The sequence below is a fragment of the Meriones unguiculatus genome, chromosome 3 (genome assembly GCF_030254825.1).
Source record: "Meriones unguiculatus strain TT.TT164.6M chromosome 3, Bangor_MerUng_6.1, whole genome shotgun sequence".
Taxonomy (NCBI): Eukaryota; Metazoa; Chordata; class Mammalia; order Rodentia; family Muridae; genus Meriones; species Meriones unguiculatus.
In genome coordinates, this window is record NC_083351.1 from 47,484,675 (window position 1) to 48,031,179 (window position 546,505).

The 546,505-nt window shown below is 44.0% G+C and overlaps 4 protein-coding genes, 1 long non-coding RNA gene, 4 other non-coding genes and 1 pseudogene across 15 annotated transcripts; 5 read left to right on the forward strand and 5 right to left on the reverse strand.

The window, feature by feature from the left end:
• Positions 1–5,368: 5,368 nt before the first annotated feature.
• LOC110541225 (cytochrome c oxidase copper chaperone-like) lies at positions 5,369–5,560 on the reverse strand. Its single transcript, XM_060378772.1, has one exon. The coding sequence runs from the start codon at positions 5,558–5,560 to the stop codon at positions 5,369–5,371; it is 192 nt and encodes a 63-aa protein (XP_060234755.1).
• Positions 5,561–41,638: 36,078 nt separating this feature from the next.
• Positions 41,639–41,745, reverse strand: LOC132653441 (U6 spliceosomal RNA). Its single transcript, XR_009591180.1, has one exon. It is a non-coding gene; the product is annotated as a U6 spliceosomal RNA (small nuclear RNA).
• Positions 41,746–47,343: 5,598 nt separating this feature from the next.
• On the forward strand, positions 47,344–475,101 carry Palm2akap2 (PALM2 and AKAP2 fusion). Of its 7 annotated transcripts, XM_060379949.1 has the most exons (12): positions 47,344–47,473; positions 174,457–174,502; positions 239,864–239,944; positions 246,250–246,380; positions 287,247–287,361; positions 288,352–288,373; positions 307,168–307,860; positions 343,871–343,953; positions 441,314–443,765; positions 460,641–460,819; positions 464,526–464,564; positions 470,992–475,101. In XM_060379949.1, the coding sequence occupies exons 1-12, from the start codon at positions 47,469–47,471 to the stop codon at positions 471,088–471,090; spliced, it is 3,945 nt and encodes a 1,314-aa protein (XP_060235932.1). In that variant the 5' UTR covers positions 47,344–47,468; the 3' UTR covers positions 471,091–475,101. The 7 variants fall into 7 exon arrangements, with proteins under 7 accessions (XP_060235932.1, XP_021483743.2, XP_021483755.2 ...); XM_021628068.2 differs by lacking the exon at positions 464,526–464,564; XM_021628080.2 differs by lacking the exon at positions 307,168–307,860.
• On the forward strand, positions 97,399–97,530 carry LOC132653349 (small nucleolar RNA SNORA17). Its single transcript, XR_009591116.1, has one exon. It is a non-coding gene; the product is annotated as a small nucleolar RNA SNORA17 (small nucleolar RNA).
• LOC132653251 (U6 spliceosomal RNA) lies at positions 294,714–294,822 on the forward strand. The gene has a single exon (XR_009591033.1). It is a non-coding gene; the product is annotated as a U6 spliceosomal RNA (small nuclear RNA).
• On the reverse strand, positions 325,652–326,051 carry LOC110541263 (small ribosomal subunit protein eS8-like; annotated as a pseudogene).
• On the forward strand, positions 348,422–348,523 carry LOC132653290 (U6 spliceosomal RNA). Its single transcript, XR_009591066.1, has one exon. It is a non-coding gene; the product is annotated as a U6 spliceosomal RNA (small nuclear RNA).
• A 14,090-nt stretch (positions 475,102–489,191) lies between the features above and the next one.
• Positions 489,192–496,125, reverse strand: C3H9orf152 (chromosome 3 C9orf152 homolog). The gene is made up of 2 exons (XM_021628039.2): positions 495,405–496,125; positions 489,192–491,870 (listed from the first exon to the last, which is right to left on the reverse strand). Exons 1-2 carry the CDS (start codon positions 495,601–495,603, stop codon positions 491,347–491,349), a joined length of 723 nt encoding a protein of 240 aa, XP_021483714.1. The 5' UTR covers positions 495,604–496,125; the 3' UTR covers positions 489,192–491,346.
• Positions 496,126–519,605: 23,480 nt separating this feature from the next.
• On the reverse strand, positions 519,606–531,420 carry Txn (thioredoxin). Its single transcript, XM_021628062.2, has 5 exons — positions 531,254–531,420; positions 527,105–527,209; positions 526,129–526,188; positions 520,736–520,801; positions 519,606–519,816 (listed from the first exon to the last, which is right to left on the reverse strand). The coding sequence occupies exons 1-5, from the start codon at positions 531,275–531,277 to the stop codon at positions 519,754–519,756; spliced, it is 318 nt and encodes a 105-aa protein (XP_021483737.1). The 5' UTR covers positions 531,278–531,420; the 3' UTR covers positions 519,606–519,753.
• A 127-nt stretch (positions 531,421–531,547) lies between these two features.
• Positions 531,548–532,233, forward strand: LOC132653056 (uncharacterized). Its single transcript, XR_009590707.1, has 2 exons — positions 531,548–531,757; positions 532,048–532,233. It is a non-coding gene; the product is annotated as an uncharacterized LOC132653056 (long non-coding RNA).
• Positions 532,234–546,505: the final 14,272 nt, after the last annotated feature.

A 546,505-nucleotide genomic window follows, 5' to 3' on the forward strand; every position in this document is an offset into this window, starting at 1 on the left:
TTCTTTCTTTCTTTCTTTCTTTCTTTCTTTCTTTCTTTCCTTCCTTCCTTCCTTCCTTCTTTCTTTCTTTTCTTCCTTCTTTCTTTCTTTCTTTCTTCTTTTCTCTCTCTGTGGCTGTCCTGGAACTTTGCTTAGTAGATCCAGGCTGGAGTCAAACTCACATAGATCCACTTCTGCTTCCCAAGTGTTGGGATTAGAGGAGTGTGCCGCCAAGTCTGGCCTTGATTAATGATGTGGGAGGGTCTGGGTCACTGTGGTGGTACCATCTCTGGGCTTGTCCTGGCCTGTGTATCAAAGCAACCTGAGCAAGTCACACACAGAGAGAGCCACTGTTCCCATGGTTCCTGCCTCACAGCGCTTGCTTATGCTCCTGCCCTGACTCCCATCAACGACGGACTGAAGCTCTGAGTTGCTTTTGGTTAGTGTTTTATCACAGCAATAGGAAGCACAGTGAGACAGTAAGATGCTTAGAGGGAACTGTAATCGCACATGACTAGGGTCCATCCTCATGACAAGCGCAAAGGCATGTGCTTGTTGAAAAAGGCTCCGAAGGGAGAGAACGGGAAGTCTTCCACCTGCAAGGTAAGGAGAGGCTTCAGAAGAAGCTGGCCCTGCTCACACCGCAGCTCAAACTTTAAGCCTCTAGAAAACCACGTGATCTGTGAAATGTTGTGATGATGTCCCTAGAAAGTTAATGCAGTTGTTTGCCTTCTAAGGACATTAGATTCTTGGAACAGAAGTTATCTGGGCTGTGGCAGTGATGAGGCAGCCACACTTTTGTTACAAGGTCATAATAAGTTTGTTTCTGGTTACTGCAGAACTTGAACTTAATCATGCCTTGATTCATTTTCTGGAATTTGACATGTTCTACATTCTATACTGTGAACTTCACCCTCAGAAGATAAGACATTTTGCCAAGTTACTACATAACCAAAAGTTCCCTGAAAATCTCTAACTTTGTAAATCCCCTAGCCTTGGAGTTTGGGGCCTATAAAAACCCCACATCTCCTATGTTCAGGCTGAACTGTCAAATTCCAAATTTAGAGGCAGTTTCTGGGCCAGCTTTAGTGTGCACGAATAATAAAGACTGTTTAATTCGATGAAAAAATATTTAGGTTGGTGGTCCTTATTCTTGTTCAATGGAATTAAGAGCAGCAGTCGACAGCATGACTTGACCCTAAAAACTTGCTGTCTTGTCTCCCAGTTATGCTGGCATAACTACAAACCCTTTTCTCCATGTTAGTGAGACAGACACTTCAGGTTCAGAGAGAAGGAATTTGATCAGGAAGTCCTGTGGAGTCAACAGGAAGAACTTTTTTTCCCAAATTTTTGAGATTATAATTTAATTACAACATTTCTCCCTTCTCTTTTCTCTTTTCAAAACTTCTCATATACCTCTCCTCTTTCTTCTTCAAATTTATGGCCTCTTTTCTCACTAATTATTATTAGACACATATATGTATATACACACACATTCCCAAATATAACCTATTCAATTCATAAAATGTTAACTCAGAGACCTTTCAGATAAAATAAAGAGCCATATTTAGCATGGCTCTTTAGCCATATTTAGCCTTTCTAGGTGGCACATGCCTAGAATTCTAGTATTTGAGAGGCTGAGACAGGAGGATCTGGAGGCTGAGGTCAGTCTAAGCTTCATTACAAGATGATGTTTCAAAAAATAAAATAAAAAGGAGAAAAAAGGCACACATTTCTCTGTGTAGTGAGATGTGGGCTGTTACATCCTAAGGAGTGGGGCCAGCATCAAGCCAGTAAAGAAGAACATAAATTCGTCTTGTCACCTAGTGTGAGCTTTTGGAAGGGTGATAGCAAGTCTTGCTAGCTTTCTAGCATCAAGGCAGGTGATCAGAAGGACAACTCAGGGACCGAGCCACATTAGTTCAGGTACTGCATTGTGCTCTAGTCAAGAGACAGGACACCCTGCTTTTGTGTCTTGCTGAGCAATGACCTGTGCAGTGTCGAGAAGGCCTTATCAGGACTAGGTGCTGCAGAGTTGCTGATAAATAAGATCCCGGTTCTTCTATGAGATGTGGCCAGGATGAGGCTGACCTGTGAAAGAATGTAACTGGCCTTTCCCAGGGCTATCAGTGTCTTGTGTCTGGCAGTGTGTGGAGGAGAAGCAATCCCAGGTCACTCAGGGTAGGTTCCCGCCCACCTTGTCATTGGAACCAGTGTTAGAGCCCAGCAGAGAAAAAGCCTCCCTCTCTGGCCCTCTCCTGTTCTTTGTAGCTGAGCTGTAAGGCTGGCTCACTTTTCTCTTGTATCTGCACCTGAGTGAGCACATGTCTGTGAAGGCTGGGCCGTGATGGGGATGGTGACAGGCTGGTTTCTGCTTCTCTGCGTGCCCATTCTTCTGTTCCTTGTCTAGAACCTGTGAGAGTGTTGTTGCTTAGGAAAAAGGCAGTTACTATTTCCAGAATGCATGCTTCTTGTAAGGTTTAGAAAACCAAGGCCAGGGGGTCACTGAGAGATGAAGGCCGCATCATTTGAAGAATACACTTGAGCCCTTATTACATTCTCTGATTTTCTTATCACTGCAGGATTGGGTTCCCAAAGGGCAGCGACTCGGAGACACTAAGGCTGGTATGCAAGAATGCTATTGAGTAATGCTTTGGGAACATACCTGATATGGAGCCGAAGAGACAGAATTAGGCAGGAGAATCTACCCTGTCAGGAAGTTAACCGCAGACACTTCTGATCCCACAGGATATCTGAGGCTACATAGCCCTTCAACATGTTTTAAACTAAGGAAATAAATGAGACTTTTTATCCTCACTGAGACTAGTCCTTGTCTATGGGGGGGGGGGAGCAGTTTCCAAGCAGGGACTGTGCTATGAGAGGTGGTGGTGAGTGGGGTGTGGTAGGGCAGGGGATGGGGGCAGTCCTACACCACCAGTGGAACATCTTGCTGTCCTTCTGCTCCTTCACCCTCACAATTGTGCTGAAGTTTGAGGTCAGGGAGCAAATAGCTGTAAGTGGAGCTGAGAGAACAATCCAGGACAGACGTACCAGAGAAGACAGGAAAAACTGCTGGTGATTCTCTAGGCCTGAAGTGGCCCTAGAAACATGCCCAGCTGGGACTTGAGCCAAGTCTTGAACATGTCCTGAAGGGTAGGAAAGAGTGCAGTCTGGAGGTGGGGGGAGGGGGAGGGAAGGAGGAAAAGAGAGGGAGAGAGAGAAGAGAGAGAGAGAGAACAGAGAGTGGAGAGAGAGAGAGAGAGAGAACTACAGAATAGTATATATGGGAAAGTCTGGCCTCCGGGGAAGGAAGCCCTATAGTCCCTGAGGAAGGAAGTGCTGTCTCCCAGATCCGGGGCCTTGGAAGCAGCAGGGGTGGAGTGAGGAAGGGACCACTTTCCAGTTGTTACTCTTGTCTGAGACAGAAACTTGCTTTGTTGGTCCACACCGATCTTAGACCTGAGATCCTCCTGCCTCTGCTGTTCAAGAATTGGATTACTGGCAAGTGGCAGCAAACCCAGGTCAGAGGCACTACTGTCTAAAGATGTGTTTTTTTATTTATTTGGTGTATCACCCCTCTCCCCCCATGACAGATATATGGATGTCAGAAGACGACTTGCAGGAGTCAGTCTCTCCTTCCACCTTCCGGGTCTGGGGATTGAACTCACAATGTCAGGGGAAGTGGTAAGCCCCTTTATGTCCTGAGCTACCTCACTGGCCCCACGGGGACCAACCAACTGTCTTGATAGTTTCTGAAACTCAAGAGAGGATTGCCCGTCTCTGGTCAGCGGCCTCTGAGCAGGCAGTCCAAGCAGTTGGGGTTCAGAGCACCCTTCCGGTTTATCCCCACATTTCGTTGCCTTTCACATTGTTTTTAAACTGTAATTTGTGGGAAACTGATAGCAACCAAAATGATCTTGACCCATAGAAATGCAAATGAGTTTTGCCTAGCAGAGATACGGTTCTTTATTATTAGACCATGGCTACTGGCTGTTCTGCATTTATTTGTGAATTCATTTCGGCCTTCCAGATTTTCCTGATAAGCATGTTCATGAGGTTCTCTTTTGATCTGGTTGTGACATCTTGCTGCTTCTCTTATTAATGAGTTAAATAAATCTCTGACACTTGCTCATGGCGGTGGTGGATGAATTAAGGTTAGTTCATTTAAAATCAGGGCAAGTTGAGCATTGCTGCTCATGCTCACTGAGATGGGGAGTGAGGGGTGGTGCTGGGAGGACTGACAGGGACTTAGCTCAGCATCTGCTCTGCACTCTCACACCACAGAGAAGTTCTAGCTCCAGCAGGGAGTGTCCACCCAAGATTTAATCAGAACCAATACAATGTGGGGTGAAACTTGTTACTTCAAACGACACTGAAGTCTTAACTCTTAGACCCTGAGACCACAATCTTAGAAACGCAATCTTTGTAGGCAATAAAGTCAAGATGAGGTCATTATCGAAGATAACCGCGCCCTCAAGGAGGCATTTAACTGAGTACACATGGAAGATAGAGGTGGGGTGATGTATCTCCAAGCCTAGAGAAAGCCTCAGAAGCTGTGAGAGGGGCCTGGGACACATTTCCCTAATAGGGCTCAGAAGGAATCAATACCACCACAACCTTGATCTTGAACTTGTAGCTCCCCCAGACTGTGAAAGAATACATTTCTGTTGTTTAAATCACATAGTCCATGCTAGGAGATGACACAAGGCCCCCACGGCTGTATGAGGCACACACCACCGGATTTTGGCCGGTGACTCTGTTTGCCTCGAAGAGTATAATTAGGGTTATAGAGCGTTACAGAGACTCAAGTACTTTAGATACACAGCCGCTACTCAAGGGGGGAGGCTCTTCATCTTACACACTGTAGAACACTCCAGGAAAAGACGAAATCCAAAGTAGTAAGCCTAGCTTCGGCCTGACAGTGTGTAGTTACAGGCTTTTGTTTGTTGTAGTTAAGAGACCCTCACTGAATCTTCACAGGGGAGCAGACTGTGACGGGAATGGCACCCGGTTACTGTGTCCTTAGTTCTCTAATCAGACACTGTACTTAATTAATCCTTCTTCCTGGCCTCGGGACATCTGACAGGTTTCCATAGTTATTAGGAAGATTTCCAAATAGGGCTGGTTTTCCTGTGCCTCGGTGGCTTCTCATGCCAGGCAAGGGTGGTCATGAGATCTGGGTTTTTCACACAGGAGACACTAGAAAAAAACACAGGTCGATTTTAAACGTTATTTTTGTGAAACTTTGGTTGGTCCAATTTTTTTTCCTTTTTTTTTTTAATAAATTATAAATACTTTATCCATTTATCAAAGTTCAGCCAAGAACTTCCAAAATATTTAATCTTCTTCATTCTTCAGGGATTATTCATTCGCAAAGTAGGCCACCACGTCATGTCTTAAATCCTAGAGCTCTCAAGCACTCCTTGTGAGCCTCAATGAGACGCCCACAGTGTTCTTCTCCTTTCTCAGAGATGCCCGTATCGCGCGCCTTCTTGGTCTCCGGGCAGGTGCAGCAGGGCTTCTGTGGCTTTTTCTCCTGAGACTCAGGCGGAGAAGGGCTGGCGGTAGCCAGACCCGGCATCTTTCCAGCCAAAAGCAGCAACGGGCACACGCGCGTAAAGCTCCCCAACGCCGGCCAACGTTAGCTGTCCGTGCCCACTTCCGCAATCAAGTTGGTTGGTCCAGTTTTTTAAAGCAAGAACATGACTACCAAAGAAAACCCAGGGCTCGGAGGGAGAGTGACCCACGGGTAGAGTCACTTTGTGAAGGGGCTGTTCTCTCAGATGCTGGGCTCAAGGGCACAGAGAGAAGAGTAGGTGGGTGGGTAGTGAGCATGCGCGGTCGATCTTGCACATCTTTCTAGCTGAGGAGTGGTCTCTGCTGATGTATTTTGGGTCTCTCTGATGCGCGAGTGCCGCTGTCTTCCTTCAGACTGTGTATACGCCGGACTCTGGTGGAAAGATCTGGTCAGAGGCTCTTCTGCAGTAACTCAAGCAAATGCTCTGCGTTGGATGATGGGAGGACAGCCCGGCTGAGCAGAAACAGAGAATTAGTATTCTGTCCCTCATCTTCCAGGCTTGATATTGTGTGTTTGACTTTCAGGGGTGTTTCTTCTCAATGTCTCATCCCTGAACATCCCTCTCTTGAAGCGGAGAGATGAGAGATGCTGCTCCATCCTTGGGGCCCAGCCTGACGTAACCACAGAAACAAAAGCAAACAAACTCAGTCCCAAGTTGCACATTGTAGGACCTAACACCTTAGCATTCAGCTGGAGGTGCATAGAGGCTCTCCTGGGAACTCCAGGGTATGTCTTATGGCACTGGCAATTCTTCCTGCCACCTCTAATCTTCTGCCTGGAAGCTCACATCCAGTCTCGGGAGGGATGTCTTGATCTCTTTGCCTCTGGGACTCCATAAGGCAAAGCCTCTTCCTATCTGCTACTGTTGCCATGGCAGGATGCTGAGGTCGATGGCAAGGCCTCAGGGTCTCCCATGGCTACTGCATTTGCCAGCTAACAAGATGTCTGCCCTGATGTTGTCGCTGCAACTGCCTGGCAGAGTTTTGGGGAAGGCCTGGTGGGAAGGCTCCTTTCTAGGCTATGCCAGACTTTGTTTCTGCAGAGATTTCTAGTTTAGGCTTAACTTACCAAGAAAATATGGTCTGAGATGGCACAGCCACAGTCACAGTCAACAGAAAGTGGCAGGTTCAAGTTAGGGCCTGGAGCTCTGGCTGTGTAGTTCTGTGATGGAAAAGAGGCCGAGATGACGTTGCAATGGCTCCTTTGTGGTGCCGTCTCCATCAAGTGTCTGTTCTTATCCTCACAAGAGATGATATACAAGGTATTTGCTCTTCCTGGTGCAAAGCAGAAACATTACTTGTGCCTTTCTGACACACAGACTAAACGGTGCCAGTCTCCCGGTGGCTGTTGAGTAAATATTTATTTGAAAAAACTCCTGCAGGACCAAGTCACACTGGATCGGTCAAGTGCATTCTCAGAACAGAAACCTCCCCTGCGTTGTTCACTGGGAAGATGTTTCTGGAACAGGTAGGTGTATTGAGAGGTGAGCCTTGCAGAGCGCAGCGGTCCAGGCTGGACAGCTGAAGTTGTATGGAAAGAATCCACTGAACAGCAGGTCATGTACTTTGGGGGGGAGTCAGAGAGCAACTCCGAATGAGAGTTTTTTCTTTGTAAAAAGAAATTTCTGCTCCTGCCTTAGCCAATTGTTATGTTTCAGTTACCAGAAAAAGTCCCACAAGAATGTGAAGATTATCCAGGCCTGTTGGAGGAAATCGAGCCTGCATGCCATAGAGGACGCAGGGCTTATTCACCTTGCCTGGCTCTCTGAACCACCAGTTGGACCTCCTCTACAAGGGGATGGCTCGGGATTATCATTTCGTTGCCAATACCTGCCAATCAAGATGTGATGAGGAGGCAGGGTCCATGTTTGTTACCTGAACAGAAGGAATGATTCCATTAACAGTCTGCGTTTGTGTAGAACTCACTGCGTGGAGAGCACACTATGTGTTTTGTCTCATTCAAAATCATCACAGCAAATGTTAGGTCGATAGAACATTATTTCTTCATGTACCTGAGTAGACAGAGAATGTTTTGTATGTGAAAAGCTAGATAAGCGCCATGAAAACTGTCACATGGTACCAGAAGATAAACAATAAAAAGAAACCTTTCTTAGCTCTAGACCCTAGCTCTTTGTTCAAAGATTTTTATGTAGACTCCTAACCCAGAGATTCTCAACCTTCCTCCTTACCCTTTAATTCAGTTCCTCATGTTGTGGTGACCCAAACCGTAACATTATTTCATTGCTACTTCATAACTGTAATTTTACTACTTTTATGAATCACGATGTAAACATCTGATATGCAGGATATCTGATATGGGACCCCTGTGGGGCTCAGGCCCCTCGGGTTGAGAGCTGATACTCTATTATTTTTCTCTGTGCACAAACACATCTATAGACATACATGTGCCCATAGACATATATAAAATATACTAATATGTGTAATAAGCCAATCTAGTTCTTTTAATAACAACGCCTATACACTTTTCAACTTATTTATTTTATGTGTATGGGTGTTTTGCCTGCATGTGTGTTTATGCACCATGAACAAGCTGTGCCCCTGGAAGCCAGACTGGACTTACAGAGAGTTGTGGGTCTTCATGTGGGTGATGGGAACTGAACCTTGGCCGTCTGGAAGGGCAGCCAGTGCTCTTAACCACAGAGGCACCTCTCCAACCCCCACCTCCCAATCCCATACTTCTGTATAAATACATTAAAGACTAGGTTGCATTGAGTTCTTTTCCCTTTTTGTTTTGTGTGCAGTTACTTTCTGGATTCTTTACTTCATCCCTTTCACTTACGTGGCAAATACAAATCGAGAAGCGACTCTGTGTCCTGCACTGTGCTAGAATATAGGAACACATTCAAGAGGAAAAAGTTCAATGCCACGATGTCTCCTTCTTCCCCCCTTTTCCCATTTCAGTGTGGCCTTCATCTGGTGACCCTGGAAACTTGTCACAGCTCATGGCAATGGTGTATAAGACTCCTTCCTCCTCTCTCTTCCTTCCTTCCCTCTCTCTTTCCTTCTGACCCTCCCTGCCTGCCTATCTGACTTCTCTTTCCCCTTCCCAAAAGAATGTGAGACTTTGCCATTTATTTCCAAGCCTCCCAGGTCCCAGGGCCAAAGTCCAGGTCTCATCCTTTATAATCCACTGTGAGCATACCTGAGTTTAATTTCTAATTCATCTGTATATTTTTAAACACCGTATTTTAGGGGGAGGATTATGTATTGGATTTCTGTATGCTTATCGCTGAGATGGGAGTAAGAGTTTCTTCCATGACAGGCCAGGTATACTTGTCATGGTGAACCAAAGTGCCCCAGAAAATTCATTTTTTAAAAAAAGTTTTGACTGAGTCTAATGTATCTTAGGCTGGTCTTGAACTCACCGTGTAACCAAAAATGACCTGAGCTCTTGTTCCACCTGCCTCCACCCCTTGAATGCTGGGATTATATGTACCACCCTGTCTGGTTTAGGTAGTAATTGGGTGGAACCTAGGGCCTTGTGCATGCTGGGCAAGCACACTACCCTCTAACCTACATCCTTAGCCCTGGGATTAAGAGCGGTACAGAAAGGGAACATGGAAGTGTTTGCTGCTGTTGACAGTGTGGTCTTCTGCCTTCCACAGAAAATAGTTTGAATGGTTTTTACTTTGTTTATTTTAATACAATTTTACACAAACAGAGTCACAGAGAGTTCCAGGTATATTTAAAATACGAGTTTAGGCTTCTGGTGATGGAAGCCATGAATTATTCAGGTCAGTGTGTGCCATATAGTTGTGCCTCTGTGTATAGTTGTGGAACAAATGCATACACACAAGAATGCATGAATGAGTGATTTTTCAGGGCAAAACCTCACAATTTTGAAGCCTCCTATATATTCTAGTCCTCATTGCTGTTGTTGTGATGAAACACCCGGACAAAGACAGCACAGGGAGGAAGGAATTTGTTTACAGGTTCATTGCAGGACAGTCCCAGATGCACAAGCACAAGAATGAGACAGCTGGTCACATCCCATCCACAGTCAAGAGCAAAGAGAAACAAATGCACCCATACCACCTGCTTGCTGTTAGCTAGCTTTCTCCTCTCTTAAACCATTCAGTACCCCTTGCCTAGGGAATGGTGTTGCTCACAGCGGGCTGGGCGTCCTTACATCTACTAACAAGCAAGACTTCAAAGACGTGCCCATAGACCAACCTGATCTAGAGAATTCCTCATTAAGACTTTCTTCTGAGGGGGCTGGAGAGATGGCTCAGTGGTTAAGAGCACAGGTTGCTGCTCTTCCAGAGGTCCTGAGTTCAATTCCCAGCAACCATGGTGGCTCATGACCATCTATAAGGGGATCTGATGCCCTCTTCTGTCATACAGGCATACATGCAAACAGAACACTCATATGCTTAAATAAATAAATCTTTAAAAAAACCAGTTTGTTCTGAGATGATTCTAGGTTGTGTCAAGTTGTCAGCTAAAGCTGTGACGGTTTGAGAGTGCTGATGACTTGAGGAGGGCATGTCAACTTGGGGATAAAGTGGCCTTCCTGAGTGAGGGGGCTTTTGAGAAGTGTACAGACTGCAGAGAGCTTGGGCAGAAAGCATTTCTCTAAGGAAATGACAAACCGAAGACAAAAAAGAAGAAAAGACATCAAATACCTTATGGTACAGACCCTTCACTGTCACCATGAAGAAAAAAAATCAATAACATTTTTAGACTAAAAAGTGAGAAATTCTTGGCTCCCCCACCTGCCCTGCCTCCCGTGTTGTGACAAGTTTGCCTCAGGGATTGTTTTCATTGAGACAGGAAAGGCAGCTTCACTCACCAGGGAAGCAGTCCTGATAAAATGAACAGAAAGAAGAAAAAGAAGTCCTTGCCTCAAGAAACAGAAAGACAAAGTCATGTGACATTGATGAGGGCAGGTGACACCGAAGCTGGTGTGAGATCACTAGGACACACCAGTGTGGTGGTTAATTTTCATTGTCAGCTTGAAGGGCTTTAGAAGCACCATGGACGACACCTTGGTGCGTGTTGATGAGAATGTCCGCCGAGAGGTTGAACTGAGGAGGGGAAATGCGCTCTGAATGTGGGTGGCACCATCCCATGGCCTTGGATCCTGGGCTAAGGAGAAAGCAGCTGAGTACCAACAATCACTGCGCTTTGCTTCCTGACTGGGGACACATTGTGACCAGCTGCCCCAGGTCCTATTGCCATACCTTCCCTGCCCATGATGGACTGTATCCTTTTGAACTGTAAGCCAAAATAAGCCCTTTCCTCCTTAAGTTGCCTCTTTTCACACACATTTTGATAAAAGAAAAATTAAAATAAAACCTAATTCAACTAGCAAGAAGGAAGAGAAGCAGAGTTGTAGCAAAATAAAGCTAAGGAGAGAGCAAGAACCAGGTTCAGAGGAGTTAGATTCTAGAGGCTCAAGGAACCGGAGCTCTATGACGCTATTGTGGATGATCTATGAGATGATTTGGAGGTTGGTGCAATCCGGTTGATTGAAAGATATGTTGCTCACATCTACTGAAAAATTGTATTGGTTTTTAAAGAATAGGCTACTTCATGGTCATCTGCTGGAGCAGTTTTATAATATGCAGAACTCCGTTCTACAAATACCAGACACTCACATGGTCTCTCTTGACATATGAGTGCTTAGAAGCCAAGTACTGGTCAGACACCTTTTAGGGTGCTCCTGACTTTCAGGGCAGGACAAAAGTGGATTACAGAATGATGAACTAGGGATGCAGCATTAATCCTTGGAAAATATTAAATGCTCAGTCACTCCCAGTGTACATAGGGACATTCAGAAAAATAATTTGTTCATAAGAATTTATCAAGAACATTTACTAATGAAGAAAAGTTTACTTAGAAATTTCTAGGGCACACAAGAATGTTCTGTGCTCAGTTCTACCCTGTATGGGTTTCTGGGTGAGCTTTGCCTTAACCCTTCATGTTAGGAGGGTGTAGAACTAGAAAGATAGATCCTAGGGAGTAGAACTGGAGTACACAGATCTTGACAGTGATAGACACACCGATTCAAACCATACTCAACAGAGGAATTTGTTGCTATCAACTCTTGAGTGTAAAAATTACACCCCAAACAGAGGACAATGGAAGGCATAGAAGCTGTGGAGAAGAGAATTTCTGCTGTCAAGGGTCTGAATATTAATAAGTGGTGAAGAGTGATGCTTACAAAAGTTTTTGGGGATTCAACTTTGTCAATGGAAATAGGACTATTAGAATGGGCAGGAGAAATGGCTTAGCAGCTTTTTTGGGAGGACCTGGGTTCAACTCCCAGCACTCACATGGCAGCTCACAATCATCTGTAGTTCTAGTTCCAGAGGCTTCCTCTTCGGGCCTGTAGTAGCCCTGCATACACGTGGTATACAGACATGCAGACAAAGCACTCATTGACATAAAATTAAAAAAAGAAAATGAAAAAAATTTGTTAGACTGATAGTAGAGTAGAGGCTACTCTACTTTAGCTATCTTAGAGCATGGTTATTCTAATTTGAGGCCAGCATAAATTGTGGCTGTAATTTGGCTGACCCAATAGCTGTTTTTATTGATTGGTCTTTATTTAGGCATGCCAGACAAAAATCTAGCTGTGCACTTAATGGCTATATTTCTTTTATTTCTCTCTAGCTCTTGGGCTGTGAGTTGAGTCCAGGACTTCACACATGCTAGGTAAGCACTCTTGCAATGAGTTATATATCTGGCTCATTGACTGTACTTCTTAAGTCTCTTTTTATTGAAGTCTAATTCACATCACAGATGTCAATCATTTTAATGTGAACCACTCACTAGCATTTAATATTTTTACAGGACTTTTTAGTCACTCCTGAAAGATGCCCCAGTTGTATGAAGCAGCTATTCTCTTAGACCTCTTCATCTGTCACAACCCCTCCCCCCACTTTCTTTATTACATCATTATTTGTGAAACAAATACAGACATTTCCTCAGTAGAAGTTCCTGCACTCTGGTGTCAGTGAGCTGCTTCTTGATGTCTCATCAGCTTTTCTTCCTATCTTTCTCATTTCTCAGAAGGGGTGATTATATTTGGAGACTTGATTAGATTATGATTAGATTAGTCATTTGGCAAGATGCTCATGGATTTTGCTTCAGAGTCCCTACGTACCATTTGGTTGCACACATGGATGCACACATAGGAAAACTGAGGGCCTGTTTTCCTGCTAGCATGTGATACTGAGATGAGCAATGGGCAGGAGACCTATCAGTCTGGGTATTCCTACCAATCCTATATGAAGTAGTTTAACATCAACCAGTGATTGTGGAGAGAAGACACTTCACTACAGCTTGTGGGGCGATGGCTCAGTAAGGGCATGAGGACCTGAGTATGATCCTCAAGAACTCGTATAATGCCAAATGTGGTGGTGCACTCATCTGTGATCTTAACTGTCCTTCAGAGAGATGGGAAACAGAGACAGGAGAAGTTTTGGAAGCTTGCAGGTAGCCTGTTGTACGTATATACACACACATGTATAATGCATGCATATGTACATGCATATACATGTTCACATATTCAAGGGGATGACAAAATAGAGCAATGGTAATTCTATCATTCTTTCTGCATGTGATAGCTGGGATTTTCTGCCCCCAAACACATACCCATTAGCTGTTTGGCTACCCTTCCGTCTACCCCAACACAGAAATCCATGCTAAATGTCAACACTTCCTATTAGTTTCATGGGGGCTTAGGTGATTTGTCTAGTCCTGGACCAGAATTCAACTGCAGCATCATTCATCAGGGGAACCTTCTACATCTGTTAAACAGAACTCACTTTCTTTTTTACTGTAAGCATTGACAACATTTCTTAATGCAGGATTTTTGGGGAGCTTTTCAATCCAAACTTTGCAAGCAGCCCCTTTATTAAGCTCTGCTTCACAAAGTACCATCTGTATTTTTCTGAGTGCCAAGTATGAAACTGTTCATGTTAATAAAAGATCAGAAATAAATTGAATGTGGTGCACACTTGTAATCCTGGTACTCAGGAGTCTGAGACAGGTGGGTCTCTGTTAGTTCAAGGCCAACTTGTTCTACATAGAAAGTTTTAGGCCAGCCAACACTATACACTAAGACCTTGTCTTCAAAAAAAGAAAAGCAAATAGAAACAACCTAAAAGAATCTCTTTAATTAGTTTGTAGACCCGGTGTGGTGGTGTACATCTGTAATCCTAGCACTTGGGGAGGCAAAGGCAGGCAGATATCTCTGAGTTTGAGGCCAGCCTGATCTACAGACCCAGTCCAGGATGGACAAGGATACACAGAGAAACTCCATCTCAGAAAAAAAGCAAGGAAGCAAACAAACAAACAAACAAAAGAAGAATTAGTTTGTAAATTATGGTGCATCTAAAAATATAATACCATAAATATAAAACTTGAAAGGCCATTTAATGATAAACATTTAAAGGCCAATATTAATAGTTTAATACTATATTATAAGGCTTATCCCGCTGCATCAGGGTTATTCAGTTTCATACACAAAGGAATATGCTAGATGTTGACATTAACTCTGTATAGAATCGTTGCTGAGTTTAACTTAATGCATGGTCTCTATGTTTTCCAAACTATAAAATAAAAAGATTGAGTTTTATAAAAACAAAATCAGCAGATCCAATTATTTTTACATTATTTAAATCAGTTTTCTACTTAGTGTCACGGATTATGGGACTACCAAAATAGTTACTTCGCAGATGCTCTTTTCTATTTGCATATTGTTATGGCACCTGTAATTTACCTTCAATTATTTGAGCACAGACATGGGTGTAAATGTAAATATGTGAGTATATGTATATTTGTCAGAGGTGTTCTCAGTTGCTTTAGTCAACTTGGCATTTAGCCAGAAAGGCCACAGGCAGTTAGTGCAGACACCAAGTAGCCTGTGTCTGTCACCTCAAGAGACCTTTTTGTGCTGCTGGAGACTGAACACAGGGCTTTGTGTAATGCTAGTCCAATGCTATAACACCAAAACACACCTGCATTCTACCAACAGAGACCCTAACAATTAGTCTGATGACTGTCAGAAATGTGTTTTTGTGGTTAAAACTTGTGATAGATATATTATGCATAATAGATATATTAGGGTTTGTGGCCCACAAGCTCATGCTTTGACTGCTCCAGAAGCCCCACTTTGTGGCTCTATTTTAAAGACTGTGGAGCAACATTTCTCAACCTTTGGGGGTCGCACATCAGAAACTTACATTATGATTCATAACAGTAGCTATACTACAGTTATGAAGTAGCGACAAAATAATTTTGTGGTTAGGGGTCACCATAACATGAAGAACTGTTTTCAAGGGTCACAACATTAGGAAGGTTGAGAAGCACTGTAGCTTTGCCTGAGGTGTGTCCTAGCTGGGAGAGTAGGTTACTAAGGGTGGATCTTTGAAGGTTGTACCACGTCTGGCTCCTGTCTAGCATTCCTTGTGTCCTGTCTGTTTCCACATGAGTAAACTGCTATAAAGTACTCCTGTTTCATGGACTAGGATCCTCTCTCTACTCTGGTGTCCCCACTGTGATGAAGTGGAACATTCTGGGACACTGAGCCAAAAGAAACTCTCTGCCTTAAGTTGCTCTGTTAGGCATTTTCCCTCAATGATGAGAAAAGTAACAAACAAATGTTAGGAATAGGTTCATCTGATTTAAATAGGTTTCCAAGTCATTTTAGTTAAGAGTTTTATTGCTGTGAAGGGACATCATGACCATGGCAACTTTTATAAAGAAAGCATTTAATTGAGGCTGGCTTACAGTTCAGAGGATACAGTCCAATAGACTACGGTTTAGTCAATTATCATCATGGTAGGAGGCATGGTGGTGGGCAGGCAGACACGGTGCTAAAGAAAGCGCTGAGAGTTCTACATCTGGATCTGCATGCAGCAGGAAAAGAATGCCACACTGGGTGTTGCTTGAGCATCTGAGACTTCAAAGCCCGCCCACAGTGACACACTTCCTTCTACACCACCAAACCTGCTAATGGCACCACTCCCTATGCAACTATGGGGACTTTACTAGTAGACATTTGTGTAACTGATGCTTGTATAGGTCGCAGAGTTTGTTAGAGACTTGATTTAAAGAAACCTGATAGTGGGGCTGGAGAGATGGCTCAGTGGTTAAGAACACTACTGCTCTTCCAGAGGACTGGAGTTCAATTCCCAGCACCCACACAGTGCCTCCCCACTGTCTGTAGCTACACTTCTAGGGGATCCAACCCCCTCACACAGACACACAAGCAGGCAAAACATCATGCACACAGAATTTAAAAATATAATTAAAAAAAAGAAACCTGATAACAAGACATGGGAGAAGCTCACCAGACATTTCAGTTCCATGAAGACAATGAACCTGGAAGTCTTGGATGACCAAAGCCACTGAAGGCCATTTGCAACATAGATTCTAAAGCCCAGATAGTTTCAAGCAAATGGAAACTTGTTAATTGCTAAGAGCTATCTGAAAATCAAATCAGGATGTACAACGTCCTGTGCTAACTTAGGGCATGCCTAGAAGTAAGATGGTCACTAAAGCCCATAAGTTAGCCTGCCCATTGTACCTGTGACACTATGGAGTGTCTGGCCCTCATTTGCTTCTAAGACTAGCATGTTTAGAGGCAGAGATGAAGGGCAGCAATTGGACAGAAACTTTCTAGAAGGTGGCACAACTAGACAAAGATACTGGACCCTTTCTGGTCAGAGAATACTTATGAAAACAATTCCAGGGATTAAAGAGGAATAGTGGCTTCTGTGAAGGACCTTGAACATTTTCAGTAGATTTTACATAGAGGTAAGTCATGTGTATTAATCAGGGTTCTCACTAGGAATAGAATTGATGGAATGAATGTGCATTATAAGGGATTTATTACATTGTCTTACAGTATAGGGCCAGGGCAGTATAACAATGGCCACTGCACATTGGAGAATCTGTGAACCCTGTGGCTGACCAATTCACAAAATATTTCATTAGTTCCCACGCATCTCTGAAGGCCAGACAGATTCATGGAGAGCTGTTGGTCTTCAGTTCACATTGGAAGGCCCAACAAGTTGTGTTCCAATGCCAGCCTTGGAGAGCAGCAGCAACCACAGAACAGACGCACTCACCAGCATGAAACAAAGGCAGGCAGGCGAATGGTGCTGCTTTCCCCTTAGGCCTCTTTGTATTATCATCTCCACAAAAGGTTGCCCCCCCCCCACTCTAGGAGAGGGCAATTTAAAAAAAAACTCAGTTAATCCTTCCTGGATTAACTTCCCTTACAGACCTACCCAGGAGCCTGTCTTTTACTTGGTTCCAGATCCAGTGAAATTGACAGTCAGGGTGAAGCATCACTCAGTCAGAGGCCTCAGTGCCTGCTGAGATAGAGGAACTGGGCAGGCTGAAGGAAGCTGTAGGCTGAGCTGGCCTGAGATTTCTCAGTGTTGTCTGTTGTCTCTCAGCCCTTATAATAAGCACAGACAATGAGATAATACTCACATGATCGCTTTACTCAAATTCTGTCGTTTTTATCCTTGAAACTACCAAGGTAGCTGAATAATGCAGCCTGTATTTGAAGCCTATATTTGAAGACCCAGCTTGTGGGCCATTTTATTCTGGCCAACCTTTCAGACACATTTCTACCTAAAAGTCATCACCCGAGCAGCCTTTTGAACAAAGCGTAACAGAGCTTTTTCTCTCCATTGTCCCTCTCAATCCCCCAGTTGGCAGCTCTTTCCTCCCCCTGGATGCTCCCAAAGCTTTTGCAGTCACTCCCAGATAACATAGTCTGATGTTCCAGGTATCAAGTGTGGTCTGGTTGAGGCGAAAATGTCAGTCTTTCAGCCACTCAAGTTTCTGTTAATGCTCTGTGGACCAGTGTCAGGCAGGAGACCAGCAATGCGGGAATGGAACTGGCAGTGAGTTCTTCACTTTTTCCTGGCTTTGCCATCTCTCCTTTGTTCTGCTCATCAGGTTTCTCTAGAGTTAAGCTACAACCCAAAAGGAGGTAAGGGGGTGGGGGAAATACCTCCCTGAGTGCTTATGGTTGTAATTATGTTGGTGACCTCTGGTGATGTCAGAACAATGTTAATTACTCCTTCCCAGGCCTTTTCCTTGGGCTCCTTAGAGATCTCTTGCTGAGGCTGCAGAGTGCAGTCCCCTGATGTAGCTCATCCCTACCTAGGCCATCCCTACCTATCTCTGCCTCAGTGGCCTCCTTCATGGCCTCTGGAGGGATTTCTTCATCCTTGAGTGTTAGTAACATTTTCCTCTGTAGAAAGATCTGTTTATATGTAACGCCTGGCAATGTAGACTGAACCTGAGGCCTTGCACATGCTGAGCAAGTGCTCCCTGGCCTGGCCAGAATGTGTATCATGCATATGTGTCTTTGCTGCTACTCAGTCTTCAGGTACCCTTATTTTCAAAGCAGCCCTCCCCTCTCTGTCCATGGCTCCTCTGGCCAGACAGGCAGCATCTCCCATTTGGAAAGGATGGAAAAAAACTCTAGCTTCTGTTGTTCGCTCTCCAGAGTTAAAGCCTGGGACCTAAAACCCATCCTCATACATTTGGCTTAAAACAAGAACAATTTCCCACTCCTTTACCATCCACCAATGTCACAAAAAGGACAAGGCCACAACACAGTGAGACTTTTCAAAAGAAGCCCACTTACCTCTCCATCTCTGGGACAAATCCTTAGCTTGTCCTCATGGGCCAGGCAAAGGTCTTACGTGTTACCTAGGTGACCTCACTGTTTTGTAACTGAAAGTCTTCAGTGATGGGACCTGCACAGTTGACACCAATCACTCCAACCCCACCTCATGTGTGGAGACAGCACTGTTCACATGGAACATTCCAGAGAAGTCAGGGTGATTAACATCCTACTACAAAGGGAGTGGGCGGTGATGCCTGTCAAAATCTACCTGGCCAGAGTCATCATATTTGCTGTGACTCACTGTGAAGAATCCAGAGACTTAAACCCATTCAGCATTCTGCTACCCACCTTGCGCTTGGAACTCTGGAGCCCTCCATGTTGCACTGAGTTCCAAAGAGTCTCTGCCAATGTCTGAAACCCAAGCAGAGTAGTTTCAAACATCTGTCTGAGACTCACAACAAGACTGAGCAGGTTTTCGCTGAACATTCTTTGTAGGCCTATAACCTACCTCCACATTTCTCCTGGTTCCAGGAATTCCTTGGCTTATGGCAGCATCATACCTGTCTCTGCCTCCATTGTCACCTGCTGTCTTTGTTCTGTCTGTATCTTGGACTGTCTTTCAGAAGGTCATTCTCATTATACAGCCTACTCTCTGCATGATCTCATTTTTATCTCCCCTTTAATGATACCTGTTTGCAAATAAAGACACTTTCTGAGGTCTCAGATAGACACAGACATAAGGGGAGTCTGTTCAACCCACTACAGACCTCAGCCACACACAGTTTCTGGTTAGTTATATTCAAAATGTCAGGGGAAACAAAGAAACTTAATGGTGAAATCTCTACTACCTTGAACCGGCCTTCCTGAAGATATGACAACTGTAACATAAAGCTGGCAATATGAGGCCAAATGCAGACTCTAGAAAATGCTGGCACTGCCTCCTTTACAACTCCCAGGAAGCAAGAAAATCGATGACATGGAGACACGATGCCCAAAACTGCCCACACTACAGGTGATTATTCTGCCTCATTTGGGGATGAATCTGATTCCACATGGGCAGGAAAACAATTTTTGGGAACTTGTGGTAATTGTCTGGGCCAGAGTGAAAAAGAAATAATTGGGGACATTTGTTCTATATGCCAAGAACTAAAAATAAACAGTTTTTATAACTGAAGAGAGTAACCTTCAATGAAGACCTTCTCTCTGCCTCTAACCTCCCTCAAGATTCTCACAGCCCAGGGCCCTGTTTAACCCTTCAGAACTCAATAAGGACTTTACTTAGACATCTGTCTCCTAGTCTTCCTATCCCAAGAAAAGTTAATGCCCTAGATAAGTCTGTTTATGTACAGTATCGGCTTGTGATGTATTAAAAATAAGGGTGAGAATTCTTTTCACTCTCTTGTACGATTGCTTAGTTGATTTTGGATGACAAACTGGGGTGCTGATGTGCCTTGGCTGTGTCCCCAAAGTCCACCTATTGGAAAGCTATTCTCCAAAGTCAAACGACGTTGTCTGGAGATCTGTGTTTGAGAGGTGTGATGGCTATTATTGCTTGTCAACTTGACTACACCTAGAGGGTACACCTGTGAGGGATTTCTGCTTACTTAGAAGTCAGAAGATCTTTTTTTTTTTTTTTCAAGATAGGGTTTCTCTTTGTAGCTTTAGCTGTCCTGGACTTGCTTTGTAGACCAAGCTGGCCTTGAACTCACAGAGATCTACCTGCCTCTGCCTCCCCTAGATCTAGGTAAGAAGATACATCTTTAATTCAGATCTTTAATCCAGATCTAATCTGGGCCACATCTTCTGCTGGAAGCCTATGTAAGGACATAGAAGAAGGAAGCTTTTGCTCTTTGCTTGCTTGATTTTGCCTTTTTAGCAAGTCCATTCCTTCACTGGCTTTAGAGTCTACTTCTATGGGATTTATTAGAATGACTTATAGGCTGTGGTCCAGATAATCTAACAATGGCTGTTTATGAATGCCTAATACCTAAGAATCCAGAAGTTGCTCAGTCCATAAGGCTAGATGTTTCAGCTGATCTTCAATAGATGCTGGAATCCCATTTTTATTCAAACCACCACAAAAACATAACGAATAAATCTCCTTTCTTCATGCTCACCCAGTTCTGCATATTATGTTGAATAGACAGTGGCTGAAGAAAACATAAGTTTAAATAAATTTATATAAATAAAATATAAATTAATTTTCTTATAGGCCTAGGGGCTAGAAGTCTGAATTTGGGGTATCAGCAGGGCCAGGCACCCTCTGAATGTTCTCAGGGAGAATCCTGCCTTGCCTTTTTTATTTTTTATTTTATTTTATTTTTTGAGACACTTTGCGTGTGTGTGTGTGTGTGTGTGTGTGTGTGTGTGTGTGTGTGTGCGCACGCGTAGACTTGGCTGTACTGGGACTAGCTCTGTAGAACAGGCTAGCCTCAAGCTCACTCACAGAGATCCACCCACTGGGATCAAAAGTGTGCATTGCCGCTGCTCAGACCCTGCCTTGGCTCTTGAAGCTTTGGTGACTCCAGAAATTTTTCGGCTCATGGTTGTATCACTTCCTTCTCTACCTCCACCGCCCAGCCCCCTCCCCTCTGTCTCTGTGTCTTAGTCTGTCTCTTAGGACCCTCTCATTAGATTTCCAGCCCTTTCTCAGTCATACAATCTCACCTTGACCTTTCCTTTAACAATTATTTTATTTTGTGTTTATGTGTGTGCCTGCATGTATGTATGTGCGCTGTGTGCATACAGGAAGCCATGGAGGTAAGAGGCGGCATCAGATGCCTCAGAATTGAAGTTTCTGAAGGTTGTGAGCCACCATATAAGTTTTGACACATGTATCCAAATGAGGACATTTTGAGGTCCCAGGTGGATGTTAACTTTGGAAGATTTTGTTCAGTTTTTAACAAAACCAAGAACCAGTTGTGTGTGTGTACATGTTTATGTAGTTATTTATATGGGCACATACATACATGTGGAGGACAGAGATCAACACTGAGTGTCTTTCTCAGTCACTCTCCATTTATTTCGTGAGGCAGTCTCTCACTGAACCTGAAGTTTATGGATTTGGCTTGATCGGCGAGTCAGCAAATCTCAGCCTCCTGGTGCTGTGCCGTATACATGGGTTCTGGGGATCATACTCTGGTCCTCATGCTTGGTGTCAAGCATTTGACTGAATCTTTTCCCAAGCTGCTCTAATTTTTTTTATAATTCTGGGATTGAGCCTAGGTGCTCATGAATACTGGGGAAACACTCTACCACTGAACTACACTACCAGGCTAAGACTCAGTTTTTGCCCCATTGGGGAACATTGTCTCTGTTGAGAACATACAGTCCATCATCTAAATCCAGTTACTGGAAAAGGGACAGTGTTTCCTGTCTCAAGAGCTGCCCCCAAGCCTCTGCTAGTGACTCTTACAGCAGTCCCTGAGGCTTTATTTTGCCTTTGCAGCGATGCTGAATGAAAAGTTTTATATTTTCTTCATGAGTCAAGAAGGTGAGCTTTAACAAGAATCTTAGCCAACTCAGCTTACCTACCAAATGGCCCTTGGTTCTTCCAGTTTTCAAACTTTCACAAATCCTTTTTATACAGTGCTCCCCACAGCCTTCTCCTCTGCTCTCCATGTGATGAGTAAACTTTATCAGCTTGGTAAACTTTTTACCCAGAATGTGATAACATTTCACAGTGTCATTTCTGTTTAAAAAAATGTTAAATTTTAATTAATTAATTAATTACTGAGAAAGAGAGAGAGAGAGAGTGTGTGTGTGTATGTGTGTGTGTGTGTGTGTGTGTGTGTGTGATATACATGTGTAGAGGTCAGAAGACAATTTGCAGGAGTCAGTTCTTGCTTTCTACCATGGGGAACCCAGGCTCTGAACTCAGATCTTCAAGCTTGGCAAGGAACGCCTTTACCCATTGAGTCCTCTGGCAGGCTAGTAGAGTGTCATTTCTATTTGTAGTCTCTGTTATTTAAAAACCAACAGCAATATGCCAGATGTGTTTCTGCTTTTGTGGTCCAAAGTATGCTTTAGGCGTTAGAGTCTCTTGCAGAGGGATGACGTAAAAGCTCATCGGAGAGGGGGTGGATCAGTATGCCAGTCATTCAACATTCTGTGACATGTGGCCATCACAAACCCCCCTTCCCCTGGGAGGTGAGCTCGTGTTGGCTTTTCGCATGTGTGTAGATTGTGTGATATCATAGAGGCAGCAAGCCTTCACGTTCTGGAACAAAGCCTGTGTTTATTATAGCCTACTCCAATAGCTGCTGGGAAGTCACTTCCTTCTCTGAAACCAGATAAATTATTGTTATTTTGTTGTCTGTGTGTGGAAGCACTTCCTCACCATGTTCTTATTCAGCCTGGAAGAATAGAAATTCCCAGAGCATTAATTTACTGAAGGCGTGTTAAGTGAACTTCCATTTTCAGATTCCTCAAATGGCACTGTCTCCTGACTTCCAGAATGCTGTGATTTCTATCTTGCCAGTCTTCGGTCATTTCAGTGGGATCTTTTCATAGCAACCTTGCTTGGAAAGTCTCCATCATGGCCTGTGCCAAGGAAACAATGGATAGTGTTATGAAATTGATCAAACTGAAGTCATGGTGTGCAGCAGAGTTTGAAAGGCATCCCAGGATGGCTGACATTTCACTCTAACCAATGATCATTAACACAGAGGGCTAACCAAAGGCACAAAATATGCACCTTGCCATGGGTGTCTTCAGATAGAGTAATAATCCCATCCTTGTGCCACTTAGATCTGAGATACAATGCACCCGAAGACAGGAGTTCAGGGGTTCTTCCCAAGTCGTCCTCTCCAGATGGCTAACCTTGGTTGTCAACTTAATAGCATTTATAGTCACCACAGAAACAATGCTCTGGAGGAAGTGTCTAGATTTGATTCGCTGAGGTGGGAAGACCCATCTGAAATGTGAGCTGCACTGTGTCACAGGCTGAGATCTCAGACTGAACAAAAGGAAGAAAGTGAGCTGAGCACCAGCGTCCATCACTTGTGCTTCCTTCGCTCAGCTTCAGCCCTAACAGTCTCCAGCGATACTAGATGAACCTGTGTATTTTCATTCAGGTCCCGGATGCCCACTTTCGGTCAGCTGTGGATGCTGAGGAGGAAGAAAAATCGCAGCTCCCCTAGAAGACAGAGGTTACTGTATCCACAGAGGTGGGCCCATCTGAGTGACTGTTCCCACAGCTAGCCCTGCATTTTGGAAGGGTGGATAGTTTGGCATGTGGCTTAATTCATTCTGGAGCAGGGTCTTCACCTGCCGCCACCCCAAGCGATTGCCCACTACCCCCAGAACAGCAGGGTGTAACTTCCCTCCATCCCCTCTACATAGACCGTTACATTCTCTTTCAGCTTCCTTCCTTTTTTTTATTTTACCAATCTTTTTAAAGATTTATTTTCATTATTTTCAGCTGTGTAATGTGTGTGTCTGCTTGTGGGCCTGTGCATGTACATTCAGGGCCTGCAGAGGTCAGAGGTGTCGAATCCCCTAGAGCTAGAGTTACAGACAGTTGTCAGTCTTGCCTGAAATGGATGCTTGGGAACTTGGCTCCCCTGTCTATTGTAACTAAATGCCTGGTTCAAAATTCTGCCCACGGTGGCAGCGTTTGTGCCAGGATCCACACGTCTCTGTGTACTGTAGGTTTCTGGTCCCATTGCCAGGCCTTATAAGTAACAGATGTTCAATAGATGCCTATTGTCTGACTTTTATATGGCATCCCAGCTGAAATTCTCTGACTTTTAAGCTTACTCCTGACCGAAGTATCTATGAATAATTCTGTGTAGTTTAGGGATTATGCACGCAAATGACAGTCTTAGGTCTGTGACAAGAGACCTTCTTCTCCTTCTTCTTCTTTTCCCCCTAAATATTTATAGAGTCCAATATTGTGAAAGCTGCTCCATTTCACATCATCACTGCTTCAGTCTCTTGTCTGGTTTCGTTGCTCTTGATTTTCCTCACCTGAACTCACAGCCTCATCTCCTGAATTAAGGACTTCGTTAGCCAGGGATCTCTAAAGGAACACAGCTGACAGGATGATCGTTTGAGTTTTTAGACTGATTTGCACCATATGTTCCGTGTGGTCCAACAATGGCCATCTCATACCTGAGAGGCTGCGAATCTGGCAGGTTCTTAACTAGTGAGGACTGGATTTCTCAGAAGCCCAAATTTGGTGCTGAAGGCCTGGAGGATTCTTGGAGAACTGCTGGCTTCCGGTCTATGTTAGAACCTCGAAGAAGCTGGATTTAACAATGGTTGCAGCCACAGGGTAGATGGACATGCAAGCAAGCTTGAGGGGAAGCAGGCAAAAAGCAAACTTTGCTTCTTCGACGTCCTCATATCTGGGGGTCACCAGAAGGTGTTTCCCCACCTTTAGAGTAAGTCTTCCAGCTTCAAATAATCTGACCAAGAAAGGCCTTCACAGGCTTGCCATGTGGCTTGCATTTTAGTAGATTCCAGATCCAGTCAAGCTAACAGCCAAGATTAGCCATCGTAAAGACTGAACATGTTACAGAGTCCAGGATAGAGTGAAACAGCAGAGGCCTGTCATTCAAAATAATTCAACACAGGAAAGCAGTTGCGTGAAACAATGCAGGGCCCTTCTGTACACAGTTTGAGGAGTAAGCCACACAGGGAGCTTACTTGTGGAACCAGCCTGACCTGAGTTTAGTCTTTACCAAGTATAGTCATGGTCACGGTCATTTCTTACTTTAGGATCTTTAATAACTACACACAGCCTAGAGTTCAAATTTTAGGACCTTATAAATTCTGATACCAAGAACCCTTTGCTTTCTCCCTTGAACTGCCCTTTATATTTCAAGATTGAGCTACTTGGTTCTCCCCATAGCTGCCTTTCCTTTCTCTGTGTTTGACCAGAGCTAGCCCCATAACTCAGAATGCTGGGCCTCCCACTTCCATCAACACAAACTCTATAGAAAGCCTTCCCTGATCTTTTTCACTCAGTTTTTGAGACAGGGTCTCACTATGTGACCCTGGTTGGCCTGGAACCAGGCTGTCTGCAAAGTCATAGAAATCAGCTTGCAAATGTCTCCTTAGGATAAAAGGCGTGTGGGACCACACCCAGATTTATCTTTTTATTTTTAACAAATATTTTCTCCATTTGAACTGCTAATTGGATTTTATCAAAGTTTACTCTTGTTCATTCATTCTTCAGTGTGCCTACACAACTGGGCTAGACCTTGGGAGATACAAAGACAAATGCTGCTTATTCAGTTCCAGGATCCTTTAAGCTTCTTGCCTACACTCCCCATTGTCTGGCTTCTATACATATGGATGCTCAACAAATTCTTCTCAATCAGCAAAAGGCTGAATGAACAAATGATTACCATTAGACTTTCAAGAATGGAGCCAACTAAACCACAATGGGCTGTTACTTTATACTTGTTAAGGGAGGCCACCATCAAAAAGATAAGATGTAACAAGTATTGGGCATGCAGAGGAAAAGAAACCTAACACAACCATTACAGAAAACAACATGAAACTTTCCATGTAATTAAAAAGAGAACTTATGATCCATCAATCATGAGCCCTCCTCACTATGTACACAAATTCAGTGAGTTGCAGAGATACAGGCAAGTGTTTATTGTAACATTATTCACAATAGTTGAAACATGGAATCAACCTAAGGGTACATCAGTAGAACTGTAAATAAAACTGTGGCTTTTTAATTTTCTATATAAGAATCTCATACAGTCTTAAGAAAGAAATGAGGCCCTTTTCTGGCCTCCAGAGGCACTGGAAGCTTGTGGTAAACATATAGACAAGTAGGTTGCATGCATACACACAACTAAAAATTAATAAAAGTAATAATGATGATGATGATGATGATGATGATGATGATAGTAACCTGAGAACTTTAAAATTTCAAGGAGAACTTTTGGAAGGCTGAGGGCAAAGTGTTGTTTACTGTTGCTTATATGTCATGTTAACATCTCAGTGTAAGCTGATCTTATCTCAGAAATAGAGTAGCTATAGCAGAGTGAGCAGAGGGCACAGTATGAGTTGACTGGGAAAGGCCATGATCATTAAGGGTTCTGCAAGTCAGACTTGGAAAAAGGAATTGTGGTTTCTTTCCTAAATGTGAAGGCATTTCTCAGTGGGCTGGAAAGTTGGATTTAAGCAGAGAGGAAATGATTTGAATTCTGCCTTGTGCGGGGACTGGCCTGCTAGGGGATAAGAGTACAGGAAAGGAGATGCAAGGCTGAAATAGTACAGGTGAGAACTGATGCTGGCCTGGCCTGGAGTAGTAGTGATGCATTTGTTGGAGATGTTCTTGGGAATGGAGATCAGGGGTGATTTGACATGAGGGACTGTTACAGGGAAGTTCTGCCAAGTGGAACAGGAAGTCTAGACAGGCTATGACATCCTGTGCCGTGCAGTGGAGGGTTGATCTTGGTCCTCCCTGGGAAGAGACACTAGACCTTGTGACTTGATTCCTGAGGGCCTTGGGCCATGCTAGGTAGTACGTGATTCATGGCGGGTGCTGTATCAGCTTCAGATTAAGATTGACCAGGGTAGTCAACCATGGCTATGTAGTTGAGTGCCAAGAAAAGCTTTTGGACACCAGTGTCTGGTGGGGCAGCCTAGTTGGCAGAATTCTGCATATTGTCAGCCATGGTAGCTAAGAGCAGTCCCTGCCCCTACTGGGAGGGGGCAGCTGGAGGCTCCGGGCTTGGAACTCCTCCAGCCCCTGTGCAGTCGCCCCTGTCCCCAAATGCTTTTAATCTGTCTCTTTTGTTGTAGTAGCCTATAACTGAGTGCCATGGCAGTGGGTTTCTTGAATCACTGTCTTGAATTGTCAAGGGACCCTTGAACTTGAAGTCACACTCGTCAGTGAGTGTTCTTACAGACCACTATAATTTCCAATGCAAGTATATAAAATTGACTATAAAATTGTCCTGGATGACCCAGGTCTTACTCAGTGTTAGTCAGCTGAGCCTTGGGAACCTGGAGGAATAAGAAGAGAATGAAAACACCTAGCACCCTTTGGCCAAATGCCTCGGCAGACTCCTGTCTTCCTTTGAACCAACTTTCATTGAAAATCATGCAGAGATTTCCTATTCCCAGGCCAGGACAGTTCATGTCACAACATCATGCAAAATAAACATACATGTTTTCATACTCTCTGGGCTGGGGGTTGAAACCCTAACTAAACATGTGGTCCCAAACAACTCTGCACCTAATGTAGCCAGAGAAACCAAAAGTTTGGATAGTTCTGAGCAAGTCTTCTGGCCAGATAGCTTCATAGAGCTGTAGTGTGGAGAGACAGCAAAGAAAGGGCATAAGCTCAGTCCCTGCACACCATGACACCCAGGGAACCAACTAGGATTTCCATCTGATTGGGTCCATTCACCACTGCATCAAAAAGAATCAGCTGTAAATGAAGTCTTCTTACAACTTCCAACAAAGAGCTGAGAGAGAGAGCGAGAGAGAGAGAGAGAGAATGTGTGCAGGTATGGACATGTACTTATATGTATGTGTATATGTACATACACAAACCACATTAAAGAAAACTATGAATCCCAGCTTCCGACAGTTGAAAACTGTTGGGCATTATCCTATCTCTGACTCATTCTGTTGGATCTTTCTCTGATTTCATGACTTTGTCTGCCCCTCTATTAGACATCACTTTCAAACATGGATGCTTCCTTCTATAACTGAACCCTCTGTTCATTGTTCAGGACTAAGAGTGCACTATAGGCGTGCTTGCAGTCCAGAGTCCGTCTGCACCCCAGCAAGTCACACAGACCTAGAGGGTGATCCCTTGCCAGAGCATCCATGTTGCTGGATTAAAATTCCTCTATTCATATTGGCACATGCCTTTAATCCCAGCATGTGGGAGGCAAAGGCAGATGAATCTTTGAGTTCAAGGCCAGCCTGCTCTACAGAGTTACAGGGCAGCCAGGGCTATCTGTGCTCTGTCCTCTGGAGTTTTAAAATTGACTCTAATCTCACTAGTTTACTTTGAGGACATTATTAAGAGCTTCAGATGGCATTCTGTTAGAAAACATCTGTACATATTTTCCTAGGGGGCAGTCAGCTTGGGGGTTAGAAAATCATTCTTATGAGGTTTATAACATGATAACCAAATACTAAACAAAATCATGTAATCATCCATTCATACATTCACCTTTTATTCATTCAAAATCAGCTTTATACAATATGGATAATATACACACTTTTCTTTGACAATTTAAATTCCCTGCAATATCTGTCCCATTAATTTCTCTTAGCATTTGGAGCATGGGGCCTAAGGCTCATCATACACATTTATGAAATTAGAATTTTGGATTCTGTTCTGAGAATTGCAATGGTCTTTCATAGCTGTTTATTTTTAAAGATTTAACTATTTTTATTTTATGTGTATGAGTGTTTTACCTGTATGTGTGTGTACCAGGTTTGTGCCTGGTGCCTGTGGAAGTTAGAAGAGGGTGTTGGGTCCTCTGGAACTGGGGTTACGTATGTGTGAGTTGGCATGAATGGGCTGGTAACAGAATCCAGGCCCCCTGCAAGAACAGCAAATGCTTTAACCCTTGAGTCATCTCTCCAGCCCCACTCCTTTTGTGGTACTTTAGCAATGAAGTAGATACACTGGAATATAGCATGAGGGGATATTGTGGTAGTGCCTTGTCTCCTTGCTATGACAACGTGCCTAACATAAGTATCTTATGAAGGAAAAGTTTAGTTTGGCTTATAGGGGATATAATCCATCATGACAGGGTTACAACCCATGGTGACTGGGATGGAGCTACAATCCCTGATGACTGGTAGAGGGCTACTATCCATGGTGAAAGGAGCTACAATCTGTGCTGACTGGCAGGGGGCTACCGGCCATGCTGACAGGGGGCTACAATCCATGGTGACTGGGGGCTTCAAGCCGTGCCTACAGGACAAATACGGCGGCAGGGGCTGATTATAGTGCATCTGTACTAGGAAGCAGAGTAAGTACAATGGGTGTCTGGTGCTCAGCTTTCCCAACCCACTGATTGGTGCCACTCACACTTAGGCATGTCTTCCCACCTTAACCAGCCTACACTTACAGACACTCACTCAGACTTGTTCCCACGATGATTCTGAGTTCTATAGGGTTGACAGTCAAGATTCACTGTGTTAAGAAATTTGTTTTTTTTTTTTTAGGAGTAACAGCTGCTTACTGCTGGTACAGAGTGACAAGATGGAAAAGGGGATGCTTCTCCTGTCAGCGGTCCTTGCTCTCTCATCTTCCTTGGTGTTTCCTCTCAGTGCCCACAGAGATGCCTGCAACTGCCCTGTCCTCCCACACACAGAGTGTAATTTTACCTGTCACACATAGAGTAAATGGTTCCTGCTCTGACACAGGGAGTTAAGGGCAATTCTCAAGGCCAACTGAGGCAGTGGCCGTTCTGCCTCTTCTGGGGCATTGGGTACTGGCAGGACCCAAGGGTCTCCTTTCTATAATCTGGTTGGGGTTAGTGGGTAGACAAGGGGAGGTCACAGGGGAGACAAATCAGGAAGATTAGCAAGGTAGGTAGACTCTTTGAAGGTGAGCAAAGCGTGGCAATGGGGTGGTTGCTTGTTTTTATGGTCCTGGGGAATCGAACCCAGAGCCTTGTGCGTGACAGTTAAGTGTGTTATTACTGAGTTTCATCCTTAGCTCTCAAAAGCGAAAGTTTTAAAAATAAGATTTAGGTACTCAAGAGACTGAGGCAGGCACACCATGAGTTGGAATCTAGGCTGGGCGATATAGGAGCACTCACCCTATTTTCAGACTTTTTTTTTTTTTATCTTTCTCTATTCTCAAATATTTTGACCCAGACATCTTGGTAAGAGCTAGGAACTTGCATTTTTACGCAGCATGCCTCACAACACAGATACTGGGGGTCCATAAAGCACCGTTTAGAAACAGTGGGACTTGGCAAAATAGAGAGTTTACATGTGAATAACAAGAAACAGAGTCAAGGGACAAATTTCCAATTTGTTTTTTTTTCTTTACTAATTTTATATATACAATCACCAGCACAATAAACAGTGTACTTACTCTTTTCAACAGAGGTAGAATAATTGTAATGTTTATTATGTGAGAGAATTCTGAAAGCTTAAATTAAACTGACTGGCTGCTTCATTCAGCCACTCAGCCAGTCCACCTCAGGAGGGTTCATTCATTTTTTTCCCTCTTTTCCTGCATTCAAGAATGTAGCCACCTCTATTTTATGAATGAGAGTCAGAAGCCTTTCACACTCCACCCATAATAATGCCTTTAGACAACCGGACAATGACTCCTCTGTATCTGTGCTTCTAAATCACACCCCAGGGTGCCCACTGCTTTTGTTCTTTTTTGGGAAAAACAAACCAAGGTGTTTGACTTAAAAAGACCCAAGAGTAGGAAAGCTTAATCTACTAAAGCAAAATTGACCAAGGGTACATGATGAATGTAATATAATGTAATGCAATTGTGTGGAATAGTATCATACAAACATATATACATGTGTTTGTATACATGTATACATATATACATACAAATATACATTTATGCTCTGTAATACTTTAGCAATATGAAGGCTTTATGATTTTTATGAAATATTATGATACGTTTATGAGGAAAGAGGCAGAAGACGAGCACGGTGCTATTTATAATTCCTTTTTTCTGTTTTAGAGGGATTGGCTGAACTTGTAAGAATCTGTCTTTGCAATATCTTACTTACGTTTTTATAATATTTTACTCATTCACAATGAACTTTTATTGTTTGGTGTTATTTTTAATAGAACATTATTATGTGTAGTAACTGAAGGGAAATTTTAGCTTTCAGGATATAGGTCTTAAGTGTGTGGTGGTGCACACCTGTAATCCTAGCTTTGGGAGGATCCTGAGTTTGAGGTCAGCCTGGGCTACATGGCAAGACCCTCTTTCAAAAATCCAAGCCAAACTAAACCAAACCAAACATTAAGCACAGGTATGCTGAGGGCATACATACACACAAACATACATACTCTTACACCATAGCAACAGAAGTTAGCTTAAACTGAAAGTAGTTGTCCAGTGTAACCTTCCTGTTCAATGTCCTTAATGTCTTCCTGGATTAGAGATGCTAATGATTTGAGATAATTGGACATCTACGCTCTTCTTGCTTCATGGGGCACTGCTGTCTTCAAGAGGCCCCATAGACACCAGCACATGAACACAAAGCACCCACTAATGAGCGAGAACACAGGCAAGTTATGATTGGACATCAGCTAGACTAGTGAAGGTGCTTGGCCGTTAAGTTTTGAAGAGTAACCAGATAATTCCTGAGACCAAGGAAGCCACTGGTGTTTTGTTGGGTCTGCACAGGGTCTACCTTGTTGTCAAGAATACCAGTGAGGAGATGCTCTGTTCTTTCCCTGGAATCTCATCAAATGGTCCCTTATGTCAGTTTGGTCCTGCTAGTGCTTTCCACTTTGGTCACTAGGCTAAGCTGGTGCCTGCCATGCTTAACCTTTCCCATGGCTCACTTTTGATCCACCTTGTCTCAGCCTCAGTCTTAGTCTCTCTCTCTCCTTCTTCATAAACTTTCCATTCCTTTCTCCCTTCCTTCTCCTAATTTCCCCTTGATTTACACATTCCTCTTTTATTAATGAGTTATAATCATTGACCATCATCATTCCTATCACTCCTGAGACATAATCAGTTCACACTGAGTCTTTCCTTTTTGCATCCTATTGAAATGTTTCAACAGTCTTTGAGAACATCTTAACATTTCTGATACAAGTTGTTTCAGGCATAAGTAATTTCTCCTAGGAATTTTGGTTCCTGTGATAGATGTTGGTTGTCAACTTGACACACCCAGGAAGAAAGAAACTCACCTGAGGAACTGTCTCCAACAGATTGGCCTATGAGCATATCTGTGGGCCATTTACTTAGCTGCTAAGGATGCAGAAGAGTCCAGCCCACAGCCCACTGTGGGCAGTGTCATCCCTAGGAAGGTGGGCCTGGGCTGTATAAGAAACATAGTTGCGTATAAGCCTGGAAGAATGCCAGTAAGCTGCCTTCATATATAGTCTCTGCTTCAGTTTCTGCCTTCAGCGTTCTGTTGAGTTCCTGTTCTGACTTCCCTGTGTGTCACATAAACCCTTTCCTCCCCATGTTGGCTTTGGTCAGTGTTTGTCAGAGCCACAAAGATCAAATTAGGACAGTCCCCTTTAGTATAGAATCACATATAAAAACCTGGATCGTGGGGATATGTATCATATTTTTTTATTGGGGAGCTGGTGGTCCTAGGCCATCTCTTCTTGGGCAGAGCTAGAGAAAACATATTTGTGTTTGCACATCTCTCTCTATTTATGCACATTTATCTAGCCTCTATCTCACCATATGCCATCATGAACATCTATTTCAGTCCAACACCATAATTTCATTCTGATCTCCTCTCTCTCAGTGTGAGTTGCCTTTCTCTGAGGAGACTGGCTCACAGTTTAATGGATTTACTCATTTGTTCTCTCTTCCTGACGGTAACCAGCCTCCTACCTTCACAATCAATAATTTGGATTTAACCGATATTACATTAACTGGCTTTACATCAGTCCTGATGGTAGTCCTAATGTGATATTCTTTGATATGTTCTAATCACAGCATACTTTGCTTTGATACAGCTTCAAAATACTTTGTTGTCCACATTTTGTTACCCACATCAGGCTATTCAGGCAACTTCACTACAGGCTTAAAAGTTGCTATCTGTGGTGATTTGAAAAGGAATGATCCACCCATAGACTCATGTATTTGAATGCTTGGTCCATAGTGAGTGGCACTATTAGGAGGTGTGGTCTTGTTGGAGTAGGTGGGGCCTTGTTGAAGGAAGTGTGACACTGTGGAGGTGGGCTTTGAGGTCTCCTCAGTTCAAGCTGTGCCAAAGGTGTGTCACACAGTCTTCTTCTGCTGCCTGAAAGTCAAGATGCAGAACTCCCAGCTCCTTATCCAGCACCATGTCTGCCTGCGTGCCATCGTGCTTCTCTCCCTGGTGATTAGGAACTACACCCCTGAAACTATACGCTAGCCCTAATTAAATGTGTTCCTTTATAATAGTTGCAGCAGCCATGGTGCCTCCTCACAACAATATAACTCTAAGACACTATCTAAATCCATAGTGGAACTGGGGGAACATGGTGGAACATAATAGCAGCTTTCAAGAGGTGGCGGCAGGAGGATCAGCAGTTCAGAGTCATCCTAGTTATGTAGAAAGTTTGAGTCAGGCCTTCATTATGTAAGACCCTGTTTAAATAAAAAACAAGCCAATGAACCAAAGCTGAGAGTATAGCTCAGTTAGTAGAATGCTTGCCTAACATACACAAAAGCTCTGGGTTCAATTCTCAGCATGGTATAGATCAGGCATGCTAGCCCATTTGTGTAATCACAGCACTCAGAAGATGGAATTAAGAGGATTTTTGATATTATTTTGATATGATGGGAATAAAAAGGCAATAATTGATTGAATGTATCTCATTATCTGGGGAAAAGTCTTTTATTAATATTGAAGCCTAACGTTAATGTCTCAAATGATTGATACACAAACACCCACTGTCTTTGGGGACTCTGGTTTGGTTAAGGTAAGGTTAGGTAATGTGTCACAGGCATGTTAAATCACCACCCCACCCCTGATTTTCAGAGATGCTTGCTTTAACATTTTGCTCTAATTATAATATAATCCATGTTCTCCCTCTCCTATGCTTTCACTTGTGAAATGCTTCCAGAAATACTTGGGAGGGGTCTTTTTTTGCAAAGGAAAGAATTCAGTCAGAAGACACAAGTACTTTTAGTAAAATAAAGCTCTCCAAAGAAAGATAAGAGTGGGCTTTCCCAAAGCAGAATCTGCACTGTCAGTTTTAAGGAAGTGTTTAATTCATATTTATGAGTTAGATGGCATATTCATGGACAAGGTGATTCCTTCCCAAACAATGGTGGACTAGATCTCCCTTTTAGAGTATTCCTCCCATGAGTTGTAGGGGTGAGAATAAAACCACAATCTAACTGATGATAAAATGAAGTAGGTATCTTTTGAGGATGAAGACCGTTCGTTAGGTGTGGTGACTGGGTCAGGTGTCCTGGTGCCTTAGTTTTTGTTATAGCAGGAGCAACCAAAGTGCAACTTCAAGGACATTTAACCACAGTGGCTGTCTGACAGCCAGGAAACACGGTGACCAAGACAGAGCTGCAGTTTTTCTAGCTCCTGCCTCGCTGGCATCAGAACCTGAGACACTCTCATCAGCTCATCGTATTCTTGACACTCACGAGATCACTTTTTTTTTTCTTGAAATTTTTCTTGAAATTCTCCTCTTGTGCCTCCTTAAGTTTGCTGGTTTTGACCTTAACTTGTTGTTAAATCTGGTTTCCTTGCCTCACCCTGCTGGAGACTTGGCAGTCAGCCCTGCTTTGGGTACTGATTAAGGCAGGGGTCCCTCTCTTCTTCACAGGGGGACTGAAGGTGTGCATCACAGAGGCAGAACGTATTCCAGGACTTTTTTCTTTTTTTTTTTTTTTGCCTTATAACATAGGAAACCAAATCTCAGGACTAGTCTAGAAAGGAAAGGATGCTTGTATCTTATTTGGATGGGGCTGTCTTCTGAGTTACACAGTGGCTGGGCAATTTACATTGATCTGGCCAGTCTGTTACCTTTGTCTGCAATTTATTTATTTATTTATCTACTTATTTAATCTTTTTAGCCTGCAGTTTTTAATGTTAACCTGTAGGTGTGTGTGCACATGTGCATGTATGTATGTGTTCATGCAAATAGAGACTCGAGGTTGGCATCCAGTGTTTTCCTCAATCATTCTCCACCTCATTTTTGAGAGCAGGTTTCTCCCTGAGCCCAGAGTTCACCAACTTGATTAGAGCACTTGCCAGCGACCTTACCAGGGCTGCCCATCCCTGCTTCCCCAGCACTAGGCTTGCACAGGTGCACTGCCAAGCCTGGTGTTTATGCTGGAGACTCAGGTCCTCATGCTTTCAGGGTAAGCATGTTACTCACTGAGCCATCACCCCAGCCCCAGACACCTCTATAAATGACAGGGACTCTCCACCCGGCTGGACCTACCATTAAATAGCCAGTGTATTAGCAAACTGTAACCAAAGGAAAGCTTTGAGACATTGATGTGGCCTATGAGATTCAAATTCATCACAGTCTGTCCCTTAAACCAGATGTTGTAGACAGATGCAGCCCACTGATCCTCAGACTATTTAAGTTTTTTTTTTTTTTTTTTTTGGTTACTCATCACCTTCTTAGGGAAGAGATTTTATCTGAAAGTAAAGATTGTTTTTCAGAGAAAATTGAAATCTGGATGCCTTGCATCTTCCTATATTCCTACATGGTGACACCTGGCTGTAGGTAAGTGGAATGCATCCTCCAGATGGCAGATAGGCTTTTGGTTTGTTGCAGTTCCTAAACTTCCTTTTTTTTTTTTTAAACCTCTTTACATAACTCACTCGACTCATTTAAAGTGTCTTGTGGTCTCAGTATGTTGAGCTTGGAAAGCTCACCTACACTCCTCCAGGCTGACGTCTAAGCCACGTGGAAGCAAGGTCACAGAAGACGGCAGACAGCGAGTGGGGAGGGTTCTAGAACAAAGTTATGCTGTTCTAACATGCTCTGTAAGGACATTTTTGCTTGAAGGCCATGGCAGAGCTCTCTTTGATACAGGTTTTGACCTTTTCACCATGCCTCAGTTACATTGGGCTAACGATGGAGACTTGGAATACTTCCCTCCCTTGAAGTAGTCTGTGACTTTTTAGAGCAGGAATACTGGATTCTGGGAAGCAAGAGGAACAACTGTGCCCAACCAAACTTGCCTTCATTTCTGCTCCCCACACTGTGCCCTCAGGAACTTCCCACCTCTCAAGCATGGTGAGAAGGAGACAGCAAGAGGAATGTGGAGATGGCATGGCACATCTCTTTCCTGATTTTCATGGTATGCTTAGTTTGTGGGGATTGTATCAAATGACGCGGAAGAACATGACTTCTCAAACTCTGAGAAAGAAATGTTAGGTCATTGTTCACTTATCTTGGCGTAAAGTTAGTCATGCAAATTGCTGTGCAGGCTCTGCTTTCCTGCCCATTGCAGCTTGATAGGCCCAAGAGTGACCGATGGATCCTGAGAGGGAAATTGAAGCAGGAATGGCCAGGAGCAGGAGAGACCTCAGGTGGCTGTGGGCCTGAAGAGAACAGATTCTTGGGAGACAGCATCAGTGAGACAGCTCCTTTAATGGGGTGGTGAGGGGGGCTAGCAAAGGCTACTGAAACCTCTGAGGGAGGAGATAGGGGTTTTCTGGACGAGTGTACATTATTGGATGAGGCCAGAGTTCTGGGGATGCTTCATTTGCATAAAGAGGAATTCCAGGTTTTGTTGGACATGGCATTACATAGAGGAAGTTTAACCTGGTACCAGGCTATGTGACCTCCTCCTGGGCCAAAGGTGGGGGTGAAGGACGAAGTGCTCCAGGACATGCAGGCCTGGGGCAGGGGCAGGGGCAGAGAGGCTCTACTCCTGCCTGTCTCAGGATGAGATTTCCGGGGTTTGGGCATGCCTTGACCCCACTCTTGCTCCAGGCGGCTTTCCCCTGTCCCGTGGCTCCCCAGCCCCACAGTGAATGTGGAGGCTGATGGGAACTGGTGGCTTGAGTGGGATGATAGTAAAGCCCCTGGGGAAGTCAAGGAGACTTTGAAGCCAGAATTTGCATAAGGCATTGGAATGGCCATTTACGTCAGTGATCTGCTGATGAAATCATTATAAAGAGAAATTCATGGTGTCTTAATGAATGTGGGTGATGAGAGAGAAAGGCTTTTATGATTTACTAGTTCCAAGGACAACGTCTGAGGGTCTGGAAAGATGGCTTAGCATGGGGCTGGAGAGAAGGGGTCAGCAGTCGAGAGCACTGGCTGCTCTTTCAGAGGTTTGATTCATAGCCCCAACATGATTGCTTGGAACAGTTTCTAACTCTAGTCCTAGGATATCTGACATCCTTTTTTGGACTCTGTGGCTACTTCATCATATGTGGTGAAAAGACATACATGCAGGGAAAGCACCCATATTCACAAAATAAAAATAAAGGGAAAAATTGAGTAGCAGATAAAGGCACTTGCCACCTGCCTGAAGACCCAAGTTCAATGTCCGGGACCCACATAGTGAAAGGAGTGAGATGTCTCCCTTAAAAGTTGTCTTCTGCAATGCAGACAGTCCTGATGAGACCCGATAGGCTAGGGTCAGATGGAAGGGGAGGAGGATACACCCATCAGTGGTCTGGGGGAGGGGCACAGGAGGAGAAGAGGGAGGAAGGGCAGGATGGGAGGGGAGGAGGATACACCCATCAGTGGTCTGGGGGAGGGGCACAGGAGGAGAAGAGGGAGGGAGGGCAGGATGGGAGGGGAGGAGGGAAGGAGCTACAGCAGGGATACAAAGTAAATAAATTGTAATAAATAAAAAACTTTAAAAATGTTTAAAAAACAAAACAAACAAAAAAGTTGTCTTCTGACATATTTATACACACGTGTCACACTGTGGTGTGTATACAATACACACAGATTTAGCTGACAATGGTTATATGATGGGAAAAAGTGGTAATTGGTGGTTATGGGAATACTCATTCTAATTTATTGGCTTTTCTAATGATGGAAAGTTTTTTTTGTTTTTTTTTGTTTTTTTACAAAAGAATGCAATTATTTCTTACTGACAGTAATTTTCCTAGTTCCTTAGATTTACAAATATATTTAGAAATGGAACAATTTTCAAATCAGTTGCATTGCTTACTGCTCAACCCTACTCCAGGGACTTTTGGACATTATGATTTTCAGAAGGGTGTATTCTAGAAATTCAAGTTTTTTTTTTTTTTTTTTTTTGCTCCTGCTAATTTGTATCTCTTGACCTCTGCTTACTGTATTAAAAGCAGATCAATATATATTTCCCAGGCCATACACAGGGCACAAAGTGATTGTAGTCCAGAGGAAAATGATGATACACTTTTTTATTTCCATTTATTCATCCATCCATCTACTCATTCATTCATTCGTTCATTCATTCATTCATTCATTCATCAATTGCTAATATGCTTTTTTGTGTTGAAGACAGAATCCCCCAGCAGCACCTGGCAGCTCCTCCTGATCTCTCCCCTGAATTGGTGCTATCACTTTACCCTTAGTCATTTGAGCCATGAGAACCAGGCTGCATGTCTTTCTCTCACCCGTTCATTCTGAATTCTGGCATATTTCTCCACACTTCTTCCTTTTTGTGCCAGTTCCTCTTGTCCTAGCGGAGGACTTTCTCATTGTTTTGTCAACACCACCGCAGCATCTTTCCAGTCTTATACACACTAATAGCCATCATTTACTATATTCTAGTAGCTGACCAATGTGCCATGGAGCTAAAACAGGAAGCTGGGTGGGAACTACAACCTCTTCCCTCACCACAAGACACTATCCCAATTTCCTAGAGGGAAGAAAATGCTAAAGTATGAAATGTGGTAGAACATAAATTATGGTTCCAGTTAAAATCACAGAAGCCAATCATGAAAGCTGCTTCATTTTTGTTCTTTACATGTTTCCACAATTTTAAGTAGAAATTATAAACTAACAGACAGTGTTCTGTAATCATGATGACCGATGCATGACTTGAGGGAGTGAAGAAGGCACGTGTTGCATTTGCTAACTTCATCCACCCTTTGCCTAGGCTTCTGAATTCAAGGTTCCCTTGTTCCCTCTTTAGGTACTTTCTGCAGGTGCACTGGGCTGCCCAAATTGAGAGAGTCACATCCGGGACCCACATAGTGAAAGGAATTGGCTAACTCCATGGCCCTCCTCCTTGTCCAACACTGGAGCCAATACCACAAATATATAGACCCTGCCTTGCTGGTTCTTGGTTCTTCGTCTTCAATTTTGCTTGTCTCTCTTCTTAAAAATCATTCTCACTACTACTCCGCCATCCCATTCTTAGACACACTGCCTCGTGGAGTGACACACACACACTGGCTTGCCTCTAGCTAAAAGCTCCTCCTCTTTAAAGACATAGCCTAGATATTAACTCCTCCTGGCAAACTTTCTATTTCCCCTCTCATCTTTATCTTTGTTGACACTTACAACAATGTGTTTTAATAACTAATTGTGTTTTAATATTAATTTTAATAATTAACTAAAATCTGAGATCTTTAGGGGTCTTAATTATCATGTGGTCTAAGTTCAAGTCATGGGACCTAGTACTCTCTTTCCTTTAACAAAGTATTAATATTAACCCCTCTTTGTAGTCCGTATTTTCCATTCTAAAGATGATGTGGGTGAAATTATTCCTGGAGACCCTTCCCTACATGCAAGGAAGGATATGATCTTAACCTACAGACCCTTGAAAGACAGCAGATACAATATTTGGTCCCAAACACATGCTCAAGTCTCAATATGTGGATTATGGATATCAAAGTCAGAATATGAGCAGTTAAGGCACATTGCTTCAAGCACAGATGAATTTATTTTTATAATTTTCTCTAGAATTAAAGGGAAAGGAAACACTTGTAGGCTTTCTTACTTCTTGTTGTTGTTGTTGTTGTTGTTGTTGTGTGTGTGATATTCTGGATAGTAGGTACAAACAATCCTGTCTGGGCATTAGGCAGCTGCTGTACCAAGAGAAATATTGCCATGGCAACCATCAAATGTAAAAACTTTGATCTCACTAAAGATACATCTAAGAAAACAACTTCTTAGGGTCTTTATCAAGAGGAATTTTTTTCTTTTATTTAACAAATATTTATCGAGTGCCTAATGTGTGCTTACACGTGTGGACATATAAAATAATAAAGTTATAAGTATAAATCTTTGTCCCTACTTGGCTCATGTTCTACACATATTGATCCTAGGATAAAGTGACACTCTGCCTTAGAGGTAAACACGAGTTTCCAACTCTCAAAAAGGAGAAATAAGATTTTTAACTCTTCATGTGGTCTGCTTCAAAAGAAAAAAACAATCTCAAGGCCCAACATCTGAGCTAGGGTTGTTTTTAATATTGTTATTTACTGTTGTATCAGGAGACAGAAATAGTTAAGGATGACTTACAACCCCTGCCCCGGTACTAGTTAGGATGTTAGTGTGGGAAACACCGTGACCAAAAGATCCTGAGAAGGAAAGAGCTCATTTGGCTCATAAGTTACAGTCCATCATCATGAAAGCCACGGCAAGAACTCAGAGAAGGAACAGGGAGGCGGGAACTGAAGCAGAGACCATGATGAACACTGCTTAATGTCTTGCTTCACATGGCTTCCTCAGCCTGTTTTCTTAAACTGCCCAGAGCCACATGTTCATCAATCATTAATCAAGAGATGCCCTATAGACTTGCCTACAGGCCTGTTTGATGGAAGCATTTTCTCAGTTGAGATTCCCTCTTTTCAGAAGACCCTAGTTTGTGTCAAGTGGGCAAAAAAACTAGCCAGCTCATACCCATTAAGCAGAATATAAATTAGCAAAATAGCTCCCAAGCCTCATCCAGCACAGCGGAGCTGAGAGGATGATGCTGAACAAGATGGCTAGTCTTTCAGTAAGTGAACATCACCTCACTCTTCTGTCTTAAAGCCTAACCAATGTGTAGAATCCCAGTGAGACATCAGGTTGGCTTCTCTTTGGCGGCTGAAGGGTAGCCACTGTCCTTGGCAAAGTTCCATGGATGAGTTCATGGTGTCACTGAGTTATCTCTGAGAGTTCATTGTTTGTCTCCCATCATAGGTCAGCCTTGGCAGTGGTGAAATAAGTGTTCTGGCTCCGTCTGAACACATAATCATGGGCTGTTCTGAACACATACGTCATGTTGGTGGGTGAGAGGATGCTAAAAACAAAACAACAAATAGGTCCTTTCAGCCCTCCTAGCTAGAAGAAAACAGCAAATGGGTTTTAGCAAGGAGGATGATCCTAGGTCAAGAGTAGACACTTATGTCAGTGACCTCAAGGGTCTCTCTTATTGGCAACAGGCGGTCATTACAGGAATCATGCCAGAGTCAGGACTTGATGCCCTACGTGCCAAACCCACACAGAACAGGAAATCTATGTGGAATAGAGATCATCTTAGTCCATTTTTTTATTTGTTTTTTAATTCTTTATTAATTACACTTTATTCACTTTGAAGAAATAATTTTTTTATTTTTATTAATTATACTTTATTCACTTTGTATCCCCCCATAAACCCCTCCCTCCTCCCCTCCCGATCCCACCCTTCCTCCCCCTTCTTTACGCATGCCCCTCCCCAAGTCCACTGATAGGGGAGGTCCTCCTCTCCTTCCTTCTGATCTTAGTCTATCAGATCTCATCAGGAGTGGCTGCATTGTCATCTTCTGTGACCTGGTAAGGCTGCTCCCCCCTCATGGGGAGGTGATCAAAGAGCAGGCCAATCAGATTATGTCAGAGGCAGTCCCTCTTCCCATTACTATGTAACCCACTTGGACACTAAACTGCCATGGGAAAAATATGGAACGCTTCACAAATTTGCGTGTCATCCTTGCGCAGGAGCCATGCTAATCTTCTTTGTATCGTTCCAATTTTAGTATATGTGCTGCTGAAGCGAGCACATCTTTGTCCATTTTTAATGAAAGAAAAGAAACAATGTACATTTTGGCATTACCCTTCCTGTTTCAGAGACAATTTATTAGTGCAAAAAGAAGACAGATACAGAAGCTCATAATGACTCTATAAATAGGGTGTCAACCCTCAGATCAACAAAATTCAGTTTATTGTTTTACAAACCCCACCCTTCCAATTCCAGATGAGCAAGCATCTCTTCTATGAGAAGTGTTTTTGTTTTTTTTGTTTTGTTTTGTTTTTTGTTTTTTTCCCCCTGCATGTAGCTTGTAGTAACGTTAACTTACACAGGAATCTAAAAAGGCCAAGCAAAGAATGTCATCACACACAAACATTACAGCAGGCTCCACGGGTCGTACTTCTTGTTGAAGGTCACAGCTAAAATCCAGTACAGCTGAGTGGGCGAGGAGGCTCGGTGTGCGTTTGTATTCTAGTGATCCATCTAATGGTTTGCTTTTGGCCTGTTAGTGTCCTAGAATGGGATCTTGAGCTATCAAAGCCCAGGGAAGCTCAGTTTTTAATTTCCTTTATGTTCAGGTAGACCTGTAAATTTATAGTAATAGCTTCACTTATCCACCCCCAGCGAGGGAGGAGAGTGCCACACACACATTAGATAATTAAATGTTAGCCTTGACCAAAAAAAAAAAAAAAAAAAAAAAAAAAAAAATCAACATAAGGACAAATGAGAGCTGCTAAGTTGGAAAACGCTGTTTTTCCTAAGCCCAGGTGCTGAGCGCTGCTGCCCTGCCCTGATGTATTTCTGTCTGCTCAGCTGATGTTGCTGTGTGGTCTTGGGCCACCGTCGCATTTTTCTCCCCACTTGGAGCTATTAGTTTGAAATAACACTTTTCAAGTCGTTTCTCCCCAGTCCCTTCTAATTACATGCTTTTATTCTTAGTAACCTAGAACACATGAACCAAACAAGCTCAGGGCATTGCTAGTCATGCAGACAGTTTGTTCATTTTGATTTTCAGAGAACACTATAATCCTTTCCAGAGCAATGGACCTCACCCTTTAACTTCCTCATCCTCCCAAGCCATAATGGTACCCGGAATTCCAGGCAGTACCCAGAAGTTCACACAGTTCTCAATGTAAGATTTCTCATTCAAAAACCCATGCAATACAACTTCAGAAAGCTTCCACCATGTTGCCTCTCTAGCTGGCTCCTTCTTTTCTAGACTACCAGGCTGAAAATGTTGGATGTGGTGATGGATTGGTTTTACTCTTGTTAAATCCCGATGTGGCCAGGCATTTAATACTCCGAACTTCTGTCTCTTCGTCTACAGGAGGTGATAAAAGTAAAATAACACAAAAGCAAGCAGGCTGGCCCTGGAAGAGTCTGGGCTCCACAGACAGTGGGCATCCTTGAGCAATTAGTGAACTGTCTGATAGAAACAAAATGTTCCCCCATCTCTAGGGTATAAAAGGTCTCACAGTTTTCATGAATTACTTTAGAATTTTGTGCTCCAGTGGATGGCTCCATACCAATGAGTAGAGCAGAAGCACAAACTGGACTCTGGATTATTAAAAAGAGAGAGAAAAAAAAAGATGTGAAGTTGTGCTTGGATGAGAAGGTGGAGGGGCCTGGGAAGAGCTAGGAGGGAGTGGGGAGTAAATACAATAAAAGCACAGTATGCAAAAATTAGAAAGCATTAATAAAATGTTGTATTAAAAAAACTTTGTGATCAAAACCCAATGCAAGATCAAGGCAGTAAAATTCAGCATAGAAGGGATGTGAGTGGGGGAGGAGGGGCGGGAATTTATGAGAACGACAACTCATGAAGTCCCTTCTCTAGCTGAGAAGGTTTCATAGTTGCTGGGGGAAGAAGAGTCAGTTTTCTTTAGAGAACTGGCCCTTGTTAGGTTGTCCGTGCTGCAGGGGTAAAAACACTGATTAGTGGCTAAGAAAAGAGGACAGGCCGTTGGGGGAAGAATGTGATGGGGTGGGCTGGGGCAAGATCTGGAAGGACTTAGAGAGTAAGTAGGAAGTTCATATGATGACAGTACAGTGTAGACCTGTGTGACCTTCTCAAAGAGGAATAATTTAAAAAGAACATGTGATCATTTCAAACTAAGTGTGTTAGCTCAGGGACCTATAATGCTGTCTTCTCCATTTTCCAGTTTTAAATAGTTAACTGTTATTTCATAATTAATTATTAGAGAGTAGTCACATCCTGCTGTACTTATAGGTATGCCAATATTCTTAATTTTTATTCTTGTTACACATGTATGCATGATGTATGTGGGTATGAATGTCATGGTTGCATGTGGAGGTCTGAGGATAACTTCGTGGGCTTTGTTATCTCTTCACGTGTGATCTAGGGAATCTCAGCTTATCAGGCCGTGTGGTGAGTGCCTCAACCTCTGTGTCATCTTTCCCTGACTGTCGATATATTTTTAATTGAGTAAATGAAGACACAATCCATGCTAACATCCTTGTTTCCATGAGAAAAACCAAATAAGTAATGCATGAGTCTGTGCACCCTAAAGGACTGACTTTACTATCTATAAGTGACACTCAGTAAAACCGACTTCAAGAAAAAGGAGGAGAAAAAAGAGAAGGAGGAGGAGAAGAAGAAAAAGCAGAAGAAGAAGAAGAAGAAGAAGAAGAAGAAAAAGAAGAAGAAGAAATGTGTGATCAAATTGTCAAATACTCCTTATAAACCACAGGAGAAGACTGAGATATTTCCATTTGATATGGCCTTGGGCTTGGGGAGGCAGAAGCCAGAATGCTAGGGCTTGAGTCATGGGCCAACTAATAATTGATGGTTGCCTTTTAGTATCTATTTTCCTTCTTTCACGGGTGAACAAGCTTCCTAATTTTGGCTGTGTTTGGCTGTACTGAATGAGGTCTGTTTTGCCCAGTCTCTCTGGAAACTTAATTGTGACACCATGTGACTAAACTGTGGGCAAAGTGATGAGTAGAAGAGTCCTGAGAGCCTTCCTGAGAAGTGAGTGGCACACATCCTCGGCCTTTCTTTGCTCCTTCCACCTTTTTTGAGGGCTGAAATGGAGACACGAAGTCTGGTCCTGGCAAGACCAACTTGGACTATGGAATGATTTTAGGAAAGAAGTCCACATAAAACAGCAAAGTTTTGAAGGATCCTAGGTCTTTTAGCTTTTAAAGACACTTCATAAGCCAGGCCAAGACTGCTTATCTCTGAATTTTTAAGAGCAGAAGATCAGAGACAGGGGAGATAAAGTACTCGGTTGATAAAATACAGTGCAGGCATGAGGACGGCAAGAAAGCTGACGGAGCAGCACTGATTTCTTTTTTCTTTTTCTTTTACAAAAATATTTATTTATGTAACATTCCAACCACAGTTTCCCCTTTCTCTTCTCCCAGTTCCCCACCCTCTACCCCCTGTGTACGTTTCTCTTCAACTTCTTCAGAAAAGGGCAGGCATCTCATCAACCAGCGGCATGTCAAGTTGCAGTAAGACTAGGCACCTCTTCTATTAAGGCTGGATGAGGCAACCCAGTAGGAGGAAAAGGGTTCCAAGAACAGGCAACAGAGTCAGAGACAGCGCCTGCTCCTGCTGTTAGGAGTCCAGCAAGAAGACCAAGCTACACACTGTAGCACATAGCAGCACTGATTTCTAATCCCAGTGCTGGGAAAGCAGAGGTAGGCAAATATTTGTTGATCCCTGGCCAGTTTCACTCTTCAGTGAGCTTCAGGTCCATGGAGGTCCTGTCTCAAAAAATTAAGTGGAGAGTTACTGAGTAAAATATGCACTATCAACTCAACTTCTGTCCTCAACAAGAATGTGGGTACACCACACCCCCATTCAGAATAAGAAAACCAACCGTTTTTCTATTTAAGCCTCATCAGTCTCAAAACTGTACTTAATCTATGACAGGGAGGATTCAGGAAGTGGTCGGGGTCCAGCTGGTGCACATGGAAAACAATGAAAGGGAAGACTCAAGGTTAGGATGGCAAGAGGCATTTGAGTGCTAAAGGCTTTAATAATTTCCAAATGGACACCAGGCTCTCCACTTCGAGGAGACGGAGAACCTACACGGACAGACAGTTCCATGAACAGTTACTGGTTCTGACTTCCTGGCTCATTCACCAGAGGGGAAACAGGAGCCCCCATTGCAGTTACCTGTCAACCCCCTTTTCTTTGTCTTTATGATGGTTGGGGCCCTTTCCAGCCTATAGCCCTCACTTGATACTGGCTCCTGCTGTCTTCCTGCCTGTATCCTCTGAACTTTCCAGTCTGGCAGAGAAGCCTTTCTTCAGCATCTGGACCAACTACATCACTCAACTTTTTTTTTTTTTTTTTTTTTTTTGAGGCAGTCTTATCTCACTTTGTAGCCCAGGCTAATCTTTCTCTTCTTACCCGGTCAGTGTTGGAATTACAGAGGTGTAGAACAGTATACACAGACCTTTTAAAAGATGTTAAGTAAGTTACCAAGAAAAACCTCCCCCCCCCAAAAAAAAAAAACAATGATTTTTGGGTTATTCACAGAGTTCTGCAAGCATTGCAAATTAACTTGAGATTATTAGACACTCTGTTCTGATTAAAATTATTATGGGTGTTTGTACAAGTCTTGTATCTGTGGGTGTGACAGGACCTATGGAAGTCAGAGGACAACTTTATGGAATTGATCTTCTCCTTCCACCTTGATGGAACCCAGGTCTCCAGGCTTGCACGGCAAGCCCCCTTACTCACCGAACCATCTCTGGCTGTATTGACTGACTGACTGATTGATTGATAACATTTTAGCCGTGTGTTTTTCCTGTGCCTTGTCTTTCTCCTTTAGCCTAGAGCTCAGCTAGGGCAGGGGCTGATGGCTGTGCCTAGGTTGCTCCTAGCAGCCCTCTTGTAGAAGGACCAAGCGATACACGGAGATGCTGGCTCAAGCTAGTCCCACCTACTGTTCATTACAGTGGGCGAGAGGCCTGTTGGCAGAGAACTCTTTGAGTGGGCATAGGCTGAGAATTCATGCGTTGGGGTGGTGGCAGTGAGGCTTCTTACCACAGGGCGGGGTTGAGGTAGCTCGGAAAATCATATTCAAGAAAACCAACCAGGGACATCTAAAGAAGATCTTCCTGGCAGGCAGGAAATAAGAGACTATGCGGTGACACAGAGAAAGGCGCGGGGTCGCCCAGGTGGAAACACCGCATGAACTTGCCACAGCGCAGCTGGAGTTCTCCTCCGGCAGGCGCCCTGGCACAATGGCGTTTGCAGTCCCAGACGAGCCCCGCTGGGACCAGCACTTGCTGTTTTGCAGAGGCCAGAAGCCTGCCGCAACTTCTAGGTGGCGACAGCTGTTACCTTGCAAAAGGACCCCGTAGTTTCCCGTGCCACGCGTCGCCACCGCCCCAAGCCCCCTCCCACGCTTCTCCCGGAGCTCCGCCTGGCGCCGCCGTGGGTCCCAGGGGAGTCGCGGGCGCACCTGGAGCTTCGGGGGCCCAGGGACCTCTCTCGGAGCACAGCTGGTGGCGTGCTCCCTCTAGGATCCCCTTAAGTGAGGAGGCTCGGTCTAGCGCCCAGCGAATAACGTTATCCAATTGCTTCCCGTTTTATTCGCAGGCTGGGAGCTGCGAAAGCCTGTGCTCCAAGGGAGGAGGGAGGCGGGAGGGCGGGGACCAAGGGACGGCTTGGCTGTTTCACCCCGCGCGCGCGGCCAGAGCGCCCCGGCCCCGGCAGAGGCCAGAAGTGCCTGGAGCCCCGCAGCAGAGCGCCGGGCTGCCCGGAGCCCCACGATGGAGTGAGTATCCCAGCGCCGTCTGCGGCTCGCTGCCTCCTTGGGAATGTTGCCATGGTGACCTATCCTCCCCATCTTGGTCCAGCCTGGGTGTTTAATTTCAGCTCGGTGTGTTCGTCTTGCTGTTTCTATAGCAGCCGCTGCGGTGGGGGTATCGATAGCCTTGAGCTGTGGGGATTTGTGCCACTGCCTTGGGGTACACACAGGGGTCATATTGCCAAAGAGTCAGACCTGTTAAGCTTCTCTGGGTCCTTGCCCGGATCTTGCCCTTCTTGGGGAGTTGGCTGCAATAGCCATTACTTCCGATTCAAACCATGTCAGCATTACTGGACTGCAGTTAAGAGGTGTGTGCGTGTGTGTGTGTGTGTGTGTGTGTGTGTGTGTGTGTGTGTGTGTAGGGGCTGTCACTGCGGATTCGAAGCAAATGTGGTTTGCTTCGAGGGTGTGATGGAAGGATGATGGATTGTGGGGAGATACGAGCCAGAACTGGCTACTAGAAGCCACAAGAATACCCCAAATAATTGATTTGCTCTTGGTATATTTGGAGAAATGAAACAGAATGTCTACCGGCAGTTTGAGGTTCAATGACAATGTTGGTCATTACCCGCATTGCATGGGAGGGTGGGGAAAAGATGGCATGGAGACAAGAGAGGCGGTAACCAGAAGGAAAAAAAAAAAAAACAAAAAAACAAAAAAACAAAAAACCCACAATGAGGGCTCAGGGTGAGGACCCAGACTTAGGTCGCTCCTTTCTCTGTCTTTGCATCTCCACGTTCCTGGTCACTCTCCCATGCTAATACTGCAGCAAGGTCCCCGTGACAGGCGCCAGCGTGCCGCTCCAGAAAAGCCAGCAATTATATCTTTGCTCACTTGGTCAGCTTCTCCCTCTTGCTCTCTTCCCACGGATACTCACTGACTCTGAGGCTGTATGAAATAATATTTCAGGTTAGAGATAATGTCATGTTTCCAGATGCTAGCGCCTCCATGCCAAACCTCAAAACTCTAGATTCAGCTTTTATTTTCTGCAATTGTGTAGCTGCAACCTAATCCCCACCCAGCGGAAAGGAGGAGTGAGAGGTGATGTGGCATGTTAGGAGTGAGTTAGGGGTTGTAGAAAATAGTCCTTGCCTGGCAACAGCGTTTGTTGATTTTCCTCGCCGATATTTTAATGCATCTGAGCCTCAGTTTCCCCAGTTGCACAATGGGAAAGCTAGTTCTTATTGGTTAGTGTTACTGAGAGGGTCAGATAATATTTGCTTCTCCTTTGGAGGGTTTTGTAAATTTTAAGAACAAATAGAGGAGTTAAGAGCTGGCCTCCAGAGCCAGCTTGCCTGGGACTGAGTCTTTTGACACATTGCTGAATAATGACAGTCTTGCTGGCTTTCATTTTCCTACCTGGAAAATGAAATACTAGCAGCTGTTTCCTGTAAGGTTTTTTTTTTCTTTTAGTAAAAACTCAACAATTAATATACACATATAAACACATGTGTTACTACATACACGTAAAAATCTTAGAGCAGACCCAGAACAAAGTGAGCTGAGTAAGTATCACCTAGTGTCTGTAAGAGGTGGCTATTATTTGTTATTACTGCTGTGGTCTCCAGCCTTCTCTGTTGGCAGTTCATAGTGTCTCAGGTAGGCAGAAAGCCATTTTTGGGCAATTTTCATAACTTAATATAATAAATATACTTATTTTGTGTGTGCATGTACATATGCATGGTCAGAGGACAGCCCGTGAGAGTTGGCTCTCTCCTTCCACTGTGTCATCAGGCTTGGCAGCACATGTCTTTACCTGCTATGCTAGCTCTCCAGACCACAGATACTCTATAAGGAAATACAATGTCCTAAGGGCAGCAGAGCCTACTGCAGTTCCCATAACGACACGGTGGAGGTGAGGACTGGGGCAAGCTCCTGGAATTCAGTACAGAACCGGGCAGCTTGGCCTCTGAGGTGCTTCATCCCCATTGGTCACAGTCTTCACTATGGAGACTGCGCTTTACAAGGAGTTGAATGCTGGCTCAGTTGTCTCATAGTGTAGGGTCAAGGGCAGCTTGTTTTGTTGTACAGGCATGGAACAGTTTTTTTCATCTCCACACTAATGTCTCTCTCTTAGAATTGGCAACTGGTGGCACAAATCCTCTGGGACTTCTTGCTGTTTTCTCCCGGTCGTGACTATGGTTGGTACCAGGTGGGCCTACCTCGTACCTTCCTTCTTCTCCCTCTCGCCTTTGGGTATGAACAGTGTCCTATACAGTCTGATCAGCCTGACCTTGGCTTTTTCACCCCATGGGGCATTCGAAAATCCTTCTTATCTTCCCTCAAACCTGCCTAATTTCCAACTGTCTGTCTGCCACAGTGTTTTTTTTTAATGTAATTAGTTTTCTGCTCTTTGCTTTCTTTCTCAATGCTACATTTTCTGTCCATCTATGGGTCTAACATAATTTATCAAATGTCGATCCTTGTACTTCTGTCAAGCCAATCCTATCTCCTCATCTCATCCCAGGAAGTCAGGCTGCTTTGATTTGAATATGAGTGAGATATAGTCTCAGTTCCCTCCACTTATTGTGTCCAACTTATATTTGTGAAAAGAAATTAAAAGAGAGGATGAATTTGAATGAATTTCTTCATTTAATCAGCGGGTATTTGTTGAAATTGGCAATGATCAATAAAAGTCATGATTCTCAAAACAGTCATGTTCAACGTCATATAAGGGCAGACGCTAAACCAGTAAGCATAGGAACTATGTGATGCAAGGTGCAATACATGCTGTGAGAAAAAAGGACACACAGGAAATAACAGGGAAAGGACGGGGTTTAGGCTAGCTGGTCACAGAAGCCTCCTGGAGAAACTGATACTTAACGTGAGCTAAAGGATGAGCAGAGTTGGCCAAGTGTGTCCTGAAGGGAAGAAGTTTCTTGAGCTGGGAAATCAGCATGTGCCAAGACCAGGAAGCAGAAGTTATCTGGCCAGTTGGAAGAACTGAAGGAAGGGTCTTGTGCCTGGAGCTTTAAAGAAGATGGTCCAGGGATGAGGCTGAAGAATGTAGTGTGTGTGTGAGTGTGAGCATGTGTGAGTGTGTTTATGTAAGTATGTGTGTGGTGTGTGAGTGTGAGTGTGCGTGTGTTTATGTGAATGTTTGTGAAGTGTGTGTGTGTGTGTGTGTGATAGTACCTCTTCTACTGTAAAAATATCCTGGCCAAAATGACTTAGGTGAGAAAGGGCTAATGTTGGCATATAGCAGAGGAGACCACTTATCTTGGCAGGGAAGACATGAGGTCAGCCAGTCATATTGCATCTGCACCCAGAAGTAGAGTGAGAACAGCAGGTTGGGCCAGACTATAAACCATCAAAGATGGCCTCCATGATGTAACTCTTTCATCAAGCCTCTAAATAGTGCCACCACCTGCTCACCAAGTCTCCCAATGCATGAGCCTATAAGGGAAGGGGCATTTCACCTTCAAAGCACATCAAGGAAGGTCACAAAGTCCTAGATACTTCCTGAGTGTTTCAGAGGGTTGCTGAAGACAGTGATAAAACATCAGTTCTAGAAATTATATAAAATACCCTAAGCTTTTTTCTTCTTCTTAAGGCACTTAAACAGATGATGTAGAAACGGTCATAGCCAACGATCTGAAAGCTGGAAGTGTCTTCCCCAGGGAGGGGGACAATCAATTTAAAAATATGCTGACTGCCAGCCCAGGTGTTTAACTAAAATGAAAGTGTATGTGACCAAAAAGACCTATTCATTTATTCATGAGCATTATTGGTTTTGGCCCAATAAGAAATTCTTCATTTAGATGTACTGAGCTCCATAGCACCTAAGCAAAGAGGGTAATCGATCACTGAGTTTGGAAGTTTTCTGGCTGGAATGCTCTTTTCTGGATATTTAGATATGAGAAGCTCCACTATGGAAGCCAGAGAGGGACGGTGGGTTCTGCGCAGTGCCAGTCTCACTTGGGATGCAGTGCAGTTCATGTCAGGCGGTTGCTTGGCTGTGGTTCTCAGTGGCTTGAGTGCGGGGTGGGTGTGACTGAGAGGATACACATGAGTACTTGCTAATTTGATTCCACTCTTGGAGCTTTCCTCACACGTCTCTGGAGCAGTCTACAAAAAAGCGTGGGATCAGAGAGGCAGGAAGAACTATAACGTGGGAATTCTTCAAACTGTTGCCATCTCTGCAAACACTGGGGGCTCTAGTGATGCTCTTGGCAGTCTCGTAGCCTAACTGGTGTTCCCCGTCCACCCAGACAGCAGCCTGTGAGGCAGGTTTAACGCATTCAGAGGAGATCATAAAACAACTAAGCTTGAGGGGGGACTGCAGAAGGAGAGAATGAGACACTGTCTTGATCTTTTGCTCAGGCTAACTGAGAACTCACTGTACAATGCCCTGGCCTTGAACCCACAGTTCTCCTGCTCCCACCTCTTGAGTTCTGTAATCACAAATGGGCACCCCCCTATTTGGCTTAAAGTTGGGTTTTGCAAATGAACAAATTCAGGCCTATCAAGCTATAAGTGTGGTGGGGACATAGAGTCCTAAGTTCAGGACCTGAATGTGTTCATTCGTTCATTTGTTCATTCGTTCATACGCATGCAGCCATCTATTTACTTTATAAGATTTTGCTTTGTATTTTTCCTGAGTCAGTGCTTTGAAAGGTACATTGGGGTAAGTGATGACAAACCATCCCGGCCCTGTCTTCAAGCAGTTCATCGGTTAGACTGTATGTGACGACAGTTGCCAAGTAATGTTAGAAAGTTTGGCATGCTTATCCTGTCTCCTGTGGAATGTCCTGTGCTCAGTACATCATGAGTATCACACATGTTTCACAACGTGTGAAAGCTCAATGGTAGTGCATGTACTTAGCATGCATAAAACCCCCAGTTTGATCCCCCCCACCAAAAGATAAATATGTAAATATTTTTAAAGTTAATTTTATGATAATGTATGATTTTAAATAATTAGAATGTCACAGAATTTGTGGCGTACACATCTTCATTTTCCATTCTTTCTTTCAAATCTCAGCCCCAGGAGTTGTTATCATGAACAGTTTGGAGATAGCCTCTCAGGTAATTTAAACACCCACAGCAAGTCAGAAACATGAGCTTTTGTGGATTAATCTCCTTTTCATCCACAGCAACCCTGTATGGTGTGCTGTAGCTTGCATTTTGTCCTCACTTCATTCTGTGCATACTTAGACATAGTACTTCATTTGCATTTATGAACAAGTTTGTTTTACTTTGGGAATGTGGTTAATCGGCCTTCCTTCACTGGAGAGGTGTTTTGTTTCCATTTCTTCCTATTATATACAGTGCTACAGTAAACCTCTATGATACTTCAAATATGAATCTGACAATTGCTTTCTGGAAATGCACAGTAAGTGAATGAATGTGCATATTATAAATTTTGTCCAACTACTGTCAAAGACTTTAAAAAGGCTTTCTCCACTAGCCAACATCATATTACCCCAGTGACTTGAGCGAGCCTTTTGTATGTTGAAATGAACATGCATGACATCAGCTCCCAGGAGCATGGTTGCCAGGAGCCATGAGTTTTCCTGAGTTCTTTCTGTGAGCTTAGTATTTAGTTGCAAGATTCATTTTAAGCAAGACTCAAAGGCAATACATTATTAAGCTATTCCTTTGATGAACAAATACATTGGATGTGTATAAAATTTTAGGATCACGGACCTGTGAAAGTAGATTAGTTGGCAGAATCCTTACCTAGCATGCAAGCAGTTATATTTGATCTCTGGCACTGCTTAAGCTAAGCCTGGTGCCACACAGCTGTATCCTAGCACTTGAGATGTTGAGGAAATTAAGAAGTTTACAGTCCTCTTTGGCTACATAGAGAATTCGAGGCTAAGTTGGCTGCACGAGACCCTGTTTAAAAAAATCAGAATCATGTCCTTTCCTCTCATAATTTTGTGTGTTGTTCTCTGTGGAGAGCTGCGTGTGCCGAGGGCGCCGGTTTCCGCCTTCCGCCATCCCGATGGCGAGTGCTCTAAAACAACTTCTTATTGGCTGTGGTGTGTCTGATGATCTGCCGTCTACCTATCCGCACTTCCCACGTAGCTTCCTGAGATTGGTTGGCTCCAGGGTACTTATTACTGGGGAGGGCTCTCCCTGGGGTCAGAAGATTGCTCAACCTTCCTGAATAAACTACTTGGAGAAGAGTTCGTGTGCCGTGCCTTCCTTGCTGGTCGAGGTGGTCGCGACAGTTCTCTGATGTTCTGACATAGATCATTGCTGTAGCAAAGCTGAGGCTAGCCTGGTTATTTCTTCTTTATGTATGGCTTGTGTTCTTCCCTCCCATACTCTTATAAGCTTTTTATTCTCATAAAATTACTTTTAAGCATTGGACACTTTAAAACTTCTCTGTGTTATTTGTCAATGAAAGTTACTATATTAGGGTTTCCTGGAGAAAAGTGACTCCTTTGATCTGAAGATTCATGTTTCCATTTATGTATTCATGTCTTTTGCTTGTTTTGGTTTTTGGAGACAGAGCTTCACTATGTAACTCAGGTTGGCCTTGAACTTGTGGTATTGCCCAAACTGGCCTCAAATTCATGATCCTCTTACCTTAGCCTCCTGAATGTTGGCATTTTAGGTGTGTGATGTCATTCTTGATGGTTTTCATTTGTGGAGAGAGTTTCCTCATTCCTTCCAATGTATATAGATCTACTTACTCTGTTTTCTTCTGCAGGGATAATTCATTGTTACACCTTTGCGGTGGTTTGGATAGGAATGGCCTCCATAGACTCATGTGTTTGAACACGTGACCCATAGGGAGTGGCACTATTAGGAAGTATGGATTTATTTGAGTAGGCATGGCCTTGTTGGAAGTAGTGTGTCTCTGTGGGAGTGGGCTATGCTCAAGCTTCAGCCAGTGTGACACACAGTCTCCTTCCGCTGCCTGGGGATCAAGATATAGAACTCTCAGCTTTTCCAGCACCATGTTTGCCTGCATGTTTTCACACTTCCCACCATGATGATAATGCACTAAACTTCTGAACTGTAAGGCAGCCCATTTACTGCATTTATTTATTGTTAAATTTTTTTACTTATTCACTTTGTATCTGAGCATAGCCTCCTCCCTCATGCCCTCCCAATCCCACCCTCCCTCCCTCTTCTCCTTTCATGCCCCTTCCCCAGTCCACTGATATAGGAGGCCCTCCTTCCTTCCATCTGACCCTAGCCTATCAGGTCTCATCAGAACTGGCTGCATTATCTTTCTCTGTGGTGTGGTAAGGCTGCCCCCAACCCCCTGTCAGGGAGAGGTGATCAAAGAGCCAGCCACTGAGTTCATGTTAGAGACAGTCCCTGTTCTCCCTACTAGGGAGCCCATTTGGAGACTGAGCTGCCATGGGCTACATCTGTGCAGGAGTTCTAGATTATCTCCATGAATGGTCCTTGGTTGGTGTCTCAGTCTCAGAAAAGACCCCTCTTCCCAGATTTTTTTGGTTCTGTTGTTCTCCTTGTGGAGCTCCTGTCCCCTCAAGATTTTTCTGCCTTCCCCTTCTTCCATAAGAGTTCCTGTACTCTCTCCAAAGTTTGGCTATGAGTCTCAGCATCTGCTTTGATACACTGGTTGGGTAGAGTCTTTCAGAGGCCCTCTGTGGTAGGCTCCTGTCCTGTTCCATGTTTTCTCCATCTTCTGATGTCTATCTTATTTGCCTTTATGAATGAGGATTGAGAATCTTACCCAGGGTCTTCCCTTTTGTTTAGCTTCTTTAGGTATACAGATTTAGTAGAGGAATGTTCAAACAAACAGGTGAAGGAAGTAAAATGTTTTTCTTTATAAGAGTTGCTTTGGTAGTGGTGTTTTTTCATAGCAATAAAACCCAAACTAAAACAAACTTCCATAACTAGTTCTTTGCCTGATTTACCCCTAAGATTTTATTACACTTAGAAGTCTAAGGAAAACAGACACTTTCTCTTTGTAAGGCAAGATTTGTTTATTGTTATTCTGATGTAGTTTTCTATTTGTAGTGGTTTTATTGTTACTTTCAGTTTTTTTCTTGACTCTGCTAGCTCACTTGGCACTTCTTTTTTACTCATATTTAAAGATTTGTTTATTTATTTATTATGAATATATGTGTGTTTAAATGTATGCACATGTGATGGGTAAGTGTACTCTTGAGTGTGTGTACAGAGGCCAAAAAAGAACATCAAATGTTCTCATCCAAAGAACATCAAGGGCTCTCCACCTATTCTGTTGAGGCAGGGTCTCTCCCTATGATCAGGCTTGCATTTTTTAAGGTAGATCAAAAGCCAGCAAGCTCCATCAATCCTCCTATTTTCACCTTCCTCAGAGTGGGCATTAAAGGCATTTGTGGGGACCCTTGGCTTGTTACATGAATGCTGGAGTCACAGTTCCCATTCTCATGATTGTGGAGTGAAAGCTTTTAAGCACTGAACTGTCTCTCAGGCCTCCTGCAGTTGCTTTGTTAAAAAGGCCCATGATTTTTATAAAGTCTTTTGCATGCTTAGAGAATAATTTATTTGGTTCACTTAATTCTTATGCTATGCCCTGAAATCCTCTCATGTGCTCCTTGCTTGCAAGTCTTTTCCTTTAAAAACGAATGTGTGCATAGAGCACTTAAGCATGTCGAGGGCTTTGTATTTACTACTTACAGAAAGAACACTTTTTCCAGAAAGTGAGAAATGGAGACAGCCGTTTTGGGAGAATAGGAATTAGATCAGATATTTTATCTCATGAATATTTAGCAAAACCTCATAAAGAGTGAGCAGATGACTTGGATCCCATATTCTGGCTGGCTCCATGGAGGTGTTTGTTTGCAGGAAGGTAGATGTTCGGTTCCTACTTACTACCGCCTTGCTGCTTTCAATTTGCACCTGTAACGTTGCTTTTCTCTCTGCTGTGATAGAATGCCTGATCGAGGCAGCTTAAGGGTGGTAAAGTTTATTTTGGTTCAGAGCTTGAAGGGACTCACTCCTACAGCGGGAGTGGCATGGCCTTAGGATTTTGAGACAGCGGCTCAGAAAGAGGTGAATGCTGGTGCTCAGCTCGTTTTTTCCTTTTTATTCAGTTTGGACCCTGTCTTAGTTAGGGTTTTTATAGCTGTGAAGAGGTACCATGGCCACTGCAACTCTTATAAAACTGGGGCTGGCTTACAGTTCAGACATTCAGTCTATTATTATCATGGCTGGAGGTGTGGCAGTGTGCAGGCAGACATGGTCCTGGAGAGGTAGCTGAGACTTCTACATCTGGATGGGCAGGCAGCAGGAAGAAAGAGTGTGTCACAAGTGTGGCTGGAGGCTCGGGCATTGCAAAGTGAATTCTCTGTGAAATAGATGCCAGTGAGTGGAAAGAAAGCTCAGGTCTCCAGGTCAGCCTCTTTTGTGGTCCACTACCCACACATTCTCTCAACCTCTGAGACCTGAGACTGCTTCAGCTTCAGGAGAAAAACCAGGCATTCATCATTTGCAATTCATGACTCTTCCCTGCTTTACTCACTGGCTGAGGCCTTTCACCTGAACTGTAAAATATTGTGATAGATTTTCTTTTTCCTTCTCTCCACCACTTTTTTTTTTTTTTTTTTTGAGAAAGCAGAATGCTTAAATTTCTTAAACCATAGCATTAGCGGGCTGATTCATTGCCTGTGAAAAGTTAGCCAGTCGCTTAGCATGGTGTGTGGTGTTGGAAGGAATCAGAGAAACCAAGAAGGAAGGAATGGGCAAAAAGAGGGACACACACACACACACACACACACACACACACACAGAGAGAGAGAGAGAGAGAGAGAGAGAGAGAGAGAGAGAGAAGACAGAGACAGAGAGAGACAGACACACACATACAGAGAAAGAAAGAGAGAGAGAAAAAGACAGAGACAGAGAGAGACAGACATACACTCATAGTGTGTGTGTGTGTGTGTGATAGATAGATAGATAGATAGATAGATAGATAGATAGATATAGAGAGAATGTTGACCCATTGGGGAAGTTAGTACAGCCAATTAGATTTTAAGGGACTGTGTCCTCAGAGAAGCTGGGGACTGACAGTTTGGAATTGTTGAACAGGAGTAATTCTAGATACATGGCCCGGCCTATTTCACAGGAGTTTTCTGGGGTCTCAGGAAGTCGGGAGATAAATAACACTATCTGGCAACCAGGAGGTGGCAGCGGAGGTCACGGCCAAAGTTCAGACTTGACACACCATAAAAGACTGAGCTCTGTGCTAGTTGTTCGTTAGTTTTATTACACAAGCTAAAGTCATCTGAGAGAAGGAGACTTTCAGTTGAGAAAATGCCTTCATAAGACTGGGCTGTAGGCAAGCCTAGGGTATTTTCTTGTAAGTGACTGATGGGTGAGGACCCAGGCCATTGGGGGTGGTGCTACCTCTGGGCTGATGGCCTTGGTTCTGTAAGAAAGCAGGCTGAGCAAGCCAGTAAGCAGCACCCTTCCATGGTGTCAGATCCTGACCTGCTTGAGTACCTGCCCTGATTTCCTTCAAGATGGGCTAAGATGTGGAAGTGTAAGCCAAATAAACTCTTTCCTCCTCAGATTGCTTTGGTCATGGTATAGCATCACAGCATCAGTAACCCTAAGACAGAAATTGGTACCAGGAGTTGTAACAGACATGACCATATTATTTGGGGGAAGATTGTGGAAGAACTTTGCAACTTTGGGCTAAAAAAGTCATTGAGTGTTGAGAACTGTTCTGTAGGAGCTTGGAAGGTAAGAACGTTGACTGCATTGCAGAAGATGGAGGCCTTGCTTCTGAAGTTCCAGAGGGACAGAAAGACTCTACCAGCCCATTTGTGTGAATAATCTGTTGTATCTGGTCATCTGGAGCTGAAGAACTGGCTGTGATAAACAAAGAGACCAGATGCTCAACGTCCTTAGCCATCAGGGATACGCAAATCAAAACGACCCTGAGATTTCACCTTTCACCCATCAGAATGGCTAAGATAAAAAACTCAAGTGACAATATATGCTGGAGAGGTTGTGGAGAAAGGGGAGCCCTCCTCCATTGCTGATGGGAATGTAAACTGGTACAACCACTTTGGAAATCAATCTGGTGCTTGCTCAGACAATTAGGAATAGTGCTTCCTTGAGACCCAGCTATATCACTCCTAGGCATATATCCAAAATTTGCTCAAGTACACAACAAGGTCATTTGCTCAACCATGTTTGTAGCAGTTTTATTTGTAATAGCCAGATGTCCGTCAACAGAAGAATGGATATAGATATTGTGGCATTTTTACACAATGGAATATTACTCAGCAATCAAAAATGAGGAAATCATGAAATTTGCAGGCAAATGGTGGGATCTAGAAAAGATCATCCTGAGTGAAATATCCCAGAAGGAGAAAGACAAACACAGTATATACTCACTTATAAGTGAATACTAGATCTATATGATAGGATGAACATACTAAAATCTGTACACTTAAAGAAGCTAAACAAGAAAGAAGACCAGGGGTAAGATGAGCAATCCTCACTTAGAAAGACAAATGGGATGGACATTGGAAGAAGGAGAAAACAAGAAACAGAACAGGAGCTTACTTTAGAGAGCCTCTGAAAATACTCTACCTAGCAGTGTATCAAAGCAGATGCTGAGACTCATAATCAAACTTTGGGCAGTGTGTAGGGCATCATATGAAAGAAAGGGGAGTTAGTAAAATCTGCAGAGGACAGGAGCTCCAAAAGGAGAGCAACAGAACCAAAATATCTGGGCCCAGGGGTCTTTTCTGAGACTGATACTCCAACCAAGGTCCATTCATGGATATAACTTAGAACCTCTGCTCAGATGTAGCACATGGCAGCTCAGTACGCAAGTGAGTTCCCTAGTAAGGGGAACAGGGACTGTCTCTGATATGAACTCAGTGGCTGGCTCTTTGACCACCCCTCTTAAGGGAGGAGCTGCCTTGCCAGGCCACAGAGGAGGACGTTGCAGTCAGTCCTGATGAGACCGGATAAGCTAGGGTTAGATGGAAGGGGAGGAGGACCTCCCTATCGGTGGACTTAGAGAGGGCATGGGAGGAAATGAGGGACATAGGGTGGGATTGGGAGGGAATGAGGGAGGGAGCTACAGCTGGGATAAAAAGTGAATAAAATGTAATTAATGTAAAAAAAATTAATTAAAAGAAAAACCAAAAAACAAAGAGACTAGAACTACTAAAGTAAAAACCTTTGGTTCACTAGAACAATGGATGATGGTCAGCTGGGGTTGAAGAATCAGCTGTTATTAAAAAAAGACCAGCATCAATGAGGTGAAGTTTTCTGGGAAGTGTTTACTCCCGGTCAGCACATAGGCTTTGTTCTGGAGGTGGCCAAGTTATACTTCATGCTGGCAGCTGAACTTGGTAATGTGTAAAAGTCTCCCAGGTAGTACTGATTTTGAAATCATGAAGGGGTCATGGAGAAAAGCTGGGTCTTGGCACTATGAAGAGAGTCCAGGAGAGGCAATTGGTAACAATACAGCCCGGTAGCAGCAGAGGACCCAGTTGGAGATGCTAATGCCATGGGCTGACCACCAAGAACAGCAGCAGCAGTGGAGTGCAGCCAGCCTGAGCTTAGAAGACAAGCTGTGTGTGGTGCAGAGGGTGGAGCCAGAGAAGTGAGCCAATCCCTTTAGAGGAGTTCAGGAGGTTGACTTTAGATATCCAGACATTAGATACTGAGTTATTTATATAGTTGGAGTCTGGTTTTGCTTTGTTCAGATTGTGACCATGCCCTGTTCTTCCTTTTTAGATTAAGAAAGTATGTAAATTATTTTACGGGACCCCACAGTTGAGAGATTTTGAGCTTTTAAAGAGCTTCTGGAGTTTTAAAGATACTTTGGTTTTTAAAACAGAGTTTGGATATTTTAAGAGACTTTTATTTGAATTTTCAAAGATGGTAGAACTCTTAAAACTGGAAATATTCTATATTGTAAATTCATATTTATGTGTGACCTTGGGGATGAATAAGAAAAGAAAGGTCCTGGCTCAACAGTGGTGTATTTATATGTTGTGGTGCTTAGTTTTTATGTCAACTTGACACAAGGTAAAGCCATTTGAGAGGAGGAAACATCAATGAAGAAAATGCTTCCATAAGATGGGGCTGTAGGCAAACCTAGAGGGCATTTTTTTTTTATTAGTAATTGACATGGGAAGAACCAGCCCATTGTGGGTGGTGTCACCCCTGGGCTGGTGGTTCTGGGTTCTAAAAGAAAGCAGGCTGAGGATGCCAGCATGAACAAGCCAGTAAGCAGCACTCTTCGATGGCTTCTGCATCAACCCCTGCTCTAGGTTCCTGTCCTGGCTTCCCCACAATGGTAGAACAAGACTGTAAACACCTCAAGCTGCTTTGGTCATGGTGTTCCATTACAGCAGCAGTAACCCTAGCTAGCAGGTTCTGTGTGGCAGTAGAAGAGGGATCAGGAAAGGGCCAAGGCACTGTGGATTAATTTATAGGTAAATGAAATGCCATTTGCTAAGAAAGGGATCTATGCCTTGGGGCAGAGCATCAGGTAGGGCTTAGAATATGAAAGTTTGAGTCACTTAAGGGACAGCCAAATGCAAATGTCCAGGAGGACTAGTTGTATGAGTGATGTTCAAGGAGATTAAAGAATTGAATTAGGGAGTTTAAGGTCCTGGGCAATCGATGAGATCATTTTGCTATTCAGTGTAGATGATATAGTGACAGAGATACAATTCAAACTGATTAATAAATTTTGTAATCTTTTCTATTTAATAATTTTGATCTTTATCAACATGCTCATTCCTATAAAAGAGGCTTTCCTAAATATCTTCTTGAAAATGTTCATGGCATATGTATCAACAATGTGTTTATATCTCAAGAGAATTAAGAATAATAAAGTTATCACAGTTAACATGGATTCAGAATGCATAGTACATCAGAAATAGAAGAAATCATGTACAAAAAACCCCTATAGTATCCATAATGTAAAATAGCAAGCAGACCCTTCAGAAGTAATACTAAGGTAGTATTTTTCACATCATGTTTTTATTTCAACACAGAAATTAAAATTTCGGACAAACAGTAAAACAAGAAGACTAGGTAAGAATTTGAAGTTTGGAAGGAAGAAATAACAGTGTCATTATTGGTTGATGTAACCAAGTGTCTAAGTAGTTAGCATTTCTAGATACTTGGTACACATAAAAAACTGATTAAACTCAAATGGTTCAACAGTATACACATTAGGAAAACTACTGTGTAACATAAAAACACAATTTCAAAAGCATCACAAGTAAAAGTCATTGTAGACAAATGTGTAAGACCCTATGTAAGAAAAATAATTTAGTACATTTTAAAGGTTAATGCTTAATTCTATGTATCTTTTCGGAAAATTGTCTATGAGAATGGACAGGGCAAGGGTCTTCCCACCTGGACAAGACACACTAATCAAAAAGGTGTTGATGTTTAATCTGACTCAGCACTGTGTTCACCTCCAAACACATGTTTTATAGCCTAATTGTGGTAAAAATATTTACAATATGGTCTTTGGCACGAGAAGGAAGGAATGCTTTAGAGACTAAGATACACAAGAGTAAATAGAATTGTTTTTATTTACATCATATTAGCGTGTTTTAAGTATATACATTCCTGGGGGCACTTTGACACTCTGAAGTCCATAGTGATCAAATCAAGATCAGCCATTAACCTATAGAACACTTCAGACATTTGTCATTCCTTTGTGGTAGGGACAATCAAGGTTTTCTCTTCTAGATATTTTGAAATATCTAGAAGATATTTAATCTCCCTGAGTCATGGTTTTGCTATGCGGCTCAGGCTGGCTGGATCTTGCTAGATAGCCCAAGCTAGCTTTGAGTTTCCAGACCTCCTGTTTCAGCCTCCTAAGTGCTGGTCGTGCAGACACACTCCATCATGGCCACCTAGTCCTAAGCTATTTAAGCTATGGCAATCTTACTGTGCTGAGCACCATCAGGACTTAATTCTCGTGTCTGATTGAAGTTTAGAACAGCTCACTAGTCTCCCTTTCTTACCCTGTGGGTAGAGTCTTTCAAAGGATTTCTGTGGTAGGGGGATTTATTTTAACATTGTTTCTAATGGCTTCTTGAGCTATATCCCCAGGCCAAAGCATAATGTAATGTAATATAATGTAATGTAATGTGTATGTAGACATGTTCAATTGTCTGTACACTGTGAACCATGTATGTGTAGTGTGTAGTGTCCATGGAGTCCAGAAGAGGGCATCTGACCCTCTGGACCTGGAGTTACAGGCAGTTTTGAGCTGCCTGATGTGTTGCTGGGAGCTGAACCCTCCTCCTCTGCTAAAGAAACTCTTTACCACTGAGCTATGTCTCAAGCCTCTATTTATTTATTTTTATGTGTATTTGTCTGAGTGAGTGTATGCTATATGTGTGTGGTTGCTATATGTGTGCAGTAGCCAGAGAGGATGTAGGATCCCGTGGAGCTGGAGTTACAGGTGGTTGTGAGCTCTTGGGAGCCAAACTCAGGTCCTCTGGAAGAGCAGCAAGTGCTCTTAACCACTAAGACATTTCCTGCAGACCTCAATGTAGCTTTTAAATGTGATTAGGGGTCTTTTTAGTTTTTATTTTATTTTTGAGATTACAATATAATTGATTCCCCCTGCTTTTCCTTCCTCTAAACTCTCTCATATGCCTATTCCTTCTCTCCTTCAGATTTATAACCTCTTTGTTTTCACTAATTGTTATTGTTTGCATTTTACACACACATATTCCTAAATATAACTTGTTAAGCCTGTATAATATTACTAGTGGTGGTTTGAATAGGTATGGCCCTCAGAGACTCATGTGTGTGAATGCTTGACCCATAGGGAGTGGCACTAATAGGAGGTGTGGCCTTGTTAGAGTAGGTGTGGCCTTGCTAGAGGAAATGTGTGAAGGTGGGGGCAGGCTTTGCAGTCTTATATGCTCAGTCTATGCCCAATGTGGCACAGAGTCTCCTTCTACTGCCTACGGGTCAAAATGTAGAATTCTTGGCTCCTCCAGCACCCTGTCTGCCTGTGTGCTGCCATGTTTCCCACCGTGGTGATAAAGGACTAAACCTCTAACACTGTAAGCCAGCCTCCATTAAATGTCCTTTGTAAGAGCTGCCGTGGTCATGGTGTCTCCACATCAATAGAAACCCTAAGTAAGACACTACTTGTATGTATATTTTCAGAGCTGATCTTTTGGTTCCAGACAACTGATTGGTGTGCTCTTTCCTGGAAAAGGCAGCCCCTCCCAGCCCTGGCTTTCCTTCGTTTCCTATAGCTCTTGGTGTCTGATTAAGGCCTCACTGGCTTTTCCCCATCCTCTTTGGCATGCCCATTGGTGTCATCCTTATTCAGCTTATGTTTGGGCACTCATATTGGTGAGACCTTTATTAGGACACACAACCGCACAGCAAACTCCCTGATCTTACAATCTTTCCGCCCCCTCTTTTGCAATGTTCCCCTAGCCTTAGGTGCAGGAGTGTTTTATAGATGCGCCCTTTTGGACTGGGCTCTATAGTGCTACAGTTTGATTGGTTGTTTTCAGTAGTGGTCTCCATCTGTTGCAAAGAGAAGTTTCCTTGATGAGGGTGGAAGACTACACTTACTTGTGGGTATAAGATCACATGTTTTTAGATTGTGATACTAAGAGATATTCCCTTTGATGAATCTCAGCTTGGAAAAATAAAGCTCAAATGTTTTCTGTGTTTTCTATGGAATGGAACGATACAGGGAAGGTAGAAGAACGGAATATTTTTATACTCTTGTTTTTCATTGAATGCAGAGATGAGATCACACACATATGCACACAGACTTCTACAGTAGATTATTACAGTCAATTTCACTTCCCTCCCCCATTTTTTTTAGCATTTATATATTTTCATTTTATGTGTATGCGTGTTTTACTGCATGTGTGTCTGTGTGCTGTGTCTGTGTACAGTCTCCTCAGAAGTGAGAAGAGGGCATGAGAGACCCTGGAGCTGGAGTTATAAAGGCACCATTCTACTGGCCACAGAGGTGACTGCAGGGTTGAGTAACTGTTCCTTAAGAGATACTTTAGGATTTTGTTTAATAAACAAAGACACGGATAATCCAGGCCCAAAGTTCCACTTCAGAAAGTTTGTTTCAGTGACTTTTTATCCCAAAAAAACCAACTAACTAAGCTAGCAACCATCCAACTAACTAACCAACAAACCAACTGACTAAAATGTTTTAAACACATGAAATCAGTTGGTTGTGGTTTAGAATAAGTTATCTGTAAAATATAAAAGAACAAGGCAACATGTGTGGAGTCATTAGGGATATCTTTTTTTTTTTTTTAATGTTGGCTTTATTTTTAACTAACTGAATCACATATCTGTTTGACAATATCTAGGAAGAAAAGCCTGGAACTCACTATTCACCTGTTTATAAAACTGGCATTGGTTTATAAAGGAAAATTTGGTTTGTTATTCTTTCTAGTAGGAGGATCCACAACAGCCTCATTCAAAAGAAAACACCATTGTTCTATCCCATTGGAAATAGGATGTTGTCTGTTAAGAGACCAGGCAAAATGTAGACTTTTAGGCAGACCACAGCAGGAGATTGATTGTATGTGACTGAGATTCCTGATGCAGGGATAGTGGTTCTGGACGAAGGTGGGGTATAGGAAAGAGATCTGAGGGTATTCACCTAGGCCTTCCAGCATGCTGGCACTCTGCAGCTGAGCCATGTCTCAGCTAACCCCTGTCTCTTTAACTTGGTCTGTGGAAGAATTGCTTGGTCAAGCAACATTTTCAAAGAGGAATGTTTTGTGGGATAGCAGTTCTAGGCATTCCTGGGGATGCTGTGATTTCAGGTGTTGGGACATGATGTGCAATGGCTGCTTTCCTTCTGTCGATGTCTCTACGTCCACAGTAGTAAGCACTGCTGTGCTGCCCTCGTCAGATCTGAGCCGCACACCTTGACTCTGAATGTCACAGCTCAGGGCCCATCTTGACACGCTCTGAGTTTTGATTCCCAGATTTAAGAGTCTGTAGGGTAGAATAGCATATGCCAGGGGCTGCTTGGTCCTGGGTGGAAACCCATTTGGCACTGAAGGAAAAAAGATCTAGGTACAGGGTAAGCTTATACACATGGGGTAAAAGATTTCTGCTTTTTACCATAAGTATGATTTTAGTTGTAGAGATTTTTTAAAAGATTTATATTAATTTTTAATTATATGTATGTATTCATATGTGTCCCTTATTTCCTGGAAGGGTATTGAGGGCATCATGGTTTCTGATAAAAAAATCTCAGCAGAGTTTAGTGGTAGATTGGTCCAGATTGTCTTAATTTAATAAAAGATTTTCAACACTAGATACTTAGATTTAAAAAGTTTTCTTTTTGTGCTAGGATGAGAAAAATCACATTTTCTAAGGAAAATTTCCACATAATTTAGGCTGTTAAATTAACTGAAGAAAACCTCTGATGATAGCACTCTTAGTGTATTATGGATCTGCAGGGATACCCTGGGTTTTATTGTTTTCTTTTTATTAGATTTAGATTATTAATGTTGTTCATTTATTTTTCCCAGCACATCAGCTTTTGAAGATTCATGATCTATTGGATTCCTCTAAACCTGTCGACTGGGAACCTAGCCTTTACCACAGGAGCCTTTGGGGGACACTTCATCTATAAACCATAGCAGTGTTGATTATTTTTTCTTTGACTCATAATTTTCAATTACATATTGTAACTTTTAGTCAATGAGTCATTTTTTTGATCTGTGGCAAAAATGAGAAAAGAACCTGGAAATTAATAAAACACATATGCAGAGCAAAAGATGGGACGGGGCTACAATCCTTTTATTTAGGGCGTACATACTTATTCCAAAGTACGGCACCCTTGGGACTCTGATTGGAAGTCTAAGGTGCTTGACAAGTTCCCTCGTACAAGGAATTGGTAAGAATATATTTAAATAGTTGGGCAGAATCTTATAGGAAAACATTGTCTACTTCCTGTTCCGTGTCACCTTTGCTCTAAGGCTGCCTTGTTCGTTTCCTTTAGTCATGTGTATTTTATGGTGCTGGAGATTGAACCTATGAGCGTGATGGATAAGTGCTTTACCACTAACCCATAGCTGTCCTCAGTACAGCATATATATTTTAAATAAGTATTTATGAAAATAAAAATAAAAATATTTGAGTGAGGAAAATCAGGAAAAACTATTTTCTAAGTCAAATAGAAGAGTTTCTGTTTAAATTTAATGGAATAATGCAAGCTTAGGGCTTTTTAAATGCCTGATGTTTTATTTTTAACTTGACACCAAGGTGCTTGAATTTTTTTTTTTTTTGGAATTTGAAGTTTCTTTTGGACTTTTCTTTTGGTGTTTCTAGTGGCAGACATTAGGATAATTGCCAATTTAAGTGTCTCTGTATCAATAGCTAGATGTTAATCAGGCACCTCAATAATGAGAAAAAATCTCTAAATTAGTAAAGTATTCTCATTCCCTGCTTGGCCATCATTGATATTGTGTTCATTATTGTTATTGCCCTTTCTCCTTTTGACCACATATTAATAAAATGTGTCATTATTACATTGGCAAAATCTTGCCTCCATTTGGAGGCAAAGATATCTGCGTTCAACACCGTGGTCTCCTGGGCAAGGTTCAGACTTTAGATCCCGGTCTTCGGGTGTGTTTGTGTGTGTTGAGACACGGTCTCACTGTGGCTGGAGCTGGCCTGGAACTTGCTATGTAGACCAGGAGGGCCAGGAATTTGTTGGGGACTAAAGGCATGCAACACTCCACCTGGCTGCCATCAGTTCTAATGAACTATATTTAAGAGCAAGGGTGTTTCTACCTCACTGATGGCCTGAGCATCTTACCATCAGGTTTGGCTTAGTCATGCTCTCTCCTCGTGCTACTCAGTCACAGTGAGAGTTCTGCATGCCCATTTTCCACTTAGACCCTTACACCCTTCTATGACTCTTACCTGTGATGACTCTGTTCATTTTTACTGCACCTAAAGAAAGTTCTGGAAAGATGAAGAGAGAGTCTCATTTAGGCGCTGTCCCAACAACTCTTAAAGCAGTCTGCCACACTGCTTTTTTTTTTTTTTTTAAATACCCAACAGGAATCCAGAAGGTGAAAATTTTCAACGCCTAAAATTGAGACAAATGCTCCTTTTCGTAACCTTTAGAAGGAATTTCCATGAATTACAGTCACTGGAGTTGAACCGGAGAAAACAGTCAGTGTCCCACCCATGCTTTGCTTTAGGAATAACTAGCCTCAAGGTCCTAAGAGAGTAAAGAGTCTACCTTCCCTGCCTTCTCTGCCTTATCATTGATACCCCTTAAACAACCAGGTAGACTTATTTCTATTTAGGACATCTATTATCCATCCATCCATCTTTTTAAATTGAGTTATTCACTTTACGTCTCAATCTTAGTCCTCTCTTTCGTCTCTTCCCAGTCCCTTCCCTCCATCCCTCCCTCATCCTGCTATCTCCCCCTCTAACCCCCCCAAAAGGGGAGCCCCACCACAAACTCACCCCACCATATCCAGTTGCATCAGGACTGTGTACCTCCTCTTTCACAGTGTCCTGGCAAGGCAACCCTACTGGGGGATAGTGCTCAAAAAGCATGCAATAGAGACGATGTCAGAGACAGCCCCTGATCCGCTTTCTAGGGAACCCACATGGAGGCTAAGCTGCCCATTGGGTATATATGTGTAGAGAGGGTCCAGGTCTAGTCTCCCCAAGCTCCTCTGGGTCCAGGTTAGTTGGGACTGTTTTTCTTTTTTAATTTCTTGGAATGATTTAGTTTTTCTTTTTATACACTTTGGTTCTGCCTGCTCGTATGTGTGAGGGTGTCAGATCTCCTGGAACTGGAGTTCCAGTTGTGAGCTGCAGTGTGGTACTGAGTTGGACCTGGGTCCTTTGGAAGAGCAGCCAGTGCTCTTAACTGCTGAGCTATCTCCACAGCCCTCAAGACTTCTATTCTATGACCACACTGTGCCAAGCAAACAGAGAAGAAAAGCAAATGAAATCACTATTTGTCTGCTATTTTCTTGATGCATAGCTGGTCATAGACTCCAGCCAGGGCAAGGAAAGGACCACTGGGCTGATGATGAGGGAGGTTTACACAGCAGGGTATCGAAGGAGATACTGAGACTCTTAGCCCAAACTTTGGGCAGAGTGCCCATAAGAAACCTTATGGAAGAAGAGGGAGACAGAAAGACCTGGAGTGGACAGGAACTCCAGAGAGACCAACAGAGCCAAAAAACATGGGCCAACACGGGCCTGCAGAGACTGAGACTCCAACCAAGGACCATGAATGGAGAGGACCTAGAGCCCCTGCTCAGAGGAAGCCTATAGGCTGTTCAGTTTCCAAGTGAGTTTCCCAGTAATGAGTGCAGAGACTGATGAATTCAGTGCACTTCCCCCTTGTGGAGTGCAGCCTTGCCAGGCCACAGAGGAAGATGATGCAGCCAGCCTTGATGAGACCTGATAAGCTAGGGTCCCATAGAAGGGGAAGAGGTCCTCCCCTATCAGTGGACTAGGGAAAGGGCATAGGGGAAAAAGAGGGAGGGTGGGTGGGCCTAGGAGGAGACAAGAGAGGGGCTACAATGAAGATGCAAAGTGAATAAATTGAAATTAATCAATTAACTAATTAATTAAGGACAGGAAGGAAGAGCACATTGACATGAAAGACAAGGAACTCAGCTGTGGACCTGCTGAGTCAGAGGTTCCTGCGGTGTTTTATTATAATTACTAAGATCCGAGGCACTCCACTTTTATTAAGACATTTCAAAGGGGCTCAGGAGAAGCAGTAGGTTCTTGGCCATTTGATTGGCATTTAAGACAGAACAGATGTGGATTGGGGAACATGTAGTAGTTGAAGCCATGGGGAGAGGAGAGGAGTGGAGAAGGGAGGGGAGGGGAGGGGAGGGGAGAGGGGAGAGGGGAGGGGAGGGGAGGGGAAAGGGAGAGGAGATGGAGAGGAGAGGAGAAGAGAGGAAAGAGGTAGAGGGAGAGGGAGAGGGAGAGAGAGAGGGAGAGGGAGAGGGAGACGGAGAGGGAGAGGGAGAGGGAGGGAGAGGGAGAGGGAGAGGGAGACGGAGAGGGAGAGGGAGAGGGAGGGAGAGGGAGAGGGAGAGGGAGAGGGAGAGGGAGAGGGAGAGGGAGAGGGAGAGGGAGAGGGAGAGGGAGAGGAGAGGAGAGGCACCTAAAAAAATCCCCCCCCCCAAAAAACTAACAGTTTAAGTATAAACAAAGGATGACGGACATTCAAAGTTAGGGTGACACAGGAAGAAAGGGAGAAAGGTGTCAAGACAGAGTGATGTCTCAGATTCCAAAGAAGAGAGTGTTTCAACAGAAAGAGTAGTTTACAGCGACGACTTCTTCTGAGCGAGTAATTAACTAGCAAACTGTACATGTGCGTCATGTAGGTAAGGTGAGGGCTAAGAAGCAACAGTGGCACTGCAGGTTGGTTATCTTTGACAAAGCATTCCAAAGGAGCAACAGAAATACAAGAGGAGGAGATGGGCAGAGTGAGGACCGGAAAGACGTGTCTAGACATCTGACATGGAAAGTGAAGGTAATGAGCAGTAGGAGGAAGGTTATATAAGATGAAAGGAGATTTCTCTTGTTCATGACAAAGACTTGAATACAATGACTTCTTATGAAAAAGTAATGAGGTTGATGAAGGGGAAAGAATGATGAATGAGTTCTGGGTGGACTGACCATAGGAACAGTACATTTATTGGTCAAGAGACTTCTTACCCTGCAGCTTTACAGGACCTATTTAGAAATCTCTGAATTGTTGAGTTCTTAGATGACATTATGCAGGCACCAGCATCATGGACAGCTTTAACATTTGACTTTTTTTTTTTTTTAATAATTTTGTTATTTTTAAAAATTTTTATTTTATGTACATTGGAGTGAAGGTGTCAGATCTGTTGGAACTGGAGTTACACACGGTTGTGAGCTGTCATGTGGGTGTTGGGAATTGAACCTGGGTCCTTTGGAAGAGCAGACAGTGCTCTTAACCACTGAGCCATCTCTCAAGCACCCAACGTTTGACTTTCTGCCATGCCAAAAATGGTATTAACCTTGTCTCGTATTTTCAAAAAGAAGTCTTTTATATCTTAAGCCCCATTTAGTATTTATAATGCTAACAGAACAACTCAGTAGCAATCATTTCGTTCTGCATGGGGTTTGGGATGATTAAAATAAGCAATACATTGGATCAAAAGAAAGGGATGATAACATCAAGCAGAGGGGAAATTGGGTTTGGAATATAAATTAAAGCTAGGCAAGATTAGTACACAGTAAACTGGCCTGACATTTTTTTCCACAACAGATAAAGATGGGCTGCAGATTTGGCTCCAATATGATTAGGGCCTGAGCAAGGAAGGGAAGGTGACATGGTTCACGATGCCTACATGACTAAACCAAGCCAGTCACTAAGGAGAAAACAGATTTTCCTAACATTTAAGCTGTGACACAATTCTCTCTCTCATGTGGGTTCCATATTCTCACAATCCGTATATATGCAGACTTTATAGCAATTTCTGGGCTTTATGGCAATTTTGTTTCTCCCTGAAAGAAGAATGTGAAATGACTGTAGGACAAATGAAGTCTTGGCAAGTGTCACTGCAGGGGGCGGGAAGGAAGGGATGTACATAAGAAGTTAGGTCATTGGTCTTAGTGCTTATTCCTCAAACAATGCTCATACACTATCCCATCCATTTTTTCATTCCCCTTCAAACTCCTTCAGACATGAAGATCATTCCCATTTCATTTCAGAATGGATTAACAGATTATCATCACTCCGTTGTCACCCCCATTGTTCACCATGTATTGCACCCAAGGACAAGAAGCTGATAAGAGCATTAAGTCTCATTTATAATCACTAAGATTTTCAAATAGATGCCATTTCTTGGGACACATAACTTATCTAAGAGAGATGACCAATGGGCCTTTGCCAGTGTCCAGCAAAGACAAGGTAAAGAGAGAGGAAATTAAAACCCTAGGAAGAGGAAATCATTGTTCACCCAACTGTTACAGTGGCTTTTTTTTCTTACTAGAGGTAAGCCAAAATTTAATTATACTGCTGATGTATTTGGCTTGATAAGTTTAATGGATGGTGAACCATAAAATAGCTGAAAAATCAATACTTAAAGAAAAACCCAGTAAGTAATCACGTGTGCTTTGAAATAGTTTATCTCAGAGTAAGGTTCAACATGGAAAGCTTTCTATCCATCTTTGGGGAAAGGTCTTCAAGAAATACAATGTGGCAATGGTAGACCCTCATTTTTGCAAGACCGTGCTAGAAATCTCCATGTCGCACCCTGAACATTTCCTACTGCGGACATATATTTAAATTATACCTGGTTTCCCTTTGGACAGAAACAATAGTTATGTGCCAGTTGAAATTAAAATGGATTTTAGAAGAAGCAAATCCCTGTACATCCAATGCCTCTCCAAGTGGTTTGTTTCTGGGGACCGTATCTCCGTTGGGAGCTGTATCGGTTTTCTTCTTGGTGCATCATCTCATAATCATTCTCTGCTCATATATTGCCAAACTGTGGCTTGGAAGGGCTTTGGCTTTCAAGTATTGATTAGATGAAAATGCTTTTGTTTTAGAGCCGTATTCTGTGCAAGAAAAGAGAGCATTAAGGACAGTTGCCTCACTTCCTCAGCAGTAGATGGGAACTGACATAGACACCCCACAGCTGAACAGTGTGCAGAGATTCAGAGATGTTGGACCACTCAGTCCTAAATGGGATGTCTTCCTCAATCCCTCCCCTCAGGGCTCAGGACACTGTGTAGAAGAGGCAGAGGGGAATGGATGACTTCAAAGGAACGATGCTTTCCAGACGTAACAGGGATGAACTCACAGACGCGGTTGCAGCACACACAGGGCCTAAGTTCAAGCCGGATAGGCTCATAGCGCTGAGAGGGAGAAGTTAGACACAGGCTTCCACCCTAACCAAAAAGCTATCTGCCACTGACAGCTGCTGGCAAGGGAGAAAATAGTTTTCTCCAATGGACTATAACAACAACAACAACAACATCAACAACAACAATTTAATGGTAAGCTCCATGCCCAGTAGTAGTTGGCCAACACAAAATGAACTCAGTATTTTTGTAGACATTTTATCTAATACTGTTTTATTTGAGAATTTTTCATCTTACTGGTCATTTGATTGTATGTTATGATTTTTGGCTTTTGTGTGTGTGTTTTGTTTCTTCCTTTTATTCTGATTTGTTTGTTGTATTTGTTTGCTTTCTAAAGAAAGATGGGGCAGGGAGTTGGGTGTGTAGGGAAATGGGAAGGATTTAGAAAGAGTATAGGAACAGGAAACCATATCAGAATATATATGACAAAAAGTGCTTATTTTTTTCCAATAAAAAGACAATGAAAGGAGCAAAGACATACATAATGGACAGATGGAGCGACTTGGTCTGTCTGTGTATTCAGCAAGAAACCCTAAGATGAGCTTGCCTCTTACTTCCTAAATTAGCCAGATGACCTTGTTGTCTTCCGTGCTACAGATACAGGCTTTGTCCCCAACCAGGGAAAAAATAATAATTTAATTTATGTAAATTCGTGCAAGAAGAGGAACCATTTTCAACTCTCCTTCGTACTAATGCTATTTTATGTTTAGTGACATTTATTCAGTTAGGAATGACTCACACTGCTTTATGGTTCACCAAGATGCTCAGGTGCTTCTGTGGCATCTGGCTTTGCCCAACCAGGTTTTTCCCATCAGGAAGTGTATGGTTTGGTTTTGATCCAAAATGTGCAGATTAGACTTGAACTGCGTTCCCCCATGGTACACCCAGGCACATAGAGAGACATGCCCAGATTCAAGAGCACAGAGAAGGATGGCCACAGGGGATGTGGAAGCATGCAGCAACTTCCGTACTCTCAACATGGGCATACACATATGTAACTGAGTCCCAAAGAGCCTGTCACCTCAGAGCAAGACCTCCACTAGACAGTTGAGAGTGGCTACTGCTGGGATATTGAGCAAGAGTCAGACTTTCTTGAGCTGTGAATCTGGAAAAAAAAAAAAAAACTTGTGGACTCCTTAAATATGTGCTGTAAGTTATATAGTATTGAGCTGGAAAATGGGTCAGTGGGTATAGATGCTTGTTGCCAAGCCTGATGACCTAAGTTCAATCCCTGGGACCCATATGATGGAAGCTAAGAAGTGGATACTTGAAAGTTGACCTCTGACTGCTCAGGCAAGTGTGCCTGCATGTGTACACACAAAAGTTAACTATAGTAACAATTTATCTAAGGATAAATTTGTGATCTTGTAAACGGTGCTTTTTATTTCCGAACTAAACTTAAATTCAACAGTGGCTCAAAAACCATTTAAAAGCTGTGATGTTCGTCATAGTTATCTCAACATAGCTGTAAACAACATAATCACATGAAAGTACCTGTGAATTCTCTTGGTGACAAAAATCACAGCGGCTGCTGATCCCACACTGTTTTGTCATCCACATTCAAAGAAATACTGGATTTCAGTTAGAGATTGGTAAAGTAAATAAGCTTCTTCCTTTATTACCCCAGATCACAGGTTTCCTAGATTCTTTTTTAAAGTTAATTTAAAATGCAATATTTTGATTAATTAGTTGAGTAGGTCATACGTGCATACAATGTATTTTGATCATATTCATCCCTACCCCTCACAATCTCCTCACAACTTCCTTCCTTCCTTCCTTCCTTCCTTCCTTCCTTCCTTCCTTCCTTCCTCTCTTCCTTCCTTCTTTCCTCTTTTGTTCTTTCTTCCTTCCTTTCTTCCTTCCTTCCTTCCTTCCTTCCTTCCTTCCTTCCTTCCTTCCTTCCTTCCTTCCTCTCTTCCTTCCTTCCTTCCTCTTTTGTTCTTTCTTTCTTTCTTTCTTTCTTTCTTTCTTTCTTTCTTTCTTTCTTCCTTCCTTCCTTCCTTCCTTCCTTCCTTCCTTTCTTTCTTTCTTTCTTTCTTTCTTTCTTTCTTTCTTTCTTTCTTCCTTTCTTCCTTTCTTTCTTCTTTTCTTAAGACTCCCATGCTGAGATAATAAAACACAAAACAAAACAAACAAAACAAGTAAGAAAAGAAAAGACCTTAGTGTTCATAATGTTAACTATGTTTTAAATCAATAACAGTAACTGTATACATATTAATATAATTAAAAAGCAATAAATATGTCTCAGTTCAGTTATTAGCATGGCCTTTTGCAGATATTTATTGCTCAAAAAACATCTGCTGAAGAAACTAAGAAAAACATTGCTTCCCATCATAATTCACTCATTGCTTCTCTTCAGCTAGCCCTAACCCTAGCATATGAGCTCTTTGAGAGCACAATGACTCCATGACAGAGGAGCGCAGTTAGTGATGAGCACGAAATGGACAAAGTATAATGTATACCACCTGGATTACATATGGATATCTTCAAAATGTTACTTCATAGTTTTGAAATATTTCATCAGGTAGGAGAGAGGGCTTCCACTAATTTCTGGCAGTTACGTTAAGTAGTTCTCATTTATTATCTTTTTATAATTTCTGTTTATTCACTCATTTATTATTATTATTATTATTATTATTGTGTGTAAGCATGTGCATGTTATACAAGTCTGAGGAAGGGGCACATGCCACAGTGGTAGAGTAAAACTTCATGGAGTGGAGCCTTTCCACCTGTGTGTGGGTTCTGGGGTCAAACTCAGGGCATCGGGCTCATACAGCAAGTGCTTTTCCCACTGAGACACTCACCAGCCCTTATTGAGCAAATGGTATATTTTCTATACCATTTAATGCTTATGGTAACCTAGCATTAGCCTCACGTATCAATGCAGTTCTGATGGCAGTAAGCGTTCATGGGCTGTAAGACATGACAGGCACTGCACTAAGCTTGGTGGCACAATGAGAAGTGTGGAGATGAGACACACACAGTTCCTGCCAGCAGGTGGCATATGGTCCAATAGGAAAGCCTAATTAAAGGGATAAGGCGAACATGGGCAGGCTGAGGGATAGCTATGACAGAGGCTTTGGGCTAGAGCAGAGTGTTTATTTCTGGAACACTCTTGATTTTCTACAGAAAATATAGACGAGCTCTGTTGAGATTGGAATTGCAGAGCTGAGCATTTTCAGGTGTAATAAGCAGATGGCTAAAAATACATCACTGACTATACTACCTTTCAGCTCTATGCCTCATTCCACACCAATGTATATCAGATGGCACTGATTTTGTGGGGGACTTTCAGAAGACGGTCCAGTCCGGATGTGTTCGAGTTAAGTTATTCAACACCCTCCTCTCCATCCCAATAAAAGCCTCGCTTGAAGAATCTAGGTGACTCTGGATTTCTGCTGGGAAAGACAGTATCCTCATTTGCCACTTATATACCATTTAAAGCCACTGGGCTGACATCACAGTAATATTTCGTGGTCATTTCCCAAAGTTAAAAATTTAAGATGGTGGCTAGGTAGCTGATGGCCTCATGTGAACCACATGTGAAAGGACAAAATAAACTCCTGCAAATTGACCTTTGACTTTAACATGAGAGGTGTGGCATATACGGATCCCTTCCCTACATGGACAGACATACAGACAGATACACAGACACACAGACCACACAGACTACATACACCAACACACACACACACACAAACACATACACATATACCCCACACACTAAATTAAATATAATAAAGAATTAGCTCCAGAGTCCTTCTGAAAAACCATGTGGAAACCTACTACTATAGATGCTTCCTAAAGTATATAAATATATGAAAGGAATCTAAAAAGAATCATTATCTAATGATGGAGACAATGCCCTAACTAGACCATGTCACCAAGTGTGGTAGTTTGAATGAAAATGGCCCCCATTGGCTCATAGGGAGTAGTGCTAGTAGGAAGTGTGGCCTTGCTGGAGGAAAGTGTGTCACTGGGGGAAGAGTTGAGGTTTCAGATGCTCAAAAACTGGCCCACTGTCACTCTCTCTCTTGCTGTTGCCTTTGGATCTGGATGTAGAACTCTCAGCTACCTCTCTAGCACCACGTCTGCCTGCGTACCTCCATTCCTGCCAAGAAGACACTGGACTAAACCTCTGAATTATAAGCCAGTCCCCCATAAATGTTTTATTTATAAGAGTTGTTGAGGTCCTAGTGTCTTTTCACAGCAGCAGAAATTCTAACTAAGACACCAAATAAAACTTCCTGTGCTATAAATGTGTGGAATCATGTTGAATTCATATTTAATCATTTGCCAAAAGAGTCCCATGGAACCCCCTCAAACATCTTAAGCTATTGGCAGGGCTCTTGGTTGCTCTGTAGAACCTGATGGTAAGGCCCTTTTGCTGAAGACAACACTTGCTCATGTCATCAAACATGAAAAAATTGAACTACTGCCCAGCTAGAAGCTTTACCCCTGCCTGGCTCGTGTGTTGTCATAAATAAAAATGGGCTGCCGGGCTATGTATTACTTATTTATTTTTGCCCTGAAATTACTGCAGCAGAATTATTTAACCTGCTATCACAAATAATAAGACACAGACACCTGTTAAATTTTATAATTGCCTATTTACCTTGGGATGGGCAGATATTCCTACGTGTGCTGTATCAATAACCTCACCATCCACCTCCCAGCCCCCACCCAATGCCATCCACCTAAACCATCCTTATCTGGGCTACCTTCCATCCATAATCTTATGAATACTCTCTCATACCAGGCTCTTCTGTCTTCTGAACCAAGAAATTTTTGTATTCCTAGATCCCATCAGAGCTTTCCCTGAAGTATTTAGGGTGGTGGTTCTCTGCTCTGATTGCACACTGAAGCTGGCTGCTAAAGTTCGAGGTGCCAGTGCCCATGCCTTGTTCCAGATGCCCTGAAATATAATACATATTCACATATATGCATATACACACATATTTAGATATATATATATACACATACATATTGGTCTGTAGGAATGGCTCAATATTTACAGCAAAGAGCATTTGGCTCTATTTTTAGGGATTCATTTCCATTTCTAGTCTGAGACTTAGTGGGTAGAAAGGCAAGGGAGAGTTGTCACCCAGAGAAAAGAGTTTCAAACTACCTGAGGTGGGTAATCTGCGCATGAAATATTGTGAACTCCATCTTAGCCAGTGACATATATATTTACTAATTCTTCAATAACTTTGTACAATGTGTCTTGATAATATTCACTGCTATTCTTCCCTCTAACTTCTCCCAGATCATCCCATCCCTTCCAACTTTTCTCAGTTAGTAACCCACTGACTCTAGATGCTGCCACTCATATACTCATGGGTCTGGGGCCATCTACTAGAGAATGGTAAACCCAATGGGCCTAGAGAAAACGAACTTTTCCTCCTCCAGAAGCCATCAACTATCAATATCCCCTCACTTAGGGGCGGAGGTCACGAATCCCCTTCTCCTTCCATATTTGAGTGCTGACTGGCTTCATCTTGTAGAGGTCCTCTGAAGCAACCACAGCTTCTGTAAGATCATGAGTGTAGGGGCCCTGTCATGTCCAAAACCCACTGATTCTCTCCAGTCCTCCTTGATCTCTGGTCTTACAATCTTTCTGCTTCTTCTTCCACAATGGTCTTTAGTGTGTGTGTGTGTGTGTGTGTGTGTGTGGCATCCTGGCAGCTAGTGTTTTAGTAAAATATAGAAAATTAATTATACAAATTTAACAAAATATCTGGCTGCCACTCCTCACAAATAAATTGCTTGAGTATTTTAAAGCTATACAAAATAAATGCATAGACTTCTCTTATTAAATAGACATACTTATTTTATCAGATTAATAAAAGGTATACATGTGTATCTAACTTATGATCTAGGAATTCCTTATTTGAGAAATGGGGTACAAAACATTCAAAGAATTGTATGTATGTGCTTGAAGCAGGTTAATTCCCAAGAGCCTTGACCTGTTAACGATCCAAATGCCTATCAGTAGGTGAGTGAATAAGTGGTCTCAGTTTTGACTATATAGGAAACCGCATGGTTCTATGCATTTGCCATTTATGTATATTTGTTAAAATTAACTAAAGCATACACTTAAAATAGGTGCATCTAATTTTATATAAATTATAGTCTGGATTGTGTTTAACTCGCTACAAAATTTGATGAACATGGATTCTTTTCTGTCTAGATCTGGTGTTTAGTGAGCACTAGTTTGGTGCTGGCCCCTGGGCCAAACTTTGAAGAGTCTGATCTAGGAAGTGGGGCCTCCACAGGCTGGCATGCAGAGCCTTGCTGCAGCTCAGGGTCCAGGATCTTATGAGATTAGTGTGAGAAAGAGACAACGATCTGGGCCTTCAAAATAGTTCTTCAAAGAGTTGAAAAGTGCTTCTTAGCTACATCAGTGGGAAGGCCTCACCGGATATCCACGTGACTGAAACATGATCCCAGAAGAGAGCCTCAAGCACTGTTGTGAGGGTTATGAGGCTTCTATAGTTACACCCTTTTTGAGATAATTCTGACTGCCTTGAAAGGGGCGGCAATGTTAATCCTAAAGAAGGGTCCAAGAAAACACTTTCTGGAATGTAGGTGCTAATAAATATCTGTGGCATGGATGAACGGCAAATAAATACTCACTTCTGAAAAATACATAATGGTCTGATTTGTTAAGCTCCCAAGAAATTAGGGACTTCAGGAAAGATAAGAGATGGTTGAAGCTCAAAGGGAAGCTCAAAGCTTAAAGGCTGTACACTGTGGTACAGCCTTTCTCATCTTTTATCCAAATGTATCTTGCTGTAGTAATTGCTCATGAGCATTTGAGGACTCCAGTTGCTATGGTCATCTTGAGGTTCCTGTAAGGGCTGCTTTGAATAAGAATGGCTCGGATAGATTTGGATACTTGGTCACCAGGGAGTGGCACTACTAAGGAAGGATTAGAAAGTGTGGCCCAGTTAAATGCTTTTTAAAAGTAAGAGTTGTCACGGTCATTGTACTGTCTGTAGGCACTATTTTTTTTAACTCTATTTTATTTGGGTTCCTTAACACCTCTACTTTCCTTCCAACCCCCAACCCTAGGTAGAGAGAAAGAAGGGTAGAAGAGAAAGTGGTCATAGTCCTCTTTAGGTGGAGTTCCAGCTGGTTAGGGTGGTCTGGTTCTTTGGGAAAACACCAATCTCAGTCATCAGGATTTTCAGCAGTCCAGCAGCTGAAAACAGCAAACACAGCAGGATGAACAAGCAGCCTTCTTCCTACTCTGTCTGCCCCCTTGAAGCCTTTGCCTCTCTTTGTGCTCTCACATTTATACTGTCCTGGAGTCATCAGAATTCTACTAACTCCAGCTGGCAAAGACCACTTCCCTTGAATGAGCTGTGGACAAACTAAGGCAGCCCCATATCCCACACTTGGGATTAAAACAAAAACATATTTACATAACATAACTGAGTTTTTAAAGCAACCAAAACTTCCACTACAACTGGTTAAAGTCATCAAAAAGGAAGGAGCTCAGTTGAGGAACTGCCTCCATGAGATCCAGCTGTAAGGCGTTTTCTCAATTAGTGATTGATGAGGGAGGCCCAGAACATTGTGGGTGGTGCTATTCCTGGGTTTTACAAGAAAACAGGCTGAGCAACCAAGTGAAGGAAGCCAGTAAGCAGCGTGATGTCCGTATCAGTTTCTGCCTCCAGGATTCTGTCTTGTTCGATTTCCTGTCCTGGCTTGGTTTGGTGATAAACAGCTATGTGGAAGTGAGAGCTGAATAAACCCTTTCCTTTTCAACTTGTTTCTTGGTCATGGTGTTTCATCCCAGCAGTAGAAACCCTAACTAAGGAAGTCATGGTATCTCTTCACAGCAATAGAACACTGACGAAGACACTATAGCTTTCCATACATCCACCATCAGCAGTGTGGGAATTAATGTTCCTCCAACCTGAAAGAGGAAATAGACACTGAAGAATCAAATTTGCTTGAGAGGACTAAGTGTGATACACACAGGAGTTCACTGCAGTGCTTTCTCAAATTTTCATCTGGTCAGAAGGACAGGAAAACATAGAAAGCCTTGTTGAGAGCTCATTATATCAGAATCCTGGAGGATGTTAGGACAGCACAGCCCACCAGTGTCTGGAGGGCTCAGTGTACTAGCATCCTGAGGAGGACAAAACATAGTATAGCAGTGTAGAAGGACTTTCTCGGACCCACCAGGGGTATAAATAATGATACAGAGTCTAAAGCTTAGGCCTTTCACCAGCCAGTCTCCCAGCCACTGTTTAAACTTGATCCAACTATTCTACCCTACCACCCGCCACATGGCTACTTCTCCGCTCTTGTTCATGTCCATCTGTCTCTTTCTGGGTCTGCTTGCTTCCAAATCTCCTATGTCTCTTTCTTCTCCCAGCATCCCTCTTTCTCCTGGAAGTTCCTCCCTTCATTTCCGTCAGGTCTTTAGTACAACCAATCAGCAATGCAACAACACCTGCTCCATCTCTTTGGTTGCCTAAAGCTTTGAGGGCTGTTACAAATAGGAAGCTGGTGATGGGCCATAGAAATGATAGTACCAAAATGCTGACAGCTCTTAGCTTTCTGCTGGTATGGAATTAACAGTTGAAAAAACAGAGACACACCTTCACAAAATGTGAAGGAAAGTTACCCTAACACACTGTGGTCCTGAGGAAAGCATAGTAAACAGTACTTCCATGACTTGCTAAATCATGACAATAAGACATAATAATCAATAGTTTAGAGGAGAGCAGAAATTTTACCTTTGAGACAGGAAAGGCTAAGATCCATGGCTCAATGTGAGACTCACATGAGCGGTTGAATCCTAGCACGGGAAGGCTTTGCCCTTCTGCTCTCAGGCCACATGGGTCCTCTGTGGGGACTGAGATGGTCCCTGGAGATCTGAGTAAGCTTTGTGTCCTTTGAAGTCTCGCTTTTGAGAACATTAATGCAGGTTCAATTCCACTCCCCTTCCCACAGTGCTCAGCTCTACTGAGTGTCTCCCTAGGGAGGAATAAATAAGGGCTGGGAAGAGGCCAGGCTTGGCCTGGAAATAAAACCCCCTCTATGTACAAAGGATTATCAGGAGTAAAAACTTTCAGTCTTAACCCAGCAAGCCTGATGCTTCAGCCACACTATGCGCCGTGTGGCCTCCTGGCTGCCACAGGGCGTCATGTGTCAGCAAGACTACCTTGTTTCCACTCTCAGGAAGCGGTCCTTCTGGCCTGCTACTGCTCCCTGGTGTACCGCTCTGCCTTGGGGATGACCAACGTGATGTTTAAAAACCAAAAAACAAAAAAACAAAACAACAACAACAAAAAACTTCACCACTTCTAAATGTATACCTTAAAAATTTCTAATAGTAAAGCAACTTAAAGGAAAGCAGATACAGGTAAACATAACTTCAAAATATTAAACTGCATCTTCATATAATTATGAAGTTAGGATAAAAAGTCTTTCCCTCTCATGGATGGTGGCTAAAAGTGGTTGCTACTTCTCTTGGATTCTTCCGGGGACCTGTGTTCCAGTTTTGCACCTCTCAGTCTCAAAAGGTCTAGTTATCTTTCAAACATTCATAGTTTGGAGATGACCTTTTATCTTCCTTTAGCTTGTAGAGCCTAATACTACATAACCAGGAAGGACACTCAAGATTCATAATCTGTCACAAATATCCAACAGTAGTTTATCTCATATGTACATTCTGAGATTTTTTTCTTTTAAACTGAACTCAAAGATTAAAACTAACCTACGGGGCTAGACTAGTGGTTCGGAGGTTAAAAGTGTTTACTACAACGGCGGAGGATTCAGGCTCAATTCCCAGCACCCAGGTGGTGGCTCACAGTCATCCGTAACTCCAGTTCGAGGGGACCAAACACCCTCTTCTGCTCTCCACAGGCAACAGGCACTCACATGGTACATATACAGACACGCAGGGAAAACAATCGTACACACGTAGTGAAATAAGACACATCTAAAGAAAATTTAAAAAATAGGCTAACCTGAGATTAAACATGATAAAACGTTCCAAGTAAGTAAAGATGCATAGCTTGTGGTGATGCAAATCTTAGGAACTGTCTTCCAGAGCGTACGCACATCGCCCATGGGAATGGCTTGTGAGTTATGGCCGCATTCTGTGCCATTATGAGATGTAGCGAGATCCTAGCTTTATATTGTTACACGTCCTGAGACAGCCAATATGCCCAGCTGTGCGCATGCACACGAGCCACTTCTCATCATGAAGAACGATATGTATGCCTCTGAACAAAGAGTGTGAAAAAAATGACTCTGAAGGACCTTCAGAAGAGGCCTGGTGATTCTTAACAAAGCAGAGAGGCTGGAAAAAATTGGGCAGTGGAAAAAACTGCAACTGGTATCAAAACAAAACACAATAATTTATAGTATACAAACATTCCCAAGCACTCCAGCCTAGGGCGTGTGAGTTTACACATCTGATTTATACACATATCTTAATATACTAATGATATGTCTATGTTCTTCAGACAACCCTAATCTGTCAGCATAAGAGCGGAGCCAGTGAGAGCAAGCTTAAATTACTGTCTGGTTGGGTAGGAAGCACAAATTCCTTCCCCATCTCTTGTAATCTTCATCCCATCTTGAATATTTTAACTATGCCAGTAGACCATAGATCCTGGGAGATAAGCCGTTTCAGCCCCCTATAGTCTTTTCAGTTGACAAGGTTTTCCATAACTTCACTTGTAATGTCTTTGTATTTTCTAATATAATAGTTACGTTTGTTTTTTGCAAACTTCATACATATGCATATATATATATAATGTATTTCAATAGTCTTCACCCAACTCCCCTCCAAATCCTCCCAGATCCACCCCAACATCCTCCTCACAACTCATGTCCATTTTTTGCCTCTATGTCTTTGTTTTCAGTATTATTTTGTGTGTGTATGTAAATAGAACAGAATGATTTCTTAATTCCTGCTTCTTGCAATCCAATATAGCATACCATCTCTTTTAATTATGATATTTAGATGGTTAGTATTGTTGTAATTAACAGTTTGGCTTGGTGTAAATCTACTATCTTTGTTTTCTGTTTGAAATCCAATTTTTCCTGCTTCTTTCTTTTATATTACCTGACTTTTAGTGATCCCATTTTCTATGTTTCTTTGCTATACACTGCATATGTTTAAGTGGTTGCTGTGGCATTTGTAATGTATATTTTAAAACTATCACATTTACCTTCAACTAATAACATATGCTCTTCAAATAACATTATGCAACTCTAAAAATAGTGTGACAACTTATATACAGATGCCTCTTGTTACAGAGTTGTTATTGCCGTTCATCTTCGGAAGGATACAAACCCCATAGTACAGTGTGTGTGTGTGTGTGTGTGTGTGTGTTGCTAAGTATCTGTTATACTTAAAGTTACCATTTTAAAAGTTACATTTATTTTGTATTTATCCTTATGTTTAGTTTTCTACTATCCTTCATTCTTCTGTGTAAGTTAAAATTTCATCAAATATATTTTATTTCTATGCAAAGAACTCCCTTTAGCATTTATTGTTATACACATCTGCTAATAATTTATTTTTTACCTTTGTCTTATCAGAAAAACAATTATTTTATATTCAGTTTTGAAAGATATCTTCTACATTAAAGAATTCTAGAATGTTCTTATGGTGCTTTAAAGAGTGAAAGGTACTTTTTTGTTGTTTATAACAAAATATCAGTTGCCTGTGATCCTTAGTACATGTGTCCCTTTTTTGGTGTCTTATTTTAAGATTTTTCTCTTTATTACTGTCCTCTAGAAATTTGATATTATGTGCTTTGGCTCAGCTCTGTCTATGTTTGTTTTGTTTAGGACTGAGTGTTTCAACCTGCAAGTCTATAGTTCTGATCAGACAAACTAATTCACACACCTTTCCTTTAAAATACCAAGTGTGTCTGTACACGGGAAGTCAGGGATGACGTGTGCCCACACCTTAGAGTGCCTTTTAAAACTTCCTTTCTGGTTGGGAGGAGAACGGTGAAGACTCTGCTCATGTAAATGTCTAACCAAAATAATAGCAACGTCTAAATTTTTTTTTTTACATACCATACACAATTGTTTCCTAAACTGCATATTCTTGTTAGTCATTTTCACAATTGCTCTTAAATTTTGGATTCAACAAAATGCCAATCTAGTTTATTTATAAAGATTTATTTCTAGAATTAGGAGAGACTGAAAACGAGCTTTAAACTATAATGGAACCGATCCTGTTTATAACAGCAACACACACACACACACACACACACACACACACACGGTGATTAACACATTAACACATAAGGCCAAAGCACTGATAGGAAACAAAAAAGTTAAACTGAATAGATGTATGTTCTTGGGAAGGATTCTCAATATTATCAGATGCATATTTATCCTAAATTAATCTATAAATGGAAAGTAATGACTAAAGATATAAGGTTTCTCAACTGTCTGGCTTAAAAAAATGACATCTTCCAGAGCAATGAAATTTTCAGAAGGAAGACAAATGGTGATTGTTGTCCCATTAGCATTAAAACCTAGAACAGCTGCAATGACAACTGTCCAGCACCAAGGCCAAGCGAGAGGAACCTGTCATTATGAAGGAAGAGATTCTACATCATATCCCAATGTTTACAAACCCACCTAGTCATGTGGGCTTAATTGCATTGAATAAGGAACTTCTGATTTGATGAATGCATGGTATTAGGGACAGTGCAATACCATCTGAGAAAATAGTTTGAAAACCCTGATTCCTACTTTGTTCCTTAAAAATGTCTTTGTGGAGCTGTTTTATTATATGTCCAACAAAATTTATTTTATTTTCCAACAAAATTTATAATCAGAACTGCCTCCCTAAGGAAAATTTCATATCTCTTTGGAAAATGAAATAGAAACTTTATCTTCTTTCCAAGCTACTAATACAGCTGTTCTATTTGGTACTGGGAATTCTAACTCAAAATGACATGAAAATGACTGACCTTTGAGAGCATCCTCGAGAACCAAAGCAGGATTGAATCAAACTCTTTCCTTCGTAATTCTTCTACTTTGCAAAATTATCACATATGAAAATAAAACTAAAACTCAAAGACTTAGTACATGACTTACACACAGAGAAATGCCAGACAAACTCGCAAGTATACACTTTATATTTTACACTTCCATAATCATAAAATGTGCGAAAGTATCATATCATGTATTTTGCATCTAACAGTCCATGTGGTGATGTTCTGAGACTGAATGATGCTGAAGAAAAGTGGTGTTTATAAAATATCTGACAAAATATTCATCTCTATTAATATTACCACAGGAAGATACATGTTACCAAGTTGTGATCTCACCTAGAGCAGTTTTTAATAATTCCTAGACTCCTTTTTCTTCATCTTGTTTGAAACCTTTGTTTTCAGCTTGTTCTCTGGATGTTTCCTTTTGTTTCTGTCTTTCTTTTCATTTCCTTCACCTATCACATCGTTTCCTTTTTGATTTAAAGTTTTATTACTTATGTATTTTGTGTATATGGGTGTTTTGTCTGCATGTACATCTGAACCCTAGAAGAGGGCATCCTGTCCCGTGGGACTATATAGATGATTGTGAGTTGCCTTGTAGGTGCTGGGAATTGAACTCGGGACCCCTGGAGGAAAGCCAGTGCTACTGAGCCATCTCTGCAGTCCCCCCCCATTTTCTTCTTCATCTTTCTCCTTTCCATCTTCTCTCTTTTCCTCTTCTTTGCCTTATCCACTTGCCTCTTCCTTTTCACCTTTTCTGGTTCATCTTTCTCTTCTTCCTCTTTCAATCTCCATCCTCTTTTCCATCATCTTCACCTTTTTTCTCTTTTACTTCTTCATTCCTTACATCTTCTTCCTTGTTTTATCTTTGTTCTCTTTTCTGCCATCTTTCTCTTTATATTGAGCTTTTTTTTCTTTATTACCTTTCTTGCCATTTTTTCTTTCTGCTGTAACTGTTCCCTTCTCCTCCACTTCTTTGGTGTCTTTATCTATGTGCTCTTTTACTTCGTCAGCTTTCATTTTAGGAATGGTTCCTCTGTAACTTTGCCTTCTCCGTTTCCAGCATTTTCTATGTTGCAGTCTTCCTTAAAATCTTTGTTTCAGGAATTGCTTTGGCTCTTATATCTTTGTTTTCTTCCACAGCAACATTTTGGGTCTTCATTTCCTTGAAGTTGATGCTCTTTTAGGTTTTAACTCTGGCATGCAGGGTGCAGGCATGGAAGGCAGACGGGCTGATGGATTTCTTAGGCACCTGCCTTGCATCACCTTAAGCCTTTTTTTTTTGGGCACTGTTGCTGCTGTCCACAGGAGCTCTTTAGGGCGAAAGGCCAATACCAGTCTCTGCCTCACTACTCCAAGAATAACTGAATTTCTTTTTAATTTGTTTTTTAGAGACAATAAATTCTATTTGCATTAAATATTTGGGTATTAAAAAAACCCTCTAAGCTTGGCATGGTGGCACACTCTGTAATCCCAGCATTTTGGGAGGCAGAGGCACATGTATCTCTGTAAGTTCAAGGCCAGTCTGGTCTACAAAGTCAGTCCAGGGACTGTGGAGATGGCTCAGTGGGTAACATGCTTGCCACACAAGCATCAAGACCTGATTTTGGATCCCCAGCAGCCATGTAAAATTTGCACATGGCTGCACTTGCATGTTCCAGAGCTTCACATGGGATCAGGCAGAAGTTTTCTTTTTCTTACAGCCTTTCTCAATAAGTCACTTGCCTAAGAATCCCTGCCAGGTTTGTGGGAGTCTGGGGGAGCCCCTGGCCATACAGATAGCACAGAAATCATGTAGACAATTAGCAGCTTCTGGTCCTTCTTGTGGGAGCTTGGGCAAGGCAGGTAGAGCCTGGTCCTACAGATGGTGCAAGGGGTCACCTAGGCTATTAGCCAGTCCATCCTGAGACTTCTGGGTGGAAAACAGGTTATACACCTCTTCCTTTGAAGAGACAACCCTGTGTACTTAACACTCCTGGTTTCCCTAGTGCTTGTCAGTGAGCTTGAGGACCTTTGTGCGCCCAATGATGAAAGGACAGTTCACAGATGTAATTGGATGTGCTCAGTGAAGTGTGGCAAAGACGTTCATAGTGCCTGCTTGGTGCAGGTTAGGACCCTGGTTCGTCGGACAGGATGGAAGCAGGCACAGTGCATTGTAGGCTTTATTCTTTTTTTTATCTTTCATGCCACCTTGTGAATAAATTACATGTTAAATTACATTATTTCAACTTCGTTAAGGCAAAAACAATCATTAATGCTATTAAATAACTTAGGGCCTGGAGGATGTTCTCATGAACATTTTCTCTTTCTTTCTTTGTTAGTCAGCTGTCTGTACTCGTAATGCAGATAACTTGTTTTTTAACATCCTTGAAGAGCACAATTTTTTTAACCATTTAGTGTCTAAGGATTCTCTTTGTGAATTTATTTAATTTACTTTCTAAATACTTTCTTTATAGTGAACATCATGAAAACATCCAATGGGGGCCTTCTTGACTGATTCCAAATTGCTAAATCTCTCAAATCATCAGCTTTTTCTGAACATCATTCAATTACCATTCATTTTAATGCTTCAGTGGTGATTGATTTCCTGCCTTATTTATACCTGTCATCATGTAAACATTGTCCCATTATTAGCCAGCATTTTCCTCTGCTTTGAAATTATGTGTACAAAGCTGTGGTGAATTGTACGTCATATTAATGATATGTGATAGCATGTTGTGAGCTGGGGAGATAGCTCAGGTGGCAAAGGCTTGTTGTGTTATCACAAAGACCTGAGTATGGATTTCCAGAATCCATGTAAAAAAAAAACAACAAAAAACAGAACACAATGCCAAGGGAAGCTGAGGCAGGAGACTTCTTGGGACTTGCTTGCTACCTAGTAATAACTGAATCGATGTGCTCTAGGTTCAGTGGAAGACCATGTCTCAAACAGTAAGGTGGAGGAGTGATGCCCAGGGCCAACCTCCTGTCTCCACAAACCTCACGTCCTCACGCACACATGCACATCCCCCATACTGGACTTCTAGAGCTATGTGTGGAAAGTGATGTCAACACACAGTCCTGAGACCTGAGACTACAAATAGTCTCTGCCTCATAAAATGGAGGCTATGATTGCATAAAAAGCCTTTGTGTAGATGAAACACAACTGAGGCTATTTTAGACTTTTCTTTCTGTCCCTTCCCTATAACCAGAATGTAGAAAATGCTTAAAAGACTTTGCCTTTCTCCAGCTTCATCAGCATGACAGCTACTGTTTGAGGCTGACAAAGAACTACAGCAAAATGTTTCACTTGGCCATCTATCCTCTCCACCTTTTAGCTCATCCTGCTAAATTCATAAATCTATGCAGCACAGCCTGGGCACACAGGTCAGGGAGGCTGGTATGACCGCACCTTGTGGGAGATGGGCATTTTTCGGTTTGTTTTTTCCTTCACTAGTATTAAGGAGAGTCTTATGACATGTCGTTTCTTGTCCAAAAGTTGGAGCAAATACTGGTAAATAGAACCTTGAGGAATTAATAAGTCCTTCTGAGAGCCAGGAAGCAAGTAATTGTCATTTTTTTTGCACGAATGAACACACACACAAACACACACGAAAAACACCAAGAAATTTGACACCATGTGAGTATATAATATTTACATATATAATTTTCCAACATAAAAATATAAAATTCTGTGTACTACCACAGACAAAATTGAAAGGCTCAAGATGACAATTTGAGGGTTTAGGGAGATGGTCTTATTGATAAAGTGCCCGATGCATGAGGAACTGAGTTTGGTTTCCCAGCATCCATGTAAAAAAGCCAGGTGTGTTCTATAACCCTAGCATAGGGAATAGAGACATCAGGTGCCCTAGATTTTGCTCAGCCAATTGGTGAGTTCCAGGTTCAGGGAAAGTCTCTGTCCTGAAAGATGAGGTGAAGCCATTGGGATGGCTGAGTGGTTAAAGGTGCTTGCTGCCAAGCCTGGCCGTCTCAGTTCAATTCCCGAGACCCACTCCTGCAAGTCAGTCTCTGACCTTGACATGTGCACTTGGCATGCTTATGTGCACACACATGGACACATCTGCACACAAGAACATGTGTGCATGCATACACCTGTGTATACAAGTATAGAACACGTGCACAAGAGATAACACTTTGATTGTGGCATGTTAGATATTAAAAGGTGGGCCACTGTTCAGATTTAATGACAGACATCTCAAGAGTAGAGCGGAAAAAAGACAGGAACAGACAGTTCACCAGAAGGATTATACTAAATCAGCAAAGACAGACCATCTTACCCGTGAAAGTGGAAAAATGCCAGGATTGTAAAATGTCACAACGGTGGAACGTGATTGAAAAGCAAGCGCAATGGTTATTTGTACATTGGTACCTCTCCCTGGTACCAACCAGTGCACAATTAGACAATAAATAAAAAACTGAGCCAAGTTATTGCTGACTGGTTGTGTAACTCCACTTTTAGAATTTCTTCCCCAGGCCATAACCAGAGGTGTGAATGAAAGAACTTTTGTATGAAATTGTTTATTGTAGCATTATTTATAATCATGAAAATTGCATGACTGACTACAAAATTGGATGGTTAAACAAAATTATACAATAATACATTATTCCATCACAAATATCCGTATATTTCCAGAGTGTGATTATGAGAAACCACTTAGGACATATTATTCTGTGACGACGGAGTGAAAGCACAGTGGAAAGCAAATGGCCAGAAATACCCCATGGTCAGGAAGGAGGAAGTAAATGGTTAGAAACACTCCATGGGTAGTAAGTAGGAAGTAAATGGTCAGAAACACTCCATGGGCAGGAAGTAGGGAGCTGAGATACTACTTACACATTTTGCCAATCGTTCTTCTGTGAACAGATGTCGCTTTGATAATAATTAAAATATCATAACAAATAATATGGAAGAGATCAAAATAATATCACATTCACTCTTCCTCAGAGCAGAGATTTAAATGTAAAAGGATTAAGATGACTTTTGGGCCAAAACCCTTAAAGATTCCCAGTGTCTTTCTGAATTCAGCTGTTCCACATCTCAAAAGTCCCGTAGGCTCTAGCTCCATGCTTGCGGTTATATGCAGTACCTCACTGGAAATACCAGGCTGTTCTCAATGTTTGCTCTAGAAAGTTCTTGGCATCCTCTCCATTTATTTATTTAAGGTTTTTCTGGTTTCTTTGTCTTACCTAGGAGTCTTTGAGTTGGCATATCCTTCAATCCAGGAGAGCAGATGTACCATTTCTTGGTTTTCTTTTCCCCGACTCCTCATCTTAGGCTTTTGGAATTTGCAATTAATAGTAAATAAAATAGCCCTTTGTTTGAAAAAATCAAAACATGAATGTAGCTTGAAAACTCCATTAGGTCAATAATATGGCTGGACTCAAGACAGGAAAAGAATATGGGATCATGCATGAGGCACATTTGGAAATTGGCACTAAATACAACTTTTTATAGATGGGGAAATATTCAAAAGAAGATTTTGAACTAAGCATTAAAATTTAAGAGATAATGTAAAGTCGAGATGTAAAAAGATATTTGGACATAATAAAACAATGCATATAATTTTGTAGTTAGTGAATAAATCTAACATAATGGAGTGGTTTTTTTTGTAATCACGTTGTTAAAGTGTTTCCCATCTGGTTAAGCTTAGGAGTTCAAATGTATATAAAAATAACTTACAGTTCTCTTTTGTGGAGCTGTGAGCATTCAGGTCAACATTCCCAAGAAAATGTACTTACCAAAAGATAATTTATTTTGTTTTATTTGGTGTGAACAGTTTTAGTTTGGTCTGTTTCTGTTTTGTGACTCAAGGTGTTGCTTTTATTTGTTTTCAATATAAAAGGATCATAGAGTGGGTCTTATTAAGTCTAGGATGTTTATTACATATTTCAGGAAATGCACTTTATAATATTTTCATTGTGTCTTAAATGTATCAAAATGATGTTGATAGAAATTTTGGGCAAAATAACATCTTTGTTCTACGCCAAAATGTAAGAAATGGACAAATTGTCAACTTTAGGTACTGATTTAGAATCACTGGAAATACCTGTGATTATTTATTCCTGTCAAAAAAAACATTATCTAAAGAAAGAGGAGTGGTGTCAGTGGGAAAAACTCTACAGAGATGTAAATATACACTAAAGGCTATAAATTTAATATTTGTAAATAATACAGATTTATGGTGAAAAATATCATTTACAGAAACTCAAAGGTAAAAAAAATTCTTCACCTGAGTGATAGTTTGAAAATACTTCAATTAATCTACATAAAAGCTTGAATTGTATCATCCTTGGATATATATAAGAAATTCTCTTATAATTATATTCCTGTTCTCTAAGTATGTCTGTCTGGGAATGTGGGATTCAGTCTTAGTTTATTTTGTTGTCAGTTCTATTCTTTTGAGTGTCATGGGGGAAATTTAGAGGACCTTTGCCATCCAGAACATTGGGGAAGAGCTCACTGTTCTCTTCCAGAAAGTTCCTTGGCTAGGGATGGGTCTCTTGGGCCTCATGCTTCAGCCTTTAAGCTCTATAAGGTGGTGTAGTAACTTCTCTAAAAAGAAAACGATGACCAACTGGCTTTGGATGGAAATTAGGGTAGAACATGCCTGTGCCCAGGAGCTGAAAGGAAAACATCTTCTGGGAAGAGCCTGAAGCAGGCAATTGGCCAGCTGGGTAGTGGGACAGCTGCTTGAACGCAACAGGTCCTCATTCATGATGTGAAGCCCTCAGATGATACTTCTTTCAAATTCTCTCCGTTATTATAATGCTTCTAAAGCCACGGCTAGATGATCCCCTGTTTCTGAGCTTCCTCCTATGTCTTATGGGTGATTAAAATCAGATGACCCTGGAATGCGGACTCACTCTTATAAAGGTTTATGGTATTGACCTAGGTCTGGTTGAAGGTGGAATTGCATACCCGAGACCCTCTCCAGCTCAGCTGAGACAGGTTCAGGTTTTCCCTTCCTTCCTGCTTCTCTGTCCTAAGGACAACATACACCCACAAAGACCCAGAGTCCCCTGAGCTTCCATTCACCTGGACTCAGCTCTCACAGCGCAACTGTCTCCATTTCTGCTTGATAGGTTTCCAGGGACCTGCTTTAAGCCATTCCCATTCTCCTGCCCCGAGTTCCACCTGCTGACACCCAGCAGCGTTTACTGTGTGAGAGTATGAGTGTGAGCATCAGACCATATTCTTCTCTAGCCATTTACTGGACCTTGGTCCAGTTTCCTAACCACATCTGGAGAATTACAGTGTTAGCATATAGAGCTTAATCTTTAAGGGTTCCAGGAGCCTGACAAAGTCCTATGTAAAGAACTTAACTTTGTGACTGTTATATATGACTGTGAATGCCATCAAATGAGTGGGCAGGTTCCTTCATCACTTACTGAGACCATGAAGTGCCCCCATATTCTCCTTCATTTGACATTAGCTCCTACACCCCGCATTCTATTTCTATGTATTTCTCTTTCTACCTGTAAGCCTATGATTTTGAACGCCATTACTTCCAGCCTAGGTTCCACCCCCCACCCCCACCTGCACTTTCTGGTACCTGTCTTGACTTTCAGGCAGACTTTCTGCCCTGGTGTAAACTCAACGTGTTGTCCTTCCGTGGATTACCCTGCCCAACTCAGCACCAGGAGTTACAGTGTCACCTACGTCTTGCTGCGCCACCATCTACGTTTCCGTTTGTAACAGTTTTCTCTTTCCTTCTGCAGTGACTCATGTTGAGGGCTCTCAGAGGATGTTGAGTGGGATAAAATATTGTGATGTGTCACAATATTCTAAAAGTAGCCAACAACTGAAGCTAAATACTTCTCCGTGGGAGAACCACCTCATTATGTAAGGTGATGTTGTCCCTTTTTAAATATAACACGGCAGTGAAGATCACAGATTTTTTTTTTCTTTTAAGGAAAGCCAAATTACTTAAGCTTGAACCTATCTTTTGCATTCCTTCATTTGAATTGTTTGAACTCTCAGTGCCTTCAGCTTCTGTCAAATGAAGATAATAGTAGTAGCGCCTACTGCACAATGGAACTGAACCAAGTGAATCATCATCAACAATAGAATCATTCTAACTCCCCGGGCTTTCTGCTTGGCGCTGAGTACCACTGGGGACAGGAAAGGAATGAAGGAATAAACCATGCCCCTGCCTCATGTGTTTCCATCCAGAGGCCAAACCTGCACAAAGGGCAGGTAGAGGGACTGTTAGGAGAGATTTAAGTCCTGCTTGAGCTAGAGATTCTTAGATGGTTTGCAAGGTTAATGCTCTCCCAGAAAAGGTCCTCAGAGTTCAATCCAAGATGAAATCAAGATTTTTTTTAAGACGTCATTTCTATTCCTAAGTAAAAACATTTTGAATTGTACAGCTTGACTTCATAAGTGTGATGATGATGGTGGTGGTAATAGTGATGATGACGGTAATGATTATGATCATGATGATGGTGATTGTACATTTAGCTTAGGCTTCCTTGGATACCTAAGTGCAGGCAAACTTGAAAACCAGTTTGTTACTCTTGCGAGTTAAAATGGCCACACTCAAAACTATAGACGAGAACAGATGTTGGCAAGGCTACGGGGAAACTGGAGCACAGTCTTACATTACTGAAAAGGTAAGGTGGTGCAGCGGCTTTGAAAAGCCATTTGGCAGTTGCTCAAAATAATAAACCCAGAGTCTCCTAACGACCTAGCAAGTCAATTACTATGTCTCTTTTCAAGGGAAATGAAAACTTATGTGTCCCCAAATGGTCTGCAGATGTTTATAGCAACCTTATCTATAATAGTGAAAAAGCAGATCCAATCCAAGAGTCCATCAGTGGATGATGGCTGCATAATACTTTATGCAAAAACTACTGAACAGTAAAATGTAAATAGGTGAATTTTGTGATTTGTAAATTATATCTTAAGAAATCTGCTAAAATGTTTGTTCTGTTGAGCTTAGGAAAGAAGAATCATGATCTAGGTCTTTATATTTGATTTATAGCCTTCTCCTTCCTTTACTTTTTTTTTTCAGTCAGGATCTTGATATGTACTCTAGGCTGATCTCAAACTCATGATCCCCCTGCCTCAGCTTCTTCAGTGCTGTTTTACAGGTGTGTGCTATAGTGTCCAGCTTTTAAACAGCCATTTCTTCCCTTTCTCACCACACAGCCTGTTTTACCAATCTGTGATACTATTTGAGTTTTGTCATGCTTCTGGCTGACCTTGAATCCATTTCCAAGAGTGGGATTTTTTTTTTTTTTTCATCTCAATGGGATACAGCATTGACTTCTGCTATGGGATGAACATGAACTAGTGAATCCCTGTGACCTGTTGATGTGATTGTGTTGAGGAGGTGGGCAGAGATTAAATGAAGGTTAGTGTTCCTGTGAGAGGTTGAGACAGTTTCTGGCTCCTTTTTGCCACCTGAGGATATAGGATGAGGCCTCACCAGGCATGCTGATGTGTATCTGTAATCCCAGCACTTGGAAGGTGAAGGCAGGAGAATGTGAAGGTCATGGCCAACCTTTGCTACATAAAAAGTTCAAGGTTAGCTTGGGCTACATGATAACCTGTCTCAAAAGACAAAACCCAAACAGAAGGGAAGGCCTTTACCACCCACAAAGTGCTAAAGCATTGATCTTGTACTTCACGCTCCAGAGCTATGAGACATTCTGTTGATTATAAACTCTCCAGACTTGGGTATCCTCTTATTGCCTAAACTGCTTAGAGAGCTTTTTATTTGGAAAGCAGAAAACACCAAAAAATTGCTTGCAGCTGTATTGGAAATGCTGATCTCACTCTAGAATCAGGTGCTAAGGACAAAGAAGTACAGACAGAATTCTAAAGGCAGGTGAGCAGTGGCTGTGGGCAGTGTTTTCCATGAACAACATCTGTGTCTGTAGCAAGACCATAGACATGACACAGGGGCTGGCCCTCTGAGCCCAGCAATGGATCTCATTCTGAGCATGTGCCGGGTTGTGATCAAAGGCTGTTTAGGCTCCTACCAGCTCCTTCCTATCTTCTTCAGCTTCCCTGGTGATTGTGTGAGCCAACTGATATCTTTTCACTCAATCCCCTTCCTTCTGTAAGTTTCTGTTTGCAACCGAGGGTCCTGCTTGATGCAGTTGGTAACTGCATCCCAAACAAACGCCAGCTCTTCAGACACTGTAATCCATATGCTCAGTGATTGCTTTGTGCCATCCATAATCTCATTTATCCCTTAAGTAACTTAGGGACTTAGATGCTGAGGAAATAGCCTTGTGGGAATGAAGACTCAAACCCAAGGCAAGCCCTGTGTCCTCCCAGTTGGCTGTCTGCGTTTTCTTCTCCATTTTTCTTGCTAGCCCATCTAATTGTCCATTAGTTGCAGAGAGGGAGCCCCAACTCCCTCCTTCCAACTTTCTTATCCTCCTTTAAACTGTGTGAGCTTCACTGCCAGGCTTTTTCACAAAAGCTCCACCATTTTCCCTGTACAACCACTTCCTGTTGCCTAGGTGACCAGACTCCAGAGGATACCAATGCTGATGTCTAATGCCACTCTCCTCTCTACCTTTGTCTTTTCCTACTTCAAAATGAGTCTACCCTATGCCATAAGGCTATGGCCTGTTTTCTGTTAGACTGGCTGAATTTACTACAGACAGTAGGCTTCCAATAAATATCCCTAATCTGGAGACAGACTGAAGACAAAATATTGAATTCATTCCTCATGTTTCCGTCATAAACTCCAAATTCTATGGCCATGATGATTGGGGGAACAATAAAACAAGCATCAAGCATCATATGGCAAAATATATTGGAATGTGATATTCTTGGCAGGGATTCATCTCAGAGTGGAAAATGTTTGCTAAGTATAAACACCATAAAGACATGCGCACCATCTAGCCTTTATTATTAGTCACTGTGATTTTTATTTAGCAACTGAAGACTCTGTGAGACTATTCAATTCCTGGAATGGAATTTAGGGTTCTTTTCTGAAAACAATCCAGCCAGGCCTTTGTGTACATGAGCGTTCTTAGAAAGCCTCTGAACATCTTATGCATTTCAACTGGTGGTGCTAGGTCCAAAAATAAAGTCACTGGGAGCTTGTGCTTGCTTCCTACTTCATTGGCACTGGACATTTTCCAAAGCTCCCCTTTGCCTCACCTATCTCCGGCATGGGTTATTTGATGCCCGTGCTTAGGGCCAAGTCAGGAATGGTGTGGGGCAGATGAAGCAAAGATGCTGGGCAGGAGGAGGCCAAGGACTGGACTGTACCTGCCAAAGATACATATAGAAGGCAAAGGAAATCATGCAAAGCAGGTTAGAGGTGACAAGATCACCCACAGTGGATACTTGGACCCGTGGAGAAGCTAAGCTGTGAGGCCTTGACTGGCTTTTGCCTTGCAATTCTCTTCTTCCTGCAGTAGGATTACTGTGAGCCAAGGGAGATCCTGACCTGGGGTTCCATCCCAGGGTGTTACAACATATCTGTTTTGTTGTGCTCTGGTCCTAACTTTCAGCACTGAATATGATGTTGTGTGAAACTCAGCTCTGTGCTTACATGTGCTTCACCTCTTATGGTTTCCTACTGCCTTCCGTGTGACCTTCACAACAGTGCCACCATTTCGTTCTAACTGCTTTGGCCTTTGAGCCCACCGAGTGACTGGATCATCATCTACTTGAGCGCCAGAGCTACTGCCTATGGCTAAGGCATGTCTTTCTATCCGTATCATCCATTTCTACCTATTATCAAGTGGAGCCTGTGTCTTTCAAGGACCGTCGGACACATCCGTGGGCAAAAACCTAAAATGATGGGTGGCAGGAGTTATGGAAGGTAGCAAGGAGACAGGGCCTCTGTTAACTCCTAGTTGCCTTTGTGCCAAAGAGAAAAAACACATCTCCCTTGGATGGAACAGTTAAAAGGTATTCTCTCTGCACAGTGTACTGGTCTGAGTGGTGGCCCTCTAAAAGATGCATGCTTGTCCTCACAGTCAGTACCTGTGACCTTACTTGGATCTTTGTAGCTGCAATTAAGGCTCTTAAAATGAGCTCATTCTATATTGCCCTAAGTCAATGACAGCCATCCTTATAAGAAGAAGAGAACTGCCCCTAGAAGCATTGCAGGTGTGGCTGCTGTGTCACATGTGTGTCAGTAGATGGCAGAGAGAACAGAGGCTGTGTCTACGCTTAGCGTTCTGACCTATGAACGTCGGAATGATAAGTAGCCTAACATTCCCTGAAAAAAGCAAGCCTGACATGACCACCAGTCCAGCACCAGGGGGCAGACAGGGAGCTAGCCTGAGACAATCAACAGTCTGGCGCTGCACAGGCCCCAATGGCTCCCAGGACCTGGAGCAAGCTGGAGACTGGAAGAACCCTGTCTAGGACTGAGGGCCCTGGGCAGGAGTGAGCCTGAGACATGGCAGGCCTGTCGAGGAGGAAGCCTGAGATGATCACCAAAGCCTGTGATGACCACCAGTCGGGTACCACAAAGGCCGGGGGTGGGAGTGCAGGCCATGCCTGAGATAACCCCTGCCCAGCACCGTAATGCCTGAGTGGGGCATCGCCCTGCTGAGACCACTCCTGAGATGACCCCAGAAACTCAGAAATCCCAGGCACCACTAAGAGGAGCAAGTAAGTGGTAGAGAATAGAAGAGAAAGAAACAGAAGGATGTGGGCACAGTGAAGAGAGGCAGAACTGGAGACTTGAGGGTAGTGAAGAACAGCCTGATATGAGTGGCTGGTGATGCGACCTGGGACCACGGTGGAGTCCTGGGCTATGCTGCCACGGGGGCCACATCTGGGTCTGTGGTTCTGCAGCAGCAGGGGTCTGTCCCTGGTCTGGGCTGCAGCTCTGGGACCTGTTGCTGTATGAGGTTTATGTAAAACTGGCCCCACCCCTCATCTGGGTTTCGTGGGAGTACTGGCCCTGGGGGCATGACCCTGCAGTACTAGCTGTAGTACTGAAGAGGACAGCCTGCACAATGATAGAGCTGTGGGTGAGTAAGCCTCCAAGGATGTAGGAGTAAGACACCTGGCCCCCTACCTGTGGGGAGAGATACCCTCCTATCCTTCACCCATTATCACCTGTTGCAGGTGAGAGAGCTGGCACTGAGGTCGTCAGAGCAGGAGTGCTTGCCTTGCCTGCTGCAGCACTCAGGCGAGCAAGCCCTGCCCCTTGCCTGGGCAGCATGGTAGAGCTGGCTGTGGCCGTGGGGGCTGCAGGTGAGGCATTGATGAGGGGATGGGTGTGGTACGGCCATCTGGGCTGTGGAAGAGGTTCTTCCCTCCCTCAGCTCTTGCCATCTATGGCAGGCAGGAGAGCTGGCCCCAGGGTCATGGGAGTGGAGAAGTGGCCGTGTCCCTTACCAGCTGCAAAACACCACTCCTGGGCCCTACACCATGCCTGGGTAGAGTTGGACCTGGTGGTGGGGGTTGCTGGTGAGCAGGCTCTAAGCAAGTGAGAGTGGGAGTCCTGGTGGGCCGACCAGCTCAGATACCTCTCAGGCCCAGATCCAGGGCTTTGAATTGGCTCACCCCAACATCTACTTCATCTATGAACTGCTGGAGTTCATGAAGAGGCCAGTCCTATAGATCCAAAACTACAGGATCTCCACGATACAAGGAAACAACAGTATATCCAAGAAGAGTCCCAGTGAGGTTCCAGTACTGATAGAGTAGAAGAAGCCAGGGGCCTCAGACCAGACCAATAAGTTACTGCAATGAATACAAACAAAGAAGTGTGGATTAAAGGGTATACACTAACACACTATAACTCCCACAACAAGATTTTTTTTTTCTCTGTTGGGGGAGAGGTTGCAAGGGTGGAGGGTAGGTATGAGGGGGTGGGGAAATGAGAGGAATTGAGGTGCATGATGTGAAAGTTAAAAAAACCAAAAGAATGGAGATGCAGAGAAGATGGGGGTGGAGCAGAGACTGGGATGCCAAGGGATGCCACACTTTTCTTTAGCTCTCAGAAGCAAGGAGCAAGGCTTCCGCAGGTTTCCTCAGAACCTCTGAAGGAAGCAGCCTTGTTGAGCTTGAAGTTTTGAAGGTGAAACCCTCAGAACTGACAGGGTGGGTATCTTGTTGCCTTAATTTAGCTTTCAGTGACTGGGTGCAAGAGATCTAGGAGACTAACTCATAGCCAGTAAATAGACACGACTTCCTGGCGGTATGTATTCTGGCTTTGAGCTTCTTCCTTGCCTCACAGGCTGGTTTCCCCATCACTCACAAAGGCTTTGATGGAGACCAAAGAACCAGAGCATGAATCCATACAAAGATTAGAGAGCGCAAGGATGTAATAATAAAAAATGGATTTTGGAGACAGACAAAGGCCAAGATTCAGCAGAGCTAAGTATTTTCTAATTTGAAAGATGGGAGGAAGGAAGGAAATGACACTTATTAATCAACCTGATAAGAATTATTGTCCTGTTAACGTTAGTGGCTAGCCGACAGCCTTGCATGACAGCGTACAATATTTCATGTCCCATTTGTCTTCCTTGAATATCTATTGTCTTTCTTCTTTTCCTCACTCTGGGTAACCAGTATGAACATTGTAAAAAGAAAGAAATCTGCTTGGATCCACACTGAACACCCACTTCAGGGCGGGAATGTTGGGTGCCTCTTGGAACTGCAGTCAGTAGCATCTGCACTGTCTTGTTGGGCCTTGCTCGAGAGCGAAGTCCATACTTCCTTGGAAAGAGAGGCAACAGCTAAGCATACGCTTTGTAACCCCCACTTTCCTGTACTGGTTATGTGTCTGTTGCTGACAAAAAGCAGCTTTGGAGAAGAAAGGTTCATTTTGACTTATAGTTCCCGGGGGAATTGAATCTACCATAGTGGAGACGTCATGCAAGCGGAAAGATGATGCTGGCCTGACAGCATGAAAAATACTTGTTGAATTTCATCCACACACAGGAAGGAGAGAGAGAAAGATAGATGGAGAGAGAGAGAGAGAGAGAGAGAGAGAGAGAGAGAGAGAGAGAGAGAGAGAAATAACAAGCAAGGCGAGGCTCTACAACCTCAGCAAGGCTCCACACCCTAAAGGCTCAAAAAGCATCTCAAGCAGCACCACCAGCTGGACAAAGTGTTGTAATATATCAGCCTGTGGGGGACACATCTCATTCAAACACCTCCCTAATGTGGTGACAGTTTGAAATCCTCTTTGCCTCTTGGCTTTGTACATAGATTTGCATGTACAAATCTGGTTTAAGACAATATCATGAGGAACACAAGTACCCATTTTAGCTTGGGAATATTTGATCTGTCATGCCAACCTCAGCAGGAACTCAAGCAGGGAAAAAGGGCCCTTTACTCTGGATGCTCATATTTGAGTGGTGTTGTCTTTGGTAGACAAAGTGAATGAATTTATCTTCATTTAAAAAAAAAAAAAAAGCAAGGTGTGTGAGGGTGTTGGTGGTGGCTACCTTGGGTTAAAGAGGACTGAATCCACATTGATCCAAACAGTGTGTGACTGGCCACTGTGGCTTGAGGGCATCTCTGTGTTCTGAACCTGAAATTCCGTAGTGTTCTGAAATGATATTAATCTGCACTTGTAAACTGTTGACTTGATCATATTTTGGTGCTGTGTGACACATACTTGATGGATAACATTAAGTCTGTTTTTCCAAGTTTACTCCAGCGTGATGCTGGGGCCATAGTTTGCATCTCTAAATGAGAGGTTGGGGCTGGGGGGTGCCCAGAGAAGAAAGGTCATCTCTTGTACCCTCATGAAAGCTGCTTTCTTAAAGCTTATGCTTCATCGTAGAGCCAAGAGATGCCGAGGAGAGAGCAGCAGCTTTTACAGAGGATTCTGAGGATTCAGCAGGGCTCTTAGGGAGATGGTGGGAGGATTCAAGTGGCTTGGCCTTTCAGAGTAGCAGAGAGTGAAACTGTGGCTTTCGAGGTTTCTCTTTATGTTTCTATATGTGATTATTAAGGAATTATGCAGTTTATGTAATTGTTAATGAAGACTCGCTCCAGATGAGTGGTGATTTACAGAATTACTCCTATGTCATGTGCCTGTTCTGGGTGCCTGCTTGGATGTGCATGCGTGTATGTAAGCAACTCAAATAAAAATTCGGCTTTAGGGAGTGGGGAGGTGGCTCAGCAGTGAAGAGCACTGGCTGCAACTCCAGAGGACCTGGTTTTATTTCCAGCACCACATGGTGGCTTACAACTGCCAGCTCCAGGGGATCGGACATGATCTTCTTGCCTCTGCAGGCACGAGGCATGCATGTGGTGAACAGACACTCACACAGGCAAAAATATCTGTACACATTAAAGCACTGAAAAGAAAATGCAGGCTTTAAAGGGCTGAGTTTTGCTCTTTGAATAGGCACACGTGCTTTAAAAGCATGAACTTGATGCCAAGCATCAAGTTCTCAATAATTTGAGAGTCTTTTCTACTTTGGTGTTTCCTTTCGGTATTACCAGGACTTCTCCTGCCAAAGTCCATTGCTTAAGGGGTAGTTAAGTAAAGATGCTGAAGTACTTGGTAAACCATTATCCTCGTGCTACCCTGCAGTCAGTGGTTATAGCTATTGACAAAGGAGGAGAATAATTTCAGAGTCTTTTGCTGATCCTCAAATCACAGTTCAACATATTTCTTAGCTGGAAGGCTGTTTTATCCCAATCCAAGGTGGTGTGGACAGACTTATGGAATGAATTTTCCTGGTCTCCAGAAGCTTGTCAGCGGTCCAGTGACATGTTTTTTCAAATAATTCAACTAGTCAGGTCCATCTGGAAATCATTGTTTTGATGCTTCCTGTCTGTCTTTCATGTGAACCCCCCTCTTTCAAAGGCTACAGAAAGACTGGGGTGTCCCAAAGTAGTATTTAATACCCCGCTGACATTCAAACAAGTCAGGGGCTTCTCTGGACACTTACGTATTAACACAGGGTGCCTCAGAGACCTGGAGTCATGGAATGTTGGGTTCAGAATGTCTTGTGGGCCCGCACCCATGTCCCAGTTGGGGAGATAGCCTCTGTGGATTCCAATCTAGGTGGTCTCCAGCCTTGGTCTCTGCATCCTGAGGGGAAAAGAAACTTCCTGTTTCCTGAGGCAGCCTGCTCCCAAGGACAGTTCTGTTGAGCTGAAATACACTTAACGTAATCTTTGATCTTAGTTTTGCTTCCTAAAGCAAAGAAGAATAAATGTTTCTCTGATAGGCTGCCCGGTTTAGACAAGTGAATAGAGGTACTGGATTTGATTCTACTTAAGTAGCCAGGCAATTCAGAGACTTTCTCAATCTAAGGTCTCTACCACCTCCATTGTAGTGTGGACCAAATAATGTATTTTAGCCATCCATCATGGTGCTTGGCACATGGTAGGCATTTGTTGAATATTCCCCTCCTCCTTGCACTTGGAAACTCTTCAAATACTTACGACAGCATATCTCTTTCCTTTGGTGTTCTGTTTTCCTGGGCCACTCTACTGAGGATCAAAGGGATGGAGGCAGAAGCGGGGCTAGGAAATCTAAGTCAGTGTGTCCTAAAGTATGGGCGTCAGCAGGTGGTGAGAAAGATTATTTTTAGACAGTACGTGACGGGTCATTTTACAAGTATGTTCAAATCTATCTAACGGATATAGCTCATAGCTGTCCTATTATGGTGGGAGAAACTATTTTCCTATCAACAAGAGTCCACTTTAAGAATAAGCTTTTTAAAGAATGAACCAAATCAAACACAAAGGAAAAGAGCTCTCACTAGTGTCCTGTTTAAAATCAAATGAACTTCCAAGAAAACCAAACCCGATTTCAGGATCTTCTTAGAAAGTCCAACCAAAAAGGCTACCAGAAGTAGGAAATGCTGGAAAGGCAAACTGTAGAGAGACTAAGAAAGCTGATCAAAGATGGCCAGAGGGCTGGAAGGAGGACAGTAGGGATAAAGAGGTACAACACAGAGGATTTCTAGGGCAGCAAAGCTGCTGTATAATCCCATAATGGTATGTATTTTTACATATTAAAAATTTCAAAACCCGCAGAATGCAAAGCAGAGTAAATTCTGATATGAGCTGTGGATTTCAGTTAACAATATATTAATATCGTCTGACCAATTGTAACAAGATATTAGTAATAAAAGAAGCTGGAGGAGGGTATGGAAATTTGGTACTTTTTGTTCAATTCTTCTGCAATCCTAAAACGTTGATAAATGTTTACTAATAATTATATATAATATATTAGATGTTATATATTACCTGTTATATTGTTATATTTTATATATGATTTCTATTTTATTATATATTATTTGTATATAATATGTTATTATAATATATAATTATATATTGTACATTACACACATACATCACTAACTACTCTAACCAGTCCATTTATTTATTTATTTTCCTAATGTCATCCCCAGATCAAGAACTCACCTCCCTGTATGCTTGACACTGGGCATGATTCCAGCAGTTCCGTTCCATTCCTGTCACCTATGAGGTTGCCTTAGAATCTGGGCTTCTGGTGGGTGAGAACACTGTAATCTCCTAAGCACATCATGTAGTCCTAGCTGACCTGGAAAACTCAGAATGCAGATCAGGCTGCCTTGAACTCAGCCATCTATCTGCCCCTCCCTCTTGGGTTCTGGGATTAAAAGTGTGCACCATCCCAAACAGCCTGATGTTCAGTTTGAATCAGGTGCGAAAAAAAATCATTAGGCTAAAATTCAGAGTTTCTAAGAGGCTTGAAGGTAGTGGCTCTGGTCTCTCTTTGTAATTTATTTATTTTTATTTTATGTACTTTGGTGTTCTGCCTACATGTATGTCTGTGTATGTTTCTGTGAGGGTATTGAATCTCCTAAAACTAGAATTGTAGACAGTTGTGAGCTGCTATGTGGGTGCTGGGAATTGAACCCTGTTCCTCTAGAAGAGCAGCTAATGCTCTTAACTGCTGAACCAGCTTTCCACCCCCATGGGAGGATGTCTCTTAATGTTTCCTCTGCACTCTGGTACCTGATACAGGTACAGCTATCATTGGGACAGCAAAAGAGCAAGAGCCCTGGTTCTGCTTGAGTTTGGCAACTCTAAAAGGGACTAAGTGGTTAGACCAGTTCAGACTTATCAGGCAAGAGAGAAAGAAACAGAGTCAGGAGGGAAGTCTGACGAGAGAGGGAAGCTGTCTCCTATAGAGGTAGGATGAATGAGGTGAACGGCTCTCTGCGTCCCCTTCTAAGTAGCCATGGGTTCTGATGCATGGGTAAAATATATGCATCTGGGAACCAGCTTGTCTCACTCTCCGCTAGAAAGTTTTTATCTCTATCACTCAGTTCAGAATCACCTTAAAAATGTTCATCATGAGTGAGGGTGGGGTCGTGAGGCCTGTCCTTCTCTGAGGGACTATTGGTGGCATTTTCATAAGTGGTATACACACTGATAGGTTTCTCCTGCTACAGTAAACTACTTCCCTCCCATGCTCAGGCAAGAAACTCAGACTCACTGGGCCACACACAAAAACAGACATGAAAGTGGTGTGTGGGTGAGGGGGCTGCTGAGAATAATTCCAGAGGGAAGGAAAAAGAGTTGAGAAAGGGGATGGGATCAACATGACTGAAATTTACTTTTTATATAGGATAGTCAATTAATCTTTTATTTATTTAGGGTTTGTTTTTGTTTTTTGAGACATGGTTTCACTGTGTAGCCCTGGATATCCTGGAACCCACTCTGTAGACCAGGATGGCCTTGAACTCACAGACATTCACCTGTTTCTGCCTCCTGAGTGCTGGGATTAAAGGCACATACCATCATTGCCTGTTGTCAATAAAATTTTAAAGCACAGATTTATTTTATTTTATTTATAAGCATATGTGTATCTGCACAAGCTAGTGTGTGTCACATCTGTGCAGGTGCCCACAGAACACAGAAGAAGGTGTCAAATCCCTGGAACTGGAGTTACAGGTGTTTGTGAGCTGCTGGATGTGGGTGCTGGGAACCAAACCTGAGTTTTCTGGCTTAGTCATCTCTCCCAAGGTCAGGACTCCCTCCCCCTCCCCCACATATTTTAAAGAATGACATCACTCATTCGATTTTATGCAACGCTAACATGCATTAGAGCAATGGATACCAGAACACTGGTTTCAACCATGTCTGTAAGCGAATGTCTTCCATACTGTGCCTGACCCCTTTCGGGTGCCCACATGTTTCTGATGCTGTTAGGCCAGGACTGTCCTGCCAGGGGGATGGGAATACCTAGAACTTTTCCACAGCTCTGACATCATAAAAGAAGTATCTTTTTCGATGTGAGTGATTGTTACACCAGTGTATTGGTCAGGGTTCTCCAGAGGAAGAGAACCCAGAGAATGAACACATACATACATACATATGTATACACACGTATTGGATTTATTAGAATGGTTTACAGGCTGTGGTCCAGCTAATCCAACAATGGTTGTCTACTAAAAGAAGGTCCAAGAATCCAGTAGTTGGGTGGATGAGACATCCAGAGGCAGCTGGTTATCTCAGCTGCTTTTCAGTATGCTCTAATGTCTCTGAAGGAAAGGAGCTGCCAGTGAGAGCAAAAAGGCAAAGGGCAAGCAATTCCTTCTTCTATGTTCTTTATATAGACTGTCACCAGGAGGTGGCCCAGATTAAAGATGGATCTTCCCACTTCAAAAGATCCAGATTGAAGGAGGATATTCCCACTTCAGATGCTTTAATTAAGAACAATCCCTTATAGGTGTGTTCAGCCACTTGGGTTTTAGTTAATTCCAGATGTAGTCAGTTGACACCAAGAACAGTCATCACAGCCCTGTGAATATGAAAATTTAAATAAGCCAACAGTTACATGATATGATTATAGGAATAATGATTAAATAAAAATGTGGGAAAAATGAGATATTTTTCTCTTGGGATAACTTGGGTTGGCAGAACTCACTCCTCTTTATATCATGTCATATTATGGAAAAGTCCTTATTTGTCTTCCTAAGTCTGTGATTTTATGGGGAAAAACATTGCTCTTCATGCATCTGTTAGCCACTCAACACCTCTGGACAGATGAATAATGTTTTTATTTATTACTGTGTTGGAACACGGTCTCATACAGCCCAGGATGGCTTCAAACTTGCTTTGTGGATGATGCTGGTCCCAAACTCCTGATCCATCTACTTTCATCTTCCAAGAGCTAGGATTCCAAGCCTGTGGCACCATGTCCACTGGACAGATGGGTTCTATGTCCAGTACCAAGGAGGCTAGTCTGATCATCATGGGTATGGACACCAGTCACACTTGCCTGGAGCCAGTCTAGCAGAGGAAACAGAGGATGCCTCGCTCCAGCTGGATTACAGATTTCAAAAAGCTACTGTTTCCTGAAATTCAAGTACTAGTGGACTTTCTATAGTTTTATTTACAGAATCTGGCAAATGTCAGCTGTCAAGAACCAAAAAAGACCTGCCTCTTGCAAGGGGATAATCAGTTTTGTAAGGTAGTTTTCATCATAGAACGTGGGGACTACCACACATTCAGTAATTGACAAGAAGGGCAAAGCAGTGCATGCTGTTGATTGAAAGCTCTTTTCCCTTTGAATATAGAAGTGACAACAGGAAGGTGGCAGAGCCCAAGGTCTGTGAGAGGTGGAAGATAGCACAGGCTGCCCCACACACATATCAAGAAAGTCAGTTGCTCCATGGAGTAGGCTGGCCATCAAGTGAACAGGCATCCTAGCAATGCAAGGGCAAGAACAGGAGGTCATGGGGACAGGGATAGAGCTGGCTTCCCTAATGGTCTGGATCCCTATGAGATGTTTGGACACCTACTATCCAGTGTTTAAAATGACAGTGCCTTGTTTGGTGGCATTAAAATCCAACGAGAAGGGCTGGGGATGTATCTCAGTTGGTAGAGTCCTTGCTGAGCAAGAGGGAGGTTGTGAGTTTGGTGTCTAGCACTGCAAACTAGGTGTGGTTATAAATAGCTATAATCCTAGTATTTGGGAAGTAGAGACAGGATCAAAAGCTTAAGGTCATCTTCAGCTATGTAGTAAAGTCAAGGATAACCTGGGGTACATGAGACCCGACCCTGCCTAAAAAAAAAAAAAAAGAAAGAAAAGAAAAATATTGAAATGAGTATTCTGGAATTTTGGTTTCTTTAAAAAACACAGAAATATTATAATTAATATATAACATAAATACTTCATTTTAATCCCAGCAGTTGACTGTAATTTGCCTCGTGCTTTAGCAGAGGTACAATTTTGCCAGCTGCAGACAGTTTCTGCATTTGTGTGACATTTGGAATTCTGGGAATTTTTAGAGGGTATATAAATGCTAGAGCCTGGATAGGTGAGTTGGCGTTTGTTGGTTATTGGGGTGGGGGGGTGTTGCTGGTCACTGTTGGTCAAAGTTTGTTAAGTAGTCATGTGAAAAGAAGAAACAAGAAATAAGATACCCAGATGATGAAGATCAAATTTGCCCCAAGAAACTCGATGCACCTCATCAGCAGGAAGTAGTCTAACAATAACATCACCCCCCTTCTGACTCCTGACTTTCTTCAGGGATCTCTTTCCTTCCCTCTCTATCCTTTTTTTTTCTTTAATATCTAGTGTTAGAGGGTTGAAAGGGTGGAAGGAAAAGGGTAGAGAAAGATGAAAGGAAGAAGAACCCATACAATAGCAAACACCAGTTGTAAGAGTAAAAGATAAACCCCAAGAAATCCATTGAGAGCCAAAGTAACAGCCCAGTATGACAGAACATCTTGGTTTCTGAAGAGAAGGCATCAGTAAGAGCATGGGTTAGAGTAATGATCCCAGTGTACAATGGTTGGTTATGGTGAGAGCAAGTGGTAGAGAGCCAGAGAAGGGAGTCAATAAATATGACAACTGAGGCTGTTGGACTCTTAGGCTTCTCAACACAGGGGGCCCTGGCAGGATAGCTCTTTTGGATAGCTCAGTGGTAGAGCTGAGGCAACCTGTCCTCCATCCTGACTAGCTGTGGGTCCACAGCGTGTAGTCATCCATGAGGTCCAAAAGTACCAATATACGAGTGGCCCAAATTCTGGGGCTTCCAAATTTTCTTCATTGGTGCCAGGAAGGAATGTACCATAGAGAGAAGACCATGTACCAGATGCTGCAGGGAATGGCAACAGAAACTGTCACAGAAACTGTCGGAGGAGCAGTTCTGACTGAAACATGCCTAAAAGGCTGGTGAGTCACTCTATCAAGACAGCGCTGGAGGACACAAAAGCTTTTCTTCCCTTGGAAAGCAGAGACAATGAGAAAAAGGTGGCCGTAGGCTTCTGTAGGTGTTCTGTGATCTCTGCCTGGCCACTTAAGCCCAGCAGGAGCCTGTTCTAAAAAGGCCAGTCCTGGAGTGAGTTTCCAGATTGAGCCGTCTGCGCCATCCACAGAAGAGTGCATGTTTCCATGAGGTCTGACGTCTCTGTCAGCTGTGTTTAATCTGGTTTGCCCTGTGCCAAGGCATAGAAAGAGATCCAGGTGTGTTGCAGGCTCCACCAATAACAAAGAAGGTGGTTTAGAGGATGTGAAGGTGCAGGAGAGGCGAACAAGACAGAAGGAGACCAGATAAATGTTAACAAAACCCTGGCTTTGAGCCCTGGCGCCATGTAAACCCATTGTGGTGGTGCACACCTTGAATTCCAGGACATGATTGTTATTTATTTATTTTTTTGGCTTTGATTTTTGCCTTAGTTTTACTGATTTAGATGCTTTGCCTGATGATTAGTGTTTGTTAGCTCTTTAGCTACTTTATTTTTTAAATTTTAAGTTACATTTTTTCCCATAAAGATGTGTATTATGTGATTAAACTCCCAAGGTTATTATTATTATATTTTTTACCCCAGTTACTTTCTTCCAATGATGGAAAGCTCACCTATGGTTGTGGAAACACTTTTCAGTTTAAGTTTTCTTCCACCCCCTTCCTATTTTTTTATGTGTGTGTGGTGTGCGTGTGTGTACATGTTTTTGCACGTCCATGCCTATGGAGGCCCAAGGTTGATGTCATTGTCCATCACTCTTCCACTTCCTCTGAGGTGGGATCCGTCAACCAGATCAGAGCTTGCCAAGCTTGCCAGCTTGCTCGGGGCATGCCCTCTGTCGACCCTCCTTCGCTGGGGTTCCGGGCTGGTTGACATGTCCACCTAGAATTTACATGGGCCTCTGGGGAATCCAGTCCTCAAGCCCTTTAACCACTAAACCATCTCTGCAGGCCCTTCATCTAACTTTTGAATGAAGTCTTCACAAGTTAAAAATCCTTGGCAGACGATGATTTTTTTTCCTAACTCTGGGAGTCTGACCATACCGTTGGCCTCCGTGTTGCTGTGTGGTCCCTGTTCAGCACTGTTTTCCTTTCACTTACTGGATTTCAGTGTTTACCATGTCTCCACTTACATTCTCACCTGTAAAATAAACTATTTAAAAGCGATTTTCACATTCCCCAAGTCGAAACTGAACCAAAAATAAAAAATGCGTTATTCCAGTGAGGGAAAAAATATGCTCACAGGTAAAATCAAAATATGTTCAAAATCCAAGGCCAAACCTTAGAATTTATTTATCTCATATACAATTAATTGCTTTTTTGAAAATTACTCACTTCACTATTGGTTCAGTTTGGAAATGGGGCATCAAGAAGCAAACACAATGAAGTTTTGTGAGTTCACGTGAGAAGGAAAGCCCGCCCCTCTCAGCATTTGCACTAACAACCATGACGTGTTTGTGCTCAAAGATTGCTCCAGTCATGTCAGGGAGGAGCAATCAGGAGCTTGTGAACTCTGGGCCAGTTGTCACATAAAGGCCGGTGACTAAACCGCCAACCCCGAGGTCTTCACTGTAGAAGATGGTTACAACAGAGAGGCGATGGCAGCTTTGTCTGGGTTCTGCCTCTGCATCTGATCCCCTGAAGGCTGGAGGAATTTAAGTGCTTATCCTTTGACCACTCACTGACTAGTGATGCTCTTGCTGTGGATGAGAGTCAGTATGAGCGCTGACTACTGTGTTGCACTGCACTGGTGAGGCTTAATGGAGACTCGGTGGTAGAGGACAGGATGGTTTCCTCTTAGCTCTCTTGATGATGGAAGTTTCCAGCAAACAGATGAGGGTGATTTGATTCTAACTCAGAGGTTCTCAACCATCCTAATGCTGCAACCCTTTAATAGAGTTTCTCATGCTGTAGTCACTTCCAACCATAGAATTATTTGGTTGCTGCTTCATAGCTATAATTTTGCTACTGTTATGAATCGTGATGTAAATATCTGACGCATAGGACATCTGACATGCCATCCCTGTGTGGGCCGTGACCCACAGGTTGAGAGCCACTGCTCTAACGCATCTCGTGCTGGTGCTTAGATCCCTGCCTAGACTTTTCCCAGGTGTCTAAGGGAGGGAAAGAAGTGAATTTTTGGGTATCAACCCATAGTTCAGTCACAGTGTAGAATAAAACATAACCAAGAAGCCTGAACTAGAAAATGACTCATTCTAGAATGGAGAGTGACACTTTATATAATGGATGGCTACTGAAGATAGCACTCCTTCATATTTTTATTATTTAGTGCTTGTAAAAAAAATGAATGAGAACATATAGGTTTGGAAAGGATGAAATCAGTTCATAATGCCTTGGTTCTGAGGCACTTTTAAACATCTGAATGTACAAATAGAATCAGTAAATGGATTCCTGGATCTGAAAGTCCTGAAGAATTCTGACATGGAACTTGGGACCCAGTGACTAGCTTATGGATGGACTGTGAGAAAGGGAGAAGAAGATGGGGGGAGGAAGAGAGAGAAGGACAAGAGAAAAAGATCAGGATGATGAAGAGGATGGGCAGGAGAGGGGGAAAGGGAATGGAGAGGGGGAGGAAGAGGAGGAGAGGGAAGAAGAGGAGAAGGCAGTGATAAAGATAAAGCTCAAGGAAAAAAAATGCCAATGTTAAAGGGATTTGGCAAAGAGATACAGGTAGAAAAATCCATAGAGCTCATTTGACACTACTTAACAATGATTAAAAGAATTTTACATGCAAAAATCGTAAGACAGGGACAGAAGAGATGGCTCAATGGTTAAGAGCACTTGCAGCTCTTGCAGAGGATCTGGGCTCCTAACACCACTTTGGGCAGTTTTCAGCCTCCTGTAACTCTGGATCCAGGAAAGCTGACGCTCTCTTCTGGCTTCCATGGGCAACTGCATGCACATTCTTTACATACATACACTCAGGCACATGCACATAAAATAATAAGTAAATGTTAAAGACAAATTATGAGAATAGTACTACCATTATGTAATAATATCTATAAATATGGGCACAGGTATGTAAATACGAGATTCATTCATTCATTCACGGTCAAGATACTCATTCTTTTCATCCACTCATTATCCATTGAATGCCTACTATGTTCTTGGTATTATTCTAACTATCAATAATACAGCAATGAGAAAGAGAGGCTTTTTTTCTACATCTACACACACGAACACACACACACCCTGAATACTTTAGAGCCTGCACCTCAAGAGACCATGCAGTGTGTCGATGGTTCTGTACTTTTTCAGGCCAAGGGGCTTTGGCTCCGTCATTGTAGCTCTCTCTTATTAAAAAAAATTAACTGGATGGTTGACAGTAGGATTCTAGCCTACTCGCCTTAAGAATACTTCCAGCTAGTCACCATGCTGAACCAAATTGGCATTTGCCTGACATTATGTAAGAGCTACGATGACTGATTCCAAAGCCACGTGTTGCTGGTGGCCATGCTGCAGAATGCAAGTTGCCCCTTGGCCTGAAAAAAATGCAGAACTATCTACATGCTGCACTATAGGACATAGAAGGCGTTCAATGAAAATATATAATATGGTTTTTGTTTTTGTTTTTGTTTTTTTTACCCAACATACATGCGTGAATCCCCTTTAGCCAGGTACTTTCAATACATTTCTGACAAAGATTGGAATCTAAATTTGCTAGTTTCCCCTTTGACTGAACATTTTAACAAGTCTGTTTTATAAATATGGTCATACATGTGCACAACGACCAATTTGAAAAATTATTCTTTGTGGCATTGTTTATAGTAGAAAAATATAGGAAATGACTTAAACTTTCTATTCAATTATTTCCTAATTAGTAATTGATAAATGTATCCATATGGTAGATTATTGTGCACCCATTATTATTAATTTTTGTTTTGTTTTGTTTTTTGAGACACGGTTTCTTGGCTTGTAGCCTTGGCTGTCCTGGACTCACTTTGTAGACCAGGCTGACCTTGAACTCACAGAGATCCGCCTATCTTTGCCTCCCTGGGTGCTGAGATTACAGGCGTGCACCACTGTGGCTGGTTTATGCAGCTATTATAAAGCAAGCTCTACATATTAATTCTAATGACCTTTAACTTACTACACATATATAGCTAACATTGTAGAAAGGATACATACAAATATTTTTTGTATGTGCACATAATATCCCTAGAAGTATGTAGGAAACACTAGTTGTTTCTGGGGTTGGGACCTGAGTGACTGAGGGCTAGAAGTGGGAGTGGAGCAAGAGTTTTCATTGTAATAGTTTGTGGAGTGTTGTCTTAGCTAGGGCTTCTACTGTTGGGACAAAACACCATGACCAAAAGGCAAACTGGAAAGGAAAGGATTTATTCAGCTTACACTTCCACAATACTGTTCATCATTGAAGGAAGTTAGGACAGGAACTCAAGCAGGGTAAGATCCTGGAGGTGTGCGCCATTCCCACTAGCTCAGCCTGCTTTCTCAGAGAACCCAGAACTACCAACCCAGGCATGGCACCACCCACAATGGGCTGGCTCCTCCCCCATCAACCACTAATTAAGAAAACGCCCTACAGCCAGATCTTATGGAGATTTCTCATTTGAGCTTCTCTTCTTTCAGATAACTCTAGTTTGTGTCAAGTAGACTAGCCGACATAGGTCTCTTGTTTTCTGAGTCATGTGAGTTACTATAAAGAAATGCCTTAAAATTAAATATTAGAACCTTCCACCTGACCCTTCTCAATCTGATCTTTGATGACATGGTCAGCCACTTTCTCTAAACAGCACATCTCCCTTTGTGTGAGGCCTCTCTTCTTGCCAGATTGGTCTTCCTGCCAAACAGCTTCCAATTTCGTGTAGCACTCCATTCAGTCCCTTCAGAGTCAAATATCCAGGCTCTCATGCCATTCTACCTTGGGGATCTCGGTGAGAAGCCGTTGCCTCGGCAGGCCACACTGTTCTCTTGCTTCAGTCATTGCATATTCTTTGAATGTCCCAGGCTGTGTGATGTTCACTAGGACTACATCCTTCCCAACCTACCCCCGGCAGCAGGGAGACAAATGAAGCAGAGAAGCAAAATTGATGGTGTTGGGACTGGTCCAGACACCTGCCCACTGCGTCTCTGCCTTCCTAGAGGAGAGTTCATCTACCCTGAAAACAGATGCAGCACAACATGGCACCAGAAAAGAGGCCACTGACACTTTGTCACTGTCTAGAATGACACACAAGTAAGGAGTGACTTCCCCTGCACTTGAGGGAGGCTCCTTGGCACCCACAACGGAGCTCCTGTCTTACCCTTCACTAGATCTCTGCAGCCTGCATGTGGGATGTCATTCAGTAGGCGAGGGCCTGGAGGTGTACTAATAATTTGATGCTTTTTTCCTCTCTCCTTAGTTCGGGTCATGTTGTATGACTTACTGTGATACTGCTCATTTGCTCTGGGGTGACATTAACTTCAAAAAGGTCTGGATCTCAGAGCTTCCTCAATGCAGAAATCTCAAGATTGCCTCATCGGCCTTTACCCTTAAGAGAGCAAAACTCTACATGTTGACTTGGTCCACCATAAGCATTATCAGGTGGCAGCTGATGCCAGGATGATGCTAATACATATATTGCAAATACTGAAGTGTTCTGTGTCATCTACCACCCACGAACTCCTTGAAGCCTCACAGCAAACCCTATGGAGCAGTTAATCTTTGAAGCTCTATTTTGATATAAAGAGAAAAATTCTGACACACATAGAGGTCAAGTCATCCACCCAAGTTCACAAAACTACGAAAGGAGCTAGGGTGTGAATTCATAATATCAACTTTGTCATTACTTTTTTTTTATTGCCATGACAAAACACCATGACCAAAGCAACTTATGAAAGACAGTGATTTGAGGCTCATGGTTTGAGAGGGTTAGAGTCCCATGACCATCATGGTTAGGAGCAAAAAAGCAGGCATGTAGACATGGTGCTGCAACAGTAGCTGAGATCTCACGTCTTAATCCACAAGCACAAGGCAGAGACAGAATGAGACTTGAAATGGCATGATTCTTTTTTTAACGTATTTCTTTAATTCTTATTAATTACACTTTATTTACTTTGTATCCCCCCTGTGGTTCCCTCCCTCCTCCCATCCCAATCCTTCCCTTCCTCCACCCTCTGCATGCATGCCCCTCCCCAAGTCCACTGATAGGGGAGGTCTTCTTTTCCTTCCTTCTGATCCTAGTCAATTAGGTCTCATCAAGAGTGGCTGCATTGTCTTCTTCTGTGGCCTGGTAATGCTGCTTCCCCCTCAGGGGGAGGTAATTAAAGAGCAGGCCAATCAGTTCATGTCAGAGACAGTCCCTGTTCCTATTACAATGGAACCCACTTGGATACTAAACTGCCATGGGCTACATCTGTGCAAGGGTCTTAGGTTGTCTCCATGCATAGTCCTTGGTTGGAGTACCAGTCTCAGGAAAGACCCCTGTGCTTAGATTTTTTGGTTCTGTTGCTCTCCTTGTGGAGTTCCTGTCCTCTTCAGATCTTACTGTTTCCCATTTCTTTCATAAGATTCCCTGTACTCTGCCCAAAGTTTGCCCATACATCTCAGCATCTACATTGATAGTCTGCAGGACAGAGCCTTTCAGAGGTCCTCTGTGTCTGGCTCCTGACTTGTTCCCTCTTTTCTCCTTCTTCTGATGTCCATTCTCTTTCCCTTTCTGGATAGGAATTGAGCATTTTAGCAAGAGTCCTCCCTCTTGATTAGTTTATTTAGGTGTACAGATTTTAGTAGGTTTATTCTATATTATATGTCTATATGAGTGAGTATATACCATGTGCATCTTTCTGCTTCTGGGATAGCTCACTCAGGATGATCTTTTCTAGATCCCACCATTTACCTGCAAATTTCATGATTTCCTTGTTTTTTATTGCTGAGTAATATTCCACTGTGTAGATATACCACAATTTGTGCATCCATTCATGGAATCGAATAGAAGACCCTGACATAAATCCACACACTTATGGACACCTAATTTTTGACAAAGATGCCAAAACCATTCAATGGAAAAAAGACAGCATTTTCAACAAATGGTGCTTGTCTAACTGGATGTCTACATGTAGAAAAATGCAAATAGATCCATACTTATCACCCTGCACAAAACTAAAGTCCAAGTGGATCAAAGACCTCAACATAAAACCAGACACACTAAGCTGCTTAGAAGAAAAAGTAGGGAAGAGCCTTGAACTCATTGGCACAGGAGACAACTTCCTGAACAGAACACCAACAGCACAAGCTCTAAGAGCAACAATCAATAAATGGGAACTCATGAAACTGAAAAGCAAAGGACACTGTCCTCAGAACAGAATGACAGCCTACAGATTGGGAAAGGATCTTCACCAACCTTATATCTGACAGAGGACTAATATCTAGTATATATAAAGTACTAAAGAAGTTAAACAGCAAAAAATCAAGTAATCCAATTAAAAAATGGAGTACAGAGCTAAACAGAGAATTCTCTGCAGGGGAATATCGAATGGCCGAGAAATGCTTAAAGAAATGCTCAACCTCATTAGCCATCAGGGAAATGCAAATCAAAACGCCCCTAAGATTTCACCTTATACCCATCAGAATGGCTAAGATCAAAAACACAAGAGACAACATATGCTGGAGAGGTTGTGGAGAGAGGGGAACCCTCTTCCACTGCTGGTGGGAATGTAAACTTGTACAACCACTCTGGAAAGCAATCTGGCACTTTCTTAGACAACTAGGAATTCCTCAAGATCCAGCTATACCACTCCTAGGCATATACCCAAAAGAGTCTCAAGTACACAATAAGGACATTTGCTCAACCATGTTTGTAACAGCCTTATAATAGCCTTGTAATAGCCAGAAGCTGGAAACAGCCCAGATGCCCCTTAGTGGAGGAATGGATGCACAAATTGTGGCATGATTGTTTTGAAACCTCAAGGCTTGCCCCAATGAGATAGATTCTTCAACACATTCCTAACCCTTTCCAAACAGTTCAACTGGGGGCCAGGTATTCAAATATAGAGAGATAATAAGTAGAAGCCCCAGGGTTTGGAATCATCAGGCAATGGGTTCGGAGGCTAAGCAATTGCTCACTTTGTGGTGGCCTTCTGTAGTAAGATGGAATGGTGGCTCAAGCCCAAAGCCCAGTGCTTAAGAAAAAAGAGACTGTCATAGGTCACATAAGGAGCTGGATGGCCTGTTTTGTTTGTCTTCCATACCTGAAAGAGGCCAGCCCAGACTGTTTCAGCCCTCAAGAAAAAGGCATGCTGGTGTGAACAGAAACTGAGGTCTCTCCTCTACTTAATGGAGTGCCCTCAAAGTCATATTCACTGAAGGCCTAACTAGCAATGTAGTGCTATTAAGAGGTAGAGTATTAGAGAGGTAATTAGGTCAAAAGGCTGAGGTTCTCAAGAATGGAAAGAGTGCCTGCTTACTCATCCTGCCTTCCCTTTATCCTCAGTTCTCACGTGGGGACATAGAGAAAAAATGAGCCTCTACACACCAGAAAGAGAGCCCCCACCACACCAGATACCAGACCTGCTGGCATCTTGGTCTTGGACTTCCAAAGAATAAATGGTTGTCATTTAAACCACAAGGCCTATGGCGTATTTGTTACAGAGAGCTAAACAGATTAAGACTTCCTTCTTTCTAGGCTTTTAGCCCTGGAAATATGGCCCAGTCAGTGACCTCAGACCAGACATATCCACAGAATTCCCCTTTTCTAAAGACTGAGTTAGAGCTGAAGAGATTTGTCAGTGGTTAAGGGCGCTGACTATTCTTCCAGAGGATGCAGGTTCAATTCCCAACACAGACACGCTGGCTAACAACCATCTCTAACTCCAGTTTCAGGGAACCCAATACCCTCTTCTGGCCTCTGAAGGTACTTCATGCACATAGTGTAAAGACATGCAGACCAAAAGCTCACTCACATAAAAAAATAATAAAACAAAAACAAAATTCAAAAGAGCAAAAACGGAACCTTTTATTCTAGGTCCTTTTGTGGAGGTAAAGAGAAAGTAGGGTGGAAAGAGCTGACAGAAACCACAGTTTCTTCAGTGTCTACTTGAAGACCTGGCTTTTCCAGGCAAACAGGCTGCTCACTCAGCCATGGCAGTCTCTTCTTATGGGCACCTGGAAAACTTCGTGTGCCAGCCCATGCCACAGCGCAGATAGTTACCTTTTTATCTATTTATTTATTACATGCTATCTTGCTATGCCTGTCCCCGGCTCGATATATGCAACCCTTCAGCACATATTTGTTCAATACCACCTTGTTTCCATACCCAAAGCAAGCAAAAGGAGCACATGCACCAATCCACGAATCAGTGCAGTCTAAGTCACCCCTGAGGCCGTGGGACATGGTAGGAGAGAAACCTCCAAACTGCAAGGGTGACCAGACCAGAATGCCAGGAGGATTCTATCCTTGGCATGAGCTGTGAGTATATAGAAGAGGCTCTCTTGAAGGACCAATGGAACAGGAAAGAGGAAGAAAAGGCATCCCCTGTAATGGCTGAGAAGAGCTATGAGCACTTAGGCAGAGCTGAAGTTCACCAGTGTCTGTCAGGGCAAGGCTGATCCATAGACAAAGTCCAAAGCAGCACAAATGCCTCCTGGAAGGAGCCTGTTTACTAGGCAGGCCTGCTCTGTTTATTGATGTAGCTCTGCAGAGGATATGCTAAATACATACAGTTTATAGGGAAAAGTGTTGGACGACTGGGGAGACAGCCCAGTCTGCAAAGTGCTTGTCATTCAAGTGTGAGCTCTTGAACTGGATCCTTAGTACTCACATAAAAGCTGGGCACAGAAGCACACGTCTGTAATCCTGGTGCTGGGAAGGCCGCGGAATGAAGGTCCCTGGGGTTGGATGGCCAGCTGACCTAGCCAATAGTTGAGCTCCTGGTGCCGTAGAAAAGCCCTGTTTCCAAAAATAAGGTGAGAAAAAGCTGAGAAAGGCACCCAACGTTGGCTTCTGGCCTCCTTGTGCACATTTACACACTTGCACATAAACCAGTGCATATATACACACACACACACACATACACAGGTGCACACTCCCACACACACACACATAATTAAATTAAAATTTTAAATACCTGAGATATGTTAATGAAAGTATGACAGTCCCAAAGTTTGGATTTTGTCCTGAAGGCTGAGGGACTTTTGGTAGATAGGTCAGATATTTTGAATAAATACATAATTAACTTCAAGACGAAAGGAGTAAAGGAGGTTCAATAAGAGAACTGAAATAGAACATGTTAGTATCACCTAGTTATAAATATATGTAATATTAGTAACAAAAATATTAAGAAGTATTAGAAATGCTAACTAAGAGTATGCAAGATGTACATTAAATATATATTTATATATGTAAATTTATAGTATAAACACTTGGCAAAAGAGATAAAGAGAATTTAAACAGAACAAAGAGTAACTCTGTGTTCTTGGATGGGCAATTTATAGGGTAAAGATGCCACTCTTTTCTGAAATATTATGTAAAATTAATACAGCTTCAATTAAAATCCCAGTGAAATTTTGTGGTAGTTCATAAGTAGAGCTTAAAGTTCATTTGTGTGTATAAACGGCTGAGCAGAGCCAAGAAAAATAGGAAAAACCAAGAAAAATAAGATGGGTGCTTTTGCTTTAGCAGATCAAAAGACAATACATAAATCTATGGTAATTAGAACAGCATGGCGCTGCGGGAGGAATGAAAAGTGGAGCAGAGTGAAGCATGGCACGCCAGGCTTCTGCCCTGTGTGTGCAGCGTGACAATGGCTGACGTGACTGAGCCCTTACCGTGTGCCTGGCATCACAGTAAGTGCAAGCGTGTGGCATCAGCCGCGTAGTTCTCACAAAATTCCTTCAAACGATTTCAGAACACATTCAAACGAGGACACGAGCCCAGGGCCACAAGTGTGGGATTTTCAGTGGGGCGTGGTGGCACGTGCCTGGAATTCCACTTCTTGGGAGATGAGCACAGAAGGACTGGGAGTTCAAGGTCATCCTGGGGTACATAGTATAAAACCAGCCTGGGTTACATGAGACCCTGTCTCCCTCGTGCCCTTCAAACGGTAATAAAACAAACAAACAAACAGACAAAAACAAAAACAAAGCTTTTTGAGATTTTTATCTTTTATGTGCGTAGTGTGTTTTGCTTGTATGATTACTGGATCCTTCCTTTCTTTTATTGTATTTTATTTCCTGCTTGAACTGAAGCCAGGGGTTTGCATGCATGAGGTGGAGGCTTGTGATGGTTAGTTTTGGTCAAATTGACACACCTGGGGAAAAGGACCTCTGCTGCCTCCATCAGCTTGTCGTACGGGCATGACATGCTTTCTTGATTAATGACTGATGTAGGAGGGCCCAACCCGCCGTGTGTGGCACCAGCCCTAGGAGATTGGAATGGATTGTATAAGGAAGCAAGTTAAACCTAAGCCTGATGGACAAGGCAGTAAGCAGTGCTCTTCCATGTCCTCCTGGTTCCTGCCCTGACTTCCCCCAGTGATGGCCTGTGACCTGGGAAGTAGAAGCCAAATAAATCCTTTCTTCTGCAGAGTTGGTTTGGTTCAGTGCAGGACGAGGCTGTACTTCCAAGCCACGTTCTCAGCCTCTACAACCTTTTCATTCTCATCTTGTATCATGAGACAGGGTCTCACTAAGTTGCTTAGATTGCCCTTAAACTCACTCTATAGCCCAAGCAGGTCTTAAGCAAATGATCCCTCTCCTTCAGCCCTGTGATTACAGACCTCTGTGACAAGGCCTGGCTCGTTACTGAATCTTTTGCTGACCCTTTAAATGTTTAGATTTTGTGTCCAAACCAAGACACCTCAATTTACTTCAGCCTTTCCCAGCTCTGTGCAGAAAAATAAATTACTGTTGCCACGACCTTTGGGGACAGTTTGCAAATGTAAATTTAAGCGTTAGATATGCTTAGCCTTGAATACAACTCTAGGATTTTTTGCATACACGCATGTAGTTGATGTGTGTGTACATGTGTGTGCATGTTAGCATATGCATGGGCACACACGTGTGCTGCTGCACATGTGTTCATGTGGGAACATGAGGTTGATGGCAGGGATCTTCGTGATTGCTTTCCACATTATACTCTGAGGCAGGGTCTCTCGCTGCACACCACTAGTCTGGCTAGCCAGCTTGCTCTGGGGATTCCTGTCTGGGTCTGTAGTGTGCTGGAATGATAGGCAGGCCACCATACCTGTCTGCCTTTTATGTCAGTTCTGGGAATCTGCACTCCACGCCTCATGTTTGCACAGCCACTGCCCTCCTTAGGGGTTTTGACTAAATGAATGACAGACAGGGTGAGCGCATGGAAATATATGCACAGGGATGCTTCCTGGAGCAAAATGTAAAAGAAACTGCGCAGATTGGCCTGATAAAGTAAGGTGCAATGCGAGAGTGTTGTGTCAGCTTTACCTGGGAGTCACTGGGAGTCGCAGCCATCCAGATAAAGCACTGCCAACAGACCAAAGTGCAATTCCACCAAAGCAGGGTTTCTGCACCAGTGAATGTGCTGAGCTTACTTACAGTTAAAGGGGCTACTAGCAGGAGAATTGGTGACCTCAAAGCTGCCACACTTCTAAAAAGCCTCACCCCAGTGTGGGAATTCCCCAGAGCGGCATAGTCAGAACGATCCCCAATCCCAGTTATCTTTCTACATTCTTCCCGAACCCTGGCATTACAAGCAGCTAGTATGGGACTACAGACAGCTGGGAGGGAGTGTCTGGACTCCCAAGTGAACTCTCCTGACCTTCCCATGCCTTCTTATGAGGGAACGTCGAGAGCTCAGTCCTGAGGGCCTCTTTCAGGCAGTCACAATAAAATATTGTGACATTAAGTCACATTAAGACTGATTAAGACATGAACAGCCATGAGGCTGAAAGGATGGCACTCTACAAAAGTGTGGTGGAGTACTACACAGATATTAAAAACATGGCATAGAACTATGCGCCATTAGAAAAAGGACTTAATCCCGGTACCCGGATGGCTGCCAAAGTGGACAGCTACAAAGGGTACTTGTCTAAAAGAGGGAACACCACCACCACCACCGCAACACACATACACACACATGTAGAAAAGGAGAACAAGAAGAAGAGAAAGGAAAAACTATACAAAGCGCATTACAAGGATATATTAAAATGCTAGAATGCCTGGAATCATGTTCCACAATGATCCCAACAAAACTACCTGTCCTTGCACGTGCACGGGCATACACACATTTCACATGCACAGAAAAACATACATATGCACACATACATGTAAAGATACACCACCACATACACATGCACAGAAGAACCAAGACACACAATCACAAATACACATACACAGAAAATATAAACATACACATATACACAAATGCACAGAAACACACACATTTACACATGCGCAATGTACGTGTGCAGAAAACACACACAAATATGTATAAACAGAAGAACACAAATATAAATATACACATATCCATATGCACACATGTGCACAGAAAAACAAACACACATCCACATACAGACGTATACATGAAAACACATACATTTACAGACATATACAGATACAAGTGTACATCCAACCCACGTAAATACCCATACACACATACATAAGCACATACATAGATAAATATACACAAACACACAAATACACACAGATGCATATCAAGCACACATTTGCACGTACACAAAACGACATAAATACATACATACGCTCATATACACATAAACACACATACACAATCTGCTTATCCCCCAGGCCCCGTGTTTTTTTGTTCTGTAGCTCTAGCCATTGCTCAAGAGACCTCGCACCTTCGCACACTGCCCTGGTTTGCAGGGTGACATGAATATAAAAATCTCTGGCAGGGCAGCCTCTAAGCCACTGGTTCTCAATATGTGGGTTGTGACCTCTTGGGGTTGATGAACAACCGAAGACCATTGGAAGACAGAGATATTTACATTACAATTCACAACAGCAGCAAAATAAAGGTTATAAAGTAGCAACAAAACAATTTCCTGGCTGGGGGTCATCGCAGCATGAGGAATGGTATTAAAGGGTCACAGCATTAGGAAGGCTGAGAACCACTGCTCTAAGCTCAGCTTGCTGGACTTCCCAAAGTTCTAAAACACCTCTTTTGTTACAATTAGTTGAGTTTGTGCTCTACAAGCTTACAGCTGAAGAACCCTGGCTGATAGTTATTTTTGCTACTGCCATATTTTGTTGAGAAATCTGATTTCAACATCGATTATTGCACATTTCTTAAATTAGAACAAGCTTTTAGGTCAAGTTGATATGTTTTGGCAGCTTTGCTTGTTTATTCTGTTGTGGGATTCAACAGAGTAGCTACAGGGCACAGATGGCTATACACTTAAATTAATTAGGAGTAAAGGAAACCTTCAACCACCATGCAGCTGCTCAGTAGCTACACGTGGCTGGGGATGGCATGCTCGACAGCGATGCTTATAACACTCCATCAACACATAGAGTTCTACTGGACAGCACAGTCTGGAAGGGTCTAGAACTCCCATCATCTCCTCTCTCTAAGCAACCAGAGAGGAAAAGATCACTTTGTGATATATGGGCAGCCCCATCTGACCATATTATAATAAAAAAAAATCTTGCAAGTGATCACAGTATGCCTTACGTGATCTTTCTTGTTTCTAGCCCTTTGCCTTGTAACCTCCACTTTTCTTTGCTGAGACTGGGACAGTGAATTAACTCAAGTTATTTAGACACAGGCCACAAACCCTAACAAAATCGTAATGGGGTTTCTGTGAACATTATGGTGTGATTCAGGAGGGGATTGCATGATGGCAATTGATTAGGGAAGGAGCCTGGAGAAGAGGTGAGTCTGTGATTCTGGCCATCTGACTTGGAGCAAATCGCTTCAGTTTCTGAATTTCAGTTTCCTCACCAGTCAATGGAAGCCATCCGATTGACTACATGTGTTTCAATGGACTGTATGTGTCTAAGTGTGCTTAGGCTACCAACATTCCAAAGTTCTGTGGTCTCACATGGACCCTAATGGTTAGTGAACCTGTCCTCAGGAGAGCCGAAGCTGATGGGCAGGGGTAGTTAGGAGGCAGGCATTATATTACATTACTCCCAGAGAGGAGTCCTTACTCAGTCTGGTGGGCACTGACCCATTTTACTAGTGGCAAAGCTTGTAATGCTTTGTAAAATGAAAAAATAACAAAGTGAGATTACACTGTCACTCCCTTCAACTGACTCCATGGCCAAATTTTTTATTATTGATATTTAGATAATGTTTAGATGTCTGTAGGCAACTTGTTTTAAATCTATATTCTCTTTTTGGGTGGCCCAACTTCATGCTTGGCAACTCATTGCTTGCTATGGGAACACAGTCTACCGAACAGGATGAAATTGTTCCAAGTAGCTAGCTGTGTGTTCCCCTAAAAAAACAAACCCGAACTCATATTTCAAAGTTACTGTGTGAGACCAGCCGCCTGGTGCATCTCCGAGAAAGAATGCAGGGGCCTGCAGAGGGCTTGCGTCCTGCTTCGGAATGCCAATCCACACCTCAGTGTCCAGCTCCTCGCTCGAGCCTCTCCACCCTCTGTTATTAGACTGCATATAGTCCTAAGCTCCTTGTGGAGCAAGAGTTTTCAAGGAGAGGCCATGAAAGCCATGCGGATTTTATAGCATCGGATCTTTAAAAAGCTTTTACCATTATGGTTGTGCGTGCATGCTTGTGTGTACACGTGAGTGTGCGTGTGTGTGAGTGTGCATGTGTGTGTTGTGCATGTGTGTGATGTTCATGAGTGTTATATGAGTGTGTATTATGTGTGTGCATGTGTGCTAATGTTCATTCATGCTTGTAAATGCATGGAGCCCAGAGGAATATATTAACGTCCTTCTCTGTTGCTCTCCCCCTTACTCCTTTGAGACTTTCAGTGATCCTGGAACTAGGCCTGCAGCCAACAAACCCCAGTGATCTTCCTACCTCCACCCACAACAGTGCTGGGCTCATAGGCGAGCACAGCCACGGCTGGGTTTTTACCTGGGTCCTGGGATCTGACTTAGGTCCTCAAGCACTTGTCCACTGAGCTGTCTCTCTAGCCTCTTTTAGAATTTCCTACCACTAATCTGTAGGGGGTTTATTATTATTATTATTATTGTTCATGGGGTGTTGCTGTACTATCTAGTAAGCTTTTTCCTCTGTGTTAGCATTCCCTATAAAGCTATATGGTTTTGGTCAGTATTTCCCTCATTCCAGAGATGGGGAAGGAAGCAGGGGCTCTGTGAGGTAGCAGCTAGCCTTGCCTTATTTACACCTCAAAGTTGATCAGCAGTGTAGGATCGAGGAGCTTTGGGAGTGGGAGTTGCCAGACAAATCTTGCCACCGCATGTAGATGGAAAATGCTCACAGGTGCAGAACATGGAAGCAGAAGGGGTGAGTTTGACAGAGCTCCACTCTGGTGGCAGCAACTGGTCACTGGTGGTAAGCCATTTACCCCAGCACTTTGAAGTTTTGAAACTTTGTGGGATCTTTCTTGGCCCCTTTGACTTAGGTGTTAAGGGTCAGTTTTTCACTTGCATGAGTTTTCAAGAACTTACAGACTTGTTAAAATTCATGTTATCAGTGCAAAGACACATAACCTTATCCTGAGGATAAATATTAATTCAGGGATCTGTAGAATAATTTTTCTCCTGGTTAAGGCCACTGAAAACCTCCCCTCCCCCAAAAGGGCTTTCCAGAGCTGGTTGGACCTGGAGGGTCAAACTTAAGACTCATCCATTTCCTCATTCTGGTAATAAGCCTTGCACTGAACAGGAGGCATGATTTAATGTGGCATTTTGCTGAAACATCCTGTTGATACTTTAGGTATTTGCACAGGGGATTTTCTGACCTTTGAATAATATTTGTACCGAGAAAGGTCTTGGGATATTTTAATGTGTTAAGCTGAGATAGCCCCGAAGGGGTTTATTTTGGTCCCTGTCGGCTGCAACTTTATTTCAAAACCCTGTGGGGTTTTTACTGTCTCCGAGGGAACTTTCAAGATATTTTTACTGCAGTGTGTTTCATTCTATTTGTGACCCCCTTTATCAAAGGCGACTGGCATTCAGTTGATAAGTTCTCCTTATCTCCCATTAAGGCCTTCCCTCTATCAATGAGCAGTGTGAATTACTGCTGAAGGTGTCGAGGCCTCCTGGGCCTCCTGGAGGCTCCACCATCATATTCTATATTGGGTTCTGTTCTTAATATGGACGTATACTGTGATGGGTTATATCAGGTGTCAGTTTGGCAGGTTGGAGAATCACCTAAGAGAAAAATCCCTGGGTGTGCCTTCGAGGGAGTTCTATAATTGGTTAACTGAGATGGGAAGTCCCACCCTAGATATAGGTAGATTTATTCCACAGGCTGGACCCCAGCCCACATAAAAATGAGAATGCCGGCAGAGCACCAGCCTTCCTCCCTTCCTGCTTTCCCATGGCAGATGATGTACCCAGCCCCCTCCTTACCCCGCTGTGATTGATGGCATGCCTTCTTAAACCACAGCCCAAACAAACCCTTCTTCCATTAAGTCACTTCTTGTATTTGCTCACAGCAATAGGAAACCAACACATAAACCTTCCTAACATTTAAAATTGCTCCATTCTTTGATTATACCAGTAAAAAGAATTGTAGGTACTGACAGGCCAGTAGAACAAAGGCATCTTGAGGACTAGGTCTCTTTTACAGGTGGTTTCTGATCAGTGAATAAATATGACCCTTGTCAGCTCTTGACCAAGCCAGGAGAAATTCTGCTGTGGGTACAGTATGATACACCACAACTTCAACTGGGAATTGGTTAAAACCGTGTGCATTTTTACCACTGTGCACAAACACAGAGAGACTGAGGCTTCCAGAATGCCAGCTAACTCCAAAGCTGGGGTTTGGCGTCTTTGGAGAATCACAGACTACCAAATGTATTCCTGCTTCGGAGGCTATTGCTTTCTAAAGAAGAAGAATTTTTCATTGAGGAATTTGTGGATGGGTATGCAGGAATTGGCTTAAATTATATGAAGCTTGATCCCACCCCAATATTCATAAAAGAACATGCAGGGTTCCCGTCTTGTGTATCATTGAGTTTCTAGATTCTATTATAGTGACTGTAGGAAGCAGCTTCCAATAAATACTTACTGAATAAATGCACTATAAAGTGCCAACTAGGTTCCTTTCAGAGACTGAAATGCCACCTTGCATAGAAGACTTGGAATTGGTTATTGCTGGTGAGTTGGGACTTTCTTGGTGAAAGAAAGAACGAGAGAAGGAATAAAGGAATTGTGGTCAAAGGAAATAAAAAACACAAAGGAGAAGGAACATGGATTCTGAGTATCTAATCCTTCCAGTAGAAATCTAAGAAGACATCCCAGCTAGGTAATCAATAACAATTCCTCACAATAAAATTCAAACAAAGTCCTAAATCCTAAATGTCCTGCTGAGAATACTGTCCAGGAGTTGGACCTGGAATCAAATACAAGGCCAGTTACTTGTGGGAGACAATGAGCCATTTCTGGAAGGTTTGGGGTTCCTCACTGATGGTTTTATACAACTGCAGCATATGGGCTTATTCTGGAATGTTGCCTGGAAATGTGTTACTAGGAGAATGAACAACTCAAGGATAGGCCGTGAAACTTTTCTGCTACTGTCAACTTTGGCCATCAATGTGCTTCTGAACATTTGGAATTGGCTTAACAGATCTATGATCATTTCTAGGTATCCATGGGTTTTAGAAATTTTTAAATACATTTATCAAAATATACCATATGGAGAGGGTGGGGAGATGGTTCAGTGTTTAAGAGCACTAGCTGCTCAGGTTCAATCCTAGCACTCAGGCGGTAGCTAACAGCCATCTGTAACTTCCATCTTAGGGAATCCAGCACCCTCTTCTGGCCTCTCTGGCACTGCTTGCACCTGGTGTATGGCCACACCTGTAGGCAAAACACCCATACACAAAAAAAAAAAAAGAAATACGAGCTCAAAAAAATGTTTTTTTAAATACCTTGCATGAAATCTCCAAAGAATTAATGAAAATATTAATTATTCTTAAAAACCAAACTTACCTTATTTTATAGATTTACGAGTAATACCCCCCCACACACACACACTTCAAGTGGGATGCTTTGCCACAAACTCTTCTAAAGATGTTAGGCTAAATGGGTTCACCAAGTTATAAACCCTCTTTCTTACCAGTGTGGAGGTGCCTACACTTTTTTCTCAAATAACTCTCACTTACCAATGGAAAAGCAGAGTGTAATGCAATGCATACGAATGAGCAAACCATTAGGTGCAGATTTAGATAGTGATTCTTGAAGCGCCTGGTCTGCTTCCCAGTTAGTCACTACCCGGTGCCAAACAAGCGTCCTCAGGTTGGACTTGGTCTTGGCGCATGTTGACTTGTACACCAAGTGTGCATACCGGAAACCTTTAGGCCCATCAGGTGATGACAAGAGATGGTCTTGACTTTAGAGTATTGTCCCCTAATCATCCCATCTCTTCTTTAACTGTCCTTAGTAATGGCCTCACAAATGACATGAAGGAACCAGCTCTGCTGGGCACGTTCCTCTCTTATGGGTGCTGGATGGGAGGCTCAGGCATTTCTAACCACTTAGTTTTTAGCAAATCCATCCTTTACTATCAGTCTTATCTCACTCTCTACAAAAGAAAGAAGTTTAGATGTCCGTATTGTTAGTGGCATAAATATGGGTGATATGTGCTGGTGTGAAATGAATATGTAAACGTGTCAAGAGTACAGTGGAGTGGTCAGTATTCCCTGTCTTCAGCCATGACTCTGTTACTTGGATATATGTTCCCTTTTACTTATTTTATTGCAGTTTTGTCATTAGCATACAAGACATTAGATTAAAACATTTTTGAACGAAAAAAAAAAAAAAGAAAAAAGTCATTTGTGACTCCAGTTCCCAAACACAATTACCTTTTTAGATTTTTATAAAAAGAATAATGAACTACTGTAGGCTTAGATTTTTCACCAAACCTACTTTTTTAGGGTTCTTAAACACCTCTACCTCCCTTCCAACCTCCCACCTTAGGTAGGAGATTAGTAAGTAGGAAAAGAGGCTGTAGACCTCTTTTATGTAAATCCCGATGATTAGGGTCAATGGATTTTGAGGGAATTACCAAACTCAGTCTTCAGGATACCAGTAGTCCAGTCCAAAGGCCAACACCAAGCAGCAACACGAAGTCAGCGAAAGCTGCAAAACTCAGTTGGATTCCCCTGAGAAGTTCTCTGGAACGTCTTTCTCTGCAAAGTCAAGTGTCAAAGCATGAAGATTAACGCAAGGATGTTGGTCCAGAAAGTGATGCCTCACTGTGGATGGGTCTCTATCTATCTCCTCTCCTCAAGTCCACTATGGATGCTCTCAGCTGGCCAAAGTCATGCCCTTCTCATGTGAGAGCTCACAGCAACACATCACGTGCCCTCTCACAAGCCAACCTGGGTAAAACATTATGTACCCAACTTGCAGCAAAACATCACATGGCACAACTGAGTCTTCAAGAAAACCAGAAACTTCAAACTGCATTGCTTGTTTTTATCATTTTTGCTAGTATACAAAAGAACAGGTTTCATTACAATGTCATTGCACCCGGTTCATGTTGGACCCTTAAATCTCCCTTGTTCCTCCTTTAGCTGACCCCTTTCCTTCCCTCCAATTGTCCTTTTTCTGCTCTCATGTCACAATTAAATTTAAGTAAAATTATAAGTTAGAATACGCCTTTCTTTGCATAATCTGACTGCCTGATTGCCCTTTGTCCCACTGGACCTCAGATGTAGTTCTATTAAATCCAATTTATTACTAGTGGCAATTAAATACTCAAGACTGTGAAAATTTGTATAACATAATCCATAGCAGATTAAACATATTATATCTTCAACGTGTTTTTAAATGAGGAAACGGACAGTTAACAGCCATGGTGTAGGCTAACAGTTGTACATTTGTTAACTGTCAGAGGGGAGATAGGGTGAAGTTACTGTCCTATGTTGGCTTTAGATGCTGCTAACATGGCATGGGGTGACTTGGCTCTGATTCTATCTTCATCTGCAAAGCTGGACTAGAAATTGTGCAAAGGCCAGTGTCACCATCAATGGATGTGAGAGTCTGTGCACAGAACAACAGTGCTTTCTCTCATGCCCTGTTCCCCCCAGAACTCTTGGGTATTGTGTCACAGGAGACTGAGTAGGTCAAGTGGGCTGATCTGAACAGCACTGGAGTCAAAGAGTCAGTTATCTTAGCTGTGTGGCCCTATGCCGCTCAACCCCACAGTATTCTCAACCATCCATGCCAGTTTGTCCTGTTAGCATACATTTCTGCCCTTTAGGGAAGGCGATAGTAGTAGGAGGAGGATCCTTTGTTTGCTTCTGTGGATGGGTGTTCTGGATGTTAATCTAGAAGGGTTAACAAAGAGTTACATTTTGTTCATGTGTTCATCCAGCACATGGATGTTTGAAATAAGGGTTAACAAGACAGAAAGATGTCCTGCTCATCCAAAGCTTACCTTCTATTTGGAACAAAAAGAAAACAGCCATGTAGTCAAGTAGGAAAAAGAATGAAGTTGGGATAATGGTGAATGCTAGTGACAAAAGAAAGCCAGGGGAGGGTTGGATGATCACCAGAGTGAAAGGGTTACTAGGGAAAGGTGTCTGTCTTGGGGGTTTTTGAGAAGCCCCTTTTCTCTGTTGGGAGGGCAAGTCATTCAAAATGCAGGCTTTAAGAATGTCTCTAACAGAGGATGTGGGTTTTCAAAGACCTGCTGTAGGACTGAGCAGGATGTGATGGCGAATTCTCTGGGGAGCCTTCCACCCCAACCATGCAGCGAAGCATGTGTGGTCGTAGGTGAAGTCTGGGAGGTAGGTGGTCCTCCTATCATGTACACAGGCCTGGGTAAGCACTTTTCACCCTCATGCAGTGGTTCTCAACCTTTCGAATGCTGCAACCCTTTAATACAATTCCTTAAGGTAGGACTTTCTTTGGAGTGCTAGCTCCCAAATAATGACACAGAGACTTATTTAAATATTGGCTTAGCTGGGTAGATTCTCAGCTATTCTAACCTGACAATACTGGCCTGGCCTACATCTTGCCACGTGGCCCAGTACCCTCTTTCAGTCTTAGTCCCAGCACTTGTTTCTTTCTTTGTGTTTGGCTGGTGACTCCTTCCCTCTCAGTTTCCTTCCCCAGAATTCCTATTCCTGTCAGAAGTCCCACCTTTCCTCTCCTGACTCAGCTATTGGCCATTCAGTTCTTTATTAAATCAATCAGAAGGTGTTGGAGGGAGTGTTTACAAAATATGATGCAGCTATAAGAATAATAATACCAAAGTCTGGTCTGTAATCAGATCTCTGCCAATACAGAAATAAGCATTAGGATAATTCAAAGACAGTCTTTACACAGTGCACAGAAGATCACCCCAACAGTTTTTCATGTTGTAGTGACCCCAAGCTATATTTTGTTGCTATTTCATAACTGTAATTTTGCTACTGTTATGTATTATAATGTATCTGCTATGCAGGATACGTGACATGACACCTTGCCCAAAGGCTAAAAACCCACAGGTTGAGAAAAACTTCCCTGATGGAATGTAAGATATAAGAGTTTTGAAAAGTAAGTTCCACTTGATGTATATAAGAAAGGGAAAAATCTAGAAAGTTGGAAGGGAGGGCTAGACAGCCAGATACAGAGAATAGAGTGATTTCCATGCTTTTCTGAAGTGGATTGAGGTCCTCTCTAACTTTCCCACTGGTTTGGCTAAAGAAGACACTGAACACATACTAGACAGTTCAAAATGTAGTGTGTGATGAGGCTGTTCACCTCCATCTCTCCTCCAGAATCTGCAGGAAGCCCTGCAATGATCAGTAACACTCTGGGGTGATAGATTTTTGAATAGTGCATGGTAAGGAATGCTGGATTTTGCTTAATGGCTGAGCAAGATAATGAAAAGGGAGGGGGATCTCAGCCTTCAACAAAGTAGAGACTCACGGAGTGGTGTTTGTTTCCTCCTTTTTAGTCCTCTTCACTCTTTGCAGTTAGTGTGCTGGGCCGTTTCCTCATCTGTGGAGTAGCATTGAGCCATTGTGGGTCTCTTTTAAAGGTGATGGTTTATAACCTTGTAGCTTCTGTCTCCCAAAGAAGGGAACTCATTATTTCAACAATTTCCCTTAATGTTAGTCACTGCATTAAACGGCCATTTGGGGGCTCAATATGGAAGCCTCAGGGTTCTTCTTCTTCTTTTTTTTTTTTTCAGTGCTACCAGGGATGGCAGTTGTACAATGAGATGGTGGAAAGATGTTTGGGTTGGGTGTTTCACTGGCAGGAAATGGAAAGTTGGTGCTGTCAGCTACTTGGTCACAATCACAGTTTCTTTCACACCACAAAGGAAGGGCATATAGGAGAGTGGAGTATGGCTCTGGGCAGTCCAGCTGTGTTCTCAGTGATGGACATGCTATTGCAAAGTGATGGCACAGCTGCATTTGAGTAGTTTCATAGGAACACTTAAAAGAGATTCTAGATGATTTAACCTTGACTTAAAGTAAACCTGCTGGGAAGACTACAATTATAACTAACTTCCCCTTTCCTTGGCAGAGTTTAGAGGTCATTTTGTATTCATTTCATTTAAGATCTACCCATGACTTGATTATATCCATTTTTAGATAACTACCCCTCTCTGCCTGTAGAAGCTTTAAATGCTTTTTTTTTTAATTGTATAGGCACCTTTTCCCTTTCAGCTTTACCTTGAAGAATCAATCCAGATGACCAGTTAGGAGTAAGTATTGCCTCATAAATGCAGTCTGGAGCCAGTAAGAAAAAAAGAAGAGATTACAACTGAACACTGACACTTAAATAGCACTGTTCTAGTAAAAAGCCACTGGTATGTGCCCATTTAAGTTCATGAATTTAAGTTCATTACACTTCAATGATACTAAATATTATCTCCTTAGTCATACTAAGTAACTAAGGAATTTCAAGTATGTAAAGTGACCACATTATAGGCTAGATATACTATGCTCCTCTCTTTAAAGATAGGTCTATCAACTCTAGAGACAAGAGGAAGCTGGTCAAGCAGTTTCTATAATGTTTTCATTTCATATGCTTTAATTACTGATATCCTGAGCAGTAGATTCATATACTGAAGTCACCTAGTTGCTTCACAGGAGAGATAAAAAAAATCTTTCTATCTGCAATTTGTTAAGGTGGCCTATCTCCTGGGTTGTTTGGCAGTATGAACAAAGGCAGCTGTGGAGAGCAGGCCCATCCACCGAGTCATCACCAAGGCTCTGTAGCAATGAACTCAGCCATCCTTATCCCAGGAGAAGTAGATAAAGCATCTCCATTTCCATCTTGTCAAGTGACCTGGGGAGAAAATATCTTTCCATGCATGAGATTGTCTGGTAGGCCATGGTGTTTTCCAAGAGGACAGATGAGAATACTTGTCTTTCCAACTGTTACTTTGGGCAACAACTCATCCACGACAAGCCCATTCTCTGTTGTTGAAATAGTCTGTTCTTTCAAGCCACCTGGTTTCTTCTCTTGGTTTCTGGCTAAAGTCCTCTTTCAGGCCTGTGTGTTGCCTACCTAGATCCATAGGTATGTCAAGCTGACCCTACGCTCTAACAACTTGGACTCAAGTAGAAGGTGGGTCTCATGTGTGTGTGGGTGTGAGTGTGTGTATGTGGGGGGATAGGTGGGTGTAGGTGCGCATTTGTATACTTAGCCAGTATGTTCTCTGAGGAGCATGAGAGATCATGTTCCAGAAACTTCCTACATCTAGAGACTGTATTAAATGGAACTTCATGGGCTGAAAATCCGAGGTCAACCCTTCCAGCCAACCATGAGGCTAGAGTAGAACAATTGTATAGCTGCAGTTCTGGGTACAGAAGAGATGAATGAAATGCCCAAAGCTGCATGTCAGCCATAGGGTGAAACTGTGATGTCTTAATGAGACTTCTTGATGCACAATTAAGGCACAACTAATATGCCTTGTGAATTTACTGCCATTCAGGAAATTCTGAAGTGTGGAAAGAAAAAAAAAAGTTGCTTCTCCTTAACCTACTTTGGCTTTTTGTTTTGTTTTGTTTTGTTTTGCATAAGACAGGGAAGAATGCTTAGAATGTATTTCTAAATGAAACAAAAAAGATTTTAGGACACTATATCTTATACATATTATACATGTAAGTTACACATGTGTGCACACATACAGTCTTTCTATTTACTTCACAACGTACTCTTTATAAATGTGCTTTGGTGGTAGGGGAGGGAAAGGGAAGATGGTATCAAACTTGATTTACATGTAATGATTTTTATGGGGGTGTCCTTGGGACTGTTGTTCAAAGGCTTGGTAAAAGTATGCCTCCATCACATACTTTCCCACCATGCTGATGAAGGAAGAAGAGAAGCAGAAAAAGGAGCCACTGTTTCTTGAGTTTGCTTTCTGTTTGTATGCAGCAGGCTTAGGAAGGTGGGGTATCCTTCTGGTTTTCAAATGCTGGGGCCAAATGTAAGGAAAGCCAAGTAGATCTTTCTCCCACGGTGATTATCTTTAGTCTGGGCTGAGGTCATTGGCTGCTCATGGGCCCTGGGCCAAATACACACTGGTTCTGTCCACCAACCACCCAGGCTCAGACTTCTTCACAGGCATAATCAGGGTTCAAATCCCCTGTGTTTTCCCTTTCCCTATGTTCGTCTATGTGGGAACTAGGTTCTGGGAACAGTTTTGTGCAAAACAAAATGAATGACCATAAATACATACCTTTATTAATGGACATGCAAATAAATACATAGCATAGAACAGATCTTTATTTTTTTCTATTAATATAGTAAACATGGGCACAATAGATTATTTACATTTAAGTTAAATGAGGTGCTAGCTTATTGAAAGATATGTTTAATGAATGGTGTAGATGTTGAAAGAGTGGTTAGTATTCCTAAAACAAACAAACAAACAAACATAAAAGCTCCATTTAGTCACCCTGGGCAGATGACAATCCAGGGAAGAACCCTGAAAGGGCATACGTAGTATGTGTCTGTGATCCCAGCACTTGAGAGGTAGAAGCTGGATGATTGGATGATTAGAAGTTCAAGGTCATCCTCAGCTTCATAGCAAGTTCAAACCAAGCCTAGGCTGTATGAGACCCTTCCACTAAAAACAAAAACAAAAATCAACCAAACAAAAAGAATTACCCTTGTTTTGATAGGAGATGAGAACACAGGCACAAGTGAAAAGATTAGTCCCTTCCTTCTCAGAGGGTTGTAGAACCTTTCTCCCCTTGACCATGTTGCTGTGAATGTGATGCAGTGTGTGCGTATCTTCTGCACACTAAGCCTAGTCATTCTAATCTCTAAATCTTTACAAACTTGAGAGCATTTGAAACTGATCAGGAGGACAGCACCCCACATCCTTTAATCTTATCGTCTGGGAAAGGCCAAGATGCATCCTTTCTCATTCCAAACCCAAGACATTACAGGAAGAAGAGAAGTGGTGACTGTTCTGGGTCAGAGAAAACTCAGGGGCCCTGGGAACCATCTGATTCGAGTAGCTTACAGAGAGGCTCAAAAGATGTAAGGACTAGTGGTCAGGGTGAACAATGAGTAGGGTAGTCTCCCAGATACCTGGAGTGCTCACTGCAGCTGGCTGGATTCTATGATAACATAGTGGCCAGTGAATTCTATGAGGACATAGCTGAGACTACATCCTTGAAAATCTTGAGGGACGTAATGACTCCACAGCCATTCCGCCAAGAGGAAGGTCTGGCTGCGTCATGCATAGGAGTGTCCCAATACTTCCAGGGTGTGTTTGGAAAGAAACACAAATGAAACAGAGCTACTGACCCTGTACACTAAAATAAAGTATGTATGGAGTGTTGTCAGAAAGAAGGGATCCAGGCCCACCTGATGGAAGGTGGAAGAAAAGTGGGATCACAACTAGAATTGGAGCTATGCAAATCTTAGCTGGATCCATTTACTGAAGTGATTGACAGTCCAACAAGAATCTTGTCTGTGGATAAAGTGTGGGACTAGGTGGGAGAGGGTGTGGAAGGGGGAATGAGGGTGGGGATCAGGTGTGGGGAAGGCAGGGTGAGAGGTGAGAGGGCTGGGAGAGAGAAGGAAAACCAAGGCGGGGAGAATCTCCGGGACAGGCTGGAGATTTGCATCAGGATAGATCCCTGGAGGGATATGGGTGACTCCAGCTGAGACTCCTAGCAGGTGGGGACATGAAGACTGAAGTGGCCACCTCCTCACCAGGCGTGATTTCCAGTGGATGGAGGCCAACACCAACCCACCCGCAAAACCTTCAACCCAAAATTTACCCCACCTACAGTGATAAAGATGTAGCAGATATGGAAGGAACGGCCAACTAATGCCCAGCCCAACCTGAGACCCACCCCACAAGAGAAAGCCAACCCCTGACACTATTAGTGATACTCTGCTATGCTTGCAGACAGGACCCTAGCATAACTCTCATCTTAGAGGCTTCACCCAGTGGCGGATCAAAACAGATGCTGAGACCCACAGCCGAATGTTAGTTGGAGCTGGTGGAGATTTGTAGAAGAACTGGGGAAGGATAGAAGGACCAGGAGAGGCCAAGAACTCCACAAAAAGACCAACAAGAGTCAACTAACCTAGGCCCATGGGAACCCACAGAGACTGAAGCACCAACCCAAGAGCATGCATAGACTGACCTAGGCCCCTGATACATATGGAACTGATGGGAAGCTTGGTCTTCATGTGGGTCTCCTAGCAAGTGGAACAGGGGCTGTCTCTGTCATAAACTCAGTTGCATGTTTTTAGATCAGTTGTTCCTAGCTGTGCTACCTTGTCTGGCCTCAGTGGAAGAAGATTTGCTTAGTCCTGATGCTACTGATATGCTGGGGTGGGTTGGTATGGGCTTCGGGGGGGGCTCCCCTTTTATGAGAAAAAGGGAAGGGGAGGAGGGGAAGAGGGTGAAAGGGTGAAACAGGGAGGAAAAGAGGGAGTGGGCTGCGATCAGGATGTAAAGGGAAAAAATAAAAACATATACATATATATGTATATATATATATATATATACATATATACATGTACATATGTTTAAGAATCCTCTCTGTCTATCACAGGACAAAATTATAGTGAATTTTTACACTTCATTATCTTGTAAACCTATTGAGCATTCATCCACAAGATTCTAAAGCTTGCTCTTTCTGAAGAACCAACAGAAAGACCTGCTCAACCAGGTGGTTTCTGTTTATCTCTGTTCAAATGCGCAGCCTCCACCAAACTGGAAGTTTCATTCTAACTGTGTATTCCCCAAGCAGTTACATTTAGGTAACCCCCAAAGTTTGAGACCAGGTAGCAACAATTTGTCAAGTATGGCATTGATGGCTTAACATGAAAATTCTTGACCGAATTGTTAGATAGTAAGAGGCGAATACCATCATGACACAGTTAAATTCTGAATGGAAAGTGTCCTTGATACCAGAATTGCTTATAAAACTTAATCATGAAGACAACATACTGCATTTTCTGTGCGTTTGTTTTGTTGTTGTTTATTTTAAAGTATTATCATTATTTTTATGTATTTGTATATGATATGTGTGTTTGAGTGTGGGCACATGCTCCTGGCACTTGTATGTGGAACCAAAGGACAGCTTTCAGGGGTCTGTTCTCTCTTTTCGCCATGGGCTCCAAAGATGGAACTCAGGCCAATCAGGGTTGTATGGCAAGCACTTTTACACACTGAGCTATCTTGCTGGCACTTTCCTATATGACCTTGCATTTGCCTGGGAGACCGGATCACTATTTCTGCTTTAAAGATAAAGACCCAGCTCTGGGAAGCATCAAGTCTTCATTTTCTGTTTTCTCACGATTGCCCGTAGCCTCCTGCTGAGAACTCAAGAGTCTGAAGAATTCAGAGCTTCAGGCAGAGCTTTGGGATTGGTTCCTTCTTGAGAAATAGACAGAAATAAAGAGAATAAATTTATCTTTATTCAGAGAATGCTTTTTTATGTAGAATATTAGGAAACTGACTAAAATAGGACTAAGTAATGGCCATAGCAAGGTCTCAAGGTCACAGGTCAGTTTACATGCAAACACCGGTCACATTTCCATATAGTAGTGATAAACATTTGGAATTCAGCATTTTTAAATATTTTATGTTCCACGACAATCTTGTTGATTTACTGTTAAAAGAGTGTAGTCTCCAAAAGAAAACAGGGTCAACAGAGAGTAGCTACTGGGAAGACAGCCATTATTAGACATTTTGTTTCCAGAGAACTCAGCTCTCACGTGGCTTTTTTTCACACAGAACCAGAAGCCCTGAACGACCCATCAGGGCCGCACAGTGGCTTGGCTCAGACACTTGAATCCTGCCCTGTAACCAGCTAGCTGTTCTTCTTCATCGCATGTGGTAACATCTGAGGTGTTCTCTACTTCCTGTGCACAAGGGCATAGCTCTTCTGAGCTCCCAACATCTCTATTTTGATACGAGGTCAGCATTCAGGGCCCAATGACAAGATAAAACCACTTTTGCATGTTCAATTTTGCTATTTTCAGTTTGTATCCCTTTGATCTTGATAATACATTGGGAATAAGGAAACACTGAAATTGTTAACTCAATTTTATTACTGGTAGGTAGGTAAGTCCCTGTGTTGCTAAGTGACAGAGGTACAAACTCAAGGAAAATCTACTTTGAAAACACATAATGATTCACATTCAGGCTCAGCTAACGGAGATGAACTTTCGCTTGTTCAAGTAGTCATTTGAATTATTGACTTTGAGAGCACTGAAACATGTTTAAGGAGATACAAGTGTTTTCTTCTCTTACACCAGTGGTCAGAAAAGAAAGCAAAGGAGGCATGAAGCCTCCTGCTTTAGAGAATGCCACCAGTTACGAAAAGCACATCATATACATATCTATGTGTATATAATATGCATTTATCCCTTCATTTTTTATGTATAGGGGTATTTTTGCCTGCGTGCGTGCGTGGTGCGTGCGTGCGTGCGTGTGTGTGTGTGTGTTGTTCATGCAGTGTCCACAGAGGCCTGAAGGTGTCAGATCTGCTGGAACTGGAGTTATACTATGTGTGAGCTGCCACACAGGTGTTGGGAATTGAACTTAGGTTCTCTGCAAGAGCCGTCAGTGTTCTTACCACTGAGCCATTTCTCTAGCTCATAGTAGGTTTTGTTTGTTGTTTGGGTTTTCTGTTTTTGTTTTTAATGTAGATGTTACAACTGGTAAGCACTTCATTGGTTTAGAGGTGTATATGCCACAGAATCAAACATTCCTCGCGTGTTCTAGTTGAGTCCAGTTTATTCCAGTTGCGGGAGCAGGAGCTTTGAGATTTTAGCTGATCACTTCAGGTCACTAATGGGTGACAGGCCAAGTCTTGGGATCTAGAGCCAGCCCACACCGTGAGACCAGACTGAAGCTTAGGAAGCACCCCAGGCCTTAGCAAGTATGAGACCATTTCAATAACTTCCAGGCATCCTGTTCTGACTGTGAATGCTACTGACAGCTGGATGGTCAGCCTCCGCAGTGCGCCAGACAAGGACTACAGACTCAGTCACCCCAGGGTGTCTCTGCCCCAGGAGCTTCTACCCTGCACACAAAAGACAGTCTCATACACAACCGTGCTCAATTTCTCATCTTAAAAAGTTTGTCTGAGCTGGCTACACAGGTTTTGGTAAGCCCCACAGGATTCTTTGATGTAGATTGTTTATTTTTTCCTGCAACACATCTGCTACTCATTTTATTTGGATCTTTAAATGCAGGGTTTTGGCTTGCCATGTGAAAGAGAAGTCTCAGTTTTAAAAAGCATAGGGTGATGGTTTTCATCTAGTCTACTGTCCCCTTCTACTCATTTGTTCCTTTATTCATTTGGTGGCTACTTCATAGATTCTTCCTCTGGGGCTGAAATGGTTCTAGCTGCTCGGGAAACAATGGGAAACAAAAGAAGTCACTGCTGCTAAGACAGTCATTCCAGAGGAGAGACAGACAGTAAACACAGGTTAATGGACATTTTTATGTATTAGGTGTTGACATGCCCCGAGGCCACTGTGGGTGAGTTGGGACAGGAAGTAGGTGGGACCTATGTGGAGTCTATATTGAATGGCTGAGGACAGACTCTTTGCTATGGTGGCAGCTGTGCAGATCCAAAAGAGGTGGAGAAGTATGGGGAATAACTCTCTAGAAGAGCAGTTCTCCATCTGTGGGTTGCAACCATTTGGGGAGGTAGACCCTCTCACAAGTGCTACCTAAGACCATTGAAAAACAAACATGTTTCCATTAGAGTTTATAACAGTAGCAAAACTATAGCTATGAAGTAGCAATGAAAATAATTTTATGGTTGGCAGGATTCACCAGAACATGAGGAACTATGTTAAAGAGTTACATCATTAGGAAGGTTGAGAGAGACTGTACTAGATAGAGACAACTTTAAGGACTTGTCCCTGCACCAGGAGGCTGCTGGAGGATACTCAAGATACAGGAGAACCAGCACGGTTCCTGCAGGCTGGGTAACATAGAAAGAGGATAACAGGAATAAGGATGGAGAGGAGGCAGAGCTCAAGTCATCCAAGGCTCTATAAGACATCATAGTCCTTTGGCTTTATTTAATTAAGGTTTCAAAAATTGTACTGAGATAATTCACTCAGATCTTAAGCATTCATTCTGCAGGACTTTGGCAGCCACTTATACGCCACAGCTGTAATGTAAAACCAGAACATGTCTCCTAAGCCTCAGTAAGTTCCTGTAGGTCACACTTTCTAGTGTCCTGTCATTGCTCCAGAATCAGGCAGTACAATGTCTTTGAATCTGAATTCTTTCACTTAGGGTGATGCCTTAGAGACCCACCCATCTCTCACCAGTACATGGCTGAGTCCCCTCCAGTATGCACGTCCGTTCTACTTCATTTGATTCATCGTTAGATTGTTTCCTGCTGGGAAGTATTTTGAATAGAGCAGCTCCGAATACTCCCTAGCACATCTTTTTGTGACTATTGTTTCCTTCCTCCTGGGTGCATACATAGGGGTAACATCTTAAATCACAGCGTGACACCTCTTTTCCCAAGTGCTGGGACTATATTACGCCCCCATCATCACAACAGTAACAATATTTTTGTTTCACAAGCTCACAGACATTCGGTTCTGCTCAATGGGTTTGTATCTGTTCATTGTACCGCCTGATTCTGGAGCAATGACAGGACACTAGAAAGTGTGACCTACGGGAACTTACTGAGGCTTGTGAGACATGTTCAGGTTTTACATTGCAGCTATGGCGTATAAGTGGCTGCCAAAGTCCTGTTGAATGAATGCTTAAGATCTGAGTGAATTCTCTCAGGACAATTTTTGTTCTGGAAAACTTGAAATAAACCTTATTCCTGTGGGTCCTTCACACCCCAACACCAAAGTCTGAACCCAGGTCCTTGTGCGTGTCACTAAGCTCCTCCTCCATTCCTCCTTGTGACTTTAACTCTTGTGTTTTGCCACTGAGTTCTAATGTTGAACACAGTGTCAACAGCATTTTAGCATCTGCATATTCTTTTAAAAACTTATTTTGTGTGTGTGTGTGTGTGTGTGTGTGTGTGTGCATGCACACATGCCACAACATTTGCCCAGAAGTCAGAGGGCTTTTGGAAGTCGGTTCTCCCCTTCCGTTATGTGAGTCTAGGAATTGAACTCAGATTCTCAGGTTTGATGGCAAGCACCTTTACCTGCTGAACCGTCTTCCTGCCCCTGCAAGTCCTTCTTTAGTGCAGTGCCTGTTTATGTGTTTCGCCCCGGCTTTTAAACTGGGCTGCCTCTTGATTGTTCGCAGGGCTTTTTCAAAGATGTCTTTTAGATATGAGTCCTTTAACAGGTTTACATCTCCCCCCTCCCCCCCGCCATTTGTCCTTCATGGTTACCATTAGTTGTCAAGGATTTGGAATCATGAATCTCCAGGCATATCAGTGAGGGACTAGTTAACCTCTGTGCGTGCCTGTGAGAAATTATATTAATTAAGTTAAATATTGTGGAAAGAGACACACTGAGAGTGGGCAGCACCATTCCCTGGGTTTGTGTCCTGGACTGTTATAACAAGGAGGAAGTTAGCTGAGCTCTTCGCTCTGCTTCCTGATTGTGGGTGTGATATGACCAGCTGCCTCAAGCTCCTGCTGCCCGTGTGCCCTCACCACGATAGAACGTATTCTTGATCTGTGAGTCAGAATAAACACCTCTCTTTTGGGTTGCTTTTGTCAGGTTATTTTATCAAAACAACAGGAAAATAAACAGACATGTTATATAGACAATATTACATGTATAATGTCCTCCTTGATCTTTTTCTTTTCTTTTCTTTTCTTTTTTTTTTTTTTTTTTTTTTTGAGACAGGTTTTCTCATTAGTTGACTCAGAGCTCACCAATTGCTTAGGCTGACTGGCCAGCAAGTTCTGGGGTCTACCTGTTTCTGCTCCCCAGTGGCTGGTGTTTGAGGTACTCCTACAGCTGGGTTTTACATGGGTGCTAAGGAATCTAAATGCAGGTCCTCATTCTTATTCTGCTTATGCACAGAACCGTCTTTTCAGTCCACTTGTGTGCACTTTAAAAACACACATATACCACATGCACACCTTTATTTTTGAAAGCAAGAAGCGTGTCTTGCTTTCATTTTTATCCTGGCCTCTAGCACCTAGCAAAAGGCTTAGCACACTTTCAATATTCAATGAAAGAATAAACATCTGAATCCTTACAACTGACTAAGTCTGCCCTTCTCCCTCAGCAGGTGATGTGCTCATTTGTCTTTGTTCTATGGGGTCTCACACAGACCTTGACTGTTTCCATTTGGGCTTATAAGGCTCAGATTTACAGGGCATTTATAATATGAACGCAGGCTTATATATTTTTGACCCAGACCACATAACCATATGTTGAGCCCTTGAATGGTTAACTTTGCTTCTATTTTTGGCATGCTTCTCATATTTGGGATAGGGAAGATTAAAAAGCATCTGTGGACAGCAAAGGAAGAGTGTCTGGGGCACAGCCCTGCTGTAACTCGTCTAAATCCCCAGAAAGATGTACAACAAGAGGCAGCTCGAACTGAATGAAAAGCACAAGGTCACACAGCCCATGATCTCCTGGAGGGGACAGCAGAGCTGTGGGGCTCAGGGAGCAGAGGAGAAAGGAGAACGCCTCCTGTCTCCTGAATCTGTACAACCACTTCCTTATAAGACAGCCCCAGTGCTGTTTCTCTTCCACCCTCATGTCTTTATCCACCAGCCTCAGAATTTCCCCCAAACAAGAACAAAGGAAAACAGGGACTTTGTCTTCTTTCCCATAAGTGCTGCCTAGGAAACGTGGTTTCATCCGCCCGGCAGATAGATGGGTCGAAGAAGTAAGATCTACGGCAGAGAAGTGTCTACATGCCCCTGTGGTTGTTTTTCACATAGGTTGAGTAAAGGAGCTCAAAGAATCCAAGCTGCACTAACTCTGGAGGATAATGGCTGTCCCTTCAACCTGTGACGTCCTCACACAAGCGAAAGATTGATATCATATGTGGCGACCCCATCCAGTGTGTGACTGATGCTGTGCAGATTAAGGAGCACTTACTTTATTTAAAGAATTACATTGAAAAACAAAACTGTGCAAACGACTTCTGTTCTGAGAATTGGTAGAAAATCTATTGTAGAAGTGAGGTGCGAGGGGCGGGGGGACCTGAAATGCACGACCTTCTCAACATCTTTTGTGATCTAAGCCTTTTTAATGAGAGTTGACACCTTCTGCCTTGCATCAGGACTATGATTATTAATGGTAGAGATTTTTGCTCAGGTTTGAGAGCTGAACTCAGGGACTCAGGCTTGTTAGATGAATGCTCCACTACTGAGCTATGTCAGCTAACCCTAACATGCATGTGTGTATTCCTATGTACACGTACATGCATGTGGAGGCCAGAAGTCATCCCTCAAACAGTATATTCCTGTTTGTTGCTGTTTGAGACAGGGTTTCTCACTTGACTTGGGCTTTGCCTGGAACTAGGCCAAGCCAGCTGTCCAGTAAGTCTCAGGGATTTACCTGTCTCCACCTCCAAAGGTTGTGCTTACAAAAAGTGTGCAGCTTTGTTCGGCTTTTTGTGTGGGTACTTGGGGAACTAAACTCAGCTTCTCACGATTGCAGAGCAAATGCTTCACCAAGTGAGCCATCCCCCAGCCTCTGAACATGACATTCTCAATATATGTCTGCAAACAAGTTTATACATGCACTTTGACAATAGGAGACAAATCTTGTTTGTATTTCTGTCTCCGACATCGAGAGTTAGCATATTGCTTGTCATAAAAGCTCAGCTGGATTACTGAATAATTCCAGCAAGTGACAAAGTATATTCTTTACCATCCTTGATCTGTGACTGTGTTCTTTTGTTTATGTTCTAGGCGACCTTTATAAGTAGAAATAGAAAACTGCAAGGACACAGGGATGCGGAAAGAAATATGCAGAAGGTACAATAGAAATATGGATCCAATAAAATGGATTCATAAGTCTGAAAGCTAGAAACCAGGAGCAGAAGAAAAATTCTGATTAGACAGTAAATAACAGTAAAGCTGAACATGGCGATTGAATCATTATTGGAAAGTAAATTTGAATTTTCCTTTAGAATGTAAGGTAAAAGGGAAAGTTTTCATGAACAACAGCTGGCTTTAAAGAGCAAAGATTGTAATTCCTACCTAAAAGTCATAGCCACTTCAAGTGGCTAAGAATAATCAGACTAGGAATCACGATAAAGGCTGAAGAGACAGTTTTCTGTACCAACACACACACGTGTTTCTCACAGCCCAGACAGTCACCAGGATAAAGGACACAGTCTGGCCAGCTGCAGTGTCACTGTGCAGCTGCCCAGCCTTGTCGTCTCTCCACCTCAGCTTCTTTCTTCTTTGAAGCAGAAGGTTCTGAGCAGGTTGGTAGGTGTCTTCTAGACCTGGTCGCTTATGAATTCATAAGTACTTTGAAGGCTAGAGGAGCTAAGATCACAGTGGTCCCCATTAGCATCTCATCAGAGATGAACTGAGGAAATTATGGTTGGATGTTCCCTCGCCCCATAAATCTTTATTGTCCCTTAATGCCACTGGCTGCAGTGTAGTAGTGGACTCCAGGCATGTTCTGAACATGGCCAGTGTTCTCATAGTAACATCAGGACCTCACAGCCTCTGGGATGCTACCTGCTCTGGGTCTCAGTGAAAGGTCTGAGTCCGAGGTTCAAGAGGCTAGAAGGTCCACATCACGTGCACACCTCCATGCCCATGGACGGAGCATGTGGTCCAAGCTTCTCACTTCTTAGAGGTAGTTTCTTGGCTGAGGGGTTGCTGCCTCAACTCTCTGCTTCCTGAACCTCTGAAGTCACTTCTAGTGGCTGTATGTGTGTGTGTGTGTGTGTGAGAGTCAGGATATGTATGTATGTTATGATGTGCATGTGTGTGTGTGCATATGTATGTGCATCTGTGTGTGAGTGTATGTTACGGGATGTGTGTGTTATTGTGTGTATGTGTATGCAAGCATGCACATGGCCTACACATGTACACATGCAACCTCAAGGAGGGCCGTCCTTAGCCTCAGTCCCACTTAGGTGTCCAACATGTTATTCAGCTGCCAGATTGCTTTAGAATGTATATGTGTTCATGGCTGTGCACACATGTGAGGAGGCCTGAGGTCAATGTCAGGTGTCCAGCTCAACAGCTTCTCCACCCTATTTTTTTTAAGACAGGGCCTTAGACTGTAATTCCAGCACTCAAGGAGGCAGAGGCAGGGGGATCTCTGTGAGTTCAAGGCCAGTCTGGTCTACAAAGTAAGTCCAGGACAGCCAAGGGTTTTGAGAAACCCTGTCTCATAAAACAAAACAACAAAAACCCAACCAACTAACCAACCAACCAACCAAAAAATACAAATAACAAAAATTAAAATAAGACAGGGCCTCTTGCCAACCTGGAGCTTGCCAATCTGGCTAAGCAGTTTGGCTATTGAGCACAAGGGATCTTCTTGTCTCTGACTCTGCAGAACTGGGATTACAGACTCTCTGCTCACTTGGCTTTGTAGCTGGACATTGGAGGCTCTGAACGCAGATGCTTACCTCTGTGTGAGGGGTTTTACCACAGAGCTATCTCCTAAGCCTCAGCTGCTGGATTTTTAGCAACAATAAAAAACAGGTAAAAAAAAAAAATCTTCCAGTTGTGAGCAGTAAACACTTGAGGGAGGAAATGGCCAACTGTAAAGTCTTCCTAAGGGCCTTCCATTCAGGGGCCTTCCAGGAGCAGCAGCTTTCAGGCCCCCAGCTTCTACACTCGATTTACATGACCATCTACATTTCCCCAGTAGTGACCACACTGGACCCTAGGTCTGGGTTTTATCATTCAGAAGCCAGACATAGTTAATTGCTTTGTGACTCCATCTAAAACAGTGCAGAAAGGCAAGCTGCCCTGTACTAGTGAAAAGGTGGCATGTGGGGCTTAGCATCCCAAGAAGCTCAGAGCTCTGAGGTAACAACCAGTGCTTTGTGGCTGGGGATGGAGGAAGTGTGCTGGAATTCTTGCTAGGCGTGCTGTTCCCTCCCTGAGGCTGGATTTACAGCCTGGGGGAAACACTTCAGGCAGCCCCACAGGCTTGCCTGGCCTTCCCTTATATGGAGTTCTCCCTTAGGTACAAGGGAGTAACAGCCACTTACAGTGTCTGCCAGCAGGGAACAGATGACAGTGTCAAATCCCGTGGGACCTCAGTCCCAGGAAGTTCTATCTGCTTAGCCTCTTGTTCTGGGACCTGCTCCCTGATAACGGATTTGGGATGCCAACGGGTTGAGAGGGGAGTAGGTGGTGCTTAGAGATACTGGCCAGATAACTCCATGTGAGAGAGTGTGGAGGAATGTCTCCCCACCCCCACCGAGCTACTTACTTACTACGATGTCTAAAAAGTAGAAAAAAGTGGAGCAATATGTAAACTACAAAATAGATGTTGGATCTCATGCATTCACCTATCCTCAGAGAGTGGATGGAGAATGGATGGACCTGGCTCTCTTTCAGGAATACAATCTCACTTCTCATATCAACCTCGTTTGGTAATACTAGTTTTAATTTGCATTTTGGAGATGATGAGGCAAAGGCATGGAGAGCTTCATACACATGCCCAGTGTGGCACAGCCAGTTTGTGGTCACCGAGAACTCAACCCTAGGCAGTCTGGTTCTAGGAGGATTTTGTTTGTGGTCACCGAGAACTCAACCCTAGGCAGTCTGGTTCTAGGAGGATTTTGTTTGTATGTTTGTATGTTTTGTTTTTTTTTTTTTTTTTTTTTTTTGAGACAGGGTTTCTCTGTGTAGTCCTGGCTGTCCTGAAACTTGCTTTGTAGACCAGGAGTTCAAAGAGATCCACCTGCCTCTGTCTCCAGCATGCTGAGATTAAAGACGTGTGCCACCACTGCCCGGCTTCTAGTAGGATTTTTAACTGTACAAATAGCTAGGGGCCCTAGCTTAGCAAAAAGAACCATGACCAAAGCAAAACCCAGGGAATGGGAACAAGTCTAGTAAGATTGGAACTCATAAGAGTTAGTAAGTGAAATGTTATTAAAAAAGCATGAGTCAACCAATATTCTCTGCGAGAGGTTTATTAGGAGGGAGGGGGGAAGGGGAAAGCAGGACATGGAGAGAGAGAGAGAGAAAAGGGAAGGGGCACCTCGGGAGAAAGAGTGTGTAAGAGTGAGAGAGAAGGAGTAAGAGAGCGACCACGTGTCTGGGTTAGCCCTTTAAGGGGCAAGGTAACCACGCCTTCCAGGTGTGGCCACCTGGCTGGTGACACACGATGACATCATAAGTTGCTGGGTAACCCAGGAGTAGGTTGTGTTCCAAAATACTAACAGTAAGAGCCAAGGCTTTTTGTTTGTTTGTTTGTTTGTTTTTTCTGCTGAGAATACTCATTTTTTTTAATGATTGAAAATTTCATTCATACATGAGTTTTGATCAAGCCCACCCCCTAGTCTGTCCCTTACAATTCAACCTCTGTCTTCATTACTACTGTTTCCTCCCATTTTCATGTATTCTCCCTGTTTTCTTTTTCCCTTTTAAATACAGAGTCCACTTAGCGGTGCTAGCATGTGTATGGGTATAGGAGGGTGGGTTTCCTCCCAGGGTCTGAATCCTTGAAGACAACTGAGTATCCCTGCCCTACCAGCCAGCAATTGCCAGTAGCTTCCTAGCTAGGAGAGGGACTTCCTGACTACCTCACCCCCTTCGTGTTGGGATTGTGTCTAGCTTGGCCTTGCTCAAGTTTTGTGCATGCTCTCATAGCTGCTATGAGTTCATCTGTGCAACTGACCTGCTATGTCTGAAAAATACTATTTTGCTCTCCCTCTGTCTCCTACAATCTTTTCACCCTTCTTCTTCAATGACCCCTAAGCCTTGGTGTGTGTGGGGAAGGGTTCCCTTATTTTCAATACTTCTTAAGTGGGTGTTTTACTCTAGAAATGTTATACAAAGTGTATTCTACTCTGTTTCTGGAAATAGGTGACAGATTTGCCTGAGGATTTGTGAAGAAGCACTCTAAAATCTTACCGAAATGGTGTAGAATCAAAAGACAAACATAAAAACCTAACTGTTCTTCCTGCTGGTCATTTGTGTGATGTAAAACAGCATCTGTGAGTGGGAAGCATCATCAGCTGTGGCTTCGCTAAATGCTGCCTGTGTGAGCAGGGGTCAGCAAATTCCAATCAAAGAGTAATGTTCTCATGGCTGAAATACTGTGGCGCCATCCTTTCAAAGAACACCAGCTGCCAAGTTGCTCCCTTGACCAGTTCTACCAAAATATTTACCAGCTGAAAGTCATTTTCATGCTGTGGAAGCTGGTGGCCAGCTTGGTATTTACACGTTTAACTTCTTCCAGCACTCTCCAGTGACTCATTAGGTGAAGTAGACGTGTGTCTTCTTCCTTTAACTGGATGGGCCAGAGGAAGGAGGGAGATGATCTCTGATCAGTGACATGTTCCCAGCTCTGTGCTCTTCCCACCCCAGCTGGGAACTCTGCTGCCCTCCTGCAAGGGGCACACCAGCAGCCCAGCTTCTCATTCTCAACACAGGGCAGGGTTGTCAGGTCACAGGGCACCAAAGAACAAGGAAAAAAAAAAAAAGGCTGGGGCTAAGGGAAAGGTTACAAAAGGACAAGTCCTGATTGCCTTTGCTTTCTTGCTCCTTTTCCTTCTCCTCCTTCTCCCCTTCTTCCTTCCCTCCTCCTTCTTTTTTCCCTTCTGTGTATATGTGTTTGTGTGTGTGCATAGGTGTGTGTGGAGGCCAAAGGCTGATATTAGGTATCACTGTCCTAACTTTTTGAGACTGTCTCTCACTGAACCTGGAGCTCACTGGTTTGGCCTGGAGTGGCTGTCCAGGAAGCCCCAGGGATCCTCTTGTCCAATCAAAAAGAACTTTACCCTTTTGCTGACTCCTGCTCATACAAGCAGCATTTAGCAAAGTCATGCTGTTAGTGTGTTTTGGGGTTACAGGTGTGCACCACCATACCTGGCTTTTTATATGAACTCTGGCAATCCAAACTTGGGTCCTTCATGCAAGTACTTTACTGACTGAACCATCTCAACCCATGTGTTTGCATTTGCTACCTTGATCAAATGATGGGTGTCTGTTGTATTAGGAGCAGGGTCATGGTGCGTGCACACGTCTCTTTGTCATAGTCCTGACAGTTACTAGTTTATGCACTGGAATTTGGAATATGTATATATACATAACTTAGATAATTTTGTAAAAGCAATGTAAAGAAATTTTACTATGTTAGAAATAAATTATTCAAGACCAAGGTGGCCAACCAGGAGAGATAAAATTATTTTTCTTCTCATCCCCATGGTTCTCCTCTAGGCTGAGTGTATACACAAGCACAGGAAAGCTAGCCTAGATGATCTACCTGGGCTCCATGGAACAGGGTAGTTGATACTGGAGCAAACTGGAACCATGTCTCTTCTAAAGGGGTACTGGCTACTCAGATCCAGACAACACTGTCATGTAGCCATTTCTTAAATGTTGACAACCAATTTTATATTAAGCCCTTTTTGTGTTTAATTGTTGGAAGCAGCATCTTTCTATATAGCCCAAACTGGCCTCAAATTTATGCTGACTCTCCTTAGTCATCCAAGTGCCAGGATGAATATCATGTGCCATCATGCCTAGCTTATTATCTTCTTTTGAAAGACCTAGTTTTCTCTACCACTCTAAACTGTATTGTGGCCACTGATTTTCGAACTCTGTTGTATATTCTCAAAGCTACACAGTTTACAGTGAGGATTTCAGACAATAAGCTAAGACAGAAGCCAATGCAGCCATCCTCACTCCTGCCTCTTGTTGAGCCAGTTGTATCATCTACTTAAAGGTGTGGTGTTCATGTGCGAGCTTCTGAATGTGCCAGCCAGGAAGTCCCTGAATTTTTCAGGCAGTTTGGTTTCATTTGTTTTCAAATGCTTTTCTATGCATAGTCTACCCATAAAAGGTCTAAACAGTGAAAGAGACTCATGGTGGAATTGGGTTTGAGCAAGAATTTTACTGGTTCTGCATTTTTCTTCCATATCCCTGGGGGAGGGGTCATTTTAATACTCAGTTATTCAAATGTGTGTTCATTCTGGAAACATTTTAAGGATGTTTACATTGAAACCAGATGTGGGCTCCACAGACAGGGGCCCCCATTTCTGTGGCTTTTACAACTTTTACTACTTCTTGAGTGTTCTCAGTAGGGTCTTTGTTTCACTCAGGAGCCCAAAGAATGTGTCTTTTGTTTGTTTTTCTTTGCCCTCAGGGCTGGCCAGTCTCTGGAGGGAGCCCCCCCTCTGACTCCCCCTCCACAGGCCATGCTGAGACTTGGCTAGCAGCCCTTTAGTTTTGCTTCTGAACATCACACCCATACTTAATGGTCCAAGGTTTTGAGCGGCCACGTGCCGGGGTTTTCTCCAAGCCCTTTTTCTTCCTGCATGTGCTTGAGACTTTACAGTGATCTGGGCAATGCTCAGCTAATGCTCCCAAATAGAGAAGTTGGGTTCCTGCAGGAAACCCAGCAAGATGAAGCTACGACTTTTAAGAGACTCTTCAAAACTGTCATCTGGACCCAAAGCTTTTATCTCTAGGCTGAACTGAATGCACAGCCAGGTAAAGAGCTGGAACAGTCTTTTGTTAAAGGTCTACAGAAATTCGTCTGAGGGAGTGTGAACGGGGTGTCCGTGGGCCGCTCTGTTGACAGTTGAACATGAAGCAAGGATCAGAAAGGTAGAAAGTCTAAGAGAAGTTAAACAGCAATAGAAAAATTTCCTAAGGCACCTTGTCTATTCGTGCTTTTATTTGGTTTGATGGTTCTTGGAATGCACTCAAGAGAGATTTTTTTTTGAATGCCTAACATATTCTAACCAGACTGTGTGCTAGGAATAGAAGAACCCACAGTAGTATACTGTACCAAATAATGTTCAGAGACGCACACATATGATGATAAGAAATCAGAGAAAGATGTCTGGCCTAGACTGGGTAGACTTGCTGGTAAGATGAGAAGTTTCACCTCCATGTTAGGAGGTGGCCCCTAAAATGAACAGAGGTAGGCAACATCTAGACCTTAACTTCTTAGACTTCGACATGCTTAAGAATCACACAGGAATCAGTCTTGTTTTATTGATGATTTTGATCCAAGCGGACTGGGATAGACCCTGGACTTCTGCTCTCTTAGGTTCTTCCATGCAATGTCAGTGTGACTTTGAGTAGCGTCTTACTTAGCACTGACTATCAACTTGACACTGCCTAGAATCACCTGTAAAGAGTTTTAATAATTGTCTTTCTAGTGAGCTGTTTTGTGGGCATGTCTACATGACTTGATGTGTTAACTGTAAATGAGTCCAGGGCATCTGGGTCAAATTCCCTGAATCTGAAAAGTGTTACAAAGATTTGTAAAGACATGTGCACACGTGTCCTGATTGTTAGGAAACATATGAATGTTAGGAAACATACAAATGTTAGGAAACGTACAAATGTTAGGAAACGTGCGCCTGTGAAGGTTACACGAGGGTTCACAAATCACGCCACGAGATCGGTTCCACGTGGGAGGTTTATTAGGGGAAGGGGGGTTGCAGAGAGAGAGAGAGTGAGAGAGAAAGAAAAAGAGAAAAAGAGAGAGAGGAGGAGAGAAAGAGAGAGAAGAGAGAGCAAGAGAGGGACCATGCGTCGGGGTGGGCCCTTTAAGTTGGAAGGAAACCACGCCCTCCGGGTGTGGTCACCTGACTGGCTGAGGACACATGATAGGTTGCTGGGCAACCCAGAAGCAGCTTGTGTTCCAAAATTCTAACACTGATCATTTCACATCCGGGATTCCATCTTCATATTAATCCTCCAAAATTAGGTGTCTTTAGGAGGGAGGGCCTAGTTTTAGAAGTAAACCGTGGAGGGTGGGCTCATGTGCACTTGGTTCCAGCATGGCTCTCTCTGCTTCCCTGGTCTGTCTAGATATAAGGAGGCTCTACCATGCTCCAGCTGCCATGTGTGCCCCCTGGCTTCCCTGCTAGGAGAGACTACAGCCCTCTGAAACCAAGAGTCTGAAACAGGCTCTTCCTCCCGCAAAGTGTTTCTGTTGCGTGGTTTGTCACAGTGGTAAGAAAAGAAATTAACACAGACAGGCAAGTTCAAGATCGGCTTGCTTTCTAGCTACGGGCTAAAGGTCATCCATTCTCCGTGTTAATACAGAAAGCAAGTCTCATATTCTACAAGGTAATGGCTGTTAACCAAGATGCCACTTGGGGTTTCCGAGACAAAACACGGAGAGCCGAGAATTTTATGCCCTGACTCCTTGATTCAGAGTGTGTGTTCATCATAGCGGAACTTGTCCCTTCTTCAAGGAGAGAAATCAGGAATGTGCCCATCCGAATAGAGTCACGGAGTTCCTACTGCTTAGAACTGAGGCTTGTGGAGAGCCTGGGGCTGCAGGATCCTGTGGCAACAGGGCTGCTGTATGCACGCACACCTGAAAGATTCAACTTCTCCGATAAGGAGAGAAAGGAAAAAGAGGGTGTGTCCTTCTTCAGCTTGTCCCTTTCCTGTGGACAATAATGTGTCCTACAAAAGCAGTGGGTCATTTTTATCTGTTTGTTACTTTACAGTGTGTTCTGTTCCCTGTAGACCTGCAAACTTCTTCCCATCCTCACATTGAATACTGCTATTTTGCTTAGATACGGAGTTTCCCTGAGGGTTTTTTTGTGTGCTTGTGTGTGGAGTATGGATTCTAACTGTAATTAATTTTATCCAAAAAAGTTATTTTCTACTGACCGTTATTTCAATTTGTATCATATAGCTCAAAAACACAGGTTTTAAAAAGAAAACATGTTATATTACTTAAGATGTAGTTAGCTTTTAATAGTTTTGAGTACCTTCATATGGTCTAAACATTCTGGGGCAAAGGCTACATTAAGAATCACGTACTTGGAGGACGCTCAATCCTCATTCAGAAGGGCAAATGGGATGGACATTGGGGTAGGGAGAAAACAGGGAACAGGACAGGAGCCTACCTCAGACGCCTGTGAAAGACTACCCAGCCAGTGTATTAAAGCAGATGCTGAGGCTCATACCCAAACTTTGGGCAGAGTGCAGGGAATCTTGTAAAAGAGGGGAAAGATAAAAAGACCTGGAGGGGACTAGAACTTCACAAGGAGAGCAGCAGAACCAAAAATCTGGGCCCAGGGGTCTTTTCTGAGACTGACACTCCAACCAAGGACCATTCATGGAGATAACCTAGAACCCCTGCACAGATGTAGCACAGACATGAACTCAGTGGCTGGCTCTTTCATCGCCTTCCCCTGAGGGGTGGGGCAGCCTTACAAGGCCACAGAGGAAGATAATGCAGACAGTCCTGATGAGACCTGATAGGCTAGAGTCAGATGGAAAAGGAAGAGGACCTCCTCTATCAGTGGACTGGGGGAGGGGCAGGAGAGGAGAAGAGGGAGGAAGGGCAGGATTGGGAGGGAACGAGGGAGGGGTGACAGCTGGGATACAAAGTGAATAAATTGAAGTGAATAAAAAATAAATATAAGGGAAAAATTTAATAAAGAATCACATAATCAACAGCTTTTCTTATAATCAGTGGATGGTTAAATATCTAATAATCTGGACTGAAATAACAATTGTTTGGTGTCTGATATCCCCACCACACAAGAAGTAACCATTGGTTTCTACCATTGCAGTCGCCCGTAAACAGAGAGTTCTTTGTGAAGATATAACGGCAAAAATGAGTGAGCAAGTGAGTGAGTGAGTGAGTGAATGAATGAATACATTGTAAAAAGGTGGTGTGGTCCCAGATAGAACTCTAAGGTCTGTCTGCTTGTCATAGAGCAAATTAGAAAGAGCCCTTAACGTCTGTAAATCTACACGCTGTGCGTAGTGACCCTAGAGAGGAAATCCTTTACTCTCAACCCACTTACCCATCAAAAACTAAGGAGCCAGCCTAGAGCTTGCTCAACCTCATCATTTTACAGAAACTCACGCCAAGGTTCATAAAAAAAAAGAGATGATCTATGGCCGCAAAACTTAGCAATAAAACAAGGAATAAAACTTCTCTCTATTTCCATTATTTAGTTGTTTGGGCTTTTATTCATATAAAAGTTGTGTTTTTTAAAATGTAACATACTCACAAGACTCAAAATTTAAAGGTGCAGACGTTATATTCAAGTGTCCCTCCCATCCCTACCTCTTTGCTTCCTTGCTCTTTGCACTCCTACCATAAATCCACTCCGGTCCCAGTCACTGGCATCCCTCTCTGGAAATGGACCCAGCGTATCAAGCAAATATACACACTTATTCTCGTCACTGCCTGCATTGTTGCTCTTCTTGTTGCTTGCTGTGACTACATATCCAACGAAAACAACCTGAGGGACACAGTGGTTATTTTGGCTCATCGTACAAAGGGATATAGCCCATTGTTGTAGGGAAGATACATGGTCTGGTCAGACCAACCAGGAGAAGAGAAAGTGTTTTCCAGGGCTCAGACTGCTTTCTCCTTTTTCCATCTTCATTGACTCTGAGACCACACCCAGCCTGTGGGATAATCCTGCCCACTTCCAGGTGGGCCATCCTTCCTTTGACAGAAACACCAAAGGCAGTGTGTCCATCAGGGTGGTCCCCGGAGTAGCTGGGTTTTCTATACCCACATTAACACCGTATTAGCTTTGCTGGCCCCATATGCGCAAGCTGTGTTGTTTTCATTTTAGCATGTGCCGTGTAACCATCTTCTCATGCTTATTTGGAGCTCCTGCTCCACATCCTTAGCTGTTCCTTTTCCTGCTTGTTTGTTTCCTCACAGATTGTTCATCTTCTGCTGATTCACAGAAAGGAAGATAACTCCCTGGCTATAGTAAAAAATTAATGAGTTAGTCTTTGTATAAATCTAAGACCGACTGTGTTTTTCAATGGGACTGGAGACAGAGCCTAGGAGTTCCTGCATGCTAAGCAAGCACTATATTGCTGAACCCTCCTTTCACTTTATAACAAAGTCTCACTAAGTTGGCCATGGTGGCCTTGAACTCTTCCTTAGCCCACGCCAGCCTTGAACTTTTGATTCTTCTTTCTTGGCCTCCAGAGGAGCTGGATTTATAGACCTATATCACTAGGCCTGGCTTGAGCTTTCTTTTCCTTCCTAATTTGTAGAATTACCAACGGGTTGTAAGTGCCCCCTGTTCCCAATGTCTTGAATGTCCTCTAATGGCATCACCCTTTTACCCTTTCATAAAATGAATGGACAGTTTATAAAAACCATGTATAAGCCAACTGGTTTCCTGAGTAGCACAAACCTAAAATCATGGTTTTAGTATTGATCATCTAGCTGCAGGGCAAGATAATGGGAAACATGAATCACTCCATTTGTGGCAAATATGTCATTATATTACATCTCTAGAAATAGAAAAGTGAGTTGGACTTGGTGGCACACATCTGTTTACCGGCTCTGAGAAGTAAGGGTGGGAGGAATAAGGGTTCAAAGCCAGCCTCAGCTGCAGAGTTCAGGGACAGTCTCTGCTATGTAGAGAGAGCTTGAGGGCAGTCTAGGATTTATGAGACTCCATCTCAAAGCCTCACAACCCTCAAAAAAAAAAAAAAAAAAAAAAAGGTCAAGTCTGTAACAGATTTTGGAAGTCATACATAAATGTATATTGGGTTTACTCTACTCTTTGTAGTTGGTAGAGAAGAAAATAAGAAATGTTGAACTGAAATTTATCAAGTCTATCTGAATGTAACCTCCTTTCTGAAATGCCTCTCAAGATTCCTGGATGGATATTTCCCTTGCTTCTAAATTTCCAGAGCACTTTGTCTCTTTCAGGAACTATGCAAGTCTGTCTTCTCTTGTATTTAAACTTCCACATAAGATTGTTCTCAAAAGCACAGCTCATTTCCTACTCCAATCACAGATATTTTTCTAAAAGAAGTTTTAAAAGTTCTAAACTATAATTTTTTAAAATTAGAATTGTCGATGTATAATTTGCATATAGTAAAATTTGCTCTTGTTAACCATCTAGTTCACTGAGTTGGGAGCAATCGCCAGAGGTGCATAACCACCTCCCAACCAAGATCCAGAATGATTTTATCTTGACATAATGTTCCCTTGGTCCTGAGTTACACCCTCAGCCTCCATCGGTTACTGATCTGGGTTCTACCCCAATGGCTTTGCCTTTTCCAGAATGTCTTATAAATCATACATCTTGGAGCTTTGTGTGTCTATTTTTATCCTCAGCCACAGTACTTTCCAATTAAACCCTGGGGAAACAATTCCCTCCTGGCTCTATGGAATTTAGGCTGAGTAGCCTGGCTCACAGAAGTCATGCCAGTGGTTTAGACAGCTGTCATGGGAGGAGCAAAGAGCAAAGGCAGGGAGGGTGAGGCAACCATAGGCATGGAAGCAGAACAGAAGCCAAGCTTAGGATTTATTATGATATTCTTTACTTTGGGGAATTACTTTGCACAGAGCATTTTCTAGAATCCCCAAGACAACCTTGCGATTTCCTATTCACCCTCCTCTGCAGATGAGGATGCTGGGGTTCATGTCATCCTGGCAGTTTGCCAATTAATAGAATGAACTATAATCGGAAGGACTTTGTTCTGTGGACTGGTCAAGGCTCCTTCCTCTTTTAATTCTAGTGATAGTGACTTATGGTGCACAGCTATAAATCCCCCCCCCCCCCCGAAAAGGCTCCCTTTCACTCATTGAGCCTCAAGCTAGTGCTGTGCCCTGGATAGTAAATTCTCATTAAATATTGTTAAATGAACCATCTACCCAGTTCTCTAACCTTCTAAGACATATGCATACATTTCCCAATTGTACCCTGCCAGTTCACTGGGTAAGTTTTGACTACTGTGTTTTGCTTGTTTTTTTTTTTTTTTTTTTTTTTTTTTAACTGAAGACACAAATTCAAATCATCTTTGAATTCTCTTTGATTTTTGTGGCAGGACAAATTGTCTCAACACATTCCACAGAAAAGCGTGAGTGCATTTCTACCTTTCACCTATTGAAGTATTATTTGAATAAAGAGTATAGGTTATGTTTATTAAAGACGATGCCACATGCCAGATTCAGTTACTCATTGCTTATTATGTTTTTTATCTAGACCACAAAAGTAAGAATCAACCTTAAGTCAGATGAACTAAATGTGAGTGCCTAGGAATAACTGTAATAAATATCTTATGTCTTGGGTCTATTCAAATATAATTAGATTATGTATAGAAGAGCCCGGAGATAAATGGCAACCCTTACGATACTTTAACACACAAATGAACCAATAGGATTAGATGGCAAATTTCTCCTCAAATAATATTATTGCAACTTGTATTATTGGAAATAGAGCCTGTAATTTTTGAAAAATAAGAGCAGATAGTTATGTTGGGAGCGAGAACAGTGTCCCTTTGCAGGATGCTCTGAAATGATATCTAAGGACAAAAATCAAACAATGTAAAAGTGGCATTTTTAAAAAATATAAACCCCAAAAAGGATCCTGCCTCTAGGAAATGTCTAGATTTTTTGTTTTCCATCATTGCTTTCCAGCAGTCTGCTGGAACCCCAGATGCTCCTTGGCTCGTAGACACATAGCTGTGTGTCTCCAATCACTCCCTTATCTCTTATAGGTATATCCATTCTTGGGTTTAGGATCCATCTTAAATATAGGATTCTGCACTTAATTAGATCTTCATGCCCTGTTTTCCTGTGAATTAGGTCTGATTCACAGGTCCTGGGAGTGGGGAATTGGATTATCTTTTGGAGAGCCACTATGCAACTCATTATAATGCCAAGGTCTCATTGTCAGGCCGAGCATGGAGGCACACTCTGCTGATTCTGGCACTTAAGGGGAAGGGGCAGAAGGATCAAGTACTAGGCCACCTTGGCCTACAACCATGACTTTTCCACAAAGGAATCTGACTCTTTTGTGCATGCAGTTAAAATAGTTCATTCTTAGTAAAGTAGTACATGATCCTTCTGAAATTGCCCTTTGCTTGTACCCTCCAGTGTCTCCTATTGCCTTGGAAGAACATCTGGCCTGCTAAAGGAGGCCGAGAATGGAGCTCCTCTCATGGCTGTCATTCCACTTCCTGGAAGTCATGTCTCTGCAGAGCAGTGTGAATTCCAGTACCCCAAACATCATGTGCTGCTTTGGTAGTTGGTTCTTCCGATGTATTCCTGTGGCTTCTGAGTTCCCATTCTCACTGCCTCTCCTTGAAGAAACTGGCTTCTTCCTTTCTCCTACCACATCTTGAACTCAGCACTGTCATACAACATAGCTTGTTCCTTAAAGGTCTGCCAGTATTGCTCACTAAGGCCAAATACTTTACTCAGTTCTTCAACACAGATGTCAGCGCAGTAATGAAGATGTTGAGTGATGTGGAAATGGATGTGTGGGTGTGAGGCTAGATGGGAGAATGGGAAAACAGTATGAATGAATCGCTAGCTGGGATAGATTGAGATAGATAAATGGATACAGAACTGGCTAGATGAATGAAATGGGTAGGGTAGGTGGGTAGATGGCAGGATGAATAAGAAGTAGGCAAAAGAAAACTGAGTCAGGGACCACGTGGAACCACAAAATGAATCCTGAACTAAAACTGAACCATGTGTGGTTAGATGCTCTGACCAGTTATAAGTAAGGAGTGATGAGGCCATTTCAGGGTCTATAGCCGAGTTGTGTAAATTATGAACAGCTGTGCATCTGGATGGTGCTAAATGGGATATCCAAAGTCGCTGCTGAAAAGCTCAAGCTAGCTCCTCAAAGATTTATGACTCTTCTCATTTTCCATTGACCCAAGTTTAAGAAACAGCCTTAGGAGTAGATAAATGATGGTCTTCGTGTCTTACACTTCAAAATGAATAAGATTCACTTGATATCTAAGTGGAGCCTGTGGATGCCTAAGCTTCACCTTGAGAGACTCTCATAAAGTCAGTCTCAGGCAGGATCAGTAACTAGGGGATTTTTTTAAATGGAAATTCTGCCATAGAGTGATTATTCAGTTGGTGTAATGCTTGCCACACAAGATTGAGAACCAAACCTGAGTTTGGATTTCCAGAACCCACATTAAAAACAACAACAGAAACAAAAACAAACAGACAACAAAAGCAGATCTGAAGAGGTAGAAACGAGAGGATTCCTGGGGACTTGCTTGCCAGGTAGCCTAGCTGAATAGGTGAGTTCTGGGTTCAGCGATACACTTGTCTCAAAACACAAGGTAGAGAGCAGTTGAAGATGGCACCTAATGTCAGTCTTTGGGTACAAACACATACACACAAATGCAAATTATGGCCCTAGCATGAGACTTTATAACCATAGACAGTTTATTAATTATTAATCTCTGAAGGCAAGAAAAGATTTTTCCTCTTCATAGGACTCTAGTGGGTTATTATAGTGATAGAGAAATTTGGTACCACCAAGTACTTAACTCAGTATGCTACCTTTAATCACCAACACTACCATCATTAAAGATAGGAGTTGTTCTTAATTCTTACTGAGTGATAAAATCACCTGGGGAATTTAAGAACAGATAGTTGTACAGTCTGGAGAGAGCCTTGGGCAAGGGTATCGTTTTGAAGCATAGACAGTCGAGGACTGATATGCATTGGCAGTGGTACTTCTTACCTTGAATGCTGCTGCTAAAATTCCTTCCCTGGAAGAGAACTGAACAACATTCACCCCTCCTCCTAGGGCCCTAACAGCCAACCAAAGAATGACCCCACCATAGTTTACCTTTGGGATCTAATGAGTTTATTGGGCTTACTCACATACCATGGATGATGGCTTCCCCACAGCCACACAGAGGAAGCCTCTTTCCCTGGTCTTCCTTGGGCTATATACTATCCCAAGGTGATGTGCAATTAGGATAAAATTGTATACGAGTGGCTGAAAGGAGCATCTGAATATTCATTGACCTTCCTTTCTCCCTCCATCCCTAAGGAGAGGTCAATAACCCACAGGCCCAATTGTGGTAGACTCTCCAAAAGCAGTAGACACCACTGATCTCACGATGATGGTGGCAATGTTGTTTGAAGAATGGTGCCTTATAGGAGATGTGCATGTGAATCATGTGAGGACCTTCCAAAACCTGATTCGTTTCAGTGGGTCTTGGGTTGCTGATAATCTGCATTTGAAATAAGCCTTGAAGGAACTTTGCTGTGCACAGGCCCCACAGTGAGCACATAAGCATTCACATTTTGGTGACAGAGAAACTCTTGGGGCCTAAGAGACACAGATCACCAGGCCAGGAGTTGCTCTCAGCATAGCTATTGACTGTGGTGGAGGCCACGTGGCTCCTGATCATACCCAGACCTGTTATAGTGCCTGACACAACCCTGCACAGAAATTGGCCTCAGCTCATATTAATTAGCTGGATCCTAGGAAGTGGCAGACAGATTCTCTCTCTCTTCTCTAATCAGATCGGTACGCTCATGACCATCCCCTGGAGTCTTTTCAGAAAGCAGTTGTAAAATCCTTACACACTTAGCACTTAGTTCTGCAGATTGTGGGGCTCTGGGTCACCAGTTTTGCCCATTAAAGGGCCATTTGTGCATCAAACTGCTGAGCCAATGACTCTCGCAAATGAGAATGGTATCGTTCTTCCTGTATCTGCCACAAATGACTTGAGTGTTTTCCAAACATCGTTAGATGCCAAGGTTCTTGGCTCTTGGTTTGGTGCAGGTGTAATGACTCAGAGACCCCCAGTCAAAACAGGCAGGAGAAAAGAGAAAGGTTAACAGTCAAAGACCCTCTACATCTTCTCATTAACTCACCGCAATTTCTTCACTGCAGTCTACCCAAGGCTCAAGCTGTGAGCAGAGGCCCTCTCTGAGCCTGCTGTGTGGTGTGGTGTGGTGTAGTGTGGTGTGTGGTGTGGTGTGGTGTGGTGTGGTGTGGTGTGGTTGGTGATAGTGGTGGTGGTGGTTGTGTGTGTGTGTTGGAATAAGCAACATCATGAAAAAACTTTTAAAGCAAAGCTGGTGGGATCATCACTGCTGCTCATGAGCATCAGATTTTGGAGACCAGCTCTGTATGAGAGCTGTATGCCTTGGTTTTTCACTTTGCAAAGTTTCAATTGTGAGAGCTAGAGTCAACATTGTTTCTTTCTTTCCTTCCTTCCTTCCTTCCTTCCTTCCTTCCTTCCTTCCTTCCTTCCTTCCTTCCTTCCTTTCTTTCCTTCTTTTAGAATCAGCACATAATCTCACTTTTCTTCTCATCACTAGAAAAATGAAAACCAACACAGGCCTTGTCACATACCCCATAGGACAGAAATTACTACTACTGTCCGTTTACTAAGGATGGCATTAGGAACAGAGAGGCAAGTTACTTGTTCTACAAATATGGTGCTGGTATTGAACCCACAGTTTTCTGACACCAGTACTCTGAGCCACTTCTTTTAAATTACATCTATCTATCTATCTATCTATCTATCTATCTATCTATCTATCTATCTATCTCATTGTCTGCAGCTCACATGTGGAGATCAATGAACAAACTTTGATCTCTCTGCTCCCACATGCCTCCTTTGTAAGCATGCTTCTCCCAGGCTTTACAAGCTTTTATGAGGGCACTAGGACATGCCTGGCACAGGCTTGTAACCTGGGCTTATAATCCCTGTGTGCTAGCTCAGTTTTCATCAGCTTAACACAAGCTTGGGTCACCTGGGAAAGGGAGCCTCAATTAAGAAAGCATCTCCATTACATTGACCAGTAGGCAAGTCTGGGGAGGGGGTTTTGCATTTTCTTGACTAATGTTTGGAGAGGGAGGGTCCAGAGCAGTAGGGACAGAGCTGCCTCTAAGCAGGTGGTATAGAAAAGCAAACAGGGCAAGCAAACCAGGAAGCAGCATTCCTCTCTGGCCTCAGCTTTGTTCTCTCCATGGTTCCCCTTCATGATGCACCACAACTGCAAGCTGAAGTAAATCTTTTCCTCCCAGGTTGCTTTTGGTCATTGTGGTTATTGAAGTATTAGAAAACCTGAAAAGCCATGTCAGCATGGCATGAAAATACAGATACAGGTTAAACACCACTGACTTGATTTTCTACATGAGGGAATAAACATGAAAGAAATGATGCAGTTCCCCAGGGTTTACAATGCACTCTGTAAGCATCCGAGCTGTAGTGGGAACTCTTAGGGTCCCTGTTGTTTGTTCCACATTTCCTGTATCCTCCTTGCCTTTTCTCCTTTAAGTGAGGGTGAGGTTTCCTGGCATTTCAGACACTAATTCCATCAGTACACAATTGGCCCTTCCCACCTTAATGCCACACACTTTCCAGGATTCCCTTTTGCTATGGATGACAACAGCTCCACAGGCTGCTATGGTTTTGCCTACAGGGACACAGCTCCAAAGATCTCTTCAGGACCCTCTGTCAGATCTCCCTGCTCATTCCTGCTTCCTTTGCTCATCTCTGCTAGCCATTTACCACTTCACTCCCTAACTGATACCACCCCTCAGAAGGTTAAAGCTCAGCCTTTCAATGGCTTCCAGTCCCACACTACTTCACCGCTCCCTCTGTCCTGCCATGATGGTTTCCTAATTGCTTGACTGACATTGGGAGCACAGTCACATTGTCTCAAAGGTTGTCTGGGAATTGGTTCCTCAGCCTGATCACCCTCCCCCCACCCCCCGCATTTGTACGACTTCAGTTCTCCCTCTAGCCAGGTCCTCCTCCCACACCTAAACTAGGACCCGTGCCACACCCTCCCTTTCCTGTACATAGCTTTCTTCAGAACATCTCTGAAGGTAACACTCACTGTACTATAGAAGGATCTCTCTGCTTTGGGCCACTGTCTTCTTTCCCTGTCTATAAGTGCAAAACAATAAAAAAGCCACTAATTTCCAGCAAATTTCCTCATATGTATGCCATATGTATGCCAAGATGAGAGAAGGGATGATGGGAAGGAGGGAGGGAGGAAGGAGAAGAAGGGACAGAGGAAAGGAAGGGAAACATTGACTCAGTCGACTGTTTTATGAAATCTTATCCATTGGAAATAATGAAATGTTTCAGAAGGAAGCTAGATGCTCCCAACAGTTAGTCTCACAAATACATATTCTTCCATCAAGTACAGCATCTGATATGATTAACAAATGCCACTTAGAAGCTGGGCAACCACAGGCTCTCTGTGCCTCAATCGCCTCTTCCAGAAAATGGGAATAAATAAAAATAGTGTTGTCTTCCTAGGGATGTTATGAAGATTACATTAGTTAACATTTGTGGAGCACTTAGAGTGTACTCAAGGGCATAGCACCATGTGCATATTAAATTAAGTTTTTGTTTTTGTTTTTGTTTTTTTTTTTTTTTACTTTAATGCAAAATTTTGTCTCCAATCTTCAGTTCAAGCTTTTCCTTTATTTGGAAAAAATATTTGCAAATTCAGATTTTTATTTGAGTCAATTTGCCTTTGTCTTACTACAACTCATTAAAAACACTAGTTTGACTCCTGTTGAAGTAGAAGGGCAAACACACATTTTTGCCCAGCCCGCTCTCAAGGTCTTATTCTTATCAAATAACTGGCTTTTGTAGGCTAGGGCTGCTACACTGTTTTATAAATAACAAGATTAACAAGTGTTGGGTTTTTCTTTGCTCGGAGGGCAAGTGCGAAATTTCAAGGTTGCTCTAAGGTTGGTTTTGAAACCAGATATCCATTGTCGCTTGCCTCATTGGGTCACCACCTTGAAAGACTGCTGTCCCCTTATTAATGAAAAGCCTGCTGCATTTGTTTTGGCTTGAACCAAGCTAACAGCGCCTTTAATTCAGTGACAGACTGTTTTCCTTGGAAGCAGAGAGCCCAGTGGTTCTGAATCAAGCTTTGGATTTTTGCTGGAAGTTCCCAACTGGAAGTCAAATGACTTCACTCAACAGTGGTTGGGGAAGAAAGCTGTGAAGACCTTTGGGTAGGAGATCTTGAATGCTGGAGGTTCTTCATAATGGTGCTTAATGAAGCAGAACCTAACACTGGTTGAGAGAGATATGGACAAACCATATGATTACCGTGTCAAGGCTGTCTTGGGTTTTATGTAAATGAGCTCTTGTTTTATTTTTGTTTCTGCTTAGAACAGAAAACAGTTCCAAGCTAATCTTAGGAGGTAAGAGAGAGAAGTGTCCCTTGCCCTGAGGAGCTTCAGAGAAAAGCCTAGCCTAGAGGACCCAAGGATGGATGGACTATAAGTGAAAGGAAGCTAGAGTCGGGAGGAAGTCGATGGAGGTAGCCGATGGAGGTAGCCTTCTTAGGGAGGGAATTTGCTGGCTTTTATTTTTTTCTTACATGTGTTGTCTTCTTTTGCCATTGACTGGTAGTGGGAGTGAGGACCCACTTAGAACACAGACCATGAGTGGGGAGCCTGGCCCCCATTGGCTGGATCTGGGGTGACAGTGCTGAGCAGGAGTTTCTCAGCATTCTGATGTGCTGTCATGAATGACCAAGGTAAGCTTTCAGGTTCTTAGTGACAATACCATTGTTGTCACTTGTCCTCTGATATTCTAAGTTCTGGATCAGAGATGTTTGTTAGTTTCTTAAACCATCCATGGATCTTCTAGAAATGTGCTTGGAAGGACTCAGGGTGTTCCTGAAACTCTAGAAATTATACATGAAGTGCTGCCTGCATCCAGACTGAACTCGTCCTTCCTAACAGTCTCAAGGGGATTCCAGTCCTACATGATCTTTCCTTAAAGCTTAGAGGCACTCTTTTAGGTGGAGATTTTAAAAAAAATTGTTAATAAAAAAAAAGGAGACACACACATTCAGAGAAACAGAGACAGAGACAGAGAAAGGGACTGGTGAGATGACTCGGTGGGTAGGACGCTTGACTCTGGATCATGCAAGGCTTACAACCTAGTTCAGGTCTGGAATCCATGTAAGGAAAGAGAAAAGGACTACTTGCATTAGGTTGTCCTCTGATCTCCACATACATTTTGTGTCATGCAAACCTGCCAACACTGATCTCTCTCTCTGTCTGTCTCTCTGTCGCTTCAGCCAGGTTCTCAAATCCATGGCTCCTCCTAGCTTAAGAGCTTCCTCACTTACAAACAGCCATCATGGTGGCTTGTGGGACAAGATCCTGACAAGATCTCCTTCAAGGCTGTGACTATGATTTTTTGAGTTTAGAATGAATGACATGTGGAGCCATCAATTTGCCAATGGCATCTTATGCTAGGAATTAGGCAGAATAACCACTTCTTCCCCAAGGGACAAACAGGCATACCCTGAGAGGGTGGGATTTCCGGAACTCTGTGAAGTTAACAAGAGGAGACTTGGAAAGTTAGAAGAGGGAGGGGGAGGCTACATTCCAGGCATAGCTCACAGTATGAGAAAGCACCAAATTTGGAGTGGTACAAACAGATGAAGAAGGTGTCAAGTTCTCTGGGGAGGAGGAGAGGGTACTGGAGGCCAAATATGGGGTTAACTCTGGAAAGATGCTTGGGTGGCTTAATTGAGCCTAAAACAAAGAATAGCCATCCCAGAGTCTTGGGGACCTTCCCTTGCTTGTCTTAAAAAAAGCGAAGGATGCCTCACAAAATATGGAGGCAGAATTCAGACAGAAAGCCACTGTCTGCTCTACGGGAAAGGCTGAAACACCATCATTGGGGTCATAGGAAAAGCTACTCGTTGCAATGACTTGTCATTGCAATGACTTTTCAAAGATGCTATAACAAGAACTGGCTTTGGGGGTGAATGACAGGTAAGGAATTAGAGAGCAAAGCGAGAAACTGAGCACAAAAAAGAAAAAAAAAACACAAAGCAGCAATAGGGGGGCTCTCCAGTTCCAGTATGGGTCAGCCATCTTCTACCTGGTTATGGCTGCACAGCACTCCAGCGATGGAACACAGCATTCTCTGTAAGAGCACCCACCCCAGTGAGCTGCTCCGCAAATAACTACAGAGAGAGTAAGATCAACTCTTCATCGGCAATCTTGGGGACAGACACTGCTCATCAGCAATCTTGGGGACAGACACTGCCGTCCAGGAGAGGCCTGGAAAGCTGCAGAATCTTGATTTCCTGAAAGGCTGGGTCAGACTTGGGAACTCATGGGAATCGGGAAGTTGCTTTCGGGTTTCTGCTCATACCTTTCCTAGAAGGGAAGGCTATGGATGCCTTCCACTGTCAGGTCAGGGTCAGACCCTGATCTGAGCTCAGGGTCTTCGGAAGGTTCCCTTGGAGTTTTGGCTACCTGCCTTTTTCCAGGGAGCTCCCTGGTACTTCTGGCTCCTCAAAAGACAGCCGCCTTTGTGTCTACAACTTTTTTCTCCCCACATCCTCAAGTATGCTGTCCCTTCTAGTGGGATAAATTTAGCCCTTGAATGAATGCAAAAAGAAGAACACGTGGAAGCAAATGCATGCCAAGTAGCATTCAAATATAGGCTTGGCACGCACACAACAGTCCCAAAACAGTTCCAAGATTTTCTGTTTCCTTTCCTGCTGCCTTTCTCTGTTTCTCTCATTGCATCCTCAGACCACTATAGCTTTTTCTGCATTTCCTTAAGCTAACTAAATGTGGAGACCAGAATGTGGGTTTATTTGTCTTCAATTACTTATGACGTCGGGGTCACCCAAGAGTCAAAGAAAACCCAGATGCCCATTGTAATTTCTCTTTACTGGGTCAGTTCTCCTAGAGACCCATCCAGAACCCAAAGCACCTTTTTGTCTTATGTAAAAGCACCGGGTTTTATCTTACTGGATTGAGTCTATGCAGTTGCACAAACATGCTTCCAATAACCATCACATCCCCAAGTCACTAACTGTGCTGGTTATTATTATTATTATTTTTTTATCAATTTAACACAAGCTAGAATCATCTGAGGAAAGCGAACTTCAATTGAAAATAAATGGTCCTATCTGATCGCCTATAAACAAGTCTATGGGGACATTTTTGGCTGACATGGGAAGGCCCAGTCTTCTGGAGGTAGTTCTGCTCCTGGGCAGGAGGTCCTAGGTAGTATAAGAGAGAAAGATGAGCAAGCCATGGGAGCCAGCCAGCAACCAGCATTCATCCACAATCTCTACATTGGTTCTTGCTTCCATCCTGCCTTGCTTGAGCTCCTGCCCTGACATCCTTTCATGATGGACCATTACCTGGAAGTTTTTAATGTAACAAAACCCTTCAGCCCACAAGTTCCTTTGGTCATGGTACTTCACCAAAATAGTACAGAAAACTAACTAGGCACTGACTTTGGAGTCTTGCATTCTGACCCTTTACTACAGTACTAGCAAGAAGCAGGTAGCTAGCTGGCTATCCCTATTTCCAGCCTACAAACAGAAAACCCGTCCCTGATATGCAGATAAGAAAGCTCAGTCTAGGGCACTGAAGGGGCTGGTATGTGGTCATACTCAGTGTCAGTGAGGATGAGGGCTTGGATTTGAGCCTCGGTCTCATGTTCTTTAAGGTACTCCAGGCTGCTCTGGGGGAAGACAGTTTGTCCAGTGGTCCCCATCTGGGTGGTCTTGTGCATCAGTAAGGAGCTACTTTTGAGACTATCTATCTGATTGACTCCTCTGAATGAAATGATGAAATGAGCACCCGGAGGAGACAGCCTCTGTTGGCAGTGGGTGGCTAGATTCACTCTTGGTTCTGTTTCCAGTTTCACTCTTGGTTCTCCAGCCATTGGGTTGGACTGAATTGTAGTGGCAGGGCATCATCTCCCCACTGCCAACCCTGCAGGAAATCTCTCCTCTGGTCAGCAGTGCTGACTTGTAGAATGCGTGGGGCATTATGGAATCATGGATAATAATGAAAGTGTCGATTACCACACTACTGAAAGAGATTCTATGCTGACAGGGCACATCATGGTCATTGTGCCAGGACAAATTGGACTGGCTTCTAAGCTCTCTGTGAAGCCAATGACCCAACTGTGTCTAGTGGCATCAGATCACCCAGCTAGGGTAGATGTGACCTTTCGAAAGATCTTTCTAGTTCGTAACTAATTCACCCTCAAACCTGGAATCAGCTCTATAGCTGAATACTTTTGATATGTAGACACAGGGATTCATTCCCCAAATATCGAGAAATAATTATTTTCCCATTTTCTCCTAGGACTTAGTCTATCACCACTTAAGAATTCTCTTCCAGGGCTGGGGATGTAGCTTAGTTGATAAAATGCTCATCCAGCATGCACAAAACCCTGGTTTCAGTCATCAGCACCGTGTAAAAAGAGGGGTGGTGTCACACACCTGTATCCCTATCAGGAGAAGGAGGCAGAAAAAATGTTAAAGTGTCTTCGTATTTAAACTTATCAAATTAACTTATTCCAAAAGATGACTGTAAGTGTGTATTAATCATCACAAGGAGAATCCAGTAAAGAAATTCCTGGGGCTGGAAAGGCGGTTTATTGGTAAAGAGCGCTTTCAGCTCTTTCTGAAGATCTGGGTTTGGTTCTCAGCACTCACAGGATGGCTCACAACCATTCAGTTCCAGAGATTCTGAGGTCTTTTTCCAGCCTCTGAAGGTGCTGCACCCAGTGGTTCACAGACACGCATGCATACAAAAACTCACAGACACAAATGAAGCAAAAACAAAAAACAAAAAACAACAAAAAAACCCGAAGGGTCTTGATAGACCACCTCTTTTCATTAAAATCACATAAAAATGATGTTTGAATAAAACCAAGTCACTCAATTAATCTGGTCTGTGAAATTTTGAATATAACAGTGATTAGACTGGGTCCTTAAGACCTACCACATCTGGAGTATCCACTGTGGGCCTTGCAAGCCCTTGACATCTGTTATCCCTGTTTCTCACAGTATCCTTAGGAGGAGCCCAAGCTTCCAACTGGTCTGTACAATGCATGTCTACTCTGTGTCACGCCCACTTCCCAATTCCGCTTTCCAAAGCTTTTATCTACTCTGAGCCAACTTATTTTTTTTTATAATTTTTCATTTTTTTAAATTTTTTATTTAACTTTTATTAATTACACTTTATTCATTTTGTATCCCCCCATAAGCCCCTCCCTCCTCCCCTCCCTATCCCACCCTTCCTCCCCTTTCTGCATGCATGCCCCTCCCCAAGTCCACTGATAGGGGAGGGCCTCCTCTCTTTCTTTCTGATCTTAGTCTATCAGATGACATCAGGAGTGGCTGCATTGTCATCTTCTGTGGCCTGGTAAGGCTGCTCCTCCCTCAGGGGGAGGTGGTCAAAGAGCAGGCCAATCAGATTATGTCAGAGGCAGTCCCTTTTCCCATTATTATGTAACCCACTTGGACATTGAACAACCATGGGCTACATCTGTGCAGGGGTTCTAGGTTATCTTCATGAATAGTCCTTGGTGAGTATGAGTCTCTGGGAAGTTCCCTGTGTTCAAATTTTCTTGTTCTGTTGCTCTCCTTGCGGAGTTCCTGTCCTCTCCAGCTCTTGCTATTTCCCACTTCTTACCTAAAATTCCATTCACTCTGCCCGACAGTTGGCCATCAGGCTCAGCATCTGCTTTGATAGTCTGCAGGGCAGAGGCTTTCAGAGGCCCTCTGTGGCAGGTTCCTAGGCCAACTTATAAATAGAACAGTGTTGTCCCCAAACACATTGTAGTGAGGCAGGTGTGGGACGATTCTCAAACACACAACAGCAATTCCTGTTCACCGTCTTTATGCCACCCTGTTGCCTCTAGAGATTCACATCAGTCAAATGAAAGCGCCATTGTCAAAGCCAAGTAATAGAAAGGGAAGCTGTTGTCTGGTTACTAACGTTCACACCTAGCCAGATTTCCCACCAAACCTGCTTTGAAGAGGCCTTGTTGCTCCAGCCTGCTTTCGCTCTCACTCTGGCATTCTGCACCTCAGCCTTTTCTGTCTGCTTGCTCCATGGGGACTCCCTTTGTGTTTCTACCATTTGACTCCACAGAGAAAACCAGCACATCCTTGAAGGCCCATCAACTTTCCCAAAGTGCTGTTAACCGCAGGAGCCAAGGGAACACCATGTGCGGTTTTCCTTGTTTGCATTCTGTGTAGTAACTATGTATTTTAAAAGTATATATTAATTATACAAAGAGTCTTAATGATGACATGTCTATGTATTTATATAATATACTTTCATAACACACATACTCCTTTATCCTTTCTGTTCTCAAAGATAGATTTATTATTTATACAGCATTCTGCCTGCATGTATGCCTGCACACCAGAAGAGGGCACCAGATCTCACTATAGATGGTTATAAGCCACCACGTGGTTGCTGGGAATTGAACTCAGGACCTTTGGAAGGGCAGCCAATGTTCTTAACTTCTGAGCCATCTCTCCAGCCCCATCCTTTCTGTTCTCATACTCCCTTTCCCCTTCCATATCCCCAATAGTCCCCCTTCTACTTTCACGTCCTTTTTCTCCCTCCAGATCTTGCATATCACATATGCTATAAATGAACATACAGTCTTAAATGATCTCATCAAAAGAGAGGCATGGCAAGTGTTTCTGGAGAGGCTGGCATGCTCTTTAAGTCACTTTTGTGTCAAGAAAGCTTTGGGTTGCTAATACATTTCACACTCCTAGCTACTCCCCAATAGACACTGGCTTATTCTTTAAGGACGGGCTTTGGAAAGTCACTTCTTTCTTGGATTACTGAGTTCCTGTTTTCCCCCACAGGGGAAATAGTCTGTGCTCATTTGCAGTCCCCAAAGGATTCCCGTCCTAAAATAGATTTCTGAAACTTTTATCAGCAAAACATTTATTTTGCATATCTATCATTCTGTATTCAGTGTCACATCTATCAGAGAAACCATCCCACCACCTGGATGGTACTTAGGCCCATAACGTAATGTCCCAGCAAGAGCTACTGATTTGTGAAACAGATTATGCACCACTCTAATGTATAATACCAAATTTTAAATGTTTGGAAGGAATATAGTAGCCAATATAGCCATGGCACTGGGCCATCACATCTTTGTAATATCAGGCCGTCACTTAATGTGATGAATAACCACAAAGTGACTGTGTAACTTCCTTGGTGGAGTGTTGGCCTAGAATGACAAGGCCTGGTGTTGGATCCCTAGCAGCCCATAAGCCAGGCACGGTGGTATGTGCCTGTAATCCTAGCAGCAGAGGGATGGAAGCAGGAGAATATATCATTCAAGGCCATCCATGGCTACATAGTGGGTTTGAAGCTAGGCTAGCCTACATGAGACCCTGTCTAAAAAAATAGATATAATTTGGTTTGTAAATGTCTCTGTGTATGATGGGTTCAGTGGTTTCTAAATGAGAGAATTTAGATTGGAAGAGAGCAGTGTTGGGAGAGAAAATAGACTCCTTCTGCTTGTTGGCTGAACCTTAGCCATTCACTTCACATCTTCCTGTTTCACTAGGGGTCCTTAGTTACAAGCAACTGAAATGGATTCTGGTTGATAAGGGAAGAAAAGGAAGGCACTTGCATTGCATTTGGTAGCTTGAAGAATAGTTGAGAAATCTACGGAAGAGGCTTAGGTCACGGGCAAAACCAAAGATAAGATATCAACCTGAAAGAATTCTCAAAAATGTCTTCCAACTTCTTGGCAAGGGCACGTGTTTGGCTAAGTCCAGATTGCAGGCCATGCATAGCTTCCGGGAGATCTGGGGAAGCAGGTGTCTGGCATATCCCCACTTCTGTGATGCGATGCAGCTTTCTTCTCATATGGTTTAAATGTGCCCCTCCTCTTCACAAAGATGGAAAAAGGTTCACCAGTTGGGCAGCTAAAAATAATGTGTCTGCTATATGTCCTAACTGGCCTGAACCTCATATCAAGCATCCTAAATTTCCTCTCTTCTTTGACCTTTTGCCATACCTGCTTTGACATTCCTCAGTTATGGGCATGCATAATCATGGAATTGTGCTTCTCAGGTACTTTAAAACCAACAAGGAAGTATACACAATTGGTCATGAGTCTTTGGTCCTGCAAATCCCATTAATAAAATGACTCTAAATCTACCTATTTCCCATCTCACCATATAGAAATTTAATTCTGTGCATATGTTCACAAAATTCTAATGCAAATGAATGCCTAAGATCTAATATATATGATCTAATATGTAGATAAAAGATCTAATATATGTATATATTTGTCTGCATGTGTGTCTGGGCACCACATGTGTTCAGTGTTCACAGAGGCCACAAAGAAGCACCAGATTCCTTGAGAATGGAGTTACAGACAGTTGTGAGCTGCCATATGGGTACTGAGAATTAGACCTGGGCTCTCTGGAAGAGTCACCAGGGCTCTTAACCACTGAGCCATCTGGTGCCAGGATCCAAGTTTTAGTGTTCCCCATTTCCCATAGCTCCTTTATAAATCATTTCGGGTATTCCGAAGTGCCACCCTCCAATTCCATCAGTGTCAATCACTGCCTTCTTCAAGGAAAGCCAGACCAACTAAGGCAACATTCTCCAATTTCTCAATAGAATTTCAACTCAAAATTTCTTCCAGTCTCTCCCCATTCCTCCCTCATTCCCTGCTGCATTCTTCCTTCTTTCCAAAGTGAAACTGGTGAGGGATGCTAACAAAAATGTCCTCTGGTCCAACCTGAGACCACACTGCCTAAAATGTATTTTCCTTTGCTCTAGCATCTTTTGAGTCTAATGTTTCCTTTGATCTCCAAGTACCCAAACCTTTCCTGATCTACATATCCTTCTCTCCGTTGACTACTTACTTTCCTGTTCTGTCCACACTTCCTACAATCTGGAAAAGGCAGTTGGTACTCCCAAATGCTTTCCACCTCTTTCCATTTCTTATCCCTCCTAACCAATTTCTGGCTTGACATCCCCCACCCCCGTGCATACCCTGTTCTCCAGTGTCACTGTAACTCCTCACTTCTGAAACCTACAGCTTCTCTATAGCCTATGTTCTCCTGAACCTCAGAGAAGTAAGTAACCCTGATGCAATTTCCTGTCCCCCTGTTGTGGCTTTTGGAGTGAATTTCTCATTTTTACCTCCTGCTCTTCTGATCTTTTCATCCGTATTCTTGGCTGACTTTTTCTCAGGTTTGATTTCTCATCTTGGCTACTCTGAGCTCATTATCTGAGCCTAGCAAGGTGATTACCCTGATCACAGTGGCCCTAATTATTCTGCTTTAAAGTACAGATCTTTACAAATGATGGCTTCTGAAGAGTCACTTAGGCCCTTTCCTTCTTCCTCTCCCCTCCCATCCCCATTTGTGAGAATTAATGGCTGTTAAATATACATAGTATGCAATTTGCTGTTTTAAAAACATTTTTAAAATATACAGTTGGGTGGCTTTAATTCACTTGCTTTGGCACCATCATTCCCGCCCCCAATCCCAATTCCAAGAATCCAGCCCAGGACTAACTCAGTACAGCCTAGGTGAGCACTGTACAATTGAGCTGTATTCCTAGCCTTCATCACCCATCATTTCTTTTTGGTATCTTTTTAATACATTGCTAAGTAGAAAAAGAGCATTTCTGCTTAGCATGCTTTTTATTGGGTCTTGTGTGTCAGGATGTCTTCACATCCCTGTCATCAGAGAAGCTTAGTGTTCAGTGCTGAACTCATGCTTTTGGCTTCCCTTGTACTGCAGGTACTCCTATTTGACTTTTGCTTGGGTGCTGGGAATATGAACTCCGGTCCTCATCCTTAAGCGCTTTACCCACTGAACAATCTCCCCCAGGCTCCTAGCACTCATTTTATAGGATGTCTCTGAGAGGTCATTTGCAATCTTTTCTTTTTTCAGATAAGGAAACTGAGGCTCAGAGTGACTTAGTTGTCCAGGAAGATACCCAGGGTTTCAAACTCTGAGCTGTCTGCAGTTGGTATGTTACCAGAAGGGTGGCCTATCTGGTGATAAACCCTGCACTTGAGGGTCCTACCATCTAAAGCCCGTGGACAAGACAGCATTTATCTGTTGGAAATGCCCCCACATGGAGCCCAAGCATCTGGAGGCAGCTAGGAGGAGCTGGGGATACTGGGTGGCCGCAGCCGGCGTGTAAGGACACGTGCTGGGGCCCGCATTCTGCCAAAGGCCCCTTCTGCTGGCATCTCTCTGCTCAGAGCAGGGGCGCCGCCTGGTCTTGTCTAGACCCGGAGCGCAGCGCGCGCGGCCACCGAGGCGCACCAGCTGTGCGCCGGGTAACCGCCCAGCTCGCTGATCGCCCGCGCCCCAGGTGCCCAACTCGCGAGCGGCCGCGGCGGCGGCCACGGGTCCCCCACACCCCAGGGGCGGAGCGAGGCGCAGAGACGTCAGGGCGGGGACCTAGCGCGGCCGAGCGCGCTCTCCCGGAGGCTGCGGGCGGCCCACGTCCCCGGCTGGCGCGGCCGGTGGTGGCGGTGGAGGTAGAGGCTAGGATCTTGCCTTTCCGCGGCGGCGCTGAGGCGCAGCCAGGCGGCCGCGCCGGCGGAGACCGAGGCAGGCAAGGCTGAGCTCTGAGACAGCCCAGCCGAGCGCGCAGCTTTGCCACCCCGCCCCCCAGGAGCGGACCCCACGCGCCCCTTGGGTGTCCCCAGGGTCCAGTTGAGTCCCCACGCGTGCCCTTCCATCTCCTTGGGTGACTACAGCGTGTGTTTTGTTTTTCTTCCTTCTCCTGCCCGTGTGCCCTTCTCCAGGATGGCAGAGGCGGAATTGCACAAGGAGAGGCTGCAAGCCATAGCAGTAAGTCCACTTTTCCTTTTCTTGTTCTATTGTCTGGGGTGGACGGGGGACCCGTGGGCTCAGAGCCAGCGACATGCCAGCCCAGTAGCCTTAGGCCTTGTGCTGGGGTGAAAGTCTGTCCAAGCTTGGGGACGCTGCCTTTTGCCTTTATATGTCTGTAGACTAAACCCCTGGGGCGTACTTGGGACCAGGAAGATTTGAACATGGAAAATTGGCTTAGAAATAAGATGCTGCCGCGCTTCGGGGATAGACTAAACAGAGCGGGAAGTGCATGTGTGTGTGTGTTTCGGGGACTCCTAGAATATTATCATCCAGTGCCCAGAAGGACGTTGGCTTCCAACTCCAAAAAAGAGAGAGAATTGTGATCCAAGGTGGCTATCTTTCTCTTCCTAGCCAGCTGCCCAGCCGGCCAGCTGCGTGGTAGAACCTCCCCCCCAGAATCCAGGAGTGCCAGTTTTCCTTCCTCTGTTTGACATTAACAAGGGCTCTGGCACAGGCCACCACCCTAGAGAGGGCAGGGGCTTCTTACTTCTGGGTCTTGGAAGAAATATTTCAGGAGAGTCTCTTCCTCTTCACTGTGGATTACCTGAAACCCGTTAGTTCAGCATACAAAGGAGCATCTGGTCTTGGCAAAGTTCGGCGCTCTCAGAGCAGGGCACCATGTGCATCTTGGGTTCAGACAAGAGCTGTCTGACACTGCCTAGACTGGAAAGGCCTTTGCCAGTTCTGCCAGTGTTCCACAGATGTGGTTTTCAATGGAGCCACCACAGCTGGATTATATATTTCCTTTGCGGATGAGGGAATGGTTACTGGTGCTATATGAAATAATAGCGAATTAAAGGAGGTCTGCTAGAATGTTGGCACAAAAGAATCTCCAGACATTCTTTCACCTAAGTGCTTTTCACCCTGTGCTCCAGGAGTTCCCTGGAAACACATAAATTTGTTGGGAGAAATACTGTGTAATGTTCTGGAAACGACATATGTATGAAAATCTTTTCAAATGCCTTTGGAGAGAGTCTTCATTGGGAATGTGCACTCGGGCCTTTCTCGTCTGAGCAGCATTTGATGTGGGCTCTGTAGCTGGGACACCTCCTTCCTCAGACTATTCTGATCTGAAAGGATTATGCCCAGAAGAAGAGCTGTGCATGGGCCATGATGAAGTACAGTGGTTGGACTCTGAAGCCATCTTTGAACTTGGTCCTTGGCCTCAGGGAGGCAGTTTGGTCTTTTTTCCCCCCGCTTTCTACACATTGCATGCACATTTTGATGGCTAATGGAGTTGCTCGTGGATTCTAAAGTCAGCGTTAAGGCAATGTGGCTGTCTGTCTCGGCTTTGCTCCGAACGGTGCCATGGAGCTGGTGGGTGTTTTGTGTAACTGGATAAAGGGCTGCTTCAACTGTTGACAAGTGTCTGCTCCAGAGAACACTCAGCCGCTCCCATGGGCTGCTGCTGGCTGTTTGCAACAGTTGTCACATTTTCTGCCTCTGCGAGACCAGTGTCCCCGCATGCCTCAGGGACAGCTGACTCCATGAAAGGACTCACTTTCTGAGTACAGTGCCAACAGCAGCTAACACCAGGGCCACCCGTTCCAAGTAGGCTTGAGTAATCTCAGCCATGGCCAAGGTGGTTTTCAAGAATGATCGGGGGAAGGGGGTTTGAACAGATAAGAAGACAAATACCAGCCAGATCTGTTTGGTTGTGGGACTAAGTTCCTCCTGTGGACCTGAGAGAACAGAGGGGGTGGGGTCAACATCCACAAAAATATGTGTTGGGGAAGACTTCTAAGTGTCATCACTGTGTATGTCTCTCTGTGTGTATGTGTGTGTGTGAGAGAGAGACAGCGAAAGAGACAGAGACAGACAGACAGAGAGGGAGAATTTTAAGAAACACAGGAGAACAGCGAGGGTGGATGTGGGGCTACAATCAGTAGATAATTTTATGCCACATTTTGGCTTAGTCCACACTCTTTGTAGATTAAGCAAACTTTGCCTCTATTGGCCACTTTCCCAGAATCCTCGGGGCGGGGGGGCTCTGAGATGCTTACAGGCCTTCCCCAGAGCCTAACATGCCTGAAAGTCATTCTGGAGATAAGAGGGAAGAGAATGGTTCTTCACTGCTTCACTACTTGGGTTCTTGAGTCTCAGTCTTGAGATGGAGCCTCAGTTTTTTTCCTCTGTAAAATGGGCCCAGGACTTTTTCTTAGTGTGTATCTCTGCTTCTAAGACTAGGGAATGGAGAGACTTTGGCCCCCCGGTTGCCATGGGATGATGTTCAAGAGTAGCCCTCAGCTCTTGTGTACACTGCTGGGAGGGCAGCGGGCAGCTCTGCTTTCCTTTTCTATGATGAGGGAGGTCAAATCTAGCCAGCATCCCTTTCTCTACAGCAAGAACTGGGACCTGAGGGCCCATTCATCTGCTCATTCATCAGTTTGGGGGAAGTTTCTCTCTCCTAGGTTCCACCAATGCTGACAACCACCAGAAGGAAGGTCTTGCCCTTACACATTTAATTTTAAAAGGGGTTGTGTCTCATGATGTAGTTCTGACTGGCCTGGAACACACTATGTAGACCAGACTGACCTTGAATTCATAGAGACCCACCTGTCAGAGCTTTCTGAGTGCTGGGATTACGGGTGTGTGCCTCCACTCCCGGCCCCAAGCTCAGTGTTTGAAAGGTTGGGTGTCCAGTGACCCAGAATAGCTGTTGTATGATCATCTGTGGGAATCAGCTACTATGGATTACTAAGCGGCCGCAGTGCCTCAGCTGAATCTGCTAAAGTAGGCCGGAGACTAATCAACGAGATCAGAAGGCTCTCGTGTCCTGTCAAAAGACGAGCAACTCCATCCTTGGCAAATGTCTTTCCTCCTTCTTGGCCCTTTCATCTCCACAGCTATAACCTATAGAATTTACAAAATGCTTCTGACAACAGAGTGACTGAGGAGAAATAATACAATGATGACCATTTACTGAATGTTGTGCATTCAGCAAGGCCTTGGTTTAAGTCTGGCCTCGATTAAACACAAAGTTGCTCATGGTCAGGGATGAATTAGGAGAGCATGCAATCAATTAATGTGAATTACAAGTAGGACGGTGCCCATGACCTCATGAGTGAGACATGAAAACCAGCCTCAAGGCATGTGGAGCAATCTCCCCGCCAACCCTTGGCCCCAAAAGTCACTTGATCAAGGCTTGGATAAAATAACATAGAAACTAACGTCATAACCTTTCCAATGACCACGGAGCATCTATCTATCTATCTATCTATCTATCTATCTATCTATCTATCTATCCATCCATGTATATATGTATTTATTATTGTTTGCTTATTATTTATTCAGAAAAATTACTGTGAGAAAGAGAAAAGCAAAAGCAAAAAGTTAAGTCAGTGGTTGGCAGCATGAACATGATGAAAGACTGAAGTGTGTATGTGTGTATATACATGTGTGTGTTATCTGTGTGCATGTGTATGTGTGTGGTGTGTTTACATGTGTGTTATCTCTGTGCATGTGTAAATGTATATGTGTGCTATGTGTTGTAGATGTGTACATATGTGTTTTCTGTGTGCATGTATGTGTGGTGTGTGTGTCCTTTGCATAAATATGTGTCATGTGTGTACATGCGTGTATTATGTATTATGTGTTGTGTGCACATGCATATTATCTGCATGTGCATATGTGTGCACACATGTGTATTGCATGTTATCTGTGTGTGCACATGTATTTTCGGTGTACATATATGTGTGTTGCATGTTTGTGTGTGTACATGTGTGTGAGATGTACATGTGTGTTGTGTGATGTGTGATGTATCTGTGTGCATGTGTATGTGTGTGGGCATGTGTGTGTACATGTGTGTTATCTGTGTAGGTGTGTATGTGAATAAATGCACTTGCCTTTTTTTGCCTTTGTGTGTGGAAATCAGAAGTGGATGTTGGCTGTCCTCCTCTTCCTCAGATAGAAATATCTGTTATTCTGAGGCAGAGTTTCTCACTGAACCTAGAGCTCCCCATTTTGCTCGACTGCCCAGCTAGCCCCTGAGATCTGCCTGTCTCTGCACTCAGCACAGGAGTACAGACATGTGCCTCCATGCCTGGTTTTTTACATGGATTCTGGGAATCTGAACTCAAGCTCCATGCACAGTCACTTATTTACCCACGGAGCCATCTTCCCAGCCTCCATGAAATGTTTTTTAAAATGTATTTGTATCTATGTGTGTATGTATGAGTCTATGTGTAACAGGTACGTGCAGGTGCCTGAGGTGTCCAGAGGTCGTAGGGTCTCTTGAAACTGGAGTTACAGGTGATTGTGTACTGGCGAGTGTGGTGCTGGCAACTGAGCCTGGGTCGTCTGTAACACCAGAGAGGACTCTTAACCGCCAATCTATCTCTCTAGCTCCTCCGGAAATCCTTTTACACATACGTTATCTCATTTAACTTTTCAAGAGACTTGCAAAGTAGAAGTTCCTCCCCTATACCATTTTAGAGATGGCCAAGCCAGAAAACTGTTGGAACACTAAACAGACGGTGCCAAAATCCGGGTTTCAACCCACAGAGCAGGCCATGCACTGCCACCGAGGATGGCTGCAGTACCTCATCTTTTCTCATGAGGGTGCTCTGTGGGTTCTCTACAGCCTCTGAGCCCCTGAGGCAGCAGCAGACTGCATAGCACTGGAAAAGCCTGAGTGAACCAGGAGACCTCTGCCCTTTGGAGCCTCTTGCAATCCTGGGTGCAGGGCATGGAAATGCCCAATGCAAACTGCAGCCCATCAAGTTACATTCTCTTGGGGAGGAAGCTGCTCAGTCTCAGTAGAAACTGACTTCGGGGGAGGGTGTTGCTATGTTTCCATATCCAACCGGCAGATAGTTTTCCTTGGGCATGAGTGAAAATGACTAAAAGTCATAGAGGCCACCTTGGGTAAAAAGGCCCAAGAGCTCCATAGAAAAGGCCCCCAACATCACTGCATCAACGTGTGCTAAAATACGGAATGTAACCTAACCCACACCTTCCTTCAGACTTCATCATATATTAGGAACCCACTCTGTGGAATGAGCAAAATCCGCCTTTGCAATTGCACAGAACCTCACAATTCACACAAACGGTTTATACTCTGCTTTTTTTCTTATACGTGGAGGTGAGTTTCACTGTCTCCACTGCACAATTGAGCATCCAGACCCACAGAGTGAAATACAGAAATGTTTGGGGAAGCTCTGGTCTCTCCTGATGCCAAGTTTTTTGTGTCAGTAGCATATCCAGCCTGGATCCTCCTGGGGAGGAAGGAGAGTGGTGAGCTTGGAGGTACACGGACTTGAATATACCTTTATAGAATTAGGACCTTCTGAGATCTTGCCTAAGTTCTCTCTCTCTCTCTCTCTCTTTCTCTTCCTTGTTCCATTCCGCCATTCCTCTCTCTTGTTCCCTTTTACCACTTCTTTGACTCTGTCTTTTATCTTTCTGACTTTCTATGTACTGTTTCTTTCTCTGTATCTCTGTCTCTGTCTCTCTCTTACTCTGTCTCTCTCTCTGAGTTGTCTCTCCTTTCACCCTCCTCTCCCCCTATCTCATCACCATCTTTTCTTCCTTTCTATGGGTTCAGTTAGCATGTTGATGGCTTCCACCTGATCCCATTCTCTGTCCTGAGTAGGCCTAGAGAAAATATTTGTTGGATTTTCCTTATAGTCATCTTTTTGTGCCTTTAATTTTTCAATGATACATCCCTGAGGTTCAAATTCAAATGGGGGCCTAGTGTCCCAGGAGGCTTTTAGCCTATGATTGACCCATGCCACTGAGGTTGCTCTATCTGAACTGCATAGAAGTCCTTGCTATGATTTACATATGACTCACCTCAACATCCCAAGTCTGGGATGCAGAGGTGTTAGTAACAAACACTGTTTCCTGTGAGAACCCTCACACACACACACACAGGTCTGTGGACCTGTGCCACTGGCGAGTACTTAACAAAGAACTGAAGAATTAAGAATCTTGGGTATTTATCTGTTACCTCCTTCCATCTCAAAGACAGAGATGGCATTGTGGCTTTAAAATTCCACGTAAAAGCCTAAGAAGGCAGTTAATAAGAATGTTAGCAGAGGGGAAGCATTTGCCCTTGGCTTGAATTTGCAAGGCTGTACAGTAAGTAGATGTCACTTTGGGACTGCTCAGGGTCATTACAGGTCCTGAGCGTGCCAAGGGAGCCTTACACAAGCATGGGCAAGGGTCACAGAGCTCTCTGGATAGTATTTGTATCTGTATTTGTACCTGGGAATTTCAGGGCTTGAGCCTCTTAGGACAAAGAGCAACTACTCTCCCAAACTTAAAAGTTGTGGGAAGCAGAGCGCGCAGCACTTGGGACTTATGGATTATGAACGGCCATTATTGGAGAAAGCCAGGGCTCGGTGGAGGCACATCCACCTCTCTGTGGGAGCTCTCCAGCACTTTCGGAACCACTGCTATTGGTCCTTTGAATTACTCCCATTTCATCACCGATTCCTTTGTGGGGATGTTGAGAATAGTAAGGTCAATCATGACCTATGTGACATGACTCAGGCTGAGACAACAAATAGGCGTGATGCATAGAACAGGGTTCTTGAAGGCTGCCAGGACCTTGAACAATCTGGTAGGGTTGTTAGGAGTGTGGATTCTAGCTTTTTATCTGAACCATGTCCTTGTCCCTTGGTTTCCTCATCTGTGAATTGGGGATGGGGATAGACGCCGTCAGAGTGATTTGGGAAATTTCCTAAGACACGCTCAGAGCAGGCATCCAGTGAGCATGCACAGAGGTTTCTATTTACAGTAAATAAACAGCTTGGAACTTGTGCATCTTGAAATAGAAAAGAGACATCAACCTCAACATTTTTTGCCAAATTAGGAAATTTTGGATGAACGTACTATCTGCTTATGCTTAGACTGAGAGAAAGACAGAGCGATGGGGCACACATGTGTGCTCTAGTATGCTCCACCTTATTCCTTTGAGACAGGGCCCCTCAGTGAACCTGGAGCTGAGATGGGCTGGAGGGCAGTGAGCCCCAGTGATCCTCCCGTCTCTGCTCCCCGCAGCATCAGGATTACAAGCCGAGGTGAGACCACAGGTGGCTTTTTAGGTGGGCTCTGGGATTTGGAACTCAGGTTCTCCTGCTCATCCAGCATGTGCTTTTACCCACTGAGCCTTCTCTCCAGCCCCAGCGAGGATCTTTTGAAGCTGTGAACTCAGTAGATTTCAGGAGCAAGTATGTCACCCAAATCAGGGGCATGGAAAGGAAAGCTGGGGCCCTCCGAAGCAGATGTCACTGAGCAGTAAAGAGGCAGGTGATTTGTGCTGCGTGGGAACATGGGTTGTATGTTAGTACAGCAACTCATTTCCAAGAGAAAGAAGAAACATGATTTTTCAACATAGGATCTCCAACGGAAATGAAAAATATGAATGAGTTTAAAGGCTGAGAAGATTTGTGGTCACATGCAACTCCTTTTGGTCAACAGGTCAGCATTTTGTGACCTTTAGATGAGTGGGGCTTTGAACCTTACAGTTTGCTTTCTATATTCACTGGCTTAGCTGAATTTAATACATACAGAGGCTACAAAATAGTTCTCTGGGCATCCTCTCAGGTCACTCATAAGGTTGCAAAGTCGCATTGTCTTGTTAATAAGGATTTGTGACTTGGTAGCTAAATGTTTGGATTCTTTAAAACAAAATACCCAATTTGCTATAGTTTTGATAACAGGTTGAGTCCCTTGCACCTATGGATATGATTGTAAGTCAGTCTGTTCACATGTGGGTGAGCGGCTGCTTTCTAAATCCACAGAACCTCAAATGCCCAGTTATTATAGAAGAATCTTAAAGAATATTTACTCAAGATATGCAAATCTGACATGTTAAGTCAGATATGCAAATCTGACTCAGCCTCACATCGGGATGTCTGAGATGATCCTCAGGTAATAGGACAGAGAGCAATTGCTGGGCAGGACACTTAGAATAGCAGTGACAGACATCTGATAGCCTCCCTCTGTGTGTGTGTGTGTGAGTGTGTGTATGTGAGTGTGTGTGTGTGTGTGTGTGTGTGTGTGTGTGCATGCACACCATATGGCATAGAATATTCCCCTTCAGGATCAACTGGAGACCTCTTTAAAGCACAGACTGTTTCTCCCCACTCCCAGAGTCTGAGTGGACTTGGGAAGAAGACAAAAGAATTTGTTTTTCCAGGAAGTTTCCAGCTGTTTCTAGCTGCAGCTCCCATTGTGGGGAACACACTCTGAAAACCATTGCTCAAGTCAGAGCAGATCAATAGTATGGAAGGATGAAGGTCTGACTCTTCACAAGCGCCCTATGCTCACCATGGCATACTTAACAGTTTAAAGAAACAAACCCAAATTCAGCCCCCTAAGCAAGAACGTATGCTAGCCCAGCATGAAGACAGTGCAGGCGCATCCACACGTCAGGTAGCTGATCAAGAGGCGTTTTCCGAGAATTAATTTAGCAGTTAATTCACTAGGTCCTGAGGTTGACCTCTAGACTTCAGGGATATGTGGGAGGGAATCGTCATTTACCTTGAGCACTTGCTTACTTCTACTTAAATAAAGTGAAAATTTTGTCGGTTAATCACTTGAAGACAACTTTTAGGAGAATTTGCTTGGGATAGGATGAGTAATGGCCCAGGATTTGCCTGGATTGTCTGAGAAGGCCATGGGGGCTGGCAAGGAGCCGGGATTGGCTGAGAGCACTGAAGGCTCTGTGCCTTCACTGATGCTGAGTCAGTTCGAAGGTTTGCACAGGATTGAGCTGACCCTAACTACACACTATAAAATTCCCCTACGGAAGTTTCCTGAGGGTGGCTCTGTGAAGACAGGAGATGCAGTGAAGGAGATTTCTAGGTAAAGTGTCTATTATACAAACACCAGGACCTGAGTTTGGATCCCTGGCACCCACATAAAAAAGTGGAGTGGCCCTGTAACCCTAATGCTGGTAGCAGGGTGGGCAGAGACACATATCTGGTGCCTACTGGCAAGCCAGTCTAGCTGAAATGGTGAGCGTCCAGTTCAGTGAAGAGACCCTGCCTCAAAAAAATAAGGTGGCGAGCGATAGAAAATATCGGAAGTCAACCCCTGCCACCCTGTGAGCACCCTGTCATACACACATGTGCAAATCACACGTAATAGCTGGCCTCCATTTCCAGCAGCAACTGGGGAGGGGGTGGTTGGAGAGAACGCCATGACTTGGTGATTTATCCATCTGTGCACATAGTTCACCTCAAATCAACCGTCCAAGTCTTGAGGGACCACCTGTAGCAGGCTTCAAGACAGCTGCTCCACCTGTGGGTGACTCTAATCTCATGCCAGGATGAATGGCTGCTGATGTGCGCCTACTTCCTGATGGTTAAGGATTCTCCTCAGCCTGCATGCATGCACAGAAGTATGGCCTGTCACTGGTGTGTCCAAAGAGAGTTTATTCTCCCAAGGACGTCATCCAGGCTTCCCTATTTGTAGCATCCATTGTCAGAGCCAGCTCTTCATTTCTGGGGGAATTCAGACTCACCCAGTCTCTTATTTGTCATATAATACAAAGCACAGAAGCTGCACTGTGCTGGATGGAGCCTAAGAGAACAAGGGGAGACTGTGGGTGGGTGACAGGCCACAGGGCACTGGGTGGAGAGAAGGTCTCTCGGGCATACGCTGAGCTTGGGAATGCCATGCAGCTGAGTCCTATTTCAGGCAGGAAAGGCCAGTGGAACAGAGGTTGGTGTGGTAGGTGAACACTGAGATGCATGTGCCCTGGTTTAATCATTACCTCTATATTTCTCAGCAGTCCCATGTTGAGCTAAAACATTTATAAGGCGATTATAAACAGAGACGTGCAAAAAGTGGCAGGGGCTTGGGAGATGGTCCAGTCCATAAAGCACCCTTCTTACACACACAAAGACCTGAATTCGATCCCCTGAACCTATGGAAAAAAGCTGGATGTGGTGAGACGTGTAATCCCAGTGCTGGGGAGGTAGAGACAGGCAGAGCTCTGGGGCTCATTCCTAATTAGTGAGCTCCTCGCCAATAGGGGACTCTGTCTCAAAAAAGTGGGGGGTGTGATAGCACCTGGAAAATGACAGCCAAAGTTATCATTTGACCATCACACACACACACACACAATCTCACACATACACACTCATACACTTGCGAACACGCATATACTTGTAAGCATACACACACATATATTCACAAGCACAAGAATGAAAGACAGAAAAGAGAACAGCATATTTGCATAGTGCTTAAACATGTATTAAAAATACTTTGGGTTCATCTCTGGTCTTAAGCTTCAGTGCCTCTAGTATCATATAAGCTAGAAGAAAGGCAGAGGGAGGCCCACACCTTTCCCTTGCCTAGCGTGGAAGTTAAAAGAAAAGTCATTTGAGCCCAAGATTAAAGCCCCAGATCGGGATGAAAGACCTTCAGAGTATAGCTTTCTATTTCCCTCTTCCCCCATCGCAGATGAGTTTATTACCCTCAGGGCCTCTGAGCTTGACATTCTGTGCTTGACCAAATGTCCTCAAGGCATATGTAAAACCTGACCCCTCCCCACATTTTTGCTGGAAAATTAAGTAGCCTTTTTACTGGTTTATTTACTATTCTAAGTGCTGGGATCCTTCTTCCCCTCTGTCTGCTAAATTATAACCAGTCATATAAATATTCTTTTTATTTTTAAGTTCAGGGTTGAAATGAAAAACTTTGAGGGTTACCAAAAAAATGTTATTCTTAAGAGAAAAACATATGCCTGGAAACTTAGCCCCATGGGCAAATGCTGAGAGACTGTTTTCTTTCCTTCCTTCTTTCTTTCTTTCTTTCTTTCTTTCTTTCTCTCTCTCTCTCTCTCTCTCTCTCTCTCTCTCTCTCTGTCTTTCTTTTTTCTGGATTTGAGTGCTGATGTCTGCAAATTGTGGCCAATAAATACCAGTTAGGACTTAAGACTTTGGGTGATAAAGTGTGGGTTCCTAAGTGACAAGGGAACAAGGCTGGGATTTAAAAAAGGTGACTCTTGACTGAGTGGCATAGAATCAGGTATGGTGCTTCCCTCACTTAACAGTTGCCATCTCTAATGGGGTGAGACATATTTGTGGACAATGAATTCTGCACATGCGTGTTTAAAATCTGATTCTAGGAATCAAGTAAAACTTCACAACTCCATCATACTAACAATAGATGGATGACTTTGGTGCGAATGAATGAAAAGGCTGGGTACAGAACACACTCTTGAATCCTCCCATCTCTTAGACCCATCCTTTCCCCAGCCTTATTAACAGCAAGAACAAAAGACACCAGAGCTATATTGGGCCTGATGTGGAGGAATGAAGAGGAAGTATTGGCTCTGAAAACACAGAGAAGAAGCAGCCAAGGTGAAAGTGATTTACAACCCGCCCCTCCCCACCCCTCCCCTTACCACCTTCCTTATTTGGCTGCTCCTTTCTGCCTCTGGCTAGCTGTAGTTCTCTAGTCTTTCCCAAGCCAAAGCTGGAAGCAGCCTCACCTAAGTAAAGAAGAAATTTTAAACTAAGTGCGTGTCTTGTTTACTTTTCTAGTACTGGACTAAAACACCATGACAACTTATAGAAGAAGCAGTTTGTTGGGGTCTTACAGTTCAGAGGGTGAGTCCATGACCACGGACCACCATGGCGGGGAGTCTGGCAGCAGACAAGCAGGCATGGTGCTGAAGCATAAGCCGAGAGCTTACACCTTGAGACACACCATGGGTCAGGAAGTGAGAGAACGCGATAACTGGAAACGCTGTGGGCTTCTGAAATCTCAATGTTTATGCCCAGTGACACACCTCCCAAAGAAGGCAACACTTCCTAATTCTTCCCAAACAGTTCTCCTAACTGAGGACCAAGTATTCAAATAGAGGAGCCCATGGGGACCATTTTTATTCAGTTGGTCGTCTTCCCTTTTAGAGACAGGTTTTCAAAAGGTCCAAAAATTGAACGAGAGATGGCCACTGTATCCTGTGGCTGCTTCTGGAGGAGGTTAGATGAGTTTCCCAGACTTTCGGATCATCTGGGTGGGAAGTGCTGTGTGGAGTACTTTATGGTAGGGTAAACCCCAGAGGTGCACAGAGCTGATCAGTGTGACTGAACCCTGGAGAGCACAGTAAAGAGAAAGGCCAGGCTCCTGGGAACAGGAGCAGCCAGTCACTCACACCTCCTGGTGACTGATTTATGGCAGCCAGGGCTGGAATCCTCTGCCTTTACAGTAGAACCTGAAACTCTGAGTTTTGCAAAAGATCTGTTGCTGTCTCAATGTTCACAATCATTTAAACCAAACATAAGAAGATTTTAAAATGGACCCGATTAGCTTCATTCCCCAACCCCACACTCTCCCTCTTCCCCATCCTGGGCCATCAGTTTTCCACTTACGCCTTTCAGAGTGTAATTTATTTATCCCTAAAGCAACATGTGTGGATGGGTGTGGAGCAGTATTACAGCTCAGATCTAAGAGAGATACAAACACATTTATCTTTTTTTTGACAGCCTGTGAGATGTGCCTACAAGAAGCCTGTTTGTCATAGACTCAAGGGCTCTTTGGGATATTTTCATTGTTAAAAACAAACAAACACCAAAATAAGAACAACAACAGCAGCAATACAGAAGCTGGGCTCAGAGTCAAGACTGCTCCTGAAATCAGTCCCCTCTCCAGCATGCAGGGGCAATCAGGAGTTCTCTGTAGGAAATTCAAACCATAATCCCTCTAAAAAAGAGAATTTCAAGAACAGAGAGCAAAATTGACATCAAGTTTCTTTTTTTATGTCTGAATTTAATATGCTATAAATTTGTGTGGTCACTAGAACAATCAGAGTAGGATAATTCTACCTCCCCAGGAGGCATTGTTGTTTAAACCAAAACCTAAGCAGGTCCCTTGATTCTACCTTCTCCCTCCGCGTGCAAAGACGGAATAAATTAAAGCTGGAAGTGTTAGCTGAAACAGGGAGCGGGGGCTTTCTGTCCTGGTGGAGATCTGAGTTGTCATGAACACCACTCCTTAGACTTACGTGACAAATGTTTGCATCTCCCTTATAAAGACCTCCTTCAGTCTGGCTCTCCCTCATAGCTTTTAGCACTATAAGCCATGGGATTCCCCGCTGTTGCCTGGGAAGCACTTACAGGAATGGGTGTCTATTGTGTATGTGAAATTCATATTTAACTGGACTGCTTGTGTTTGCCTGCCTTTTGGCAAGCCCAGGTCCTTCACAGAAGGATCCTCTTCACAAACAGGTTTAAAATCTACCCCATTCATGTTTCTGTCAGGAAAGTAAAAGACAATGCTTTGGCTTTATTTTTTCAGTTACTGTGTGTGTGTGTGTGTGTGTGTGTGTGTGTGTGTGTGTAGGTCAAAGGACAACATGTGGGAATCAGTTCTCTCTTTCCATCAAATGGGTTCTGGAGATGAAACAACAAAGGTCATCAGGCTTGATGGCACTGAGTCATCTCCCTGGACTATGATTTTGATTTTAAATAGCTCATTTGCGAGGCCACAGGAGATATGTGTGCTTCCTTGGTATGTTAATATGTACTTTCAAGAAATGCTTTGTGAAGTTGTGTGTGGTAGCACAAACTTTAATCCCAGCACTTGAAAGGCAAATTCAAGAAGATCAAGAGTTCAAGGCCAGCCTGAACTACATAGTAAACACTGATCTTAAAAACAAACAAACAAACAAAAAACCAAAACTACCACCACCGACCAGAAACAGATCTTTCATGAGAAAACAGTCATCTCCTTGCAGAAAGGAACAAGAAATGATTTGATATACAGTTGAGCAGGGAGGACAAGTAGATGGAGAAATCAGTGCATTGCCTCACTCTCTTCTATTCCTCTTTTCTGGCTCAACATCTAAATACCATAAAACTGTAAAAGCTAAAGAATAGTGTTGGCCATACTGAGTTTTAAAACAACACTGAAATGTTAGCCTTCAGGGTTGGAAAAAATGGCTCAGCAGTTAAGAGCAACTGTTGCTTTTGTAGAAGACCTGAGTTTAGGTCCCACCTGGCCGCTCATGGCTGCCTCTCACTCCAGCTCCAGAGAATCCAATGTACTCTGGCTTCTGCTGGCACCAGGCTTGCATGTGATGTATGTATATATGTATGTATGTATGTATGTATGTATGTGTATATATATATATGCAGGCAAAACACTCATATTCATGAAATAAAATAAATTTAAAATAAAAAAGAAACGTTAGCCTTCACTGCTCTGTGAAAAGGACATTGAAAATTAACCTTCAGCAACCCATAGATCTTACACTGTGTGGAGCAAGACCCTAGGGAACAGGGATGACTCACACAGCAGTCACAATCACCCGTTCCTAGTCTGGATACTTTGCTGATGTAATGATAGTGGGTGTGGTGACTCACGTTGATTGTCTACTTGATAGAATCTAGGAGATAAGACTCTAGGAACGTCTGTGAGGGAGTTTCTAGATCTGGGTAACTGAATTGGGAAGCTGCACCCTAATTGTTGACAGCGCCATTCCTTGGTCAGGGGTTCTAGATTGAATAAAAGAAGGAGGTGAGCTGAAAGCCAGCATTAATTTTTCTCTGCTTCCTGACTATGAATGCAGTGTGACCTCTAGCCTCAAACCGCTGCCACCTCACACTCCCACCACTAGCCCTGCCCATTCATGCTGGACTGTATCCCCTGGAACTAGAAGCCCAGATAAACCCATCTTTCCTGAAGATGCTTTAGTCAGTTTTTTTTTTTTCTCTCTCTGCAGTGATGGTATACTTATCCTATCACTGTTATAGCTCATTTATTTTTCTTGCTCTTTCACTCGCCTATTTCACCATGGTGATTTCTGACTGTTAAGGAGACAAGAGGGACAATCCATTTAGCAAATCTAAAATGAAGAATAAATTATTGTAATTAAAACAACAAGACAGGAGCTTGCAGTTCTTTTAATATATAGAGTTGTTGTTGTTTGTTCAAAACAGGGTTTCTCTGTGTAACCCCGCCTGCCCTGGAACTCACTCTGTATACCAGGCCAGCTTGATCTCAGAGATCTGCCTGCCTCTGCCTCCCAAGTGCTGGGATTAAAGGCATGAGCCTCCAAGCCCAGCTTAGATCATTTTTATTTTATGTATACGGGTGTTTTTTTCTGGATGTATATCTGTGAATCACTTGAATACCTGTGCCTGTGAAGGCCAGGAGAGGGTCTGGAACTGGAATTACAGACAGTTGTGACACATGGTTGCTGGGAATTGAACCCAGGTCTTCTGGAAGAACAGCTAGTGCTCTTAACTGTAGACCCATCTCTCCAGCCCCACAATAATAATTTTTTTGTTTGTCTGTTTAGGACAGGAGCTAACAAACCATTCCCCATGTGCCAGAGCTGCTGCTCATCAGCCTTCCTTTAGAAGTGCAGTTTACACTGTTTTAAGTGACTTAACAACAACAGCGAAATTAGAAATATTTCATGTCACATAAAAATGTAATGAAATTCAAATGTCACTGTCTACCAGTGAAGCTTGTGGCACTGCAGCGCTGCATGTTCACCTCGGTGTTACATGTGGCTGTGTTTACGGTTGACTCCAGTTACAGAAGAATGGAGTCACAGATGGCGTCATGGCCTAAAACATTTACTATCTGTTGAGAGAAAAAACTTTGCTGATCCCTGATCCCCAGGTAACACATTTTCTGTATCTGTAATTACAGCAAAGGCTGTACAAAGCTTTTAGTTAAAGAAATTAGAGGGGACCAGGGAGATGGATGAGGAGATAAAATGCCTGCTATAAAAGTGTGGAGACCAGTTCTGGGCACAGTGAGAAGAGGCTTAATATTTACTGAAGAGCTGGTGTGTGAGTTTCCCTGAAATCCTCACTACCTAAGCCAACTCCATCTTGTCCTTAGAAAAATCAGATAACTTGATCCTTTAGGGTAGAGGTTTGGCCCATCTAAAAATGTCAATATACTTCAAAACATTTTTTTTTTCTACTGATAAAGACAGAGGGGGAAAACACTGAAGATTTTCTGTATGAATTTTCTGTATTCCATAGAATTTTCTAGAATGCTTACTTTTCTGGAGAAATGTAAGGGTGAAGTGTTTGAGTAGAGGTCAGAGAACACACCAGCTAAATTTTCTGTGTCTGAGACAAGGAGAAGTTGTTTCCAGCCAACCAAAACTTTTCCTCAAGGTCTGTCACCTCCTGGAACCCATCAGGCCATGGCCTTAAGTCACAAAGAAAGTGGGAATTGGGTGAAAGCTGCTGATGCCAACGGTAGATGATTCACCATGGGCCTCCCTGAACCACTAGGCTCTTCCTTTGTCCTTCCTTCCATGCCTAATGCAGAAAGGTCAGCAACAATTTGAAATCTTTCAGCCTGGAAATGTCCCCAAGACCTTTGATGTGTTTGTGATATTTTCAAATTGCTCAAGGTTTGGAGAGACAGCCATGTTGTGAAATCAAGTTCAGAAAACATGATGATTACAGGCCTTTGGCTAGACATGTGACCATGCTGGAGAGAGCAATGTGGACACTCAAATTGTTTGCTTTGTAGATGAGCAGATTCTGCTTCCAGGTCCTGACCCCAGCACTCTCTGCTTGGGCTACTTCTGAGCAGCTCCATGGAGACAGAGAAGCCTCTGATGAAGTTCAGGATTTCTCTTGCAGGGCACCATTAACATTTCAGACCAGATCATTCTCTGATATGGCTGTCCCATGCACCCCAGGACTCTAGTAGCACCTCTGGTCTCCCCTTTTCCTCTTTGTGATAATCTTGATCACTGCCAAGTGTCCCATGAATGATAAAGTACCCCCCCCCTTTGATGGGCTGGAGATGTGGTTCTGTTGTTAAGAGTGTTCAGCTAGCATGTACAAAGTCCTGGGATTAATCCCTGGTACTACAAAAATCAGCCATGGTGGACAATGTCTGTAATCCCAGCTCTTAGGAGTGGAGGCAAGAGAATCAGAAACTCAAGGTTTCTTTTGCTATATAGTAAATTATGGACCAGCTTCAGATATATAAGACAAAAAACAAACATCAAGAATAACCTCCTTTGAGGACCTCTGATGTGCAATGAAACGCCCAGCACCACCCGCATTTGCCATTTTTATATTCCCAGAGATTCATTCCTTTAAGTGTTAACTCTCAGCAGTAGTGACTAGTTCCTTTAAACCTTGGTGGGAATGTGGGGTACTGGGAAGGCGGCTCAGCAGTTAAGAACTCTTACAGCTCTTGCAGAGGACCTGAGTTCAAATCCTAGAGTCATGCCAGGCATCTCACAACTTCCTGTAACTCCAGCTCCAGGGGAAACCAGCTGCCTGTGATCTCTACAAAGACCTACACTCACGTGTATGTACCCTACACCCAAAACATATCCATAAACATAAGCTTTAAAAATTAAACCTTGTTGAATTTGTCCTATTGTTGTTGTTGTTGTTTTTAATTTTCAGAATTCCCTACAGATTTTCCAAAAAGGGTGATGGGGCTTGGGGTGGAAAAGAACTTTCATCTTATGACAGTGGCTACCTGTCATTCTGTGTGAGGAAAAACTTTAGAGCTGTAGTCTGGTGTTGGGCAAAGGTCACCAGCTGGATTGGGGTTGTCCTTGGTGCACAAGCAATGTGGAATGACCAGGTGTCAACAGCCTTCAGATGGAGAGTCTCTGCGGTCTTAGCTCGGGCTGCTGGGCTCAGTTTTACAAAGCCCCTATAGCGGCATGGATGTGTGTGAGTTTTCCAGAAGAGCTCAACACCTTTTCCAAATGACTGCATGCCATATGGTCTATCGGAAGTGCTGATGTCCACTGATGGGGGAGGGGTGGGGAAAAGACTGAAAAAGAGGTAGAGGGGGAAAGCGAACGAACTTCCTATCTCTTCACCAGGCTTGCAATTTGTTATCAGTGAGTTCTGGAGACCGGAAGTCTGAAATGAATGAGTGCAGTTGGGGGTGGCTGAGGAGGCTTGGTTTCTTCTGAGGACTGTGAGGATGTGAGGAGAGATGTTTACCCGGGCCTATCTGCAGTGTGTCTCCAGAGCCATCTTCAGTGTGTCTCTTGGCACCATCTCCCTTCACTGGGTGTGCATTTCTCCCCTGAATTTGGACCCTGGTCGTTTTCAGGGCCTGCCCTGGTGACACAATTTTGACTTGATTCCGCTGTAAAGATTGAGTGAGTCGCCTTCCGAGGCGCGGGAAGTGAAGACTTCAGGGAATAAGAGACAACCTATCCCTGGCTCCCCGCCATTGCCAGTCACTATGCGTCTGTACCCTGCTGGCTTCTGTCTGTGGAAACGGGGCCCCAGGGGGAAGTGACATCAGAAGCTGGATCCCACGGGAGCTGACGTTAGAAGCACATGCGGAAGAGCCACTCTCTGTGGCACTGTGTCCTGCTTTCACACGTGACTTCCTTTGAGTCCCAGAACCTTGGGCCTCGCTGGGCCCTATGTCTTTTGTCTGAAAGTAGAAAGCAGGACAGCATTTCACACCATAATGTGATTAGTAGTAAACATCACCTCCAGGCACTGAGACATGCAATGAACGACCCTCAGAGGAAGTGGAGCAAGAATTCAGCCACCTGTGCCCCTGCCGTCTGCATTTTCTTCATTAACGTGGGCTGTTCCTGGCTTACCATAAATAATAAATGACACGTTCCTCATAAGGTCACCGTTGTCCCTAGTAGACAAAATTCTCTCACTGTCGTCATGCTGGGGTATGAGTGAGCAGGGCAATACTCTGAGCAGAGCCCACAGGGACTCAAGGCTCAGTTGAGAGGAGATTTGTCTTAGACTGACAGATCCACTCAGAGCCCACACTCTTCCTGCTCTGTACCAGCTACCCACTGTACCAGTGTACCTCCCTGATGCCCTGCATTGCTTTTCTGTCCAGATGTCCGTGCCACAGAGTTGCAGATTCACAGATCCCCTAGTAGGCCCAAGGAGGAGTGTAGACAAAGTCAGTAGGGCTGGGATGAAACAGAAGAGTGTCTAGAAGTGTCCTGAATTCTACTGTGGCTAGAGCCTGCTGGGAAATAAGGTCAGAAGGGTCGGGTAGTGTTCACGGCAGGAGCTGGTACTTGGTCCCATGAGTGGTGGGGAGCCCGGGAGATGGGGGTTTCTGTGTGAGGGGCTGCTGTGTGAGGGGATGATAAGGTGCGAGCCTTCCTAGTTCCCGATACCACCACTGTCGAAAGCTGTTAACAGTCCGGAAGACTTCTGCGGTGGCTCCCAGGCACTCCAGGCCTTTAAGCTTCCGCTGATGACCTTTGGAGACATTTTCGGCAGGCTGACACCCACAACAATGTATTCACCAACTTCTGCAGGAGACCTTATATACTTTGGAGAGCCAGTTTAGCGTTGGAATGTGAAGGCTATTTCTGGACAGTGACATCCTCTTCAACTTCCAGAGGAGCCTGGGAATAAAGGGGTGACTCAGCCTGCACTTATTTTAGGGAAGCTAAGAATTTAATCTGGAGCCACTTGCTTCCCCATTGCCTGCCAGTGCTGTGCTATTGGGGCGGAGATTAGCAGGCAGAAATACTGTTCGATCATCAACTGATGACTACCCAGCCCCTCCTACACCAGAACCAGGTTTATGGGTTTTAATAGAGGATTTAAAATTGATATCAACCAACCTTTAAGTCCTAGGAGTGTTTTCAGGGCTGATGAACTGGTATCATAAAGGCTCCCGTTATCCTGTCTCTAGGTATGTACAATGTGTAGCACGCTGCTGTGTCTTTGTGTCTTTGCAAAGTCGCCTCATTTGCTGGATGCACTGGTACTCTGATAGAGGTGTTGCCATCCCTGTTTTCAAAAGTAATGAGTGTTAATCTCAGAATGTTAAACACAGACCTAAGGCATGAGTCCAGATTTGAACTTTGAAGCCTGTGTTGATGACCCCAACAGGTTTGGCTAACAAGTGTCTCACTTGCTGCCATCCTTTGGTCTTGCTCTTGGGTCATTAGCTGATTGTGAGAGTATTTCCTGAGAGTATCACCTCAGATTTGGCCTCAGGGTTGTTCTCCACAAAGGGCTCTAGGCAGCCAGTACAGCTGAGTGTTGGCAGTACTGAAAAAAAACAAAAACAAAAACAAAACAAAACAAAACAAAAAAAAAAGAAAAACACCCCTCTCTCATTTTAGTTTTATTTTCTTTTATGCTGACTTTTGAGTCCAATTCTGCAGGAGCTAGAGTCCAATTCTGCAGTGGCTTTTTGCTCCTGTTACCCATTTCTGAAGATCTACATCTATTTATTTTTTATTATTTGTTTGTTTATTTGTTTTAGTTTTTCAAGACAGGGTCTCTCTGTGTAGCCCTGGCTGTCTTGGAACTAGCTCTGTAGACCAGGCTAGCCTCAAACTCACAGAGATCTGCCTGCCTCTGCCCCCTGCCTGCCAGGATTAAAAGTGTGCACCACTACTGTCTAGCTGAAGATCTACCTGTCTCTATTTTTTCAAGCACTTGTAGGAAGTAGAGAACTCATTACAGTTTTCTATAGTCAGTAGAGAGTCTGTGTGTTTTATTTATTGTTACTGTGTGTGTGCGTGATGGGAGATGTATGTATGTCACAGGGCCTGTGTGGGGGTCAGAGGACAACTTTGTGGAAACAGTCCCCTCTGTTCACCTTTATTGGGTTTCTTAGGCTGGAAAGCAGGTCAACACGTTTGCATGCCTAATGCTGATACTGTTTCCTTTTTACTGGGAGACCTAAGCACCTTGGTGGGGAAAATGTCATTTGGGGACGCAAAGCCTTGACAGGGACAGCCAGCTTAGGTGGGGAATGAGCTGGAAGGCCTCGTGCCATTTAAAGCAGACAAAGCTTTCGAGTGGTTCAGGATGGCAAGAGGACATCATGGGGTGGTGGGAAGGTTCAGACAGAAGATGACGATGGGGCAGACGGCAGAGGCACACGCACCCCTTTCCTTTGCCCTGAGGCGTGGCAGATCAGCAGACAGACAGCTGTCTTAAGGAGAGTGCGAAGTCAGGCTGGACCCGACAGGGAGAAGGCAGATCTTTAGAAGGAAAATGGAGATGATAGACATGGATCAGGATTAGGACTGCTGGCTGCTCTGCGAAGGAGCCGCATCTGATTCCTAGACCCACATCAAGTGGCTCACAAACAGCTGTAACTCCTGATCCAGTGTCTGACCGACCGCTCTGGCCTTCATGGGTACCTCCATCACATACACATACCATCATGCACGTGCACACAACACAGAGACAGGCAGACACATACGAGGGGGTGGGGGGAGAGAAGGTGAGGAAGAGGGAGGGATTGAATCCACCTAGGCAGAAGGATGTGACATTCGTTGGTTTAGAAGGAAGTCCATGAATGCTGAGCCAGTCTTGGAAGCCTCATGGTTAAAAAATTGTCATTAAGGATGATTGTAGATTCCATACTAGAGATAAACTAGAATTCAAGTAGCCTGTACTAGCCTGGTTGCTTATTTATTTCTAACAGTGGGATTTTAGGATAATAAACACAAACATTATCACATTAAATCTCAGGATCATTTAAAAGTACTAATTATCACTATAGATTATTGGTTTAGTTATTTGCAAGAAACTTTTGCTAGTATTTCATTGTGATAACACTCATGGGTAGATGGTTGAGGTGGTGTGTGTGTGTGCACGTGTGTGTAAGCCAGAGACTGATGCCAAGCATCTCCCTCAGTTTCTCCACCTTAGTTTTTGAGATGATTAGGTCTCTCATAGAGTCTGGATGTCACCATTTCAGTCAGCAAGCCCAGTGGGCATCCTCCTGTCTATGCCTCCCCGTGCTGAGATTATAGGGGCACACCACTGTGTCAGCTTCTGTATGTAGGCACTGAGCATTGTGCTCAGGCCCCTATGTTTGTGTGCCAAACACTTTCCTGATGGAATCATCCCCTCAGCTTCTGGATGGTTATGTTTTGATACTTAGATCATCTCAGCTGTTTCTGAGCATCTGAATCAAAATACTAGTACTCAGAACAGACACCCCCTCCCTGACCTCCGGAATAGCACCCCTGTGTCCTACATCTGTCACTGAACCTATGTGCGTGTGGCATGCTATGCTAGCTCAAAAGCCCTCAGAATCATTTGGATCCCATCAAGTAAGGACCACCCTGGAGTCACTTTCACCTGCCCTCCTGAAATGCTGGCGACTTGGCAAGCCGAGGTCAGACTCCTGGAAAGTGTCACAAAGCTACCCTAGGAACATTCAATTCAGTCCTCTCCTTAGCTCCTCTCCACATCCTTAGATGTGGCTGCTGAGGGAAATGCTGACGTGCCTGTGAGCTGCATGGCAGGGATGGAGAAGGCCAGAGAGCAAGCTGGCATGGACAGGAGGGAGCAGACACCCCAGGCTCTAGCCTCTCTTTCACCCTGCTTCTCCGTAAATCCCCTGGTAGACACTGTAGAAGATGAACACCCTGGCTTGGAATTCCTAGTGCTTGCATGTGGTATGTATATGTTCTTTGGGAGTTAAGGAAATCAATGAAATGAACTGATGTGAACTCTATTTCATGGCCACGTCCCAGGCCAGATTCATAGAGTCCAAAGAAAGCAAAGGCTCTGTCAAATAACCTTTTTTTTCTGGCTACCCTGGGGGTCTCACCTTCTCCCAGGCAGCACTAGAGAAAGATAACTCAAGTCCAGCTGAAATGAGTTGTGCAGACTACTGTTGCCAAATTGCTTAAACTGTTTTCCCAACGGGCTTCTGGATGCAGCTGAGTTCTCAACTACTCGCCGAATTAAGGGAACTTCTCTCCTGCCTCGGTAGTGTTCTGTCTGTGTCCTCTCACCGTCAGAGAAAATATATTCTGAATACCCGCAGCCTCTTTCAAAGAGCAGAGCACAGTGTTGAGGAAATGACACAGCCAGCAGGATGTCGCAGCACATCAGGAATGGGTTCATCCATGGATTTTGATTACATTTTAAAATTCTGTTTGCACACAACTGGGGGTGCAGTTAATTTCCTGCAAGTCTAAATGCCAGTCTGGGTTTCAGGGAATCTGCATTTTAATAACTTCTTCCTCTATCACAGCATTTCTGTGACTAAGAAAAGCCCATCATTCCAAAGCTGGTGTCATTGAACTTGGTCCTTCTTTATTTTATTTTCTTTCTTTCTTTCTTTCTTTCTTTCTTTCTTTCTTTCTTTCTTTCTTTCTTTCTTTCTTTCTTTCTTTCTTTCTTTCTTTCTTTCTTTCTTTCTCAACATTCTTGATGACTTATGAACCAGTAACAAAATTAAGCAATTGTCTTTTGGTAGCTGAGGGTAGTTCATTAGTTCTCTGATGGACCTTTGCTCTGACTGAAAGCGTCTTCCCGAAACTGACACGTTTGCCACGACTTGTCTCCATCCTCCCGGGCTATAGCAGATGACAGAGCCACAAAGAAGTAGAATGTAGAGAAAAGAAGCTGGGTCACAGAGATTGTGTCCCCAACCCCTTCCTGCTTCTCTCTCTCTTTCCCTCTCTCCTTCCCTCCTCCTTCTCTTTTCTTTTCTCCATGGAGGTGAGTGGCTTCCTCTACCACATGCTCCCCAATATTTCCGTCTCACCACCAAGTAAAGAGCTGAATGGCCAAGGACTGAAACCCAAGACAGCACTTCCTCCTTAGCAACTGTTTTTCTCAGGGAGCTTTGTTGGTTGTGGAAAGCAGACCTAGACAGCTTCTGCTGGATAGAGCATTTTCTCTGGTTAGCTCACAAATCAAAACCCTGAGGGCAGATCAGAGAGAGCTGGCTAAGTTTCATTCTGGGCATTTTACCCAGATCATATGATGTTTCCCTTTAGATTTTCCAGGACAAAGGAACCTAAACATTTACATTTTATTTTTCATTTCCCCCCTTTCTTTTAAAATAAAACGTGGGGTGAGAGAGATGGCTTAGTGGTTAACATCACTTTCTACTCTTGCAGAGGATCTGGGTTTGGGTCCCAGCATCCATGTGGGTGACTCACAGCTGTCTGTAAGTCTACTTTCAGGGGATCGAAAGCCATTTTCTAGCCTCTGTAGGTCCTGAGCTTGTGGTGCACAGACTTACAAGCAGAAAAACACCCACACATATAAAAGTCAGAAAGAAGTGAATCCTTAAACAAAATGTGTAATGTACTTCCCAGGAGTAGAAAAAATAATTTTAAAGATTCTTAGGAGAAGATATCAAGCCTGGTCAATATTTTAACATTTTTTAAAGAGAATCAAGAGCCTCTGAGCTGTCTCAGCTGGTGAGATGTTTGCTGCACAAGCCTTGCAACCTGAGTTTGATCCCTGGAACTCACTTGGCAGAAGGAGAAAAACTAATTCCTGAAGTTGTGCTTTGACATTCACATGTCCACCCTGGCACGAAAGTGCCCACACAGATATCACACACACACACACACACACACAGCACCACACACACACACCATACACACACACACACACACACACACACCATACACACAGCATACACACACACCACACACACATCACACACACAGATACACACACCACAGCATTCACACACATACCACACACATCACACACACACACACCAAATACATACCACATGCCACACATACACACATCACACACAAGCACATACACACATACCACACCCACCAGATACCACATACATATATCACACACAAACACACACACACCACACACACCAGATACTAAACACACATATCACACACACACCACACACACACCAGATACCATACACATACCACCCACACACATATCATACATACATACCATACATACACACACATCACATCAAACATACACACCACACATACACAACAAACAGACAAAGGAGGGAAAGGAAATAAAGTCTCATCATGAGACTAATGGTGGAGATTTTCTTTGCATAGATTTTGTAGTTAAAATTCCATTCCATGTAAATGTTGCACTAAGCTTTTTCACTTACCATTTTCATAATCATGTTCTCATGCTGTTGCAAGTGCTTCATGAATGTAATTTTTAATTGATTGCAGAATTGGTTGTGAGGAGTGCCAATGGTTGTGAGTATCGGAAAATCTGAGATCTACCAGTAGACAGGGATCTTCAGTTTTATGGAAAAGGAGTTGAGACAAGGGTGGAGCTCTTGGGCTGAAGGCTCTACCCGTGGGGCATGTCAGGGACCCACTCCTGCAGCTGGACCACTTTTGTGATAACTACCATGAGACAGGCCTGACTCTGAAAGAGCAAAGGAGGCGGTGGTGCATGGGCCTGCATCACCACCACCCTGGATGGAAAGATTGTTGAGAGCTGGGCCTGTGGGCACGAGCAGGCTTACAATTGCAGCTACTGAGAAGGCTGAGGCTCATGAGTTTAAGGCTTGCCAGGGCTGCAGAGTAGGTTCAAGGCCAACTTGGGCAATTTAATGTACAGTCTCTCAAAATCAAAAGAAAAAATAAGGCCTAGAACTATAGATGCGGGTAGAAGCCTAGGATCAGCCCTGCCCTGCTGTCACACACAGAAGTCCAGGAAGATGAGGAGCATAGCTTTCCAATCTCTAGAGTATAGGTCCCTAACGATAAAGCGACATGCATTAGGATTGTTATTGTTATCTTTAATTTATTGTTTAATTTAACTTATTGTTATCTTCAAAATCTTTCTGGAATTCCACTATGATTGTTGACTGACTGAGTGGCAAGGTTAAAATACTGTGCTACATTCAGTCCCATCAAACTTGTACTTCCAGCAACAACCATGAAATAGAATCCAAACCCAAGCCAACAGAGGTCAGCTTCCAGGAGGCAGCTATGGACACAAGTTACAGGGAGAAGAGGGCTCATCCATCTGTTCTGATTTTGAACTTACAACTTAGTGGGTGGTGAGTCCATGCCCCTTGAGGCAGGGACTGAAGAGATGCTTGGAATGGTGCAGTGGGATTTTACCAGCACCCATAATACGTGTTGTATGATGGAACCTTTTCCCCGTGTTGCCTTTGATCCAGTTTATTTACCTGAAGGCCCCTGTGTGGAATAATTCACATCCTAGACTCCCAGTTCCAGTGGTACTTGGAACCATCTGCATCTTGGGTCTGGGCCAAGCACCAACTCTGTTCAGGGTGAAATATCTTTTTTTTTTCTTTCTCCTAACTGCCTGTTAGCATGACTTTGCTATTCTTCCTGATGCCTTAGAGGTCTCCCTCCTTTTGTGCCAACAAATTGTGAGGATAAATGTTGGCTCCACCTTTGACATGACACAACCATAAAACAAGAAGAAACCCTGAGTAAGTTGTCTCGGATTTATTTGCAAAGAAAATCCTATTGACATGAACTTTATCCTCTGAGGCCATATGTGATTAGCAAGCATGCGAGTCTGAGTTTGTGTAATTCAGTCTGAAAGTATTTTTCAATGTCTGTGTTGCTGATACCTTTGTGGATGCTGACAGAGTACAGTGCGGTCTCTGTACTCACAGGGCTTCCAATCCCATGGGAATGAGGGAAAAGAATTGTCAAATGAATAAGTAAATGTGAGCTGGACCCACTGGTCCAGATGGATAATCTCAGCAACTCAAAAGGCTAAGGTAGGAATTGCCAGGAATTCAAAGGCAGCCTGGGCTACCAGGTTAACCAGGACTATACATAGCAAAACCTTTTCTCTAAATAACCAAGTAAATAAATAAGTAAATTAAGTAAGTGAGTAAATAAATAAATAAACAAATGTTTATGAACCAAGTAGATATATACTATGCCCCTTGCAGTCCAGGGGCTGAGGAGAGAGGTCACTTTATAGTATGTCCAGGGAAGGCGTTTCTAGGAAGGTGACATTTGCACATTGGAGCAAAGAGGGGGTCATGTGGGTGGAGCTGGAGGGAGGCATAGCAGATGCACCGGCTCTGAGAAGACACAGTGCATTCAAAAAGTAATGGGGAGGCTAGAGGGATAGGAGTGAAGTAGGAGAAGGGGAGCTGACAGACTGTGAGCCAACATGTGGGCTCCCACTAGACCATGTTGCCTCTATCTGCAGGGGTGATGACTTGTGGAAGGTTTGAAGCATGGAGATCTCATAGCCTGTGCTATTTTTACAAAGGGCTACTGTAACTGGTATGGTGAGGCTAGTTAGGAAGGAAGGAGACAGAAGTAGAAGCAGGGGGACCAGTTAAGAGGACACTGTGGTGATTCATGGGGAGACAAGACCTGTGAGAGCCCAGAGAGTATCCCAGAGGGTAGTGAGTTCCAGGATAAAGAAAGCTCCAGGGATTCTCTCATCCAGGAGAAGTGCGATATGAAAGGAAGGAAAAAGTCAACGATGCCCCAAAGATTTCAGCTGAAGCAACAAGTGGGATGGAGTTTCATTATAACAAACTGGGCATGCCTCTGTGATGGGCCTGGAGGGAAGGGAAACTGGAGCTCAGTGTGGAAATGTTGAGCAAGAGGTGCTCATTTGATGCTTAAGTGGAAATGTGAAGTGTGCAGTGTCAGTCTGTCTGGGCGGCTGTAACAGTGCCATGAGCTGGAGGGCTTAGCAGAAGTCTCCTGACGACAGTGCTAGAGGCTGGGGAGTTCAAGCTTAAGATGACACTGCATTTGGTGTTGGCCTCTCTACAGGTTCATACGACATCTTTTCTGTGTTCTTGCATGATGGAAGGGGGCATAACAGGTCTCTGAAATATTTTCCCCCTCTTTCATTCCCTCTCTTGGTTTGTGTGTGTGTGTGTGTGTGTGTGTGTTCATATGTGTAGAAAAAGACATCAGGCACATATATACTCATGTCTGTGAAGGTCAGAGGTTAACAAGATGTCTTCCTCAATCACTTTCCACCTTTGTCTTCCATTATTTGTTTGAAACAGGATTTCACTATGTAACCCTGGCTGTCCTGGAACTCACTGTATAGAGTAGGCTGGCCTAGAACTCTCAAACTGTCTACCTGCCTCTCTCTCCTGAGTGCTGAGAATAAAGGCGTGTGTTTCCACACCTAGCTTGCATCTGTATTTTTGGAGGCAGGTCTGTCACTGAACGGGAAGCAAGCTGAATCTGCTAGACTGGCCACCAGCAAACCCCTGCTATCTTATTCCCCTTTTGCAATTATGCAAGCATGCAGTCCTTGACCTGGCTTTTTTATATGGATTCTGGGGATCCTCCTCAGGTCCTTGTTCTTATGTGAGAAACACTTTACCTACTGAACCATCTCACCAGTGTCCTTCCTTCCCTTTCCTGTATATAAAGAGAATCTCAGCAGGTGTAAGAAGTTAATAAAGACAAAAATTGTAGATCAATTAATTGGTGAACAGGTGGATTACTTAAACAGCAGCAGCAATGCTGAGGAACAAAACTAACACCTCTTCCATACGGGAATTGGTCCCATTTACATATTTACTGCTTTTGTCACCTGGTCATTCTAAGGAAGCTGTTCTCAACCTGTGGGTCATGACCCCCTAGGGAGTTTAAAGGACCTGTCATAGAGGTCACCTAAGACCATCAGACCATAGAAAACACAAATATCTACATTATAATTTATAACAATAGAAAAATTACAGTTATGAAGAAGCAACATAAGTAATTTTCTGATTGGGGATCACCACAGCATGAGGAACTGTATTAAGGTGACTCAGCATTAGGAAGGTTGAGAAGCCTCATCTCTAAAGCCTTATCTAATATCATTGCATCAGGGATTCAGGGATCAAGTTTTTAACATATGAATTTGGGGAGCACAAAGACTTCAGGTAGATGTGTGTGTGAGGCATTAACAAGCATCCTTATTTCTGGATGGTGTTTTCAGCTCAGGTGTTGGATAAGGTTACTATGAAGGGCCCAGTTGTTGGAGAAGAGGTCTGAAGTTAGAGCTCTGGATTGTTGGAAGGGATGAGAAGGAACCCACAAATGGAATTAAGGAGGGATGATCAGTGAGGTAGGCAAGACCTAAAGTTGGGCCCTGGGTTTAAAAAATGAGACGGGGTGTGCTCCATATCTATCAAGTACTCACAGAGGCCAAGAAATGTGGGGTCCAAGGGTTGTCCATAGATTTAGCAGGGTGGTTGCTTCTCTTTAGGAGCTCCTGTGGTGGGGAGTTGGCCGAACACTAAATGGGTAGGACTTAAGGGAGAATGAAACAGGAGAGATGTTCATTCCTCACTGTGTCATGATGTAAGCAGAAAAGGAGCAATAGTAATCAGTAACAGCACTGAGGTGTGAGCGCCTTTGAGAATGAGATGGGAAACATGGCGGAGGCAGGTGAGGAGGACCACTGGGGTGGGGAGGTGATGGGCCTTCAGCGGCGAGTGAGGAGGACAGCACATGTTTACCTGCAGGGCTTGTTTTTGAACCTAAGCAGAGCCGGGACAGGCAGGTGGTTTTGGATGGGCCCTTCTGCATGCTTCTGCTTTTTCAATAAAGCTGGAAGCAACGCCATCTGCTGGCACAGGGGCGGGTGGGGAGAGGGGCTAGAAATCTGAGGACAGAAGGGAGGGTAATTTTGTTGGGTGACTCAAGAGCACTTGACCTGAAGACATATAGTCAGACCTCCGGACACCTCCAGTGGCTCCCCGGGGGTCAGGAATCCTGAATGGACGTAAGACCCCATAGTAAAGCCGCAAGTTGGGTGTTCGTCCCCAGTACTGTCAACTGGACAGGTGCGGGTACCAATTGGAAAATCTGAAAATATCTGAAAAAAGCTCAGATTTCATCTGAGTTAAAGTTCACCAAACCAAGATGACGTGGAGAGAGCAAGGAAAGGAGGAGACACAAGGATACCGCGGGGTTATGGAGTCTGAAAGCTGGCCAGAAAGGGAATTGTGGCACCACATAGGCAAAGGGCACTGGAATGAATGGCTTATAAAAACAGTATTAGGCTTCATTTCTGCAAACTGTCTTCCTGTTTATAAACTAAATCCTAAATCACGTTTCCAATGCATGGTAGACATTTACTGCATCAAAATATAGGAAATATTTGTAGATGGGGCCTCCATCTACAAAATAATAGCAATCATTATTTTTGTTACTGCAGTTGCTGTTTATATTGCATTTGAAAAGTGCTTACCGTGCTTATGATGTGAGGCCTTCTGGATAAGTCCTAGAGCACTTGGCAGAATGAGGGTGGAGACTGCATGGGAAGGAAGAGGGTCTCTGGCCACACCCCTAACTAAGGCTGTACTTGAATGAGTGGCTGGTGTCTACTGTTTAAAGAAGATGGTGGTGGAACTGGCAACTGGGGGGGATTTCTGGTCACAGGGGAGTGATTGCTAACATGGAGACAGGAATAAACCATCTGAACCCAAGGTCTGTCCAAGGCAGGAACACGTGCTTGGCCGGAGTTGTGCTCATCTTACAAGTGGGGAATGTGCATCTGAGAAGGAGGAATGCACAGGACAGAAACACCTAGGAAAGACATCATGGATTCCTCATCTTTCCCTCTGAATCACCAGGTTTACATCTGGGGAGCAGGATTGTTTACAGAATCCAAGAGGCTGAAGAAATAACCAGGGAAAGGGAAGGGTCTGTGCTCTTCTTGCACTGGGGTGCACTTCCTACCACAGTTTGGGCTGGCTCAGACATTGGATGGGATGGTGGTAGGGTACTCACAGATCCAGCTGTGGGCTCTGGGAAAGGCAGGGGCAGAGGATGTGAAGAGGGACTGATGAGAAACAGCTGCTGTCTTCCCACGGAGCACATGGAAAGCCCAAATACCGTTACACCATTTAGTTCATCCTTGGCAAAGTGCATGTTTATTTTGTCTGTAGCCACATCTCTCAGTATTAACCTGAATCTGAGCAGGCTGAAAGCCACACGGCTCTCCTGTTGGCATCTTTAGTCTTCCCTGCAGCATGTGTGCATCCCACACCAGCATCTTAAAGTGGCACAAGATTCTGCCAGACCACCAATACACACTCTAGCCCAATAGGATTCCTGACTTGTCATGTGATTTTCCTGTACTGCCATCTTCACATCCTTGGTGTGGAAATAGCAGTACCTGTGTTCTCAATATAACATTTAGATAAGAGTTATGGACATGCAGGGGGAGGGGTGCAATTCAAAGCGCAGCTGGGAGGCTTCATTGGTAGGCTGGACCACAGAGGCGTTGGCCTTGCAAAATGGACAGAGGTCAACACAGATTAAGTGGGCCAAATCAAATCTTTGATGGTTGAGTGATTTTTAAAAATGATTGCAGGTCTGCACAATTTAACAAGACTGCTCGTGGTGCCTGGAAATATTTTTCCAGAGAAGATCAGATAAAGCCAACTTTGAAATTGGTCATTGCTGTAAATCAAGTGGCAGGGCATCAGTGACCTAGATTTCCCCCAGAAGCTTTCCCACAGGGAGTGAAAGAAAAACCGCTATGTGGCTGCTGTGGGTTGATTTGTCAAGAGCCAAGAGATCTCCACCAACATTACAAGATTGCCCATCACTCAGCTCGATGTAATGAATTGTGATTCCTGTAATTCAGAAGCCAATGAGATGTGTGAATCGCATAGATAGACTAAATTGTCATATTTCCACTCCAGCTGCCAGTGGCACATAGCAGTCTCTGTTGCATTATTCTTTTCTTAGTTAAGAATTCTTGGCTAGTTGCTGGAGCTAAATGCCTAAAATCACAAGGTCAGCATTTCCCCCATTTTCTGCCCTTTCTTTAAAACACAGGTAGAGATGAGGAATGACCTGAGGACACACGTTGCTCTGAGACCTGACCTGGATGCCTGTGCTCAGTCTGTGCTAGAATTGGCACCCATTCCAAAGAGCCCAGGTCTTTGGGACTTCTTTCAAGCCATTCTTGGCTTGCCAAGTAGCTCATTACCTCATCTTTATTATGGCAGGTCCATAGGGCATGCTCTGTACCCCAGTTGATAAAGTTAGCTACGGTCACTACAGGATGATTTACAGTTGCTTTTTGAGATTCCCCTTGGCCATATGTATCCAACCTGCTCTTTTTATTTATTTTATTGTCCTTTATTAACAAGATCTCATGTGTTCCAGGCTAGCCTCAAACTTGGAATGTAGTCAAAACTGGCCTTAGACTTCTGATTCTCCTGCCTCCACCTGCCAGATGCAGAGATTACAAGTATATACCATCAGGCCTAGTTAACATGCAAAACTAGGGATAAAACCCAAGGCTTGATGTATGCCAACCAAGCACCCAACCAACTGAGCTACATCTTCAGCACTCAGCTTCCTGCTGTGCCATGGTTATTCTCTTTTCTAAACTCTTGGCCTAGCAGTTGACTTTGCCTGGAGTCAGATCTGTGTGAAAGCTATAACTGAGCTTCATTGACTCACCCTTACCCTTCCCTGTGCAGTAGGAGTGCCTTGAAAAATAACATCACAAATCTCCTAAGTTTGCATTAAGACAAGATGGAAAGCCTGTTCCACATGGAAGAAGGCACTGGTTGCTCTCTTGTACCATCACCCCAAAGCCTGGCTCTATTGCAGTATGTCTTTTGTACCCCATTAGTTCATGTCAGTGGAAATTTCTGTGGACTTAAATGTACCCTGGAAATCCAAGTATCAATAAAATTTCAAGTAAAGAAAACCTAGAGACATCCAAGTACAGATAAACTAAGTCTGAATATGGTTGCTGGAAGACTCTAATGCCCTGTATGCCCCATGTGAAGACTTTCTAACAAATAGAGTCAGAGGTATAGTATTTAGCCCAAGGGGAAAATGCGGTTCCTTGCATGGGTAGAAATACCTGTTCTACTCAGCCATTTGTACTCAGAATGAATATGAGGGTCCTGCATGCTGACTTCATGGATGGTACAATGGAAACACGACTAGTAAAGAGGTTTTACAAGGGCGATATGCATTCTGCGAGGGAAGCATGTGATACCGAGACTAGCCAACTTCTTCATGGTCACAAGTTAGTAAAGGCCACTCAAATTTGAACAAGTCTATCTGACAGCAAGACCTATCTATCAGCTATCAGGCGATGTATTTTCTTTAAAAATGTTTATTAGCTCTTTGAGAGTTTTACACGTTTTGATCGTATTCATCTCCCACCCCGATATGTCTTAGATACCCTCTGTTTCCCTACTTATCCAACTTTGTGTCCAAAAACAAACAAACAAACAAATAACAACAAAATAACAAAAACTACTAAGATCAACTTGTGCTGCTCAAATATTCTTGGATGTGTGGTCTTCCAATAGACTGTGGTCAGCTCGCCAGGGACTACACTGTTGGAGAAAACTGTTTCTTCCCTCCCAGCAGCTAACATTTGCCAGTATCTCCACTGCTGGGGATGAGATTTCATGCCCAACTCCTGGGTGGAATTTTCTTTGTAGGCTTTGATTTTATTAACCTACTTTATTTGGAGTTTCTTAAGCGTCTACCTCCCTTCCAACTCCCCAACCCTAGGTAGGAGAGAAAGAAGGTTAGTAGGATCAGGGGATGTAGACCCCTTTAGATGTAGTTTCTTGGGAGAGATTCCACTCTTTGTCATCAGGATATCCAGCAGTTCAGCAAACCAGCAAACCACCACCAGCAGCAGAACGAACCAGCAAACCAACAATCAGGGGTAGCAACAGCCTCCTTGAATGTATTCTCTGAAGCATTTCTCTCTAGGAGCATCTCTAAGTGGAGCATTCTCTCTCTCTTCCTCCCTTCTTCCATCCCCCCCCCCCCCCGCCCTGCTCCTTTCCTGCTCCTTTTTATACCTTCTCAGAGTCCGTACCAGGATATGTTTCAACTGGCAAAAAGATACTCCCCCCTGCACAAAGCAGTTTCCAGCTGACAAGGATCAAGCACCCTCTAATGAGGCTGTTTATCAGCTGACAAAGATCCCATGCCCCTTGGGAGGCTGTTATCAGCTGTGGATAAAACATTCCCAAATCCCACACTTGGGATTACATCGAACATATACCTACATAACATAACCAAAACTTCCACTACATGTTCTGGCCTGGGCTCTCTAATACAGGCTCTCATAACTGCTGTGAGTTCATATTGTGCAGCTGCACAGCTGTGCCCCAACAGCACAGTTTTCTTATCGTCACTTACTACATTAGGCAGTATGCTTTCTAAGCAGGCTGCTGTAACTGGATTGAAGGTCTAAGTTAAGAAATGTGATCAAAGGTGACAGAGAGGTAGATCATGGTCTTGTGTGTTGTGGCAGATAAAGGGTTAAGTTTGCAATCTGTGACTCTTTTGGGAAGTGGTCCATCTGAGAAGGCAATTTTGAGAGTGTATCCGACTACAGTGTAGAATGTAATTTGAATTGGGAGAGATAAGGGGCTGCCAGGAATCAGTCAAAAGCATCTGTATCAATGACTATATTAGGAACCATGTTAAGGCAAAAAGTGGCTGCTGTGATGGGAAAGGAATAGATGTGGTGACTATGGCATTGAATTGATGGATCTTGGGACTGACTGAATAAAGAATAAGAGGTATGGAGAAATAAAGTGCTGAGAAATCCATATTGCATACATAGGTGAGTAGATAGATGGTTGATATTGAACACATATGAGAAAAAAACAATAAACAGTATTAATATATTGATATAATTGTGTCTTTAAAAGACATAGGTGAGGAGCCTGCTGTAGCAAATGAATATAGATATATATAACCCATGAGTGTGATCTGCTTTGGGACCATAGCCATGGAACTAACTGAATGATGTCATCCAGGGAGAGAATGCAGAACAAAAAGTAAGGCTGACAACCCACATTTAAGGCACAAGGCAGCCAGAGGGTTATGAGGATACTAAGTAGGCAGAAGAAAAGTGACTGGAGAAAATGAAAAAAAGAACAAACTTCTCAAGAAGCAAGGAGCAGTACATGATGCCAAACACTCTTGGTAATGCCTAAACAAGTCTGCAAACTGTCCACTGGATATCCCAATCAGAAGGCTACCTGCAGCCAAAAGAGGAATGGGAAACAGATCTGGTAGACAATTGGCTGTGTAGCTGAGGTGAGAGGGAGTGAGGTGTTGAATGAAGCCTTTTTCTCTGCAACTAGCGTGACTGTGAAGGAAAGAAGAAAGTTACGACTCTCAGAAAAGACATAGGGTTTACGTGGACTCTATATAGAAAAAGTCTATGAGGTCAGCCGGCTGGTGGCGGCACATATCTTTAATCCTAGCAGTCAGGAGGCAAAGGCAGTTGGATCTCTGAGTTCAAGGCTAGCCTGGCCTACAGAGTGTTCCAGGTCAGCCATGGCTACAGAGAAACCCTGTCTTGATAAAACAAACAAACAAAACCTAAATTCTTAAATGAAAGAGAAAAATCAAAGGAATAGTTATTAGTCTTTATTGACAAAACAATGACCCCTCTGTTGAACTTCTATGAATGTTAAGTGTGAGTTTGAGTTGGGATGGATGTGTCTTTCACTGACTCTGGAGAGCTGACAATAACGCAAAAATTCTTGGACTGTGTTGAGAGAGTGGCTAAGACGGAAGACCACACGCATGTAGTTGGTACTTACATAAAGGTATTTAATCTCGGGGATGAAGGATGGACTTAACCCTGATTTGGGATTTTTCCACATGACCATAGCCAGAAGGAAGCTAAAGGTTTTTTAGGGTTATAGGATGACACTTGTTGAAACTAGTGATCCGTGTGATCTTGGCTGAAGAGATAAGGGTAGTTGGTAGAGCAGTGATGGATTAGGAGAAAAAGTTGAAGACAAGCTCCAAGGGAAGCTGTGGTGAGAATAAACTATGAGAGATGAGGATGAATGAGCTGCCATAGTTGGCATCTGGGCTGTTCCATCTAGACATCTCATTCTTGGGAAGGGGCCAGAGTTTGGCCTTTGGTGTAGCTGGATGAGGAACATGGAGATGAAAGTCATTAGAAATGAGGTTGTCATGGAGTCGTGGGAATAGGAGTTGGATGAGTCACCCGGGTTAATAGTGTGATTTCATGTGGTATCTGTGAATCAAGAGATGAAGTAATCCGTTGATATGGGGAAGTGACCAAAAGATCAGTTAGAGAAGAGAGTTGAAAAGACAAGGGAATGAGACCTTTCTCATGAGACAGAGGGGTTTTCACATGGGAGTATCGTTAGAGAATAAGGAAATTCCCAAAGCCACTTCCTGATCCTGATGCTGTCTAACTCAAAAGTCTGTATTCTCAGGATTGTCCTATACTTTAAAAAAAACAAAAAACAAAAAAAAAACCAAATAAAATCCAGACTTATAGGCTATACAGTGTTATCTCAGCTGCATTGACATGGATGTATTCACCCCTATTGAACTGTCCATGTTAGTAAATCAGTATGTTAAGAACAAACCTGAGGACTGTAAAATGATTTGAATAAAGTGACATGCAACACAAGACTCCCTTCATCAATGTGAGTTAAGCTTATAAATCTATGGCTATAATTTGAATTGCAGTGAACATTTAAAATGTGAAAACATTCCAGTTGGCACTTCTGGGGCTGTTTGCTTGACACTTAGGCACAGTCACTGGCCTTTTGGCATGATGCGAGGCTGGTTTCAAAGTACGATTGCCCCATGCATAACCATAATGTCCTGCTCTAATGCACACTTGGCATCCAAGCTTGCTCTAATGCAGAGAAACTGTCAGGCCAGGAAAATGTAAATAGCTCTAAATCACAGAGGTAGCACGTGTAATTTTTTTTTTTTTTTTAATTTTAACCTTCTGTGATTGAAGAGTTCAGGTTTCTTCACAGCTTAAAGATCTGGGGGGTGGGAAACCAAACCAAAAAACAAAAAGCAACAGCATAAACGAAAGGGTAAAAGTGGGTGATGAACTGGGGCAATGGCTCAGTGGCTATAGCACTTCCCAAAGCAAGTGTGAGGCCAGGCTCATTGGCCAATGTGTCTGTCATCTCAGTATTCCTGTGGTGAGATAAGAGATGGTACAAGAGAATCAGGGCCCAATGATTTTTCAGGGTGACCATCAAGAGACCCCATGTCAAGGTGGAAAGTGATGGCTGACCCCTGAGGTTGTCCTCTGACCGCCACCACCACACACACACAGAATAAAGAGTAAAATCAAAAAGTGTATCATATAAACTGGTAGAAACGTGCGTGCCTCTCTGATGAACTGGACCTAAGTGAATACAGGGAGCTAGTGGCTGGGGGCCCACAGGAGAGGCTCAGAATTCCTTAACGGTCATAGAGGCGATCACAGAAAGCTTCATTCTGTTTTGTGGCTTGACTCCATGCGCAGTGAAGAAGGTAGCACAGCTGTAAGCCAGCTGTGTTTCATTTAGGCTTGGAAACGGGGCCCTTTGTCCATTCCAAATGTTCTTGGCTCCCTCATCCCTCAATTTCAAGGACTTTGGTTCTCAGTGGAAAAGTCATTGACACAAACGTTCACTCTTGGAAGCAGCTGTTTCTTGGGACTTTTGGTAGCCTTTCCGGATTGAATTTAAGGCTGACGAGCCATGTTGTGATATGCAATAAGGTAAAGACGTCATTCAGCGGATTTCCCACATGTCCTGTGAGCACGTTGGTGGATGCACTGAGAACCGAGCCGCAAAAGGGCTGGCTTCCCCACTGAGAACATAAAAGGATGTGGCGCCCCCTCGTGGAAGAAATTTCTTAACGCGGTCTCTCACATTTTGTAGGGATGAGAAGGCACGTTAATACCTAAACTAATGAGGGCTTCTTTTTTTTTATTTTTTTTTTTAATTTTTCTTGTTAGTTACATTTTGTTAACTCTGTATCCCAGCTGTGTCCCGCTCCCTCATTCCCTCCCAATCCCACCCTCCCTCCCTCATCTCCTCCCTGCCCCTTTCCAAGTCCACTGATAGGGGAGGAATGAGTGCTTCTTAACTGTGGGGAGCTGCAAAAACAGGAGACTTGTAAATAAGGCTTTCGGAAACTATTTACAACCCAGTCTTTTAATGGTGCAAATGATGGCTGTCAGCCACAGCATCTTGTAACCTGAGGGGCTTTGGAAAGTCATAACCCAGAAAGCTGCAGTCAAGCGGAGGGAGATCCGCAGATGTCGGCCCCAGCACCTGGAGAGGCTTCTGGAAATGCTGGTGTAGTTTTACTTCTTTTTTAAGTGGGTGTGGTTACCCAGTGTTCATTTTGATGTGTTTCTGGACCTGTGTTCAAAATGTGTTTGAATACAAACGTTTGATTACCTATATTACTTTCTAAATTTACAGCCCTTAATGGGAAAACTCAAAGACACGAGGCATGTATGGGTTGCACACTTCTGTGCTTTCAGAGTAAAACAATCGTGGATGGGTTCATATTGACAGGCTTGGTACCACCATTAGTCAGACCTTGAGTTTGGGCTGGGAAGAGAGCTCAGTAGATAAAGCCCTTGGCGTATGAGGACCTGGACCACATAGCTGGTTGTGGGTCTTCTGTGTCAGGATGAAAGGCAAAGGCAGAGAAAGCTCTGCTGGATTGCAGGCCAGCTAGCCTAGCAGTACACACAAGAAACAGCAAGAGATCCCATACTCCAGGTTGTCCTGTGACGGCCATAAATGCACGGTGACACATGCGCACGACACATGCGTGTACATGTATGTTAAGAGTGAGAAAGTAAGATTGGCAAGAAAGGCACCTACCCAAAGTCAGAAGACAAATCACATTTTGTTTTAGAATTGAGAAGCAAACCTGTGTTAACAACACTGAATTTTCTGGCTTCTCCCAGCAACAGTGACAATTCCTGCGGGACATTCTCTGAGACACATCACTTAAAAAGCCCTGGAGTGCAGAGCAATCAGGTAGTTACAGTGAATCCCACTATTCCAAGTTAGTCACTCATACTAAATTATTCAAGGCATATAATGCATTTAAAGCTCACCTTAAAGAAAAGTTTGCAGAAGCTTCCACATTTCTATAATCCACACGAGAAATAAGTTTGCTTGTTTTATTTTTAAGTGATAAACTTCAATGACAAATTGATTCCTGCAGCACGTGCCAAGCTCCCGTAATATCCTGTTATCTATTAGGGAGGCTGGGGAAGAGAAGACTCCAGGTTCCCGGGTTAGGCGACAGGCTCCTGGCAAGCTGACCCTGTATCTGCGCCTCCTTTCTTTTCCATGATCTATGACAGACCTGCACAGCCAGAGGAGCATGGGTTTCAGTGGCCTCGTATCCACACACCTTATTGAACTCTGTTGGCTCTGAGAGGGCCTCACTCCTTCCCTCTGGCCCCCTCAACACCTGGATCATATATGTGTATCATGTATGCTCACCTTTGGGGGTCTCTTTTCTTTCTCCAAACACTGTTTATGTAGAGATCAATCGCTATGAATTAGAATAGACAGTCTTGATTTCTTTGGTGCTGTGAGATCACAAACCACCAAAAGCTTAGTTCTTTTAAATGTAAAATCAGAGTGAGAGCCTGTGCATCAAGAAAGAGGGGTTGGCGCAGTGTGGGGCACACGTTCAACCCCAGAACTGTGGAGGCAGAGACAGGTGGATAGATATTAGTTCGAGGCCAACGTACACAGCAAGTTTTAGGCCAGCCAAGGAAGCAGGTATGGTCCGTTTGCTGAAATCCTTCTGTGGCTACACTTTTGAGTGCAGATGGTCAGATGAGCCTTACCCTTACCCCATGTGGGGACACATGGTTCCAACCAGCTCCAGAACTTGGACCTCAACAGAATAAGTGGGTTCTAGTTAAAACTCCCACAAATAGCACGAGAACTTGGGACAATCTTTACCCTGGCTTACCTTTCTATTCATATTAGAAGGCCTTGAGGCAACTTTTAGTTTCTTGAAAAGCCGTACGATGGGAGACAGAACAGGTGTGCCTGCAATAGAGTCTAGAGGGTGACCACAACGGAAACCAATGAGGAGTAAATGAGACTTATCCTGAAGAACCTTCTGGAGGTCAGCCTGTTCATCTCGGAGCTGGCTGTGTGATGGAAAGGTGTTCTTCCCCCACACTATAATAAACCTGGGGAAGGCTCAAAAAAGACTCACAGAACACAGATGCATTGGCCATTTCTTACCATGGTTATTATATATGGGTCTGTGTGAAGGTGAATAATAGGAATTTTGAATGCTCTATATGAAGAATACTCTGAATTGTTTTAACAAAGATAAAAGGAATGTTTTGCTCTGATTTGTACTTTTCTACCAAAGCCTTTGAACTCCAGTTTTGTGTTGCAAGAGTTCTCAAGGTCACGAGCCTGGGAAAGGTTAATGTGCCCCTCTTTTTTGGAAATGATACTAGTTACTCTTTTCCCACTACAAGAGTTGTGGAATTCTACCTCTCTTCCTTCGCATCTTTGCCCTTTGTCTCCCTGATAGATTCTCAGTGGCTGGGCAGATGTCAGAGCAGATCTTTAAAATCCGTGGCTAAGCCCTGGAGCCTGGCTAGGGGGGTGGTTGTGGGGCCTGCGCTGGTCCTCCAGTGGCAGCTGCTGGTGGTCACCATATAGTCGCCACTGCCTTCGACAACGCAAGCTCTGATATCATCACTTCTGTTTCCCAAAGTCTAGTCTGGAGCTGAGACAACAGGCTGCTTCTGACTCGGCAGAACATGTCTACCAGGTCTGAATGGGCACGTTTGGCCCTTTCCATCTCTAGGGCCAAATGTCTCCAGAAGAATCTGTTAAAGTATCATGATGCCGCTTTGACAGTTACATGACTTGCAGCTTTTCTCAGTTGATGGTTGGTTTGGGTGCTAATACTTGGTGACATTGAGTCATCGAAGAACAGGCAAATATACACCCAGGGGCCATGACACAGGTCTAGACACACCGAGCTTTTACATATCAAAAGAATATAAAATGTAAGATCGGATCATTGGGGCATACTTAACGATTGTGATTGCAGTGAGTGATGTCATATTTAAGTAAGAAGCGATAGATTTGCTCTTCTTAGAAGGTATTTTGAGATATGCCTCCAAGACAGTCTATGACCAAGAATTTAAATCTAAAAAAGCTCTCCGTCACAGGCCAATCCACAGTTATCTTTCAATATATATAATGAATTAATATACATGATATACATGTCCAAAGAACTTAGGAAAAGATGTCTTGGGAACCTAGGAAGGAAATAATACAGAACTCTAAATCTGAATTCAGAGCATAGTGTTGTTCTGTTTTTCAATTGTGAGTAGTAATTTCTGATGCATGCTTAGTCAGGCAATCAGGAGTTGCTGAAGTGTTCCATGAAGCCTCCCAGAGGAATTCTTGGACCCCTCAAGGGTTTTAGAAGAGAGTGGCAATGCTACTTTATTATGTATGATTATACTGGAAAACACATTTTGATACAGTTGTAATTGCTCACTTTAGTTTATCATTTGGTTTGTTCTTGACTTGCAAAAAGGAAATAGGGAATTAAGTTTCTCGAAAGAATTAGAAGAAATGAGAAGAATGAAGAGAAGCTAAAGATCTGAGCTGTGACAAAAATTGCCTTGTGGCAAAACACGGTAGAAACAGAGCATAGTACAACCTGGTTACTGTGTTGGTGATAATTCTCACCGAGACCAGATAGCCTTTCACATCTCTGTGAGTGGCACAATTGGTTCAAAAGCCCATGATTACATGTCAGTGCTGTGATCCTCAAGGATATGGTTCTCCTAACTGAGTGGAGATTGAAAACAAGTCTTTGCTTTGATGAGTGGTGAACACCCCATAGAATACTATCAGATGTTGCTAGAGTAGCAACTATTAATCCCTGATGCGGGGTAACCGTCCTAGGCAGCCCTTGTGGCTCTTCATTGATTGATGCTGGTGCTGATGGTAGTGGTGATGAGACAGTCAGGGTCTTTCTGAATTCAAATTGGAATTCTATGGTAGATTTCGATGAGTTCAAGGACTCAGATTGGTCTAGTAAGAAGCCCAGCTGCTGATGTGGGAGGCTACATAACACAGGCTCAAGATCAAGCTAAAATTCTAGACACATGGGAAGATGCTTTCTAGGCTCCACCCCTGCCAGAGAGCTATTGGCAGTTGGTCGCTGCTGGGGGAGAGAATCTGTCTTTCTTGTTCTCCCACAGCTGGGTGTTCTGTACCCCAACAGATGGTCCCGTACCTATCCACACACGGGACGCACCAGCTGAACACAGAGAAAGAAAATGACGTTGGAAAGGGCACATCATCATGCTGAGGGATATGAAAGGCGTTGGAGAGAAAAAATGGGGGGTGGATATGGTCATATTTTTTTATGATAGCTATGTGAAATGCTCAATAATAAACAAGAAACACAATGCTTTTTAAAGTCTACTGCTGGAAATTGTAGGTGTGGTCAATCAATTACTGGTCCAGCCTAAGACCCGGGCCACTAGAGAAAGCCCACCTCTGACACTGCCTGGTGGGCCAGGACCCAGAGCCTGGGTAGCTGAGAGACCTAGGATAAAAGCAAACACAACTTGCAGGGGTGGGGAAAGTCAATGAAATGATTCCTAACGGATATTCTGCTGTGCTCACAGACTGCTGTCTAGCTCAGTTGTCATCAGAGAGGCTTGATGTAGTAACTGATGAAAACATGAAGAGACCCACAGCCAAACATTAGGTGGAGCTCAGGGAATGCTGCTAAAGGGGGAGGAAGGATTGTATGGACCACACGGGTCAAAGACACCACAAGGAAAACCTCAGAATCAACTAACCTGGGCTCGCAGGGGCTCACAGAGGCTGAGCTGACAACCAGGGAGCCTGCATGGGTCTGACCTGGGTCCCTCTGCATATATGCTATAGTCGTATAGCTTAGTCTTCCTAACACTGGGAGCAGGGCCTGTCTCTGACTCTTCTGCCAGCTTTGGGGACATTTCCCCTCATACTGGGTTAATTCATCTATGAGGGAAGGTGCCTAGTCTCACTGCAACTTGATAGGCCGTGTTTGATTAATATCTATAGGAGGCCTGCCCTTTTTAAAATAGAAACAGAGGAGGAGTGGATGGGGTGGGCAGAGGGGTGGTGAGAGAGAGGGACACGGAGGAGATGAGGGAGGAGAAACTGTGGTAGGGATGTAAATGATAATTACACACACACACACACACACACACACACACACACACACACCTAGCTGCGGTGTTGGTATGAAAGCTCAGCAGGTAAAAGCAGTTTCTGTCAAGGCTGATGACAGAAGTTGGATCCCAAAGTTGTCTCTGACCTCAGTGTTCATGTGATTGCACACACACATACACACACACATACACACAAACATGCACACAAATGTACCCTCCACACGAAATGAATAAATTTCATTTAATTTTTTATTTTAAAAATGTATCAGCCATTCTGTAACACCACTCCCGTAATGTGGCCTGCGTGTAAAGGCCTGGAATTAACAAAAGGAAAAAGCGTGGGTGAGATATTGAATGCCTCAAGGGGATAGTGCTTGAAGAAGTTTGAGGGCTAGCGAGATGACACAAAGGGTAAAGGCACTTGCTGCTAAGCCTGACAGCCTGAGTTCTGCACCTGGGACTTCTGTGTTGGATCTTATGAAGCTTGTAAACACAACCTGCTGAGCTCCTAGACCGTGGCTTCTGTGTGTTTAGAGCTGATCTCTTGAGTCACCCCTAGCCTTGATTGACTAACCTGTCAAGGGGTTTGTCCATGGAGAAGACTGATCCTCCTTCTCCCAGCAACCAACAGTTGCCTGTACGTCCTCTTCTACAGGTGAGCCCTTGTGAGGAGATCCTACGTTAAATCTACGTTAGCATGTCAATCTGCACTATCATTTCCCAGGCCTTGCTTAGACGACCGTTGTTGCGATTTCTTGGATGCGGTTGTCCTGTCATGCATAGAAGAAGCCATCTTTCAGCAGACATCCTCTTTTTCAGACATCCTAGTCCTTTGGCTCTTACAATCTTTCTGTCTCCTCTTCTGTGATGTTCCCGGAGCTATAGGTTCTGGAGTTGTAGTAGATATATCAGTTAGGGCCAGGTACCCCACATTCAGTTGTTGTCAACATTTTGGCTCATTGTAATTGTCTTTGCTGAAAAAAAAAAAAAAGAAGCCTTTTTTGATGATGGTTGAGAGTTATACTTATCTACAGATATAAGGAGAAGGGTGTATATGCAGTTAGGACTTATCCTGGTTTAATAAAGTGATGATATGCAACATTTCCTAACTAATAAGAAAATGCATCCCACTTTGTCCAATTTTCCAAGCGTGCCTTGACCAAAACATGGTTTACTCCCATCCTTTTGAGTTTTTATAATCCAGATGCAGAGTGGACATGTGATCAGCACTGATTAATGCATTTTACTCTCTGAGCTAGCACAGCCTTGCGCATCTCAGCTCTATTTTATTCATCAAGGGTAGCAGCCAGTAACTCATTGGCAACACATGTAAATGCCCTATTCCTGTGAATTCATCTGATTTGCGTATGATAGCTGCTACCCTGCCCAGCTTCTGTGTCAGCATAGAGTACTGTATAAAACGAGAATGACAGTCATGTGGCACTCTGCCTGTTAAGGTGCAGCTGCACTACTGTCCTGAGGTATTGGCTCAACTATTACCATTAATTCACGAGACTGGGATTCATTCCTAAAGAAGAACCATTCATGCAGGCTTGCTGCATTTTTTGCTTCCTTAAAAGATGATGAGAGTTTTGACATTGAGATGAATGAATGGAATCATGTCTTCTGATTCTATGGAAAATAAAGATGATCAGCATATGAATCTAATAATAGGAGAGATTAAAGAACCTGCAGAAACATACCTAAAATAAGACTAAAATAAGGCGAGTTAATTGTAATTAGTAAGTGGATCTTGAAATGGCCTTGCCAGAAGGTATTGATGTGGCAATGATAGGGTGTGGAGATTATTCTGTGGATGGAAATGTGATTAATTTGATGACTCTGTAGCTATTGATTTCATAGGAGTTCATTTTCTGCCTCAGCTCTTGTTTATAGCTATTGATTAACAAATAAAAGAATATTACCTATGTAAATATTTTTAAGATAAGGAAAATTCCCCACTGTTAGTTAAACTTAGATATTTGCATAGGCCCATCTCATACCCTCTTCTCTCATATTTCCCATAAGGTGGGGAATGGAACATGAAATATTTCTGCATACAAGAGTCTTCTATGTTACAATTTCTCATGTAATCTGTTTTCTTTCTTTTTTTCTGTTCGTTATTAGGGCTACACAATCTCTCTCCGTAGAGCATTGCTTGAGGTGTGCCTAGGAGGTTTTTAATGTATTCAGATCTTAGGACCGAGACACCAGTAATTTCATTCACTTATCAAAACCTCAGTTGACCAATGATCGCTTGTGTGCATCCATGGGTGTAGAGGGTAGCTTCAGAGGACACTCCTCAGACATCTGCAACCTTGGTTTTTGAGATGGTTTCTAAATGGCCTGGAGATGTGGTGGGCAAAGGCTGGACTGGCTGACCAGCAAGGCTCTCTCTACATCCTCAGCCCTACTGTGACAAGCACATGCCACTGTTCCTGGTTTCTTTATGTGGATTCTGGGGCTTAGAATTCTGGTCTTCCCATTTGTACATCAGACACTGAACAATCTCCCTAGCCTGCCAATTATTATATTTTATGAAAAGAATATGAGGGATGTAGAGATGGCTCAGCAGGTTAAGAGCCCTAGCTGTTCCTCCAGAGGATCAGGGTTCAATTCCTGAAACCATGACAGCTCACAACTGTCTGTAGCTCTAGGTTCAGACCTGACACCCTCACATAGACATACATGCAGTAAAACATCAATGTACATAAGATGAAAATAAAATCCTAATTTTAAAAAAAGCCAAAAAATAACATGAAATACTCCTTGATTTAGAATTTGATTATTTTAGACATGTAACATAACTGAATTAAATTAGCCAAATGGGGGAAAAAAAAAACAGTGATAGGCAAGATTGAGAGGAAGAAAAGAACAACCTGTTGAAATAAGGGGACTGTTTCTCCATAATCAATATACCTGAATTAACTACTGTGCGATAAGAGACTCCTTTGCGATGGTTAAACTTCATTGTCAGCTCTACTGGATGTCAATGTATGTCTCTTTGTAGTCACCTAGGAGACACACTGTAGGCTTACATTTTTTAAAGATTTATTTATTTATTATGTATACAAGATTATACCTGCATGTACACCTGAATGCCAGAAGAGGGCACCATATTTCACCATAGATGGTTATAAGCCACCATGTGGTTGCTGGGAATTGAACTTGTGAGCTCTGGAAGAGCAAGCAGTGCTCTTAACCTTTGAGCCATCTCTCAGCCTCTAGGCTTACATTTTTTAAACATCTACTTTATTTAAGGTTCTTATATGCCTTTACCTCAATTCCAACCCCCCACCACTTTAGATAAGAGATTAGTAGGGAAAAGGGCTGTATACCTCTTTATTTACTTCCTGCTGATTAGGGTCGATGGGTCCATCAGTCAGGATACCAACAGTCTAGTCAAACAGGGAAGCAGCAGTCAAAACACTCATCAGCAGCATCAGAAGGAAGCAGCTAGAATCCGCTTAAGTGGGAAAACTCCGACAAAGCAGCCTAAGCAATTCTCTGGTTCATTTGTCTCTGAAAAGATGAATGAAGGGTGCTAACTGTAGCAAAGCAAAAGAGTAGAGATACAGAAAGCATTGTCTCACTGTCTGTGGGCTTTTATACATCCCTTCTCAGAGTCCCCAGAAGGATGCTTTGCAGCTTACAAAAACCACATCCCGTCTCGTAAGGGTGGTTTCAGCTGACCAACATCAACGGTGCCTTTTTACAGGGGCTGTTTTCTGTGGGGGCTATTTTCCACAGGGGAAAAACATTCCCACATCCCAAGCTTGGGACCCAAACAAAAAACATAGTCACATGACACAAATGAGTTCTAAAAAAACGGGGAACTTCCACTTCAGCACACCTCTGAGCACAACCCGGAGGGTGTTTCAAGAGAGAATTAACCAAGGAGGGAAACTGTATGAGTAGCACCATTTCGTGTGCTGGTGTCTGAGACTTAATACAAAGGGAGGAGAAAGATAAACAAGTGCTCATCGCCCCTTTCTCTGCTTCCTCATCTACCCAGATGTGAATAAAGTTCTATCATAACAGCTATGGGCTGTTCTTGTCAACCATGCTTTCCCTGCGTGATGGTCAATCTCTCAAACCATGAGCCAGAATAAGTCCTTCCTCTCTGCCGTTGCCCCTTGCCAGCCAAATGCTAATGCATTCTTGAATTTGCAGGAATCACTCTGGGCCCCTGTTAATTATTTTAGTGTTTAAAGAAACAGATGTTTCTCATGTCTTATGGCTCCTAAACAAAAGGCAGCCTTCTTTATGTGGTGATCAGAGAGATACTGGCCTGGCCCACACTTAGGAAGAAAAGGTGACTGTATGGATTCCTTGTGAGATGGTGCTGCGGTTCATGAACATTCTAAGGGCCTTTCAAGGGTGATTTTGTTAATAACTGGTTTTCACTTCATATGTTGGCTGGAAACTGAATGTGACTTTTTAGAGACACAGACTTCATTGACTAGAAAGAATCTCAGATTGGTGAGCCTTGTATATCATACATCTGTGCTTAAAGTTCTGATCTTGGTCCAGCTGCCAAGCAAGACTGAGTAGAGCCTTTTCAGTAAAGCTTTAGTTAGCTGGGGGGGGGGGGAACACATGAGAAACAGGAAGAAATAACATCAGCCTGAGCAGTGGTTCTATTCACTGAGGAGAGTGGAGCTGTTTGCTTGATTTTACCTTAAAAGGCTGAGCCAATAGCTGTAAAGCCCAGTTTGGGGCACTGGGATGCAAAAGGGAAGCGGCTGGGTTCAGAGCCTACCAAATGCGGTGTGTTGTGTTAACTTAGGGTGATCTTACAGGGACTGAACTACTCCCCATCTAACCAATGATCCAAGAAGCTTAAAACAAGTCACAGCATCAATCAGAATAACCAGATGGAAAATCTTACCCTAGCCCTCGTGGCTGCTTATACCTGAAGTGCCCAGCATTCCTGGTGGTACTGGAAGGTATTAGATCTAAACAATCTATTTCTCTGATGTGCAGCTCTTAGCTGATACAGAACTCTCATTCTGACTGCTAAATTCATCTTTCTATTAGACCAAGGGAAAGGAAAAGATCAAAAAATGTTTCCTTTGGAGTAACTTGAGCTGTCACTTAAAATTTAAAAGCCAATTATTTTAAAGCAGTAGAGCCTTACAAATTCTAAAATTCAAACCAGATGCCAGCCATCCAGAAGGTAAATATTTTCTTTTGGGGAAAATTCTGACAGATTCTGTTTCATTCTAATTCTGGAGGTCCACCTGTGTGAGAGACAGGGGAAAGCCTGACTAATTGATATGCCTGTTGGGTGTAAAACAAACAAACAAACAAACAAATAACAAAAAAAGCACTTCGTGCCTGAAACAGCAAGGCCCTAATTCTCTCTCGAGGGGTCAAATGCATCATGTCCTTGTACCGGGCGCAGTATTTTCTCCTACCCAAGAAGTGCCAGAGTGTTACAGGCTTAAGATTTGGTGCGTTTTCATACGTGAGTTCAAATCCCAGCTTATTCACTTAATATATTGTGAAAATAACCAACTCATAATGTTTGTAAGCCTCAGTTTGACTACATGGGAAAGAGGCAGGGGAGACCGCTCGGTGGTTAGTGCTTTCAGGTAAAGGCCAGAAGTGCACGTTGGGTATCTTCATGAATTAATCTTCACCTTATTTTTTGAGGTAATGTCTTTCACTGAACCTGGAACTCACTGATTTGGCAAGACTAAGTGCCAGTGAGCTCCAGGGACCCTACCTTTAAGCAGTACCATTATAGAATGCACTTGCTGGGGGCAGGGGTTGGCAATCCAGCTCCTCATATTTGTGCCATAAGTATGCTGCCATCTCCCAACACTCCAGAGACATCCTTTTCAAGTTAAGAACAATGAGCCTCAGTATCCAAGTGGGTACCCTAGTAAGGGGAACAGGGACTGTCTCTGACATGAACTTGGTGGCTGGCTCTTGACACCCCTACCCAAAAGGGAGGAGTAGCCTTCCTCAGCCACAGAGAAGGACATTGCAGCCAGTTCTGATGAGACTTGATAAGCTAGGGTCAGATGGAAGGGAAGGAGGACCTCCCCCTTCAGTGGACTTAGAGAGGGGCAGGGAGGAGATGAGGGAGGGAGGGTGAGATTGGGAGGAATGAGGGAGGGGGTACGGCTGGGATACAAAGTAAATAAACTGTAATTAATATGAAAATTAAAAATTTAATTAAAAAAAGAACAATGAACCCATAAACTACATCTTAAATGTGATTGCCATGCCTCAACCTGAAACCCAGACATCTTAAAAGACTCACAAAACACAAATTTCTGACCCATAAAATTCATAATCAGTAAGAGTATAGCACTTCTCTGGCAGCCTCAGGTTTCCTGAATCCCATCAAACCACCCAGGATGGGAGCAAGTTCAGTCAAGCTCCATTTCCCAGATAAGCAGACTGAGGCACAAATTAAGTATTGTCATGAAAGTGAAGGAAAGGCAGAAGTGAGAAGTCACAGCATCTCTTTTCTCAGAGAACCACTTCCTCAACTTCCAAATCTAAGGAAATGAGGGGGTGTGCCATCCTAGATCTTCAAAATAGAAATGCCCTAAATGTGATGTGGTGCCCTGGATTGGGTTTCTGGAACAGGGGCAGGCAAAGTGGGCTGTTTGTGAAGGAAAAGCAAGCAGACTCCAGCGTCTATAATTTAACTAATATCACGATACCACTGACATCTTTATGTTGGCCAGTGTACCATGGTTATGAAAAATGGTAGCATTGCAGGAAGCTGGTTAAAGGACACAGTGCAAGTATCCTAGTCAGTGCCTTCAACTTGACAGGGCAGAGAGTCACCTGAGATACCGATTGAGGAATTGCCCAGGTCTGAATATCCTGTGAATCCTGGGGAAATTTTCTTGTTTATTAATTAACATAAGAGGGCCAAGCCACCATGGGCAGCAACATTCCCTGCTGTGTGTGAAAGCTAGCTAAGCGAGTGAGAATGAGCCAGCAAGGAGTGTTCCTCCATGCCTTCTGCTTGGCTTCTTCCCTGACTTCTCCCAGTGATGGACTGTGACCTGGAAATGTCAGATGAAATAAACCCTTTCCTCCCCTAGGTTGCTCTTGGTCAGAGGGTTGTTTGTCTATTGGTTTTTCTGTTTTTAATCACAGCAACAGAAAGGAAACAAGAGCAGCAACTTCCTACACTGTTCCTCTCGCATTTTTACGTATCTAAAATGATTTACAATTAAAAGATATTTCAGAAATGGAAATGCCAGTCTTACCTATGTACCTACACATGTGTGCTTGCACGAGAGCATGAGTACATTTGTGCATGTGTCAAACTCCCCATTGCATACCCGCCTGGGATGTAGTATTTGTCACTTCTCTATTACTGTGGTAAGACAGCATGACCAAGCCACTTTATGGAAGAAAATATTTATTTGCACTTATTGTTCTAGAGGGATTAGAGTCCATCACCATCATGGCAGGCAGGCATGGCAGCAAGAACAACAGACACCTCCTATCCCACCCCAAGCAAGAAGCAGAGAAACCCACTGAGAATGGCTCAGTTCTTTAAACCTTCAAAGCCCAGCTCCATTAACACACTTCATCCTAAATCTCCCCAAACAGTGCCACCAACTACAGACCAAGTACTCAAATGCCAGAGACTACGGGGGACATCTTATTCAAACCATCACAATTGTATTTGGGTACAAGAGGAAAAAAAGCACGTGAAACTCAAATATGACGTGTCCTGTAGTTCTTATCTGGTCACACATGTTCTGCGGCAGCTCTGCGTCATGAACAGGAGTCTTGTGCCTCATGATCAAGTACTAGAAAGAGAGAGAGAGAGAGAGAGAGAGAGAAAGAAAGAGAGAGAGAGTGTGTGTGTGTGTTTCAAGAGATTAGTGATAAAAGTTAGCTTAGCATCCTCTAGGCCTTGACTAACCCAAGTACATCCAACATCTTCCCCTGTCTGGGTATTTACAGCTGCAAATTCAAGTACACTTGAAAATGTTCCACTTTGTCTTCATCTTTCCCAAGGGACACAAAGGGGTCCTTTGGGTCACTGATGAGAAAAGCAAGCATTAGAACTGTGCCCACTGATTTTCCTTCATGCTGTGTCTTAATACAGAGAGGCTATTTTGCCAGGGAATTGATGACTGTGTCCTGGGAGGTGGCAGGAAGCTAAGTAAAGATTCTTCATAATTTAGGAGAGATTGGCTTTCCTGGGTTGCTCTGAGGTGGCTGCAGAAGTGCTTGACTTGCTAAAAATGGCTCTTTTAACCAGACTCAGAGATTCTCTATATTTATGGGCTGGGAGTGCTTCTCACTGTAATGGCCAGAGTGTCCAGCAAGCAGGGGCAGCATGGTTCAGCCAGCCCTAGGTGTTTCTTACTATGCAGTACTGGGAGAAGGAGAAATTCTGCTTCCAGACCACCTGCTTTCTAGAACAGTTGAGAGGAAGGGTATTAGGCGGTCAAAGTGCCCTATCACCTCACCCCTTCCACAACCACAGGAAGAACTCCATGCAGCCTAGCATCCTTGCTGCAGATAGAACCAAATAGTGTGATGTGTTCACCCATTTCTTCCTTTAGCGAGTGGCTACCATGTATCAGACCCTTTAATAAATATTGGGTTTGGCAGTCTCAGAAGTCCTGACTCAGGGAGTCTTATCATACTGAGAGAAGACGGATTTGAAAAGCAGCAAATGAGTAGATGCCATCATTTTAGATGTGGAAACACCAAGGTGGGAAATCAGCATGGAAAGGGGCTTTATATGGAGTGGGCCCCCCTTTTGCGTAAAAGTCCATGCCCTCTGCCCAAAGTTTGGTTATGAGTCTCTGCCTCTGCTTCGATACCTCAATCAGTAGGGTCTTTCAGAGGCCCTCTGTGGTAGGCTCCTGTCCTGTTCTCTGTCTTCTCCTGCTTCCAATGTCTATGGTGTCTGTCCTTCTGAATGAGGATTGAACATCTTCCCTATAGCATCTTTCTTGCTATAACTACCTCTTTTTTATTAATTTTTATTTTTTTATATTAATCACAGGTTATTTACTTTGTATCCCAGCTGTAGCTCCCTCTCTCATTTCCTCCCAATCCCACCCTCCCTCCTTCATCTCCTTCCTGCCCCTTTCCAAGTCCACTACTAGGGGAGGTCCTCCTCCCTTCCTTCTGACCCTAGCTTATCAGGTATAAGACTGGCTGCCATGTCCTCCTCTGTGGCCATAGCAAGACTGTTCCTCCCTCAGGGTGGGGGTGGGGGGTAAAGGAGCCAGTTGTTGAATTCATGTCAGAAATAGTTCCTATTCCCCTTACTAGGGAAACCCAGTTGGTTACTGAGCTACCATGGGCTACATCCGAGCAGGGGTTCTAGGTTATATCCATACATGGTCCTTGGTTGGAGAAACAGTCTCATAGAGGGACTTCTGACCTGATTTATCATGCCTGGCCTTGGTACAAAATAGTATTGTAGGAACTGAGGAGCTCAGCTAGTAAAGTGCCTGCTGGTGTGTATAAGGGCTGACGCTCCTGCACCTCACAAACTGAGGGTGGCTGTACAGGAGTACAATGCCAGCTGTCAGAAAGTAGAGGCTGGAGGATCAGAAGTTCAAGGCCACAACCACATAGAAAGTTCAAGGTCAACAGGGACTACTTGAGACCCCATCTCAAAAAAAGGAAGGAAGGAAGGAAGGAAGGAAATTACTAATCAAAACTAAAGGTAGGTCTCATCAGTAGGGCAATGCATGGCAAGTATTGCCACAAGGAGATAGCATTGACCTTCCAGAGGACCAAGACAGCACTGTTTATCCCTGGGCCTCAGACCGCAGCAGCCTTTTGCAGAGGCCTACACTGTGAAGGGCAAAGAAAGACTGGACTTAGCCATGAAAATAGAAATGTGGCTGACCAGAGCCAGGCTCAGTTGACATTGATGAAGAAAGAGCCCAGATTCACCTAAGCCAAAGCAGTTGCTTACAACCCTGGCCAAGATACGGCGCCCAGCAAGGACTTTCCACCTTGGCTGACACTGAAACTATCTGGGAACATTCACAACCTCCAGTTCCAGACCAGTAAGATCTGAATCTCTGAGGTTGAGGTCTGGAATGTTTAATGTTTCTCTTTAATGTCCTTCAGGTGATCTTAACAATTTCTAAGGGGAGAATTAAGGTCAAACTGTGGAGGCATCAAGCTGCCTCATGCAGGTCACAATCCAGCTGCAGCTGGAAGGCAGATGCTGGTGATGGCGTCAGGGCACCATTTTCCATGGCTCTAGTAGTCAGACTTCTTAAATCTTACCTAAGACTGCAGCCATGACTCTAGAGGATCCTCCAAGGGAGATAATAGACACCAGTGAGGGCGGAAAGTTTGACTTTATCCTGAGCTGCCTTGATGTTTCTCCCACCTTGCTCCCTCCCCACCACCCCCAGGGCAGATCTCTAGTTACCTGGGCTCAGTTAGGGTTGACTCCTTTCGTGGACAAACCCAAACCTTAGCCCTACTGTTACTGTGTGGAGGACAGAAGATCTAAGTGGGAGAGCCTCCCCACCTTCACCCCTTTATCCCTCCCCACAGCCAAGTCAGCTTGTCCCAGTGTCAAAAGCTGAGGCAGGAACATAGTGAGTTTGAGGCCAGCCTTGGTTGCATGGTGAGAAAAAAAAAAAAAAAAAAAAAAAATGATAGACTCTGAGATCCTACTTTGCTTTTTAAACTATTTGCTGAGAATCAATCCATCTCTCCTTTCCCTCCTTTTCTCTCTACTCCCCTCTCCCTCTCTTCCCTTCCCTGTCTGGGTTTAGGAGATAGTTCAGCAGTAGAACATTCACTTAGTATGCATTAGGCCCTGGGTTATGTCTCCCATCCCTCTCCAAAGTGATAATATTTTAATGTTGAAGATGCTACTATTTATCAGTTTTTTTAAATGGATTATAACGGCTGAGTTTTACTTATTTATTTTTAATTGACTCATCAAGAAATCCTTATTTAGGCATACGTTTGTGCTTGGCTTGATTCCAGGCATAAGAGTTAAGTCATATATGAGATAGACAGGCAGTCATGCTCTTTATGGGGCATGCTTACTGACTGGGACAGACACTGAACGAATTAGAAAAACCAGTCAGGAGATGAGTTCTGTGAGGGGGCTGCTGTGTATCAATCTGTCAGAGGTGACAGAGAGTATGAGCAGCTGGTAAGCAGTTCCATGGGTAAAAAGCACTTCCCGCCAAACTGACAACCTGAGTTTGATCCCCAGAACCCACATGGTGGCAGAAGAGAACTGATTCCCTCAACTTGTGCTTGACCGCCACACAACTGCCATGGCATAGTACATACACAAACACACATACACACACGCACCAAATAAATAAATACATTTTTCTAAATTGAGGCTGGACACAGAGCTCAGTAGTCAAGGGCCTTTGTTGTTCTGGTAGATGATCTGGGTTCAGGTCCCAGCACCCACTTGGTGGCTTAGAACCATCCGGAACTCCAGCTCCAAGCTCCAAGGGATGCAATGTCTGCTTCTGACCTCCAGGAGTAACAGGCTTTCCCATGGTACCCAAACACACATTCAAGAAAAACAATCATGCACACAAAAGAAATATATATTTTAAAACACAAGGGGGCATTTTCTCCGCTCTAGCCCCAAGACAATATCCATTTTATGAATGAAAAATGACATTTTAGTACTTGACTTTCATTTCTGTGGGTATTAAAAATGTTGAACGTTTTTTCTACAGTTTTATTTTTTCTATGCCAGTTTCTATTTTCTTTGTAAATCATATTGAATTATAACAATTCTTTATTTACTAAACTCTTAACCATTTGATATACACTGCAAGTATTTTCCTTAGTTAACACTTGCCTTATTATGATTCATTGGTACTCTAAAAAGTAGTTTAAATTTTTCCATAATAAAAAAATCACCAAATATGTATTTTGTGGGTTTCTTTATATGCCCTTTAAAACAGTCTTTTCTCATCCTCAAATCATATACTTATTGCATTTTTCTTGTGTTTTAATTTTTTTCTTTCTTTTTTTTTATTAATTACACTTTATTCATTTTGTATCCCCCCTGTGATTCTCTTCCTCCTCCCATCCCAATCCCTCCCTTCCTCCACCCTCTGCATGCATGCCCCTCCTCAAGTCCACTGATAGAGGAGGACTTCTTTTCCTTCCTTTTGATCCTAGTCAATTAGGTCTCATCAGGAGTGGCTGCATTGTCTTCTTCTGTGGCCTGGTAATGCTGCTTCCCCCTCAAGGGGAGCTAATTAAAAAGCAGGCCAATCAGTTCATGTCAGAGACAGTCCCTATTCCTATTACAATGGAACCCACTTGGATACTGAACTGCCATGGGCTACATCTGTGCAGGGGTCTTAGGTTATCTCCATGCATAGTCCTTGGTTGGAATATCAGTCTCAGAAAAGACCCCTGTGCTCAGATTTTTTTGGTTCTGTTGCTCTCCTTGTGGAGTTCCTGTCCTCTCCAGATCTTACTGTTTCCCACTTCTTTCCTAAGGTTCGCTGCACTCTGCCCAACGGTTGGCCATAAGTCTCAGCATCTACATTGATAGTCTGTAGGGCAGAGCTTTTCAGAAGTCCTCTGTGTCAGGCTCCTGACTTGTTCCCTCTTTTCTCCTTCTTCTGTTGTCCAGCCTTTTTGCCTTTCTGGATAGAAACTGAGCATTTTAGCAAGAGTCCTCCCTCTTGATTAGTTTATTTAGGTGTACAGATTTTAGTAGGTTTATCCTATATTATATGTCTATATGAGTGAGTATATACCATGTGCATCTTTCTGCTTCTGGGATAGCTCACTCAGGATGATCTTTTCTAGATCCCAACATTTACCTGCAAATTTCATGATTTCCTTGTTTTTTATTGCTGAGTAATATTCCATTGTGTAGATATATCACAATTTCTGTATCCATTCCTCCACTGAGGGGCATCTGGGCTGTTTCCAGCTTCTGGCTATTACAAATAAGGCTGCTACAAACATGGTTGAGCAAATGTCCTTATTGTGTACTTGAGAATCTTTTGGATATATGCCTAGGAGTGGTATAGGTGGAGCTTGAGGAAGCGCTATTCCTAGTTGTCTGAGAAAGCGCCAGATTGCTTTCCAGAGTGATTGTACAAGTTTACATTCCCACCAGCAGTGGAGGAGGGTTCCCCTTTCTCCACAACCTCTCCAGCATGTGTTGTCTCTTGAGTTTTTGATCTTAGCCATTCTGATGGGTGTAAGGTGATATTTCAGGGTCATTTTGATTTGCATTTCCCTGATGGCTAATGAGGTTGAGCATTTCTTTAAGTGTTTCTCTGTCATTCCTTTTCAGAGAATTCTGTTTAGTTCTGTACCCCATTTTTTAATTGGATTACTTGACTTTTTGCTGTTTAACTTCTTTAGTTCTTTATATATACTGGATATTAGCCCTCTGTCAGATATAGGGTTGGTGAAGATCCTTTCCCAATCTGTAGGCTGTCGTTTTGTTCTGAGGACAGTGTCCTTTGCTTTACAGAAGCTTTTCGGTTTCATGAGGTCCCATTTATTGATTGTTGCTCTTAGAGCCTGTGCTGTTGGTGTTCTGTTCAGGAAATTGCCTCCTGTGCCAATGAGTTCAAGGGTATTCCCCACTTTTTCTTCTAAGTGGTTTAGTGTGTCTGGTTTTATGTTAAGGTCTTTGATCCACTTGGATTTTAGTTTTGTGCAGGGTGAGAAGTATGGATCTATTTGCATTTTTCTACATTTTTACGTTGCCCAATCTGATCCAGATATAATTTTGGTCCTAAGAAAATGTTCTTTTGCACCGTGGAGTATAGAAATGACAAAAGAGATCAATCTTCTATTGAAGTCCAGTGGGCACAACTGAGCTGTGTGACCTCTCTGATATTAATAGTTCAAGGCCTAGAAGTCAACCTGAGTTCTCTGGAAAACTCAGTGGGGTAGCCTAGATGCCAATGCACCAAGTAGCAAGCCATTGTTTTGTCTGTTGAGATGTGGAGCTCACTACGTAGCCCAGACCAACCGGCCTCCAGTGTGCCTTTCCCCTCCCTGTTTTCCCAGTGCTGGGAGGACAGGTGATGTATCTCCACACCCAGCTCTAGTCGTGCTTTAGAACTGAATGTGTCTTTTTAACAAGAAGAGATGCTAATCCCTGAGAAGAACAAACTACCAGCTTATGTTTTTAAATATAAGTTATAAATGAAATGGCAGATAGTTTCTTTCATTTAAAATCCTTGCGGGGACCAGCAAAGATGACTAAAAAGGGCAAAATGCATTAGCTCGATGAGTTTTATCTCATTATCTCATTATCATCCTATGTGCTTAGAGTTAGATCATTTAAAATCCAGGAAATGAATTTTGAGGCAGGGCACTTTGTCCCTATTAAAGTTTTATATTTTCAACTATAGAAAAGGCACTGATGCCTCTGGATGTATGCTAATTTCTTGGTGTTTACATTTCTTGGTCTGGATGGATAGGGGTCTCTTTCTATTTCTCCCATGCTATTTTGTTTTCTATATTTCTGTGACAACTCAGGTGTACCTTCACCACTCAGTTATTGCAGGGTCTGCAGCCCTGAGATCGGGTAGGAGCATGGCAGCGCAGCTTGTCATGCGGTCCTGGCAGTGTCCGGATGCTTCCTGTCCTCAGGCTTTCCCTCGAACCTTGCCCATCTTTCTGAGACAAGACGGCCAGCTTGGTGGAACACTCTGTCCCTTCTTCCAGTCATCTAATTTTAGGGAATCATATTCGGATATTCAGTGGTTCCAGAGCCCCCTCCATTCCTAGTGAACCCATGCATGACACTCCCTTGGAGAAGAAATGTTCAAATGGAATGGAAATATTTTACATTGGCTCTATCTATTAGGCCACTAGATCCCTTGAAAGTGTCCGCTTCAGTGTGCTTTGACGGGGAAATGGACATTTTGCAGTTCACCAGGTATTGCTAGTGACGCCAGCACAGCTTTGACCTGTTTGCGTCTAGCACTAAAAAAGGCTCACAGTTTTATTTGGGGGAAAAAAAAGCCTCCTTTTTCAGGAGTGGGCAAATTTGACGTTAGGAATGTGTGGCATCTTCAAATTTTCATTTACTCGGAAGGTGTTTGCATCTACACGTGGAGATGTCAGGTAGCACGTGGAGTGCTGGTCCCGCTCATGTGGCGTTCTACGGTCAGATTGACTCTGTTCTGAATGCATTTGGTCACTGCCTGTCTCGCAGCTCAGGGCACTTTACATACCCACCAAGCTGGGTTGTGTTCATTTACAAAATCAAGGCAACCAAGGGCACGTGTTCTGAGGACTCAGTGAGAAGCTGAAGGGCAGTCCTTGCAAAAAATGCCTGACGCTTGGTAAGCCCTGTTGCTATCTTTATGCTTGTCCCTTGGTATCTCAGAATCTCCTTGAAGATCAAAATGCATACATGCTCAAGTTCCTTATGTAATGTAAAAGAAGACAGTTTTTGCATAAGCCCACACACATTCTCCCTGGGATACTTTAATTTTATATTTATTTAAATTTATTTCAGTGTGTATGTGTGTGTGATAAAGTGCCTATAAAAGACCTGAGGCTAAACTGTTGTGGTTTGCATTTGGCTTGACATTAATAAGCTACCTATGTTAACATTTCGGTATAATTAATCACAGTATTTCCTCTAAACCCTACTTGGTGTTTCTCTAGTGCCCCTTCAAAGGCCTGTTTTAAACTTTGAACCAATTAGTGTATGTATTTTTTCCATTCAAAGTCTTCTCTTGGCCTTGTAATTTCTGTTCCAAGCAAAAAAACAAGGGGGGGGGCGCATTTCCCTTATTTACTACAGACAGCAACTGGAAGTCAGAATTGGTTGCATAAAAGGAAAGTTATGTAAATGGAAGGCCAGTCAAAACTAAGCCACAAGAAATGGATAGAGTTATAGCACTTTCCATGCCATGTGAGGATTCTGTAAGTTGAATGGGTGCCTAGGGAGGCAGCGATCTTGATTATAGGAGATGTGGACTTATTCCTCTGGGTAAACCCCCTCCTTTGTTTGTGTAGAGGGAGGGGCGTGTTTATGCATGGATACATGTGTGCACATATATGCGTGGCTGGGCATTGGTTAAGGTGTGCCTGTGTGCGCGTGTGCATGCCATGCATGTCTTTTTGTGCCTGTGGGACATAGGGTAGGGGACAGGCTCTGCTGTTGTTTCTCAAAATCTGTCTACCTTCTTCTGAGGAGCAGTAGGAAATAGGGTCTCTTACTAGACTGGAACTTGCTATGGGCTCAGCTATGCTGCCTGGCCTGTGAGCCCTAGGTATGTGCCTGTTCCTGCCCCACCCCACCCCCAGTGCCAGAATATTTTTAATGTAGGGTGTAGGAGCCTGGAGATTAAACTCGGGCCTTTGTGCTTACAAAGCAAGCACTTTACTGACTGAGCTCTTTCTATAGCCCTGGGACTATCTAAACACATTCCAATTTCTTTTCCTCATTTTTGTGGCATCCAAAAATATATATACAACCTTAGTTTTCAGTGTCCCCATCTACAAATTCAAATACTGATGTGGTAGCTTCAATGAGAATGGCCCACCCAAAGGCTCATATGTTTGAATGCTTGGTCCCCAGTTAGCAGTACTGTTTGGGATGGATTAGAAGGTATGGCCTTGTTGGAGAAGGTGTGTCCCCAGCGGTGGGCTCTCTCTGCCTGCTGCCTGCAGATCATGATGACTGGCTCTCAGCTACTACTTCAGTGCCATTCCCGTTTGCCCCGCACCGTGATAAACACAGACCCACCCCTCCAACACTTCAAGAAAGCCCTCAGTTGACTGCTTTAGTTCCTAGGAGTTGCCTTAGTCATGGTGTCTCCTCGCAGCAAGAGAGCAGTAACTAAGACACCTGGTTCCCCCACTCCATAGCAAATGGACATCAGAGTTTCCTAACAAGCTGGAGGTAGCTCTGTTTTCAGCTAACTACTTTGGAAGCCTGAATGCAGTAAAGATGTTGACTGGTGACCTTGACATTCAAACCAGGAGCGGGAGTTTTCGTGCCTAATGACAATGAGATAACTGATGTTGAATACTGATAGGTCTGCCAAGGAAGCTCAGCATGCATTGTTGGCTGGCCAGACAGCTGGGCAAAGCTGAGTGGGCTCTTCCTTGATTATTCTGTGCTCTGTCACCCCGCTTCAGAGAGCCCCATCCTCCATCCCTGTCGTCAGATACATAAATAGCATCAACTCTGCAGGAGCATCAAACAGGTAATTATAATGCAGCCTTGCCTGGGATGACATTCTGATTCCTTAATAGAAGAAGTTCCTCCAATCCCCATCTGCATGTTGATTTTCCATAATTTAATTTTCAAGTGACATTTTATGTCTCGGTGTAACCTATATAAAACCTGGGCGCCCCGGTGATCCAGTTAGATCTCAAAAATCAGAAAGGAAAACACTCTAGTTGGCAGGGCAACTTCAGCATCCTGGCCGCACCCTTTGGGGGGGAACAGCCACAGAGGATGGTTTTCATCACTGAACAGTAGCTTGAGGTTGTCTTTGCCGGGACTTTCAGCATACATCTCAGCCCCTTCATTTTTATAAGTGTTTGTTTGTGGTGCTGGGATTGAACCTAGGGCCTCACACATGCCAGGGAAGCACGCTACCTCAGCACTGCATCCCCAGCGCACCTCCACATTCCGCTTGAACATCAAATTATCTTCAAGCCCTTTCTGTATGAATACCTTCTCTCCTCTGTGGCGTCCCTTCCTCCCCCACCGCCTTCTGTTCCTTGCAGTTTTTAGTACTGTGCCTCTTTCTCTGTTCTGGGTTGCAGAACGCCTGGTTGCCGACTGGCAGAAAGTCAGGGCTACCAGCTCTGGAAGGGGAGAGGGGCACAAAACTTCTCTTTAGCCCACCATGAATGGGGTCAAAGCAGGGTTTTCTTGAGCCTTCAGAGGAAAAAGAAATGTTAAATTTACCACTTACATTTTTTTTAATGTCTTGCCATTTTTACTTTCACCATTTATATTTTTCTTCTCTTATGTAAAATTTGAAATCTCTGGGTAAAGTATCTTGGGTATGTCTTCCGGCTACTTCCCATTGCTAGTCCGGGAGATGCAGGATGTTAGCACAAATTAGGACAGGACTTCATAAGAGGAACCCATGTATCTGCTCCTTGCAGCTCTCCCAGCTCATCCCCTCCCCGCCTCTCCCTGCCCCTCAGGAGCTCAGCTTAACCAGCGCTTGGATCAATCCACAGCTGCCACTATGGCTTCATGGGTATTTTAAGCCATGCCATCGAAGGGTTTTGGTTAAGTAAAGTGGTGACAGACCTTCCCCAACCTCCAGCTGCCACCTTGTACTTCTCAGCACCCAGACAGCATCACGTGCAGCAGGATTGAAGGCATGTCGTAAGCTGCCCCACAGCTTAGAGGATTCCCTAACTCCCTCTGCTACCTCTCCCCACTCTGCTCACTAGCACCTTTGAACAGTGTGCGCTGCACTCCAGCAAATGCCCCTTACTATACTAAAGGTTTGCACTGTTTATTATTTTGCAATACTCCAAGAGAATGTCTGCTAGGAGAGCATATGGCTTACAGAAAGGCAATGGGCATGGCTTGTGAGGCTCCTGGAAATCCACCTAATGGACTGAGCTCACTTCATTCCAGATATCTCTTGGGGAGCACCGACACTCCCAGTGGTTGTTAACAGTCTCCATTAGACTTTCCCCTGCAGTTACTGCTTTTGCTTTCCCTGATTCTTTCCCAGCTTAGCTTTTTCAATCTTCTTCTCATACGCATAGCAATAGCGATCTATATGGATCAATACTGCCATCATTATGACATTCAGTTCTACTGACTAATGATGGTTAATGTGTATTCTATAATATATTTGTTGCCATTGATCACAAGTGTGAATTCCTAAAGCATCTGAGTGAGAGGTATGGATAAGCAGGAACACGTGCAGAGGAGAGCAAAAGGCCAGTCCATTCATTTAGAGCTACTCAGTAGGTGTGTATTACATCTGTCCATCATGCAGTGTCCTTAGCTTTAGGTATATCAGTCAATGCTCCTGCCCTCTAGGAACCCATCCATAGTTTAACAGAGGGTGACGATGTCTCTGTAGGTAAATGAATAAAGTATTTGAAGTACTGTGTAGAATGATCCACATCCCTAAAGGTGGAATGATGGCTAGTTCAGAGCCAGTCTGGGTTATATAAAAAGACCTGTTCATTTAAAAAAAAAAAATCTACAGCCTATGGAGAAGGAAGAGAAAAGGGTGTAGTGAGGTCTCCAGAGGGAGCAGACAGGCTTCTGTATTGACAGGGCACTTTCAGCTGTGACACATGAGTCACTCAAACTAGCTTAAGCAACAGGTAAATGTTGCTTAAAACAGATGTTTCACGAGTAATAGTTTAGGAATTCAAAGGATGGCTCTGACTTTATGCCTGAGTAGACCTGGGACCCAAACAGTGTTTTTAGGATCCTGTTTTCTGGTTTTCGGCCTGCTTCTCTCTGCAATGAACTCGTTTTCTCCAATATATATGCATTGCTTCCATGCAACTTGGGGAAACAGCCACTCAGGCAAGTGTCATCTTGGGACTCTACAAGAAATGAGGGGTTCATTCTCTTTTCCTAATGCTCATAATGGAAATATCTCCATTCTACTCAGGTCACCTTACAACCCCTCACGTCAATCACCACTGCAACAAGATAAAGGTTGTGTGGTCGGTTCAGGCTGACTCATGTGTCAGTTTGGGTGACAGGTCAAGTAGGGGTGTGTGACTAACCATGACTGGTATCCCAGGCTGCTATTTTACCTGCATTCCTGAGAGGATGCCCAGGAAGATAAACCCAACAACAGGCAGTCGTTAGAGCCTCGTGGATATTTAAGCTGTGCTTTCAAAGATAGCTTTTGTCAATAGCTTTTGTCAAGTGAAGCAGTGAGAGGTCTCCATTATTGCCAGAGAAACAATAGGAGCAAAACCAGGAAGACTCAGCTGACCTGCCAGCTCAGCAGGTCAGGAAACCTCTGGGAGTTGAGGCTGAAGAACATACATGGAGGGTTGCTCCTTATGGTAAAACTGTGGGATAAAGGACAGCCATTTAGGCCATGCTGAGGAATCTGGTCTTTGCAGCATTGCAGCAGAGACAGTCTGGGTTTTAGGCAAAGGCTGGGGATGTATTTTCATAGTAGACTATTGCTGTGACCTTGTGTGGAGACACATGCCTGGAATCCCAGAGGCTGAGGCAGGAAATGATGAGTTCAAGGCTACCCTGGGCCACACAGTGAGACCTTGCCTCAAAAAGAAAGAAGAAAGAGTATCCCTCTGGTGATAATTATAGAAGGAGTTTTGGCTGATGGGACCAGTAAGGAAATCACTACAGTAATCCAGATGAAGCTAAAGTGGAGGCATTTAAGTCTCTGGTATGCTAAAAGTCCTAACAGAGAATGTCTACATTGGTGGCATTAATAAAAACATGCAGAAAACAGGGGGTGGGATCAACAGGACTCTTATCATTCAAGAAAATGAGAGTATAGGATGATGGGGGGGGTGGAAGTGTCGTTTGCTGGGATGAATACAGAGAACCAGGTGCGAAGAGAAGATAAGGATGGGTGAGATGCCAGTTGCATAGATTCAGGGTAACAGGACACTTGACTTGCCATCCATTGCTGTTGCAGGATGTTCAGCATGGGGCGGTGAAGTTCAGAGGAGTGGCAAGACTATGGAATTACGGGGTTGATGAAACTGAAGAGTTTTTGGTTTGGAGAAGAAGAAATCTGGATACAAAAGCTAGTCAAGTGAGAGAGCTGAGTCCTCAGTGATTCAAGCGAGCAGGTGTCAGGAACAAAATGCGCCTCACGCTCCTTTTGACTTGACTTGAACCTAGTTCTGAACAGAGGTGGATGGCACTAATCTTGCTCATCGGTTTAATGGGGAATAATTCTCCTGTTCAGCTCAAGGACATCTTGGGAGTGAGGATTTTCCATACAAATAAATCCACAGTGGTAGAAAAGCATAGGAACGTTTTGGAAAAGACTGGACACATAGAACACGTGCTGAACCCTCCGTATCTTGTATACATAACATACTGTATCTTGTTCTGGCTTTAAGTGCAGGAAATCTGCATGTCTCGACAGCCAATTAGTGATAAGGTCTAATAAATCTACTCTTTAGAATTTCCAGAGCATGGATGGAGGTCCTTGCTGTATTATGAAGTACCTCTGAGATGCTAGGAGATGGGCTATCTCTAGTGAGCCCTGGTTTTCCTACCTACTGTCAGAAATGTGATGCTTTGGGAGAATGCTCTGTAGCATTCTGTAGCATCAGTTATGTGCTATTTATTGGATCCCTTTGGAAAATGGTTCCTATAACATTCACAGGTCTGATTTTGCTAGTAACTTCTGTCCCTACTTAGATGTTGCACTCTGGCGGCTAAAGATTATGAGCTGATGTTTCTTCAAGTTTATATATCGCATGTATTAAATTGATTTGAACAGCAGTGATATGATCACATCCCCAGAAACGGGGCACTACATAAAATCAAAGCTTCTATTAACACCAAGCATGGCAGTCAGACTTCAGCATCACTGTGTCCCCGGGATTTGGCTGTTGTGTTTTAAAATGCCAGTATGTCCTGCCTAACAAATTTCTCCCTATGTCTGTGAGGAAAGGAAAGTGACCCACTGGTGATCCTGTCTCAGTAAAGCAGCCCTGCATACTTCAGAAACAAAACATTGACAAGTCTTCTGTGGGAAGGGTGGGCCTCTCTGTTCTTATGAGTCACAATCCTGCGCTGTTTATTGGCTGCGCTGGAGAAGTATTGAGGGAAAAAAAAAAGTGAAGTGTGCATTCCAATGGAATGGTTATGGTAAAAATGCATCCCTTTCAGATGGGTTTCTAGGTATTTCCTAGAAATGAATGTGTGGCAAAGCAAATCATAGCAGACAGTGGAGAGCGAATGCTTGCTGCATGCCAAGCATTGTTCCCTGCGTTCTGTATGTATCATCTCACTCAGAAGTCACATTTTGGCCATGTCATCTGCGCAGTCTCCATTCAGAAGACCCAGGGAGCTTAAACCTTACCTAAAAGGCACATAGGAACCAGCGGGGCTGGCACTCGGACCCAGGCAGACCCTAGGCATTTTATTTACCCTAACCACAGCAAGCCCCGCCCACATGAACTGCTTTACCACAAAGCTTATTTAAGCAAGGACCACCCCTCCTGTTTGCATTGTTTAGTGTGTCCAGTTTGATGCTTTATTCTTCCAAATTTAAAATTGTTCTGTATTATATGTGCACGTGATCTGGATGAAAAGAATTCACTCTCTACCAACACCATTTCATCCTACCTGCAGTTTGAAGCAACACTGAGACATTTTTATTTGTCTTCAAATTAGCCCTGCACAACACAGATAGCAGCAGCAGCAGCAGCAGCGGCAGTGTGTGTGTGTGTGTGTGTGTGTGTGTGTGTGTGTGTGTGCATGTGCGTGTGCGTGCTCGCGCGTGTGTATTCTTTCCTTCTGAATTAACTTGTTTCTCATGGAGCCCACTGCAGACGTATTCAGAAAAGGCTGCTGCCTGCTGTCCACCCAGTGAAGGTGGAGCAGGTGACGCTGTGTGTGCCCAGCCTCTCTGGAAGTGTCTGCACAGATGTGTACTGTTTTCACTCCCGCTCCCTTCAGATTCCTGGAGCCAACACCCACCCACTCTGACAGCCTCTCTCTTTCTCTCTCTTCATTTTCAAGGAAAAAAGAAAGAGGCAGACAGAAATAGAGGGGAAGAGAAGACAGCTTGACGAGCAGGTACTGCTGCTCCAGCATTCCAAGGTAAGCCGCTGATCCCAGGGACCTGTGCGATTAGCTGCAGAGCACAAGTCTCAGAGCCGTGCAGATCCTGCCTGCCTTAGAGGCGCAGCGCCTCTGACCAGCTTTTTCCACGCGACGAGGAGAGGGTCTCTTGCCTTTCTTTGTGATTTTTACAAGCATGAGATTACACTCCTCTGCAACATATACATGTTTATTTATACTAGGATATAAATACTAGTTTATTTTTTTAAAAAAGCCCATATGAATGCTCCATTCCACATGGTCCCAAGTTGTTTTTCCTGTGTGTTTTGTTCAGGGTCTCCAAAAGCTGTACTTCACATAATGGACTTTTGAAAATGAGAAAGAATCTTTCTTGTTAAGAGAGGTTGTGGGGGAGGGAGATGAGACAGTATGATCTTATAAAAGAACGATGCTGCATGTTTCAGATTGCTCATCTATTTTATTTTGACTTTACCATATTGGAAATGTTCTGTTAGAACAAGTGATTGGCCAGACGTGGCTTTCAAATGATTTGTCTTGGTTCAGTGTCTATTGCACCTTATTAAAAAGAGGTGGTTGTGTGTGTGTGACTTTTTTTCCCTTTCAAACATAATGCATGTAAGCACTGTAATTGATTGCAGTAGAGGGGACAGCTCTGTCACTGTCACAAATGCCCTAACAGTGGCTGACTGTTGCTTTTTGCATGACTGGATAATAATGTGGCCATGTTCAGGGACCAGCCCGGAGTTGTTGCTTGCCTGTTTGACTGTCCCTGGGCTTTTTAAAAGGAAAACCTCCCACTGGCCTCAAGTTACTATGACCTTGTGTGTGCAGAATTGCTTTACTCAGAGGGCTGGGAGGGGCTGCTGATGGGGTCACTGCTTTTTGTGCATTTTCTGGACTCTTTGAAACAGAAGGGGCCTTTCCTCCTACATTTCCTCTTCTCTGCAAAACTAGGTTGTGCTAAATGAATCCTCAGAGTGAGAATCATGACGAAGCTGGCTCATGATTTCAAAGAGCAGCCTGACCTATATCTGTTCGGCGTGCTTGTGAGTTCACCATGAACTTTAACCAGAGACGTGTGTTCGAGAGGAGGAAAAGCAGCATGGTGCTGGTTGTCCATTTCTGTCTGTCTTGACACTCCGTCTCAGGACCTGTCTTTGTAGCAGCCTGCACTGCATTCAAATGCTGTCGCTGTCTCCTGACAACATTCCCCAGGGAGGATTAGGGCTAAAATTAGGATTATCTTTCTGCAGAGGTGGGCTTACAAATGCTGACAGGATTGTACAAGACCAGCCTGCAGAGAGCATCCGGGCCTCTGGTACAGAGTGAAGGCAATTTGCCCTCTGTGGAAGAGAGACATACTCAGTTAATTATGGGCTAAAAGGACAACTTTCTGATAAGAGTGGATATGTAGCAAATAGCCTCTTCACTGCCAACGCCCCAACCCCAGCCTCAGCACAGCACGCTGACTTTGTGTTTCTTAAATTCAAAGTCAGAGAGTGAACACTCCAGAGACCATGGTCCTTTAGTTTCTGTCATTATTCTGAGTGCCAGGTAGGATGGCAAGGACTTATTCATTGCTGCTGTCCAGCACATCACACACTATTCTGTTCATAGTCTATCTATTCATTTCTTATTTTCCCATCCACCCACCCACCCATCCACCCATCCATCCATCCACCCATCCATCCATCCATCCACCCACCCACCCACCCATCCATCCATCCATCCATCCATCCATCCAGTTTAAAGAAACAATAGAAAATTGACTTCATTTTGTGTGAGGAAACAGAGTTTTCATCAGGGACTTGGCAACATGAGCATCAGGTGATTTCTGAGACTGGCTATCAAAGGTACAGGCAACACTTGCATCACGGTAATCTTGCTAACGAGATGGGAAGGGCTGAAGGTGATTGTTAGTTTAGTAAGCAGAGTGCAATGGCACTGTCTTTTTCCCTCTTCGGGGAAGGCTTGGGTAGACAGAATAAGGGTGGACGAGCAGCCTTGAAAACTAAAAGGTAAAGACCCAAAGCTCCAGGGGTGGTGGTGTGCCTCAGATACCACCCAGAGGAGTACCCCGTTTCTGAATGCTGGGGGAGCAGGAATATTGATAAGACAAGGAGACGTCTTAGTGCGTCCCTGAAAAGCAGCTATGATTCCATGTGTCTCTGTTCTGAGCCCAGCCTTCCTAAATTAGTAGTCTGCTTACCATAGAAGGAAGAGGGTGCCTGACTAGGGGACTTCAGTCACCAGAGGGGAGAGCATTCCACTTTAAATGAACACACTGTTGACTCAACTGAGTAGTGAGTCATCTTTCCTCCCATCGGTCAGCTTCCAGCTTGGTGATCACCACTTAGGTAGGAAAAAAAAAAAGGCACTTAGGTTTATTCCTTCCTGTGTGAGCATCTCAGAGGAGAGCTGCTAGCTTCCGCTCACGTCATGGGAGCCTCCACACTCTCCTGTCCACTCAATGATAATCACTGTTCTTTTAAAGTACCTAGCCTGTGCCTGCAACTTTAAATACAAACTCTCAATAACCATCATAAGATCGGTGTCCCTTTCCCCATCTCACAGTCTGGATACAAACTCACGATGCAAGTAATTTGCTCAGGGCTCTACAGTCTGTTAAGTGAGGGAACCTGAGTTGAACCCCAGGGCTGTCTGTTTCCATAGACAAGGCTCTTCCCAGGATACTCTTTGAATGGACGGTCCCTTGTAGGTGATTTGACTAGACAGGCGCCAGTTGCCACTGCCACTGTCTCTCTTACTCTCAGTATATTTTCATGGACCACAGAAGATTTAAACCATGTGGAATCGTGTCAGCGTGATTATTGTAGGTTCTTTAAAGCATAAAACATTAGGAAAGATGTCAGTAACTGACATTTATTTCACTAATTTACAAAATCTCAGACACTCTTGAAGAAAATAAATATTCTCTGTGCAAAGGCAGATAGAAAAGCATTAAAGCTGGGTTTCATATCTATTAAGATACAATTTTGATGTTCTTTGTATAACTTTCATATCTGATGCATATATCAAGTGGCTTATGGATGCTTATTGTCAGGACTGAGATATGAATTATTTAGACAGAGCCACTGGTTTCCTGTCCAGACAAATAAATAGAAAGCAAGACAGTGGTCTGGGGACTTGTATGGTTGCTGAATATTCTTGCTCATTGCAGTGTTCATGGCTTTTCTTGGCAAATTCTTCATTAAAACAAATGGTCAGTGTATGAAATGCTAAGACCCTATCTGTTACACCCCCATGACAGGAAACTTTGAGATGCTGTGTTTTAGGAGATGCTCATCTTTTACTTAAAAACTAATGCTTTTAAGTAAGAATTTCTAGGAAATACTCAGAAATTGGAATTTGATAGCTAAATTAGTTTTGGTTGTCATAAAATGAAAAAAATATATCATTGTTTCAAAAACAAAGAATAAAAACATCATTTAAAAAAAAGAGCCATCAACTGAACCCCCCAGGAGTGTATGTTTTATATAACCCCCAACATATGTCTATAGATTAAGATCTGCAATCCTTGTCACAAGCTTCATTAGCCCCTGGGTGAAATTAATTTATATTGACATCTGTATCCAAATCCTGTGTTGTTTTTTTTTTTTTTTTGGATTTTTATATGTTGCCTCTTTTGAATTCTCAAGTCAAAATTTTAATATTTATGAAATCTTATCTGACATGTGTTACTTTTTTTTTTAAATTATACTTGGGAAGATTTTCATCTCAAATGCTTGACCATAAACTTCAGTAGTTTTAATTCCTCTAGAATTTATTTTCCAATAAAGTATGAGGTAAGAATAAAGCTTTATGTTTTTACTCGTAGCAAGCCATCAGCATGATTTATTAATTCTTCCTTTCCCTCACTGATTTAAATGTCATCTTTAAATGACACAAATATTTCACCCTTATACCCAAGTCCACACCTTGAGATTCTTTTCATTCCATTTATCTGCTCAGCTGGTACCATTCTCATCTAATCTCTATAGTTGTATTCATATACTGTAATATTTTAATGAAACAAGAGCCATCATTATTCTTTTGAAGAACGGTTTTTGTTTTATAATCTATAGAAACAACGATTTGTTTTATTGCTCCTATAATATGACTTGTGATAATGTGAGTTAAAAGAATAAATCAGCTAATGTGTTACACCAGAACAGACTGACTTAATATTCCTCTTTTGCCCTTTGGTTGAATGGCCAGAGATTTGTCTATTTTATTAGTCTATTCAAAGTCCCAGGGCAGAATCTGTGTTCCACGTGTATCACAACATGCATTCCTTTGGGACTGTCACATTGATGAAGTGTTTATCAGCACTATCAGGATCAAGTTGTTAATACCACATCTTCAATATTTACTTGCTTTGAAGCGCCTAATCACAGTCGGGCAAATCTGACTAGTCTTCACCAATTCCAAGTTGTAAAAGTTGTCATTACATTTTAAGGACTACAACCTTTCTTTTAGGGATAACAGAATGGAAAATACGCATACAGAGAAGGGGTGGGGAGAGAAAGAGAGAGGAGAGAGAGAGGCTTTGTTCATCCTAATCTCTATCTCACTTCCCATCCTGCTCCAGACCCTATAGTTATGTATTTGATAAAATGCAGTGTGTGTGCCTTGCTTTTAGATAATTCTTTCAGCAGTCACTTGTTATGATCAACTACAACTTCCTCTATTAACCTCAGGAATGGACACGTGATATACCACTTGACTGTGGGGGACTCAAGGATGAGGGTCCTTCTATCCTATCTAACCTCCCAATTTCATGAGTAATAAATTTTATTGGGTGCTTTTAGAGACAGAACCCAGAGCCTCATACACACTTAGCATATGCTTTACCACTGTCCATACCCTCAGCCTCTCCTCAGTGACTCTTGGGTAATCTTAAACTGAGGTAATATTTTAGCATCCTTTCTGTTGCTGATAAGACACTCTTACCCACAGCTACATAGATTTATTTTTATTACATTTCCAGGGCACAACCCAACACTGAGAGAAGACAGGGCAGGAACTCAAGCAGGAACTTAAAGTAGAAATCGTGGAGGAAAGCTGCTTGCTGGCTTGCTCTCAGGCTGGCAGATGGCCATCATTTTTATACATCCCATGACCACCTGCCCATGAAATAGTATCACCCAGGGGGCTGGGTCATTCTGCATCACCTAACAATCAAGACAGACATGTCCACAGGCCAGTCTGATCTGGGAAATTCTTCAGACTCTCTTCTTAGGTGACGCTAGACTGTGTCTAGCTGATAGTTAAAGCTAAGGAAGGCAGAGCATCCCCTGTCCTGTCATCTTAGCTACGCAGTAATCATATATGTGAGCAAATTCATATCTTTACATTTTATTAGAAAACTATAGATTACTTACTATAAGTTTGCCTTTATTTTATTATATTATATTTTTATCTTATCTTATTTATATAGGGTTGTTTGTTTTTGTTTTTGTTTTATTTTGCCCACACATACACAGCTGTGGCTGAGGAGGTCAGAAGAGGGAGTCAGATTCCCTGGAACTTGAGTTGCAGATGGATGTGAGCCACCATGTGGGTGCTGAAATTGAACCCAGGTCCTCTAAAAGAACAATCAGTGCTTCCAACTGTGGAGACATTTCTCTAGCCCCCGAGTTTGCCTCTTAGCATGCCATGAGAGTAATGGAACAGATCTCTGTAATGGTCTGGTGTGGTGACATGGGGAAGTATGCCCTTATGAGAGTTGTTGTCTGGTGCCTGCGTCTTGCAGTTCTCTGCTGGACGGTCACCTCTTCAGTGAAGCCCTTTAGATCCGCCACATGGATAAAGCAACACTTTCTTTATTTCTCTTTCTACTGGTGGAATTCCTAGAATCATTGGGGGACAGGCTGCGCCTATATGTGCATGCATGTGTGTGAGCTTACATGGATTGCCACACGCATGCCGGTATGGGCAACTACACACATATGCATGTATCTGCAGATGTGTGCAGGAACTATGTCTTTGTTCTCTCCTTCCTGGAAAAGAAGATGTGTAAGGCAGGAATTGGTTTTGGGGTTGGTTTGGTTTTGGCAGCCAGAATAGTGCTGGGTATGGGATAGGGGTCTCAGTAAATACACAACTGGCTTTAAAAATAAGACAAGGTATAAAAACAAACAAACAAGCCAATCCGGAAATCTTTGTTGCTTTGCCAGGCAGAAGTATATGCTCATATTTGGGAGGAGGTGAAGGCAGTGATCAGGCTTGAACTTTTGAGGGGCAGATGTGATAGAGAAGCCCTGCTGGTCCAGAGAAAGACATGGCCCAAAAGGTGTCATCTGTTGTCTTCCTTCCCACAGTCCAAAGTGCTCCGGGAAAAATGGCTGCTGCAGGGTGTACCAGCAGGCACAGAGGAGGAGGAGGAAGCCAGGCGCCGGCAGTCTGAGGAGGATGAGTTCAAAGTCAAGCAGCTTGAAGATAACATTCAGAGGTAGGTAACCCCCAGCCTGCAGTAACCACCTCTCTCCTGGAGGGGGCGCTTTTCCCATGGTGCCACTTTCCCTGGTGCTGTAGAACTGTCTTCCTAAATAGATACTAGTGTTGCCTAGTTTTTCTGCGTAAAACCGCGTTATTCCTCATAGTAGTAGTACTGTTTGGTCTATCATGCCGCTCAGAGATGTCTTCCCTAGCCAATGAGGTATTACAAGCAGTTTGCCTCCCTCTCATGCCCTCTTTTGAGTTCTTCTATCAGCTTTTATATATATATATATATATATATTTACGGATACAGCTGTTGGCTGTTGTGGCCACTGTGGAGGTTTTCTACATAGATTTGTGAGATCAGTTGAGACAGGAGAATTAAAGCCAAACTTCATGGACTTTAGATGAGGACAGCGTAGAAAAGATTAGGCTGTAGGCCTGAAATCTGTAGATCACCTTTCTATGGCCTTGCACGGCCCAGAGAGCGCGTTGCTTGCCTGACTGCCCTCCATCAGTTTCTGACTATTTCAATATAGAAGGTAGATGGCCTGCCTATGACCAGGAAACTGGTCAGGTCCACTAGGGAGAAAAAAAAATAGAAGTTTCCCTTTGGCAACTCTAGCCAACCCAGATCTCAGGACACCTAGACAGAGGTAGGGGCTGAGGATGGAAGGTGCTGTGAACGGAGTCTCTCCAGTCAACCTGTTCCATCAGATTCTGCCTAAGACCTTCCCTCTGGTTTTCCGTCTCCTCCTGAGGCTGAAACAAGGGCTTGGCAGGTGTACCAGGAGGCAAGAGAAACTTCAGTTCAAGGCCAGTGTAGGATACATAATCACATACTGTCTCCAACTAATTAACCATGTAACTAAGTGTGTCAGCTTTCTCTAGAGCAGTGGTTCTCAACCTATGGGTCATAACCCTTTTAGGTGTTGAATGACCCCTTTCACAGGGGTCATATATTAGATATACTGCATATCAGATATTTATATTATGATTCATAATATTAGCAAAAGTGAAATTATGAAGTAACAACAAAAATAATTTTGTTGGGGCTGGAGAGATGGCTCAGTGGTTAAGAGCACTGTTTGTTCTTCCAGAGGTCCTGAGTTCAATTCCCAGCAACCACATGGTGGCTCACAACCAGTCTATACTGGGGTCTGATGCTGTCTTCTGGCCTGGAGGTGTATGTACAAGCAGTCAGAGTGCTCATATACATAAAAAAAAGTATTTTAGAGTGCTCATATACATAAAATAGATAAATAAACTTTTAAATAATAATAATAATTTTGTTTTGGGTCACCATGACCTGAGGAACGGTATTAAAGTTCTTCATTAAAACAGCATTAGGAAGGTTGGGAACCTCTGGTCTAGAGGAATAAAACTGATAGAATGAATATGTATTCAAGGGAGATTTATTACGTTGGCTTACATGATAAGGTAGACCAACGATGGCTGATACCCATGAGAAAGATGAAGAATCTGGTAGCTACTCAGCCCACAGTCCACAGTCTCTATCTGGCCTGAAGGATTTGGGGAGAAATGCTTGTCTTCAGTCTACATTTGGAAGCTCAGAGAAGCTGGTGCTACTCTCAGTTAAGGAATGCAACAATAGCAGCAATAGGCTAGATGAAATTGTCAACAAGAGTGAAGACAGGCAAAAAGCAAAGCGTTCCTTCCTCTGAGTCCTTCGATCTAGGCTGCCACCAGGAGGTGCTGCCTATATTTAGCATGGATCTTCCCACTTCATGTATCTTGGTCAAGAAAATCCCTCACGAGTGTGGCTAGCCATATGCCTTAGATTTCAGATCCAGTCAAGTTGACAGACACCATTAGCCATCCCACAAACAAAGCCGAGTCTACCAGCTGGACTGCTCCTTGCTGTTGACACGCAAAGCTAGTGAAGGAAGACTGGAGGTATCTCAGAGACTCCAGCTGTGTCACTAAATGGATAGCCCCAAGGCACGCTTCAGCCTGTGCTCCCGGTTTGCCAGGCCATTCAGAAGAGCTTGGCTAACCATTGCTTGTGGGAGACATGTTCAAGAGAACATTGGGGGGGGGGGGGGATGTATGTATATCTGCATATACACATATACATATACACATATGCACATATTCATGTGTAAGCCCACTTTAGGGTACACAAAGGGTAAAAGCTAAGGGAGGGTGTGTTAGTACAGAAGGAGTAAATTCTATGACCTTTTCTGTTTTTCTTCTGGGCTTGATTGGAAATGATTGTTTTCATGGTTCAGGAGTTGATAAGCCACTGACAGGCTGTGATGGGACTCTAAAATGAAAGCTTACTTTAGGCGAAGTCAACCATTGGAGTGTGCTGTAAGAGCAGGGCGTTCAGACAGGCATGGTCAGCCACAGAAAAACAGAATAGATCTTTCCACCTTTGACTCGAGAGAATGAAGAGCTCATACATAAGTGAGCAGGACCTTCTTGGAGCCCTTTTAAGAGTGAGACAGCCAAGACAGAGGGAAGGAACCATGGTGGGCTGTAGGAGTGGATGGCTAGGCTCTGAGTCAGGGAACACTTTGCCTGCTCCTGTTAGGGCCTTGCCAGGCCTTGGCCTCATGGGCCCTGGATGTGTGCCAGGGTAAGCTGCGTTCTCAGGGATACTACTGCATATGAGCAAGGCTGCTGTAGGCACCTTCTCCTACTCCAGGCCTCCTGACAGAGGACATTCTTCCTACTCTGAAATTTGATTTCTGCTTCCCCTCCTCTTGTATTCTCCCCCCTGTAGATTGAGATACCCTTTGGCAACATGCTTGGGATCAGAGTGTTTACGTTTGGGAATTGAATTTCTTTTCTTTCAGAATCTTTGCCTATGTACAATAAGGTACCTTTGTGATAGAATGACAAAATGTGTTTGTTTCATACATAGACCTTATACATAGCCTATAGGAAACTTTGTACAATATTTTTAAATAAGTTTTCATTTGAAACAAATTTTGTACATCAACCCATTTGAGGGAAGAAGTCTTCTTGTCAATGGTGACGAAGATTCAGATGTGGGAACATTTCTAGTTTTAAGTCAACCTATAAAGGTTTCTGTGTGTTTATGTCCCAGTCTCAAGGGAAGAAAAGGGTTGCCATCCCTCATGTGGTAAAGAACATTCGTTCCTCTGAGGTACTGCCCTTTGGTTAGACACAGCTGAGCTCTATCTCACAGAAGGCTGAGCTCAGCTAAACAGCTCTAAGCTGTATGTGGGATGCATCTGCTCTTCTTTTCTGTGTACCAATAGGCTAACAGGCTGCTCTTATTATCTTTCTATGGCAAGAACAGAGGATCTAGAGAATTGGGCAGAAACAGGCCTGTGCTTAGAACTGTCCATAACCTAGCTGCTAAAACATGCTTTGTAGCCACACCAAGGAGAGGAGAGAGATGGTCTACCTTTGGTGGAAGAAACACAGAAAAGAAAAAAGGACGGAGGTGAGGGTGAATAAGCCCATCTTCTACAAGCATCTTTGTTGAGCTGAAAAAGAAAACTAAGAATAAAAACTTACAATACAGTAGGGCAGGGGCAACGAAAGAAGATAATAAAGAGAAAAGAAGAGGTTTGAGGGTCCTGTCCAGAATCTGATGTTTATCGGGTTTCCTAAACCCAGAAGTGACTAACAGACCTGATGCCACAGAGCACCCCAATAAAGGAACTTGTGCAACAAAAACAAATTAGCATTGTTCTGTAGATCTTTAGCTTTCCATGAGTCTGAGTCACTCCCTAGAAATGCATTAGAGTCTCTTAAAAGGGACTCTTGGTTCTGTTTTCAAATGCTAAAGTAAGCCAGGTATGGTGATGTGGTTTTTGTAGTCTCTGTACCCTGGAAGTGTAAGCAGAAGAATCCAGCAGTTCAAGGTCACCCTAGGCCAGCAGAAGCTACTTGGGACCTGCCCTCCATGGAGACTGGGATGTATTGAAGTTGATAGAGCATATGTCTGGCATGCACAAGGCCCTGGGTTTGATCCCTAGCACCAGTTATGGTGATACACACCTGTACTCTCAACACATGGGAGGTGGAGGCAGGAAGGTTATAATCTGAAGGTCATTCTCTGCTAATAGAGAGTTGGAAGCCATTTTGGGCTATGTAAGGCCCTGTCTCAAAACCAAACCAAACCAAACCAAAGGAGTCTGATGGAAAGCAGAGCATGATAATCAGAAAGCACAGGAAATTTCTACATGGAAAAAAAAAAAGGATAAATGGGTTATTTAGTTTAGAAAACGAAAGGGGATGATGGCCCAACAGATCCTCAAGTGTGTGTAGAATTCAGATGGTTTCTAACTTCTTTATGATTGGGTCAATCTGAATATGACAGCGTCTAAATAAAGCATGAAGACTTGCAGTTTGGCATGACTATTTCTCTAGACATCAAGAAAGGATGAAATCATACATCTTTTAAACAGTTCACAGCCTGGAGCACTGTAGGAAATTTCAGGCCTTTAGCTGCAATTTCTTCCAAAATGTTATTTATAGATTAGCGATGCTTTGGTATGAAACATCTTCTGCCCTTCAAAACTATTGTTGGTGGTGATTAGAGTTTTCAGGTGAGCCTACCAAGAATGAAGGAAAGACAGAGGAGAGAGAGATGGGGGAGATGGAAAAGGGGCAAGAGAGAGAAAGGGAGGGAAGGAGGGAGAGAAGAAGGAAAGATGAGGATAATATATCTAGATTATTAAATCTTGGGCAGTATACTTACCTTGGGGAAATTTTAAAAAATAATTCATGGGCTTTATTCTGGAAATTTAGATGCCATGGCCCAAGTAAGGAGTCCCTGGCTCAGTGAGTAAAAGTACTTGTCACCAGTCCTGATAACCTGAGCTCAATTCCCAGTATCCTCATGATAGAAGAAAAGAAATGTCCCATAAAGATTGTCTTCCAACCTCCACAGCAGCACTGTGGTATGTGCATGCCTACCCACTCTCACTCACATCCTCCCACATACAGTTTATAAATGTGAAAAAGAAATGCTAAGCTTGTTCCAAACGGTTATATTGTACAAGAAGGATTGCTGTACGTGGAGAGAAACAGACTGCAAGGTTAAGTCCCTAGCACTGAAGCCAGGAAAATCAACACAATACAGGACTGAAGGAATACAGCCATGGCCCTTGATTTCAGACTGATTCTGACTTTGACTCAAGGACATTTGAAACCACCCTTGGGACTCCTGCAAGCAAGAGCATCTCACCACAAAGTTGAGGGTTTTTCCCCCAAAGGCCTCATGGCAGAGCTCCTTCCCTTTGAACTTCATCAGAAGCATGGCTTTCTAGGCTGATAAAGAGGGTCAAGTACGTTGGCTACCTCCTCAAAGCCCAGAAAATTATATTATTTTTCAAGCCATGCCATCAGAGTGGCTGAGAAGGAGGGAGAGCTTTGTCACTATAGCAGATAGCTTGTTGCTGGCTGCTCCTCTCTGGGCTGTGTTAGGATTATATTCTTGATTTGCTGGTAAGTAGAGATGAGTGAGGGGAGGAAAGATGAGTATTGTTAAAAGCAGAGTTTATAAACATTTCTTATGTTTTAAAAACAAATCTTAGGCTGGACAGATGGCCCAACAGTTAAGAGCACTGGCTGATCCTCCAGAGGAGCCAAGTTCAATTCCCAGTACCCACATGGCATCTCACAACTGTCTATAACTCCAATTCCAGGGGATCCAACAGGCTCATACAGATATAGATGCAGGCAAAACACCAATGCATGTGAAATAAATAAATCATTAAAAAACAAATCTCAGATGTTAACATCTGTATGCATTGTTTCCTGCTGGAATATTATTCTGAGGTATCCCAAGGTCAACTATAGTTAGCATCACTGTGTTCCTGGGATCACAGGAACCTCACACTGGTGATTATGAAGATTTTAGGCAGCCAGATCCAGACTAGCTTGGTCTGTTTCATGTGTGTACCCGTCAACAGGACTTTTTGCTTGCCTTGGTTTGTTTTTCCACTTGAGTATTTTCTAATTTCAATAACATATTTGCTATTTTTCTCATTGCTGTAAAAGAATGCCTGACAGAAACAACCTAAGAGAGGAAAGATTTGTTTTGGCTTCTGGCTTCAGAGGGGTCAATATGTGGTTGTCAGGCTCCATGCACTTGGCTGAAATACCATAACAGTAGGTACATGTGGTACTACTGGTTGTCTTCACGATAGACAAGTGGAAAGGATGGAATGTTGGTCCTCAGCTGCCTTCCTTCACTTCAGCTCCTTTCACTTCAGCTGCCTCCAAGCTCTGGAGTTGCTGTTGCACACATTCAGGATAGGTCCTCTTTGGGAACACCCTCACAGATACATTCAAGAAGGATGGATAGATGGAGAGAGAAAAAGAGGGATGGAAAAGGGAGGAAGAAGGGATGGAGAGAGAAAGAGGAGGAGGGGGCAGCCCGGCCTCACCAATCACCTAGATGCCGCTAAATGTAGCTCAGTTGACAGTGGAGTACACACATCATAAATTAGGTCTTACTCAAAGATTTGTTTCTTTTATTACTGATAAATACCGAGAAAATGTGTTCCTCTATCTCACCCCTTGGAATTACCCCAGTGAAGGTGAAAAATCTCATGGACTATTAGATGAAAATGAATGAACTCTCGAGGCTTTATGTGATTAGGCAAGTCTCTTGCTGTCTCTGGTCTCTTTCTTCATCTCTTCAATGAACAGTCTCTTGGGATCTTCTAGCCATGACATTTTGAGAGTCTCTCATTTAAGGAGATGGCTAGAGAGCTAGACACCTGGGCAGACAAACGCCTTTGTTGTGGCAGAAAGTGGTTTTGGAAACAGATCAGAATATGGGGAGGTGTTTGTGTTCTCAGGAAACAAAAGACCCATTTGTGAGTAACTGATTCACTGCAGAGATGACTAACTCATCTGAACAGCTTTCAGTGTGAAGATATGTCACATCAAATATTCATTGAATCAAATATTGAAGTCTCATTTGCTAACCTGGAGGGGGCCATGCAGCTTTAAAAAAAGAAATCAAGATGCAAATGGGCTCTTTTTCTCTGGACGTAGCTGATGTCTGTCATAATCCATTTAATTCTCTGCATTATTAAGAGTCTCAAAACAGAAGGTGAACATCTTGGGCTTAAGTATGTGTATGTTATGCTGTGGGATTTGGAAACCGAGGCAGCCTTCACTCACAGCTATTCTGGAACCAGCACCCACAGAAATGTTCTTTGAAATTACAAAGAATGCTTACTAGGGATTCACTATGTTCTCTGTACGTGCTATTTTTAGCTCTGTGACGTGCTGTTCTTTGGAGGCAGGAGTGGGACAATTCACACTGGCATGCTCTATCTGTGCTGTCGCAGCCTGGGTTCCTGCCCCGCATGCAGCACGCTCCCAGTTACAATCTGTTTGGAGTTGCCACTTTCCCAAGCCAGAGCAGTAGGATATATGACACACGCTGTAAACTATATGCCAGGTTTATCTTCTAGTGTTCGTTCTCTTACAAAAGTTATTTTATGATAAAATATTTCGACACCTGTGATAACTAAGTGAAATCATGCTAACACTTGCTTCATACTAAAGGAAGATGGACAGACATCATATTCCTCCTCAGCCCCAGAAATGCCTCTTACTATGCAATATATTGTACCATCACCAGGGAGCTACAGGCTTCAGCCTGCCCCCAGCAATATTCACGACTGGCAAGGCTTCCTTCTTTCAGGTTCCTGCAGGAAATACAGGCTCCGCTTCACCTGCAGCTCCTCTTGGTCTCTTTCTAAACCTCTTTGCTCCTGGGCATATCTTACCTGAATACAGCCCTGATTCTCTTACAGAGATGGCTGTCTCTTTATGCCATCTGTAAAAGCCTCCCAGTGTAGCACAGTGGGGCTGAACCTGCACCTCCGAATCTGACCAGAATTGGAGCCCTGATTCTGCATGTATGAGCTGTTTGATCTTGACTAGCCACACAACCTCTCTGAAGCTGCGCTTTGCTGCCTGTGCCTTGATGGAAACAGTTCCTGCCTGCTAGAGCCGGTGTAGGAGGTGAGGATCCTGTGCATCTGTGAAGAGCCAGCTACAGAAAGCTGTCTATAAGCACGTGTCATGGCTTCTGTCTGTTTCATCTCCTAAAGCAGGACTTCTCAGCAGCACAATTGACATTTTAGAGCCAATAATTATTTATTGTTGGAGGCTATTTTATATATCCCATGAAGTTTAGTGGTATCCACAGGCTCAACCTAGGGATAGTTTCCAGTGGCACCATCCCCAAAGCCTAGTTAGTACAATAAAATGACTCCAGACCATACTAACTGTTCCCCGAGAAATAAAATCACTCCAAATAAGGAACCACATATAGACCTGGAGTTAGCCGTTATTGGTTGGTTTTCTGTCACTGTGACAAGATACTTGAGAAAATAAAATTAAAAGTTAAAGGAGCATTTGAGCTCATGGCTTCAGAGATTTGCACCCATGGACATGTGACTCCATTGTTTATAGACCTGTAGTGCGGCATAGACCACGGTGGGTCATGTGGTAGTAGAGCAAAGGTAACCAGGAAGCAGAGACAGAGCAAGCTCACTTATGTAGCAAAGCCCCTCCCCACAAGCCCTGTGAAGTACATGGATTCATTATCTGCTTGTTAAGTCAGAGCCCCAAGGCTCGCCTCCAGCACGGCTGCACACTGGAGAAAAGGTCTTTAAAACAGTCTTTAGAAGACGTCTAAGATTTGAACCAGAGAGTCATGGTAGTATAACTTTAACACCTGGAGAGGCTGAGGCAGGAGGATCCTGGGTTTAAGACCATCATCCTGAACTACATAATGAGAACCTGTCTCAAGATTCAAAATTGTCTGGGTGTAGTACACACGCTGTTAATTACAGTAGTTGGGAGGCACAGGCAGGAGGATCCATATGAGTTCAAGGCAAAAGTGGTCTACAGAGTGTGTTTCAGGACCAGCCTGGGCTACGTAGAGAGACCTTGTCCAAACAAAACTCAAAACGGGTTGTGGGTGTGGGTGGGGAACACAAGGAGGCAAACCAGAGCACAGGTGTTGTTGATAAGATGAAAGTCACAAGTGAATAACTTTAGTGTACAGAACCCTGACAAGATTCTCAAAGCAGAGAGACCAAGGATTTCAACCATCTTCAGGCACCAAGACAAGAAAGTCGGCTCTGGGTCTAAGTAAAACGTCTGCCTTTCTTTTTCACCCACTGTTGTGCTGGCTTTATGAAGACAGCAGGATAACTCATAAAACCATGACCCTTGAGTATGCCTGAGTGAGTCAGTTTCCCAGATCAGCTCTTAGCTGATACCTGAGTTTGCCCATGGGAAGCAGGAGTCATGGGCATTTTCTCCTCAAAGGCTGAAAATGACAGGGAACTTGCATGTTTCACTGATGCAAAGGACCCCACTTTGGGATGAAAACTGTTCCTGCAGTTCCCAGCCTCTCTCTGGTCCCTGCCGTTCCTTCCTAGGATGACACAAAAAAAGACCATCTTCCTAGAGAGCAGAAGCCTGGATGCTTATGGTTGTGTCAGCTTTCGACACTAGCACAGGTATGAAGCGAGACCTTATAAACTTTACTCGGCTCTTCAAGGTGACTTGGTGACAGGAACATCCTGTCACAAGCACTGTGCCCCACTCCGGCTCTCCAGGATCCATTAGAACAGTAGTTTTCAACCTGTAAGACATGACCCCTTTGGGGGTCTCATATCAGATATCCTGTATATCAACTATTTATATTACAATTCATAGTAGTAGCAAAATTGTACTTATGGAGTAGCAACAAAAATAATTTTATGGTTGGAGGTCACCAAAACATGAGGAACTGCATTAAAGGGTTACAGCATTAGGAAGGCTGAGAACCTCTGCATTAGAGTCACCTTGTTTGGGGCTGGAGAGATGGCTCAGAGATTAAGTGCTTTGGCTGCTCTTCCAAAAGTCTGTTGTTCAAATCCCAGCAACTACATGGTGGCTCACAACCATCTAAGATGAGATCTGGTACCATCTTCTGGTGAGCAGGTGTACATGCAGGCAGAACACTGTATACATAATAAATAAATCTTTAAAAAAAATTACTTGTTTGGTCTCTAGTAATTTAGTATCTACAACTAGGAAGATGGGTACATGTCATTCATAGACTGAGCCCATGTAAGAGCCTAATGTGGAAAATGCCAGCTTAGGACAGTTGCTTCTGTTGAAGGAGTTGGGCAACTTTTTAGATAGTTGATTCGAAGCCTTTTGGCTTAATATTGACCTGCCCCCAATTTCTCTTCTGCAACCAACTTTGAAGATAGTACTTTCCTAGTAGTGCTTTTCTAAAGCACTGTGTGCCTATAACTTGCGGTATCATTTCTTACCCTTCTGTTTTCTTGGTAGAATGGAAGTGTTGACCCTTCTGTTGATAATCTTGTCCATGCCTTCTGCTCATCGCCCATTCTGAAGGTGGTGTGTGAGATAAAATGTTACTCTGTTGCTTCAGTGCAATGCACAAGGCTGGGCACTTTATAAAGAGATGTGTTATTTTAATAGTTTTAGAATCACACACACACACAATTACCAAATGGCACTATGACAATTCTGATGACCTCACATCCTGTTAGATGACATCATGGCAGGAGTGTGTACGAGCAGAGACATGCTTAGACATGAGTGCAGAGAGCAGGTCCAGAACCAGGATGGCCCAATCATACAGGAACTATCCCAGAATCCCCATGTAAAAATACTTAATCTCTAGGTGTACAGATTTTAGTAGGTTTATTCTATATTATAGGTCTATATGAGTGAGTATATACCATGTGCGTCTTTCTGCTTCTGGGATAGCTCATTCAGGATGATCTTTTCCAGATCCCACCATTTACCTGCAAATTTCATGATTTCCTTGTTTTTTATTGCTGAGTAATATTCCAATGTGTAGATGTACCACAATTTCTGCATCCATTCTTCAGTTGAGGGGCATCTGGGTTGTTTCCAGCTTCTGGCTATTACAAATAAGGCTGCTACAAACATGGTTGAGCAAATGTCCTTATTGTGTTACTTGAGCCTTTTTTGGGTATATGCCTAGGAGTGGTATGGCTGGATCTTGAGGAAGCTCTACTCCTAGTTGTCTGAGGAAGCACCAAATTGCTTTCCAGCGTGGTTGTACAAGTTTACATTCCCACCAGCAGTGGAGGAGGGTTCCCCTTTCTCCACAACCTCTCCAGCATGTGCTGTCACTTGAGTTTTTGATCTTAGCCATTTTGATGGGTGTAAGGTGGAGTCTTAGGCTGTAGACCAGGCTGGCCTCAAACTCACAGAGATCCACCTGCCTCTACCTCCCCAAGTGCTGGGATTACAGGCTTGCACCATCGCACCCGGCAAGATATTTTTTAACAAACTCAGTTTAATTTGAGTAACGAAATGTTAAGGAATGGTGGCCTGCATGTGACCTTTCTAAATTTAAATTTAAACCATGACCGTCACGGGACCACTTGCTTCCTGCTGACCAGAAGCCTCTTCTGCTTTACTGCTGGGCCACTTTGTCTCCTTGGAAACAGAATCTTTACTAGAATAAAACATGCTCTGGGCATTCTCATGTCATACTTATTCTCCTCAAGTGGAGAAAGCTGAAAGGGAAGAGAACGATGTCTGAATACTGCTGGTGTCCAGAGAATCATGGGGACACTTCACCAGGAATGCTCCTTTTGCTATGCTGCATGGCACAAGAGCTGCCATGAAAAGACTATGCTAGTCTGCTTTCCGTTGCTGTGAAGAACACTGACCAGACCGTCACGGGGGAAGGAAAGGGTTGATTTGGCTTATATGTTCATGCCAAAATTCATCATTGAGGGAAGATGGGGCAAGAACTCAAGCAGGAGCCTGGAGGCAGGAGCTGAAGCTGGGACCATGGAGAAACTCTGCTTACGGACTTCGCTCCCAGACTCACTTTCCTGTGTTGTTTTGTTGGTTGTTTGATTATTATTTTAAACAGGGGCTCACTGTGTAGCCTTGGCTGTCCTGGAACTCAATATACAGACCAAGCTAGCATTAAATTCATGGTATCACTCACCTCTACCCCTCTCCCCAGATGTGCACCATCATAGCAGCTACTTTTCTTATACATCCCAGGTCTAGGGATGGCGCCGCTCACAGTGTGCTGGGCCCTCCTGCATCAATCAGTAATCAAGAGCATGCCCCCTAGACCTGCTCACAGGCCAGTCATTGATGAAAGCAGTTTCTCAGCTGGGATTTTCTCTTGCCAGGTGTGTGTCAGGTTGACAGCTGAAGCCATGACATTACCTCAGCCAGATTCTACATACTAGGATCAGACCACCCTAAATACCATTGGCACTGAGTTGTTCTACGAACACCATGTGGCATCTTTGTGATGTTAGCAGCTGCAGTGCCACATGAGGTGGTGAAGGGTCTCACCGCCTGGAAAGACTTCTGTCCCTTAGATCCCTCAGCCACATCCAGGACAGCAACAAAGTATATAAGCATACATAGACATGTTTATCCTGGTTGGTCATTAAGATACTCATTCTGCCTTATTCTTCAACCACTTCAAACAAGGCCTGAGGTGAGAGAGAAGAGGCACCAGGGAGCTCAGACAAGGCACCCATCAGTTGTAAAGTGGTGGGATAACTATTCTCATAGAAGTAAAAATGGATCCAAAGAAAGGTGATGGTAGTGGTACCCTGTGAGAGAAGATGAGAAGTTTCAGGCTCCAGAGCCCTGCTCAGCTTCCCTCCTTCCAAGAGGCCCTGGGAAGGCTCTTATCTTTTAAGCACACACACACACACACACACACACACACACACACGCACGCACGCACGCACACACACACACACACACACACACACACACACACACTCCTCAGCAGGAATTCCAGGCTGTTTGTCCCAGGGAGAGCCTGCCAGGTAAGATGGAGGCTGAAAAAGAACAAATACAATGTTTTTCTCCAAGTGCAGAAAGAACAGGACAGTGAAATGGGGAGAGTTGGGAGGAAAACAGACTGCTGTGAGCAGGAACAGACAGGATTAAGGGATAGATCCACGTTTCCTCAGCAAGCAGTTAAAAAAAAAATGTTGGAAATTGCCAAAATAGGTTGTATACATGAGTGAAATTATCAGACTTTTAAAGCTTAGGCTTTTTTTTTTTTTTTGTATGACTCATGGGTTTTTTTCTTGGTTAGACAAGTCTGTACCAGTCTGTGATAATCAAGAGATGGGAATCATGAACAAGGCATTTAAAAACTTTCGCAATGGCAATTTGACATTGCTGTGATGTTGCAGTGGGTGGTCTGTGTCCCCTCTGCTGAGGAATGAGTCCCGGACTGTGTGTGCTGTACCACTGAGCTGCCTCTCCAGCTGCAATACGCCCCTCTAACTGAACAGGGAAGAGACAAGTTGGGGTTTTTCATAGTCACACAGTGAGTTGCTTATCATGAGCAGGCATCATCTGTGGCAGACAGTCTGTGACAAACCCTAGTGAGCACATAAAAACTAAGACGTGTGCCTGCTGCAAGCTGAATGTCAGAGAGGTGACTGTGTGCCCCCAGTCACTTTTTCTTGCCTAAATCTTACAATATTGCCATTGTTATTTCTTTATGCCCTTTTTGTTTATCTTGGAAACCAATCCCCTCTCCTACCTCTCAACTTAAAGTGGAGAAACTGAGCATGGTGAAGCCCAGAGGACTCTCAGAATACTTCATCTGGCCAGGCATCACCAAAACTAAACTCAAGTCCTCCGTGTTCTTTCAAAGCCTCCATTCTTTACCTGGAGTCAACATCATAGCAAAGGCTCAGCCGTTGGCACAGATTCTCCCCACAATTCCACCTTGGCACCCTAAGAATGGTTTGAGCAGCTGTTCTAACACTGTGACTTGGACTATCTCAGCCTTCCAACCATGGAACTCTGCTCAGTTAAGCAGATGCTGGGAACCTAAGATGCTGATGTTTCAATATTAGCCCTGCAGAAATCTTGGGTGATACTCCTGAGAAAATGAGGGAATGTCCCAAGTGATTCTGTAAATGTAAACAAAAACAAAATTCCTTTTCCCTAAGGATGTCCCAAGAATTTTTGTCAAGCTGCAGGAGGTAGCCTGGAGGAAAAAAAAAATGGTCTGGGAAAGAAGAAAGAGTGTGGCTCTTCATTATATAAGATCCTGATGCTTAAAGGTTCATCTGAGGGCTCTTTATACCCCAACCCTGCTTTCAGGTGAGACTACACTCACCTTTTCAGGGTTGCATACTTTTCTCTTAATGCAATAAAAGGGCTGGTGATATAATTCAGTAGTACAATGCTTGTCAAGAATACACAATGTAGCCAGACATGGTCTGCACACCTTTAACCCCAGCTCTCAGGGAGGCAGAGGCAGGTGGATCTCCGGAGTTTGAGACCAGTCTGGTCTACAAAGCAAGTCCAGGGCAGCCAAGGCTACACAGAGAAACCCTGTCTGGAAGGGAAAAAAATGAACTATGTTCTGTGTACAGTCCCCACCTTTGTATGAATAAGTAAATAAATAAAGAGGAAAGACTGCAATGACAATATTCAGCCTAGCTTCTTCAAGGCACACTCCCTTCAGCTGCTGGGTCACCAGGAGAATTTTACTATCTTGGGGACATGGCATTTGGATTCCATGTGTGTCCTGCGGCCAATGGATGCAGACACAACCCTGATAGCATCACAAACCAAGAAGAGATGACTTAATAGGTTTCTCTGTTCTCTAATAAGAATATAAGGACACACTTAAAAACCAAACAAACAGAATATCGAGATGAACAGAAAGGTCACATAAAAGCTGTGGTGTCTAACTTCCCATGCCCAGGTCACAGCAGCACCCAGGTCAAACTCCCAACACTTCAACTACAAGCACATGCACTGAGTACATCCTAATGCTCTCATGTGTTTTCTGTCCAGGCCATTAGTAGTGGTGAGGGAACAGGTCTTTGGGGTGCTGAATTCATAATTGTGCTTTTATGGATTTTGGAAATACTACTTGCCGGGACTAGTTTATGTTCATCATCGTAGGACATGAGGGTCCTTTATTGGGAGAGGCCACTGTTTGTTGAATTACTTTACCAAAACAAAAACAAGCAAAATCTCTTATTTGATTGAGAAACAAAAACACAAAACTGCACTTTGTATAAAGGTCCTCGATGCTTTCCACCTTCAGTCTTGTCCCTTCTCTGCTGGTCAGCATGTGTCCTCCTTTTACAGTGTCTCTACCTATCAATGGATTACACTTGCGCCAAGTCACCAGTGACAGTTTAGTGGCTAAGTGCATTGGAGACTTGAATCCTTGTCTTGGTTGACTGAGGCTAAAATTATCAGTCTTCTTATGTTTTCATGTAATATGCATTCTTCTTGGTTTCTTCAAAATCGTGCCGTCCTTGACTTGCTGTGTCTCCTCCCTCTCTCCAGCTGTGAAATGTTTGTTGGTCCTTTGATATTCCTACCTTGGCACGGTCTGTCTCATAGTGGCCTCATTATCTCTGAGGGAAATCATCTGTTGCCGTGCTCTGGCAGTGTGAGCATTCTTTGACCTCAGTTTTTTTCTTCAGTTCCTCATAAGTCAGCTTTGCCTCCTGTCATTGCTTTTCGGGTGATCTCCAAACACCTATAACTCAACATATAAAAACCTGAGTTCAGATGGACTGAGTTCAGATGCACCAGCCTTCTAGTTCAGAACTTGATAACCTGAAGAGGATTCTAAGTTCCAGGTCAGTCTGGACCAGTTAAGAGACACCTTATCTCCAGAAAAACAAAAACAACTAAGGGACGGGGGCATAACTCATTTGGTGGAGTAATTTGCCTCATATTTGCAAGTCACTAGTTTGATCTCAAGTACCACAAAGCAAGAGTCAAGTTCATTGAACGGCAATTAGTTCCTTCTCTTTGGTACTAAATTTTATTGAAAATGTATAACTATCCACATAGTTATTTAGGGCAAAAATTGAAACATTGTCCTTTACCCTTAACCTCAACCCTACCCCTTCTAATCAGTTATATTATATTATATCATGCATACTTCTTGAATTCTTACCCCCTCATACTGCCATGGTTTGAGCCCAAGCCATCTTTTGTGATTACTGCAATTACCTCTTGTCCAACCCCAGAAGGATAAATTTATGACATCACCTTTCCCCTTAAAACCCTCTCTCTATTTCCCCTTTCTATTTTCCTTGGGCCATCTGAACACCCTGATGTGGCTTAGAAAACCACTTATGATGGGACTCCTGCTAGTTTCTTTGGTCTTAATTCCCGTGGTCCTCCTATTACAGACCACCCAGTAACCATCTGCAGTTCCGCAAAGGAATGCAATTCCTTGTGGGTGCTGTTCTTTAGACACACTGTCTCTAGTTCCAGGAACTCTCATTAGCTGCCTCCCTCTTGGCTAACTTCTGCACATTCTTCGGGATGCTGTTTTTTGCCATTCCCAGTGGAGCATGCCTTTAATCTCAGCACTTGTAAGGCAGAGGCAGGCATATCTGTGATTTTTGAGGTTAACCTGATCTACATAGCAAGCTCCAGGACAGTCAGGGCTACATACAGAGACCCTGTCTTGAAAAACCAAAGAAAAGAAAGAAAGAGAAAGAGACAGAAAGAGAGAGAGACAGAAAGAAAGAGAGGAAGGAAGGAAGGAAGGAAGGAAGGAAGGAAGGAAGGAAGGAAGGAAGGAAGGAAGGAAGGAAGGGAAAGAAAGAAAGGAAGGAAGGAAGGAAGGAAGGAAGGAAGAAAGAAAGAAAGAAAGAAAGAAAGAAAGAAAGAAAGAAAGAAAGAAAGAAAGAGCAAGCCTGTGGCTTCATGGGTAAAACCTGGTTAGCCCAGAACTTACTATGTCAGCATATGAGAAGTGGCTAGCCTCGATCCCCTGGAGGTACTGAGAATGTAGCACTTGCCTTTGTAGTCTCAGATCTACATACACTTTTTGGCTCAGAGTTTTCCTGTGTATTTATAGAGAGGAAGAAAAGGAAGTTCAAGGGACATGGCCCAAGGTGCTTTGTGTGTAAATGCTGCGAGGATCTTTCCATGCATAGATATTTCCAGCTGAAAATTAGACCCTTGTCTTACACTTTGTTCAGGCCCCTGTCAGCCTCCTAGGAATACAGTTGTGTGTCATCATATCTGACTCCATTCCTCTGACTGATATCATAATGTGAACTAAAGGAAGAAGATATTTGTTTGGGCATGGTTTTTATTTATCTAGAAGCAGGGACAGAAACATCTGAATTGCCCAGAGGGGATTGGTGAAACATTCATTTAGACTAGGATTATTAAATAAGGACTTGCTGAACATCATGGGTACCAGTGGCTAGGCACTAGAAGATAGGTAAAGACCTTGTCATCTGCTAGGCAGCTAGCAGATGAATATGCATACACTAGGTGCTGAGAAATGCTGTGTCTGTCCTTGGGGTAGAAGTTTAGAGAATCTTAAGATCTAAACTTTTATCTCCAGGGAAGTTGGCTGAGTTTAATCATGGTAGGATTGATTCATTCACCTAGTAAGTGTTAATTATTATGCTTGTGCTAAGATAGTCTAGATGTATAGGGATGAAAACAGCAGTCTTTCTCAAAAGACGTATAATCCCACTCATAGCAAGAGATGACTGTGCCTTATTTGAACCAGGTCTCTTCCTAATCTTCTGGACAAATGCTTGAATTGAGATTACAAAGTACAGACCTGGTGAGCTTGTACATCCCGTAATTCAGTGTTAGAATGACCCTCCTTCTCTTGACTTGAGACACTGCATTTTTGTCCTCATACAGAACCTCTTCCTCCTTCCCTCCTCCCCTCCTCCCCTCTCCCTTCCCTCCCCCTCCTCCTCCTCCTTCTCCTTCTCCTCCTTCTCTTCTCCCTCCTCCCCTCCCCCTCCCCTTCTCTCCTCCTCCTCCTCCTCCTTCTCTTCTTCTTCTTCTTCTTCTTCTTCTTCTTCTTCTTCTTCTTCTTCTTCTTCTTCTTCTTCTTCTTCTTCTTCTTCTTCTTCTTCTTCTTCTTCTGACACAGGCTTTCATGCTACAGCACACACTGGCCTGAAACTAACTATCTGGTTTAGGCTGGCCTCAAACTCATGATTAGCCTCCTACTTCAGCTTCCCAAGTACTGGGATTATAGGAATGAGCCACCATACAAAGGTAGAGTATTATATGAGATTATAAATACCTGAATCTTTTAACACCACAATTGACTCATTAAAAAACAAAAAACAAAAACAAATGAACAATAGAGTCAAGTTTAATGAGTTTCAGTTGGAAGGAAACTTCAGGGTCAGAGAAGCTGAACTGTGAAGGCTGCACTAGAATGTTAGCTGAGATTCAGCATTAGGAGGCACCAGACTAGAAAATGAAAACCCTTCCTGGACCTCATCAAGGCTTTGGTCCCTCTCAGCCCCAAGCAAGACCTCATTTCTAGAGCTGGACTTGAGTTGTTTGTTGCATGGTGGCATGTTTAGGAAGCAGAGGCCTCGTGAGCACTGGAATGGAGTTTAGCAGGCAGTGTCCATAGGGTGCTGTGAATGATGTATGCAGACCAAGCCCACAGTGCTATTCCCTGCTCTGTCACCTGCTATAAACAGCTGATGGGGTCAAGATTCTCTTGGGGGTCACTGCTTTCTTTGCTATGTTTATTCTCCTTAGAAAGGAGAGAAACATGGAAACAGAACTGTGAACAGCAGGTCTCTGTTTTCACACAGTAGTTCTTCCACAAAGACAGCGGATGGCCATGGAGTGCTTCTTTTAACAGGTCCTGTCTTCCCTTTAAAGGTGGTAAACAGAGAAGGAGTTTCGAAGAAAAAAAAGACAAGGAGAAAAGATCATGAGAGAAGATCATGGAAAGCTTTGGTGCTGAGTGGAGGCGGGTAGAATTTATCCTGGAGACCATGCGGCACTATTAAGAGTTTCAGAGTAATAATAAACCCATTGGTGATGCTAGGCTTCCGTGCAGCAGTTAGAGCAAAGGTCAGGAGAGATTTCAAGGGCAGCCTGAAAAACCAACTGGACAAATAGCTACTTTAGGTTAAATTTGGCAGGATTGAGAAAAACAATGTACAGACAATGCATATGCTAGGATATTAGAACGCAAATAAAGCGAGTCACTAAAAACACCCTGAGGTCATCATGTCTGAGTCAGAGGTAGCATGAGACAGAAAGAAACAGCCCAGAGCTATGCAAAAGGTAAACCTTCAAGCCTCTCAACCAATTCAATGGTGCCTCTTTCTTCTCTCTCCCTTCCTTTCAGCCTTCCTCTCTCCTTTCTTCTTTCAGTCCCAGCAGTATTGTGGGCTCTCACTGAGTCCTGGTGTGGAGCAGAGATTCCTCTTTCTGGAAGGTTCCTGGAGGCTGAGCAAGGTCATTTTATGACCTCTGTGTCAGATTAAAGCTTCACATTTAGTTAAATTAACCTACTTAACTACTGGAGACCTTGGTGGAGCTTCTTAACCCATCTGCAAAGCAGGAGTCAACCCTGCGCATCTCAGTGACTGATGCAAATCCTACTCATTTCCTAAGAGGTCTAGTGACACCTCCACTCAGGACTGTCCTCCCACCACTGCCCTTTTGTCTTTCTCTTCATAGTCAGTAGAGATCCTGTTCTCTGAGGATTCTATGCCTCTCGAACCAGAGGCAGAGACTTCATGGGAGGAATGTGATGAGAACAGTCCCATCCTTTCATTAAAAAACCAACTCATCTGTTAGTCCTTTTGCATACTTGGGGTCCCGGTGGGGTTATGCAGTAAACCATCAGTCTAATGTAGTAATGGTGCTGGATACCCAAGGGAGCTGTAGATAGGTCTTGGCCAGGTGAGCTGTTATCACTGACTTCTTTAGAGGCACTGTTTGTGTTGAGATCAGTCTTTCATGAAAGTAGGGTTACTTGTGGACTTACTTAGCTCTTCAGCACTCAGAGTTGGGGCCCACAGCCAATCTAAGAGTCTAAAATCTAAATCTCAGACTGTCTTTTATTATGCCCTGGACCCTGGTTAGACTGTAATCCAGAGAAGCATGGGAGCCACTGCTATTCAGGAAGAATCATTCTGTCTCTAGGGAACAACAGCATCCTTCCATGGTACAGATACAAGAATGTAGAGATGTGAGCACGCACATCCATGGGTGCAAGTCCTCACTTCTTTCCCAAGACACTTAGGTATGCTTCATGCATGGCTCCATGTTAGGTGCTGGGTTTACTGAGATGGCAGAGGCTCTTAGACTCTTGTGGACGTCATTAGCTTCTTCTTGTGTTTGACCCCATGAACCAGTTGCTAATCTTGGTCTAGGTCATTGCGCCAGATGGACAGATGAAAGACCTGTTTCTTAAATTGGGGATCAGGAACATACATGGGGGAAGTCAAAAAAGGAGAAGCATTCTCAGGCAGCGTGGAGAAGAAGGGACTGTGCAGAGCACATCGTGATGCTGGCTGGAAGAGCCATGTTATCATCAGCACTGTTTTGGATCATCTGTTTTGGATCACAGGGCTCTGGGCTACCTACTGTACTCCTGTTGGTCACATGTACCCCGTAAAAGCCATGTCTCAGTAACCATAGTTTTCATATTTCTGTCCTCTACTCAGCACTTGAGTCTCTGGGGCTGTCAGCCAGCAACCCTCACAGTTACTGTTGATGCAAACCAGGCTCACAGGTTACATAACTCGACTGGAGCTTTCTGCATGCCACACTGCTTTCCAAGGGCATGTTTATAAAGCAGTCTGCGTTGAGAACATTTTGGTTTGATCAATGAACTTTGTCTTCCCGAATCTGCAAGTGACAGCAATTTCCCAAACACTGCAGTTTGTGGGGTGACTTTGCCCACCACTAGATGGCCTCCCAAACATGAGAGAGGTTCCTGCATGGAGAAATTGAATCAGATTTTCTGGAATTTTTAAAATTTCTTTTTATTTTTATCTTTGAAGTACTGAAAAGCATATGATAGACAAGCATTCTACCCCTGAGATCCATCCCCAGCCTTGCCTGATTATTTTAAATGTAGGCATTTACTATGTATACGAGGGCCATTCACCATTCTCGAAGCCAATATCAACCCTTCAATATTCCAGGAAGCATTCAGTGGATAGACACTCATGTCCTCTGGTTTAACCTTAGACGATTTAGTGTCCCTGAATCTTCTAGGCCACAAACTTATAATTAAGTTTGCAATTAAGATTAATCACAGGATAAGAAGGTGAATGTGTATTTACTAACCAGTATGTTTTGGTTTGTCCTGTAAAGCAGTTCAGGCTGTGTTTAACAGAGTAGTCTTTAGATATTTTAAAGCACTGGAACTGACTAGAGAACAGACTTTTAAGCAGTGCTTATGCTGTAGCAGGCAATATTCTTAGTGTTTTAAACACAAAGTCATTTATTTGTCATAATTTTTAGTTTCATATCCATAACTGCCACTATAACACAGATGGGAAAACTGAGGCATAGATACTTAGCCAGTGTTTTAGTCTGGAAAGGGCAGAAGGCTGTCTATAAACCTCCGATTAGGGGCTAGAGCGATGGCTTAGCACTGGCTGCCCTTCCAAAGAACCTGGGTTAGATTTCCAAAACCCACATAATGGCTTACAGTGTATAACTCCAGTTCCAGGGAACCCTATACCATCTTTTGGGCTCTGAGGGTCCTGCTTGAATGTGGTACACAGACATACATGCAGGCAAAACACTCATACACATTAAAAAAAATTTAAAGTAAATGAATCTCAAAAAAAAAATTAACCTCAGCTTAGTGAGACTTCTAACCAGGACACCTGGCTGCTCCCCTGCCTCAAGCTGCACAAGCTCGCACTGACATGTGGCAGGTGCTCGGATTCTGGTTTTCCTCTCTTTGTATCTGTCTCTGTCTCTCTGTCACTCTTCCTCACAATTTTCTGCTCTTTTACACCGGAATACAATGATCCCCAATTACGGTGAAAACTGCATGGTACACTCCAGTGCCCCCTGCTGCCGTTATCACCATTGTTGGGTATAGCCTGGGTTCCACGGAAAGGTGAGCATTCCGTGTGTTCAGGCATCTGTTCCCTCATATTGCTGGTCCTGGGTCACAGCCTCTGCCGGAGACCTTCCACGCCCAGGCACCTGTCCTACTCACCAGCCGCGTTTAGTCTACCCTAAGCTCTGCTGTGGTTGAGACCATGCTGAGGCTTCCATGTGCCCTCGTCAAGTAATGGCAGAGTTTGGGGAACCAAGAATGACAGAGAACACGGAGGTGACTTCTCACAGATATAGAGACGACCAGTGTTGAGGGAGTAGAAGCCAAAAACCCACTTTAGGAGGAAGTGGACCATGTGAGCATATCCGTTGCTGGAGAGGTGGCAGTGCTGATGGCCTGTAACCCTAGTGCTGAGAAGGCAGCCGTCTTCGGGAAGAGACAGCATGGCCACGGCAACTCTTTAACTGGGCCTGGCTTACAGTCTCAGAGTTTAAGTCCGTTATCATCATGGCGGGAAGCATGGCAGCGTGCAGGCAGACCTGGTGCTGGGGAGGAGCTGAGACTTCCATATCTTGATCCACAAGCACCAAAAAGAGAGACTGGATGTATTTCACACTGGGTGTGGCTCCAGTTTAAGACCTCAAAACTCCACCACCACCATGACACACTTCCCCCAACAAGGCCACGCCTCCTCCAATAAAGCCACACCTCCAAATAGTGCCACTCCCTATATCCAGGTATTCAAACATGAATCTGTGGAGGCCATGCCTATTCAAACCACAGCAGAGGCAGTAGAGTCTCAGCAAACAGTGAGTATATGCATAGATGATACACAATTTTAGCACACCATGCCCTACAGGTTTAGCATCCTTGATACCCAAATCCCAAATCTGAAATGCTCTGAAGATGGAATGACCTTCAAGTGCCATCATGATACCACAACTGCAAAAATTCCATACCACGAGCCTTTATTTCATGCATAAATTGATTTAAAATATTGAATGTATAAAATTACCACCTGACTATGGTGTATAAAGCATACGTAAAATATAACTAAGATTGCCATTCCGTCTTCAAGAAACCTCAAGTACAGGATTCCCCAAATCTGGAACCCGGAAGCCAGAAGTAGCGGTTCATGCCTGTAATCCCAGCAAGAGGCAAGAGGATCTACCTCTTAGAACACTGTGAATCCACAGCTTAGAACATTGGGAGTACAAGGCCAACCCAAGCTACAGCAGACTCCATAAAAACAAAAACTCAAAATGCTTCAAGCGTTTCTGGGGAAAAAAAAATCTGTCTACAAAAAGAAAAGAATGTTCAGTCTGTCTTTGTCCCCAGGATCTGCATTTCATATGGCCTAACACGTTATCTCTGTGTCAGAAGGTTTCAATTAAAAGCTTAAGTCTGTAGATAAATTGTTTTGGTTTGATTTTTCCCGTTCCGGCTCAAACCAGTTGGGCTCATCCAAAGTCCGTCCATTCTGGGCCTTTGTATCATCCAGCCACTAGGGGGCTCATGTGTGCCACTAGGGGGCACACATGAGCCAGGCCGTAGCTGCTTCTAACTTCAAAACCCCAAGACACAGGAAAGAGCAACATAGAGCCCTCTCACCTGTATTTTAAAGACAATGTTTCTGTTGTATCCGAGAAAGAGAAAAATTACAGAGAAATCTCAGAGAGGTAGCAGTGCTGGCCTGAGGTGTGTCTACAGCCCTCTCAGGATGCAATGTTGTGTGCATCTCACCACTGAAGAGACAAGCCAGCCTGAGTTTGTAAAACCCCATAAACATCCCTCGGACCGTTCCTCCAGCTGTTGCCTGCTGTGGCGGATGAGGGCACTGAGCATCATCTTAGGTGAGGCTTATTGTCCTTGTAGTGTGGAGTTGAGACAATTTCAGTCCTTGGGAGACTTTAAGTTAGGGGCTAGACATTCAAATTTATGCCTTAACCTTAACCTTCTATCTCCAGATTAGAGAAATGGCCACCTACAGTCTAATTTCCTCCCCTTTCTCGGGAAGAGGGGCCCTATGAGCCTTGTATAGCTTGGCTGCCGCAATAACTTGGCTGACAAAGGGGCGGGGCTGAGGAGGAGAAACCCCAGACCTTGCTGAACACGTACAAAGTCTAGACACTGGGCAACCTTGTTTATTTTTCACCACAGTCTCACAGTTTAATGCTGCTTAATCTTTTCTGATCCCAGCCTGTAGGGCCACACGAGTGCACAAGTTTGGTAAGGAAGTTATTGCTATTGTCATAACAGTCAGTAATTGGAGGTCTTTGTTTTCTACTATGGTTCATGGAAACACATGATTCGGCATGGTATTTCTAGAACATTAGAACATAGTTGATCCAATCACTTTTTCAATTTTTTTCTTTTGTTTATGTATGTGTCTATATGTCTATGTGATAATACATGCACATGTATGTGCTGGTGCCCACAGAGGTCAGAAGAGGGTGTCGGATTCCTTGGAGCTGGAGTTACAGGGGATTTCGAGCCATCTGATTTGGGTGCCGGGTCCTGAAGTTCATGACTGAGCAGCAAGCAGTCCAAACTGCTGGCTATCTGTGCAGTCCCCGGACCTCATCACTTCTTCAAAATAGACAATCAGGAAACTTAGATTTCCTGTTGCCTCTCAGGATTAAATTCCTTAGTGTGTCATTTATAAGCCACCACGCCATCCCCATCACTTCCTGCTCTGGGTGCACTGTTGGAGTCCATCCCTTCAGAGATCCTCACTCACACACTTGAACGTTCCCCGTGCTTTTCTACTTCCTTTGTCTGTGCTGCACGCTGTCACCTTGGCTGGCATGCCTCCTAAACGCGTCTGTGTCTCAGCGATTTTTCTCCTCCTGTAAGATCTTACTATATGTGTCAGGACTGTGAAATCCTGCCTGGCCCTTCCCTCGGCAGTTACAGCATGTCCTTCTTTGTAGCCTGTCCTGGCTAGTTTCATGTCAACTTGACACAAACAAGAGCCATTTTGGAAGTGGGAATCTCTGCTGAGAACATTCCAATCAGGCTGGCCTGTGGGTAAAGCCACGGGGCATCTTTTTGATTGATGATCAGTGGGGAAGGGGTCAGATCAATGTGGGTCGTGGCTGGTGCTCCTGGGTGCCATAAGAAGGCAGGCCGAGCAAACCATGAGGAACAAGCCAGTAAATTGCACTCCTCCATGGCTTCTGCCTGAGTGCCTACATTCAGCCTTACCCTGCTCAAGCTCCTGCCCTGACTTCCCTCGGCACTGCACTATTAATTGGAAGTATGAGCTAAAGTAAACCCTTTCTTCCCCAGGTTGCTTTTGGACATGGAGTTTTAGCAAAGCAATAGGAACCCTGACTGAGACCCAGTGCTCAGCACTGGGGTATTAGCTCTGTTAAGTGCTCTGTCACAACCGTTACCAAACCTTCCTCATCAGAGGATGTTTCCCTTATGTATAGACCCTGCAGCAATTCCTGCCCCTAACTCAACAGTCACTGGATAACCGTTAATGAATGACGCTGACCGGTTCAGATTTGTCTCTCTAAACCCCACCGCCTCCTGCTTTAGCAGCATTTTATGTGCTATAATTTCTGCTTTGTTCACTGGGCTTGGAGCTCTTTTCATTACAAGCTTTGCTCCCTTGCCAGGTGGCTGATTCCTGAGCCTTGTACAGGGCAACCCACAGCTGGGCCATAACCCCCAGCTTCTGAGAGGAAGGGGCGGGGCCCAGAGCTTGGCCTCTGAGAACAAGTCCGAGAACAATGCCAGGAAGTGTCCAAGTAGGAAACAACCCGATGGGCTGAGCCCTTTCGGAGGAGCTTCCTGATTGGCTTGATCTGCTCTGCACAGGAACTCTTAGAATAACTTTGGAGTTGTCCCAGCGGGGAGACAAACTTCTCCCCTGAGAAGGAGCTGTCACCTGGCAATGTCAAGCATGGAAAACATGAGTAGGAACACCCAATAGCTCTGACGACGTTTCCTTCAGGGAAAGTCTGTTGGGATTTACCTAGCCTCCTATCTCCTGCCTTCTGAGCCTCGGGCTCAGGCTCACTACACACCTATCCCTTCTGAATGGTTGACATGTTCCCTTCTAGGGCTCAAAAAGCAGAGCCCCACTTGCTCTTTGGTAAACTGCTTGGGCAGCTCATGGAAGCCCATGGTACAGGTAGCCGCAGTAGGAAAGGACACCTTTCTCGAATCGTCTTTCCTCAGTACTCTGTGAGCTCTGTCTGTGGGTGAACCGCCTTCCACGCACTGTGGAGGCAGCCCATAGCAACACACTGCTTATGCTTCCAAGGGGGAGCGGTACCCAAAATCTCCTTCTGCTCCAATGAACAGCCAAGCCGAGGCAAGAGATGATGTGGGCAGAGGGTCCAACCAGCATCTTCTTCAACCAGCACAGCTCCAAAGTATTGGAGAGAGCCAGTTCTATCACAAAGTGAGGAAGCACTGCGGACCTTTGCGACAGGAATGTTTCATTTTTTTTCCTTAGGAAACGGGGTTGTCTTGGGTGACAGTTGATGTTCAAGGCTCCGACAAACCCAGCTCTGTAGCTTCACAGCTGTTCAGCCTCTCCCAGCCTCCAGCTCACCCTCTGCCGATGAGCTTGGTTTATAGCCATGCTTAACATTCCTGTTCTGTCTAGCTCGTGAAAAATATTTAGAGAATGCTAACTATTTTTACCACCACTTGTGTTGGACACTAAGTAATCTTTTTTTTTCAATTAATGAGTCTTTCAAAATTTTTTTGAAATTTATTTTTATTCAAATGAGTGTGTGTGAGTGAATGTCTGCCACATGTATGTACCCACAAAACCCAGACAAGAGTGTTGGATCCTTTGGAATTGGAGTTAGAGATGATTGTGAACCACAATATGGGTACTGGGGATTGAACCTGGGTCCTATGGAGGAGCAACCAGTGATCCACCCACTGAGCCATCTCTCCAGCCCTGGATCGAGTCTTTAAGATGCTGAGTTTCAAGTGTTGAAGACACTGCTTGCCTCCCCAAGTGGGACCCCTCATACAGATCGCAAGTGAAGATGCATTAACTCCACTGTTGCTGTTTACAGAAGCTGTGGATGAAGCTGTCTGGATGAGCACACACGTGTGTGCACACACCCACGTGTGTGCACACACCCACAAGCACACACTGGAGCTCACACATGCACACACGCACACACACACACACACACACACACATACACACAGGGGCAATCCTGAGTCAGTGGAAAACTAATGTAGAGTACTGAATTTATGCACAAACAATGAGTAAACAGGGATTTGGAAGAGAGGAATGCACCATATAAACAATTTTCACAATCTGGTATAGGAGCCCAGATGCTTCCTTCATGGGGGTGCTAATAAAAGGGAATCATGGAGTAAATGAAGTATGTGCCAGCACTTCCATCATTCTGGCCCAGTGCCTGCATATCAGCCTTTATTTAGGTGGCCCTCAGGGAATAAATAAAAGTTAATTATACATATAGAGACACACATACCTGCAGTCAGATGAAATTATAGATTAGAGGTATTTGAAAGAAAAAGCCAGTCTGGAGATATCATTCAGCTGTTAAAAGCACATACTACAGCCAGGTTGTGGTGTAGCACTTTGATCCTAGCACTCAGAGGCAAAGGCAGGTGGATGTCTCTGAGTCTGAGGCCAGCCTAGTCTACAGAGTGAGTTCCAGGACAGCCAGAGATGCCCAGAGAAACGCTGTCTCAAAAAAAAAAGAAAGAAAGAAAGAAAAGAAAAAGAAAAAGAGAAAGAAAGAAAGAAAGAAAGAAAGAAAGAAAGAAAGAAATTAAGAAAGAAAGAAGAGCACATACTACTTTTACAGTTCCCAGAACAAATATCATCCAGTGCTTACAACTGTCCAGCTTCAGGAAATGTGGTGGCTCTGGCCTCCACGTGCACCTACACACACACCCAAACCCACATACAGACACGTCTGGAAATATACAATTAAAAAAATAACAATAACAAACCTCTTTTTAAAAGAAATGAAAATCATAGAAAATGTCATAATTCCTTTTTGCATTATCTCACAAGCAGACAGGCTTTTTGTTTTTCCTTAATCATGCATGAAGTCCTGGATTTGACCCCAAACATTGCTAAATAAATGAACGAACAAACAAATAGTGAAAGTTTTTAAGAAATCAGAAAGCCAACTCGAGTGGCTGTGAAGTTGGACTTGGCAGTTGGGATGGCATGGACATTATTGAGAACAGGATTGTGGGGATGGACAGAAGACAGAGTAAGGAGCTTGAGGGACAGCTTGGATGTGCTAACAAGGCAGCCATAGGCAACTCCACCTGGACACATCTGCAGGTGAGCTTTTGCAGTCGCTAGAATAGGATGTAAGGTCAAGAGAAGTTTGCTGTGTTTCACTGGACAGAATTAACTCTCACTTGTGGACTACTGCAACAAAGGCATCTGGGGAAGACGTTGGGGTGGAGGGAATAACTGATTAAGTGCTGAACGCGAAGAGCCTGTACTGTGTCAGGTTCACAGTTGTGCGTGTCTGCCTTCAACAGGAGAAGCAGAGCACTGGCCATATGATGAGGATAGACACAGAATTTTCTCTTCCCACCAAGAGGAAAGTTCTTGAAAAGCCACTGAGAAACATTTTTCTTTAAAAAGAGACCATCTGAATTTCCCATCATCAAAACTCTTTCTGATGAAACAGATTCAAGTTGAGAATCACATCTAAGAACTGGATGCTCAGCCTCAGTTCAGAAGTGATTCCCTGCAGCATAAATGAGCTTGCATGAATTCTGAGCCACACGAGTCCAGATGGAACATACACACAAGAAGAGAGGGGTCTCTGTGGGCCAGAAAAAAAAAACCCATAGGTATAAGCATCATTATCAGAAACATGTATTCGTATTTCTATTTTGGTTTGTTTCTTATTTTCTCTGCCGTTGTTTACTGAGCAACTGTATGTTCAGGGAAAAATACAATATACAGCAATAAACATTTATTATATATTAAATCATATAGCCCCCTCCCTCAGTATGCTTACATCTAAGAGAGAGGCGATACAGAAGAGTTGGGATGGACAGGGTATACCCAGCTCCTCAGAGAACTAAAAAGGCTACGAGGGTTCAGAAGGAGCCAAGCCATGGGCTTGAGAGCACTGTGAAAGAGCTGGAATTGGACCAAGGAAGGACTCTTGTCATGAGGCCTCTTGGCAGTGACAGAGCTGAAAATGGGAGTCCCGGCCTTCCCACTGCCATCAGTGCTACAGGAGCATGGAGGGTGATATCCGGCTGGGAAGAGGATGGAGCCGAGCCTGGAAGATGTGAACTTCCAGCCTAAGAAGTCTGAATTTGGGAAGGAGGCCATGAAGAATGACCAGAGCTCCTCATACAGAGAGGATGGGACCTGGACACTTGGAATCCTCAAAAGGACCTTTCTCTTCTCGGTGGGTTGTATTCCCATCTGAAGGATGACGTGGGAGAAATGAAATGGGCTCAAGTTTCCACTGCCACCTTTCAGTCAGGGTAGGACCTGTTCTCTCATAAGAACAAATGAAAATCCTGTTTATTTAAGGATCCTGAGCATTATTCATTGTGAAGTACCACATGACCTACTGGGACTACAGAGTCATCTAAATCAAAGGAAGTTGGCTCCTTGTGAATGGGAGTCACAAATGACAAATATTTGGGGAGTGCCATAGAAACAGATGCACATCTTCCCGGAATGTGGGAAATGGATGTGGTAGCACCTACTTGATTAAAACAAACAGTACTCTTCCAAGTGTTCTACCTATGATACAGAAACGAGGAAAATTAAGATAGAGCAAGAGAAGTGCTTCTGCGAGGATACTCTTAATTACTCTTAAAGCAAAAGCTGGGATCGGAGAATTGGGTCTCGGAAGATATGGGGGATTCAGACAGCAGAAATTAACAGGGCAATGCAGAAATGATTGGATCCAGAGTTTTCTCTCTTCTTGGGTCATTCTTTTGAAATAAAAGATTTCTGGGTAAGAGCATCGTTGCCCTAGATCAGTTAGGTTGTTTGTTTGGAAACAGTCTTACATAGCTCACAGGCTAGCCTCAGATTCCTTGTACAGCTAAGTTTGGCCTTGAACTCTTAAGTCTTTTGCCTCCTCTGCTGAATGCTGGAATTACAGGCCACTATATCAGTTTTGGTGAGACACTACTCCTTGGCCAGGGAGGTGGAACCTCTGATCAATAGTTTTACCAGGTCCACAGGGAAGTCCAGAGAGAGGTTTGTTTGTTTGTTTGTTTGTTTTCTCACTAGACGAACTGGATGGGACTGAGGAAAGTGGACAGTCCTAGCCAGGTAAAATCCATAGCTACCCTCTACCTTTGCTTCTGTTTCTTCTCCTACTTCTGAGCCACATTATCTGTCAGTGTTTGGCTTCCAGGGGCACCTCTTGTCTACAGTGATTAATGTGCCTCGCTACAAGGCCACGTTCAAGGCTGGTCCTGATGGAGTTCAGCTGGCAGGGGAGCTCGCAGTCAGTGATGCAAAAAGCTGCTTGTGACTGTGGCCAGTTGAGATCCCCTGCTGAGACTTGCACTGCAGCGAGGGTTTGGGGTCACAGTTAGGCCAAGCCTCAGTTACAAAGGTTGATGAGCAGTAATGAATTAAGCCTTTTAATAACCCTTCTGCTGAGTCATTATTATGGCTCTGCATTGTCATGAGCTTCAGCCCCAAATGTTTAAACATTCACCCAAAATTCAACAATGTATGTGTCCTGTATCGATTGGAGTAAGATATAGATTCATGTCAACATAGAGAAAGTGACAGTGGCTTCAACACGAGGTTTGTTTCTCCCTCCAGTAGACACATGAGCCATCTGGTGGTACCCTCTAGGAGTTGGTTGGGGACCGGGTTTTCTTCCAGCTCTCCTAGCTGTAAAGATGGCCCTTGTCCTGGTGTTCAGAGTAGTATTTAAAGCTTTACCTTTGCAGATGCTTTTCAGGCAGAAGGGTAAAAAAAGGCTGAAGAAGCAAGGGGCCGAGGAAGGTTCTAAAAGCTACCCTACAGTGCTTTCACTTACTTCCCTTTGGCAAGAACAGGCTACACGGGGCCACCAAGAATGCAGAGAAATATGGGTGTCTTCGTTAGGATTTCTATCACTGCCATAAAACACCATGACCAAAAAGCAACTTGGGGAGGAAAGGGTTTATTTGGCTTACACTTCCATATTGCTATTTATTATTGAGGAAAGTCAGGACAGGCGCTCAAACAGGGCAGGAACCTAGAGGCAGGAGCTGATGCAGAGGCCATGGAGGGGTGCTCCTTACTGGCTTTCTTCCAATGGCTTGTTCACCAGGCTTTCTTATAGAAACCAGGACCACCAGTCCAGGGATGGCACCATCCACAATGAGCTGCCCCCCCAATCAATAACCCATTAAGGAAATGTCATACAGCTGAATGTTATGAAGGCATTTTCTCAATTAAGGTTACCTCCTTTCAGATCACTCTAGAGCAGTGGCCCTCAACCTTCCTACTGCCTGACACTCTAATACAGTATCTCATGTTGTGCGACTCACAACCATAAAATTATTTTTATTGCTATTTCATGGCTGCAATTTTGTTACTGTTATGCCTCATAATGAAAATATCTGTGTTTTCTGCTGGACTTAGGCAACCCTGTGAATGGGTCATTTGACCCCAAACAGGTCACAATTCACTGGCTGAGAACCACTGCTCTGGTTTTTGTGTCAAATTGACATAATTAGAGCCAGCACAGTAAGCTGATATCCCTTTCAGCTGTATACCCTGCTCAGCTCTAGGGGCTGAGTTGCCGTGACACAGAGACGGAGAGGACCTGGGCAATTGACAGTCTCCTTTGCAGTTTTGACTCATGCTGGACACATGAAGGGCGGGGGCGACCTGCTCCTCTCAGCAGCCCTTCCTGTGGCTCTCATTTTAGCAGGCTGGGCAGACGGGCACCTCGCTTGACTGCTCAGCTGTGAAGCTGCAGTTCAAGGGAAGAGAGCAGGTGAATGAAGTACCTTCGGCCAGTCCGTCCATCTGTCAGCATCAGCTTTCATTCTGAGAATGCTCAGTCAGCTGAGCAGCAGTGTGGAACACGCCCTGTGTGCCCCTTAGTAATGAGGAAGGTTGGAAAGGTGCCACCCATTGTCAATATTATTCTGAGATATAGTGGCAGAGCCCTTGCCTGTTTGAGAATGTCCTTAGGGTCCTAGAACATTCCGTGAACATTTCTTTGATGTTTGTTTTATACCTACAATTGGTAGAGTTCTCCTCATGAAGGAGCCTGGACATCTCCCTGCCCCTGGGTCCTTCCCCTTCTACTCTCCTCACCCCTCATATACCACCTAGACTCATCCTCAATATGTATCTCTGCTCTGCCACACGTAATAGGTTCCCTGGACCTCTGTTTTCAATGAATTCAATGACAAGCAATGGTTCTTTGTCAATTTAGGTATACTTCATTTCTTTTTAAAACTTTTTTCATTTTCTTTATCAACAATGATATAATAGTTCTGATGCAGACATGCCATTATCATTTTATATAATTATGTAAGATTATCAAGTCATTTTTAGACTTTATTTTTGATTGTGTGTGTGTGTGTGTGTGTGTGTGTGTGTGCCCGTGCGCATAATTTACTTGTTCACAGAGCTCAGAAGGGGTCAGAGATCTTGGAGCTAGAGTTAGAGGTGGTTGTCATCCACCTGCTATGGATCCTGGGAACAAAACTCAGATCCTTGGAAATGGGTTCCTAAGTATCAAGCCATCTCTCCTGCCCCAAGAGGAGCAAAAACTACACCAAGTTTTTAATAAGATTGTTCTCTTTTAGATTCAATGAAAAGACAATCAGAAAAAGGAAACATGTATTGGCTTCTGTAGGTCAGAGGACAAAAATGTAGCAGAGGATCATGTGAAGCAGCACTGAGTGTCCATATTACCCAGCATTTTTCATCTCCTCTCTTTGTTTGCATCTTGAAATAAGGTTGACTGTCAGAATATTCTTGAAATCCAGGTATTCTGGGGTAAGGGAAAAAGCAACAGAAGAGCACAGGGAGATGTGGACAGAAATGTTGGGGCCTCTCTGAAGCACCATGCTGAATCATGCAACTAAAGGGGGCCTGGTCTGGCAGAAAAGGCCATGCAATGCCACAGGCCACTGAGTGAGTAGGAAGGGAGAATATTCTGACATATGTTCTCTGTCTAGCATGTTTGTATCTCTTTTACACCCTTCAGAGCTTAGCTAATGTATGGTCTACCCAACCAAGTTTTCTTCCCATCTTCTATCAGGAGGCAATTGCATTCTGCTATGGTCATAACAGTGGCTTCAACTCATAACATGAAACCTGGAAGCCAGCAATCTAGAGGTGGTGTGGGTGTTCCATTATGGGTTCTGGGTGCAAGGCTGCTTCTGGCTTTCTACACTCAGCTGTCCTTATCACATTCTTGCCTCTATGGGCACTAGCTGAGTGCTCCTCTAGCTCCATATCCTCTAGGGCCAACAGAACAGTGAACCTGCAAAGATGTTCTCATCTTGACCTCTGAATCTATGACCGTGTTAAGTAACATGGCAGGGAAGAAAAAAGGTGTGTGTCTGTTTTGTGCTGCTATGAGAAAATAGCACAGGCCCTTTAGAAAGAAAAGAAATGAGTTTAACTCAGTTTCAGAGGCTCAAAGTCAAAGGTTAGAACCCATTAGTCTGGCTTCTGGTAAGTACCCCTTGTCTATTTCTTGGCATGATAATGAGAGTGAGTGGACGTGGGAAGAACCCACTTGATGGGACAGGAAATAAGGATTCAAGAGCCAGACTCACTGTTTCTACAAAAACATTCTGCAGAAACTACATGGGCTCCCTTGAGAACTCCATCAACCCCTTTGAAAGGCTAGCTCCCTCAGTGACTGATGCCTTCTAGAAGGATCCAATTTTTTTTTAATTTTTGCTCTCTTAATATTGCCACAGTGAGGACCAAGCACATTCACTGAAGTTTGGGGCACACTCTTCAAACCATATCAAGTAGAGCAAGAGGCAGTAATAGAAGCAGAGGTGAGCTGATGCCAGAAAAATGGTCAGAGAGCTGAGCCGTGCACTTCAAAGATGGAAGCAGAGTCTATGAATAAAGAAATGCAGATGGTCTGAAGGATCTGGAAAAAGAGGGGGGAAATGGATGCTCTCCTATACCTCTAGAAGGGAACACAACCTCGACAAACATTTTGATCTTTGCCCCCCATGTGGGATGTTTGGCCTGTGGAGGTGGAAGCTAATGGATCTCTATTGAAAACCATTGGGCTTGTAGCAGGTGTACAGCTGGAAGTAACTGGGAGGAGCTGCGATGACACTCTCCCACGAGAGACCTGTAAGAAAGACAGCAAAGTTGAGGTCTGAACCACTGAAAACATCATTCTCTCCTTCTGCTCTTCCAGAGCTTTTCTGGAAGTTTCTACCCTCTCCCCAACACACACACACACACACACACACACACACACACACACACACTCTTATGCACACAGTGTCCACCCATGCTCCATGGCTGGCCTTATCTAAGTGGAAGCTGAGGTATGAGCATTTCATCTAGGCTCATTGCTCTCATCACATGAGGCTGGGTGGACAACTTGGGGTTTACCACACACAGGCACCACACACCATTCTTTACCCTCCTGTTGCCCTTTCAGGCTTTAATGTGTGAGTTTATGTGGGTAAATCTCATGAGCTGACCAAGACCTTTCACAGCAGACTCTGTGCTTGGTTTATCTTCCTGTCCCTGGTGCTCAACACATTGCCTCAAACAGAAAAAGTGTTTGCATAACCATAGATAGATGAATGCACGAGTGAATGCCAAACGGGGGATGATGGATGTACTTTATAGAGTCAGAGGTCCTTTGTGCTCTTCCACAAGGATGCTCAGGAGGGCTGGATACGTTTTTATAAGGCCCGTTAGCTGTGACTCCTGTGTCAGCTCTCCACAGCTGTGTTGTATTCTTACAGACTTTTACAGTCTGTGCTCAGAAGGAACAAAGCAGGTCAGTCAGAGGTGTTCTGTACCTACTATAGCCTGTCGAGCCTTGGTTAACCTTGTGTATAAATTACACTTTCTGCCCATTTGTTATTTTTAGCACAGCAATATCTACTTGGCACCCAGAGTCCAACTTAGGTTTCAGTCATGAAACTACAAAACAGCCACATGTTTAACTCCAAGACACTTTTTTTGAGATGTTCTCCAGCCCTGAGACTCAGGTCTGTATGAGCAAGGTGGTGGCCTGGCCATCCAGTGCCCAAAGCCTCAGATATTTTGTAAGGAAGCTTGGCTTCTTAGACCTGGCTTTCTTGGACTTACATAGACTTCCCTTCTCTCCAGTCATTCCATTTGGGGTAAAACTCAGTATCAAAAGGTTTGGTTTCATTGTTTCTCTCCTCTGCCTTCCCTTCCTTCTCAGTTACACAACAGCACAGGTATCTGACCCAAATCTTTAGCATCTGAACCATACAGTTGAGCTCTCTGAAACCAAAAGAACAGAGTAGGCAGTGGAGACACAAGCCAGGCTGTGGTCATGGGGTCACAGAGAATTCTCAGTTCCCTGGGGCAGCTTCACTGGAAGGAAGCTCCGTAGGGACATGCCTTCCTGTAGGTTTTGTGTGTGTGTGTGTGTGTGTGTGTGTGTGTGTGTGTTCATGTCAGCCATATTTAACACAACTTTGGTTTATTTTATAATCCCTTGAAGTGTCTGCTTCCACTGTCAGCCAAACATGCTCAGTAAATGTCAGTTTTATATTTACATAGCTGTTTGAGAGCAGTATTTGACCCCTTCCTTGACTTGACACCAAAAAGCCGAGGCCCTGGTCCCTGCTTATCCCACAGCCAGTGAGGAGCTTCCTGCTCAGCATGAGGTCTCAGGAGGCATTTTTTTTTTGCCTTTTTTAAAATTCTTTACTAATTATACTTTATTAACTTTGTATCCCTCCTGTGGTTCCCTCCCTCCTGTCCCAATCCCTTCCTTCCTCCACCCTCTGCATGCATATACCTCCCCAAGTCCACTGATAGGGAAGGTCTTCTTTTCCTTCCTTCTGATCCTAGTCAATTAGGTCTCATCAGGAATGGCTGCATTGTCTTCTTCTGTGGCCTGGTAATGCTGCTTCCCCCTCAGAGGGAGGTAATTAAAGAGCAGGCCAATCAGTTCATGTCAGAGACAGTCCCTGTTCCTATTACGATGGAACCACTTGGATACTGAACTGCCATGGGCTACATCTGTGCAAGGGTCTTAGGTTATCTCCATGCATAGCCCTTGGTTGGAGTATCAGTCCCAGGAAAGACCCTGTGCTCAAATTTTTTGGTTCTGTTGCTCTGAGGAGGCATTTTAAAGGTGATTGATTGTCTGTCTATCAGAGTATCTCGTTAGATAAGGAATAGGTGATATTTTTATTACAGTTTTATTTATTTACTTTGTGTGTGTTTCTTGGGGAGTGGAAACATGTGTGTCACAATGCATACATGAAAGGCAGAGGACAACTTGCAGAAGTCGATTCTTTCCTCCTACTCTGTGGATGCCAAGGCTCAAACTCAGTTTACCAGACTTAGAGACAAGCACCTTTACATGCTGAGCTATCTGGCTGGGGAATCAAAGCCAGGACTTTTCATATGCTAGGCAAGCAGTCTAACACTGAGCCAGCACATGCCCAACCATACAATTTTAAAAACTGAGCAGATATTGAAACTCATAAAAAAGAAAAAAAATAAAATAATCTGTAACTCTATTGCCCAGTGACTGACATTTTTCTATTTTTTTTTTTTTCAGTTTTAATCTTCATTAAAGGGTAACCCACTTCCATTCAGATTTGGGGATAGCTTAAGCCCTTTGTAATCTTTCTGCCTTAGACAGTATTAGATAGATAAATATATACCTAATTTATGAGTACATATATGTCTGTGTGCAGATATATCAAATATAATTAAGATATATGCTATAGAGGTATAATAGATATATTAGATATATAGATATATAAATATCTATAATCACATGCACACATATATTTGACCAATCTCAGTTGTCACTACAATAGTGCTATGTAACAAATTCCGTCCACCTGGAATCGCAGCACTCAGAGGAGGATTATAAATTCAAGGCCAGGGCTACAGTAGCAAGACCCTATCAAAACAAAATAAAAGGCAGGGCATGGTGTTCAAGCTTTTAATCCCAGATAGAGCCAGGAGCAGGGTCAAAGACAAAGGCAGGCAGGTCTCTGTCAATCAGAGGCATAAAGAGACTGTCTCAAACAGACACAAAAACAAAAACAAACAAACAAAAAACCTCCCTCAAACTCATTGACCTAAATTTAAAGTTATCTGTTCTTTCTGATGCTTTTGTAAGCTGGATTCTGCTGAGTGGCTCTGTGTTACAGTATGTCATTGATTGGGCATGTCTTCTAACCATGTGCAAAACTCAGATCTGTTCTGAAGCCAAGGTTACCTGGTCTTCTCTCGGCTCTAGCCAAGAGATGCAAGGAGATAAACCCAATGCAAACCTACCAAGCCTCTGTTTGTGCTTTTGTCTTGTTTGCTCTAATTCCATTGTCCAGGACATGTCACATGGCTAGATCCTAAGTAAAGGGACAGGAAAGCATAGCCGTGGCCAAGATCAACATTGGTGGTCCAGGGAAGTAGTAGTTATTCCCAGGGAGACAAAGGTGAGAGGGAGGGATATGTGTGTGTGTGTGTGTGTGTATGTGTGTATGTGAATATACAACGTGTGAGTGTGTCCATGTGTATGTACGGTGTTTATGGAGTACAGAAGAGGGCATCAGATTCCCTGGAGCTAGAGTTACAGGCAGTTGTGAACCACCTGACTGACTTAGGGGTACTGGTACTCTAACTCAGGTCCTCTGAAAGAAAGAGCAGAAAATGCTCGTAACCCCTGAGCTGTCTCTGCAGTTCCCGAGGGAGGGACTGCTTTAGAGGATAATATCCTAGGCACCTGCTGAGATACTCTCCTTTGAGATCTTTTGAGGTCTCGAAACTCACCTGGCCGCTAGCTTCATGCACCCTGCCTGAGACATCTCTGGCCAGAAATTGCACTGTTTCAATTTACAGGCCACTTTGGCTGTCCTGTGGCTGTTGCTCCTAGTCTGCTCTCATGACTTTTTCATCGATTTCCCCCTAGAATAATTCACAGAGGTATATGCATGCAGAAGATTTTGCTGAACATTTGGGGCAGCAAAAGAGTTTTACATCTGCGTTCATAGCTCTGTATCACTCAGCCCCTCTCCTTTGGACTCTATTTAACATTCAGCCCACACACAGCCTCCCTAGTCAATCTTGCAGGAGAATTTCTCCGCTCTCAAGGATTCTGATTGTCTCATCTCATAGCCTTTGTGCAACCAGGTTCAGCTTTTGTATTATTCGTTGAATGTCTGTATACTGAGAATGTGTGTTCCTCCCCACCTTGATGAATTCTTAGTCCAGGTGGGAAAATTAATAATGCCTGTTGCTATTTGTGGGCCAGGTTGTCCTTCTCTGCAGGGACTGTTTTGTGCATTGTAGGGTGCTCATTAGCCTTCCTGGCCTCCACTTGCCAGATGTCAACAATGCCAGTGCTCATCCCTTGAGTTACAAATAATAACTGTAGCTTCCTCCAGGAGGCAAATCACCTCAATAGAAGGCTGCTGCTATCGCATACATTAATTAGACTTGACGAGAATGCTGACAAGTAACAGTAATGGGTTAAAAAAGATTCAGAGGTGGGGCTAAAGATGTCACTTAGTTGGTAGAGTACTTACATAGCATATGTGAAGGCTTGTGTTCTAGTCACAATAACCAGACATAGCAGTATGTGCCTGTAATCTGCCTCTCAGGAGGCAGAGTCAGAAGGAGTTTGAAGTGAGTCTCGCATCCCTGAGGCCCTGTCTTAGAACAAACAGAACAACAGAAAGAAAATAATAGAAGCTGCAGTGGAAAATCACTCCAACATGTGACTGTCTGGAAAGTGAAGGGACAGGGGAACCTAAAGAGACCTCACGAATGGTTCTAGGTGTGTGCTGAGTTTCCTGGAGAAGAGAGAAATGTAGCACATCAGAGCAAACAGAGATCCTCCATGTGAGCTAAGCACAAAGGGAACTGGGCCTGACAGTAACATTGGGGTGGGGGGTCAGGTTGTAAGGGAATATTGCATGCTTTGGGGCTCTGTAAGTCACATGACTCCCACTTCTACTGAGTAGACAGATGAGTGTGTCTGACTCTGTGCTCACTGGAGGGCAGAACATCTCTTACATCCAGGGAAAAAAGGCCGAGGATGGCGCAGTCTCACCTAATCAGTTTCTGCTTGTGTCTTGATGTCCCTTGCCTCTCAGAAATTTCAGAATTCCGCATTTTAAGTGGTAGCCAGTTCCTAGGAGAGTTGAGACAATGAGAGAGGAGGAGAGCAAGGGAGATCACCTAGTCAGGCATCAGTGGCAGCTGAGCTTTCATGATGGCCAAGAACAATGGCTAGCAGCAAAAATGGATGAGTGAATGAACTACAAGTTCAGACCAAAGAATTCAAGAGGACCAGAGTGTGGAGTCTTTTAGGCCAAAGACATAAATTTCTGCATAATCCACAATGACCTGGCTGGGTACAATACTGGCCCTGTATCCCAAAATATGCAATGTTTTTTTAGCAAGGAATGTGAGACCTTGTGGAGCCAATGCAGTAAGAGCTAGGACAGTGGTCGGGAGTAGGGATGGAGTGGGAGCCTCCTAGCTTGAGTTCTTATGTCAAAGCTCTGCAACAGGTACTAAACCATACCAGGCCTTGATGATCACAATGGGGTTCCTTACTCATAGAGTTATTGGGAAAGGTTAACTGAAATAGCCCGTGTGTACTAGTCAAGGTTATCTAGGGTAACAGAACTCAGGTAAACCATTCATATATATATATATATATATATATATATATTTATCATATATATGTGTGTGATTTATTGGAATGGCTTATAGGCTAACCCAACAGTTGCTGACTGTGTTGCTCATTAGTCACTCTGTCCACATAAGAATTCAATAGTTACTCAATCCACAGGGCTGGATCTCCCAGCTGGTCTTTCAGTATGTGCTAGAGTCCCAAAGAAGTAGGCTCTAATGCCAGTGAAGGAATGGTTGTGCTAGCAAGGTGAGAGCAAAACAGGCAAAGGGCAAAAGCTTTCTTCTTCTAAGTCCTTATTTGGACTCCCAGAAGAAGGTATGGCCCAGATTTAAGGTGTGTCTTCCTGCCTCAAAGATCCAGGATAGAAGCAGATTCACCCACTTCAAATGGAACAAAAATAATCTCTTGCAGATGTGTCTCCATTTCAGGATTGTAGCTCATTCCAGATGTAGTCAAGCTGACAACTAAGAATAACCATCACACCATGTGAATTAGTTCTTCAAACGGTGCTCAACATAAACTAATGTGTATTCTGGCTATTATACTAGAAGAATACAGACACTGAGTTTTGCCCTTAAGTCACAGCCATAACTACTCTTTTGAAATAGTCTTGGTCTCTTGGCAGTGCTAAAAGTTTCCTTCTTGAAAGCATACAGCATAGTTGTAGCAACCAAGAAACTATCCAGAAGCTTGGTGGCAACTGCATCTGTTCCATCCATTGTGTCTCTATTTGGCACTAGAGGTCACTGAGGGAGACAGCAACTCCAGGCATCTGACCACAGCCACTTCTTCCTTGAGGAACACTGGCCTTTTGCTCTTTGCCTTTTGTCCTTTGCCCTTTGACTATCCTAAGAAAATAGACATTATTCTGAAATAGCCAGACGAATGTGAACCTGTTTCCCTCCAATCGTATGTTCTGAGCTGTGTGAACATAACCTACCTCTCAATAAGAGATACACACATCAGCAGGGCTGTGTGCCGCAGAACGGTGGCCATGAAGCAAGGGAGGCAGCCCAGGATGTTTTTCTCTGATCAGGGTATTCCCGGCAACAAAGTCGCATGTACAGGATACTCCGTAATGGAAAGATCTGGTCCTGGTTTCTCAGTGTAGTGAACAATGGAAGGTACGGCTGCTATCTTGGCCAGTGGATGCCAGGACAAGAAACATCTTGTGCTCTGTTTATGTGTCTTTCAGGCTGGAGCAGGAAATACAAGTGCTCGAAAGTGAGGAGTCCCAGATATCTGCCAAAGAGCAGATCATCCTCGAGAAGCTGAAGGAGACAGAGAAATCCTTCAAGGACTTGCAGAAGGTGAAGAAAAAAAAAAAAAGCTGGTTTTCTTTAAACCAAATCAGGGGGCAGTCCCTAGAGAAAGCCTTCCTAATGCTGCGACCCTTTAATTCAGCTCCTCATGTTGTGGTGATCCCAACCATAAAACTATTTTGTTGCTACTTCACAACTGTAATTTTGCTGCTGTTATGAATCATAGAGTAAATATTTGATATGCAGCATATCTGATATGTCGCTCACCAAGGGGTTGTGACCCACAGGTTGAGGACCACTGGGCTGGACATTATCTGGAGAAGTCTGAGCGATACACTCTGAAAAGAAGGCAAAAGTGGCAGGAACAGGTGTCATCCCTGCAGCAGGATGGCCTATTCTCACTGGGAGGCACGGAGACAAGTCTGTTAAATTAATCCCATTTATTTGCTGCTGTCTACACCCCATGCCTCCCCAATGTCTGAAAAGTCTTCAGATTAGGCACCAGAATTGTAAATCCAGTTCCTATTAAGCACATTTGATGGCCTCTTGTGGCTTGAATTACAATCTGCCTGTCGAGTCTTTCCTTTTTGAAAGGTCTAGAAGCAACACTGTAGCAATTTGTATTGGCAGGAATCCCAATACAAATGATATAATTCATGGGATCCCTTTCTGTAAACACAAATGATTCTATGAGAGGCCTTGAGGCTCTGAATTTCCCAGGACCCCATTTTCTGTCTCCTGTCTCAGTGATAAAAACAAATAAACAAACAAACAAAACCTGTATAAAATTAAAGATGGGATTAGAACATTGTATCTCCAACACAACTCAGAATGGTTGCTGGAGGATTGAAACGCTCTCTCAAATTGATTGACATTCCATGTAAGCTGAGAATGTAAAATCCTTAGCTGATCCCAGAAGAAAAACAAGCTTGGGTCTTGCCTGCTGCTGGCCAAGTTCCGGGTCTGTGTTTGGGGGATGGGGATGGGACACATGAGGCACACACACAGTGACGCTCTGCCCTGCTTTTGTCTCCACAGAGCTTCTCCACTGCTGATGGAGGTAAGTCCACTCTGCCCTGGCTGTACAGGATGCTTTCCACCTGGTCCGCTGAGTAGTTCTCATTCAGACAGACTCACCAGGAGGCAGACGTGAAGTGACACTTCCTAAGAGCATCCGGGGCAAGGGGCAGCAGCCTAACTGGCAGGGGCCCACGTTATCATCTTTATTGCTTCTGCTTTTTGACTTGGTACTTCTATTAGCACACTGGCCAGCCCTCCTTCCCATGGCCTCCTCCAAACACTTGCTGTCTGTACTTTTCTTGAAAAGTGTTGGCAAAAGAATGCGCTGGAGTCAGAGCTAGTCCCTTGCAAGAACCAGACCAACACCCTGAGTCACTAAGTTGTATCAGAGGTGACTTGATGTTTAGGGAACCTTCTGAGGCCTCTGGCACTTTCTTTGTCTTTCTTCCCTCCATCATCAGAGCACTAGAGTTTTTTCTGCCCTTCCAGGGAAACCGGGCTAGGCATAATTTCCCTCCCTGCCATGACATCTGACCTCCCTAAGCCCTGGACAGTGGGAGCAGGACTCTAGTCTCCCTAATTCCATCCAGACAGGAAGGGGCGGGTCTTTCTGTCCCCTCTTGCCTTCCTGGGCTGTGAGAATGAACTTGGTACTATGCCTCTGTGCTTGGCAGCGTCCCCTGACCTCAGCTACAAATTCAAAGTTGCTGTTTTCCTCTTGGTCCTCACTAGATGGGCTTTGAAATGGAAAGACTCATGGGAGCATCAGCTGCTACCTGCTGCTCTTGTGGCTTTCATGCAGCCAGCCTCTAGCTCAGGAAGATGATCAGGGGTCAGAGGAGTTGGCATGAAAACATTTCCCAACATCACTCAGGGAAAAAAAAAAAAAGTGGGGGATAGTTTTTTAAAATATGATGGAATGTAATTCTTTTGGATTGACCACAGACTTGATTTTCATATGTAGGACAGTGCTGACTGGTGAAAAAAAAAAGGGGGGGGTAAAATAAACAACAGAGAAAGTATTATGATTTTTACCCCCAGTGAGTAAAAGACCTGGATTTGAGCTCCCTTGTAGGTGATCTTTGAGAAGACATAAAGGAAACCTTCTGTTGTCATAACCTGTAGCAAGGACACACCAGCAGGAACTCTGGGAGAAAAGGACCAACCCCACTTTTCTAAGAGAGAAGCCCAGCCCCTCTAGGGTGTGACTGGATTGGGTCATTTCTATGCCTTGAGGGTGGGGCACAGATGAATGGAGAAGCCTTGGGGATCTGGGAGAACAGCACAGAAAGCAACAGAGTTGACAGGATCACGGATATGGAGAGACTGCCTGGCTGGGCTGGGGCGGGAACACCGACCCACCGATACTCGCATCTGCAGAAAGGGTGTTGTCCTTTCATGCCATGCCCTTCCCCCTCCTCCTATCCCTTCCTCTAACCAGGACCTTCGTTGGTGATTTCTCTGATAGTTAGGGATGGGAAGGGATCTGTGTGTCCTGCCTGGGATCCAGCTGTGTCTGGCATAGTGCCTGCATAGTCTACTTCTTAACAAGCACAAATGGAGCCATGTTATAAGTTGGTACCACTCTCTCTTTCGTTTGCACCCTGGAAGCCTCCACTCATTTCCTCCTGCAGCCTTCCTACTGTATTCTCTGCACCCTCCAAGCATTCATAGAGGTAGGAGGCATTCTGACAGAAGACTTTAGAAACCCGAAGGTGGATGAAGAAGGCAATCTTAGGAGGCTGTGATTTTCAGGGATCCACAGGAGGTATTTCTATGGTGGTACCTGTCACCCTACATTGTGATTTCTGACTTCTATGGTTCTAGCTAAGGCTGGATGACTTACCCCTCCGTTTCACCTACTAGCAAAGAAGGACGTCTGAAGAAGGGCACATGCTAATAAGAATATGATCCATGTCTAGGTTATTTCATGGTCTGAGACTAAAACCCCCAACACATCTCACTTGGGGGTCTTGGAGAAACCATCTTCAAATTCTTTGTTTCAAAGATTCTAAGTTAATGAGACGCCCTCTTAGAATCGATCAACTGTTGGTATTAAAGCTTAGTAAGACATTATTCTAGAACAATGATACTGGAAAAAAAAACCCCTCAGTTCCAGAGAGATACTGATTACAAAATCTCTTGTTCTAGCCTGGACTATATGAATTGTGTAGATGCTACAGAGAGTTAATCACAGCCTCTTCTACCTATGGGTGCCAAGGAGAAGGAGGATGGTGTGTGTGTGTGTGCATGTGTGTGTGTGCATGTGTGTGTGTGCATGTGTGTGTATGTGTGTTTGCAGAACCATACACAATGGCCCTTCACTGGGCACTCCCTGCATATGAGCCCACACATATTAGAGGAAGTGGTAATACTGCTGGTGTTTGATAGTTTAATGACATTGCAGCCCTGGTCATCAAAAATGGTTCATTCCATCCTTGATCACAATTTTCTGATCAAGCTTCAATATGGCCCTCCTGTCTTTAAATGACATTGTTACCTACCAGAGCCTTCAACCTGCATATGTGCTACCTTTATTCTTTTTTTTTTTTTTGTTTGAGTATAAATTGCTTATGATACGTGCTTTACTTTCATCTCTGTTGCTGTGAAAAAAATACCCAGAACCAAAAACCTCAGCTTAGGGGAAGAAAAGTTTATGTTATCTCACAATCTCAGCTTAGTAAAAAAAAAAAAAGTCAAAGCAGCTAGTCACATCATATCCACAGTCAGGAGCAGAGAAAAATGAATGAATGAATGCATACGTGCTTATTCAAGCTCAGCCGCCTTTCTTCATTTACACAGCCCAGGATCTCCTACCTAGGAGATGATGCCACCCACAATGGGCAGGTCTTCCCACACCAATCACCATGAGACAATCTCTCAATGGGCTGGAGAGATTGATTGTTTAGTATTTAAAAGCACTTGCTGTTCTTGCAAAGGACCTGGGTTTATTTTCCAACACCCACAATGTTGTTATTTTAAGACATAGTCATTCTGTGTAGCCCTGTATGTCCTGGAACCCATCATGCAGTCCAGGCTGGCCTCAAGCACACCAAGATCTACCTGCCTCTGCCTCTGGAGTGCTTAAAGGCGAGCACCACCACACCCGACCTAAGGTTTGAACCTGATGCTTTGAGGAGGCTACTCTAGTTCCCCGCTGATGTCCCCCTCTCCATCCCTTGTCTCCTAGCAGAAGTCATGTAGCCCTGGCCCTCCAAGAGTTGTGGTCCTTGGCTTGTAGCTGGTGAACATTAGACAAAGGTACTCTCATCTTCCATTTACATCTGTCCAGGGACAGCCTTCTAGAGTAGGATAAGACAGATCCTGAGCTGCATGATCCTTCAGAGGCACAAGCTGATGTTTGTAGGAGGCTTTTGCTTCTAGCTACTACAGTGTTCACCCTAGCAACCCTGTATTTAACACAGAATGTACTAGTCATATGTTTGACCAGTCTCTGAGGCCTTCCTTGGTCCTAATGGCTTGAACCTTTATCACGTTTGAATGCAAGAAGTCACACTTGCTGAGGTCCCATTCCAGAGATGTCTTTAGTGAAACTCAAAAGGTCTGCTAGTCTGATATAGTCATCTTCCTTCTCCTAACTTGCTCTAGTCCTAGACAGCTGCTTCATCTGTTCATGAACCACTGTTATCAAAATGTTACCAGCCCCTGAAAACTGCTGCTGGCCCTGCCTTGTGCTTGTTTGGGACATGCATCCTTCCTTCCATACCTCCCCACAGTGAGAGCAGAGATACAACTCCCATCTTAGTTCAGGAATAATAGAAGCTCAGGGCTAGAGAAAAATATCCCACATGCCTATGGCTACTCAGCCCCATTGTTAGGGACTCCCCTCCAGGCTGCTTCACAACCGTTTGCCTGCTCGGCTCCCTCCCTGCAGCAAAATGGGGTTCACATTTGTCTTTCCTGCCCGGCATCCAGGCTCCAGTGCCTGCAAAGCTGAAGAGAGAGAGAAGGAAATACAAACCTGACCCAAGTCTACACTCTTTCCACCCTGTCCTTGTGTCCTGTTTCTTCTTTTATTTGGTTTGGGGAATGGTTTGAGCTAATCTTAGACTGTAGTCCTGTCTAGGCTGGCATTCTACATACAGCCTCAAGCTTATGGCAACTCTCCTGCCTTTGCCTTCTGAGTACTGAGAGTACAGGCATGCACTGCCATTATCTGCCTGAAGTTTTATTGCTGCTCTTTTCTTATTGTAAGACAGGTTGGTTCTCTGTAGCTTGGGCTGGCCTGGAACTCGGTAGGTAGCCCCGGCTGGCTTGAATTTATGGCAGTGCTCCTGCTGAGCCTCCCAAAAGCTAAGATTCCATATCTATATCATGTCCTGTTTTTTTGTCCTACATGGTTGATATGAAAAAGTCCATTGTCTTAGAGAAATTCCACCTTTGCCCTAAGAACAATGGTCCAATATCAGTACACCCTGCACTGTTCAGACTCATAGGTGAGCTTGGTTGTCATAGAGTGGAATTGATCCTAGTCTACTGTCTGTTTATAGGTCTTTCCAGTGTGGAAGCTAAAAGAAAGAAGTGGGGGAGCAAGAAAAAGATCTACAAGAACTAAAGCAACATAATAGGAAAAAGGACAGTAGGGAGCCAGAGAGATGACTCAGCAGCTAAGAGCATGAGCTCTGCAATCGTGAGAACTAAAATTCAGATCCCAGACCCAACATAACCACCCTGTCATCCCAGCTCCAAGGGGTGATAAAATAGAAAAAGATTGTTGAGGTTTTCTAGCTTCCAGCCTATCCAAGAAAATCCAAGCCTTCTGTCTCATGGAGAGACCTTGTCTTAAAGGAATAAATGGAGAGTGACGGAGGTGGTCACCTGACAACCTATTCTATCCTCTATGGAAGCATCGATGTATACACTCAAGACACACATATACATTCTTAAAAATTAGGATAGGTATGAGATGTAGAATAGGCAAAGGACCGATGGACGCCAAAAGTGGAAGGAGTTAAGTCTACCATCCAGGATCCTGAGTGAAATGTAGGCAGTAAGCCACCGACAGCATAGTGGAGAAGCTACAGACAAGCAGCAGTACAGATTCTGTCAGGGGCATGCTGATCCTGAGATGATGGTGGGAACTTCGGTGCAAAGACACAGGGAGTCGTTATGTCAACTTCCAATAAGTGATGTTCCAAGATCATCAGACTTAACCATGAGGCATGAAAAGGAGTAACATAATACAGAACTCAGCTTTCTAGCATCTTCCTTCAATGCTTTCCTGCTTCTCTCTGAGAGATACCCAGTTTCCTTTGTTTCTCTCCAGGGCTTTCTTTTTCTCTTCTGAACCTGCCAGTGTTCATCCCCTTTGTATCTCACCGGCTAGTGGGCTCGTCAAGGTGTTCACCCAAGAACAGCAATGCTTCCTCTGCTGCTGCGCTAATAGTGGTGGGGTTATTTGGAACCTAGGCCTGAAGTAGCAAAACCATAGGATAAATTCTGGAATTTGCTTTAGTGTGTATAAGAAGTGATCTTATGAATGAATATACCTCAGAAAATTCTGTTTCTAGTTCAGGCAATATACTTGACTTTTCCCCCACTCTCCTTGTATTTATTTTATTGATAAAATCAGGGACTACATAAGCTAGATAATACAGTTGATGGGCGAGCCACAAATCTCTATTTCCAAAATTTGATATTGATTTGATATAGATTAATATACTTTATAGTCTCTGTGTATCAATAAACACAGTGGATTGGCTAAGCTAAAAACATATTAAACCCATTTTTTATATGTGAAGAAATTTTACTTTGGAGATAACATCATTTAAAAATCTTCTGAATGGATTGGTTTTCAACTCACTCAGAAATTTCCTTCCCCCATGACCTTGCATTCTGCTTTGCTTCAGGTTCTAGATCTTTCCATGGATGGTCTTTATATCTTTACTACACAACACCGAGAACCTAAAGAGCAGAGACACACACGATGAGTTCACTTATTTAACAATATATGCTGAGTACACACTTGGAGCGGGACTGGGCCCCAGGGAAGTCGTGATGAGCTGGGAGTAGTCTCTGTTTTCATTGGCTTTTTCAATCCAATAAGGAAGGAAAGGCAGCTAAGAGTCATAAGAAATGTGTTTAGACTAGAATTCAGAAGTTCAGTGCTGTAGTGCAAGTGTAGATACTCTTAACCGAGAAGACATGGCTTTATCCTGAGAGTGGCATGGAGGAGGGAAGGCCCTTAGAGTGTGAAGGATGTGTAGGATGCGTAGGGTGCAGAGGATGAGTAGAATGCCATGCACAGAGCCAATTCCAAACAGGGCTGAGCCTGGGAGGACACACAGAAGTAGATCCTTGGCTTTGTGGTTCAGAAAAGTGGTGATGATGGTTGGGAGAGTGTAAAGAATTAGAGAGAAGTGCTCTCTTCCGTGACAGCACATATACTAAAATTGGAACAATACTGAGAAAATTGGCATGGCCCCTTCGCAAGGATGACACTCAAATTCTTGAGCATTCCATATTTTGGGTGGATGTAAAGTGAATAAATAAGTGAGAAAAAGAAAAAGGAATTAGAGAGAAAACAAATGATAGTGCTAACAATTTGGAAAAGAAAGTAATAGGGAAAGTAATAGGGAAAATCAGAGCAAACACTTGCAGGCCTTTACATTTAGTTGTTTGGGAATGATCAGGCCGTGGATTCTAAATAAATGATCTAACCAAGACCACAAACATGTGCTGTAGCTTTTATAATTTTTAAAAATCATTTATGCATTTAAATATTTTTTTGCCAGAAGAAAACTAGAGTAATATGCTAGCCATATACCCACTTCAAAAACTAACTAGTTTCATTAGTATTTAGGGGTTGCAAATGAGTCAGACTACTATTTTAAGCACAGTAACTTATTTTCTTAAAACTTCACTTTCATTAAACAACAACAACAACAACAAAAAAAACTTCACTTTGTCAAGAAGAGGTGTTTTGGATTAAAATATAGTGTTCAAACATGATTTCAAAAATTCAGGAAATAGTTTTGACAATAGGGACATAGTTGGTCTTTAAAGGATGAGGACCCCATTTGGTAGTTTCAGATGGGTGAGAGCAGCCCAGAGGGGCAGCAGTAGTCACTGCTACTTTTGTCTCCTGGAGGGTGTCAGTGTATCCAGCTTGTCTAGCATATACAAGGCCCTGCATTCAGCACCAGCCTTGCAGGGAAAACAAAGAGTAACTCTGTGTGGTAAGAAGAGAAAGGGCACATACTGATCCGTGCAAATTTCAGTGTGGTGTCTCATGTCTGGTTACCTATACCTAGGTCATAATGCCTCTAAGTGGCTCACTTTTTGCTCCTTTCCACCATTAGACTTATGGTCCTAGACTCCACATCTTTCTGATAATTCTTCCCGTATACAAGATAACCCTAAGGCTTAAGCTTTCTGGCCAGGATCCCTCCTGCCTCAGCTTCTCTGCTGATCTCCAGTCACTGGACAAACGTCCAGTTTGCTGATTCTGATCTTGCGGGCCATTATGTAGGGCAGGAAAGCTGCTGTCTGGTCAGTGAGCCTGTCGGGCCTCCCAACACTGTGTCTGTTGTATTCTGTTTTCTGCTACCAGATGCAGTTAGTTATGCTTCCTCTCAGCCAGCTTCCTGGCCTGCCAATCTGTTCACCTACCGCAGATCCAGCACCAGGGCAGGAAGGGGCCAGCACAGTGGCTGGTAAGTCCAGGGACCTTTTGGCTATGACACCAGGATTGTCCAGGGGGCTTGTGCTTCTCTGAGCTTGGTTTATGAGATGGACATCCTGATGGCCTCAAACAGGGAGGCTCGAGGCTTGTCCCTAGCCCACTTTCAGATGTGGCACAGACAGTGGCCACATGGGGCAGCTGCTGGCCCCACAGGTAACTGAGGACCATTAAGAGGAAGTTGTAAAGAAGTCATAGGGCATTGTTCCTCCAGCTTTGGTGGGAAGGGGACATATTTTTCTAGTATTTGTAGTCATTGTGTGTATGTCTGCTCTTAAGGTGTCTCTAGGTTTTTTTTCTTTTTTGTTTGTTTGTTTGTTTTGTTTTTCTCGCTGATGTTTCACATCCTGAAAGTCTGGGTTGAGGGCTGGAATTGAGGCTGGGTAAGAGGGTTTTTCAAAGATTATGAATCTATTGCAAGAGTCTTTTCTTTGGAGACTTGAGCTCTTCTCACAATGTGAATATGTTCCCCTGAGTCTTTACTTTTCTGCAGTTCTCAGTTATTGGAAGATATTTGGGGTGAAGGCAAAAATTTAAAGAATGTACACTTCTTGTTAATGTTTCAAACAGTGGTACTTTGTACAGAGTGTATTTGTGAGTGTAAAATATGAAGAGCCATGCTCCGGAATGTGCTCTCCCCAGAGATCAGAACTGAAGGACACAAGCATTAAATCTCTCCACCGACTCGTTTGCTCTACTCAGTAAGATGGGTCAGGTGAGTGAAAGAATGAATTGTCCTGAGTTGCAATTAGTGCAGGTGCATTCAGATATGAACACTGGCTTTTGACTTATACACTGGAGGTATATTCATGTTTAAAATAAGCCTCATAATGACATAGTTAATAAAACAAGATAATCATGGGCTATTAAACCAGAGTAAACCTTATATGGGTCACCCTGAATATCTTTTGAAGCAACACGTTCCTCCTTATTTTAATAAAAGAAAAATCAAAAGCCAGTCATTGACACAGGTGGCATATCCACTGACTAAATTTTAGTGTCTAATAGACACCCCTCAACTCTTCCTTACATGCTGCTTTTAAAGAATTCTAGAACCCGGTGGGGGGTTGCAAGTGACTTCTGGACACAGCTAGGATGGGTTCCGCATCTAGAGATGGGCTGGAACCTGAAGCTTGCAGCTATGCTGTAGAAGACTCACCAGCGCCCACCCTGGGGACTGTTTTGGGTGCCCCGGGGTGTATACCTAAGGTCAGCTGAGGTAATATGTTTAAAGGTCCCACGTCTTCCTAGCTGTTACTACAAACTTGGTGCTGGTCGATCCTGGCAATTTGTGGCAAGAAGTTTTTCAGTTCTTTTCCTCAAAGGTCATGAAGCATGAACCCAGTAAAGGGCCAGTCAGCCCACAGATGTATGAATTCATGTCAAGAAGTAGAAATGGAGGTTGGGTGTGGTGGCACCTACCCCTAATCCCGGCACTCTGGTGGCAGAGGCAGAAGGATCCCTGTGGGTTTGAGGATAGCCTGGTGTACATAGTGAATTCCAAGACCCTGTCTCAAAGGTAAAGTGAGAAAGAGAAAGGGAGAGAGAGAGGGAAGAATGAAGAGAGGGAGGGAAGGAGGGAGGGAGGGAGGGAAAGAGGAAAGGAGGGAGGGAAGGAGGAAAGGAGGGAGGGAAGGAGGAAAGGAGGGAGGGAGGGAGAAAGGGTGGGAAGAAGGATTGGGGCAGCCTTGATGGCCAAGCAATGTAAAGTGTATGTTCAATGGCAATGCACCCAGGCAATTGAAGAAACAAGTAAGAATACACCTTCTCCTACAACTTGGTGGCTGTCCAGTTTGAAGGGACCATGCATGGCTAATGACCCAGACAGAAAGCATATTTTCAAAAGTGTGTTTGTGCTCAGAGCCTTTTAGAAAATAAAGTTACATACACATTTATTATCTAAGAACTTATTTGCATTTAAGCACAGCTACCGAATGTCATATGGTCAGCTGTTTTGCCAGGCTGTTTCTGGAGCGGGTGCTTACAGCCATTGTCAGGTTCACAATGACTGACAGAGTGTTTGTCCAGGCTGTTTCTGGAGCGGGTGCTCACAGTCATTGTCAGGTTCACAATGACTGACAGAGTATGCAACATGCTCACCAGCAGCACCAGTCTCCAGAATTCTCCCAAGTGCCATCATCTTGCTTTAAGAATGTCCTCTGAAAATGTGTACAACCTCAGGCTATTTGAATGTCTCTCTTGAGTATTATTGCTGACAGTCTGATGGTTTGGAGTTCAGAAGGTTTGGGGTTCTGAATAAATGAAATGTGCTTAGAAGCACTGAATTTCGGAATTGTGAGGCCGTATTCCAGCCCCTATCTAAACAGAATCCCTGGAGCCCTCAAGCCACAGTCATAGCCCTGGGTGATCAGAGCGTAGCCCTGTCCTAGTGGCCCGTTCCCTCTCCAGTTGGTTTTGTTAGAACACCTCCCCTGATAGGACTGTCATTTTTCTATCTCATCTTCCACCTTTTGGTCCTTATTCTGTAGCTGGAACCCTTTATGACATTGTCTCTTGATTATTTTGACAAAACTTCCAACACCCCCAAACACAACACACTCTGTCTCTGGTCTTCTAAAAAGATACTCAGAGCCCTCTGGCATACTCTGGCATAGACCAAGATTCTCTCTCACAGCCTGTGGGATCAGTAGCCACAGCTGTTCAGCTACCTTGTCCAAAGTGAAGCCTCAGCATTGTTTTTGCGGGCGACCCCACTCAGCCTCGTTGTCAATTCCGTGACAAGGCTGTGTCTGGATGCTTCCAACTAAACATGCAGCTGTCACCCTCCGTTGCTTCCATGTGTTTCCCATAGAAGGGCCTTCAGATGCTTCTGTTGGTGTGGGTGCATGTGTGTATAGAGGTTGGAAATTGAAGTCACGTGTCTTCTCCGATCATTTTCTGTCTTATTTTTTGAGACAGTTTTTTTTCCCAAACCTGGTAGTAATTGATTCGGCTGGACTGGCTGACCAACAAACCCTGGAAGTCCTTCTGCCTCCAGCTCCTCAGCACTAGAATCAGAGGTACCCACCCACCGGGACACCTCACTTCAACGTTAATGCCGGGGATCCAAACTTGGGCCCTCATGCTTGCAAAGCTACTACTTTACCAACTGAGCCGTCTCCCCAGCCCCCACTGAACGCTTTCATTACTTACTCTCAAGAGAGAAAATAAGGAGCTCTGTGTCTTTCTGCCCTTTGTCTATCTGACATGACCATTCACATCTCCTCATGGTAAGTCATCTCTCCTGAGTGTTGGGGGTTTCCAGTACCACCGCAGAAATAACGTCATGATTTAACATCTAGGGCTCTTGTGTGTGTTCCCATTTCTAAGTCAGAAACACTCATGTTTGTATCTCATGCTTCTGCAGCAGATCTGAATCAAAGGTTTTAACCATTTGAAAACTCTTTTTGCTGTTGTTGGGCTCTATTTTGGTTGTGAATTCAGTACCTCACAAGCTCACCCTTCTTCTCAGCTTATTTCCACCTCAACTAGAAAAAGCAGACTCTAGTTTTCACTGTTTTACTAATAAAAATGTTACAGGTTGTAACCAGAGTCAGGGCACTGAGGTTCCATACATCATTAGAGATCTCTTGGACTTAGCAACCTTAAATCAGCACCTGTGGGCATGTTTAGTCATCGGGCTCTTAGGACTGTCTCAGTACCCAGAACACACGTTTACAGCTTGTCCACAGATACACAGAATCTTTGTGATCTAGCTGGATTTCATCTCCAACATTACCTAGTTTTCCTAGAGACTTGGAACTGAAACAAAAATGAGATTCTACTGTCTAGTCTCAGGGTGATGGTTCCGTACTAGCACTTGGTGGTCTCTGCTCTTTGAAAACTGTCTCTCCAGTTAAGTTGTCACACTGTTATGGGATTCAGTATCTCTCCTCTGAAAAGTCAGGACTTTGGGGATGGAGAGATGACTCAGAGGTTAAGAGCACAGGCTGTTCTCCAAACGTCCTGAGTTCGGTTCCCAGAAACCACATGGTGGCTCACAACCATCTATAGTGAGATCTGGTGCCCTCTTCTTGCCTGCAGGCACACATGCAGGCAGAATATGGCATAAATAAATAAATAAATAAATAAATAAATAAATAAAATCAAGAATATCAGTATTTTTGTCCTTGTATAAACATTAACCCTTTTTTTTCATGTTAGTAACCTTTGAATTTCCCCCTTCTGTTTTCTCATAAAATATGATAAACTGTTGCAAACTGTCTTTTAATTTATGTGTATGCTAGTTAGTGAGTTAACTATTTACATGCAACTATTTAGTTGTAAACATCCTCCTATGCTGCAGAATAGTAAGGTCTCTTGGGAAAACAACTGAATCAGAAACATTTTTCATTCCTGGTGTTTGAAGTACAAGATTGACCTTTCGGATGAGCAGGAAATTCTACTCAGAATTAATTTCCTCATTTCATTATTGATATCACAATGGCCAACTTCACATGACCCACCTCAAGAGAAGGTCTGAACACACATGCATGTCCATAACCATGTGCCTAGAGGGATAAGATGGCACGTAGGTATATTTGCTGAGTAAGCCAAGCATATGCTCTCCTGTGTACTTCACACACACTGGCTCACGAACAATCCCGGCTGCCCCAACACTGTGTAAATGAGGAATGATAAGGCCCGATGATGGTATGAAATGGGTGCATGTTCAGATTCACTGTCTTTCTGCCTCCTCCAACACCACCTGTCAAACTGACAAATGACAGTGAGGCATGTGATGCTTCTATTTGCACATGAACCTTGGCCAATCCCCATGATTCTGTGGCATCTGTGGGGCAAAGGAAGTGAGCAGGGAGTTCAAGCCTGTATCAAGGGATTGCACCGTGATGGAATTTTCCACTCTTGTGGGTCACAGCCTTGGGTGTTTGGACTGGTCCTGCTGACTGCTCCTCCTCTCACCTGTGTCAGGTGCTCTTGCTCTCTGTGTTAGGCAGCTTACACCCTCACAGTTGCTCTCTGTTTGCCAGAGGTAAAGACGAGCCTGGGAATGAGTCTGAACCAGAACTAAGTATTATCTGCTACTCAGACCCATCTCTCTGGGCTTTCCAAAGCCCTAGGCCATCACAAAGGTTTCTGTCATTTGGGTATGGGGAGAACTAAGGCTCCAAATCAAAGCACCAAAACACCTACTGGTTTGTGTTCCTTTAGAGTCACATTGGCCCCTATTCTTTGTTAGTAAAATAGACACACTACCCAGCTGCCTTACTGAAATAGTGGAAGATATAAAACTGTTTTACACGCTCTGTTCCTGCTGATGTCAGTGTACACAGTTTGGAAAGCAACAACTGAATCTGTTATGCACTAAAAGTGTGTAACAGACTCTAGGCAACCTCTCAGTGAAACTTTCATGAAACGGTCTTAAATCTCATGTCTCCCACCCACCAGGTCTTTTTCCTGGAAACCAAGAGAAGCTTTTCGTTGGATCCTTCTTCTCATGTCCATAGGGCTTGTGGGTAGTCCTTGAGTGGCTCATGGCCAAGGAAGCACTTTCCTCATGTTCCCCATGAGTCTCATCTCTGCACAGACTGCCGAAACCTTTCATGTAAGGAGGCTTAAGAAATGTCAGGCCAAGTAGAAGTCATTTTTGTGGCTAGAGATGAAGACATACCAGAAGGGAGAGGCATTGGACATAAATTTCTTGGTGCATGGTGTTTTAAAATTGTATACTTTGAAAACAAAATGCTGTCAGGTGTGGTGGCACAGCCTTTAACCCCAAAGCTGGGGACGCTGAGGCAAAAAGACTGAGAGTTCAAGGCTATCCTGGACAACTAAGTGAGACCATATCTCACAGTAACAGTAAAAAAGTCGGGGGGCCAAATAGGGTGGTACCCACCTGTCATCCCAGTACTTGGGAAGTACATCAGGAGGTTCAGGAGTTCAAGGTCATTCTGGACTACAAAGTGAGTTTGAGGCCAGCCTAGACCATATGAGACCGTGTCTCAAAAAAATAAAAAGAGGAGCACGCATGTAGCCAAATGGTAGAACATTTGTCTAGAGTGCAAAAGGCCAAGTTCTCTAGAATGGCTGCTCCTTTAGGAAACAAACCAATTAAAACAAAACAAAAACTCCCCCAAAGTTGCCCAGTGTAGTGGCACACACTTAAAATCTCATGACACAAGAAGCTGAGGAGAAATGATGGGCCAGTTTACGGCAAATAGGGCTACGTAGCAAGACGTCTCAAAAAAAAAAAAAGTTTGGGCTGGATCTGTAGCCCAGTGACAGAGCACAAGCTTAGTTAGCAGGCAAAAGGCCATGGGTTCAACCCTACCACCAGCAAAAGGAAGGAAATGAAAACTGAAGCGATCATATCCTACCAGTTCATCGCTACCCTCATTCAATTTGGTATGTTAAAAATCAAAGCAAAGCTAGGCAAGGTGGCACATGCCTGTAATCCCAACGCTCAGGGAGGCAGAGGCGGGCGGATCTCTGTGAGTTTGAGGCCAGCCTGGCCTCCAAAGTGAGTCTGGGACAGCCAAAGCTACACAAACAAACCCTATCTTGGAAAACCAAAACCTAAGCAAACAAACGAACAACAACAACAAAACAATTTCACTCATTTAAAACACTGAGGTAAACATTCTTACCCCCAGTGTAGCTTTCCAGTAACATTTCCATGTAACCATCTGGGAGGACTAAGCATTGCCTTTGATTAAGTCAGAGGTTCTCTGTGGGTCCTTCTTGGTACCCTTTACCAAAGAGAAATGCAGACAGAAATCGGGACCACATCCCCAATGATCCACAACAAACAAACGAATAAATAAATAGTATGTGCTTCCTCTTGAAACCTTACTTTTTACCTGGAAGAAAATAAGTGCATATGGATAGTGTACTTAATGATACAACATATCTAAGTTATAACGTTCTCAAAATGTCCTGTGCTCCATTCTAGAAGCATTGAACTGACCATGTGCAATATGTGCTTATAAATATGCATATGTGCCCCTGATGAAATTGTGTTCACATGTGGTTCTGTCCAGTGTCGTGTCACACTTAATAACATTTAAAATGACACACAAAGTAAGAAGGAATTCAGAGGTCAGAGGTCTGCACCTGTAATCCCTAGAGAGTGAGGCTGAAAAGTAAAGTTGAGCATCATATGGATTCTCTAGGAGGAGTTTGAGATTTACTTTCCTGCCCGTTGGCTCATTCATCCTTCCACTCGGTGGTACTTCTCAAATCCCACCAACTGCTTTCCTTTCTCCCTGCTTTCCCAGCTGCATCCACCAGCTCTCTGTCTGAACCCCATCCAGCTTTTACCTTCCCTCCCACTGAACATTTTCCTCTTCTAGGAGCAGGCAGAGGTTAAAGGAGGCTGATGGCACAGTGGTGGGGAAGGAGCAACAATGGACCAATTTTAAGGTCTTCTGGGCAGAAAACAGGACATCTCTAAACATCTTGAGCTATTTTTTTTTATTTATTTTTTTACAATGTATTCACTTTATATCCCATTTGTAGCCCCCTCCCTCATATCATTCTGGTCCCACCCTCCTTCCCTCTTCCTTCTTCCCCATCCCATCGTCCTCAGAAAAGGGGAGTCCGCTTCCCCTTCCAAATGACCCCAGAACTGCCCATCAGCACTGCCTGCATCCTCTTCCTCTGTGGCTTACCAAGACCACCCACCATCGAAGAGCAGGCAACAGAGTCAATGTCAGAGACCCTGCTCTGTCTACTATACAGGAGCCTCATGGAGACTGAGTGATTAGTTATTTGTATTCTGTCAGAGCAGCATGGAAATGGCTTGTTCCATGCTTCGTACCAATGGCTAAATTAACAGATCATTTTGTTCACATTTCACTGGAAGTTTGGGAAATAATTCAATATTCTACCTGCCACCGTCAATCATTATGTTAACAAGATGATATTTTAATTCAAATCTGAACTTTCAATTCCATTGTAATATTTTAAAAACAAGCTTTGGGGTCCATTGTAAACACCCATTTTGTTTTTGTGATCACATGCTATAAAAATCAAGAAATCACTGAGATAAATACCTGTTTTGTATCACAATCTTTGTATGTGAACCCATGTACCTCTGTGACAAATATTGGTCGGCCTCCCAGAGTGTCACTTGAAAACTCATTATCTTTCTGCCAAGCAGCTAAAACATTCAAAATGGATATTGTGAAAACTGGGCGTTGGATTTTTCTTCTGGATCATTTTAGCTCAGTTTCAACCTTGAACAGATTGTACCTTATCATGCAAGCCACTGGAGCCATGTTATTGCTGATTGTTTAAACTGTTACAAACATTAATTGTTGTATGAACCTTTTTTTTTTTTTTTTTTTTTTTTTGCTGTTCTATTATACAAAGTATTTGTGACTGGTGAAGATTATTTAGTCACATTTGTTTCACAAATGTGTATTTCAGGTACCTTTTATAGAAAAGGTTCTGGGGTAGGTGCTAGCAATGTAAGATCACATAAAGATGGTAGGCAAACAAACAACAAACAAATAAACAACAAACTATGAATCCGATAAATCATCCCTACCAATAGTAGTGGTGGTGCAAGCTATAGTCACAACATTTGAGAAGGCTTGGGGTCCAAAGTCACCTGGACTACACACTCCTGGATAGAAGTTACTCAGTGTCCTCAGAGACGTGTTCAGTAAGTGTTCAGTAAGTTTTAAGAAGAGCACGGTGACTTAGGGATGAGAGGTTCTGAAAGCACCTGGGAGAAGTGGCAGTTGATCTTGGCACTGGTGGCTCTGTAGCATTTGGATGTGTAGAAAGGATGCTGCAGGGGAGAATGTAAAAGTCAGGAAGTGCTTAGATACAGGATGGGTGATTTGGTTGTATGTGAAGAGAAGGGAGAGAGAGGATTTAACAGCTGAAAAGGCAACTGGGAGCTTCTTAGCAGGTTGTCGATGTTTGGAAAAAGGAAGGGGCTCAGGCATTGATGAGCAGGGGTGCTGCCTGAGATTCCAGATTACTGGAGGAGAATGGTGAAAAGCAGGTTAGACAAAAAGGACCACAGGCCCAGGAGGAGGCTGGGTTGTGTCCTGAACATAATGTGAGGTTGGCTGTGGCCAGTGTGTCTGGAAAGCAAGACAGACTGTGTGAGATGAAGAAAGAAGGGATGGGGACAGATTCTGACAGGAGCTGTGTGCACCAGGGAGTTGGTGCTTAACCCCTACAGACAAGAAGAGCAGGGTTCTGAGAAGGTCACTCAGGCGTGTGGAGCGCCAGCTACAGGCTCAGCAGACTTTCCCAGTAAATGGTCGCTTGGGAAGATTTTAGAGCCACATACAGTGTGCTAACAAACTCTCTCTCTCCCTATCTCTTCTCTCTCTCCCTCCCTCTGTACTTCCCCTTCTTCTCTCCCTCCATCTCTCTTTCCCTCCTCCTCTTCTCTCTCCATTTCCTTCCTTTCTCACTCCTCTCTTCCTTCCCCTTTATTCCCTTCTTATCTTTCCTCTTCCTTCTGTCTCCTTCCTTCTTCCTTCTTTTTTTTTTTTTCTTTTTGAAACAAAGCCTCACACTCACTCTGCAGTGGAAAATGACCTTGAATTCTTTATTCACCTGTCTCCACCTCCCAAATGACTTCCTTCTCTTTATACAACCTTTACAAAAAAGTCATTCTTCCTCCTGGTCATACAAAAATAGGTCCCAGTCTGGCTTTGTCCCTCTGTTCTCATGTGTAGTACTCAGGACTTGAGAAGAAAAAGAGAGGAGTCACTGAAACCTGAACTCTGGCTGCTGTGCTGAGCAGAGCGGGTCTGGACGGAGGCCTGGTGGAAGGGATGGTGTTGAGGGAAAGGATGGGAACCCCTGAAGCTGACCTTCTCAGTGACTGGGTGTGAGAGATTAGAAAGGAGGGGAGAGAGCAGACATGATTCAAGGCTTCTGGCTTAGAAGACTAAGCGACTAAGCTTGCTGCTGGTGCCACCTCACACCAAGATGAGGGGAGAGTTCAGAGAAGGAGATGCGGTCATGGTTTTGAAGCTGTTGAGCCCAGTGTGTCTGAGCACCATCTAGTTCAGTGACTCTCAACTTTCCTAATACTGTGACCCTTCAGTAGAGTTCCTCATGTTGTGATGACCCATCCAATCACAAAATTATTTTCGTTGCTACCTCATAGCTGTAATTATGTTACTGTTATGAATCATAATATAAATATCTGTGTTGTCCAATGGTCTTAGGTGACCACTGTGAAAGGATCATTCAGTTATAAAAGGGGTCTCATCCCACAGGTTGAGAACCGCTGTACACAAACCGCTGTATCCCAAGCGGCTATAGGGTGTGGAAGAGCTGGTGCTTAGGAGCACTAAGCGAGCATCAGGACATAAGATGGTTGGAGAGTCTGGTCCCTTGGGTGACACTCTCTCAGCCTAGGGGAAAGGAGAGTCTCATACTGGTGACCAATAGGCAAATTTGTAGTAAAACAGGAAAAAAAAAAAAAGACAATGGCGGGGGAAATATAAAGGGACAGAATCATGAGCCTTAGCACTGTGTGATTAAGAACAGGGGCCTTGGCAACCTGTTCTTTCACTGGCTCTTTTTTTTTAAAGCTTTGCTAATTGACTAGAGTACTCACGGAGCACGCAGTCCCAATGCGGTCCTATACTTTCAATTTTTGCAGAATAGCCAATTGTAGTGTAGTGGAGGACAGCTATGTCCCACCTGCAAAACACTCGGCATCTTCTCCATCAACAGCACAAGGAAATGTAGAGAAAAAAAATAGATGCATGTTTAATGAAAGAGTTGGGGAAACTGCTGCAAGGTTCTGGAACTTAGGCACATCTTTGAAATTGTCTAGAAGCCTAAGCAGATCTCAGTCAAGGTCATTTGCATGTTACTGGCCTTCCCATAATTCTGTCCTGTTAGAGCTGAAGTCGCTTCTTTTTGCTGGTATCCTGAAAAGCCTGAGTTCATTGAAATATGGTGACTGTATGCATCTGTCTTCCCAGTGCAGTAAGCTGCTTTGTTAAGAGCACACACAACCACCGCTATCCACCGCACACCTCATGCTAACACTCAGAATGCTTGGTGCTTACAATAGAAAGAGCATAAACCACTTTTTTTTTTCTTTTTTTGGTCTGTTTGGCAATTAACCATTCACTGGCTTTTTTGTTGTAACATGCACCTCCTTTCTCTTGTTTCCATTCAAGCTATATACGCCATGGAAATTAATGTGGAGAAAGACAAACAAACAGGAGAGACCAAGATTCTCTCTGCATCCACCATTGGCCCAGAGGGGGTCCATCAGAGAGGAGTCAAAGTCTATGATGATGGTACCAAAGTAGTGTATGAGGTGCACTCAGGAGGCACTGTGGTAGAAAATGGAGTCCACAAATTAAGCGCAAAGGATGTGGAAGAGCTAATTCAGAAGGCTGGACAATCGAGCTTCAGAGGACATATCTCAGAAAGGACTGTTGTTGCAGATGGGAGCCTGGGCCATCCCAAAGAACACATGCTCTGCAAAGAAGCCAAGTTAGAAATGGTGCAGAAGTCCAGGAAAGATCACTCTTCAGGAAACCCCGGGCAGCAGGCCCAGCCCCCCAGCACAGAAGGGCCAGAGGCAAACCTGGATCAGCCCGTCACCATGATTTTTATGGGCTACCAAAACATTGAGGATGAAGAGGAGACTAAAAAGGTGCTAGGCTACGACGAAACTATCAAGGCCGAATTAGTCCTGATCGATGAAGACGATGAGAAGTCACTACGAGAGAAGACGGTGACGGACGTGTCCACCATCGATGGAAACGCAGCTGAGCTGGTGTCCGGGAGACTGGTGTCAGACACCACAGAACCCTCATCCCCAGAAGGCAAGGAAGAGAGCCTAGCCGCAGACCCCGACCCAGGTACCCAAAAGAAAAAGCGCTGTCAGTGCTGTGTTGTCATGTGACCACTTCTTTCTCCTCCTCTTTCTTCCGGGCAGCCTGTCTACTCTCCACCTCTTAAATAGACCTCACTGTACCACTAACTGCGATGCTGTGAACTGGAAGCAAACACCTGCCTTGCCTCGCAGTTGGATTTGCTTTGATCTCTCACTCACACCTCTCCTTCTCCTCACTTGGGAACCGACGTGCATGTGTGTGCTTCATCCCCGCCCCCTCTTCTTCAAGAACTTACTTTTTCCTTTAAGTCTTTCCTTGTGTCTTCAAGAGCGAATCAGTGCCGTACGCTCGATTGGAGTGGACTCTTCATAGCAGCTGGTTATCTTGTAGCCTTAATTGACTTGACCGGACTCAAACCCATTGGCACCGGGGGTTTTTCATTCCGTGTGTTCCGCTAACACAGACACAAATACACACAAACACAACACACTGCCACGCCCCTGGCTTCTCACCTGCCTCCTTTGCTGTGTGGATCTTTGGGGGGGTTTTTTGTTGTTGTTTTTGTTTTTGTAATCTTGTGTAGCAAAATGCTGTGGGCTCTAGCCGGTTGCTAGCGTAGCCAAAAGTGGACCTACCTTAATCTGGCCGTTCTAGGATGATGTTTTTCTTTGCTGCCTTACATAAAGCTTCCAGATTACAGTATTGTAATTTCCTTCTGTTAAAACCCGAAATGAAGTTGACTCTAAAGCAAAGAACCCAGCGCCTGTCCCTGCTGCTGGGGGACCTGGTTCCTCACCTGTCGATCAGCAGCTCTCTCTTTCTATGGCTTACCTTATGAACCCTTCCTACGGGATTTTCTAAGGACCTCAGGCCACCATTGTTTCCAGCATCCACAAAGCTCGCCAATCCATAAGCCGTGTTTTCATGCTCCCCCCAAAATGTAAAGTTTTATATTGTTTTCTTTTTCATGGATATTTTCTGATCGAAATCATCTATTTTCAAAAAGGGCATCGCTTTGAGAAGTCTCTCTGCAGTGACCATATTCCTTACGACAGCCTTTCCGACCTGGGGGGGCTGTGATTAACACCCCCACTGTATCAAGGATGGTGCTGTGCACATTAGCTGTCCGTCTCTCATGCCCAGCTGATTAGTCTTTCATTTGTGCCTTTTTTTTTTTAATGTCTCCATGGGTAAGAGAAAGTATCAGGTAATCCCAATGTGTACAGTTCTCCACTCAAAAAAAAAAAAAAAAAAAAGATTTTCAAGGTGAAAAATGTTGAAAGATGAAGAAAAGAAAGATCTGACTGGGTGTCACATTCCTGAGCTACCTAAAGCATCGTTTCTTCAATTTCTGGAAATTGTAAAATACTGAAGAATTTTTTAACTTAAAACATGATGAAGAGCCCTTGAACTACGTTGCTAGCACTGCCCCAAACTGAACAGCTATGTGTTTAGTGAAACCAAAGGGGAGGGATTTAGAAAAAGAGCCCCAGCGCAGGAAGAACAACATGAAATGGTGATGTTTTAACTAATTTTAAACATAATTTTATTTACCCAGAAACTCATATTATCATACGAACCAGTAACAGAATAATGTATGTTCCTGTGGAAGAACCATATACCATGACCTAACATAGCAAGTCTTAACTTGTCTTGGAAATAGCTCAGAAAAAATAAAATAAAAAAATAATATATATTATATTATTTTATATTCCATATATAAAAGCCTAGAGGATTGTAGTGCAGAGCCAACTAAATTTGTCCCATTTAACTTGTCTGATGATAAATCTGTTATTTCTTGACTTGAAGTTATATTTATTATGATTAGAGAAAAATGACATTTTTGTTTCTGTTCTTTTATTCTCATTTAGTTTCATTTTTATTCAGTGCAATGTGAGTCATTTTTAATCTTTAATATTTAAATAAGAAAAAATTAAATAGAGGAATAGCAAAGGAGTAAGCTAAGTTTCTCAAATTACCCCTCCGTGGTGTCCTGTGAGATAACTGGGAAATTATCGCTAGGTCTGGGCTTCACAAAAGTAGCTGCAGTAGTATGCAGAGGCTCTGTTATCTGGAAACCTGGTTCCAGTGCCAGCAGCCCTGACAGCTCTCAGCTTCATTTTCCTCAGTGGTTAAATAGCACACAAGCCTTGAACAAAACGCCACATGGAATGCCCATTTCCACAAAGGGAAAAACTAGTTCCCATGGATTTAGACAATCTATCATTTTAAGGATTCATTTGGGGAATATACAATCTAAAAGTTTACTTCGCCTATCTCTTTTACTCTCTTGGGGATTTGGACTGCGCAATGTGAGGTTCAAAAGCTCATTGAGGGAGTGGACAGCAAATCTCACAGCCCCTGGGCCTGCTGTTTGGAGCTTCTGGGATACAGCATCCCTGCCCTTCCTTAAGAGAACTACTTATCTATGAAGACAGCAGTCTGTACCTCCCACTCTTCAAAAGATCTCAAGGACCAAGGATAACACCCCCTCATCTGGTGGTCATTATAATGAGCAAGTGACCGGTAAACTCTAAGTTAGGATTTGCTCTATAGTTTTGTTATTAAACAATACCATTTATTTGAAGTAAGACATATTCCCTTATTAAAATTATCTGTAGCTACAGTAAGTGAAAGTGTGTTTGAACATGACTGATGTTTGCATACTATTCCAGTCTCTGTGGGGGATTCAGGCTCAAGCAATCCTTTTATTGGAATGAGCTTGATCAGCCCACCTACAGCATCAAGTTATAGCCTTGATGAAGAAAATCAGCAGAGTCGTGTTTGTGACTCTGTCTTTCCCATGCTACTGACAGTCTCTCTCTCTCTCTTTCTCTCTCTCTCTCTCTCTCTTTCCCTCTCTCTCATTATTATTTGTGGTATTGCCCCTTCTGCAAACAAAATATGTGGTTGTGTGGTTGTATAACCAGACATAACCAGAATAAAGAATTCATGATGAAGTTGCAAAACCCACAATCTTGTTTTGAGCTAATGTCAGTTGGGCTGCTCTTTAAAATATAACCTATTTCCACCTAGCATGATGGAACACATATTTTATCTCAGCATTAGGAAGGCAGACACAGGCAAATCCTGAGGCCAGCCTGGTCTTTATAGCGAGCCCAGGTTGACCAGGGTTACATAGTGAGACTTGATCTCAAAAAAAAAAAAAGTACAGATACACATATGTGTTTAATACATACATGTATGTATTATATATATTGTGTGTATCTATACACAATCAATTTCTTTTTAAAGAAAATAAAAGAAAATGGAGGAAAGGAATGTTTATTTTTATTTCAATGGTATTTAATTAGATTCACTGACAGTTACAATGACCAAGTCTAGCCCTACATATCTAAAGAGTCTTCATGACTTGAATATTCTTGACATTTTTTTCTTTCTTTTAACATGCAATAAGACAAAACCTAGGGGATTCTTTTTTTTTTTTAATCTTTTACCCATAATTGTATTATTTTCCTTATATAACAACAGAAAAACAAATTGCTGCTAACAAATTGCTAGTGTCTGGTGATTCCACTTATCATTGGCGGCATTGAGGAAAGGGCCAAAAAAATTCCCTTCTGTATTGAGATTCTATAAAAAGGCAAATGAATATAGAGAGCTTCCCAGGGATACGGTATCATCTCTGGGACAGAACTCTGGAGCCAAATTCCTTCCCTTCTAGAAGAATTCTCTATCCAGGAAGCACAGAACACTCTTGAGAACTGTAAATCACTTAATGCCAGAAGCAGTGGATATCAGAAAAGAACAGAGTAAGTAAGCTGATAGAGGCAAAAATATCAAAACACTTGCCCAGGCCCTTCCTTCTTAATGAACATTGACCCTGTCCATTTGAAACATAGATGAAGGTAGACAGAACACACACACTGGGGGACCTTTTGTTTGTTTGTTTGTTTGTTTTTGTTTTTTCAAGACAGTTTTTCTGTGTAGCCTTGGCTGTCCTGGACTTGCTTTGTAGACCAGGCTGGCCTCAAACTCACAGAGCCTCACCTGCCCCTGCTAAGAGAGTGCTGGGATTACAAGCGTGTGCCACCGCGCCCAGCACATTGGGGATATTTTCTTGTTGGCCTTGTTCTAAGACACTGGGTTACCTATCGTGGTTGCTCCCACTGGAGAGTTTAACTCACTAGTGTGCCCTTCCCTTTTAATGCACCCTCATCTGCAGTGCCAGTTTACAGTTTAAACCAGTCCAAGGTGAACAGCTTCACATTGTATTTTTGTAATATTCACATTTATACCTGAGCTCATAAATTCCCAGCATTGTAAAGAAATAGTCTTCAAAAACATTATAAATATGCAATTGTTTGACAGCTCCATGGTCTGCAAACCAAGGTGTATTGATTAGGACAGACCTGGAAAGCATCCTTTCTTTCACTGGGTTAGAAAACACTGCAGCCGCTTTGGAGCTGTTGGTACATATAAAACAGCTCAAACTTATGAGAAAAAATGGGGTCTTGGGTTCCTGCTGGTGGTTCACCCTCACAGCCTAGCCTTCCTTAGGACTTGCCAGGAAAACCTGCTGGCATCTTCTAGAGAAAAACTAAAACCCCTCACTAGAGGAGTAGAGTCTTTACGACCTCAGCAAACTTTTTAAACCCCACTTCACTAAAACTCCAAATGTTGCCTGTTTAAATGTAGGGATGTATGAAGACTACGTCCTAAAGTTTTTAAAAGGACATGTCACTGGTGATCCTCCGACCAACTCCCCCACCTTAATTTTTACACACTTGAGGCCTCTGTTTTCCTTCCCCATTCTGGTCTAACAGCAGAGGGTCAGAACTGCCACACAAAAACCTAGCTGTCAGGGTGAACACAGGTAATTGAGGGACCACAGACTTGGTGCATCAAAGATCTGGACAGCCTTAACTTTTGTAACAATAATAATGATGATGATAATAATAGTAATTTTTCACTGTTTTCTCTTACTAGTCAGGAAAACAAAAAGTTTCCTGATGTTCATGACTTTTTTACATTTTGTGACTATTTCTAAGCTTCTACAGACTGAGATGTGAATGGTCATTTCCTCCCCTACTGCCTCTAACTGGACACCTGGAGATTTATTTATTTTTTTCTTTCAAGTCACTGCTTTTTTTTTTTTAATCGAAATAAAAGCACCTCTCACCAACCATAAAATTCTCCCTAGACTCCTCGCAACTCCTTCTGACTTGAAAGAACAAAATCCCAGAAAGAAAAGACCTACAGGGTGGCTTTCTTTTCCTCTCCTTATATGGTTAATGTACTGTATAGCATATGTGTTTACAGAATGTATCTGCCTTGTGATGTCAACATAATGAATGACAGAAAAAGGGTCCTGATGTGCCATTGGATAGTTTGCCTTAGCTGTTTATGGTCTCCTTTTCTGTGCTGTTTAAAAAAAAATTTAAAAGGAAACAAAACAAACAAAAATAGAAGGTTGTACTCCAAAGCTGTATTAACACAACATTCTCTTCCCCACTCCAGCCCAGAGCTGTGAGTTTCATCACAGGAGCTTCAGGCGGAACCTGAAGGTGTGATGCAGAGGGTTTAAAGCAGGCAGAGCTCACTGGCCTTCTTTCTGCCCTTCTACTGACTGCTTCCGATTCCCATCTGAGCCTGCAGAATCACTCTGACATTCCAGGGGCAGGCCTCAGGGAGCACATGACCTCTTACAGTGACTTTGACTTTCTTGCTGTGCTGCCTGGTGTGAGAGGACTTGTTGGGCCCCCTACCTGGGTCCCAGAGCACAGTTGTAAGCACAATTGGACTAGCTTGAAAAAGCAAGAGAGACAGACATCTAGGGGCCCACCCCTGAGGGCTGTAGTCTACTGTAGTCTAGCATGATATAGGTGGGGGTAAGGAGTCACTATAGAAATGGAATATTTTACAGTTCTGTATTTTTTTAAAGAATAATATTTTTATAGTGAAACCTATATGCATTAATGGAGCTTGAGTTTGAAAACACCCTCAAATGACTGAGTTATTTCTCCATTCCCTTATGATTTATTTCTGGTAATTTCTATAGCACTCACCCCGATCTTGTGACTCAGCCTTATACTGCCACTTTATAAAATCCAAGGTTTCCAACAGATGTATGCTGTAAGGCTGAGCTTTCTGTGCTTGGCTCATTCGACTGCGTTAGCTTCATGGCCTTTTGGACCACACCTTTAACAATATGTAACTGTCTTTGGGAAGGGGTTGGCATTTTCTATGCAAGAGAAACTTAGCATTGATTAGAGTCCAGCTCTTTCACACACACAAAAAGCGATTGCTCCATTTATGGTTAAGTGACAATTTCTTATGGTACATCTATGTATGTGGTATAAAATATAAGAAAAACTGAGCTGGAAGTATATAACCATCTACACTGAGAGGGCTTTCCAACCTTTTGACATTGTAAGATGATAATGTCATACAAAACATTTTGGACATTCACCATCTGGGATGTATTCAGTATATGAGCTGCAGGTTAGACATACCTGATCTATAGTCCATAAACAAATATAAACAATGTCAAGATCACCTCATTGGCCTTGTATCCATCGCTGAGGTTGCATTGTGATTTCAGAGATTTGTGGGAACAAAGAATTTTATCTTCATCCATAAATGGGACTGTGAATTTGTAGAATTCTTGAGGGTTTTACCTAGTTTTATGTAAAATCTGTGAATCCCCATTCATCACACTCTGTTTTTGCTGAAACTCTTCATCCCTGCCTGCTGCTGTATCCAGCTGACGGAATGGGTCATACCTCAAAGTCTTACACTATAGCTGTTTAACCTACCCTTCCCAGACAGCATCCTTCCCTGCCCCGAAGAGCCTGACATCCTTACCCAGCAAGGCAAAGTCATAAACATTTTTTTTTTCTGTTTCAATAAAAATAACCCCATGGTTCCTGGACAAATAATTTTTAAATCTTCATAACCAGAATCCCCTCTCCCCCAAAAAAAGCCCAACTCAAGCCCATGTGAGAACCTTGCTGCCATGGAGACAGCTGCAAAAAGTGAAAAGAACTACACAATTGCCTGAAGGTGCTGAAGGAGAGCCAGTTACTCTTGTTACCAAGGAAACTTCTGGTTTTCAGATTGGGTGGGCAAGGCAACATCAATGGGTTTGCAGTGACAAGTCCCTGTGTAGAGAGGTCAGAGGTCACCAGGCACTATCTGATCTCAACCATTGTACATGTAGTTCCACAATACCCTATTGTGGCAAGTAGGAAGAAGAGTTCTGTGCTTTGCAGGGTTCTGGAACATTCTCCCTCCCTTTCAAAATCCTGGCTTAGGAGAGACAAAAGTCTTGACAAGGGTTCCAGAAGATGTTGTGTGTGATACAGCTTTTCAGTTGACTGTAGGTGGTTGATGGGATCTTTAGCTTTAGCAGCTCACTCAGAGTGAGTGGCACCTCTGTACATACATCCATTTTGTGGTTGTTCTGTGGGGTGGGGGCTGGGAGGCTGTTGTGCTTACTCTGAGGTAGACGTGCTGGGCTAGCTGCTGTACTTTGTAACCTGAAGTGTACTTTGACTGTTCTGTTTCCTTCAGATGAAAACAAAACAAAAACCGACTTTAAAAAAAAAAAAATCACTGCCAGCGATATCTGATGCTGTGTGCGTAGCTTCTCTGTTCCTCTGTACCAGTATTAATAGACAATAAACTGCCTTTCACTGCATCCACCTCTACGTGTCTGGGCCCTCATTCTTTCTGCTTCTCACTTGCTCTAAGTGGACTTCGGGCTTGACAGGGTTGGAGGCGCCTCCAGCCACTCCCCGCAACCTAACATGAATCCAATAGTTACCATATTGTGGCTTGTTCCAGGATCACCTGGGTGTGTCTTATGAATGATAGGAAAGCTCAGTCCTACCTATGGAACATAGATTCCCAGGTGAGACCACTGATCTGCAATCTAAAGAATGTTCCAGGTGATTCTGACCCATGCGTTAGCTAGCCCACAGGTTTGGGTGTCCTGTGGACTCTGCCTATCCTAGCCAGTTTCCACACTAACTGATCCAACGCTCTGCATTACTCTCTCTAGCTGCTTTTTTTTTTTTTTTTTGCACATGTCCTTCCACACCTGTCTCGTATGTTTTTTCTCCTTTTCTTCCAGCAGGGGTTCACTGTTACCTCATGGATGAACTCTGGGTTCCCCTGATGTTAACAGTCTTCATTCAGTACACTCACCACCCAGACACTCCCAAAAGCAAACAGCTACTTGTCTCTCTGTTCACCACCGTATCTACTTTACCTGGAGCAGAACAGGAGAACCTGTTCTATATATTACCATATAAGAAGTATTTTTTGGCTTTGTGAACCAAGTGGTCCTTGTCATAATTACTTACTTCAGATCTACACAACATACAAACAAGAGAGTGGCTGGGTTTTAATAAGATGGTTTATAAAGCAGAGTTTAGCCCTGTTAGGTCTGGCCTCTTGACTTGTACTTTGTCTTCTTTTGACCTAGGACAGGGCCTGTCACATAGTTTGTATTCAATAAAAAAATTTTAATTTGGCATGAAAAACTTAATAAAGAGGGCTGGAGAGATGGCTCAGTGGTTAAGAACATGCACTGTTCCTGCAGAGGACCCAAGTTCAATTCCCAGCAACCAGCATCAGGCAGCTTATAACTGTTTGTAACTCCAGCTCAAGGGGATGTCCCTAGCCGCAGGCACATACACATTTACAGACATACATACACACATGTACATGTAACTAAATATTTTTAAAAGAATTAATAATGAATGATATGATACTGCCCATGGAAGTGTCACAGAGAATCATGTCCTTGGAAGACACAGAGTAGGCTACATTAGTTGGGGTGTATGTCCATTTGTGTTTCAAGGAAGATTTGGGAAGATGTCTTTATGCCTGGAAAGTAATGAAAGATAAAAATGTAAATGGCATGTTGGAGACTTTACAATTGCCAGGTTGGAGCTGATAAGAATTTCCACCAATACAAAGTGGAGGAAATGTGATGACATCTTGTCCGTATCAAGCATGCTAAAGATGCAGCAATTGCATGGTTCCTATTTAACCCAGTTGTTTGTAGATTCATGTTTTGTCTGATCCAGCTTATGCTGTAGGAAGTGGGGCATTCTTTACATTAGTTTCCTTCGTGATAAGAATATTCTAATGTGGAACATGTTGGGTTGAACGACAACCACGACAGTACATTACAATACATAATGGCCTTAGAGCATTCTAATGCGGGGAAAATATAGAGGTGCATGAAAAGCTGAGAGCCAACCTCCATCCACAATTACAAATAGAGAAAGTATACTCATATTAAGCACGTGTGAGTCAGGAGATAATGATAGATATTAATCTGCTTGTGATAAGTGTCTGACCCCAGCAATGGCCCTGTTTCTCCCTAATGTAAAAAGCATAAACTGTTTGGGTGTGTTTCAGGATTTGATCCAAACGGAAGCTGCTTAGCTCTTCTTCAAGTCTGTGACTACTTTCATAATGTGTGAATTGCCTGAGATTGTCATCTTGTAGCTCAATACTGTTGAATATAAGCAATTCCAAACAGTTCAACCTAACCTTTCTGTTCTGGGAGTGTCCCACTGTCACGGCTAAATACTTATTAGGTGAATTCTAACTGCAACAGGGGAACTTCAGATAAGAAAACCAGCACCCTCAAGGTTAACGGGAGTGGCACGGAGGCATTCCCCTTGGAAGAATAGGACGATCTTTAATCCATCAACCCTGTAACGCTGACATCACTGTTATTAGTAGGTACCCTACCCAAATAGCAGAGAAAAACATTGATCTGGAGTTCCACATTCAGCCCTCCACCTCATAATGCAGAAGGCTCTCCATCATGGAAGTGGTATAAGGATGAACATGAAATTGGATGCAGAAAACCGAGTCATGCTTTCAGGAAAAGACAAAATGGCACCAGTTATTTGGACTTTTAAACAACAAGGAAATGCTCGGCGGTAACGGCGCCCTCTGTAGGATGGGAGGTTTCTCTGCAACACATCCTTACCTAAACAGAGACAGGGTGACAGCAACAGTTACTCTCCTCCGCTCATTAGAAGTCTAGTTACAAAGTTCATCTGCATTGAAGTTTAAACTTAACTGCTCCTCTGCTTTTAATTTGTACTCCTTCATTGTGTTTCTTAGGTCTGGTATTTGCAGGGCAGTGATATTCTTTAATGCTCACTTCCTTGTCTTACTGACAACAAGAATCAGCTTCCAAGACTGACAGCTGGAAGAACTAGCAAAGCATCAACCTTTCTCCCCAAGACTTGTCATCAAAAAGTGATATGATCCAGGGTTTGTTTCAGTTTTGACTAAGGCTAATCAGATGTAAAAGTGATAATATTATTTTCAGTTTTCTTTTACATGACCAGCTCATGGGGTACTGACAACATGAGCCACAGATGCCTACTCTTTCTGAACATTTTTATTGTGTTTATGCATTTATTTTGTTGAGGGGGGTATGGAGGTCAGAGAACAATTTGCAGAGTCATTTCTCTCATTCTCCCACTTAGGTCTTGGGGATTGAACTCCAGTCTTTAGACTTGGCAAGCAGGCACCTTTTTACCTGCTGAGCTATTTCTTCTTACCCTCACTGAACTATTCTTTTCAGGCCTTTGGTCTTTGGTCAGGCTGAGGACAACCTCAAGGTGAGGACAATTCTGCAGCCAACATGAACTGTCTATACTTAAAAAGCTAATGTCACACGAGGGGACAAGACAGTTTTGCTGTCCCTGAAATGCCAAGTACCAGCCCCATCTCTGAGAGCTGACACACCCATCCTCAGTCCTCCCCCAAAACTTGGGACTTTATAGAGTATCATAAATTATTTTTACCTGTGCACATACCAGCATGTATGATAGTATTAATATTTTGGCCCGCAGGAAGTTACCCAAGAGTTAATTGTAGTGCAATACCTTAAATAGTTATCCCATGGCATAAACGTAACTCAAGAAAATTTAAATGAACGTTGTTAATATCCAGATGAGTATCACCTGAGAGTGGATCTTGCGTTCTAAAAAATAGAAAATATGGTCATAATTGTTACTCTGTCTCTACCATCATCGGACCAAAGGACGGAAAATCAAAATGGCAACTGCTCTCTTGGCATGTGTGTCAGCGTTCCGTAATGCCAGCCACCCCTCTAAAATCCAAGGAAACAATTTTTTGCCTGTTTGGATTTTTTAAAAAGTAAAATTCCAATTCCTTGTTTCAAGGGTCAGAGTGAGAAATATGAAATGACTTGCTCCAAGCGACAGGAAGAACAGAGACAGCCGAGGTTCTAGCACAGCTTAGAGAGACTCCATGGTCTCTCTGCTGAGCCAGATGCCCGCCACTCACACTTGTCCTTACTTAACAGATGAGTTGAGCATGACACGCTCAGATGCTCCAGCAAGATCTGGACTGCCTAACCAAATAGGAGTAACATCTGTTCAGCCACAGAACTGGCTTGGGCATAAGCACCTTTTTTTTTTTTTTTCCAAAGAGTTCAATCTGATTGGCTTCTGCTGTGTTTCTTTAATAAAATGGATGGCCATATGTGTGTTTTCAGAGAGCCGAAGCCTGAAGGGCCTGTGGCTCCACAGTAAATCATGCTCACCTTCAGCCACAGGATGCCTCCTCCCTGCTTCCAGCTCAGAGAATTCTTGAAAAAGGCAGGGCTTAGTGTGAACTATGACCAGGCTGATCATAAGGGAACAGGGGGAACTGAGCAGCTAGCTCCCACCGGTGCTTCTTATTTCTTACTCCTCTCCCTTTCTTTTCCTCTCCCCTCACATTTCTCATTTCTCTCAGAAAATGAGCCCATGTTATGCCCTAGTCCCATTCTCTCTTATCTTAGTTCATTTTCTGTGGCTATAACAAAATGTGTGAGACTGGATGATTTACAAAGTATGGAAACTTATTTAGCTTACAGTCTGAAAGCTTGAATGGCCATTGCTGCCAGGTTTAATGGTGTCAAAACATGGTGAAAGGTGAAAGGACGAGCAGGTACATTTGGGGAGACAAATGAGACAAACATCCTCTCCCCGGATAACAACCCACTTTCTCTGTAACTACACAGCCTCTGGAGAGCAAGAACTCACTACTTTGAGAAAAGACTTGATCCCTCATTACACCAATGAGGCCTTAAAGGCCTCACCTCCAAATCCACCACAGAAGCCCTCAACTCTCATGGAGCATCTTAGAGGAGAGAGGCACACTCAGGCCCTAGCATCATGCAGGGTGAGGTGAATGTCTTAGAGAGTTGGAGAATTCTCCCAGGAAGCACCATGCCCTGGAGAGCCATGAGGTGTTTGCTTGTTTTCTTGCTTTTACTGTGGCAGAATTTGAGAGCCTTTTTAAAAAATCAATAATGATGAGAGCCCTGTCCCAGAGTTCCCAGCATTATTGTTATGTGGGGCAACCTGAGGCATTTGTTATTCTGTACTATTCATTGTCATCACGATATTAATTTATTTTGCTTACTAAGGTAAGTCTGCTGGGTATCTGGTGCTGAGAACAATACCTAGAAATGTCTGGGGTAGGCAGAAATATTCAAGGTCTGGTCCTCTCAGTTCTCCCAGTAAAGGGAAGGTTGTGGGTTTGGGATTAGGAAACGAAGTAAAATCAAGAGTGTGACATTAGACAGAGGGGCACCATCAGATGATTAATTCAGTTCAGCAAGCCTGTTTCTCATCCGTAAAATGAAAACAGTGCCCACATCGCAGGACTTCAGTTAAGAATATTTTAAGTGGTGTGTGGTGGCACATTCAAGAAAGAACATTCCAGGCAGAAGTAGGTACTGCAGCCTGAGCTTGGCCTATATTCAGTAGTCTGATAGGGTAGGACTTAAGGACTCTGAAAGGACTGAAGAAATGGCTGAAGGCCAGACTGTGGATGGTCAGATTATTTCTCTGGGAATAAATAACAACCTTAAGTTCAAGGGTAGATCTGGGCCATACTAAGTTGATTCATACAAGGATCTTGGTTTAGTTTGGTTTTCCTTTGCAGTAACCAACCATTCCCATATTTTTAATGTTCTCTTGAAAAACCAGATCTGAACATGGTGGCACATACCTTTGGCAAGGCAAGCAGATCTCTATGAGTTAGAGACCAGCCTGGCTACAAAGTGAGTTCCAGGACAACCAGGTCTGTTACACAAAGAAACTTAGTTTTGAAAAACCAAGAAAAAAAGAAAGGAAGGAAGGAAGCAAGGAAGGAAGGAAGGAATGGAGGGAGGGAGAGAGAAAGGAAGAAAGAAAGGAAGATCAGATCTAATTAGATGGGACCCACCCAGGAGGTGGGCATTTGTTGAATGCTAGCTGGGTTACAGGAGATCCTCTCTCAAAATAACAACAATAATAAAATAATTGAAAGCAGAAATTTGAACAAATACTGATATATTGTTCATTGCAGTATCCTTCCAAATAGTCAAATGATGGGGAAAACCCTCAAATATCCATCAGCAGATAGCTATAACAAAATATGATATGTCAGCACAGTAGAATATCACTCAGCCATGGGAAGGAATGAAATCTTGAGCTATACTGCAGTATGGACATTGGCAAATTATACCAATTAAATGATCCAGTTAGGAAGAAGGCAAATGTTGTATAGTTCTATATATGTGAGTTTCTCAGGCTGATAAAAGTCATGCAGACAAGTAGCTGAGAGGTTGCCAAGGACTAAGGGAGGAATGGGAAATTAGTGTTTAATTCTGTTTGGAACAAAGGGAGAGTTCCAGGAATGGGTCATGACTATAGTTGTACCTCAAGTTCAAGTATGCATATATTCAATACTATTGAACTTTAAACATAAAGCTAGTTAAAGAGTATGTTAAGATGCTATCAAATGTGCATTAAGTTTGGATTATGAGCACATACTTGTATAGGAAGAATTTGCCAAAGGTTTGGTGTTTGTGATGGGATTTGTAAAATGAGACCAGGCAAGGGAGGAGGCAAACTCAGGCAAGAGACAATGTGGAAAGCTGAGTGTGTTCTGATAGAGACCTGGTGATGAGTTTTCTGCCCTAGTCTGATGTCTGGTGGATAGTAGAGAAGAGGCCAGACCTCAAGGGCTTTGGAGTCCAAGCTGACCTGTTTGGTTGTGAGGCAGAGCAAAGGCCCTAGAACAGAAAGGATGTGGTCAGGAAGAATGTAGGAGGCAGAGGCTGCAGAAAGAGTAAGCTTCGCCATCGCAGAAGCAAACTAAGGTGTGACTAGAGCCTGAGGGGCAGCCAGGTATCCTAGATGCAACTAGCATGGGGCCACTGTGGACCAAAGGAGACTTGATGGATTTATCCTATGGGGGGGAAATGCCTAGAAGCAGGACAGCCGAAGCCTGGAAACAGGACCCTCATCGAGTTACCACCACTGTTGCTTATGAACTTGCAAAACTTATGTGGGTAATGCAGCTCTCTGTCCTCAGCTTCCTCATCCTTAACATAAGGATTCATGACATGCTGGTGCCTCTCTCTCATCAGGCTGCTAGGAAGGTTAAATGAGTTATAGTTGGAACGAACTTAGCGTAGTATCTGTTAATGGTTAGTGTCAATTGTCAAGCCCGACCAAGTCTAGAATTGCCTGAGAAATGGGCCTCTCATGTCACAGATGTGGGGATTGCAGGAATTGATGTAGGGAGAATAATGTAGGTCCTTTGGGCAGGACTCTTCCCTGAGTGGAGGAGCCTGGGCTGTATAAATGGACTCATCCAGCAAGACACTGACTGCTCTCAGTGGCTTGCTGGGGCTGTGCTATCACCACCTGCTTCTATCTGACCACATCAGCTTCCCTGCCTTGGTGGAATATACCCTGGAACTATGAACCACAACAAACCTCTCTCCCTTAAATTGCTTTTGTGGGAGAATTTTGTCATAGCAACAGGAAGAGAAATTAAGAGAGTGTTCAACACGGAATCCGTGCTTGCTGTTTTGAATCTGTTAAATTTGGGAAGTGGCAGTGGGAAGCAAGGCAGGTGTGTTGATGTGTGTTACTTTGTTTTGTGTGTCTGGATTGTTTTTATTTTTTAAAATTTAATTTATGTACTTGTTTACTTTGTGCACATGGGTGCCTTGACTGCATGTGCCTGCCTTCAGAGGCCAGAAGAGGGAGGCAGATCTCTAGAGAGAGAAGTTGAGTTGCTGTGGGTGCTGGGAATGGAAGAGCAGACAGTGCTCTTAACCACTGGGCTTTTTCTCTAGCTGTGGATTAAAAAAAAAAAAAAAAAAAAGAAAGATAAGGTACTGGAAAAAAAAATATATAAACCTCCCCACCCGCCAGCAGTAAGTACTTCTCAAGCTTTGGTCAGCATGGGAAGTATCTGGGACTCTTATGCAAATGCAGAATCTGGCTGGTCTGCTCCAAGATAGATTCAAGGTCTGCATCCCTCACAGACTTCCAGGAAGCCTAACTCTGCTAGGACACTGGCCTGTCCTCATACAGCAAAGTCATTGGGACCAAGCGATGTTCTGTTATCTTAGACTATAGCGCAAGTTACCCACATGTGATGACTTAAAGCACAAACAGTTCCAATCGGCCCTCCACCCCCATGAGTTCCACAGCCGTGGCTGCAACCACCCAAGTTGTACTGAAAATATTTGGAAGGAAATGTGGATGTGTACTGGACTTTTTCCTCATCGTTCCCTAAAGAATATGCTCATAGCATGACATAGCAATGAGCAGAGTATGGCACAGTGATTGTACTGTATAAAATATAATATGTAGGTTATATGCAAATTCCATGCTATGTATACAAGGAACTTGAGCTTCAGTGAATTTGATATCCTCTGAAAGTCCTGGAGCCAATGCCCTGCGGATTCTGAGACTGATCTTATTTGTGATCCTTGCTGTTGGTGACATCACTCATAGTTCTTACTCGGGGTCTCTCCTAAGATGGAGAGGCAGTAGCTGGGACTATAGACACCTTGGAGGCTTCATTACTCTCAGGTCGGCTACGTGATGCTGGCTGTTGGCAGAAAACTCAGCTGGGGCTGTCAATTACAGTTCCTCCCTAACTCTACCCATGGCATCCTCTCATGGCAAGGGGCTGTTTGCAGCTCAGCAGCTGGGTCCCCTGAGCAGCTGTCCAGGGAGAAAGCCAAGCTTGAAGCTTTACCCAACTTCCATGGTCTCCCCACATCACTCCTGTCATTCTGCATGCTGTGAGACAGTCACTAAGGCCACCCATGGGCAAGGGTAAAGCAACTGGACACTTCATTAAAGGGAGAAGTGTAAAAAAGTAGACAAGTCTTCAAGTCACTAAAGAGGACTGCTTAGGAAAATGTAACAGCCAGGTGGTGGTGGCACATGCCTTTAATCCTAGCACTCAGGAAGCAGAGGCAGATGGATCTCAGTAAGTTCGAGGCCAGCCTGGTCTACAGAGCAAGATTCAGGACAGGCACGGCTGTACCACAGAGAAACCCTGTCTTGAAAAACAAAAAAGAAAACAAACAAACAAAAAAGCTGTAACAAAACAGAAAGCTTACAGACTTGTCTACCAGAGTTATATTTAAGTGAGTGGCTTGATATGTCACAGTAGGGAAGTGAGTCTCTGCTTCAACAGGCTGGATGGCTTATCTAGGTGCTGACGATCTGCACTAGGTGACACACTTTGTGACCACAGGATATAACCTTTCTCTTCAGAAGGCTCTGTGTCCAGCAAAGCACTTGATACATAAAAGGGACCCAATAAACGTTTATTGGTTGGTTGGATGGATAGATGGCCTGATGGGTGATAATGGGGTTAGGACTGAGAGACTGGAATCTGAAGAAGAAACCTGCAATTCTGCAGACCTGCCCAGACCTAGCTTCTTGGGCACTTCTCTCAGAGAAAGGGATAATAATAAACAGTCAGCCCTCAGAATACACAGGCTTTGACTTCAGGCTTGTTTGGAGGCCATCAGAGCAATAGGGACCTGTCCTGTCCTGGAGCCTCAGTCACTAAGGGAGGCCTGGTAAAACCTCTCAGCTTGCAGTAAATAGAAACTGAAACAGGAGTTCAAGAGAAATTGAAAGTGGATAGTGGCCGGTGTGTTACAATGTTGTCTCACTTAATGCAGCTTTCTGTTTCCCATTTCCAGCTGAAACTGAAGCAACTACAGCTCCCGGGGGTTTTCCCTGGGGACTTCAAGCTAAGCAGCAGCAGGAAGGAGGCAGGGATTTCCCAAGACAAAAGTCCCCCTTTTCTGCCTAGTTGGGAAGTCTGATTGTACCCTTCATGGGGTGTGGGAATATCCACATTGTACCCACTCCAGCATCTACCGGTTATGACTGGCTCCCAGCTCCACAGCCAGCACAAATAAATTAGGGAGGGAGCCCACGAGCGTCTCATGTGATTGTCAGGGCCGACCAAGGTTATTTCCCAGTAGTCTGCTGGGATCAAGAAAAGCTGTCTTGTCAGGCATAGTGTAAGCTAGCCAGTGATGAGATTGTCTGCCTCAGGATCTCTTTCAGTGCCTTCACACAATCCCCCACTTTTCATAGAATGTCCTAGCTCGTGTCTTGGCTCCAATACTATGGAGCTTGGCATCAGTAGTGAGACATAAACTCAGAGAAGACAGTGACAGAAAGACACTATAGGGTTGTTAAATGCAAAGACCTCCAGCCTGACAGACCATCCCTGCACACCCTCAGACACCGTGAGCATGCAGAAACACAATATACATACATGCAAACAGATATGCACTCGTAGATGCTGTGTGTGAGGGGGCTCAGTAAAGGCCACTCTTGCCTGGTAGCTTGAGGTAATACAAGCAAGAAGCTTGCCCTGCCGGAACAGCTCCTCCAGGAGACTGCATTTTTTGTTTTTTTTTTGTTTGTTTATTTGTTTGTTTCTCTCATATTTCTTCTGAATTTTCTTTGATAGTTTTTTGTTTAAAATCTCTTCCTCCTCAGGAGTCAGCTTGGCCCCCTTCTCTAGGCCCAGGCCCAGGTTACCACTGTTGGTATGGTGTGCTGTCAACAACCACAGTACAGTTCTTCGCCAGGGTCTTGGTGCGGACCAGCTCATCACTGGATGCATTGTAGACAACATCAATGATCCTTGTTTTGAGAGTACAGCACTCAGAGCCCCAGGAAAAGTTCCCCACATCCAGTCTCAGGGCCTGGTACTTCTTATTGCCTCCTCGAACTCAGACTGTGTATACGACGAGGGCCAATCTTTGTGTTGGCAGCAGGCCTTCCCAGCTCACACTTCTGCTTCTGGTAGGGCTTTCTCCTACCCCCGGTCTTGCAGTATTTGTGCCAGTTGTCCTGACATATGCCCATCGCTCAGTGCTGGCTGGAAAGAAGCTTCATGGTCCAGTTTCTCCATTATTGTGAATAAGAGAAAGAAGATATCCAGGGCTATCTAGAAGAGCCAGGGCAGAGGGTAAGAGAAACAGATTGGACATGCTCAGGGCTAGGAAAGGGGAGGAGTGGAAAAGAATAGTGAATGTAGCAGGATAGCAAGAGACAGAGAATAGAGAATAGCAAGAAAGGAAGAGGAGCTGGGCAGTGGTGGCATACACCTTTAATCCAAGCACTTGGGAGGCAGGGGCAGGCAGATCTTATGGCCTTTTTGTTGTTGTTGTTTTCAAGCCAGAGTTTCTCTGTGCTGCCATGGCTGTCCTAGTCTCATTTTGTTGACCAGGCTGGCCTGGAACTCTCAGAAATCTGCCTGCCTCTGCCTCCCTGAGTGCTGTGATTACAGGTGTGCACCACCGTGCCTGCTGTAGTCTGGAATATTCTTGGCCTGGCAGCCTTCCTCATCTCTAGATGTCAGCTGGAACATCTCATCTTTAGTGAGGCCTTCTCAAGAGGCATGGACGTGCCCTTGTGCATGTGTTAGGCCTCACAGGCTATTCATGAATCTAGAAATGAGGTCAACCTGAAACATAGAAGGATTTCTGGTGGGGAGATAAAAGCCAGCATTCCTCAGGTCTCATACAGGAACTTCTGAAGCCAGTTCCCCTCTACCAAAAGGAGTCATTTCCCTTACTTCTGGCAGAAGGGAAAGAAAGAGAGAAAGGAAGGAAGGAAGGAAGGAAGGAAGGAAGGAAGGAAGGAAGGAAGGAAGGAAGGAAGGAAAAAAAAGAAAGAGAGCATATTCTAGACTAAAGGAGCAGCCAGTGCGAAGTCCCTACAGGTCCACATCTGGTGGTCCAGGCCAAAAGGATCCACTTATTCTGTCTGCTGTCTTGCCTCAGGGTCTGCAACCCTCCTGAACAGCCTCCTCTTCTGTCTCGCTTTCTAGTGCCTTTCTCAGTCACTCTCACTCCTAAATATCAACCACAGTGGATGACAGGTCCTCATCTTAGCCTACACACCTATGGGCAAGAAACACCAAGTCTTCCAGTACTAGAAACAGGTCTCAGTTGTTCTTAATGTCCCTCAACCCAGGGTCTGCAAAGGAAGGTGCCATGCTTATCTTGAAGGCCTACCTCCACTGCTTCTCAGCAGGGCTGTGGTCCTGGCCTTCACGGGCCCTCCAAGACTAAAGTCTGGATGTGTGCAGAGACAGTCTGAGTTAGCAAGTGTCTACTCATATACCTCAGGCAAAAGAAAACATGAACTTCCCTTAAAAGAGAAATTTTAGTAGCCAGAGATGGAGACACAAGCCTGTAACTCCAGCTCTCTGGAGGGCTAAGTCAGGAGGGTTGCAGTAAGCTCCAGGCCAGCCTGGGTTACATAGAAAGTTCCAGCCAGCCTGAGTTACATAGAAAGTTCGAGCTCAGCCTAGACTATATATAGCTCCAAACAAAGTAGCAGACAAACAAAACAAAAGTTTAGACGGGTGGGGATTTTCAATCGATGACCTTGCCCAAATGTCCAGAATCATTGTAGATCCTAGATGATGCTTCTTATAAATAGCTTAAGCAGTGAATGGCTTTGTTTCTTTATCTGCAATTGGATTTCATCCTTTAGCTTTGTCTCTTTAGCTATGCTTAGTTCATATTTATTCTTAACTCTTCTTTACAAAAAAAAAAAAAAAGAAAGAAAAAAAGGAGCGATCTCCTTGCTGTCTGATAAACTACTTCCCAAGCCTCAGGCTACTTGGAGCTTTGCTGTTGCTGTTGTTACTGCTTTGAGCAAGGGTCTCACAGTGCCCAGAATGGCATAGAACTCAGCCTCCTGAGTGCCAAATTAAGCTATATCCATTACAGAAATGGGCAGGCATATAGTTGTAATTCCAGCACTCTGAAGGTAGAAACATTAAGGAATAGAGGTCATCTTGTGCTATATAGTTAGTTGAGGCTAGCCTGGGCTACATGTATCATGTACCCTGTACAACCGTGTGTGTGTGTGTGTGTGTGTGTGTGTGTGTGTGTGTGTGTACATTAAAAGGGTAAAACAAGATTATTTTAAGATAGGGTTTGCCTGCTGTAAATTTGAGTTTCAACCCAGACTTCCAGGCATGTGGCTCATTGCATTGATCCCTGCTGCAGCCTAGATCATCTCCCTGTCCTGAATGTCCTGTTCTTTGAAATGCTCTCTGCCATGCCCTCCTACAAAAAAAATTACTCATCCTTCTAGGACAGGCTTCCAACTGCCTCCTCTCACACTCACCAGAGTTCATCTCTCCTTCATATCTACAATTCTTTCTTTCCTCTTCAGATAAGGAAAGCCTTGCCATCCCCCCAGCTCACTGGTTACAGGTCTGTCCTTGGGCTAAGGGTGAATTCTTCAGGACAAGGGGGCCACCCTGTGAGTGCTGGTGGACACAACCTGTACTTACTTCAGGGCCTCACTTCAAATGAAACGTTTACAGGGTAGAAGTTGGTTAAGAAAAATGAGCCCATGCCAGCTTTCCCAGAGCCCCCTGTATTGTGTCATGCACTTCACATCAGTCAGCTCTCTGCCACTGTAATAGATAGCTCCAGCCATGGGGTGTTATTGCTTATAATTCTTTCACATTTCTGTTTTGTTGCTGGTTTTGTAGCTGAGGCTAACCTTGAACTTGTTTTGTGGTAAAAAAAAAAAAAAAAAATAGCCTCCACCTCCCAAGTGCTGGGATTATAAGTGTGAATCACCACACCAAGCTCACATTTTAGGTTTTATAGGCATGGTTACAGATCTAGATGGCTGTTCTAGATGGCTTCATTCTAAGACTCAGGGTGAAGCAGGCATCCCTCTGTGTGACACGTGCCGCAGTCTTTGAGAGAGGAGTAAATAGCACTGGTGGACCTACACACGACTCACATAGTTCATGCTTTGGCTATGGCACTTCTACTTTAAGTTCCATTGGGCCTGGCATGGGAGGGATAGGGCAATACACTCTTTCCACGCAGTAGCTCTGAAAGCTTCTTGGCTTCGGATGAGCATATATAATCCTCTCATAAGAGATGCAGAAAATAATGTCACATGCCGTCATGAGCACTGTCTTATATTAATCTTCTAATAACCCTGTGACACAAGCATCATTATCCCTGCTTTACAGTATAGACAATTGAGGTTTGGCATGACTAACTAATGTGCCCAAGATGTAGCCAGTAATTGGCACAATGTCTGGCTTGAAGCTGGATTTGGTGGCATTTAACCAGCTTTGGGCTTGGCTGCAGCTTCTCAAGGACTGGTTATATGAGATGTTGTCACTGAACAAACAATTATAAAGCAATTGCTGTGTGCCTGGCACTGTGCCCAACTTTGGAAACAAGGTGATGTGCAAGAGTCTAAAATCAGACGACAAATGTGAGGCATGAGCAGGGTGCAGGGCAGAGCAAGCACACACCCAAGCACACTGGCCCAAGATAGGGGCCTGGCTCTGAAGACAGAAAGGAGAGCCAAAACACTGTAGCATGAGGCTCTTGTCAAGGTCCTGCCTGGAGGATCCAGTGCGGAGAACAGTTCCCAAACTAGACTTCTAAAGGGCATTCACAGGAAACCAGTGTCTATGGGCATGTGCCCAGCCTTCTGCCCACAAGACTTGCCAAACCAGGCCTGCATGGTCATACCCTCCCTCCCTCTACCCCCTCTCCCCCGCTTCCTACTGTGGTGTTTGATCTAAAGCCCTGCAGCATCCCTCCTGGGCTTTACCTCTGCCTTATACATGATCAGAACCATGCCCGGCACAAAAACAAAGACCCAGCAGCCTCAGTGTCAATCTGAGAGAGAAAGAGAAACCAGATTTAGTTTGCTTTTGAATCAGCATGGTGACACAGATTGCTTAGATGGAATAAGCTGCTCCCACCTCCTTGATCCCTGTCCCTCTTAAAGGCAGGGTGATAAAGAGAAGGGGAAGAAAAACCCCTGGTGTGGTTTGCAAAGTGATAATCGTCATCATCATCATCATCATCATCATCATCACCACTACCACCACCACATTTTTGGCCTTAGCATTAACCTGACTCTATAAGCAAAGTGATGACAAAGAAAATCATTGCTCATCAAAAGACATGGCTTGTGGGCTGAGGAAGAAAAAAAAAAAAGCCACTTAGTCTCTTACTCTCCTCTCTTGCTCTCTTCACTTCACTTTCATTCCTGGGAGGCCCCACCATCTCTCTCTCTTTACTTTTCCTCTCTATCTTTCCACCTCCATCCAATAAATCTCTTTCATATAATTGTTTAAAAGCCCACTTAGAAAGTAAGACATGTGCCCCACAGCTGAAACTGGACGACTCCTATATCGGCAGAGAAATGTTTTTGTAAGAAAAACATTTTGTAAGAAAAACACTCTACTCTCAGCTTGGTTGTGGCGGTAGTCCACCTACATTTTAGATAATTTTGCAAAGCCCAAGTGTTTACATTGTATGCTCATACAGACTTAGATCCAGGTAGCTGTATGTATTAGTCAGTGTCCAGACCCAACCCCCAAATATAATAAAATAGGATAAATGTGGGTGCTTATGTAAAGACAGATGATGAAGGCCTGTCTCACGCTTGAATGGGTAGGCTAAGAAGCTCCAAGATCCGCTGTCTTCAAGATAGATGCCCAGAGGAGTCAGTGGCATAGTTCAACCCAAACTTAATAGCCAGAAACCAAGGGAGCCAAAGGTATAAGTCCCAAAGTTAGTTTTAGTCAGTATTTGATCATAGCGGCAGAAAGCAAACTAGGAAGGCTGCAACCAGATTCTGAATGAGATGGGAAATGTGGCATCCGGCTGTAGCCCATCTGGGGAGCCCAACAGACTCCAATGGAGAGTTTCAAATCCGTGGTCACACAGATTCTGTAGGCCCGAGTTAAAATCTGTGGGAAACAAAACACAGTAAAAAGTCAGGAATATGGGAAAGAAGTATGTAGAGAAAAAGGGAACCTGGCAGGAGTGGGAGGGGAATAAACAGAATGTGTTTGGTACCTGAAGGAAATAGTGAAAGAAGAGAGCTTATTAATTAAAAAAAAAGAACAATGATTTAATGTCATATTTCTAAAAATTATCAAACTATGGGCCATCTACATATAAAAAAAACTTTCTCAAAACAAGTTTTGGGGGCTAACAAGATGACTCTGTGCATGAGTACTTGCCACACAACATGAGGACCTGAGTTCAGATCCCTAGCAACCATGTAAAAACAGTGGGCATGGCTATATGTGCCTATAACCCCAGTATTGGGAAGGGGAGACAGGCAGATGCCAGGGGTTCAGTGGCCAGTCTGCCTAAATGAAATGGTATGCAGGTTTGAACGAGAATGGCTCCACAGGCTGAGATGTTTGAACACCTGGTCTCCCCAGTTGATAGAGCTTTTCTGAGGGATTAGGGGGTGTGGCTTTGTTGAAGGAGGTGTGACTGGGGCCAGGACCCATTTCCAGAGCTCGCTGATTCTTGCTTATGGTTTTGAGTCGTGAGCTCACAGCTGTTCCTGCTACAATGCCTTGCTCTAACATTATGGGCTGTGACCCTCTGGAACTGTAAGCTGAATCAGATGCTTTCTTTTATAAATGGACTTGGTCATAGTGTTTTATCACAGCAACAGAAAAAGGTCGGCTTCAGGTTCAATGAGAGACTCAGCCTCAAAGAAGCAGAGAGTGGTAGAACAGAGCAGCCAACATGGGTATTTAAATATAGGTGCACCCGCACACACTCAGACACACACACTTAAACATCACACACACATAAAAACTCACATGCACAGACTCACACACACCACACGCATATACACGACACACACTCTCACACATACTCATACACACAACAAACTCACATGCACACACGCTCACACACCTACACACACAGTTTTTATAGGAACAACCTCCAGACTTATTTATTGGAATTAAGTTACTCTAATTTCAACTCCAACTTTTACTAGAACTGATCTGGCCTCTTACTGCTTTCTGTTTGTGTGGACTTTAACAGCCTTCCCCCCACCCCCATGATGTGCTTTCGCAGAATTGGGCAGACCTGTTCGCCTGCTCCACCACCTCTCCTCAAGGCTACATGTGCCTTTCAGATCACTCAGACTTCAAATATTGATGAAAGGGAGGTGCAGAATGATCATGTACTTCCTTGTGATTATCTGACTCCACGGGGAGACCAGGTATATGTCGGGACACAAAACCAAATTTGAACTGGTCTGGAAAAAAAAGGGGTGTTTATTAACTTACACAGCCTGATGACAGGAAGGGCAAAAAGCCAGCTGGGCACTATGACTAACCAGGGCTTGAGCATGACTAACCAGAGATTCTAGATTCCAGATTCCAGAGGTATCCCGCTGACCCCTTGCCTTTCTCCCTTTTAGGCAGGCTCTTTCCACTGCTGGAGACATGGCTGTCTTTAACTACCAACTTCTCCATTTTCAGTTCACAATAAGGACAAGGGGACACAGTTCCTGAGTTTAGGAGAGGGGCCCTTGGGTGGCCATCCTGAATAATGGTTGGTCCAGTCTATTTTTGGACCAGGGCCCAGAGCCACTTCAGATGGCCACCATGCCTGACCTGGAATGTAGTGGAAAGGTGGTGGATCTTAGCTTTTCCCCAAACCAGAACACTGGAAAGTTAAGGAACATTCACCAGAAACTCCTAGATGTGAGTGGGTGAGAGAATGGATGGGTGCTTACCTTTCAGCTGTGGATAATGTAGACAAAGAGAAAGGAGAAGGAAAGCCCCATGTTTCCCAGTGCCTACAATCTAGAAATCAGGCTGAGACATACTGTAGAGGTCAGTTGTGCTCAGAAGAAATAGCTGGTATAGCAAGTATCTTGAGAGGCCAGGCTCATCTATTCAACCAACTTTTGTCCACCAGCACTGTTTTGTAGCCTGCCTGGACTCAGGAGTGGAAAGGCCTTGTGTGATATCAAACCTTGTCAGCAGCTGACCCACTGCTTCCAAACACATATTCATGGACACTTTTTAAGAAGCATCTATGTCTCAGCTACTTACAACCCCCACCTTACTGATCCTGCTACTCTTCCTACACCAGCTCAGCCTTTCTGAGTCTGAGGAATTCCATCCTCAAAGAAGAATCTTATTGAAAGTTGTTGGTTTCCCTTGAGATCTTCTGTTTCACCTCCCAGAATCTTTGAATAGAGACGCACTTTCCATCTCTTTAACTCATCTTTTTCTTTGTTTTTCTTGGAATTCTCCTTGGCATTCCTTGGCCATTTTAAAGTATGACTTCCAGAGCATTCAGTTTATTTATTTTTTTAAATGAAGCAATCATCTTTTGTTTGTTTTTTGTTTTGTTTTGTTGTTTTGTTTTTTCAAGACAGAGTTTCTTTGTGTGGCCTTAGCACTTCTGGACTTGCTTTGTAGACCAGGCTGGCCTTGAACTCTCAGAGAACCCTCCCCGAGTGCTGGGATTACAGGCACATGCCACCGTGCCTGGCTAAACAATCATCTTGATGAAGTGGTGTGCACCTATATATGAGAACTCAGAATGGTACATAGTTTTTAGTCCCGGCACTCAAGAGGCAGAGACAGAAGGCAAGATCTCTGTAAAGTCAAGGCCAGCCTTGTCTACAGAGTGAGCTTCAGGACGGCCAAGACTACACAGAGAAACCCTGTCTCAACAAAAAAGAAAGACGAGAGAGAGAGAGAGAGAGAGAGAGAGAGAGAGAGAGAGAGAGGAAGGAAGGGAGGGAGGGAGGGAGGGAGGGAGGGAGGGAAGGAGGGAGGGAGGGAGGGAGGGAGAAAAAAGAAAGAAAGAAAGAAAGAAAGAAAGAAAGAAAGAAAGAAAGAAAGAAAGAAAGAAAGAAAGAAAGAAAGAGAAGAAAGGAAAGAAGGAAGGGGAGAGGAAAGCTCTTCATGTTTCCTCTGACACTCAAGAGGGCTTAAGAGCTCACTTGAGGCTCATGCTACAGTGGCTTAAGTTGCATGTGGCAGGTTCCGACTTCATGGACACGGCCTCTGAAAGCCCCAGTTTCTCACTAGCACAGGCCTTTCAGAAACAGATCCTATGACTGTCTGGGCTTGTTTTGTTTTTGTTTGTTTGTTGTTGGTTTTCCAAGAACAGGGTTTCTTGGTGTAGCTTTGGACTATCCTGGCCTCACTTTGTAGATCAGGCTGGCCTTGAACTCACAGAGATCCTCCTGCCTCTGCCTCCCTGAGCACTGGGATTACAGGCGTGTCCCACTGAGCCTAGGCCTGTTAAAATGTAGGCTTGGCGGTCTGGGGATAGGCTCAGCGGTGGAGCACTCTGACTTAACTGCCAGCGCCATTTTAAAGAAGGAAATCCCTGCTTACTGGGCAGGAGGTCTGGCTGCCTACTTACAGCACACAAGTGCTGCTCCTTTGGGGCAAATAGTAAGCTATTTCCAGCTCTGTCATTTCAACGCACAAGGTGCTTTCCCAAACTTTACACCATCTGAGAGGTTAAGGGCCTAGTGTCTAGTGCTGTGTATGCTGCCTGACAAGTCCCAAGCAGGGTGCTGCCTGGTTCCATGATCTGTGCCTCTGTTTCTTTTTCCGAAGAACCAGGATGTCCTTGGCATCTGTATTTCCCTACAGCTGTCAGGAGGGAAGACTTTAGTCTACAGAAAGATAGAGAATAGTGCCACATAAGCAGCGCATGGTGGCACACACCTGAAATCCCAGCACTTGGGAGGTAGAGGCAGGAAGATTAAAAGTTATTTTAGATGTATTAACAAAAGTGATATTATATACACTGCTGTATACTTTTAATTAATGGCATGTTCTAGAAAGCTTCCTATATCAGTGTGTGTCTGTGTGTGTATCTGTGTGTTTGTATCCATTCAAGAGCATATGATGTTGGCATTAGTGCATGGTGGCATAATTTTCTGTCATGTGGGTATGGGCATACTTCTATTCCTGCCCAGATTACTAATAGCATGTTGTGGGCTCTCATCTCATTAAGCACTGCAATACATTTAGGGAGCAACCAGAACAGAAGGATTGCTTGGGTCAGGACACCCTTGTGGCTAGAAGACTCAAAATTTGATGTGAGGCTGGGCCCCACGATCTCTCTGAGGTATGGACACAGGGTATGAGGATCCCTCAGAGACATTTTACATAAAATCATGAAGAAGGTGCTCATTAGCACCAAGGAAATGATTTCTACAAACCCACAACTATTGAGATGTAAATTTATTGAATAAATTACCACAGTTCATGTCTTTTTTCAGCATCAAGAGGTAAAAAAAAAAAAAAAAAAATTCAAAGGCATAGAAGCCTGGTGGGTGCTAAAAAATCCCCCTCCTGAGGTGTGTATAGCTTCATCTTCCCTTTTGTTCTTGGCCATTTTTTGAAGCTAACTCCTCCGTTGCCTTTGAAAACCTTGATCCCATCTGGTTGTAACTGGAGTAGATAAAATAAATTAGTGTTGTGATACATAGTCTCTTGGGTGGATCTGTAAGTAAAAATCACAATCCTGAAAAATCTCCTTGTATGTGGAATCATTGCAAGGAGGCCTGAAAAAAGGTATCTTATCACCTTGAGCTGGTGTGGTAAGCCACCTGATGTGGGGTGCTGAGAAATGAACTCAGGTCTCAGGTCCTCTCCAACAGCAGCAAGAGCTGTTGACTACTGAGCCATCTCTCCAGCTGCCTGCCTTTCTTCGAAACAATCTTGTTTATCCCAGGCTCTCTTTGAAGTCTCCGTGTAGCCTAGGATGTCACTAAACTCCTGATTCTCCTGCCTCCCCCTACCAAATGCCGGGATGACAGTATCACCATGCTGGGTTTATGTGATGCTGCTAACAGAAACCAGAGCTTTGTGGGTGCCAGGCATGTTCTCTACTGCCGCATCCCCAGCCCAGTAGTGCCTATGTTGTTTGGGATTTTAAAAATATTATTAGTGACACAATATGTATGAAGTACGGAGCAATGAGACCCATGGCAGGGGTCTCATTAATAACAGCTGATGAAGCAGCAGCTGTTATTAAGAACAGTGTCATTCATCCTTACCTCACACCTAGAGGAAGAGAGTCAGGCAGAAACGCAAACGCCTTCTCATCCCAGGTTCTGTGTGGAGAATTTGCCCTGGGCTCTCTGTGGGGTTTCTAAGCCTAACCTGAAGCTTGGAAGCCCAGGGTGCTTTTCTGCCTTTCTAAAGCTCTGCTCTTCAGGTTTTTCCTCTGCAAACTAAAGGCTCTCTCTCTCTCTCTCTCTCTCTCTCTCTCTTTCTCTCTCTCTCTCTCTCTGTGTATGTGTGTGTGTGTGCGCATATATGTGTATTTTAGTGTGCTCATGTATGTGAGTGCATGCAAGTCTGTGTGTGTATATGAATGTGTGTGCAGTGACACATGAGACTGTGTATGTATCAGCCAAAGGACAGCCTCGTATATTGTTTCTCAGGTACCATCCACCTTGTATTTTGAGACCATATCTCTTTGGACTGGAACTCTCCAGGAGATTAGACTAGACTGGCTAGATCTGCCTGTCACTATGAAGTAGGGTCCCCCACCCCAAGAGATTGCAGCTTGGATCCTGATTGCCACAGAGCATTCCCTGAGCCTAGGTGAACACTTGGTGAATAACAGGGGCCGAGGTCCATACACAGGCTGGCTGTGTGTGCTCTGGGCCCCTGCTGTTGAACCATTTCTCTTTGTAGCAGCAATCTCAACCTGTAACTATGTGTGTTTGCTTTTTGTTTTTGTCTCTGAACTAGACTTCTGTGCTAGAGTTAGCCCTTGACTGAACCCCTGCTGAGGGGTAGTTGCCTTTTAACAGTCAAGAAACTGCATATTAATTCTTCTGGTTTTCTTCCCCTAGAAGCCACACCAGGGGGCCTTTTTGTTTGTTGGATAGATTACTGAATTTTCTCCAAGGAGTACTTACTTAGTAAATGAGGGTGTAATTAAGTAACAATAACAATTTTCCTAGAGTTGGGCCTTGAGAACTCAGATAACAGCCTGACATGAAAGCCCCAGGGAATTCCTCCTCTTTGCATCTTCTTTTCCACCTTGTCCTCAAGAATCCTATCCTCATCTCTAAAGATAAACAAAACACTAACAGGATAGGCAAACAGCCTGTGATTTCAGCTGCTTCTATTTAAATATCAATTCCAGAAGAGGCTTGAGGATCTCAAGAGGGTTTGGGACCAGTCCTGGGCTGTAGAGTAAGACCATGTCCCAAAACAAAAAACAGGGCTGGAGCAATAGCTAAGGGGTTAGAGCTCTTATTGCTCTTGCAGAGGACCTGAGTTAAGTTGCCAGCCTCCATGTGGTGTTTTACAGCCTTCTGTAATTCTAGTTCCAGGAGATCTGATGCCTTCTCTAACCTCTGTGGGCACTAGTACACAAGTGGTACACACACACACACACACACACACACACACACACAAACACACACACATATATTTTCAGACAAAACACTCATCCACATAAAATATAAATAAATAAATATTACCAAGCCTAGTGGCACACACCTTTAATTTCAGCACAAGAGAGGCAGAAGCAGGCAGATTTCTGTGACTAGAGGCCAGTCTGGTCTACAGAGTTCCAAAACAGCCAGGGCTATGTAGAAAGACTGTGTCTCAAAAACAAAACAAAACAAAACAAATAAGTAGATATTTAAACAAACAAAAAAATTAGTTCTACCACTTGCTAGTTCAATGATTTTCAGACTCAGTTTTTCCATCTGCAAAGTGGGGATACTGTTGTATCTGGTTGGCTGGGTTATAGAAGGATTGAGTAAAATACATGTGTAGGCAAATCCTTGTCCCACACTCAGTGGGAACAAGCTATATGTCCTGAGTATACTTTGGCTGCTACAATGGTGAAAAGAGCAATGGTGTCAGAAAGGACAGGGCAATTGAATGAAAAATAAAAAAGGAAGGACATGACTGCACCTAGGAGCACTCTAGATACGGAAAAGAAGGTTCATTGTAGACATGAGGGAGAGCATAGCCAGAGACACTTAGAAGGGTCCAGGCTGAACATGATGCTGAGCTGGGCTGTGTGAGAAAGCAGGAAGAGGAGAGGGGAGATCCAGGATCCAGGAGAGTAAAGGGTAAACAAAAAGCTCTGCTAACAAAAATGACTGGAGTACATAGGGAAGGGGAACTGGGGGAATACCAGCTCACCTCCTGGGCAAGGTATTCCAGCCATCCTCTGTAACAAGGTAGGCACTGAGGCGTTCTGTGAGAACCTAGAGACCAGGCCTGCTGTGATATGTTAAATAGGCACCCCAGTTAGCACTGTGTCCCACGTGTGAGACCTGACAACTTGGCAAGCTATAGACTTTTTTTTTTTTTTTTTGTCATTTATTTTGCTTTGTTTTAGGTTTTTGGTTTGTGGGGAAGTATTTCCTTTACTGTTTTTAAATACTCTGTAGCTCAGGCTGGCCTAGCATTCGCAGCCTTCCTTTCTACCTCAGCTCCCTCGTTCTGGGATTACAGATGTGAGCCAACACAGCCTCCTTGGGGGCATTTGGCTAGGCTTTTCCCACTCAGAGAGAGGCGAAGGTAAAGGTAAAAGAAAAAAAAATAGAGGTCCAGCAACTTCTGGGTCAGTTTGGGGGAAAACGCTTTGTCATTTAAAAGGTGGGGCTTTCTCTATTCCGTTGCTCCAGGTCGAGAGGCATCTTGGAGGAGGAAGCTTCCTGCCACTGTTACTGCTACAGGCTCTCTCAGGGCCTGGCATGCCCATCTGTAAAACGCAGGAGAAAGCTGGGCCTCTGGAAGGATGAGACACTACCTGGAGTAGGTTGGCCTGGGTGGGTGACATCCTGCCCTACTCCCCCAAACCCTGGGCAGGGCTTCCCATCTAGAGGAAGCAGGCCCCATCAGCTTGTCCCTGGGTGAGGCTTCCAAGGGCGAGGATGAATGTGTAAAGGCAAATCATTGTTCTGAAGTTCCGCTAATTTTTTGTAACCACCCAGCTGATGTCCCCTCCAAGAACAGAGTGAGATGTTTTTAAAATCCTATGAGCCAAAGGCAATTGAAAGGAAGATAGATCAGCCATGTCTGGATGAGGCTTTGCGCAAAGAGGCTTGGGTGAGGATGAGAAGGAAGACAGTGAGACACAGCCCCCAATTCCAGTCTTTTCACTCTGACTGAACACAACAATTTCACAATGAGCTAATCTCCTGCCTGAGTTGATAGAGTTTGTGCCCCAGGAAGAGACCTCTCCCCTGTCAGTCACAGCCTTGCAGCACTGCTGTAGGGGCTGAGCAGGCTCTTCCCTCCTCAGAACCACACAATTCAAAGGCCTGATTCTACGCTTTCCACAGCTCCATGGTTGCCAAGATTAATGAGTCAATGAGGAGTAGCTTAGGGGAAGGTGAGGTTGGCGAGCACTCAGGAGGCAGAGGCAGGCGGATATCTGTGAGTTCGAGGCCAGCCTGGTCTAAGGGTTAGTTCTAGGACATCCAAGGCTACACAAAGAAACCTTGTCTTGAAAAGCATAATAACAATAGTAACAACAATAATAATAATAATAATAGAATTGAAGCTGAGCATGGTGGTGCAGGCCTGTAATTCCACCACTCAGGATGACAAGTTCAAGGTCTACCTGGGTACCCAGAGAACAACAACAAAAATTATAATAATTCAAAAAAGTGAAAAAGACATTTCAATTCTGGACATTTTCATGACTCATAGAACTTCTATGACCATCTTGGGAACAGAGAGGAAACTCAAAGCTTGTCCAAGTTGATAGGTCCAGTGCATTGACCACCTCTAATGCCATCTTATTTTGAAACTTTTGTTTCACTAACCAGTCAGTCCTCTGTTGTTTTGTTTCTGTGGTTGTTTTGTTTTGTTTTAGGGTCTTATTATATATCCCTGGCTGGCCTAGAACTCAGTATGTAGACTATGTTGACCTCAGACTCACAGAGATCCACTTGACTCCTCCTCCTCCTCCTCCTCCTCCTCCTCCTCTTCCTGAGAGTTGAGATTAAAAGTGTGTGCCACCATCATGCCTAGCTCTGTCTTTGGTTTTTAAAGCCCCCACTTAATAATCTGTTACCTACATCCTCAAACATGCTTAACCAATTCCCCCCTGAGGGTGACAATGGAGATTTTACTCTCTTGTTCCCATAGTTCATCTCAGCTCCTGTGGGTCTTTCCAGCCCCCTCTTTTCATGTTTGTAGTAACAATGACCCAAATGCAGTGGCCCCACATTTATCCTCAGAATGCCCTAAGTTGCTACACCCTGAGACCTCCTTCACTGCCACCATGCTGTCTTTATTGGTCGGTGTTACATTCTGTCCCCAATTTTTCAAGTCCACAAGCTGCTTTGTTTATGGGCTTCTGTACTCAAGCTCTACGATGACCTCCCCAGATCCCACTCCTGGCAGCTCATCCTGGGAGTCTCAGGCTTCTCCCAAGCTTGGTTGTCTCATTTCGGTTGCTCTGCCCTGCCAGCTCTAGCCCACACAGCTCACCAACAGAACCAACAGCACATATGTTAGCAGAGAGCCTAGCCAGAGGGTGCAGATGGGAAAATCAGTGGAAGGAACTAGAACTTAGACTAAGAGACTTATTCATCTGACTGTAGCTAGGTGAGAGGATGTAACAAAAGCAATCAAAAACCGATCGTGGCCATTGATTTATTTGGGCCTGAGACACCTTTCCAAAACTGTCTCTGTTGGAATATATATCTATATGTGTGCTTAGCAGCACTCTGTAACTCCAACAAGGAAATGAAAACGTACTGTTGCTGGGAGGGAGATGCTACATTTTCCTAAACATTTGATCTGATCTTTAAAACATGGAATAAAAAAAAAAAATGAAGGTATTTCTAGAGGTTGTGGGAATAATATCAAATAGTATTCCTCTTTTCAGAAAAGTTATGGATAAGAATTGGAATGATAGCACGTTAAGAGTGTCTGGCTAGTTTAAGCCCTGGCCTGGGTTCACTCTCCACCATTGGGGGGGTGGGGGTGAGGGTGGATTTGAACAGTGAAAGGGCAGTGTGAGAGGAAAGTTATTACTTAAAAAGACTTTGTGGACGTGGTGGTAAACCTAGCATTTGGGTGGTAAAAGCCAGAGGATCAGGAGTTCATAGACATCCTAGCTATCTATGAGTTAAAGGCCAATGTTATATGAGCCCCCATCCCAAAAAACAAACAAATGTGCTGAAGAGATGGCTCGGGAGTTAAGAGTAGTCGATGCTCTGGCAGAAGACATGAGCTTAAATCTTATTACTCCTGCCGGGCAGCTCACAACCACCTAAAACCCCAGCTCTAAGGGACCCAACGCCTCCCATACACACACTTATAAATAAATAAAATGTCACATACTTATAAATAAATAATTAATTAATTAAAAAAAAAACAAAAAACAGAAAAAAGCACTTTATGGAGATGAGCCTGCTGGTTCCCACTAATACTTGGAGGCTGAAGCAGTTGAGATCAGTTAATCTACACAGTGTATTTCAGGCCAGCATGAGTTGTATAATGAGACCCTATCTCAAATAGCCAAAGTGAGAGTCACCTTACATAGAAATACAATATATATAATAGAATTCAGGACTTAGGTGTGTGTGTGTGTGTGTGTGTGTGTGTGTGTGTGTGTGAAACCTAAACGATATATATGTATATGTGGAGATTATATATATTATAGATTATATATATATAGATTATATATATGTGGATATATATATATGGAGATTGTACTCTTGTAACTAATAATAGCTATGTGTCTGTCTGGAATGTCTTTTAGCAATCCACATCTGAGCTATTTAAGTATCTGCGCAAGAACAAATCATGAATCATAATAGAATGGAAAGTCCCCTTTGGAACTTGACATGCAGATGCTGAAAGTCACTGACAGCATTCTGGAGATGAAGGACTCACTGGAAAGGATCCCAAGCTCCTCTCCTGCCCAGTGGTGTTATGATACATTTACACACGGGCAGGAAGTAGAATGTTTAGATGGATAATCATCCTCCTGCAAAAGTGGCCAATTGCCTTGCATCTTTAAGACCTCAACAAGACAGTTTCCCCTTCTTTTTACTGTTCAGATAAAGTTGGCCTGTTGTGTGTAGAGCATGACTGAGTACTTTCTATGACACTGTTAGTACCTTCTATGACACTGTCTACATACTTGGAGAGTTCCAAGTGCAGAGCCACTATCTTCTCTCCACCCTGACTCCTAAATGTGGGACCAACTTCATTTTTCACCAGACAACACCACAGAAGAGATTGTGCAAAGCAGGGTATCCACTTCCATTTTGAGACTAAGAGACAGTTAATTACTATCATGATACCTCATGATAACATTAATTTGTAGATACTGGTATTCTCAAAAGTCCTTTTAAGTATCTCCAGAGATCTTCTCCACTTCTTGTTCCAGCTTCTCATTCAGAATGGCAAATAGGATAGACTCTAGAAGTGGTGGAAGAGAAGAAACAGTCTACTATAGAGGGTCATCTGAAAGGAGTTACCCAACAGGAGATCAAAGCAGATGCTGAGACTCAGGGCCAAACTTTGCGCAGCGTGTATGCAGCCTTATGGAGGAAGAGAGGGGTGGGATTGAAGGGACATGGAGGGGACAGGAGCCCCACAAGGAGACCAACAAAACTAAAAGATCTGAGCCCAGGGGGTCCTCCAGAGAATGATGAACCAATGGAGGACCATGCATGGAGAGGACGGAGACCCCCTGCTCAGATGTGGCTGGTTGGCAGCTCAGTCTCCATGTGGATCTTTGAGTGAGGGGATAGGGGCTGCCTCTGTCATAAACTCAGTTGACTGCTCTCTGATCACTTGCCCCTGATGATGTAGCCTTGCCAGGCCACAGAGAAAAAGAACCCAAGCAGTCCTGATGAGACTTAACAAACTATGGGAAGATGGCAATAGCGGAGAACTCCCCCTTTCAGTGGACTAGGGGAAGGGGATGAGGGTAAGAGGGAGGGAGGGAGGGACTGGGGGAGCTGAGGTAGGGAGCTTCAATTGGGATATATATATATAATGAATAAATTGTGAAGAAAAAAAAATAAAACTTAAAAAAAAATTCCAGGCTAGTCTGGGTGACATAGCAAGATTCTGTCTCAAAACAATGAAACTAAAATAAGTAGATAAATTAAAATGATAGTAAATGACTAGTTATTTCTAGTGTATGTGAAACTGAAAGTGGAAACTAATCTAGAGTCATTTTGTTGGTGTTTTATGTTTGTTTGTTTTTTAATATTTGGAGACAGGATCTCAGTAAGTAACCTAAGCTGGCTTTGACCTTGCTATTAACTTGCGCTGTCATGAGATTTGTAATCCTCCTGCTTCAGCACGATGAGTGCTGAAGTTATAGGTGTGGCTCATCATGCCCAGCTCTGGACTCACTTCTGTTGGATACTGAATTAGATACCTGTATTTCTTGGGGGTTCATTATAAGCCCCAAGTGATGCCTCAGTATGAGGCTTGTATGCTTGTGAAAGTCATTCAATCCTCTTCCAAACTCTGTACGACACAGTTGAAGCCAGGCTTGGCCATACAACACCTGCAGGGGAGGGGTTGGGAGGACAGCCAGCCTTTGCAACTTCCAGGGAAGCCTGAGCTACCCAAGACCCTGACTCAAGCAGTAACAAAAAGATGCAGGGTTTGTGCAGGAGTCTAAGGTTGAAAATTAAGTAAAATCAAGGAACATGCTAACTGATGATACCTTGGAAAATAAGACTTGATGTAACCTGCAATCACCAGATGGAGATGTCACTTAATTCCCTTACAAATCATGTGGGTTTTTAATCTGTGAAATGACAGTTGTGCCACTTTCCATCAGCTGGGACAAATCCACTTGGCTCAAAGACCTTTTCTTTTCTTTCTTTGTTTCCTTTTTTTCCAGCATCTGGGTGGTCCAATGTGCTGCTACAGGGGGATAAGGCAACTGCAGATCCCGTAGGAACCAACACAGACATGGCCATCAAGGTAAGTCCTTTCTCAGATGGCTTTCCCACAGTCCTCTGTGTGTCGGAGTGAGGCAGTGGCAGGCTCCCGCTGCCCTGCTGGCCTTCTCTCTAAAACAGACACAGGGTTTCCTGAAATCTGGGAGCAGATAAGGAAAGCTTTGATAAATCATATTACATTCTTATTTATTTTGTATGAGTGTGAGTATGCATGAATAGGCCTGTAATGGACCAGAACACAAGTGTGGAGGTCAGAGGGTACCTTGCAGGGGTCAGTTCTCTCCTTCCACTCTGTGTGTTCTGAGGATTGAACGAAAATGTCAAGTTTGGCTCTAAGTACCTTCACCTGCTGAGCCATCTCACTGGCCCTAAGAAAGTTTTTGAAAACCAGAATCTAAGTCTTGATTTCCAGTGGGTCTGCTCTAGGGTATTCATGTATGTCTAAGAATAGGCTGTGTCCAAGCAGTCACCTCCATGGGCTCAGAGCAGAGATGTGAATAATCTAAGCTTTGAGAAGTCTGGCCCCACTCCATTGTGGAGAAAGGTCACAAAGGCACAGGGCAGCTTTGGTTCAGACTCAGGATTTCCAGTGATGTCAGCACGTGGCCCACTCAGGCGGGAATAGTGATGACCAGAGGTTTACAAAATGAGTCATCTGGAAGTTAATGAAATGAGCACCATTCAAATGAAATATGTAATCATTGCATGGCTTAAGGACTCTATAATGAGGCTTAACCATGCTGGGTCTGATATGAAGAGGCCTCTTTTCCTTTGCTGTTTGAGTTAGCAAAGGGTGCGGGAGAACTTCGTCGTATCTTTTTTTGGATGATTTGAAGTTTTAGTATGTGCCATTTCTAAATGTTTTCTTCTGGAAACATAAAACCAAACAAAGTCCTTTTTTTGTTTTGTATTGTTTTAAGACAGGAAAAAGTGGTAGGAGAGACAGGGGAAGAATTGGAAGGAGGGAAGGGAAAGGTAAATTTGATCAAAACATATTATATGCATTGAATGAAAAGCTTACTTCTATTCTATTGTGTATTTATTTATTTATTTTTCATACTAAGGGTTGAATCCGAGGCCTTCTTTTTGCCAAGCAAACTCTCTATCATCTCCATCTCCCAACTTTTATATTTTAAGCACTTTCTAAATATATCATTGTGGGTAGGAGTATCATATGGACCTGCTTGATAGTTTAAAATGTTCAGTCTAGTAGGTTGAATTGTGAATCACAAAAAAACTGCATCTATAGAGGACTACTTAAGAAGAAAAGGGGGAGCAGAGAGACAGGAGAGGGAAGTAAGGAGACCAGGATCCAGGTGTGCCATAATAAAGCCTGTTATTTTCAACAATTAATGTATATTATTTTTAAAAATTCAGGAGCTTAGAGAGATGATTCATCAGTTAAGAGTATGCACTGTTCTTCCGGAGACTAGAATTTGGTTCCAAGCACCCAGGTGAGATGGAGCAAAATCACTTACAACTCCAGATCCAGGAAGAACTGATACCTCTGGCCTCCTCAGGCATCTGAATGTACATATGGCTACATGTACATATATGTGCCTACATGTGCATATCCACATACAGATCGAAACACATACACATCAGTAAAAATAATATCTTAAAAATCAGCTGGGTGCTGAGCAGTAGTGGTACTTGCATTTAATCCTAGCACTCAGGCGGCAGAGGCAGGTAGATCTCTATGAGTTTGAGACCAGCCTGGTCTACAGAGCTAGTCCCAGGGCAGCCAGGGTTACACAGAGAAGCCCTGTCTCAAAAACAAAACAAAACAAAACAAAAATTAGCTGAGTGTGGTAACACACACCTTTAATCCAGCACAATGGAGACAGAGGCAGGAAGATCTCTGAGTTCCAGGACAGCCTGGGCTACATAGAGAGACAAAAAAAAAAAAAAAAAAAAAAAGCCAAAACAACAACAATAAAACATAGCTGGTGGTCCTTCCTGTAATCACAAAACTTGGGAAACTGAGTGAGGGAAAAGGCTGATAAGGTCAAGGCCACTCTGGCTGTGCTGTATAGCAAGAACTTATTTCAAAACAGAAGGCCAACCAAACAAGAACATTCCAACTGTGGGAGGAATGGGTAAAAAGGCCAAAAACTAGAAAGGGGTGGGGATGGGAGAGTGAAGGAGGATAAAGTCTTTAGGAGAGGGGCAGGTAATAGAACACAAGTGGCATGAAAGTGGAAGGAAGAATACTGGAATAGAAGGGTATACACTGGGATGAGGATCAAGTTAATGAGAGGAGGTGAGGGGAGATTAATCAAAATTAGTTAAGTATAAAGGTCCCTTAAAGAAACCTGCTGTTGCAGGGTGCAGTGGCGCATGCCTGTAAATCCCAGCACTCAGGGAGTCAGAGGCAAGCAGATCACTGTGGAGTTCAAGGCAAGCCTGGTCTACAAAAGGATTCTAGAACAGCCAAGGCTACACAGAGAAACCCTGTCTCAAAAAAGAGGAAGAGGAAGAGAAAGAAGAAGAAGAAGAAGAAGAAGAAAAAGAAGAAGAAGAAGAAGAAGAAGAAGAAGAAGAAGAAGAAGAAGAAGAAGAAGAAGAAGAAGCCTCCTACTTTGTTAGCCAATTAAAATAAAGACCATTGCCCCACCCACCCTAAATCCTGGCACCCGTGAATATGATCTTACATGGAGAAAGCATCTTTGTAGACATAACTAAGACTTTTGTGATGAGATCACGCCACATTCAACAGATGGTGCTAAGCCCAATGATACATGTTTTTAAGAGATAAAAGAGAGAAACCAGCATGCACAGAGAAGGCCATATGAAGAGAGAGAGGCCAAAATAGGAGTTCGGCAGCCCCAAGCGAAAACCAAATGGGGAGGCTAAAGGTAGCTCAGTGGCAGCACATAGCTTCAGGTCAATCCTTAGCATACCAAAAAGACTAACCCCCAAACTAATGGTCCTCCAAAAGCTAGAAGATGCTAAAAGGATCTTCCTCAGAGCCTGGTAAGGAGTGCAAAAGTAACAATGGTGATTTCAGACAGTGGGATTCCAGAGGTGTGAGAAAATGCATTTCTGTGGTTTTTAAGTACTTAGTCTATGGCAAGTTGTTGTAGCCATCCTAGGAGACTAATACACTAAGGTTTTACCATGTTTCCAGGCATGGCGGTGAAGTTAGGCCAATCTCTGTGAGTTGAAAACCAGTCTAGTCTACATAGCGAGTTCCAGGTGAGCCAGAGCTATACAGTGAGAACTTGTGTTTCTACCAAGAACAGTACTCACACTTGCTGGCTACCAATGCCACAGAGGCTGAAAACCAATTTTGTGTGTATCCGTCACAGTATCTTGCTTTACTGTGTTCATCCTTTCTGAGCTGTTTCACCTGTTCTTGTTCTGGGAGAAATGTTGACTTTATTTCAGTCTGTGCCATCACTATTCATCACAAGAAAAGGTTAGTCATACTTCAAGAGAGATTTGAGTTGTCTTATTTTGTGTTGATGCTTGTTCAAACACTGAATGAATGAGTAAATGGGTGGATGGATGGATGGATGGATGGATGGATGAATGGATGGAAGAATGGGTGGATGGATGGATGGATGGATGGATGGATGAATGGATGGAAGAATGGGTGGATGGATGGGATGGATGGATGGCATGGATTATTATATGCTAAGACTTGCCTGACTATAAGAATTCCCTTTGCAGAAAAAACAGGAACTTAACAGGGTACTGCTTTTAATATTAAGATTTTAGAAGATCTGAATTTAAAATGAGTGCTTTTTTTTTCTTGTAAAGTTCCAGGGATTGAACACAAAGGTTTCACATATGCAAGCAAGCGCCTTACCACTGAGCTATAATCCTAGGTCTTTAAGAGAGTGGAAGACAGGCAAGCAGGCAGCCAGGCAGAAAGAGATCAAGAAAAAGGTGGGGGAGCTGGGGGGCTGGTTCTCACCAAGTTGCTCAGGCTAGGCTTAGACTTGCCATTTTGCTATGCCAACCTTCAGAAAAGTTCTGTGCCACTGTGCCTAAATTATTTGAGACAGAGTTTGGGGGACTTGCCTGTCCCATCCTTCCTTAATGAGCTCTTCCTTTTTCTTCTTGTAGTCCTGGGCATTGAGCCCAAGGCTTTGAACATACTAGAACATTCAACAATTAATCCCCCACTGAACTATATCCTTTTGAAACAGGGTCTCACTATTGTCCTAGCCTGGGGCTCACCCAAGCAGGCCTAGAACTTGCCATCCTCCTGCCTGTTGTCTCTTAAGTGACTGCAATCACAGTCCTGCAATACCAGACCTGGTTGATAAGCTCCCTCTGAACAGCAAATGATTTTCAGGCTCCTTCACTTCTAGGCTGCTTCTAGCTGTAGCTTGCACTCCATGTGTGCATCCATCACAGCCCTCTCTATTTAGTCTTTACCCAGAGTCACCTTTCAATAAGGCCAACTTGATGAGTCGCCTCTGTCTGAAGCCTTCAAACTCAAGGGCAGGTGCCCTAGGCTTTTAAAGCCCTGTGGTTCAGCTTTCTTTGGCATCACATGTACTAAAATTGAAATGAGGCAAAGATTAGAATGTCCCCTTCTGAAGGATGACACACAAATTCGTGAAATGTTCCTACTTAAAAAACAAAAACAAACCAATTTGGCTTTTACTCACAGTTTCCTAGCTAGCTCCTCCTCTCCTTTCCGCTCTCCTAGCCTGGTTAATTCTTCAAGTCTATCACTCAGTTGGTGCCTCCTCCAGTGGCATTTTCTGTCCAATATTCTTGCTAGACATTCCCACAAGACCTGGTAATCTCCTTCACAGATAGATGCATTATTTTCTTCTAAAGGAGGGGAGTAAAGATATTGCCTAGCATGTGAAGGTCCCAGGTTCAGTCCATTTGTGCCTATAATTGCAACACCTCAGATACTGAAGCAGCAGGCTTGCTGACAATTTAAGACCTTGACTATGCAGTAGTTTGAGGCAAGTGTAAGCTATTTAATAGGTCCCTGTCTTAAAAATACAAGAAAATAAAAATACAAGAAAATCTCATTGGATATGGTAGTGCATGCCTTTAATTCCAGTACTCACTCTCAGGAGGGAGAGGCAGGTAGAATTCTGTGGCAGACAGATCTCTGTGAGTTCCAGACCAGGCTATTTCTACACAGTGAGTTCTAGACCACCCAGGGCTACACAGTGAGTTTCTCTTGTAGCACAGTTTCTTTGTTTTCATTTTTCACCTTTTAGAGTCTCTAAAATTTCAGTTCCTTTTTGAAAAACTAATTTTCTCCCTCCCTTTGTCCCTTCTTTTTCCTTCCTTCCTTCCTTCCTTTCCTTAAGATAAAGTCTTGCCAAGGCAATGGTGGCACATGCCTTTAATCCCAGCATTTAGGATGCAGAGACAGATAGCTATCTCTGAGTTTGAGGCCAGCCTCGTCTACAGAGTGAGTTCCAGGACAGCTAGAGCTATACAGAGAAACCCTGTCTTGAAAAACAAACAAACAAACAAACAAACAAACAGGTCTTATGTAGCCCAGGCTGATCTCAAACTTTCTTTGTAGCTAAGGACAATGTTGAATTCTTAACCTTCCTGTTTCAGCCACCATTTTTACCACCAGCTCCCTTTGGCTTTTGAAAAATAGACATATGTTTTTTGTTTTGTTTTGTTTTTTTTATGCCACAAAGGTCATCTATGAGTTTGATTCAATAATTTTTAGTAAATGCATCATTACAAGCACAAGGCTACCACTGAACTACACATTCACATCCACCGGCTTGAAAATGTCCTTGTCATTCCAGTGAGACTCTACATGCCCACTTCCCTGTTACCACTCCCACCCCAAATCCAGTCTTATTACATGAGATCTTTTGTGCCTGGCTTTGCATGACTTGGCGGGGAGAGCCATACATGAAGGAGTTCCTGGAAGTACCCTTTTTGTTCCTATTAATGCTGAATAATATTTAGCTTGAGTGTGCTAAATATTATGTCACTGTTTGGGGGGGTCATTTGGGGTACTGGGGCAGGAACCCAGGGCCTAATATGTGGTAAGCAAGTCCTCGGCAAAGAGCTACATGCCTAGCCTTGTTTAGTTTTGATTTTGTACTTTCACAAGTTGATAGACTTGGGAGTTGTTCCTGCTTGCTCTCAGTAATGCTGTAAACACACATTTCCAGAGGTAGCTGAAGAGAGGAAACGGACTTAACTATTTCAGGGAATATGTTACAGAGTTATGGCTGCATGGTTGTTCTTTCAGAGTTTCAATCTGTTTGAATGAGCAGCGTTTAGTCTAGTCATGCAGGCTGATTGTGGAAACAGCATGTTTTAAAAAACTAAATCAGAAAAAGAAGAATGCAAGAAGTGAGAGGAGGACTCAAAAGTTTGCCTCTGCCAGCAACAACTGCAGGAAAGAGATTTTCCATTTTCCTGAAAGATCGAAACATAGTTTACAGGCACGAAATGGGTTCTCACCTTCTGAAGCCAGATGGATGACAGATCAGTTGGCAATACACTAACTGGAGGGCAGAGTAACCAGGCCACCAGGAACATCTATCCGGAGACAGTCACACCATACATATACGGGTGCTCTGTGATGCTATGTACTTTGAAGATGCTGGAACTCTTCCAGGGAAAAGGCTAGCTATTCTTAGAAACAATTCATTCTTAAAAGATGTGAACAGCAGTTTGACTTCCTGTGTGGAAAACAGGTTAATCTAGACAGTGGACAAGCTAGAAGGTCTTAGAACATTTTTGGTTTGTTTGTTTGTTTTTCTTTGAAATGTGGTGGTTTCTTGGATTTACTCTCATCTGTTCCATAACAGAATGCTAGTTCTCTAGTAATTCTGAAGTAATCCGGACGTGTGTGTATTTGCATGTGTTTGCAGAATACATAGGACTGTATTCTGTATTGTATTGTATTGCATTGCATCATTCCCTCAGATACTGTATGCCTTTATTTTTGAGACAAAGTTGCTCACTGCCCCCGGAGCTCAGCAAGTAAGCTAGTCTGGCAGCCCTGTGAGCCCTAGGCACGCTTCTATCTCCACTTCCCCAGCATTGGGGTTACAAAAAATGCGCCACTCTGCCTGGTTTGTTAACTTGGCTTCTGTGGATTGAACTCCAATCTTCAAGCTTGCAAGCACTTTACTGAGCAAGCCATTTCCCTGTCGCCTAGCTACTTATAATGAAAAGAAAATACCTTCGCTGACCTCCTCAACTCTGGCAAGTAATTTGTTATTATGAGACCATTCTCAGGTCAGGTCAGAAGAACAGCATTTTCCAGGCCTTCTGTTTGAGCTTGTTTTTTGGAAACACTGCCCAGGGAAGTTCAGCCTGGCTGGGAAGCAAGCAGGAAGATAGTGCAGGTTTGAAAAACCTGCTTCCAACCTCCTTTCTGGTGGAAGGGACATCTATCCTACTCTTGAAGCCATTGCTTCTCTTCTAGAAACCCGATCATAAACCGTTCTATTTTCTATCAGTAATTACACATTTCCATTCCTGGATAACAACACATGGCTTCTTCAGTGCCAGGATGGTGGTTTTACTATGCCCTGTTCTATGCATGTTAAAAACTAGCTTGGTGCACACCTTTAATCCCAGCACTTCGAGGCAGACACAGGCAGATTGCTGTGAGTTTGAGGCCAGCCTGGGCTGCATAATGAGAACCTATCTTTAAAAAAAAAAAAAAAAGACTAAAAACTAAGTGCTTCTGAAGAGTAGCAAGAGTATCAGGATTTCTCTTAGAAGAAGCCTTGTGTTCTCATTATATCTGCAACATTTCTCCCCTGCTTAAGTCACAATCAGGCCTGGCCCCTTGTACACATGTTAGAGGCTGTGGGTAGAGCATTTGAAAAGGGCACATTTCCAACTTAAGGAAGGTTCTGGGTGGATAGCCACATGCAAAGACGATGCTTCTCTCTGTGTGAAATGTGTTACTGGGAGAGAAACTGTCCCCTGAGAAGGGCAGATGTTCTCCATTACAAAGCAGGGAAAGCATTTTGACTCTTCCTGCAGTGAATAGAGGTCACAGGTTATAGCTTTCTTTGGCGTTGGGTATAAAAAGCCATTCTGGAGAGCCTTTTGTTGCCTGTAGTGGAGAGCCATTTGCCCTTTGTTCTTAATGATGACAACATTAAGGAGCATTGTTTTGTGTTGGGGGCCCAGAACAAAAAGACACATCTGTGACCAGAAGTTCTGTCTATACTGTGCATTAGAGGTTGCTCTAAATTTGTTCCCTGACAAAAGGAAATTTTCACCATGCATTCCTCTTTTTAGGTCTCTGAGTCTATTTAAGGTAGTGGATCTCAGAGGGGGTTGGCCGCATTACAGAGGAAGTCCAGGCTTGTATGGGACAATTTTCTCAGTACTTTCTCTTTGAGAATGTTTTAAATTTTCTTCAAAATACATACTTTTTAAGGGGCATAGTGATGCACACCCTTAATCTTGACACTTAGAAGACAGAGATAGGAGGATCTCTGTGAGTTCAAGGATAGCCTGGTCTACACAGCAAGTTCTAGGCCAGCAAGGGATGCATATTGAGACCCTGCCTCAAACAAAACAAAAACCTAAGCCAAAACATATTTTTGGCTGGGTGTGATTGCTCCCATCTCTAATCCTAGCACTTGGGAGGCTGAAACAGGAGAATTGCTGCATTTCAACCCAGAACTGCTGAATTCAAATTTATTTTGAGCTGTGTGAAATACTCTGTACTCAAATAAATTTTTACAGGATGCTCACATTTTCAGCTGGGCATGATGGTGAATGCCTATAATCCCAGCATAGTGTAATTCCAGAATATTGCCTGTGAGACCAGGTTAGGCTACACAAGAAGATCCCATCTCAAAAAGTCAGCCCCGACTCCACTTCTGAAAGGCTCAGGGAACATCACAGAAGAGGGAGGAGGCAGAAAGAATATAAGAGCCAGTATATGGGAATAACACATGAAATACCGTGTTCTTGACATGAAATGGTTATTAAACTCATGAATTCACTGCAGCCATGGTTATCCACACAGGACAGACACAAAATCAAAATCAAGCCGTCAGAAGTTCAGACCCAGGGCTGGAATGATGGTTCCGAGAACAGCTACGAGCACTGTTTGCTCTCACAGAAGATGCGAGACAGATTCCCAACACCTAGGCTGCAGCCCACAACCATCTGTATCTCTAATAAGTGTTTAAAAAAAAAAAGGCTATCCTTTAGTCTTGGCATTGGGAGGCAGAGGCAGAGGCAGGTGGATCTCTGTGAGTTCAAGGCCAGCCTGGTCTAAAGAGTGGCCTTACAAGCTGAGCTATTGGCAGTTGATGCTGTTGGAGAAGGGCTATTCTTTTTTTTTTTTTTTTAAGGGATGTGATCGCTAGTAGGCTGCCCAGGCCCCAGGATGGCCTCACAAATCCATGTGACAGGGATTTGATTCAGGAGACTTAAAAAAAAAAAGTCATGAGGTTGGAAGGACGCAGCATTGAGCTAAAGGGGAAAAGTGCGGGATAGCTATGATCAAGATCCATATATGAAATTTTCAAAGAATAAATGTAAAATGTTGCATTTAAAATAATACAAAAACAAAAACAAACAAACAGCCAGGAATGAAAGTGCCTGGGAGGGGGAGACAGGAGGATAAAGAGATCAAGGCTAAGGTGCTGCAGAGATGGCTCAGGGGCTAAAAGCACAGGCTGCTCTTCCAAAAGACATGGGTTTGATTCCCAGTGCCCGTATGGCAGCTCACAACTTCCTATAATTCCAGTTCCAGGGGATTCAATGACCTCTGTGGGCACTGAATGCTTGCGGTACGCCCACATGCAAACACCCATTCCCATAAAATAAAAATAAATAAATCTTATAAACAAACAAACAAACAAAAACACTGGTAATGGTGGCTGGCTCACATCTGTAATTCCAGCATTCAGGAGGCAGAGGCATGTGGATCTTTCTGAGTCAGAGGCCAGCCTGTTCTACAAAGTGGGTCCAGGACAGCCAAGGCTACACAGAGAAACCCTGTCTCGAAAATAAATAAACAAATAAATAAATTAAATGTGTATGAAAGAATTTGTCATAAACTACTACAGTCCAGCAGCATAGTTGTTATTAGTCCTGTGTGCTGCCTTGTCAAAGAAAACAAATGTCTGAGGTCACAGCATCTGGATTTGCTAGATTGTGCCTGGCAAATCCAAGGCCCCAGGTACTTCCTGAGCCATTTCAGTTTCCCACTGTGTTCTCACGCTAACAGTAACAGTCAGAACGGATTGTTTGCTCTGAGCTGAGAACTGTGCCAAACACTTACACACATCATCTCCTTTATTTTTGTTGTTATTTTCTCTTTCTGTCCATCCCATATAATCCTCAAAACAATGCTGCAAAGGAAAACTATTGCTAACCGTTTTCACAGATGTATTCACTACTGTGGTGGGTAAAGCTAGGTCACGTACCAGATTCAGAAGCCAGGTTTTGAACCAGATAGAAAGATACTTGGTAGCCAAGAATGGTGACTCACGACTGTGATCTTAGCACTCAGAGCTGTGGCAGAATTGTCAGGAGTTTGAGGTCAACCTTGGCTACATAGTGAATTCCAGGGCAGTCTGGGCAACATTGTAAGACCTGTATCAAAAATGAAAAAAAAAGATACTTTGTAACTTTCATATTTACATAGTAAATGCAAATTTTGGGTTGGTTTGGGGATTTTGTTTGTTTGTTTGTTTTGGTTGTTATTAGCTGAACCAGGAGAGATCTAAAGATGGACAGGAATAACTGTCCAGATAAAATTTTGGAAACCTGGGGCTAGTGGCTTAGCTCACTGGCAGAACAAGTGCTTAGAATGTTCAAGTGCTTGGACTCAACCTCAATCACCTAATCAAATCTCCTGTCCCCCCCCAAACATTCTGAAGACCCAATTAAAGTTGAACTAGATATAATTCTTAATAATTGTTTAACAGTAACTCTGCCTCACACACTGCATAAAGCATACTTCATACTTACCCTAAGACGTCACTTGTTAGCCAGGCTCAGTAGCCCACGCCTGTAATCCCAACACTCAGGGATGCAGGGACAGGCAGATCTCTGTGAGTTTGATGCCAGCCTGGTCTACAAAGCCAGCCCAGGACAGCCAAAGCTAAACGGAGAAACCCTGTCTCGGAAAAAAAAAAAATCATTTGTTGTTGACCTAAAGTTCAATTTAACTGGGAAGTCTTTGTTTTTATTTGTTGAGTCTAGAAGTCATAGGCAGGAGGGTGCAGCAAAGGTGGTAATCACTGTGGTTTGATGCTTTTTTTTATTTGTGGGTTTGGATTTTTTTTTATTTCAAAGCTGACAACTGTATAAATAAAAACTACAGTTTAGTCAAACATCTGTTTCTTGGTATTTTATTGGTTTTTGGAGACAGGATCTCCATTATATAGCCTATAGCCCAAGCTATATAATGGAGCCTCAAACTTGTAACGATGCTGGTACTTCACTCCTAAGGGCTGAGATGACAGCTATGAGCTATGTTTGGCTTTGGTTTGATGCTTTAAGTTGACTTGATTTACTGTCTTGGAATCAGACGGTACTTCTGAAAGATGTAAGAAGTGCTGCTGTTGGCTGACAGATGGTTTTATAGTCCGAAAGGAGATAAAAAGGACAAAATTAAATGGCAAAAGCATATTGGCTGTCTCAGGGCTGTTTCCTCTGTGGAGGAGGGATGGGGAGACAGAACACTGGAAGTGATGAGTTAACTGCAGAGCACCTCAGGACCTAAGGATGAAAGGGCATACAGATTGAAGAAGCCCTTTGTGATGCTCTGCTTGGAGAACTGTCCTTGTCCTGATTTCTTAAAGGCTTAGATAACAACTTACTTTCAGTTTGATGACAAGTAACTTCCGTATGGATGATTCCATTTTGATTTTACTGTTATGTTTAAGTTAGGGTTTCCAGTGCTATGGTGAAACACCATGACCAAAAAAAGCAAGTTGGGAAGGAAAGGGTTTATTTGACTTACATTTTCACATCATAGTTACTCATTGAAGGAACTCAGACTGGGCAGGAGCTGATGCAGAGGACATGGAGGGGTGCTGCTTACTGGCTTGCTCCCCATGGCTTGCTCAGCCTGCTTTGTATAAAACCCAGGTCCACCGGCCCAGGGATGGTACCACCCACAATGGGCTGGAGCCTTTCCCATCAATCACTAATAAAGAAAATGCCCTACAGCCAGATCTTATGGAGGCATTTTCTCAAGCTTTCATCAAGTTGACATGAAACTAGCTAGCACATTTGGTCTGTTGAGGTCCAGTTAGAAAGCCTTGACAAACCATGAACAAACCATGAACTCTGGTAATTACTATTTAAGACATGTATTTTATGAAACTTTAAACCTGGAAGAGGTGCGGTTTCAGTGTGCAGAATATACTGGGAACTATGAAGTGTGATGGCCCGTGTCTGCAATGTCTGCCCTGAAATGTGAAGTCAGTCTGACACCTTGATGACCTACCAACAAATGTCTTTTTATATACATTTTCTCTTAGGAATCAAGCCTTCTAAGCAGGATCCAGTTTCTCCACAAACTAAAATAATCATAGGAAACTCTGCCCGGGGCCCATTAGCTTCCCCAGTACCCCTTTGAGACATGGTCTCATGTAGCCCAGGCTGCCCTTGAGTTTGTCAAGTAGCTGACAGTGACCTGGAACTCCTGATATTTCTGCTTCTACCTCTCAAACACTAGAATTACAAGTGAGTGCCACCATGCAAGCCCTGTAGTGTGTGTGTTACTTGTTTTAGGTAGCCGGGATTGAACCTAGTCCCTAGGATCTTGTGCTGGCTAGGCAATTACTTTTGTACTAAGAACACTTAAAAACACTTTTAAGAACACTTAAAGCCTTTTCCTTTTTTTTTTTTTTTTTCCATTTTGAGACAGGGTCACTGTGTTTCCCAGTCTGGCCTTGAATTCACTTTGAGAATCTGAGCCAGGCTTGATTTTTTTTTGTTGTTGTTGTTGTTGTTGTTGTTGCTTCCACCTCCCAAGTAGCTGGAATTACAGATTACAGGACAAGCCATTACTCCAGTTTTTAAAATGTTGACAAAATATTCTTTTTTATTACATTTATTGATTGATTGATTGTATGTAGGTAGGTGTCAGTAGACCTGCACGTGCCTGTATGAATGGAGCTCAGAGGACACCATTTCACAATCAATTCTCTCCTGCTATGCAGGTTCCAGGGGTCAAACTCAGGTCATCAGGTTACCCACTAAGACATCATGCCAGCCCCTGGTGAAATATTCCTGTACTTTTACAAACTTCGTTACTTGCTAAGATGCCCTCTTTCTCAAAAGCCAGCCATAATGAAGCATACTGGGGATCTCAGCACTCAGGAGGCAGAGCAAGGGGATCTTCTGAGAGTACAAAGCCAACCTAAGTTATATAACAAGATACTGAATTAAAAAGAAAATCTATGAGAGATTTCCTCCTAAAATAGGAGGGGATCTTTCTAGCAAAAGTTCTGCAACATCCACAGGTATTTTTTCAATGCATCCATGTATTTCCTCTACGCTCATCTTGAGCATTCCTGCAGTGGGTGTGTCTGGTGACAGGAAAGCTCCAGGAGCTGCCTCTTGGCCTTATCTTCATCTTCTGTGTCAGCCCTGGGGAGCTACCTGTGTTATCTTAACAATGATTTGCTCCAGCTGGTTTGGAAACGAGGTTCCTGGGTAAAAGCCAGAGCCTGTGGCTTCCAGCAGAAAGTCAAGCAAGACCAGAGTCAAACACAGAACCCATAGACAGTGACCACAGAAGCCACTAGCTGAAGTGCTGTGGAAAGGTGGCCAAACTGGATTCCAAAAAGAAAGAGAAAAGAGAAAGCATATACTCAGACATTTCACCCCCCTCCCCGCCCCTTCCTCCTTTAGGTACCTGACTGAATACTGGGGATAGCAAGCATTTGAAAGCATGTACTGCCACACCCATGTAACCAGACTAGTTCAGTTACAGAGAAGGATATAATTGCTGGTCGTGAGTCTTAGAAAAGATAAAGGAGGATTTGGAGGGACAGAAAGTTTGGGCAACTTTTCCAAGTTCACATAGTTATCGAGCAGGACTAAAACCCAGCTCTGTGCTCCTGGCTCTGTTTGTTTGTTTGTTTGGTTGGTTGGTTTTGTTTTTTAAACTTACATTCTTCTGTATTGTAAAGAATGACTTCAGTGCCCTTGATTTTTTTAATCTTAGCTTTAGCTGTCTTGTCGTTAACATTCTGATTTGTCCTCAGCCATACAAGGGAGAAAAAAAACTAACAACAACAAAAAAAAAATGGCCAAGCTTAGCATAGGAGCACAAGAGCATCCACACCCTGCCTCCTGGCATGTGAGTGCCCCCCTCTCCCTCCTCTGTGCCCCCCTTTTATCTCAGTCCACCTATGAACTCCTTGGCAGGTGGGGGCCTCACTCGGGAGCAGAGGACACGGGGCTCGAAGAGGACATGATAATATGAAAACTGTTCTAAGATAAGATGTTGTGTATGTCTTAGTTTGTTATCCTCTTTAAAAGTTTGGTTTGAATGTTCTGTTCTGTTTTGTTTCATGGCCTTCAACTCTTGCCTCAGACTTCTAGTTGCTAGCATTATAACACCTTCAGTTGCAGTTTCTTTTTAATTTTAAAAAATTAGATCTGTTTATTTGTTCGTGTGTGTGCCTCTGCATGTACACACATACCATGAATACACATGTAGAGGTCCCAGGATAATTTAGGGGAGTTAGTTCTCTCCTTCCTCTGTGAGGGAGGATTAAACGCCAGTCATCAGGCTTGGTGGTAAATGCCCGTATCTATTGTACCATATGGTATCAGCACAACTACTGTGGTCTCAAAGTGATTTTGTGTCATCCATGGTCCCAATATGACAAGTCTTAAATTTTTTTTTATTGGTGTGGGAGTGTCTTTTCTGTAAGTATGTCTGTGCACATGTCTGCTGAGGCCAAAAGAGGGTGTCAAAGGCTCTGGACCTGAAGTTACAGGTGAGTATGTCTTGATGTGGATTGGGGAACTCACCAGGGTCCTCTGCAATAGCAACAGGAACTTTTTTTTTTTTTTGACAGGGTTTCTCTGTGTAGCCTTGGCTGTCCTGGACTCACTTTGTAGACCAGGTTAGATTCAAACTCATAGGGATCCACCTGCCTCTGCCTCCCAGAGTGCTGGGATTACAGGCATGTGCTACCTTGCCTAGCACAACAGGCCGTTTTTTGTTTTGTTTTTAACTTAAGGTTTTGTGTTTTTTTTTTAACATTTATTTATTTATTATGTATACGGTGTTCTCATTACAGATGGTTGTGAGCCACCATGTGGTTACTGGGAATTGAACTCAGGACCTCAGGTAGAGCTGACAGTGCTCTTAACCTCTGAGCCATCTCTCCAACCCACAACAGGTGTTCTTAACAACAAACTCAGCCACACACACACACAGAAAAAAAAATTAACCTTTGATGAGTAAGTCAAAGATTGCTGCAAGCACCACCTCTACAATAATAAGGATTATTAAAAATCTAAATGCCAATGAAGCCTTTTATTTCCCCTGCTAAAAATCTTCACTGTTCTTTCTATAATTTAATAGTCTGTACTTAAGAGTTTAGAAGGAGGGAAATGCTTGGAAGTTACTAAGAAAGCTTCATAGTTGCCTATTTTATTTTGTTTTTCTGGGAACTGGGCTCAAAGCTTGCTTCATACTAGCCAAAACAAAGCTAGATGTAGTAGAGCACACCTTTAACCCCAGCATTTGGGAAGCTGAGGTTGGAAGATCTGTGGGAATTCATGCTGTCTTAAAACAAAGAGACAGGGCTGGAGAGATGGCTCAGAGGTTAAGAGCACTAACTCTTCTTCCAAATGGTCCTGAGTTCAGTTCCTAGCAACCACTTATTATAGGTGGCTCACAACCATCTATAATAAGAATCTGGTGCTTTTGTCTGGCGTGCAAGTGTACATGCAGATAGAATAATGTATACATAATAAATGAATAAATCTTTAAAAAAGCGCGCGCGCGCACACACACACACACACACACACAGAGAGAGAGAGAGAGAGAAAAAAAACCAGACATATGCATGTCTGTATGTAATTCCAGCACTTTGGAGGCTGATGCAGGCTTTCCAGGAGTTTGAAGCTAGCCTAGGTTACAAAGAACAAATAGAGCCAGGCATGTGGTGCAATGCCTTTAAGCCCAGCATTCAGGAGGTAGAGGCAGGCGGGTCTCTGTGAGTCTGAGGACAACATGGTCTACTGAGCAAATCTTAGGACAGCCAGGGCTACACAGAGAAACCCTGTTTCAAAAAACAAAACAAAACAAAAAAGGCTGAAGCAGCTGGGTGAATGGAATCAGGTCACTACTTCCTTATGTCAGAGAGTTTGGCAGAGGAGAGATCAAGTGTGAGGATTCCGGGAAAAGGAAATAAACACGGACTAGGCAGGAAAGAAATTTCTCCTTGAACAGGAAGTAAGAGGCCTCGAGGGGACGCAAAGGAAAGGCAAGTGTGGCAGACTGTGCCAGGAGCAAGAGGAAACATGCTCATGGAGCCAAGTGTTCTCAGAGGATGCTGTCCAGGTCCCGTTTGCTTACTCCCTCCTTTCCCCTCCTGGGTGAATGTGCTTCCCGAACCAGGCTGTGGTGCAGAATTATCTGCAAACATATACAGATTTCTAGGTCCAGATCACTCAGAGAAGAGTTCAAGACAATACATAGTCACACACACACACACACACACACACACACACACACACACACTCACATACATCAAACATACTCATACACTCGAATTCATAGATACATGCAATCATACACACATACACACATATGCACATGGGAACAGTTGCTTTATGGCACCTTATTTGTCCGGTCCCCACTTACTGTTCTATCCTAACCTTTTCCGAGAGTTAGTCGCCTTTCTGTTTTTTAGAAAGGATAAGTTTTTTGTTTTTTTCTGACATGGTCTCACTCTGTGGCTCACATTGACTCACAGAGTTTATTAACATAGCCCTGGGCTGGTCTCAGATTCATGACAATCCTCTAGCTGCAGCCTCCCAAAATCTGGGACTATAATCCTGATATAGCACACCCATCTGTTTTCTTGTTTGTGAGTTTGTTTGTTTGTTTGTTTTGAGAGAAGGTACACAACCTAGGCTGGCCTTGAATTTGAGATTCTCCTGTCAAGAGATTTCTGGGTCCTGTCAACTTGCTAATCTCTTATTTCGTATTTTTTGTATTTGTTTTTGTGTTCATCTGGGGGTACTAGTAGGATAGGGGTGGGGTGGGGGTGGATGGACAGCTGTTTCAACACCCTTGAGTGAAGAGGGGTGTTCACTCTTGAGTGAAGAGGGGGGTCCCTCTCTATCAGGGAAGGGCATGTCAGCTAAGAGTGCAGTTTCAAAGTGGGTAGAATCACATGGACCCATGAGGGAGAAATGAGACTCCCTCCTAACAGCCAGATCATCTGAGTTAACTCACACAATCGTGAGTGACAGATGTTCTCACATCTTTTTTTTTTTTTTTTTTTTTTTTTAGTGGGGGTAGGGGTGATAGAGTTTCACTAGGTAGCACCCAGGCTGGCCTCAGGTTTATCACAAACACATCTAGCACTAAGGAATGAACTTCTCCAGAGGATGCCTTTTGTCTCATTCCTTGTTAGAAGGTGAGATGATAAATTCTCTTTTGTCATGGACCGTCTTGGCCTCTTTGGATTTTCAGGTGAGCTCTCTGGGACAATCTTTTTTGGCGGGGAGGGGACTTTGTTTGCTTCTGTGGTGTTTTTTGGGGGGAGTTTGTTTTTCAAGACAGGGTTTCTCTGTGTAGCTGCGGCTGTCCTGGAACTTGCTCTGTAGACCAGGCTGGCCTTGAAAACACGGAAGAGCAGCTTGCCCCTGCCTCCAGAGCGCTGGGGTTACAGGCATGTGACGCCACTGTCCAGCTAAACTCATGTCTTTTTAAGTTTTCCTTCTCTGAGCTTCACAGTTCACTTTTATTGCCGGGCCATTATGGACTTAGTTAATCTTGCTCAGGTTCAAGAGAAGGAGAGAAAAGGTTCTATGGGCCTGTGTCTAGTCTGATTGTTGTGTGTTAGTTTCATCCTGTGCCTTACTTCTTGGGTTCCTGGATGGCCCCTCCTGTCCAAGGCATTGTTTAATGGCAGAGAAAAATGTTCACTTCATCTCCCTAAGAAAATCTCTGTGGAAGGGTCTCTGCCAAGGAGGGTTGCCTGACCTGACAGTGCAGGGCTTCCACAAGCAGGTGGTGGTGACATTCCCCCCCTAAGGTTATGTTTCTTTCACAGAAGTAGCAGCCATCTATTTTAGCAACTCTACAGCACATCCAGGAGAGGAGATGTGCTTGTTTGTGAAACACACTCAGCTTTAGTGGCTGTTATTCTGGAGTTGTGGAGATAGCTTAGCCACCAAAGTGCTGTCTGCACAAGCATGAGGACCTAAATCCAATCCCCAGAACCCATGTGCAAAAGCCAGGCACACACTTATAATCCCAGTACTGGGGAGCAATGGATAGGAAGGTCCCCAAAGTCCTCTGACCAGCCAGGCTAGCCTACATGGTGAGTTTTAGGATTGCAAAGGACCCTGTCTCAAAATAACAAGGTGGATTTCCCATGTGAAGTGACATTCAAGATTGACCTCTGGCATCTGAAAACACACACACACACAAAGAGGCAAGAGAGACTAAAATACAATTTAAAAGCCTTAAAGGTTTTTTGTTACATAGGTGGTCATTGTGGCATACACCATTAATTACAGTACTTAGGAGGCAGGTAGAGGCAGATCTCTGTAACTTTGAGGCCAGCCTGGTCTACAAAGTGAGTCCAGGACAACCAAGGCTACACAAAGAAACCCTGTCTAAGACAGGGTCTTTCTACGTGTCCTTGGCTGTCCTGAAACTTGCTTTGTAGACCAGGCTGGTCTTAAACTCACAGAGATCTGGCTGCCTCAGCCTCTCAGAGTGTTGAGACTAAAGACATGTGCCACCATGCCTGTTGAAATGTCCTGTCTTTAAAAAAACTCATCACTGCCCCTAAACCAAGCAAGCAAGCAAATAAAAACCAGAAGACCCTGTTCCTGTTTTTATTTTTTAAGGAAGTGTGAAAGATGGCTTTGTGGGTAAAGACCCTTGCTGCCAAGCCTGATTACCTGAGTTGGATTCTTGGGATCCATATCCTATACATGTGGATTAAGTGATGGAAAGTACCTTGGCACACTGCGGCCACACAGCAGATCTCAGGCGAGAGTTCTTTTTTTTTTTGGGGGGGGGGAGGAGGTTGTTACAAGCATACACACAAAACAACACCAAAAAAAAAAAAAAAAAGCTTAAGCATGGATACTTCAACATTTTGAAAAGTGACCAAAAAGTTTTCAATATAGTATCAGCATGCATTGAACAAACCTTTTTCCCAGTAATGTTACCAGTGTTCTTATAGAATGATATACACTTTCAAATTAACTTTAAATAGAACATTGACATTTCTTAGGAGGAGAAATAATTCAGCATTTCCTCATTCTAATGATGAAGCAAATTTCTTTTTTCTCCCTTTTCTTTCTTCCTTCCTTTCATTTTTTTTCTTATCTTTTTCTTTTATGTATTTATTCATTTTTGGAGGTAGGGTTTCTCTATGTAGTCCTGGCCATCCTGGAACTTGCTTTGCAGCCCAGAACTCCCTGCCTCCGCTGGGATTAAAGGCATGTGCCACCACTGCCCAGTAGTCAAATAAATTTCATTTGTAACTTTTATGTTTACTCTAATTTCGGCATATCAGAGGAGAATGGTGAATCACCTGCCATGGTGGGGTCTGTGTAAACATCACCTCTGCTTTGATTTTGGAAGCCTTCCTTGTCTAGTCTGTGGTCCATAAAAATAAATACTGTGATACACAAGCACATTCCTTGCAGGGAGCATTCTCATTTGATACTGATGTGTTCAAAATAGTTTAGGATGTAGGGCACCCGAATATTTTTCTTTCTTTTTCTTTTCTTTTTTTGAGACAAGATCTCACAGTGTAGCTCAGATTAGCTAAGAACTCACCAGCTCACCAGTTAGCCCAGACTAGCCCAGAACTCTCCAGGTTAGTGTCAAAGCGATAGCAGCCCTTCTTAGATTCTCAAACGCTGAGAGGAAGGGGGAAGAAAGGAGGAAGGGAGGGGGAAGAAAGGGGGAAAGAAAACAGGAAAGGGTGAAGGAAGGTAAGTTGATATTAGACAATACTTGAAATCCAATTGTGCCTAAAATATACGAAAAATCGATGGTGAAAGTCAGGCATGATAGCCTTTTCAAACCAGCCAGGACTATAGAGTGTGACTGTCCCAAAAGATAAAAGACCGGCTCGTTACACCAAGCAAACAAACCAAAACAAAACTTCATACTAGACAGTCTGTAAGTGCCAAGGGAAAGAAGCCAGACTGGGGCCAATGGAGTGTCCTTGGAAGACTTCACCGGGTTCCCTGTGTCAGCACTGGGATAAGGCTCAGGCAGGAGAAAGCCCTTTTCACAGAAAGGCCTCCATTCTTTGTCCATAAGTGAAGACGCCATTCAGGGAAGTTCCCCACAGCATCGCTTCTTTGAATTGGAAATCTGGGACCTCAGGAGGTTAAGGAAGTGAAATCAGGCTGTGGCAGTGACTGTCCCAGCTGTGGTTATCATTCAAACTGACAGAGACATTGAGCTCTGGGGCCCTGAGATTGTGGGCGGGCAGGGCAGGGGTGCGGGAGGGGGTGGGGAGAGATGGATGCCTGGGGAGAATTGGGAAAGCCCCAGGGACTGTAACGGAATCAGACTTGGATAGCTGTGGATCACTGGGGAAAGCTTCCCTAGTAAAAAGCTGAATCTGACTCCATTTTACGTGATTTTTACCTCTGAAGATAACTTGCCCTAAAGTCAAGTAAGACCCACACTAGCTTGCTTTTGAAAACGCTGTTTTCTGTGTGGGGCATTTATGGATAAGTTGGTGTCCTCTCTAAGCCGGTTCTTAAAGGATCATTAACATTATTTAAATATTCATGGCGGGGGAGGGGACGGCAGACTGAAATTTCAGCCTCTCTGAAATGAGGGATGGCTGGCCAGCTGCCTAATGAAGCCAAACGCTGAGCATCAGCTGCTTCCTTCCCCACCTCTGGCGTTGGTAACAGACGCGCTCTGACACCAGTAAGGGACCTACTGCGGCACAGGCACTGCAGGCCGAAGAATGGGCGAACCGATGATTTTCCAGAACCTCTGCCCGCATCTCAGCCTCCGGACCCCTTTAGACCCTTATAACTAAGATACACTTCCCAGCCAACCCCTGGGCGTTGGCTTTTACCCAGGGGCCAGTTCCGGCTTTCTCTCCCTGAGGTAGGAACTCAGCATCCCAGCTCTGTGAGCGTGCACAGGCACTCATACACACACATACATGCAGCAACTCCCTCACAGGCACACCCACCCTCCTCAGACACACAGCGCCCTCCCCAGTCAGGAAACAGGTTCTCTTGCCACTTCTCCACCCCTTCAGTTTCTCTCCACTCATTCATGCAGGCATTCATTCAGTCATTTCTAAAGGTTTAGGTTCTGTTCCAGATACCTAGAGGTGGTATGGGTGGATGGGGAGGAGCAGTGAAAAAGGAGGGGCGGACCACCGGCGTGGAGTGGGGCGGGCCCGGGTGGGCGGATGGGCGGGGCTCCCGAGTCCCAGGCAAGCCCAGGGGCTGCTGCTCCCGGCAGATGCGCTGGCCCCAGCTTAGGGCTGTGGCGTGTCTTTCCCTGGACGCGGGAGAAGCAGTCGGCGGCCGCGCCACGCTGGAGCGGAACCGGAGGACTGCGCCCTCGGAGGCGGCGCCTAGAGGTAGGTGGTCCAGTGGGGGCGCGGCGGTTCGGAACTCCGGGGTTAGAACGCTTTCTGGCACTGCACCGGGAAAAGGTGCAGACTCAGAGACTGCAAGTCTGTGTTGAGGGATAGTGTCCGGCAAGTCGGTCAGGTTGGAAGGGTCCATGTGCCTTTGAATTTCATAATTTTGCGGCAGAGCTGGGCTTCGGGCTGCTTTATCAATACGTAAATACGTATTAAAAAGAAAATAAGCAGCTCCGCCTTCCGCCGAGATATACAGGGAAAACGGTGAACTCAAGGGGAAGCCACCGAGATCAGTTAGCCAAAAGGACGCAGGTCCTGCCAGCTGGCGGCATCTTTAGAAGTTCTGAGCTTTGCAGGGAACGTGAGGCCTAGGGTGGTCAGCCTGAGCGTGTAGGGGTACTGAACTCCTTAGCTGATGCAGCAAGCTACGGTTCTGGGGGACACGACGGTCGGTGTTCGAGCTGAGCAGGGCTGTCTGTCCTGAGGCTCGACCTTCCAGAGTTCACTCTGGGGTTTCCTCAGGAGTGAAGCCCGGGCGAGAGCCTCTGGGAACACTTTGAGGGAAACGCTAGGAGCAGATCGCAGAAGAAAGCGCCACGGGTGAAGTCCGTTAAAGGGGCGCGCTGGCAGGGCTAAGAGCAGAGGGGCTCTGGCAGCCTCTGGAGATTGTAGAGAAAGCCAGTGGATTAGAAGGGACTGAAACGAAGCCCGTGAGAACGGGAAACCCTCACTTGAGAACAGTGGCGCAGGTGGCCGGATGAGAGCGGGTGGCAAGCGTTAGAGCAGCCGGTGATGAGCCAAACGGGATGGGCTAGCAGCTGGGCAGCTCAGACGTGAAAGGGATAGCAATGAGTTCTCCAGACCCGGTAGTGGTTTGCCCCTAGAGATTGCCTAGTGAGGACTTTGGCAAATCAGCACCTTTCCTCGTGTCGGTTCCAAGCCCAGTGGAAGTAGTCCAGCAAATTTTACTACTGGCATTTGTCTTTGAAAATGGATTTTTATCTGCCGTTGTTATATCTTTGAATCTATGAACAAGTTTTACTTCTCCCTGGCAGCTCTTTTTGTGTCAGCACATGTTCACGGGCGCCTAGAGGATGAAGTACACATGCACCTGCCATCTACATCCTTGGGGACGGGCTTATATTTGTTCTGATGAGTTAGTTCGCTTAAGCATCACACTTGCCTCTCTGGTAGCATTTCCGCTTTAACCAAACGCCCTCTCTTTTCTCTAAGTACGGCAGCGTTTCCGATTGTGACCAACTAGATGTTATAGTATTATCAGAAGAAATTTTTTTATTATTTTTTAAACATAGATGTGCATGGTCTGTCTCTTTGTTTTTTATTTTTGTCTTTTTTTTTTTTAAGAGATTCCTCTTCTTGGTTAGGGAAACCTCAAGAGTCCTGAGGACACCCCTACCCCCCCCAATTAATTTGACTGCCAGCAACAAATTAACTCTGAATCAGGGGAATCAAAAGTAACCCTGCCTAGGACCCCAGCAGAATGCCTTTGGAGTTCCATATGGCTTTCTTCTAGGATGTTGAGGTGCAATCGTGAATGGCTTGGCTGGACTTTGAGTCAGGACATTTTGAAATCCCCATTATCTCATAGCTCTGGCATGACAGTTGGCGTTGCTTTCTGTCTGCGGAGTGCGGCGCAGTGTTGTCAGAATTCATTTAACTTTCGTAAGTGGCTTGTTCTGACCCAGAAGCCTGAGGATTTCCAGCCAGTAAGGTGAAGCAGGCCATCTTAACTCACTGATCAAATGAGGGGAACATGACCCAGTGGTTGCTCTACCTCTCAAACATTCAATATTTTATTATAGGGCTAACCCACTAGCCCTGTGGACTTTCTAGTTATTAATGGTGGTGTATAGATCCTATCCTCATAGATTCAGTGGTCTCTTGTAGGGCCTATAATCTTGCAGGGCCTATAATCTCGGTATAGGAGAAGCAGACACAGGAGGATTGCCGAAGGACTTTGAGTTCTAGGTCAGTCTGAGCTACAGAATGGACCCTGTCCTGGGGGTAGGAGGGCGAGAGCCTTCAATGTAAGCACTCTGAAGTAGGTAGATTCCTGTGAGTCTGAGGCCAGCCTGATCTACATAGTGGGTCTCAGGTCAGCCAGGGTGACATAGTGAGACCCTGTCTCAAAAAAAAAAAAAAAAAAAGTAACACATTTTAAAATGAAAATTAATGGGCTCTTAAAATACTCATGGCCCAGATTTCTATCACAGTTGTTCAGTTGTTATCAGTCACCTCTGCTTACCAGGATAATGAGAAGTTTAAATAAAGATGAAATTAAATTTGGATGGAGGTTGGGTTAAGAGCTGGAACAGGAGCATTGCTGAAAATTAACCCCTCAAGACCAAAGATTCGGTGCCTGGTTCCTTGCTTACATGCATTCCAACAATGGTGGAGCTGATGCTGTGAACAGCTCCTGGAATGGCTGTTCTGAAAAACATAGGCGCCACCAGTGTGCTGGTGGATAGATTCTGAGCCAGCCATCGGTAGTTTGAGGAGACTGCTTAATATACGGATGAAGTCCAACAATTTTAGGAAGTTTTGGTAGATGTTTTGCTTGTTGAGTACTTACAAACTCAGCACCCCGAGGCAGATTTTCTATGAAGCTAAAGAAAGAAAGAGGAAAAAAAAATGATACCAAATGATATCCTGCTATACTTACAGATCAGTGCCTTGCTCAGCAATATGCAAAAAGACTTCCTCTTGCAGTAGGTGGAAATAAATACAGAGGCCCACAGCCAGACATTAAGCAGAGAGTGAGAGACCTTGGAGAATATTCAGGCCTAAATGGGATGTCTCCATCAAATTCCTTTCCTCAGAGCTCAGGGAACCCCAAAGGAAGAGGGGATAGAAAGTGTTAGAGCCAGAGGGGATGGAGCACACCAAGGAAGCAGTACCCTGTAAGTCAAGGGGTCAAAGCTCATCTGAACTCACAGACACCGAAGGAAGCAGCCTGCACAGGGCCTCTGAGCTCATATTATGATCTCCAGTTTAGTGTTTTTATGCAATTCCCGAGTGTGTGAACGAGTGAGTCTCTGATTCCTGGGTTGATTCTGGGGGATCTTTTCTTTCTGTTGATTTGTCTTGTCCAACTTTGATGTGATAGTTTTTGTTTTATCTTATTATAGTTTATTTTTTTGTTTTTTTTTAATGAGTAAATGAGTAAATAAATGAACAAAAACCTAGCCACTAGGGTGAAGGTTAATAGCTAAACTGTCATTTATACTTTGAGACTGTTGTTGCTTACTTATTTTAGAGTTTTGAGGCAGACTCTCACTGTGTAGCCCAGCCTGCCCTGTAACTCTTCGTTCTGTCTGGGTCCCGGAGTCCTGGCAATATAGGTGTGAGCCACCACACCTGGCGGTAAATAATCTTTCAAAGTCTTTTTTTTAATGCCTGTAACTGTGTTGGAGGTCCATCATTCATCTTTTACACTGAAATAGAAGCTTGACTGGAGAGTTTCTGAGCCTGTTTTCTGAAGTCCTCTCCTCTTCATTTGGCAATGTTTGCTTTGCCTGGTACCCTGTCATCTCCCACTTATTCTCCAAGTCCTTGTCTCGTTGCTGGGTTCACATTGGCCTTTCTTTCTCTCTCTCTGTCTTTTATTTATTGATTTTGTTGTGAATTTTACATAATTCACCCCAATCCCACTCATCTCCCCCCTCCCTTCATATCTGACCTCTGCCTTTGCAAACGTCTCACCAAAAGAAAAGAAAATAAGATAGAATTTTTTTTTAAAAAAAATCTTGTTGTGGAAGCTCTAGTGTGTCACACTACACACATCTTTGCTTTCACTTTGAGCAGCCACAAATATGGCTGCAAGTTCTCTCATGGGCCCACAGAGCGGTGGGTGCTGCTGGGATTCTCCTTCACAAAGCACCACAGATGACTCAGGGAACCTGAGTGGCTGAGGCAGAGACTATCATTCCATGAAGTGATAGCTTTCAATGAAAGGTGGGATAAAAATGTTTTAGGGAAAACCTGAGATGCCCAGATAATGCCTGCTGCTCTGTGGACAGATTGGGATGTTGATGTTTTCATGGATTGTTTTATGGCACCTTAATGAGGTGAATATGAGGAGAATGTAGCAGGAATATTAATTTTGAGTTAATTATTTTTTTCAGAGGCAGGTTTGTGTGTGTGTAACCCTGGCTGTCCTGGAACTTGCTCCATAGACCAGTTTGGCCTTGAACTCACAGAGATCCGCCTGTCTCTGCCTCCTGAGTGCTGGGATTAACGCATGTGCCACCACCGCCTGGCTTTGAGTTAATTCTTACACACTACAAAAACAGTTTTTTAGGATATATTTTTAAATGCATGCATGCGCTTGTGCATCCATGAGTCTGTGTGTGTTTGTGTGTGTGTGCCCGTGTGTGTATGCACTTGTGTGCTGATTTAGGGTTCCGTTGCTATGAAGAGACACCATGACCAGGGCAACTCTGATAAAAGAAAACATTTATTTGTTACTGGCTTACAGTTTCAGAGGTTTAGTACATTATCATCATGGCAGGAAGCATGGCAGCATATAGGCAGACGTGGTGCTGGAGACAGAGCTGAGAGTTTTCTATCTTGATCCCCAGGCAGCAGAAGGAGACTGAATGTGTTTCACCCTGGTGGAACTTGAGCATAGGAGACCTCAAACAGTGACATGCTTCCTCCAGCAAGGCCATGCCTCCTAAAAGTGCCACTTCCTATGAGCCAAGTATTCCAACACACGAGTCAGAGTCATGTGCCATTGCAGAGCAGGGCCTGTGGGAGCAGGTTTTATCCTTCTACTCTGTAGCTTCTGAGGTGCAAACTCAGGTCCTCAGTCTTGATAGCAAATGCCTTTAGCTACCTATCTACCTGCCTTAGAGTTTTATTTAGTTCTGTTTATATGCATGATGTCTCTAGGGGCATGTACATGCCGTGACACACATCTGGAGGTCAGAGGACAACTTTGTAGAAGTGATTCCATCTTTACTCAGGTTTTGGGAATAGAAGTCAGATTGTCAGGCTTTCCTGGCAAGCTCTCTACTGAACGAGCCATCTCATCAGCCCATCTTAAAAATCAGACATATATAAAAAGCAGTCTCTACTCTTAGCCCAAATCTCTCTACCAAATGAGAGCCACTAGCTCCCCTAGGCTAAGATGGACTGAACATTCTATGAAGCAAGCTGGTTTGAAAAAGTAACCAGGGGTTCACACACAACATGATTTAGACAGCAGACCGTGGTTAGCCTTGACACAGTTTTTAGAAAGTCTTCCTTTTGGCTAATAGCTGCTGCTGGGAAATCCTCCCTCAAAATGTCTATAGAGGGGGACTGTCCAGCTCAGGTCCAGTGATGATCCAGCATCCTTTCCCCGTTTAAGGATCTTAGCTTTGTACTAACTAGATTTTCCTAGAAATGCATCTTGTTTACATGGGCGTATAGTTCTGTCACTCCTACAATGACGGATGAGGATTCTGGAAACCCAGAGTCCTAGCAGAGATGCTAGGATTAGGATCACTCACTGGTTTTTGTTTGGTGTTTTGTCTTTTTTTTTTTTTCTTTTCCATTTTTTGGATGGAACTTCATGTTGTGTCACAGGCTCGCTGTGAACTTTTAGGAATGTATCTTCTTGGGAGCCTGGGTACTGCCTTTCCAACCGCCTCCCCTAGTAGTGCTGAGGAGCTTGAATCCTTTCTGCCACAGGTGTGAACCTAGTGTGGAGACCTAGCACTTGGTGACGGGAGGAACAAAGGAGGAAGAGGGAGGAAAGAGCCCCATCCTCATCTCAGACCTTTGAATCACAATCTTCATTGAGACTAAATTCCCAAGGTTTACATGTGCGCTGGAGTGCAGGGGAGCGCTGCTGCTCTGGGTGTTGGACCTGAAAGATATGTCTATATTACCGAGGCTGGAAGAGTGGATGCAAACCATCATGTAGAAGGCACCCTGCAATCCACCAGGGGACAGTCTCCTCACCCCAGCAGAGAATCATCCTGCCCCATGACCTTGGGGCTGGCTGACAGCACATATTACTCTTGCAGAGGACCCAAGTTTGGTTCTTTGCAGTCATGGTCAGCTGCTCACACCTGCCTGGAACTCCAGCTCCAGAGGATCCAAGTCCCTCTTCTAGTCCCTGAGGGAACCTTCACTCACCTGTATATACTCATACACAGGCATGCAAACATATACATGATTCAAAATAAGTGTAATATTAAAATAAGCAAATGGAGATAGGTGGTTTTCTGTGAGTTCAATGCCAATCTGGTCCACGTAGCAAGTTTCAGGCCACCCAGGAATATATACTGTGACCCTGTCTCAAAAAAAGAAAAGAAAAGAAAAAAGAAAGAAAGAAAGAAACAAACAAACAAACAAAAAGGGCCTTGGAGCTGAGGATATGGTCTGGCGAATAGAGTGTTTGCCTTGCATTTGTGGTACATTGCATTTGATTTCCTACATAGAGTTTGATTATATGACTTGTAATCCTGGGACTCTGGAAGTGAGGGCAGTAGGATCAGAAGTTCAGGGTCAGCTGGATGCAGTGATGTAGTGTAATCCCAGAGCTAAGTCCCAGTGCTCAGGGAGGCAGAGGCAGGAAATCTCTGTGAGTTCAAGGCCAGCCTGGTCTACTACGCGAGTCTGGGACAGCCAAAGAGGCCACACAGAAAAACCCTGTCTTGAAAAACAGACAAACAAATAAAACTAATAATAATAATAATAATAATAATAATAATAATAATAATAATAAAATCCAACCAAAAAAGTCAACCAAAATATACAAAGTTTTCACTTTAAAAACCAAATAAGGAACCCTGGTCTAGCTGCTGATCTCCTTACTCCCAGCCAGAGCATCATAGATGAGATATAGCTGATTGCTGGGCCCTGTGCAGCTGTGAAACTTTCTCTTGGAACCTGAGAGAGGCAGCCATGAATCAGAAACACCCGTGATGTGCACTACCATCTGGAGAGTCACTGGCTTTAGTCCACAGGAGATACTGAGTGGCTTTCTAAACAAGTGACTGACGAGGCTGCCCTTGGATGACCCGTGAGCCCAGTCCTGCCTGCCACCAGTCAGCACCTGCTTGGTATTCCCTTGTTTCATTCCCGAGACCTGCCCAGGACCGCCTCCTAGCTCTCAGGGCCCAAGCAGGTGTGCCGGGCCAGCTGTGCCACCTGGAGGACTGGGGGAAGAAATGACAGGCCGAGGAAGGGGAGCAGACGTGGACATGCAGCACCTTCCTTCTCCTGCACCCCCAGAGCCTCTGCTGCCGCTTTTCTCCTTCAGAGCCTTTTGTTCTGCAGCCCCGTGTGTTCCACGGTCATGTTCTCTTGGCCTTCTTCCTCCTCCTTTTTTCATTAAATGTTGAGCTCTCTGTCCTCTTCACTTCCTTTTTCTTATGAGACAAAGATGAACCTGAGTCGTGACCTGGATTCAGTGAATACACTGTGCGTTGAGGCCTTCCCTCCAGTGTTTTCAAGTAGTATTATATCCATTAATGAACCATTGTTTATCTGCAGGGCCTCTGGCCAGCTAGACAAGGGCTCCACCTCTGCTTTACATCCTTAGCCCATTAATCAGCATTTGTCAGAGTCCCCCTGAGATCTGCTACAGCTACTTTCACCTACTTTCTTGTTTCACTCCAATTTCTTTTCTGTGTCTCACGACCTCCTGCCTTCTTTACTAGAAGACGGATCACATTCTGCTACTTTTTAATTGACACCTCCTAAATAGATTGTTGATGATGGGTTTTGAAAACAAACTGAATTCATCATGGGGTCATCCCAAGGAAATGAAACCTCTTTGTAAACTGTGTGCAGTTTCTTTTTCATGATGTTCATCTCCCTTGCAAATGAGATGCTGGAGAAGAGGTCATGAGCAGCACCCAGCTGGCTGCAGAACACTCAGTCCCAGCGTTAGGACTCAGGAGCCAGAGCTCTGGGCCTTGGGTCAGAGTGGAATGTGGCTTCTCAAGGCAGAGAAGCCTGTGTTTTTCCAGCTGATCTGCTCCATATGACCTTAAGTGAGGAAAGCCAGGAGCCATTCCAGTTGTGAAAGGGGAGTGGCCCATGAGAGGATGCTACACAGGATCACCAGCTAGGACATCAAGGGAAGGCTTGCCACCTCCGACTGATTCCTAGCAATTATCTTGAGAAAACAATTTGGAGCTTAATTTTTCTTGTGTTTTGAAGCAAGATGTCATGTAGCATAGCTGACCTTGAACTTATTATGAAACCGAAGATGGTCTTGAATTTTTGGTTCTCCTGTCTATCTCCCACATACTAAAAACACAGATGTGCACTACCACACCTGTTTTTGTATAGGGTTGGAGACTGAACCCAGGGCTTCATGGATGCTAGGCACTAATCTACGTCTTCAGGCCCCAGAGCTCAGTAAAGTCATGCTTGGGGTTCCGGGTACTTTGCCTATACCCAGTGTGTACTCTACCAAAGAGCTATAGCTCCCAATATGAAAATATGCCAATCGAAAATGTACATGAACAAGAGGAAGAAACCCCAGGGTCAGGGTGCCCAGGAGACGACCTCTTGTGTGTATGTTTGTTTTTCCTAAGATCTTTCACTGTGTTGTCCAGGATGGCCCTGAGCTTCTGGGCTCGAGCAATTCTCCTGCCTTGGTCTCTCAAGTCGCTGAGACTATAGATGGCTTGATGATGCCAGCTGGTGAGATTTGCTACTATAATCACTAACTTAATGGTTGCTCAGACTATGTCCATCTTACTTAGTCCCCTCACCATCAATGGGTAGGTTTCTGGCTTTGTTGTTTTGGTTTTGTTTTTGTTTTTTGAGCTGGAGGAAGCATGAGGGGGTGTTGAGGGGGTATCCTGAACTGGCCTGGAACTCGTGGTGATCCACCTGCCTCAGCCTCCAACTGAGGGTAAGTAGGAACAGAAGAAGAGAGAGCATGGCGAGACTCTAATAAAACTGAACTTCTAGCACAGGTCACGGTTTCAGACTGTGTGCTTCTTAGAAAGCTGAGCTTGGATCTGTCATCTTGTTTTCTGAATGATTCTGATCTTCCATGGAATCGATACTCTTGTGTTTAAAGTGAGTTAAAGCTCCAGAAGGTCACTCTCTGAGTATCACATCGGTGGGCTCACAACTTCCTGTAACTCCAGGAGATCCAATACCTTCTTCTGACCTCAGTGGGCACCGTGCTCATGTCTGTGCGTGTGCACACACATACACACAGACACACACACACCCCCACACACACCCTTTTTAAAAAATCTTTTCTTCAAAGGCACTTAAGGTGCTTCCTGGTGGTAATTAAAAATTGCTTTTGGGGAATCAGTTGCTACTGAGAGCAATGTTGAGAGCATTTTCTTCCATAACCCCTACCACAACATCCAGGGAAGATGCCATTAATACGCTTGTTGCTTTGAAACAAGGTTTTGCCAAGTAGTCCGGGCGTCAAACTCGCTGGTCTCCTGCCTCAGCCTCCTAAAAACTGGAATCATATCACTTTTTCATTATTATATAATTTATTGTTACAGGCACTGGGGTGCATGAAACAAGGGTACATAGTGGCAAAGCCGGGATTTTAATCTTGGTGTTCTGGCTTTGAGAGATAATCTCTACAGTATTGTCTTTTGTTTTGCTTTTTTTTGTTTTTTGTTTTTTGTTTTTCCTTCACAAATGAAGCTTGTCCTCTCCTTTCACTGTGATTGGAGCTAATGAAAAAGCTTGCAAAATTTTTTGTAGTATTTAAAAACTCACATAAGTAAATTTATCTCTAAACCTTGAACTTGTGCAGATAAGAGAAGATTTAACATTCATTCATTTAGAATACAAAGATGGTTATCTTTGTCCTGTGTGTGTGTGTGTGTGTGTGTGTGTGTGTGTGTGTGTGTGTGTCTGCCTGTCTGTCTGTCTGTCTGTGGTTATATGCATGCCATGAAGTGCTCACGTGCAGAGTCAAAGGACAACCCATAGGACTTAGTTTTCCCCTTTTCTATGTAGATCCTAGTCATCTGGTCCAAATTGCCAGGTGTGGAGGAAGCGCCCCTAGATGAGCTCTCTTAGGCACAAGGTTTTACCAGGTGGTAGGTTGATTATACAATACTTTATTTTGTTTGTTTGGTTCTTTATCTACTTTAGAGACAAGGTCTCTTGTAGTGCTGGCTGTCCTTGAACTTACTATGTGGATCAGGTTGGCCTCAAATTCACAAGGATTCTTCTACCTCCACCTTCCAAATGCTGCGTCTAAAGACATGCACCACCATGCCCTGACCAACACTTCATTACTATCATTTACTTATTTTAAGACAGTATCTCACTAGAGAGCTCTGGCTGGCCTAGGACTTGCTAGGTAGACCAGGCTGACCTTGAAATCCCCAATTGTCTACCCGCCTCTGCTCCTGAGTGCTGGGATTAAAGATTTCACCGCACTTGGCATCCTCTCTGGATTTGCCTGTGGCTCCCAGTGCTTACTGTCCCATCCGCTTACTGTAGCTGCCTGTGTCCTCGTCATAAGAGCACCAACCACAGTGAGGGAGGATGCATTCTGAAGACCTCATTCCGGGGAGATCGAGCACTCCCACGGCTGGGTCATTAGGGAAGTGTGTTTAGCTGGGGGACTGATAGAAGGGTATGAGTTGAATTGCTGTGCAGGGATTGGGACAGCATCTGCATTTCCACACTTCTGAAGCAGGAAGGGGTGGGTAGACATCACAATTTTGAAGACATGTTTTCTGGGACTTTGATGTTTCCTCAGTTGAAAGGGATGTGTTCTGAGAGTGATCTGTGTGTTTCTGCGTGTGGAACACAGCACTCGTGGCCTTGAATGACGTGTTCCTGTCAGAAAGCTTTTGGGGTCCCATCAGCAGGATGACTTAGTGTGGAGAGCCAGCTTTGTGACATCCGTGACAGCAGTGTGGCTTCAGCCTGCAAGCCTACGGGTACATGGTACAGAGAAGCATTTCCTTTTTCTTTCCTTTTTACTTTTTGTTCTTAGATGTCTGCTCATGGAGCCCAGGCTGGTCTTGAACCCTTGATCCTCCTGCTTCCACCTCCCAAGTGGTGGGATTACAGGTGCACATCACAAACCTGACCCTACTTTGAGCCTCTCTGAAGTCATTTGTTCTAGAACCCCCCAAATGAATCAAATCACATAGTATTTAAGATTTGAGACTGGCTTATTTTATGCAGCCTAGCCCTCAGGGTCCCTTGAATTAACTGATTGCTGTTTGAGGGCCTGTGAAGTCTGTGCTGACCATGGACTTCAGTGGACCTGCTCGGTCTCCCTAGTGCTGGGATTACAGGCAAGCCGTTCCTTTCTTGTTGTCAGAGGAGGAGGATTTTCGGGACAGTCTCTCACTCTAACCCCAGCTGGCCTGGTATTTGTAGTAATCCCTTTTTCAGTGTCCTAAGGTTTGGAGTGTTTTTTTTTTTGTTTGTTTGTTTTTTTTGTTTTTTTTTTTTTTGAGGCTGAGCATCTTTATGCTGTGCTGCTTAGGCACCTTCCTTTCCCACCCTCTAGTATATATAAGACCGCATGCATGTGCCACTATATACAGCTTTCCTTCACTGAAAAAAAAAATCACATTTATTTTGCCATGCTACTGTGTGCATGAGTGTATGAGAGTGTGTGTGTGTGTGTGTGTGTGTGTGAAGGTCAGGTGACAGCTTTCTGGAGTCAGTTCTCTCTAACACGTAGGTTCTTGGTATTGAACTCACACTTGCTGTATAGTCCAGGCTCACACTTGATGTATACTCCAGGTGTTTGCACTTGCTGTATAGTCCAGGCTGGCCTTGGCTGGGATTTCAGGTGTGTGCTACCAGACCAAAGTTTTTTCACTGCTTTCAAAACTGAGTAAATGTGGGCTGCAATCCCAGGACTAGAAAAATAGTGAATAGTTCATGGCATGCACCAGCCAGGTTTTAAAATCCTCTCATCCTTCGTGGTCACATGGGTTGCATCATGTTCTTGCCCTTGCTGTGAAGAGGCATGAGCCATTACTAAGGGCCCCAGGAGATGGGAAGAATTCTCTGTCCCTACCCTGAAGAGTTTATCCTCCCAGAAAGATGCACCCTGAAAAGGTATATGATGTGAGCCTTCTCTCTACTCTAAGGGTCACAGAAACAGAGGCACAGACTGACAAAGTGGCTGTGGCTCCCCGGGCAGGGGAAGGGGTATTTCACAAGAGTCCAGAGCCAACTTAAGATCCTGGCTCCATCATTCCCCCTGTCAGTTTGAGTGCACTGAGCTTTCTTTGGTAAGCTCAGTGTCCTTACCTGTATGACTTGGAGAACGCTACTTAGTTCACAGGAGGTTTAAACACGGAAACACAGACACAGAGTTTAATAGACAACCTAGCAGGCAGTGTTGAGAATCAGGGAACAAAAATACTGTCTGGCTATTTGTAAGATTTGTTCTTACTTAACAGAACCAAAAACGTGAACATCTGTATTCTCTGCCTTTTTTTCTCTTTCTTTTTTTTTTCTTTTTTGGGTTTTTTGAAATAGTCTTTCTGTGTAGTCCTGGCTGTCCTGGAATTTACTCTGTGGACCAGGCTGACCTCTAACTCACAGAGATCCATCTGCCACTCCCTGCTGGGTGCTGCTACTAAAGACATGTGTTGCCATGCTCCCATTTTTCAAGTGTTTTTGGTCTGTGTCCCTCTGTATGGATAGTTTCAGCTCGGCATCCTGTTTGTGAGACTCATTGTCAAAGTACAGAGACAAGACAGTAACTTTTGTCTGAGAGATCACTGGGAAGACAGAGAAGGAGGAAGGAAAAAACCATCACCCAGACTGTTAATTTAGTGCCTCTAATTGAAGAGTTAGCTCCAACCAGAGCAAGGAGAGTAGATGCCGGGGCTCAGTCTCTTTTGAGTGACAAAGTGATTCAGGGCTGTTCTGTCAGTTAAGGATTTCATATGTGGATTATTTTAATTCCAGATGGCAAAAAACTCTTATTGTTCTAGTAATAATAACATCAATAGTTACTTTAGTGTGTGTGCTTGGGATTAAACATGGCACCATGCATGTTTGACACAAGAATTTAAACACCCTCAAAAGCTTTCCCCTCAGCTACAAGACAGGCTTTAAAAACTACAAATAAAGTAAAATGAACAGAATGTGTTATGCCCAGATCTTAAGGTCCCCAAAGACCAGCAGGAGCTAGACCACATTTGTAAGAGCAAGAGCTTTATTCAGGCTTAAGCTTGGTCTCTCCACTGTCACCAACGCAGTGGATCAGAAAGGAGAGCCCCGAGCAGCTATATGCAGGGTTTTTATTTGGGGTTTGAGCAAGAACCCAGAATTCCCAGCTTAGCAGTCACACAATTGGATGACATTCAGCGATGGCAAGCTTGTTACAGAGTGATTGGCTAACTGACATAACTAACACTGAGTGAGCTATCTATAGACCTCAGGAATGTTAGGTTGGTGGGCTGCCCAGCACAGATTCCCCACCATGAGATAAGATACCTTCCCATTCTTGGGGTTACCTCCAGGATATTCCTTGGGTAGGGAATCTTATGGCCTTGTTTCTGGAACTGATGACCGTTGGTGGGAAGGCATCAGGCCTGGTCCTTTCAAATGCATGAATTAAAATATTTTTAATTAAAGAGCTCACCAAGGCATTTTAGAATGTAGATTTGGGAAACAACATCCCAACCTTCCTAATGTGGTTCCTCCTGTTGTGGTGACCCCCAACCATAAAATTATTAATAGCTGTAATTTTACTACTGTTATGAGTCATAATGTAAATATTTTTTGAGACAAAGGTTTGAGACAAAGGTCATGACACACAGCTTGAGAACCGCTGCTCTAGAACATTCCTTGTTTTATTCCTGTTTGTCTGTTGGGTGGGTGTTCCTTATCCAAGAGTGAGCTGACTTCAAGGTGATTGGATCCATTATCAGTGAGGAGAAGAAACAAAACAAAAAGGGCCCAACAATAGACTTTAAATGCATTTTACACAGTCCTCTTTAAAAAGCATCTGAGGAGGGTGGGGGTGAACCAGGAATTTCCTCCTCCACCCAGACTGCTGCAAAGCTGTAAACTAATATTGTGAGAGAGAAGAAATACGCTGGTCTCAACTTTCCCCCAGGGTAGCGCTCTGTGTTTTTGTTTACTAGGATTAAAGAATGCTAGGATGGTTTGTGCTTTAATTGGAAAATTTCTGAGCTTTGCTTAGGTCAGGGGAGGCTTCTTACATCTGCCTGGGAGCTCTTTCCACATTCACATGCTATCCTGGTGTTATCTTTCAATTAGCACCCCTCTCCTGTCCTCCCTTCTTTTCATGCTCTTTTTTAAGGAAAAAAAAAAAAAAAAAAAAAAAAAAACAAGCAACAAAACAACCATAACTGACTGTGCAGCCTAAGCTATCCCAGAACTTGCGTCAACCCTCCTGCCTCAGCTTCCTGATTAGCTCTGGTCAAGAGTTTTGTTTGAGCATTGCTCAGTCTCTGTGATGTTGGTAAGGGATGTTGTTCTGTCCTAAAATTTACTTTTTGTTGCTGTCATTAACAGTGAAAGTGAGGGTGCCTGCAAGATGGTTTAGCAGTCACAGGGAAGGCTTATTGATTGCTCTTGAGGAGCACTGGAGTATGGGTCCCCACACCCACATCATGAGGTTCATAATGGCACCACTCCAGCTCTAGGGGGATGTGCCTCTGCCGTCTGTGGGCCCTGCATTCATGTGCACATACATACCAACCACCCACCTCCCTCTGCCACATAGTTAAAGTAAAGAATTAACCTTTTTTAAAAGGTGAAAACGAAGTTTATAGGTTTTTGTTTATCTAAATTCTGATGCATTTATTTTGCCAAAAATCTCATGACACTAGTGTGGTGGCCATGGTTAAAAATCTCTCTTCCATGACTATGGGCAAATGAGAATTTAACAAGAGCATTTCCCAGAATGGGTTTGATTTGCATCAGTGTTCCATAATCCTCTGTGGCTTTATACTTTGTTTAAATAAACTTTCACAATGAATTCGTTAAAAAGAATGAGGTCTCCAGCAGATTTCACTTGGCTGATTTTGTGTTTTATTCTTTTTACGTTTTGCTCATTAGGCATTTAGAGGGTAGCTGGGTATCCTGAAAAAGGAGGTTGCTAAATGCAATGACAGAGATATTGATAAGGTTTCACATTAGTTATGAGGTCATATGATCTCCCTGTCCCTGCTTACGAAGGTGGAGCTGAGGTCTTCTTCCTCTCTTCCTCCTTTTCCTTCTTCTTTTTCAAGACATTGTTTCTCTGTGTAGCCTTGGCTGCCCTGGAACTGCCTCTGTAGACCAGGCTGATCTCTTAGACCAGGCTGGCCTCAAACTCCTTCATCTCCCAAGTGCTGGGATTAAAGGTGTGCGCCACCTGGCGGGAGCCGAGGTCTTCTTAAAGTTGGAATTATTTTTTTTTTTATTTTTGGGATATTGTTGTTTTTGGTTGTTTTGCTTAGTTTTGTTTTGAAACAGGGTCTCGCTGTATAGCTCTGGCTGTCCTGGAATTCACTCTGTAGACCAAACTGTCCCTAGACTCACAGAGATCCTCCTGCCTCTGTCTCCTTAGTACTGGGATTAAAAGTGTACACCACTATGACTGACCAAGATTGGAGTTTCTTGAGGCTGGAAGCTGGCTCATTGAGTAAAGTGCCAGCCTGCACGAGAAACAGAGTTCAGCTCCTCAACACACCACAGAAACTCCAGTGAGGCAGTGCATGGCACACTTGCAACCCTACTGCTGAGAGGTTGGGCAAAGGTTGGTCCCAGGGATCACTGGCCAGCCAGTTTAGCCAATCAGGAAATGGGTTCAGTAAAGTGGAGATGATTCATAGAGGAAGATGCCTAACAGCAGTGTCCAGCCTCTTCACACACATTCACACTCACAGATATGTACATACACACACTCACTCACTAATATCAACATACACACGAATACACTGGAACACACACTCACTTTTGCCCACATAAACACACACACCACACACATGCATCGTGCACATACGCACACAACAATATCAACACACATACACAGCACGCACAAAACAAAAACAAGCCTCAAAATCAATTCCTTAAAAATAAACCAAACTAAACAATACCTTAGTGAACTGGAGAGATGGCTCAGCGGTTACGAGCACTGATTGCTATCTTAGAGGGCTCAGGGCCCATTCTCTGAATTCACATTTGTCTGTAACTCAGTTCCAAGGGGGCTGACGCTCATTTAAAATCTCAGCACCAGAAAGTGGATGTAGGAGGATCTTGGATTTGAGCTCAGTTTGGTATGGGCTGCATGGCAACACTGTCTCAAGGAACAGAAGCGTATAAAGCAGGATGACACCTCAAGTGGCAGGCACATACTTCGTTTTCAATAAACTACTGGGCTGGATTGTTTTATGTCAAGTTGGAGCTGTCTGAATGGAGGGGACCTCACCTGGGGAGTGCTGCCATAAGATTGGCTGTGGGGCATTTTGCCACACACCCCACCCCCTCCCCCACCCTTGGTTCTTCGAGATAAGGTTTCTCTGTATTGCCCTGGCTATCCTGGAACTCCATCTGTTGACCAAGCTGCCCTCAAACTCAGAGATCCCCTGCCCCTGCCTGTCAAGTGCTGGGCTTAAAGGTGTGTGCAACCGTCCATCACTCGGCTGTAGGATGTTTTCTTAATTAGTGACTAAGTGGGGACTAGCCCATCATGGGTGGTGCCGTTCCTGGACTGGTGTTCCTTTGTTCTATAAGAAAGCACACTGAGCGAGCAAGCTATGGGGAGCAAACCAGTCAGCAGCACCCGTCCATGGCCTCTAAAACCAGCTCCTGCTTCCAGGTTCCTCCCTGTTTCGCTCCTGTCCCAACCTTGATGGGATACGATGTGGAACTGTAAGCAAAATAAACCCTTTCTTCTCCAGCTTGCCTTTGGTTATGGTGCTTTGTTGTAGCAATAGAAACCCTAACTAAGATAATTAACCTTTCTCCAGATTCAGCATCAAATGCATTGCCCTTTTGTTGTTGTTGTTAATGTTTTTTATTTATGTTTGTTTCTGAGGCAGGGTCTCCCTCTGTAGCTCAGGCTGGCCTCTTACACTCAGCAGCCCTGCCTCAGCTTCTCAAATGTTGGGATTATAGGCATGAGCCACTGTGCCTGACTGAAATCGAGCTTTATCTCTAGAGATAAAGCTGCCACCACTTGAGAAGTGGTAGCTGCTCACATGCTTCAGTTTCCATGTGGTCTCACTTATCAGGAGGATGCAAGCACGATTTAGAGGTTTTGTGAGCATTTTACTTTGAATAAGTCATCAAGTGATTAGTTCTGCTTTTTTTTTAAAAAAAAATTGTCATTTGATTAAATCAAGGATGCCTTCCCTTTATTGCCCTGACTCATACTGGGTGGCTGCTTGCTAAGTAACCCTGTGCCTGGAGAGGAAGGGGTTAGCAACATCCCTGCCCAATGGGTGTCCTGTCACGCTGCACAGAGGGAAGCATGCCTTGGTGTCTTATTGAAGAGTGATGGGACAGTCAAGCATTCAGCCCACTGTGGGGACACTTCCACTCACCTCAGTGTATTCGTCTTCCTGAGGCTGGACTTGCCAGCTCCACCTTGCACACAAAGAAGCAGCCCAGTGTGGTGACTCAGCCCTGTAAACCCAGCTCTTGAGATGTGAAGACAAGAAGCTAAGGCGGTTAAGGCCAGCCTGGACAGCAGGATACCCTGGATAGGGAACCTTGAAGTCTGTTCAAGACACCCCAAAACCAAGTTCTCAGCACAAAGCAGATTTGTTTGCCCCAGAGGGACAGAGGACAGGGATAAGGGACAAAGACAGGAGATAGAGGATGAGGGAGGAGTGAAAGAGAACAAAGGAGAGGGGAGAATGAAAGTAAGGGAGAGGGGTAAGGAGTATTTGTCCTGGAGGACAAAGCACTGACTCCGGACCCTTTATAAAAGTAAAAGGGGAAACCCCGTGGTAGGAGAAGGTGTTTATTTGGGCATGTTAATTAGGTGAGCCAAACGGCCTTTTGATTGCTAGATTTCACCACTTTGATAGCTGGACAGGATGGGACAGGACAAATGGGGCTGAGGTTTCAGCCTCAGGAAGAGGAATTGAATAGATCTTGGGGCAAGCTTTAGCTGGCCTGGGTCTCTTCACCTGTCTAAAAAAAGGAAAAACAAAACAAACAAACTAAATTAAGAAAAAAAAAAAAAAGATGTGAGTGGTTCAAGGTCACATACACCTGTCAAAATCCCAGAAGGATCCAGACCTTCAGTCATGGGAAGTTTCCTTTCCTAGACTCCACTACCTAGCAGTCAGCAGCCATTTGGGCAATTCCCAAAGAATAATCATCGTTTAAATCGTTAAAAATGGAAAGAAGGTTCTTATCAATTCTTTGGTCTCTTCATTTTTACAGATAAGAGGAACAAGACACGCCACGTGCCACTGGGTCACTGTGATAGGCTGGGTGGTGGTGGCAAATCTGTTTCAAAGCTCAGTAAAGTAAGGGGGTTGGTTTGAACCCTATGCTCTGCTCAATAGCAGACTAAAGAGACGTTCCTGAGCCTTGTTAGAATGTACCCATCCATGTTCTTGAATTTTCAGCATGCTGCTGTTACGTTTTGCATCTCTCATTCTTTCTTTAAAAATTTAAAAAATTACATTTGTGTTTGGGGGAAGGGGTCAGAGAACAATTTACAAGAGTCAGTTCTCTCTTTCCACTATGTGGTTCCCAGGAATTGAACTTGGGCCATCAAGCTTGGCAGCAAGTTCAAGTATCAAGAACCATCTCACTGGCTCCTTCCTTCTTTACTTACTTTTTTTTTTTTTTTCCTTAAATAATGTCTCTTGGAGTCCTAAATTGGCCTTGAACTTGTGACCTTGAATTTCTGGTGCCCACCAGCCTGACTCTGGCTAAGCCTTTTGTTAGTTGTATTTTGAAAGAAGAAAAAAAAGGGAAGACAACATTTACGTAAAACTTAACTCACTCAACAACTTAATACATTAAGTGATAACACCTATCTTTCCGTATACATTTTCAAGATTTATTTTGTTTCTGGAAAACTGAAGGTGTTTGTCATCTGTTTTAATTGCCTGCATCGTTTTAGCACTAGGCATCTTATTGGTATTGAAATCGAGACAAAGGCAGGAAATTGAAGAAATGGAAAAACTGAGAGGATAAATTCCGTGCAGTAAGACAGTGCCTCTCAGTAATGTTATAACCTGGAAAGGGCAGGGCAGGGCAGGGCAGGGCAGGGCAGGGCAGGGCAGGGCAGGGCAGGGCAGGGCGTTCAGATTCGGTCCTTGTTAGCTTTCTGTTGCTGGGATAAAGACCATGGTCCAGTCACAGTCCATCATAGAGGGAAGTTGGGGCAAGAACTGGAGGCAGGAGCTGAAGCAAAGGCGGCGGAGGAGTGCTGCTTCCTGGCTTGCTCCCCATGGCTCGCCTCAGCCTGCTTTCTTATAGAACCCAGGACTGGCGCCCCAAACAGTAGGCTGGGCCTCTCACAGCAATCGTGAATCAAGAAACTTTCCCAAACACTTACCTACAGGCCAATCTGATAGAGGCAAATCCTCATTTGTTTCCTCTTCCCTGGTGGCTCTAGCTTGTGTCAAGTTGACAAGAAAAAATAACCAGGACAGATGCCATATTAAAAAATGGAAATCAATGTGTAGACATAGTGCTGTGTTCCTGACTGCTCTTTAGGTAGTTTCCCAGAGACCTGGGGAATGGATTTGGAGGTGCTTACAGTGAAGATAAAACCATTTCTTTTCCCCCTAACCTTGTGTTTGACCTCTCCTGGCTCCCTTTGCATACCTCTTCCCCCCCCCCCCCCCCCCCGCTCTGCCAGGGCAGGACTCCTCAGCTGCCTTTTAAAACCTGGCATTTACGTTATGCTCTGGGAATTTACCAAGTCAACTCTTGCTTCTGGTAAACAGCAACTCACAGCCAGGATGGCACCAAAGAGAAACAATGGGGCGGTTGCCATGGGATGTCAGCACTAAAGGGGGCTCAGTACAACACACCTCTTCTCCTTTACGTGGAGGATGATCACGTGATGGCCACGTCCTCTCCAGAGACACTCAAGTAGATCTGCTTACTCTTTCCTGAGGTGGCGGGCCTACTCTGGACCTTGTGAGAAATAAGCAGAACCCGAGGACCAAGTCACCAATGACAGAGTTCTCCCGCAGAGGACTGCTGCTGAACTTAGATCTTTCTAGACTCCAGGGTGAGAGAATCAGCCGGTGGTGTCAGCTGTGGAGAAGGAATAAAAACCGAAGATGGAACTAAGAGGAATAGCTTGTCTTAGCCTTCTGACATCTTGAAGACTTAAGCTAAGGGTTTGCTGAAAGGATGGAGCTGGGCCTGGAGGAGACATTGGTTTGAGTGAGATTTGGAGCTGATCCTAGGATGAGAGTGTCCTGTTTAGGGGCAAAAATACTCCATCAGTGTGTGATGTGCTTGGAGGCACAATCTGTCCCTGTGAGGTAAAGGCCTTCAAGTACTGCCAGCCTTTAGATAATGCCAGATAGCCCCATTCTCCAACTGCCCTTGGGCGAGCTCACTCCACTTCCCTGTGACCTCAGCTCTTCTCTCAGCTACTCTACCCCTCAAGTTGGCTCCCTTCTTAGATTCTACCCTACATCTCCTCTAATGTGGCACCTTAGAAGACCTTTCTCTCTTCCTGTGCTTAACTTTTCAATGCCAACTCCATTTTGAATCTCTGAAGGAATCACTCTTTTAGAAGATTGAAATCTGAGGCAAGGACTGAGAGGAGAGAGACACTAATTTCTGGACAGTTCACTCAGCATCTAACACCCCCACTGCAGAGTGTTGCCTAAGGAAAGGTTTCCACTCTTGGGCCTGCCAGGTACAAGAAAGGAAAATTACAATCGGCTCTGTCTTTCTCTTGTAATGACCTCACCATAAATTCCAAAGCACAAGGAGACTCCAGCACTCAGCCCTGAGGCCTCTATCTGTGAGTCCGTCTTGACCTGCAGTGCTCTGTGCAGGAGTACGTCATCGCTGGCCTTGTCTCCCAGGAAGCACAGCCTTCAGGAAAGAAGACGCTTAAATAACCAGCAGGCTGTTCTCCCATGGCGAGGTCCTCTGAGCTGAGACCTGTGCAGTGGGGCTCCTGACCTGAACTGGGCACTGTTAGGGCTGCTATGAGTTTGACATGGATGTCCCATGTGGGCCTATGACACTTTTTAGATCACTTTCTAGGTGATCCAGTCTTTGGGTAGAGTGATCCTAGTTTGTTCATAATCTCAGTTAAAAAGGTTTGGCTAAAAGAATGAGAAAGTTCAAGAATACATTCTAGTTGCCTGCTCCAAGGATAGCACCAGAGGACAAGTCACATGTATTTTAATGGTATACCCAGGGGTGAAAGGTTACACATCTGAATGTCACCTCGTCTGCAATGTATGCAGATAAAAGTTATCTTTATATAATGCGTTTAATATAGGATTTCTCTCCCTGAGTCTTTCCTGAAAACTTGTTTTAGGGGTACTGTACTTCTTCGTTTTGTTGTTAGGTTTTCAAGACAAGGTTTCTCTGCTCTCTGTGTAGTCCTTGCTGTCCTGGAACTTGATCTGTAGACCAGGCTGGCCTCTGGCTCAGAGGTCTGCCTGCCTCTGTCTCCCAAGCACTGGAATTAAAGATGGTAATGCTCTTCTTGAAAAGGGTTGAGCAAATACATTTTGAGGATTTACTGGTTTTGCCCTCCTTTTTGTTAAAAAAAAATTATTTATTTTTATGTGCATTGGTATTTTGCCTATGTATGTCTGTGTAAGTGTGTCAGATGTCCCTGGAACTGGAGTTACAGACAGTTGTGAGCTGCCATGTGGGTGCTGGGAATTGAATCCAGGTCCTCTGGAAGAACAGCCACTGCTCTTAACTGCTGAACTTTGTTTGCTTTAATTCATTATTATTTTTTATGTTTTGGTTGTTTGAGACAGGGTTTCTTTGTGTAGTCTTGGCTGTTCTGGACTCACTTTGGGGACCAGGCTGTCCTCAAACTCACAAAGATCCACCTGCCTCTGCCTTCCCGAGTGCTGGGATTACAGGCATGCGCCACTGCACCCGGCTTGATTGCTACTTTGAATAAGATTTTAAGGGCTGTTTTACATTTTAGTTTATTATGTTTTAAATTATTTATTTATTTATTTTTTGTGCGGGTTTTTGCTGGAATGTCTGAGGTGGCACTCTCCTGGGACTGGAGCTGTAAACAGCTGTGGGCTGCCATGTGCGTGAGGGGAGCTGAACACACCAGGTCTCATTATAGATGGTTGTTAGCCACCGTGTGGTTGCTGGGAATTGAAGAAGCTGAGGGGGTCATCCCTGTCATAAGCCTCTGGAAGAACAGCTAATAAATAGTAACCACGGAGCCGTCTCTCCAGCCTTGTTTTCTTATTTTTTTTTAAGTGTGATTTTCTTTTTCTTTTTAAGATTTATTTATATTATTATGTATACAATGTTCTGTCTGCATGTACCCCTGAATACAAGAAGAGGACACCAGGTCTCATTATAGATGGCTGTGAGCCATCGTGTGGTTACTGGGAATTGAACTCAGGGCTTCTGGAAGAGCAAGCAGTGCTCTTAACCTCTGAGCCATCTCTCCAGCTGGTTTTCTTATGTTTAATGTGGGTGTATGTGCATGTCCTCACGTGCATAGACGTGGATACGGTGCCCTCAGGAGCCAGGAGAAGGCATTGGATCCTCTGGAGCTGGAGGCAGTTATGAACTTCCTGATATAGGTGCTGGGAAATACACCTGGAAGATAAAACCTGGAAACAAACGTGGATCCTCATCTTTCCAACCCTACTTGTAAAATTTTCTGTCTTTTATATTATTTTAAAATAGGGACAATCAATGAAGTAGCTGGTCTGTGATGTTCAAAGGTTATGAGCAGTAAAAGAAGATCAAGAAAGTGTTCCACACTGGAAGAGATTAAGGATATAAGACCTACATGGCACCTAGGACCTTGAATTGAACCGTTTTGTATGGAGTCTGTGCTTTAGGAACTAGAATTTTATCAAGTTTGAGGCTGGCTTTGTTTTTTAGGAACTATTCACTGAATAAAAACAATGGGGCATTATGTCTACTGTAGACTCAGAAAAACATTTATGTACATGCCATGTGTTAATTCTAATTTTAAAATTACTTAGTCTCTGAGACAGAGTCTCATATGTTCCAGGCTAACCTCTAACTCACTATGTAGCCAAGGATGACTTTGAATTTCTGATCCTCCTGCCTCCACTTCCTCAGTTCTGGGATTGCAGGTGTGTGTTATCATGCTATCCTGGTTTATGAGAAGCTGAGGATTGAACCCCGGGCTTCATGCTAGGCAAAGACTCTGCCAATTGAGCTACTCCCTGGGAAAATTCTGATTTTTAAGAGTTGTAAATTGGTAAAGAAAAAAAAAAAACACATACTACTATAAAAAATATAGTACTGGGCTGGAGAGATGGCTCAGCAGTTAAGAGCATTGACTGTTCTTTCAGAGGACCCGAGTTCAAATCCTAGCACCCACATGGTAGCTGACTACTGTCTATAGCCCCAGAATCTGACACCCTCACACAGGCATACATACAAGCAAACAACCAATGCACATAAAAGAAAAAGAAAAAAGAAAGAAAGAAGGAAGGAAGGAAGAAAGAAAGAAAGAAAGAAAGAAAGAAAGAAAGAAAGTTGCAGTATTACCTTTTCTTAGTTGGGGTTTTTATAGCTGTGAAGAGACAACATGACCACAGCTAAGGGAAACATTTAACTGAGGCTAGCTTACAGTTCAGAGGTGTAGTCCATTACTCTGTCACGGTGGGAAGCATGACATCACTCAGGCAGACATGGTGCTGGGGAAGGAGCTGAGACCTCTACGTCTGGACTAGAAGGCAGCAGGAAGTGAATGTCACACTGGGTGTACCTAAGCATCTGGGACCTCAAAGCACCGACACCACCCTCCCCAGTGACACACTTCCTCCAACAAAGCCATACCTACTCCAAAAGGCCACAGCTCCTAATAGTGCCACTCCCTATAAGCCTAGGTGGCCATTTTTATTCAAATCACCAAATCTTCTGAGTGTTGGCATCTGTCAGTTGAACATCTTGGTAAGACCCCGGAAGAAGCTGAGGGGGTCATCCCTGTCATAAGCCACTCCAGCCTGCTCTCATGAGGGCACAGTCCATCCCAATCTAATGGGATACTGCTATGCAAACAGAATTCAGCCTGCTTAGATTAGATGTCTTCTATGCACATTCCATGGACAGTGAAGCGTCAGGCTGGTACCTAGAAGTGTCTGAAGCCTGTCTCAGATGTTTATGTGATCCATTCCTTCCTTGGCTGTGAAAAGAAACACACACACACACACACACACACACACACACACATCATGTAAAAATGCTAAGCATGGTGTCACAGGCTGGCAGTCCAGCGCTCAAGGAGCTGAGGCAGGAGGATGCTAAGTCTAAAGTTACCCTGGGCTGCATAGCAAAACTCTGTGTGTCAAAAACAAAATAAAATGATCAGCAACAAAACAGTGCAAAAATAATGAAAAGAAAACTCAATCTCAGCTTATAATTGACACTGTAGCCTAACTTCTCTACAGTAGACTTTTAAAGGTGGCTATCTATTCCTGAGTTATTTTTTTGTCATGCTGGTATGTGTTCTTCTTAAAAATTACATCTGTGTAGTTACTGATTTGGTTAGTGTGTATACGTGTGAATATGTATGTTCTTTAACAGCTATGTAACATTCCTTTGGATTTAAGCTAGACAGTTTATGTTAGGGATGATCTAGTAGGTTCTTCTTTTAAGTTTTTATTTATTTAATTACTGTGTGTGTTGCCCTACATGGGTGGAGGGCAATGTTTGGGCATCAGTTCTCTCCATTTTTATGTCTGGGGGTTCAAACTCAGATTTCAGGCTTTCAAGGAAAATACTCTGCCTTCTGAGCTGTCCCACTGACTCCCTTGTTTGTTTGTTTGTTTGTTTGTTTGTTTGGTGCTTGAACCTATGCTAGCTGCTTGGCTATCGCTCTCCCTCCCAGTTATGTCTGCAGCTCTCTGATCATTTGCCTTAATAAATATAATTGCAATGAACATGTTTATCATTGTTGTTGTTACTTAGAAACAGAAAACATTTATTAAAAAAGAAGAAACTAAGGCACTCTAAGGGTGACAGCATTCTGGTGAACTTATGTTGCTCAAAAAGCCTATACTCGTCTTTTTTTTTTTTTATGAATGTTCTTGGTTAAATAAAAATTAGCACAGGGGATGCACTCTTAAGACATGAGTGTGCAAATCACTTCTCTGAAGGGTAAAGCTAGCAACAGCCTCTCGAACTGCCAAACAGTACTCCATTTTTGAAACCTAGAGTATAAAATAAAAACCACGGTAATACATCCTAGAGTATTATTACTCTAAGCTTTTTGTAATATCTTTTGTTAGGTATACACTGCTAAGTAGCCATGACATGTCCTGAATTCTGCGTAGCTAATGTTTAGAAATATAGACAAACAAGACCGTTGAGGCTTCCTCTGAACTGTGCACATACCTCAAAGCACTTATCAAAATAAGACTTAATTAAATTATTTTTTATTAAAATGTTAAATTTTAAGGCTGAGGAGATGGCGCAGAGGTTAAGAGCACTGGCTATTCTTCCAAAGGTCCTGAGTTTAATTCCCAGCAACCACATTTTATAGATGGTTATGGCCCATAACCATCTATAAAATGTTAAATTTTTATCTCATTTTATGTGTATGGGTGTTTTGCCTAAATGTATATGCCTGCATGTCTGGTGCCCAAGGCGACCAGAGAAGAGCACTGGGTCATTGTGAGCTTCCATTTGGGTGCTGGGAATTTACCTTGGAGCCTCTGGAAGAGTATCCAGTGCTCATAACCACTGTGCCATCTCTCCAGCCCCTAAATTTTATTCTTAATTAAGTGTATGAGTATGTATCATATCTGTGGGTATGTGCAATGAGCTCAGGATCCTGAAGGAGCCAGAGAGAAGGGGCAAATTCCCGAGGCTGGAGTGCAGAAAGTGCTCTTATCCACTGAGCCGCCTCTCCAATCCCAACTATTTATTTTATTGAGGAAGAATTTTGTTATGTATCCCAAACTAGCCTCAAACTTACAGCAGTCCTCCTGCCTCTTAACTTTTGGAGTTAGTGGTGTTTGTCACTGTGCCCTGCTTCAAGCCACACTTTGTAGGTTATTTATTTATGTGAAATTGACTCTAGTGTCTCGAGGTACAGTGGCTGTGTTGTTGATTAAGAGCTGGCTCCCTTTCACCTCCCAGCATAGAGTTTCATTGTGTATTTTCTGGGCCATTCATAACCTGTAGCATACGCATGGAGCCGTTTCCCATGGAATACCACCTCAGTACTGAACTTGGGCCCAGATTTGTCTCAGGATAATTCCAGCCATCATTTTCAGAGAAATGAACAGAGATGGTAGCTATCATGCAGTGAGGGAGGACTTGGAGACTCTTGTTAGTTAGTAGCAAAAGTTTGGAGTCTAACAGTCTTGGGTTTGAAACTCAGCTTAACCTATCACTGCTGTGTGATAAATTGGTAAAGCCCTTACCATCTCTGAGCCTTCATTCCCTCATCTGTGAAAGGGGATTGCCATGACACTTTGACACTTCTCTAACAGGTGTGCAGACAGGGTGAAGGGACGCAGAGAAAGGACCTGGTACGTGATATCCGGAGACTATATGCTCAGTGACAGCTTTCCAAGCTGTCTGCATTTCCCCTGAAGGCTGTGGTTTCACAATAGCCACTGTGCCTTTCATCTCTACTGGGGAAAGCAGGGCACCCAGGTCAGTACTCTCCCTTGACAGGTAGAAATGCCCAGAGAGGTGGTGGACAGCCTGCCAAGATGCATGGTATGTCAGGTGACCGGAGAGGCTGGGCATGAGCCTCTAGTCTCTGACACGTGAGGTGGGGCTCTTCCTTTTTCGATACTGGCTTCCTGTTTCGTAACTCCTGGTACGGGAAGTCCAAAGCTTCTTGGGAAAGTGTTGAGCCAGCCCTGCCCTGTTTGTTCCTCCACTTAAGGCTGGCTGGATTTGGACAGGCTTCGGGCACAGACTTCTGCAGAGAGCCAGGCTGTGCATTTATTGGTTTTTGCTGGCAATGTGGTGTCTGGAGATGGATCAGCATTGTTATTGGACACAGCCTTCCCCTCAGACAGTGTATAAATGAGCAGGCTTAGCTACAACATAACTCAGTACACCTGAACCAGCATGGAGGCTGGGCAATGGGCAAGGCTGTGGGTATCAGCCCTGGTCCACACAGAGCAAGAAGCAGCTTGGGCAGACACTTGGGTACTGGGTACTGAACACACGAGAGCTTCTAAATGAAGACTCATCCTGAAGTTAAGTGTGCTTCTATTTAAAAAATGATTGATGAAGGAAATTTATTTCTAAAAGATTGTTTTATTTATATACATGTGTTTATGTATTCCACGTGTGCACAGGCAGGTGCCTGTGGAGGCTGAGAGATTTGGGTCCCCTGAAACTGGAGTTACAGATGGTTGTGAGCCACCTGTTGTGGGTGCTGGGAATTGAACCCATGCCTTTTTGCAAGAGCTGTAAGCACCTTCTGCTGAGCCATCTTTCTACGTTCTTATTTGTTTGTTTATTTATATTTTTGGAGACAGGGTTTCTTTATATAGCCTTGGCTGTCTTGGAACTTGCTGGTTAGATCAGACTGGCCTCAAACTCACAGAAATGCTCCTGCCCCTGCCTCCCAAATCCTGGGATTAAAGGCATGTGCCACCAGACCCAGTCACCCCGTGTTTTTTTTTTTGAGACAGAGTCTCATGTAGCCCAGGCTGTTCTCAGATTCCCAGTGTAACTGAAGATGCCCTTAAGCTTCCATTCTTCCTGCTTCTACCTTTGGAGCAGAGAGCTTGGGTGACAGGCAGGTAGCACCATACAAGGTGCTAGGGATTGACCCTAGAAACTCAAAGCATGTAGAGAAGCAGTTTACTAAGCGAGTCACATAACTCAGGCTGCCCTTGAACTCAAGATAATTCTCCTGACTCAGCCTCCCAAGTGTTGGGATTACAGACATTCCACCCGGTGCTCGTCAGTTCTTGAGGAATTTAAATCCTGGGGGATAGGGAGCTGCTGGGATTAAAGGCACGCACCGGGGCCAGCCAGGAATTTAAATTAATTTTTTTTCTTTAATATTATTTTGCAATAACATGGAAAACAGCTTGGGAAAGATTCTGTATTCACAAGTGCAGATAAAAAATTATTTTCAGGTATGCTGAGCATTTTATCTGCCCGTTTGTAATTTTATTTTTATTCTCATGCACAGGGGGTAATTTTCAATTAAGCACTATCTGCTTTCGTTTTAGTTAGAAAAACATCTCAAATGCCTCTCCCTTCCACCCTTGTGGATCATTAAAAATAATGGCCGAAGATATGCTGATTCTTCCAAAGGTCAGCTACCACCCTGTGCACGCACGTGATTGTGCGCAGTGTTTGCTTCAGGAATATTCCTCTGGGCAGCGGTGGCCTCCCTAACCCCTTGGCCATAAGACGTTTAGCTGTATTTTGTCAACATAAGTGTCTAGCAATAGCAAGTGCACATGATCACTGATTTTAGGAAACTTGCGTAGTTCTTTTGAAATCCAGCCCTCACCGTATGACTGAATAAAGACACCTGTTTCCAAAATCAGTATTCTGTCGTCGCATTCAGCAATTATTCGACAGGTAAGCCTGGTGGTTTGTTTCCACGGTGACTTTAAATACCATCAAGTTGACAGGAGAGTCACCACCATTCTGGGCTGTCATTCTGGGCAGGTTCTGATTATTCCTCTGTGAAAGTTGTGCCTGCTGTTAATTCCTTGATCAGCTGAGGCTGAACCCTTCAGATGTAGCATGGAGGCTGCTAAGTGGGGCCTGCTAAGTGGGGTGTGGCTTTGGGAGAGTTACAGAAAGAATATTGCATTCCTTTTTTGCTTGCTTGTTTTTCTTTTGGTTTGTTTATGTTTTTGCTTTGCAAGACAGGCTTTCTCTGTGTAGTCCTGGCTATGCTACAAGATTCTGTAGACCAGGCTGGCCCTGAACTCAGGGACCTGCCTGCCTCTGCCTCTGTCTCCTGAGTACTGGGGATTAAAGGTGTGTGCCACCGCCTCTTGGCTTATTACACTTTTGAATAAATAGAAGAAAATGGTTCTTCTGATTCTTCATTGCTTTCATTTTCCAGAACCTTTTAGAAAATGAACATTGAGGGCAGGGGAAAGACACTCAAATTAATTCAAGGTTTTCCACTCTGAAAAGTGATGAAACCAAAGCTAGTTTTCTTAGGATGAAAAAACTGACATCTCATCCCAGCTTGTTTATGTGTTGAAACTCACATTGTTAAGAGAGCTTTTGGAAAGGTGCGGGTGAGCCCAACACTGCAGCTGTTGCCTGTAATCATGCATTTTTCCTTTTGGGGTCTGTTTTCCTTGGTGAGTGACATTCTTAAAATCGAGCACTGTGCCTCCACTGTCTCTCTCGGCAGGGCCCAGCCTTCTGATAACTACTTGAGCCAGTACTCTATGAATGTGATCCTTCTCAGAACACCCAGGGCAAAGATCTGGCAGTCGTAGTACCAGCAGCCCCTTCCCGAGAGCTCGCTCTTCCTGCACCCAGACAAGGCCTCATTTGACCACGGGAACCCAGCCCAAGAAACAGGAAAGATCCCTGCTTCCTGTCACTTAGTTTCCATCCAGTTTAGTTACTGGAGTCTCTCTCCCAGAAGCTTTTCCTTATTTATTGCCATGCTCACTGATGCACTGATCTTTACAGTGATCTTTACTGATCTCTCCCCGCCACCCTTTTTTTTTTTTTTTCTGTCTAAATTTACTGGCAGAACAGGGAGGCAATGTCACAAAATTTGAGGCATAAGGCTGAAGGGATATGAGGAGACCACTCAGAATGGAGAGAAAGCCCAAACATTCCCCCAGTGGTTTGCACTGTCCTCCATACACTGGTTGACTCCCTGCCTTCCCAGCTGATGGCTTAGGATGCTGTGAAGGTTTTTGTGTTCCTTTTTTTTTTTTTAACCTCTCTGTCTGTCTTCTGTCCTTTAACGTTTTATTTTAAACTCGTGATGAAGGGTGAGGGTAGAATCGTGCAAGTATTCATGTTCAGGAAACGACTGTAGGTGGTGAGGAATCCAAACTAGGAAGGAAAATAGCCAGTGATAACAGGAAGTAGCAGACAGAGCATGAAAGAGACCGGAAATGTCTCAGTTCTGATGGTGGGGAATCCCAGAGTAACAGCTGTGCTTCCTAAGTGTGTCAGATTTGTGAGATGGTTTTGTCCCCTTGGTGGACTGGTGGAACACCTTAGACAGCTCATTGTCAGGGGAAGAGATTTGGAGGTGTGGCGGAAGTTGAAGGCTAAGTTCCTGTGCCAGTTGAGTGTAACTGTTGACTTGATACAACCTAGATCTACCTGTGGAGGGCCTTCTGATTTTGAGACAGGGTCTCACTCTATAACCTCAGGCAGCCTGGAATTCACTATGTGAATTCCAGGACCAAGCTGGCCTTGAATTCACACTTAACTTCTGCCGAGTGCTGGGTTTAAGGGTGGGCACCCCATGCCTGGCTGGGAAAGCAGTCTTCCTATATCTATCTATCTATCTATCTATCTATCTATCTATCTACTATTTATACAGTATTCTGCCCACATGTATATCTGCATACCAGAAGAGGGCACCAGATTTCACTATAGATGATTACGAGCCACCATGTGGTTGCTAGGAATTGACTGCAGGACCTTTGGAAGAACAGCCAGGGCTCTTGACTTCTGAGCCATCTCTTCAGCCCTGGAATTATCTTAATGAGGATTGATTCAGACTAGGTTGGCCTGTGGGGTAGTCTGTGGGATTTTGTCTTGACTGTTAATTGATGTAGGTGAAGAGTTTAAGTTAGCCTGGGTATAACTCCATTTTGAAATAAAGAGCCATCTTGACTGGGAGCTGAATTCAGGTACCAGGAAATATCACAAGATGTGCACTTGGCAGAAAATGAAGTTAACTCTCCTAGCAACAGCCTCCAGGAAATATCACAGAATAAATACTTTATAGAAAATAGAGACAATTTCCCTGGCAATAATCAATGAGAATCAGTTGGGAATCGGCTGGGAAAATGCTCCCCAATGTTTCAGATATAGTTCAGGAGAATAGCCATTGTGATTATATGCCTTAGCCATTGTGATTATATGCCTTAGCAATTGTGATTATGTGCCTCAGAGAAGGTCACCTCGCTTCTCTAACTTTTACCTAATCCTGTAACGTCATGGTTTATGCCCCCGTTTGCTGTCATAGAAACATGTGCCCCCCCTGTTTACTGTCATGGAAACCCCCTGCTTGCAGTCTTTCCCTTTAAAAGCCCTGCTCACTCAGAGCTTGGGGTCCCACTTCTCTACTGCTTCGTTAGTGAGACTTGGGTCCCGAGTTTGATCGCTCTCATAATAAAGCTCTCTTGCTATTGCATCGAGTCATCTCCTGGTGGTCTCTGAGGATCTCGTGAACCTGGCATTACATAGAAAGACCCTGAATGTGGTGGCAACATTTATGGCCAGGGCCCTGGACTGTAGAGAAAGTTAGCTAAGGAGCAGAAAAGCAATGGTCTAGTCATGTGTCTCTGCTCCTCACTGTGGATGTGGTGTGGCTGGCTTCTTGAATCCCTGAATGATTTCCCTGCAAGAATGAACTATAAGCTGGACTGTAAGCCGAGGAAACTCTTTTCTCTCTTATGTTATTTTCTGTCAGGGTATTTACCACAGTAATAGAAACCAGGATAGTTAGTGAGAACTATGTAAAGTAGTATTCAAAGTCTAGGTGTACACGCAGCTCGATGGAGGAGCACTTAGAATAGTGTGGGGAGTCCCTGGAGTGATCTTCAATACTGCAGAACAACAAAGCTGAGGAAATAAACAAGAGGGTAATCAGGGAAGGAAGAGTATCATAATTTACCATGTGACCCAGCTGGAGGTAATGCATGTCACTGAAGAATCTGCTCTTTATAAGTTTCCATGTAGTTATGTTGGGAACGTTGCTTTCATTTAGTGAAGGCATGCACAGGAAAAAAATTTACTGAATCCTCAGTAAAGACAATAAATAATGCCAACTGTTACTAAAAACAACCTGAAAGAGGTCAGTGCTGGGAAGAATTGTGGAAGGGGTGAACTTGAGAAATTGGTTGATTTAGATAAATTCATAGAATTATTAAGTACTTTAGGTATGTGTCTATGTAATTTTAATAAAGCCAGTCATTAAAATTAAAGAGAATGTGAGACAGGAAAAGAGAGATGTATTGGAGGATGTACTCCAGCCGGTTGAGTGTATAAAGGAAGAAAGTAGTAGGTAGGCATGCAGAAAACCAAGAGTTCCTTATCATTCCTTCTCAGGAGAGGGTAGAGTGACATGACAAGTATCTTTGGGACAAAGCAGAGAAGACATATTTTCTGATGCACCAACAATCCAAAAAGTCTAGTGGTGCACACCTTTAATACCAGCTCTCAGGGGAGGCAGGTAGACCTTTGAGTTTGAGGCCAGTCTGGTCTACGGAGTGAGTTCCAGGATAGGAAGAGTTATATAGAGAAACCCTGCCTTGGGGGAAAAATCCTCCTGGGAAGTTCAGAGATCTAGAGTTCTGAAATGGTTAATAAATATCCAGAAAACTCAGCAGTTGAGGACTGTAAGTGTTAACTTGAGGGAAACAAACAAACAAACAGAAAACACAACATTAAAAACCAATTACACTGTACTGCTTCTGCAAGCAAAACAAAATTTACACAATTGTGACCATAGATACATGTAAGAATAATGAATCAAAAGTTCTTAAGCAAATATAAATATTGAGAGGGCAAAGGGGAGGGGAAGTCAGTGAATAGTGTCTAAACTGATAAAAGAATAAGAAATAGAATCCAAACATCATATTTAGAAAATAGGGGGCTGGAGACATAGCTAAGTGCCAGAGCCCACCAGCAAAGTTGAACAGTACCTGAGTGGGGAGAGAAGATTGAAAAAAATAAAGCAAGACACAAGGGATCAGCTTGAGAGGACTGTCAGTAAAAACTGCAGCTGCGAGTTTATTCCACAATTCCTTTTTATAGGAAAAGCAAAACAAGTCATATCAATATAAGGAAGGGGTTCATGGAACGGCCAAACTTTTCTTAAACCACTTCCCTGTAGCAGATGTGGCCCAAGGTCGCAGAAACAAGTTAAAGGAACTTGGTAAAACATCCTGCTTATCTCTGTCTCGAGGTGAAGGCCAGGGAGAAACATGTTTTTCTGGCGAGTACTCAGTAACAAAGCAGCTTGAAAAACAAGCAGCTCTCCATAGCTAAGCATTTAAGAGCATCGTCCCTCTTCCAGAGGACCTGAGTTGGATTCCTGTCACCAATGTCAGGTAGCTTACAGATGCCTGTAACTACAGCTTCAGGGGATATGATGCCCTTCTACGGTTTCTGCAGGTATCTGCACTCCTATGCACACACCCACACGCAGACACAGCACTGAAAATAATACAAATAAACCAGGCAAGGTGACCCACACCTGTATTCCCCACACTCTGTGACTGAGGCCAATCTGTTCTATGTAGCATGCTCAGGACAGCCAAGCTACATAGGGAAACCTGCTTTCAAAAAATTACTCAAACAATTATATAAAAAAAAAAAATTAAAAAGTGAATGCCTCAAGAGAAAATTACTCTAACAATTATATAAAAAAATAATAATTTAAAAAGTGAATGCCTCAAGAGAAAATTACAAAGAGTTAAGGTGTGTAAGCCTTAAGTTGTGTGATAAGCGTCAGACAGTTTAAGCTTTAAGCCTTTTTGTCACTCTTCATTATGGAAGAGATGTCTGTGAGGGCGCCTGTCTTGCTGAGAATTTGAAGTGTGCTTGACCAGACAGACACATGCAGACGGCCTCTTACTGAGAGCAACCCCATGACCACTGAACTTTCCAATTTAGCGTCGGCTCTACTTTTATAGTCATGGCCCCAGTGTCTTGAGTGTTGGGCCCTAAAAGCAAAACACCAAATCCTTTGCATTCAAGGCCTATGGGAGTCAGGATTCTAGGATTTTACGTACACACACCACCGCCACTGGCACCGCCATCGCTACCACCACCACTACCACCATCCATTGCTCTGGCCTTATTTCTTCCATCACAGATATCACTCAAGTACAGCCAAAGCACCAACATTTGTCTGTCAACGTATCGTTTTGGCCCCAGCATCATTGCTGTTTTCACTCCTTCTACTTCACATAGTAACCTGTCACATTCCACCCGCATCCCTCACCACCGCTCCATGAGCATCATGTTCAGGACCCCACAGCACGTGCCTGTGTGTACATGTGTACATGTGTACATGTGTATGCACTCATTAGCTTATAAAGTTGGTTTAAATGATACAGCCGTATCATCCTGCCTTTGGAAGCCACATCAGTTTGAACCTCACTGACACCATTCTGCATCTGGACACATCTCTGGTCTCTGGTGTCTCCAAACTGCTCCATGCCACATGCTGCCGCACCCCAACGCCAAACACCACACCGTCTCTTTCTCAGCCTCCTATTTATACTCTCGGAGTCCAATCCCCTCTCAGTGCCACATGAGGAAGGCTGTTACCAGCTGGCAAAAGCTATGCTCCAAAGGAGACAATTAATGGGTGTGGACAAACTATAGCCCAACTAAAACCGCACACTTGGGATTAAAGCTAAAGCATATTTACATAATATATAAAGAAACCAAAACTTCTATTACAGTTGTGCAAGCCTGCAATCAAAAGGTTGAGGCAGGAGGATTGTAGAAAGTCAAACTGGGCTATAGAAAGAGATCTTCTCCAGAAAGAAAGAGAGAGAAGGAGAAAGAGAGAGGGAAGGAGGGAGGGAAAGAGGGAGGAAGGAAGAAAAACAAAAGAAAACTTCAAGCCATGACATTGTAACAAGAGGAAAATCCAACAGACTCCAGTAGCCAGCAGATGAGTTCAGGGGGTGACCCCTTAGCCTTAGAAAGAGGGAAGTGCAGAACTCCCCTCCTTGCCCCAACACACTTTTAAGAATCAATTATCTTAAGAAGAAGAAGAAGAAGGAGAAGGAGAAGGAGAAGGAGAAGGAGAAGGAGGAGAAGGAGAAGGAGAAGGAGAAGAAGAAGGGCAATGTAAAATAAAAACCCATTAAATGCAGTTTTCTCAGAAATAGGGTCTATGCCCATCCAGGAGGCTGGAGTCCTTGAAGATTCTGATTTTTATTTGCTAGCACTATCCTCAAGTTGCCTGCACCTCACCTCAGTGGAACAGGTTTTCTCCCAGTCTTTGTAAAGGTGCCTTTGTTGGAACCAATAGAGTTACTTCTCTTTACTGTAAACACAGTGTCCTGTGTCCCTTCCTCATTGTGGAGAGCCAGCAGCTTTACAAGAAGCAAAAGAAATCTTAAAGGTCACTTTCTGCCAGTTACATTATAAAATGAGCCACAAGCTGTGGGTTACCTAATGAACACAACAGAGAGGAGCTGTGCTTACCCAGGACTTTAAAATCATTTAAATTCAACGGGCAGCCCACATTTGTTAAATCATAATCAGGCTGATAACTGTAAGATGATCTTAGGTAGGTGTGGAAGAATAAATACAGTCGACTCCCATTTCATTTGACCTTGAAGGCTCCAACATGGTTCCAAGCTGTACCTTTGAATCCGAGAAGCTGGGCCGGTTCACGTTGCACTCCCTCTGTTTCTTGGGGCTGGTGTCCATCCAATACGAGTGCACAGGTGTGAGGTGCAAACCCTGTCCTGTTTCACCTGAGCACTGTGACCTGGCTGTGTCCTCACATCTGTGTGATCGGAGAAAGGAACCCTGGTGAAGCTTTCTGAGCGGCTGGTTCTCATGGTTAGGTGTCACAGAGGGGGCGCAGGTCATGATTGCTACCTGGACGCTGTTCTCCCTCCTCACGGTAGGTCACCGGGGATCACCTTTGTTGTGGACTTGTCACTGAGAATGTGTATCTGGCATGCCTCAAACTCAGAGGCTTATTTCTACTTTTAACTACATCTGCTTATTTTGTGTATATGTGCTGGGATGTCCTTAAATGCCAGGACGCAAGTGTGGGGGTTAGAGGACAGCGTGTAGAGAGCTGATTTTTTATTTCTACCCCAGGGGCTCCAGGGATCTAAGATAGGTCACCAGCTTGGGCAACACGCACTTTTACCCACTGAGCCATCTTCTGACACATATTTCTTTTATTATCTATCTATCTATTTATCTATCTATCTATCTGTCTGTCTGTCTGTCTGTCTGTCTGTCTGTCTGTCTAGTTCATTTGAGACAGTGTTTCAGGTAACCCAGGCTCACTATGTAGCCAAGGATGACCTTGGACTTATGATCCTGCTACCTCCACCTCAATATGTGTCCGGGGGCAGCCTTGAACTTGATCCTCCTGCCAAGGCCTGGGATTCCAGCTGTGCAGCACTGGACCCAGCTGCCTTCTCTTCTTTAAGGGCATTGCATTTATGAACTCAAAGCCCTGAGTCACCCAGAAAGAAAAAGCATATGCCTGACACTTTCCACTCTAAGCCACTGTTGTATTTCTGTGGACACTGTTCCTTTAAGAAATCAGAAGTGAGAAGCTGTGTGCCAGTGTTTTCTTTCTCCCTGCCTATTGCCTGGCCCTTTGCTACCTTTCCTTGCACAGCATTTTCTTTTGGGGGAGGGAGTTCTCTGGGGTTTTTAAGCAGATGATTTAGTGTCTGATGATTTCTCAACCATCACACACCAATCTTAGGTGCACTGCTGGGAAGCCAGGCTCAGGGTTGCATGTTGTGCTGTAAAATCTGCTTAGATTGTGTGACGTGGGCCCGAGTGTGCTGGCCATGCAGGCAGGCACGAGTAAAGGCAGGGGGCACCTCCTTTTTTATCATTTGAAAACAATTCCTTGCATCCCCTTGCAGATCTTCTTCTGGCCACGTACTCTCTGCCTTGTGGAGGTTTGGGGGTCATTTTTCGCATCTGTGTGTCTCTCAGGCTGGGTCAGAGAATTGGGAGTACTCAACCAGCCTGTGTAGAGGAAGTCTTGTAGTGAAGGAACTATGTATCCACTCACATGTGCTTCTTCAAGCCACAAACATCAGTCATTGTCCATTCAGACGATTCAAAACATCCAATAGAATCAGGACCAAATTTCCAGAACTCTTTGGAGTTTACATATGTTTATTTGGAAAGCTGTATGTGCTGGCTTCTGGTTTCTCTAATACTAGATGGTCTCTCATGGTTAAGGATGGGGTGTGTGTGCTGTGTGTGTGTGTGAAATGGGTTGGTTTAAAAAAACCCACAAAACTCAGAAACCTTTAGGATTTATTTATTTTTACTTACAGAAAAATTAAGATGTAAAAGTTCCATCATCACCCCATATGTGTGTTTCACTGACTTATGCACTTATTTATATTGTGTATGTGTGTTATGGAGGTGCATACATGTGGAAGGGTACACACCTTCCTGCACATGCAGAGACGCTATCTTCTATAGCTTCTGGCCTGTGACTTTGAGGCACACTCTCTCAGTGTACTAGAAGTTTGCTGGCTTGGCTGGGCTGGCTGGCCCGTAAGCTCCTGAGAGGCACCTGTCTTCTCTTCTAAGTTGCTGTGACAGGCTGTTTTACACAGGTGCTGGAGATTTGAACTCAGGCCCTTATGCTTGCACAGCAAGTGTTCTTACCCACTGAGCCATCTCCCCAGCCTTGCTTCCTTTTTGTTGTTGTTGTTTTTAAACAAGGTCTCACTATGTTGGTCTGGCTGTCCTAAAATCCACTATGCAGACCAGGCTGGCCTCTAACTCACAGAGATCCACCTGCCTCTGCCTCAGGAGTATTGGTATTAAAGGCGTGCACTACCACTCCTGGGCCTCAGCCCCTTATTTTTATTTTCCTACATCAGCATACAGAAGTTTCTTGGCATTTTCACACAAACCTAATTTGGCCTGATAATTTCTCCTGGCTCATTTGATGTCAGTCTGAAGACGGGACCAAACCATGTTGGAATTAAAAAACCTGCTTCCCATGCAACCCTGAGTGAGATGGTAGAAGCCATATCTGATTTGATTAACCCTCCTTAGTGAGTATAAATGGGGAAATGACATCACTGTTTCCTTCTGTTTTAATTCATGGATGTAAAGTGATATGGATTATGCAATATATACTTTTTAAAATCTGAAGAAATGTTTAATAATTATTCCTCAAAGCTTAAATGAGAATTTTTAACATAAGGTCTGGGTAAAAGCACTGAAATAAACTGATTTAAGAAGGGGCATTTATCCAGGTGTGGTGTCATAGGTTTGTAATCCCTGCACTCAGATGCAGAAGAATCAAAGCTAGCTTCGGCTGCATAGAGAGTGTCTGGCTTATGGGGTACATGAGACCCTGTTTTAAAAGTGGGGACAGGGAAGGGTCTTAGTGGTCCATACTACAGAAAGGCACAGCAACCTACTTCAAGAACTGCGAGGTCCAGGGGTAACCACGACATCACTGCTGCCCTTTTTCTATGTTCAGCCTTTGTTGGTCTCTTGCGTTCTCTCTGCTTGTGGCATCAAGATGACCTATTTCAGCACCAGGCTCTTTGCCTGTTTTCTCAACTGCCTACAGTTACAAGTCTCAGAGTGGACTCTGATTGGTCCTGCTGCACCTCTTTGCCTGGGTGGGCATGGAGATGAGTGTTTTGATTGGCCAGGGTTGAGTCACATGCTCCCTCCTAGCAACGAAAGGGCGTGAGCTTCCTCAGCTCCTGGGCAGAGGTGGAGAGTATCTCAAAGAAGAGCTCTCACAGGGAAATAGAGACTTGTGGGTGCCCGAGGTATAACCACAAATGACAAACACCAGATGTGTCAATATCTAAGAGAAGAATAGAAATCAAGTGACCGCGGGACATAAGAAAAGCTAGTTCTGTGGTTACATGTAACAAAAGAAGCTGGCACCTTGGAGGAGATGACTCAGTTGGTAAAATGCTTGCTATGAAGGCATGAAGAGCTGAGTTCGAATCCCCAGTACTCACGTAAAAGTAGGGCAGAGCAGCACGTACCCCAGCTCTCCGGACGTGGAGATGGAGGATCCCTGGAGCTTGCCTGCCTGTTGTTCTAGCCAAATTGTTGAGCTACAGGTTTGGTGAGAGACCTTAAAATAAAATGGAGAATAGCCAGGCACGGTGTCTTTAATCCCAGCACTTGGGAGGCAGAGGCAGGCAGAACTCTGTGAGTTCAAAGCCAGCCTGGTCTACAAAGCTAATCTGGGACAGCTAAGGCTACACACAGAGAAACCCTGCCTGGAAAACCAAACCGAACCAAACCAAACAAAAAGTTGGGCGTGGTGGCATATGTCTTTAATCCCAGCACTCAGGAGACAGAAGGCAGGCGGATGGCTGTGAATTCAAGGCCAGCCTGGTCTACAAAGCGAGTCCAGGACAGCCAAGGCTACACAGGGAAACCCTGGTTGGAAAAACAGCAACAAAAGAGATGGAGACTGGTGAAGGAAGACATCCTCTGTCAACTTCTGGCCTTCATATGTACTGTACACAGAGAGGGGGAGAGGACAGGGGATGGGCCAAAAGAGAAGGAAACACACATCATACTGATTCCAAGATTTATCTGAGTTATAGCATATGTCAGGATTTTGTCCCCATTCATAATCAAATAATATCCCACTGCTTCTATAGACCACATTTAATTTCATGGTCACCAGTCAATGGACATGGTTTTGTTCTAGCTTTTTGGCCATTGTGAGTAGTGTCTCTGTGAACACAGGCAAAACATATTTTGTATAGTTCTTGCTCTCATTCTTTATGATTCTACACCTTGATTTAGAAGACCTTTTTACATTTTGAGCAGTAATATAGCTGATGGGTACACATCCCTTAGATGTCCCTCCACTGGTCTGTGTGAGTACTTACTGTCACCACTGACCATTATGTTCCCCCTCCTAGTGTAGGGCACTTATCTGGTTGGTAAACTGAGGGGGAGTGGAGAGAGAGAGGAAGCAAAATCATTTGAGACAGAAATCATGAGTCTCGAGTCATCTGGCTACTAGTCTGTTTCCATCTTGAGTGAAATGTCATTGCAAGACCATGGCTCCCTTTTGTCTGGGACTTTGGCCCAAGAGCAGAAGGGTGCCCAAAAAGCCAAGGAAACCCCTATGGAAAAGTCTCTGAAAATCATGTCAATAGGGGACACTGTGAGGAGACCATTCTTAACACCCTGACCCAGGATGGGACTTTCTTCATTTCAGTATTTCAGCCAAAGAAGACACTGGCTGCCTTTCTTTGGAGAATCTTGCCAGCTGTGAACTCCACACTGACAGTCCGAGGGCTGGCTTGTTTTGAACTTCATCTGCTTGTATCTCGTTAGTGAGAGGCCTTGAAACAAAGGTGGGCTGGCCCTACCTTCAGCCACCCAAGCCAGTATCTGGGTTCCCTTGTAATCCTGAGAGATTGCCAATAGACCCAAAGCACTGAAAGCAGACCCCATCTGGCCCACTGTCAAGCATGAAAATTGTCCTTTTGTTCTCGATGAGTTACACAAAGAAAGAAAGAAAGTGGGAAGGCAGGGAAGACAGCCTTTTTTTTTTTTTTTTTTTTTTTTTTTTTTTGCCTGAAAATGAATGGCTCTAATTCTTTCCCTGCCCCCACCCCATCTTGTACTATTTTGAGGCACAGGGACTATTTTTTTTTCTAGGTCAGTGTACAATGTTCAGTCTTTGCAGTGGAGAAAGTAATGACTGCTAAGAGGCTCAGAAGAGGCTGGGAGTATAGCTCCATTGTAGAGCAACTGGCTGACATCCATGTGGTCTGCAGGCCATCTCCGGCTTTCAGGGATCACGGAAACCTTGGAAGGAAGGAGCCTGGAAGCACTGGAGTCCAGTCACCTTGCAGGGGGCCACTTCTTAAATCCTGCTTTCAGGTGTGAGGGCTACTGCTTTCCTTGCTGTGATGAACCCCCAACTTAGAGAGAGGAAAATATGTTTTGGCTGATGGTTTCAGTCTGTGGTCAGCTTGTCCCATGGCTGTGGGGCCTGTGGTAAGGCTGAACATCATGGCGGCAGTAGTATGTGTTGAAGTAAACATCCTCGTTTTATAATCTCCAGAGCATGCCCCACCTATCTTTCACAGCTTAACCTTTCAACAGTCCATTCAAATTTTGAACCTGTCAGTGATGGGTTGGGCCGCAGACGGAGACAGAGACCTTCTTATCCAAGCCCTTCCCCAAGGCCCAACCCCTGGAGGCTGTATCAGGGACTGTAGTATGTACTTTTCTTTCTGCTGTGGCAAAACCCAAGAGGATCAAGTTGAGGGAAGATGGCTTTGTTGCTAGCCAGGTTTAAGGTGGAATACATTCCGTGAAGGCAGTAAGGCAAGACGGGAGCAGGAGGCTGCCGCTTACATCACAGCTGTGGTAAGGAAGTGGGTGGACGTGAATGCTGCCCTGCTCTTCTTTTCCCCCTTTTGTATTTGATCTGGGATCCTAGCTCATGGGATGTTGTCACCCACATTCACCATGGCTCTTCCCTTCTTAGCACATATGCCCAGAGCCTTGTCTCCTAGGAGACTCCAAATACAGTCAGGTTGGTAATGAAGTTGGACGGTCATAGGACGAATCCTATAACAACACAAAAGCCTTTTGGGAGAGGTTCCTATGGAGACGTGAGCTGAGTGGGAGCAGTGCATGTTGAAGGGACCCATGGCCTAGTGTTCACCTCCCCTCCCCCATACACTTCAGTGTACATCAGTGTTCAATCTTGCCTCTGAAGCAGCGAGCCTCCGCTCCCCTCAGCACTTGTGTGTTGGTGCACTTGGCTTCCAGTCATTGAGCAGTGAGCTGTACAATTCTGCGCTGCATGTTTTGTGTGTACAAGACGCAGTGCTCTCTCTTATTTTATCTTGGTTAGTGTACAGGCATGTCATTATAGTTTGTTTTTTTTTTTTTTTTTTTTAATTAGGATGGGTGTTAAGTAGGCCAGGCTGACCTTGAACCTGCTATATAATCAAGGGTCTCCTCGATCATTCGTCCACGTTCCAAGGGCTGGATTATAGGCACCTAATGCCACAATCAGCTTAGGTAGCAGTTTTTAAAAGCAAACGGGCTGGTGGGGATGCAGCTGCCTTGTAGAGAGTACTTGTCAGGTATATGGGAAGTACCAAGTTCAATGCCCGTCACTTAAGTATGGGTTGATAAATAGATGAGAGATTAGATAAAACAGATCGTTAAAAAACATCCGAACGGAGGACAACCCCAAAAGACACTACACTACGCTGCTACCTCCCAACTGAGGAAGGATAGTAGGATAACGTTCAGTATGGACGTTAATTAAAACACTATGTTTCTATGAGAGCAGAGAACTTGGTATGTACAGACAGAAAACCACCGCAGCTCGTGGCATACCCGTCCCTGACCTGAGCAGAGCTATCTCAGGTGTTTGTGTGTGAGGTCATGCACGGTGCCAACGGCACGTGCCCTGTGTGCAGACCCAAGGCTGCAGTGAAGCTGTGTGGCGTGACAAAGGCATGCACTTCCTGAAACACCCCAGATTCATTCCCCTTTCGATTTTGAGTCATTTTTTTTTGGTCATTGTACGTTCAGGAGTCAGTTACTCTTGCTAAATTCTTTATGACCTTCTACATTCAGTTACATGACCCCGAAAGGAGTTGTGACCCACAGTTTAAGAATCTGTACTCCAGGAAAATCATTATTACCTGAGGGGGCAGCCTGGCCGCTGTCAGGAGATAATCAGACCAACCGTGATTTCCGTCATGGGTTAGTTGCTTCAGTTTGGAGAGCAGCCTTGGCTGTTATAAAAGTTCAGTGCCTTTGGAATAAGCACTTTAAGTTTTTCATTCTTAGCTTTGAAAGGGGACAAGCGAGATGAGGCAAGTTAATTCACTTTTATTGCCAGTTTTTCCACAGACACCCCTTAAATGGTTAGTGTGTCTGTGTTCAGTTAGGCAGGAATGTGCACGGGGAGGACAGATGCAGATGCATGCCCACTTCACTGTGTTCAGTGATCTGTCAGACTTCCCCTTGCCAAGCAAAGACTGAGCACTGGTGGGGACAGCAGCCTTCATCTCCTTCCAACCGCGATGCCGATTCTGCTCTATGTTCTGCTCAATAACCTGGCTCTCTTCTATTTAGCAGTGATGGAGAGAGCTGCTAGCTGGCCCATGGATAGTGCGTGGCAGCAGTGGTTTTGTTTGTTTTTGTAACAGTCATTTGTTGAGATTCTGTGTGTCAGCTCTTGGGGATGCAAAGTAAGTCAGAGGCATTCCCACCCGGAAGGGTGTACTCTCCTACTTATGGGGTGGGGGAGACTTTTTGGCGCAGGACTGCAGCTTCATCATAAACATGAACAGGAAGGTGATTGATATTTTCTTCTTGTTCATAGCAGTAATGATGTAATAAAGAAAAAGCTTCGCTGTGTCAGCCTCTTTAAATAGAAACAGAATTTTCAGACTGGTTAAGAATGCCAGCTCTGCAGCCAGCAGTTTAGTCCCAGAACTTGGGTTGGTTTTTCTGTGCAATAACACCCTGTCATGGATTGGTAGTGGTTGTGGTTTGGAGGTTTGAATTAATTTCTTTAAAAGGCATTCTGGCTGCAGTCTGACACACAAAGCTGGGCCACTTTTAAATCACTTTTGAATCATTCATTCACCGAATAAAAGCTGAGCAATACTAATAGCCCCAAAAACCGTTGAATCTGCTAAAAACCAACATGTTACACGTCTTAGAGGGTAAATTTTATGGCACATAAATTACAACTCCTGATGTTGATAGAAAAGGAGCATTAACTGAACTGGTGAGATGGCCCAGCAGGTAAAGATGCTTGCCATGCAAGCCTGTGGACCTGGAAGCCGCATAAAAGTGGAAGGAGAGAATGAACTCCACAAATGTTGTCTTCTGACCTCTACATACACTCCATGACATGCATGCCTGTGCACACACATAATAATAACAAATAAGGTTTTTTGTTTTTTCAAGACAGGCTTTTTCTGTAGCCCTGACTGCTGACTGTCCTGGAACTCACTCTACAGACTAGGCTAATCTCAAACTCAAAGATCCTCTGCCTCTGCACATACACACACAGACATACACACACACATGCACACACAACACGCACACACACATGCACACACACATATATATATATCCATATTCTAATCTAAAAATAATTCCCTTTATTTTCTCCCTCCTTTTTAAACCTATACCAATTCCTTTTACTATGGTATTACTTAATATTTAAACTGTATTACTATATAAAAACTTTTTAAACTTTCTTTTAAAAATGATTTTTTTGTTTTTATTTTTAAAGACAGGGTTTCTCTGTGTAGCCTTGGCTGTCCTGGACTCACTTTATAGATTAGGCTTTCCTCGAACTCACAGAGGCCTGCCTCTGCCTCCCTGAGTGCTGGGATTAAAGGCATGTGCCACTACTTCCTGGCTCATTTTCCCAAGTTTTGATGGTTAAAAATCCCTGGTTCCTATTGCAACCCAGAGGCCAAGTTTAAAAATTGTCTACCTGTCACCACCACCAAAAGCTAGAGGCTAGTTTTGTTCCTGTGATAAAGAAGAATCCTGTTTCAGCTTGAATGCCTGGAGTCTTAGGGTTTTGACTGCTATGAAGAGACACCATGACCAAGGCAACTCTTTTAAAGGGGCAGAAACATTTAACATTTAAGTGACAGGACTCTCATTCCAGTCCCAACCTTGTGCTTCTGTAAATCTGACTTACCAGTGCCTAGAAATTGGACATTAATTCCCACTGAGGTCTGAAAGGGCTGGAAGGGTGTCACCGAACCTTACCTTGCTACAGTCCTGTTGTTAAGACAGTGGCAGAGACCTGTGCAGCAGGAGACTGTGTGACACACTGGGCATAGCCTGAGCATAACATCTCAAAGCCCTCCCCCACAGTGACACACTTCCTCCAACAAGGCCACACTCACTCCAGCAAGACCACACCTCCTAATAGTGCCATTCCCCATGGGCCAAAAGACATGACTGAATGAGAGCCATACCTGTTCACACCACTCTGGCTAACTCTGAAAGTCATGGATGCATGCCGTAGGTGCACAAGGCTGATGTTTTCCGATTAGCTCCACCGTAAGGAAGCCGTAGTTTGTCTCAGCTTCTGTTCTTGTGAACCTCTGGCTTTGATCTGGATTTCCTTTCGCTGACATCAGGGAAAGAAAAAGCTACTTCTCCTGAACCAGTGAAATTACTATCAGGAAAAAGTACTCAAGTGTCCAGACATCGATGAATGAGATATTTCTCAGAGGATCCTGAGCTCCCAGGGAAGGAGGAGAAAGTGATACCCACTTTCAGTCTTTCCTCCCTAAGATGAGCCTGAGCAGCTAAGTCTTCCCTCTTGGAGGAGTCCAGACAGCGTTGCAGGGGCTCTCCTAGCAGCCAGCTGGCATTCTGTCACCAATGTTTATGGAACAAGTCTGCCCCTTGGGGCTGGAGTGGGAGTGCAAACTATAGTGGAATCCCATTTGCTTTGTATCAATAAGTTCAAAAGTAACCCAGAAAATAAGATCAGAATTATAAGAAATGATCAAATCGGACCAGAACTCAGACTTCCCATCTAAAGCTGTCAAATTAATCTGACTGGGCAGACAGCAGTCAGTAATTTTGCACTGCAGTGATGGAGAAGACTTGTTTCTCTTTGTAGCCGTGGATGTGCTAGACTCACTTTATAGAGCAGGCTGGCCTCAAATTCATAGATATCCACCTGCCTCTGCCTCAAAATAAATCTCTTGTTTGAGACTGAGTTTCCCTGTGTAGCCCTGGCTGTTCTGGACCTCACTCCATAGACCAGGCTGGCCTGGAACTTACATAGATCCACCTGCCTTCCAAGTGCTGAGATTAAAGGTGAGGACCACCACCTACTGCCCAGCTACAGTAAAGTAACTTCTTAAAAAGATAGTGAGAATTAAGTAATAGACTTTATTTAGCAAACAGCCTCAGGCCTTCTGTGTGTGTGTGTGTGTGTGTGTGTGTGGTGTACAGGCATGCATGCGTGCCTGCTTGTCTGCCTGCCTGTATGTATGTGCACATGCATGGGGAGGGGCAGAGGACACAGAGGGCAGTCTTAGCACTGTCATATTTTATGTTTGGAAGTCTCTCATGGGCCTGGAGATGGACAAGTAGGATAGGGTAGCTAGGCAGCAAAGCCCAGTGATCTACCTGCCCCAACCTCCTCAGAACTGGATTATAATCACACGTCACCAAGCCCAGGCTTTTGTGTGTGTGTGTGTGTGTGTGTGTGTGTGTGTGTGTGTGAGTTCTGGAGATCAAAGTCAGGTTTTTGTACTTAAAAGACATTAACTGGCTGAACTCTCATCCTAGTCCTAACCTTGGGTTTTTGTAAATCTGACTTACCAGTGCCTAGGAAATTGGACCTTAACCCTCATTAAGGTTTGAAAGAGCTGGAAGGGTGTCACTAGACCTCATCTTGCTACTGTCCTGTTCAGACAAGTGGCAAAAACCAGTGCAGTAGCCCTCCACCCTCCATTTGTCTTATGAGTGTGTGGAATTGCTGTCTCGAAGTCCTTGGTCTACTATCTCTTAAAAGCCTGAGGCATTGTGGGTACTTCCAGCACCTAGGGCAATGGAAGCAGGTACTAGATTCCTATTCCTGATGGCTTTTGAGGCTGGGATATCGACCGTGAGCATCTTTTGAGGGAGCTCCCTGCTTCTCCATGAACGGTGGTTTCATCCCATTGTGAGACAGAGCAAGTGTGTAAGGGGAAGCTGCCTTTTTACCACAGAGCTGCCTGCCCCTTTGGTAACCCAGAATGCAACTCTCAGGGCTTCAGGCCTCCCCAGCTTCCATTGTCACTACAGTGGGGATTAAATTGCAACCAGAGCACCCAGTTATGACCCCTAAAACTTGTGAAGTATGAGTACCCCATATCTGGTGAGCCTACTGGGTTCCCCCTAGAATCTTCCCCATATTAGTCTGTCACTTGGCCACACATTTCAGCTCTTCCTTATCTAAAAGCCAAACACAGCCAAAGAAACCCTTAGCAGCTCTGAATTTTTTTTTTTTTTTTTTTTGGTAAGGACAAATCATTATATTTTGAGTTCAGGCTAATCTTAAATTACAATCTGTCTAGTTTTTGTTGTTGGCGTTTTCAGTATTTATCACAAAACATACTGAGCTTTGAGTTGAAACTGTTACAGGTGTGGTATTTTCAGATTTCCTCCAGAGCACAAAAATGGTCCCTCCTTGCAGCTCTTGTAGCTGCATTCTGGGTAAACATTCCTGGGTAAACATTCCTGTTGAAAGACAGTTCAGGTGACTCAACAATGGTCGAGCCCCTCGGAGGCCTCACCTTATCATGTCCTGAAGGATGGTTTAAAGCCCTGCTCTAAGCCCTCAGTTTATCAGCTCCACTGGCCTGGAAACCTCTTGGACCCAAATATTTGGGATGAGCAGAGGCAGCTTAGGAATTCCGAGAAGGCAGAGTCGAGATAGCAAACTGCCAAAACTCACAGATGTGGAATGGAACGAATTTCAAAACCTGGCTCTTCTGCGTGGCTGGAATGCACTTCCCACCCGACTCACTGGAGACAGGTGAACCCGGTCAACGTGTTTTGGCCTTGAAATTCACTTCTTTGTGTAGTACTGTAGACAGTTTGCAGTCTTCAAAGCGTTGACTCTTTGCTACCACAGAAATTCAAGTTTGTCTTGTGTGACCCGAGACTATATTGAGACTTTCATTCATAGGCTGAGTTATTCTCTCCTGTTCATGATCTCAATGATTCTTAGATTATATACAGTGTCATCCAGTGAAGCACAACCTATTTTGAAAGAGAATCTGGTAGGAGGAGCCAGGTTCTGACACCTTCCAGGCTCTAAATTGAGGCAGGCCCTGGATACCTGGCAGTGGGTTTTTAGAAGAATTTATCTTGAGGACTAATAAATTAGAGGCTTAAATACCCAAGTATCTTGTGTCTTCTTTCAGATTCTCTTAGGAGAAAGCCATTGGCCTAATGAAACCAGGAAAGGTCACACAGAATGAATCTTTAACAGCAGCTCTGCAATACAGCATAGCATCCAATTAGAGCTTCCAAATGATTACTGTATTATTGCTTTACCTCACGTTGCTTTCAGGCAAGGTAATGCATGCCTGTAATTCCAGCCCTCTGCAGGCTGAGGCTGGACATAGCCTTAGCCCCACAACCTCTTCCACCTGTGATACTCTAATTGGGTTGCTTTGTTAATCCCACTTGAAAATTAAATTAACTTCAAGGTACTTAATGGAAGCTATATATTTTTAAACTTTTCAAAAATGTGTTATCTTCCTGTGTATACATGTTTGTTTGGGGGTCATGGGTGGTGGTGGCTGATGATGAGTACCTGTGTGGACATCAGTGGACAACTTTGTAGAGCCATTTCTGTCCTTCCACTTTTGTGTGGGTTCCAGGGATTAAACTCAGGCCATTAGGTTTTTGCCGGAAGCCATATCTTTTTCTAAAGTTCTGGTCAGGTTTTGATATTAACATTAGATGAAAACGGGGCATGATGGTACACACCCTTAATCCCAAACTGAGGAGGCAGATGCAGGAGGATCTCTGTGACTCGAGGCCAGCCAAGTCCAATGCAACATTTTGTTGTTGTTTTTGAGATAGAGTCTCATTTTGTAGCCCTGGTTGTTCTAGAACTCACTATGTAGACCAAGCTGTACTCAAACTAATGGGTATCTGCCTGCCTCTATTTCCTGAGTGCAGGAATTAAAGATCTGTACGACACATCTAACAGTGAGACCTGTTTTTAAAATAGAAACAATATGAAGCAGAACACTAGGAAGTTGTTGAGGAACTCTCATTACTTATCCACATGTGCCCACATACTATGTATACATCTTTAAAGAAATAATTAGCAGCGGGTGTGGTGGCATACACCTGTAATCCCAGCACTCGGGGAGGCAGAGGCAGAACTCTTTTGTGAGTTTGAGGTCAGCCTGGTTTACAATGCAAGTCTAGGACAGTCAAGGCTACACTTAGGAACCCTGTTTTGACAAACTAATAGTAATAATAACTAGCTGAGTGTTGTGGCATTTACTAGTAATCCTAGCACTGGGGTGGTGGGAGCAAAAGCAGGAGGTTCAGAAGTTAAAGGTCATCTTTGCCTGCAAGAAGAGCTAGAGGTCAGCATCCCTACAAAAGACCACTGTTGGGGAAGAAGAAAAGGAGGAGGAAAAAGAAGAAAGAAAGGAAGGAAAGAAAGAAAGAAAGAAAAAAGAACTAGCAGTTAATTTTCAATAAAGCCCATCTATTTGGGGTCTACAAATTAGTAAGTCTAACACCCCTGATTCTTAGCCCTATTTATCAGGTCCCGCTGCTCATCTATTGGCGCTAACCCACAGAGCTAATGAGATCTTTAAAAGTGTGGCTCTAGTCTCCTGTTCCTTACTGAAGAAGTCTCTCTCCTGTCCCTCCCTCTCCTTTATTTCCATCACTGTTTTGTTATTATTTTAATTACTGTCTAACTCTGGCTGGCCTGGACCTCACAGAGATTCTCCTGCCTCTGCCTCCTGGGTGAAGATTAAAGGCATGAGCCACCACACCTGGCTTCCATCACTGTTTTAGAGCCATCTTTCCTTTTCTATTTCCTGTCTCATAGATTTTTTTTTTTTTTTGAGACAGAGTCTTATGTATCCCAGGCTCAGACTCACTATGTATCTGAAGATGACCTTAAAGTTCTGATATAGGTCCTTGGCTCTACCCACAGGCATGAGCCGCCATGCTTGGTTTCTCTATGCTGGGGATGGAATCCAGGGTTTGTCTACATACTAGGCAAGCAGTCTACCAATTGAGCTACATCCCAGCCCTTTCTGGATCTTCTTAAAATAAAATATGTTATAGGAAGCACCTGCCAACAGAGCAAGAAATCCAGGGACATAATTCCCAAATCCCCACCCAAGTCTTGTTTTGTACTCTATGATTATAGACATCATTACATGACCCAGCAGCCTTAATTGTTTGAACAACTATCAAGTGGTTGCCTCTGCATTCTTTAGCATTGACTAGTGTTAGCTTTCCTGGCAAACGTAATGTAGTCTGGTTTGGAGGAGGAAAATGGGTCCAGCACCTTAGAGATGCTGTTGGGATGACCCCCGGGGTGTCGGTAAAGTCGTAACCCTGATCCCCACATGATAATTTTTGACTATAGTCTGGGAGGCCGGAACTAGAGGCCAAAAGTTTTGACAGAGCTTTTATCCCAGGAAAAGCAGTTTTGCTGATGGTAGAATTGTGCTGGGGGTGGGGGTAGGGGATAGGGGATGTGGAAGGATGGGACACAGGGAAGAGTCCCTTGCTAACTACACACAGAAGAGGGAATTATTGGGAGGAGAGTGGAAATGGATGCTCAGGGTCGGTTCTGACCCAGAGTCTCTGAGATTCAGGCATGTGAAGGATCGGCTTTTATCTTGGGATCAGCAGCGTATGGAAAGAAGGGAGAGAGTGCCTGCAGTGAATGATCTGACAGGTCTAGAGGACAAAGACTCCATGTTACTCTCTGTGTGCACAAGCACTTGGATGCCATGTGGGCACACGCATCCACCAACTACCCGGGAACTTCCATTCTGAAGCACACGGCTTCAGAACTGCTGTCTATTAGGAGCAGTTTATTAGGAGAACTGCTGTCTCCGTTAAGAAGCATTCAGCTCCAGCAACTAGCCCCAGCATGAAGGAGCCACCCAAATGTCTGTCCCAGCATTTTGAAGTGCAGGGCTTTCCTAACGGAAGGTAAATCATCAATTAACCCAGGGCTAGGGTAAGTTGAAAACAAACTTCTCAAGGAAGGGATTATCTCTAAATTGTTAGCACTGACTGACATTATCTGGGGACATATTCTTCTGGAGGGACTTAATCTCCACCCAAGCTGGACGGTTACAAAGATATGAAAGCATTCTAGTTACTTGGCTTAAAAGTGGGTTTAGAAGGGATCTTCTTGATCTTTGGAGGCTGGCGGAAAGACCATAGTTTCCTTTCAAAACAAGCAGCCATTTCATTTACCGCAAAGTTGTTAGTTACAATTCTGTTAAATTGTTAGGTTTTGTTTTGTTTTTGTTTTTTTTTTAAAGAGGACAGCTGTCTATTTCATGATGGTGTTTTGAAATAATACTATTTCTTAGATAAATGCAATGCAAATGAGGCACATGTGTGCTTAGCATCTGTAAGTTAAATAAATAAAATGACTTTTGTTTTGATTTGTTTTCTGCTCTGGAGTGCCCTAAGATAATGGCAAGTGTGACATGCTGGTGTTTAGGAAGTGGCTTGTTGAGCCAAGGCTCTGCTACAATACTGCATTCAAATAATTTTACTGTCAGTTGTTCCCCATGTTTGTGGCATGATAAATCCAATTACCTAGAGTCTATATCCCAGTAAACCCCATAGGTATTTTCAGAAGTCATGACCCATCTTGCTTCCTGAGTGCAGAGGTTTGGGTTTGGGTGGTGAACATGTGTTTTAGAAACAGTGCCAGTTGCCACACAATGCTGTGACTATGTCTGACACCACTGGGCTGTGCATTTTAAATGCTTAAAATAGCAAGTTGGATGCTCTATATTGCACCACGTTTTTTTTTTTTTTTTTTTAAATGATTTTCTTATTTTAATCTTATGCGCATTGGTGTTTTGCCTGCAAGGTGTGAGGCATGCAGCTGGAATTAGAGACAGTTGTGAGTTGCCCTGTGGGTGCTGGGAATGGAACCTGGATCCCCTGGAAGAGCACCCAGTATGCTTAATCACTGAGCTCTCTCTCCAGCCCTGCACCATGGGCTGTTTTAAAGTGTTTTAGTGTTTTAAAGCATATGCACCACCCCCTCCACTCTCCCAACAGCTATTGGAAGACTTTAAGTGTGTAGTGCTGGGAGAAAAGTCTAACATAGTTTGTATATCATGGTGGGTCAAACACAACCCTTTAAAATACGGTTTAGTAATTATAGCAATTGACCTGTAATTTGAAAGTTTGCAGAATGTTATTAAGACTTTAGAAACCTGCAGAGGTTAAAGGTTATGGTCAGGGGGATTTCAAGTATTCAAGGAAACAATAAGTCTAGAGGAGGCCTTCTTAGTCCCTGAGGACGGTGGGTGACAGTGACCGACAACCCCGTCGTTAGAGACTATCTACCCTAATCTGGTGGGCTCTCTAGAAAGACCTGCAGGTTGTGATAAAGCAGACACTGTGCTACCAGGATACATCGAAGGGGAGCAGGTCTGCCCCGACCTCCCTCTGCATAGCCTGGGAGCAGAAGGGAGGGCTTCCTGCACAGCAATGGGAGAGGCCAGAGAGATGTCTTTGGAAAGAAGGTAAGGCTTGAAAGGGGTGGCTGCTCCATAATTTCCTATTCAGGGGGTTTGTTGTTTTATTTTGGTTTGGGTTGGCTTAAGTCTAGGTTCAAAGAGAAAAAGAAAAAAAAAAGTGTGTATGATCTAGAAATTCCATTTCTGGATATACATCTTCCACTATACGTAAAGTGTCTGCTTATGTCAGTAGCCAACATTCACAGCTTCATTATCCATAAGAGCAAACCCAGAGTCAATGTAAGGGTCCATTTCCCAGTGAATAGAGGAACGTGGTATCAGATTGTGTGTGCTCTCATGAAAGGGTGAAAAAAAAAGTTGAAGTCAGAGAAGCGGTGGAGAGCAGCAGTTCTGGCAGAGTTCTTCCAGGTTTGGTGTGGGGAGTTCAGAATGCAAAGTGGGCTTTTTGCTGAATGCCCATCATTTTTACATCTTTGAAAGGTAAAACGTTCAGCTACATATACAGGTGCAGGCCTGTAATCTCACCTGTTTGGGAGGAGGCTGAGGCAGGAAATGGTAAGCTCAAGACCTACCTGGGTTATGACGTAGCAAGACAAGAATTTTACTTGTCTTCAAGTAAAATTCAAGCTCTAGATTTGCTCTACAGAACACACACAGAGAAATCCCAAGTTGAGCCAGTGTAAGGCAGGAAGCCTATACATCAAAGCAGCATTTTGGCTGCAGTCACCCTTTTGGTCCCTACAGCCACTCAGCATCTCACAGCTTGAAATGTTTGTACGTTGTGTTCCTGAAACATCAAGCCCCCAACACCCCTGTCACTGCTGTTTCCTGTTCTTGGATCCCCCAACCCCCTCCTTCTCTGTCCTGCCTGACTGGGGAGAGGTCCCTATCCTGAATGGCTGTTCCAAGATCGCAGCTATTGTGCTGGAACCTGTGCACAAGACAAACAGACGTCCTTGGGAGAGGCTCCTGCACTATTTGGAGAATTTCAACCACTCAGCTGGAGAAAGTTCACTCACCTATAGTGTTAGGGAAGACCGAGAATGCCAGGCATCCTGAGGGTTGGTGGCCAAACACTTTTCTCCTACCTGAGATGCAGTAAAGGGTCTCCTGTACATTTTTTTAAATCCCATTTGTTTGTGTAGGTTTGTATGTGCCACAGCATGAGATCAGTTTTCTCCTGCCCTGGGTTTCGTTTCGTTTCTTTTCTTTTCTTTTCTTTTCTTTTGTTTTCTTTTCTTTTCTTTTCTCTTCTCTTCTCTTCTCTTCTCTTCTCTTCTCTTCTCTTCTCTTCTCTTCTCTTCTCTTTTCTTTTCTTTTTTCTTTTCTTTCCTTCTTTCTGATTTTTCTAGACAGCATTTCTATGCGTAGAATTGGCTGTCCTGGATTCCATTAGTAGACCAAGCTGACCTTGAACTGACAGAGATCGGCTTGCCTCTGCCTCCTTGAGTGCTGGGATTAAAGGCATGTACCACCAGGCCTAGCTCTACCCTGGGTTTCTTAGGAATGGACCTGAGGTCGTCAAGTTTGGCCACAAGAACCTTTGTCCACTGAGCTATCTTGTTGGCCCTGAAGCTGGTTCTTTATGTTGTTTTTGTTTTTGAGACAAGGATTCACATTGTAGCCTTAGCAGGTTACTATGGAGACCATGCTGGCCTCAAACTCACAGAGATCTGTCTAACTCTGCCTCTCTAGTGTTGGGATTTAAACTTATTTTGACTTTATTTTTTTATAAGTATTTTGCCAGTATGTATGAATGTACAATGTGCCTGCTGTCCACAGCCTTGGATCCCTAGGAACTGGAATTTCAGAAAGTTGTGAGTCCACAGGTAGGGACTGGGAACTGAACCGAGGTCTTTTGCAGGAACAACAAGTGCTCTTAACCCCTGAACCATGTCTCCTGTCCCTTCCAGTTCATTTATCAAGCCATGGCATACCATGTGTTGTGGGGATCAGACAGGGGCCAGGGCGCACCTCTCCATAGCAAGCTTTGGGGAGCAGAGAGAGCAGGGCTTAGCTCTCCCTCTGCTCTGCCAGAACATGCCTGTGTCTCTGGGCAAATTTCTTTAGCTCTGAGCTTCAGTGTCTTCATCTGAGAAATGGAGATGAGCGTGTGTTACCGAGCTGCTACAAGACTAGAAGGGCAGTCAGTGCATGTCAAAGACTAAAGGAATGCCTACACAGTGCAAGTATCAAGTCAGTACCTCCATTATTCTTACCCGTGCCATCTGTTTTCTATAATGCCAATATCCAGAAAGTGCATGTGCATGCATACCCACATACATATACAAGTATGGTGGTATTCCAGAGACCAGAGATCTTTATACATATAGTTGTTCTGTGTCCATGGAGCACTGGTTTCTGGACTCCCACATCTACACCAATAACAAAATCAAGCTCCTTATGTAAAATGACATAGGATTTGCTGACCATGTTCAGTCTCTTCTAGACTACTTCTAAGACCCAGCATGATGTAAACGCTGTGTGGCTAATGAGGTGGTCTAATGAGTTGTTTCAAGGGATAACATGTGGGAAGGGTCTGTATAGCATCGTGTCATTTTCCGGCCATGCCGGCTTGAATCTGTTCACAGAAAACCTAGAACGATGTAGGGCTGGCTGTAGATAGTGATGGGTAAAAAGTATCCAGTAGCCAGTCCTGCTTCTTCTGGATGAGCCTCAAGTTTAGGTTGCCCCCGTTTCTACTTCTACATGTAAAAGAGTTTATGGCTGAAGGCCCCAAGCCAAGATGTCTTGCCTCCAGCTTCACCATTCATTCATCTAGGGTGGGTTTTTTTTGTTTTGTATTTGTTTTTGTTTTTGTTTATTCCCTGAGACAGGGTTTCTCTTGCAGCCTTGGCTATCCTGGACTGGCATTGTTGACCAGGCTGGCACTCCTTGAGTGCTGGGATTACAGGCGTGTACCACCACACCCGGCTTTATCAGGGTCTTTAAACGGGGAAATTCTCGGAACTGGGCTCAGGGGACCAAGCCTGTAATCCCTGCTATTCAAGAGGCCAAATTCAAGTCCAGCCTGGGCAACTTAACCGTGAAACCTTATCTCAGAATAAAAAAGGTAAAAAGAGGGCTTGAGTATATAGTTTAGCGGTAAAGCAGTTGATAGGCCTTAAGTTCCCAGCACTTCTAAATAATAATCAGCTAGCTAGATAACACAACAACAGCTGTCACTTTCATGAGCCATAAAATAGTCCCTTCAAGCCTGGTATGGTGACATAAACCATTAATCCCAGGATTTGGGAGGTAGAGGCAGGCCATTCTCTGTCTGAGGCCAGTCTGGTCTGCATAAAGCAGTGGTTCTCCACCTGTGGGCCTCATATCAGATATCCTACATATCAGATAATTACATTAAGGTTCATAACAGTAGCAAAATCACAGCTATGAAGTAGCAATGAAATAATTTTATGGTTTGGGGGTCACCACAACTTGTATGAAAGGGTCTCAGCCTTAGGAAGGTTGAGAACCACTCACAGAGAGAGTTCTAGGCCAGGTAGCTGTCTTGAGTAAATACATATTCTAAGCTATACAGTAGTGGTGCAGGTGCACACTTTTTATCCCAGAACTCAGGAGGGAGAGACGAGTGGATCTCTGAGTTCGAGGCCAGCCTGGTCTGCAGAGTGAATTATAGGAAAGCCAGGGCTACACAGAGAAACCCTGTCTTGAGAAACGGAATCAAACAAACTACATTTTAAAATATACTGTCCTCCTGAGCTTGTTTTAAGGAATTTATGTGGTTGTGCAAGAAATTCTCCTGTGATGCCCAGGATATCACAGGTAATAAAGGTTCTGATTACCTGCTCATTAGCCTTAGCCAACACCTTAGGGAACTGTGGGCTCTTATGTTCCTTCTCCAGTTTAACAGGGACACACTCCCCATCACCAGTTCCAGACCAGCTGTCTTTGCATACTGGCTTCCTCATTTAGCTGTGTCATGTAGGATTCTGCTCTACTGAGGTAGTTGGGAAGCCTGCAGTGGTAGTCCTATTTCTCATGTACTCCTTTGCTCTGTCTGGCTTTAAAACTCTGCAGGAAGACCAAGAGGCAACTCATGCTTGAGGGCCTCATTCTGATGTCCTGACGTTTCCTAGTCATGAGTGTCTTAAGTCATCCTTGAGGTAGCCTTATAAGGTCAGCATGATCATTTGCTATTCCTGCACTAACAACCCACTCCAATTACTGTGGCTTGCAGCAATGCTGGTGTGATCGCTGCTAGCTCAGGAGGAAATGAAGCATGGCAGGTGGGCTGCTCCTGTAGGCTCTGAGGGACAATCTGTTGCCTGTGTCTTTCCTAGTTGCTACTATGGCTGATTACTCTCAGCTTGTAGATGCCTGATGCAGGAGTCCATTTTCACATGGAACCCTCCTCTGTGTCATCCGTTTTTTGTTTTTTTGTTGTTGTTTTTTCTTTTTTTCTTTCTTTTTTTTTTTTTTACAAAGATGCCTGTCTTTGCTGTGAGAAACACCTTCACCCACTATGACCTCATAGTAGCACATTACATCTGCAGAGGCCCTGTTTCCATGTAAGGTAATGATCGGAAATTCTAGTTGGATATGAATTTGGGGAAACACGATTCAACTCACAACTGAGAGAGAGAGAGAGAGAGAGAGAGAGAGAGAGAGAGAGAGAGAGAGAGAAATGGTGAGTACTCAGAAGTTAGAGGACAAATGTCAGGAGATGGTTCTCTTCTTCCACTCTGGGCTCTTGGGATCTGGCTCAGGTCTTTAGGCTTGGGAGACAAACCCCCTCACTAGCCCCCTACAACAGAGTCTTAAACCCACTTAACAGAGGAGGAATCCAAATGCCAAGGAAGCATGTCGTTTGCACAGGTCTCATAGCATCAGTGGGTGATAGCAGAGGTTCAAACAATGCCCTTCTTTCCTGCACACTGTGTCCTTACCATTGTGCCATCTTACCTTGGAATGTAGTAGACCACAGCAAGGTGGTCAGCAGCAGGTGGCCCCAGATCAAAGGGAAAAGGATCAAGCAGGCACTGCACCAGCCAGCACAGTGACCCAATCCTTGCTTCTGGTCCTCAGAAATCACCCTGTTTCCACAGGCAGTTTGACCATTTGGTTCTTAACTACAGGACTCTGCTGAAGTGATCCCATGGCCAAGAAGGACATAAATATGACCTATAAACCAGAACAGGGAGGATGGGCTCAGCGATTAATGGCTGCTCTTCTAGAGGACCTAGGTTCAATTCCCAGTGCCCATATGGCAGCTCACAACTGTAACTCCAGTTGGAGGGGATCCAACACCCTCATGTAGACATACGTGGAGGCAAAGCATCGATGCATGTAAAATAATAAATCATAAAAAACATAACATAAAATAAAAACAGAGCAGATAGGGTTAAGTTGGCTGGCATCAAGAAACCTAAGGGAAGGGCCACGTTGCTTTACACATGCTTGTCTCCATGACTCCCTGCTGATCCTGCCCCCTGCTTCTGGTTGTCATGCAGGCCCTGCCTTCCTTCTGCTGCAGAGGTTCCTTCCTGGCCTTGAGAGCCCCATAAGGTCATGATTGGATGGAGGTGGCTGTCCTGCAGCTGCCCCCACAGTTGGCTCCCTGAGCTTCACAAAGTGTGGTCTGTCAGAGTCGGTCCACATGCACTCTGGAGAGCAGAGCTGTGGACAAGAGGCAAAATTCTAGGTGCTCCCCTAACTTGAAACTGGGACCACAGCCAGACTCAGGTTCTCAAGGGCATGAGCTATCTTAAACTATAAAGGTATCCTGTATAGACGATGGCATTGGTTTACATGGTGAAAATGGGTCAGAAAACTTGGGAGGGCCTAGTTTGTACCGAAATTCACTATGCAGTTCAAGCTGGCCTCAAACTCGGGGCAACCAGCCTGCCTCAGCCTCCACAGTGTAGGGATTACAGACATGAGCCACTTTGCCCAGTGTCTGGCTTGAATTTTCATAGCTTTGTGGCCACTGCTATGTCCTTATGATGGCAGCACTAGCCCCAATGATCCTGAGTTACCACCTCCCCCGACTCCATCATGTCGGAGCAGCACTGTCAGATGGACATCTGGGCTTCCCTGGAGATCTTTTTCCTCAGTCCTAGTGACTTGACCTGAGATCTGCTGGCCGCAGTCTGGCTTCACTCCCAATACTTTGTGCTTTGAAGAAACTTAAGGATTCTGAGTAGACAGCAGTTCTGTCTGATGATGCTCGGGTCCCTTGTGGTAGATCATTGCATGGAAGTCTAACCCTTCTAGAGCCTTCTGCTCATTTCCTTGTGATTGGTCAACAGCTGCTCCAGCCAGGGGATACCTTTTTCCTGTTGGAGAGCGGTAGGTCTTTTCTGTTGAGTGTTTTTGAAATGTACCTGGATGGGATTCTCTTCTCTGGGATTGTGAGTGATGTCTAAGGCTTACACCAGTCTATTGCCTCCACCTGACCTGCTTTCCATCTTTGCTCCCCTCTGAGTCGTCCGTCCTGCTGGTCCCAGACCCTCAGGCCCTGCCAAGGGCCAGGAACTGAATAGCCATAGGCAGGGACTGGCATACACTTAGTCCTGGGTTTGGGACTGCCTTAGTGCGGTCAGTCAGCCTCAGTTTCTGGCTTCACTTTAAACACTGAAAGCATTAATAGAAGACATGGTGCCTTTGCTTACAGAAGACTACATTTTGCAAGCCCAAGATTTTTCTTTTGGAAACTTCACTCAAAGCTTTTACATATTTTACAAAAATAGAATGTTGACTATAAATCAATGAACTTGGGTGGGTTGTATGTGTAGTATGTGTGTATGGTGTGTGTGTGGTGTGGTGTTATGTGTATATGTGTGTATGGTGTGTGTGTGTGTGTGTGTGTGTTTTAGGTGGATAAGGAAGTTACTAAATTGATTTACCTCTTTTGGATGGAGAGTGAGGAGGGAAACACCATTTTGTTTTGAGACAGAGCCTCACTATGCAGGCTGGGCTGGCCTTGGTGCCGGGATCATACATGTGTGCCACTGTGCCAGCCAAAGGCTGTTATGTAGAATAATAGATTCTGCCTCCAAATCTTTATTTGGCTGTTCAGATCTTGGGAAACTTGTCAGTGGGGGTTTCCTAAGACGTAGTCTGTCTGTGACATAGTTGATAAAATTAAATTCTGTGACATTTGACTTCCAGGGAAGAATTCAGTTCCTCACAGAGTGTTGCACAATTTTTTTCTGGGAAAGGGCAGCTCATGAAAAGGAAATGTCTATGGACGGCCCTGGTTGCTTATCTTCCATGAAGAGGGAAGATTACATGGTCAAGCAGCTGTGGAGAGGGGAGCGCCTGCTCCTATGATGGGACATACTCAAGAATTTACTGGACAGAAGGCCAAGATGGGATAACATTAGTTCATCCTGACTCAAGGCCTCATTGCTAGCAGTGAGGCATAAAATAGAGAACAAGAGGATGAGGATATGGCTCAGCGAATAAGAAAGCTGTTGTGCAAGCGTGAAGACCTGAGTTCAGATTCAAAGCACCCACGAAAAAGCTAGTGTGGTTACTCAGACCTGTAACCCCAGTGCTGGGGTGTGTGTGTCAGAAGCTAGAGAATCACCGGGCTTGCTGGCCAGTAAGTTAGAGACCCTGTTTCATGAGAGTATGGTGGAATGGGATGGAGCAGAACACATAAGCCCTTCTGGCCTCTCTGTCTGCTTTGGCAATCCCCCCTGACCTTACACATATACCAGATACACTCCACAGAATCTTACACATGCTCTCTCTCTCTCTCTCTCTCTCTCTCTCTCTCTCTCTCACACACACACACACACACACACACACTCAGGTGAACAAAGCCAGGTGCGTAGCAGGTACCTGTATTACCAGTACTTGGGAGGAGGAGGCAGGAGACTCATGAATTCAAACTCACTGCAAGCTCCTTCTGACCCTCTCCTCTTTACCTCCCAAGTGTCCACATTACAGATGCGTGCCACAACATCTGGATCTGTCTGTATTTTTATGTACTGAATCCTTCTTTCAGGAAGTAATACATATATGTAGATGTGAAAATTCAGAAGGTGTAGTGAAAGAATGGCGAAGAGAGGCTTACTTGGGTCTCCACTCCAAAGAAAGCCATTGTTATCAGGAACCACATATGCGTATACATACCCAAATGAAAATAAGAATTTACACTGTAAGGTCCCTGGATGTTTACAGGGGGAAGAATAAAGTCCTTCTATCAGAGTGATAAAGGGGTGCATCTAAGCTGGAGCTCATCTTTCTTCCAGGGACTCAACTTCTCTTTTGATAAAAGTACCCCAACCCATTTTAGAGGCCGTAGCAGCTGGCTCTGCTGACACTCCCTCCCTTCTTGCGCTCTCATCCTCTCTGTTTATACCAAATCATCTTGCCTTTGCCCCCTGTTCATGCTGATATTGCAGAATTGTGGAGTGAGTTTTGTGGGTTTACCTTGCTTCCCTCATTTTACAGACCACGAGTTCCAGAGTGAGGGACCACCACAGGCCTCTGGTTCCATGGTAGCTTGTTGCTGGTATTACAGAGGCTTTAAAGGTGTTCCTCTTGCCTCTTCTTTGGTATCTCTGAATACTTCCTGCATCTGCCTCCCTCCCTGAGTGTTAGGCAGAGCTCTGTCAAATGGGTTGGGCTGTAGACTTTAGCCAAAACTCTGTTATTGACTAGGTGTATGTCTTTGGAGAGTGGTGACTACCACGAGCTGAGTTTTTCTTTCAATAGAGAATAAGAATCTCTATCTAATCTGGTGTCTAAAGGAATACAGCACCCACCAGGCACATGTAGTTATGCAAAGACATGCTTGCTGGATGGTGACGATTATGGTATTGAATATCTTTTTTGTTTTTGTTTTTGAGACAAGGTTTCTCTGTGTAGCCCTGGAAGTCCTAGACTCACTTTATAGATCTGGCTGGCCTCAAACTCACAGAGATCCACTTGCCTCTGCCTCCCAGAGTAGCTAAGCAGCAAATATTTATATTTTCATAGTTGTGGAGGTGAGAAGTGCAGCCAGGGTGTCCTGGTTGGTTCTTTCTGAGAGTTCAGGGAAGCCTCTTTTTCAGACCCATCTTCCTGGCTGAGTGGCTATTTCTCTGTGTCCCTACACCCCACTCCTGTCTGAATTTACCCTGTTCTCCCTGGATGGAGGCCCACCCTTGTGACCTCTCTTAAACTCTGTGAAGACTCCTGTTGCTATTGTTACCATTGCTAATAATGTGTTTGCAATGGCTCAAGTTGCAAGCCAGGTTTCTCAGTGTTAGGGGGCATAGGAATCTGTGGGGAGGACACAGCTTAAGTCCGTGAGTGAGTGCATGAGCAAGTATGTGTTTAGTGAGCTGTCTATGTTGCTGCCCAACTCACAGGCGGTGGGGAAACCTGCTGGCAGTCTATGGGCTGTTTACTCTGCCACCAGAACAAATTGCTCTCAGACTGACCCCAGACCAGCTGGCCTCTCAGAGTAAAGCCTTGATGTCATTTTCCCACCCAGTTTACTGTAAACCTGGTGTTCTTTGTCTTGCTCACTGAGGACAGTTCGTCACAGTGCTGAATTGACCCGGGATTCTGACTCTGCAGGCAGCCAGAGTCTCAGGAGGCCCTGAAGTTGTTCCATGTCATCCTGAAGTTCTGGGGAATGAGGGTAGGACCTGGAGGCAGGGTTTAGAGCCAATGGGTGTCCTCAGAGTGGACGCTGCTCCAGGATACATGTAGAGCTGTAGAGTCTGATTCTGGCAGAACAAGCCAGAAATCCAGCTGCATTCCAGTCAGACACCTCTACCCACAGCAAATACTGCTCTTCTCTTGGTCAGCGATGGAGTGACTTTGAGGTCTCAAACCCAGGATAAATGGCTAATCAAGGTGCCTGTTAACATATTAAAGCTAAACTTGGCCTCCAGGTGTTTCCAGCATCCTTTAGTCCCTTCCTGTTACAGGGTCCTCCTGCTTGGCACACCCCAGCCCCTACTCTGAACTCTCCATCCAGTCTGGTCCCTACATAGCTCAACCATTTTGGCTAAACTACGGCACTCTCTTAGCCTCCTCGTCTCTTGGTTTCTGGTTCCTCTCTTCATTTCCTGGCTTCTTGCCCTTCCCACGCTGCCTCCCCTCTCATAATCTGCCATCTCATGGCCATGTCCAGTCTGGACACTTCTAGATGTCTCCGCCTCCTCTGCCTATATTCTCCCTTAAACCTATGATAAAACCCTCAACCCTTTAGGAGCAGCCATGGCTTCCATTTATTCGTTTATTTATTCATTCATTCATCTCTCTGTTTATTTAATCATTCATTCATTCACTCATTCATTCAGTGGTGAAGCCACCTCACCCAGCATTCTATGAGCTACTTAAAATGTGTTGTACTAATACCAGCTACTTGGGAGGCTGAGGCAGGAAAATTAGAAATTCAAGTCCTGCTTAGGCTACAGAGTGAGCTCAGAGCCAGCCAGGGTAACTTTGAAGGCCCCATCTTACATTTTAAAACAACAGCAACAACAATAAAAGGGTTGAGGGTTCACTCACTGTAGAACACTTGCCTAGCATGTGCAGGACCCTGGATTCTAGTCTTAGCACCACAAAAAAAAACCCAAATGAATTAATGAGTAATTGCATGGAAACCTATAAATAACATAGAAACTGCTTGTGAGATAACATGGAATGTAAGAAGTTGACTATCACATTCTGATTGGTATAATGGTTGGCTTTTTGTCAACTTGACGCAACCTAGATGTATCTGGGTAGAGGGAATTTTAATTGAGAAAATGCCCATAGGTAAGTCTATGGAGCATTTTCTTGCTTGGCTGGTGTGAGAGGGCAGTGCCATCCTTAGGTAGGTGGTTTTGGGTGTATAAGAAAGCGAAGTGAGCAAGCCAGTGGGGAGAAAGCCAGTAAGCAGCGTTCCTCCATGCTCAGCTTCCCACGTCACGTTCCTGCTCTGACTTTTCTCAGTCATGGGACGTGACCTGCACATTTTAAGTTGTAATAAACCTTTTCCTCCCCAAGTTGTTGTTTTGTTGTTGGGGTTGGTCACGGCGTTTTATTGCGGCAATAGAAACCCTGAACAAGACACATTCATTGCATGTACCGTCTGGGCTCAGTTAACGTTAAATATGAGTTTCTGTTGCCCGTTTTTCTTTGAATGTTGCTGTACAATCAGTCCTGAAGAGCCTGTAGTGTTTAGCCTGGTTCAACCTGAGGGAGGAGTGGCAGTAAATGATTTGAGGCCGCCTTCATCTACATAGTGAGTTCCAGACTAGCCAGGACTCCACAGTTAGATCCTGTATAAGAGAATTAAAAAGGCTATAGCTTTTTCCAGAATCCTTCAGATCTTTACAGACTCAATAATGCCAGCCCATCTCTAAGCTTTAAAGAAGCACCAGTCACAGATCTCATCAGCACCACCAGGCTCCTGTGCTTCTCTGGCTCAGCCTGGGAGCGCAAACAAGGCCAGTAGCATTGCCTCTGGCAGGAAAGCCACCGCCCTCCCATCCTGGGCCGATTAGGGAGGGGCCAGGCTTCTCTGAAGGGGACTGAAGTCCTCCTTGGTGTGAATGGCCTTTTAGGGAACAGAGGGAGGGCCGGTGGTGACATCACAGTCTCCAGTCTGGAGGCTCCAAAGGAATTTGTCCCGGCTGAGCCAGTGTGAGCACTGGAATCTGTCTGGAGAAAGAGGCGATTCTGACTGAGGACTCTGAGGCTCGCGCCCTGGGCTTTTTCTCTGGGCAGGGTAAGACGCTACTGACTTATCTCATGGTCCTTTGCTTTCTGGTTCTGATCTGGAATGGAGAAAGTTCTCTTTTCGGAGGAGGAAGTGAGGGTCTGAGCTGTATTGCCCTGTAGTAGAGGCCTCTCCTCTTGCATGGTGGGCAGCTGAGCACTCACTGCGTCTCTTTATTTTTTCTTACTGGTTATCTTGTCAAGCTCCCAGCCTTAGTGCTAAGAGGCAAAGGAAACGCTGCACACACAAGTCAAAGCTGTGTGTATGACAGAAAATACTTTAAAGACTGAGAATTGTGTGCCCCTTTCCATACCAGTAAGCTGCCTCGGGATCCAGTGTCTCTGATAACTAGTTCCCTAGTTGTCTCTTTTTCCTATCTGTTCAAAGAGCTCAATGCTGAATTCCACAGCGGCCTGTTTCCATGGTGTGGGGCTCACCGCATTCAACGGGGGACTTGGAGCTTTGTTCCTGGAGGTTCTGTGTCATGCCAGGAGGCGTCCTCACTCTCTGCTCCACACAGGCTTATCTCTGGATGCACAGAAAGCTAGACTTCCCTCTCCTGGCACAGTTTTCTTTTCAGAGAAGCGGAGAACCCACTATCAACGTCCTGGGTCCACCTTAGCGCTCAGCTTTTATTCCTGTCATCATGGACCAATAGGCTAGGCAGGAACCCAAGTTTCGGAATTACCTAAAAGCAAGTTAGAAAGAACTAAACTAGGTCTGTTTGTGCCTGCTGAATTTGTTACTTAGAAACCTCAGGCTGCAAGGGCCAAGAGTTTCTTATGTGGCCTTGATTTCGCTGTATTCTAGGATACTGGGACTTCCTTCAAAGTAGCCTTACTGATGTCTTGAGAGAACTTTACCTCTCTCATCCATGGGAACGTGGAGCTAGCAGCCGGTCTCAGGTCTCAGTTGTTTCTCTAGGAAGTTTCCACGGGACAGAAAGAAAGGACCCTTAGCTCAGCAGCGTGTGCATGCCAGTCATCCTATCATGTAGCGGCCGAGGCCAGAGACCAGAAAGCAGGTTTGAGGGCTAGACTGAGCTATGAAGCGAGACCCTGTCTCAAAAAGAAGAGAGGAGAGAAAAAGAAATAGCAGCTTTTTAAATCAATGGCCTCAGGAAACGAAACAACTTCCTTCCTTTCCTCCCTGCCCACTCCTCACCCCATCACACACACGGACTCCAGTTTCTTTCACAGAAAGCCCCAGCTGTAAATGTGTTAATCACACAGCACCTTAACATTTTCCAGATGTCAGATGTGCAGCCGGACAAAGCAAGCCTGGTTTTCCAGCCTGCCTGGAAGTGGGAGGGTCCTTCTTAACAGGGCGGGCTTGTGGTCCAGAAACTCCCTCACCTTAAAAGTTCTTCTCGTGAATGGGAGCCAAGACACAGGTGACTTTGTCCCCCTGCTCGTAGGCTCTAGGGTTGTTTTTTATCCAGTTTTTGAGCCCCGCCTGAGGCATGAGCCAGGGAGAAGGGCTGTCTGGTGATCATTGCTCTGGCCAAGCTCGTGGAAGCTCTCATGGGGGAGAAGAAAGGCAGGGCCTATTCAGAGTGGTTGGGATGCCTAGCCACCAAAGGGTTGGTGTTTCATTATCAGAACTACACCCCACCCCAGGTCACAATAAGCTGTGATGGTTTCCTGGCAAGTTGTCTTCGGGAGGGACAGACACCCAGGCATTGTTAGTTTCAGCCCCTTTCAGAGGTCATAGCAATGACCTGAGCTTTCCTGGTCTAAATTTAGCCTGCAGCTGCCTCAGGAAGGTCTGGGGTCTGTAGTCTGGCTGCCTGCCTTCAGCTGGGAGCTGGGAGAGCTGACCTCCATCAGTCGCCAGTCATTTGTCACCTTGTTTCCCACAGTCAACATAGGGCCCTAAGTCCACAGGCCGGAAGCATCTCTGCTGGGAGGTGGAAGAGGAAAAGCCATTCAGGCCTGGAATGTGACCCCTCTGCTGTACTTCCCTGAAGTAGGATTAGCAAAGGAAGCCAGTATTCCTGATCTGTGCCTTCCAGGGAGGGTGGACAGGCTGCTCAGCTCTAGCCTAAGCTGTATTCTACTATCTGCAGGCCACAGGGCCACAGGAGCTGAAAGCCACCTTCTCAGAACCTTGCATGGGCTGTTTTTTGCATGAACTCTTTGCAGCTGGCATCATTTGGACTGAGGAAGAAGGTCCAAGGCTTCCCATGGTCACTGAGGCTCTCACCACAGTGATCACCTTGGGCCTTTTGTTCTCTTTATGTGGATGGGGGCTCTATCTCCCTGAGGCTGCCAGATCCTTTCCCCCCGTCGTGGGCCATCCCTTCAGAGTTCTGGGAATACTCCTTAGCCTCAAGCAAAGATATGTCACCACAAGGGGAATCTCACCCCGGGCTTCTGGAATTACAACCGTTTTATAGGACGGTACTTATCCTCTTCAGCTGTGTCCTCCTCAGACTCCACTGCTTTCTTCTGTGTAGGCAGGCTCCCAAGGATCCCCTACCAATAGCAGCCAGATTGTTATCTCTCTGGCTTAACACTCTTGATGGAGGCATCTGAGTTCAGAAAGTTGAGAATCCAGAAACAAGCATCCTAGAGGTAGCCTGAAGAGCCAGTTCTTTGCTATGTAGCAACTGTGCCCTGCTTACAAAACATGTGACTTATGCAAGCCAGGGAGGGTAAAGAAGGGGGACAGAGATGTCCTTTGATTTCCCAGCTATGAGGAAGTTTTATTCTGTAACCATGCCTCTGTTCCTAGGCCAGCAATGAGTGCATATTTTTGATGGAACTTAAAAATAACTGGATTAAAGGATCAGGTCACCTATTACCTGGGGAAAAGCATTTCTAATTTAACTATAGTGGCTGTAAAAGGAAGTAATCTGGGTTGTTGAGAACTGAGAAACCTGGCCGTGCCACAGGCACCTGGTTTGAGCAATTTGGGTCAACCTGTGCATTTAGGCTATGAGCTTGGGAGGTGATGGTGGGCCAGGCACTTATTAGGAGGGGTCGTACCTGTGGGCAGTGGGGAAAAGGCAGTCACTGTGAACGCAGCAGGCACTTGAAGTGTTGGAATTTAAACTACTTAGAAAAGATGACTCATTCTTTTCATCTTTTATGTATTAGTGTTTTGCATGTATGTAAGTTATTCTGTGTGTGTGTGTACGGGTGTGTGTGTGTTAGCCCTTGCGGCCAGAAGATGCTGTTGGATTCCCTGAAGCTGGAGTTTCAGATGGTTGTGAGCCACCATATGGGAGCTGGAAAGCCAAGTAGGTCCTCTGCAAGAGCAACAAATGTTCTTAACTGCTAAGCTGTCTCTCCGGGCCCCCTTTTTTAATATTTAATTTTTAGTCATGTGCACGTAGGGAAGAATGTGTGTGTGTGAGTGCAGGCGTTCCAGGAGTCCAGCAGAAGGTCTCATTTTCTCTGGAGCTGGGTTTACAGGTAGTTATGAGCCTCTTGACGTAGGTACAGGGAGCAGAACTCAAGTTCTCTGAAATGGCAGTGCACACTCTTACCACGAGCCATCTTTCCAACTCCTTCTCTGGAGAGGTTTATTGTGGCTCCTGCTTTGAAGAGCCGTAGTCCATCATGATGCGGAGACATGACGGCAGAGTTGACTTCTTGTACAATGCAGCATTGTGAGTATACGGCTGCCTGAGCCTTTCTGGGCGTATTAAACAGAGTAAAGGGCTGGAAAGCCGGTTAAGAGCACCTGCTGCTCTTGCAGAGGGCCTGGCTTTAGTTCCCAGCACCTGTGTGCTCACAACTATCCCCGAATACAGTTCTGGGGGACCCAGGGCTCTTTTCTGAACCTTTCAGGCACTTCATATGCGTGGTAGACATATATAATGAAGGCAACCATTCATACACATAAAATAAAACAAATCTTCCTCCTGCTCTTCCTCCTCAGAAGCAGGACAGAGAGAGAGGAATGTGGATGCCCATTTGTCCTTTTGTCTTTATACTGGAAGTTTCAGCGTTTCCCATCCTTGTAGTGAAGCGCTAGTTTTTGGTAAAGGTGTGCTCAGCTGCAGGCCCAGGTGGAAAGAGCATGCCACTGTCCAGTGCTGGGTTGAGCCCCAGGGCTGTGTTTTCTGTGTAAACGAGACAGACTTCTAGGGTCTTGCGTGTGCCATTGGCTCTGGAATGGGTAGGAGTTGTGGTCATCTTACCCGAGGGAAGTCGTCTGCAGAGGCAGAAACTATAGTTTAGGGCTAGCCCAAAGGGCAAATGCCTCGATTGCGGTGTTCTACCTTCCTCTGGAGGGCCCAGCACACATTGCTCCAGGGAAGAAGCAGAAACTAAGTCTCCAAGGAGTCTGCCTTAGCTCCAGTCTGGAGAAAAGAGGAAATCGGAGACAGGTTTGTCCTGGAAGTCACTCTGTAGACCAGGCTGGCCTGGAACTCTATAGATTCATAGCTGGCCTTGAACTAACAAAGATCCACCTGCCTCTGCCTCCCTGAGTGCTGGGATCACAGGCGTGCACCACCACGCGTGGCTGATGTCAGTGGTTTTTAGTCCAAAGTCTGAATCTTAATTTTACCTAGTAAGGATTAAATGCAAAGCCAAACAAATTCTCTTTCAACCCATCCATTCTTCATGACCTTTCCCATGTCAATCTGGAAGCCTCCTGTCATGTTGGGAGAAGACCTTCTGATACACTGGGATAAAATTAAATAGAGCTGTGACATTTACTAGCCAGATGTGACCTTAGGGAAAAGTCTCCTTTAAACCTCTTAATCCAAAGTCATAAAACAGTAAAATCTGCCTTTCCAACCTAAAATAGAGAGGCCTTGGTCTTTTGTGTGTGAGCTGAGAACACACAGGGGTGTATACTGAAGCTTGCTCCGACCTAAGACAACTGCTAATTCAGTGGGATGTGGCATTCAGTATAGCCACAGCATAGGCTTCCTTCTCTGCCTTGTTTGTGCCAACATTTCCATGGCTACTTAAGCACTGAGGGCAGACAGGCCCCATTTAATGCAAGTATTCTTTTACGGATGTTTTCTGTGTGCTGGGGATGGAACTGGGGGATTTTTCCCTCTCCCATATTCTGCCACTGAACTATAACCCTAGTGCATCTAGTACATCTTTAAGATTTGGCTTTTCTTTAAAATGATAACAGTAACAACAACATTGTTGTTTCTGCTTTGAGACAGGGTCTCTCTATGAAGTCCTGGCTGTCCTAGAAATCCCCGTGTAGACCAGGCTAGCCTCAAACTCACGGAGATCCACCTGCCTCTGCCTCTCAAATGCTGGGTATTAATTTTGTTTTTCATTAATTATGTACTCTTAGGTATAAGTGTATTTGTGTGTGGGCATGTGCATGTGTGTGTAAGTGCCCATGGAGGCAAAGGAGAAGGAAGGCGTTAGGTCCTCTGGCGCTAGAGTGACAGAGCATGGTGAGCTGCCTTACCTGGATACTGAGAATGACCTCGGTAGGAACTGCGGTCCTCTACCCCTAACTAACTGCTGAGCCATCTCTCCAGCGTGTAGGATTTGAGTTTTAAGGGCATTTTTTTCTGCTGGCTTTAGCAACAAATAACATTTCCCAATTGTGTTTAGCTTTGAACTAAAATAAAAATATGAGCATCTGAGGTGGGAAAGGGTTCAGGAGCATAGAAGTACTTTTGATTTGACATTTCTGGATATCCGTTCTTTTAACCTCTTCATGTTACCGCTTTTGTTTTGAAAATTATAATCCAATGCTAGACTCTTCTCAAGAAAGTCAGTCTCAGTGGGCACGGTGGCACACGCCTGTTATCCCAGCACCCAGGGAGACAGAGGCAGGCGGATCTCTTTGAGTTTGAGGCCAACAGGCTCTACAAAGTGAGTCCAGGACAATCATGGCTACATAGAGACACCTTGTCTAGAAAAAAGAGAGAGAGAGAGAGAGAGAGAGAGAGAGACAGAGAGAGAGACAGAGAGAGAAAGGAAGGAAGGAAGGAAGAAAGAAAGAAAGAAAGGAAGGAAGAGAAGGAAAAGAAAAGAAAGAAGAAAGAAAAGTCTCTTCAAAGAAAAAAGTTAATACTGGTCATTTGTACTTTGGTGTAAAATTGCTTAAAAATAAACTTTTGTTTTACATTTACATTAACTATTTTGCAATTTTTATGATGCATTTTAAATGCCCTTTTCTAGGTTTAATTCTCACATATTTGAGAGATATTATTGTCCCTGCTTCAACTCAAAATTGGCTTCCATAAAATGCCTGATACTCGCCTGCAATCCCAGCACTCAGGGAAGCAGAGGCAGGCAGATCTCTGAGTTCAAGGCCAGCCTGGCCTACAAAGTGATTCCAGGACAGCCAAGGCTACACAGAGAAACCCTGTCTCAAAACAAAACAAAAAGTTTCTGTCCTCAGTTAGGATGTCTGTGTGCCTCTGGAATGCAATTTAAATGCGTTTCAGAAGCACACAGCTGCACTATATTACATTGCCTTTGCCAAGAATTCCAGAGTAAATTGCAGACATCTTCAGCAGCTGCTGGCTATTCTGGGAAGCCAGTAGGAGGGCAGGTATTATGTGCCATCATATTTAGACTACCTGGAGGGTTGTCTGGCGTTGACCAAAAAAAAAAAAAAAAAAAAATCACCCACAAGCCCTCAGCACCCTGCGTTTCCTTTGACCTTAGAAAACACCAGTTGTTGGTTTTTCACATGTCTTCATTCCGTTAGAGGAGATCACTTATGAACAGATTTTCCAGCCAGTATCATGAACATGCATTCTATCTGAATCTGGATTTCAGTTCACTTTATCTGCAGCCTGGAGAAAATTCTGGTTCTTCCCTTATCTTCAGAGAGAGCAGTAAGCATTGGCTGATTTAAACAAGTCAGTCAATGATGTCAAGCCCAGACTTCTGCCATCCGGATTCTTAAGCGTTTTCCCCTTTACCTGCTGCAGCTGATGGTGGCTTTGATTGCATCAGGCCTGGGCCAGACAGGTGAATTCTTCCAGCTGAGAGCCAGAGCCAGGAATTTGCATTTTTTGTTAAAATAGCCTGGTGCTAGGCTGTGAGTGGTTAATGCAGCATTGTCTCTTTGAACACTTTTCCCTGATAGGCCTGTGAAGCAGCTGTTCCCTGAAGGAGACAGAAGTGAGCATCAGGAAGAAATCTCTTGAGTTTGTGCAAAGAACAAGGTTGGGCTGTCTGTAACTCACAGGAAGGGGAACTCTTTCCTGTTTATACCTTCCAGTGTGCAGCTTTAAAAAAAAAAAGTATTGGAAAGTGATTTCTGTCAAGCTATACTGACAGTCCAAACTTAGATTAGATTTTGCTGTTGTTTTTTCTAGACAGAATCTCTGTATGTAGACCTGGCTTCCCTGACACTCTGTAGACCAGGATGTCCTAGTACTCTGCCTCTCGAGTGCTGGAAATAAAGGCACACACCATCACACCTGGCTTCCGAATTCAGATTTTTAAGCAACAGTTTTTTTTGTTTGTTTGTTTGTTTTTATCATTTTATGAGTGGGTTGGGGTGCACATTCCTGCAATCATGTCCCAGGTATTGAACTCAGGTTACCAGGCTTGGCCTGGCCACTGCTCCTTTATCTTGCCTGCCCATTTAACAGTATACTTCAGTAGCTTCTGCTGTTTTGAGGCAAGGTCTTACTCTGTAGCACACACTGTCCTCAAATTCATGTCAATCCTCCTATTATGTTATAATTAAAATATTCCAAGCAACAGATCTGGTATAAGGAGCTTTATTTGAAGGGGAGGAAAGAGAGGGGAATTAGAACTGAGTGAGCCATGAGGGTGGAGTGAGAGAGTGCAAGAGAAGAAAGGGAGTGTGCAAGAGATGGGCTGGTGGATCCTGGTGTGTCCTTTTATCCTGCATACAACTGGCCTAGGCAGGTGATGACCTCAGGGGTTGCTGGGCTCCTGAAAGGCAGGCTGGTGGTTCCACCTCTGTGCCAACGCCTCCTGACTCGGTCTCTCTCAAATTCTTAGGTTATAGGAGTGAGCCACTGTGCCTGCCCAGTTAACATTTGGGTATATGTTTGTGTGGGTATGGGTGAGAATGTACGTGAAGGCCAGAGGTCAAATCCTGTGCCCTTTGTCGTTTGAGTTGTTTACTGGGATTTAGGGTTCTCAGATCAGGTGGGGCTGGCTAGCAAGCCCCAGGGCTTTTACTGACCCTGCATCCCTCCACAGGGACTGCAAGCATGTGCTACCACAGTGGGCTTTTCACAGGGCTTCTGGGGCTCAAACTCACGTCCTCATGCAAGCACTGTACTAACTGTGTCATTTCAAACCCCTGACCATCTTTTTTTTTTTCTAAAATTTCATTTTAACAGAAGATATAATACTTGACAGTTTTAACTCAAAAGCTGTATTTTTTTTTGACACAGCAAAAACATACTGTCAAATGCTGTTTTCAGATTTTTCAACATTTCATATCCAGTTGCTTTGAGTTCATGAAGTATTCTTTTGTGAACCATTTTTTGAGTTCCTAGAAGAGCTGTCACTGTATCATCAGCTTGGCTCACATGAGCTGTGAAGTGCTTGGGAGGCTAGGACATGGCCAATGCAGGAGGCAAAAAAAACAGTTCTTTGAAAGTGCTGAGGAAGATAGGTAGGCCAGGTGCTCCTATTTTAGAGAGTAACAGGATGCCAGTAAAGTCAGGGGCCCCATTTGGCATGACTCTTAGCAAACTCAAATGAATCTGTGCTCCTGGGCAGCATGGAAAATCCAGTTCTTCCTAAGAACAGAGCTTGTCACCCTGAGCTTAAGGTTGCTGCTCATTTCCTTAGACTTTGCAAAATAATGAGAGTATCAGAGAGTAAATGCCTTTTTATTTCCCTTTTTTTATACTACAGCGTCTTCCTTTTCAGTTGTTCTGAGGTTTTTCAGTAGAGCAGTGATTTTTTTTTCAACTTGTGTTCCCACGAGTTTCCTATTACTTTCTACTTTTTCTTTCTAAAGTTAGAGAGAAGGGATACTCTGCTTTTCCTAATCACTGGCTAGGTGAAGCTAAAACTAGGGATAGAAGGACTCTCACCTTCTATCACCTTCCCTTCTCGGTCTGCTTCTTTTGGTAATCACTTCCCTCAGAGTGAGCAGCTTTTTGGCCCAGGTTTATTTGAATTGAATATCTGCCAATGCGTTTCTGCACTGAAATTTTCTGCAATTTTTTTTTTTTTTAAATTCCCACCTCCCAGTGTGGAGATTGAACTTGGGGGGTCCCATTGTGTACTGGACAAGGGCCCATCCTCAGTATGTTTCTGTAATTCTTAATGACATGAGTAGGAGGTACTGACATTCGCCTTATGAAACACAGTTTTGCTTTAATGTCTTTAAAATGTCCGTAAAGGGCCAAGGGTGCAGCTTGGTGGAAGCCTTTGTATAGCTTACCCAAAGCTCCCACCAGCGATAAAATACAGGAAAAACTTCTCTACTTCATTCTAAAGATGAAAGAGCCGCTAGTTCGTGAGGATCAAAGTGGTGGCGTAGGCTTTTAATTCCAGCACTTTAAAGCAGAGGCAGGTGAATCTCTGAGTTCAAGGCCAACATGGTCCACATTTTAAAGCTGGGGCTGGAGAGATGACTGTGGTTAATGGTGCTTTAATTGCTCTTGTAGAGGACCTGGGTTAGATTCCCAGCACACACACACACACACGTATATATAATCAGGAGGTTCACAACAGCCTATATCTCCAGTTTCTTGGGATCTAGCACCATCTTTACTCATTTCATGTACATTCATAGTGCACATAAACTCATGCAAATATATATCAATAGTATTGAATCCTGTCCTGTCATACCAGATACACTGTAAACTTGAGACAGGAGAGCAAAGCTGACCAAGTTCAAAATTCACTTCTGAAACTCTCTGAGATAAACCAGAATCCAGTGATGTGATTAAGCCTGGTTTATTTTGGTGTTTGATGTTTTTATTTATTTGCAACCTATCCTAGAATTCACTGGTCTTTTTTTTTTCTTTTTTTTAAAGATGTATATGAGTACTCTCTCTGCATGCCTGTATGCCAGATGAGGGCATGAGGTCCCAGTATAGATGGTTGTGAGCCACCATGTGGTTGCTGGGAATTGAACTCAGGACCTCTGGAAGAACAGACAATGCTCTTAACTGCTGAGTCATCTCTCCAGCCTGAATTCACTGGTCTTAAACTCAGATCAGCCCGCCTCTATCCTCCAAGTGCTGTGGTTAAAGGAATATGCCACTCTGACTGGCTGAAGTGTATGTATATATAATTATATACACATATACTTTTAAAATTTAATTTTGATAGATAGCAAAAAACTTGAAGTAACTGATGACTAGACAGATAACAAGACTACAGACTAGGCAACTGAGAGGGAAAATGTTACAATCCCATTTTCTTTCCAGGAGATGGTGGTGCATACTTTTAATCGTAGCACTCGGGAAGCAGAGGCAGATGGATTTCTTAGTTCAACGCCAGCCTACTCTACAGAGCAAGTTCCAGGACAGCCTGGGATACACAGAGAAATACAGTCTTAAAACACCAAAACCAAAAAGAAAAAAAAAATCCCATTTTCTCATTAACCACAGATTGTGATGCCATGTAAAAAACGTTTTAGAACTGGAGGGGCTGTGCCATTGGCCACTAGCCCTTCAAAGCACCAGGTAGCTAAAGAGGGTTGTGTTACACAGTCCTGGAGAACAGATTCATGCAGTTTAGTGGCCTTGGTTTTTGGTATTTGTAATTATGGTCCAATACAGCCACCGCAGCAGGGAGCTGTAGTGTGTGAGAAACCAGTAAAGGGATCTACTGCTTACCACTATATTCTATGGAAAGAGTCCCTAACATTGCTTGTCTCCAGAGTAGCTACATTACATCTGGCCACGAATCATATGTCTTTAAGAAGAAAAATAGTTCTGCAGAAAGACCTTCTTTTTATACTTGGGGGTGCCTAGTAATGGTCTTGTCAGAAGCTTGTGACAGTCTGTGGTAGCTGTACATTAACTGTGTAATGTCTTCTATTGTAGTTTTCATTCATTTTACATTTGTATTGTGTGTGTGTGTGTGTTTGTATGAACGTGTGCGTGTATGCATGTGAGCACATGCATATCCCAGTGTATAAGTGGAGGTCAGAGGACAGTTGAGTTGGTTCTGTCCTCCCACTACATGGATGTCACGCATAACTCAGGTCCTCAGGTGCTTTTACCCACTAAATGATCCTATGGCCCCTCTTCTACTTTAGAAGATAAAATTTTCAAACGAAGCCTGTATATTAAACACCAAGAAAACAAAATGGAATATATATATATATATATAATATATATATATATATATACATACTTCACTGCTAAGAAGTACATCAGGAACCATGGAGGATGCTGTCTAATGGCTGGTTCAAAGCTTGGTGTATACTCAACTAACTCTCTTAAATAGTTCAAGCTCATCTGCTTAAGAATAGTACTATTCACAGTGGGATGGCCTCTTACATCAGTTAACCAACAAGATAACCCCCATAGATATGCCCGAAAGCCTTTATTGTAGTTCTCTCAGGTGTTCTAGGCTATGTCAAGTTGATAGTTAAAGCCAACTCTCCCAACAGGACAGTTGGGCCCTTGTCACCACCAGAATGGATATTTAAAGGAGATCTCTATTCAAAAGTACATCCCACTGTTCTTTCCTGTTTCCTTTTTGTTATTAACGAGTGAATTTCTTGCTTGGCATATCTGTATCCAAAAATGTGCATTCAATCCTTACTTGTGTTCTCTCTTTTTTCTAGAAGCCTCCCCAGCTTTCTGAGGATGATAACCAGCTGAGAAGCAAGCAAGACAACTGTGGTGACAGTCGCCTGGAGCCTGCCACCAGCCCTCCCTCCCCAGATCACAAAAACATGGAAATTGGGGTGTCTGTGGCAGAATGTAAAAGTGTACCTGGAATCACCTCAACCCCCCATTCCAAGGACCACTCCTCCCCTTTCTATTCACCCTCACACAATGGCCTCTTTAATGATCACCGTGAGTCCTTAGATAATGATGTTGCCAGAGAGATCCAATATCTAGATGAGGTGCTGGAGGCCAACTGCTGTGAATCTTCTGTGGATGGAACTTACAACGGAATCTCTTCCCCAGAGCCTGGTGCAGCCATACTGGTGAGCAGCAGCTTAGGCTCACCGGCCCACACAGCCACCCAGGCAGAACCCACCGAGAAAGCATCTGGCAGGCAGGTGCCTCCTCACATTGAGCTCAGTAGAAGCCCCTCTGACACCATGGCTGAAGGAGAAAGAGCCAATGGCCACACCGCTGTCCAGCCCCAAGACATGCTGGGGGACAGCTTGCAGGCACCTGCCAGCCCCAGTTCCTCTACCAGCTCCCATTGCTCCTCCCGAGATGGGGAGTTGACACTCACCACACTGAAGAAGGAGGCCAAGTTTGAGCTGCGTGCATTCCATGAGGACAAGAAGCCCTCTAAGCTCTTTGAGGAGGACGAGCGTGAGAAGGAGCAGTTCTGTGTCCGGAAAGTGAGGCCCTCCGAAGAGATGCTGGAGCTGGAGAAGGAGAGGAGGGAGCTCATTCGTAGCCAGGCTGTGAAGAAGAATCCTGGCATTGCCGCCAAGTGGTGGAATCCTCCCCAGGAAAAAACTATTGAAGAACAGCTGGACGAGGAACATCTGGAGTCACACAGAAAGTATAAGGAGCGCAAAGAGAGAAGGGCACAGCAGGAGCAGCTACAGTTGCAGCAGCAGCAGCAACAGCTACAACAGCAGCAGCAGCTGCAGCAGCAGTCCCCGCCCCAGCTCCACACAGCCCCAGCTTCTCATGAACACCTAGACGGCACTGAGCACGCAAAGGAGGATGTCGTCACTGAGCAGATTGACTTCTCTGCTGCGCGCAAGCAGTTCCAGCTGATGGAGAATCCCAGACAAACACTGGCCAAGGGCCAGAGCACACCAAGGCTCTTCTCCATCAAGCCTTTCTACAGACCTCTTGGGTCCATCAATTCAGACAAGCCACCGACCATCTTGCGACCAGCTACTATCGGGGGCACTCCAGAAGACAGTGGCATACAGGCAGCCAAGGGGCAAAAAGCGCCCTGTGTATCTGAGAGCCAGTCTGCAGGAGCAGGTGCAGCTAGCACTTCCACTCAGGGAAAGGAAGGGCTGTACAGTGAGCCTTCCAAACGTGGGCCCTTATCGAAACTGTGGACAGAGGACGGAGAGTTCACGAGTGCCCGGGCCGTCCTTACTGTAGTCAAGGATGAAGATCACGGGATTTTGGACCAGTTTTCAAGATCGGTCAATGTATCTTTGACCCAAGAGGAGCTGGACTCGGGTTTGGATGAGTTGTCAGTGAGGTCTCAGGACACCACTGTCCTGGAGACTCTGTCCAACGATTTCAGTATGGACAACATAAGTGACAGCGGGGCTTCCAATGAGACACCCAATGCCCTTCAGGAAAACTCACTGGCTGATTTCTCTCTGCCTCAGACTCCCCAAACGGACAACCCCTCAGAGGGCCGAGAAGGGGTCTCTAAGTCATTCAGCGATCACGGTTTCTATTCTCCTTCCTCCACACTGGGAGATTCCCCATCAGTTGATGACCCCTTGGAATATCAGGCTGGGCTCCTGGTGCAGAATGCCATTCAACAAGCCATAGCCGAGCAGGTGGATAAGGTTGAGCAGGTGGATAAGGCTGAGCAGCAAACCAGCAAGGAGGGATCGGAACAGCAGGGACCTGAAGCAACAATGGCGGAAGCCGAAAGCCAGGCTCCCACCTCCGAGAAGCCCCAGAGCATGTTCGCACCACCTCAGGTGTCCTCTCCTGTTCAAGAGAAAAGGGATGTATTACCAAAGATCCTCCCTGTGGAGGACAGGGCACTCAGGGAAAAGGGGTCCTCCCAGCCACTGGCAGCTGTGCAGCAGCCCAGTGGACCTGTCAATATGGAGGAGACCAGGCCTGAAGGAGGCTATTTCAGCAAATACTCAGAGGCAGCCGAGCTGAGAAGCACAGCCTCCCTCCTGGCTACTCAAGAGTCTGATGTCATGGTTGGGCCTTTCAAACTGAGGTCAAGGAAGCAGCGGACTTTGTCCATGATTGAAGAAGAGATCCGGGCAGCCCAGGAAAGGGAAGAGGAGCTGAAGCGGCAGAGGCAAGTGGCGCAGAGCACCCCCAGCCCCAGGGTCAAGAACGCCCCATCGCTGCCTTCTAGAACTACCTGCTACAAAACTGCTCCAGGTGAGTGACAGTTGTATCCTGCATCCAGGATACAACTCCTGCTTTCACGGTTCTGGGTGGAGCCTCCCCTATGCCTGTGCACGAGGATTTCAGTAGTAAAGGTGTTAGGGTGTCCCCTGGAAGGGCACCAAGCCTGGGTGGTGGTTGCTATTTCTCAGTTGATGTAATGGCTCCTTGCCTCTCAGTCTGCTTTGTCTTGATTTATTAAGGTTCTTTCCTGCCTACCCTCTTAGAGGGCTGCTTCTTGGCCAAGTGTGGCGTATACCTTGGCCAAGCGGGGCTACATGTAATCTTGTCTCTTCAAGTCAGTAACTGGACCTTTAAAAGCTACAGTTAAATTAAACCCATCTAGTTTAGAGGATGTGTTTTCCTAGCTCCTTTTGGGATGTTGGCTTTCTTCCCAGCGCTGATGGTCTTAACTCAGGGTTGCAGGCTGCAGATATTCTGTTCATCTTCTTTATGGCTGGGTTTGACTTCCTTTATGTGATCACAAACCAGTTACAGCCATGCAATGATGGACCACATCTGTGGTAGCGATCCCATAAGATACTTCCCAGTGATATTAAAACCGTTTTGGTTTCTCAGAATGCTCCATGATGTTCACATCATGAGATTGCCTAACAGTGCCTTCCTCAGACATTATCTCAGACTGTGTCCTCGACCTCAGCCTTTATATGCATATACTTTGTAATTAGGACCTTTTCCATCCATTCTTGTCCACTTAGAAAAATGAAGTTATTACAAACGAAAAAAAAAAGCCATATTTAATCTCCTTCCATTGTCTGGGTAGCCCCTTTTTTTGAATTGTTGCTACAGATAGCTGGTATCAGTTAAGGCAATGCTGTGGGTGCCATTATGGCTAGCAAGGTGACCAGAAGCTTTTCTTTCTGTGTGCCTAGATAGCAATTGGGACACTGCTCATGTTGTGTTCCTCTGGGTGTGGTCAGAGCTAGTTCATGCATTGTTATGGTTCATGTTGTGGGCATTAGAAGAAAGCACTGAAAAACATTTTTTTTTATATCATCCTGAAGCCCAAGGGTGGGGTCATGTGTTTTACAGTAGACTTGTAGGGCACCTGATCCTTCATCAAAGATGATTTAAGAAGGGTTATCTTGAAATGTAATCATTGCTGTTTAACTTGGTTCATTCAGACCTCAATTCTTCATGTTGACACTTGACGTCCATCAAATCTACAATGGCACAGATCATTCTTCATTATTTTAAAATCTGAAGGAATCTCAAACCTAAAGGCTAGCTCTGAAGTAGGGTATGCTTGTCTTCCTGACTGTTTGAGAATCACTTGACACCATCCTGCCCGACCGCCCGAGCTTTGTAATACACCCTCACATTGGGTCCTTTGGATGTTTCCACATGATCATAGTTCACTTTTGGTAAGGGGAGTACTGCCAAACTGATGCCGTATCCTCATAATGTCTAATCAAGCAGTGCATGGTCTCGGCTTGTTCCGGGGTGGACGGATCTTAGTTTTGACAATTCAGTATTACTTTTGATCGCTTGATTAAGGAGGTTTCTCTTCTTACAGAGAAACTGCATTTTCCGTTTGTAATGAATACATATTTTATTTACACATAGCTGGCTATGGATTCTTTATCCCACTCCTTATCAGACTAGGATTTCTTTATTGAATGTAATGGGATTCCATGAGACCATATTGATGTACTTTTTCTTTTATCATTTATCTTATTATTTTTAGCCTGTTTGTTTGGTCATAGCTATAGAAATCCTCTCCAGCTCACACTGTATCTTTTTGAGAGGCAGTTGTTCTCTGAGCGCTTCCTTTCTATCTATCTGTCTGTCTGTCTATCTATCTATCTATGAAACCATGGATTCATGCAGAGATCTTTTTCAAAAGTTAGTGTATTTGTGTCTCTGTGTGTAAGTGTATGTGTGCATATGTCATGGTGTGCATTTGGAGGACAGTGGGTATCTTTTAGGAGTCAGGTCTCACCTTCCACCTTGTTGAGCAGGCTCTTGCCTCTGCACCTGTGCTGTGTACCCCAGGCTAGCCAGTCTGCAGACTCCCCTGTGATTTTCCCATCTCTGCCTCCAGTCTCTCACTGTAGGGCTCCTGGGAATACAAATGTGCACTATGACTGCATGTAGCTTTTCACTCAGGCTCTTGGGATCCAAACTCAGATTGTCAAGTAAGTAATTTTTATCCACCCAGGGATTTTTTTCAAATTCTGATTTAATAGAGTTATTCACATTGGTCACAAGAATTTCTTTCCTGGAGAGACAATTTCTACCTCTTCTTTATAAGCAAGCCCTCAAGGTCAAATCAAAGTATAGTTCCTCCAAAGGTCACCCTAGAGAACTGATGCGTTTATTTAAACTATTTATAGAGCACTGATGAAGGGCTGCTTACAGGAACATATTGACCCCGAAGCTGCCACAATGGAAAGTGTACCTAGCTTGGATGATGGCTTCCCCATAGCTGCATAAATGGAGCTTCCTTCTTTGGTTAACCTTCCCTGGCTTATGTATTCTAGACACCTGGAAGCTATGTGCAGAACTGCATACAAATAGCTGGGAGAGGCAAGAGGGAGTAGTGGGAATCTCCAGTAGCTATTCAGTGACGCTCCCTACACCCTCTTCCTCTGAGGGAGCCGTCAATATGCCCACTGGTGATGATCTTCTGCAAGCAGCTACAGTTTGTCTGATGCAGATGGCAGATGATTTGCTCAGAGGCCTGTGTTCTACAAAACACTTCTTTCCTTTCCATATTTACAACTCACTTCTTGATATTCTCAATATGTTATTTGTTTGACCTCTTTAGCTTCACTGTGTAAACAAACTCCTGTTTCCTTCATTAAATTATGTACCATTATTAATCTCTAGGTAATCACTGCCCCCTCCCCTATTCTGTTTACTTCTCTTGGCCCCACCATCCTGTACATGTTGCTGCTGTCCCGTGTCCACCTTGCTCTGACCCCACCATACTCCATAGGCCACTGTGGCTCCTCCCAGGCCTCAGCAGGCATCATGGTTTTGAGCCCCACCTAATGACGCTTGGACTGAATTATTCAGGAAGGAAAAGGAAGGGAGGTGGATGAGGAAGAGCATAGAGACTTCCTTGATGGGTTCTTAATTCCTTCAGGCCACAGGCCAGAGCCAGCTGAATGCTAAAGGCAAGAGAACTGTCAGGGAAACTTGTTACCAGTGGTTAGCCACAAGAACTTGGCTTTTCCTGACAAGTCTTAGTTGTCAAGTTCACTTGAAATTGTTTTGGGCTGGAGCTGGCTTTACATGGAGATGACAGTTGAGCATCCGCCCTGGGGAAATGTCTTTGTATGATGTGCAGTCCCAGCTTGGGAGCTACTGCACAAGCAAGTGATGGTGGTACCCAGAAGTTGGTAATCTCACTGATGGAGGAACATTCTGTAAGCATTGTGGCTCTTTCTGCTTACATGGAAGCCATGATTCCCTCACAACTACCAGTTACAGCCAAGTCTGCCTACAACACTCACTCCCCAGTTGGATTATTTCATTATAGAAATGTATTTTAGAGATTGGGATATCCAAGATTACGGCTCTAGCAAGGACCCATAGCCTCTACTATAGATGGAATCCTCTCTTGATGGCTGCAAGTGGTGAGAAGGGAGATGACAGCTCGATCCTTGCAGCCTCTTTGATAAGGACATTAACCTCATTTGTGTTGACTCAGACATCCCGGTCTAATCTCTTCCCCAAAGCTCCCTCCTAATAGCACACATTGGTAACTGCATTTCAATATACGCATGAGGTTCCTGAACACCAGACTGTAGGAGGGGGTATTTTGGAGTCTCCACTCAGTCGCAGTCTCTTAATAGAATCCCTGACCACATTGGCCTCAACTTGATTTCTGCCACATGAACAACTGTTCAGTGTAAGGACATGCTGCTACTTAGTCTACTCCCCCCAGCTGACCTGCTTGTCAGGGAAAGTAGTCCAGTAGGATTAGGTTTGCTCTACAAGAAGCCAGAGTTCCAGTGTTTGCCATTGACCTACAGCTACCCAGGTCCCAGGTTCCTTAGAACCTCCTTCTGTGTGAATACTGATTTCCTTACCCGTGTCTTATCCACACAGCATTGGTGTTAGTCACTTTAAAAAGAGAGTAGCTTCCAGGCATGATACTAACTTTAATCTCAATACCCAGGAGGCAAAGGCAGGCAGGTCCAGTTCGAGGCCAGCCTGGGTTCCAGGATATCCAGGGTTTTGCTATCTAGAGAGACATTGTCTCAAACAACAACAACAAAAACCAACCACAAAACAAGACACACACACACATGCATACCTCCCTCCAGAAATACACACACACACACACACACACAAAAAAAAAAAAAAAAAAAAAAAAAAAAAAAAAACAACCAGAAAAGAGGATAGTAATTTATCTGAGTCTATGTTCTGTCCTGGTCTTGCCACATTAAACACAGTCATAGTATGATGCACATAGACCCCATTCTTTGATATTTATATTCAGAATGTGCAGAAAAGACATCATGGCTTCCTAGGATTACAGCATGGAGAGAGGAACCAAAATCAAAGCCAATAAAAATTCATGTTTCTTTCCGTGCCTGGAAACCTCTGGAAGTATTGCTTGGCCAGCTGGCCTCTTTGCTTGCTATGCTGGAGGAAGCTGACACATTACTCTGACAATTTGTGGGTTAGAACCTCTGGCTCCAACATGGGTCTCATGAATGAAATATTGCTAGGTTTCTTCTGCACCACTTCATGTTTCCTGCCAGAAGTGACTCAGTTGGGTTTTTTTGTGGTCCAGATCAGATTAATGATATTAGGTGATGAAAAACAATGACTAACCCCTTATCTAGTGGAAATCATGCTGGCCACATGCTGAATCCTAAAACAGTGAGCAGATAAAATCCACTGAGAACAAGTGTGCTAGAGAAGGAGGGCTGTGTAAATTCTTCCACTGTTATCTTAAAAACCTCCATTCCCTCGGTAGGTATTGAAAGATGTTTGGAAGGCATTTCCCACCCCCACCCCTTTATAAGACAGTGGTGAAGGCCTGTAATTCTATGTGCCTGGGAGGCTGAGGTAAGGGGATGCTCCATGCTTGCCTAGGCTAGAGTGAGCTGGGGGCCATTTTAGGCAACTTAACAAGATCCTTTCTCAAAGTAAATAAGGAAGGAAAGGGTTGGGGTAGTTCAATGTTAGAGCACTTGCCTAGCATGCACAAGGCCATAGGTTCAATCCCCAGTACCTCAAAAATGAGAGAAAGAAAGGAAAAAAATGAAGCTCCTTGACAAATGTATCAGCCCAATTTGAAGAAGAAACATACACAAATAATAATTAAGAACTTCTTAGTCTTTGCCTATTATGGATGCCAACAGACTCTTCTCAATGCTTGTATTTATTATTTGGAACACAGGTTTCACTTCCAGGTTCTAAGAATGCCAGGGAAATACAGGGAGCTGATGCGTGTTGGCAGCTTCTGTTTTCACACCAGATGTTGAACTGATACAGCAGGCTGGATGATTTTTGAGGTGAAGTGATACATTACAGGGAGTGGTTAAAAAAAATCAATGTGGACACTGAGTTCCACTGCTTCCTGCAGTATCTGTCCATTTCTCTTAATAGTGGGACTATAGGATCGCTACACACTTTGAGTAAAATGAGATGTAGACTTAAGGACACATGTCTGAAATCCTAGCATTCAGGAGCCTGAGGCAGGAGGATTACCAGGTCAGCATGAACAATACTGGAACTTTAAGGCTAGACTGAGCAACATAATAAGGACTTGTTTCACCATACCGCCTCCCTCAAGGAAAGTTTGCAGGGAACATTGACTGTGGATTACAGTTCTGCATGAATTGACCATTACCTTAATATTAAAATTGTTAACTGCATTGTTAGCTCTTCCTCTTTGTTGTCTTCAAACATCACATTGGAAAATTATAGACAGAGAAAGACCTGATGAGTGTCAGAACAACACCTATGCAGTGGAATCCCATGGGACCTCGTGGAGCCCTGTGTAACCCCGTGGCTCACTCTATGTTGAAAGAGCCAGAAAAGGCCGAGCTTCATTGCCCCGCTGGTGGCTGCTGGAAGGAGTCTTCCAGACTTTACGTGGAAGAGGGTTCTCCATCATGAAATATGGCCAGTCCAGCTGGCTGTGTGAGGCAGCATAAGCTTTATGTGGCATGTCCATCAGGCGGTCAGTGTCTACAGCTCTGTTTCCTGAACATTCTTTGCTGATCATGCTACCTGCAACTTAACAAGACCTTAAAGCTGTTTACCATACCAGTTACTTCATTCATATTTTCTCATTTGTTACTCACCTTTCCCGAAAGCCCTTTAAGGTAACAGTACACATAATAAGAACACATGAGGTAATATGCACAGCTGCTTTTGCTGACCCATCCAGGGTATCTGTGTTGCCTCCTGGTTGTGCTCACACCTTGTGGGAGGCACTGCCTGGGGTCCTCTTTGCCAGCATGCTTAGCTGCTCCATGTTCTGAGAGTAACTCTTCCCCAGGAGTGAGACTAGGCCACGTACAAGGAAAGTCCACAGTCTTAATCTTACAAAGAGGAAGTAAATCAAAAGGCCTAATTCTTGCAAGATCCCTGATGAGAAATGTGAGCTAATCAAAGCCAGCTTGGGAGCAGGATGTCCCGACTGCTGGAGCCTGGACAGGATATGACCTCGACTCTTACTAGTTCTGTGTACTTCCCAAGGAGATTGGCATTTCAGATGCATTTGATCTTTCTGAATAAGCCTCTACCGAGGGCGTGGAAGACTGGCTGGTGGAGGGAAGGAGGCAGGCAGGCGGAAGGAGCAGAGAACATGCTAGTCAGACTATGAGAGCCCCAAAGAATCCATCTGTAGAATGCTCTTTGGCTTTTCCATACCTTGAAGGTAAACATGGGCGTTTCCCACAAGTTGTATGCCTTTGAAATCATCAGGTCTCTTTAACAGTACCACTCTCTTTCTTATTTCCCATTATCCAAATGCGAATTCATATATTATATAAAAGAACCAGTCAAGGAAAACAGATGCTCAAAGGGGTCAGTACCTTCTCTGGAGCCACATGTGAAGTTCAGTTCCTTGCTGGTTGTGCGAATAGTTCATCTCTCCTCTATAAACCTGTTTCCTCACCAGTAAAAATGGGAATAGTACAGTAGCAACATTACCAAAAAATTAAGGCAGAGTCTGGTACATAAAAGGCTCCCAAGAAGAGTTGTTACCGATTTGGATACGTTGCTTAGAGGTGAGGAGATGTTACTCTCTCAGACGACCAGGGTTCAGTTCCCATCACTTACATATTGGATCACAGCCATACAACTTTAAGTCCCAGGGATCCAAAACTCATTTCTGATCTCTGCAGTTACCCGGCATGCATGTGCTACTCATAAACATATGCAGGCAAAACTCATACACATAAAATAAGTAAATCTTTGAAAAAAATATATACTGGTTTTTGAACACAGGGTTTCTCTTTGTACCTTGGCTATCCTGGACTTTGCAGACCAGGAGCTGGCCTTGAACTCAGAGATCCACCTGCCTCTGCCTCCGAGTGCTGGAAATACAGGTGTGGCACCATGCCCCATTCTTCAAAAATATTTTTAAAGTTTATTACTATTGATTTATGGTTGCTTTTAGGCTTTGAGGAAGGCCTAGAGCTAGGCAGTGGTGTTGGGCACATTTAGTCCCAGCACTTGAGAGGCAGAGGCAGGTGGATTTATTTCTATGAGTTCAAGGCCAACCTGGTCTACAGAGTGAGTTCCAGGACATGCCAGGGCTACACAGAGAAACCCTGTCTCAAAAAACCAAAAGAAAAAAGAAAAGACCTTGAGAGCCTAGCAGAGCCATGGATATTGTTCACAGTGACAATGAACTTGAGATAAAATGTGAACATGCTTTTTAAAGTAACTTTCATTTCTAGTAGAGAATTTTCTTAGAATTAAGGCTTCCCTTATAAAGCCTGACTTCAGGAAGGGGTTTTCAAAAGCTATGTCAAAAGCCAAAGAGTGACAGGGTCCATGCTAAAATGTACCCAGTGACAACAGACTTATAGATACTACCATAAAATATTCCTTATCAGAAGTCTGCCATTTGGGCAAAAATGTGTTCAGCAGAAAGATCTTAGTGAGTGAATCGCTATTCATCATGATTTCATCCTTGCTGTTTTTGTTTTTCTTTTGTGTAGTAATGAGGATGTAGCCTAGGACTTTGTGCATTCTGGGAAACGTTACTTCCACTGAGCTACCTCCTCTCATTATTCCTATCTGAATTAGCTTTCATCTCTGTATTTTCTTCCTTCCTTCTTTTCTTTCTAGCTTTCTTGCTTTGTTTTTGTTTTTGAAACAGGGTTTCTCTGTGTATGCCTGGCTGTTCCAGAACTCATTCTGTAGACCAGGCTGGCCTAGAACTCAGAGATCCTCTTGCCTCTGTCTCCCGAGTGCTGGGACTATGGGCGTGCGCCATCACTGCTTGTCTTCATCTCTATTTCTAATCTCATCTTAAACCAAGCATCTTCTTCGGAGAAACAGAGCTCCTCCCTCCTAGGGTTTCACCTCCTTCCAGTAAGGCCTACAGGCTAGCCCCAGCCTCAGCATTGCATAACCTCCAGCCCTGGCGTACCTTGAACCAAACATATTTGACAGTTCTTCAGACTTACTCTATCTTCAAGGGCATTTCTTATTCCTGACTATGTTTACCATCATCCCATTCTCCCATCCGGGGGCCTTCAGAGGAAGAGATGAAAGAGGGAAGATGTGCTCATGATATGGGAGTCACAGCTGCAGGAGCCCATGTACTGGGGGTGGGAGGGAGGTGCTGCTGATAAGCAGGTCTCTCTCATTCACCGAGAAGAAAGGAAGTTGAAGCTGTTCCTCTGGGCTCTCTTCTTTCTGGGGACTTGAGTGGCTTCAGATGCTTGCAGGGTCACCCCCAAGCTGTGTGAAGAAAAGAGGCCATTGACAGAGGCACAGGCCAAGGCACGTCATCTGGTGGGTGTTTTTATTCAGTTTCGTTTGGTTTTTTAAATTCAAGTGGGGGACAGCTTTTTCTCTTGAGAAATGTTAGAAACAAAGACTCTTTGAGTTATGATCTCAGACTCCACAGTGTAATAATTGTCCAAATTCAGACTTTTGGTTCACATGCCTGTACAAAAATATCTGCGCTTCTAGAGTATGTTTCTCAGGCTTTGTGAAAGTTAGGGATGGCCCTACAGAAGGAAGACTTGAGTTGCCCGGGATGATGGGTTATATCCGAGTACACACAGCCTGCATTCTGTGAGTGGGAGGAACTGAAGATTCTTTTCTCTGTCCCCTGTCAGCACAGCCTACTCAAGGGAAATCCCAAAGCGCAACCAAGCAAGGAGCTCTTCTCCGAACCGGAAAACGGTTTAACTGTTTCTGGCACATAGATAGAAAACACAGATTCAGATTCCTAGTTGTCTCTGCCCCTCTTCATGGGAGGACAGCATTGGCTAGTTCAAAGGGAAATTCTACTTACCCTCTCACTTCTGAGCCTGCCCCACCAGACTGGAGCAGTGAGTTTTGGCATTCTTAGCTTCTTAAGTGTGTGATGACTGAGAAAAGATACACAGGGGCAGAGATGCAGTGGCCTGGAAAAGTAAGTGAAGACTAAAGCTAGCAGGCTGTTCCATTTAACTCATTATTATCAACTAAATTATATTTAAAATAATTGTTGTCAAGCTGAATTTGATGGAGCACCTTTGTGATTGTAGCACCTGAGAGGTGGAAACAATAGAATCAGGGGTTCAAGGCTAGCCTGGACTACATAAGACTCTCAAAACAAACAAAAGCATCTGGTTTCTTCTTTATTTTAAAATTTATTTGTGCTGAGACAGATGCACTTGGGGAGGCTGAGGCAGAAGATCACCATGAGTGGCTGAAAATGAGGATATGACTGCTCCAAAGTGTGGTCGAGGAGAGGTTTATTGTTTTGTTTTGTTTTGTTTGTTTTATTTGTAGATATGAGACCAGAGGCATCTGGAAGCGTCCAGACTGAATGTCAGACTGAACTGGGCTGGGGAGCTGGGGATGGGAAGAGTAGTGAGAGAGCAGAAAGAGCAAGCAAACCAAGAGATCTCCAGAAAGGGAGCCAGACAAGACCAAGTGAGCTGAGTTACATAAGTAATCAGGCTAGGGGAAAGGAAGCAGAAACCCAGTCCCTGGGAGGGAGAGGGTTAGGATAGCATTGGAGTGAGAAGTGCTGGGAGGAGCCACAGGTACTGAATGAGACTAGTCCCAGGTTTAGTTGATACCTGGCAACATAATCAGAGGTTTTGGGGATCAAGGCTTGGCAATCCTTAGGGAGGCTATTCTGACGCTATCCGCTATCCCGTTTTGACCCTGGTGTCTTCCTTATTTGCCTTCTTCCCCACAGCTAGTGACTGGAGAAGTGGTGCTTGAGTCTAGGTAATTTAGGGATGACACTCAGGGACCTGCATGTGTGAGGCGAGCGCTCTGTAGCTGAGCTACACACCCAGACTCCCTCCCCCATTTTAATAAATTCTCAATTTGAGATTTTTCTGCTCTTCCTAGTGCTGAGATTATAAAAATTTAACATCACACCCAACTTAAACACTCTTGTCTTTGTTGTTTTTAAGACAGGGTTTCTCTGTGTAGCCCTGGCTGTCCTGGAATCGCTCTGTAGACCAGACTAGTCTGGAACTCATAGAGATCCGCCTGCCTCTGCCTCACAAGTTCCAGGATTAAAGGCGTGCACCACCACCACCCGGGAAATTAAACACTCTTAAATCTGCTTTTGTGAATTGCTTTTTCTCATTCCTCCTTAAATATTCCTCTAAATTCCAGTGGCCAAAACATGATTGGTAGTGGTTAAATAATACTCCATCACTAAATGAGAGCAGTGTGACTGTTCATCCATAGGCAGATAAGTTGGTTTAAATATGAAACAGAAAATGAGGCAATTCTGCTATATAGCTATAGCCTTTGTTTAGATGTTGGCTGAACTTGTGTCAAGTCTTTTCTTGGGAGTTGGTTAGGCAGTATACATTAGAGAACTGTATTTCTTGAGACATTTTCCTTGTGATATTAATAGGAATTCCATGAAAGAGTTCTGGTTAAGCGAATTTGAGCGATTTGCACTGCCACTCATGTATTAGAGGCTACAGCCATATCAATATTGAAACCAGAAGCCTTCTCACGAAGGCTCTCTCACACATCGTTGACATTATTTATTACATTTATTATTTGTGTATATATACATATACAGTGCATGTATATACCGTCTTAATGAGGTTACAATTGCTGCAAAGAGACACCGGGACCATAGTGACTCTACCTCACTGAGGGCTTGCCTACAGTGTCAGAGGTTTCATCTTGGCAGGAGCAGTAGCTGAGAACTACATCCTGATGCACAGGCAGAGAGAAACGCCGCTGGGATGGCATGGGCTGACCTCGCCCCTCCCCCGCCCCGGTGACACATTTCCTCCAACAAGGTCACGCCTCTTAACTTTCTAATTCTTTCCAATAGTGCCACTCCCTGGCGAGTGTATGAGCCTATGGGTGCAATTTTTATTCAAGCTACCACATACACGCCTATTTTCTGTATGTGGGTATGTGTGGGTGTGGGTGTGTGCCTGCCGTGATGCACAGGTGGAGGTGAGGGAACAGTTTGCAGGAGTCAGTTATCTCCTTACACTGTATGTATCCCAGATGTTGAACTCCGGTCATTAGGTTTGGCAGCAAATACCTTTCCCCTCTAAGCCGTCTCTCTGGCCCACGCATATATTTTTTTTAACTTAGTGTTTGATGAGTTTGTTTGTGCAATGCTGTTGACTTATTTTAACACTGAAGATTAGTTCATACAGTCAAGATAACAGGAATCAGCCCAGCCACGTGAAGCTGCCTGCCCTCAATTATCTTCAAAATATGACATACACATTTTCTCCATTATTTCAGACAAGATTATGTTTATGAAATCAATTGAAAAGTGTTTCCTTTTCTCCACTCGGAGCCGCAGGCTGATTTTTGTGCTGTTGCCTTCTTTGTGAGAGTTGCAGAGGTCACACTGTACCTGCTCTGTGCTCTGTAAATGTCAGCCCCAGCCTTCAGCCTAAACCAACACAGGCCCACCAGGTACTTGCTCATTCAACAGGTGACTAGAAAAATTCAAGAGCGAAGTTTGTTGGGCCAACCTGGGATGAAAGCTGAGGATCCTGCCATAGTGAGATGCACACAACGGTCAGGATACCCCACAGTTTGGGGATTCTTCTGGGGTTCATCTCCTAGGTCACAGAGCTTGTAGGACCCTCCTGAGGCCCTAGACTAATGTGACTGACTATGCAGATGTGTACATAGACCACATGTATTATTTCACTCTTTTAATGGCCTCCTGAGGTGTGGTGCTGTTGGAAAAATACTACAAATTTCTCATCATACTATGAGAAACTTTTGACTCTGAACTCAGGACCCTGAGTCAGGGGCTGAGTAGCCCCTCTTCAGCTTTTCAGTGGCTTTTGTGACTCCTAAGGTGGGACATGGAATTCTAAGGTATGACTTAACCCACACCACGAGGAGGATGCTTGGCAGACCCAGAAAAGAAAACTGACCAAGTTTGCATCCTGTGAAAATGCCAAGGCTGATGGCCAGAAGTTTGTGGATGAGACACAGTTTCTCCTTTGTCTCAGGACTGTCCTTTGTGACAGTCCTTCCTTGGACTTGGATATCTGAAGTCTTTTCTGGAAATTACCTTTTGGAGGCTGCTTCTCCACCCCTACTAAGCCTTGCTTCCATCGACCTCTAGTGACTATTGTTGGTATTACTTCCTGCTCCAGCTGGACTATAGAATAAGCAAGCAACATCTTTTCTAATGGCTGCCTGGTTGGGAGCTTTCTCATTCCATCATATTGGAATTAGCCATAATTCCAAACTAACTCTGACCATTGTTCTCAAATGTGATCCTGGCTGGAGTTAGCATCTGGGCTTTCCTGACGTGAGCCGTAATTATCAACTCAGTCTAACCATCCATCTACTCATCCATGTAAGAATTAAATTACATGAGGGCTGTGAAAGACATCCTATAATAACATTCTCAGTATATTACTACTGATTCTACAGAGTCCAGTAGTCTATGGCCCCAGAATCCGTTGTTTGTTTGCTTGCTTTTGAAACAGAATCTCACTCTGTAGTCCAGGCTAGCCTGAAACTTACTGTATAGCACAGGCTGCTTTGAATTCATGACGACTCACTGCCTCTGACTCCAAGTGTTGACATCCAAACATTTGACCTCTTTCTTGGGCTTTTTTGGCAGTGAGGGAGTATTGGTCCCAGCATACAAGTGTTTTCTAAAGTGGTTATGCAGATTTTACAATAGGCTTATTGGCTTATTAATAATACACATTGACTCTTACCTTGTGCCTTATTATGCTGGGATCCAGGAGATAGGACAGGTGGAACTCCACTGTGATAGACTCTGCACTGAAATGAATTAAAAGGATTTACAGAGGGTTGGAATGATGTGTGCCTTCCTGTGACCTTACAGTTTATTTCAGATGACAGGCACTTCAGTAGCCAGAGATAATACAGGGTACTGTGAGAAAATGGCTTTCACAGAACTGTAAATAAAAGTCTTGTCTGGCAAAGACAACAGTGTGAAAAACAGAAGCTAAATGTAGGTTGCTTACTCCGCTTCCTAGATATTTACTGTTGCAGAGGGGTTGATGGAAGATGATGTGGGCATTTGGGAGGCCAGTAACAGTTGTCAGCCTGGCAATGTATGAAACCTACTTATGGCTTTATGGATTTGCACAAATAGTATGTAGAATACCAAAGGAATTACATACTCTCGCCCATAGTTGTGTCGTTTCTTCAGATTCTAGGCAAATAACAGCTGCAGTCATTGGATGCTTTCTGTTTTGAATATTAACTTTTACCATTGCTAACTTAGTCTTCATAGCAGCTATATAATATTAACAGTAAGTAACGGGCCCAGAGCTATTTGGCAGATAACTAGTGGGTCCAAACTCTATCCCATTGGCTCTTGCACTCTGGAGTCTAGATCATGCATGCTTCTATACCATTTCTTGAGTTTTCAGTTAAATAGACTGTTGCGAGTTTGGGGATGTGCCCAGCTGAACACTTGCCTGGCACACCCGAGCCCAGGTTTGATCCCCAGTACTATCGAAAGGTAGGTGTAGTGACATATGCCTATAATGCCCGCATTCAAGAGGACTGTAAGATCAAGATTGTCCTCAGCTACATGTTGAGTTTAAGGCCAGGATAGGGCTCCAGGGGACCCTGTTTTAAATTTTTTCCCCTTAAGATTGAATCTCCCTATGTAGACCAGGCTGGCCTCGAACTCACACAGATCTGCCACATCTGCCTCTACCTCTCAAGTGCTGGGATTAAAGCTGTGTGCCACCACCATCCGGTTGAAAATTTTTTCTTAAATTAAAAACTAAGTAGTAAGTTTTAGAGGTGTATACTAAGTACTCAGAGCTGAAATTATTTAAGTCTAAAATTAGTTTTTAAAATTCAGCAAGTCTTCAGATGAAAAGATGCTAACAAAATCTTGGTAAATGTAAAGGTGATTTTGTGACATATATGTGGTCACTGTAGTCTTACCTGATTTCCATAATTTAAAAGCAAAAACTATAGCTAATGAATTTGAAGACTTTGAAATATTATCTTACTGTTCATATACAAAGACTTTATCTGGCTTATGCAGATAACAGTAATGAGGTTCAGTAAGTTATTAATTATTGCAGTTGTAGCTATGATGAGAAGAGAGTTTATTTCTCTATGCAAATAGCCTCTTTCCACCTAATCCTCAAATGTGATTCATGCCCCAAGTCTTTCCCTCGCCCCTTACAATCAATACAATGAATTATAAGATGTCACAGAGACCACTCCTTCCAAATGCTCATTTTTACAAACATGGAAATTAAGGCGGAGAGAATCTGATTAATGTGGTTAATGTGGATCTTTTGAAGGTATCTTGTCCCCAACCATGGAGAGGTCCAGGATGAGCAAGAGTTAAAAACCTGAGCTTTCTGGGCTGCATGATCCAGGAGCCCTCAGAAGGAGTTTGTGTGGGTTAAAGGCTACAGCTCCCGGCCTCCTGCCTCCCAGGAACTCTCGATCTAAGCCTCCCTGCGTGGCAGGCATCACCCTAGACATCTGTGACATGAGATGAAGAAAAGATGAAGGAATTGGGATTTTTACCCCGACTTTTGAATACAAATAGACCCATTTATTTGGTGTTTGCCTAATATTTTTTGTTGCAGATCTTAGTGATGTCATCTACAAAGGACATTGTAAGGAAACTGTTCACTCTTGTGCTCTGTTGCGCTGATCTCCATCTGTGCATGCCTTGATGATAGGAGGTGAAGGGGAGGCCCTCTCACCTCTAAGAAGTGGGTTTCTAGGGCCTGAGGAGCTCAGTTGGGCTCAGTCACCAGCACTGCATAAACTGGGCGTGTGGCTACGCCTGTAATCCCTTCCTCCCTACCAGTCTGGGCTACATAATGAATTCACGGCCATCCTTGACAACATGAGATAATGTTGTTTTGTTTTGCTTTGTTTTGTTTTTGGAGACAGGGTTTCTCTGTCTAGCCCTGGCTGTCCTGGAACTTACTCTGTAGACCAGGCTAGTCTTGATCCGCCTGCCCCTGACTCCCAAATGCTGGGATTAAAGGCTTGCACCACCACTGCCCTAGACAGTATCTCAGCTGGGTGTCGTGGTACAGGCCTTTAATGCCATCACTTTGGAGCAGAAGCAGGCAGATCTTTGAGTTCGAGACCAGTCTGGTCTATAGAGTGATTTCTAGGACAGTCAAGGCCGTGCAGAGAAACACTGTCTCAAAAAACCCAAAGCCAAAAATGAAAACAACAACAAAACCAAAATGAGTCTTCAAGGAGCCAACTCCTCTGATGGCCTACTATTGTCATTTGTGATAGAACACATGTCCCCTGGATATTTGGAGCCAGGGTCTGTCTGTCTGACTTAGGTTTGAAGGATGCTTAGGTTTTAGAGAACATGTCTAAAGGCTGCATACCACTGCTTGATTAACCACTACTCTAATCTCCGCATCCAACAACTCCTGAGGGGCAATCTCAGGAGCTGAAATCTTACCTTTCCTACTCTGTTGCCATTCATTTAAATAGTCTGGGGGTGTCTTTGGGTCTTTTAGCAGGTAAGGTAAATTTAAAAAGCTGGCCAATTAAGACTGGTGTCTCCTGCGAAGCTGGAGTCTCATTCCCATTCAAAGACTTCGTGATCCCAGGGCAGGTCAGCTACTAATTAGTTACATCTGATGAAGAGGGCAGAGGATGCCGGGAGTGCTGGGGACCATCTTTGGCTCCAGTGGCCTCTATAGAATCTCAGCCTCTGGCTGCTCTTCCAGAGGTCCAAAGTTCAATTCCCAGCAACCACATCATGACTCCTAACCATCTACAATGAGACCTGGTGCCCTCTTCTGGCCTGCAGACAGAACACTGTATATATAATAAACAAATCTTTCTTAAATAAAAAAAAAAAAAAAAGGAATCTCGGCCTCCTCACTCTAAGAAGCCATTCTCCCTTGATATGATCTGAGAGAATTTATCTCCAGAGCCTTGGAGCTAATGTCCTGTCTGTTATCTCTCTGACATGTTGCAAAGTGTCTGCCAGACCATTTAAGTTAACTGACTCTTTAGCTCCGGTGTCCCTGAGCTCTACGTTGAATGGGTTTGCACTTTCCTCTTGTAATGAAATGCTTTGCCTTAACCATGACTCTACCCTGTCCTGCTCTCTTGATTTGGCAAGTGTGTGTGCGCAAGCCAGTTTTGTTTTGTTTTGTTTTGTTTTCCTCTTTCTAAAAAAGCAGCGCTTGCTGAGCAGATGAGCTTAGAAAGGGTGTTCTCTTCATGTTGTTTCAGGGAAAATAGAGAAAGTCAAACCTCCTCCATCCCCCACAACTGAAGGTCTCAGCTTGCAGCCTGACTTAGCCCCTGAAGAGGCTGCCGGAACCCAGCGGCCCAAGAACCTGATGCAGACCCTCATGGAAGACTATGAGACACACAAATCTAAAAGGCGGGAGAGAATGGATGATAGTAGTGTAAGTTTTTCCTCCTTTCCTTTCTCTTTTCTGAGGGTGACCATCCGTGTGGCATGCTTGTGTCTTAGTTCAGAGCTGGATGTGAGTGCATTTGTCTGGTTGTCTTGCATCCTTGGATCTGAAACCTATTTTCAAACGAGTGGTTTAACGTGCCTTGTTTGTATCTCAAAAATATCTATCATCAAGAGCTGGTTGTTTGGCATCTAAGTCAGGCTTGAGGTAGTAGGCAAGGCTGGTACACAAGATGGTGGGTATGGAGGAAGACAATGTGCCTGGGTGACACAGTAAAAAGGAGCGCACCCCCCGGAAGGGAGCACACCTAGGCTTCAAAATCTGGGTTGTGATCAATCCTGTGTATGTTACACACTGCTCAAGACACTGATTATGTCTGGAGATCTTTGTGTGTGTAGTTGGACAAGGAAGAGGCTCCTCTGCCTTTGACCCTCCCAGCGATGTACACGATGGTCGTGTGCACTCTGAAGGAAGTTATCTGCTCTGTGGTTTCCTTGTCTAGTAAGGGACTTTAGAGGTGTTCTGAATGGTCCCCACAAGCCTGGGGGCAGCCCCAGGTTTCATGCAAGCACCCTGGAGTCTCTGGTATCAGTCTTTTGTCTTTCACCAAAGTAAACCCATCTGTGTTCCCCCCCCCCCCACTCTTACAGCGAGGTCACAAGTAGGTTGGATTGATAAACCACCTAGTTTCTGCCTGTTGTTCCTGTGTGTTTATGAATAGCATCCCCTTTCAGTCTTCAGAGCGGCATAGTTTGGGTAAATTATGTGGTCATCCTCAACTTGAATGCTCTGTGGTTCACAGTAGGAAGTCCCTGCCAACCCAATGCCTTTCATGTCCTGGCTGGAAAATCCCAAGTTCAAAAGTTTCTGGGATGGATGCCAGATGCTGAAGGCTTCTTTCCAATTACAGTGATAAAGAAAAGATGAAAACACACACATCTCTCTTCTTAATCATGGAGAAGCTCTCACTTAGCTACCCTATGAGGCCAAGGGCCTTCTCTGTGGATGGAGCCCTGTCCTGGGTAGCTGCTGGGTTTCACGCCAGCCGCAGCTTACTATCAGCTAGATCATGCTAGCAACCACATTTGGGTGCAGAGCCCCTCTAGGTCTTTTTAGTTGCAATCTAAAGTATAGTCTTAGAAGCATACAGCTTCTCCCCTCCCCCGCCCATGACTCAATAGTATACATCTACAGCTTTGCTAGATGCTAGCCCAAGGGTCATGGGCCATTCAGTCATGGCCTACACAAATGCTTTCTAAGTGCATCCTCTGTTTCTTGTGTATGCTTTTTGCACTGGAGTGCGGATGTCAAGTGAGGAAAGCACATTCCCAGGCCTGTAATCTCAGCCCCTGGGAAGCTGAAGTAGGAGGATAACATGGTCAAGGTCTGCGTGGGACATAGTGGAAAGGGAGACTCATGTCATAGCCAGAAAACTAGACCTCTACTTCAGGCCCATTCTGACACTCAAGCACCCACCTAAGGAACACCAAGCAGGCCCAGTTTTCTCTTGGAATGAATGAAGCTGTCTGGGGTAAGCATTCTTCTAAGTGCTAATGGCCTCCTGTCTCTATTTTATCCAAGCAAACAAAAATGTTGGCTAAGAAAGAAACCTGCTAGTGAATCAATTTATTTTTATTCTTAGTTGAAGGCTGGCTGTTTTGAACTTTCCTGGCATTCCAATAGAACAAAAGCTGTCAGTTGTTAAAGTTTTAGGGATAGGACAAAATCCAATCCCATATACCCCCACTTGTCCTCTTCTAATAGAGACCCAAATCTCAAAAAACCATTGCTTCTTGAGAGATTATATGGGCATCAGCCAGAACTGATTTCCAAACCACCCACTAGCCTGTCTCCCAGGCCTTCTAGTGTAGGGTGCCTTTCTACACCTCTGTGTAGAGAAAAAGAAGTTTCATTTTCCCCCAGTGATCCCTAACCCCATCTCCCATTTTTTTTTCTTGTCTTTTATACCATAATGATAATAACGAGGGGGTTGGTTGCTTCGTGGTGGTTATGTAGCTGGTTCCCCTGTCCCTAGACCAAAGGTGATTCTGTTGAGGGTGGAGCAATTTTATCCTCCTAGCCTGTTCACACATGTTGTTCTTAGGGTGACATGTGGCCTCTTGGATTTTCTGCCCTCTAAGAGCCTCCTATGGCTTATGCTGGCACCTTCAGTTGTCAACTAGCATCACACTTGATGGAATTTTTTATGCTCTTTTGAAGACTTAAAGCCACCCCTGAAACCATATCAGAGCAAAGATGATCTTGAAACCCTATCTGCAGCGTAGGGCCTGTTCCTTCAATTTCCTCACTTTATGAAAATCAGTGGCTGAGGATTTATCTTAGTTGATAGAGTGCTTACCTAGCCTGATAGAACCCTGCCCAAGCACTGCATAAAGCTGGGCGTGGTGGCATATGCTTGGAATCCCAGTGCTCAGGAGGCAGGAGCAAGATCAAAAGTTCAGGGTTATCTTCTGCTACCTGGGAAGTTTGAGAATAATTTGGGCTAGAGACCCTGACTCAAAATATAAATTAAAAAAAAAAAAGTCATATACATGATAAGTTGATTGGCTCCGGGCTGGTAGAATCCTTTCCGGGAAAAGGACGTGGGAAAGCCACACCTGCCTTTGGTGGACTTTATCATGTTTCTGAACTGTCAGCTCCTGCTAGAAACAAAGGGCTTGCTTTAGGGCTCGGTTGATGGCAGGTAGAAATTGAAACTCTGAACCCTTTGGGAATGTCTATCCGAGAGGCCCCATGTGAGTGACAGGAAGTTATCATCTATGTGGATGACCTCATTTAAAAACAACAGCAACAACAACAAACTCAGTGACAAGGAAAAGAACAAAAACTTTTTAAAGGTTCCCGCACTTGGAACTTGAGCAAACAGTTTCCTGCTTCCTCTAGTAGTCTTCGCCCATCTGGACCAGCTTACCTTCTTCTGTGTTATCTCTAGTGAGCATCTCCAAGAACTAAAAGACCATCTTATTTCCTAGGTGCCCACACTAATCCTAAATAATCATCCCAAATGATTATCCAAGGACCAACCCAAGCTTGGAATCTTATCCAGACCCATAGGTTCTGATAAGGAGGCTGTGGTCTCCTTCATTAGAGAGTGCCATCCTTAGGGCTGTGTTAGAGAATCTACCACCTCAAACCTGGTCCTCCTCTCTCCTCCTCCATTTACTCCTTTTCCTTTCATGTCCTCCTCCCTCCGTTCTATTATTGAGGTCTTACTGCAATGACACAGTAGGGTCCAACAAGACTGTTGAAGGTTCAGAGAAGCCCACAGGGAAAGAAAAAAGGCTATTTGGTTACAGAAGCCATGAAATCCTGAATGGCCATCTAGGTCCTTGGTGGTGAGCAGCTGGTTAGACAGTGGGGGAGAAGAGATCTTGTTAATTCAGCGTGTAGAAAATGAAAACATCATCTTGAATTAACAGAGCCTGGCTTATCTGATATTTTTATTAATTAGTAACAGAGTATCTACTTGCCTCAAGAGATACAGACTTTTAAATAAACAAATATCAGATGAAGCAGTACTTGGAGAGGTTGTATGATGGTCACCTCAGCCCTCCCGGCCTCTTTACCTCCTACTCACTTCTGGCATGGTGCCAGTGCCCAGCCGCTGGGGGAGGGGAAGTCTGTGAATGTGTCTCCGCCATGTACTAACCCTGGTCTTTTCCCTCTCTACCAGTACACCTCTAAGTTACTGTCTTGCAAGGTGACTTCCGAGGTACTTTTCAACTTGTCTGTCTGTGTCCTGATGCATGCTTGATCAAGGTGCATGCTGTCTTGGTTTGCTGTCTCCTGTGTTCAATAAGAATGGCAAGAAAAATGCCTTCTCTCCATGTATCTTTTCTGCCTGGCCTTTCTGAATTGGGGAGCTGATTCCAATGCTGTGGTCCATAGTGAATACTGCTGTGCTGTGCTGTGCTGTGCTGGCCGTGGGGTTGGAGAAGACCTTGGTCACCTATGGATCTGGAAGACTTTGAACTAGAGGGCAAATACTGGCAGCCTGTGTGGATTCTTTTAGTTTCTTCAGGCACAAGTAACAAATTCAGTATGCCCTGGTTAGCAAACAGTGCCGCCTACAGGCCAAGCTGGTGATTCTGGCTAGTCCTTTGTTAACCTTAATACCATTCCCAGATAGCTCTGCTCTATGGATTCAGTTAGGCAAACCATCCCAGTCCCTCCCTCCTCTCTCAAATTTTGGGGCCTGTATTTTTGTTTTGGAAGCTCAGCTAGGCAGTGATCTTTCCTCAAACCTCCTCCTTCCCCACACAATTTCCTTTTATACAGATACAAATATATGTGCTGTAAGGTGCAACACTAGCTGGGCTCGAGAGATAGAGGAGCAGTTAAAAATGCTTGCTCTTTCTGCAGATGACCAGGGGGAGTCTGGTTCCAGCACCCACAAACACCTGGAACGTCAGCTCCGGGAATCTGATGCCCTTTTCTCACCTCTGCAGGCACCTGATAACTGTGAACACCCCACACACACGCACACACATACTCGCAAACACGCACACTTAAAAATTTTAAAAACAAGCCAGGCAGTGGTGGCACATTCATTTAATCCCAGCATTTGAGAAACGAGGCAGGTAGATCTCTGTGAGTTCCAGGCTAGCCTGGTCTACATAGAGTTTCCAGGCAGGCAAGGTTACATAGAGAAACCCTGTCTCTCCCCTACACTAAATTAATTTTTTTAAATGCTGTATACATACATGCATGCATGAATACATACACACATGTGCTTGGGATTGAATCCAAGGTGACACAGGTCAGGCAAAAACTCTCTACTTTATGTAGTTCTAGTGCTATTTTTATTTAATTTTTTAAGTTTTTTTTCAATATCCTCTTTTTGTAAGAAAGTATGGCACTTCATATTTTCTTTTCTCTAGTATTGAATTTGTATTTCAAAAGAATTATTTTAAACGTACAGAAATGTAGAGAGATCATCCATCTGCACAGTTCATAATTTATGGAGAGTCAACTATGTATCAGGCACTGTAGCAGAGCCCAAGAAGGCAGCGGGCCACATGCTCCTGAAACCATGGAGCCAGCCTGCGGTTTCCCTTGTCTTAGGAAGACAAAATGTACCTCTCTCACTGTCCCATTCCGATAATTTTGTAGTATTGCTAGACGGTTTTCAAAGAATTTAATGTAGCAAATGCAATTCAAGCCCTCTTGTTTCCTCTCCCAGCTCCCACGTTTCTGTTTCTGTCATTCTTTATCTCCTCTGAGGGCTCACATTAATGCAGTGATGTTTTTTTCTTTCTATTGTTGTTGTTGTTTGGGACAGGGTTTCTCTGTGTAGCCTTGGCTGTCCTGGTCTTGCTTTGTAGACCAGGCTGGCCTTGAACTCACAGTGATACTCCTGCTTATGCCTCCTAGAGTGCTGTGCCACTATGCCCAGCTGCAATGATGTTCATTTTTGTGCATATGTATATATATATATATATATATTATATATATATATACACACACACATATATATATGGAAAACCTTAGGGTATTTTTTTTGCATGTTTTAAACTTTCTATAAATACAGTCACAGTGTGGTATCCTCTTCTTATTTCATTCATTGTTTTTATCTGTTTATTTTTAAATGTTGTTTATTTTCTGTGTGTGATGTTTGGATTGCATGTATGTGCCCCATGTGCATGGAGTGCCCTTGGAGGACAGAAGAGGACACTGGCCTAGAACTGGAGTTACAGATGGTAATGAGCTGCCCTGTGGGTATTTGGATTCGAACCTGGATCCTCTACAAAAGCAGCCAGTTCTCTGAACCACTGACCCATCTCTCCAGTTCCTGTCCTACTGTTTTTAGATGTGTCCCTGCTCAGCTATGGTTCTAGTATATTCATTCGACTGCTAAGCAGTATTCCGTTGAATGAATAAATCCTTCTTATTCACTTTCCTGTAATCGGAAATGTAGATTAGATTGTTTCTGGTGAACTTTTTGGGGGTTTTGTTTTTTTCTCTGTTTTATGATGCTGGGGATTGAACCCAGGTCCTCTTGCATGGCAGGCAAGTACTAATGAACACTACCACACATTTTCTGTGGAGCAGATTTTCTACCTACCACTGGGCATACTTGTTCATTTGCAACAGCTCTTGTGAGTTGTTCTCCAAGTTGGTTTGTCACCTCTAGCATCATTTGTATTTTGAATATGAGCCATTATTAGCAAAAGAACTATACTTTAAAGCTGTAGGTTTAATCTTGTTGGCTGCTGATGTTCATAAGATTTAAAGTGAATGTTGAGGATATCATGGTATGTCTGACTTTCTAAAGCCTTTTCTGGGCTCAAAGCGCATGTCTCTGGGGCTCTAGTCATAGTTTACTTTCAATCACAAGTACTATGAGCCAGGACTGTTCACATTTACTCACTAGGAGACTGACACATGGGAGGTTAGGCTCCTATGCCTTATCTCTGACTCTGGCTCTCATTTAGGAAGTAGTTCTTGGAGAATCAGGCCCCACTCGCATCTCCTCATTAAGTCAGTGTGGTTTAGAACCGAGAAACTCTGGACAAGAATATGCAAGGAGGATCAAACTGGGTCCAGGTAATCTCCAATGAAGGAAAAGCAGGAGGCTCACCTTAGCATGACTGTTAAGGGAGTCACCCGTAATTTAGCCCATTCGTCCTTTTTGTCACAGCCCACATTTGACTGCCACTTTAAAGTTGAACATCTGGCTTGAGATCCCCAAGCATCAGAAGGACAATAGGTTTTAGCGACTGTTTGAAGAGAATTGACAGTTTTTCTTTCACCAGACCTCAAGTTTGAGTTAGTTTGTGAAAACAATAACAGTTGCACACGAGGCTTACTGCTGCTCACGGTGTCCCTTGGCTGTCCAGTAGCCCTGTGGCTTGATGGCCTCAAGCATTGGCTCCATATCTGGAGAGCTGAGTTTAAATCTTGGCTTTTCCTGCTACTGACTGAGAAATTCTGGGCAAGTTACTTAACCTCCCATGCAGTTGTCTCCTGGTGAGTAACTGTGAGCCGTGATGGCATGAATGTTCCCAGAACAGTCCTGGCTCACAGTACTTGTGATTGAAAGTAAACTATGACTAGAGCCCCAGAGACATGCGCTTCCGGCCTGGAAAAGGCTTTAGAAAGTAAGTGCAATAGCAGAAGTATTAGGAGATCAGAGCTTACTAATGACTTAGACACACACCCTCGACCACATTAGAACAAGAAGAACTCATTCCAACCTTCCTTGAGGGCTTGCCTTTCGATCTTCCCAAGCCTGTTGCAGGATTTTACTCCAACATTCCTCAGTCCTAAGCCTCAGGGGCCCAAAGACAGCTGAGGTTCCTAGCCATTCCAATACTGGTTCACTCATTTTCTTATCTGCCTTAACTGGGGGATTTAGATTTCATCAGAAATCTAGGATTATGTGAAAAGGACATCCAAATGAGAGAGAATGAGTTATTTGAGCTCTTGATCAATAGATGCTTAAACCCAAACTATGCTAAATGTTTCTAAAATTATAAATATAATTTTCCTGCCTGCTGCACCTTTCATGACTGAATTCTATGAAGAAAGAAACTGTTATACCCCCACATGGAACACTGTGTTTGTGATGTGTTGGGAACCCAGTCAATACTAGTAAGATGAGAAGATAGATGAATTTTAACATGGGTTTCTGAAGACTAGAGAAAGAAAATTTGACTGAGATTTATTGAACATTAAAATGAGACCTAAAGCCAAATGGGGTATCCACATGTCATTAATCTTAGTATTCTGGGGGTAGAGGTAGATGGATTGTGAGTTCTTGGATAACCTGGGCTACATGACAGGAACAAAACTTGTTTCGAACAAAAAAGAAAAGAGGGCACTGGAGAGATGGCTCAATGTTTACGATCACTGGCTGCTCTTACAGAGGACCTGGCTTCAGTTCCCAGCAGCCACAATGGTCGGTAAGTCCAGTCCCAGGGCTGTCTAATAGTCTAATATCCTCTTCTAGGCTCTGTGGGAATGCAAGTGGCGCACAAACACTCATGCAGGCAAAACACTCACATAAAAATAAGTAACCCTTTTAAAGACAGAGGGAAAGGGGCCAGTAAAAATGTTTAATAGCAAGACAAAAACTATTATTATTATTATTATTATTATTATTATTATTATTATTATTATTAAAGACACTCTTTTAGAACCTTGGCTCTATTTTCACACTCTTGAGAATTTCTCAGTTTATGTCTATAGGCAAACTTGAGCAATTTACACAACACAGAGTTCCGTCCAAAATCCGTGTTTGTATTCCCCTTCAGTATCTTTAACTCTTTCAGATGATGGCAAGAATTCTTAGAGGACAGCCTTGCACCTTGTCCCTCTATGCTGTGGCTTCTATTATGCCCATTTGACATGGAGATACTGAGGCACTGGAGTTTGTGATGCATGCAGGGTCACACTGTCACAATGATGTCAAACTTAGTTCTCCTTGAGCTAGCTTCAGAGGCCATACTGCCTCCTGAGAAAGTCATGGGGTTAGGACAAGTGCGATAAGATAAACAAGAGACAAAACTGGAGTGTAGGTAGGGCTCAGGCATTATAGTCCATGCAGTCTTATCACTCATTCCCATGCTATCATACACTGGCCAAAAAACTGTCTAGCTCCCAGGCCTGGCAGCATGCTTTCCTGGATAGTATTTGGCCATGGTGTACACGCTATGCACAGGGCTAGTCGTGACATGGCTGTGGTTCTCAACAATGCATCATTCATACAGAAAAGGTGACTGCATCCCACCTGTCATGTCCATCTGTCCCATGTAGGGAGATGTGGGGAAGACTTCCCAGATGGAAGCATACAGAAGCTCTGGGTAGTTTTTGCATTTGACACAAACCAGAGCAGCATACTGGGATGGACTTCAGTCCCATAGTCTAACCCAGCCTTTGCTTCCATTTGGCATCTTCCTGCCTCCCTGGAATTGGCAACCTCTCTGGCCCTTGCCTCAATCGATCATTATTAAGAGAAGCATAGTGTCCACTGCAGTTCAGAAAAACCAACCAGGACTTTTCTTTGAAGTTAGAAACTGCATCCTAAGTGGACAGCAGAGTGCCCGGCGGCATGCATGAGCTTGCTTTTGTTGCAGTGTCCTGACCTGGAGCCATTCCCTGTGTCTTGGCCACTTACATGCCTTTCATCTGGATTTCATTCTCTCCAAGCTAAAATTGGAACAGGTAGCCTGACATCTTCTCTCAGGAGCCCACAAATGGTACTAATGAGGAGCGGGAGGGAGGTCCCACCTTCACAGGGATGAGCCTGCTTGGCCTTGATGTTGTCACCCTCAATTTCTTTAACATGACCTTGATGCACATACCAGAATGCTGATGACTTTTTACTGGCTTGAAAGTTACCCCAGCCCCTCACTTCGAGGCCATCTGTGTTTCATTCTGCCATAGTAGATTCACGTGACATAAATATTTTCCTAGTGTTGTGTGGGTCTGCAGACTTGCTGCATTATCAAATCCACATTGGCCCATAGTTAAACATTCCTTCCCCACCTTTGGTCATGAGGCAGCTAAGAGGGCTGATAGTTGTGCTGTTCAAAAATGGTAGTTGCTAGCCCCAGGGGGCTACTTAAATTTAAATTGTAATTTACTAAAATGTTTCATTTCTCAGTTGTTTGGCTGTATGCACATCAGAGGCCTACTGGCCACATGTGGATGGTAGCACCACTGTGGGTGGCACAGATGAACAGTTTCAGTATGTCATAAAGGTCTGTGCTCAACAGGACCAGGAGGCTGATAGAGAGAGCTCCTGTAGAATATTCAGCTCTGGGATACAGGTAGAACGCAGCTGTGGAATGTTTGTCTAGCATGCTCAGTGCTCCAGGTTCGGGTTCCAGCATCACAAACCAAAACCAGAAAAACCTGGGGCAGTCAACTCTAGTTTAAAGAAAATAAATTGTAAATTACGAATTTACAATTCGTGAATAATAATAATAATAATAATAATAATGGAAACCATGGGTCAGGTAGTAAGTGGATTTGGGCTTAGAAATGAAGTCACTTCCCTCCCTTTGTCCACTCTCTGCTGCTTGTCACCTATCCAAGCAGTAACAGATCCTGTGTCTTGTTGAGTGAGGAAATGGAATGGAGGCAAGAAAAGAACTCTGTGAACTCTGTGTTAATTTTCCCCCCTCTCTTTTCAGGTCCTGGAGGCCACACGGGTTAATCGAAGAAAGAGTGCTCTGGCCTTGCGCTGGGAGGCAGGGATTTATGCCAACCAGGAGGAGGAGGACAATGAGTAAACTTCCTTCAGCCCAGGAAACTCCTTTGCTAAAGGAGTTTCAGCAAAGAAACCAAGAAATGATCAAGTCAGAAGCATTTTAATGGACTATTTATTAAAGTGCATACAAGCTCAACAATCCTCATGTAGACCAGAAGCTGCAATACATAATGATTAAAAACAAAACAAACAACAACAAAACAAAGCGAAGTGAACAGGAAGTTCATCAAAATCTGAGATCAGAAAGGAAAGGATTTCTTTGTGACTCAAAGAAGCCCCTGGCTTTGGACCATTCCACAACTGATCCAAAGGGACACAGACATGACAAACGAGTCAACACAGTTGCTGCGGGCAGAACTGAAGCCAGCCTTGGTTGGGTGGTGATGAGGAGCAAACAGTGATGTGGCCATTCCAAGGCAACAAACAAGGCCCAGGCTGGGGCAGCCTAGAGCACACAGGCTGTTCCTCCACACCAGCTTCCCACTCCTTCCTCGACTGAGGCATCAGAAGTGTTGGGTTGACTCCATTTTTGCCAGCAGCTATAAAAACAAGTGGTGTTTCTTTCCGTAGTTGCTCCAAGAGGGACAGTGATGATTCAGTCTCTCTTACATGTAATCATTTTTAATTGGGAACACTTAATGGTCACCATGTATAAAATCTGTATTTTTAAGACAATATCTCTTCATGTTGCAGATACAATCTAATTCTACAGTAGGAGGTTGAGAATGGTAGGGGAGAGAGCCAAACCAAATGGGTTATTAGCTTTAGGACCTTGTCTGCTTTTACTGTTGACTGATCAGTTTAGGGAAACACTTTCACAGTTATGTTTCTTCATATGAAAACTATATTTAGTGGGCAATGACTATTTTTATGATGGGATAGGGGAGTAGGAACATGGATAAAACCTGTACACACTGAACAACTTGGTTCAAGATGGTAGGCATATTTTAAGAATGGCAATAATTGAAAATAAAAGGGGACAAACTTTGCCTTAGAAAGGTAGATGATCAGAAGTAAGGGGTTTATAACTATTTTGTATTTTAAAATGGGCCTTACAGGTGGTTGGGACATAGGATGGATTGTTTTTGATCTGAGAAAGGCATCATTAAAGTCATGGAGGTAGGGAGAGAAAAGGAGAGGGAGGGAGAAAGAGCAGGAAAGTAAGTAAAGAAGAGAGATTATTTTTGCTGAACCAGTGTTTTTCAGGATGACAAAGAGAAAATTATAGACTAGAAATGTAAGTACAGACATGGAATCAGCTACAAAGCCTAAAGATGGTGTGTATGCCTTTGTGTGCCTGTATGAAGAGTGTATGTTCACAAGTTAGGATATGCCTGTGTGTGTGTGTGTGTGTGTGTGTGTGTGTGTGTGTGTGTGGTGTGTGTGTGTTAAAATTCCGGGTTGATCATGATACATGGGTGTACAGTATTTTCTCCATAGCTGTCTGCCAGCTTCAGGAGTGAGTGACTTTTTTTTTTTTTTTTTTTTTTTTTTAATGAAAAGGGATATAAAGGCACAGGGCTGATGCAGTATTTCTAATATTGAACTGACCTAACGTGGTGTTTGCATGAGTCACAGTTGTGAAGTTTTGAGCAGTTTTGTATTGGTAATTTGACATTTAGAACACATCCTATTTATTCTCCTGCTTTGTATTCATGCCTCATGTACTGTAGAGGATGCCAGCTTTACTCTTTCTGTCATTTAAAGCAATATGATAAGGGGCGCTCACTAATCAGGTGCCCTGAGTGTCTGGATGAAAAACAAAATGTTTAATTTCTGGCCGGGAAGGGCATGGGGAGGAGGGGGATAAGGAGTCGGAGGAGGAGAAGAAAGAAGAACTAACCAGCCTTCATTAATTTTCCTTTATTTTAAACCTATTTCTTACAAGCAATAATTAAATCCAACCTTGCTAAAATTCATTTTTGTTTTTATGTTATTATAAGATCTAATATGTTATTCTATTAAGTAGCAACTCCACAATATTTATATGTACTGTTCCACATACTATCTTTGCTCTCTTTTATTAACCTAATGTTGACTTTGGGGGAGAAAGCTTATTCACTGATAAGCAGTGGGCACAAGGTCAAAAAGATGGAATTGACCAATGACTTATAAGGATGTTTAAAAACTGCCAAGGGAACCTGTAGTTTGAAGCCAAATTCTGCAGTCACTAGCCAAAATTGTATGTTTGAAGTGCACATCGTTTTTAGATGGTTCGCTCTCTTAGAATGTTTTTTTAAATGCTAGCCACCGGGGACAGAAAACAAATGAGAACTCTGCGGCAAGGAATTTGCTTTATAGTGATGGAAGCTGGTCCAAAAGCAAATGTCCCATAACATGACATCCATGTCAGATTTGAAGTCCCACTAGGTAGATGGGCACACTGGAGAAGGGCTGGAGGCCCCAAATGCCTGGCCTCGGTACACCAAGACATAAATGTTCCTTCCCCAGGGAAAGACAGGGATAAGGACACAGGGGGGTTGGGGAGGGGAGCTGCAGTGTCCCGTGGCCCCCACACAGTGGCAGTTAGAATGGCTAGAGAGTAGGATAGTAATATGAGCCTCACAAAAAAGAAAATGTACTTTGTTTTCTAGTTTCTGCTAGAGACTGTGGAAGCAATACAGACCAACTTTCCCATTTTTCACAAGTGGAAACAGTCCTCATGACTTCCTTAAACTTCTAGTCCTGTTTGGAAGGGGCCCCTGGACCCTCATGGAGGTTACACTGAGGAAAGAATTGGTGGCAGCTGGAGCTCACACACTCCACGGACTTACTTCAATGGCAGATGAAGTGCTTTTTTGACTGCAGTAGATTGAACACGAAATTCTGAAGGATGAGGGATTCGAGAGCCAGCGGTGGGCCATACTCCGTTTGTAGATGAGGAGAAACCCTGTTTTTGCTACTCTTCCCTGGTCACACAGCTTTATTCACTGTGGCCGCTCCTTCTCCAAATCCTACTGTTTTCCCTGAGGACTACCCTCTGAGGTGTCCTTGCTCTCCTGGCTGACCGCTCCAGTGTATTTTATTAAGATGGTCATCAGAGCTCCCTCGGAGATTCAGCTTTTCTGTGTTCTTGGGAGGTCTTTTTGTTGTTGTTTGGGGGGTGGCATTTTGTTTATTTGTTTTTCCTCATTCAAGAAATATTTGAGCCATTGCTTTGGACATATCACTGTGCTAGGCTCTAGGATCCCACGTGGGCCCCTGTCACTCTCCCAACACGGAGCAGATCCCCGGAGGAGTCTTTCTGGCCCCGGGAGCCCGAAATGAGGAGGCGCCTCATCAGTTTCGCCTCCGATGCGGGGCTCTACCCTGCAACAGCACACAAAGCTTGTTAGTCTCCGCTGTAAGAAACGTTTAGCTTCTGTAGATGTTACAACCTTCCTGAAGGAATTCCACACGCACTTCCCCTCCAGAGCCTGTGACTCGACAGCCTTGGCTTTCTCACCTAGAAATGGAGGAAGCAGAGTCTGTCAGTGGCAGAAGCCGGGCTGCACTCGGATGACATAGTGCATGTGCTCTTACCCACGCATGCTGCCCACTAGGCAATGGCATAGAAGCAGTATTTAGATCAGTGTCCACACCCATAGACACGTGCACACTCTGTCTTACACACGTTCACGATAAAACAAGGCACACCAAAACAGTGTTGATTGTTGTACTTACAATTTTTTTCCCACTTGAAGAATGGACTTAAACTATGTATTCAAAAATAAAATAGCCTAAGTGTTAGAGGTGGTGAATGTATCCAGTTTCAGTTACAAACACAATTTCCTGAACTTTAAGCATTCAGTGAGCTGCCAACTTTGATTTTGTGTTGCTCTTTATCCAAATGGCTTTTTCTTTTTTTATTTTTTTTCTCTTTTAAATTAGAGGAAGGGTGGGGCGGGGGAAGCAGCAATACTGTGTTTGAAAAATTATGCTCTGTACCTGGCTTTCCTGTGTTATGTTAACCACTTAAATGTTTTTACTCCGCTTTGATTTTATAATGAGTGTGAGGCATTCGATGCAACTATACAGTTATTTTCTCATTAAACCAACGTGTGTGGTGTTTTTCTTTTTTTCTTTTTCAAGGGTGGCTGTTTGTTTGGCTGTGGAAGGAGGTTGGTTGGCCAGTGACGGGCATGCCAGTGCCTTTGGTCTCTGCCTCTGCTTCCGCATATACTGAACCAAAATAAGCAATGGTATCTGGTAAAACATCCCTATGACACCTTGTGTTCACAGCCGCCCTGTGGCCCACAGAAATGATGCAGGTGTCCACTGATGAAGCAGCTGAACTTCTGAGTTGGAGCAGTTGTTGAGAAAGCCCTCAAGCATCAGGGATAGCCTGTGGCTCCTTCGTGTGCCTGCACACTCCTGTGTCTATGAAGGTCAGAAGTCAACATTACTTGCTGAACCTCAGAAGCTGTTTTGTGAGGCAGGGTTCTCACAGGTTGGCACTCGTAGACTAGGATGGTCCTGGGATCTTTTTCTCTTCACCTTAGAATCACTGGTTTGTGTGTGTGTGCGCATGTGTGCTCGCCACCATGTCAGGCTTTTTTTCTGTGGGTTCTGGAAATTGAGCCCAAGTCCTCATACTTGCCCAACAAACACCTTATTAACTAAGCAGATTCTCCAGCCCTTAGCACTAATCCTTATTACATTCCCAGCATGCCTCTGTATTTGGCTCTCCTTTATGAAGGACTGGGAATTGCAGGAAGAAGCACAGAAGCCCCCTTCATCTTCCACAGCCACCTGCCTGTCTCCCTTCCCATCAGTCTCCAGGTGTTCCACCTCTTCACCCAGCCCTGCACTTCCTGAACCTTATTTCAGGTCTCCCGTGCCTCCCAGCCCTGCTTCTTCCTTGTGCTTTCCAGCTGCCTCTCCTTCCTCTCTCCCCACTTGGGACTCTTCAGTCTTCTGTCCCTGGGATTTCCTGCCAGATCCTCTTACTCTGAGTATCTGGGAGACTCCTTTGGTACTCTGTCACAGATAGCATCTTCCCAACTTTATGTGTTGAGAGTTCCAAGTTTGGGAAGGAAAAATTGGCTGGGAATGTGGCTGAGTGGTACAGTCCTTTTTAAGTTCCTGGTTCAATTATCAGCACTACAAAAACAAACACAACAACAAAGTCGCCTAAACCTGGGTCTCATGTCACACATATAATCCCAGCACTCAGGAGATACAGGCAGAAGGATTGCCACAAGTTGCCTGGTCAACATGTTTCAAGCCGAACAAGGTTAAATCCAGCCTACTTCAAAAAAGCACCACGACCAAAATAAGCCATAGTAACAGCACATATCTACATGTAGGCAGGAGGATCAGGAGTTCACAGGAAGCCATAGCTATGTAGTAAGTTTGAAATCAGTCTGAGATCCATAAGATCATATCTCAAAACACAATACAAATATGTATGTGTATACACACACACATACACACACACACACACATATATATATATATTAAAAAACTGGGACACTGACTTCTGATGTGTGTGCTGCAGATATTGTGGCTCTGGGAGCTTTTGTGCATAGTCTCAACATCTGTGTGTCCGTCATCTGTGTGCCTTGGTAAAGCAGCTTTGAGAAGACACCTAGATTCTCAAGTGAGGGTACCTCTAAGCAAAGACAGCAGACTAAGAAGGAAAAAAAAAGAGAAGATAATTGTATTCATATATTCATTCATGTATTCATTAATTTCAGGGCAAAACAAAGAAATCTGTTCAAAAGTCAGAAGAAATTTTATTGTATGGAGTAGCAGCAATGAAAAACTGGCTTAACATAAGAATTCAACAGTGGAATGAAGAGATGGCTCAGTGGTTAGGAGTACATACTGCTTTTGCAGAGCACCCAAGTTTGGTTCCCAAAGCAAAGTCAGACAATTAACAATTGCCTGTAGTTCCAGCTCCTATTCTGACTTGTATGAGTACCTGCCCATTCTTATATACAGACATACACGTACATGTAATTTTAATCAAAAATGTGTTGTTGTTTTTCCTCCCAACAACTTCAGTTTTGATGCTAAGCACTTTGACCAAACTCTGGCCCAACTTCTTTAATGCCTGTCTTTTAAAATAATCAGATGACAAATATTTCATTTGGGGGCATTACTGTGAATTTGGAATCTCAGGAGGAGAGCCCAGCTAGTGTGTGATAGTTAGTTAAGCAGACCACTGACGATAACAGCCTGGGGGAATGATGATGTTTGTACCTAGAGAGTCACACGACTGAAAAGCATTCCTGAGCAATCAAAAGCAAATATGCAAGGCCGACCTAGCGTGCAGACCTGTTTCTCCAGCTTCTTGGGAGGCTGAGCCAGCAGGAACAGAGTCAATGCCAGACTGGGCAAATTAGTGAGACCCTGCCTCAAAAAATAAACTGAGTGCTGGGGAGTGTTTGCCAAATCTCAGGGGTTTGCCATTAGCATAACACAGAAGCACCTTAACTTCCTGGTTCTCAATCTGTGGACAACCACATATGTGGCACACACACACACACACACACACACACACAAATAAGAATAAATCTTCAGAATGCAACAAAGCCAGGTTAGTGGTGCATACCTTTAATCCTAGTCCTCTGGGGCAGAGGTACATGAGTGTAAGGCCAGCCTAGTCTACATAGCCAGCTCTAGGCCAGCCAAAGCTACATAGGGAGACCCTGTCTTAAAACAGCAACAGCAACAACAAAAAGGGAAAAAAAATTATTCATAATAAAGGAGCAAAACCCGCCTGTCTTCCCTTTGGGTCAAGTGTGCACTGAGCCTTGTAGCCAGATGACAGATAATGCCTGGCTGCTTCTTCCAGGGTAACAGCACAGTTCCTCCCTGCTGGCTCTGGAGGAGACTCCATGGTGGGTGCCGTCCATGGGTTATGTCAGCCACTTTTAGCAAGGTCTCCACATTTCAAGTGAAGGGTCATGTGTTCAGAAGCAAAGTAAGGTGCTCAGCTGACGTAATCAGCGACAAAGAGAGGCTCCCAAGGCAGGTGGTCTTCACCAAAGCCCTTCCTCCCACACAGTCTCATCTCAATTCAATCCATCCCAGCGAGGTTCTTGTCAGGCAGGCTCTGCTTCCTTCTCTAAGCCCAGAGAAGCCTGTCTTCAGCACGGGCCAGTAGATGGTTGCACCAGGTAGATGGTGCTATTGAAAGCAGAAAGCAGGCTGCAGAGCCTGAAGGCACAGGGGTATGTGTGGCACGGATCATCCTCAAGGGCCAACAGGCAAACATCCTGGAACATCTTGGCTCTCTGTAACGACTTTCCCAAGAGTGCAGGCATGTGGCCTGCTTTTGAAGTTACCACAGACTGTTACTGAGTTAGGAGAGTGTTCTGGCCTGCCATAAACATAACTTCATTTTGTCAAGTTGCAGTGCTTGTATTCCTTTCCTCTTATTGTAAACACATGCACACACACACACACACACACACACACACACTTTAAAACAAAACAAAACAAAACAAAAAACACCTCAGCCCAGTAAGGTGGCACACACCTGTAATGCCAGCCATCAGGGAGGCAGAGGCAAGCGGATCTGTGAGCTCAAGGCCAGCCTGGTCTACAAAATGAGTCCAGGACAGCCAAGGCTACACAGAGAAACCTTGTCTCAAAACAACTTAAAAAAAAAAAAAAACCTCCATACTAGGGACACTTTCCTGTGCTGGACAAATTAGATGGTCAATAAAGATACCCAGTCAATAATTCAGTGGCTATTAAAAAAAATCACTTGAATGTTCAATCCTCCAAATCATGCATGTTGGCATACATAAGGATTCAAGGGGAACCCACCACATATGGATACATATAAACTGTGTCCTGCTGTTCCGTGGCCATGTTTCCCATGTCTCACTTCTCAGGGCCTCTCTGGGAGACTGCTTATACATATACTCATCTCTGTCTTGTGGCTGCAAGGCTTATAGATTGACTGAGGAAGATTCCTGTGGCTGCTAACGCTGGTTCGTCTGGGTTCATCTGAGTTGGTCTGGGTTGACCTCATCCTTATCTCCAGAGCTACCCAGAGCTATGAAATACTCTAATGATATCCAGTGCTCTCAAACCCAGGATTTGGAAGTAGTTTAGGAGGGAGGTACCAGCCTACCTGTAATGTTTATGTTCATTGGGATTGCAATATACATCTGGTTTTTTCCCGGGCCTTTTCACTCTAGAGGCTGGTCACCTAGTGGGATGCTAGAATACCCGGTCTTAACTAGAGCCCATCTCTACAAGTAGACTTTGGGTGCCTGGCAATCAGGTGTTTTGCATGCACTGTTGGTGATGTGAGACCTAGAAATAAAGCATGTCCTTGTGACTGGGAGACTCAGAATATGTGAGAGCCCTAACCTTTCTGCCTCAGGTGTTCTATTATAAGCTTTGCCTATAATACAGCTGTTTGAGGAGGAACCACGGGTGTCCTTCCAGCAATAGACCATTCAGGGTATATTCAACCCGTGAGCATTGCATCTTCTTATGCTGTCATTGTGTAAGGCACTTCAACTATTTGCTGGATCTGCTTGGTCCTTGGCCATTAGTCTGCTTAACTGGAAACATACAGACTCCGTAAAAGGGGCATGATGAGTGATCTTCATTACAACCATCTAGATTCTAGTTAACATTGCAAAAGATAATTCTGGGTATGCATGGTGTCTACCCACTTAATTATATATGTGTGTATATATGTATATATATCTATGTATATACATGTATATATACGAGTGTGTGTGTATACACAGATACATATATGTGCGTATGAAAGCTCTATCCAAGGAGACAAAAAAGAAGTGAGGACACACAGATCAGGGTGGAGCTGAGTTATCATCTTCCATCACCAGCTCCTTTTAAACTTCCTCATCAGCAGATGATCCAGTTGTCAAAGCCGGCATCAAAGAAAAGAATAAGTCTGGAGAGCTAGGGAGTCCTGGAGTTTGGTGCAAAGCACAACATTTTGAACAAGGCCTAGGTCTCAGGAGCGTGGGTGGGATCTGATCGCCCAGCTACAAGTGAAAGGAGAGGCTGTGGGCCAGCTCCCTGTGGAGCAACATGGATATGCAAAGGTCCAGGCACTCAAGCAGGACAGAGCTCGGAGGGTGAGACCGGGAGAAGCAGAGGAAAGCAGAAAGAAGCAGGATGATGGTGCCTGTGTCAGAGAGGAGCCAGCTAAGAAAGGGTGACCGCCTCCCCCAATCAGGAAAGAGAAAGTATCACCAATTAATTCCTTCCCAGTTCACTTCTTGACAGTGTGAGTCACAGAAGCTGGTCCCTCAGCGCGCTCTCCTTCACCGCCACTCCTGGATCCAGCCTTGGCTGTAGTGGGGCACTGAAAAGAAGTTGTCATGGCCACTGCCTGTTAGGAATGAAGGGACTGAGGCTGGGTGCAGGAGATTTGCCCTGGTATAAAGGAGACCACGACAGAGATCCACTGGCACTTGGGCCATGCAACAAAGGTGCAGCAAAGTAGCCAGAGATCAGCCAGGAATTAGCTCCAGCCACTGGACAGCAATTCTACTTAGTGCAATAATTTAGCCTTCTCAGCCTCCAGAATTGCAAAAATGAAAGGCTGGTGTTGTTCAACCATGCAATCTGCGATGGTCAGGATTTCTTTTTTAAAAAATATTTATTATTTATACGGTATTCATCCTGCATGTATGCCTACCTGCCAGGAGAGGGCACCAGATCTCATTATGGATGGTTATGAGCCACGTGTGGTGGCTGGGAATTGAACTCAGGACCTTTGGAAGAACAGCCAGTGCTTTTAACCTCTGAGCCATTTCTGCAGCCCCCAATAGTCAATATTTCTTGAGAGATAGTCTAGTTAATATGTTTAGGTTTTGTTTTAACTTATTTAAACACTTATTTATTTGTTTATTTGTGTGTGTGTGTTCATAGGTGCACACGCTGGGCCATGAATGTGGGGTCAGAGGACAATGCGGAAGTTGATGCTCTCCTTGCATCATGTGGATTCCAGGGACTGAACTCAGGCCATCAGCCTTGGTGGCAAGAATTCTTACCCTCATAGCACTTGCTTTCCTTCTGAGGCAAAGTCTCAGGCCGTAGCTCGGGCTAGCCTGGAATTCACTATGGAGTCCACAAAATTCTTGAACTTGTATCCAGTCCTCCTGCCTCAGCTTCCCAAATGCTGGGATCGCAGGCCCAAAGCACCAAGCTCAGCTACCAATATGTTTAAAACTCACCCTTCTCGTGGACAAGGTGCGAGGCTTTTCCTGAATCTGTCCCTTTTGTGTCAGGCAGTTGGGCATGCTGGAGCAGGTTGGGACCTAGAACGCTCTCTTTACTAGACTCTGTTTCCTTGCCATCACACATGGCTAGGCGATACTTGGCAGGCAAACACAGCCAGGGAAGGACGCTGTATGGCCCTTTCTGCATCAGCTGGCCGGGGGTAGCTTTTCTTCCCTCTTAATCTCCTTTTCAGCCTCCCTTTTCTCTTCAACACAGCCTAACACCCTTAACATTCCGATGTGTGTGTGTGTGTGTGTGTGTGTGTGTGTGTGTGTGTGTGTTAAGCTTTGGACTCACTAATTCAGAGTCAAATTCCCCATCTCACTGCTTCAGCCTTCCAAGTGCTGCGATCACAGGTGTGAGTGACTGATACTCTTCAGTCCAAACTATGGAAAGGGGGCGGTAAGTTACTAAGTCTGTAAAAATGACACAGCTGAGGAGTGTTTTCCCTCTGTCTTTGAAGTGCTAGGAACACTAAGATGACATGTTTTGCCTAAAGTGACTTAAAATCTAGAAAATGTGGGCAATCTGATCTGATCACAAATTAAAGAATGAACAGACTCCATTCCAGAGGATGGGTCTCTGTAGCACAGGCCAGCCTTGAACCTGTAGTGCTCTTACTTCAGCTTCTGAACATCCAGAGTCATAACAGCCCTGTGCCACTCATGTTTTATCTGAAGCTTGAGCACCCTAGAAGGCCTGCTGTGACAGACAAGGAGGACTCAACTCTCAGAGCTTTTGCTAATGCATCTGTGCTACAGCACAACCAACCCACACTCTAGACACTGGGTGGGAATCTGTCGGTGACTCCAAGTCATTCTGAAATTAACACTGAACTAACTCTTGCCCTAGCCCTTCCTCACGGCCTGAGTACCGCAGGCAGGCTCTCCAGGAGCTTCCGGGGTTTTCCAGGCTTTCCCGGACCTCCTCCTCCTGGTTGTCTCTCAGTACTCCCAGAACCTCTACAAGCTTCAAGTGCATTTAATAACAATGCTGAAGCTGGAATTCTCTTCCAGGCCTGTAATCTCAGCAAATGGGAAGCCGAGGGACTGAGGCAGGAGGATGGAGGAAGAGATGGATGAGGTCAGTTTGCTACGTAACAAGAGCCTGTTTCAAAATAAGGCAATAACAGACACTAACACCTACAGTGAAGCCATCTTCCAACACACAAGTCCTCCACGTGCTTCCAGAATGCTAGGTGCACTAATGAAGATATTCAGAGAGTTTCCTCTTCCTGCAACTGCACATCAAAAGAAAGTCCTCCGAAACGGGTCCCTGAGATGCAGCAGGCACTCCCATCATGACCTGCCTGTTGGTGGGAGGATCAAAGCCTCTTTGGCTTTTATTGAGTCTCATGTGGACTTCTTCCTAATCATTCTGTCTACAGAGCTTGTGTGATGAAATAAGACTGAGGCTGTCTCCCATAAAAGAGACTCCCGACCCTCGGAAAGTCAACTCAAATCAGAGTGAGACCCAAAGGAGAGGGTCCGTGAAAGCCCTGACAAGAGCTGTGCTTGGTTGGCCACGTAGAGATGCCATCAGCCTTGGAGTAAACCAGATGTGGTGGCACATGCCTGTATTCCCAGCGCCCAGAAGGTAGAGACAGGAAGATCAGAACTTCAAGGCCATCCTTAGCTTCACAGCACGTCTGAGGCCAGCCTGGGTTTCATGAGATCTTGTCTGAAAAGAATAAGAACAACAAAAAGTACATCCATGCTCAAGTGAAGCCTAACCAGGCATGCAGGGGTCTTTCAACAAAAAGGAAAAGGATTAGAATTCCCCTCTACTCTAGGGATTGGGTGGCAGAAGTCACAGCTTTCCACATGACCAGAATTTTCCTCCTCTTCTCTCTCAGCTGGGGCTGACAGGCCCGGCAAGCTACAGAGCCTTGATTAGGAACCCTGGTTTCGGGAATTCAGGGGGTGGATTCACACACAGCCAGGTGATGGAATCATCAGGATACAGGTAAAGGTGAGATAAAAGGGTGACTAGTACCCAGAGGATGAATCATCTTTCTGGATAAAGGTTCCAGAGGAACCTTTCATGCAATGACTACAAACCTAAGACCAAGAGGTAAAATTACTGGTCCAGTTCCTTGAATGTTGTATCAAGCAATTGTGCCCATTAGCTGAGGGTGTGGGGAGAGGAAACACACCTTAATAGCAGTTGAAAAATCTCCAGGAATTTATGAGAACCACAACACTACAGGTAAGTGAGGCTGGCTAAAGGGATATTTGAGGAAATAAGAGAGTATTAACCAATGCTTCAAAGGCTGGGCCAAGGAGGGAGTGTTTGGAAAACAATCTGTGGCTTTCTTTGGCTTCCAGTTAGCAGCATCATTATTGTTTGTTCCAGTTAAAAGATATCTGGAAGAGGTTGGTATGGTGGTACATGCCTCTAGTCCAGCAGGACAGAGACAGGAGAATCTATGTGAGTTTGAGGCCAGCCTGGTCTGCATAGTGAGGCCAGCCAAGACTATGTAAAAAGACCAACCAGGGTCACACAGCAAGACCCTTTCTCAAAACAAACAATCAAACAAATAAATAAACTGTGTGTGGGGGTGGGTGGGGGGTGTGTGTGTGTGTGTGTGTGTGACAGAGAGAGAGAGAGAGAGAGAGAGAGAGAGATTTTCCAGTTATGACAATATAGAATTAAGTAGAAGGAAAGAGTCAGAAAGAAATAGTTTAGCATAACACAGAGGTTAGCCAGGCATGGTGATATGCACTTGCAATCCCGGCACCAGGGAGGCTGAGGCAGGAACTTTGCTCTAAGTGTGAAGCCAACCTGGTCTATTTAATCAGTTCTGGATCGGCCATGGCTATACAGCTACATGCCGTCATCCCTGGCTTATTATTGTTTTTCCTTATCATGGGCTCCAGGTTCTGGCTATTATGAATAAAGCTGCTACAAACATGGTTGAGCAAATGTCCTTGTTGTGTACTTGAGCCTCTTTTGGGTATATGCCTAGGAGTGGTATGGCTGGGTCTTGAGGAAGTGCTATTCCTAATTGTCTGAGAAAGCACCAGATTGATTTCCAAAGTGGTTGTACAAGTTTGTATTCCCACCAGCAATGGAGGAGGGTTCCCCTTTCTCCACAACCTCACCAGCATGTGTTGTCAGTTGAGTTTTTGATCTTAGCCATTCTGGTGGGTGTCAGGTGAAATCTCAGGGTTGTTTTGACAAGTAACAGGACAGTGGCCTACCACAGAGGCCTCTGAGAGACTCTACCTAGCAGTGCATCAAAGCAGAAATTAAGACTCATAATCAAACCTCCGGCAGAATGCAGGGAATTAAAAAAAAAAGGTGGGAAGGGAAGTTAATATGACCTGGAGAGGACAGGAGCTCCACATGGACCAAATATATCTGGGCACAGGGGTCTTTTATGACTTTCTGCAAACAAGAACCATGTATGGATGCAACCTAGAGCCCCTGCTCAGATGTAGCCCTTGGTAGCTCAGTATCCAAGTGGGTACCCTAATAAGGGGAACAGGTACTGTTTCTGACATGAACTCGATGGCGGGCTCTTTGACCTCTCCCCTCCCCAAGGGAGGAGCAGCCCTGCTAGGCCACAGAGGAGGACTTTGCAGCCAATTCTGAAGACACCTGATAAACCAGTATTAGATGTAAGGGGAGGAGGTTCTCCCTTATCAGTGCACTTGGAAAGGGGCAGGGAGGAGATGAGGGTGGGAGGGTGGGATTGGGAGGGAAAGAGGGAGTGGGATACAGCAGGGATACAAAGTTAACAAACTGTTACTAATATTAAAAAAATTAAAAAAATACTATAAAAGCAAAAAAAAAGAGAGAGAGAGAGTTGGATGCTGAGTGTAGTGGAGCGTGTCTTATATCTCAGCGCTGGACGGGCAGATATTTGTGTTTAAGGCTAGCTTGGTGTGCACAGTGAGTTCAAAACAAAACAAAACCAAAAGCGTGAACTTGGGCACTCTGCCTGATACATCATGGGGAGCCTGCCCCCTAGTGGAGAAGGATAGGTTGTATCCCCTGCACGGTAAACTTGAAGGACCTTTTTTGTTGTTATAGAAGCTTGTTCCCTAGCTTAGGGTAAGCTCCTTTCTCTTGCAGTTCCAGAAGTATTACCACCTCCAACTACAGCTGGAAAATCCGGCTCAGTAAGGGTCATTGGGGTTCCAGCAGCAGAGAGATTGGAACCCCAGCTTGCTGCTCTGTGCCCCAGGAAGGTTGGAAGCCTGTGGTAGTACCAACATAAGAAAGTCATGGAATTGACAGGCAAGAATTCCCTGAGTGAAGGCTGCTGCCTCGTGCAGGGTACAGTGAGAGCTGGTGGTTTCCTACCTCAGGAAAGCCTTCTGCTAACTGTGAAGAGTATGGGAAGGGCTTCTCCCAGTTCTGACCAGCATAGAAAAGAAACTCAGAGTAAAAGATGAGTGTGTGTGAGTGTGTGTGTGTGTGTGTGTGTGTGTGTGTCTGTGTGTTTGAGAGAGAGAGAGACAGAGACACACATGGGGGTGGGGAGGAGCACTGTGTAACAGCCCAGGGAGTAATCTGAGCCCTTTGCCTGGAGCCCTTTGTCTGAAGGCCTGAAATTTAGTAGGGAGGTAAGTGTGTGAGTGCTGAGGTTCTGGTCTAATGGTAGTGGGAAAGAAGGGCCTAGCACAAGGATCAGCCCCTCCCCTTTAGGAACACTGGATTCTCAGCTCACTTCTTACACAGGGAAGCAGCCGCAGGCAAAGGCAAACCTCTGCAGGCCTTGGTGGCTCACTAGAGCCCAGCCAGTTAGCGACAGGCAGACAACACTTTGACCGAGACCGAGAGCACTTAGCTATGCATATCCCTTGCCTCTAAATGTAAACCTCACGTCAAGACCCCGATGATGGACCTGAGGAGTCACTGTTGCTTCTTCCAATGTGGCTACACTCAGAAAGTCTCTGCTTCCCTCTTTCTGCCACCGTTGGTTTCCCTGATTGAAGACCTGTGGCAGAGCCTTGCTGGTAGGGCTCAGGCTCGGGCCCTGACATCTCTGGTCACACTTCCATTTCTTCATCCCCTCCTAACAAGTGGGATGACTATATATGCCCACAGGGGGTGACCTGGGGTTGACTTTGGACAATGAAAGGTGAGCAAAAGTGATTTTGGAGCCAGTATGTGACTAGAGTTCACTGCCTCCTGCTACACTAACTGGGAGGCCAGTAGTGACTCAGTGGCGGCATGCAACAGTGTCCACGGAGGACAGTCCCAGTGCACAGTGGAGTAAAAATTAGCCTTTGCCTTTAGATCTGGGCTTCCTTGTTACCACAGCGAACCCTGGCGCTTGACCTTGGAGCCTGTTCCCTCTCTTGGTTAGTGTTTAGATCACACAGTCTTCTCGGCTCCTATATGTGTTGCCTTTATGCCAGTGAGGCTTCACAGCTACCCTAGCAGAGAACACATAAGAAAAAATAAGTCTGCAAGAGTCTTTGCACTAAGGGCTCATGGAGAATTGGCTAAGTGAGAGGGATTAAAGGAATGTGGCACAGATTTTCTCCCTCATTTACCAGGTTCATGGGTGCACAGTACACACAGTTTTCACTGAGTACTTGTTCTATGTACTGAGCTGTATTCTATGGCCTTGGCCAATAAGATGATTCTGATATGAGGGAGCCCGTAGACCATGGAAAGACTCCCACACCACAGAAGGAGGAGACAGAGAAGGAGGAAGTGGAGGAGGTGGAGGAGGAGGTGGAGGAGGAAGAGACAGAGGAGGAGGGGGGAAGGCACAGAAATCAAGGACAATCACCATGAATCTGCAGAGGAAAAGAGCTGCAACATTTAGAAGAGTGGATTCAATTTGATTAGGGGATGTGGCTACTGATGGTCAGTCTTCAGAGCAGAAGCGAGCTTGTTGGAGGAGGATGCTGGAGAGGGAGTTTAAGGAAAGCTTTAAAACATGGAAAACATTCCTCTCATTGAGAATTTCAGCAATGACACACATCATTCCCAATCCTTTCAAAAGGCCGTATTGTGTCCCTCACTTCACAGATAATGAAAGCCAAATGGAGAGATTAAGTAAATTGTCCCGACTCTTAAATCAAAAACAGCTGGATGAAAACTCAGATTGCTAACTCTATATACCATATGTTCTTCATTGCCTTGAAAGCAGGGCATCAGTTGACACAGAGAGAGAGATTGAGAGAGATTTCAAAGCTACACAAAGAGTAGTTACTCATTCAAAGTAAAAGCAAAGCATCTAGTGGGGACAGCTCAGTTGGTAAATGCTTACTGTGCTGACTTGAACCACAGGAGTAAGGGTCCCAGATGGTGAGGTGTTTGAATGGGAGGACAAGGGATAGCAAGAAAAAAAGGAATAGCGGGGACTGGACTGGGAGTTCTTGCATGAGTTGATGACTTTATGCCAAGGCAGTTTATTAAGAAGTACAGCATTGGGCTGGAGAGATGGCTCAGAGGTTAAGAGCACTGTCTGTTCTTCCAGAAGTCTTGAGTTCAATTCGCAGCAACCACATGGTGGCTCACAACCATTTGATGCCCTCTTCCGGCATGCAGGTGACCTGCAGATAGAGAATTCCTATAAAATAACTTAAGAAGAAAATTAAAAATAAAAAAGAAGTACATCATCTAACCTGGACATAATAGTGCACACCTTTAATTCCAGCACTCGGGAGACAGAGACAGGTGGGTCTCTGAGTTTGAGGTCAGCCTGGTCTATAGAGTGAGTTTCAGGCTAGCCCGGGCTACACAGAGAACTCTGTCTCCAACAACAAAAAACAATCAAAAAAGAAATGCAGTATCTTATACACTGTAGGGGGAGAATGGGCCAACGTCGGCAGAGAGCTAAATCAGTGTTGGGAAAGAAAGCATGGGATACCTCAGACACAGCTGCCTGAGGCCTTATAGCCAGAGCCTTTCAGGGGAGAAAGATGGCTTCCTCCAGGAACAGAAATCTTGAGTTCTTTGAGGCCCAGGCCTCAACCACAGAACAGACCTTGCCAAGTCTGGTCAAAGACACAGAACTAATGTTTCCTTTGTCCTTTTATCTGGGCCTCAGAGAAAGCCTTGGGTCAGTCAGCCTGGCTCCCAACACAGCCAAGCATGAGGACCGTCTAGTTCATATCCCTAACATTCACATGAAAAGCTGGGTATGGTACCACTTGGTTATAATCCCAGAGATGGGGAGGCAGAGATTTCCCCAGAGATTTGCTGGCCAGCCAGGTTAGCCAAATTGGTCCCAGTGAGAGACCTTGACTCGAAGTACAAGGAAGGAGCTGGGGATATGGCTCCGTGGTTAAGAGCACTTGCCGTATAAACATGAAGACCTGAGTTTGAATCCCCAGCATCCACGTGAAAAGCTGGTAATGGCTGCGCACACCATAGCTCAGCACTGTAGGGGATGGGGACAGGCAGATCACCAGTGCTGCTGGCTGCCAGCCTAGCTCTAGGTGCAGTAAGGGCACTGTCTCAAGGGATACAGCAGAGAGGGACAGAGGACACCTGGCATCCTCCTAGTCTCAGTGCACACACACACACAGGTGCACACCTGCCATACTTATTCCAACACACACATACACTTATGTCCACAAAACAACAACCACAAAAGCCACCACACATATGTGCAAACACTTGTACATGAATACACACAATATCAGTACCAGAAAAACTGAGAAGCAAAAAAAGTTTTTATTTTATGAGTGCTCTATCTGCATGTACACCTGCACGCCAGAAGAGGGCGCCAGATCACATTATAGATCAGTGAGCCACCATGTGGTTGCTGGGAGTTGAACTCAGGACCTCTGGAAGAGCAGCCAGTGCTCTTAACTTCTGAGCCATCTCTCCAGCCTGAGAAGCAAAAAATTTAAGACCAAAAGACAAAGTTTTTTTTTTCAGAAGGTGTTTTTGAATTTTATTAGATTGTTAAAAAAAAAAAAAAAACAAAACAAACCCAAAACAAAAAACAAACAACAGTATCTAATTTATTGCTCACAAAATAAATAACAGTGGCTCCCTAAAATTAAGGGGATTTCCGGGTGCCTGGGAGAGAGAATCTGATATGAGGAAAAGGTGCCTTGGGTGCCAGGACTAAATATTAACCAGGAAACAGTGCTACCCTCCCTGCCCCCAACACGCATTGGGAACACAGACCTCACTTTGTTTAAAAGTGCACTCTGTTGATACTGGGGTGTTGGACTCGGTAGAAGCTCACCAGGCCACACTTGCTTACGGCAGCCTTTCTTTTCTATAGCCTCATGGCCACTGGCAAGTTCCTTGCAAGCTGAGCTGGGTTGTGAGTCTGTATGAGACTCCAGGAAAAGAAAGGTGAATCCACATGCCAGACAGACTTGCCCGAGCCATGCCCATCTGCAGCACCTTATCTCCAGAGCTGATTCTAGGCTCTCTGCTGCTACAGGAAGCAACGGGCGCCTAGGTTACAGGCCCTGCTGCTCTCACTTCACCAAGGAAGTTTTGGGACTAGGTTGCCGGTTTCTGGGACATCAGAGGCTACCTGTGGTGACACACCCCAAACCTGTACACCTGGGTACACCCCAGCCAGATGTGTCCTTTCCTCCCAACCCCAAAACCTTTAGAGTCCCACACTCATACCTCAGAAAACCCACCCCTCCCCAGACACACATAAATCAGAGACGGACTGACCATGTGAAACCAGCCCCTTCCTCTGAGACCTACAAGACAGCAGCCCTGGTTTGTGGGCCCTGAACTCCCTTCAGAGCTACACCTGCTACTGCCTGTCTGTCTGTCCATGGTGTTAATGACTCCTAATAAACTTCTTACTCCAAAGGACAATCTGCAAAACTATCCCTTCAGTCCCCGCTTGGCTTTCCTGGAGGGGCCTGGGTTATCCAATAGGCTGCAAAGGAGGTGGTATGTGGAGATACCTATTTCTCAAGCATGAGGATCCTTTTTGTCATTTTTCCTCCCTTAGGCTCTGATTACTATGTGTTTTCCACGGTGTCGGCTACTTTTGTTTGTTGGATTGTTGGAGACAGGGTCTCAAGTTACCCAGGCATGATTACTCCTGATTGTCTTACCTCCAACTCTCAATAGCTAGGATTACAGTACATTCGCCCCCACACCTGGCTGATGATTGGTGGATTTTAATACGAAGCCAATTGGCAGAAAAACAAAAACAAAAACAAAACGAAACAAAAAACCCCACAAGGGTAGGAAGAGTGGAAAAAAAAAAGATAAAAAGAAAAGCTGACAGGAAATAGATTTGTAATGAAGCTGGGATGTACTATCTTGGTGGCAGGTGAAAGAAACCATCCTTTTCCAAGGACCCCTTGAGCATACAAGATGGTAGGTGGAACTGATCTGACCCTTTTTTACCCAAGCTGACATAGTCTGGGAGGCTGAAGATGAAAAGATGTGATCACTGCTAATAACTGAATTGTCTCTAAGGCCCCAGATGGAACAACCAGGGGGAAAAAAGGTTCTAAATTCTCAGAGACCTTCCCAGTGTATACAAAGGATCAGAAAATATTGGAGGTTGGGAGGGGGAAGGGAAGAGCTCCTGTAATCATTGACTGCCACACATCCTGAAGGCATCCCACTGGCTAAAGTTCCTGCTTTACTTGCGCGAGCAGCTGTTCCACTGGTGCCAGCCACAGAGAAGCATTGAGGGTCACCTAGTGATGTTTTCTTGTAAGACTAAAACGGATGAGAGAGCACTTTCATCCTAACAGTAAGTGACCTGAGTAATCTCTTGCCTTTGGAAGGGAAAGACCAACCTGGTCTTTAGGAAATTCATTTCCAGCTGGGCACAGTGGCACATGCCTGGAATCCTAGCACTCTGGGAGACAGAGCCAGGTGGATCTCTGTGAGTTCAAGGCCAGCCTGGTTTACTGAGAAGTTCAGGACAGTCAAGGCTACACAGAAAAAAACCTGTCCTGAAAAACCAAAAAGGGGGGAAAAAAAGAAAAGAAAGAAAGAAAGAAAAGAGAAAAGGGAAGTTCATTTCTCATGATTCCTACAACTGGAGTGGTCTAATTGCTGCTCATTGTTCCTGGCTCTGGTTGTGGCTCTGTGTGGTTCCTTGCTGAGTCCATTCGTGGCCACAAGGATGAGATCTCCGGTTGAGTGGTAAGCTTCAGGGTGGGCCATATAAGCCCAGGTTCCTGGCAGCTTGGGAGATCCGGGGCGTCTTCCTCTGGGGGAATGGATAGTGAGCTGGTTTTCCAGACCTGTGCAGGTTTTTTGTGGAAGGAAGTTCCTGAGCACTGGCTTGTAAACTGGAGCCTGCCACCTGCTGTGGAATACCACCCTCCTGACTTTGACACTGGGCAGCCTCTGGGATTTTGATTTCTTGCTGTGTCTTCTGGTTGCTTTTCAACACATCAGGGTCTCCCTCTGGAGAGAGCCTTGGTTCTGATTCCGCAAGGTATCTTTTGGGGTTCCCTTGGTGAGTGGCTTCCAGATGGAAGGTTTGAACCAAGCGATGCATTTCTAGGTATGTGTGCCATGGTGTCTCAGCATGATGGCAGCTTCTGTCTGCTTCTTCCAACATCCTCTTGACCTCAGAGTCAGTCTCCTCCAGGGACAGTGAGCTCCTTCTCTCCTTGTTAACCCAGACAGCACTGGTCATTGATTCAGCTGGAGTAGGCATGGTCCCTTCTAAGAAGAGAAGGCACATCAGTGTCATCATTGGGAGGTAGGTGTCTGAGTAGCTCCCTTTGAGGAAAACTCATAGCTTTCAGATTAAAGGAAAGCCAGGCCCCAAAATGCCAAGGGGGCCAGATACCCAGAACATTGCACATGTGTATCCACATATCCAAACACATAGGACCTGGCATATCTGTACTCTCTCTCTTTCTCTATCTCTCACACACACTCTTCCCCATCATGCAATTATAATTATTCACGACTCAACAAATATTTATCAAACGCTATATCTAAGACCTTGTTTATTTGAGGTTCCATGATAGCAGTGAGATTACTCACCACCTTATATATGGGTCCTAATAGAGGAGAAAGGCAATAAGCAAATAGATACATTAAAAATCCAGGGGCTAACTGGACAATGTGCAGAGAGTAAGAGATTTTGGCATTCATTCTTAAATGGGATATCTTTATCCAGGCCCTCTCAGGCTCAGAGAGTTACGTGGAAGAAAAGTCGAGAGATTGTAAGAGCCAAAGGAGATGGGTGACTCCAAGGAAAGAGCATCCTCCAGACCCAGCAGGACTGATGCACACATGAACTCACAGAGACTGTGGCAGCGAGCACAGGCCTGCACAGGCTCAAGTCAGACAGGGTCCCAGGACTGAGAAAGGAAAGGAGGCATGGGCTCCCACTCCTAACCAAGAAACTATCTGCAATTGGCACACACATGCAGAGAAATACCAGTCTTTTCCAGTGAAGTCTCCACACCTCATATATTCACCACACTTTGGGACAGGCTGCATGCTCATCAGCAGATGGCCAACACAAAATGAACTTAATAATAATTTTGTAGACTTTTGTCTCATATTGCTTTGTTTGTGCATTTTTTGTTTGTTTGTTTTACTGGTCTTTTGCTTATATATTTTGGTTCTCAACTTTGTGTTTTTGTGAGTTTTTTTCCCTTTGTATGTGTGTTTTCTTGTTTTTGTTGGGGTCTTGGAATTGTGTGGGTAGGAGGATCTGGGAAGAGCTGAGGAAGGGGAAAACATGATCAGAATACATTTTATGAAAATGTGTTTTGTTTTTTTTTTTTTTCAAAAAAGCTAATGCAGTTGCTAACTAATTTTATGGAAAAACTCAAGCATAAAAGAAGGTAAAAAACTTCAGTGAGAGTATATAAACTCTATCTGGGAAGAAGTGAGAATTAATATTTAAGAATGGCAAGGATTGCTGGGAGGTGGTGGTGCATGCCTTTAATCTCAGCACTAAGGAGGCAGAAGCAGTTGGATCTCTGTGAGTTGGAGGTCAGCTGCAGAGAGCTAGTCCCAGGACATCCAGAGCTACACAAAGAAATCTTGTCTCCAAAAACAAACAAAACAAAACAAAATATAGGCAAGGATCAAGGATACACACAAGCACACATACACACACACACCACATAAACACACAAACACATACACATATATGCGCAAATTTATTGCTATGATTTAGATTTTAAATGTCCCAAAATCCCACTGCTAAAAGCTTGATCCCCAGCCTACAGTGTCATTAGGAGATTGTGGAAGCTTTGGCAGGTGCTTACTCAAAGGAAGTTGGATCACAGGGGCATGTTGTCTAAGGGGTACCAGGTTACCAGCATCTCCCCCTACATTTTGCTTCCTAGCCACCATGAGGAGAGCACTGTCCACCATTACATGCTCCTACCATGATGTAATGTGCTAAAAAAGATCCAAAACAACAGGATCAGGTGACCCTGGAGTGAAACTCGTGAAACTATGAGCCAAAATAAACCCTTTTTTTTCCTTGAAGTTTATTTCATCTGCTATTTTGTCTCATGATGGAAGGCTGACTAACATACTTCCATCTGAATTCTTACACACACATCAGAGAACAATGTTGTTCTTAGCTAATGATTTTCTTACTGAAGATGGTGGAGAGAATCCATGGACACTTCTCTGAGATGCTTTCAGCATCTGTTTCTTCTCTGAATTGGCTTCTAAACTGAGGATGCAGATAGAAACATCTTCCATTTCAAGCACTTCTTGGGATGTGATACTTTACTATGAACTTTAAGAAAAATTGGGAATTGTTTTCCAACAAAAATCAGATCAGTGCTGAGCCTGGAGTCCTGGCACTTGACATTAGCATCATTTCTAACAGAGAACAGTGGGACAATGATACTGGAAGAATGATGTCATCAGGGAGCCCCTCTGAGCCTCAGCCTGATAAATCCAAATGAAACAGAACTAGAACAGATAAAGCCATTTCTGCACACATGGGGTCTCACACATGACCCCAGGAGAGAATGATGACCTGTTCCCACTTGTAACTTCACTATGCTTTCAGCATGGTGAGCATACTGGCCTTCACAGTACTCAGATGCTCTGCAGGAATTAGAGAACAAGGAAAGAGGGGAGGGAAACATAGGAAGAGGAAACCAGAATCCCGCCTCATCCTGTGTCTTCCAGGAGAGGTCTCTGGAGGTGGGAGATGGTTTCAGGGACAGGCAGGTCTTCATAGCAGGATCTCTTAACTTTCTGTGTAGAGAGACAGAGACAGAGAGAGACACAGAAACAAAGAGAGATAGAGACAGACAGAGAGAGAAGAGAAGAGAAGAGGGGAAGAGAAGGAGGAAGGGAGGGAGGAAATACCCATGGCCCCAGCCATGTAGTGGACCCTGCCCTCAAATACTTCCTTCACTCTTCAAACGAAGAATATTCAAGAACACAGAGAAGCTTCATACTATGTTTTCCCTTTCTTTAAAAAAAAACTTTTCAAGATTAATTTTACTTTATGTATGTAAGTGTTTTGTCTGCATGTACATACATGCACCACATAAATGCCCGGTGCCTGTGGAGTTCAAAGAAGAAGGTTTTATCCCCTGGAATTAGAGTGACAGATGGTTGTGAGCCACCATGTAGGTGCTGAAACGCACCCAGGTCCTCTGTAAGAGCAACAAGTGCTCTTAACTACTGAGCCACCTCTCCATCTTCTTATGTTTTATCTTTACATCTGTTTTGGTTTGATTTGGTCTGGAGGGGGAGGGGGACGGTAAACTCAAGCTTTGTTCCAAGGCTATATCCACAACCACTCCATTCTATGGCTTGACACCGATCACAGAATGTAGACCACAGTCTCCCTGAGTGCTGAGTTCTGGCCTAGCTAGTTCCCAGAACACCGTCTTTCTTCTCTCTGTTGTGCATGTGGAACCAGTCCCAGGAAGCAGAGTCTCCATCATCATCCCACTTAGCCTAGCTGGGGGCCAAGCCTGCTCACCTGACTGACCAGTCTGGCCAGATCAGAACTAGGAGAAAATAGGCACAGAGACCAGGAACAGTGGCCTTTGGCCAAACACCTGGCAGAGGCCTCTGTTCCTTTGGCTAAGGGACAGACTGGGCACAGCCACCCTGATCAAGTTTCCGTGGCTCAGTGCTGGCTGGGTCAGGGACAGCTCTTCTCTTCCTCTCCGGGAGACGTGGTCCTGTCCTCCTGGGACTTTCAGTCCACCCACAGAAGGACCCTTCCCTCCAGTACTTGCCCAGCCCTACCTTTAGGAAACACCATCAGGTGGGCCTGGGTCCTCTGCTGTCTCCTCAATCCTTCATACTGGGCGCGAAGAAACTGGATGTTTACAGGAGGCCCTTGACTCGACGCCTGAGTCCCGGAACCCTCAGCCATTAAGCAGGTCCCCAGCTCCAAGAAGCTGAGTAGGGCAGGGCAGGAGCAGGCCAACCCTTTCATCCGCATCCGGGAGAAGAACAAACACTGAGGGCTGAGGCAGGGGGAGGGGAAGGGAAAAGAAGGGTAGGTGGTAGGGTGAAAGAAAGGGAGGAAAAAGAGCAGGGAGCCAGGAGAGAAGCTGCCAAGATGAAGGGCGAGAGAAGGAGAAATCAGAGGAACCAAAATGGGGATGTAGGAAGAGGAAGAATGAGGATGGGGGAAAAGTGAGTTCTTAACTAAAGAGGAAGGTTTGAGGAGGGGTCAAGAAAGGGGAGCAGAGAGAGAAGGAAAGAATGAAGTGGTGAGGGGTTAAGAGCAGAGAGTGAGGACCAGCAGAGGGTTAGGAGCAGGTGGGCAAGGAGTAGGTTGAAGAGTAGCAGGTAGGAGCGGGTGTTGAAGGGAGAAGCAAGCACAGCCACTGGGATCTTTGTCTCCGGCCAAGGAGCTTTTTATTCCGGCTGCTTCGCTGAGTGACAGTCAAGTTTAGAATGTGGTTCCAAGAGCTATAGTGAGATTCCAGTTTCCTGGCAGAGCTGAGCCGGGCTAAGGAGTGCCAGGCACCTGCTCAGCACACACATTTTGAACTTGACTTAGCAAATGATCAAAACCTCCTGGTTTAATGAACAGCCATCACAAAAAGAAACAGCTCCAGCAAAACCTTATAGCTGGGACTCGTGATGTGCACAAGATCACCCTAAGGTCTCCACGCAGCCCCCAACACACTGCCAAGATAAAAGCCCAGGCAAAAAAGTCTGCGATAACAGTGTTCAGGGGAACCCTGGCTGCTCGCCAGCCCCACCTCTTTGACATTTGAGCAGCCTTTGTGGTCTTGGCCTTTTCCAAGGAAGCAGCAAGCAGATGCTTATTTTGCCCACAGCTCTGTGCAGGCTCACCCCCTGTATGCCAGCCCTACCATTTCTTTGAATGGCAGACGCTGCCTCTTCTTCCAATAGCCTTGCCCTGTCCTTGCTCTGCTTGCTCAGGTAAGTCCTTTTCTTTCTCCCGATGCAATGCTTACCTCAGCCGGCGGCCTGCCCAGTACTCACGTAGAGCAACAGAGCAACGGGTGAGGAGATGGGGGAGGGTAAATTTTCAACAGCTAGTGTCATTAGTTCACTTATTTCCACCTCAGAAACATCGTGGAGAGTGACTGGTGACATCTGCCACCAACCTTTGACTTTCATGCTCGTGCACACGCGCGTGCGCGCACACACACACACACACACACACACACACACACGTGCACATACATTCGTACAAATATGTACATATAACTCATGAAAGGGAAAAAAAGAAGAAGGGATCGATTTAAAATCACCACTTGATTGTATATATTCCTAACAATAGAACTTTTTCAATAATAAGCTATCATTTTCAAAATCCTTGGCATTTTCAAGTTAGGCCTCCCCACCGAGCACCTGGCTTCCTCCTGCTGCCAGAAAGGTCAGTGACGCCTCAACTGCGACATCTAAAACACGGCCGTGGTTCCTCCCCTGGTGATGTCCCCTCTCTTTCCTTCGCTTATCTCTTTCCTTTCCTTATCTCCTTCCACTTTGTTATAGGCTGCTCTATCAAAGTCCCACAACCTGGGTGGTTTAAAACAGCAGACACTGTTCTGTTTGCTTCACAGAGGCTGTAAATCCAAGATCAAGCCCGACCCGAGTACTTCTGGGGGCTGTGGAAGACTCTGTTCTCCGCACGCACATCAGCTTGCTCTTGCTACTTGGTGGTCTTCATTTCATGAAGGAATCACTTGGGCTTTGTCTCCTCATAATGTTTTCATGCGTGTCTCTGCTGCAATTTCTCCTTTTGTAAGGACACTGGCCACTGGAGGAGTGCATGGCCTGATAGCCTCTTCTAAAAAAAAATTATATTTGTTTGTTTATTTATTTGTTTGTTTGTTTGTGCTCTATCTACATGAACACCTGCATGCCAGAAGAAGGCATCAGATCACATTATGGATTGTTATAAGCCACCATGCGTTGGCTGGAAATTGAACTCAGGACCTCTAGGAAGAACAGGCGGTGCTCTTAACCACTGAGCCATCTCTCCAGCCCACCTCACCTTAATTTAACTAATTAAGTTGACAATAAACCTACTTTCAAGCAGGGCCCATTGTAGGCTCTAGATTTAGGATTTCAGCAATTGAACTAGGGTTGAGGGGAAATGATTTAGCTCATGTTGGGTAGATTTTGACAGGTCCTCTCTGGGAGACAGGAGAGAGGACATCACCAGGGGAGGAACAACACCGGTGTTTTAGATGGTATAGTTGTGATGTCTCTGACCTTTCTGGCAGTGGGAGGGAACCAGGTGTTTGGTGGGGAGACCTCCCTTGAAAATGCCATTGATTTTGAAAATGATAGCTTATTATTGAAAAAGTTTTATTATTAGGAATATATACAATCAAGTGGTGATCCGAAATCGATCCCTTCCTCCTTTCCTTCCTTTCATGAGTTATATGTACATATTTGTGTGGATGAAAATGGACACGGGTTGATGCAGATGTCATCAATCGCTCTCCACATTGTTTCTGAGACAGTCGCCTGCTGATCTTGAAATACACCCATTTGGCTAGGCTGGCTGGCCAGTGAGCTCCAGGGTTAAGCAGGCCTCTATGCTTCCAGAGTTGGGCTTACAGACTCACAGTTATCTCGCCCTTGCCTTTCTGCTAAGCCAGGGAGCTGTATTCAGGTCCTTGTGCTTGCCCAGCAAACACCTAACCAACTGAGCTTCTTCCCAGCCTCCCCCACTCCCACCCTCCCTCTTTCTCTTTGTCCTTTCCTTTTCTCCCTTCTCTTTTTGCCTTGTTTTTCCATTTTTGTGACAGTTTTACTTTGTAGCCCACACTGGCCTGGAACTCATGGCTATCCTCCTATTTCAGACTCCCACCCCCACTGTGAGTCCTAGGATTATAGATGTACTGTCATGCCTGGCTTTTTTTCTTGTTAGTTTCCCATTAGCATACGCATATTCCCATTTGGCACACAGAGAAGTCCTCCTATATTTTTCTCCTCCTCTCCTATGTCAGGTTTTCTTTCTCTTCTGTGGTGAGGAGCACATGGTAGACTTTGTTCACATTAGGGAACACTAGGAAGCAGAGACTGATGGGAACCAAGGGTGGGTATATTCCTCAGTAACCATCCCTACTCCTAACTAATGACCAGTTCCCAAAGACTCCATAACTTTTTTGTTTGTTTGTTTGTTTGTCTGTTTATTTTGTCTTACTAGGTAGCCCTGGCTGTCCAGGAACTTATTATGTAGACCAGCCTGGACTCTAACTCACAGAGATTTGCCTGCCTCTGCCTCCAGAGTGCTGGGATGAAAGGCATGTGCCACCCCCTCCCAGAAACTCCATAACCTCTTAAGACAGTGTCATAAGCTGGGGACCATGTGTTAAAGCTTGTGTCTTCAGGGGACATTTCAGATCCAAACCAGAAGTGGTGGCCAAAGACAAGGAGGGCAGAACATCCCTTATCTTCCGTACGGAGTGGCACCCGAACCTCCTGTGTGGAAGACTGGTTATCTTCCTAGTGACACAGTAAAAGCTTCACTGCTGAGTGCCTCCCCTGGGCACTCTGATGCAATTAGACTGGGATAGTATCTGGACATGTGTATATCTCTACAGTTCCCCGTGTTCCAGGGAGCTCAGCAGAGATGAGCACTCAAACACAGTGTAGAGCCAATAGAAAGTCTTTATTCCAGCTGGCTGGGACCGCATCCAAGTGGCCCAGGACCTGAGTGAGTTTTTTTTTTTTTTTTAAAGCAGTAACCACATCTTGTTATCTCGCTCAGGTGGCAGCTGCAGGGGAGCTTAGGAGAAGTAAGTAGTTTGAAACAGGCAGTTTAACAGAAGCTAAGATAAATTAGCTAGGACATGTAGACCTTTGGCTCCTGGAATAGAGCTGGGTAACCTTACATGGGATTCTCCGTCAAGGAGATTAGAGTCTAGTTAAATCTGAAATGGCCTCAGCAAGAATACAAGATGGAGGAAACTCTGCATTGTCTTGCTCCATCACACCTGCTGCCCTGGAGAAGGCTTTTTTGACTACCTGAGACTCAAGTTAAAGGAGAAAAATCCAAAGCTTCATTTTTTTCTATTTTTGTTTTGTTAATATGGTTGCCGGTAGCCAGGGCTAGCCTCAGACTTGGTAGACAGCCAAGGCTGACTTGAACTCCTGATTCTCTTGCCTCCACCTTCTAAGTGCTGGGATAGCAGTCATTTATCATAGATCAAGTTTTGTTCCTGTCTTTCTTTTACCATCTAAAAATTTAACTTCTTTGGAGCTTATTGTAGTTTTGAAGGCAAGGGTGTAAGGCAAGGGTGTAGCTATTTTTTTCCCTGCAGATAATTTTCTAATTGTCACACTACCACTTACTAAATAAACTTTCTTTTCCCTGCAGCTTGTGTATGAGAAAAAAAAAAGTGCAACCTTATGTGATCTTGGTGAGTCTTTGGATTGAGGCAGGTGCCCTTTCAGGAAAGTGTCAGGACAGCTGCCACTGCAGGGTATCCTTCATTGTCCCAGGAGACCCCCTCAGCAAATCAGGAGGTAATGGTCAAAGCTGCTGAGGTGTAAGGCCCTGGAGGAGGGATGAGATGGTATGCTATTTGAGTAAACATCTTTTCATGTGTGTTCAGACTCCATTGAACCTTCAGTGTTCTTAACTGCTTGTGGTGGATGACCATGAAGTCAGATCCTCTTAGAGTGCTCCTAAGAGGATCAACACATTCCTATAGCTCTGGCTGGTGTTTATAGTAAGGAAAATGAGGCCTAGGGACACTCAGTGTAAAGGGATTTAGCTATTCAATGAGGTGTGGGTAGCAACTGATGTCACTTACCTCTGGGGCCTTGTTCTGGAGAGAATGGTTGTCATGGCCATCACAGAAAGATGAGCCTCAGTGGTGGAGGTTCACAGGTTTGAAGAGGAAGCCCTTAGAGGGGCTTGTATGATGGACAGCCAGGTGTTTTGTGGACATGGTGTATAGACCCTGCCCTGCAGAAGGACTTCAGCCTTGATGTTCCAATAGAGGTTTTAGGAAAACTCAGTACTCTGACCTTAGCTTTTCCTCTCCCTATAGCAATTTTATCTAGTATAACCCCATCCCTATAGTACAGTGGGGTAGCTATAGAGCACCCCAAAGGGCAGAGCATGAGACCCCCCTTGGGCCTGGTATCAGTGAGGAGGGGTGGCCTCATCCTCTGGTGGACTGTGATTTGTGGGTCTCTGTAGTAAAAGGCAGTGTCTTCAGGAGTGCCAGCTGTGATATGGAAAGACTCAGATGTCAAAAAGTATGCCACAGCAGACTGCCTCATAAAAGACAAGTTCTCAGCCCTCCAGAATAAGGCAGGTGCCTCTGCCATGAGGATACATCTGCACACACATGAAAACAATGGCTGTGTACAGCGATCTTGAACTAGTGGATCAGGTGTGCAGTTGTCACTCAGTATTCATAACCAGTTGTGGGAAAATGGGCATAAGTTTTACTGTTGTAACTATTTATTTAAATAAAGGATTTAAGTGTGCATGTGTGTGTGTATGTATGTGAGAGAGAGAGTGAAAGAGAGAAAGTGAAAGAGAGAGAGAGATAGAACACCTGGAGGATAGATGACAGCTTTTCCAGAGTTCTGCCACCATGTTGTGTACTCCAGGCTAGTTGGTCAAGTTTCCTTCAAGTTTTGCTGTCTGCTCCCTATCTCAACATGGAGTGCTGGAATTACAGGTTCGTGCTGGTGGATCTGGCCTTTAACAGTAATTCTGGGAATGAACTGCAGTCATCCAGCTATCCAGCTCGCATGGCCAGTGCTTTTATCTGCTGAGTAAACATCTTCTTTTCCTAAGTGTGTTTAAACTCTATTGAACCTTCGATGAACAAACAATAGTAATTGTTTTATAATGTGTTGTCTTAGAATTTCTATTGCTGTGATGAAACACCATGACCAAAAGCAAGTTGGGAAAGAAAGGGTTTTATTTGGATTATACTTCCACATTGTGGTCCATCACTGAAGGAAGTCAAAACAGAAACTCAAGCAGGGAAGAAACCTGGAGGCAGGAGCTGTTGCAGAGACCATGGAGGGGTGCTGCTTACTGGCTTGCTCTTCATCGCTTGCTCACCCTGCTTTCTCACAGAACCTAGGACCACCAGCCCAGAGATAGAACTACCCCACAATAGGTTGGGTCCTTCCCCATCAATCACTAATAAGAAAATGCCTTATAGGCTTGCCTATAACTCAATCTTATGGAAGCATTTTCTTTTCTTTTTTTCCCCCATTAATTAATCTATTTATTTATTCTACATCCCAGTTGGAAGTTCACCTCCCTCCTTTCCCCTCAATCCTTCCCTTTCCCCTCCCTTCTTCTTCTCCCAGTCCCTCTCTCTCACCTCCCTTGCCTTCCACCTGTGTTCATAGAGAAGGAGAGATTTTCTGTGGCTATCAACTTGCTTTGGCATATCATGTAGATTTGGGTCCAACTTCTTCTGTTGAGGCTAAGGAAGGCTGTCCAAAGGCAGGCAATAGAGTCAGAGGCAGCCCCTGTTCCTACTGTTAGGAGCCCCCACATGAGGACCAAGCTGTACATCTGTAAAATATGTATGGGGCCTAGAACAGTCCCATAGATGCTCTCCTATTGGTGGTTCAGTCTCTGTGGGCCCCTATGGATCCAGGTTAGTTGATTTTTTAAAAGATTTTCTTGTGGGGTCCTTGACCTCTTTGGCTCTTCCAGTGCCTCTTCCTTCTCTTCCCTAAGATCCCCGAGCTCCACCTAATGTTTGGCTATGGGTCTCTACATCTGTTTTCATCAGCAGCTGTGTGAAGTCAATCAGATGACTGCAATGCTAGTCTCCTGTCTGCAAGAACAGTATCATCAGCAGTGTCAGTGGTGAGCTCTCTCTCATGGCAATGACTCAAGTTGGGCTAGTCATAGATTGGTTGGGTTGAAAGTTCTGTGTGTGGGGTGGCATCTCCTTCCCTCCAGTGGACCTGCCTGGCCACAGGAAGTGGCCACCCCAGGTTCTACCCCTCCCCCCCGCATCTGCTAGGAAGCCCACCACAAACTCCCTGGAGCCTCCCCCATCCCACAGATGACCCCCTCCACCAACCTCAGCTTTCTCTCCCAGCCCCCCTTCCCCACACCTAATCCCCACCCTCCTCCCCAACCCTTCTCACCCAGTTCCGTCCCTCTGTCTACCTCAGATGTCAATTTTATTTCCCCTTCTGAGTGAGATTTAAGCATCCTCCTTTGGATCCTCCTTGTTACTTCGCTAGAAGCTTTTTTTTAATCAAGGTTTCCTTCTCTCAGATGACTTTGGCTTATGTCAAACTGACAAAACTGTCTAGGACCTGTATATTTTAAAGGTGTTGAATATATTCCACAGCATTACACCTTAAAAAAAAACCAGAATAGTAGCCCATTGTGTGGGCATACAATTTTTTTGTTTGTTTGTTTTTGAAACAGGGTTTCTCTGTGTATAGCCCTGGCTGTCCTGGACTTACTCTATAGAACAGGCTGGCCTAGAAATCACAGAGATATGGGAGCCTCTGCCTCTGCCTCCCGAGTGCTGGGATTACAGGAGTGTGCCACCACTGCCAAGCTCTCATTTATTATTACCACAATATTATGATGAAATATTACCATATTTTATTTATCCATTCATGAACTGATAGAGTTGGTTTGTTAACATCTTTTTGTTATTACTGTATATTGATCTGTGAACATCAATATATAGGCATAGTCTTTGCATTCAATTCTTTTGAAAATTCTGGATCAGAATTCTGTCTGTGCTAACTCTTTGTCTAACTTTTTAAAGAAAATATACAAATTAAGTTTAATTTCCCATATGAACACTGTGAGATCTAGGCAGTTGACTTGGGTTTAATTCCTGGCCAATGCACCAAGGGAAGGTGGGGAGAACTTGTTTTTTTTTTTTTTTTTTTAAATTTCCAAGATAGAGTCTCATGTATCCCAGGCTGGCCTTAAACTTCTATGTAGATAAGAATGACTTAGAACTCTCATCTTTCTGCCCAGGCCTAAATGCCAAGCTAACAGTATGTGCCACCATGACTAGTTTACTAGGGATGCTGGTGATAGAGTCTAGGGATTTGTGCATGCTAGGTGAGTTCTTTTACCAACTGTGCTACAGCCCAGCCTCTCTAGATGACATGTTAAACCCCTGCTCTTCTACCACCAACCCAGTGTCTTCCCCACTTGCCTGATGACACCATTTCTAAGACCCCTGAAACAACTTCTTGGCTGGGCTGTTTGTTTCCTCTCCTGACCTTTTCCAGCCACTCTCCTCAAACAGGTCGGTGTTCCTGGAAAGCACAAGGCAGACAGAACCTGTAGCTTCTGCTGTTTTAGAAACTCTTCTCAGTTTCCCAGTGCACTCAAACTGGTATTCAAGACCTTCTCTGGCCAGTGAAGTGGTGCCTTCCTTGTATTTGTCTCACTCACTAGTCTCCAGAAAAACCTGCTCCAAGTTCTTAAGATTTCCTACATGGGTTACAACGATGCCCACAATCAAGAGTCATAGACCTTGAGTCAGGTGTTTCTGGCCCCAAACAGCTCATTCACTTGCTGTGGCCACCCACACAAATTGTATCATGTTTTAAGTGCATGGGGGAACAAAGGAGACTGGTCTCCTACTAATTCTGCCTTTCCTCTTTTTACTGAATGGCCCCAAGTGATGTCTTCTCCTGAGAACTTTGGTATGTGCTATTCTCTGTATTCCTTACCTCTGATGAGCATACACACACACACACACACACACACACACACCTCTCCTCCTTAGCTTCACTTTTCAGTTCCTAGATAAGATATGATATCAGGTTTAAAACTGTGGTGGGTTAAGCCAGAGGTGGGTTTGTAGTTGTTCTTTTCTACTCTTAACAATGTGCCTCTGCGTGAGCCGCTTCATTTATCTGTGCCCGAGGAAAAAGCCTTCTCCAAAGAAGGCTTCCCCAAAGAGCAGTGAGTAGCTTCAGTTGAGCAAGCAAGTATGATATATTTTATTGAGCTTTTAGAAGATAAAAGAGGACTAATGTAGATAATGAGGAAATGAATGCAACCCTTCAGCCACACACTCTGCTGACTCAAGAAATCAAAGAGAATAGCCATGGGTGGTGTATGGCAGCACAACCCTTTAAATCTCTAATCTTAGCACTTGGGAGGTGAAGGAAAGAAGATCAGGAGTTTAAGGTCTTCCTTCCCTGCATGGCCAGTTCAAGGCCAACCATGACACAAGACCCTATCCCAAACAATAAAAGCGAAAATGAAAAGTAACAGAATGTTTTAATACACTATGATACAAGCTGGGTGATGGTGGCTGCATGTCATTACTCCCAACACAGAGAGGCAGAGGCAGGTGGATCTGTGATTTGGAGGCCAGCCTGGTCTACAGAGCTAGTTCTAGGACAGTCAGGGCTGCACAGAGAAACCATGTCTCAAGAAAGGAAGGAAGAAAGGAAGGAAAGAATGAAAGAGGGAAAAAAGATACCATGGTACATAATTCAAAGTCTGCACCCAAATGACTGTTTTGCATTACAGGTCTTTTATCACAGGAAATTACCACAACGTTCAAAGAAATCTTGTCGGTGTCTACATGAGAATCCATACCTGTTTGGAGAGGTTTGATCCTTGTTATCTGTTCAGCAAATACCAAGAACAAATGGTAACACTTTGATGATGAGTTATGTCTTAGCCAAAGTGGTAAAGAAGTCTGTGTAAGTTGGACTCATTGTGTATGAAAACAGAACAATTCCAAGCCTTCACATGAAGGTGAATCTCATCTTTAAATTTATTTTATCTCCTGCCTCTTTTACAGACACAACTACCTACCATTTTGAAGCAAGCCTCTTGTTCCAGCCTCTTTTTATCACTCCAAACAGAACCCCATTAAGAAGCCATTGTCCCTCTTTCTCTGCTTCCCATCCCTGGCAATCACCAGTCTGTTTTCAGCTGTGGCGGGTGTCTTTATTCTGGATGTACCAGATAGATGCAAAAGCTGTGGTCTTTTGCATCTGCTTCTTTCACTTAGCACAGTGCTAAGGCTCACATGGGTTGCTGCACACTCCCCCACTTCACTGTTTTCTACCGTTGAGCAACATTTTATGGAACAGATGACATTTTCTTCTTTGAGAACTTGTGATCTTTCTGCCTCAGCTTCTCAGGTGCTGTGATGCTCAAACTGTGCTGTTTCTCATAGTATCCAATAGATATTCATTTATCTATTATAAATAACTATACTATACTAGTGTGTGTTTCATTTTATAAATTAAAAAAGATTTATATGTGTGGGTGTTTTGCATGTATGTCCAGGGTTGGGGATTTAACACAGTGGTAGCAAGCGCAAGGCCCTGGGTTTGGTCCTCAGCTCTGGAAAAAATAAAAAAAAGCAAAATAACAAAAAGACCAAAAACAAATGAACAAACAAAACCAAGGGAACTTGCACATATGTCCAGTATGTCCAGGCACTACTTGTGTGCTTGGTACCCACAGAAGGCAGAAGGGGGTGTTGGATCCCTGGAACTGGAGTTACAGATAGTTGTGACTCACCATAATTACTACTCAATATTCTGGTGATCATATTGCATCCATGTCTTTGGCCTATGAAAAGAAAATCCAACTTAAATGTAAGTTTCCTGCCCTCTAGTGGAGGCTTTAAGTCATGGCCACACAAAGAGCTGGGAGGACTCAAGGGGTTTGAACAGATGGTTGGGAGTCCCACCATGGTGCCTCGAAGGCATGGAGGCACCTGCTGCTGTAGGAGCCCCTCCTGGGAAACACAGTGGACCTCTTCATGACCTTGGTGCTGACATTATGTGGCTTCATTCTTCCTGACCTGCAAAGAATGGATAGTCATCAGCCCGCCAAATGGCCAATCCTGGAAGGTCTACCAGTTAAGTGCCCTCATACAGAAAGGTGGGTTTGGGGGGACAGGAGTCCAGATAGTAAGATTTTCAAAATGGAGCAAGAGAAAGTTACTTCATCCATAGCCAAGGAAAAGGAATGAGAAGAATTTGAACCCTGAGGTGAGGGGGTCTCTGCAGGTGTCCAGGGAGAAAACTGAACCTCAGGAAAAGGTGAGAATGGAAACCCAGTGCAGACTGACTTCAGCTTGGATCAGACTTTGGGGAGTCTAATACCAGGAGGTTCATTGTTGGTATATTTAAGCACAATAGACTTGGGGTTGACTTCCACAGTTTCATTTCCAGGTGCAAAGTAAAGTTTAAGGTGTGATTACATAGAAACTCCTTTACAGCATACATGTGACCATGTAGTCATAGATAAAAAGCCTAGAATCCATTGTGGTCTCTGACTGATACCATAGAGGTCAGCAAGCCAAAAAGCACATGTGAAATACCCCTATGGGTAATGCTCTAAGGAGGGAAGAGTCTGGAATAACCATTCTGGGGAATGGGGGTGAGGTCTGCCTCTACAGCAAAAGATGGGTGAGGTCTTCCTCCACAGATAGCAAAAAGGTCACCAGATAGTTAACAACTTTCACTCTGAGTGTAATGCATGGACTGCAGGGATTTGATGTATATTCTCCATTGAGGAGACATCCTGCATGATTAACATCCCTGGTTCTGTTAGTGCTTCTCTGTGAGTACAAGGACCTTTGAGGCTTCCACAATGAGGGATTTGAAAATCAGAGCAGAGAATGTCTGATGTGGAAGTGGCCAGGGCTGCTTTCCATCCTAGTGAGGTGACAGGCAACTCAGAGAAGTTGTCTTAGTTATTTCCTGTCCCTCTGATAAGCCAACACAAGCACGGTGACTTGTTGAAGAGTTTATTAAGAGCTTGCTGGTTCAGAAGGTGAGTTCATGACCACTGTGGTGGGGAGTGTGGCAGCATGCAGGCAAGCAGGAGGCGCTGGGGTAGTAGTGGAAAGCTCACATACGGATTCACAACCATGTGGGGGCTAACTAGGAATCTTGTGAGCTTTTAAAAGCTGAAAACCTACCTCCAGTGACACACCTCCTCCATCAAGGCCACACCTCCTAGTCCTTCTCAAACAGGTCTACTAACTGGGACCAAGTATTCAAATATATGAGCTGATCGGGGCCATTCACATTCAACCCACCAGAGAAGTGCTGGCTTGGCTCTTGGATGCTGTCTGTCCCTCACCTTTCCTCAGTGTTTTTAATCCCGAATTAACCCAAGCAGTTTCCAACATCAAGTTTTAACCGATAAAAGTGCTTTAGATATGATGTCTTATTTTATCTTTCAGGTCCCCAGAGAGACAGATGTTATTGTCCTACGGAGGAGGTACTCAAGGCTCTAAGAAGCTGAGCAAGACCCACCCAAGGTCCTGCCACTAATGACTGACTACAGAGGTGCACACACTCTTCTTTCTCAAGGCTCTTGCTTTCTCCACTACCCCGTCAGTCATACAACAGGGAACTGGAACCTATGCCTTCAAGTCATGGGATTAGGTGCTCTCTCCACTTTTGCTTCTTTAAATAATTGATAGGTTAGGGCTGGCAAGATGGTGCAGCTCATAAATGCACTTGCTTCCAAGCTTAATGACCCATATTCACTTCACAGTACCCACAACGTAGAAGGAGAGAATGACCTGACTCCTAAAAATTGTCCTCTGACCACCACACACACACACACACACATACACACACACACGCGTGCGCGCGCACGCGCGCGCGCACGCACACAATGTGAAAAAATACATTACAATGCTAGATTCAATAATTTTAGTCTGATTATCGTAAAATGTTTTGTGGACCTTTAGTAAGCAGTTAACACAGAACTGGAGAGATGGCTCAGTGGTTAAGAGCATTGGCTACTCTTCCAAAGAATGCAGGTTTGAATCCCAGCACCTACCTGATGGCTCACAACCATCTGTAGCCTCATTTTCAGGCAATCTGATGCCCTCTTCTAGCCTTCAGGGGCAATACACCACACAGGTCATGCATAGATATACATGCAGGCAAAATACCCATACACATAAAATAAAACACACCTTTAATTTTTTTTTAATCCTTTAACAGATGGGGACAAATTGAGTCCTTGATCCTATATATACTGCTTTTCTTCTTCCAGTCAACTCATTCTCAATCTGGCCACTGTTTGATAGTCTTTCCTAGAAGTTCAGGCCCACATTTGGAGGTCTATTCTCTGTCTTAGCTGTAGTCAGACAGCCACGGTTTTAGTCTTAACCTCCGAGCCATCTCTACAGCCCACATGGTTTTAGTCTTAAGGGTTTTGCACTAATGCAGGATCCTCAACCTGGACTGAATGTTAGGAGCCACTTGAGATGGCCCTGGTGGCTCTTACCTGTAACCACTTGACAGGTGGAAGCAGGAAGATCAGGAGTTCAAAATCAACCTCAGCTACAGAGTGAATTTGAGGCAAGCCAACAACGTATGAGATTTTGTCTCAAAATTGAGACAAAACATAAACTAACAACAAACAAACAAGGAAGCCCTTGAGAAGACCTCATATGAAACACCCAGAGCTGTGAGGAAAGTGACAAAAATTTCTACTTAAAAACCAAAACAAAGAAAGAACCAAACAAACAAACTAACAAAAAAAAGTTATAATGGTGGCTCGTACCATAATCCCAGCACTAAGGAGCCTGAGTCAGGGGAATTTCTGTCAGTTTGAAACCAAACATATTAAGTTCTAGGCTAGAGAGACCTGCCTCAGCTACTTTTCTGCTGAGATGACAAAGTAATCCAACAAAAGCAATTTAAGAGAGACAGTTTACTCAGGCAGTGATGGCACGCACCTTTAATCCCAGGGCTTGGGAGGCAGAGGCAGGTGAATCTCTGTGAGTTCAAGGCCAGCCTGGTCTACAAAGTGAGTCCAGGACAGCCAGGGCTACACAGAGAAGCTGTCTCAAAACAAAACAAAACAAAACAAAAACCAAAACAACAAGGAGTTAGGGTTAAAAGGGGGTGGGGAGAGGAGAAAGAGAAAGAGAGATGGTTTATCTTGTCTTACAGTTTCAGAGTGGGGGCAGAGGGGATGTCATGGTTGGAAGGGCAGGAAGACAGAAGTGTGAGGCTGATGTGTCACACCGCAGACCAGAGAGGGTTTACAGGAAGCTGGTTCTCACTGATGTCCTTCCTCCAGCAAGGCTCCAAAGCTTGGTTTGTGCAGAACTCTAACTTTATTTGACCATAAGAAAGCACCGTCAGTACTCACTCTTATTGACATCTGGAGAGTTTTGCTTGGTGAGTTTTCCTCTTTGTTGTGTTTTTGGCTCAGCTGCACAAGAATTAGGATCTACTGGGTTGACCTGGGACCTGTGTACACTTTTGGAGTCCTCACATCTTTCACTCAAGGTTTCCCAATCTGCTTTGCACCTCAAAGAACATCGTTTTTTGTTATTAATTTTTTTTTTCAAAACAGGGTTTCTCTAGAAAAACTCACTTTATAGACCTGTCCTAGACTCGCTTTATAGATCAGGCTTGCCTTGAACTCTTAGAGACCTGCCTGCCTCTGCCTCCTAGTGCTGGGGTAAAGGTGTGCACCACCATGCCCAGCTATTATTTTATTTTTTAATTAAAATTTTATATAATATATTTTGATCATGTTTTGTAATCTTCAAACTCTTCCCAGATCCTACCCACCTACCTAACTTTATGTTCTCTTTCTGAAAAAAAAAAAAAAAAAAAAGTCCCACAAAAGGGAAAACTAAAACAAACAAGTAATAGACCAATAAGACAAAAAAAAATGCCCAAACCAAACAAAATGAAACAAACACACACACACATGCACACACACAGACAAACCCATATGGAGTTCTTTTTATTTTGGGCACGTTCCAAGGCATGGGGACCTGCTCTGGAGTGTGGTTGATATTTCCAGTAAGACTCTATTGGGGAAAATAGATTTTCCCTTTGCCAGTGGACTTCAATTGCAAATAGTTTCTTGGCTGGGATGGGAGCCTGTGTCCGCTTTCTCTTTTCAGCACTGAAGCTCCGTCTGATTTTAACCTGTGCAGGCCTTGTCCATGCTCCCACAGTACCTGAATTCATGTCTATCAGTCCTGTTGTGCCTGGAAGACAGTGTTTCCCTGGAGTAATCCATCACTTCTGGCTTTTAGAATCTCTCTGCCTTTTCTTCCACACGGCCACCTGAGCTCTTAAGGTAAGAATTAATGAAGACATCTAGCTTAGGACTGAGTGCTCCATGCTCTCTCACTTTCTGTGCTAGTTCACATCTATTGCCAGAAGCTTCTCTGGTAAGAGCTGAGTGCTCTGTGGGCAGAGCAGTATGAGGGGTCATTGTTGCTATATTCCTTTAGCAAAATAATAAAAGCAGGCTTCCCCTAGGCCCATGACCTACCCAGTCTCAGGTTCTTGTTCACTTCAGCAGTTTCAGGTATCTCATGAAGATGGCCATAAATTGCAGAGAGCAGCTGATTACTTCCATAACATTTGTGCCACAGTTATACAAGTATATCTTACAGGCAGGTTGTGTGTGTGTTTGTGTTTTTTATAGGTTTTACAGCTCTAAGGGGAAAGGTTTCCTGCCACAAAGTCACACCACACAGGAGTTTTATTGGGGAAAAAAAGTGTGGCTGCTTCCGCTTGGATGAGAAGCAGCAGAGAACTGAGCAGGAGGCACACTCCTGGAGATTGTTGCAAGATATTTGATCCCATTGTGAACCTTAAAATAGTCAACTGCAAAATCCTTTTTCTTTTCTGGTGCAGTAGAGCCCTGTCACATGCCTTTAATCCAAGAACTTTTAAATAGGCCCTAGCATACACCTTTAATCCAGGAGCTTTCTGTACAGAAAATTTAATAAAGTTAATCCTAGGTCAAGAGGTGGAGCAAGAATCTGGCTGACAGGGATTAAAAAGTAGGAGGACTTTGAGCTGAAGCGTATTCAAGACAGCATGAAGAAGAAGAAAGGGTGATCAGCTTAAGCTCTGGCTTCAGCTCATCAGCAACCTGGCTTTTTAGGCTTTGAGCTAGCAAGCCTTCAGCTTTCTCTTATATGTAGATGTTAGCATTTAAGCTTTCAGAATTTCTATAATCAGAATAACTACAGAGGCTAAGTACCTAGTAAGGGACTGGTGCAGGAGGATCTTTCAAGAAAAGGGAAATAGAATATAATGTTATGGAGAAAAGAAGAGGAAACTAGAAGAGGAGGATTAAGTGATGGAGGAGGGGAGAGGAGAAAGGTTTTTCACCTTTTGCTCCTGGGCTGTCAGCTGAGCTCTCGAGCCTTTTGAGTTTTTTTCCATCCGGACCTGAGCTGAGAAGGAAGGTCAGCTGTGTGCTTTCTCTGCTCTCTGAGCTAGCAGGGTTTCACCTCGGCATCTGGGATCTGAGTCTTTATTGGTAAAATAGAACAGTTGGGATTTTCATTTTTATAAGCAATAGGAGATTGCCAGGGTGAGATTTCCATTGGTGAGATTTCAAATCCAGAGCTTGGGTGAGCCCAGGAATGGGTGAGATTTTGAGCTCCGGAATTGTTGGATTTTCTAACCCGGAAGTAAGCTCAGGTGGCTTGTCCTACATTGTTTATAAGTCTGCTGGTTTGCAGCTGGGTGATACTGATGATTCCCTTTCTTCACTGGTAGCATGCAGAGCACCTTTCAGCACTGTGAAAGCTAGTCAGTAAGGGTGAACCATCTAGGTAGCTACTATCTTCATTTCTTCATGTTCAATGACATAATTAAGTGTTGTCTTCAGGGATAGGCCTTGGCCATCAGGTCGTGGAGAATAAGCAATAGCCTTGGCAGTAACCTTTGATGTTTGGGGGTTTTCATGGGGCTCCTTTGGCCAGTGAACAAACAAGATGTAACCCATTCCTGGAACTAGAGGTTCTACTTAGTAGCATGAGGTGTCTAGTTGGTGAATTGTGTCCCCTATTATTTGGTGATTCCATTTAGATTCCTTTCATATATGTATATATTTTAAGAAGCTTCTACAGTAGTAGGTCTCCATATGGTTTTTCAAATGGGTTTAGTTGTCCCTCACATATTCCTTCATTTATTTTTCTCTTCCCTCCTTTCCATCACTTAATCCTCCTATTCTAGTTTCCTCTTCTTTCCTCTATAACATTATATTCTATTTCCCTTTTCTTGAAAGATCCCCCTGCATCAGGCCCTTACTAGGTACCTAACTTCTGTAGTTATTCTGATTATAGAACACATACTGAAAGCTTAAAAGCTAACATCCACATATAAGAAAAAGCATACAATATTTGATTTTGGGGGACTGAGTTACCTCACTCAGGATGATTTTTCTCTAGCTCCATTCATTTACCTGCATATTTTATAATTTTGTTTTTCTTAATGGCTAAATAATATTCCATGTATAAATGCACCAGATTTTCATTATCCATTCATCTGTTGATGGACATCTAGGCTGTTTCCAATTTCTAGCTATTATGAATGGAGCAGCAAGGAACATGAATGTGAAAACATCTCTGCAGTAGAATGAAAAGTCCTTTGGGTATATGACCAAGAATGGTATAGCTGGATCTTGAGGTAGACAAATTCCCAGCTCCATCTAGGCTGTTCCCAATTTCTAGCTATTATGAATGGAGCAGTAATGAACATGAATGAGAAAACATCTCTGTAGTAGAATGCAATGTCCTTTGGGTATATACCCAAGAGTGGCATAGCTGGATCTTGAGGTAGATCAATTCTCAGCTCCTAAAAATCTGCCACATAAAGAAACAAAACAAAACAAAACAAAAAACATGCTTCTGGAAGTCCTCTCTGTGTGGGTGCACTTTTGAGTGAAAAATTCCTTTGAAATAAAAAGCATAATGTGTTTGACAATCTTGTACTATGGAGCAGCAGGGAGGAGATGATTTTTTTCCAATAGACACTGTTAAGTCCAATGAATATTCCTATGGAATAATAAATCTTGATTTTATTTCCCATTATACACAAACCTTAATTCAGGATGAACTGTAAATCCATATGTAAAAATAAAATACATCTTCAAAAGGAACCATAGACTATTTGGTTTTCTCAAAGAAGGGAAAGGTTGCTTTTATGAGTCATAAGAGTTACTAATGATGAAGAGTGTGATGGATAGTTTATATTAAAACTAAGAAATCTTTCTTTTCCACTGTTTCTGTTTGTTTGTTTACTTGCTTTGTTTCTTTTCTTTCTTTCTTTCATTTTTATTTTTATTTTTATTTTTATTTTTTTGAGACAGGGTCTTGTGTAGCCCCGGCTGGCTTTGAACTGCTGATCTTCCTGCCTTGAGCTCTCAATTGTCAGAATTACTGGCAAGTGCCACCATGACTGGCTTGAAATCCTTGTATTCTTCTTTTTAAAATTAATTAATTAATTATGTCTGTCTGTCTGTCTGTATGTATGTGCATTGCCTGCATGGTGCTGCCCTTGGAGGCCATAAAAGACTATTAGATTGCTTGGGAGAAGAATTAACAGACAGTTGTAAGGTGCCATGTGGGTGCTAAGGACTGACCCTGGGTCCTTTGGAAGATCAGCCAGTGCTTTTAACAGGTGAGCCATCTCTCCAGTCTTGAAATCCTTTTATTATTATAAAAATGGCACTAAAAGGAAAAGGCAAGGCACAGCATATACATAAAAATATTAGCCAATAGTTTCAAACTAGCATGAATAAAGAACTCATACATATAAATAAGAAAAAGGCATCAATCCAGAAAAAACCAAGACTTCAAAGGGTGGGGGTTTAGTCTCCACATCACTACAGCAGCACCTGTTACAGAAAACACAGAATAACCACAATGTTTGTGCTCATTTTACCGCTCTTCTGGTAGTTAAACAACATGTACACACAGTGTTAGTTGAAATGGCAATTACCAAAAACTTAAAAAAAAAAAAAGAAATAGCAATTATCTCTGATAACTTCATTAAACTAAACACAACTTTCTCTTTTTTTTGAGTTTTTCTTTTTTTTTTTTTTTCTCTACCTACCCATAAAATTAAAAATTCCCTATCCTGGATAATAGTCACTTAGCTTACTCTTTCGATCTATTTGGTTCCCTCTAGCACTAAGTTTCAAATTCATTTATGCTACTTTCCACTGTTGTTTATGTAGTCAGTTAGGCAAAGACTGGCTGAACAGGACACACATACATTTACATACAAATTCAAGAATAAGGCGAATCTTGTACTATTAGAAAATGTCCCTCGACTGTCTGTACTAGGGTACTGCATGCTGTGTGCCTGAATGCGGGAGCACTCTGAGACTGGGAGCACAAGACCAGGAAGCGGGTGGGTTCTGCATTTTGGCAAATGCTTCGTAATCCAACTATAAACTAAGAGTGAGTGAGGCGCTCACCCACTCCCATTACCTAATCTTCCTTCTACACATCTGCTGTCTGTGTCTAATCTTCCTTCTACACATCTGACGTCCTGTCCATCTCTCACATGGGGAATAATCAAATACCATACGTAGCCGGCTCAGTTACAGAGTGCTCTGCAACCCAGGAGATTAAAAGTCTGAAGGTAGCTGGGCTTGGCGGCACATGCCTTTAATTCCAAGCCCTCAAGAGGGAGAGCAGGAGGATCTTGATTTTGAGCCTGCTCTGCATATTGAGCTTCAGGACAGCCAAGGCTATGGTAGACCTTAACACTCTCCTCACTCCATCCCTACCCTATCTGTAATGGGGGGGAAAAAAAGGACAGTGGTGTCAAGGCCTATGGGATGGCTCAGGGAAAGGCAGCTGCCTCCAAATCTGATGATCTGAATTTGAGCCTTGGAATCCATATGTGGTAAAGAGAGAGCTGGCTCCTGAAAGTTGTCCTCTGACCTCAACATTGTCCTATGGTCCTATGGCAAGTACACGCTCCACACCCAAGAGATAAATAAAATGTTTTGTTTTAAATGGATATTAAAAAAAAAAAGTAATGGTGACTTAATTCTTTCAAAATTGGCCCGGTACTTTGGTTTTTGTTTGTTTTTTTTAGATATGGTCTGTGGTAGCCCAGGTTGTCCTCATACTTACTGTGTAGCCAGGGGTGACCTGGAACTACTGGTCTTTCTGCTTCTACCTCCTAAGTGCTGCAATCACATGCATGCATCACCACAGCCAGATGATAATAATTTATTACAAACATTATTAATTATTATTGTTTTGATTTATGGTCTTACCAAGTAGCGCAGGCTTGCCTGGAACTCATGATTTTCCTGCCTCAGCCATTAATGTTGTAATGACAGGTGCAGGTCACACCATGCTTTTTTAAAAAAGCTGTACTCTGCTTTCTTCCTGATTTATAACAACAACAACAAAATCACTGAAGAACTGCTATCCAGAATGGATAAAGCCTAAAAGCTAATCAGGATGAATATTTGACCCCATGACTTGTTCATTTTGTAAGTGCAGGATTTTATGTTTTTACAAATCTCTCCCATTGCTCCCAGATTCTCTCAGCAGCTTTCCTACCCTGCTTCTGTGAGTCTCACTTCAGATTCCACATATGCTATCAAATAGTATTTGCCTTTCTATGTCAGGCTTAACAGTAGAAATTTCCTTTTACAGGTATCTTCTTTGTGTTATACTCAGTACTTACTTCACATACTTTCTATTCATATATATATGATGGCAAACACACCAGACAGTCCCCCACACAAAATGCCTCTAACCTCCATCAGTCAGCTCTATTTTCTAGTAAAAATTCTTTGACCTGCCAACATTTCCTCCATTTCTGTTTACCTGTAGACATTTTAAATTCATGGATAATGCATGGATGGTGTTTTATTTGTTAAAATGACACAATCTAGAACCACCTGGGAAGAGAGTTCCAGCAACCAAGCTGGCCTTTGGGCATGTTTGTGGAGAATTATCTTGATGCTGTGGGAGGCATCATTCCCTAGGCAGAGGACCCGGAACTGTGTAAAGGCGGAGAAAGCAAGTGAGCTGTGCAAAGTATACATTCACTAACCCAGTGTGCTCTGCTTATGACTGAGGATGTGACATGACCTCCAGCAGTGATGAACTGTGACCTGGAATTGTTTGTTGCTGTTCTGAAACACCCAAAAATACTTACAGATAAAACTAAACTTTATCCTTATCTTACTCTCCTTCCCTGGCTACCTCTGTGCTTAGCTAGAATGTGTCCTCAGAGAGCTTTTCCTGGTATGTTACATGCAGACTTGCTTAAAGAAATAAATAGCATGCCTTGTGTTTTATGCATACACAATCTTGCTGTTCTGGATTTTAATATTGTTCTGCAATTTGTTTTATAGACACTTTTCTATTGGTACGAACAGCACTTACTCTGCATACCTTGACAAAAGCAACTTAAGGGAGAATGGGTTTGTTTAACTCACAATCCCAGGTCACAGTTCATCACTGCTGTCAGTCATGGTGACAAGAGCTTGAAGTAACTGGTCACATCACAACCACAGTCAAGAAAGAGCACAACACAATGCCTTTGTTCATGCTTGATCATGTGTGCTGCTCTGATCCATGCAATATCCACCCTTAAGCAAGTTTCTTCACAAACAAGGGTGACTTCCAATAGGATAATGATTTCTGTTCCAACCAACCTGGCTTCTGTCCCATCAGGCTGCAGGAATTTCTCTTCATCCACTACCAGCTTCTGCTTTGTTTGCTTTCTTTCATTACTGACTTTCTTTTTTCTTTTTCTTGTTTTTTTTTAAAGACAGAATCTTAGGTAGCCCAGGCTATTTCACTCCTGCCTTCACCTTTCCAGTTCTGGGATAACAGGTGTGGTGTGCACCAGCAAGCATGGCTTATTTCTGGTCTTACAGTGAATTCTTCGGTCTGCGTTCAGTTGATTTTTGGACAGGAAGAGACTGAGCGCTAACTTCAGCCTTTTGTACAAGTAGCATTTGTTAACTGCCCGTCTGTCCTCCCTTCCTGCTCCTCCCACCCCACCCAATGCCCACTTAGATTCCTCCTGCTTCTCACCTTTGCAAATCTCTCAACACCACTGGGTCACCCGTTCTACTCTGGCTGCCTGGAAATCTTGCTTCCTCCTACTCTGTGTGCCTCGTCTCCAAATGTTAGCATTCTTCAGGCTCCATCTAGAGCCCTTCACTCTGCATTCTCTTCCTTGATTTCCCTATATGCTCCTAAAGGCCCTCTACATGATAATGTCTTCCAATTCCTGTTCAGCCCTGTGGAGCTTTTTGGACTTAGCTCTATGCCAAGTGCTGACCACAGAGTAAATAAAAAAGGACCAACAATGCTCACAGCCTTCCTTTTTTTTCACCTGGATGTATATCCTGAAAACATCTGACATCCCTAGGGACTCCATTACTTTCACCTACTTGCTCTGACCCTCAAGACACAGTACCCCAGGTGTTTAGTTTAGAAAGTCAGGATACCTTCTTGGGTCCTACTTCCCCAAATGCTCAGGCTGCTCTTTCCATCCCTACATCTCTCATCACTCTTTGTGCATCTTCCTTAGGTACCTGCAGGGGTCCACCTGGCTTTCATTTTTAATCTCCATTTTTCATCCTGAAATGAACCTGTATCACCTTTACCCTCCAATGGCTTCCCTCACCCGCATGGTGAAGCCTGGGATGAGTGGGTCAGGCCATCCCATCCATCTTTTTTTCATGCTTTGATGGAGTCTGCACCAACCTTTGCCTCAGCCCCTTTGTGCCTGGTGACCTGGAAAGCCGACTCCCTGGCATTTAGCAGTTGGAGTCCTTTTCATCTATCAAGTTTCACCTTAGTCATCTCATAGAACCCTGCCCAACCACCTGACCTGCAGCAGGTCTCCGTAACTCTATTACTGTGGCCGGTCTCCTGTTTGTTTTTGAAACAGGGTTTCTGTTTTAGCCCTGGCTGTACTGGAACTCACTCTAGAGATCATCCTGGTCTTGAACCCCCAGAGATTCCCTGCTGTGAGTACTGGGATCAAAGGCATGCACCAGCATAGCCTTCCTAGTTCTTTTTGCCTCACAAAATTCACCTCACATAACCCCTTACTAGTTAGCTTTCTTTGTTAAGCATTATGCTCAAGGTCTTATTTACAGTTATAGCCAAGCATATAGCCTTGGACATAATATATTCCTCCAATCACTGATCCCAAATTCATCACCCTAATTTAACAACCTGACCCAACCACACAATCACTTGGACTGCTACTAAGAGTGACATATTCTGGGGCCATACCTCTTCAGCTTAAATCTCAGTGGATCCGATTAGCTGGGATGCTGGGTGCATTACCTGGCTCCAGTGTGTCTGCCTTGATTTGGTGATTGGGATCTACAGCTTCTATACAAAAAACATTTATTGCAAAGGTGAGTGGGACGCCTAGCATATGACTATGGCTTTCCTTATCAACCTGAAGATGGTTTCTTCAGGCAATCCCCATTCCCTTGCTGTTTAGTTTCAGGCCTAGAATTGGCTGTACAGTTGAGGACTTGGATCTCAATCCTGACTCCATGACAGGCTTCTGTTTTAGCTCTGGCTGTCCTAGAACTTGCTCTGTAGACCAGGTTGGCCTGGAACTCAGACCTCTACTTGCTGTTGGGACTACAGACATATGCCACCACTACTTGGCTCACAGAGAACTTCTGATTCTCACCATTAGCTGTAATCTTTGGCACAGGAATCTCAGATCAGAGACCAGTGATTTTATCGCAAGTGAACCATCAGTTATGCTCAGGGTCTGGACCACACAGTGGGTCTGTTTATCTGCCAGAATTTTATTAAGTTAAAGCAGCAACCCCCCCACCCAAGACTTAACATAACTACATAATTAAGAGATTTTCTAGAACTAAATATTAAATGTTTCTTTTAAACTAGAAAAAAACATTTAGGGTTTTTATGTATGTTTACCTGCATGTAATGTACACTTACTACATAAGTGCTTGGTGCCCCTAGAGACCAGCAGAGGCCCTCAGATCCCCTGGAACTGTATTAACAGGGGCTAAGCTGCCATACGGGTGCTGGGCAGCAAACTCAGGTCCTCTGCAAGAGCAGCCAGTGCTCTTGCAACTACCAAGTGTCTCTCCAGCTCCTATCTTTTTAATCTTACCACAAAACAAAACACTGGATAAATGTTATTAAAAATAAAAAAGGGACTAAATCAGGCAATTTCTCATTTATAGTAAAAGACATCAGACAGTTTTAAAAAGGGTAAATTAATATTTTATTGTCATTTATAATCAGATGGCAGTTGGGTATAGACTCTCCACACTTCATAGTTTTTTTTTTTTTTTGCAAATTAAAAAAGTTACAAGTTTAAACAGCTGGTTACGTTTCTCAGGGCCTGATTAGGCAAATTCAGTAATTGTGGCTTCAAGCTTTTCCTTGTTAGCGCCAGAGAATTCACCCACCTGTTAAGAGACAAAACAGACATTAGCAGTGCCATTATTTTGTACAGACGCTATAATCAGGGAAACAACAACAAAAAAAAGAGATTTTACTTAAACTTTCTTCAATAAGTTTTCTAAAAACAAGAGACAAAGCTAATGGCAAAAATAAATTTAGAGAGGATCCAAAGGGCTCCAGTGCAATTCTCCCAACCATAAATACTCTTGATAAGAACAACAGGCTGGCCAACATGAACAGTGGTATGCTGTGTGGTATTGAAGCAGCTGCAGAGACCTAGTGACTGGTCTTTAACAGAGACTAACTTTCAATTAGGCACCGCATTATGTGTTAAGGGCCAGGAAGGGCGACACTGTTTTGTTCTCTTGAGACAAGGTTTGTTCCTGGGCCTCAGCCTCCCAAGCGCTGAGATAACTGTGTCACACCAGCCTCATCATCTTGAATGTAGAAAGTGGTGACAAACTTCTTGTGCGGAAGTCCCTTCAATGCTTTCTGACTGTACACTATACATTCTTTTGCTGAAGTGTTACTTCTGGTTTTGGTTGAGATGTGGTCTCCCTTTGTGACCCCAGAGGTTAGCTTGCAACTTTACTATGCCTCTGAGGCTAAAACCTTGCAGCAGTCATCTTGCTTGGCTTTGTAAGCTCTGGACTACAAGCAACATACCCCAGGCTTTATACAGTAATGGGATGTGGAGTCACACCACCCAACTGAGTCACTTCAGTTATTTCTGTGTTTACATTATTTTGCCAACTTGGTTATTTTTATTTTTTATTATTTTTTTAAAGACAGAATTTTTCTATGTAGTCCTGGCTGTCCTAAACTCAGAGACTCATCTGTGTCTGCCTCTGCCGAGTGCTGGGATTAAAGGTCTGTGCCACTATACCCAGCTCTGGTGGTGTTCTTGAAGTCAATTATACATACCTTTTGGCCCTTTTTATAAAACTGGAAAGTTGGCATGCATTTGACTTCGCAGTCTGCAGCAACATCCTGGGGTTCAGAAGAAGGTCAGTGGGAGAGGGTGAACATTAAACACAGATGGAAAATTCCAAAAACCAGGCTTCTCTATTTTAAACCCCAAACCTCAGCCTTAGAACCTTCTGAACACCATCATTACATCAGCAACAGAAAAGCCCACCGGTTTGCATCCTCACTTAAAAACCTGTACTAAATAACATCAACCTCATGGTCAGGCACGAACAAAAGAAATGTTCCTAGGATCAGTTAATGCAGCAGCCATTTACCATGCTGTTTAATTTGATTAGTTCTTGAACAGCCTAGAGTCAAGAGGAAATGACATATTCCTCTGCTCCTCAGAATCAGCAGGTCTTGGTTTGCTAGGTATTTCAAATTTTACTAAGGGAGCAGGGCATACACAGGTGATGACTGTAAGGGCTGGACAGTTATTTGTTGTTTCTGGGGCTGGAAGCTAATGCTTCACACACATGGAGGCAAACATTCCTAATTCTCTGGATAGGATCGTGCCACATTACCAAGGCTGGCCTGTGAAAGAAAGAATGAGAGAGAGAGAGAGAGAGAGAGAGAGAGAGAGAGAGAGAGAATATGACTATTCCTAAGGTTTATTCTAGATAAAAGGGGAACATACCCTGAGGCAGAAACATCTGAAAGAATCCAGAGAAAGACCGAGTCAGGCCATGTGAGGACAAGAGGGAGGAGACAGCCAGGAGACCGAGAGACCAAGAGGCCAGGAGGGTAAAGGATAGACAAAAAGGACCAGGTAACTAAAATGGCTGGATTATATAGGGCATGGTAGCTGGGAAAAGGGCAGCTAGTCGCCGGACTGGAGAAGTTTAGGATGGGGGTAGGATATGCCAGCCTTCCCCTGTAACAGATAGGGACTGAGAACCTGACAGCCAGGTCTGCTCTGACGTTTGTCTCTGGCTGAGACCTACCAGCCTGTATTCACAACCCTGCCTCAGTTTCCTGAGTGCTGGGATCACAGATGTGCACACCATGCCGAGCTCAGGGCCACACACTGAACTACAACCCAGAAGTTACCCTTAGCCACGCAGGATGGCACACACCTGTAAGCCCAGCTCTCAGGAAGTAGAGTCAGGGGTACAAGAAGTTCAAGGCCATCCTCACCCACTTTAAGGCCAGACTGGGGCTCTAACACCCTGTCTCCAAAATAAGCAAACAAATACGCAAGTCACTAGAAAATGGTGTCTTAATGAGATAGATTTTTAAGTGTCTATGTTCATACAACTTATTTTTAAAACTGCAACTACAACTCCATATATTAAATTTTTAAAGTATTAGGAATTTTCTTATATGGTCTGGAGAGATGGCTCAGCAGTTAAAAGTACTGGCTGCTCTTGCAGAGGACCAATCCACACTGTGGTTCACAAACATCTATAGCTCTAGTTCCAGGGGATCCGATGCCCTCTTCTGTTCTCCACAGCAGCAAGCACACCTTCAGTGCACATGCAAGTTTGTATGCAAAACACTTATACATAAAATGGATATATCTTGACAACAACAACAAAAATCCAGTTTTTTTTTCAAGGTAGTTTATTTCACAATTTAATTCCTTTTCCTGGACTTTCAGATCATTTCCAATTTATGTAAGTATACTTGTAAAGACATACATATATTTTGGGTTTTGAAATATAAAATGGAACTGCTGGGTTGCAGAAAGAAAATTCTACAATCTGCTCCATGAAGAAAAGCTGGACGTTACCCAATCTTCACTATCTTATCACTCATGCACCTCAACGCACACCTTTCTTTACAGAATACATGCTATAGGCACTCTCCACCCGCCACCCCACATCTGGAGAGATGGACTTTCCTGTAAGAAATACTTAGGCACCCCACTGTAGCCACTATATGAACACATTCGGTGTGTTCTGGCTAGTTTTACGTCAACTTATTGTAAGGCATTGTCATCTGCAGTAGAGAAACTGCCAGTTAAGATCTGGCTGCAGACAAGCCTGTAGGGCATTTTCTCATTCAGCGACTGATACGGGAGGCACACTGTGGGTGGCTCCACCCAGGCACATGCTGTAAGAAAGCCGGGTTCCTTCATGGCCTCTGCATCGCCTTCAGTCTCTAGCTCCCTAACCTGGACTTTCATGTGATGCACTGTGACCTGGAAGTGTGAGCAAAACACACCCTTTCCTCCCCAAGTTATTTTTGGTCGTGTTCATCACAGATAAAGAAACCCAAGCTAAGGCTGTGTAAACACACGCACACACACGGTGTCAGATTCCCTAGAACTGGACCTTCAGCAAGCTACCTGTGTGGGTGACAGGAGTCACCTCTCCAGCCCCGAGTGACCCAGACCTCAAGCAATCCATCTGACATGAAAATGGTGGTTTTTCCTAATGTGCTTCCAGCCCTCACATACGAATGTCCCCGCACACTGATCTGCTCCTCCCACTCACCAACCCTACAAACAGAACTCCTGACTGTGCTTCAGTCCCCTCCAGGCCTGCCCAGCCAGGGCAGATTTCATACACCCCATGTATCAAGGCCTCAGTTCTGCAGTATCTTTGCTCAGCAGAAAAAGAGAAAAGCTGATTTACAGGTATATTACTCCTGTATTTCCTACAGGTTTTATCTTCTCATTTATGTAGCAACAGAGAACAAGGTAGACCAGCAACAGCTTAACTCTAAATGGCTAATCATTAACATATGGTTAAATAGTGTTTGTTTAAAACAATGTTTTAATTAATATTGTAGCTGATATATATGTTTTTCCCTGGACCCCCTTCTTTTTAAAAAACACTGTCCCAAGACTTTCCTGTCTGAACTGTCTCAAAGCATTACCATAAATTTCCCCAAACACACCAGCTCCAAACTGGGTTAAGTTATAATTTGGGAATACTAAGGTTTTAACCATGCCAAGTCAATGAACACACCTCATTGCCATCTATTAAAATTTTTTTATAGGCTTCAGTCAAGCCTGGTGACGGTTCTCTCATCATTCTAGGTCTCTACTCTGCCCACATAGTGCTCTATGGGTTGCAATGCCCACTCTTACAGTGATTTGAAAGATCCAGACTATTCTTTCTGCTTTAAGAAGCTCACTCTGTGGTCTGGGCTAGCTCCAAACGCTTAAGAATCCTCCTCCCGTGTGCTGTGAGCGTGTGTGCAGGTGCGAGCCACCACATTCTCATATACACCATTCTTGATCGGGGGTTTCTTTCATTGTCTCCTCCCTTAACCTGGGGTCATACCCCTACTTCCTGCTCTTTAAAAAATTACAAAGCACTTATATTCAGAGAAAAAAAAAAATCCCATTTTGGCAGTGTTCAAAAGTGGGTGTTAAAGCCCACTCAGTTACTGTGTAATCTAACGGGGTCTACTGGTCTAAGTCAAGGGTAAATTTCTCCTGGCTAAATAACCCCATAGCGGCTGTTCTCACCTTCCTATTGCTGTGTCCCTTCAATACAGTTCCTCACGTTGCAGTGACCCCCATCAGCTACTGTGAGTGTTTTCTGGTGGGCTTGGGTGACGTGACCCATGACTCACAGAACTGCTGCCATACATGAGGAGGGTGGGAACAGAGTACAATGGACAGACTAAGTTCATGAAAACAGGATAAGAACTTCTTTATTCCCAAAAGCAAGCTGTACTCTCATTTTCCTCCCTAACTCTAGATACTATGAGAAGAGTCACTTCCCTTAGCCATTCAACAAGGACTAATGACAAAAAGATGTTGTGACGGAGGATCCCTTGGTCATAACGCTTGGGCCCAAGTGTGCCTCAGTGTTTCTAGATTTCATAGGAGTTGCAGACTTTTTACTGTTCCGTCCACGATGGCAGCACTGAAGCTGTTTGGCTTTCAGAGCACTTTGGATGTTGGATGCTCGCTACCATGTTTCACCAAGTGTTTGGGAGCCAGGCCCGCCAAAGGCTCCATAATTATGGTCTTGCTCAATCTGGATAACCACCTTATTTGTGATGCTGGACAACACTGCTAATTAGAAGATGCAAGCAAGGCCCACAAAAGTAACCAGAGCAAGCCCCCACTGTTAAAAAAAAAAAAGGGATAAGCAGGCAGGAGCACGGGCATAGGACCCATTCCCTCTTACCACTGTAAGCTTGGAGGACGGGCAACCAAAGACAACCATGCGAACGCCGAGGAGAGGAAGCAGACTGAGAGTGTCGAATGAAAGGGCTGAATGGAGACGGTGGCATGAGAAGGAAGTGAAGCTTGTGACAGGGATTCAGTCATGTAGGAAGGACGGGCCAGGGAGGGGAGACAGCACAAGTGAAGAGAGGCCAGGAAGTGTGCTGAGAAAAAGCATGCTGGGATGATGCGAGCCGGGTGTTTGAAGAGGACTGCTGCACATCTCATGTGACCAGCCAGAACTTTTAACAAGCCAAGGGTCAGGTACAGAGATCTGATTCTAGACAGAGCAGTAAGGTGGAGGAAGATGAGAGATTAGCGTAAAGCAGGCCGCCCACAGAGCCAGTACTGGAGTCCAGTCTAGTACCTTTGCTGTCACCTTATTCTCTACTTCCTTCTGCCCCAAAGGGCAAGTAAAAGTACTCATGCATGCAAGCCTGTGGGGCCTGGTGCTCCATCCCAAGCAGGCTTTTCCAGCCCAGCAGCCCTCGGGAGGCAAGGTCATACACTAAATACCTGGTCTGCCCTCTATAGGGTGAGTTATGGAGGCGGAGGCTAAGAGCCAAGGGCAGCGGAGCCATGCTGCCTCATTTAAACCACTTGCTCTACCAGGGCCTATGCAACTCCAAGGGAACCTTCTCCGTTTCAGCTTTCCCATCTCTAAAACAGGGCCAGGACTGCTATGGGGGCTAGAGGGCTACAGATATCAGTATGTGGAAAGCACACAGAACAGACCTGAGAGTATAACAAACAAAAACCTGTCCAATAAAACCAGGACTTAAATTTCCCCTCAAGTACTCCCAGCTCTCTAACGCATAGTGGCTTGCTTGTTGTAATGTCTGGGCTTTCTCACTGATTCAAACCAAGCAGAAGAATAAGAATGAGAATATTCTGAGACAAGTTCAGAGTATCTCAAAAGTGGCCTCACAATTCCATGATGCCACCCGATCTGTTAGAGCCACAGTTAACTTCTATCCACTGAGCATCTCAGCATACAGGCCTGTGCAACACAGAGGCCTCCATCCTGAGAGCTAGTGTTTAGATGGTCACTTTAGAAAGTGCCACGCGCACCTCCTAGTATCTAGAATTAAACCCATACACAGGCCCCACCTTCCAAATAGAACTTCTTGGAGTCCCACTTCTAGTATTACTCGACACTTAGAGGAACAAGAGGCTGCCACTATGAGAGGAGTGGCAGCACCAGATTCTCCCTGCGTACCTGGCAGTCATCCACGTCCACTTCAAGGAACACCACGCTGGCATACTTCTCAGAGAGGGACTGGAAAATTCAAACCAAACCAAAAAAAAAAAAAAAAAGTTATAAATGAGTAACGGCAGTCAACATAGCTATGTTTTTTCAAAGGAAATATAAGAATATTAAATATTTATTCACTTTTATTTTGTGCATATGGATGTCTTGCCTACATGCCTGTTTGTGCACCATGTGTTTGCCTGGTGCCTGCAGAGGCCACAAGAGGGTGCCGAATGCCCTGGAACTAGAGTTATAGGAGGTTGTGACCCTCCATTTGGATACTGCGAACCAAACAAAGGTCCCCTGGAAGAGCAGCCGGTGCTCTTAACCACTGAGGCATCTCTCCAGATCTAAGCACTAATTAAAGATTTTTAAAAATTTACTTAAGAGTCATTATTGTTGTGTTATTACTATATGTGTGTGCATGTGCCACATATAGCACATACATGTACGTATAAGCCAGAGGGCAAGTTTTGGGAGTTGGTTCTCCCTTTCCAGCGCAGGTTTTGAGATCACACTCAGGATATCAGGCTTGCATGGCAAGCCATAAGCTCCTTTTTCCACTGAGCACTCTCACCAGCCAGGTCTAAAAATTTGATCAATGTAAGAGACTAGGTAAGCACCAGGGACACAGCATCTACGAGTCAAATTTTCCCAAGGATAAAATAATTTGGTACTGTCATTTCTAGGCCTTAATTTCACCCTGGGCCTTGGTATCAAATGGGGAGAGGAGAGAAAAAAAAACCCAAAATTACTTGGGACCACAAAACTTCCCAAAGTGTCTTCAATGAACTATATTATGAAAAGTTGTTATGCTACTGCTTTTTGGCTAATGACACGGGAAAACAAAGCAAACCCCTCACACCCATTCACCATCAATCCTTTCCTCTCAGTATGTGACCACCAGCCAGCCTCTAAGCCCATACAGAGCTCTTATACTCACATGAAAGAAGGGCTTGATCATTTTGCAAGGTCCACACCACGTGGCGGAAAAGTCCACAACTACAAGCTTGTCTCCTGCAGCGGCTAGGGCCTCCTGAAAAGCTTCCTGAGGAGAAAGACACGCCTGCGTTACATACTGTCACTTTCCACAAGAGGGCTTCGTTGGGTGTGACCATGCCTTTAAATACAGCGCTCACTGGGCAGGCATAGGTAAGCAGATCACTTGGTGGTGGTGGCCAACCTGGTCTCCACTGGCCAGTTTCAGGCTAGCCAGTGAGGAAGCCCTCTTATGCCGGCAAAAAGATCCAAGCAAACACAAAAACAAGCAACAAACAGATATTAAGTACAAACCAGAGGTTCTGCTTAGGGACTACTTTTTATCCAAAGCAACCAGATAACACGGCTTGAAGGAATTCTTGCACAGGGTTGGTACTGTTACACTCGATAAGATAAAAGGAGATTTAATGAGGAGAGTGTCCTGGTGTCCAGGAATAACTTATCAAATTCTGTGAACTGACTAATCTGGGCGGAGGGATGATGTGGGGACACAGGGCATTGCACACATTAGGCAAGGGCTCTACCTTAGCGCTCCAGCCTTAGCACTCGACTAACTGACATTTCCACTAAGCAAACAAACCAAAAAGGGAAAATGGGCGTTTGTGATGTTTTCACTTCTGACACTGGATTCTTAGGGGTTGGTGAAAGGAACCTAAAAACTGAAGAAGCTTCACCAGACACAGTTAAGCAATGGAAAAGTCACAAGTTACTTAACCAAAGAGGAAATAAAGGCAATCCATTTGCTTAACATGGGCAAAATCCTTGATGCCACGGCACAGCCCAGGAGAGCAAGCTTTTACTCTGGAGGTCACTGCTAGCGAAACATTTCCTGTGTGTGTGTGTGCATCTGCTGGAGCAGAAGCTTGGAGAGGGCATGGGCTCTCCTAGAGCTGGAGCTATGGGTAGTGGGTCCTGAACGAGAGTCCCCTGGAAAAAGAAGATGCTTAAAAAAAGAGCTTAACAAGCTCTCCAGCCCCTTCCGTGTGCCTTAAACAGGGTTTCTAGAGCTGGAACCACACTGCTTATCAACCTTTGGCTTTTGCCCTTTATTTTCAGTCCCTCAAGAAGGAATTATTTATTTATTTTTGTTTTGCTTAAGTAACACTTGTCACATGAAATCCTCAGCAAAAGTGAAAAAAAAAATCCCTCACCACTAACCTCCTTGAATTATTTACTAAAAGCCTTGATACTGTAACCCTAGGAACCTAACACTGGAGTTACCAGGGACTCATACAAACCACCGTTAGTCACTTGGTGATGACCAAAATGCAAACTGGGGCAACAAAGATTATAAAAACACAAACAGCCATACGTGAAGCCAAAAGAGAAAAAAAAGTTGGTCAAATTAGTTATCAAAAGTAAGATAAATTAAGGATCACATTATATCTGGTTCAACAAAGCAAACAAATACAAATATATAAAACATACATACACATGCACACTCAAAACACAAACCTATTGAGTTTTCATGGCACATAAGTTACTTTACCCAAAAAATTTTTTTTGTAACTAATGTTTTTGTCTGGATGTATTTATGTTTATCACTTGTGTGCCTGGTGCCTTCAGAGGCCAGAAGAGGGCATCAGATGCCCTGGAACTGGAGTTACAGCTACAGGACAGCATTCAGGTGCTAGAAATTGAACCCCCTCATCCTCTGCAAGACCACCAGGCGCTCTTATCCAAGGAGCCATCTTTTCAGCCCTGGGTAGTTAGTTACCTTTTAGGTTTTTCATTTCTATCTCATGCTTTTCAGGAAAAATAATCCCATGTCATTTCTGGGAACAGAATGGCTACAAACACTTGTAGAGCTGTCTAGTGTTCCAGGCCCGTCGATCCCACGCCAGGGTGCGAGCAGCCTTCAGTGGTACCACAGCGGAGAGTTCCCCAAATTACCACTGGTTGTTGCAGGTAAATCTCATCACCCCCCACCCCGCGATAAGCAGACGCCACACTACCTATTCTCTACTGTAAGACCCTGGTGGAGACTGTTCAGCAGGCTGCTCTGCTGACACCCCCCTCTGGAACATGGCTGACCCCCAGCAATAAAAAGTTGACGAGATTACATGAAAAGCATGACAAGCTGCATTTCAAACAACCCTGAAGCAGCTACAAGTCAAATTCAAGCAAAACTATTTAAAACTCTGACAAAGCAGCTGGCAGCTCTAACCGGCTTGCAACCCCAATTTCTGGCTTCCTGGAACTGTAGTTACAGGGATGTGCAAACTTCACCGATGAGTTCTCCTCATGTGTGTGAACTTGCACGAAAATTATCTACTAAGGAGCAAATCACAATTTTTAGCTACAGAAACTAATAAACTAATGAATGTCTCCACCACTGACACCAATAATTTCGAGACAAAAAAACAAACAAAAAAAAAACAAAACAAACAAACAAAAAAAACAAACACAGCCAGAGTAGAAAGGAGCAGATGCTACTATTCCTCTTCTCTAACACACCTAGCTCAGGGGCTGGCAAGATGGCTCAGCAGATTAAAAGGTGCCTGCAACCAAGACTCAGGAACTGAGTTCAATACCCATGACCCACTGCTAGAAGTGAACCAACCCTCCCAAGTTGTCCTCTGACCTCCACAAGTATACATGAATATTAACCAAAAGAGAAAGCCCCAAACAACATAACCATACCCAGGCCAAAGGTAATAATACAAAATGTCCTTTGCTTTTTCAGACAAGTTCTCACTCTGAAGCCCAAGCCTGTGGTGATCCTCTCCAGCCTCAGCCTCCTGAGTGCTAGTGATTAGAGGCATGAACCAACAGCCTGGTCTAACAGTGGCCTATGAAGAACCCAGCAAAGTGCCTTGTGTATAGTTAAATAAATAGTTTCATTTTAAAAAATAAATAAAGGAAGCCAACTGTTGATTTATTCATTACACTGTCGCCCATCGTTCTACTCCTGTCAGACTCCAGAAGTCCTTAACTACCCAGAGTCCTCCAAAGCACAGAAGCACCATATGGCTAAAACAACCAACTGAAGCCCATCGGATGAGCCTTCGTTAACCTCTGACTCGGGGCGACTCGGATCAGGGTTTTCTGGGCCCAAGCTTTTTATGAATAACTGGTTTCCTGTCACCAATGTACAGCCTTCCTACTGGAATGGCAAAGGTCCCAAAAGTAGCACAGTTTAAACAGGCAAGGACCCTGTTGAGTGATTCTGAGCAAACTGACGTGAGACCCAATCAGGTGCTCAAAACTGGAGGGCACAGACCTTTCTCCCACCGGCTCCCCTAGGGCAAGGTTGAACTTGTGAGACAGTCTTTCGAAAGTCAATTCCCACCCACTCCCCTTTCACTTTCCATTTAACAAATATTCTCCAAGTGGTTACAGTGTAACAGGCTCTGGGATTCCCAACCTCGAGGATATTTTGATTCTTAGTAACTTTCAAATATGGTAACAGTTTTTCCCCTGAGTATTTTTTTCCCCCAAAGGGAAGAACCAGGACTACTCCCAGGGGAGAGCCCTGGGTTCCAGGAAAGCCCACTGGCCGTGGGTGATTCACTGAAACCTTAGGCAGCGAGGCCCCTGGGCCCAGACATTGGAGACTGAGTCATTCCAAAGCCAGCGCTGCCGGAAACACGCCCTGCGCCGCAGGAGGAGGAGTCTCGCGGGCGCGGCCTGGACCTCTTTTCCAGGCAGTCACCTGGGGTCTCCAACCGGCACCTGGCCCCGTAAACCGACCTCTCAGGCGTCCTCTGGGCGGCGGGCCACCGATGGAGGCAAACCCCGGCCTAGCCCCGCGGCACAGCACACCCGCGCGGTCTAAGACACCGGCTACCCACCTTCTTCCAGAGACCCCCGAATGCCGATTCAGACGGGTCACCGGAGGACCCCCTTCCATCATTTTACCTCCTCCAGATTTGGGCTGGCAGGAAGGAGAGTGCGAGAGATTGCAGCTCGGAGGACGCAGGTGCTGCCCAAGCGTGCACCTCCAGTATCGGGCGTAGCAGGGTCTGCCCGCCCCCTCCCCCAGGGCGTGCTCCACAGCCCAAGGCGCACACAGGCCCAGGGCTGGACCGCAAAGAGAGCGAGGGCGTCCTCTCGGCTAGGCAGGGTGAGCGCGGCGCCCGGGCACGCGTACCTTACTCTCGATCAGCTTCACCATTTTGGTTGTCGCGGGGAGGGAACCACAGGAGTTTCTGCAGAATCCGATGGAAACGGATCCGATGCGCCGAGCGGAGCTTGCAACTGAGCGCGGCGCCCGCCTTCTCTTTATAGAGACTGGGAGGAGCGCGGCGAGGCGGGGCGGACGGGCACGCGCGGCGGAGACGCGCTCCCTAGCCTCCCGCGCCGGCCGAGGCGCCTCCGCAAGCCACGCCCAGACCACGCCCCCGCAGGGCGGAGCGGTTTCCAGAGGACGGAGCCAGAGCCGGCTACTTGAGCAGCTCCGGAACTGCCGTTGTGCTGGCCGGGCTCCCGGCTCCGCCCTCTACGCTGTCGAGCGAGGACCTCGGCTTACGAGGGGTGGAGCTAGCGCAGGCGCCTAGAGCAGCTTCGGGATCTCCAGGCTCCGAGACGCCGCCCTGCGCTCACCCGGTGGAAATCGTGCGTCCGGCTGCCCTAAGGGCGCTTTTCACTGCGCACTGTAAGGGGTGGTAGGCCGCAGTCCCCTCTCACGACGTAGAGTCCCTTTGGAATCACATTGGCCACGCCCTAAACAGACCGAAGTCAGATACTAACATACTGGGGCTGGGGACAGCCTAGGACAGCTCGAGCAGAAAGGTAGCCTTTGACCAGGGCGGCCATGCTGCGGGTCTCCTCAAAGTGCTGAGTAACGATGACTAGGAAGTGTCTCAGTGCACGCCCTCGCCTCCTTTAAGAATATTGCTTTTGACACTTCTCCCTCCTCTCCTTCCTATTCTTTAACTTTCGCAGGTGGACCTGCTGCTGCAGAGGGATAGAGCCTTTTAGTTTCCTTGTTTTGTGCCCCGTACAAATGCAGGCATGATGGAGATCAAATGGTCCAGCTCCCAGCTGGTCTTGAAGGATTTAAGGGCTTGAAAACCGACGAGGACATCGCTTGGCACATAAGGAAACGCTCAATAAATGATTCTAATTATAGTCATCGTGAGCGCTAATTAATCTTGCGTGGTGCCATGTATTTACAATGACAGTATGCACGGATTGAGGAGATTTTTCTGTCTTGGGAGACGCCAGGAAGAGTGTCATAACTGGGGTGATGTGCAGGAGGACTGGGCGTGGTGGAAGCTAAGACATTGTTAAGGAGGCTTTGTGCAGCCCGAAGGCCAGAGTGCAGCTGTATGTGCAGGTGAAGAAGCTGGGACGGAGACTGGACAGAGCCGGCATGCTGGGAGGGACTTGCCAAACCTGCGTTTTCAGAGCAGAGCATATTTAGATAAATCTGCAACATCCACTGGAGGTCACTCTCCTGGCTACCCTACCCCAACCCTCTGGCTTCCCTAGTTCAAAACAAGGAGAAAACAACCAGAACTTTTGAACTACTTGTGCGAAATCTTTAGAGGGGGGAGGAAGGCAAGTAATGAGTGAGGATGCAGACATGAGGGAGCGTTCTGAACATAGCCCTGGACTGAGGGTGGATGCTGCCCTAAAGGCAGCCTTCCTTAAGAGGACAGTTGAGGTACTGGTCTTTTCAGTCCAGCTACATTCCAGGTTCCTGCCTATTTCGTAGTTAGTAAATCAGTCTAGCAAGGATACCAGATCACTGACTGTCCACCTGGAAGGGTCCCATCCGTAACCCATTGACCCTCAGACGTCCGCTGATTCCGTTGAGGGAAGTCCTGACTCCCTGGCACCTGTACGTTGAGGATGTTGCAAATAGAATGAGGAACTGGGAGGCCAGACTGAGTTAACAGTCTCACCTCTGCCTGTCTCTCCCACCTGCATCCCCGCTTAAGTAGCTGTCTTACTCTGGGCCAGTTTACTTAGCTTTTCTGTGCTCTAGTTTCCCCCGTGAAGTGGAAACATATACCTTACACCTAAGGTTTGAGCTTCAGGACTCTGTGTAAAGTCCTGACAGCTCTGCTTGCTGCTCAGCGCCACAAGAACTGACTGCAGGTTCTTACAGTGAGTGACACCTGTCTGAGTTGAGGGCAGAGAGTTGGGGTGCCTGGGGAGACTATAAAACAGGTGTTAGTCTTTGAGTAATCAGGAAGTTTGAAAAAAAAAAATAAGCCAGGAAAAGCCACAGATGCTGAAACACGAATCTCAGAGGAAAAGGGCTATTTTCCTCCCAAAGGGTGGAAGAAAAAGTGAGCTGGACCTAGCCTTAAACAAAATCCTTATGTACAAGGGAGTGGAAAATGATCCTTAGAATTCCAGGGGTAAGGAAGTGATATTCTGTTTGGACAGTGGTGTGTAGAGGAATTCCATGGGAGCCCAGAAATGGAGGATCCATTTGTACAGAGCAGTACTGGGGCAAGAGGAAAGGAAGATGGAAAGACTGACCTTTGAGGAACTGACTCCATCTACTGATCAATACTCCTATTTACAAAGAGATCTACCTTAAACTGACTTAGTAGAAACTCATTGTCAGGGTAATAAAGTCATGGTGTCACCATCTCACTCCTTGTTCTTGTCTGATGGGATGTCTGTCTCACTCAAAGGCTGGATTGAGGCTTGGATTCTGCTAGCTCAGTTTCTCTGCAGGAAAAAAAAAATCCCCACTGTCCCACGTTCCTGCAAATGTCCAAGGAACTACCCTTGCTTGACTAGGGTTGGAGGAATCAGCCTTGCTTGAGTCGTTGCATCAGGAGTAGAAGAAATCCAGAAAATACAAGAGGAAGGGGTTTACCAATATGGGCTTTACCAATCAAAAGAATCTTTTCATGTGATCAAGAAGAGTAGAAGTGGGGCATGATGACAAGCTTGCTTCAGGTTTTTGTTTCACTCCATCTGAGACTCCATGTGGGGATGGAGATCTAGGTCTGTTCTGTCCTGATCCTGACTCTACTTTGAAGAAAATGGAGCTGTAGGGCTTCTGGCGTAGGTGTTTCTCAGAGCACTTATCTATTTCTTTGATCACTGGTCATTGAGAGAGACAAAATTATATTTTAAGTTTAAGTTACTGTGCCGAAGAGATCCATGAAACAAAAATACCTCTAACTGGTAAGCCCCTTGCCCAAGGACAGATACTGCCTGAAATGCTGGAGGCTGTAGTTCATGGGAGATAAAGAAGCATTACATTTCATTTCCCTCACCTAAACAAGCTTGTTTTGACTCAGCTGAACCGGATATGCTTGATTACATGTAGGAGGGAGCATGCGGGCAGGAAATATATCAGGATGTATGACTGCTCCTGATTGGATGTAGGTGGAAGATACACAGGCAGGAAATACATCAGGATATATGCTTCCTCCTGATTGGACCTGTTGGGAAATATGGTGGCCTATGAGTTTGCCTTTATAAACCTCTGCAAAATGTGACTCCTTGTCATATTCTGGGAACCTTGGAATGGTTCTGGCCAGAATCCATCATCCTGGCCAGGATTTAATTAAAACTTGCTTCAGATTTTGGCTTCAGATTTAGGGAACTGGTCTTTCACTTGCGATTCGCACGTTGAATAGCATAGCAAGGGAGCCCTTAGCTGCTCTGAGATAGATTAGATAGACTTGGAGAAGCGTGGAATTTTTTTTGCAGGGGGGACAGTTTTTTTTTTTGTTTTTTTTTTTCTGTCCTGGATTCACTTTGTAAACCGTTCTGGCCTCTAACTCACAGTGATCTGCCTATCTCCACCTCCCAAGTGCTGGGACTACAAGCATGTGCTACAACAGCCAGTATAAGTTAAATTTAAAAACGTGTCAAGCAGGACAGTTGAGATGAAAGTGTATGTAAAGTGACATAAACTGAATCAGAACAGGGGTAGAAGGAAAAGGAACAAATAATCACTGATGCCAGAAAGAGCTGAGTGTGTCTTGCTCTTCCTTTCAGGACCCTGAGGCTGCACACTTCCTGCTTAATGGTGTGGGGGTGGGGGTTAAGGTTCAAGGAAGTGATTGTAAACTAAGCTCTCTTCTGGAAGAGAAGGATGCCAACACCATTGTCAATCCCATTCGTAGATCTTTGGCACTCCTCAGTACACCAGTGAAAACAAAACATGCTAGCTTATAAACTATTTATGGTACTTTAACTGTTAAATATTTAGCTATTAAAAACTAATTTACATATAATATAGCATACATTCAGGACTAAATATTTTCTTTTTTCTTCTTTTTCCCTTTATTTCTCTCTTTTTTGTTTCTTCTTTTCTTCTTTGTCTCTTCTTTCTTTCTTTCTTTCTTTCTTCTTTCTTCTTTCTTTTTTTTTTTTTTTGACATGGCCTTACTTTGCACCCTGGCTAGCCGTGAGGACCAGGCTGGACTTAAATTTATAGAGCTCTGCCTGCCTAAGTACTGGGATTAAAGGTGTGTGTTACTATGCCCAGCAATCCTATTTTAAGGTAAAAAAAAAAAATCACTTATGTATGCACCTGTCCATAGGTGTGTATATGCTGAGATCTGCGTGATCAAAGGCCAGAACTGTGAGTGACAGCAGCTAACATGCATGTGTGTTCTCAAAGAATTCCTGGCAGTGGCTTAAAAATGGGCTTGGAAACTGTTTGAGGACAAACAGTAAGTATATTGACTTTATTATTTATCTGAAATTCAAAGTAACCCAAGCATCCTGTACTTTTGCATCATACCTGTGAACTTCTTTCTTGGGTGTTCTATTGCTACTGGTACTACTGCCCCTGGAGACTAGCCAGTACCTGCCTAGATAATTAGGTTCCTGGTCTCTATGTAAATAGGTTCCAAAATACCTACAATTAGCACAAGTGCATGTGATGAGAGAAGCCTGTGTCAAAAGGGCTTGCTCCAGGTATAATGGAGACAAGAAAGTTCCTGGTAGTATCTTCAGCATAGCTAGAGGATAACGGCTTCTGTCTGCTACTAAGGTCTTAAATTTTCCAAACACGAAGGCAGAGTCATCAGGAGGCTCAGATACCTGTGGCACCAGGGAGCCAATGTCTATCTTATTGTCTCTTCATCATGCCCCTCATCTTTGCTATTGTGTGGATGCTGGTGAGTTGGAGATCAGGTGTGGTTCATATAATCTCTTTGCAGGTGACTCTACAAACCCAGATTCAACTGAGGTTAGTTCAGGATTAAGTATGTGACTCCTTCTGGGCCAATGAGAGGAGAGTAAAGTTTGCTTTTGCCTCAGGGGTCTGGAAAAGTTAACGTTATTCCTGAGACCTACACTGACCTTGTGGTGTGTGTGTGTTTTTGGGGGGGGATGGCAAGGGGGTGGTGGCTGGCAAGATGGCTGAGCAGATAAGGGCACAGTGCTATTAGTCATGATTAGCGAGTTGGAACCTTGGGAAACCACATGGTAAAGAGAACCAATTCCTGCAAGGTGTCTTTTCACTTCCACACTTGCACCATGACATGATTGCATACTCGCTCACATGCACGCACACGCACAACCCCCCCCCCAACAACCAAATAAATAACAGGTCCTGGAGAGATGACTTAGCAGTTGAGAGCACTTCCTGCTCTTCCAGAGGACCCCCAAGTTGAGTTCCCAGCTCCCACATTATGTGGTTCACAACTCTCTGTAACTCCAGCTCCAGGGAATCCAACACCTTTTTCAGACTTTCACAGGCATCTTTATACATATAGCATGCACACATACATAAATAAAAATAAATCTAAAATATAAATTAATAAAATTTAAAAAATGATCTTGGAGGGCTGGAGAGATGGCTCAGAGGTTAAAAGCACTGTCTGTCTCTTCCAGAAATCCTGAGTTCAATTCCCAGCAACCACATGGTGGCGGACAACATCTGTGATGCGATCTGGTGCCCTCTTCTGGTGTGAAGGCATCCGTGCAGACAGACTATTATATAGATAATAAATAAATCTTAAAAAAAATTATCTTGTAGACAGGTGTGGTGGCACATGCTTTTAATCCCAGTACTCAGGGAGGCAGAGGCAGGTGGACCGCTGTGAGTTCAAGGCCAGCCTGGTCTACAAAGTGAGTCCAGGACAGCCAAATCTACACAGAGAAACCCTGTCTTGAAAAACAAAACAAACAAACAACAAAGAAAGAAAAGATCTTGGTGTTGGAATATAACATGGTGATAAAGGACTTGTGTAGCATTCTTAAGGCTCTGTATTTGATACCTAGCGCACTCACACACACACTGAGAGAGGAGACATAACTGCTCTCATCTTCATTATCTTCCATATAGGTGAATCCAAGAGATCCTTTAGAATCTTGTTTCTAGCCTCAGATAAAGAACATAGAAAACAAGGGCAGAAGACATCTGGGACTTCACTGAGGATGGATTACTGGTAAAGTTCTCAGGAGCCTTATGCTGGAATGCAAAGATTTTTGTTTGGCTTCAAGTTATTTGGTTAGTTTCAAGTTGGGTGTTCTGATAGTTACATCCAAAAGCAACCCAGCTGAGAAAAGGGCTCATGATTATGGGAAACACCTTTATAAACTCATCATTCATTAAAATTGGAAAGTTTAGCATAAAGTGTTTCAGTTGAATTAGAAAACATTGCTATTATGAAATTGTGAGGTGAAGATTACTATTTAAATTAATGCAACACAAACAACCAGAAAGCTGTTTTAATAGGCCAGGGGAAGAGACAGTTTATAATTACTGCCAAATTCTTTTTTTTTTGCATGGATGCTGGGGGGGGGGGGAATGAAACAATCATGAGGATTTAAGTATTCTCTGAGGAGAGAAGGATATTTAAATTTCTGGGCAGGCTCACAGCATGAACATAAACAATATTTTAGAAAATGTTGCCCTCTTTCTTCATGTGGTGGTGGACAGCTGCTGCCCAGGCCTGCTTCTTCTTCTTCTTTTCTTCTTCTTCTTCTTCCTCTTCTTCTTCTTCTTTCTTCTTCTTCCTCTTCCTCTTCCTCTTCTCCTCCTCCTCCTCCTCCTCCTCCTCCTCCTCCTCCTTCTTCTGGCAGGGGTGGGGTGTGGAGACAGCATCCTGTTTCTTTGTGTCACTCTCCTTTACCCTGTACTCCTGTAGCTCCCAGCCGTATCTGATCTCCTCCCTGACACTAACTCCCAAAGGTGGGAATGTGTCTTCAAGCCACTCCAGCTCTCACAAGAACTCAGATCTTTAGGGAAATGATGCAAGAGGGATGTTTTTCTTAGAGTCATTCCTACTGGGACCCTCCGTGTGTCACTTGAGGGATCCAGAGATTGTCTTTTTTTGAAGCTTGGATCTAGGGGCTCTCCAGCAGCTTTGCTTAGGGTACTGCTGTGTTTCAACTATTATGGCTTAGGTGTCCTGGGGGATAAAAGCTTGGTTCTCTGTGTAGTGTTGGGAGGAGGCATGAGTAACTATAGAATGATATAAATTTGTTTATAGCCCTAAGCTATCCTATAATCAATTTAAAAAAGTTTATTGGAAATAAAACATATTTTGCTAATATGCTTAACACATATATAGCATTTATTACTTACAGAAAATTGCTTGTTTACCCATTGTCATCTACTGGTGCGTCATTCCTCCAGTTTTTGTTTTAAATTTATTTTTATTTTATGTATATATATGGGGCAGATTCCTTGGAACTGGGTTATAGATGGCTGTGAGCTGCTGTTTGGGTCTGCTCCAGTTTTTGTTTTAAATTTATTTTTATTTTATGTATATGTTTCACTTGCATATATATATATATGGGGCAGATTCCTTGGAACTGGGTTATAGATGGCTGTGAGCTGCTGTTTGGGTCTGCTGCAAGAACAAGTGCTCTTAACCACTGAGCCATCTTTCAAGTTCTCAGTCACAAGGCTGGTAAACGACAGAGCTTTGATCGAGACTGTTTTTCTCTGAATAAGATGATACAGGTGCAGCAGAACTGAATGTCAGGAACAAGGTGACTGAACAGGGTGGCCAAAAGTCCCTGGGTTCATTTTTCTTTCTTCCTTTCTCTTTCTTTCTTTCTTTCTGAGTCCAATGAGAGCTGCTTAGAATTTCCAAGGGGAAAATGCTCATCTTATTAGTTAACAAATGTGAACTGTGCCCAAACACCTGTGATTTCTTTTACTGTTGCTAGGTGATCTGTAAGCATCCTTGGACCAATAAATTATTGAAATTTATGCTGAGCATAATTAATTGTATAATTTCAGCTTCTAGAATTTTTCTCATTAAAATTGCCTCATCATGTTGGAGGCATTTAAAAGGCTGAGAGTGAAAAGGGGCGAGTAGTCAATTATACCCTTATTTATAGTTGACTCTGCTGTGACTCATATCTTCTATAGTGTGAATTCTCTCAACCCATTATTATCAACTCTATTAAATACATTTGGAATTAGGCACGTGATCGTTCAGCTCCAGGTGCTGAGCTCCTACTTGGTATCAAGTAGTGTTCTGGGCTCTGGGGACGTGACAGTGAATAGGCAGGTAAAACTCTTTGTCTTCATGACACTGATATTGCAATGGGGTATTAGTGCCTTAGTTTGATTAGATGGCTATTATTTTATGATATACAATATGTATTATAATCAAGAACATCATCGGTTCCATGAAGTAGAGGTATGGCATCTCCGTTTTATAGATGAGAAAACTGAGGCACAACAGTGCAAAATAACTTGCCCCAAATCCTACAATCAGAAACAGCCAAGACTTAGTTTTGAACGGTACAGTTCCAGAGCCTATACACTCACTCATTGTATTTTATTCCCTCTCTCTTTAGATGTGGCTGGTTGAGGGATGTCATCACAGCTTAAGTCACCACTGCACAGTTGAAAAGCTTGAGTCTATGCAGGCTCCTGATTGGTTCCATCACTGTAGAGAAAGAGTTTGTCTGGGGGCTGTGCTGACCACCAAAGAAAGAGCACTGCAGTCAAGCACTGCTTGCCCAAGGTGACAGTGTCTTCTTGGAGACAATGAGTATCTGTTATTATGTGTCTCCGATTTCAGAGGAATGACCTGTTCACTCTGTATGTGCTGAGGTTCTTACTGTCACAACAAAATATGATATACTGCATTTCAGAAAGTGGATGGTGACCTGTTTCCCAATCCTAAATTCTCTGAAGTTACACTATGTCTTATAAAATTGTTATAATTGCTGTCAGTCAGGACGTGTTTGTGCTAGCATGACTGCTTGATGATGATGTACTTGGTCACAGCTGGAGAAACCCCAGGACCTTACATATGATAGGAAAATGCTGTACCATGGAGCTGCCTTCCAGCCCTTGCTCATATTTCAGTTGAATTATAAACACTGTTGATAACTACATTTGCTGGTTTGTTTTTTGGTTATGATGTTTGCCTGGTTCTTGTCTGTTGATGTCTGCTGCAAAGATCATTTTTCAGAATGGAGTACATGTGGCATGAAAGAGAGAGAGGGCAAAGAGGTAGCTAGGCGTACAATCACATGTAGCTGTGTGGTCTTGGTAAAAACTATTGCCTTCATCCTGAAATAATGATGCTTCCCTGAAGTTTAACTGTTCTTACTCTTACCCCCATCTGAAACTATTCCCAAAGGCTAATTCATACTCTGTGGACAGCCAATCATTTTGTGGAGAGACTCTGACAGGCATCTAACTACTTTTGAGGTACCGTTAGTTCACCATACTGATACCATGTCTGTCTTGAAATATGACAACATTTACCCATAGGGAAGATACCGTTAAAACTCAATTTAGACCTGAGTCTCAGGTTTGTAAATCACTATGCATAAAGGCACAGCTCTATATGTAAGCGCATTATGCAGCCAAGGCTGATTACAAACACAGGATCTTTCTTGATGCATGCAAAGTAGCAAGATAGTCTCTGCATTTACATCTCAGATTTAGTTACTTCAAAGATGTTCATTTTCCCACATCTTACATTCCTAAAATTAGGATTTTACCATTGAAAGGCCTAACAGCCTTTCTTTGGTGGCATCTTTTATTGATATGTGATGACAACTGTAGAGCTGTTAGTGTTTTAAATACAGTGAGTTGGAGTAAACAAGAGCTAAACTTCTAGAAGCTGAAGCTAAGATACATTAGGGATTTTATACTTGTTCATTTTCTGTGACAATAATGAGATACCTGAGGCTAGGTACCTTACTGGGAAAAGAGGTTTATTTAGCTCACACTTCTGGTGAAGGCTTCATGGTGGCTAGCCTCCTAATGGCATGATCACTTGCAGGAGGGAGCGATCCCATTGTGAGACAGGACACCAGTTTTTGGGAAAGGGATGCTCAGCTTCTTGTTCAGTGTCCACAAAATACAGCTGCTTGGAAGAAACAGGATCATTGATTATGGTGAAGCTCAGAGGAGAGAATGCATCATGACGCTGTGTGATTTGTGGGCCCAGTGTTCTCAGGCTGCTGCTAAAGACGGGCATTAGAACCTGTGACACTAACCAAGAATAAAGAGCTATTTTGATAGGGGTGCAGCAGCTCTGGCTTCTGGGAAAATTCACAGTTCTAGATTTTATCCTGCACAAGGCACAGAGGCACAACCTTCATCCCCTGTCCGCCCTCTTCGCACCCATTTCCCTCTCAGTGTACTCTTCTTTTATCTGATTTCAAGTAACTTTTCCTACCGCCCCCCTCAAGAAAGTTAACTTTAAAGAGAAGTTGGAGATTTAGTATAGCATATGGATTTGCCTTTGGCAGACTACTGGGAGGAACAAGTGTCGATCATAAGGAAATAGATACTTATGCGCTTAGTGCATTGAAAAACATTTGCTCAAATGGTGTCATGTGGATAAGCTTATCATAAAAGCTGTATGCACCAATGGTCAAATAAGGAAACAACAGAAACATTCTGGGGAAGTGTGACTTTGCTCACCCTGCTGACAGACCCACCTGGGCAACACCCTCAGTAATGGCTTATCATCTCACATCCTGATTTTAGAATTTCATTCTTTCACATTTATGTGTGTGTATGTGTGTGGAGGAGAGAGAGACAGGACAACTTGTGAGAGTCAGTTCTCTCCTACCAGATGAGTTTGAGTTGAACTCAGGTGGTCAGTCTTGGTGGCGAGTGCCTTTACCTGCTGAACCATCTCACCAGCCCTATTTAGGAACTTTTTAGTGAAGAGACAGGGCCTAGGTGGATGACCTTCTCAGGCTCTACCAATGATCTGAACTAGGATGCAGTAATTGTAGTGTATGTATTTTCCCCACTGCTCTCATAACCGTGAGTACCACCAACAGTCACTAAAGCCTGTCTGGCCCTTTTCAGTTGCTAAGCCTTGTAAAGGGGGATGGAGTGGCCTTGCTGGTTAATAAGATAAATCTCAATCTTTGCAGACTTCTTACCCAGATGAGCTTGACTCGGTATTGAATTAACATAGACTAAACGCTAATGTGATTAAAGCAGCAAGCTGACCAAGCATACCTTCATAGAGTTATACTCAGTGTTCAGACCCTGGCTCAGTGTGAGTCTGTGAGTTGTCCACAGCTGCTGGAGTCACAGGAGAGACTTTGGGGCAGGAACAACGCGGTTGGAAAAACAAGCAGCAGTGAGGACTTGGGTAGTTTTGAGTTAGGATAATTTACCACAGAAAGAAAAGTTGAAGGACAGCTGCAGCTGAATTAGACTAGGAATGAATAAAGCCTTTGGCATGTTGAGTGTGCAATCAGCTCAGAGTGGGCTAATGGGCATATGGAATTCTCCAGGCAGCTCTGTGGAGCTACTCAGGTCATTGTCTGTGATGAGGACTCATACTCCACAGGGTATCTCCTGGGAAATGTATGAAGAGCTGATTTTACACCAAACTATTCTTTACTGTCTGAGTGACAACTTCATTTCTCTCTTACTGTACAGCTCATACTGATTATACATGTGGTGATGGGTTTCACAGACATTTTCATACGTGTCACGTACCTTGTATTTACTGTCTACCTTTCTGTTCCTACTCTCTGTCATTCTCATCCATTCCCTCATCAAGCCTCTCTTCCACCTTCTTGTTCTATATCCACCCATTTATGAATCACATAACCCCATAAAATCTAGGATCCACAAATGAGGAAAAAAATGTGCTGTTTGTCTTTCTGAGACTGACTCATTTCGTTTAATAGGATAATCTCCAGTTGTATCCATTTTTTCTGCAAATGACATCATTTCTTTTATGGCTGAATAAAATTTCATAGTGCACACATTCCAATATTCTTCTTTTTATCCATTCGTTTGTTGATAGATGTCTTAGTTACTTTTCTACCACTGTGACCAAGGCGACTTATAGAAGAAAGAGTTTATTTGGAGCTTACCATTTCAGAGGGTTAGAGTCTGTGACCATGATGGCAGGAAACATTACAGCAGACCAGCAAGCATAGTGTTGGAGCAGTGATGAGAGCTTACCTGTTGAGACAACAATCATGAGGCAGAGGGAGGGAGAGAAGAAGGAGAGAGAGGGAGGGAGGGAAGGAGGAGAGAGAGGGAGGGAGGGAAGGAGAAGAGAGAGGGAGGGAGGGAAGGAGAGAGAGAGAGAGGGAGGGAGGGAAGGAGGGAGAGAGAGACGGAAAGAAGATAGAGACAGACAGAGTCAGAGAGAGACAGATACACACACATACACACACACACGAGAGAGAGAGAGAGAGAGAGAGAGAGAGAGAGAGAGAGAGAATCAACTGAAATGGTGTGGGCTTTTGAAACCTGACAGCCTGCTTCCAGTGTCATACCTCCTCCATAAGACCACTCTTATTCTAATAAGGCCACATGCCACAGCTCTTAATCCTTCCCAAACAGTTCCACCACCTGGGATCCAAGCATCCAAACATATGAGCCTTTGGAGGCCATTATCATTCAAACCACTACAATGGAATCTAGGCTGACTCTATTGTTTACTCTTGTGTATAGTGCTACAAATACCACGACTATGGATATCTCTTTGTGGTGTCCTGACTTGGAGTCCTTCAGATGTTTACCTAGGAGTGTCACAGCTGGGTCATATTTCTCAAATTTCTTATCTGCCCAAACAATCTGTTAACAACTCATAAGTGACAATATACAGGCATTTACAAACGTTAATTTTTTTCCTCACACCTTACCATTCCATGGTTAAACATTGTCAACTTTATGATATGAAAAGCACTAAACTACTGGAAATTTTTTAAAACTTCAATTTCCCTGGGTGTCTACAGGATGACTATTCTTTATTGAACTATATAATGGAGGTTGTTGAAGAATACAAAAGGGAGGGAGAGAAGAAGGGAGGAAGCAAGGATTGGGGAGAGAGGGAGAAAGACTACCAAAAAAGAAAAAAAAAAGAAAATTAATATGCTCAAAGCCATTATCATATAAGAGAGACAGAAATGAGAACATGACTATCTTCATCAACGTCTCATGATAGCTCATGAACACTTGTTTTGGGCAAGTGCCAACCCCTAAACACTTTCTGTATACTCTCCCATTTAATATTCTCAATGACTTTTTGGATGCATCCTTTGGAGCCTGGCTTAGAGATTAGAATACAGGTCTCCAAGCAGGTCCCCAGTTTGGCTGTGGCAGGGTCATCGGTGCACACTGAGGCCTGTCCATCTTCAGGGCATGTGGTTCTTCTATGGTTGTACACTGCCTCCATGGCAAAGAGTCAAAGCCAAACGGTGACTGGTCGACAATTAAGTCAATAGAGACAGAATCAGTCACAGCATGGAGCAGATTTCAGCAGGACTGCTGCTGCTATTTGTTTTGTCTTTGAACTGGGTATAAGTCTTACACCCATAATTTGGTCTGTGTAGGAGCAGTTTGTTGACATGTAAAGTGTCTAGAAACCATGCAGTGTGTGAATTGTTACTACATCATTGCTGAGGAACTAGATCAGTGGTTCTCAACCTATGGGTCGTGACCCCCTTGGGGGGGTGTTAATGACACTTTCACGGGATCGAATATCAGATATTCATGTTATGATTCATAACAGTAGCAAAATTACAGCTATGAAGTATGAACAAAATTAGTTTTATGGCTGGGGGTCATCGCAACATGAAGAACTGTATTAAAGGGTCACAGCGTTGGGAACCAGTGCCCGTGAAAATCGTGAAGACAGCATTGAGCCTCCCTAAGGGGCCAGGCAGGTCTTGATTATGGAATACATTAAACTTGAGCCCATTATCTTTTCACTCTCCATTTCTGGCTGTCTTCTAGGTAGAAGTAGAAATGGATTCCCGATCACCCATGACATCCTATGGGAAATCATGTATGTAGTCTTTCACATGACCAACATTTACAAGGCTCTACTAAGTACGTGATAATGTCTTAGGTTCTGGTACACAGACATGGAAAGGCACAGCTTCGATTTTGGTTCCTGTCACTCTTTTCCCATGTTGGCTGTGTGTGTGTGTTGTTGTGTGTGTTTCTACAAACCATTTGCATACATTTTCTTGAGGAAGATGCCAGAGGGCATGATTCCCTAGAAGTGGGGTTATAGGCAGTTGTAAGCCAACAGATGTAGGTTCTGGGATTAGAACCCAAGTCCTCTGCAAGAGCAATTAAGTACTCTTAATTGCTGAGCTGTTTCTAGCCTCACCCCCCATTCCCCATATTCAGGAAAGTGGTGTTTACCTCAGAACCACCTACATTTTCCATATATTCCATTCTTTTACCTATAGATTCTGACTTGGGGTACCTGGAAAGGGTTGAGTGTGCCTTTTTATCAAGCAAACAAGCCATGCTGAGGCTTCCAATTCTGGGTCCTTTGATATTGTTGCTACCTGTCTATCATGCCTTACAAACGAGGCTCTCTCCTATTGCCTTTTAGACTTGACTCCTCAGCTCTGATCTCACAATACGAAATAGATTTGATGGCACTGCTTACAAACAATTACAAGCCTCCTGAAATGCTCACCAGCACAGCACTAAACATGCCTTGATACTTTTCTTTGTAAGAAAATGCTGGCCCATGGATAGATTGAATTGTATTTTTGCAAGATGATAAGTTGGTAAGTAAAAATTAAAAAGAGTAAACTCTTTTTGGTGTTGGACAATAAGGCACACTACTTTCTATTACACACAGGACACACACTGGCACATGCCTGCTTTTAAGTCACACTAAGACTGGAGCTGCTGAGGGGGACATGTGGCAGCACTTTGTCTGCAGTAATATACCTTTTGGGCTCTGGTTGTATACCATTCCATTGTTAAAGACCAGGATGAAAAGCATTGCAGACAGCTAGGCACTTGACCACTTCTCTATGAAGAGAATGTGAGATTCCTAAGAGACCAGGAGAATTCATGTGTCATGTACCATATTCAGACATGACTCATTTTTCACCTTGCCTCTTCAAAGACATTTTCAAGGCTACTTTTTCCAGAGGACAAGGGGCTTTCAGAATTTGGCTTCAAAATACCAGTTCTTGCTTGGTTCTGCCTGCCTTGCAAATAATGCTGGCTAATAATTTGTATTCC

Coding starts and splice junctions, on each gene's coding strand:
- LOC110541225 (XM_060378772.1), bottom strand. CDS start 5,560: ATGCCGGGTCTGGCTACCGCCAGCCCTTCTCCGCCTGAGTCTCAGGAG.
- Palm2akap2 (XM_060379949.1), top strand. Junction 287,362..288,351: donor CCTTCAAGGACTTGCAGAAG/GTGAAGAAAAAA, acceptor TTGTCTCCACAG/AGCTTCTCCACTGCTGATGG. Junction 343,954..441,313: donor ACACAGACATGGCCATCAAG/GTAAGTCCTTTC, acceptor TCTTTTTTCTAG/AAGCCTCCCCAGCTTTCTGA.
- C3H9orf152 (XM_021628039.2), bottom strand. CDS start 495,603: ATGCGGATGAAAGGGTTGGCCTGCTCCTGCCCTGCCCTACTCAGCTTC. Junction 491,871..495,404: donor CCTGATGGTGTTTCCTAAAG/GTAGGGCTGGGC, acceptor TTCTCTTCTTAG/AAGGGACCATGCCTACTCCA.
- Txn (XM_021628062.2), bottom strand. CDS start 531,277: ATGGTGAAGCTGATCGAGAGTAAG. Junction 526,189..527,104: donor TGATCAAGCCCTTCTTTCAT/GTGAGTATAAGA, acceptor TGAATTTTCCAG/TCCCTCTCTGAGAAGTATGC. Junction 520,802..526,128: donor TGGACGTGGATGACTGCCAG/GTACGCAGGGAG, acceptor TCTGAACCCCAG/GATGTTGCTGCAGACTGCGA.